Below are 564130 nucleotides of genomic sequence, written 5' to 3' on the forward strand. Positions count from 1 at the left end.
ATCTGTCGATCTATGGCTCCCTGAGTTCTGGTTTTCAACATGACGATCTACTACTGGAAGCCTATCCTGGACTATACCAATCAGGTTCTGAAGTGCTAACAAGATGTCTTCGTTCGGGTCAACCGACCATTTGGGAGGAGCCTCTGGGTTCCTTTCCAAAACTGATTCCTCCCTATCGACCTCTTCGCATGCCATGCGTACACGCTTAGGACCTCTACCATGTTTGTGAGCTTGTCGCGTAGTCAGAGGCATCCTTATGAGAAAATAAAATAAAATGAAATAAATAAATAATTTTTTTGGAGAAAAAAATTTAATTAATTAAAAATAAATATAATATAATTAATTAAATAATTTAATGCAAAACGTAATGGAGAAAGGTTCCTAGTGTTGGAAACCTTGCTCTGATACCAAAATGTCATGCCCAAACTTTTGGGCACAAACGGAATAGTTTTTTTTTTTTAAATGTAACCTAATAAAACTAAATTTGCTAAAATAATGCAATAACAAGTCTTGTCATAACTATGTTTGAATTCTTTTCAACTAAAGATAATCTATACAACTAAATCGAGTAAGCGAGATAATCTAAATTAAATGCAGAATATTAACTCTCTCCGAGGAAATTATTATTATCTCATCAATTTTAATAAACAATTTAATTAAAACAAAAGCTCTAAATTAATTGACAAGAGATATTTTTAATCTCCAATACTCTTTTAATTGTTGTAGGAATTAAGTAAATTAACTCTAGCACTTAGATTTTTTTAAAACCTATAATTCAATTTAACAATAATTATAATGTGTATAAAATTTCAACTATAGCGCCAAATAAATCCTTAAAGAAAATTGTCCTATCAAATTTAATCTTGAAGAGCCTAAATTTAGGTGGACTAAAGTTAATCCCTTATAGCCAAATAACTTTAAAAGAATCATTATAAATTTCCTCAAAGGTTTAACCCCAAAAGAATTTAAAATTTAAAACATCATATTCAAATGTTTATATAAACATATATAAGATATGAATGTATAAATAAAATAACCAAACTATAGTTAGATTTATACCTTCGTATATTTAACTATATATATATATATATATATATTTGAAACATACAATTCTATATTAGATTAATGGGGAATACCCTATTCAAAAATTTCGAATGGGTTTCCCCCCCTTTTTAAAAAAACCTATGTTAACCTATTTTCTTCCTTATATGCTTCTATGCTAACCCTAACCCATAATTGGGTTAGGGTTGCATATATATATTTTTTTAAAACGAACCTAAACCTATCTTTTTGTTTTCTTAGTTTCTATGTTGTGTTGTGTGTGTGTTTTGTTGCAAGGATGGACAAAGGAAGAGGTGGCCTAGGGTTCGGCAGAGCCAAGAGAGGGGAGGCAAGGGCAGAGATTACCACGAGCTCCCCATAGAGACGGCCGTAGTCGTGCCTGCGGGTAACGGCCCACAGTGGCGGCCTTGGCTGCCGCTGTGAGACGTGGCCCGCAGCACGATTGTCGCCTCCACTGTGGGGCGCCACCCACAGGGGAGGGTCGAAGCTTTCCTTGTTGTGGGTTGTGGCCCATAGTGCGACTGCAGCCGCTGCTAGGGATCGCCGCCCACAGCATGGGCTGGCCCGCCCAATGCATTGTTAAATTTTTTTTATTTTTTTTGAATATATATATCTATATATATTTACATATATATATATATATGGTTACATTCACCTGTATATATATATATATATATATATATATATATATATATATATATATATATATATATATATATATATATATATATATATATATATATATATATATATATATATATATATACGAATGATATTTTAGGGATAGATTTAGTTTCAAATTTACTTAACTATGAATATATTTTCTTTGCTTTCTAAATTATGCAAAAATTAACAAAGTATTGACAACATGGAAATAGAGGCAAAATTTCTTTTATTTACTTTAAACAATCTGTTTATATTTCTTTTTTCCTAAAATCACATAAAGCAGGTTTTCAAAACTAACAGATTTAAATAGGATATTCTTTTTTTTTCTTTTTAAAAAAACCTAGTTGCTAACTTTAGAGATAGTCTATTGAGTCTAGATTTATTTTCTGTAAATTATAAAAGGGAAAATGATAGAATTTAATAAATTTTAACAGCAACTACATTAGCCTAGAAATCATTTAAATTAACCTTAGAGATAGACATGTTAAACCTATTTAACCATAATCTGTATTTGGAAATAAAAATGCTTACTTTTCTCTTACTAGCATGCAAGCTTACTACTTCCCTTATTTCCATTATTTCAATATGCATAAAGAGATCAAATGAACTTTTATTTTCAAAAAAATAACATGAATACAACATATATAATTTTAATGACTATAGGAACTTAATCCAAAATATAAACATTTCATTTTTGCAATAATAACTTAATAGAATAACGCATTTCTTTAAAGCATATTTAGAATACAATATAGTCAACATTACAAATGGGTGAGAAACCCAACTAGTCTCTCATTTCTATTAAATGAGGACTTTAAATAAAATGGATACATTTCTTTTTCAAAATAAATACAACATATAGCTTTTCTTTTGCATTGCTGCAACTAAAATATAATATCTCATTCCCTAATCTTTTTCTGTAAATCAAGTAAAACCATCAACTCCTAGCTTGTCTTTTTCTTTTCTTTCCAAGCAACCTGCATATAAATCATAAGGCTATGACCATGGAGAGCTCACCTCCCAGCCTAGGCTTTCTAGAAGCCACTCCCGAGCTTGGAAAACCAAGCCCTAGACAGGTTACATTCAAGCAAATACAACAAGCAAGGGAAAAACACACAACAAACACTTTCCCAACCAAGGTTAAACTCCATCACAAAATGTGTTTTTTTTACAAGGGTGGAAGTGGACCAAATACCTTGAGGAGACTGCAGGAATGCTAGATCACAAATCCATCTCATGGCAAACAAGATATATCATATGTTCATTAACCCCCACCATCCTTATGCCCCCCAAGGCATTCATGCCATACTTTCTTTCCTTACGACCTCCAAATGCATAAACAAGGCTATGCAACAAGGGTCACATCTATAAACCCTTGAGATCGCTCTCATATGAGAGCCTCTCACTCTAAGGCTGTCAAACTCCTTCCACCCTCAAGACCATCCTACTCTCCCAAGAGTAGAAGGCCTTGGTTACTCCCAAAACACAAGAAAATGCATAAAAGAAATAAAAGATAGGTCACATAATAATTTCACAAAGGTAAATACAAGAAAACAACTTTTACATACAAACAATCTTTCCAACATAAACATGCAACATGAAAGGGAGAAGATGAACCAACCTTCAATCTACCCAAAGGTGTGCTAGAACTAGTTTGAGGATGAACAACCCAATTCCACAATCCTTTCTTCTACACTTAGCCAAATTTTTATCCCAAAACTATTCTTTTCAAAATTGTAAGATCTCCAAAAAAGTGGAGAGTGGGTGATTATCCACTAAGTCCCTAATCCTTGCCTAAAAAGGCCTCAGTGAGATTTCTCATTGGTTTTCTTCCCAACCACTCCCAGGTTACTAAAACTGAAAAAGGAAAAAGTAAGAGAAAGTGGGGAAAAGAGTCTCACATCAAAAAGGAAGGTTATCTAACCTAGATGGAACCTTCTAAATTGAATTTTCGCTCACCTAGGAAACCCACTTTTTGAGGTCACTAAACAGTCACATGGGAGTAGTCACATACCTAAAAATACTCCTAACCCATAGGTATACCTTATGGGCCTTAGGAAAAACCTTTAAACTACCCCTAGGAGTCCATTTGACCCCTTAGAAACCCATCTAAAGTTAACCTTCGGGTCAAACCTGAGTTGACCACTCCAAAGACTCTCTACCCAAGGAAAATTTGGGACCACACTCAAATGTTTGAAAAGGGCTTTGGTTGAAACAAACTCCCTCCAAGAGGCAAGTCAAAATCAAGACACTAATCAGCACGTGTCAAGTGACACAATAAAATACATTACAAAATTACACATGGAATTTGTCTCTTGTTGGATTTACACAAATTAATAAATTCAATTTAACACACATGCAACATTTACTTTCACAAATAAAATATGATACATACGGGGTGTTGTCTCTCCAAATAAACAACCCCTGGTTTTACGAACGTACATAGGTCTAGGTTTGATTCTCCATAGTATTTCCATGGTCACATGGATAATTTTCTTGCGCAACTCAATTACACATTAGTAATTCCAAATAACCTCCTAAAATATTAAACACATGAAAAATAATACACATCAAACACTCTACATACAATTGACATTAAACAAATCAATATATCTTATATCCAAATAAATCCACATAAGTAATTATCATAATCCTCATAATTTTGATCCATACATAAGACATGCATCCTATTTCTATCATCATAGTAAAGTCCTGCAAATCCAGTAATGACATACATCATCTTAAAGTTATCCTATTCTAGAATCATATAGAGTTCTATATCTATAATGCATAGAAATGAAGCATAAATATACATCAATGTTATCCAAATCATGGAATCATATAAGTTCTAAATCCATAATGCATAAAAATAAAGCATCTATAATAGTCTCAACATGAAAATCACTAAAATGCTAGGATGAGTCGGGGTAGGGCCTCACATATAGTAACAGCAACTGATACCCCTGTACCTTGGACCCCACTTAGGGGATCTCTCTGAAGTGGCCCTATCACTCCTCGACTCTTAGTCTCACTCTTTCCCGATCTCCTACTCAGCTGTGAAAATCCTAGAGCCCTCCGATCATAATACTCAGCCTCTCAGATCCCCTGGCACATCATCTTCAAGGTAATCTTCCCTGAAATAGACTCTCTTGACAATTGTACCTATGCCTTGGCCTACCAACACCTATCCCTAGCTGCATCTCTCTCGACTATGAGAGAAGCCATCTAAACCTCTAGCTGGGCCATTTGAGAGTTCTCTCTGCTAGTCAACTCTCTAGCTACTGAACTTGAGCCTGCTACTGATGAGATGACATCCTAATGAGGATTCATCGAGGTGCCTCTGATAGTGGCTGCTCAACTTATGATACTGTCATAGGTACCTGCTCAACCTGGGGAACCTCCTGCTCTGGGACCTGATGCCCCTAATCCCCCAGACTTGATCTCCTCCATCTAACCACTTGGGCCATCTAATCTATATATACATCTCTGGCAAATCTAGAACTGGTATCTCTTGGTGTGCCTACCGCTGCCACTGCCACTACTCAACCATCTCCCCTATCATTATCTCCCCCATCTCTCCCATCATCATCTCCTCAATCGTCATCTCCAACACCATTATCTCCTGCATCTCCTCCATATCCATCTCCATCTCTGCCATAATCTCCACCTTCACCTCCTTTCCCCCACCATCCCTCCATCGTCTAGGAGCTTTGTGTCGTAGCCTCTCATCATCCTCATCTAAAACTAGCTCTGGCTCGTCCGGACATGTCAGCCTCAGAAACCTATGTACAATACAATGCATGGTGTACTCATTTGTCATCTCGCTATCCATCACACCTGGAAGATAATCCCAATCCAAATTGATACTCTGCACATGCCTGGTCATATTAAATAGAGGGCCCCCAAGTAGCCACATCCAATCTCCTGCGAGCATAATGAGTTATCCCTTGTATCCTGTCATATTGTCTCAACACCCTCATACAAAGGAATTGCTTGATGACATAGGGTGTCGATCCAATCAAGTATCACGACACATACATACGACATCTCCATTGCATCCTCGGGCTAGATCTCGCAATCTTTGTATGGTCTCCATATCATAGTATCGAAATCATCCAAGGTCCATCGCTAGTACTCTAATTTGCCTAGCTTTTGCTGGACAATGATGCCTGGATACCCATCAGCATAAGGCCTGCCTACAGGTCTATCTCTATCAGCCAATGGTTGTGTGATAAGCAAGTGCTCCCAAGCCCATATCTGAAGAACGGTCACCCCTGCTGATAATGCAGTTGATCTCTGGTACACAACTCGGTGCAGGTCATGATACAAGTGCCCCAACATGCATGACCCCCATGCAAATCAGGTCCCCTGTGTCACCATCTGCTCAAGAAGATGACCCCATACAATAGATAATTCCTTTGACCTGTGATTAGGACAAAGGAAACCTCCAATGAATCTGGCGAGCACAGTGGGTAATGTGGCATAACCTAACTCTAGCATCTCCTGCCACACAATGTCATATCCGCCTATCTCATCATCCTTGAACACTCAGCAAAGTGCATCTATCCCACCCCACTCGCTGAGATCGTAATACACTAGCTCACCCATCATAGGGATGTGCAATATCTGGTATACATCCTCAAGTGTCACCATCATCTCGCCCGTCGGTAAGTGAAAAGTGTTGTGCTCGCTATGCCAATGCTCTGCTAAGGCTGTCAATAATCCCCGATTTATCAAGGGTCGAGGCATGTCGAGAAGGGAAGATAAACCACACCTGTCAATGTGGTATCGCTCCACCTGGCTAAGGCAGAGTATCAACATCCATGCCTTCGGAAGCACTCCCACGACTGGAGGACACTAAAGTGCTCCTGCAATCAAATTATTTCATCATATCAGTCTCTTGATTTATCAAATCAATCTATCTATTGGTCTATCTTGCTCAATTGAGATTTTTATAAAATCTCGTTGGGCCCCTATCAATGACGCTCATCTATCATGAGGTCATTATCAATCTCATCTCATCTCGTGCGTACATCGAGATGATCAAAACTGATCATCAAATTTATCAATCAAGAGCGTCTAATTTTATCAATCAGATAGCCAATCAAATCTTACCCTATCAAAATCAAAAATCAAATCACATTGACAACAAATCCAACCTCTTTATCAAATCAAATTATCAAATAATAAAAAATCGCAAAAATAAAATAAAATCATCAACAAATCGAAAACTCATCAACAAATCGAAAAAATAAAAAAAATAAACAAAATCATCAAAAAAAAAATCAAAAATCGAAAAAATGACAAAAAAAAAAGTTTGTCAGGATCGCCCCCACCCCCCTCCCGGTGGCATCGACGGGGCCCGTGGTGGCCGCCATGGCACCACCCCCCCCCCCCCCTAAAAATAAAAAAAAATTAAAAAATGGCATATATTTTTCAAAAATTGAATTTTATTTTCCGCGAAAACATGTTTAAAATGCGTAATAAATAAATTTGTTGGGATGCACGATAAAAAAAATTCAAAAAATCCAGAGAAACCCATTTTATAAATCAAAAAACCCAACTCAAAAATGTAATTTTTTTTACAAACCCACATGACCAAAATCCTAAAAAATAATTTGTTTAATACAAATAGCTAAATTTTTCAAAAATCAACTAAAATTTGACAAAGTTGGGTTTTCTCGAAGTATGTACCAGTGGACCATATGTCGGAGGACGCTCGTATTGTCGAACTCGCTCGAACCTATGCTGGTGGTACGGGATCACCATTCCTTCCTCTAGAGAAAATTTCTCAAACAACGAAAGTGCACAAATGAAGAGTGGTAAAATGAATTCACCTTTTTAAACTCACAATGCAGCATTTAAGTGAGATTTTTATTCCACTGATTTTTAATCATCTAATAAACTAATCAACCTAGTAGGGAAGCATTTTCAAATTTCGTATTGGAAAATGAATCGGATCAACTCTAAAAATCTCTAAAAATCGGAAAATCATTAAAAATCTGAAAATCGTAAAAATTTCAAAAATTTCAAAAAAATAAAAAAATCGCGAAAAATTCAAAAATTATCCGATTCATCTCCCAAGGGGGCGTCCTCGCATCAATATCTACCAGTCAGTGTTTGGGGCATCATATCGAGATTTATCATCTCAAAAATCGAAACTGCATCAAATCTGCATCATATCGAGATTTATCATCTCAAATCGAATCAGTATCGTATCGAAACCAAATCCGCATCAAATCAAGATCAAATTTGCATCTTATCAAAATCAATATCAGCAACAACATCAGTCGAGTTTTCTTTGAACCAACGCATCGTCACACATCACTTCAAAAAGGGGCAAAATGTATAAACCTAAAAATGGTCTGAAGATAGTTAATTAAATATGCAGTTATTTGATTAATTCTCCTTCCCAATTAATTGAATTCGCAAGCAATTTGATTAATTTCTTTATTCATCTACTAGTAAATAAATCTACAAGATTTATTTATCTAGTTCATTTCATATCGCCCTTTGATTAATTTAATTCTAAATTAATTAATGTCCCCCAATATTAATCAATTCTTCTAATCCCTAATTAAAAATTAAGAAACTCAAGTTTGCTGAGATTAATTATCATTTTTCCAATTATTTGAATTTTTAAATTCAAATGAGAACATGGCTCTTAACTTTTAACCACCTAACCTAACCATCCCCTAACCTAACCCATTCCACCTAAACCCTAGGTTTAACTAACCCTATCCTATCTTGCACATTCTAACTTCCTTATCCTAACCTCCCATGGTGTGGATATTCTCCCCTTGAGACACATGGCACTTTTGCCACATGTCTCCACTCTTGGACACTTTCCCTCTCATAAGCAAGGCTCCTTGACACTTGTCACCACAGAGATGACAAGTGTCTCTTCCTCCAACCTCTTCTCCAACTTCCTCAATCATGGCCCTTGATATCTTCATATCAGATTTGGACTGTTGATTCCTGCCACCTCAGCTTTGACCTTGGAATTCCTATAAATATCCCTTATTTTGGAGCAATAAGGATCCCTTGCATTCATATTCTTAGCATCATTACTATAGGAAATTTGCATTTCAATTATCTAGTAATTGACTTTTGGATTAATCATAGCATGTTAATGTAGTTTCTTAGATCATTTCATATCATTTGCATAATCAATCTTGATCAAATAGCTACTCAACTCTTGAGTTGCCACTTTGGAGGTCATTGCTCCACTGAGAGCCAACCAATGCAAAATCTTCAAAGTCCTCAAGAATAGAGGAAAATGAGACATTTCAAGGCTTATGGTTTGCATTTTTAATCTAGTTTTCAGTTAAGTTTTCCATTATGTTTTTATTGTCTCATTATATGTGTATGCCTTCTTATATACTATATTTTTAGCATCACACTTACATCTTATTTATATAAACACTCGACCATAAACAATCAGGTCGGCCACTAGACAATAAACCAATTACATAATTACAAACCATGTCGGCCCTAAACCAAAACAAATAATATCTAACACATAAGATATCCCAGAAATACAATAATAGGTCCTATCCACACGTTACATTAACGTTGGTCTATAACCTAGATCAACCAGGACCAAGTATAGGTCCACATGCTTCAGCAATGATCTCCAAACGTCAAGTCTCGAACACAATCACCACCAACATCCTGAAACTCCATCAGAAGATGCACCAACACCAATTATGCAATGCATCAAAGATCTCCACGAAAAGCTCTGCCGGTGAAACCCTTACCAGAACCAAAAACCAATCTTCATAGCAAGAAGGATAGCATCCAATCACCAGACCAAAACCAATTGACCAAATATGAGTATAAGCATTATGAACAAGCCAATTCCATCAGTAGATTATACTAGAGTCAATTGGATCATGTTGAATCCAAGTTAACCAAAAACTACTCAACCTACCAAGACCAAAAGGGTGTCGGTAAAGCATCTAAACAACTAGTGTTGACATCAATGACAAAAAATCAATGCAACACATACTCAATTCCACCAAATGGCCAACGATCTCCCCCTTTGGCATTGATGGCAACACTAGATGTGAAAAACATCTAAGTACCAAAAAATGCCAAACAAGTCTCCCCCTCTGGAAGACAGCCAACAATATCTCTCCCCCTTTGAATAATATCTTTGTAAAGTTCTGAATTTCTTTTTCACATCACTATCTCTCCCCCTTTGACATCAATGCCAGAAATTTGACAGAAATATCGAACCAAAAATATAAGCCTTTGAATCTCAAAGCTGACTACTACCCCTGAGCAGTAACATCCCACATCAATGTCGGAATCAATAGTATCTTTGATAATGCATATCAGAATGATGCCAAACCACATCAATCAAGTCTCTGTCAGAGGGGTAGAAACCCCCAATCTGTCTCTTAGGTGCTCAAATGATTCCTTGGATAGAAGTTTAGTGAAAATGTCTGCAATATGTGTAAAGCGGAAAATCGCGGTCGAACCCTAGTTGGTCTCCCCTCTTCTAACTCCTAGGAGAGAGAAGGGAGGTTCGCTAGGATTCGATGGGTTTTCACTTAGGGGGAAGACTTTACATTCAAAAGAGGGGTTGAAACTCATAAGATCCAATCCCACACAATGTAAGGTTGGATGCTAAATGAATTTCAAGGGTTTGGAAAGCAAAGCTACCCTCTTTTGTAAAGAATGTTGATTAAGGAAATTAAGCTAAGGATGCATAGAAAGTCATAAAGATTCACTTATAAACTGAGTTCGGGTTATAGGATGAAGCTGCGGACCTGGAATTAGTAGTAAAATGTCGACACGGTGCTGTCCTGTAAATTTGAGCAAAAGTTGTCGGGACGATGGCGCCCGGCGCCACGGTCCTCCGAAAAATCCGCGAAACGAAGGGGGATCTGTTCGTCTCTGCACAAGGATTCCAGATCTTCAATTTCAGCCGCATACCTGCAACCTACACACAGAAAAGTGAAGACGATTGGGGGGTTAGGGATTAGGGGTTTGCCTTTAGGTCAAACCCCGGTTTTGGAATTAACCAAGAAATGAGCAAGTGTTGTAAATGTAAATGACTGTAATGTAAAACAAGTACTAATACCTTGTTCTAAGGATGTTTGTATCCTTATGTGCAAAGGTTTAGATGTTGTATGTTGTAGTATGTAGCATGTAATAAGTGATCTCCTCTTCAATGGTTGAATCCTTGTCTTAAATGCAACACTTAGCCTTGAATGGAGACTTAGAAGGAATGCTTGAATGCTTGAATGCTTGAATGCTTGAATATAATTTCCACGCCCTTTTCCATCATCCCCAATGAAAGAGGAAAATGTAGTTTATATACTTGTCATTTAGGGCTGATAGACTGATTTTCTCGACCTTAGGCCGACCAGGGAAGTATATTTCCAAATTGCAATCAAAAAGACCCGATATCACTTAGGAAATCGGGCCCAAAATAGGACCCAGGGACCAGGGCGCTGGGCGCTCTGGTCCCACCTCCCGAGACATCAGGGTGCAAGGAGGTTTAGGCCAGGGTGCTTGAAAAATGCAGTTTTCAGTGTCGTGAGCGAGTTTTGGGGTCTCCATTCAGGTTGCGTGTTGCGTCGCCATCGTGAAGACCGAAATGCAGTCGAAATTGCAAGTGTCGCAATTTTAGGATGCTACATTTAGCCCCCACTTTAGCGGGAGTATGTATGCTCATACTTCCGGTAAAGTACAAGGAAACAACGTTGAAAGACTTTCACCACGTCAAGGAGGCAAGATACACCAAGCCCCCAGTGGACTAAGGATCTTACAACTTCGATTGACAAAGTAAAAGGGAAGATCATGAGGGAGAACCATGACTGTCAGTAGTAAGGCTCCCTCACTATGAGTCATGCAAAAGAAATACCAAAAATCTTCAAGACAAAGCTAAGTTTGCCAAGAAATTTTCAAGTATCTTTGAAAGGATAGACAGGGTGTATGCCCCCCTACGTTAAAGCGATCGCACACGCCTCAACGGGGGTGATTGTTTTAACGTAGTGATAGACATAAGAAATGAGAAAGGAAAAAAGGAGCACGTTATCGCAAGGATTTAGCCCCCAAGTGTGAGATAAGCCCAAGGATAATAGACACAAAACACAAAGCACGAGGTGACTTCGCTTTCCTCGGGGTCAGTATGCTGTATGATAAGTCATGTATATATCATATGTATGTATGCATAATTGTTCTTCATTCCCCAATCAAGGAGGTCACCTAGAAGAAGGGAACACATGTGTCTTTTGAGTCAACATGAGAGAGACCAAAGAGATCTCAATGCTTTGCATCGTCCTCAAGTAGACAACACTAAGGATGACAAATAGAAGAATGAGAATAACATATAGAAGAAGTAACAAAAGAGAGGGGGAGAGAGTCTGCTATGCTAATGTAACTAGTCTAGCATGTCATCTACCCCCCGATCTTGCTGATCAATGTTTCGGGAAGGCAGGGAACACGCTAGAGGAGGAACATCCAACACAGCAGATGGAGCTATCACAAGATCCAAACAAGGGCTATGTTCATGTTCCAAGCCACATTGTTCTTGTCTAGGAGCTAGGATAAGTGCTTTAGAAAATTCATTAGATAAATGGTTATCAACATCAACAAGTTCATATTCACTATCAGAAGCAAGAGGAGTAATATTTTCATCTATATCATCATCAAGATTTATAAAAATAGGATCTTTAACTCGCACAGGATCAAGACCATCATGCATCTTATGTTTAGGAGATTTAGGCTCAATATCCGGCTGAGGAGAAAATGGAATAATGCTTGTTGAAGGTGTTTTTGGAGATTGCAAAGTTTGAGAAGCAGCTGCTTGAGCCCTAAGACGACGCTTTCGTCGATGTTCCCGTGCAGAACGATTACGTCTAGTCTTAGTAGGAAGTGTAGAAGATAGAGGAGGAGGAATGTTCTCATCCCTATCACTTGGGCGTTTAGGTTGTGGTCTCTTAGGCTGGATAATAGGAGAAGAAGAAGGTCTCTTCTCTCTATAGAAGGCAGGAGGAGGAACTGCTCCATATAAGGGAAGAATTCTTGGTTTAGGAAGAAGACCAAGTCCATCATGACAAGGAGGTATAGGTCTACTTTTAGAAGATTTATTAGGCATAGACATAGTCACATCCATGGGGACAGGTTGGGAATCTTCTCGAGGAAAGACATTAGTTTTGTCTTTCAAAGGAAGAATTTCCTTCTCAAGAATGATAGGAATGTCAAGTTTAGGTGTTCTAGGTTCACTTAGAGATAGGATCATATCTGTTTTCCACTTTTGATAAGATTTAAAAAGATGATCACTTCGCGGAGGAAGAGATTGGAATTGTTTGGGCCAAAAGTAATCAATAGGAACACTAGAGGTTCTTTCGGCTGGTTTAAAGAGACTATGATTGACAGTAACAACTTCACCATTGTGGGGAAATTTCAAACACTTATGAATAGGAGAAGCAATAGCTTTCATGGAAGATAGCCAAGGATAGCCAAGCTTCACACGAAATTGTTCGGAAGATGGAATAATAGCAAAGTTCACATCAAGAGATTTATTATGGACCTCAATAGGCAATGTAATAGAACCAATTGCAGGAGAAGAAAATGCATCAAATAGTTTCACAATCACATCTGTTTTGTCATAGATCACTTGATTCAATTGCAAAGTAAAAAGGAATTCTTCAGTAATAACATTAACCATGCACGAAGGATCAATAAGCACTCCACGGCAAGGTGTATTCTTAACTTTTGCAACTATGTATAACGGACCATCAGGTGCTCTAATGGTTTCACTGGAATCAAATGTGATGGAAGGTTCTTTAGGGATTTCTTGCTGCTCTACAAAGTTAATCACATTCGGAGTCATAGACACAAGACCATCAGATGAGAAAGAGGAATCATTACCCTCAATCGCATTAGAGGTATGAGAGGTATGAGAAGGTAATGGATCAGTAAAAATATGAAGATTTTGGTTAGGAGGAGCTACAGATGTGTTGCCTTTATCATTCACTCCAGAAACAGAAATAGTATTATTATCAATCAAATCTTGAATTTTACCCTTTAAAGAAAAACATTTTTCAGTATCATGCCCAGGCTGACGATGAAAGTGACAAAAAGCTTTGTGATCAAAATAAGGTGAAGTAATCTTTGCAGGATCAATTTGCCTTATAGGAGGAAGAGTAAGCACATTTTGTTTCAATAACTTATTCATAATACTATGCAATGATTCATTCAAAGGAGTATACTTTCTTTCTTTCCTGAAAAATTTAGAAATAGGAGGCACACCTGATGCTGCATTCACATTGTTGTTGATGATGTTTTCATTGAATTTGATGGAATCTCTGTTCGGTTTAAACTTCCCAAATGGTTGTTGACTGCTATCACCCTTATCACTCGGAGCCATAGGATGTGATTGTTCCATTTGACTCACAGTCAGTTGATAATTGTGAAGAGTGGCGCACAACTGTTGGAAAGAAGTAAACTCAGAAAACAGAAGTTTGTCTCGAATATCTTTTTGCAAATTAGAAATAAAGATTCTTTGAATATCATTATCAGGCACTGGAAAAGAAATTTGAGCATACAAATGCTTATATCTACCAATGAAATCAGTCACTTTTTCTTTAACACCTTGTTTACAATGCATTAAATCAATCAAAGTAACTTTAGGACTTATGTTGTTTTGAAATTGTTGAATGAAAGCATTTGCAAGTTGTTCGAAAGAAGTAATAGAATAAGAAGGCAACGAGCAATACCAGTACAATCAGTTGAATAGTTGTTTGAAATTGTTGAATGAAAGCATTTCTCTTAATATTCTGGTGAATAGTTTTGCAAGCAACCTTTGGTCATAAGCAAAATCAGTACATATTGTTTGAAAAGTCTTAAAATGTGTTAGAGGATCTCCTTTACCATTATAAAGCTCCAAATGCGGGATTTCAACATGCTTAGGAGGAATAGCTCGAACAATGTCAAGAGAAAGTGGGCTCGCAACATCAAATGTGGGCACACTAAACTTAGATTGATTCATAGAGGCAATTTGTTGCTGTAAAGAAGAGACAGTTTGTGCAAGATTATTAATAGTAGCTTCAGTCGAAGAGTTCATATTAGGTGTGTTAGATTGAGATGGAGGTGTGATGTTATTGAAAGATGGTAAAGAGTAAGGTGGTGGGACCCTATGATAGTCAACCATAGGGGATGATTGGATAGGAGGAACACTACAAGGAGGAATGGAATGGTTAAATGAATTGCCCCCTTGTGTCATGTTCATTTGTGAAGATGTAATAGGAACACCTATTGAAGGAATGAATGAAGAAGTCGGATTAAATGAAGGAATAGGGTTAATTGAAGAAGGAGGATTGCCCCCATGACTGGTAATCACAGGAGGAATGTCTTGTATAGAGGTAGCCATGATGTTTGATGTAAAGGTAGGTAAACTAGCAATAGAAGTGGTCAAAGGAATAGAATGATTGACTTGTGTAGGAGGTTGTGTATAACCTAAAGATTCAGCACAACTCTTCATAGGCATCACGTTCGAATTCACAATGTGTGAAATACCACGCAAAATATCAATTCCACTCTTATCACTTTGAAGCATACGTTTTAGACCCTCAATTAAAGGAAGAGCTTGACTATCGGGATACTCATGAGACATCCATTGGTGAAAATCGTCAAATTGGTTATCCAATTTGGAAAGTTGTTCAACAGAAACTTCATGGGGAGCTTCTTCATCATTAGGAGGATTAGAGGAATTACCCATGTCCTCGTTAAAAAGACTACTCAAATTAGGTTCCATCTCCTCAGTAGTTAAACCTCGGAAAGACTTAATTCTACGGCTTCGTCTAACGGGAATAGTGTAAGTAGGGCTTATTATTGTAAAACTCATGCACTAGAGAGAGAGAGAAGATTTTGATTTTAGAGGTAGCAATTTTCAGTAAAACCAGCCAATCTTCCAGATTTAAGTTGTTAAATACAATCACAACAGTCTCCCGAAATTTCAGAAAAAATGTTCGGGACCGTGGCGCTCGGAGTGCAACACGGTCCTTGCAACTTTTTTCAAAATTTGCAGGGATGAAAGGTATGATGATTTTAGAGCTAATCTGAAAAAATTGAGGGATTTTACGATCTGTAGATAGGCCAAATTAAAGTTGCAAATTCAAAATCGAACCCTATCAAGATTGTCGAAAAATGCAAAATTTGAATTTTGAAAAAGAGAGGGAAACTGAAATTTTGAATTTTATGATTTTAGAGGGAATGTCAAGAGCAATGCAAATTTTGAAATTTGAAAATTGACTCAATTTCACGCAAAATTCAATTTTGAAAGCGGAAATCAAAGTTGTTGTAATTAGGCACTTAATTTCAAAAGTCACAAAATGCGAATATTTGAATAAAGCACTGAAATTTCGAATGAATGCAAATACAATTTTCAGATCTAAGACAGTAAGAACACAATTTTGACACAAAATTTCAGTTTCGATAATTTTTGAATGATTAGGAGCCTTAGACCAAGCAATCACAAGACCAACTTTGACTGTAATTTTGAAAGTGTTATAATTGACAAAATCAGCCAAAATTCTGGATTTTAGCAGGAAAATACAGCAAGATCTCGCTCCCGAAATTTTGGAAAAAATGTCGGGGACGATGGCACTCGGAGTGCAACACGGTCCTCGCAACTTTTTTCCAAATTTTCAGGGATGAAAGATATTGTGATTTTATTGCGGAATCCAAAGTTACAGCTGATTTGGAGATGTTTTGATCGGTCAAATTGTCGGACAAAGGTTGAATCAAGAGGGTTTCAAAAATTAGGGTTTTGACTTTTAACCACTTAATTTTCAGAATTAAAGCACAAATATGAATTGATAATTTGTAATAGAAGGACAGATCTGAAACAAGCATTAACATTTAGACATTTCGCAAGTTTAATTACTAAAAAGAAATTTTAGGGTTTTAATGCAATCACCTCTAAAACTTTGCAAAAAATCAAACATGGAAATGTAATCAATTTTTTCAGATCTAAGCATGAAAAATCAGAAAGGATGTTCACGTCGGGTTCACCAAAATGTAAAGCGGAAAATCGCGGTCGAACCCTAGTTGGTCTCCCCTCTTCTAACTCCTAGGAGAGAGAAGGGAGGTTCGCTAGGATTCGATGGGTTTTCACTTAGGGGGAAGACTTTACATTCAAAAGAGGGGTTGAAACTCATAAGATCCAATCCCACACAATGTAAGGTTGGATGCTAAATGAATTTCAAGGGTTTGGAAAGCAAAGCTACCCTCTTTTGTAAAGAATGTTGATTAAGGAAATTAAGCTAAGGATGCATAGAAAGTCATAAAGATTCGCTTATAAACTGAGTTCGGGTTATAGGATGAAGCTGCGGACCTGGAATTAGCAGTAAAATGTCGATACGGTGCTGTCCTGCAAATTTGAGCAAAAGTTGTCGGGACGATGGCGCCCGGCGCCACGGTCCTCCGAAAAATCCGCGAAACGAAGGGGGATCTGTTCGTCTCTGCACAAGGATTCCAGATCTTCAATTTCAGCCGCATACCTGCAACCTACACACAGAAAAGTGAAGACGATTGGGGGGTTAGGGATTAGGGGTTTGCCTTTAGGTCAAACCCCAGTTTTGGAATTAACCAAGAAATGAGCAAGTGCTGTAAATGTAAATAACTGTAATGTAAAACAAGTACTAATACCTTGTTCTAAGGATGTTTGTATCCTTATGTGCAAAGGTTTAGATGTTGTATGTTGTAGTATGTAGCATGTAATAAGTGATCTCCTCTTCAATGGTTGAATCCTTGTCTTGAATGCAACACTTCGCCTTGAATGGAGACTTAGAAGGAATGCTTGAATGCTTGAATGCTTGAATGCTTGAATATAATTTCCACGCCCTTTTCCATCATCTCGAATGAAAGAGGAAAATGTAGTTTATATACTTGTCATTTAGGGCTGATAGACTGATTTTCCCGACCTTAGGCCGACCAGGGAAGTATATTTCCAAATTGCAATCAAAAAGACCCGATATCACTTAGGAAACCGGGCCCAAAATAGGACCCAGGGACCAGGGCGCTGGGTGCCCTGGTCCTGAGGGACCAGGGCACTGGGCACTCTGGTCCCACCTCCCGGGACATCAGGGTGCAAGGAGGTTCAGGCCAGGGTGCTTGAAAAATGCAGTTTTCAGTGTCGTGAGCGAGTTTTGGGGTCTCCATTCAGGTTGCGTGTTGCGTCGCCATCGTGAAGACCGAAATGCAATCGAAATTGCAAGTGTCGCAATTTTAGGACGCTACAATATGTTCTTTAGTGTTCACATAAACCAGTTTAACTTCATTTGCTTCCACCTTCTCCTTCAAAGAGTTATACTTGATAGATATGTGCTTTGTCTTAGAATGAAATACCAGATTATTTGATATATCAATAGCAACAGAGTTATCACAGTGCATAACTACCGGTGCATCACAATCCACCTTTATATCATTCAACATTTGCTTCATCCATAAAACTTTTGTACAATTAGTAGCAGAAGCAACATACTCAGCTTCATCAGTAGATAAAGAAGTACATGACTATTTCTTGCTGATCCATGAAACCAACTTATTTCCAAGAAAGAAAGCTCCACCAAAAGTACTTTTCTAGTCATCAACATCTCCAGCCCAATCAACATCTGTATATGCACATAAATTAAAGTTTTCAGTCTTAGGGTACCATAAGCCATATTTTGATGTACCTTGCAGGTATCTAAAAATCCTTTTCACCACCATCTCATGATTTTCTCTACGATCACTCTGAAATCTTGAAACAATACAAACAACATTCATAATATCAGGCCTAGTCTGAGTCAAATAAAATAGACCTCCAATCATAAATTTGTATCTTGTAGGATTTATCGATACAGAAACATCTTTCCTTGTCAATTTCTCACTTGTAACCATAGGTGTACTTACTGGTTTAGAATCTCCCATACCAAATCTCTTCAACAATTCCTTAGCATATTTAGTTTAACAGATAAAAATAACTTTGTCAGTCTGAGTAATCTGCAAACCTAAGAAAAATTTCATCTCACCAATCATAGACATCTCAAATTCTTTCTCCATATTTTTAGAAAATTCTATGCATAATTTATCTTCACCTCCAAAAATAATGTCATCAACAAATACTTCAACAATCAGTATATCATCATTAGTGATTTTATAATATAAATTACTCTCAGCACTACCCTTAGTAAAACCAAGCTTCAAAAGATATTTATCCAACCTTATATACCAAGCTCTAGGTGCTTTTTTCAATCCATATAAAGATTTCCTTAACCTGCAAACCATATCAGTATCATTTGATAGTGAAAAACCATCAGGTTACTCAATATAAACTTCCTCATCAAGATCCCTATTCAAGAATGCACATTTAACATCCATCTGATAAACCTTGTAGTTTTTATAAACAGCATAGGCAAGAAATAATCTTACACCTTCAATCCTAGCTACCGGTGCAAAAGTTTCTCCATAATCAATTCCTTCCTTCTAAGAATATCCTTTACAAACCAATCTATCCTTCTTCCTTATAACTTGACCATCCTCATTCAATTTATTCCTAAAAACCCATTTAGTTCCAATGACATTTTTATTTTTAGGCCGCGGAACCAAAGTCCATGTGTTATTTTTCTCAATCTCATCTAATTCTTCTTCCATAGCCTTTAACCAAAATTCATCTTTACATGCCTCAATTACTGATACCGGTTCAACCTGTGATATTAAGCATACCTTATTAGTTGCAAGTCTTCTTCTTTTCATCACTCCATTATTCTTATCCCCAATCATTTGATCTTCAGAATGATTCAATCTCACATAGCTAGGAGTCTTCTAACTCTTTGTTCCTCTTCCCTGATTTTCAGTCATATGATGTGAATAACCACTGTCAATTACCCATTCATCCTTATCCTCAATTTTAGCAGAAAGTGCCTTCTCCTCAGGTAAAATCTCTTCTAGTGCCAGATCATCTTCCTTGATAGCTAGGAATACCCATTGATTCACATTGTTGGATCCACTAGCAGAATCTTCTATCGGTTCATCATCTGAATTAGTAATGCCTTCTTCATCCGCTATGTAGCATGATTTGTCTCTATTTTTCTTGAATCTATACATGTTCTGATATCCAGGGTTAGGTTTAAATGATCTTTTAACTCTTTCTTCAAATCTTGAATTTCTTTCAAGACATCTAGATGCAAAATGACCAATCTTATTGCATGCAAAACATTTAAAAAGTGTTTTTCCTTCATACTTACTTCCTATCGGTCCTTTCAATACTCTTCTAGCAAATAGTGCTTCAAGTTGCTCAAAATCATCATCTTCTCTCTTCATATATTCTAGCTCTTTTGCATATAAAGCTCTCCAATCTTGCTTACCGGTTGTAGATGTAGATGCATTGAAAGCAGGTTTAGTCTTCACAGCTCTAGAATATCCAAATTCTTCAAGCTCAAAAGCAGATAGTTTCCCAACCAAAGTATCTCTGTTGACAGATGCATTAGCCATTGTTCTCAACTCATTAATAGCAATAGCCTTCATTTTGTAAGCCGGTGGTAGGGCTCTCAGGACTTTAGAAACAATTTCATCTTCGCTCAGAGTTCCACCACAACATTGAATATATCCCATATAGCCTTTCTAGATGATTTGTTTGTTAATCCCATTATTTGTTGATCAAAAAGTGCACACAAGAGGGCTTCTCTTGCTCTGCAATCATTCTTAAGCTCCTTGTCCAGTTTTGTCGGAGGAGGATTGCCAGATCCCGGATTAAACGGTGTGACACCATTTTGTGTTATCTCCCAAATCTCCTTGCTAAGACATCTGAGATGACTCTCCATATAAATCTTCCATACTATATAATTTGTTTCTTCAAGCCTCAGTATATCCGTTCAAAAGATAGCTCTAGAAGAACTGGATGAACTTGAACTATTAGTCATCATAGGATCTTCCTCAAGCGGTTAAGCTTTCTGCAGAGAGGACCAAAGCTTTGACACCAATTGTTAGATAGTTCAGATAACCGGAAGACAACTGAGAGGGGGGGTGAATCAGTTGTCACATATTACCGGAAGCATTAGCAATTTAAAACAACAATACCAGAATCTAAAATAATAATACCAGAATAGCAGTTAATCCAATTAAGAATAAACAATAATCACAAAATAAAAGCCATCCACACAACACCAAGATTTGTACATGGAAAACTCAGTAAAGGAAAAAACCATGGTGGGAAGCCTACCCATAGTCAGATAATACTTTTGTAGTAAGTATGTGAATTACAATGAAGGGGCTTGCACTTGCAGGAAGGCCAACAGCCTAGAGCACACTTCTCATCACAAAAGGAGCCTCACTGACTACATATAAATCCAAACTACAATCTAGAGAAGTGTTGAACTACAAAAGATATCATCTCCTATGCCTGAGTACAGTTCCGGTTAAGCTCAATATCGGAGGACTAAATCCTCTTACACAAACCTAATTCGATCTCCAATGATCGACCAACTCCTCCGCCTGAGTGATATTACATTATTCACACATTACATTCCTTGACCATGACCTCTTACATTAACCATGATGATCTACAATGAGATTTTACATCTTATTTATACAAACCCTCGACCATAAACAATCAGGTCAGCCACTAGACCATAAACGAATTACATAATTACAAACCATGTCAGCCTTAGACCAAAACAAATAATATCCAACACCTAAGATATCTTGGAAATACAATAATAGGTCATATCCACACGTTACATTAATGTCGGTCCATAACCTAGATCAACTGAGATCAAGTATAGGTCCACACGCTTCAGCAATGATCTCCAAACGCTAAGTCTCAAACATGATCACCAACATCATCTTGAAACTCCATCAAAAGCTGCACCAACACCAATTATGTAATGCATCAAAGATCTCCACCAAAAGCTCTGTCGATGAAACCAATCTTCATAGCAAGCAGGATAACATCCAATCACCAAACCAAAACCAACTAACCAAATATGAGTATAAGCATTATGAACAAGCCAATTCCATCACCAGATTATACCGAAGTCAACTGGATCATGTTGGATCCAAGCTAACCAAAAACTACTCAACCTACCAAGACCAGAAGGGTGCCGGTAAAGCATCCAAACAACTAGTGTTGACATCAATGACAAAACACCAATGTAACATATAATCAATTCCACCAAATGGCCAACAATATGGTCATGTGTTGGTATGACCTCTATGTGATAACATCTGATCTCAATCTATCAATCATAATCCTCCAATGCAATAGATCACCATTATGCCATGGTCTGGTAAGTGGGTATGCATATGCTCTAGGCTGCTCTGACCCAATATCAACTGGTACTTTTATTGACCTAGTGCATGTGATATGCTCAAACATCCAAACCTAAAGAGGGGTTCGTGTCATCAAGATACATCCATCACCATAGACATAATCTCCTAATTCATGGTAGAGAAGGGCCAACATGCTCCATCCCCAAGGAACACTATATGTTGCTCCTCCATTGCTCGGATAGTATAAGTGAGACTGCCATGCATGTGATTGCCTCTTCCATCTATACATATGGTTAGCCCCACTGTGGCTATCATGAGTCTCTTCACAAGTGGAATGGCATCGGTAGGATGTAGTAACCACTGAATCATGATCCATCCTCTAGTCTTATTGGGCATGACTCACCCAATGTAGCACCTTTACTCTCTCCTAAAAGAAGATGGGGTGAGACTTGTATGATACCTCATCGTGCCTCCTCTAATGGGAAGCCTTAGTATGAGATACACATCCTCAAGTGTCACCGTCATATCCCCCAATGGTACGAAAAATGTATAGGTATCTATATCCCATCTCTCCATTAGTGTCATAAGCATCACCAGATGGAACTTCATGGATGGCATGTTACAAATCTACCACAATCCTATGGACTTAAGAAACTCTTTATCATCCTAAGACAATCCGGGAATTTGACTCCCCAAACTCCGATATGTGTCCAGCAATATGCTCTCATATGTAGGGAAATCTCTGTAAAATTCAACCAATCAACAATCACTATCATTCTCTCATTCACATCAGAAAGCTTGATCCCATGCTAACCCTTGGTCACTTTAGTTAGGGACCAGGATGCCATGGAAGGACCAAGGTACCCCAATGGGACCATGATTCCTTAGTAGGACCAAGACGCCCAGTTGGGACCATAGCACCCTTCTGGGGGCAAATGTGCAATCAGACTTTCGCTCATACCAAAAAGTCAAAGCCAACTCAATAGAAAGTACAAAGGTAGTTCAAGACACTCACCTCATCAAGTGGTTGATCAATAAGCATAGACTGTTGTAGGATATCCATCTAAGTAGGTCACTCAGGTCGTCTTCAAGGCATCATGAGTGCTATGTGGGCTCCTCTACTGCAAATAGGACAAAAAGTGAGAAAATGACAAACAAAAGTGTCATTTTCACTATTCATAAGGTATGTGCTTCTCTCTTTCTCGGAACCCTAATTCGATGTGGTAAACCTGATACCCTATTTCACCTTACTAATTAGCAAGCCGAAACAAGGGGGCATATAGCTACCCGCGAATTTCATCACTTCCCTAGTAAGCATTAGGTGATTTTTTTATTTTATCTAACATGTGGTTTCTAACAGTGCACTTCAGATACCACTAGGGGCTTTGTCCGACACCTTATGGATAATCCTTTTTCATGAAAAGCTTAATTAGATGTAATTTAGCTTGCATATGCACGTAGTTCATACAATTACTAAAGTGGGGGCTAAATGTAGCGTCGTAAATTGTACACCCTTAATTGGGTGGTGCAATTCCACGCTTAGGTTAGCACCCACCTTAGTGTGTTTGAATTTTTCATTTCAAATTCCCTTTTAGGAATTTAATTAATTAATTTAATTTAATCTAAAGTCTTATTTCATCCCTCTACACTTTATAAAATTGGGTCCTTTACCCTAAGTGTGCCCGCTTTTATTTTATTCTTTCAATTAATCATTTCATCAAATACCCTAATTATGTCTTATTTCGACCTTCAAGGATCAATTTTGCATATCTAAAAGTCACAAATTCCCACATACTCCTAGAATTTTCTTTAAAATCACAATATCTTGCTTCCCAAAAAAATTGGCAAAAAGTTGGTCGGACCGTGTGTTCAAACCATGTGGGTACTTGCATGGTCTTGACTTTTTCTCCCCAAATTTCGGGAGCATGTTTCAGTGCTATTTTAATATTCAAATCCAAGAGATTGGTGAAACATATGATTTTTAAGTCGGCCTATGACTCAAAACAAAGTGAGGGTCTCCTACATAAACCCTTTCTTTCCTCATTTGAAGATCTAAGATCTAGCGATTGAAGGAGATTCTTATGAAGTGAAAGTGTGGGTTTTATGAAGTCTAAAATAGTAAATCAAGCATTCACCAAGTCTACATAAACTATTTTCAACACCCTTTAGGAGCTTTGAAGACATTAAAGAATAATAGGAGATCACCGACTAATGATTGGATTGTACCTCTCCCTTAGGGTTTGGTAAGGTTTCATGTTGTTTATGTCTTTGTGTGAGCTTCATTTTCAGATTTACATTCATTATTTAGATCTCTAGATGATTTGTGAGTTGAAGCATTTACATTTACATTTATAATCATTTAGGGTTTTCTCTCCATAGCATAGGGTAGAACTCTATATTTACTTTCTTGTTCATTTAGGATCTTGCATACACAGAAGATTCTTGCACACACATTTTTCAGTACATTATCGGCTATTTGTGGAGGTGGAAATAAACAAAACAAGGGTTTTGACTAAGGCAAAACCCTATATAGCCACCTAGACACCCTTTTTCAAGTTGCAGGTACAGGTGTAGGTACAGGAATCTAGCAGATGTACGAATTTTGGGACCAACAGAAGACAAAAAGATAGTCTCAAGGCCATAATCTAATCTCATATCAGAGAGACAAGGGTGTGGTGCCCTAGGATAGGCCCAGGGCATGGTGCCCTGGTCCCTAGGGTTTTGCAGTTTTTTGTGCTAGATCTATATTTCAAACCCTTAGGACCAGAAATCTAGCTTTTTGTCTACACAGGGACCATGGCACCCAACGCCCTGGTCCTACCAATTCTACTTTAGTTTTCAGCATTAGGTGCACCTCTAATTCTCTTTTCCAGTCCTTCTTTCTGTATCTTAGTTTCAGTGTGCCTAGAATCTGCATTTTCAGTTTAAGTGTACTTTGCTTCTCAAATCATAGCTTAGTCAATTGTTGCATCATATTTCACATATCTACTCCTCATTTACAGCGAAGGAATAGAAATCCTATTATATATTCCTTGACTCTCTCTTCCCTACAAGAAGTTGTCAAAGTGAGATATCTCCCTAGTCTCTTTTGTATTCCACTGTGTGTACATGAGAGTGGGATTAGGTCTTAGTTACTTGGTTCCATTTTTGTGCAACACACATGGTTAGTGCTAGAAACTGAGAGCTACACTCAATGGATCTTATATTCCTTGACTCTCTCTTCCCTACAAGAAGTTGTCAAAGCGAGATATCTCCCTAGTCTCTTTTGTATTCCACTGTGTGTACATGAGAGTGGGATTAGGTCTTAGTTACTTGGTTCCATTTTTGTGCAACACACATGGTTAGTGCTAGAAACTGAGAGCTACACTCAATGGATCTTGGAGAGGAGAGAAACAACAGAGAAGTAACAAAGGCATCATGGAAGCATCTTAGGGAGGCTCTTCTCCTTTCTTTTTATTGTGTTAATATTCTTGTATGCTTTTTAATCTCCTCTTATATGTATTGGAATGGTTTTTAGTTCATTTGTTTTGGGTTTTATGGTTGGAAAATAACATATTAACACTTGAACCTTGGTTTTGGTTGTGTTCCCTTTTCCATGCATCATTTTGGTGAACGTGACGTGAATCCAACACTAAGAAGTTAAAGTTTTAGCTAACCCTTTTGAAACTTGTAGTTTTTTCATGCACAAGTAGTGCTTTAATGTTTTTCATGCCCAATATAGCACCTTTGTTCTGGATTTTGTGCCTTGCCTGGACATGTTGAATAGCACTTTTGTTTTTACTCTAGCACTTTTGTTGCCTATTTAAGAGCTTCTATCACAAGTAGCGCTTTTGTTGTCAGTTCTAGCACCTTTGTTTTAAAATAGCACTTTTGTTGCAAATATAGCGCTTTTGATTCTTTGTTAGCGCTTTTGTTTACAGAAAATTAGCGCTTTTTGTATTGGGCATAGAGCTCAAAATTGTAACAAAAATGAAAAATTTAGGCTTGTGAGCCCACAATATTGAATAACTTTTTGAGAGGTTTTTGCAGGTCTTAACATTTATTGCAAGTTCCAAGGAGTTAGCATAGTTTTTTATTTCTTTACACAAATTTTCTTTTTATAAAGGGATTAAAAAGAACAAGACAAACTTTCTTTTTTGCAAGGCTAAAAATAACCTCATTTTCACTTTGGTGCAAAATTAAAAAGAACTCCATTTTTCCTTTGGTGTTTAAAAAGAATCTCATCTTTGCTTTTTGCTACAAAGGGATTCAAATGAACAAGACAAACTTTCTTTTTTGCAAGGATAAAAAGAACATTATTTTCACTTTGGTACAAACTTAAAACTCCATTTGTCTTTTGTGTTTAAAAAAATCTCATCTTTTTTTTTTGCTACAAAGGGATTAAAAAGAACAAGTCAAACTTTCTTTTTTGCAAGGCTAAAAAGAACCTCATTTTCACTTTGGTGCAAACTTAAAAATAACTCCATTGGTCTTTGGTGTTTAAAAGGAACTTCACTTATTGTTTTTTCTACAAAGGGATTGAAAAGAACATCTCACATTTCATTTGCAAGGTAAAAAGAGCAAATCACATTGCTATTTTCTACACGACTTTATTTTGTTGACCAGGTTTAATTTCCAAGTTTTTCTCAAAAGGTTCAAAATATTGCAATTATTAATTAAAAAGAACACTCATTTTCTTATCTTGGATATAAAGAACCCCATGTTTCTTGGAGAAACATCTCTAAGTAGCATTTAGACAATATTACAATGATTGGATAAAAATAACAAGTATTCATTGTGATTTAGAAGTGTTAGGCATATTCTCTCCCCTTAATTAGGTGATCAAAAAGCCAAACTCACTATTTTCTTGCTTTCTTTCATTTCTTTCAATAAGATAAATCCTTTAGCAGGCCTACCTTCCCAAGAATCCCATAAGGCCGGTGACAGGGGAACGACCTAAGTGGCAACGACTAAAGCCAAGTAAATCCAAACCGATATAAATAAAAGTGTTTGTAAATGAAATTTGCAAGCGACGAGTTCTACATGATGTCATAATGATGTCATGTTTTCCTTCGTGCCTATACAGTACGTGAAAACTTGTAGAGCGTAACCTCTACAAGCTAGGAGACCTCCTTTAATAGAGTGGAAAACGTTGCTGATTATGACCACTCTAATGGAAGCCTTACTATAAGATTTAGAAATAGAAGCCACACCGAGTCAATTATCCAAACATTTGTGATATCATAGTGCAAGGGTGGGGAAGAATCCCCCCCAAGACACTCACCATATATCTCCCAAGAAATGATCCAATTGAGGATCAATTCTCTTTGGTTCACATTCTAGAAAAAGGGAAAAAAATGGGTTCACCTTAGGGTGTGACAGGGTTGTTTGAGCTGAAAAAGTATCAAGTGTGGGCTATTGATATTAGAAATGACCTTTTTGGCAATAGTAGAATATCTGATTTGTCTTTTGTTAGTTCAAAAACCTGTGAAAACAAAAGGGGATTTGAAAATATCCATGAGCGGATTTGAAAAGATCCTAAATAGTTATCCAAAGAAAAGAATAGTTTATATGTGCTTGTGTGCTTGTTGTGTCTTCTTGTCAAAGATATTATCAATGTAAACTAACACAAACAATTTGACACATTCTTGGAAAAACCACTCATTCTTTGTATTTCAAAATCTATCAAACACACCAAGAATTCAATCTATTAGAAAACCAAGAAGAAGAAAAGTTCAAAGAAAATCCAAAAGAGACGAAGCTTCTTGTACAAAAACTGTAAGCTTTTGTTAAAACATCGCACTTTCATCCATCGATAACACAAATTTAGTCATGGTTTCACCAAAAACTTTGAATTAGAACCACTTGCATCCCAAGCTTTCTTTCAAAGAAGAGCTTTTTAATATCATCACAACCATGATCAGTGTATTCTGCCATCATACATTCCACAACCCGCAATCACCTATTATGATTTTTCAAACACCAACTCATTTTCATCTTCCAAATATTTCCATAATCGAACATCATTAGGCATTTCTTTCATTCTTCTCATTTCCAAAGTCAAATTCATTGTCCCCTAGTAGAAATTACAAGATTCACATCCACTTCAAAATTCACATTTCAAACATAAACAAAAATTCATTTCAATCTCAACATACGAAGGTCTTATCCTCAGTTCTTTCAAGATATTACTAAATCTTACCAACATAATTACTCTCTAGCGTGTCTACACATCTAGGATAAATCTGATTATATGATGAAACTATAAATATTCGGTCAACTATTGAGAGGGGGGTGAATCAGTAGATAGAAAATTAAATAAACTTTCACCAAACTTATTTCCAACTCAAAAACAACTCACAAAGTTTATCGGTTTAGACACTTTATCAAATACGCAGTAGCACTGCTAAACCTTACCGGTTGACCTAAAACATCAATGATATAATGCAACAGATCTAAAACTTAGATACCCTTTGACCAAAACCATAAACCACTTCACTCATACTAGTAATAACACATTTCAGATCATTTCCAATCATTTAGATATATCTATGCAAATTTACCAATCATTCATATCAACCATACCAAAACCACTTCCACAAAATCATTCACCACTTGACACAATAATTTTTCACGTGGAAATCCAAATGGGAAAAACCACAATGGGGATGAATACCCACAAGTATTTTGAACTCTTATGAAGTTCGCCCTGTTAGGAGCCAAGCCTTGTTAGAAGCTTATACAATAATGTCCTGCTAGGAATAGATCTTGTTAAGGACCACCCAGTTAAGAGATTGACTATAAATACCATGTTAAAGGTAACCTCAGTGGAGGATTTCAAATCCAAGCTAATGGATCACCTGGTTGGAGTATTTTAACAACAAGACTGTTAAATCTTACCCGGTTAAGGGATTTTACTATTATAATGGTTAGAGAACAATAGGTTCTTGAATGATCTCGAAATAGCACTTCCTTGTTGAATCAAATCCTTTACTACTCCTATCTCCCTTCACATCATTCTACAGATACACCTCTTGGCTCAACAACAATCACTTACACACTTAACCAAATTTGCCAACACTTCATTGAATCAAATCATCGACCTTACAAGAAAATACATTAGGTCGGTAACACAACACAAACCCTACAATCTCATAGAGATTACAAACATATGAGTTCAATCTTGACCATTAGATTACATGAAATCAACTTTACATTGTTCTAGGCATCTACAACCACTCTTGGATCACCACACTTTGAATCTTGTAACACATCATGAGTTGGTCACTTCATACTATGCATTTGATCATTCCCAAGATAAACGGTTATCTTTACATGCCAAAACCATTTCAAAACTCATCATGTGCAACATGCTTACGTGGCATCTTCATCATCGATCATCATTTGGTCATAGATCATCACAATCGATCTCCAAGCTCCATTTGTTAAGGTTCTTCTTCTCAACTGGTTAGGGTTACCGGTTGATCTTCACTGCATCATTACTGGTTGCTTTACTACTTCACTACCGGTTGCTTTATTGCTTCATTACCGGTTGCTAAACCGCTTCATTACCAGTTGCAATTAACATCAATGACAACACTATACTTCTCCAATACAATCTTTATGCAATGCCAACGATATCCCCCTTTGGCATTGATAGCAATACAAATATCAATACCAATTGATTCTCGTGATTAAGAGTAAAGAACATACACAGCTATAGGAATCCTGGTTTACATTTTCTAACCTTCAACTATATCTTCATATCTTTAGCTAACAACTGGCTATCAATCCTATACATTTCTTCTCCCCCTTTGACAGTAATGCCAAAGTGAAGGTAAACCATTCTGTTTCTCATCCATGCTTCACCGATCTGCAATTAGCTACTCCCCTGTGGAATAGCTCCATTCTTCACCAATCCTTCTTCAAGATTTTCAATAGGCTTTGGTATTGATGTCTTCCACATATTCTTAATTGACTTCATGTAGGGGTACAATCCCTAACTTACCTCTAAGGTAATCAAATGTAGCCTTAGGTAGAGGCTTAGTGAAAATATTTGCCATTTGTTCTTTAGTGGAAACATGCTTCAGTGATACATCTTTGCTTTGAAATTTATCTCTCAGGAAATGATACTTCAGCTCTATATGCTTTGTCCTAGCATGCAACAATGGGTTCTTAGAAATATTTATAACACTGGTTCATCACAAAAAATTCTTACCGATTCTGATATCTTCATCTTGAAACCTTCCAATATGTGTTTAATCCAAATTGCTTGGGTACAATTCATGTAAGTTACAACATACTCAACTTTTGTTGTTGATTGAGAGATATGACTCTATTTCTTGTTGCTCCAAGACACTAATTTGCCTCCAAGAAAAAAATGCTCCTCTGGTTGTACTTTTCATGTCATCAACATTGTCTATCCAATTTACATCTGTATAGAATTTTAAGTCAAAGTCTCCTGCATATGGATACCATAATCCATATAATCTATCGTGTCTTTCAAGTATCTAAAAATTCTTTTGGTTGCAACCATGTGTGACTCCTTTTGATCTTTCTGAAATCTAGCAACCATTCCTACTACATGAGCAATGCCTAGTCTACTGTGGACAAAATAATATAGATTACCTATCATGGATTTGTATTCTTTTTCATCAACTGGTCCAAAATCATCTTCCTTTGACAATTTACATCTTGTAACCATTGGTGTTCCAACTAGTTTCCAATCTCTCATTCCAAAAGTTTTCAACACTTCTTTCACATACTTGGATTGAGTAATAAAAATACCTTCCTTCATATGTTGGATTTGCAAACCTATGAAATTTTTTATCTCACCTACCAGTGACATCTCAAATTCATTCTTCATTTCATCAGCAAAATCATGACACATATCATCATCACCTCCAATAATGATATCATCAACAAATACCTCACTTACCAGTATTTTATCTCTTCCTCTCTTGAGATACATGTTACTATCTTCACTGGTTCTTTGAAAACCTGTCGTTACTAACTAAGAGTGCAATCTTTCATACCATTCTCTTGGTGCTTATTTCAATCCATATAGTGCCTTATGTAGCTTGCACACCATATCCTTTTCTTTAGTTAATGCATAACCATCTGGTTGTTCTATGTAGACTTCTTCTTCCAATATTTCATTTAAGAATGTTGATTTAACATCCATCTGATATACTTTAAATCCTTTGTATGCTGCAAATGCAAGTAGAGTCCTTACTCCCGGGTGAACTCACAATAATGGTTCCCACTTTTTTGCCACTTTTGACATTGAGATGTACATTTTTAAAATAATCTTCAACTTCCGAGAACTATAACTTTTAAACTATTCAAAATTTGAAGATAATGTAAATTAGTGATTTCTAGCATTTTGTTTGTAGATTCTATATACATTTTTTTCAAATTTTTTTGAAGGATTTTTAAAAAAAAATTCCATCTCCCTCGAAAAGTAGTTTTTTACAACAAACTACATTTTTTAAGAGTGAGGTGCCTCCCGAAACGTATAACTTTTTTTCTATAAATGATAAAAACTCAATTCTTTCGAATTTTGGTTTGTAACATCAATATCCAGGTCTTGCATTTGGTTTTATAGTGATATGTTCAATATTTTTCATTTTATAAAGTTTTGAAGTCCGACTAATCATAATTTAGACATAGGTTTATGTTTGAACACATAACTTGTTCTATATAAATCGAATTTTTTATTTTTATTTTTTGTTAGAAAGAAGACATCAATACCAAGGGCATATATATTTTTCAGTATTTTTTTGAATTAGTTTCTTATTTTTCCCAATGCGTTGAACAGAGAAGTTCATGTTCGATGAAAAACCAATTTTCCATAAAATTAAAAAAACAAGAACATAATAAATTCAAAATATAACAAAATTATACTCGTTGGAAAGCTTGCTCCGAGTACTACAATCTAATATTTTTGGGTTATCAAGATTATTTCATTCGTGCTTTGAACCAGAGCTCTGAAGTCATTAATTCTTCAGAATTCTGAAATTTTTTGGGAGAAACCTCAAATTAGAGGGTTCGAATGAACAGTACTTTGAGCGAATGGGGTTTGCTCGAATCAATTATGGTTCGAGCGAACCCCCATTCGCACGAACCAATAGGCTTGATTTCAACCTGTACAAAGTCACCTGCGGTTCGAGCGAACCCAGGTCTGCAACATGGTTCGCTCGAACTCCCAAGGGTAGTTCGAGCGAATACCACTATTTCGCTCGAACACCTAGAAAATCGAAGTTCCCACTTTCGCCAAATTCCTTCGCTGGCAAAAGTGAGAACCAGCTTTGTGAATTCACCCATCACTATGCATATGAGGTATTATTGGCCATGTGGAAGTATTGGAAGAGTGTCCCCACGTTCATGTCTATTTTATGATAGACTATATTTGTAAGTGTTTTAATTAAATGATGCTTTATGGGGTTTTTTACCCAAAAGGGTTTTCCCCATGTATATCTTGTGTAATGTGTACATTTATGCATGTATGATTCTCATTTCATTTATTTTATGATCTTGTTTATAATGATTAGTATCCTAAGATCCTAATTTCTAACAGTATGCCATGTACCTGTTGGGATATGAGAACACTGAGAGGGGGGGTGTGAATCAATGTTATGCCAGAATCAACAATATTTAACTTTCTAAACCATGCATGTATGTATCAGTAAACAAATAAGCATATAACAAGAAGCAAATAAACCATCCACATAAACGAACACCATAACACACATAATCTATATGTGGAAAACCTCGATGAGAAAAAACCACAATGGGATTTGTGACCACAATATCAGTTCACTGGCCATATGAAAAGATATTACATAAACAGGGGTCTACACTTGCAGGAAGGCATACTGCCTAGAACATACTGCTCATCACTAAAGAGCCTCACTGACTACAAGCTTTCTACCAAAGTAAATTACTAAAAATGAACTCAAGAATGCATCTGCTATGCTAGATAGAGTTCTGGTTATGGTTCTGCTCTGTACCGGTTCACAATCTTGAACTATTACCGATATTACTTCTCCTCCAAGAGTGCTTTCCTAGCTATCTATAGATCATTGCATGATACAATGTTCGCATACAAAAATAATCTCCATACATATATTTCGCATCTCACAGTTCTGCTATATGTCTATCTTTATACCATCTCTTCATATCTTAAATTGACCTAGCAGACTGACTTATATACCTATTACATATGATATGCCTTATGTCGGCTTACAATGCATTTACAAAGAATATTCAATGTTGGCCTCGACAATAATTACAAAATGATTTATTAAAATAAATCTTTCTTGATGCCGGCTTCCTTGAAGTACTGATGTCGGTGCCCATGCCCGGTGTAGCCCTAAATGCTTCCAATGCCGATATATGCCTCCTAGTGTCGGTTTGTGACTTCCATCAAGTCTTGCTGCCTTCTATCTGATCTTATTGCCATCAATGACAACAAAATGAATCCAATGAGTGTCAATTGCCAACAATCTCCCCCTTTGGCATTGATGGCAACACTCATGTGAAAAATGGATTCCCTGCCGGTGTGCTCCCCCTGAACAACACATATCAACTGATAACATATTCCCTGATATTTTTCACATATGTACATACTCCCCCTTTGACATTAATGCCAAAGACTGATGAAGGAATAAAAAATGAAAAAATACAGTTAGAGTCATTCGAGGTTAGTCATCTTCAGAATTTCTGGGTATGCCTTTTGTAGCAATTGAAGACATGTGTCCTAGCCTGATTTGAAAGTGTTCGATACCGATGCAAGTCCATTGAGTAAGTGCGAAAATGATTCCTTCTCCTAGGTATCTACTGGTGTGGGCTTGGCTAGCTTGTCCATGCATTCTCTCTTGTGAACACCCAAAGAGTCAAGTCTTGGACTCACCAGTCCTCTTAAATTTCTTGCTCTCCTCAGTATTATATATTTTTCTTTCTCAAAAGCAAAAACTTGGTTCTCCAAGGACAAAATTTGTCCATCAACAGATGTAGTTAGTGTAGTTAGCTCATCAAAAGAATTAGCAATAGTAGCCATTTTGTCATATAATTCTTTCAATCTGTCATTTACATTGACTATTAGACTTCCTATATTACAACATACTCTGTAAATATTGGTGCAATGTTTCAAATGCACCTCAATAGAGATAAGTTTGTCCTCTATCTTCTTCTTCCCAGTTACTATAAGATGATCAAAAGCTACTCTTTTTGCAGCAGAGAAACTGTCCAAAGCCTGTCGGTCTGCAATCTGTCTCAAGGATTGATAGTTATTTGATATGTGCTCTATTAAAGATTTGAGCTTACCAGAAGGACTTGCTCCATCCTCTATCTGACAGTCAGACATTATTCTGTGTAATACAGAGACCGATTGATCAATTAACCCTTTGTCTATAGTTCCTTCCTTTAACAATTTATGAGTGGCCATCATCATTAGTTCTGTTGGACTTAACTCAGAAATTGATTTCTTCTTGACCTGAGAAGTGTCAATTGCCAAGACTTTTGCCAGTGAATCTGTTTTGCCTATCGGTATGAACTTAGTTTATTTAACCTTGTCCATCTCAACCTCTTTTGCACCAGTGGCTTCGCCACTTGGTGCAGTGTTGGTTACTGCCGGTGGAGTATTATCCACAATGTTTCCATTGTTTTGTACACTCTCTTGCTCAAAATTGGTTTGTGCTGGTATAAATTGTACACTCTTTGTGACTGTCGGTTGTGGATGTGTGCCTTTAGTTGCAGCCCGTTATGATTGTGTCAAAATTGGAGTAGAACTACCTAAAATACCCTTTCCTTTTGATTTTTCAGGAATTGTAGGGAATGTTACCTTTGCAAATTCTTCCTAAGATGTGAGAAAGTCTAGGTTTTTCAAAAAGAATTTTGTCCACCCCTTACTTGTCTCATTTACCACCTCATTCACTCTACCCATCATAAGACTTATCTACCAGTTTTTACTACTAAAAATTGTCCTATTAGTAGTATCTATACATCTTTTCATCTCTTCATTATTTATAGTGCCACATTGTTCCAAAAGTGCAACTTCCTTAATTTCCTTATCCCTCTTGATAGCATCAAGTCTCCTAGCTTCAAGTTTATTGTATAGAGATAAAGGTATCTCTTTCAAAATTTCAACTAATGCCTTCTTATAGACATCTATATACAATAAAATAGCTTCCTCTAACTCATTGTGCTCACTCTCTTCAAAAACTACATAATATTTTGATAAATTCTTTAATATCCCATCTTTTGTCACTTCATCAATAATTTCAGCACAGGTCATTGTTGTCTTACCAGATTCGGTATCATCACCCTTCTTCTTTTTGCTTGTTGTTGTTGGTGTGACTGGTTTCCTCTTTTGCATAGGCTTCCTTACCGGTGGTGGAGGTGCAGTAGGCTAAGTTGCCTTTCTGACAAGTCTCCTCCTTGGTTCTTCCTTTTGTTGCTCTACTGGTGGTTTTACCACATCCTTCCTTTGCACCCTTCTGAAAAGCCAGAGGCTCATTATCCTCAGGGTCAAAGTCAGAAGTGATTGGGGAAATGTGAACTTGTGGCTTCTTCACTTCTTCAGTAGCAACCTCTGCTGGTTTGACTGCCTGCTTAGATTTGGAACCTAGCTGAGTATCTATCTTCTAAATCATATTATGCACATATGCATACATTTTATCAATTTTCTTCTCTCTCCTTTTTCTATTGAAACCTATTTTCACTTCAAGAGCCTTTTCTCTTGTTGTACCAAAGTGTCCTGTCTTATCATCTAATGGGACATCTAACAACATCTTTACATAAAGCTCAAAAATACTATCATCTACCTCATATCCAAGCTCAGTGATCCATATTTGCCTGGGTCCAACTGCTTCCATGAGTGTTTCATCAGTTTTTCAGCATAAAACATATGTTAGTGGAGTACTTCTCCACAATGTTCTTAGAGATTCTTTCCCTTTGCCTCATATTTTCTTGAAATGTCTTGAAGTAACCCCAGAGCTTCTCATCCCTACCGGTACCAAGACCGGTGATAGCCATTTTGATTTGCATACCTATCGGTATGTCATGAGCACATTGCTTCTTTCCTAAATCGGGTAGCTCATTCAGGAAATAAAGCATTAAACATACAATTAAGTTTCCATATCTGAATGTGCCTTTCTTGGTTCCTTTGATCTTTTTAAGGTTTAACATTAACTCACTCCTCATCCATTCACATAAGTCATATTTCATATTATTTCTTAACATTTGATATGCGACATGAATGCATGAACTTGCAACAGAGTTCAAGCGATTTGATTGAGTTACCTTATATCCTATGATCATGCTTGCAAATTTTATGTTTGAGTCGGTTATTGTGCTTATTCTCATTGATTTGTTATCTGGTGTGGAACCAATGAGTTTTTGAACCTCTGTGTTAGAAATTTTCTTACTAGGTTCTTGTCCAACCCTAAGTAAGTCGGTGACAACTTGAATAGCTTCCTTTGTGATCATGTAGGGTCTGTCTAACCAAATGAATTCATTATGAACCCTGCTTAGGATGTATCTGATAAATTCATCCTTGAATTCTAGTAAATACAGAATACCGGTTAACCCTAGATCCTCAATTACCTTAAATTATGGTTTGATCTTTCTGGTGTCTCCCAATTGTTACTACTTATCAAATTGCCATTAGTTTTATATACAAAGTCATTCTATATTCTAGTCGGTTAATATTACCGAATCATGCAGTCGGTACACATAGAGAAGTCGGTATGTACAGTCTAGTCGGTTACAGAAGGAAAACAGTCACAAAGCCCAGTATACACCGAGCTGTCTACCAAGTGATATTTCATATCTACCGAGCAGTAAAGATAATACACCGAGTGAAACATGTTACTAGATTCATTGAACCTGGACACACATATGAAAACGTGTTACAAGATCGAGGCACACAGAACCGTTATCACATTGGAAATTGCACATACAGATTTTGTATAATTTTGAGGTCATCTAACCAATGAAATATTTTGCATGGTTATTTATTCGAGAAATCATGTTTGTAAGATGGAAGCAATGAATCGGATCACCGACTTAAGAAGTCTATTTATACAGCATGAATTTAGGGTTAGAAATAGATATGTGAATGTGAGAAATGTGTGTGCATGTGCATATGAAGCAAGACTTATGTGATACATGAGAAATCACAAGGCATTATGACTGTTACAGAGACACAGAGGTCACCGAGAAGGTTATCAAAGAACAGTCGAGGAACAGAGTAAACAGAAGGGTTTACCGAGTTACTTTATGAGTTACCGAGGTATGCTATAGGCAAGGTAATCTTATTTTGAGTACATAGAATCTGCTACAGCATTTTAGATGTAAAGTTTCAGATATTTATATTGATTCTATTGTAATATTTTGAAGTTGTAAGAGAAACCTTTAACAGGGTAAAAGACTCTAACCAAGTCTATAAATTGTAAATCCTTTAACTAGGTGCTACACTTATATAGTGTTGTAAAATCCTTTAGCAAGGTAGATCTAACTGATCTTAATACTCCTAACAGGGTAAGCTATCAGAAATAGCCAAATGTAGCTCTAACCGAGCACTCTTTATTATTGCAGTAGTGAAGTTGTGGGTGCCATCCCCACCGCAGTTTTTTTCTCTAACCAAGAGTTTCTGCGTGACCAAAATATATGTGTTATGGAGTGAATCATGTATGAATGTTATCAGTTGATTATAGTTTTGTTTTATGTTACTGCACTATTCTGTTTATGTATAACTGTAAGGTTATTACAAAAGAAAAATTTTGGAGTACTGATTCACCCCTCCCCTCTCAGTACATTAGCTTTCCATATTGGGTCTAACACCAGTATCACTGATTGATACATGCTTTTATGTCTTCGGTACCCAGATCCTCAAGAGTGCAATGGATGTATTCCCTCACATCTTCAACATGCATTACTCCTTCAGGAACCCTAGAAAACGCTCCCGCAAAGTCTTCCTTCTTTGCAATTTCGGGAACCTCCTTAAAGACTGGCCTTAACCTATCCTTAACTTCAACGATTGTCGGATTTTCAATAAAAGTAGGAGCAAAAGATGCAGATGCCATGTCGGAAAATACCTAAGTGAATACCGGTGGACGATTTGAGTGCTTCAGATAATTGCTCGAAATCCTCTCTCAATGCTTTGCTCGCTCTTAGTTCGCCTTTACTTCACTTTGATTGCTTGAATGCTCGGTGAGTGAAAATGAATTCACTTAGCTTCTTTTTTCAGCGAATAAAACCCTAATTTTCTGACATTAATGTTTCACCAACAACCCTATGGATGTCGGTTTCGCTGTTAAGTGTTGGGGTAACCTTCATTGATGATAAACGCAGTTCTCTAGATTTCTTTCCAGATCTCCTTAGATCTCTTCTAGGGTAATATGCAAAATTTAGCAGTGACTTTGCCAACCCCTAAGGCTTATGCCTCAGTTATTGGTGGAATTTCCTATCGGTGAAGGAATACTCTATTCTACCAGTGGATTTGCGGGTATAGATCCATCTCCACTTTGTTCTTCAGATTTTCTAACCCATCTCTTGGTATGATCTTGTTGTATTTCATCTACCTTATGCTTTCCTTTCTCATTGTCTTTATCATTACTAGCTAGTTGAGTGTTGCTTCTGCAATACTTAGCAATATGACCTATTTTGTTGCATGCATAACATGTAACATTATTCTTCTGAATTGCTTTGACATATCCAGTATTATTATTATTTCTTGACCTACAATGATTAGCAAAATGTCCAAACTTTCCACATGCATGACATTTAACATTCATTCAACTGTCTTTTGATTTATGACCATATTTCTTGCAGTTTGTGCATTGACTGGGAACATAATTGTAGTTTTGATTTGCCTTATTTCTACATTGTTTAGCCATATGCCCAAATTTATTGCAAACAAAGCATCTACCATTAAATTTATAAGCATTAGATTGCCTTACCAGTTTCATCTGTTCCAATGAGTTCTGCATACCGGTTGTTTGATCTTCGTTAGCAGTACCGGAGCTTTCACCTTGTACAAATCCAAGTCCTCTAGAATCATCAATCTATCTTTGTCTTTTCAGTAAGTCATCCAATTGTGCAACATTGATCCTAAAATTTTCTTTATATTCGCTTGCAGTAGTCGGATCATCTCTTAGAGTAGTTATTTGCCTTTCAAGTTCTTGTTCATTGTTTCAAGAGTGTGCCAAATCAGTTCTCAACAGATTATTCTCATGAGTCAATCTTCCACATTCATCAAATTTGTTCTTCAAAGATAAAACAAGACTATCTTCCTTCTTCTTTTTGTCCTCAATATCTTTTGATAACCTCAGGGTTAGATATTGCATTTCATCCTTCATGAGCATATTTGCTTGACTTAGTTTCTGACATTGTTTCTTAAGAGCATTCTTCTCCTCATCATCCCGTTGTTGCAGAAGTTCTTTTCTTTTGGCTTGAGCAGATGATAACCTTTCTTGCAGGATAAGAATGAATTCATTTGCAGAATTCAATTCTTCTTGCAATTTCAAGTTCTTCATCCTTTCAGCATCATAATCCTCAAGAGCCATCTCAAGTTGTTTCTCCAGAGCCATATTCAAAGATTTCGGTTTTAGGATCTTCCTCAAGCTGTTAAACTTCTTCCGAGGTACCAAGCTCTGATACCAATTATTGGGATATGAGAACACTGAGAGGTGGGGGGGGGGGGTGATTCAGTGTTATGCTGGAATCAACAATATTTAACTTTCTAAACCATTCACGTATGTACCGGTAAACAAATAAGCATATAACAAGAAGCAAATGAACCATCCACATAAATGAACACCATAACACACATAATTTATATTTGGAAAACCTTAATGAGGAAAAACCATGGTGGGATTTGTGACCCACAATATCAGTTCACTGGCCATATGAAAAGATATTACATAAACAGGGGCCTACACTTGCAGGAAGGCATACTGCCTAGAGCATACTACTCATCACTAAAGAGCCTCACTGACTACAAGCTTTCTGCCAAAGTAAATTATTGAAAATGAACTCAAGAATGCATCTACTATGCCAGATATAGTTCTGGTTTTGGTTCTGCTATGTACCGGTTCACAATCTTGAACTATTACCAGTATTACTTCTCCTCCAAGAGTGCTTTCCTAGCTATCTATAGATCATTGCATGATACAATGTTCGCACACAAAAATGATCTCCATACATATATTTCACATCTCACAGTTCTGCTATATGTCTATCTTTATACCATCTCTTCATATCTTAAATTGACCTAGCAGACCGACTTACATACCTATTAAATATGATATGCTTTATGTCGGCTTACAATGCATTTACAAAGAATATTCAATGTCGGCCTTAACAATAATTACAAAATAATTTACTAAAATAAATCTTTCTTGATGTTGGCTTCCTTGAAGTACTGATGTCGGTGCCGGTGTAGCCCTGAATGCTTCCAATGCCGTTATCTGTCGGTATATGCCTGCTAGTGCCGGTTTGTGACTTTCATCAAGTCTTGTTGCCTTCTATCTGATCTTGTTGCCATCAGTGACAACAAAATGAGTCCAATGAGTGTCAATTGCCAACAGTACCAACTTTTTTGCTGCCTTTTAAAAAATATTTGTTTAACCCTTCTTTTTTATATCTCTAAATCTTAGACAACATATAAAATGGAGTTGTAGATTTTAGGAAAAGAAGTAGAAGAACTTGAGTTCTCAAATTTGGAGGTCTAAAGCTGAGGTAAATGATCAAAACCTTGCTTGAAAAATCTTGCACTATAAGCTTCCTACGGGGGATAGATTGAGATGTTTGAAGGTTAAACTAACTAAATTTCCTTATTGTTAGCATAAAAAAAAGCTCAAAAAACATTTTTGGGAAAAAATGGAATGTTTTTTATTAAGGTAAAATAGGTTTTGAAGGGGCCTTAAACCCTTTACAATAGGATCTTAAAAGATAATAGCATTAAGAAACCAAAAGGAACAAACCAATGAAAAGCCAGCAAAAAACCAGAGAAAACCGGCTAAAGCCCCAAAAAACCAGCAAAAACTAGCCAGACCCAAGAGAAGAAACTAATTAATATTTTTTAGGGCATTAGCCAGTGTATTGCTAATCCCATACAGGTTTTTGATATTTTCCCTAAGATTAGGAATATCCTTAGTAGAAGCAGCCGCAACTTTCTTGACACTTGCCCTAGTCCTCTTTGCAGCTCCACCTGGAGTAGCTTCACCACTACCAATCTCAATAGTATCTTCATCCATGTCAAGGTCCACCACCGGTTTAGGAGAGCTGGAATTATCGAAGACCTTAGCAATATCCTCAAGGTTTTTAGTGACAATAGATAAGATATTCGAGATAATGCCCAGCAAATTTTCATCGCCACCTTCCCTTCTACCAGCAATTTAACCTTCTCCTCCATATCCTGCTTCCATTTTATCTGATCCCTGTCATAATCCTTCCTTTTCTCATCCATTTGTTTCTCTTTTTTTCCAGGTTCTTCAAAAGTTCATAAGTCCATCTGTCATAATCCAATCTAGCCTCAGTGAGTTTTTTAAGGTTATCCAAGAGTAACCCTTTACCAGCACTTTCCTTATCCTCACTTAAACTATCCTTAGTCGTATCCTTCTCAGGTTCCTTGATCATCTCCCTCTCAAAATTCATCTCTTTTTCCTCATTACCCTTGTCTTCCACATCCACCATAGGTTGACTGTTGTCATTGCCAGGGCTAGCACTGTGGATTGGACTGTCATTGTCGGACTCATTCTCACCTTCTTCATCCTCTACACCCACATCCTCATCTTTCCACCTGTCTTCCCCCTCAGAGTCACCTGTATCCATTTCACTACCATGTTTTCCAGTTTCCTCTGTATCTTTCTTTTCTTCATGGGCTTCTGTTCCAAAGGCACTCTTACTTTTTTTGCTAGAGGACGCCTTCTCCTTGCTAGATTCTTCTCCCTCTAGCTTTCTCTTGCCTATCCCTGGAGAAGCAGATAATCTCTTGTTTTCCAAGATGGCAAGGGTTTTACAGTGCTCATAAATGAGCAACAAAAGCCCGCAATGGAGAACCGGATTCGAGGGATTCTTACTGTGTTTATTGAGAGACTTTGAAAGGGATCTGAAGAGATAGTAGGGCAGGGATACCCTTTTGTCATGTCTGAAATAGTTTAATAGAGAAAAGTGGTAAGTGTGGGCCTTGGAAAAGTGACCCTCAACAGTAATATATTCCATTATGACATTCAAAACCTAGCCCCATATTTTCTTGATGTTGGAGGCTTCATAGTAACCCCTTGTTGCTTTGCCAATTTTAGCCCTCTCTTTTTCCTTACGCGGAAAAAGATTAACCACGTTATTGGAGACTTTAAGGTCTCTAAACAAATTGAGCCTTGTGTGGGGCATACCAGTCATAGTCGCAATGAGTCCCGCGTCCAATTTGAACTTTACCCCATAGATTTTAAAGGACCCATTACACCAATTTTTAGAGTTTTTTGAAACAGCTAGGTTAATCCTACCTTTGTCGTAATCAACCAGCTTCTCCATAAAGCTTGTGAGGGACCCTTTCTCCAGCTTCGCCCACACTTTCAGCATCGCCTTCCATCTTGACGTGTTGTTTGGTTCCTCCCTCCTTAAATCTTCTCCCATATTCGAATTCGGATTTTCAGCTCTGTTCTTCTGCAATCTCAACACTTTCTTCCCATAGTTACTTGAAATTTTGAAAAGGATGACCCACAAAGTGTGCGAAGTAATATTAAATTTGATCGGGATTCAGTCACTTTGCCAGGTAGTCATTACCTTTCCATCAAAGTATAAATTATTCATATAACCTATCATGATTATGTAGTCCTTCTCTCCCCGTAATTCTGTCCTTTTTAAGGAGCTCTTTTATGTTCATATTAATATCTTCCCCATGCCAAATAATTTGAGAATCGGAATTAACTCCTAGGTTCACCAAACCGTCCGCCACCATATTTTTCTCTCTAAAGGCATGTTGAATAATTATTTCTTTAAAACTAGCGATGATTTCCATTGCTTTCAAAATAATGTTTTCAATTGACCATGATGGCTCAGACTCCCCCTTCAAACACTTAATAATATTAAGTGAATCTCCCTCAAGCCATAATTTATCATGATTAAGGTTCTTAGCTATAATTAGAGCATTCAACGCAGCTGAGGCCTCAACAAAATGACTAGTTTGACTCCCCAAAGGACCAACCACCACCGCTAGGCAACTTCCAACAAAATTCCTGACAATGCCCCCATAACTAGCTTTACCCGGGTTCCCCTTAGAGGCCCCATCAAAGTTAGCCTTAATCCATCCCTGAGGAGGAAAACACCAAACTAGACCTTCTCTTCCCTTCTCCTTACTAGGTATGGTAGTGAAGAGGTTCCACCTGTCATTGAAGTCATCTTTAGCAGCTGGTCCATTATCAGTACCATAGATGCATGAAAAATATTCCTGTAAATTTTATCCACCACCACTTCAAGGATGGCACTTTTATCCCTAAAATCCTATTGTTGCGCTCTTTCCATATATTCCAGATAACATTCGGGAAAGTAAGTTTCCAAGTCTCCACAATCTTAGGATTAGAATTAGGGCAATGCCATTGCTGCCAAGAATCCCCTAGGGAATTCAGAAAAACCCATCTCAACTTCCACCTGCTCAAAATGATTTTCCAGATTTCCTGACTGAATGTGCATTGATTGAGAATATGGCAAGTAGTCTCTTCTTCCCTGCAACAAAGAGAACACCTATTAGGAAAAACAAAACCTCTCTTTTGAAGGTTGTCCAAAGTTAAAACCTTGTTTTGGATGAATATCCAAAAAAAGATATTAACCTTAGGAACTAACTTCTTGTTCCAGACTTTAGCCCAGATATGAATTTCTTCAACAACTTCATTTTGGATAGCCACAGCTAAGGACATTGAATATTTCCCATCTGAGGTTTCCCTCCAAATCAATTTGTCTTCTTTGTTGTCTCTAGGAACTTTAGCAGAGAGAGCAATCTGAAGGAACTTTAACCCCGGACATTGCTGGCTAAAATCAATCCATTTCCCATTTCTCCAGTAATCTCTGACCAACTCACCAAACCTGCTTTTGAACCAATCTTTCCAGTCAATAAGGATTGGAATTTTCTCCAGAGGTTTATCCATTATCCACCCGTCTTCCCAAAATCTTATACTCCTACCATCCCCCAAATTCCACATTCGACCAGCAACGGCCCAACTTTTAGCCGATTGGACTGCATTCCATATTGCAGAACCTTAAACAATAAAAGATTCATCTAAAAATTCTTTTTCAGAAGGTTGCATATGAAGATATTTATTTTTCTAGATTAAATTCCATTCTCTTTCCTCCCTTTTCATTCTCCAAATTTGTTTAGCTAATAAAGCCTTATTCATAGAACTTATATTCTTTAAGCCCAGCCCCCCTGAGGCCTTAGAAGAACATATTTTATTCCAGGCAATAAGAGGAATTCTGTTTTTGACTTCCACCCTCGACCAAAGAAACTTTTTTTGGATTCTTTCTATAGCTTCCGCAAACTTTCTGGGGATTTTGAACAAACTGAAAGCATAAAAAGGCAAGTTTTGGAGAGTTATCTTTGATCTTTTGCCTGTTATTTTTGATCATGTGTTAGGTTAGAAAGAAGTTGTTTTGGATAATGATATTCATAAAACTATGGTGTTAATGCTATGAGACATACCGTTATTCTTAAAATATGAAAAAATAGATGTTTATCAATGTATTCAAATCATATTGTTTACTAGAAAGTAGAAATGGTAAAGTTTTTCTTTGACATCTTGTTGCAATTTGTTTCCTTATGTTCTTAGTTGAAAGGGGGTTCCAAGGAGATGTAAAGTACAATAAGTAGTTGAAAGAGAATTAAACTACAATTTTTACAGCTTTATGAAGGTCATATGTGATATTCCAAACATCTCCAAAGCCTATTCAAATTCAAAATTTGATTTGTGCATCAACCTTTTGATTCTAGTGGTTGTCTCAAGATTGGCTAATAAGAGGATAACAATTTAGGTAATGGTTGTTGCAAATTTGATCATTTTGTTTTGTTAATGTTGAGAGGCATTCTACAATGACAACAAAGTGTATTGACATGAGCGTGTTAACAAAAACTCTTACTCTCCACAGCGATTTATATGTTAAAATATTAATATTTAAGTGTAAGCATAATATTTCCAAAATAAACACCACATAAAAAACAAATATATGTCCTCATCAAAATTATAAATTTTAGATAGATGAATAAATACTATTTGTTATTTAGAAATTAAATAGCTACAAATATAAATAAAATATTTAAAATTTAATCTATATTTTATTATTAGAATTTAGCACCACATATTTTTAAATTTTTTAAAAATAAAAGATAATTTTTTAATTAAATATCTCATTACAGTTCACCCCTTACTGTCACTGTAAACGCATCATATGAATATTTTTTAATTTCAAATAGTATGAGATTTAAATTGCTTCTTCCCTGAACTTTGAAATTTCAGATTCATATTTATTATTTAAAAAAAACAATTCATCATTAACATAAAATAAATTCAATAATCAATAATAAAATGATTAAAATTTCGGACAATTTTCCATGGAAATGAAAATAAAACCAGGGTGTAGGTGGCAGGACGGGAGGGTGGTGGAAGCATTGGGTGCAAAGGCTAGCCATATAAATGCCTTTCCTTAACTGCAGGAATTTGGGGTTTTTCGTGTACGTAAATTTGATTTTGTGACTGTCCGAAAGAGGGTAAGGGGTATGGAAGCTCGTTCAATGGACGCGGAAGCTTGCTCAGTAGAAGCACCGCCCATACGGCGGCTAGAGGAGTCGGTGGTGAATCGAATCGCAGCAGGGGAAGTTATCCAGCGCCCATTTTCTGCCGTGAAAGAATTGGTGGAGAACAGCCTGGATGCGTCCTCTTCTTCCATCAATGTCTACATCAAGGACGGAGGTCTCAAGCTCATTCAGGTCTCCGACAATGGCCACGGCATTCGAGTAAGTCCATTTCTATTTTTTCCCCCAAACATCGAGCTAAATTCTCAAATCTTAAAGCCTTGAGATAAAATCAGTGCACGTAGCCAGGCTTTCATATATTACTATTTATTTTCTTGTCATTGTTTCTGCAAACTGGTCCCTGTTAACACGACCCTTGCATGATAATGCACTAGATTTTTTGTGCTGTAAAATGATATACGTAAACCTGTTGCTTCGTCCCAATAGAATCACAATTTTCCCTAACGGAGTTGTTTCTTTTCATAGTTACGGTGGAACTTCAGTATATCAATTTAATTACTTGCATTCTTAGGCTTTGGTCCCATGAAGGGGGCTAGCTAAAATTTCTTGGCTGGTGAAATTCGGAGCCTTCTTAATCAAGGGGTACCATGTATTTTTAAATTCTTTTTCGCTTAGAAAATTTGAGTAGAAGTGAGCTTAAATTTCTTGGCTGGTGAAATTAGGAGCCTTCTTAAGCAAGGGGTCCTATGAATTTTTAAATTCTTTTCTGCTAAGAAAATTTAAGTAGAAGTGAGGGATTTTAAATGAGAAATTATAACCAACTGAATGGAAAAGAAATTAAAATTAAAAGAGCAAAGAGTCTTGTTTTTGTTTTTCAAGCTTCCATGCCATTTACCCTCCATGTTTCGAGAAAGTTCAACTTTTTAATTTGTTTCCCTTGTTTTTTGTCTGTATCAAGGTAGACATAAGAAAGCAAAGAGTCTATTGCAAGAGAGGGGTCTTGATGAAGGAACAAAGGAATTCATGGATAGAATCAGAACTGAACTGGTGATCTCTGAGGATGTCAAAAGGAATACCATGGTGTGGTATGTCCTTAGAAGAGGGGGTTAACTAATTTCATGGAGATAATCAAGGGTCATAAACATATTCTCTTGGAGGAATTCAAGGAAGGTGTTGGTTAGAGGTTTGGAGTTAGAGATAACGAAGGGTCACTTAGCTCAGGCTTCAAGGCTGTCCATGGAGGGAGTGCAAATGTTCAAGGATAGGAGAGTTAAAGAGCAAATAGTCAAGGTTTTCTCGGAAGGCAATGAGAAAATAAAGAGGCAGCAAGCTGGTTACATTAGGGTGCTCCTCCCCATATCTTGGGATGAAGTGGCCCTTTATATTATGTAGTATGTCACTCTTGAAGGGAAATTTAAGTGCATCTTCTTTTTCCATTTTAGCCTTCTTAACCATTTTAGACATTAAAAGTTGCTCAAATTTTCCTTTTTCTTGATGATGTCCTTGAAATATTTAATAATGGAAGTTCTTCTTGAAAAGGCTTCATGTGCCATACACCAATCCTCCATTTTCTTACTAATTTTGCATGCTCAAAAAATTCAAGCCCTTGTCCTCTCTAAAGCTTGTTGAGGGAGGAGGAGTTGGTTTATGGACAGGTGTTAAGGCCTCTTGATGGGGAGGTTCCTGGACCCATTTAAGGGTTAGGATTTTTAAGGTTTCTAATGCTCCCAATATGGAGACCCTAGACCCCTCCAGGTTGGTTGAGCAATATAGTAAAGGAGAAAAGTAAAGGCCACCTCTTGTGTGGAAGGATGTTGTGAGGAGGAAGCTACAAGTTATAGGAGGAAGGTTCGTAAGGGGAATAGATTGCTTACTTTTAAGAGGGTTCTTGATGAGGTGAATGGTCTGCATGAGAAGGGTATAGAAAAGATGATTGAAGAGGAGGATATTGTTGAGAATGTTGGAGTAATTAAGGGTAATGATGATTTCCTTGATATTTTCCCTATTTCCCTTGAATGTTATAGGCAATGGTCCATACGGTTGAAGAGTTGGCCTCTATCCTTGAGCACTAGGTAGATAAGTCAAGTGGGATGGTGAATGAAATATTGGCCCACCATAGTGATGTTAGTGGAGATTAAAACACTTATCTTAAAGATATATTTGCTACACCAAAGGATATGTGCTAATACTTCTGAGTCAATTGCGGATGTCAAATTGGTTGAGGAGTAGTGGAAGTTTTGGTAGACATTTGCGAACTCAAAGAGGATAAGTTGAAGCAAGAGAAAAGAATAAAAAATCTAGAATATGAGTTGTAAGCTGTCAAGGAAAATCTAAAACAAGTTGTTGATGTTGGTAGTACTACATCAAAGACTGTGCCACAAGCATCCATATGCTTCATGTTAGTGCTACTCAAGAGGGCCTTAGTGCTAGGACCTATAGCTAGAAAATGCCTAAGCGTAATGTGATTGTTGAGCTTGTCATGAAATTCATGGATGAACATATGGAGATCCTCATAAGAATGGGAAGTAGTGGGTGTCCTTAACTCCCTTTAGCTTTGTTGTTTAATTTTAGTTTGTTGTGATGCTATAGTGTCATTGACTTGTTATAGTGTTGTTGCAGCAATGTTGTTTCACTAGTCTAATTTCTTGCCAGGCTGTTCCTTGGGTGGTTTCTTTGGAGTTTTTGCTTTGCTCGTTAAAGGGATGAGAACCCTTTCAAAACTTACCCTTAATAAAATTCAAAAAATGTCATGCAAGTTGTGGGACATTAGAGGAAAACTTTCAGCTCGACTCGCCAATACTAGCAAAGTTTGTAGCTATATATGCGGGGCTTTTATTTTATAGGGAAAGACTTTTTTAAATCTTGTAGTTATGTTTTTTCTAATTCCATGGGACCATCCCTGAAGTAAAAATAGGAGCTCAAACCCCTTCCATGTTGCACCTTGATTTGAATTGGCATCCCAACACCCCATGTCTCTAGGCAAATATATTTTTCTAGATGTAGGTTTTGTTTTTCGTTTTCTTCATAAATATTGGACAAGGACGTGGCTTGTTTTTGACATAGTGTGCATTAGTCTAGATCACATCTTAAGCTGACCAATGCTTAGATGATCATACAATTATTACACAACAACCTTGCCACATTTGCGTCACAGTTATGGGCTTCCTTAATTTTGCAATAAGGAGATTTGAACTTGGGTCACACTCTTACAAGTTTCCTCCACCACTTTCTTATTATGATCACCACAATCCTTGGAATTAAGGGGTATTTATTAAATGGAGAAATTTGATCAAAGCTAATCAGTTTCGGTTGCATTTAGTGTTTGTCTCAAAAATTTTACCAAATTAGTTAGGGTTAAAATCTATTTGTAATTTTGAATCCAAGGCAAGGCATTAAATCTTGGATTCCATGTCCTTAAAAATTGTATTTTGTTAATTTAAATGGTAATGTGTTATGGTTTACATCTAGTAAAGAACAAAATAATAGTGGTTGTGTCCGTAAAAAAATGGATATGCTAACCATCTTTGTTGAAATGCGATTTTTTAGAAAGTACATAAGGTAGATATTAACTTTAAATAAGTTCTCAACAAGGACATGCTCCAACACTACTAAATGATGTTAGTACTAGAGTGCAAGATGGTGCCAACACAATAAGCTTGATTATGGATTGGTGAAGCTTTTGGCATGCACAATGCCTTGTAAGTGTTCCTTGTTTCCCAATCATTGTCAATGTGTGATTAAATCATACACCCAAAACTTATATATTGAGTTTCAATGAGGGATCTAGACAAATGTTTGAGTAATGTAAATTTTAAATTAGTAAACAATAGGAAGCAATTCTCAACAATTCAAACTTCAAATATTCTAATATTCTAAGTAGTCGAATTAGGTGTACAATATGCCATTACAACTTTTTTGTTTGTTTGTTTGTTTGTGTGTGTGTGTTGGGGGGGGGGGGGGGGTGAGGGGGGCTAGGTACATTTTGGGTATGTCTGCACAAAAAGCATATATATATGTAGATATTCGCAGCTTAAAAATAGAATGTAGTCTAGAATACCATATATCATGCATATGCTAAACAGAAACTATTACAGATTTTGAAATGTAATTAAATTTAGTAATTCAACATCAAAAGGATTAAACTTGAATGCCATAATAGAAAATCAGTGTTCAGTATTAAAGTAATACAAGTAGTAATAACTAATCAACATCGTATGGGCCAACATCAAGACCAAAATCATTATCATCATAACATTGGATGATGCAAATAGATTAAGGAGAACCACATGGAACCCCACTGCCCATTGCCATTTGGACTAAATATATCTTGGCTAGTTGACTCAAAAACTAAAGATAGTGCAACAAAAGAAAGATCCAAGGCAATTTGCTCTAGTTCTATGTTCCACAACTTTGTTGCCTCTTCCTTGTATTCATCATCTTTGTGAGTAAAAAGATGCAAGTTGCGATGCATGTAAACTAGCTCCTCTACTTTACTTGATGCCAATCAGTTGTGCTTCATTGAGTGGATGAAGGAGTATGTACTCCAATTTTGTTTAGATGAAGAAGAGCTAGCAAACCATTGAAGCAAAGGGACCTCTTGTTAGAGTTGTTAAGTTGATAAATTGTAAATCAAACTTCAAATCTGACAATAGTAATTTTTTAAATGACAAAAATTACATTTTGAGAGTGGGTAAAAATTTGTAAACTTGCAATAAAATTTTGATTACAATAACTTGGAGGTGGGCAATTTATGGCCATTGAGGTACCGCCATGAGTGAGCATCCTTCCAATACTTGTCATGGAGAGGGGAAACACTTTGACCAGTGGAGGTTGCAAAATTAGCAAACTCACTTGTAATTGCATCTTCCATATCAGGATTAGGGAAGAGTTTAGAGTGTTATCCTAAATCCTTCATTGACTTTTGCATCACGGTATGGTGACACCCTTGTTGGCATAGCCAGGATCGCTTTGCTGTAATATTTGGGAGTCAATGTGAAAGCAACTGCATCTTCCATATTAGGATTAGGTAAGAGTTTAAAGTGCTTTTCAATACCCTTCATTAGCTTTTACATCATGGTATTGTGGCACCCTTATTGGCATAGCAAGGAATGCTTCGCTGTAATATTTGGGAGTCAATGCGAAAGCAAGAAGATGGAATGGGGTGGTCATTTTGTTCAACTGCTCAACACAATTTGACTGCACCTCTTTGAAGAACATTTCTTTAGGATCTCGCTCTTTTGCATTTATAATGGATTTCATCTTATCAATATCGAATCAATGTCATTGTATATCTCTCCCGAGCATGGCGTATTCTTGTCAGTAAAGTAGGTCATATTCATGATGGGCTTAGTGAAACTAAGAAGATATTCCATTTGATTTCACTAAGTGTCATCTAGAATCATTTGCTTTACATTTGCTGCCCTCTTTGTGTTGGATTGCCTTCATATGGACCATGATTGGCTAGGGACCATGCTAGAAAGCGCTTCCCACACCTTCACAAGTTGTCTCAAGATGATTTTGTTGGATGCAAATCTAGTTTCAGTGACCTATTTAAAAAAAAAAAAATTAAAGACAAAGAAGAATGCATATTTAAATCTTAAAAAATAAAGTACTAGAGTAAAACTATTAGAACATAATGTTATTAGGTGTCATACTCTTATAGCATTTATATGATGTTCTAATATAAGGTTATAAAACCTTATATATTATGTGCTTTATTAAGCATATCCCATTTGAAATAATTATAATCTAATAACTATTAGATTATTAATTATTTGTGAATGGGTTTTATTGAAAAGGTGTGACTAGTGAAGCCACCCTTCCTCCTATATTTAAGGAGGTTCTCTCTTATTTGAGAGGTGTGGGAATTTGGAGATTTATCATGAGTTACATTTCTATGCACAAGAGGTATTATTGGTCATGTGGAAGTATTGGAGAAGCATCCCCAGGTTCAAGTCTATTTTATTATAGACTATATTTTATAAGCGTTTTTATTAAATGATGCTTTATGGGGTTTTTTACTAGAAAGGTATTTCCCCATGTATATCTTGTATAATGTGTACATTTATTCATGTATGATTCTCATCTTATTTATTTATACCTTGTTTATAATGATTAGTATCCTAAGATCCTAATTTCTAAGAAAAACATACAATTAAAAAATTGAATTGTTTGAATTACCTTCAATGACTCTAGTTGCCTAAATGATCTAAAAATTGCTTGTGATATGTGGTGATTTGTGAAGAACATTTGGATCTCTTCAGCCTTAGAATAGATTTGTTTGAACCCAACTTTTGTAGCATGAAGTTGAGTGAGTGCACAACAATTGGTGTTCAAAATATATGTGAGAATCAGTCTCAACCAACATACCAGCCACTCTGCAATTCTTTTCATTGTCCCTTATGACTTGGACAAAACACTTTGAGGATCCTGGATACATTGTATAAGGATATTAGTAATAAATTGTGCATCCTTCACTTACCCCTCACAATCCATGGCTTTCAAAAACATTGCTCTTTAGGGCACACATTATAATCACATTGATTAATAGCCTTTTTTTTGCATCCTTACATCCATCGGAAATGATAGACACCCCATCTCTTTCCATGAGGCGCTAATGGGAGCCAATGAAGTTTCTATATGTTTGACCTCCTTCGACAAAAAGGTGCTATGCACTTTCTTACCTTGGGCTTCTGTACCCTTTTGGAGCTTCATTTACTTTTCTTATCATGTTTTGCTAATATGGCGATTGAACAACATTGAAGGTCAAATCATTTGCAGAGAGGCATTTTGCAACGGTTTGGTTAGCAATCTCTCTAGCATCTTTTTTAAATGCCCTCTTGATTGGTCCCTCTGCTCGCTTCACATTATTGGGTTCTTCTTCATTCCTACCCAAAAATGGATGGCTTTCTATTATAATATCAGGGACGACCCTATGAGTATGAGATGGAGAATTATGTGGCTTCCGTGAGCCCCTTCCTCTCCTCAAAGGATGCCCCGTGTAAAGTTATTTCAATTTTAATTAAAGAACAAGTTATGAACTATGAATGCTATATATGGATATGAGGAATTATGTCAATGTCTAATAATTCTGATTTTTATCTGCAGGTTTGAAGGAGAGAGATCATTTAATATTTTCTATGTCTTCTCCAAATGAATTCAATTGGCATATATATCATTTAGGCAACCGGTCAATTGGTGTATTGACCGGTCATGCCTTTTAGGCATGACCGATCAATGCACCCATTGATCGGTGCCTTTACAATTATACCATTAACACAATGCTGATTATCGGTTCAAAAACCCCCGATAGCATATTGTAATATCATAATATAATGACTGATCAATTTAATGAATCGGTTCATATAAACACCGATGATTCAAAGTGCACGATGTATAGAATCCAACCGGTGGATTTGTTAACCAATGTTAATGCCAAATGAAGCGGTGTATTCATTAAACCCGATAACAAATATGCTCGATATAATTAAGCCCAATAACAGATGTGAATCGGTGCCAATGTTTATGCACCCGATAGCAAGTATGTATCGGCGAATTTTACCCGATAACTTATAGCATTTAATATGCTATCGGGTTAATACCCCGATAGCATATTAATGCCAATTAACAATTGACATTAATATGCTATCGGGTTGTTAGCCCGATAGCATAATGATAAGCAATTTTTGTACAATCCGATAATCATATGCAATATAAATCAGACATGAAGCATGTAGATAAATAACAGAACAAGGAAGGTTAGGAAGATCTTATCTTGCATAAGCTACCATGCATTAACACCCCGTTCTATTGACAACTCTTGCATATGCTTCCTCTTCTTCTTTGCTGCACTTTGCTATTTTAATCGTTACCAAAGGTACACTAGGTTTTTTTGGACAGGCTTTGATTCCCAATTCAAGAATGGCACACCAATGGGCCTTCACTTAAATTGTATGAACTTGTATACCATTGATTACACCCACTACATATCCTTACTAAGTGTAGGAAGGATATACAAATAAAATTGAACTTTTTATTTAATTATGAATATATACAAATCAAAATAAATAATGAATGATATTCATATATCGATTAGTGAAAATAAAAATTCTATTGTGCATTATTTAGTAATTATTGATTTTAAATTTATATAAAATTTGAAGTATTTGCATAATTTATTCAATAAATTATATATAGACTATATATATTTGATAATATAATATTTAGTTGATAATATAATATTTAGTTATACAAATAAAAATAAACTATATCCATATTTTAGTTTATTTTATTTTTATAGGGAGCATTTTTAATTTTAAATATTAAATTTGAAAATGAAAACAAATTAACATATTGAACATTGAAGATTAAAATAAAACTTAAAAAACCTGTATCAATAGCTGCTATCAAGCTATGGTGGATGTAGTTGGACCCTAGTTCGGAAGTTGAAGCACTTGACAGAATCAATCAACACTCAAAAGCTGTTGGTTCGATCTTGCTATGGGCCTTGCAATGGCAGCAAAGTAGTGCAACAACGAAAAAACCGTTTGTAGCAGCAAAATACCCCTTTGTCTTCGTGTATGTGCCCCTATAACCTTTGCGTCATTTTGTTTTGTTGCTCTTATGGTCTCACACACGATGTAGAACCCAATACAGTGAATGGTAGCATCAAGGTCTAGTCCATGGTTCCATTTGGAAGTTGAATTTTGATAATGTTGGTTTGGAGAGTAAGTCTTTAGAATCATTTCAGTGACCTAATTAAGCATTTTTGTAAAACATTAAAGGCCAAGCTCCTGTGGACTCATGCACATGTACATGATGTGGGGCTCAATACAGCAAGTGGTAGCCTCAAAGGTTTAGGCCACAGTTCAATTTGAAAGTGAGAATTTATTTGATGTTGGTTTGGAGAATAAATCTTTAGAATCATTTTGGTAAATCTAAATTGGTATTTTTTATTTTTTTATTTTTCCTGACTGCTTATATATGCTCCTGTAATCTGCAGTATGAAGACTTGCCTATATTATGTGAGAGGCATACAACGTCAAAGTTGACTTCATATGAAGATTTGAAAACAATCAGCTCTCTAGGTTTCCGAGGAGAAGCTTTAGCTAGTATGACATTTGTTGCACACGTGACTGTTACAACAATCACAGAAGGTCAAACACATGGTTACAGGTAGCCCTCATTGTAATCCTATTGGATGTACTGTTTTTCATTAAAAGTAGCTCTTTTTTAGCATATTTATGTGTACATTTCATTACTCCAGTAGACATTTGCTCCTGATGATTTCTTGACATTTAATGGACATAATATATTCATTTGTAGTCATGTATAATTCAGTTCTTTTTATTGCTCACTATATTTCCTGTAAATTGCTGTATTGCAGAGCATCATATAAGGATGGAGTATTGGAACAGGAGCCTCGCCCTTGTGCAGCAGTGAAAGGAACTCAGATAATGGTAACTGTAATTTTAGTGGAGTGGGTAGTCTAATCTTTATTACCTTTATATGTTTTCTGGAGAAAATTTTAATATAGGCAATATTGTATTGATCCTATTGTTGATAATACTCTGTTTAACTAACTCACTGACTTGAGTTTTTTTGGGCTGAAGTACAGGTTGAAAATCTTTTTTATAACATGGCTGCTCGTAGAAAATCATTCAAGAATTTAAGCGATGAGTATGCACGCATTTTAGATGTTATTAGTCGTTATGCAATTCAGAAGATAAATGTGAGCTTTTCTTGCAAAAAGGTCAGTTTATGCATCATTTCACTCATTATTACTGTTTGTTATTTATTGATTTGTGTTTTTGAAGGAAATAGATAATTTGGGTGCTCAATTGTGTGGAGGTACTCATTAAGGCTTATCCTTTTTGCAGCATGGTGATAGCACAACAGATGTTCACACGACAGGTATGGGTTCAAGAATAGATGCAATTAGGTCCATTTATGGTCCATCTGTTGCTCGTGAGCTTGTTGAAATAACAGCTTCAGATGACGATATCTCACGCTCAATCTTCAAGATGGAAGGTCTCGTTTCAAGTGCAAATTACAGTGCTAAGAAAACCACTATGGTGCTTTTTATAAATGGTATGGTTTGGTGTAGATACTGATGAGATTCACCTTTGTAAATATATTTTGATTTATCTTTAAAATTTTCACTTTGCATCAGCTTTTAGCCTTTTTTCCTTTGTTTGAAAATCAATCTTATCCAGCTACCACACACCATTTTCACTGTAAATTTATTTATTCTGCACAAATGAAGATTGTAAATTATCAGTTTTGGTGGCATTTCTATTATGACTGCTTCCCTGTTTCTTTCTTGGGTCTGTGTTGTTGGTGACTGTGTTTTGAGCCCTATCAGTTGGTATCATAGCCTGTTCCAGTGTGAACGATTTCCAGATTGTGGATGGTAATGCACACCCTACTTATTTCTGGATATCTATTTGCAAATTTGTGGCTTTCACTATCTCTGCTAGAGAGTGTCTCAGTTTCCATCCATCCAAAATTAGATCCAGATTGTTAGCTGTTTTCTTCTACAGCATTGTTGTTTCTCTGATTGCTGCTAATGCTCTTCATGTGTCTGTGTGAGATCTAACATTAGTGTCTCATCTATTCAGCTACTTGACTGTAGCCCTTTGAAACTGCAATTGGCTTGAAATCCTGTTTTTTTCAGTTCTGGCAGCTTGTTGCAGGAAATCCCTTGTCCATAGATATCAATGTACCCAATTCACTGACCCAGTTAATATTGGGCTTTCAAAACTGTAAAAGCCCGTTGCCAAATTTACACCAAATTTTTCACCCCTTTCCCACATTTACTGGGAAGGTATTTTGTCAAACAGTTGTATGCATGTGGATATGAGGTATTTCTTTGTTTGGCAATGATTTTAGATATTCCTTTATAATATTTAAATCACATTCTCAAAGCACAACATTCATAAATTTAAGCATATAACAGCATTGAATATTCTTTTCAAAAGTGACAATAACAATATGCCTGCTGTTCTGAGCAGCAATACACCAAAACACCATAGAGAATATAATTTGCTGACCTTTTATAACTGATTTTCAGTCTTAGGCTTCCATACATGAGATCGACTTCAGGGATATGAAGAGTTTTTGATTCCAAAACGGCATTGGAGAACCCACTCAAACCCATGCCAAGGATTTAAAAAGAGTGCAGACGGTGATTTGGAAGTCTTCTCAGGTCTGTGTTAGCTTTCAGTCATTTGTCAACACTCCACAAGCATCCAAAAAAAGCCACTACAGTCGAGTCTCTCCATACACTCACATCCAGTGATAAGTGGTGATGGCTCAGCACTGTCAATGGGTCCAGTACCACCTTCCTGTCAGCCTCCAAGACTCAATGTATGAGTTTGCACATCTGCAAATTGGCTTCAAAGCCCATGCTAGTCCCAGTAAATCCCACGTCTAACATTTATGCTCAGCAAATAAACATTTCACTCAGCTAATAATCTCAATGCCTTATCCTTGGAATCATGCCCAGCAGTAGGGTCAATCTGGCCATTCAATGGAGTGATTAGTCAATCGCTCAACACGTAGGATTATTCATGCCAGCTTGGATGGAAGATCGATCGCACCAACAAAGTGTTAGTGCCCATCACCAAGCTTCAAAACCTTTATTAATGCCTTTATTGACCCTTTTGACCTCCCTGTCAGCTGTGGCAGAGTTCTAAGATGCCATGTCCTTCTTACACTTGCTCTTTTTTCCCATGAGCAGCTCACGATTTTTGGAGAGAGCTGTAAATTGATTAAGGATTACCTTTTCAGAAATTTCCCATGATCTCCTTGATTGACTTTTCAAACATGATTAGGAAAAGACTCACACCATCATGTGAAATAGATTCCAACGTCTTTAGATAAATAAACCGACTGCAAACCTAGTAACCATGAAACCTAAATAAATAATACTTTCTGCTCGAAAACCTGCAAACTTCAACATGTGTGAAATTTGAATGATTTCACCTGCAAATCCTTTTTCGTGCAAACTGAAATCCCACTATATTGGCTAGGGAGGAATCTTTGATCATTGAACCTGATCTTCACCATAGAGTTTTCGTCCTAGGGCCGTACTTGAACAAACCTGTTCAATCTCCACATTGTTGTTTCTTGAGAAATAACAATATTCAGATTGCTTCAAATGAGAACCCTCAACCCTCTTTTACAATCCTCCTGAGAACTTTCTAGAAATTACAATTTGAAATCACTTTATAATTAAATAAACCTTATTGCTCCGAAAAAAGTGATTTTATTAAATTATGTAATTTTTTTGACACTTAAGTCACTTTACTTTATAAATAATTAATTTAAGTTGTCTTTTAATATGCTTTCTGGACAACTGACAATTAAATATTTATTTCCTGCGCATCCAGCTGAGACTACAAAAAATGTAGAATTAGCAAGGTTGCACAGGTATGCGTACCCAGCCCCTTGGGATGTGTAGCCTGCTCCGGAAACATGGTGGGAAACGTCCCTGCAGAGAGGAGATGCCCCACCAACGTATCTGCTTGTCTTGTGCCTTCTCTAGGCCAAACAAAAAAAAGAAAAACCTAAAACATTAAAAAAAATAAAAAGCATGGGCAACGTAAAAATAAAACGCGATGCAAACAAAAAAACAATGCTCAATACAAACACAGGTCGCTCGAGAAAAACGTGGATCGCATAAACAACAATGCATAAACACAATGCACAAACCAAAAAATGAGACAACAATATCTTGCATCCAATGCTGGTATCTTGTAGCCGAGAGGTAAGGGTTTTCACATTTTCGAATAAAACGCAAAGAGCCGAGAGGTAAGGGTTTCCAGATTTTTCGAATTTGATGTGTGTTTGATTTGCTTCATTTTTTATTTGTATTCTTTTAAAAGATATAGGAAGAGAGATCATTTGAATATTTTGAGGTTTTTCTTTAAGAGTGTAAGTATTTCTTTATAGACCTTTTAATTATTTTAAAACAAACAAATGGTAGTTAATAAATTAATAAAACATGTTTAAGTTATCTATTAATATATATTTTTGAAATTTTTTTATAAAATATATGGAGAGATATCTATTTTTGAGGTATGTATTCTTCCTAATATTATAAATTTTGAACATTAATGCTAATCTAATTTTAATATATTATAAATGTTTTAAGTCGATGTTCAACTTTACCACTTGTTTTAAATGTTCTATGTCATGATATTTTCTACAACTTAATATATTATATTAAAAAAATTTGACGTCTCCAAGTATCTGTTGTGACCATTTCACACATCACCCCATTGCAAATGGGGACCCCCACTTTTTTCCTGCTTCCTGGGTTAGTTGTCTTTGCTTAGTCGTCTAGTAGTGTCGTTTGATATTAACCTTTTATTTGAGGTCGTGTAGCTCTCAGGTTGGCAAGTGTTGATCAAGTCAAGTCTCTCTCTTTGACTTGGAGTGAGGTCGGTTAACTCTCACGGCTTAGGAGATGAGTTGGGATGATCATTTCATTTGATCATCAACGTTATATGCCTCCAAAATTAGAGATGAAATTGAGTCTAAGCATGGAGGATTGTCAAAGAAAGTTCAAGGATGCTTGAGATGAGGATAGTCAAAGCATAGGCAATCGGGATGAGGGTGTGTTGATGACAAAGGGCCCTAAGATTGATGAAGTAAGTGTCTCTATTAGTGAACTTGCATAAGTGAGGTCATTGTCAGTGACCCCCTAAAAGTCCGACCTACTTCATCCCACTGTCAATGACCCCTCAAAAGTCCGATGAGCCCATGAGCATTTCCTGTGACCCATTAAAGGTTCCACCTCTTTCAGTCAGTGGGGTATGAAAAGTCCGACCTCTTTCTTGCATAGTCAGTGACCCCTTGAAAGCCCGATCTAGATGAGGAAGCTCTTTTACTTAGCAAGATAAGCATCTCTAGGGTTAAATGTTTGATGTTTGATGAGATTGAAATGATTGAGCTAGCAAAGTGATACCTTTTGGCTAACTATCAATGAGGGGTGAAAACCCCGACCATTTTCAATCAATAACCCCTCAAAACCACAACCATTTCCAGTCAGTGCTTCTGCAAACCCACAATCTCCTTGGATGACTGCCAGTGCTTGGTAAAATCTCCACCCAAGGATAGAAAGGGTGTCTAAGGCGATGACTATGTTAATGATGAAAGAAGGATGAGTTCAATGTGTCAAGTATGATGAGGGATTAAGATGGGTCATCAAAGAAATTTCAAGGCATTGACAATGCCATCTTAAAACCCGATCTTCTTAAGCCACTCTCAGTGACCATGCAGAAGTCCAACCTTTCTCAGCCAGTGCCCATCAAGAATCCTGACCACTTTTAGTCAGTGATACCTAGGATCTCCAACCTGCCCTTGTCACTTCCATTTGGACCTCAAAAGTCCAGCTATGAGGTGAAGATCAATGATAAATGATTGTGCTGCTCTATGATTGGTTGAAGCAAGAAAGATAGGATTGCTTTCATAAAAGAGGGTGAGAATGATTTGAATGATTGATCCAGCAAATGACTAAGGTTGATGAAGTAGTGAAGAATGAAGGTGATCAAGAAGGAGGTTATCACTTCAACTTAGCAAGCAAAACCACCCACTTCTCCTTATGCCCAGCTAGTTGGAGCCACTTGCAAGCACTGTCAGTGCCTACCAAAAAGTTCGATCATTTTTAGCCAGTGTTACCCCAAAAATCTGACCTGATTGCACCTTAGTCAGTGCCTCCCTAAAAGTCCGATAATTTCTTGTCAATGCCCTACTAAAAGTCCGAACTTCTTGGGAAGTCACTTCCAATCCACGGCTTAGAGAGCTATTGAGGAAGGGCAGGTCTCAGACCTTGAAGCAAGTTCAAATCGGAAACCTAAATCAGAATCAGGTCTCCAATAGTGAAAATCAGACATGGAAAATCTGAATCAGACCTTGAAATGTGAAAATTAAGAATCAAATAAAGGGAATTCATTTCAGATTCTAAGGATGAAGTTGCTCTCCTCTATGTCTTAATCAAGGTGTGTTTTCTTTTCAGGTTATGTAAGCAAGCGAGGAGGAACTTCATCACTGAAGGAGATGGGATACGTAGAAGATCAGCTCATGGTCTCCAAGCCCGAAGGAAGAAAGGTACAGAGAAAACAACAAGGTGGAGATTAACAACATTCACACTTCACATACTTGGGTTGAAGCTAGAGAGAGAGATCCAAGGCGTGGAAAAGCTTAGCAACCCATGGTGAGGATCCGCTCAAAGATGAAGGCATTCACAATGACAAGTGCAGATCAAGAAGACAAGATATGAAGGACAAAGTGATATCTAGTCACACGAAGAGGTGAAAGATACCCCAAGCACGCTAGCATTCATCAACATTGCAAAGGAGAGATAACAACTCACCATCATAAAGGAAAATATATCAGCATCTTCAAGGCAAGTGTAGAGGTCAATATCAAAAAAAGAACATATGACTATCTTGTATTTCCTTCGGAAATCCAAGAATCATTGCCAATATAGCAAGAGTAATCAGAGATGGAAGCTCCAAGGCGAAGGTGATCAAGTCAGGAAGATGATGCAATTTGGGAGTATTGCCCACCATCATCCCATTCTTCATTGTAGGTAGTTGATAATGTTGAGTATCAAGAGATATGCATCAATCACCTACAACTTGTGATGAGTTACAAGGTGTACAATTAGCTGAGGTGGTGCCCAGTCATCACTTATCCAATCATATCATTTCAAGATAGGGTGTCTAAATTCAATGCACCTAACTCATCCATCAAGGAGGATACCTACCACATGCGGGTACAGAGTTCAATGTACCTAGCCTCGTCATTCTTTGGTGAATAATTCAAGGACATGTGTCTTATTCAATGTAATTTTGTCATTGGTCAAGCATTAAATGCTATGTAATGGGCATAACTAACCCTAATTACGGTTTCAATCTTGTAATCTTCGCCATTGATTGTGAATCAGTTTGAGCCACTCAATGTAATGAGAGCACTATATAAGGCTCTACTTCTTCATTTGTAAAGGTTAATAGTTAGTAGGTAACAAGCAGATAGCTAGAGTAGAGTACGAGAAAAAGAGATTGTTGTCAAGACATTGTTGCAAGAAGCATGTAAATTTCATTGAAGATATGGTGAACTTCATATGTTGATTCAGCAATTTGCATGGTCTCTACTTCTCATTTAATTTTCATGTTGTTTAGATGAATGGAAAAACTATGTGCATGATCAATGGTGAAATTCGTACATCCATACTACTAACACTTTGCTGATTGTAAAGTGTCTTGCGTAGTCAACTGGATCCATCTTAGCCAAGCTTAACTTCAATTGCTACTTCTTCAATGATATGCATCCTCTTTATGGTGTCTATGTTCGTGGTAGTGATTTGAACATCATATGCTTACCTTAGGAGATCGCACTAAACTTTGTGGAGTTGTTGTTTTGCATGGCAAAGCAAAGTCTAGTTGAGTTTCACCAAAGATTGTCCAACACTCTTACATTCAAGGATTAGATTAACTTTCTCAACCCTTTATCCTTTTTACCTTTTTTCAATCAAGTTAATCTCTACATTCCAACAACATTTAAGCATTCAAGTATCAACGTAAGTCCCCCTTGTGATTCTAGCAAAATCACATCATACACACTGAGTCTATCCAAAAGCACCTCAAGACTTGACATTCGGAACCTTGGAGTCACTTCCTATGATAACAAAGTTTAGCATAAGAGGAGATTTTGTTCAAGAGAGGATAGAATACTTAGTATTTTATTTTGTGTTGCATAGTGCATAAAACACACATCAATAGTACCTTTGTCTCCTGTTTTTGAAAATTAGCCATACTACTACTGATACTAGTCTCCAAGTACCCCCGTTGCTTGGTAACCTTGAGAATTGGTCTTGAAGTGAAAATTGAAGGCGCAAAGATACTCAAGAGCTCACCGGAGATCTGACTTACTAGAAGTAGACATTTTCCAAAAATAACGTTTTCCTCCAAGATGTTTGGAGTGCACCAAAAAAGTTGAAATTGCTCTTGGAAAGTGTCAAATGACTTGACACGACCCCTAGTACTCAATGTTAATAACTAAGCTCCAAATCGATAAGGATCTCTCCCTCCAAGAAAGTTGGAGCTAACACAAATGCAAGAGTGACTGAAAAGGGGACATCACCAAAACTCAATATGGAAGCCATCATACTTAGGGTCTTTCCCATTCTTCATATGACAAACTACATCTTTAATTTCATCCAAGGAAAGATCTTTATCAAGTTAATCAGCATCCTTAGCATCAAGTTTACAAGGAAGAATTCAAGAAATTAGTACTCTAGCATTAGTAGCAATAGAATTATTTACTCTAGAAGTGAACAACATAACTTAGAAGGACTGAAAGTGAAAAGCTTTTCTATTTCCACAACATCATCAATTAACACCCCCTCAACATCAATAGCATTTATTTTCTCTTTTTTTTGGTAAGTGCTATCAAGTATGGGGATAGCGCCCTATATTGATATTTCAAAAGATTACAAAAAGTTTTGACTCAAAAACCATAGACCAATCCAAATTAACGAAACCACTATTAACTGCCATGCAGGGCTTGCAGAATAGTAGATGTGCATTCACCAACATGGATGACATTGCTAGTCGACTGTTCCGACAGCCACCAATCCTCAGCTTGAGTAACGCGTCTGAAGGGATTCATATTGCCATTCAGAACAGCACAACGAAATACTTCCCAAGCATTCTCACAGAAGACTCGCATCTTATCCCGTTCTTCCATTTTTTCCAGAAATTTCTCCATCGCACGATTGTGCCTTTCATTGTCCGAGTCCTCGTCTTCCGCAGATGATCCATCGTCCGAGCTATCAGACGGCAAGTAATTCTCCATCTGGAAATAAACTTTTAATATGCTTAGTCTCTGATCAGATGGCAGACTTAAGACACAGTTAGCCACTGCATCCACCAGGAAAGGTTTAACAAACCCACTGAGAAGCTCGATCATCTTTTCCCTTGACTCCAAGACATCCACCATTGGGATAAGTGTAGCTTCCAGGACCTTAGAGTCACACCAGTGCCTATGGTGGTTGAGGGGCACACCAACCAAACCTTCCATGGCATCATAGGCCACGTCCACTGTAAAAATAGGTCCTGTAACTGCCCTCTTAGATCCTCAGCACAATTATCACACGAGACATCACCAAAGAAGGCCATTTAACCACAGTCCTAGCTCAGGATAAGCTTCAGGTATAGAAGTTTTCAAAGAGCGGACACATAAATAGAAGTGGGCATCCCGTTCTAGGAGCTTCCGGCACGAACCACAGAGAGATTTGTAGAATCTAGTGTGATCCAAAGGATCGGAAATTGTCAGTGAAGATTTCAAATCCACTGCATTCTTGGTCCTCCTGTCTGTAGCAACCGCAGCCATAAGGGTGCACTGAACAAAAAACAGAGCCCACTTATCAAAAGTGTCCTGGCGCACCGCCAAACCGTGAATCCTTTGGAGAGTTTTACTGACCGAAGTCAGATTGAATTAGATCTCGGACAGATTTTGGGACGGAATGTAAGTCAAAAGTGACAGAACCTTGAGGGATGTCCGCCCCCAAATTGGCAACACAATCTGCCACTCGATTGGCTTCTCTATAAGTATGAATAATTTCATAATGGCTGATATCGTTAAGGAGCCGAGATATGCATGGGACCCATTTGTTTAAGTTCCTACTCCCAAATCCCTTTTTGATAATCCCCTGGATAATAACTAAAGAGTCCCCTTCAATGATGATCTTTGACAAATCATTGGAGACACATAAATTAAGGCCTTCCAAGAGGGCCCGAATTTCTGCTTCGTTATTAGTGGCCACGCCCAATGACCCAAAACTTCCCAATACTAACTCGCCAGCACCATTACGAATAACGACCCCAAAGCCAGAAACCCCAGGATTCCCCCTACATGCACCGTCAAAATTTAGTTTCAGCCACCCCTCGGGGGGAGCCTTCCACCTAATATGTTTTCTGATACCTTTCTTTTTTGAAAGCATTGGTATCAGGGCGGGAGTAACCAAGGACCAATTTTCCATCATTTTTCTATCCCAATCAGTAAAGTGTTGAGACTGCTTTCTTTGCTTCCCGTTGATCAGTTCCTCTATGGACACTTTGATAAGGTCAATGAGTCTGTTCACTGGGAGGCATTTATCTTTAAAAATCCTCCTATTCCTTTCCTTCCATAAATGCCATGCTATCATTGAAGGCCCTGTGATCCAAATATCACTCCACATAGAGGATCTATCCACAGGCCACAAAACTAGGAAATCCTTCAATTTCAAATTCCCAACTGTGGAGAAGCTAATTTTATCTAAAAACCAGTTCCAACAAGATGCAACCAATGGGCAAGTGTAGAGTAGATGATCAACCGATTCTTCCGCATTCAAACATAAGACACATATACTTGGACCCGAGATGCCAATCAATTTGAGCCTATCCCCAGTAAGGATTCAGTTATGAAGAGCAATCCATAAAAAGGCATCGGCTTTGGGAAGGAGCCTATTGTGCCAGCAGAGTTTGGACGGCCAATCAGTGAACGGGCTAATTGCCCTTTGGACCTTATAGCCCAACTTCACACAATACTCCCCAGTCTTCGAACCGCACCAGAAAATACTATCCTCTGCATTGGACACAGGAATATTTCTTCTGCTAAGGATGAGTCTTAGCTGTTCACACAGAGCAGGGCTACCAGATTCCACCTGTTTCCACTTTCGGATGTTACTATTTGCTTGAGTTGGGTCAAAATAGTCCTCAACAAAGGAGCTGTATCTATCTTTTATTAAGTTAATCCAATCTTGCTCCACAATCAATTTAGTTAACGCTGGTTCACCCTCCCAAGAATCCTCCCAGAATTTTGCTCTGCTTCCACTGCCAATATGCCATGATATATGGTCTGTAATTACTGATCTACACTCCCATAGAAAGTTCCAAGTTGCAGAGCCTCTGACAGAGTTAGCCACGATAAGGATTCTGTCCGGTTGGACCGAGTCAAGATACTTCTTTTGAAAGATTTTACACCATAGTTTTTGGGGTTCCCGATACATCTTCCAAGAGAGTTTTGCTCCAAGGGCAATGTTTTGTAGATCCATCTTCCTTAAGCCAACCCCCCCGGATTCTTTATTATAACACATAGTATCCCAATTGATAAGGGGAATTCTGTTAGTATCTTTAGCCCCATCCCATACAAATTTTCTCAACATATTATCTAAATTCTTTCCAACCGCCTGTGGCAATCTAAAGCAAGACATGCTGTAGGTTGGGATAGCTGATAGAACTGATCGGATCATAGTGAGTCTCCCGGCCTGAGATAACTATCTGTTCTTCCATTGTGCTGTTTTAGCCACACAGGATTGTTTCACATCCTCCCACATATGTGTTTGACGACAACCCTTATCAATTTTAATATCCAAATACTTCATGGAAGTGCCTCAATCTTGATCCCCAGAATACCCGAAATACGTGTCTGCATATGTCTGCTAGAATTAAAGAAAAAGAGTTGTGACTTATCCCTATTCATTACTTGGCCCGAGATATCTGAATACTGATTCAGTGTTTCTAATATGCATCTAGCTTCTGCCACCAAGGCCTCCCCAAAGACCACCGTATCATCTGCAAATTGCGAATGTGTGATGGAAGGAAGCTGATCATGGATGCAAACGCCCTTCCATGACCCTTGTAAATGTTTTTTCTGGATTAACTTTCCTAAAACTTCTGCCATGATGATGAAAATTGATGGGGAAAGGGGATCACCTTGCCTAAGACCATTCGTGGCAGGAAAAAAGCCACAAACACCCCCGTTAATTAGTAGGGAAAAGTTGACCGAAGATAAATAGAACTTGATACAAGCTATCCATTGGGGAGGAAAACCAAATTTCTCCAGTACACGGACTAGGAACTCCCAAACCACTTTATCATAAGCTTTTTCCACGTCTAATTTAACTACCATTCCTCCTATCTTATCTTTATGCAATGTATGGATTACTTCAGAGCCTAGGATGATGCTGTCGGCTATCTCCCTGCCCGGGGTGAAGCCATTCTGGTGTTCCGAGATCAACTTTGGTAATAAAACTTTGAGCCTTTCTGCCATTGCTTTGGAAATAATCTTGTACAGGGTGTTGCAGAGAGAAATCGGTCGAAAATCCTTCATGGTAGTGCACTCTGCTTTTTTAGGAATAAGACATATCAGAGTATGGTTGATTTCTTTAACAAATTTGCCACTCTTACTGAAATTTTCAATTACTCTCCATAAGTCAACCCCCATGAAATCCCAACATTTTTGAAAAAACTCAGCACTTAAGCCATCTGGACCAGGCGATTTATTTGGGTGTAGCGCGAAGGTGGCTGCCTTTACCTCTTCTAAGGTGAAAGGAGCCATTAAAAACTTACCATCCGCGACTGACAGCATTGGGTGAATAATGTCGTCTAATGGAGGATGGCTCTTCCTTCTTACTATCTCCCAATAGCCGCTTGAAGTTGTCAAGAGCCACTTGTTCTATTTCTTTAGGAGTATGGACCCAGGAATCATTCTTGTCTTGGATCGAACTGATTCTGTTAGTGCATTTTCTAGCCTTTACAAAGGCGTGAAAAAATTTGGTGTTCATATCGCTCTCAGCAACCCAATTCTCCCTGGCCTTGTCTCTCCAATACTGTTCTTCTCTCCGCAGAATATTAGAATACTGAGCCTTGAGGGACTTTTCAGCCTCAAACTCCACATTTGTCATGCCATGGGCCATTACGACTGAGTTAACTGCTTCTAATTCACCTTCTATCCGAGCTTTTTCAGCGAAAACATTTTTGAAGGAGGAGCTATTCCACTCCTTTAATCTTCTTTTGATGAATTGTAGTCTTTTGGTAAATTTGATGCTAGGGGAACTTGAGAAAACATTACTTTCGCACCACCAATTTTTGATGTGACTAAGAAGTGCTGGGTCCAACCACCACATACTAAGAAACTTAAAGTAACTTTTATGCCTCTCCAAATCTTGCCCAATGTTCAGAGATATAGGGTAATGATCCGAACCACTCTGGGGTTCGATAACATAATCAATTGAATGATGACTTAACATCCACCATTCCCCAACGAAGAACCTGTCCAACCTTTCAGCAATGTTGGCAAAGTCACGTCTTCTATTATTCCAAGTAAAAGTACCATTCTTAGGGATGATATCAGCCACCTTACAAATAGCAACAAAATCTCTGAAGTCTTCCACCACCTTCATAGGTATCTTTAAGCCACCCCATTTATCTTCTGCACACAAGATTGCGTTAAAATCCCCTGCCATGACAACTTTTCCGAGATCCAGCCTAAGGGCCAATTCTGACACCTCTGACCACACCTTACGCTTATCTTCAGTTTTGACTGGACCATAGATATTAAACAACGAAAAACATATATTTGACTTTTTACATTTGACAGAACACGCCATCCAAAAATCAGAGGAAGCGAAGCAACTTATCTCGATGTGAGAGGGGTTCCATAAGATCCCAAGCCCCCCAGCCGAGCCACGAGCCTCTTGAAAAATACCATCCCAAAAGTAGCAAATTTTTTTAAATTCCAGCGCTTTCTCTGGATTTAACTTGATTTCCTATAACAAAAAAATGTCAGATGCCAACTTGGTCATGGTTCTTTTGACCAAGCGTCTCTTGTCAGGGGCTGCTAGACCCCTGACATTCCAGGAAGAGATCTTCATCATTCTCCAAGGGAGGGTTTCCCTCCCTTGGATACTTTAAGAAAATCCACAACACTGACAATTCCTTTTTCGTGAGCTCTTTGTTCTTTGATCACTTTGTGACTCCTGCGCCCCTTAGAACCCTTGACTCTGCTAAGGAGAGCGTTCGCGGATTGACTAATGCATCTAGGATCCACAATATCCAAATCATCTAAATTTTCTGGTTCATCATCCGGCCAGGAAGATTCAGATTCTTCTTCAGAGAGCCTGTCATCCTTATTGTCGTTCTGGCTAATCGGAGGAGGGAGGGATACCGAGTCTAAAATTGGGGCGATGTTAATGGAGGGAGCCTCATCAGGAGCACCGATATCATGGGATGAGTCCTTTGGAATCAGATCAATATTGCCATCCATCGGTCCATTCAGAGGGGGAAAATCTGATATCACGGGAGGCGAATGGTTCCCAACTTTATCAGATTTATAAAAAGGCTTTTTGAATGCTCTCCTGTTGAACATACCGCATCTCCCGACAGGGTGTCGCCTTCCACCACATCTAGAGCAAGAGACAACATCTGTTTCGATCTCCACCTGTTGAACCCAACACCCTTCTTTTGTTATAATGGAAATGGAAGACGGAATTTCTTTGACCACCGCAATTTTCATTCTGGCATAGATATATAGGTCCGCATCAATGATCGCTTCATCAATTTCCAACAGAGTGCCCAATGTTCGACCAATTCGTTCTAAGCAAGGGTTACTCCAATATTCAGACAAAAGATTATAAAGACGAACTCACAGAGGTTTATCATATATCGCCAACTTAGTAGGGTCGAAATTAGGATACCAGGGCTGAAGGTAAAAAGGATGGTTTTCCAAGAACCAGTTTTGAGAGCAAAGTATCCTGTCCCTCTCCTCAGCCTCTGCGAAGACTGCAATGAAGAAGCTTTTTGGAAGGAACTTAATGACAACATTTTTGCTCCAATTCTCATCCACCCACGTCCTAATTAAACTCCGGGGAAGTTTAGGTCCAACAACTCTCCCAATGATTGCGTGGTTTTCAAAAATAGCACAATCCTTAGATACTTACTTTGATAAATCCACTTTGCACAACTTAGGGTTGCGGAGACTAAAATTGGTTGCCTGCCCTAAGTTTTGGTCTCTGTGGGAGATGTCTTCCCAGGTCTCTTCGTGTTCAGAGATAACATTATCCTCCCAATTCACATCACACACTTTCCATTTTTTGACATTTTGTTTGCTAAAGGCGTTCTGCAGAAATTCATTATCGTTGAAAGCCGGCTTGTATCTGTTCACCCGACTAGGCTCACGCACCGATTTATCAACTTCCACAGTGCCATTTCTGCGCGCCTGATTTTTCTTTCGGGCCTGAACCTCGCGAGCCAACTTATCTTCGCATTCTTGCTTTTCACGGACCAGCCTTTCCTTGCGGCCCAGCTCCTTGCGGCGATCCAGCTCCTCTCTGCGCTCCATTCACGTCATTATATTAAATTACTCTTTTTTTATGTTTGACTTTCAGAAATATTGATTTTTTTTTTTGGAATCCTTGTACCCAAGATGCAACCACATTATTCTTGACTTGAATTTATCTCCTCTAGCAAAATAGAGCTGATCCCTCTTTAAAATATGCTTAATATTTAAGGCCCAAGTTGAGATTAATGTGGACCAATTACTTGGGAAGAACATCCACAAAACCTATATTCAGGTTGGGCAACAAAGGACCAATTATTGAGGTGGGTAAGACCTCCTTCACTTCTAGCTCTGCTAAACCAAGGGGGTTTCTCTAAGGTGGCAAATTAATTGATATTGCTGTGATTAACACTCGCCTTGTTATGAACTATGCCATTTACACAATGTATTCCAATACTGTTAGAATTATTGTCATTGATGTCAAAGCAAATGTCCAAAGAGATTTGGTCGCTGCCACAAGATAAGTGCTGAAGCAAAGCAAGGGCCAAAGGTCAGTAATTGTTTTCCAAGGATGACCTAAATCATGGTCGACTATCTTAGCAAATTATCTCATTGTTTTATTCCCTTTTTGGTGCCCAAATTAGAGTTTAAATTGCTTTTAAATAAATAAATAAATTTATACTTCTTTATGAGGCCGAACCCTCAAGTGGTTTGCCAAAGTGTGTGGTGAAAAGGTGCATATAAAGCAAGTGATGCCTCCCTTTGCATTGGTCGTCTTTTCAAGGAGTCGCCCCTCTCCAAGCATGCAGAATGAAGTTTGTGGTTTGCGGTGAGAAGTGTGTGTTGAATGCATGTTAGACGTACAAGCATAAGGAAATTTGAAGGGCAGAAAGTTATTTTGAGGAGAATAATAGCAGATTTGGAGTAGACCTTTTTAGGTGATTTTGTAGCAGATTTAAGGGAGATTTTAAGGAGATATATTCTTCAAGAAGACTAGGTTTTGTTGTTCAAGAGGTTGGTGCCTCTACATAGAAGAGATTGGTGTCTCTTACTAAGTTGGTGCTTAGTTGTGGGATTGGTGTCTCTAGTAGGTTGGTGCCTTTGAATATAAGTGGGGATTGGTGTCTCCAGTAGGTTGGCGCCTACAAAATTTGTAAGAGAAGTATTTATATGGGTAAATCTTTTTACCATGATTTTATCTTGAAAGAGTTTCCATGTAAATCTTATGTTCTTAATTGTTGATGTTGTACAATTGATATTAATGTGGTTGTTAATATGAAAAAGTTTAAAACAGTCTTATATATATTCACACCCCCTCTCTGTATAAGCTTGTTCTTATCAATGGTATCAAAGCTAGTCCTTCGAAGTATAGCTTAATTGGTAGAAGGAAAATCTTAAGAGCACACATGGCTTACCAAGAAGAATTCTCCTGCAATAGGGCTCTGTTGTTTGATGGAACAAACTATGCTTTTGGGAGCATAAGGATGCACACCTACTTAATGACTCTTAGATTTGATATTTGGCAATCGGTGGCAAGTGGATATGTTGCTCCATCATATCCTCCAATGGATCCGACAACAAAGAAGGCAAGTGAAAATAATGCCAAAGCTATGAATGCAATTATGTGTCAACTATTAGAATCATATTTTGTCAAAGTGATACATTGTGTGTGGGCGAAAAAAATGGGGGACAAATTTCAAAAAAATTATGTAGTAGATGATAAAGTAAAGAAAGCCAAGCTTCAAACACATAAAACACAATTCGAAAGTTTAAAAATGAAGGATGATGAAAACATTTCAGTGTATTTGTTTAACACTATAAGAGGCCTTGGTGAAATGGTTGAAGACTCAACAATTGTGCAAAAAGCTCTAAGATCTATTCCTTTGAGATTTGATGCCAAAGTCTCCGCAATACCCTAACAATGGATGAGTTGCATGGGATCCTCGCAACATATGAAATGAGAATTGGAAAGGAGAAACCATCTAAGCGAGAGGCAACCTTCAAAACCTCAAAGAAGATGAAGAATAAGGAGCCCGAGCCATGTGATAGTTTCAATGATGAATTAGACAAAGAGGAAGTTCATGTTGTGAGGAAACTAAAGAAAGGATCCAACAAGTATAAAAGTAAGTTAACTTTTTAAATGCTTTAATTGTGGAAATGTAGGACACTTTGCAGCCAAATGCTCATATGTAGAAACAAAAAGTAGCGAAGAAGAAGAGCATAATGTAAAGATAGGTGGAGAACATCATCAACACAAAAAAGGTCACAAACATGGCAAATTTGAGAAAAAGAAGAGCCTTTATGAGAACAAGAAAAGCTTCTATTCCAAGGAGGAAAGTAGTTCATTTGAGGAAATTTACTTCATCAGCGATAGAGAAGAGAATTTTTTCATGGCGATAGAAACAAAAGATTATGTCTCGGAAAGAGAAGAAAAGGTAGAGGAGGAGATAGAAGGGGAAGAGAATGATGAAATCAATGGGGAAGTAGATTTGGAAAAGGAACTTATTTGTGATCTAAATGAAATAAAGGAACTTAAGAAGAAGAATTTGAAGCAAAAATTACAGCTTCAAGAGGATTGTGAATCTAAGGTGAAAATGTGACAGTCTTTGAGGAGTCGGAGAAAATGATCATCAATATGAAAATTCAAATTGAAGAGGCAAAATGAATTGAGGAAGAAGTGAGAATAGAGTTAAAGGCAAAAGAAGAAAATTGTGAGAAGATTGAATCTGAAATTGTTTCCTTGAGAAAAGAATTAGAGAGAACGATTGCTAAGCTAAACAAAAGCCTCAAATTTGAGAGGAGTATCGAGACCTTGGATGAAATTATTGATAGGTAGAGGTCACCATTTATAAAAATTGGTCTTGGATATATGGAAAATCAGATAGTCAACAAAAAAAATTGAATGACTACTAAGAAGGATCAAGATCCCAAAGAGCCACCAAAGAAGAATGACGAAGATTTGGGAAAATTCGACTCTAGGTTTGATGAAGGTATTTTTCTTGGTTACTGTTCGAGGAGCAAAGCCTACATGTGTTACAATGAGAGATTGCACAAAATTATTGAAAGTGCAAATGTTTGAGTGGTTGCAGAAAGGTATCAAAGAGAAAAGGCACAAGAAATTGATTGTCAAAAGGGAAGAATGTTGTAAAGAGAAGGAACTAGAAGAAATTGAAAATGAGATAGATTAGTGAAGAGATAAAAAGACACCATCAAAGGCATCATCTAAGACACCATCTATAGATTTGTTAAAAGGAATCATCCGAAAGATCTAATTCTCAGTTACAAAGATACAAAAATTCAGACAAGAAGTAGATTAGCCACTACATCAGAACATGGAAACATGTCCTTGCTCTCTAAAGCAGGACCCAAGAATTTTGTAGAAGCTTGAGCTGAATCAAATCGAAAAGAATGAAACTTGGGAACTTGGCCCAAGACCTAAGGATAAGAATGTAATTGGCACTAAGTGGGTATTTAGAAACAAACCGAATGAGGATGGCCAAGTTGTGAGGAACAAAGAAGATTAGTATGCAAAGGATATGCTCAAGTCAAAGGTGTTGATTTTGAAGAAACATTTGCCCTTGTTGCCTTTAGACAAGCTATAAGGATGTTTTTAGCGTTTGCTACTTTAAGAATTTCAAAGTTTACAAGATGGATGTCAAATCAGCCTTTCTAAATGGAATCTTAGAAGAAGTGTATATTGAATAGCTTGAATGGTTCATTCTATAAAAAATGAGGATTATGTATATAGGTTAAAAAAAGCACTTTGTGGTTTGGAACAAGCCCGTAGGGCTTAGTACTCAAGATTGGATACATTACATCAACAACACAACTTCAAAAGAGGTATTACTGACAACAATCTATACACTAGGGCATGTTGGTAGAGTTTCAAGAAAAATAAAACAATAGCAACCCTTTGATGCTTGCTTCTATGCCTTTGACGCTTCCACCCGACCAACGATAGGATACTGAGCGAGATGTCCGATCTGCAACCTTTCATTATGTGGGAGGATTTCAAACTAGTACTAATTCATGTGCGATAGGGCGTCAATTTTGTTCGTCGCACCTATGTTTCTTTTATTTATTTTTACTTCAATTTTTTTAAAATTTTGTTTAATTTTTGAGTTTGAATATAATATAATATAATAATTTTAATAAAATTATATAGAATAATTGTAATATTAATATAACCATAATATATTAATATTAATATTATTATTTTTTGATACGTAAGAAGATTTTATTGATTTGAAAAACAAGTTACAATCCCTAACTACTAGGCTAGTGCATTTTGTCCATTCCACCCCACCTCGATGATCGCTAAAATGCTGTGCAATGCGAGCACCATTAAAACCAATTTACCCCAAAATATCCAAAACATAAATCTATCTAGAGTGCATACCCTATAAGTAGGGATACTAAAAGATGACAGTTTTTCTCAACTATCTATAGTAGTGAGAAATCCAATTTCTCCATTTGGAAGATCTTAGGAACTTTGGATGCTTGCCAGAAGAGGTCTTCTTCCTTTTAACTCCTTTTCTCTCCACGTGTGACTTTGTGTTTTGCTCAAAAATTTCTTGTGGATGTGCTTCCGTTGCCTCTAGAAACAACACTCGCTGTGGGAGTCATAGATCCCAAAGGAGTTGCTAAAAAATCTGTATGCTTAGACTCTACCTTCTCCTGAAGGTTTGAATCCTCCGTTAAAGTGTCTGGAGGATCAATAGGTGGCAAAGAGGATTGTTTTGGATTGTTTGAAGAAACTTGGGGAGGATTTGGTTCCTTCTAAGCGTCTGAGGGAATAAATTAACATTGAGGCATCCACCAAGTGGGAGGTACTACACAGAGCTTAGTTTTCTCTGTTAAAATCTTTAATTTTTGGACATTGATTGGTAATATGATCTATAGAAAAACAAATCTTGCACCTAAAGGCCACCCTTTCATAGTCTATAGGCTGCCTCCAACATCTATTACCAACTTTCAACAAGATCTCAGCTAGAAGCCTTTTGATAACATTTCCACACAAATATGTGCACAAGTGGAGCTTTTGTAGTTGATTATTTCTTCTGAGGCACAATAATACATGCCTAGTCCGTTTCCAATAGCTTGTAGGCCTTCAAGTTCCTAAATTTATAACGGAAGATAGGGTAGACAAAACCAAAGATAAGTGGAAGCAAAAGTCTTTGCATGAGGATCAAAAGCTAGAAAGCACCAGAAGTCTTCTTGAAAATCCCATAGCCCAATTTTTAGCACCTTCTCCTTATCTTCTATGGAGTCAAACTCCAAAATAAAGAAGCCCCTCGCGTAGGGGTATATATAGACCTCTTCCTCCATACCCTCTTTCCAAACTATGGAGATCCTGTTGTGGAGGTCGTAGAGCTTTGGCCAAGTTCTCACGAATCTGCAAATTAGAGTGTGGCTTTGCATAAACTCCTCCCTGTCATGGATATATCCATCGATACAAATCTTTGGTACAAACGACAATGGGCTGGGAACAAAGGGGCCGTGTGCCAAACCATGTCTGACCTTATCACTACAAAACCCACCTTTATTCAAAACGGTGCCCTCATAGGGCGATGAGGATGATTGGAGAAAAAAATACTTGGCCGGACGATTCCCACCAAAATCGGCAGCGAGATCAAAACCCTTTACAACAGAGGAGAAAAGGGACACCGTCCATGGAGTGTTGAGGGGAGGGCACATAGAAGATGCATTCGCACCAATGGAGCCAGATCCGAATCTTGTTGTTGGTAAAAGCTTGTGTGCTCGGGCCAAAACATCAATATCCTTTTCAAGCGTAGCCTAGTAATCATATTTGTCGATTGCTCTCCCATGTAGTGCAATAGAAATAGGAGCATGCGAGCTAGGGTTTGAAGGTCGCACAAAAACCATTCTTAGAGCTTTTCCCTAACTTAGGAGTTTGAGTCGTCATATTTTTATTTATTAAATAATTATATTATTATTATATCGTTATTATATAAATGATTTAATATAATATAATAATGATTATAATATAATACTAAAATATTAATATAAAATAATTATTATATTATTGTAAAACACAATAATTATAATACAATAATATAATTATATGTAGCTGTTATATTTTCAATTATACAAGTTATTTTTAATATAATATATAATCATTGTAATATAATAAAACATATCAATATAAAGTAATTTAAATTACTATATTATCGTATTATAATTATTTAATATAATAATATATAATAATTATAATATTAATATAATAATATACAATATATATAATTATATTTTAATTGTATAAATTATTTAAATATAATATAACAATGATCATAATATAATTATGATATATTAATTTATTATAATTATTATACTATCTTATTCTAATTGTATTATTATATTATAGTAATAATATAATATGATATGGGGTTGACCCCATTGTGCAACGGTTGTTGCAAGCCGTGTTAATACAGTAGCCTTGATTTGAATCCTCGGGCTGTTTGCTTGGTGGAGACAGTTGATTGATGTTGGTTGTTGCTAAAGGCTGGTTAGTACAATGGAAGATGTTGCTGTCGCTGGCTTGGGAGCCATTGGATGGTGTGGTAGGCAGGAGGATTGGACGGTCCAAAGGTGATGCTGGAGGATGATGTTTAGAGGCTTGCACACGATTACCACGTAAATAAGACACACAGGAAGAGGTGTTAAGACCTTAGGATGGGGGATTAATGTGGCAAATTGCTTGGAAGGTGGGTACATTACAAGGTAGGAAAGATGGAGGCAAACAAAGAGATAAGGAGTTGTGGAGTGATAAGGAGTTTGCAAGGGGTGATAAGGAGGAGCCCAGCATGACAGAGTAAAAAAGGAGACACAGAGCGATAAGGAGATTGCAAGGAGTGATAGGATAAGGAGATTGCAAGGAGTGATAAGGAGGCATGAAGGAGGAGCCTAGTGTGATGGAGAGATAAGGAGACGTGGAGAGATAAGTAAGAATTAGGATGGCAGAGGAGTAATAAGGGTAGTATTACGAAACATCTCTGGGGATGAGGTGCCTCAAAAATGTGGCCTCACTGGTTCATAACTCTAGTCAAAAGCGTTGACCGATCAAAAAAATAAATAATATAATATGATATATTAAATATAATTATATTAATAATATTTTAATTAATAAGTTATTTTAATATAATATAACAATGATTATAATACAATTATAGTATATTAATTTAATATTGTTGAGACATGGACCAGCTAGGACTCGAACCTAGGACCTTCCATACACTGCTGGAGTGCTCTACCACTAAGCTACTGGCCCCTCTTGGACCAGTCCATTGTCGGTTCGGGTGTGGCTTATTTCCAACACCAACACCCCCCCCTTAAGCCACACCTCTTGTGTGCTTGGGGCTCCTAGCCTGGACTTGGCTCTGATACCATGTTGAGACATGGACCAGCTAGGACTTGAACCTAGGACCTTCCATACGCTGCTGGAGTGCTCTACCACTAAGCTATTGGCCCCTCTTGGACCAGTCCATCGTCGGTTCTGGTGTGGTTTATTTCCAACACCAACAAATATAACCACTATATTATCGTATTATAGCTATATTATTATAATATAATATAACATATTAATTAAATATAATTATTATATTATATTATAATTATATGTATATATATTTTTTCGATCAGTAACGTGCAACCCAAGGGGTTTTCTCCCATAAATTGAATCAAAGAGATTTTACAGTCTAAAATTAGAGCTCTAACAAGCTTTTAGAGCCCACAAACTAGGTTACCAACCAAAACTTGGTATACAATAGAGATTGAATTGGAAATGTTACGATAAACCTAAGAATCCCTTTAAACATAGGGATAATAGAATGTGCTAAAGCAACATGAATTATGTTGCGAACCTAGTATCTTGTTTCGTGTGTGACCTTAGCATTATTTTGTTGCAAGCTTCTTCACATCTATTGCTGCTCTTTTTCCTTCTTTGCACCACTTGCCACTCATTTCCCCCACCGGACACCATATGATCCTTTGGGAGAAGGGGGAGGTGAAGGCGTCGAGGTAATTATGCACCGAACCTCTAGAAGTTGGTGCATTTTATTAAGAATTGAAATTTCTGAAGTTACATTGACCTTTGGGCCCATGGAAATATCCTTAAGTGTCTCTTGAATTGAATCAACCTCATTATTTTGGGAATCCCTAGAGTTAGAGATGTCCTTTTGAGAAGGCTTAAGGCTCCTCTCATCATCTGAGAGCTTGGTAGCCTGTGATTCTATCCAGTTTCCAATGCCTTCGATAATGGGGTCTTCTTGGAGGTACTATAAACATTGTAATGTTGGTGAGTTGCATCTTTCTACCATGTGGCTTCCCTTTTAGATTGCACATTATTGCTTGGATACCCTGCTTCAATATGCCTGGTTTTAAAGCATCTTCTGCATTTGAAAGATAAACCTTCAATCTAAAAGTTGTGGCCAACATTGACCATCCGAATTTATAATAATTTCTGCGGGTAAATCCTTTGAATTATCTAGTTCTACCAAAATCTGGGCAAAAGTCGTGTAGAAAATTGGTTGAATTTTGATTCGTAATAACAAAGTTGGCGATTGAATTATCTATAGCTGCAAAAGGTGAACTCAGATTGGCCTGATAGAGAATGATTCAGTAGAAGGGTTAAAGAGAGGGTGCGATGCTTTTAGCATCAATTGTTTTTCTCCCTAAGACCATACATATCTTAAAGTGGTGTTTTTGTCCTTCCTACTATCAAAAATCATAATAGAGAAACCTTTTGCACAGGGGTAGATTTCTAAGCTCTCCTCCATGTGTGGCATCGATGACTCTAAGATCCACTTGTGCAAGTTAGGAAGATTGGGCCATAACCTAATTAATCTACTAATGAGCCGATTTGTAGTAGATCCCCCACATCCACTGCCACCAAACACCTTGCAAATTTTTGATGTGGCTCCATCCATTTTCAGCAAGGTTGAGACAGAAGCCCTAGTGGTAGGAGTGGTCGGGCGTATTCCACTCCTATTTTCACTTCCTAAATGCATAATTGATTTAACTCGCTGTATAATTATATTATTATAATATAATAATAATAAATTATAATAACAATACTTTTTTTAGTCTGATTTTTTCCCGTTAAGTCTCGATTTTTCAAGTAATCTTATATTTTTGATTTTCTGATATTTTCCCCAGATAATTTTTGCTGCTATGATTTATTTCACAGACCAAGTATATCAATGAGATGTTGAAGAAGTTCAATATGGAGGATTGTAAATCAGTGAGTACACCCATGGTCACAAGTTGCAAGTCAACTAAAGATGATTCCCTAGAAGCCAATCAAACTCTCTATAGGTCATTGATTGGAAGCCTCTTATATGTGAGCTTCGAGACCTGATATTATGCATTTGATAGGTATGGTGGCACAGTTTTAGGCAGCTCCAAAAGAAACCCATGCATAGGCAGTTAAAAGGATATTTAGATATCTAAAAGGCACTTTGAATTTTGGTTTGCGGTATCCAAGAGGTTAAGATTCACCTTAGTAGCATATACTGATGCAGACTGGGACAATATCATTGATGACAAAAAAAGCACAAGTGGAGGTGCATTCTCTCTAGGCGATAGTCTTGTATCTTGGCTAAGTAAGAAACATGCTTCAGTTTCCTTATCTATGGCAGAAGCAGCCTCTTGTTGCAGTTAGGTCCTTTGGATGAAGCAAACTTTGAGGGACATCAAGGCAGCATATAAGCATCTAATATCCATATTCTGTTGGGGTATAAATAAGCGATCATAGTTGGTTTGGTGTGAAGGAAATATCAGATTTGGGCAGCAGCAGCAAATCATTGAGGAAAAGAGACATAATTTGGGGATCTTGCCTGGGAAGAATTTGGAATTCCAACTGGATCTGAATAATTCTTCAATATTAGTTTTTGGTAATTGTCCTAGAGTTAAATAAAGTCATTTGCAGCCATTAGTAGCAACTGGAGGTGCTTGGTTCAGTCACTGCTTCATTCCAGGCTCAAATTGCACCCTCAAACCCCAGCGTTGGACTCTTGGTAGGCCTTGAACGGCTTAATTCTATCAAGAATCCTTGTTATTATTTATGTGTACTTGCTGCGATTAATAATCAGAAGTCTGGAAACTATTATCAGTTCTATATTTATTGTATTGCATTTATTATTTTCCATGTATTGTCAAAAATCCAAAAAACTACAAAAAAATTGAAAATACAATAAACTTCCAAAAACATTTTTCGCTGGTCAAAGAATTTGAATTTGTAAACAATCAGCAGTTTGGATAAGATTTCTAGTCAGGGATCTTTCATCACACCTTCAACCATTGATCGAACATAATCATCTTAAGTTAATAATAATCTCTTCAAAATTTCAAATGACATAGAGAAAGATACTACAATCAAGAGAATGCAATAATCGAAAGAAACCAAATCCACCTAAGACACTATCTGGTCAAAAGATGTTTGAATAGGCTTATTTCAGTCCTGAAACTAATTTGGTCACTTTCTGAATACTTTGATCAAACGGAGTGATCAAAATTGATACCAACCAAATCCACCTAAGACACTATCTGGTCAAAAGATGTTTGAATAGGCTTATTTCAGTCCTGACACTAATTTGGTCACTTTCCGAATACTTTGATCAAACGGAGTGATCAAAATTGATACCAATTCGCTGTCTTCAATAATGTTGTTGGCTTTACATGCATTCATTATTCTCTTTGCTGACCTGAAGTCACACCCAAATATGAATCACTGTATGTTATGATCAGATTCGCACCCATTCACTATCGGCAATCTCACCTTACAACTCACCAACTTTGTCGATCTGAAACAAAGAATATCACCACTCTTGATGACAAGGCAATCTGTTTTGATGAATAGATAAGGTCAAGTTCGCTGCCTTTATATTGGCTGTCAACTATGAATAGCTATGTCTTGAATTGGAATTGCTTTGTTCTCAGTTGACCACTGAATATCACCTTAGTCCCTCTGTTAAAATCGTTGCAAGTGGTGATGAAAATACTCAATGAAATCGCTATGTATGCTGATCACAATGGTCACAGAGGATATAGAATCAGATCGAACCCTTGAATAGAGAATTGCCTTCGCTGTATATAATGATCTCGCCATCGCTTTGCTAATGAAGGCAGGTTGGAAATCACAGCATATCATCTTCGAAATCACACAAACCCAAAGTTGCTACCTGATATAATTGAATCAGCAAATGAGGTGAAGTTGCAGCCTGATGAAGATCGATGAATTTCGACTGGAGTGCTAGATCGCTGTCAATGCAGATATCAAATCATCAACCTGGGAGGATGACATAAAATTGATTCAAGATAAATACCACCTTGACTTGATGATCAACCTGATTGAATCGGTGGTGATGGGAGATAGTATCAATTCGCTGTGGTGAAAATCGCATCAGTCATAGATCATTGACGGAGATTATATGAACTGAAATTCGATTCCTCAAACTGCTGGCAAAACACAATCGCTGATGATTAAAGATGAATATTGCAGCTGCAAAAGCAAATCGATCACAATTTGATCAAATGGAATGATCAAATTGAAGCTTATAATTGTTCAAAAGGTCAATACCTCATCACGTCTATTGAGCTCATATCATTAAATGAGTTGATGCCGACATATGATGGATTGAAAAGAAAATCGGTTTTGAATGTAAGGCAACACTGATCGATTACTATTGGATCGCCAGCTTAGAACTTTACTTTGGATATTGATTGACATTGAACCTCACAATGTTTCAAGGCGTCGACTTAAATATTTATATTTGCGCAATCACTGTCATTTACTATCATCATTGAATTTTGAACTTCGTTTTGAATATAGCATGTGAGCTCTTAATGCTAGGGCGACGTCATTGAGTAGTCGACTTCATCAACATCATTATTATCTCATTGTTCGTTGTGCTGATTAGGCAACTTATATTGGTCACATAATACTCGTCGTTGTCACCAAGGACATTTCTTTCACTGTGCGATCCATATTTGAGCTCATTGAAGAGCTTCAGGCGTTGGTCCTTAAATAAGATTATTGGCCGATCATTAAATGAGAATATAAATTGAATGGTTATCTTTGTTTAATGTGACCCAATGATATTCTTATTCGAGCTTCTTCGCCCTTTCAGCTCCTCGCTCTCATCGCATTTAACAAATACATCGTTATCGATCTTGCCTCATTCATTTAATGTCATCCAATTGATAGAGAAGATGCATCGAACTTTCTTTTCTCATTGTGCAATTGAATATTGAAATCGTTTTGAAGCGACTTGCATCGCTGGGAGCAGTGATGAGTAATGCACGAAAAGTGCAATGCTTTTGAGAAGCAATGCTTAAATAAAGTAATGCCATTGAAAGGCCATGCTTAAAAGCAGTAATGACATTAAGGGGCATTGCTTAAAAGCTGTAATGCTCTTGAGAGGCACTGCTTAAAAGCAGTAATGCTCTTGAGAGGCACTGCTTATTTTCTATGCCTTGGCCAAATTTTCATGATTTTTATTTTTTTGAAATTTTTTAATTTTTTTTTGTATTTTTGATTTTTAACTCTAACTTTACACTAAATTAAGACACCCTATTCTACGACTATGCTAAGAAAAAGAGGGGTCCCCAATTGCAATGGGACGATGTGTGATTACGTCACAACATCTTCCTTTACAGAATCGAGGATAACTCAGACTTGATCATCTTCTTCGTATGATCTGCCAATAATGCGGAATCGGATGACTCTGCAATTGATTTTGCAACAAAGTCCGATAGATCCTGCTCCTCCAGTAACCTTTGTACCCAACACTTCCATGGGAGGAAGTTAGAGGGACCTTCTATTCTGTCTTCATATCTGATAGTGAATTTCCTGCTAAACAAAACTTATTAGCAACCTAACAAATGAAACATTTTCACCTGTCCACTGTATATTTTCTCAAGCAGGGATCATGGGCATCTCACCTGTGAAACCTTCTGACAGTAAGTAGCCGCCCTACTATCTTTTCAAGGATTCCTGGAAGGTTTCAGTGAACTGCTCTGATACCATATTAAATTTTCTATCATCTTGTTAGACAGATTCTGCACTGTAATATAATTCCATTATAGGAAACAATAAAAGAGCATAAACTAAAGTACTATCAAGACAGCTTTAAAAACTAGATGCAAGAATCTACAAATGCATACTGTAGATAACAAACAAGGTTCTCTGAATGATTATAAAAACCTTTCATTGCTTTTCATTAATTCTATACAGAAAAAAATACTACAAAAAAAAAACTAAAAAAACTTCAAATAAATTTGTGCCTCTGCCCTTTCTCTTATTGATCTAAAGGGTGTACTTTAGGGTTAACAGAAGTAAATCTCATACGTCAACTAGAGATCTGTATGAAGATGAGTGTAATATTCACCCCCTATTTTTTGTTGCAAATTACTTCAACTGAGATGAGATACAAGCAATGTCCTTTCCACTTTTTGATCACCCAGTTGCCAAGATGGGCAAGGTGAGAGCATGTAGTGTTCTAGACTATACAATTAATTAGAATGCTGCAACAGAAAAGGAAATGCATTAGGTGGTAAGCTGGTCGATCTCACATTCTAGTGGAGTGCTTATACAATAACTGAACAGAAAGAACACTTCATGCTTATTCAGCAAAGTTTGTAGATACAAGCTTCCACTTATACAGTGGGGTGAGTAAACTTGGCACTTCTACTTATTTAGTGTGTAAACAAATATGACACTTCCACTTATTCAGTGGACAAGCAAAATACAAAACTCTCCACTTATTCAGTGTGGTAAGCAAATCTGATAGTTTCCACTTGTTCAGTGGGGGAGAGTGCATACTTCAATGAGAAATGTCCAAACCTGCTGGCAGTACTACCATCCAGTGTAATAGAAGTTAGTTCAAAGCCTTTTTAACATCATATAGGAAATATGACATGCTGATATACAATGCTGATAATGAATTAAGCTTCCGTGCCTGTAACAATCTAGAATAGAGCTAAATGTCATGAACTAATCAACTTATTAATAGACCAAATTATAAAGTACATTTAGTAGATGAAAAACGCTGGTAGAGATCTAATATAGCTCTGTATTTGCTGATAGTACTGAACACATAGGTTTGAAACCTGTGGAACACACATGCAAACACTCCTATATGTTGTTATACCACTCCAAAATAAGGACAATACTTCCCAACACAAAAGGAACAGCCAAAAGGCACTCAAACTGCTTCCCAAACAATGCCCACATACACAAAACAAAGATTTGCATGTCTGAATTAGAAAACTGTGTGTTTTATGCTGCTGATATGACTGTAAAAATGATCACAATTGTAGGTATGTTTTCCGCTGCGCCAAAAGCTCGAGCTATCAACGCCCGCTACAAACGCTAGACTTACCTAGATCCACGGGAGGCGGTTAAGCCATGTCGCGAACCCTGAAGGAGGTGCTGACCACCAAGTCAACAAGCTCCCCCTCGGCACCAATTGAGGGTTCTGCACCAATGGGAAGGAGACCTCTTGGGATTCGAACCCGTGACCCAAGGCTCTGATACCAATTGAAGAACACACAAGCAATACTGAGAGGGGGCTGTGAATCAGTATTGCGCATTTTAAAACTTTTAACCACAAATACAGACGTAAAATATGAGAGATAAATCAAAGAGAGTCAGACACCGATATTTCTCGTGGAAAACCCTTTCAGGTAAAAAACCACGACATAAACAAGCTCTTATTAATCTCAACAAACGGGCACCAACCCAGAGATACAAAAGTGAGCTCCAACTCACAAAGGGAACCAACTCTTTCAAAGTATCGACCTCTCAAGATCGAAGTGTTGGTGTTGGAAATAAGCTACACCCGGACCGACGATGTAGAGCACTCTAGCAGCGTATGGAAGGTCCTAGGTTCGAGTCCTAGCTGGTCCATGTCTCAACATGGTATCAGAGCCAAGTCCAGGCTAGGAGCCCCAAGCACACGAGAGGTGTGGCTTAAGGGTGGGTGTTGGTGTTGGAAATAAGCCACACCTGGACCGACGATGGACTGGTCCAAGAGGGGCCAGTAGCTCAGTGGTAGAGCACTCTAGCAGCGTATGGAAGGTCCTAGGTTCGAGTCCTAGCTGGTCCATGTCTCAACACGAAGCACCAACTTCAATCTCACAAAAAACACTTATAATTAAAACTGATTAAGATTGCTTGGAAGAGCCCCTTTTTAACCACTCAGCTGCACCCTCTGTATACTCTGATATATCAAAAATTTATTCTATTCAACTGGAGATCATACTGCCTCTCATATGACAGAGTACCAAAGCCAAAGGCTCAAACATTTTCAGAACTGGATTCCGCACTCAGATTTCAAAAATACGACTATATATCAAAACACCCTCACCATCGAACTGATATCAACCTTAACCCTTTTATCAATCATTTACCAAAACGGCTCTCCCTCTTTATTCCAATCGAATCCAGCATCTATATCCTGCGTCTGAATTCGATTCCTCTTTTATATTAAAAAAATCTGTATCAGTATATAGCTACAACACTTTCAACCCCACATTAGTAGCCCACAGCATTTAAAAAAAATTAGTCATAGATTTATACAGGCCCAGCTCCACTAGCACGACCTCTTCTGCACAAAACAACGCCCCCTTATAATGAGAAGAAAATCAAATATATCGTTTCAGTGATACATAGACCAGACTTTTTTTTTTTTTTTTGCAATAGAGACACTCCTGACCACGATGCCATTAAGTCGTACAAACTTTTCATCCTTCACAAATAATAATTCTATCTCTCTTACGCCCATTCCAGAAAAAAATGATTACAAATATTCTGTGCCGTCACTTCATTCAAACTCAGATATACATCCCAACTCTTCTGGAAGAGGCACTCAAAAAAAAACGACTTTAAAAAAAATCTCCAACATCAAAACGGCTCACATATGCGAAAGTTTAGGCCACGATATTGGGAAAATCGGAAAAAATCAAAAGCATGACCCACTCTTCATGTTGTTACCAAATTAAATATCTTTGCCTTCAGATAAAGACCACGAATATAAAAAACGCCACAAATGGCCTGCCAAAAATTTCAAGCTGCTGAAAGATTTGCCGACATCCTTCATTAGAAATTAAAAGTTACGCCCAACAGGTTCAGATAATTGAAGCTTCACAACTTCATAAAGACGGCTTAGAAAAATGAATACACCAAACCGTAAAAAAAATGAGGCGTTACACTTGTTCTTAAATTAAAATGGCACCTTTTCCTTTGAAAGTAACGTGGCAACCTATTTGGCTGACTTGTTCATGAATAAGACAAAAAAAAACTTTCTCTTATGCCATTGCAGCCTTTTTTAACATTCAAAGATGACATGGCATAAAAACTGATTTGGCAATTGACAAGGTGACAAGTAGGCACCCACACAACTGAAACAAACACACAGGGACCTTAAACAACCAAGCAAGCAGCTAGAGCAAGCATTCAAGGAGCTGGAGCAAGCAGGCAAGGAGCTAAAGCAGCTCAAGCAGCTCAAGTACCTCAAGCACGTCAAGCAGCTCGACCAAAATTGAGAAAATCTAATGAATAAACAGTAGCTTGAAAAGTACTTCAAACTTAGTTCAATGTTATTTTGAATAATCCTCTAGCTTGAATAACATAGGCTTGACAAAAACTACTTGACATCAATGACAAAATGTCTAACAATCTCCCCCTTTGCCATTGATGGCATCTCCATCTGCAACTGCCACCTGTTGAAACCAACAAAATAAAACTGCTCCCCCAAACTTACTTCTCCCCCTTGACATCAATGACAAAAACCAACTTGCATAACTGAAACCAAACTGCATAAAATTGAAACCAAACTGCATATCCGAAATGGGGCTAAGAGAATGTGACAATTAAATAACTCCTCCCGAGTCCAAGAAGGTAGCTCAATGATGGAGTGGAAACAATCCAAACTTCTCATCTTTGATATTATCAAGAATGTATAAATTGTTCGCAACCCTACTTGCATTTGCAATAAGTTTACCATCTTTTGTAACTTCACAACAATCTAAATCAAAACTCAAACTATGTCCTTGATCACACAATTGGCTCACACTTATAAATTTTGCTTCAAACCTTCTACATATAATGCATTTTCAATTATTGTCACACCATCATTCAAAACAAGTGTACCTGTACCTTTGATTTTGCTGAAAAATCACCACCAAATCTTACTTTACCTCCATTAGTTCTTCTGAGAGCAAGAAACTTGCTCGTCTCCAGTCATGTGCTTAGAAAAACCACTGTCAATATACGTTTGTCTTTCTCATTTTGTGCATGGGGGGTTGTTTGCACAATCAAAAATTCCATTGGCACTTCCTTCTCTTTCTTCTTCCAAACCTTAGCAACTTCCTTTTCCTTGTCCGCTTTCTCATCATTTTTATTTTGCTTAGAAGAATCTGCCATTTCCTTTTTACAAACTTTTGCAATGTGACCAGTATTATTACATTTATAGCATATTACATTGTAGTTCCTTGGAGGAATGAAAGAATTCCTACTCCTAAAACTGAAATCATTCCTTGTAAACCTTCTACAATTGATGGCTTTGTGTCCAAAATAGTTGAGAGAAAAGCAATAACCATGGAAAAATGAATTATTGAACCCGTTCATATGTCCTTGCCTTGAGATAGGAGGCCTCTTGAAAGCATTATTTCTGACTTTTGATGATGAAAACCTTGTGCTCTCACCATTAGAAGTCCGTTGTTCTACCTTCAAACTTTTACCTTCTTCAAGACCAACTCCACCCTTGTCTGTGGATTGTTTTTGGGAAGCTAACAAGTTGTCAAGCGAAAGCAAACCTTTCTGTTTTATCTCTTCTTGGTTTAGTAGTATAGATGATTTCTCTATCCTCCTAAGAGAAGCAATCTTTGCTTCAAGTTTCTCACAACTTTCACTCTTTACCTTAATTTGATTTCATAACTCCTCTTCCATTCTCTTGGCTTCCTCAATTTGAGTTCTTAGATCATTAATTTGTTTTTCTGCATCCTCAAGAGCTTGTGATTTCACAGATTTTTCCTTCACTTTCTTCTTTGAGCTGCACCTTCGAACTCAGATTTTTCTTAAGACATTTTATCTTATTGAGAGCACTTATCAATTCTTGCTCCAGATCCACTTCACCATCTTCTTCTCCAAAATCACTTTCATCTTCCTGATTTGTTGTGTGAGTTTCTTCCATAGCCATGAATTGGATCTCATCATTAAGAGATTTAACATCACTCTCTTCAGACGACTCTTTTTGGATTTCCATGTCTTCTTATCTTTTCTTCTATACTTCTTTTTGTTAAACTTAGACTTCTTTTCATAACTGCTATCTTCATTATTCTCATATGGACATTTGGCTGCAAAATGCCCAGCTTTTCCACAGTTAAAACACTTGAGAGGCATTTTCTTCTTGCTCTTCCTTAACTTTGTTATGAAGATGGTTCTTTGGAATCAGAATCATCATCTGAACTATCACATGAACTTTACTCTTTTTGCTTGCCTTTCTTTGATGCTTTGAAGGCAGTCTCTCTCTTTGATGAAGCTTTAGTGTTAGTCCTCATTTCATAAGCTTGTCAATGGTCATTTGATGAAGCTCAGCCATCTCCTCAACTGCAGAAATTTTTGCATCAAACCTTAAAGTTAGAGACCTTAAAATTTTCTGTATAACAACCCTATCATCAACTGATTCTCCTAAACCTTTGAGAGAATTAACCACTTCATCAACCCTTAGAAAGTATGCTGCTACATTCTCATCTATCATTTTCAGACATTCAAACTGCATTCTATGAGTCTAAAGCTTGGCCTTTTTCACCTTTTCATCCCCTTCGTAGGCATTTTTAAGCTTATCCCACATAGCTTGAGCATTGTCACAGTGCATAACTTTCACAAACTCAGATTTTGACAATCCACACAAGATAGCATTTATAGCCTTTGCATTGCTTTCAAAGGCTCTCTTTTCATCAGTAGTAGATGGAGGATTCTGAGGAGGTGTATAGCCAGTTGAAACAGAATTCCAGACATCAAAACCAATTGACATTAAGAAAGCTCGCATTCTAACACACCAAAAGGCATAGTTTGATCTATCGAATAATGGAGCTCTGTTCGTTGCAAGACCTTCTAGAGCATTCATCTTCGTATGGCAACATGATCAACCCTCAAGCTTTAAAAGAAGGTATCAACTCTGATACCAATTGAAGGTATGTTTGCCACCAATTGAAGGTATGTTTGCCATTGCGCCAAAAGCTCGAGCTATCAACCCCTGCTACAAACGCCAAACTTACCTAGATCCACAGGAGGCGGTTAAGCCATGTCGTGAACCTCAAAGGAGGTGCTGACCACCAAGTCAACAACAATCACCATGAAGTTCATCAAATTCCAAGAAATTGGGAAAAAAGTTCACCTCCAAAAGTATCAAAACAAACGTTACTAATCCCAAACGTCATCAACCAAGCAAAAATTAACAAGAAAGGAGGGGTTACTCAATTTCCAAATCCACATGCCTCAGTCCAGCAGTTGATAGTGGTATGGCTTGCACCTAGGCTGTACAACCTCCACATTACCACAAACTCCTTCGGACCAGCAATAAAACATTGAGATTAAGGGCAGCCAGGTCTAAGAAGCATCAATCTACTATTTTGAAAGGTCTTTTAGACTGGAATCAACACCCAACATGCTGCACACGCCTGATAGGTCTGTCATGAAATAGTTCAGACCAAGGTAACAACCTCCAGAAATATCAAAAGCTAACAACATTAAACGCTACAAAAATCTTTGTTTTGAAAAGAACTTTGAAAATAATTCACTCATGGGCACAATTGTGGCCTTTGTTTGAAATCACGCAAACCAACTAGGGGTGTTTTCGTCCCACAAACTAGTAATTTCTAGAGGGTTTTTGTCCTCAAGAAATTTGAAGAACACAAGTTCTCCCATGTGCAGAAGCAAATAACATATCATGGCTGACCTTCCAAATGAGCTTGCAGCCTCCTTTTATAACTTTTGTGGAGGGAAAATATCAATAATAAAATATAATAATCCCTTTTTCTTCCATAAAATCCTTTTTGCAAATAAATAATATTTACCATGTGCAAAAGACCCCTAAGCCTAGGCATCCAAATCGAAACACAACTTAACACCTTTTTAATGAGTTATTACACTAAGTTGTTTTTTTAATATTTTCGACATTAGACAACTTAAGTGACTAATTATTCAATAATTCAATAATTTACTCAAGTTGTGGAAAGTATTTAAATGACACAAATATGTAATTTTGACTATACCAAAGTGATCACAAAGTCATAAGGCGCTGAACTGAAGCAACCGGGTGACTTACTACAAATAGCATGCTCCTCCAAGAAGTTTGGAGAGCTCCCAAAAGGTCAGAAATCAATTTTAAAAGCAACACAAGGGTCACCAAGATCAACTGAACTCACTGCCATGAGCAACAACTCTGCAAGATTGATCCTGTGGTCTCCAAGAACTTTGGAGTTCTCTCATACTCTCCAATTAGTCTTCAGAAGAACTCAGAAACTAGGCTAATTGTTCGCAAATCAATTTTGTTTAAAATTGGGACATTACAATGAGGTAATGTGCTCCAAGAAACAATCAAGCTACACTTGGAATCTGCACCCTAACTCACTATTAAACACAAAATAGGATTTCACTAAACTCAATTCTTAAACTAGAATTGAGAGATAGTATTATCCTAATCAATGTAAAGCTAGTACCCTAAACTTAGAATTGAACCTCAGTCTTCGTTAAGTGCTGCTGCTGTAGAAGACTGACTGCTGAGCCCTAACTGGAACTGTTGTTACTGTAGAAGACTGATTGAGGTACTGTTGACGTGTATTTTGTACACGATCATACACAGAATAAAATACCATTAGGCATCTTATCCTCTCTTGAGAAAATAGTCTCTAACTGCTGAAGATCTGCAAAAAGGATCAGTTAGGTGGACTCCAAGGTTCTTTTAGTGGGGTCTCCACGTGTGGACAAGCTTTTTTAGTGGTATGATGTGATTTGCTGTTTCCTTCAAGGCGTCTTACGGATTCAATAGCTCGAAGATTTTACTAATCTAAAAAGAACTTTCAAAAAAAATGGAAAAGATAGGGCTTAAGAGATCTAATCTAGCCTAACCCTATGAACGACTTAGCATGAATGAGATTTGGCAAGACTCAACCAATTTCAATTTTGCCATGAGACAACAACTCAACTGAAATTAGTGCGATCTTCTAAGGTAATAATGATGTTCAATGCATCAAAGATCAAGGACACTACTACGAAGGTACATATCCTAGATACGAAAATGCTTGAAGGTTAAGGACTCAAGGTGTTTTCCAGTCGACCACGCAAGGCGTTCTTACAATCAGCAAGAAGCTAGTGGTTTGGATTGCGAATCCTACCAAATATCAAATCTCACACTTAGTCTTTCTAATTAACAAACTACTTTGATTGAGCGTGATTCAAGTACATCCAACAACCATGAAGATAACTCAAGGAACTTGCAACAAAACACCATAACTTCAATATTTTATTGATTTCCAAGTCATCATATACAACAATTGCTTGAACTTCTCTCTTCAAGACTCAATCTTGCTACAAAATAAAGATTGCTTACAATTCTAATCTCTCTATTTTGCTCTTAACTCTATTCTCTATTAACTGACTATTACAAATGAAATGAAAATGGGGGTATAAATAGCATCCCCAATTACAATGAAAGGTCCAGATCGAAAGCAAATCAACGGACAAGATCATGACACCTAAACCCTAATTAGGGTTTATTACAAATGACCTCCTTTTTACTGAACAATATTAAATACATAGCCAAATATTAAATTTGGCACGAAAATCTAGGAGGTATCAACCAATGAGAAATAAGATGTCATGTCATCTGTAACAACCTTTCATCTAGAATCTTATTCCCTTTCCAATTTTCCTTCTTAGCATATGCAATGAATTTTGTCACAATTCCTTCGATTTCTGTGATTGGAATCTCGGGAAGATTCTTGATACTCTCTTCTAAGTGGATAACTTGATCAAATGCATCTAGAAGAGCCGTGTCCCAAGTAGGTTCAAGTTCCTTTGTTCTATCAATCAGGAGCATGGTGGCATACATCTGATCATACTGCTCATCTGTAACATCTGCGTCCTTGCGAAAGATGATAGTGATTCTATCCTCAAACTCTTGTAAATCCACATCTGTCTCGACCTCGATCCTCCTGCCAAGAATGGTACGAAGTACCTCAAATACTCTGTCCTGGATCGGATTGATCACCTCCTCAACTTGACCACATCTAACGCTGATGTCCTCAAAGAGAACACTCTTTATATGGAGTAAGGTTGACCACTGAAACAAACTGTGAGAATCACCTTCTAAGATCCTCTCTTGTGCTAAAATTTTTCTAGATGTATGTCTTATAACTCTCAAGACAGGGATGACAACGTCCTTGGTATGGGCAAATGCAGCTACTGTTGCCATCAATCTGTGGATTATCTCAAGAACTTGGATAGCCTGATGGGTGATCTTCGACATCCTTGTAATAAACTCAATGGCCACCGTGTGAGATCTATCCATCCAATTACATGTACGCTGAACCATATTCCTGAATCTTTCTGCTTCGTTGATTGATTGAAGGGGCAATGCCTGCAATGGTGATCTAACTGGATCCTGACGTCCCAAAGGTTCATTGATGTGACTGAAATATGTTCTCCATGCACCGACCTCTCTCTCAAGCTTTCTATTCTTTTCTACTTCTTCCCTAAACTTATCCTTCAATGCCTCAAATGTGTCGGTGGCATCATCTAAAGTCTGCTCTGCTGTGGATGGTCCTAACTCAATAGTCTGTATATGATAGTCCTCTGCTAGGATCTCACCCTCATATTTGTCTGCTGCCGGTGTAGCTATCTGCAGTTTTCTAGATCCAGTCTCATCTCGAATCATCTTGGACATCTTTGTAGCCTTCTTCTTCTCCGTTGTCATATGTGAGCGTCCAACAAGGCTCTCTAGATCGATTGCACTGTCCTCGTCCTCAATTACGATCACCTTAGTCAATCTCTCCTTCAACCAGTCTGGGATATTTGATCTTGTCTCTTGAACTTGAATTTCTTTGTGTACTACTTCTTCTTGTCTGGGAGGAGATGTTACTTCATTATCATTATCTAAATCATAGTCTTGGAGAGATCCATCGGATGAAACATGCTGTGCCTGTTCTTCCTCCTGTCTATCATTCTGTACCATCGATTCCATGGATTCTTCCACTCGAACTGTTCTATCTTCTGGCCTGGAAGAAGTACCTGGTGTTTGATCTTTGTTAGCACCTTGCTTTTTCTTGGAAGGCTCTTTCTTTTCTGATCTTTCCTTTCTCTTTGAACCTCTCGGATGGAGATTGCCCTCACTGGCACATCGAAGGTTACCTTCACCTGAATTCCTAGGATTAGGATTGCCTTCACTAACACTGGCTCCACCTTCGGCTGGCTTTTCTTCCAAAGTAAAAGACATGGCTATGCCTTGTTCTCTCAACTTCTGATGTTGAATGTCTACCCATCTGCGAGTACAAGACAAGACTGGTGCCATCAAATCATCTAAATCCACGGCCTCGGGCTCATTCCAATTCAAACTAATTGTTTTACTTTCTCTATCATATGAAGATTGGATGTGCCTGCCGTTGTCCTGAGCTTGGTCGGCTACTCTGTAAATCTTACATTTCCTGATGAAATCCAAAGGCAATCTAGAATGTATTTTGCGTTTCACTTCAAGATCATCTAGGAGATTCATCATAAAATCTTCAATTTGGTATTCATGTCTAAATCTTCTACCGACTGTCTCTTCTAAATGTCCATGAGGATCAAAACTATTCCTCCAAGCAAAAGATAAAAAAGGATACAAGGCTAACTCCTTCTCTGCGTCATCCATGGCTGAGACATTGGGACATACCTCAACTGAGTTACCCAAAATAATAGGTACCTGAACTCCATTCTGATGTCTGTGTCTGAATGCCTTCACATATGCTGCCAACTGCCTTGTTACTTCAAGTAACACAATTCTATCTGTCGGGTACCTCGGCAGCATATATGGAGGTAAAGGACATCCATACACTCTAATGTAAGTGAACTTGGGAAACTGAATGAACCAAGCACCGTACCTCTTGATTAACTCCTGGGCATCCTGAGATAATCTGTTGTGAATCCCTCCTTGCAACGTCCTGGTGATGTTCATCGTGAAAGTATCATTGATTAACTTGTAGTTCTTCCCTGGTGGATGATGCAAGTAGGTATAGGATTCACAAACTCTGACCTCGCCGGGTCCTCTTCCAATCACTCCTCTGTGAGGTAGTCCTGCGTACTCAACGCTCCTGATTAAGGCATAAATGACGTATGAACTCATGTGGAAGGACTTAGTAGCCCTGAGTCTTCTCAACTGTACGTCTAAGCAATGGCTAATTATCCTAGCCCAATGTATTGTACCCTTCCCTTGAACAATCACCTGGATGAAATAAAACATCCATTTCTCAAAATAGAAGGCATGAGGTGCTCCTGTAACTCTGTTGAGCATGGTGATCAAATCTCTGTACTCCTCTTGGAAATCGATCCGGTGTGGTGTGTTCGGTACTTTGCTCAGACGGGGACGACTCTTGAGTAGCCAGTTCTTGTTGATTATGCTTAGACAAGCATCTGGATCATCATCGTACACTGATCTGGCTCCTTCAATGCTCTTGTATATCATGTCCCTGTGCTCTGGAAGATGAAAGGCTTCACTTATGGCCTCCTCTGAAAGGTACGCCAAAGTGTTTCCCTCATTGGACACAATTGTCCTGGACTGTGGATTGTAATGACGGGCACACTCGATCATCAACTCGTGGCACTGAATGGCTGGAGGAAAACCGGCCGCCTTAATGATGCCACTTTCTATTATTCTCCGGGCGACAGGTGATGGCTTGCCGATATAAGGGACCTCTCGGAACTTCTTCGTGCTAAAGTTCCCCAAGTTTGTATCTCCAATGTTGCTCCACTTGGACACGATCTTGGTCTCCACCTCTTCAGTCTTCTGATCTTCTTTCATGAGAGCCGAGCGACTGGTGGATGCTCCCGCCTTTGGGGTCGCCATACCTACACAACATTTCATTATAAGAAATAGATTTTGCAATAAATAACGTAGATAAGAGAGATAGATTTTAGGAAACCTCATGATAAGTCCCTAGAGTTATCATTTCCTAAAATACAACGATTGAGCTAAGAGATTTTCAAGGATCAAAATTTGAAATATGACGATGAATGAATAAAACAATAACAATAAAATCGCCATACCTCGATAGAGAGAGCTAACTCTAGAATGCAAAAACAAAATTTGCCTAGGCAAAATTGAGGTATAAATAATCTTCAATATGATCCCCTCAAGATTGACTTCGCCACCTCTGGATAGAATGTGATCTTCACTTATCGCCTTGGACGTGGTCTCAAATGGATCTTCAAATTCGCACAAATAAATCTCCAAGTCTTTAACAAATTCGCCTTAGGCGTGATCTTCAAATTCGCACCACCTTTGGTTTGGAATCGCACCACCTTTGATAGCTAAGCGCGCCACCCTTGGATGAATGAAACTCGCACCACCTTCGCACTATCCTTAAACACACTTAACACTTTCCTTTGTCTTCCTTGATTCGCATGTAGAGAGGTAAAAATGATTATGTGAAAACGAACATTTCACTCCCCTTATAAATAGCGCTCATACCCTTTCACCCCTTAGGCCGACTTGACAAATAAAACCATTTTTTAAATGATTTGTAATAAAATAACAAGGCCGACTTGCCTAATTGGGCGCTTCAAATCGATTTTTATATTAATTAAATAATTAATTATTAATGCCTTGCGCTTTTTTAAATGAGAATTTCGATTTTTAATAAAGGCAAAAAATAATTAATAAAAGATAACGCCATATTAAATGCTAAATAAAAATGGATTTTCAATTTTTTAATCGATTTAGCATTTAAGGAAATTTAAATTTGTTTGTTTGGCGCCAAAATTGGAAAACAAAGGGACGTACCTCATCGCTCTGGTCCCTTGGAGGGGGACAGGAGCGATTCACCATTTTGTCTTGACTTTTGCATTTCTTACGTCCAACTCCTTCATCTCCACGTTAAAAATCGATCACCTTGATGGTCCTTCGAATTCGATCGCCTTGTGTGCGCATATGGGTGTCTTTTAAGTGCACATCGCCCTGGTCCTTGTCCAAAGGACAGGAGCGATCCTCTTGTTTTCATGTCTATCTTGCATCTTTTAACTTCGATTTTTTATTGTGGGCGAATAGCATCCTTTGTTCGTGTCTTTTGCGCTTATTCCATTTGCTCGCATGAAGTTTTGAGTGTATTAAAGGGATCATCGCCCTTGTCCCTTGGAGAGGGACAGGAGCGATCCATGTCCTTTCCTTGACCTTGTCAACTTTGCACTTCGATCTTCATTGTAATGCCCTTCAAACGTCGTCCTTCACCTTACCTAACCTTGCTTCGCTTTGATCTTTGAAGGAACGTGCGTGCTTTTGATGATATCGCCCTGGTCCTTGTCCAAAGGACAGGAGCGATGTGAGGCTTTTACATTATTTGGCAATGTTTGGACGTTCAACACTTTTGCAAATTATCTTCAAACGATGCCTTGGACCATATGCTATCTTAAGACGTCTTGACTTAGCTTGATCTTGAAGCAAAACAAGGAATCCAAAGCAAATCGCCCTGGTCCCTTGGAGAGGGACAGGAGCGATATAGTCTCCATGCTCAAAATAATGATCATTTCACGTTCAAAACTCTCGTTTATCATCCTTTTACCATACCATGGACCCTCTAAAACATTGCAATGTCTTGTCCTTACGTAAATTTTGCATGAAATGGCCAATGCATCTAACATCGCCTTGGTCCCTTCCTAAGGGACAGGAGCGATCTATGTTATAGGGTGTCAATTTCTTCATTTTAACGTCCTTTGAGTGTTTGCGCATGATGAAGACGCCTTGAAATGTCCCTCGCCACCTTGTCTTGACTTGTGTCGACCTTGAACTTCGGAGGAACGACCTTGAACTTGAGAGGGACGTATCTTCACCATTGTATCGCCCTGGTCCCTTGGAGAGGGACAGGAGCGATCCTTCCTTTGTGGCCTTCATCTTACTTTGCCAGGTTCCAAGTTTATATTCAACGGATTCGTCCCTCTTCACCCCATTCGTCCATGCCTTGACATTGTTTGGAATTTTGCAAAAAGAGGTAATTATATCAAAAATCGCTCTGGTCCCTTCCTGAGGGACAGGAGCGAACTAGGCATTTAGCACTGTTATGGGCGTCCCAAAAATCTTCAATTTATATTCAATGCGTTCATCTCATGTTCTCCTTCGTTTTTGAACGTAAACTTGCCTTGACCCTTGTCTGGATTTTGCAAAATGGAGGAAATCGCTCTGGTCCCTGGGAGAGGGACGAGAGCTACAAGGTACCTCGCCCTGGTCCCTTGGAGAGGGACAGGAGCGATTTAGTCGATATAGGTCATTTTCCTTCATTTTTTGCATCTCAAATTATATTCATTTGGCAAAGTATCTTCCTTCGGACGTCCTCCAATTGCTGAGTCATCAAAATCTTGCATGGACATGGCGAAATTTGAATTGTAGCTCCGGTCCTTCACTGAGGGACAGGAGCGATTTTCTTCCTGGAGGCCTTTCTGTGCTCATGAAAATCTTCAATTTATATTCAATGGAAAGACCTTGTCGTTCTCCATCACTTCAAACGTAAACTTCGTCTGGACTCTGCAAGGACAATGAGATATTTGAAATTGAGCTCCCGTCCTTCACTGAGGGACAGGAGCGATTTTGCTCCTACAGGCCAAAATAACAAGATTTTTCACATTTTAACACTTCACGAGGCGAAAACAAATCAATTCCAATGCCCAGGATCAAACTTCAAAAAAGTCAAAATTTGGTCAAAATATTCAATCAGACAAAAATTCACATTGACGGTCATCATTTAAACAAGTTTAAGTTCTGCATGAACATTCCAATTGAAAATTAGACCATTTTGGCGAAATCATTGCATTCAAAATTTGCATTCTAGAAAAGAAAGCTCAAAAGCTCTCAAAAATGACTGGATTTTGGCTTGAAAAGGCAAGATTTAAAACCCTAAGGCTTAGCCCTAAATCCAGACAACTAACGGACTAACAAAACCCTAAAAACGAAAGCGAACACGAACAAAAAACAAGCAAAAAGAGGGGGTCCCCATTTGCGATGGGGCGATGTGTGAAATGGTCACAACAGGTACACAGCGTATTCTACCAATGCTCACATACTTACAATGGGTACACACAAATTGCTTTCGCATACTCAGTTGTAGTTGTATCACAGGGATTGAGTTCCCAACTAGGCTCTCACAAATTATGACTAAAGATGATTACGATTAGTTTGAGAACTTACTCCTAAAACCAAAGAAGCAATTATCCAAAAATTACAAGATCTTAGACAACGATTGACAATATCAAGACCTTTCCAAAAATGTAAACAAGACCTCACAACACTATTTTGAATCAATTATTGCACGTTTGAGTTTTAGTAAGAAATAGTCTTGACTTATTCAAAACATAACATTTTCCAGTCTTACAAAAAGCAAAAGGAAGAGGACAAAGAGATCTATGAAACCCATAAAGGCTTTTGCAAATGTGTACTGTCCTTTTTAAGGACTTTTCCATATCAAATTTACCAGGACTGTGTTGACGTGTCTGAAATCGCATTGCTGCAAACTCCATACGGCCAACGCAGAATAGAATAGCCGACTGATTATCCTACTCTCTCTTGAGATAAGGAAGTCTCTAATGCTGTTTTCTAAGTTTGATCAAAGGAGACTACCTCAAGGTTTCTTTTGTCAGGTCTTGACTGCGGGATCTCTCAGTGGCTTGATGTGTTTATGCTGGAAACACAAGGGGGACTTACGTTTAACTGGCAACAAGCTAGTCTGCTGTGATTCTCGAATTATGCAATAAAGAGCAAAAGGAAAGGGTTAGGAGATCTAAAACTAACAACACGGGTATGCGGGTAGACGGATTCCACATAACCAATTCCTGCTTGGCCAGAATGGCTCACAACCTTGCAGGAACGGTGCAATCTTCAAAGGAACTTGGAAGATTTTCAGATTGGAGACGCACGGCTAAGCACCCAATTCTGGCGCAGCTCAGACGGACACCTGCAATTGAACTAAGCACAATCGAAGGCTCAGGTTAACCACACAAAAGGATACACAATCAGTATATCCTCAGTGGTATGAGCCCGAATCTATCAAATACCTGCACACCCAAAATAGAAAGATCTATCTAAAATGCTGAAAGAAACCATGCAAACAGGATGAAAACAAGACAATAAACACCAAATCAATGTTCATATTTTGATCTCATCTGCCTATTACAACAATTCCTGCAGCATCTCTATGCTACTGCTAAGATCTAACCTATTCTAACTCTAAAATCTAACTATCTAGCAATTTCTAACCCTTTTCTAACCTTTACAAAAGAAAGGCCTCTGCCTTTTATAGATATTCCAATTTTGAACTGAAGGCCAGGATGGACTGCATCCAAGGGTCCTGATCTGTCTTCTAGAAGCTGACAGCCTTGACCCATGCCGAATTAATTCTCAGTTATCCAACCAGCAACTATCTCAACTACCTGCCACTATTTGGCTTTAATTCAGGTCTATCCAATCTTCTTGGTGGTTGGGAATAGTTATCACAAAAATATCTCTCACGGGACCCATAGGCAGTTTACAATAAAGCAATTTCAGCTTTAAAACTAAATTTCTGGACTTAAATCCATCTGTGTGCTTCTTTGAGAATGCATAAACTTGCAGCATTCAGAGTGTTCTTTTGCTTTTTGCCTCCAATTTCGCTGGTGGACTTCATCTTTGTTCAACGGCACGGTTCCCAATGCTCGGTTGTTCTCGCGCTCTTGCATCTTTTCTTTTCCAATCTTTAGCGCCTGGCTTTGGATTGCGATCCTTCCTCGATTTGTGTTTCAGGTCTTTCTCCTGGTTCTTCGATGACGTCCTGCGATCAACCAATTTCACTTAATTAAATTAATTTGGAAAATTAAATAATTTAATTTAACAAACATTAAATTTAATTACGACGTTTGGCTTGAGAAACTCTTTGCGGGATGTATCTTGAAAATGCTTCTCTTTCTCTTCGATTGTGAAATCTGATCCTTGGTCTTTTACTTTTGCGTGATTTTACCTTTCGAGTGTTGGACGTTTTAAATGGGTTTATGGCGCGATTCTGGAGGTTTGGAGAACTTCTGCAAATTTTAAAATCATAACACTCATGCTTTTCTGGTAAATTTCGGAGAACGGAGGGCACCTTTGAAATTTGCAAAAACTTCGGACCTTTGGCATTCTTTGCAAATTCGGAGCATTTGAACTTTTTGCGAATTTTCAAAACCTTTCACTTTTGGCTCATGGGTCCGAAGTTTGAGGACTTAAGGCGAATTTCGGACCTTTGCCATCCTTTTGCAAATTTCGGAGCTTACATATATTTTGCAAAAATTGCAATTTTCAAACATTTCGCCCCTAGGGTCCGAAAATGGGACTTCACGTTTTACCTTTCCCAGGGGTCCGAAAATGGACTTCACGTTTTACCTAGTGCGTCCCTTTTTAAAAAAAACATTTCGCGCTTTTGAAAAACCTCGGACCTGGGGTCCGAAAATAAGGTTTTAAGTGATTTCGGGGGGGCAGAGGCGTTTTGCGTTTTAAACTTCGGACCTGGGGCGTGTTTTAAACATTTCGCGATTCACTTTAAACGCAGGGGTCCGAAAAGAACTTAAGTGACTTTTCGGAGCAAAGCACTATCTTGTTTTAAAACGTTTCACGATTTAAACTTCGGACCTGGGGTCCAAAAATCGGACTTAAGTGATTTTCGGACCTTCGGACCTCACAACACCTTTTGCAATTTTGTCATATTTAGAAATTTCGGCCCCATGGTCCAAAAATGAGTGAATTTCGGACCTTTAAACACTTTTGGCAACTTTTAACCTTTTCAACTTTTGGCTTCTGGGTCCGAAATTAAGCATATGGAATATAATGGAAATGTCACTTATACTTTAAGTTATATTCCATATATACTTTCAGGATGTTTGAGAGTGGTTTCGGCCCTCCAGGAGTTATATTGCAAATTCTAGTTTTTGGAGGTTTCCTCAGTTTTCAGAGTTAGCCAAATTTCAGGATCAGGGAATTCCAGACTTAGCCAAATTTCAGGATCAGGACAGAAAGGCACAAACTGGGGGTCTCTGTCCAAGACGGGGATGGGTGTGCGATTCGCACAACAGACTGTAACACAGGGTCTTCATGATGTGTTTGCAGGTTCAGTTCTCCACAATGACATAGGGAATTTCCAGATATAAGAAAACAAGATTACATAAAGCTAAGAAGCACATTTCCTAAAAAAAATTCATCTCATTACCTGATGCAAGTACAAATCTTCATGACACTCAGAAATCATAAAATTGATATTACAAATCTTTGAAAACCCTTAACCTCATCTTTTCAATAAAACTAAATCATTTTTTTTATAAAGCTCAAATCCCAAGAATCTCTTTCACAATTCAGTCTAGCACATTGCAACTAATCATAAATCCACATTACTTTTTTCTGTACATGCATGAGTCACTCGATCTCTTTTAATTATGTCCTTTCCTCTTACATTGAGGTTACTAATTATAAATCCACATTACTTTTAAAGGTACATGCATGAGTCACTCGATCTCTTTTAATAATGTCCTTTCCTCTTACATTGAGGTTATAACTGAAATAGGAAAATCATGTGTGTTGGTGTGTAACTCTATCTATTATAGGTCATTTGATAGTTATATAGATGATGTGTTCAAATTAGCAAGTACTTAAACAAGAGATAAAAAATGTTCATTTAAAGGATAAAATAATCATGCTAATAACATCCTTAAGCATCAAGAAAATTATTTCTATAAGAAACATTTAATGGCACAACGTTGTTTAGCTATATGTGTTATGTGCAAAGATAAAAATAAAAGAAAATTGCTAGGATCTTAAACTATCAAGTATTGAAATCATTGTGCATAGATTTGCCCATGAGATGTTTCATTGTTTTAATTATGCCATTAATACACTTTTTATGACTGCAGATAGGCTGGTTGAATGCAGCCCACTGAAAAAAGCTATTGAAGTGGTTTACTCTGCCATCTTGCCAAAAGCATCAAAGCCTTTTATCTATATGTCTATAGTGCTGCCGTCTGAACATGTTGATGTGAATATTCATCCTACAAAAAGGGAGGTAGTGATTACACATCCATCTCTACCTATAGAAAATAGTTGTCTCTTAATCTCTTGATTAATATAATGTACATGTACTTTTTTGTACTTGTAGGAAAAGCAAAAAATGATTATTGCTTCTGTATCTTAAATTGAATGTTGGCTTTTCACATCTATGCACTCTCATCTAAGTATTTTGTGTTATGACAAGACTTTGTCATGTCCAACTTTATTGAAATATTAGATAATTAGGTACAAAGAGAGCATGTGTAGTCACTTGAAATACGTTCACATAAATATGAGCATCATTTGGTAATTTGACTGAACACCGCAGTGTTCTGGGCTTGGACTTGACAGGCTCATTTGTAACCGAGACCAAGGACCGACAAAAAACCTTGGCAAAAATTGGTACAGATGCGATACTGAACACAGTTGATTCCCAAAAGTGATATCTAGAAAGTTTTATAAGAACATGTATTCCCAGTTTTGGACTTGGTACAAATTTGGCAGATCTCATTTGATCTTCTCAGTCTAGCTAAGTTCTTGAAGAGTATTGTCACCGCACTTGTAAATAAAACACACAGAATTGCACCAAGAATTAGACAACATATTCAGAATAGGAGAACGGTCTCTCCAATAACAACTTATTGATTGAAATATGTATTTGAAATGGTTGGAATGAGCCTTAATTGATTTGAGATTTGATGACCATATGATGATAAGAATTGAATTTTAGTACAAAAGCAATTGTGAATGTAATGTCCTGTTGTGACGTTTTCACACCTTGTTGAGACATGGACCAGCTAGGACTCGAACCTAGGACCTTCCATACGCTGCTGGAGTGCTCTACCACTGAGCTACTGGCCCCTCTTGGACCAGTCCATCGTCGGTCCGAGTGTGGCTTATTTCCACCAACACCCCCCCTTAAGCCACACCTCTCGTGTGCTTGGGGCTCCTAGCCTGGACCTGGCTCTGATACCATGTTGAGACATGGACCAGCTAGGACTCGAACCTAGGACCTTCCATACGCTGCTGGAGTGCTCTACCACTGAGCTACTGGACCCTCTTGGACCAGTCCATCGTCGGTCCGAGTGTGGCTTATTTCCACCAACACACCTCCCCATTGCAAATGGGGACCCCCCACTTTTTCACTTTTAGGGTAGGTGTTTTGCTTAGGTTGTCTTGGTTTAGCAATAATTTCCTAGTGTTTTCCTTTGCTTATGAGAGGGTGTTGGATCAAATGTTTTAAATGTCAAAATGCTAGAATGATCCTAGTTTTGTCTAAGTCTGAAGGTTGCAACAAGTTTTGATTGTGAGCGTAAATATGTCTAAGTGTTGCAAGTCAGTGATATTTTTGTGCTTGAGCATCAAAAGTCCCTATAGGAGTTGTTTTTCTACTCCTGGGGTGTAAATTAAGTCAAATCTGCACATTTTCTTGATGGATCCCTAATTTTCTTGCTCAAATTTAGATAAATTTGACTAAGTCCCAATGCACAACGATGAAATTTGACATGTCTGGATACTTTTGAGTGAGAAAATCATCAAATTCCCGATGGAAAACATATAATTGAGGTATAGAAGTTAGTTATCCTGATGGAGGACGTTTTTCCCTAAGCTTTTTGGATAGATTTCTGATGACCCATGATTTTCCCTACTCAAATTCCTGATGAGGGGCATTTTTCCCCAAGTATCTTGACTATTGTCCTGATGTACCATGTTTTTCCACCAGGAGTCCCAAAATTTGTCTCTGTGTTGAGAATTTTCCTATTGAAGTGTGGATTTCCCTAGGAATGAATGACAAGTTTTAAGTGGACAAAATTCCTTGTCCCGATGGAGGTCGTTTTCCCCAAAGCCAATCTATGGACAAAATTTAAGGAAATGAATGAAGATAATTGTTCTGATGGGGATTGAATTTCCCCAAGATGAAATTTTTGGACAATGCAAGTTAAATGAGTGAAATTTTGTTGTCCAGACAAGGTTCGTTTTTCCCCATGTGCCATTTGTGATGAATTTTAATGGGAATTATTGTCCCAATATGGATTGATTTTCCCCAGCTGGCCCAAATTCAATGAAAGTGAGATTTTAAATGCAAAGTGGGCCAAATTAAATTGTTCCTGCCTTGTTATAAATTATTTAATGATCAACAACAATCATTTAATATCAAATGTGTTATCCCAGTGCAAGGCGATTTTCCACCAGGTTGTTATAAAGCAAGTTTTTTATCCCACATTGCTTGTGTGGTGAAGTATCAAGGTCAAAATGTGTATATGTATGCCCAATCAACATTAAAATAATATTATAAGTATGCTGATGTGACAGTTTGAAGCGTGATTGAGGGCAGATTGAAGATTCCAGCTAGGCGATTTTTGCCCAAGTGTCATTTAGACACCATTGTTGAAGTGGAGTTGCAGATTGAAAGGGGCGATTTTGCCCAACTATTCCCAGTGCCACCATTGGAGGAGAATTTCCAGAATTGTTGTAGGTTGCTGGTCACCATTGAAGGCATAGACGAATTTTGAGGTTTGGCGCCACCATTGCTTGGGCCACGATTTTCTTTGTGTGGCTGATTGCCTCACATATTGGGAGCGATCTGTGCATATTTCATCGGGCGCCATTGCTGGGAGTGACTGTGATTTTGCTTAAGTGTTTGCTGGCCACCATTGGTTGGGAGTTTGATCACCATTTTTGGCCACCATTGGTTGGGAGTTTGATCACCATTTTTGGCCACCATTGCTGGTTATTGACTAAACATATACATTTCCAGATCTGAAAACTACATTTCTAGCTAGTGTGATTTTATTTGGACAATGTTTTTGGAGAGTTTGGGGGCATTTTGTGTGGACATCATTGCTGGTGTAAGTCTGAAACTCCTTTTCCTGAGTTGTCTTCAGACTGAAACCTTACTTCTAGCCGCATGATAGTGCCCAGGCGTGGCCATTTCTGAGTTTTTAATGTCAAAATAATTCAAATGCAAGCATGTGATAGGGCTGTGATCACTTCTAGCCATTGATATTTTCATTTGCAGCGCATCTTCAGACTTTTGGAGGCCATTTTCAAACTTTCAGAGGGTGTATTCAGACTTTAACATCAGAAAATCAGACTCCAATACACCATTTTCTGAGTATTTTCAGACATTGGAGGGTGTTTTCGGACCCAGTCCTCAGAAAATCAGACTTTCAAGTGACATTTTTTGACCAAGTTATACTTTTTTGAGCTTCAAATTAGTCTTTTTTTGAGTATACCAGGGTGTCTTCAGACTTGTTACTCAGAAAATCAAATCTGAGACAACTTTCCAGCCATTGAAGTGCAAGTTACAAGGGTATTCTCAGACATTTACACCCAGAAATCAGAACTGAGACAACACATTTGGCTGCAATTTCCTCCATTTTCTGAGTCTGAGAAGGTGTATCTAGACATTGTTCTCAGAAAATCAGACTTGATGCAACATTTAGACACTTAAAATCGGTCATTCTCTGAGCATTGACAAGTGTTTTCAGACCTGGACATTCATTTTTGGGCACCGAATCATACATTTTCTGAGTTTATTGGGGTGTCTTCAGACTTAGCAATTGTGATCAGACTTATCCTAAGTCTGAAAATCACGTTTTTTGAGGACAAATTTTCCAGTTTTCAATCTGGACCTTCACATTTTCCAAAATCGGTGTTACAATTTTCTAATTGGAATTATCCGGACAAATGTTGGAACATTGAAGTGTCCTGATGGGGTTCAAATTTCCACTCCATCAAATGATGATGCAATCGAACAAAATTTCAAGGACAATGATTCCCTATGAGGGTCGGATTTCCACTTCAGGGCAGAATTACAAAGGAAGGGACAGATCAATTCAAATGAAGATCAATGACAAAGTTGTCCAGATAGGCATCAAATTTCCACCGAGTGAAGGAATGGACAAAGATAATGCAGATGTGCTTGTGATGATCGATTTTCTACCAAGGTTGAAATCAAGTTTATCCCATAGGTGTTTGATTCGATACTTGTTTTGCAGAACTGTTATGAGGAAGCGAAGCATGATGATCAAGGCTTGAAGAGGATGCATATTGCGAGGACGACATCACAAATGCAGATGAGGAAGATCAACACTTCAAGGATTGGAAGAGGATTTCAGGACAAAGATTTCTAAAGGCAAAGATGTGGACTAGATCAAACGTGAAGAAGACTTCACCTTGATGGTGAACAAAAGTGAGGAAAGACAAATCCAAGATATGAGCACAAGGGGATTCCACATTATGGGATTAGGAACTACATCAAGGAATCGCAAAGTCCAAGAACATCAAGGAGGAAATAGTTCAACGAATTCCCTAACATAAGGATGAAATGCAAAGTATCACAGGGAATTCCAAGCATCATGAAGAATGTTCAAGGCATATTGATTAAGTCTACAAGGCAAGTTGAGCCGGTATTCCTGTCACCATTCGTTCAATCAAAGGGTACCAAGTCAACGTTTATTCAAGGAGGGAATAAGTGACACGTGGCACTACATCAAATATTATTTATCTTACCTACCCTCATCTCTCATTGGCCAATGTAATAGTGGTTGTAACAAACCCTAATTAGGGTTTCTATCTTTTGATCTTGGCCATTGATCTTGAATCAATCTGAGCCATTCAATGTAACGAGAAGTCTATATAAGGCTCAATACTCTCATTTGTAAAGGTTAATAGTAGAAGAGTTAGTAGTAGAGGAGTAGGAGAGTAGCTGCTAAGGCAATTAGAATCTAGGAATTAGAAGTTAGAGTAGGAGTAGGGTAGGAGAAGAAGAAATTGTTGCTAAGACTTGTAAATGAACATACTTTTTTCATTGAAGATATGGTGAAATGTGTTGTTCAACAAGTTTCATGGTTTCCAATTCTCATTTGCTTTCATGTTGATTAGATGAATGGAAGATTTTGTGGATGATTAGTGATGAAATTAGTTTAATCCTAGCCTCTTGTTGATTGCAAGTTTGCCTTGTGTGGTCAACTGGAATATGAATTATTGCTCATCCATTGATATGCATTGCCTTGATGGTATTGATGTTGATGGTGGTAATTTGAACATCAATAACTTTACCTTAGAAGATTGCACTAGCTCTGTGTAGTTGTTCATTGATGTCGAAGCAAAGTGTAGTGGAGTTTCACCAAGTCATTTACTACATCCTACATTCCTAGGATTAGATTAGACTCTCTAAACCCTTTCCTTTTGATCTTTCTTTGTTAGATGAGTTAATCCCACATTCCAGCAATGTCCAAGTATTCAAGCATTCATGTACAACGTAAGTCCCCTTGTGATTCCAGCATTATCACATCAAACCATTGAGCTTATCAACGAGTCAAGACCTGATATTTCATAATCTTGGAGTTGTCTCATTTGATCGCAAACAAGCAGAAAACCATAACACCATAATTTTTATGTGGAAACCCAGAAAGGGAAAAACCACTGTGGGATTGAGATCCACAATATTATAATACTATGATCAGGAGTATAATAATATTACAAGAGGGGAATACACATGCATTTAGGCACACTGCTCAATTACAAAAGAGGGCTACAACCTCGAAGGACTCACTGTCCTACAAATGATTACAAATGATAACAAAAATGTTTGAACTGATGAGTAGCATCTACAAATGGCAAAATGTAGTTCCGGTTAAGCGCAAATAGTCTTCTTCCACTGTTCTATCAAACTGCTCTGTTCTGCTCTGCATTGTCAAATACCAGAGCACAAATCAAAGATGGTACATGTGAAATTGCGCTCGGACGCTCATACACTCTTCACACACTCACATCTCTATCCGAAATGCTCAAATAAATCGGTCTTATATATCCGCATCATCAAATTGAATCAATTCCATGGCGGCCTAAAAACCACATAACACACAACATGAAATGTGTCACAATAAGTCGACTCAATCCGATTACAAATCCATATGCGGGCCTAAACAAGTTGATAATATGCTTCACACATGTCGGCTCAATCACCTCGAACTCAAAACCAATCATCGAAATCATCCCAAAGTTTCTGCATAACATGCTACACCAAAATAACCATGTTCTTCTTGAAATATCGGATATCGGATCTTCAATCTTGCATGAGAATCAATACTGGAGGCTAGGATTGCGAATTAAGCTGTCTCGAACATCTAATCACCTAACTCTTCCACCGCAACCAAAACTATGCAACCAAAATTGAGTTCTACTCAATGTACTTATACTCTGCCGCATACTGTATTCCACCTTCTAGACTTAAGCAAAATGAATATCAAACTTCCGGTAGAACAATTTAGCATATACCGGATGTGATTTCTGATCTAAGTTGCCATCCCGAACAGGGAAAACTTTAAGAAACCCCACCCCTTGGACAAGGTGTAAAAACATGGCGAAAGTTGTATAATTCCCGAGGAAAATTTTAATTTTATGGGTGAATTTTTGTGTTTTACGGAGAAAAAAAATAATCTCCATTAGCGAATTGTAATGTTTTTAAAACCAGAAAAATATTTGCATTGGTGATTTCAACCTATTTTCAAACCATTAAAAAAAAATATTGGCGATTTCAACCTATTTTCAAACCATAAAAATAAAAATATTGGCGATTTCAAGCTATTTTCAAACCATAAAAATAAAAAGATTGGCGATTTCAAGATATTAACTTTAAGTCATTAAAACACGTGGCACGCAGTCGTCATCTCTCTGCCTGGAAGACTGCCCATTAGGGCATCTCGCGACCTAGCGACAAGCCCTTACGACTCTCTCTATCTCCAACTCGCAAGCTGAAAATGCTAAGCCTTCGTAACCTCGAGATCTAGCGACTGAGGGAAACTGAACTGCCACTCGCCAATTCTCGACCACAAAATGTTAAGTCCTCGTCACCGCAGCGACTTGGAGATAGTGGTAACTTTAACCCTTGTCGCGTACTCGCCAACATAAAACTGTTTATCTCTTAACCGCTAGAAATTCACTCGCAAGCTCGCGGCTTGATCCGGTCTTCAAACATTTAACTTCGCGAGCTGGCGATAACCATTAAACCTAACCACAAACTGTCTAGTCACTAGCTTGTGACCTAAAAATGCTAACATTAAACAAACATGAGAGCTAGCGACAACTGTTTGAAATGAGTTACTCGCTAACTCTCGCGGCTATAATGTATGACATCAGACCAACTCGAGACCTCGCGACCTATCGTGCATGGAGTTGCAATTGTTGTGTGCTCTGTGATACCGGATGCGTGTTTTTTTGTTTTCTGCTATGTGAGTTTGTTTATTGTCAGAGGGGTTGTGAAAGTGAGAAGGATTGCCAGAGGGGGTGTGAAACCCTTTTCTTATCAAGAAAGGCCATGCATGGCACATCCTCTGCTTCTACTCTGCCACAGGATGGTAGGGGGTTTGAAGAAGGAGCCCGCAGAGGAATGAAAGAAGGATTTGTTTGGGTGGGGAGTGGCAGCCAGTCATCTTTGTGATGACATGGAAGCTGCAACCCCTCCCCAACATATTACATTTACCCTAAAGCTCCTCTTTCCACTTTCCTTGATCGTGGGCATGAAGGCCCGAGCTTATCTTTCCATTTTCTCTGTTCTTGGGTATGAAGGCTTCCTCCTCTATTTGGAAACGATCTGTTGGACAAAACGTAACATCTCACATTCCATCCGAAGGCATCAGGGTGATAATGGCATGGGTCAAGCAGTTTTGCAAGTTGTATAGTCATTGGGGTTCCTTTTCTAGTTCCAGTAGTGATTCTTCATTCTAGACTCTAGGTGAAGGGAGCAAGTTGTATACTGTATAGTCATTTATATAGCAAATGAAAAGCATTTAGTGTCAAGCTTTGTGCAGGTTCTTGAAGGAGTTATATATAAATTATTAAATTTACTGTGTATGATTGTATCTCTTTCAAATGATCAGAATCATGAAATTTAACTTTTTTCATTTGTTGCATTGTTATGGTGTATGTAATTTTTCATTTAAATTATCTGTTAGTCTGGAATCATAATACATATTAAGGATTCACCTCATTGTAATTGGTGGGCGGATTATAAACAGTCATAGAACACCTCCTTATATATTACATAAACATCCATAGCATATAAAATCATAAGACTCAAGAGTATTAAGAATGAAAGTATTACTATTAAACACCACAATAGATGGGAATACATTATACAACATAATTAGTAAAACTATTAAACACCACAATAGATAGGAATACAACATATATTACATTATACAACATATATTACATAAACATCCATAGCATATAAAATCATAAGACTCAAGAGTATTAAGAATGAAAGTATTACTATTAAACACCACAATAGATAGGAATACATTATACAACATAATTAGTAAAACATCAAGACAACAGACCGGTGTCTTATCCTAGGGCATAGACTCTAGAGTCACTTTAAACTTACAATTCAAGACAACCTGATAATAAACTTCAATAATGAATAATGCCATTACGTACACAACCCAGATTCATATGTAAACTGAAAAACCTTTGACCATTCAATTCACAGTGAAAAAATAAATTCAACACAAAGACAATTATGTGAAGATCTCAAACTGCAAATGATATTGATATTATATTCATAATGATATCAGAAAGTAAATTCACAATGCGATTCAAGTTTTCAACTATGCACTTATCAAATTCTTGAACAGTTGAGCTATTATAAATTTATAACTATATAAGAGTTTTCAAGTTCAACATCAATAAAAGTGGCCAACTGGCCATCCCTCTCTACCGATCGAAAATAAAAAGATTACTGTGAGTAATCTTGGGTAGCAACCTCAACCTGAGATTTCTTCTTTGGCTTTAGCATGGCTTGCCACCTGCCCACCTCTTTGTGTGTTGGCCAACTGAATGCCTTTACCTCTTCCAACTTTGCAACTGAATCTGTCCATCTGGCATCTGTAACTGCCCTAGACTCAACAATAAATTTTGCATGGTCAACCTCAACCTTGAACAGTGAATCAAGCAGACCGTTAAGGAAATCAGCATCAACCTGTTCATTTACATGCTTGATTATTTCTTCTTGCTCCAGAATCAAATCAAATTCGCTGGTCCAATTAGAAACTGATTTCAACTGTCCATTACTACCATAAATTGAAGGCACCAATTTACTATAACCTTCCCCAAATGTCTGCAATTTTTCATTTATAAGCACATCCTTCCCTGTGAAAAATGCATAAGCTACATTCATTACCTCCACCATGTCTTTGGTGTCACTGATCTTGGGAGGGAACTCGTCACTATACATCATTGTAGTATCTAGTTTATCCATTAATCTGCTTCTTCCTGACCAAACATTGAACAAAGGTCCAAGAAAAGCGACAACCTCTGAGGATGTTTTACTTGCCTCTGTCAAAGAAATGTGCAAATCATGCACTACCATCAATTTTACTTTCAATACATTAATCCTGTGTTTCAGAATTCCTGACACAACAAAGATAGCCTTGACATTTTGTTCCTTTTCAAGCTTTTCAATTTTCCCTGTGTATTCCTCCATTTTTGCTATCACATCAACTGGTATTTCTTGTACTTGTTCTGTAATCTGTATTGGAGGGGGCTCATTTGCAATTTTTTCTTTCAAATCCACTCACTCTTCCTCCAGAGCGCCCTTCTTCATCAGTGTCTCTTCATATTTTTTATTCAATGTAATCAATTGGGTATATGTTTTTGTGTATCTTCTTGACAAATCCTCTGTTTTTGATAAATTCATGAAAGAAACTTGAGTCGAAAAAGAGGCAATCTCTATGTTAGTTGTGTTTTGCAAGTTCCAGATCATTCTGTCAGCTTTCTTTTCTACTTGGATATTTAGAAGGTGGGGCTTTTGAGTGGAAGGGGCCAAAGACCAAGCAGCAAGTATCTTTGACTTAGGATTAAATCCTGATCCTCTTATTACATCTCCAATTTCAAATTCAGTTTTGAACATTAGGTCCTCTTGCTTCCTAATCTGATCAATAATAAAAGTAGACTGGATATCCCAGTCAGGCATCATAATCATACCAGTACTCTTAATCAATTGTCTTGCCTGTTCCATAGATATTTGCTCCCTGTCAGGATCATATTGCTGTAGTGCCTCGATGATCTCCTGTTTCTTTTCTTCATTTGCTTCCTCTATGATCAGATTTTGTCTTAATTGTTTTTGTTTCAATCTTGACAAAAAACTTTTAAATTCATCTGACTTAATAAAGTCATCATCTTTCATGAATTCATTTGACAACATCACACGCTCATCAAAGTCTTGAGCAAGGGCTTTGTTTGTTTCTCCTTGTTCTTCATTGTGCCCTGCTTCTTTGAGATGTGTCCTTATTTGATGAAAGTATTGTCCTTGTTCTGTAACAATTGCTCTAGCAGGGTCTCTCCTCACAATTGTACCGACCTCACTGGTTTTTTGTTTCTTTGTAGCTGGGGTAGATTGAACTTCATCCCCACTCTCTACATCATCAGCATGAGCAGACACACTAAGTGGCCTCTTGCCATGTGAAGAATGTACATCTTGGGGGTCTTGCTGCTGAGCAGCCACTTCGGAATCTGGAATTGGAGGCATTTGTTCCATCAGAGTTTCATATAAACTCAACATTTTATTAATCCTCTCCAGGTACGGGCTATTAGGGCAAAAACCTGAGAAACTAGGGTCAACAGCCTTCAATTCTGCTTCAACTCTCATCAAATTTTTCCATTTTCTTCTCCTTTCTTGTACTTCATCTTTTCTCAGCAAATTGCTAACCACATCTTCATCATCCAATGGTTCATGGGCCTTTATTGCGGCCCAAGGTGTCATTTTTGGCATTGCAATTTTAATAAATTGTTCCGGATCACAGAATCTAGACACAGCATTAACCAACCTATACTGTTTAAGGAAATTGTTTACTTCATCAAAGCAACTCCTACTAATGGTAAAATCAGACGCAACCCAAAGCCTAGGAAGAAAAGAACCCTTCCTGTGTTTATCAAGGTATTCTTTTTCAACTAGGGTCAATTGCCAGATAAACTCCATAAAAGCAATCCTAATTGGAACAAGCTTTGGTAAAATATGGGGAGGCTGAGGACACCCATAGACTCTGATCACAGAAAAGTTATCAAAAAAATAAAAGTCCCCCCAGTTATGTGAAATAGACCAGTTTGGAACAAACTGGTAAGGTCTCAGAACTCTCCTAACATCAATTGACAATCGTTCCCTAATTATTCCTAGCATTTCCATAATTGGCGAAACAATCCAATTTTCAAAGAAAAGGAAAGAAGAATGGGGAGAACTACTGTACTAAACCTGGGTCCATCTTTGTATTGGCATTAAGACACCGAGTTCTTCTTTGAAAAGCTCCAATTCTTTATCCAAGAACTCAACATTATAGAACAAGATTAAATGCATCAACAATGAATAATGCTTGAATGTAGGGCTGGGTGCACCACTCTGAATTTCAACTAGAGCATTATGAATGTGTTCAACCACATAGCCCACATAATCGTAATCTTTGTTAACATCTGGGTGTTAAATGTCCATGGCCATCATCAGTAATTCAGCTGACACTGTTGAATCTCCATCAAAACCCAACACTCTGCATAATCCATAGATTGTACAATGCATATAATGGTGGAAAGCTGTGATGTCAAATGGTGGTTCGATACTCTTTGGAATTATAACCGGCTTCCTATCCACCCTAGGCATGTATCTGGGGATTGCATGCTTCTTGATAACACCTTTGTATTTGTCATAATCCTCTGCATTCCGCTCCAAATCTATATCTGTACATGTAGAACTCGTAATTTGGAAAGCTTCAACAAAGCTAGCTCTGTTAATTGAAACTAGGGCAGACTGGTTCTTTCTTCTGATTACCCTAGATACTGGGCAATAGCGTTTGGCCAACTCTTTGATCAAATCCACATCAACATACACATCTCACACAATTAACTTTGCCATATTTAAATCCCAAGGGTTTGACATCGGGACACCCTTAACCCTATTATTCCAGAAATACTTAAACAGAGCATAACCAGTCATATTAGGCGTGGTAGGGTTTCTGCATTGGTTAAATAAATCTCTCCATGCCAAATAATTTGTATTCAAAGCAACGGAAGTCCCTAGCATCAAATCTACAAATTCCTCTTTGTATTTCTTAACCATCATTTCCTCAGTGGCACTGGCCTTGGAACCTCCAGGTTCTCCTGCTCCACTTGTCGTGGCCTTGGGCTTGGGCTTGGGCTTGGGCTTGGGCTTGGGCTTGGAACCTCTAGTAGCACTCGTTGCCTGGGTCATTTTAGCTGCAGGAGAAAAACTTAACCAATTTTTTGAAATTTTCAGAGTTCTCACACCCAACACTCCGAATTCTCCTACGTTGTTGCAGAGCTCAATTCACTGGATTACCTCGAAGATAGAATGCATTAATGCAATTATACAAAACCTCGGCTCGATCATGCAATTTATGGTATTTACTATTTGGGCACCGTCACTTCTCTCAAGTCTCAACTCTCAAGTCTCATTAATTGCCACACTTGCATGAACTAGCTAGTAGCTATAGTTTGTGGCATTAATTCAAACTTCAAACTGAAGTACTCGAGCGAAATTTGAATTCATGCCCTTATATTTGATTGGCGATTGGCATTCAAAACTTTTATAGAACCTGGCAAACAAGTCCACGTGTCAGCGAGTTAGCGACAATGCTGCCAAATCCTCTTAATCGCAAGCTCGCAACCCCTTTTACGAATCCTCAAAGAATCTCGCGAGTGAGCGACAGCCGTTGATCTAACAAAATAACTTATTTCATCGCAAGCTCGCAACTAGAAACTTGACTTAAACCCTTGCGATCCCGCGATAAGAAGACACTTAACCGCCATCGCATGCTCGCAACACTTTTTGACTTAAGACTTACAAACCCGCGAGCATGCGATGACCACAAAATCAGACCAAAACTAAACAACTTCAAAACCTGCGAGCAAGCGACTTAACCCCATCGCATGATTGCAAATTAAAATGACCTAACCGCGAACACCTTGCGACCTTGCGATAACATAAAATCACATCCAGTCGCAACCTCGCAACATAAAATGGTATTCGGGAATGGGCGCCGTCATTAATGCAATTGTACAAATGTCAAAATCTCGGCTAGATCATGCAAGCCATCACTTCTCTCAAGTCTCATTAATTGGCACACTTGCATGAACTAGCTACTATGGCATTTGATTGCGATTGCCATTCAAAACTTTTACAGAACTCGACAAACAAGTCCACGTGTCAATCCCCATCTTTAATCGCACACTCTCAACCGGTTATAACAATTAGGAAAGGAACCGACGAGTTAGCGACAATGCTACCAAATCCTCTTAATCGCAAGCTCGCAACCCCTTTTACGAATCCTCAAAGAATCGCACGAGTGAGCGACAGCCGTTGATCTTCATCAAGCCCTTCAGTCGCAACCTCGCAACATTATTTGTAATATTCTTTCTTTACCTGCGAGCTGGAGACCACTGCAAATCTAACAAAATAACTTATTTCATTGCAAGCTCGCAACTCGAAACTTAACTTGACTTAAACCCTTGCGATCCCGCGACAACAAGGCACTTAACCGCCATCGCATGCTTGCAACACTTTTTGACTTAAGACTTACAAACCGACGAGCATGCGATGACCACAAAATCAGACCAAAACTTACCTGTCGCCAGATCGCAACTTAAAATGCTAAACAACTTCAAAACCTGCGAGCAAGTGACGAAACCAACTAAGCTGCGATACAAACTACATCGCATGATCGCAAATTAAAATGACTTAACCACGAACACCTCGCGACCGTGCGACAACATAAAATCACACCCAGTCGCAAACTCGCGACCAAAGCAATTTCATTAACAATCTCCACTTCGCTAACATAAAATGCTAACGCTCAAAAAACAAGAGACCTCGCGATTTAAACCCAAACCAACAGGTCCAACACTCGCTAACTCGCCACTTAAATTGTTAAACATGAAATTTATTTGTGAGTTAGAGATGAAACATTAAACATGTCTGACCAACCGGTTTGACCACACTTGACGATGACATGGACAAATAAATAGAGGACAACTCAGATTTTCAACACACGACAACTTCAGTTTACTAGCCAACTAAGACAGAAAAAAACACAAAACCCTATTCGCCATGAACATCATTTTAAGCATTTACTGTAGAACAGTAGAAAGGTTCTAGCAGTAACGGTTATGCAGTATGAATAATTTTATGGATCTTGTGACACAAATTGTTGCATTTCATGTTCAACATAATGTGGAACCAAATACCAATTTACTAATAATTCAATTGTTTAGTAATAATTCAAATTCACAATTTAAAATATGAAATAAGTATCCGTTCTACTTCTGATTCACAAATTGAAGGAGTACAATATCAAAAATCATCAATGACAACTATAGTATTGCAATTTTGCAAATTGAAATTGTAATATGACTCAAGAACTGTAGTATAATTATAAATACCTATAAATTGACTGCTAATTCACTTCAGTGACTCAGTTCGACTGTCCGAGGCTTCTATATCCCAAATGGACTCAAGATCCGGAAACTGACTAGTATTAACAGGTTCATCTTCATTCTGAGTCGGGTATTCAAAAATGTCTTCGTCTTCATGCTGACTCTGAGTTTGCGATCCATCATATTCATTTGTCTTAGCACTAGCACTAGCAGTAACACCACCAGCTTTTAAAGTGTTGCACACCCCTCGTCTTTCACGCATGGAATTCTAGATTGCCAGTGCCCTATCATATAGAAAATCTCTAACATTATACTGGGTTACAAACAACCTCAAGCAAGTTTCCAAATTCTTGTCTAATTTGTTTCTGATCTTTGATTTCAAAAGCCCTAATGCACTGAAAACTCTCTCATCTTCCACCGACCCCAATATCATTGTTTGACATAAATCAACAAGTTTCAAATATTCTGGTATTGCAATACGCAATGCTTCACTTTGATCTATCCTTTTCCAAAGCCTTGTGATTGATCCAGGTTCAAATGGATTCTCCAAGTTAACCAACTGCTGTTTCATAACCAATGCAAACTGTTTGCATTGTTTTCTAAGATGATCTGAATTTAAAATTCCTTCTATTGGCTGTCCATTGCAATATGCATCTTTTGAAAATGTCAATATCAATTCCTCTAGTTTTTTATGATACATCTTTTGCGTCATTTGGATTATCTCCAATTGAATGCCAAAATTGAGGATACACACAACCCATGGCTTCAAGTATTTCTTCTCGAGGGAATCTTTCACGAATCTCAGTTGAAAGTTCATATGCAATAGACTTCAAATTATCACTAACAGATTTAACAATCCTATCAAAATCTTCCTTTTTAACTGGTAGTGCTCTGCCTCGCTTGCCTGTCTTAGATTGGTGCATCGGTATCTGAAATACTTTTACAAAGACACATAGCTCATTTTTGGTATTGAAATGTAAAAATTTTTCAGCATGATTCAAATTTGTAATTATCTACCACCTAAAAAAATTTGGGCTTCGCCCTGTTAGATCTGAATATAGACCATCCAGGCTCAAGCATGTCATTTTATGTAGAGTGCTATACTTATTGATATACATAGTTCTGTCTTGGGCTTTCTTAACAAGTTTGTTCATTGAATCCAACATGGGGAGAAGACTAGCTAAAGTTAACAGAGTCTCTATATCACTTAACTTATGTAAGAGATCAGGAGCTTTGTCTACTGTGAGGCGTTGCTCATACATTAGACCGATCAAGGATTGATATTCTGTTAGAACTCGTTCCACTGGTCCATGCAAGGAGATCCATTTGGTCTCAACATCCCTGAGAAGCTTGTTTCCTCCTGTTACTCCCTTAGCAAAAATCTGAAATTCTGCAAAACGTTTAGGACTTCGGCAGAAGTATGAGTGGATCTCGTGGACCAGATCTTCAACTTTTGACACTGTAGGGAAATTGCTTACAATTCTATATGCTAAATTCATTCGATGGGCCATGCAGTGAATGCCAACCATGTATGGTGCAATACTAGTTTGTAATCTTACGCAAAGACCGGTCCTTTGACCTTGCATTACTGCAGCTCCATCAACTCCAACACACACCAACTTCTTGGCAATTGTCAAGTCATCCATACCAGCAATTTCATTCAAAGCTTTCTTAACTTCCAAATATAAATTTTCTGCTGTTGAATTGCCCCTCATTTTACGAACACAGAGTAGATGAGCTCGGCGGACGTGTTCTTTTACAATATACACATGCATACAAACCCAAGCAGTGTTATCTACCGCAGTAACTTCATCTATGGATAATGAAATGAAATTTGACTCTTTTACACTCTCTTGTAAATTTTGCTTTTCCACCTTAGCGAGATAGTTTGCTATTTCCCATCCAGCATTTATTGACCAATGTGACATAGGATAGTGAGGAACATTCAAAAAAGATAATAAATTACTAAATTCTGGGAAATCTTTCATAAGACGCCCTCTCGACATAATATGAAAAATAACACTCATCTGAACAGTCTTTGCCAGGTTTGCATCTTTCGCTGCATGTTCAAGCCCAGCCTTGATTGTATTTCCAAATCCACTATTACCAATCACTGTTGTTTTGTGGTTATGCTCTTCATATTCCGCGGCATACTTAACATGAAGACATTCTTCCTTTGATTTCCATCTTACTACTCGTGTTTCCTTTCCGTCTATGATTTGTTTTTCATAAACCTTACCAATATGCTTTTCTATGGTGTCAAGCTTTAGCTGCATCTTCTTCTCTCTTTTTGTTTTCCAGCTACAAATCTTACACCTGCATTCTGTTGGTTGTTCTTCATTGTTTGGGACCGGTTCAATGAATGGGTACTTTGCTACCCAATCAATCTTAAAACTCTTTGTCATCTCCCACTCTCGCCCCAGTTTTACTTTCCTTTTTCTTTTCTTCCTACCAACATCATCTTCAGTACTAGCATTTGCATCCGAGTGAATTACCTCATTGTGTGTATCCCTTACAACATCTTCTGCCGTGTCGGTATTGCCATCCTCATTTGATGCATTTAACTCAATGACAATCCCACCTTGTGGTGGTGGTGAGCTACTGTGAATGGCTTCTGCAACTACAGAAGTTGATGGACCAGAAAATTTGCCAATTCCAAAGAAAGACTTTATGGTAGTATCTTTAAGTTTTAAGTTTTGGGCGTTTTGATGGCCTCTTAATCCCTTCAGTTTCACCGCCCTGAGGAGTCTTACCCTTTTCTGACATCTCAATCCCTTCACCACCCTAAGGAGTCTCAGTCTCACCCTTGTGTGACATCTCAATCCCTTCAACACCCTGAGGAGTCTCACCCATGTCTAACTGTGACATCTTGAGTCTTGACCTCTCACTACGAATTAAAAGTTAAAACTAATACTATCAAGTATGAAGAAATGATTACTCACCTTTATGCCTTCTCAATTCTCTGAATCAAGAATCAGGAATGCCTGGGCCTGTGTTGCAGGATTGTAACTCTGGCCCTCCGCCCTACAATGTGAATGAACTTCGACTTTCCAACTCAATTTGCGGAATGCGAATCGAGACTCGAGAGCTCCCAATTTACTAATCAGACACGAACAAATTGTAAGAAAGAGTGTAAGAAAGAGTGTATTTATAGCAATCCGTGATTGCATTTTTTGGCGAATTGCGCGGGGCCCGGGCGTCGCAATTGCCAATAAACATTTAATTTAATTGCATTTTTGGCGAATTGCGCGGGCGTGCAATGAAAATTTAATTTAAGCAGGGCGAAATGGCCCAATGGGTCCTCGAATGCTTATAATGTTTTAATTGATATTGGCGAATTTGGCCGACGCGTGCAATGAACATTTAATTTACCATTGGCGAATTAGGTCCTGGGTACGTGGTCGTTTTACTATTGCTGGCAAATAACTGAGGTGATCTAATACGTGTGTCCGAGTGATTTCAGGCGAATATTACGGGCATGCACGTTGGCGATGTGTGGTCAATGGCGAAGCCAGATTCTACAGTGCACTGTTAACCCCGAAATTCCGGGCGATTTGACCACGATTTTGCCCCAGACAATTTGCATGAAATTCGCCAATTGGCGAAGAATCGCCACTAAAAAACTCTCTGACCCCGAAACATTCCTCATGCACTTAACTCAACCGGTACAATGTCTCTTGCCAACATAGGAGACAACCCACATTATGAATTCAATATCAAAGAAATAAAACATAAATTATGTACTAAAGTCGAAATAACTTATTAAAGCTTACAACTAATAACTAATTGGCCATTACTATCTAATAATTACTTTAAAATCGCCCCTTTATTGACAATCAACTAACTACATCAAGCTTATCTAAATTTTTTTACAAACTTATCAGAACCCAAAAACTTGGTAAGAATGTTTGCAATTTGGCCCTTTGTTGGACAATAATACAACATAATATTTCCACCCTCTACAAGTTGCTTCATGAAGTGGCAATTTATTTCAACATGTTTAGTAAGCTTGTGGAAGATTGGATTCTTGGCATGTTTGAGCACTCTTTGATTGTCATAGAACAGGGTTATAGGAATTATTTGTAGCATCTTCATGTTAGAAAGCATCCTCTTGAGCCAAATTGCCTTACATTCTCCTTTCATTACCGCTCAATATTTTGCTTTAGTCGAGGAAAGAGATATTGCATGTTGCTTCTTGTTGGTCTATGCGATTGTACACGTGCCAAGGCTAAGAACATACCCAAAAGTGGATTTTCTATCATCCACAAAACCTGTCCAATTTGAATTTGTAAACCCACATAATCTAGGGTCTTTACTTTTGCCATACAAAATGCCCAAGTCAAGTGCTTCTTTCACATATCTTGACACTCTCTTTACTGTTGTCTAATATTCGATCTTTGGTGCTGTCATGAATTAGGAAATGAAACTCACAACATAGCTCAACTTAGGTCTAGGGGTAGTAAGATATATTAAGCTCTTCACTAGTTGCGTATAGGCTGACTCATTAACTATTTGGGAGTCAGTTTTTCTTGAAAGACTTGGCCCTTTCTCCATAGATATAGACAAGATTTTTGTAATATTTTATTCTAAATTATCAAGCAAACTGTTGGCATATTTGGCTTGTGAGACTAAAATGCTGCCAACTGTTTGCCAAACTTCTACACCTAGGAAATAATGTAGGAGGTCTGTTGACGTGGCTAAAGTCGGATTTCAACACAGAATAGAATTTATTAGCAATCCATTCTCTCTTGCATAAGGTAGTTCCAGTGCTACTGAAACGATCATTGTAGAACAACCTCAAGGTTCATTTGTCGCCTTTCCCAGTGGGATTGACATAACACTATAATCGACCAGTGCAACCTCCTCGGCTGATTTACCTTCAGGCGGAGTAGCAATATGTATTATTCGGTTTGTTTGGACATCCTTGGTAATAGGTCCTCGACTTTTTCTTCCCTTTGGCTTGAGGTTCCCCTATCCTAGAGAATAAGTAATCCAAGCAGATGGGTGGCCTTGTTGCGGCCTTCTTATGTATTTAGGACTGCAACCATGCATGAGGTGTAGGTTGTCCTGATGTGACAACCAACTCTCTATTCTGCTATCTTGATGCCTCAACAGATTCACTATCTACTCGAGGTTGATCAGTCGTGGAAAGAAGTTGAGTCAGTTCTGTTTCTTGATCTTTACTCATAGCTGAATTCTCCCCAATTTCACTCAGTAATTGTTGAGTGACCTCATGTACCTGTTGCTCTTCAGTTTCATGGGGTTCCTCATTTTTATTTTCTTCCTTATCCCCTTCAACTGCATCATCATTTTTCTCACCACCTTCTTCCTGCTGTTCCTCATGTGTGTCCTCTGGTCTGCTTACCTCTTCATTTGGGTGTATTTCTCCTTCTTCAACCTGATTTTTAGATCCATCCAGGTCAATGGTCTGTATCTCTACCTCTTGCACATTAGGCTCCTACGAACCAATTGCCTTAGTGACAGCCAAATCAATCTACGGGGGAGGGGTTGGTAGGTGCTCAATATCAACTACATCCTCAGCTGAGTCAGGATCTTTTGACGAGGTGGCAACAACTAGCTTTCTTACTGGTATCTTCTCCCGTACTAGGGCCTCGGGCGAGTGGCTTGGATCTTTTTTAGACCTCTTTGATCTTCGTGTTCCCTTGCTGGCCTTCGTCTTCTTTCTCTTCTTTTCGGGCCTTCTTCCAGTCTCTTCTCCTTTCACAACACTCGATGCCTCTTCGTCTTCAGATGAGTAAGACTCAAAGCCTCCCATCGAGTTGTAGGTGAATTGTATTCCATCATGGGTTAACTTCTGAATCTGTTGATATAGCTAGGCATTTGTATATCTTCTAGGGCCTTCCATTATAGCCTCTAAATCGGTAATTGGATCTTGTGGCCAGTTGATCGTTGGTGGGAGGCCTTTTACTACTTCATAGTCTTGGTATTGCAGACAATCCCCATAGTCAACTAGCTGATCTTGGACCTGGGCATACTCGAAAGTCTTGATTTGATGCACATTAAGCTTCGAGTATTTCCACTGGCGGGCTTCAAAGTCATCCTTACAACTGGCCCAATAATCTTCTATAGTCATTTTATATCTATAATGCTTGCCATAGGCCTTCTTCCCTAATCCAATGGGGTCGAAGCTCGTTCTGAAGAGGTGTTCTTGTAGGCAATAGGATGCCAATTCTTCGTAAGATTGTTCATCATGTGTAGAATTCTTAAAATACACATCGTTGTCCCCTATGGTCATTGGGAACGTGACCCCTGATATCTTCTTGTCCTCGAGGATTTGCTCGGCTGGATGTACTTGTCTGGCAACTTCCAAGAGAATCATCTTGTCTGTAGGGTAGCGTGGGAGTCTGTAGGGAGAACTTTCAATCAGTGCGGTGGAGAAACAGGGGAATTGGATGTACCATGATTTGTACTTCCATATCAGTGCGGTGGCCTGTTTAGATAGTCGTTGATGCAATCCTTCTTGCATCAGCCTGACCATGTGCATGGTGAATGCGTCATTCACGTGCTCATACTGGCCCAGTGCATAGGCGATGTTGTTCTTCTCCCTCTGTTTTATGTTATAATAATGCAACTGAGAGTAACAATCATACACCTCAACCTGTCCTGGCCCGTTTCCAATTCCCCCCAAGCGAATCATTCCTAGAAGCTTTGGATGCCTTGCAAACATGTACACTAAATAGGAAGACATCTTGAAGTATCTCTTTTTCTCAAGCTGGACCAGTTGGGTATGGATGTTATCACTTATGATTTGGGCCCAGTCAAATTTGACTTTCCCCAGGAAGACTTGCTTTGTAAAATAAAACATACACTCAAATAGGTTGGAGTGAGGGAGTCCCATGACTCGGCTGAGCAGCGTTATCATATCTCCATACTCAATGAAATTGCTTCTGTAGTCCTTCTTGGGAATCCTGGTGCTAGGGGTTCTTCTCTCCTTAGACCACTCTTCATTTATTTTTCCCTTGCACTTATTAGGATTAGCGTCATAAGCTGCTTGAGCTTCTTCCATTGCTACTACAATTGCATCCTCAGGGAGTGGGATGTCGAAGGCCTCCCCAATCGACTTTGGGGTGAAGTCAATCATCATTGTTAAATTTGCGGCCACCACTCGGCTATCTGGTAGATAATGCTTAGCGGCCTCCACAACAAGCTCATTATTTTGGATAGCTTGTGGGAAACTTGCCTCTTGTGCAATGCCACTTTCCACCATCCTCTTGACTTTTCCGTAGGCATTAGGAGCATACATCCTGTCTTTGAAATTTTGAAGATCAACATGTCTGAAGTCAGTGTCGCCAACATTCTCCCAATTACTCTGAACTTTTGATTCTTGTATCACCCCTTGGTATGGATACTTCATTTTCTCCAACTTGTGGGGGTTGTCAATTTTGGGTGCTTGGGATGCTCTTGATGTGTCAGGTGCCTTGGAGGACTCTGCAACCTTTGGCGGCATCTATCTTGCACATCAGTTTGCGAATTATGAGGCATACTTTTAAAATGTAAGAGCGGTTAGCAGTGCCCAGCGATGGTGTTAGTAGTGAAATTATGAAGAAATTAGCAAACAATAACAAGAGAGCATGATGGTAAAAAAATTTGAAAAGTTGTTATAATGTGTCGTCCTTGTTTCAAAATTCTGTTGCGTAGTTGGCAATTTGGATTTTGGTGCAGTTTGAATTTGAATGATTTTGAATGTGTTTTAAAATTGTTAAAGTAAATTAAATTTATTTCAGACTGATGCAATTCTTACAATATGCAGATTATAATGTACTGATTTCTTCTTTTGATTTCAGGGTATACATTCAAAATTTAATGCTTAACAAATATGAATGTTAATAATGATAATGTATTGATGAGACGCTGATGGACTTCTTTTCTTCAAGTTTGAGATTGCCGATCAAAGGGAGAGAGAGCACTTTTTTTTATTATATGTCTTCTCTTTATGATATCGGCATGTATAAATATATATGTGGAGAGACATGTCATGAGGGGACATGTCTCCACCTATACTGTTGGCTTGTTATGGCGGAATGTGAGAGTTTTAGTTTTAATGCACTTTATTTTCAAACTCGTTTGTTTTGCCAAATAATGAAGGAAGATTTAAGCATTTCAAAGGGCATTTGGAAAGATGTTTTGGTGTTTTCAGATTTAGCTAAAATTTCCAAAATTTCTCTCTGTTTAAAATTTTCAGGTTGAAGGCCAAATTTGGTAGCGAATGATGGATTCTAGGGCTGGATTTTAAAAGTTTGCATAATTTGCTTTGCATACAAAACCCTAGTTAAAATGTGGATATCCATCATACATATGAAAATTTCAAAACCTTTTGGGAGCGATTAGGCATACTTGGCAACCGTTGGGAGCTTTCCTTGGGCGAGTCTCGGTGGCTTGATAGAAATCAAAGGGGAAATGCCCTTCTACTACTCTTGATCTAGCGAAATGGAGGAAAATTTGGTCCCTTAGGAAGAAATGAGAGCTGTAAACAACATCAATTGTGAACCTTTGCTCTCCCCGCTCGACTAGAGGAAGGTTGACTTTGTGAGGGAAGATGCGTGGCAAGCATGAGAAATTCTTTAAATCCCACCCCCCCGACTTTGGCCGTCTTAAGGAAGAATTTCAGCCCTTTCTAAAAATGAAACTTATGCCTCCTTGCCCAAACTCAGCCTTTTTAAAAAAAAATCGCAAGACTCGACCTCTCTTATAAAATCGCAGGACTCACGCCTTTTGGAAAAAAATATGTAAAACTCGGCTTACATGCCCAAACTTAGGCTCTAGAAGAAAATTGCAAGACTCGATTCCATTATAAAATCGCAGGACTTGCTTATATTTCCAAACTCGGCCTTTTTAGTCAAAATGGAAGAATCACACTCTTTTTGCCAAACTCGGCCTTAATAATAAAAATGAAATAATCATGCCCTTTTGGCCAAACTCAGCCTCTTTAAGCAAAATGAAAGACTTGGTTTCTAACTCGGGCTTTTGAGGAAGAATGCGCGATCTTGACTAGAGGCGCTTTCTTGAATTCATTACTTGGCTTGCGAATTTCGGGTAGAAACTCGACGATTTGAAAGAAAATGTGAACTTTCTTGGTCGCTTCACCCTTTATTCTTTTAAAATGCTATCTCACCTTTGATAGGGAAACTCGGCTTTTTAGGGGAACTGCAAGAATCGCGCGACTTAAACGTGCCCCATTCTTCTTTTGCAAAAAACGCGATTTATTCACCAAGGGGAGAAACTCGGGTTTGCAAGGAAAAATGCGAGTTTGACTTAAAACCTTTCACTCTTAACATTTTACTTTTGCCCTCTTCTACTTGCAATTTCACCTTTTGGAAGAAAATCGGCCATTTTAAAGGAAATGCGTGATTTCTTTACTTAAGGGGATGTCTTCTTTTGCAAAACTCGCTAAAATGCTGAGTTTTACTTTCTTTCCGCCCTTTCACCCTTTGCAAGAAAATCGGCCATTTTAAAGGAAATGCGCGATTTCTCTACTTAAGAGACCTTGGTGTTCAAAAACTTGGCCCTTTGGGAACAATTGCAAACAATGCTTTAAAATGCCTATGTTACTTGCCTATATGAGGGATTCAAATTCGGGTTTTCGAGGCAAAATGCGAGAATTACGACTTTCACGTTTTGCTCCTTTTATGTGAGATTTTGAGTTTAAATGCCCCCTTCAACTTCTATGGTTTGCAAGTAAGGAATGTGAATATCAATTTTTAAAAACCCCCTTTATTTCATTGTCACTTCATCTTTCAAGGGGGAGCTTTTTTTTGAGATGTAAAAGTGCAATTCCCATTTTAAATTTTCCTTTAAAATCCCCATGACCTTTCAGGATCTTGACATTGCGAAACCAAAAGTGCAGGAACTTCTCCTTAGACCCCCATGGCGTATTCTGACCAGACCGATCCATACTGCATCTAACTCTGCAAACTAAACAAAACTCCTACTCAGGACCTCAAAGAGGTAGGCAACAAGGGGGACCCTGTCGACGACGGGGAGTGTGTGCAAGGCACAACAAGGTCTAGATCAATCATGTCAAAAATTGTAGTCATATTAGATTTTATTTGTTCAATAGCACGTGTCTCCGTACATGTGAGATTGATGTCATCTAAATATATGACTAGTAGAATGAAATCATTACGTATGCTTTGGACGTAAGGATTGGAATTTAAGGGGTAGCCTTAGAATCCTTGTTCATTCAAGTATTTAACAATTTTGATGTACCATGCCTTGGTTACTTTTGCTGTAACTTGAAAACCTTGTGGTTGATACATGTATACTTTCTCACCAAAATCTCTATTGAGGAAAGTGCACTCCATATCCATTGAATGGACTTTTTATGAGAACTCTATCTCTCTATGAGAACCCTTTTGCACCTAGCTATGCATTGTACTTGTCTAGTGTGCCATATGCCTTCTACATGAACTTGTACACCTATTTGCAGCAAATGTATTTCTTCTCTTCTTGACGATCTATGAGATGCCGAGTCTTATTTTTCATAAGATTCATTTACGGTTGCCATGGCCTTTTCCCATTTAGTTTTTCCTTTTCCCTCCTCAAACACTTGGGGCTCATAAACTCTTTGAATATTGGCCAATAGAGAAAGGTTGATGGTGTTCCTCTTGCTCTTACCTCTTGATGACCTTCCCTCGATCATTCTCTAATTTGCATATTTTCAATGGTGCTTTGCCACCACTTTAGCCTCTTCTTGGAATCCTCTTCATCTAAATTAGTGTTTTCATTATGACTTGGGCTACCTATATGTGTGTCATTTGATTACTGATTTACACTGCCATCATTATCCTATAGGACTGTTAGTGGCTTGGGAGACTCCATATGCCCAAAATCCTCCCCACTTTCAAGTGGAGTTACCTGAAGTTGAAAGCTTGAATCCTTAGCTACAATATGCTATTCTTCCTGAAAACCTTTTGGGTTCATTCTTATTCTCCAGGTTCATTCTTATTCTCCATCGTATATCAGACCATTTCCTTGATAGTGCAGTTTTGGCTCTCAACCACTCCAATCTACTATGGAGTGTAGGGTGTAGTAAATTGTCTTTTGATACCATGTTTAGCACAAAAGTTGTTGAATTCGTTTGAACTAAATTCTTCTTTAGTATCAAATCTAAGAGAGGTAATACAACAACTCAATTCTAGTTTTAGTAATGATTTAAAGTTTTGAAATTCATTAAGCACATTGGATTTCAATTTCAAAAAATACTCCCACATTTTTCTATTGTAATAATCAACAAACAAAAGAAAATACTTGGCACTAGTGACGGATGTCATGTTTATTGGTCCACAAACATCTGTTAATGCATGATAGCTTCGGTAAGATAAATGATTGAATGAGAGATAAATGAAGTCTCTCATTCAATCATTTATCGTATCGATAATTATGATGAAAACCTTCAAGCAATTAATCCTTCATTTGATAACCATTCTTCATTTGCATATAATTAATCTATTCAGTTCGATCAAATGCTTAATATCGATAATCATCCTATATCATTATTTATGTTCACCGATTACTAAATCATGCTAATGCATTATGATTTATATCGGTTAACTTAATTAATAGTAAACAAATGATTAATCGAATTAACCAAACACCGATTAGTATTAGGTGTTAATATAAACTAACACCGATTGATATCGGGTTATATGTGCGCCGATTATTATCGGGTGGCATGATAAAGAAGCACCGATTACTGTCGGGCTGTTAAGGTTAAGCATACACCGATAGTTATCGGTTGTTAAGGTATAACATATACCGGTTGGCATCGATTGTTAATATGCACCGTTTGTTATTAATATAATTAGCAAAGGGGCACGATCAAGTAATGTCTTGATCGGTCATGACCAATCAAGGCATTGCTTGATCGTACCCAATTTGCTATATATATATATATCAAATGATATTTGTGAGAAAGGACATCAAAATTTATAAATGCTCCTCTCACTTGCCATACAAAAGAAGATAGTCAGATTTATATCTGAAATCAGTAATACATAAAACAAGATAATATAAAATATAATATAACTTGCATATTGAATGTAAATTGAACATCATTAACATGGTATCAGAGCTATAGTTAAATCAAACCTGAGGCTGTTCAATTTTACGTAAAATTCAAATCAAGCATATATTCAACATCACAATCCTATCAATGGCTAGCGCCATCAAATTTGAAGACAGACTCGGAGGAGGTGATGACTTTTCCGCATGGAAATTCAGAATTCAAATGATTCTAAAAGAAAATAAAATCGAATCATTTGTAAAGACTGAAACTGAAGAACCTGAGACTGAACCTGACAAAGCAATTTGGAGAGAAGGAAATGATAAGGCTATCAAAATCATAGTTGATGGGGTAAGGAAACATTATGCCCATTATTAGGAAACATAAAACAACCTTCAACATGTTCAAAGCACTTGAAGACGCTTTTGAGATATCTAATGCCAGTAGAACCTTCGCTCTGGAAAGAGAAATAAATCACATAGCCATGATAAAAGGAGAATCAGTCAATGCCTACTTCATGCGAATATCTGCCCTAAGGGATGAACTGGCAACCCTTGGATATGAGATCCAAGCAAAGAATTAACCCTCATTGCTCTAGATGGGTTGCCTAGCATCTGGGAAACATTCGTCCAAGGTATCAGTGCAAGGGATAACTTCCCAAAATTCGATAGGCTAAAGGCTGATTGTCTCCAAGAGGAATCAAGGCAAAATAAGAAAGGGCTCAAACAGAAGAATATAGATGAAGATCTTCAAGTTCTAAATACGAACTCAAACAAGAAAGGCAAGCAGAAGCAATTCAGGAAGAGAAAAGGTCGTCACGGCAAGAACTCCTTCAAGAAGGACCTCTCTCAGATTTAGTGTTACAAATGTGACAAATTTGGGCACTATGTTGCCAAATGTCCAAAAAGAGCTAAACAAGCCACATTTGCAAAAACAGGAAAATCCAAAAGGGAAGAGGACTCCGAGAAGTATGTACTCTATTCAGCACTCACAAATCAAGCATCAAACAAAGTGAACTCCTGGGTGATCGACAGTGGCTCATCCAGACACATCATAGGATTCAGAGAAGTACTAGACACCATGAAAGAGGAGAATGATGAGGAAGTAACTATCGGAGATGATTCTACACACCCTGTCAAAGGAGTTGGAATATGCACCATCAAACTAAAATCAGGTGTATCATTATAACTTAGAGGAGTGCTATATGTTCCAGGCATCAAGAGAAATCTAGTCTCAATATCAGCACTGGAGGACAATGGATACAGAGTAACCTTCATGGACAACAAAGTATTGTCTTGGCCAAAGAACTCATCCATCAAGAAAGCTAAAACAATTGGTCAAAGACAAGGCTATTTGTATGAGCTATGTACAGAGCCCAACTTAGCCCTAATTCATGAGACTACAGATGCCAATGAAATCTGGCATAGAAGACTAGGCCACCTAAATTTTAGACCTTTATCATCAATGGGAGACCTTGTCACAGGTCTACCTAAGTTAAAGCAATATCATTCAGGGGCATGCACAGGATGTGCCCTAGGTAAAAATACTAAGGGTTCTTTTTAGAATAGTACTAGGAAAACAAGTAAAATTTTAGAGTTAGTTCATTTTGATGTATGTGGACCTATTTCCGTACCTTCATTGGGGGGATTTCTGTATTATGTAATATTTGTTGATGACTACTCTAGGAAAACTTGGATCTACTTTCTAAACAGTAAAGAATCAGAAGAGATCCTTAATAGGTTTAAAGAATTCAAATCACTAACAGAGAACTACTCAGGAAATAAAATTAAAACCCTAAGAATTGACAATGGGGGGAATACACATCAGAATTATTTAAAGAGTTTTGTAAAAATTCAGGGATTAAGAGGGAGTTAACAATACCTTATAACCCGCAACAAAATGGGATAGCTGAAAGGAAAAATAGGACAATCGTTGAAGCTACCAAAGCTATGATTCTTGATCAGAATCTAAATATCAATCTTTGGGCAGAAGCAACTAGCACTGTTGTATATATTCAAAACAGATGTCCCCACTCTCATCTTGAAGATCAGACCTCTGAGGAAGTCTTTACTATATGAAAACCTGATATTAGCCACCTTAGGATATTTGGATGCCCTGTCTATATTCATGTACCTAAGGAGAAAAGATTAAAACTAGAGCCTTCTGGAAAAAGGGCAATCTTTGTTGGATATAGTGAAACCTCCAAAGCTTAGAGGATTTATATACCTGGTCAAAAGAATATTGAACCAAGCAGGGATGTGATCTTTGAAGAAGACTTAGCTTTCAAAAGCACCCAAAGCTCTCTAGACCTTGGAGTCTATATCCCCACCCCTAGCATAGATAGAGATCCTACTCCTGAGCTTCAGAGGGAGAATCCTGAAGAAACTATAAGTGAAACTCAAAGTCCACTTAGAGAAAACCTCAAGAAAAGACCACTATGGGCCACCAAAACTGTAGCAGAAGCTCAGAAGTTTGTTGCTCCTCCAGGAACCTTCAGGGAAAGCAAAAGGCCTAACAAATTCACTAGCTATGTTGCCCTTATGAATGATCTCTCTAAAGCCGAACCAAACAATGTATCGGAGGCTCTTGAACATCAAGTATGGAAGGATGCCATGTCTGAAGAGTATCAGTCCATTATGAAAAATGATGTTTGGGAGATTGTTCCTAGGCCAACTAAGAAATCTGTGGTTTCATCTAAATGGCTTTTTAAGATCAAACATGCTGCAGACGGGAGTATTGAAAAACACAAGGCTAGATTTGTAGCTAGAGGGTTCTCTCAAAGAGAAGGAATAGATTATGAAGAAACTTTTGCACCTGTTGCCAGATATACATCAGTAAGAGCTATATTAGCCATTGCAACAGCTAAGGGGTGGAAGGTACACCAGATGGATGTTAAGACAACATTTCTAAATGGTGAGATCTCAGAAGAAGTCTACCTAGAGCAACCTGAAGGGTTTGAAATTTATGATGCAGAGTCTCATTCATGTAGACTCAAGAAAGCTCTCTATGGGTTTAAATAGGCTCCCAAGGCCTGGTATGAAAGAGTTGACACCTATCTCTCAGGACTAGGCTTCTCTAAAAATGATGCAGATCCTAATCTCTACTACAAAAGAAATAAAGGTGATATGCTAATGTTGATTTTATATGTTGATGACTTATTAATCACAGGAAATGATCATCTTATGGATCAATGCAAGAAAGATCTATCCAAAGAATTTGATATGAAGGACTTGGGACTCCTTCATTACTTCCTAGGATTGGAAGTATGGCAAAATTCTGACAACATTATACTAAACCAAGGAAAGTATACCTTGGATATATTGAAGAGATTCGGAATGCTAAACTGCAGGCCCATGACCTCGCCTATGGAAACCAATCTACATAAAGTTAAAGAAGCAGCAACAGAGTCACAACCCACTGACTCTACTCAATACAAACAGATGATTGTGTCCCTGATGTACCTGGTGAATACAAGGCCAGATATCTGTTATGCAGTTAATGCCTTAAGTTTGTTCATGTGTGAACCTAAGGAGATACACCTGGTTGCAGTAAAGCACATCATGAGATACCTACAAGGTACTCTAAACCTTGCTCTCAAATATGAGAAAGTTGACATAAACCTACATGGATTTACAGATTCAGATTGGGCTGGAAGTGTAATTGACAGAAAAAGCACCTCAGGGTGTTGCTTCAGTCTGGGTTCAGCCATGATATCTTGGATCAGCAAGAAGCAGTCCTTTGTAGCTCAAAGGTCCACCGAGGTAGAATAAATTGCAGCTTCTATGGCTGCTCGAGAGGCAGTATGGCTTAGAAAGTTGCTTGTGGGGTTGTTTGGAGAACTTATGAAACCCACCATTATACACTGTGAGAATCAGAGCTGCATAAAACTTTTAGTTAATCTAGTGTTCCATGACAGATCCAAGCATATTGAGATCCCATATCACTATGTGCGAGATATGGTAGACAGAAATATAATTCAATTAGAATATGTTTGTACAAGAGATCAAACGACAGATATTTTGACCAAACTTCTTTCCAGGGTGAAGGTTGATCACTTCAGAAAAGGTTTAGGTATGATAGAAAGGTAATTTGCTTTGTAATCTATATTTACATATCAATAAGATGTTTAATGTGTAAACTTCTTTGTCATGATAGGATATTTTGGATTTTTATGCCCTGAGTTCTTATCTAAGAGGTGACGATCTCTCAAGATAATGAACACTTGTATGGAGACATTATAAGGTGACGATCTTATAATGTCCAAACCAGTTATCATGTTGGATCTCTGGTGTGTCATGGATGTGCCATGGTTGTGTTGTGATAAAACATTTGTATAAAGTGTTAGTGCACATATCACAACTTGGATAAGATGAGAAGTTAATCCTTCTCATATGATTATCCTTAAGTATTGTGTGTTTAGGCAATACTGATATCACATGCTCAAGTGATATCCTGTCATCACAAGATTGACGTGATGTACATTTGTATCACGTGTTTAGGTGATACTTCATATCATGTGATTAGGTGATATGATCTTCTAGACTGTCAGATTGAGTAAAGAATGCTAACTATCATTTGAATTGTGATGCTTGAATATATTGTTTGCATTTATCTTACCTAGCTAAGAGGGAGTGTTAATGCATGATAGCTTCGGTAAGATAAATGATTGAATGAGAGATAAATGAAGTCTCTCATTCAATCATTTATCATATCGATAATTATGATGAAAACCTTCAAGCAATTAATCCTTCATTTGATAACCATTCTTCATTTGCATATAATTAATCTATTCAGTTCGATCAAATGCTTAATATCGATAATCATCCTATATCATTATTTATGTTCACCGATTACTAAATCATGCTAATGCATTCCGATTTATATCGGTTAACATAATTAATAGTAAACAAATGATTAATCGAATTAACCAAACACCGATTAGTATCGGGTGTTAATATAAACTAACACCGATTGATATCGGGTTATATGTGCGCCGATTAATATCGGGTGGCATGATAAAGAAGCACCGATTACTGTCGGGCTGTTAAGTTTAAGCATACACCGATAGTTATCGGTTGTTAAGGTATAACATATACCGGTTGTCATCGATTGTTAATATGTACCGTTTGTTATTAATATAATTAGCAAAGGGGCACGATCAAGTAATGTCTTGATTGGTCATGACCGATCAAGGCATTGCTTGATTGTACCCAATTTGCTATATATATATCAAATGGTATTTGTGGGAAAGGACATTGAAATTTATAAATGCTCCTCTCACCTGCCATACAAAAGAAGATAGTCAGATTTATATCTGAAATCAGTAATACATAAAACAAGATAATATAAAATAGAATATAACTTGCATATTGAATGTAAATTGAACATCATTAACAACATCTACATGAACTTGTTGAAGGATTCTTCAACTAGTTGATATAGGATTTCAGGATTCTTCTACCAAGTTCTCTTTGGCCAATTGAGGGAGGTATGATAGATTAGGGTGCCCATATTGTTGGTGCCAAAGTGTAGCGTTTGATGCAGTTTTGGCTGCCTATGCATGCTCTCTGACTTGTTCAATGTCAACTAGTTTGTACAAACCATGATTTTCTATGTCAAGAGCAATAGTCTTTTTGGTCCCTTTGTCAATTATGTAGCATTTGTGATTGCTGAAGATGACATATAGATGGGAGCAATGTTTCTTAATTTGACTCACTAAGAAAGAGTAGATTAAGCTCCATAGTTGACATGTATTACACATTGATACAAAAATGACATTCTCCCTCTAGAGAATATTTGTACATTCCATTTGTCTATTATCATGTACTCCCCAGCATTGAAGATCATTGAATCTTGAAAATAATTTCAAGTAATGTACTCCGTGAACAATTGTATTAGTTCCTGAAGTGATGTGCTCTCTTGAAATTTATGTACCAAGCACATGCTTTAGATTGATTTGTTGATTTTTGGCCATGAATGTATAGAAGGTTGTATGCTTTATGATATGAGCCTTCTATGGAGGTCCTCATTGGTTAGATTTTTGATTAACCAACCTCTTTATGTAGTGCTTCTTCATATGACTCATCTTACCACAAGAATGAAATGTGATGTTCTACAAGTTATTTCTTGCATCCTCATTGCTACCTAGCCATTTCTTTTAGGATCATTTGTCCTTGCCCTTGTCTTTGGTTGCAAATACTTGTTCTACACCCTCAATCCCATTGCTACAACTTATTATGTTGCAAACATACACACTCCATTGCAAATGGGGACCCCTACTTTTTTGCTTCATGTGGGTGTTTTAGTTTGGTTGTCCTAGCTTGGCGTTAGTCATAGTTTTAGCCTTTATTCATGAGGGAGGTATGTTTTGTCAGTCTAGGGTTGAATGTTGAGGGAAGTTGCCAATATTTTCATGTTGCAAAGGTTGCAAGTGTTGTAAAAAATGTCAAAGTTGTCGATGTTGTTAGAGTGAAGGATGTTGTTAGGAGTGGTAAGTTTGCTTGTAGTTTTGTCAGGAACTGCAAGCACAACACCTAAGCTCATGAATTTCAAGACCACATTATGTAAGACCTAGGAGGGGAAAATCATGAAAATTTGTCTAAGTATGGGGTCAACCCCCTCGTGGTATGTACAATTTTGTGCAAGCCAACCTGCTAGTTGCGCTCATCATTTTGTGCACTTGACTTCCTAAATACCACCCTACACCTTGGTTTGTGCAAGCACATGTACCTTAGGCGCTCATGTATTAGTTTTGTGCAGGGCACCCTTTTGAACTTGCTCTAGTAACCCCTCAAATCCATGTTACAAATAAAAAATGATTGAACCCATTCTGCATGTTAACCCTTCCAATGCACTCAAAAAATTTGTGTATCAAACCCTCCTTGATGCACTTAGACCTTGAGAGTTGCAATTTTGACCTAAAAACAATTAGATCAAACCTTGAAAAGGTGAAAATCAGTCACAACCAGATTTGAAAATCAGATAGCACACTCAAAATTTGCTCACATTAGTGCAGGGACCTGAAAATACTGCCCTAGTTGTGCACACTAACTACCTGTTGTGACTTATTTCACACATCGCCCCATTGCAAATGGGGACACCTAGTTGTTTGCTTTTTAGGGTTTTGTCTTAGCATTGCAATTTCATAAGTCCATTTCTTTGAGAGTTTGGAGTTTGAGTTTTTAAGAAGTCATCTAGGTCAAATAGGGAAATCGTGCTCGGACGGTGTCTGGACACCATCAAAGCCCTTAGAAGGCCCGAAGGACAAAAATCACAATTGTGTAGGGTCAATTCTGACACCTTCCTATTTTTGTGGGATTCTGCTTTCTTGCTTTTTGCTTTTTCTGGTTTTTTGATTTTTGGCACTTTGGGACCAATTTGGGAAGCAACTTTTTTTGGCCTGCTTTTTGCTTTTTTCAGCTTTTTTGAAAGTTGCCCTAGGATTGGGTCCCTTAGGTCGTGGCAACAACGTTCCCATCTTCAGAATCAAAAATTTGTCTCCAAGTGTAAAAAGCAGGGTAAAATCTCCAGACGGGGTTTTGTTCTAGATGCTCCAGACAAACATGAATCATTAATTGAAGAAATTCATCCAAGTGTTAGGCAAGGCAATATCTAGGCCATCCCCAAGTTTGCCATGGTTTGAACAGCATGGCCAACCAAGTGCAAAGTCTGCCTTGGTCAAAATGGCACAAAAATCATCAAGTCTGCCTAGTAGAAGTGTGAAGATGGCTGGAAAAGGGCGAAGTCCGCTATGCATATTGTTCAGCCAACCATAAAGTCTGCTCTCAAGGAATGTCCAAGGTCAAGCCAAGTCCGCCATGACCAAGTGAAGTTGGCTTGCCAATCATGAAGCCCGCCAAGAAGAAATAGAGGGAAGATGGCAAAGGAGATCCCAAGTCCTCCAAGGTTAGACTCAATATGGCCAAACACTCTTGAAGTCTGCCCTAGCAATGTCCAAGCTAAGACAAAGTCTGCCTTGGAGAAATGAAGGAGATGGCAAGGTAAGATCCAAGTCCGCCATGGGGTGGCAAGCCAAAGCTGAAGTCTGCCACAAGATGGCAAAGACAAACATGAACTCCACCCAAGGATGGCATAAAGATGGTAAAGTCTGCCCAAAGAAGAATGCAAACTTGTCTTGGAAATCATGAAGTCTGCCATGGTAAAAGGTATGTCAATTACGCCAAAGGTAAAGAAGACAACATCTAGCATAAGGTGAAGTCCACCATGCATAGTGGCAAGCAAACCACAAAGTCCACCCAACTAGGGAGGGAAAATGGCAAAGAACTCTCCAAGTCCGCCTTGCTAAATGTGAGAATGGCAAAACAAAGGTGAAGTCCTGCCTAGGTCAAGGCACAATTTGGCCTAATATTCATGAAGTCCGCCATAAGGGAGAAGTTAAATGACATGACAAAGTTGTCAAATCGGCCAAAAGAGAGAGAAAATGACATGAGGAATAATAAGTTTGCCATGTATAAAATGAAAGTTTGCCATAATTGGAAGATGATCAAGTTTGAAAAGGCTGGAAAAATAAACTCAACACTTGGAATATTTTTGTATTTTTTCCAACACTTGGAAGAAATTTTCAAAATATCCAACACTTCGGAAAATTTTTGGACCTAAGAGGAGTCTAGAAGGTTGTATGCCAACTCGCTCAAAGGGAAGATTAAGTTGGAGGAACTAAAACAAGTCCAAGTTTGATGAATCCAAGGAAAAACATAAAAACGAAAAAACAAAAAAAGTTTCTAAAATCTTTGAACTCTTCAACTCTATATTAAGTTTAACTTGTCACTTCCAATTCATTCTCTCCAAAGTTCGATTGTGAAAAGGTTTTGGCTCTCACGAGGTTGCGAAAGAGATTTTTGAAGGAGGATTTTGAGGATAAAGTAATTTTTTAGGTGAATTTTTGAAGATAAATTAAAATTTCTTAGTTGAAGGACATAATTTCCAGAAAATAAAGTGCTTTTTCTGAATTGAAGACAAAATTTTCAGAATTGAAGACAGATTTTCAGTCACAAGTGCAATTTTGAAGGTTTAGAATCTGAGTTTGATTGAATTCTTTTATCCTTCTTCTGCCTTATTCACTTATTCTCGTGAAAGTTACTAAGTATTTAGCTAAATTCATCCATTTTCAGTCTGATTTTTCAGAGAAATTGAGCTTTTTGACAAACTGAAAGTGAAATTTTCAAGCAAAAGGGTCTAAAAATCAGAGTTAGAATCTTCAATTTTCCTCGAAAATAATGTTCAATTTTCATGTGTATTGCAGGTTGATGACCACCAAAGGAGGACCTTCAAGAAAGGCTCAGATGAAGTTCACCAATAAAGGGTTGTAGTCGGAGTCAAAGATCAATTCCAAGTGGAAAAATGTCACAGACACCAACTTCAGGCATGTGGACTTCAAAGATTTCAAGAGGAGAATGTATGAGCAAGATGGATTTTTGCCAACACCCATTGCTCGCCGGATGATGAGAAATGGTATCGTCCAAGTAGCTGGATTTCCACCAGCTATGGAATTTGTTAAACTTATGGTTGAATGTGCCATACACTACAATGCCCAAGAGAGAGAAATCGTTGCGCCAGATGGAAGAATATTGGCTCATCTTGGAGAGTTAGCCATCCAGGAAGCATTTGGAATACCAAATTACAACTGGACTTCCTATAAAACTAAAGAAGAAACTAGGAGACTCTATGAAGACCAGCTTGAGCTCTGCACAACAAATGTCAATAAGTCGTGGCTACAGAAGCCAAGGCCTAGCCTCAAGAAAGTGCCAAAGAAATTGCTTCGCACGGACTTCAAGGAGGAATATGGTGATATTATTTTACTGCCTGAATAGATTAATGGGCAGCCCTCAGGGTGCGCCATTTGAATCATGGATGTATTATTTTATTGACGAGATCACCTCTGGAGTCAAAATGTTCAATTGGTCCTGGATAATAAGTGATAACTTGAATGAGCAACTGAAAAATTTGGAAAGAACAAAGTCCTTTTACATGAGCTCCTACATTGTCTATCTACTGGCAAGAAACAACATATGCATCGAATTGATTTGCGAAGGCATAGTAGGCAATGGGGAAAATGTATTCAAGTCCTATGACTGCTCTCCGCAGCAACAGCTGAGCGAGAAGGCCCATTTCAAGCGGGTAAATGATGCGTTCTTCATGTATATCACCAAAACATTGCAAGGGGGAACTCATCAGAGGCTTACTCAGGAAGCCAAAAGCCTGACAAGCAAGTATGTAATGTCCCCAATTTTTCAGGTTCTCTAGCAAGCTTTAGTAGCTGACACTCCGGGTTCACATCAGCTTGTTCAGATGAGTAATCTGATGTTTCCGATGAGCTCGGCTGGTTTAGTGGAGTTATATGCCACTTTCTGAAGTGATTTTTGGCCTCTGGATTGGTCTCCAAGAATCTTGGAGAAGCTGTCTATTTTTAGTAAGTCGCCCGATCAGCCTCGTTTGCTATTATTCGTCATCAGGTTCACTGTGGTGCGATTGGAACTTGATTCCGATGTGTTTTGACAAGTTTTCGCAAATTTGGTGCATTAATGAGTTGTTTTAATTCCAACCTTAGTGTTATAGCTCATTGGAACCGGGGCGAAAAGTTTTAAATCTTGGGCACATAAAACAATGACCTTAAGTGTCAAAATATTATTATATTATTGAAAAGGTCATTTTCAGAGGAAAAAGGGAGTTTAAATTAATAAAGTGACTATCAAATTAAAGTACATTTATTTATATAGTCACTTTATTTTAAAAGGTACACTTTATTCACTTAAGAGAGAAGTGATATTTTAAAAAGAAGGTATTTATCCCACACTCGTGGTGTCTTGGATACTGAGCCCAATGAGAGTTATGAATGCAAGCATTAAATGCAGATTGGGACATCTTGGAAATTGGTATTCTTGGTAACTGTGTTTCTGGATTTAGTTTTGGAAAAATCATTGGCTCTTGAAGACGAAATCCCTCTTGGGTATCATTTCCTACACCTGTGAAAATCAGGCCTACGAAATCTTTAATCAAAATTGCAGTGATTGAGCTTATTGGTGTTGAAAATCATTTCTTTGTGGAGTCACAGAGAATCCATTCCTAGAGGAGAATCGCAGCAATGAGACAGGTATTTATTTTCAGTTGTTTCCAGCGCTAGCTAAGTGTTGCAGGAAATTTACATTCACTGGGCGTGGCAAGTGAGTTCACATAGCTGGGCGTAGGAAGATTCATACTTGCTAGGCGTAGTTATGGCAAACTGAGTATTGACTGGAACTTAGGTGTAGAACACAGTTTGCTGGGCGTGGTTCTTCATTCCTTCAAAACGCAGGTCTGAGATAACACTGCCGCCTATACCATCATTTGCTGGAAGCTATTCACTTGAGTCGTGGTCATAGTTGTTGTGGAGTCGTGCTTGGGTCACAAGCTGTGAAATGTATTTCAGTTTGCACGTGGGAAAAGAAACAGTCCACTCATAGCCAGCATAGAGGATGTTGCACATGGGTAACCTTCAACGTTTAGTGTTCAGGAGATGCACGCAGCTATCAGGTCGTGGAAATTGTGAATGAGCTGTAGATATCAGCCGAGTGGTAGGAAGGAACAACTGGCTATGGAAGTGAAGTGTTAGTGTGAAGACGCAGCATTTCAATGATAGCAGAAGATTTCGACTGTGGCTGGAATGACCTCAGTAGTATCAAACCAGGTTCTGAGTTATTACTTTGTATTTGGAATAAACTAGAAAGACAATGGTTAATTTTGTGGATGTCTCGGAATGTAGTCTCATGTCTGAACTGTAGTTTGGTATGTTAGCTATAATCTTAATGATAAATTGGTACACCTCTTTCTGGAATTCAAATTGTATGTCATCAATGTTGAATACATTATTATAAGTGATTGAATGCTTGCATACCAATAACTAAATGCACCGGGTTCAGCAAAACCACAGGGAAACTCAAAAACACAGATTTTATTCGAAGGTTCACCAATTGTTTGTAGAAATACCAACAACAAAATTGTCAAGAGAAATAACAGCAAATAGGGCAGCCTATTACAAAGTATGGATCCTGGTTTATCCAGTTTCCAAGATTCACGTACATGAGTCCAGGGACTTACTGGATGAATCTATCCCACTAATAGAATGATCTTGCTAGTTCTGAGGCAATTGGAAACCTATCAAGGCTTCCAAAGAGCAAAGTAGAAAGCAGCCATTTCCTTTCCATTTTTCATCGACAATATTTTGGAATCTTGCCCAGCGACACAAGCAACTGAGGGTGCCAGGTTGGAAATGCAGTGGTATCCATTCACATTTTACCGATCCAGTGTTGTTAAATATGGATCGAAGAATAATGACAGCGATTCTGGAAGATTGATTGCCGTGAGTTATTGATCGTCTCCATCATTGAATCCGGTTTAAATACAAGAGGAAAGGTTGCCTACGTAGGGACATGTCCATACGTGGCAGTTGCCACGTATGGACATGTCCCTACGGAGGCAACCGTTCATAACAATTAGTTTGTTTATGTTTAATTTCCAAATTGTATGCTCTGTTAATATATCACTCTCCAGATAATAACCGATTTACCATTAGTTAGATTCATGAAGGCTATATCTTAACACTCCCTCTTAGCAGGAGTGTATCTAAGTAATTTTCTTGGGAGCATATTCTGTCATGACTTCCGACACAATTCGGGACAACATTTAATATAGTCTTGTCATGACAATAAACTCAATATCATGATATCCGGCTCAGTCCGGGACAATCACTTAAGAAGACAATCATGAGATGATCACATACTTTAGGATCAAGATATCCGGCATAGTCCGGGACAACAACTTAATGTAGTCAATCTTGACACTTGGTCAACTATTGTCAAGATCGTCACCTTGAAATAGTAACCTTAAACATAAGAAGATCGCCATCTTCTTGAACACAGTTAGAATATTGCAATATACATTTTATTTATTTATTCATGAACAAATTACACATGGTAGTAATTTCATCCTAATAATCTCAATTATAATCTAGTCATACCAAGTTTACTTCTGAAGTATTCTATCTTCAATCTTGCAAGTGGCTTGGTGAAGATATCAGCATTTTGTTCTTCAGTACTGATGTACACTAGTTTTATGACGTTTCGATCTACCATATCTCTTATGTAGTGATAAGGGATCTGAATATGTTTGGATCGATTGTGAAAAACTGGATTTACTGAGAGCTTGATACAGCTGTGATTATCACAGTGAATTATTGTTGAATTCAGAGTTTTTCCAAATAATCCAAATAATAACTTTCTTAGCCATATCGCTTCACGAGCTCCCATGGAGGCTGCCATATATTCTGCTTCGGTGGAGCTTTGTGCAACTGCTGACTGTTTTCTACTGAACCAAGATATCATAGCAGAACCAAGACTGAAGCAACACCCTGTAGTACTTTTACGGTCAGTGGTACTTCCGGCCCAATCAGAATCATAATATCCTTCAAGTTGAATCTCAACATTTTCATACTTTAAGCCAAGTCCGATTGTGCCTCGTAAATATCTTAGAATGTGTTTAGCAGCCATTAGATGTATCTTCTTAGGTTCACACATGAAGTGACTTAATACATTTGTAGCATAGCAGATATCAGGACGAGTATTTACCAAATACATGAGTGAACCGACGATTTGTCTGTAGAGTGTGGGATCTGTAGGTTTTGAATCTTCTGCCTCAATTTTCAGCTTGTGCAAATTAGTTTCCATTGGTGTAGCTAATGGCTTACACTCCATCATCCCAAATCTAGTTAGAATATCTGTGGTGTACTTTCCTTGATTTAGGAAGATGTAGTTTTTCTTCTGCCATACTTCTAATCCTAGAAAATAATGTAGAAGCCCTAGATCCTTCATATTGAATTCTGCTGCCAGATCTTGCTTACATTTCTCAATGAGATTATCCTCTCCTGTTATCAAAAGATCATCCACGTAAAGGACCAATATAATCATATTGCCATTTGAAGCCTTGAAGTAGATATTGGGATCTGCTAGGTTCTTGGAGTACCCTAGTTTGGAGAGATAGTTGTCTATCCTTGCATACCAGGCCCTAGGTGCTTGTTTTAACCCATAGAGAGCTTTCTTTAGTTTACAAACATAGCAATTTTTATCACGTATGGTGAATCCTTTTGGTTGTTCTATATATACTTCTTCAATTGAACCATTTAGGAAGGCAGTCTTTACGTCCATTTGGTGAATTTTCCATCCTTTGGATGCTGCAATTGCAATGATTGTTCTTACTGACATATATCGGGCAACTGGGGCAAATGTCTCTTCATAATCAATTTTTGCTTTCTGAGAGAATCCCCTGGCCACAAAGCGAGCTTTATGTTTTTCAATGCTGCCATTAGATGCATATTTGATCTTGAATAACCACTTGGATGAGACAATTGATTTGTCTTTTGGTCTGGGCACTATATCCCAAACATCATTCTTTAGTATAGATTGATATTCTTCAACCATAGCATCTTTCCAAGCCTGTTTTGATAAGGCTTCTCTGACATTTGTTGGTTCAGAATTTGTGAGTTCGGTTAGAAGTGCAGCATAACATTTTAGAGTTCTTGTTCTCTTATTTTCTTTGGAAATTTCATTTGGTTCTACATTATTCTCTTCAATCATTTTCCTTGCCCATAGAGGTCCTTTCTTGTTATTGAGTGTTTCAATATTTTCATCAACAAGAGGTTCAGAAGCTCTTATGATGTCCTCCCTCTCAGTGTCTGAAGGTTTGAAATTTTCTATGATATTCTCCCTCTCAATCTCACTTATGTGATCTTCTTCTTCTTTAGTAATGTTATCATCCTCAGGTTCTTTGAGTGTAGTGTTTTCTTCAAACTTTACATCTCTACTTATCTCAATAGATTTTTTCCCTAGAATGTAAATGCGATATCCTTTAGTATTTTCACTATAGCCAATGAAGATACCTCTTTTTCCGGATGGTTCTAGTTTTGTCCTCTTTTCTTTAGGAACATGTATATATACGGGACAGCCAAATATCCTTAAATGACTTAAAGTCTGGTTTGTTCCCTGTAAAAGCTTCTTCAGGAGTTATGTTTTCTAGAACTGAGTGCGGACATTTGTTTTGAATGTAGACTGTTGTATTTGAAGCTTCTGCCCAGAATGAAGTGTGTAAGTTTTGGTCATGCATCATGGCTTTTGCTGCTTCAATTATGGTTTTGTTCTTTCTTTTTGCTACTCCATTCTATTGTGGATTATATGGTACAGTATACTCCCTCTTAATCCCAACAGAATTACAAAAGTCTTTGAAGTTGTTAGATGTATATTCTCCCCCATTTTCGGATCTTAACACCTTAATTTTCTTCTCTAACTGGTTTTCTACTAGTGCCTTGAATTCTTTGAACTTAGATAGTACTTCATTTGAGTCTTTGCACTTTAGAAAATATATCCATGTTTTTCGAGAGTAGTCGTCAACAAAGATTATGTAGTATAAGGATCCAGTTAGGGATGGTGTTGACATGGGACCGCATAGGTCTGAGTGAATTAGTTCTAAAATAACTTTTGATTTGTGCTCGCTTGAGGGAAAAGAAACTTTCACATTCTTTCCCAAGGCACATCCTTTGCAAATGCCTGTGTGTTCAGATTTTAGTTGGGGCAGTCCTGAAGTAATCTTCTTTATGTTGGATAGAGCACTATATCTGAGGTGTCCTAATCTTTTGTGCCATAATTCATTATTATTTGAAACTTCAAGATTTAGTGCTTCCTTTTGATCACTACATAGTTTGTATAGGCTACCATCTCTTGAACCTACTGTTATGGCATTTTTGATATTTGTATTTTTAGGCTAGAGTAGAACTTTATCTTCATTGAAGGTAACCCGATATCCTTGATTAGCTAGGCCTGAGATTGAGACTAGATTTCTTTTTATTCTAGGTACAAACAGAACATCCTTTAATTGTAGAGATACTCCATTTCTTAGTTTGATAGTACAGGTCCCAATTCCTTTCACAGGATATGTGGAGTTATCTCCAATAGTAACCTCTTCACTTGAGTGCCCGTTAAGTGTTTCAAACTGATTTTTGAATCCAGTTATATGCCTTGATGCTCCACTGTCTACGATCCAAGTGTTTTTATTTGTATTTATTTCGCTTGATAGGGCTAAGAAGAAAAGTGAGTTTTCTCCTTTGACTTCGGCTAGACTAGCTTGTGTTTTCTTCCTTTCTGGACAATTCCTGTGAGTGTGCCCATATTTGTCGCATTTGTAACACTGAATTTTAGACATATCTCTTTTCTGATGGTTTTTATTTCCTCTCTTCCGTTTGGAGAACTTTTTCTTTTTGTTGAAGGTATTTGTATTAAGTGCTTGGATTTCTCCTTTTATTTGTCCCTAATCCTCTTGAGATTAGTTGAGATTCCTCTTGAATGCACTCATTCTTAAGTTGTTCAAATTTGGGTAAGGGGGGTGTTCTGCTAATACATTGAATGTAGGATTCCCATGAAATTGGTAATCCTCTTAGGGCTATGTGAGAGATTTCTTGATCATCTACCTCATTTCCAATAGTTTGTAATTGGTCTTTTACTTCAGATATCCTTGAAAAGTATGTAGATATTGTATCATCTTTATGTTTAAAAGTTGTTGTTTCAAGGTTAACATTCTGCTCGCATTGTTAACTTCATATATATTTTTAATGGTTTTAAATACTTCATATGCTTTAGGCAGTTTGGCTATAGATGGAAGAATATGATCTTTGACTGAGTCAATAATTATTTTCTTTGCTTTATTAGTATGCCTTTTCCAGGTAGATTTCTCTGGTTCATCATTTGGCATGTCTAGATTTTCTTCTATGTAAGACTCTAATTCTAGTTCTTCAAGAATGGCAATGATTCGTATCTTCCAGGAAACGAAGTTGGAGGCTCCTTCGAGTCTATCTTCCACTCTCATATTACTTGACATTTTGAATATTTTCTTAGTCGGATATATCCTCTGCGTATATAGCCTCTGCGTTGATTTGTTATTTACTTCCGATAAATGCTTATGAGTAATATGGCTGTCTAATTTATTCTCTTAATATGCTGGCTCTGATACCATGTTGTTAAATATGGATCGAAGAATAATGACAGCGATTCTGGAAGACTGATTGCCGTGAGTTATTGATCGTCTCCATCATTGAATCCGGTTTAAATACAAGAGGAAAGGTTGCCTACGTAGGGACATGTCCATACGTGGCAGTTGCCACGTATGGACATGTCCCTACGGAGGCAACCGTTCATAACAATTAGTTTGTTTATGTTTAATTTCCAAACTGTATGCTCTGTTAATATATCACTCTCCAGATAATAACTGATTTACCATTAGTTAGATTCATGTGGGCTATATCTTAACATCCAGAGCTGATTTCGATCCACACAATCATATTGGATCAGTGAATGGAGAAAAATACAGACATATGGTTGATCTGGAAGATTTTTGGGCGAATGCTGTAGATGAGTATGACATCAGGAAAAGACTATGGTCTAGGTTGCCAATAGGCTTGATCAGAACAACTGAGCTTGTTCGTGTGCCGGATCAGTTAGAGGATGATGGAGAGTACACTCAACCGCACTTTGATGAGGACATGCCTCTTCCTCCCGTAAGGTGGTCAGAACCCAAACTCGTAGATTTAACCACCTTGATGCGACTAGTTGTTAAGTATTCACAGTGGTGGGTCGATTAGCAGATTCAAGGGCTAAGGCGAAGAAATTTGACTCTTACTTATAACTTGATGGACGAAATGGAGTCATATTCTTCGAATGTGGAAGCATCCCAAAATGCCGAGCCAATTGAAAGTATCAACTCTCAGTAAAGGAAGCGGTTGAGGGCTCTTTGATGACAAAAGGAAAGAAGGTTGAGCAACCTGTTCAAAAGAAGCAAAGATTAGAGCCATCCCATTCTGCAACATCTAGGAATGTGAACGATGTATTGACTATTGAGGATGAGCCATTAGTAGAATTGAAAATTCCTTCTCCAATCCATGAGGGAAATGTGATGTCAATCCAGCAGGAGGAAGAACCACCATCTCCTACAGATACGGAAATATTGGAATCATATAATGAAATGGATATTCTGGGCGATGAATTTCAGGAGGGAATGATTTCCGCTCTTCGAGGAGGTCAGGATATTCCATGTGAACAGAGTAATCAGGAAGAGGAAGGCATTGAATAGTCTAGAATTCTTGATTGGTTGAAAGAAAGGCTGAAAATGAAAGCACCAGTGGAAGATCAAGAAGAAGATGACACGATCGATTTCTTGGCTAGGTTAGAAAAGGTTGCCACAAAGAAGCCGACCAAGAAGTTTTCTACCATCCAGAGAGATGAAACAGGCTATCGTATAGTCCAGATTGCTATACCAAAGGTGGACAAAACAAAGGAGGATATTACTCCTTAGGAATACAAAATCACCACTATTGACTTGGGGTCAACTACAAAGGGTCAAGAGGTGGAAGACTTAGACAATTCAGTTGCTTCCATGAAGGCAAGACTTGACAAGGAGATAGGAAAGAAAAGAGAATACTAGAAAGAAATTGAGCATCTGAAGGCTTATATTCAGCACTTGACCAAGCCTCTTAATCAAGGTGATACAGTTGCTCCTCTACTTTTGAATTCTTTGTAGGAAACAATCAAAGATTTTGAAGAAGAAAAGGTAACAACTAGAGAAACCAAAGAGTGGATGGCGAGCAAAAGTGAAGAAGCAACCACATTTGTGGAAAGATTAATATTGGCCTATGGACAAACTTCTTTGCTTTCCAGAATTGCAGTCATGGTGGAAGCATGGGATAAGCTTCAAGATGTTTAGGATAGAATTATCCCGTGTCTTAGAGTGTTGAAAGGAATTCCAAAGCAGGAATTAATTGATGGAAATATAATTGCAGTAGTGTCTGCATATGATTTCAACACTTGGTAGTAGGCATTGATTGCACAAAGTGAGGTCCTGGAAAAAGTGAAGGCGAATAATATCAGAGTTGAGGAACAGATAAAAGGGATTCAAAATAAGATTTTCCTTGTAGTTGCGGATGTACTTGAAAAGGAGACCATCCGAGAAAATGATATGTAGCTGGAAAGTCTAAAGCTCAAAACTCAGGAGGTTTTCTTCACCATCATTGGACCAGTCTTGAAGCAGAATTTGACTAAGGCATCGAATTTCTTGTCCATTCGGGATGCCTTCCAAAGACATGAATTGGAGTGGTAGATTGCTTTTGCTGTGTGTGCAGATGAATTGGATGGATTGGAATTCAAGGTCAATATGCTGTTGCATGTCACGATGGAGGAGGTCAGCCTGATTGTGTCCAGATTCATCTAACATAATGCAACTCAAGAGGATAAGGATGCACCTTTCTAAAAGATAGCTCCTCACGCCACTTGTCTAGCATGCATTTATCTCTAGTGTTATTTTGGGAAACTCTATCTAGGGTTGTGTTGTCTTAATCTCAGCCGTTGATCGTAGATCAATCTCGGTCGTTCATTTGTTTTCAGAAACTCTATATAAACTCTCATTCTCTCATTTCATTGGGTTGTGGAGAGATTTATGAAATTGTTGCTTAGAGCTATTTTGATAATACAAGTTCATTTGCAGTTTTCTTTGAAGTCTTATTATTATCATATGGTTGCATGTCTTTCTTCAACATAGGATAGTTTTGTTTAGAGTAAATTTGCTTTCGAAGTTGTTAAATGAACGAAGGATTTGATAGTACAGATTGGTGAAACTATTGCTCATACTTTCTTTGAATAGATGATTTTTATTCAATGTGTAAAGTTAGCCTGAGCTTATATCGTGGATGCTTAACTTCTACTGTGGATGAATATTGTTTGTTGGATGGTATCATTCGTAGTCTGAAAATTTCAAGCACAACCTTAGAAGATTGCACCTACTTTTTTTAGTTGTCCTTAGTGTGACAAAGCAGAGTATTGTTATTGGTTTCACCTAATCTTTACCATCTCTTCAATTCTTAGAAGTAGCATAGAACTTCTAAACCCTTATCCTTTTTTATGAAGAAGTCCAAAGCTGAAAACCTCCCCCAAAAAAAGAGAGCATTTATTTTCAAAATTCGTCTAAGCCCTAACTTGTGAAAGATATTAGTTGAGCGTAAGTCCCCCTTGTATTTCAGCATACATAACCAAGGAAGCTATCCAATATAAAGTCGCTCGTTTACACATATAAACCTTGGAGTCGTCGTGTGGTCTTTCTTGCAATCTTGGCACGTGTAGTGATTTTGTTCAAGAGAGGGTAGAGTGTCCTTGACTTTTTTATCTAATGTTTGGTGAATGATAAAACGCACACCAACACTACCTAAATGCGCTCCAACTTTGTGTAACCAAGCCCTTCAAATCCGCTGTGCAATTTGGCATCCTAAACCCGCTGTGCAAGGCCGGACTTCATATGTGGCTAAGAGGAAGAGGTGATTAGCATGAAAGTTCAGACCGGAGGCATTAAGGATCAGACCTAAAACTTAGAACTCAGACCTTGAAGGAGCTAAAAAAACTTAGAACTTCTATAAACATGAAAATCAGACTTAAGGTCAAGAAATCATACTTTGAAGACACCAAAGACTCAGGAACCAGACCTAAAGGGTGTTAAAATCAGACTTGCTAGCATCAAAATTGTACCTTGAAAGATAAGATCAGACCTGATTCACTCATGGCAGACCAGAGCAATTAATGATAGAATTTGAAGTGGTGATGAGCACTCAGCACTTATTTATAGGGCTCCAATGTAATCGTTTCCCTCTACCAGCCAACTTGACCTTATGCACATGAGCAGAGATAAGTTGAAAGATGTCTAAGGCCGACCTTATGTTGTGCAAGAGAAGCATGAAATCCCGCTCTAACTGTGCATGCACTTAAATAAAATCCACCTTACTTTACACACAGAGGCCTCTAAAACCTGCTCAAGCAATCAAGGGGGTAGGTTGGCCCACTTAAAGGATGGAATTCAAACATTTTAGGAGGGCGAAATTAATGCTCTAGAGGCAAGCCGACCTAGAAGGATTGATAAGTGATGAGATCATATAAATCAAAGGTTAGATCTCTTATTCCAAACATTCATTTGTTCTTATTCTAAGGTGCAGTGGCAGACCTGATTGGAGGCATCAGACCTGATTTGTCAGTAATATTTCCAGATTGGGGGAAGTTTTTAGGGTCTAATTTGTTGAGTATTGGTTTTATCCTCATTCAAGTCATAATATATGATGCATAGTCTCTTGTCTTTCAGGTTTACTCCACAAGGATGAGTCAGACATGAGCGAAGGATTTAGGACAATTACCACTAGCAGAAGGATGCATGAAGCATAGAGGTGAATTCATCATTATGAAGGACAAAGTCTACCAATCCAAGGCTTTCATTACATTACGAGTGAGGGAGGTGAGTAAACATCATGGAAGAGGCTTCAAGGCATGAAAGAGAGATCACACTTACACATGCAAGGAAGAGATCAACGTTGAAATATTGGTGCAGGAGCACCTAGGTGATCTATGGAGTCTATGAAGGATTTTGACTTTTTTTTGTGTTTTCCAATGTCTAAAGGATGTAATAAGGTCTTTTGGACCATTTTACATGTTTTCATGCATATTTGTAAGGCTTTGATACCAATATGATGCAGAGCTCCCAAAGACCTTAGCCAAACAACCAAAACAAGGAACAAACCTTCACAACACCCTTTACTCAACAAGGGACTCAACCTTGTTCCTAAGGTTTACACACACACCAATGACACTTTGGTATTTCATGACAACAAAGTGGTAGTGGTTCAAAGACTCTTGTTCCTACCCAAGACAACTTCCATGAATCAATTTGGTATCAGATGAGAAAGAAAAGGTTGCTAGGTACTGTTGACGTGTCTAAAATCGCTGAACTTGCGACTTCATCCGGCCAACGCAGAATAGAATGTACTCGTCGAGTATCCTATCCTTTTGAGATAAGGAAATCCCTAATGCTGTTTCAATTTGATCAATGGGGACGACCTCAAGGTTTCGATTGTCAGGTCTTGACTGCAGGATAGCTCAACGATCGATGTGATTTGCTAGGAGCACAAGGGGTCTTATGTTTTGCAACAAGGTGGTTTGCTGTGATTCTCAGACTACGAAATAAAATCAAAAGGGAAGGGTTCAGGAAGCCTAAGGACAAGGATGATAACAGCTGATGCAGTGGGTAGACAGATTTCGATAAACCAGTTCTTGTTTCGCCAGAGATACCCTCACAACTAGACAAAAACGGTGCAAGCTCCAAGAGATGAAGGATTTTCAAACCGGAGACACTCGTTTTAGGCACCCAATTCTGGCGCAGCCCAAGACAAACACCTGCAGTTGAACTAAGCACAGTTTGGGTTCAGACTAACCATGCACGGTGACCTACAATCAGCAGACCCCCAATGGTATGAACCAGAAATGCATCAAATACCCCTCCACACTTCACCATTAAAATCCCTGCACTCTAAAATTAACCAGCTGAAAGAAACCATGCAAACAGACTAAAACAAAGACAACAAACACCATATTTCAATGTTCATATATTTGCTTCAGCTGCCATTACAACAATTTCTGCAGCATCTCTATGCTATGCTTAAAATCTAATCTATTCTAACTTCTAAAATCTAACTACAAAATTATAATCAACTATTTGACTATCTAACAAAAATCTCTAACCCTTTACAAAAGAAAGGTCTCTGCCTTTCATAGAATTTACAATATTGAATCGAAGGCTAGGATGGACAGCATCCAAGGGTCCTGATCTGCCTTCCAGAAGCTGGCAGCTTTAACCTATGCCCAATCAATTCTCAGTTATCCAACCAACCATAATTTCAACTACCTACAACTGTTTTGGCATTGTTTTAAGTCTATCTGGTAGTTGGACATAACTGTTGGTGCAGGAGCACCTCATCCCTTCAAGGGCCCATATGTGGGGCATGATTTAGTTTGTTTTTGTTTTGTTCAAATAAGGTCTATTTAGACCCAACATGATGTAATAAGGCCAATAGTGCCAATAAAATGTAAAGGTTGAGTCAGTTGAGTCATATGTCCTGTTAATTGTCAAATTGCTCACATAGGGCCTAGTGGTCAAAACAAGTCAAAATGGCAATATCAAGGTTGTGGGGAGTATTTTGTGTCATTTTTAATGTTAGAACATGTTATTTAACCTATTTGGGGTATTGGATGATCGAGAAGTACAATAAACCAAAAGTTGTCAAAAAGCAAGAAATGATGTCAATGCAACTTTTCAAAGTTGCTTGATAACATTTGCAAAAAAGTTGGTTTTGGGTGGTTATAGTTGGTTGGTCGGTTGGTTGGTGGGGAATCCTTATAATTTTATAAATATGGTGAAAACACTCCTCAAAAAGATGTAATTCTCGGAATTGAAGTTTTTGGCAATAATAGGTTCCATGATAGGTTTTGCACGTGGTTTGAGGTATGAAGGTGACTGAAAACTTGCCTCAAGAAGGTTTGACTGTCACAAGAAAAATACAGTCCTGATATGGGGTCGATATCTCAAAACTTAACCGTTGGATCTTTCTTATTTTTTGATATGTTCTTCATAACCAAGTTGTCTAGAGTCCCACTGGAGTGATTTGCAAAATATGTCCAATTGAAAAAGTTATTCATCTCTGAGTGAGCATGTGTCAAAGTGGCTAGTAAGTTCTTGTTTAACAGTAACCTTTTGTACATGTTGAGGGTTGGATCAGAGTACATGGTGTTTGACAATTAAGGGTTGGTAGGAGTGTTGAGAGGGTGTGTAGAAGTCTCAAGGCACTGTCCTCAATGCCAAGAAACCTATCCTAGTTGGTCTAGAAGGTATGATTGTGTTCATAGGCAAGAGCAATATGTGTGGAGTTTTATAGAAGATTATGGCAAACCTTCATAAGGGGAAGTGTTTAATCATTGTGAAACCTCAACAATGTGAGGTAGATTCCTAAAAGGTGTAGGGATTGTGTGTGTGGGTGTGGATGATCTGCATCAACTTTCCACAAAAATATCTTGCGCGGGACCCATAGGTAGTTTTTTCAATAAAACAGTTTCAAGTTACAGAAACTCAACTTCTGGAATTAAATCTAGTTGTGTGCTTTTCCTGAGAACGCATGCTTTGTAGTATTCGAAGTGTTCTTCGGTCTTTGGTGGGGAACTTCAGCTTGTCGTCCAGCTGCACGCTTCCCAATGCCCAGTTCAAATCTCGCGCTCTTGCAACGCGTTCCTACATCCTTTTCTTTTCCAGCTTTTAGTGCCTGGCTCCTGGTTTTCTGCGATGACATCTTGACTTGCAAACGATCAATTTCATTTTAATAAAATAATTTGAAAAATTAAATAATTTAACTTAACAAATATTAAATTTTAACGTTGTCTGGCCCAAGAAGTTCTTTGTTAGATGTATCTTGAAATGCCGTTTTCTCTTCGAACGTGAAATCTAATCCTTGGTCTTGATGGTGTTTGGGCGATTTGAATCCACTAAAGCTTCTTGGCGGACTGGCGAAAAAGTGATTTTGCCCTATTGTTCAATTTCGGCCTATAAGTTGGTTTTGAAAATATCTAAGTTTAATGCCCCTTTCTACATTGGCATTTTCGGGCTAAAAGCCACTTTGCGAACTTGGTTTCAACGATTTTACCTTTTGCTTCTATTCGCCGAACTTCAGCTCTAAGACGCATTTTTGCAAACTTGGTAACTTAACGCCTTTCTATTTTTAAAAGTTTTCCTTTATCTCCCTAAAATCGACAAATATGGGGGTTTTGGATGGTTCTTCAAACTTTTAACTTCTGCGTTTAACCCTTAGGAGTCGAACTTGGGCGATTTGCTCTCCTTCAACAAACCTTCAAACTTCTTCGTTTTACTATGTCGCCGAAAATAGGGTGTTTAAAGCTTTTCGCAGGGTTTATATTTCGCGATTTTCCTCCAGGTTGCGAACTTCGGGTTTGAGAGCTTTTTGCAAGGCTTTAACTATGGCGCTGCTGAAAATGGGGTTTTGCATCTCCGCAAGCCTTCATACTCCTTCGCGATTTACTTTGCTTTGGGTCGGAGTTCAGCCTTTTCTAGACTTTATAATAAATCGCGTTGTTGCCAAACTTCGGGACTTTCGGGTCTTTTTCAAACTTAAACTCCGTGACTTACTTGGTTAAAACTTCGGCGATTTTAGACTTTATGCAAACTTCGGCGAAATAGGGTCCTTTGCAAGGATTTAACCTTTTCGCGATTTTCCTCTTTTAGCGAATTTCAGAGAATGAGAGGCCTTTTTTAACAAAACTTTTGCAATTTCACCTTTAGCGAAAATCGGGGTTTAGGAGGCTTTTGAAAACTTCAGGGGTTTAGAGTCTTTTGAAAACTTTAAACATTGAGATTTCCTTAAGTTAGCGAAGTTCGGCGATTTTCACACCTTCTGCAAACTTTCGAAACTTTGTGATTTCCCCCTATGTCGCGAACTTCGGGGTTTTGGATGGTTTTTCAACTTTTAAACTTCGCGATTTTGCCTTTCGACACATCGCGAACTTCGGAGATTAGGCGGGTTTTGCAAGCTTTTTTTTTTTTTTTAAAATCGCGATTTTTGCCTAAGTTGAAAACCTCGGCGATTTTACTTGTTTTGCAAAGTTTATAAATTTAAGCACTTACGCCCTACAGTGCGAACTTCGGCGTCTTGGGAGGTTTTTTAAACTTTACCAAAAATCGCTATTTAGCCTTAGCTCAAACTTCGGCGATTTTAACACTTTCGCAAACTTTAAACATTTCACACTTTACCCTTGTAATGCGAATTTCGGAGTTTTGGGCACTTTTGAAAGGTTTAAAAACTTTTGACATTTACGCCCCTTTATGGCGTATTTCGGGATTTTGGGCGAGTTTGCAAACCATATAAATTTTCGCCATTTTCCCCTAGATGGCGAAAATTGGGGTTTGAGAGCATTTTGCAAACTTTTTGACAGTTTAGCATTTTTCCTCTGTGCGAATTTCGAGATTTAGGTGGATTCTGAAAAGTTTTCACACTTCTAACATTTTTCCTCTTTTCAATCTCCTTTTGGCGAAAATCGGCACTTTGGGTCCTTTTGCAGGCTTTTAACTCTTTCTTCACATTTAGGCGACTTTGCGAGAATTGGGGAGTTTGAAGTTCGCAATATGGCCCTAGAGGCCGAATTTGGTTTTAGCGGCACTTGACCCTTCATATCCCCTTCCTCTTCCGCAAGGACAGAAAGGCACAAACTGGGGGTCCCTGTCCAAGACGGGGATGGGTGTGCTATACGCACAACAGGTACATGAATGGGCTCAAATTTAGTATACAAGATGAGATGAGTATGGTGATCCCTAGAACAATAGATGAATGTTTTCAAATGGCCTTGAGGGCAGACGATAAGTTGAGAAGAAAGGGGGAATAACAAAGTAGGGGCAAAGGAGGAAGGAACTTTAGAGGAAGAGGAAGCTTTGGGGGAAGAAATCAATTTCAAAAACCCCATGGTGAGTCCAGCCACCAAAGCAAAAGTGGAGACTCAAGTTCAAGAGGAGGCTTTAGAGGAAGGAGACCCAATGGAAGGGGTAGGTTTGGTGGACCCAAATAGGGGTCCAAGTGTCTTCATAGGGAGATGCTTTAACTACAATCAGGTAGGACACACTGCAAGCAAGTGTTGTGAGAAAGCTTCAAGCTCTCATGGAGGAGAGAGAAGGAACCAATTGATCCAAGAAGATGATTGTCAAAGTGTCAATGTCCCACTCAGGGAAGCAAACCCAACAATGCATGGAGAAAGCCTAATGATGAGAAGGACCTTGTTGAAGGTACCACATGTGCAAGAACCCCCTCAGAGAAAGACCTTGTTCAGGACCACCTGTATAGCCAATGGAAAGGTATGTAAAGTCATTGTTGATTTTGGTTCAACTGAAAATTTGGTCTCAGTAGAGATGGTAGACAAGTTAAAGTTGAAGAAGTTACCCCATCCTAACCCTTATAAGTGTCGTGGTTGAGTAAGGGACAACAAGTCTTGGTTGATGAGCAATCATAGGTGGAATTTCACATAGAAGAGTATAAAGATAAGATTTTATGTGATATAATCCCTATGGATGCATGCCATCTCTTATTGGGGTGTCCATGGCAATATGATGTACAAGCTCAACATGATAGGAAGAAAAACTCTTACATTATAACCAAGAATGGAGAAAAGTATAAGATGAATCCTTTGCCGGATGATGGGGCAAATAAGCAAATAGGATCAAGTGTCATGTTGGTGAGTGAAAAGGAGTTCTTAAGAACCTTGAAGGAGAGTGTTAACCAGGGGTATGCTCTGATTTTGAAACCAAAAGACACTAAAGGCAGGACATTCTGAAGATGGGAAAGAAAAGGTTGCTAGGTACATGAATGGGCTCAAATTCAATATACAAGATGAGATGAGTATGGTGATCCCTAGAACAATAGATGAATGTTTTGAAATGGCCTTGACGGCAGAGGATAAGTTGAGAAGAAAGGGGGAACAACAAAGTAGGGGCAAAGGAGGAAGGAACTTTAGAGGAAAAGGAAGCTTTGGGAGAAGAAATCAATTTCAAACATATGTCACGGATAGGGATTCCAAGTTTGTGGGCCATTTTTTGGAGGACTTTGGGGGAAGTTTTGGGGGAAGAAGTCATTTCATGGGTAGGCTAGTGGCCTTCTTAGGAAGTTCATCAAGAATTTCAGTCATATGGATGAATAATGATGAATAATGAATACTCTAAATGCTACTGAGAAGGGGGGATGAATCAGTACTTACAAAAACTTCTCAGCAACTTATCAAGTTAAAACAATGCTAACCGGTTGTCTTCATTACTAAACTTAACCATGGCAATACCTGTTAAACACAGTAAGACTTCAGACAATAGAAACATGTAAAACCGAATACTTCAAATACATTCAATACTTGATAACTACTTCACCCATAAACATATGCACGTGGTATATCAGCAATACCATAACCATTAGCTCTGCATGCATAATCACTTAAACAAAGAATACTTAATCATCACATGAAAATGCACAACTCATGACACACAGATTTTTCACGTGGAAATCCAAATGGGAAAAACCATGGTGGGGATGAATACCCACAAGCTTGTTTTGAACTCTTTTGAAGCTCGCTCTGTTAGGAGCCTAGTCCGATTAAAGACTTTATAATAAGGTTCTGCTAGGAACCGATCCTGTTAAAGATCACCCGGTTAAGGGATGGCTATATACCCTGTTAAAGGTTGAAACCCTGTTAAAGGTTACCTTGCTAAAGGATTTAAAGAACTCAATGAACTTGAGTCACCTGGTTAGAGGACTTATAGTAAGCCTGTTAAAACTACTCGGCAAAGCGATTTACCTTCTGTTGAAATGATTAGAAGACAACAAGTAAAACTCCGATCTGATAACAACACTATATGCTAAGGCAAATCCTTTTCAGTTCCTCTACACTGCAATCACACTCTGCAGTTTTCTCTCACTAGTCTGGCAAGTATCTCATCACTCGGATACAATAACAAACTTACAATAACAAACTTCATCGACCTTATAGGCAACAATGAGGTCGGTAGCATAAACCCTAAACCCTAAACCCTAAGCATTTAGGTTTACAATTACAGGCGGTCCAATCTTGACCATCCAAACACTTTTCATAGAATGAAACAATCTCAAACAGATCACAAGTCATTCTGCATCGTCCATTCTTCACCGCACATAGAAATCAGTAACCCATCACGCTTTCTTCTCATACCGCTAAGAAGAATGTTCATTCCCGAGGTAGACATTTAATGCAGTCGATCTTCACATGCAAGATCCTCAAGGAAATCCTTCATGTGCACAAAACTAACGTGGCATCATGATCTCATCCTCATTTCTTAGCTAGCTCATCACAAAATATCATCGGTTGCATTGCACAAGCTAGATTGCCAAACCGGAAACCCTAGAGCTGAGACTACCAACCGGTAGTCACACTTAGTGAGACCCTGACACCGGTTCACTACATCTCTTCATACCGGTTGACCTATACTTATTGACATCAATGACAACATACATAATTGTCATATCATCATGTGCTAACATATCGGTTCATCAAATGCCAACACATATATGTGCACCCATTCTTGATACCATCAAAGGAGGAGTTAAATGTAAATAGGGCTTTTGAATACTTGAAACAAACGGTAGCACAACAACCCATACTTGTTTTACCAAATTTTGAAAAGTTGTTTACTGCGGAGTGTGATGCTAGTAATCAAGCCATTGGGGCTGTCTTGAGTCAAGAGGGTGGGCAAGTGGCCTTCTTTAGTGAAAAACTTAATGAAGCAGAAAGGAAATACTCAACCTATGATTTGGAATTATATGCCATTGTGCAGGAACTGAAGAAGTGGAGGCATTACCTCCCACCTAAAGAGTTTATAGTCTATACTAATAATCATGCTTTGAGTTTCTTGAATGGGCAGGAGAAATTGAACCATAAGCATATGAAGTGGGTAGAGCACCTACAAGCCTACACATTTACCATCAAACACAAGAAGGGACAAGACAACAAGGTGGCAGATGCATTGAGTAGGAGGGTGTGTGTAATGCAGGAGATTCTGTTGTAGAGTATGGGGATTGATTTTCTCAAACATATGTATGAAGATGATGTAGATTTCAAAGAGGTATATGAGGTTTATCGACAATTTTCAAATTCTTGTCATTCTGAATTCTCTGAGTATTTGTTGTAAAATGGTTTGTTGTTCAAAGCGAGTCAATTGTGTATCCCTAAATGCTCCATTAGGGAAAACATCATAAGGGAGAAGCATAGTGGCAGTTTGGGGGGACATTTCGGTCTTGATTAGACCCTAGATCAAGTGAAAAGATTTTACTATTGGCCTAGGTTGTAATCAGATGTTAGGAAGTTTGTTGAGGGCTGTAACATTTGTCAAAGAGCCAAAGGGACATCATCTAATGCAGGCCTATATCAACCACTCCCTATTCCCGCTAGACCATGGGAGAGCATCAGTATGGACTTTGTATTGGGTCTACCAGGACCAAGAGGGGATTTGATAGCATTTTTGTAGTGGTGGACAGATGTAGCAAGATGGCACACTTCTTACCATGCTAGTGTACAAATGATGCATCCCACATAGCCGGTGTGTTCTTTAAGGAGATTGTTAGGATACATGGTCTACCCCTCAACATTGTCACGGATAGGGATTCCATGTTTGTGGGCCATTTTTGGAGGACTTTGTGGAAGAAGCTTGGTACTCTCTTGTCGTTTAGTTCAACATACCACCCTCAAACTGATGGCCAAACTGAGGTGGTAAACAGATCCTTGGGTAACCTATTGAGATATTTGACCAAACAACATGGAGAGGCATGGGACATGATCATTCCACAGGCAGAATATGCATATAATGACTCCACAAATATGATTACAGGGAGGAGTCCTTTTGAGATTGTGTATGGTGTTCATCCAAGGGGGATTTTGGAACTCAGGGATCTGCAAGGCTTTGATAAAAGGAGTGCACAAGGTGAAGACTTTGCTGTGACTATGAAGGACATTCATGACCAGGTAAGAGAGACTCTACAAAAGAATGTGGACAAGTACAAGGCAAAGGCTGATGAAAGAAAGAGAGATGTCCAATTCAAAGTAGGGGATTTGGTAATGGCTCATCTAAAGAAGGAAAGACTTCCAAAGGGGCAACCTACCAAGTTGTTGGTGAAGAAGATAGGTCCGTGCAGGATAGTGCACAAATTTAGCTAGAATGCATATGAAATTGAACTACCCCCGAGCCTAGCCATTTCTCCAATTTTTAATGTTTCTGATTTGTTTCCATACAAAGGTGCTGTTGTTGCAGGTTCTAGTGCAGGTCTGACAGCAGAAGAGGATGCTGATTGGGTCAAGGACCTACCACCTAGCCAACCATTGAAACTAGAATGCATTTTGGATACCAAGGAGGTCAAGAAGACTAGAAGAAAGTCATAGGAGGAGTATCTGGTTAAATGGAGTGGTTTACCTGATGAAGATGCCACTTGGATGAGTGAAGAAGACATCTTGAAGCATGTCACTTCTGTTGCAAACCTGGTCTCTCAAGGGACTTGAGTTTCTTTCTACCCTGGGGAGTATGGTGCAGGAGCACCTAGGTGATCAATGGAGTCTATGAAGGATTTTGACTTGTTTTTGTGTTTTCCAATGTCTCAAGGATGTAATAAGGTCTTGTGGGCCATTGTTCATGGTTTCATGTATATTTGTAAGGCTTTGGTGCCAATTGTTCATTTGTAACCAATTAGGACAATTAGGACCTAATTGGTCAACCTTGGTCAAAGGTCACCCAAAGTGTGCAAATGGGTGAAACTCAATGTATTTGATGTTTTTGAGCCATATGTGGTCTATTGATGATGATTTGATGTATTTAGGAAGGTTGGAGTCAACAGTTGCAAAAAGTTGCATGACAACTTTTGCAACTTTTGTTGTCAAACTGCAAAATGTGTATGCCAACGGCTAACTGATTTGAAAATCAGTTATAGACGTTGGGGTGATTGTAGGAGAGCTATATATGCCTCCCACAACCCGAGCCAAGGTTGGTTGTTGTGACTTTTGAAGATTGGTAATAAGAAGTGTGTGTTTTGCAATGCAATTTAAACGTTTATGAGAAATAGTCATTTTTGTATGGACTTGTACGAACAAAGGATGATCTAATGTGGCATGGTTGGATAGATACATGAGTTAGCTCTCATTTGTGCCTGGTTTGGTTTCATTTCATTTAGATTTGACAAAGATATTGCATTTTTTCTGACTAGCGGTCTGAAACCCTCCATTCCTAGGGTTTTGGCATAAATATGCCCATAACTCCGTACTCCATCAACGGCTGGTAAAAGTATGGGGTTAGGGGTCTGGTGTAAGATTTTTGGTGTGGCAGAGTGAACAAGGACATTGGCCAATCAGAGGAGTCAATAATCAGTTTGACATCTCTATGTGGCAGATTATGAAAGTGTGTGTTATTGACTGCTAACTTGAGCATGTGAGTGAATTTTAGGAGGTTTAGGCACTATTTGAAGGTGGAATGTGTGGTTTGGGGACAGGAAATAACCTTTGAGTGTGGTGGTTGGGTTGGGTGAAGAGTTTTGAGGGCACTTGCTTTGGAAAAGTGACCTATTTGGGGTATTAGGTCTAGGTGAGTGCTGTGGGTTGACACCATTGGTCCAAAGCATCATAGGTTGGTTTTGGGATATGTTTTGGGCAGTCCAAAGGGGTGTCTGAAAGTGTGTTTGGTTTGTGTGAGAAACCAAGTGGTTGGAAGTTGTGATCCAATTTCACCCGGAGTAAGCCTACTAGGCCTAGAAGACTAGTATTGCAATCATACCAAATAGGGGTTTGTGATCAGGTTTGGGGTCACAAATTGATTCATGGAAGTTGTCTTGTGCAGGAACAGGGGTCTCTGAACCACTACCACTTTGTTGTCATGAAATAGCAAAGTGTCATTGGTGTGTGTGTAAACCTTAGGAACAAGGTTGAGTCCCTTGTTGAGTAAAGGGTGTTGTGAAGGTTTGTTCCTTGTTTTGGTTGTTTGGCTAAGGTCTTTGGGAGCTCTGTATCAAATATAGAGGGACAACATTAAGTATTCAAGTATTCAAGAGGATTTTCACAATCTTAAGGGTTCAAGACATTCAAACATCAAAGGATTGAAGCATCGTAATTAAAAGGATTTCAATCATTATTGGAGGGTTGCTCTGCAAGTTCAATAAATTCAATACATGATGGTGAGATGAGGTTATGTTGCAAATATCTTGAATTTCCTTTGGAAATCCAAGATTCAAGGCTAGTACGCCAAGGAAATCCAAGATTCAAGGCTAGTTCACAAGCTAGGGGATGAAATTGCACAAGAAGACAAAGCATAGGCATCATGAGTCAAGATCAAACATCATCATGGTTAGTGCAACAAGGAAGATGGATTCCCGAATGACAAGAGGATGTGAAATGCAATTGTGATCAAGTTGGATAGTTTCAGAAGAGTTAAGAAAAGTCAGAAAGTTAGCTTGATCACCCAAGATGATACAATTTTGGGAATATGCATCATCATCATCACATCGGGCTTGGAAATGTTGAGTATCAAGAGATATTGGCCCAATACAAACACTTCTTTGTGATGATCTACAAGACAAATCATGCAAGTAGTTGAGGTGGCATCTAATCATCACCAACCAACCAAGTTTCTCCACATCAGCGCATCCAAGTTCAATGAACATGACTCATCCAAGGATGGAGAAAGTGACACATGGCATTACGTTGTAGATTGTTCAACATATCTAACCTCATCTCTCATTGTTTAGAATTCAAGAAAGGACATCTGTCCATAATATTGTAATTTAACCATTGGCCAGAAGGAGTTAGTTGTAACTAACCTTAATTAGGGTTTTATTATGTAATCTCGGCCATTGATCTTGCATCAATCTGAGCCACTAAATTGTAAAGAGACTTCTATATAAGGCTTGGTTCTCTCATTTGTAAAGGTTAATAGTCAGAAAATACATAGTACATTACTAGTATTAAAAGTAGCAGTAGAGTAGGAGGAAAGGAGATTGTTGCCAGGGCTTGTTGTAATAAACATCCTATTTTCATTGAAGAGATGGTGGATTTTGTACGCTATTTCAACTTGTTGCATGGTCTCTACTTCTCATAGTTTTGATGTTTTAGATGGATGGAAGATCTTATTGTTGATGAATGGTGAAGCCTAATTTTGTTAGTTTTAGCAATCAGATTAGCAGTATAGAACAAAAAATCAGAATGCAAAGTAAATCATACGCATAACACACATAAACAACACAAGAACAACACAACAATACCCTGGGAAAACCTTCCTCTTGGAGGTGAAAAACCCAGCAACAATTCTCAGATCTTGATTAGGCAATAACCAATTGAATTTACAATGAGTTTCACACTTGAAGCTAACAGCATAGTAACCTAGAACATACAACAGTGATAAACTTATTTGAAGTACTGATGTTGCTGTCACACAAAGGATGACAGATTGAAGTTTGGTTCACTGTAACAGTGATGATATTCGCTGCCTCTACTATGCATCTAATCAAGTTCGCTGTGTTCGCTGTCTTTAGGTTATGTTCACTGATCTTCCAATTAGTTCGCTGACTTCTAATATCGATTCACAGTCCTTTAGATATGGCCGCTGTCTTCTAAATGAGATTCGTTGATCACTGAAGATAATTCGTTGATTACAGAAGGCAATTCGCTAATTGATGAAGATAGAGGATATTTGCTGAATTGTGTATTAGAACAATGAAGTTTACATTACATATATATGTGACACTGGCCCTCCAAATTGCCTTAGGTCGGCCTTGTCAATATTCCCGCCAAGAAGAATAGGTCTAGGTTAAATACAAGTTACATATTCAATAGGTCCCGACCTATTGAATTATAAGTTACACAATGAATAGGTCTTGCCCCATAACCATTATAAGTTACATAAGTTGAGCGCCCAAATAAGGCTTGCCCTTAACATACACAAGTTACATTGATATCTATTTGGGCCCAACCCAATTACAAGCTATCCAAATTGGGGCTCAGCCTTAATTATATCAATACCATTAATTTTAAGGCCAAGGGCCACATTAAAATTAATTACGCTAGGGATTTGACCTAGCTACATTTCAACACTCCCTCTTAGCTAGGGAGGATCCCTTGAATAATCAAGTTACAACGTGACCATGCTTCATGGACTCATTCCATGATATCCATCATGCATTCCCACAGAGGATGGTTCTAAGATACATCATGGATTCCTTCCATGATATTCACCATGCATGCCCGTAGAGGATGAATTCAATATACATCATGGACTCCTTCCATGATATCCATCATGCATACATGCAGAGGATGGATCCACCTTGCTTTGCCTGCACCGGGTGGAAGAGGTCTTTCACCTCAACTTCTCCCAAAGAAGAATACAACACCATCTTGCATTGCCCATAGAGGGTGGAAGAGGTCTTTCACCTCAACTTCTCCCTGAGAAGGATCCAATGTCACCTTGCATTGCCCGCAGAGGGTGGAAGATGCAACTTAGTGCATCACTGGGACTAAAACTCCCTCTCAGCCACAGTTGTGTCTTCAACAATTCCATGTCTCTCTCTGAAGTATTGAAACTTCACACGAGCTAGAGGCTTGGTGAGAGCATCTGCAATCTGCTCATCAGTGCTGACATATTTCAGCTGAATGGCACCTCTCTGTACCATATCACAGATATAGTGATAATGAGTTTCCACATGTTTTGACCTGTCATGAAACACGGGATTAGCAGACATCTTAATACAACTCTTATTGTCATAATGAATGACAGTGGGTTCCCAAGGTTGTCCGAACAACCCAACAAGAAGCTTGCGAAGCCACATTGCTTCTCTTGACATCACACTTGACACAATGTACTCAGCTTCTGTAATACTTAATGCAACTGAGGACTGTTTCCTGTTGGCCCAGGAGATAACAACAAAACCCAAACTGAAACAAATTCCTGAAGTGCTCTTCCTATCGGTTACACTTCCTATCCAATCAGAATCAGAGTAGCCTTTGATTGGATACTTCAACTCGTAGCCAACTGTGCCTCGCAAATATCTCAGAATATGCTTGGCTGCAATAAGATGAACATGCTTCGGTTTGTTCATGAACTGGCTGAGGGCACTCACTACATAACAAATATCTGGTCTAGTGTTAACTAGATACATCAAGGATCCAATCAGCTGTGTGTACTCCGATGGATCTGCAAAATCAGAGTTAGCTGTAGAAACACTGCAATCCATTATTCAAGATATCAATTCATTGGATCCTTGGCATACTTCTAACTCTAGAGAGTAATGCATTAGGCCTAGTTTTATTCCAAATTTTGAAACTAACTCTTTCTAGTTAGAAATCGTATGTAAATCAGAATTAGCATTTCAACATTAAACCGATAGGATCGGCATCATGCTTACAAAATCCTAAGCTAATAGAATATTGTCTATCAAAGCATTTTAGGGAACGTAGAACTCTCTCTTAATCCTTAATATAAAGCTGTGACAACCAGATCTTATGAAGATTACATAATATAAGAATCCACTAAGGAAAGCAACCATCATAAGTTTTCATAAAACTGCTAATTTTTCTTTTCCCTTACTTTCACTTTCTACGAAAAGGACCCATAGCACAATCATTATGAACATGGCATACCTTTAACCAGCTTCTCAAGTGAAGGAATGAGCTGAAAGCTTGTATAGGTTCTCATGTCTATTCCCAAGCTCCCTCTGAAGCTTGAAGCATAATAGTTCAAGACTATCTTGAAGAGAAACATCAATCAAACATGATTCAACATCCCAATAGAATGAATTAATAATAACATGAAAATTCATGAACATGATTCAAATATAAAAGAACTTATCTCTTTACTGGCTACACAATCCACCAACGTTCTTAAGATGTTCCATTTTCAAGCCCATGGATCTCCGATGGCTGCATTGCCTTCGGCCCTTGCCATCACATATCATTTACCTTCAGCTCAACAACGACATATTGGAGTTACATGCAAGGATCGCTTGGAACTTCACCCTTCAACCTTGTGAATTGCCTTAATTCAAATTTGGTGGCTCACTTTGGTTGATGAATTCAATGTTCGAGTCAATATGTCCACTGACTTCTCAATCAGAGCAAACAGTCATCAATCGCTCTTCCTAAATAATATGATCAATTCGAATACCCTCAATCATAGTATAAAACTACACAACATTCTGTAAATAGTTGAACAAATAACAGTAAGATAACCGTCCCTGTGCAAAGAACTGAAAAATGTCATATGTTGATCACATCTAATCATATTTTTGTATTATTGAATTGCGAAAAATAATGACTGATTAGAAGAACTAAAACAAATGTATGTCTTCAGAAAAACAATGTACATAAGCCAAGTTGTCTTTCCAGCCAATGTGTGAAACTAATCAGAAGGAATACGAGATAATTATGTAAGCACCAACCACTCAATTGAAGAGACCCATTGTATAGTTGAGCACAAACATATGATTGATAAATACCAAAAAAAGAACTGAGGCCACAAAATCTCCATGGTGGGAGCGCCAACATCATTCTAACTGAATAATGTCTGTTCAATAGATTAGATACTTTTATTTTGCATTGTTCTTAGGTTTCATCATCAAGAAATTGAACAAAGTCTCAAGTATATTCTGCTTTAATGGAAAGAAAGCATAAACTAATCAAGCATTACTATTTAATAAACATTTACTTCAAAATGTAATAGGGAGTGTTCCCCATACAAACTAAATACCAAGCATATGTGCCACGATGAATGAAGAAGAATAGACCACTATATATTATATGTTTCCAACTTTATGATATATTCAGATCACCGCATCAAAGCATCATCAATATTCAGATCAATAACATCATTGATATTTGGATCATTGCATATTCCTCATAGCAAGTCATGAATTTTGGTTTAGAATAATGTTGAGGTATGCATACTTAGAATAGAGAATAACCGAATACCAACTTCCATAACTCGAACTAGGGTTGGAACAAATTCTTAACACAAAAACAAAGCTCGAACTAGGGTGACTGATGCAGAGTACACAATTGAAGGTGTGAGACCAAACTCCGAAAGACCTCTAGGGTTCAAGGGATGACTCCAAGGGCTCAACCAACCATACACACACTTGATATTGGTTATAAGGACACTCCTAAACTTGTCCACAAACCTGTACTAATACAAATCCACCCACCAAGGCAAATGCAACGTGAGCCCAAATTTGGCTTTAGGGCTTCAACCCCTCAAAGGACTACAAAATGGGAAAATGATTCAAAATGCTGCTCTGATCAGGCAAATCAATTGGAACACTTTATTTTACCCTAGACAAACATGAATCCACCCTTGGTTTGATTCCACAAACTCTCCGACTCAAATAGCCCACTTTGACCTACTAGGCTACTAGGTCTCAAAACCTCAAATCGGGTGATACCAAAACAATTTCTCAAGGGACCCAATGCTGTTTTAATGGTTTTGACACCTCCTTGTGGTTACTAAACAAACTCCAAAAGGGCAGAGCCCCACAGCATTCCTGCAACCTCCAATCTCAACAAGTTTCACAGGCCTAATTGGCCAAATTAGACTTGGTACACTTGGAAACCAAAGAAGTTGGGTGCATACTATGAGGGCAGTGTTCTTCAGAGGTCTGTCCACCTTCTAAGAACTCACTTCAAGGGCTTAAAGTCAGGTCTTGGGCAGTTTTCATCAAAAACTCACTCCATACATTGTGTGACAGGCTTAATACATGAAGATATTCAGCCTATGGCTTGACCAAACACAAATTTGCCTTCCCATTCAGACTCTGAGGCTTAGGAATCTTATAATACATCCTCCTACCTTGCAAACCCCAGAAAATTAGAAGATTTCAGTGTGGGAATTGCAAGATATTCAACATTTTATGTCAAAAACCTCTAAAACCCTAGGTCACGGGTTGCAGTCAGAAAATTGCTATAACTTTCTTCAACCTGCACCAAATTGGATCAAACCACCACCAAATGAAAGGTTATTCACCCCCCTACACTATCATGGCCTTGGATCCTTGACACCAATCCGTACAGATCAGTACAACGCGAGTTTCTCAGAAAATCTGTGTTTTATTGCAGCAAATTGGTCTTTTTTCATCACAAAAGTCTTCAGCCCCTTGGATTTCGAAATGGGAACCTTAAATAGGTCTCCCCACACCCAACCAACAGCCATCCAACAGTTATAGGCATTGGAACCAACATTTAACCAATTTTTGAAAAGTTGTCATGCAACTTTGACAACTTTTGACAGCTTTACAACTTTTTGAGCAACTTTTGCTATATGGCCTAAAATGGTCAATGTAAGGCCTCTTAACCATGGGTTTGAGTATAAAATGTCTTCAACCTACTTCCTAATCAATGCCCAAATCCTAAATCATGAAAAGGAGTTGTGAATGCAAATGAGGGGTCCTAGTGGACTAAGAGCATTCTAGGCTTATAAAATGGCCTTAGAATGTCTTGACCACACATATAGGACCAAGACAACATGGATGTTCATTTTTCATCCTTATTACAATGCAAAACAAGAAAAACTCAACAAAATGCATAAACCTTAATGATTTTGAATGCCTAGGGGTCATGTGCCCTGCACCAGTGACAGTCACAAACCCTAGGATGACAATTATAAAAACCCTTAATAAAATACAAGGAATACTAGGGTTTGAAGCTAGAAGAAAACAAATGCACAAAATCAACATATCTTTGATGAAATAGTTAACAAACAAAAAAACCCTATGCTCTAGTTAAGACCCCAAACTAGGGTTACAGCTAAAAGAACTAATACCAATAACAACAAAGCAAACAGATACAAATCCTCAAACTAATCGAACCCTTCTTAACAGAATTAAACAAAAGAGAGTAGAGGAATAAGGACACCTGTATTCTAAGATTTGATTTGAAGCCTTCATACTCTTGTTACAGCCCCATCGATGCCCTCAATCTTCAAGCTGTTATGTTGTTGTAGAACTATCTGATACAATAGATTCCCAATCATTCATATTAAACTTCTTCAGCCCTAGTCTGCAAAAAGAATACATGGTCTACCTTCAAGCTATTAGGCTTTATAGAAGGAACCCGCTCTGATACCATGTTAGTTTTAGCAATCAGATTAGCAGTATAGAACAGAAAATCAGAATGCAAAGTAAATCATACGCATAACACACAAACAACACAAGAACAACACAACAGTTCCTAGGAAAACCTCCCTCTTGGAGGTGAAAAACCCAGCAACAATTCTTAGATCTTGATTAGGCAATAACCAATTGAATTTACAATGAGCTTCACACTTGAAGCTAACAACACAGTAACCTAGAACATACAACAGTGATAAACTTATCTGAAGTACTGATGTCGCTGTTACACAAAGGATGACAGACTGAAGTTTGGTTCACTGTGACAGTGATGATATTCACTGCCTCTACTGTGCATCTAATCAAGTTCGCTGTCTTTAGGTTACGTTCATTGATCTTCCAATCAACTTCGCTGACTTCTAATACCGATTCACTTTCCTTTAGATATGGTCGTTGTCTTATAAATGAGATTCGCTGATCACTGAAGATAATTCGTTGATTACAGAAGGCAATTCGCTACTTGATGAAGATAGAGGATATTTGCTGAATTGTGTATTAGAACAATGAAGTTTACATTACATATATATGTGACACTGGCCCTCCAAATTGCCTTAGGTCGGCCTTGTCAGTATTCCTGCCAAGAAGAATAGGTCTAGGTTAAATACTGTAATGTCCCCAACTTGGTTCAAGACAGTTTTAACCGTAATTAATTGATTTCCATTATATTTATAACTTAACTAAATCGATTTAGAGACAAAACTATCTTAACATGAATCCAACCTAGGATGTTCTACCTTTTCTTTAGTCCATCAAGTACTAGCTATCTCACCATACTAAATAATTAATCCTATTTTTGATTTATAAATCATTTACGCATTTATTAATTTTAATTAATAAATACTTATTATTATCAATCAATCAATAAATACTTTGTTTTGGTGATTTAATAATTATTTATTAATTTACTAATTAATAATTACTTTTTATTATATTAATATTAACTATAATTATTATATTAATATTTATTATTAACAATATCTATATTTAGGATCCTTATATTATTCCTTACACTGAATTGAATATATATATAAAAAGAAATGAATTAAATTATATAATTAATTATTTATGTATCTACTAATTACTTATTATATAAGTTATTAATATACTGCTGCTTAAATCAGGAATCATCACCATATTCAGTGGTTGTAAAGGCAGACAGATCTGACGCATGTCAGATCTGGTCTGCCACTGTATGTGTAACTAAGTTTGGCTGTCATCATATTGCAGTCTATACTGATATTACTATTTTATTATTATTATTATTATTATTATATTCTGCAGAAGAACATTATCGAACTTCATATATATATAAGCATACATATTAAACAAATTCCCATGCACACCAGCAAGAATAAAGATGTTAATTAATAACAGTTCAGATCTGATCTGGACGATCGTTATGTTCAAACGATCTAACCCATAGTCGATTTCCTCTACGTAGGTCTGCATAGTGAACTAAGCAGTCACTGTGTTCTTAAGGAATGAATCCTTACCTGTTCGTGGTATGGCAAAAGTAATTGGCAGATGTTATGAACCTGATATCTTTTTGGCAGTAGCGTTTCCTTACTTTTCTTCCATTTCCCCCCCTCTATCATATCCATGCCATGCTTCCTTTTTATCGTGGAAGAGAAGGCACGATGGTTTGGGGGCGAGACGTGACTTTTTCATGAGCCACGTCTTCCCACTTGGAATAATATTCCTATTATGGGAATCGAAACCCTTCTATAAATTTTCATTAATTTAACAACCGACTTAATTAAAATGAATATTTAATCATCTACACATTTAATTATTGATACATTCATTTATTATATATACTGATCAACACATAATAAACACTCAATGTTAATTTTGAATAGAACAAATGAGCCATATATTTATAAATTTCAATATTCGATTAGACTGATTAACTGCTGATTACATAATTAGGATTATAAAGGGGTTGCATCTCTTCTTATCGACGAGACACACCTCCTTGTTCGGGACTCCTTAACACTATGAATCGCATCACTTTGTAGTAATTAATTAGTTATTGGCAACACCATTTAGGATTCAAATCGCACCCATAACTAATCGTCCTCCTTACGTCATCATTATGTGTCTTAATTTAATCACTTTTCTTTCCTATTTTTTCATACAACGATAAATGTAGAAAATGAGTTCCATGACGGCAGTTGCCTCCATCGATATAATTGGTTCCCCAATGGTGATCGATTGCCTATTCATAATGGAAATAATCTGTATGTTGTTAATCGGTAATCTATTGATATAGTTTGTAGCATCTTTCTTTATTGGATATCGATAATGAATCTAGATGTATACCGTATAATGATCATTTTACTAATCACTGTTCTGATTATCATCAATACTTAGGTTATTTGACATCAATTTGGCATATCGTCCATGTATCATAGTTATCTTTACTCGTATGCACTCACCGGATATTTATTTTATTATTATTATTTATTTATATTACTTTTATTATTATTATTTGATAAATATAAATTTAATATTAAGAAATATTAAATCTTATTTGTTATTAATAAATAATAATCATATATAACAACAATAATAAATAATAATCATAACAAATAATAATAAACATTAATAATTATATATTAGAGGAAAATTGTGAAGTCTCATAAATGAGACGATTTTCCAATATTATTAAATGTTAATTAATAAATGTTTTAATTATCGTATTTATTTAATCACAATAATCTAATGTCCAAAGAGGGGTTATGACAAATACAAGTTACATATTCAATAGGTCCCGACCTATTGAATTAAAATTTACACAATGAATAGGTCTTGCCCCATAACCATTATAAGTTACATAAGTTGAACACCCAAATAAGGCCTACCTCTAACATATTCAAGTTACATTGATATCTATTTGGGCCCAACCCAATTACAAGCTATCCAAATTGGGGCGCAGCCCTAATTATATCAATACCATTAATTTTAAGGCCAAGGGCCACATTAAAATTAATTACGCTAGGGATTTGACCTAGCTACATTTCAACAATTTTAATACCACTTGGAATTTGTTGATTGCAAGTTGCAGTGCGTGGTTAGATTAAACTTGATTAAAAGTTTAACTTCAATTGCTTTGCTCATTGTTCATGATGTTGGTGTGCATAGGTGATATGAAAATCATTTGCTTATCCTTAGGAGATTGCACCATCTTTGTGTAGTTGTTTCCTCATGGCAAAGCAAAGCTTGGTTTGGTTGCACTGAGTCAACAATCATTTCTTACATTGTTAGGATTAGATTAGATTTCTAAACCCTTATCTCCTTTTGTCTTAATTTTCCAAGCAAGTAAGATTCCACGTTCCAGTCGTCTTCATAAGCATAAGTCCCTTTGTGATTACCACCATTATCACATCAAAACGCTTAGTCTATCCACAATATAAAGGCGATACCACCATTATCACATCAAAACGCTGAGTCTATCCACAATATAAAGGCGATTGCTCGCATCGTAAACCTTGGAGTTGTCTCATTTGATCACATTGTATAGCTTATGAGGTTTCTTTGTTCAAGAGAAGATAGAATACTTAGTATTTTTTTTCTGTGTTCGAGGTGTCCTGAAAAACACATCAACACTATCAAACTATCTCTTCCATCTATCTTGCCATAAGAGCTTATTGCACAACTAATCAAACTTCAAGTCAACATTTGTAGAGGTGATGTTCAAAGTCTTAATAAAATGTTTGTAAGCTTGTGGAAAGCTTTTGAATGTGATTACTTCCTTGTCGTCTTCCATTTTTGATCAATGGCTGTCAACTGTTCTTTGATGTTCTTGATCTTGAGTAAATGCTTTGGAAATCAAACTTTTGCATTTATTGTGATTGAAAACAATATATTCTTTAGGAAGAAAGCTTTGCCCTTGTCTAAAGTCATATGCAAATCTCACAAATGCTTCCAAATTTCAGATAATGCCTTTGCTATGTGGACTTCAAGAAGCATTTCATTTGTCATAGAAAATTTGATTAATATGAAACCTTCTTTGTCACATTCATCAAATTTATCTTGGTCTTTGTAGTCGTTGGACACACATCTGTACCAAGGACAATATTTGTGAGGCATCTTTACTAAAAAATGGTAAACATACATTGCTTCTAGTTATAATTTTTAGTATTTTACCAAAGAATCTCTAGATGTCTTTTAACATGATGTTGGGTAATAAGGTTATTTGTATTTTTCTTTCCTCCCTCAACCTGCAATTCCAAAGTAAGAAGAAATAAATATCTCCCTATTGGGACTTTGACAGCATAATGATACCCTTATATTAATAAAAATCTAGTCAACTCAGTCAAATATATGATTCTCCTCCAGCTGGAATGTGCCCTAGCAGTGGCTAGGAGAAATCTATAAATCTCTACAAATATGTGGCATTTGGTAATTTTTGGCAAAAAATTGAATACTATCTACTTCTAAATCTAGTACGTTTATTTATTGCAAAAATGATTGTGGCGTGACACCAAAATTTCCAATTTTCAACTTATTAAACTTATGAATTTCGATGAAAAAGACAATAAACTTGTTTGCCAATTTTTGATGAAAAAGACAATAAACTTGTTTGCCAATTTTTGATGAAAAAGACTTGTGGTTCTTAGCAAAAATTGTCGTGATTTCTTGCATAAAAAATCCAAGATTTTAACTAGAAACCTTGTTGCCATTCTACCCAAAATATGTCACGTTTTTTCAAGGAAAAAATTGATGTGATATGAACTCGTGCCTATGAATCCATATGGATTTGAGGGATGACGTGGTTTGCAAAAACTTTTGACTCTTTACTATGCTACACTAGCAATCTCGCAATCCATCTTTGCTGACAATAGTCCCTAGGTCTTCACGCTTTCGTAGTCTCCATGGCTCTAGTTTTGATTTGACACCATATTATGGAAGTGAAGCACATAAAGATTACCAAGATATATATCAATAAAATAAGAAGCAAAAGGTTTCTTATATAGAATTACAAAGTATTGGAGACTACCCATGTTAATGTGTGACTAATAAAAAGAACATACTAAAGTGAAATAAAACATACAGTATACCTTGAAGTCAAAACAATTTTAGTAAAGCCTACGATTAATAACTAATTGACCATTACTATTTAATAATTACTTTAACAAGGGCTTCCTTGCTGCTCATACTGATTCTTCCTTATCAAGTTCTTTCTTGGAAGGTCATCTTCCTCCATGTCAAGAAATTGAAATGGGACATCATGCTTTCCTTGACTTGAACATCCACTTAAGACATTCTAATTGGTAGCCCCTGTAATGTCCTCTACTAGGTTTAGGCATGTTTTAGCCATAATTAATCTATTTCAGTATACTTATAACTCAAACTAAATATATTAGGAGACAATTCCACCTTAACATACATCAAATCAGGGATATTCCGCAGCTCAATCAATTAACTACTAATAAACAAATTGTTCATCTATCATACATCCATAGTTCTTAATGCAAGTGTCAAACCAATTGTAATGTCCCCTATTAGGAACATCTCCTTTCCCAACTTCTTAAACACAAATAGTCGTAACAGAAAAAACATATTCTTCTTCCTGATATTAACTTAAGAATTCTTCAGATTTATATTTATATATTCATATATTTCCTTCTATTTTCAGATAATATTAATTACTGCAGAGTATTTACTAGATAGTATTATAATAATTATAATAATTTATAATTATTATATCATTATTAATATTCATAATATTATTAAATTCTGCATAGGAACATCAACAGCCTTCTATATTAATAATCCATACTAATCTCCCTATGCATACCACTAAAGACGAGGAGGACACTGCTTGTAACTTAATAACAGTTCTGATCTGATTCCATCCATTCGATGGTTGCAGATTCTATACTTCCTTCTCCCTACCTGTCTTAATCGTTCTTCCTTCCCTTACTGAGCATCTAACTGTCACTGGGTTTTTTCTATCCTTGCTGGATGCCTAATAACATTAGTTATTAGTACAACTGTGGCTGTAAAGGCGGACAGATCTGACAAATGAAATATGACTCATACTTATTGTAGTCTATATTAATATTACTTTTAGATTCTGCATACAGACATTTTCAGGCCTCATATATTAGGCATACGTATTAAGCACATCCCCTATGCATACCCCCAAGAGCAATGATGTTTCTGCCTGTCCCTTCGTGTTCGATGCCTTTATGATTATTGGGTAGCAACTTTATATTCCTTGTTTGCTGATGTAGAGATATGACTCTTACCAAGGGTTGTATGTTAGAGAGGACGTGTATTATTAACTAGTTAACTTTTGTAAGGGTGGCACCCTTAGATCCAAGTTTCCAACGCAACTCTTCTTACAACTAAGCCGCTGTCTCATCATTACTATTGTTAGTGCTAATTACCATTGTTTAATCGTTCAAGTGTTTTTACTAATTCAATCAATCATTAAATATTATTATTGATCAAAACATATCAAATATTATTATTGTTTAAACACTAAAACTTTGAATTTCTGTGCTTCCGTCCCTTAAGGCCGGCAATGGTAATTAGTGAAGTCACTGATTTTGTTGACCGGAGTTGATACTGGTATATTAATTGGTATTCCCAAACTCTCCAACATTAATCAATTTCTTGAGATATATTCATTGCTGTTTATCCCCCATATATTAGATCCATCCTCATAAATACTGCTCGTTAATTAATCACTCTTTGCATGATGATATATATGATCATCATTGTCCATTAATTGCTTTTGATTCTCAATGCTTGGATGCTGTCTGTGTTCAAATTTCTTCCATTTTAGATGTCTTAATAAATATTATATTTTATTATTACTTACTTTATTTATTTATATTATTATTATTTGTTGTATTTGAATATTTCAAGAATATTATTAAATAATTAATAAATAAATAAATATTTAATAAATTTAAAATTATTCGTTGATAAATATTATATTAATAATAATAATTGTTTTATGTATATAACGATCAAGGAGGGTACATGACAGTCCGCCCTTCCCAAAATTGCTTGTCCTCAAACAATTGACAATTTTCTCAAACTCAATCATTTCCTAATAAACACGAGGTATACATATGTATATAGATACAAAGCATACTTGAAGTATATACACGATTTATGTAAGGTAATGAAGCCGGAATACATTTAATACACATGAAGCATGGGCATTAAGAGTATTAAGACATGAATGGCATGAAGTAATACACACAAAGTCATTTAAACACATACAAGGTTTCAAGTATAAATGGAAGTCTTGAAGCATGGAGAAAAGTAATACTTGTAACAATATTCACAAATACACATTAGACTTGAAGTGTACACGTCACATGGAGGTGCAAAGCATGTATACGAAATACATACAAAGTAAACACTCTATGTACAAAGCCAATACATCAAGCTTACACATGAGTACATGAGTCATACATATGAAAACACATAAGGTGTAAATCCAAAGCATATAAGGCAAGAAGCATCTACATAAAACATGGAGTATACGCATGAATATACACAGGGTGTGATCATACACATGAATATACTCAAGGTGTGGTTATACACATGAATATACACAGGGTGTGATCATACACATGAATATACTCAAGGTGTGGTTATACACATGAATATACACAAGGTGTGAAGCATATTTGTAATATAAGTGAATACAATTAAGGGATGCAACATATAAGTGAAATGCATGTAATGCATGAATCATATATTGCATAAGCATGAGTCCACTTAAGTTATGAAGCACATAAAGTATGAAGCATGCACATAAATTCTATTAAGTCAGGAAGCATATATGTGGTTATGAGAGAGGCATTTATGTAGAACAAGCATATGCTAGATAGGAAGCAATTGCATGTAAAGCATACATGATAGATACACTTAGAGAATGCACATGGGATAATTATTCTGAAAAGACATCAGTCCTGAAGTAACTATGTTTAAGATATGAAGTATTTGAGAAAGGCATATAAAATGCATATGGAATAACACATTGAAAACATATCAGTCATGATCCGAAGCATATTCAAGACATAAAGCATGCATTATGTCATGTCCCTGCCATAATCCATATACTATGTTCTTACAAATTTCATCAAAGACAATTCCAAGAATATGCAATGATAAACTTTCCATAAGGAAGCCAATAACTATGTATCAAATACCACTAATGAATCTACACAGGTTAATGAATTGCGATTAGTTGGTACGGGCTGAGCGAACAATACAATTAATATATGAAGATATCGAACTAGGGCAAGGATATTCCTCTTCAGTCCCAAATATGCATGAGAATACCAATGATTATACACTCATGAAGCCGTGTATAAGACATCTATAGTTGATTAAGGCAAGACATCTGTGCCAAGGCGGATCCGAACCTACCGATCCATACAATATCATTTATGATCAAGAAAGAACCCAACTGACAAATAGGAGATTACCTTAACTAATGCATATAACCGATATTGATTAGGTAACTAACAATAATGGAAGGGTGTGAGTGAAGGGAGATATCTTCTCAAACCAAACAAGGTAATTGTTCACTTCGCAAACTATAAGACACCAATTGGATTCATTCCAAGAGGAGGTGGAGAATTTATATGTTTGTTTTCATTGTCCAGTATGGGCTTGCTCATAAGTGCAGAAAAGGATATCGGATATACTGACAAATGCTGGGCTATATATATATTATTATTATTATTCCAGTTGGATTGCTCTTCTAAGAGCAATTACCTTTGGCACACCAAATGATTGCAAAGAAATATACAACAGTTGGAATTGTACTTACAGGTTATTGTTGTGACTATAGATTGTATTAGGGAAGGAATAGAACATTAAGTTACTAGTAGATTATTACATCACGGGCAACATGCTGCAACTACTCATTAACTAATAACTGTTGAATATTAAGTTATGTCTGCGTTCTAATTAAGAATAAAGATTGGATCAGAACTATTTAGTTACAGGTAGTAACATCCTTGACCTTGATGGTATGCATGGGATTTTATTTTACTATATGAAGTATGATAATGTTTCTATGTAGAATTTAATATTAATAGGAATATTAACATAGAGTGCAATATGTATTTGATAAGGATACCAAGTATCATGACAGTGGCAGACCGGATCTGACATGCATCAGATATGTCTGCCATTACCAGCCAGTAAACATATTACTAACTAGGATTGTTTTAAGTTGGTAGTAGTATTATATAAATTATATAGAAGGATATTAGCTAATACATAAATAATTGGTACTATTACTTTATTTATTTTTATATATATATATCCAAATCAGAGTAAGGAATAATATAAGGATTGTAAATATAGACATTGATAATAATAAAATATAATAATTATAATTAATATAATACCTTTAGAAATTAGTAATATTTCATATAATTAGTAATTAATAAATATGTAAAGGATTTATAATGGATCAGAATAAGATTAATTATTTAGTATGGTAAGACAACAAGTACTTCATAGACTCAAGAAAGGATAGAACATCCCAGATTTGATTCATGTTAAGATAGTCTTGACTCTTAATCAAGTTAGTTCAAGTCATAAGTACTTTGAAAATAGATTAAATATGGTTAAAATTGACCAAACCCTAGTAGGGGACAATACACGTTAGGAAGGTGTGTGTGACACAGTGTGATGAACCCTTGTTGGTTCAACTCTTCAACCTGCTGTAATTTGTAATTCTTTTTGGTATTTTTGATTATTAAGATGGTCTTTCAGAAATAGACAGAAGTTGCAGAAGGGGGTTTTTAAAATTTGCAACACATATTGAAATAATACATGAAATAATTAGCTGAAACAATAAATTGGAGAATTTAAGAGCATACCCATAGGTCCTTGGCCAATATTATTGAAATGAAAAGATTAAATCAGCAACTTACAAAGTTCTGTTTTTTATTCTGGAATCAATCTAGATCTGCCCTTATTTAATAATAAGATGCCCAAATAGTAAGAAGATGGCACCAATTAATGGGCAAGCTGTGAGTTTGGGAAAAGAGGCTTCCAAACCACATAAATTTAACAGCAATAACAGTAAATAAGAAAACCTACAACAAATCTGCCCTGTAAGAAGCCAAATCTGCCCCAATTTAATTCAATTTGACTTCTGAATGAAGCCAACCAAGCTGTAACAATTCGATTGATCTTTCACAATCCCAAAGCTACTGAATTCTGAAGAATGCATGCTCTCCAAAACAGGACCAAACCCTAGCCGCCATAGCCAAGCGCTCAGAAGAAATGCCAAATGCTCAATATCAATGAATGAGGGTTAATTTCATCTTGGCTGCCTAAATACCAAAAAACTACGATTTTTGGCAATTAGGTTTTTAAAAATCATAACTTGCTTTTAGGGTTTCCAACTTAACCCTAAAAGCAATGCCCAACTTTGGAGATATTAAGTTTTCACTTAAATAAATTTAAGTGATGCACTTTGTGGTTTTATTTTAATATTTCATTAAAACATTAATTGCCTATGGGAACCACTTAAAAATTCATATCTCCCTCATTATTGCTCAGAAACTGAATCTGTCAGAAGCTGGGGCCACAGTTCGCCATGCCAATGAAAATAGGACCATGTCTATTTTTAGCAGTTTTTCCCTAAAAATTAGGAAATCCTCATATAATGTCAGAAACTGATGAAACGAAGACCAGAACTGAACTCAACACTGAACTAGAACAAATAGACAGACCACTCCTCAAGATACTGCATCACAGACCCCCTTATCCATACCCTGTTAGCCTACAAGGGTCCAAAAATAGGCTAACTCCTCAAACCACTATCCCTGACTAGGATGGGGACATTACACACAGTCATGCTGAAAATGTGACAAACATTGAGCAATCACATACAATACAAGTATAAAGCATACAATGGAGCAAACATATTGAAGACATAGTAAACACATCAATATCTACAATTTATGAAGTGTATATATATGTATCTAAGGGAAACATACATCAGGCATGTGAATACACTTTAAAGCATGAAGTATTTCACGTAAATACATATCAGACATGTAGCACAAATCCATAAGTATATACCCGAAGTATGAAATAGCACACATGTAAACATGAAGTAATATAAATAAGGCATGGAGCATAGATGCAGTACTCATGTAAAATACAACGTAAGCCATGCACAAATATATGTAGGGTACAAAGCACACACAAGAAAGGCACTCATGGAGTGGACATGCTGAAGACACATCAGTTATGAAGCAACACACAAAGACACAAGGCATTCTTGTTGAAAAATATATTAGACATGAAGCAATCACATGAATACAAGTAGTATATATACAAAGAATTTATGAAGCATACATTAGGAAGGTGTATGGTGTGATTATGTCGAAAACATGACAACATTAAGCAATATACAAAACATACATATATAATGGAGCAATCAGGTTGAAGACACATAGTAAACACATAATGATAAATCATTTACATATGCAACAATTATTGTTTACAAGGTCATAAGGTAATTGATTCTATTATAGGAATTTGAAACGAGAATACAATCAGGTTTGCCCAACCGTCCCATATTGAGCCCAAAAGTGGTCACATGCCCTTTTGGCCCCCTATGGCGTGGGTCTTATCACCTAGCTCATACCTTGTTCCATAATTATAGTTTCCTTATGCTAGAGAGTCAGTGGATGGTAGGGTGGCTGAATTTTGCCAAACCCAAGCCTAAGAGCAGTCACGTGCCCTCCTAGCCTATTGCTTCATTAACATTCAGTGGGTGACTTAATTGGGTGGGCAGTGTCTCCCCACTACAGATCCCTTTTACTTCCCTGGATAATATTAAGTGCAGACTAATAAGTTTATATATATGTTACTGGTTATGATGGCCAATATCAAATATGCATTTTGAAATGTGGTTTCCATATAAGTGCGTGTTAGAACATATACCAGAAATAATACAGGTGGTCATTTACCTTTTTTGGGACTGTGCGTATTCGTTTTCTTTGTTATTTTCTTCCTCTTATATGCATTAACTGATTCCTACAGGATGGCTTGAAAGTTGCTTTGATACCACTTGTAATGTCCCCTACTAGGTTTAGGCATGTTTTAGCCATAATTAATCTATTTCAATATACTTATAACTCAAACTAAATATAGTAGGAGACAATTCCACCTTAGCATGCATCAGATCAGGGATAGTCTGCAGCTCAATCAATTAACTACTAATAAATAAATTGTTCATCTCTCATATATCCATAGTTTTTTAATGCAAGTGTCAAATCAATTGTAATGTCCCCTATTAGGAACATCTCCTTTCCCAACTTCTTAAACACAAACAGTTGTAACAGAAAAACATGTTCTTCTTCCTGATATTAATTTAAGAATTCTTCAGATTTATATTCTATTATTTATTTGTATGATCAAAACATTCTCTCTCTCTCTCTCTCTCTCTATATATATATATATATATCTGTATTTATATTTATATATTCATATATTTCCTTCTATTTTCAGATATTATTAATTACTGCAGAGTAGTTATTAGATAGTATTATAATAATTAATAATTATTATATCATTATTAATATTCATAATATTATTAAATTCTGCATAGGAACATCAGCGGCCTTCTATATTAATCATTCATACTAGGCTCCCTATGCATACCACTAAAGACGAGCAGGACACTGCCTGTAACTTAATAACAGTTCTGATCTGATTCCATCCGTTCGATGGTTGCAGATTCTATACATTCCTTCTCCCTACCTCTGTTAATCGTTCTTCCTTCCCTTACTGAGCATCTAACTGTCACTGGGTTTTTTCTATCCTTGCTGGATGCCTAATAACATTAGTTATTAGTATAACTGTGACTGTAAAGGCAGACAGATCTGACATGGTCAGCCATTATATGTAAAAAGAAATATGACTCATACGTATTGTAGTCTACATTAATATTACTATTACATACAGACATTATCAGGCCTCATTTATTAGGCATACATATTAAGCACATCCCCTATGCATACCCCCAAGAACAAAGATGTTTCTGCCTGTCCCTTCCTGTTCGATGCCTTTATGATTATTGGGTAACAACTTTATATTCCTTGTTTGCTGATGTAGAGATATGACTCTTACCAAGGGTTGTATGTTAGAGAGGACGTGTCTTATTAACTAGTTAACTTTTGTAAGGGTGGCACCATTAGGTCCAATGCAACTCTTCTTACAGCTAAGCCGCTCTCTCATCATTGCTATCGTTAGTGCTAATTACCATTGTTTAAAACTTTAATCATTCAAGTGTTTTTACTAATTCAATCAATCATTAAATATTATTATTGATCAAAACATATCAAATATTATTATTATTGTTTAAACACTAAAACTTTGAACTGCTGTGCTTCGGTCCCTTAAGGCCGGCAATGGTAATTAGTGAAGTCACCGATTTTGTTGAGTGGAGTTGATACTGGTATATTAATTGGTATTTTTAAACTCTCCAACATTAATCAATTTCTTGAGATATATTCATCGTTGTTTATCCCGCATATATTAGATCCGTCCTCATAAATACTGCTCTTTATTTAATCACTCTTTGCATGATGATTAATATGATTATCAATGTCCATTAATTGCTTTTGATTCTCAATGCTTGGATGCTGTCTGTGTTCAGATTTCTTCCATTTTAGTTGTCTTAATAAATATTATATTTTATTATTACTTTATTTATTTATTTATATTATTATTAATTGTTTTATTTGAATATTTCAAGAATATTATTAAATAATAAATAAATAAGTAAATAAATAAATAAATAAATATTTAATAAATTTCAAATTATTCGTTGATAAATATTATATTAATAATAATAATTGTTTTATTTATGTTATATATAACGATCAAGGAGGGGACATGACAGCCCCTCCATGTGTGAACAATGCCTTCTTTTTGATAATCCATACTTTTAAATAGACAACCTCATGTTCATAAAACAAACATTCTTTTTGATCATGGCATTTCTTAATACCTAGGTTTTCTTAGAGGATACCATCTTCCTTCTCTCAAGGAGTCTACTAAGAAGACCCTGTTGAGCTTGACTCTAGTCCGACTTTGTGAAATGACTTGAGAGGTGTAGAATAAGTGGGAGCCGTTTTGGCGCAAGTGAAATACCACTACTTTTAATGTTATTTTACTTATTTTGTGAGGCGGAGACGGGGCAATGCCCCTGTTTTTGGCCTTAAGGTGCGTCTAGGCGCGCCGATCCAGGCGGAAAACATTGTCATGTGGGGAGTTTGGCTAGGGCGGCACATCTGTTAAAAGATAACGCAGGTGTCCTAAGATGAGCTCAACGAGAACAAAAATCTCGTGTGGAACAAAAGGGTAAAAGCTCATTTGATTTTGATTTTCAGTACGAATGCAAACTGTGAAAGCGTGGCCTATCGATCCTTTAGACTTTCGGAATTTGAAGTTAGAGGTGTCAGAAAAGTTACCACAAGGATAACTGGCTTGTGGCAGCCAAGCGTTCATAGCGACGTTGCTTTTTGATCCTTCGATGTCGGCTCTTCCTATCATTGTGAAGCAGAATTCAAATGTTATGTTTGGATGCCTGAAAAATAGATGTCCAAAAGCAAATGCAACCTCAACTAGATGTCTTGCATCTCACTATTAATTAAGACTTGAAGTCTTCTACTAAACCTTCTTGTTAAGATCAATGTGTTTTCACTTTTATAAAGTGACGTGGAAGTTAAACGCAAGGACTATCCTATAATTTAGGTTTCTTGTTCTTATTCTTAAGAAGGAATTTTTGTAGTTTTGCATGTCAATTTTTTTTCCTTATTCTTAAAAGATATTATTTGTGACTTTTTTGGATATCAAGCTAGAGTTTGGTAAACACACTTATCTCCATCTTTCACCATGAATTGGTGGTAAACCTCTTCAGGTTGCCTTTCCTCTTGTTATTTTGACATCACTTTGTTTACTAGTCCTTCATAGAGTGTCCTTAATAGGTTTAACATCTAGAGGGAGCTTGTGAAGTTTAGTTCCTAGGATGTATGTTGGAGTTCTTTTCATATCAAAAATTGTAGTCAAACAATCAGTCATGTGATATTTTTCTTCTAAGGTGCTTTAATGCCAACCTTCCTTAGGTGTTCTTTGTACTATGGTGCTTTAGATATTTTTCTAGTTTGTTATTGTTACTTTCTTTGTTGTGCATTGTAGAGTAGGAAAATCAAACCACTGTGAAGGGTGGTCAAACCCCTTGAGGACTCAATAACCTTCTCTCCACTCCGAGCAAACCTTCAGGGTTCTCTGACCTCTAAGTTTGCTAACTGGGATGAAAAAATATATGAAACTATATGATGCTAACAGATAAAAATATTCTAACTACAAATGATGAAAGTATAGGTTATCGAGATTGGTTGGTGAATTTTGTATTCTCTTTGTCTAGGACGTACGAGCAGGTTGAGGACAACATCGTGGTGCGCAAGCGTCCTATACGAATGCGGTACAAAAATCCGTACTAGAGAGTTTAAAATGACTGTGAGCTTCTACTTTGTTATGAATGCTATGGAAATAGTAAATTGGAAGTTAACATAATGCAAACGATTAACAGAATGACAAGGAATAAATTGGAAATACTCACAACCGGTCCAGCCAATGAAGCCTCCAACAAATGTTATGTTTTTCCTCATTGGACTTGCACACAAACGACTGAAGACGAAAATGTTGGGTGGCTGTGATTTAGAGGTTTACCACAGTCAAACCCCCATTTTGGTGTTTCCACCTCCACGGATGGCCAGATAGATAAATTTGTAATAAAACGATAGTGAAAATGCAATAAAGGAGATATAACAAATAATATGCTAAACAAAAGACAATAAAATGAACAATGCAATGAACCAGAGAGGAGAAACTTCCCTTCAACACTAGGAAATTGAGAGCTTGTTGGAATGAGAAAAAAGCATAGAAGTTGATCAAGCTTTTGTTGTGTGTAGTAATGGCAGTCTATAATGGTGAAAAATGCAAGAGAGATGAACAGTGAGTGCTAGAAATGTAACTAGAGAGCTTGAAGTCGCAAGAGAGGGCCCGAGAGAGAAAAAATGAAGTCAAATAGCAAGATAAAGGAGGTTGGGAAACAACTTGATGTCGGTGGGTGTCAAAGGATGCATTACACTGCCAAAATTAGTAGGTGTAACATCTCAACAACCACCTTCGGTTTGAATATTCGCGGAATGAATGCACGATGCATGGATGTCTCTGTGGTGCACAAGTGTCCACGAATAAATCAGTCCAAATGGTCGGGAAATTGGGCAAGATAGGTGTCGAAGTGGGTTGAGCAATCAAGTGAAGTGGAAGTCGAATCATCGTCTCTGATTTGGCTAATGCGAAGGTGCTATGTGATGTGGAATTGCATGGGGTGCAATTTACGACGTTACATGCATATATCAAATAAAGGGGATTGATTTCTTTGCTTATGTTGTAGTAAGTCTTGGAAGCCCACAAAGTAGTTGGGAACTTATTTACCAAATTCAAATATCTAACACATTTTGTTGTAGAATGCTCAATTTAGATCTTGCTTGAAGAATAACCATGCTTGTTTGTTGGAAACATTTTATCATTTCTATAGGTTGTTATTTGTTTGTATTACGAGTTGTTTTAACAACTCATATATTTAGTAGTTTATTTGTTAGTTCTGTAATTATCTAAGGGATTTGTTATAGGAGATTCCCTATAATATAGGATATACAAGTCCTAAAAATGTGTAAATGTATTGAATGAGATATATTTGAATAATATTGTAAAATTTAGTTTTAATGGTCTTTAAAGTCATTAGTATAGTCTTTTGGAACTTTTCTTATTCTCTTCAGTTGCCTTCTACTTTTCTTAGTTTTTGATCTTATCCGTTTTAGATTGATCTTTTGTAATTGATTATTTAAGGAGTCTTTTGCTGCTTTAACAAATCATGTAGATCATATTGTATATATTCATCATTACTTTGCGTAATAAAATAAGCATATAAGAAGCAAAGTTTTATTATGTGTGCAATTTTTTTTATTTAGCTTCTATAATTTCTATCATAATTTTCTTATATGTAGTATGGGGATGGGGGACCAAGGGCCTAAGTTTGGGGACAGCGGGGGGATGACGACAAGGGGTTTGCTTAAATACATATAGTACTTGAAAAATTTGTTATAAAAAGTTGTGCAAGGAAAAAGTATAAGAACTGTAATTGTCGTGTCCCTTCCTTGGTCGTTGTATATATCCTGAATAAAGTAATTATTATATAATTTCCAATGAATGATTATTAGAAATTTATTTATTAAATATTATTATTACTAGTAATATTCATGAGATATTCAAATGAAAAATAAATTAATATTATAAACATAATTTACATATCCGTAACAACATCTCAAAGATTGGAGAAGATCGATACACAACTGTAGACGTATAAAAATGACCATATTCCTAAATGAATATTTAATGTTCATTTTATTCTCATTCTTCTATTTAGTTAAATCTAATTTAATTAAATCATCCACATTCTTCTATTTAATTAAATAAATTATCCAATTTATTTATTTAAATTCACTTAAGTCCTTTATGTCATTTAATTGAATAAATCATTTTATTTAATTAAATCCATTCTCTCTACTTTTTAATTAAATAAATCTAATTTATTTAATTTCCCAACTTGCAACCAAATTGAAATAAATTAATTTTATTTTAATTAAATTCTATTTTCCCCACCCACTTGCATTTTCCTACATCTCCCACTTGCCTCCTAACCCTCTTCCTAATTTCTTCTAGAATCCATCTAATCCTAATCAATTAGCCTAAACCCTTCGATCATCCCCTTTCCCTAAATTTGAGGATGTCATTTCTCAAATTTGGAGTAAAGTCTTCAAAAGGCATTAAAGCCTTTATGCCTTCAACAAGCTAACTTGTTGAATACCCCCAAATTTGGAAGGACTCTTACAAATTTGTCCCCAAAGTCTTCAAACCATTAATGGTTAACTAACCCTTAGTGGCATGGTTAAAGACTTTTTGCCTAACTTAACTCTCATCTAACCCAGGGGTCTCATCAAGCATTCATTGCTTTGACCATGGTTATCCCTTTAACCTTTGCAAAAGAGTTTACCCTTTGGGTAAAAGCTTTATCCAATGGATAACCTTAACCTAACCTTAACCCTTACCTTCCAAGGTAACCATGAGGTCTTCTCAAGCATTTAATGCTTCTTACCTCTCCTCTCAAGTAGTCTTATGTTGACAATTGTCACCATTTCATTGGTGAAAATTGTAAACATGGATTGATAACTTTCAATCCTGACCCTTGATTAACTCCTCCAATCTTGACCATCGATTGCCCTTTTTTCCCTATAAATAGAGCTCTCATTCCTCCATTTCAAGGATCCAAGCTTTTAGTATCTCATTTATGCTCAATTTTATCAATACATCTAGCTTCTCTTTATAATAGGAATTAATCTAATAAGCATTTTAGAGTATTTCTGTTATCATTAGCTTAAATCATTGACTAGTATATCATGTAAGGATAGTATTGCTACTAACCTTGCCATCTTATAATCTAGTTTAACTCATTTATAGAATCATGCATAAATAGGATGCATTCATGTTAAAACCATTCTAAAGCATCCCTCGTTCTTGCATTCGTCATCCCTAAGTCACTTTGCTCAGTAATCTGAGAGCAAAGGCATAGGCATTGACTTGAGGGACCTTGTGAGATAGAGAACCATGGAACTTACCTTGGGAAGTTGAGTCATTCCTCATGACTCCATAACTTGCACCAAGAAGTCCTGTGGGTGTGTGGACAAGGTCTTTGAACATCATTTTTCACATTTTGAGTTTCATAGTCCCGCTTTCCCGCATACAACAACATAAATATCGATCTGCTTCATACATAACTGACGATGATGGTGAGTAGCAATTGAGGATCCCATAAAGATAACCATAGCAGGACATAGCGATGGTCCATCACTATTGAATAGACAGAACAATCAATCCTCATCGATATCCAATAAAGGAAGATGCTACAAACTATATCAATAGATTACCGATTAACAACCTACAGATTATTTCCATTATTGATAGGCAATCGATCACCATTGGGGAACCAATTATATCGATGGAGGTAATTGCCGTCATGAAACTCATTTTCTACATTCATCGTTGTATGAAAGAATAGGAAAGAAAAGTGATTAAATTAAGACACATAATGATGACGTAAGGAGGACGATTAGTTTATGGGTGCGATTTGAATCCTAAATGGAGCTGCCGATAACTAATTAATTACTTCAAAGTGATGCGATTCATAGTGTTAAGGAGTCCTGAACAAGGAGGTGTGTCTCGTCGATAAGAAGAGATGCAACCCCTTTCATTGGTAAGATATAAGATAGCCGTGGGGGAAGATGGTTCATATCAGAAGGGAAATGTCATTAAGTTACGGGTAGTTTCGTCCTTGTTCTTGGTGGTATGCATGATGATGTGCTCAGTATGACTGCTTAATATATGAAGCCCGATAATGTTCTTATGCAGAATTTGATAGTGATATAAATATAGTTAATAATAATATATTAATATATTAATATATAACAAATTATATATATATATATATATATATATATATATATATATATATATATATATATATATATATATATATATATATATATATATATATATATATATATATATATATATCATAATCTGAGAATAAATATCTGAGAATATATATATCTGAGAATAAGTTATTATGAGAATCTGCAGTAATATAACATCTGAGAATAAATAACGTATAAAAAATATATAAAGATATAATTATGTATACTAATAATAAATATTAGAATATAAATCAGATAGAATCCTTAAGTTAATATAAAAAAGAAGCTTATGTTTCTCTGTTATCCCTGTTTGGATTCATGTTAAGATAGTTTGGTCTCCTAATCAATTTAGTTTAAATCATAAGTATGTTGAGATGGATTAATTATGGTTAAAATAGGCCAAATCCTAGTAGGGGACATTACAGTAATTGAAACTTTACCACACGATGTAAAGTTTACACTAATAAAACATTCTAAGATGACAACGATTGCGTCGAAATTTGAACATTAACAATGGTGGGTAGAGTTTTGGAACTTTTGGAGTGAACCAAGAATAAGTAAAAGAATTGGGAATGAAACTTTGGCATACTAAATTAAGTTTAAACTAATAAACATAAAAAACATGGAAATGATTGCATGAACAATAAGAATGGTGGGTGGAGGTTTGGGGTCAAGGGGCAAAACCCTCAGTAGCGTTGAGGGGTAGTGCCCCTCACGGGGTTTGGGGGTAGCGCCCTGGGTGTGCTCCTTGTCACGATACAGGGCAGCGTCAAGGGCGGAGCCCCCAACAACTAGCCCAAATAAAGCCTCCAAAAATTCACAAACCTTCATTGCGAATGTCGTTTTCACAATTTTCCAGCATTTTTTGTTTAGGGTCGGAGTTTCTAATTGGGGGCTGTGGGAGACTCCTAGGCATCCCTAAGAAGGTTAGGGGACTCTTGAGAGTCACTAGGATGTCTTGTTGTCCCCAATGTCCCCGACATCTCGACGACGGTAGCAGTGTGGCAAGGGGACATTGTCCCTGCATCCCTGCGTCCCGGAAACGTCCCCATCTTGGAAATACGAGGATTTTGGGGGCGGGGACACGTCTTTGTGGAACATTGCTTATATGGTATGAGAGAAGTCAGAAGAGTCAAGCATCCGAATATCTCCTTTATTGTCAGTTCAGTAAAATCACGATTTCTCTCTCATTTCATAACAAAAATTAAAAATTAAAAAATGTTTTGGAAAGCTGATAGAGGAGAACAAAACCCAAAAATGTTTTGAATTTAATTTGCATAATGAGAGAGCAGTTTTGCATTGATAGTAAGGGACATGAGTGTGATTTCATTTTGCAGGTTTGAAGAATTTTTTTATTTTTTGTGTGGTGATTTATCTTCAAACAATATTCATCATCTCAACAAACATTTTAGTCTTCAGTTATTAGCACAATAGTTATCCGAGCAAACATTTGGAATCGTATTATTGACATTTCATTGTGAGTGTTGACCACAACCTTTGAAAATCTTTACCACGCATAAATACAAACAAAAGTAAAGAAAGAGAAGTCATGAGAAATTATTTCTTTGCACATTTAACCATGAGTCGGTGTATTAGTAAATAGCTAGCCGTAAGGGAAGTGACACCATGTAGAAGTTATCAAAATTCTTCAGGCACAATTGAGAGATCATGGTAAATTGCCCTTCTTAAATTCATCAAAAGTTTAACTCAATGAAGTGAAACATCTCTTTGTGTAAATATTGAATTATAGTTGGTTTAATTTTTATATTTAGTTGAAAGATTTCTAAAGAAGTTGAAGGGAGGTCAATATAATTATTTTTAAATAAGGGTCAATCATTTTGAGGTGCATTATTGATAGAAACCGATGCCTTTGACAGTTTTTTGATTAGGGGGGTAGGTAGTTGTATGTAATGTCCCCTACTAAGTTTAGGCCTGTTATAACAGTAATTGATTTCTTTCAATATACTTATGACTTAACTAAATTTGATTTGGAGACAACTCTATTTTTTAGCTCTTTCCTTAGCATAAATCAAATCTGTGATTTTCCATAGTTTTAAATAAGCTATCAATTATTCATGAATAAATTGCCAATCCACCATACTAGATATTTAATTCTATTACTAGATAATTAATTGTATCATCCATAATTCTTAATACAAAATTCAATCCTTGTTGCTACTGCAGTTTTAAGGAAGGAGGAGATTACTATGTTGCCGAGCAATTAGATACCAAACTCAATAGGCTCCCTCAAAGTTTACAGATCCAAGCCCTTACCCTATCTTGGGACTATGCCCTCAAGGTTTACGGGACGCTGATCCCTACCCTATCTTGGGAATCATTCTATAGGCTGGATTTAGACTGTAGCAAGAATGAATAGTATATACATATTCTCTTTAATGTTTATTTAAGAGTTCTTTCTTATTCAGAATCTAATATTGTTATTCGTCTGATCAAACATTATATCTATCTATATATATATATATATTAAGTATGACTGTCATACATATTGCAGTCTATATTAATATTACTATTAAATTCTGCATAAGAACATTATCAGGCTTCATATATTAAGCACACATATTAAGCACATCCCCATGCATACCACCAAGAACAAGGATGTTACTGCCTGTAACTTAATGACAGTTCTGATCTGATCTGATCCATGGTGATGTCACTGGATGCTCTTGATTCCTTTCCTTTATATCTCTCAATGTGAGGGAGACGTCACACCTCTTCATCGTGTATGCCCTTTGGCAAGAGACACACCCTTTGAAAGAGTGCAACTCTTCATTATTTCTGCCCTTTGAAAGGGACACAACCTTTCACAATCAGATCTGCACTTCTTATTTAAATCAAATCTGCACTTCTCATTCCCAAATTATCCCCTCTTCAAATGAGTTCTCTCTTCCCTTTTGTACCTCATATTTGGGGGAGTCACAACTTATCATTTCATGCCTTTTGACCATTCATTAACTTTAATCAAATTTTAATTATATTTAATTATATTCTTTTATATTTTAATTTTATTTTTATTCTTTTGTATTTTAATTTTATTATTATCATTTATTATTAAATTATATTTCGAAGTGGGGACATTACATATTTTTATGGAGAAAAATAGTACATTGATAGAGAAATTTGAATATAAAGACTTCCACAAATGGCAAGTCAAGCTATAGTTGATCCTTATTGAAAAGGATTTCTGGGATGTGGTGAGTGGAGCTATATCAAAGCAAATTGATGCTCTAGTGGAATCAGAAAATGGAATACAAAGGATTGAAGAGCAATAGCTTTGATTGGACTTGGACTTTCATGATGCTGGCCTCCACAACATTGACTTATCAAAGACCTCAAAGCAAGTATGGGATGATCACAATGATTTATTTGGATCACAAGCATCGAGTGCAAAGATGGTTTCTAAAGCAAAATTTATTAGGGCTTAAAATGATGGAAAGCTACAATATTGTTCAACACATTAGTAAGTTTCGTTCCCTAATAAATCAACTACTGAGATAAAAGGCAAGGTAGACGATAATAATGCAAAAGCTATTTTATGGAATAGCTTGCTTTCTAGCTATAGTAATATCGTGTTCACATTGAACAAAGCAGATGTTGCTCTAGAAGATATATCCTCAACCTTGATTGATGAAGAAACAAAGAAAAATGATTCAAGTATAGAGAAAACTATAATGCTTGTCAAAAACAAGGTTAACCGTTCCCCTCTACTTCTTCTACTTTAAAGGGAAATTCATTCTCCAAAAATATAATTTTGTGCTAGTATTACAAGAAAAAGGGGCACATCATTATGAACTGCATTCAACGTGCTAGGGATCTCCTTGATGGCAAGCTAAATACTGATAAAGCATTCACAACAAACAATAATGAAGAATGTCTTTTTGAAGTAGGTGTTGTAGACCCTCCACATGAGAATAATGAGGAGGAATACATTTTCTAAATAAAATAAAGAGTTTGTATTTGTGATTGGATGTTATTTTAATAATTGCTTTTAATTTTTCTATTGCTTTTGGCATCCTGCTTTTTTGCATTCTGCTGTGGCATTTTGCTAGAGATGTTTAGGCTGTGCCTTTTTGACATCAGATTTTCCAGCAAAATTCCTGTTAAAATTCTTGAATGGATCGATTCCATGCTTTGAAAGTGTTAGGAGAGAGGTTCTTTACCAATCTTTTGTATTATCTCTCAATGTGGTAGGGAAGTCCTTGGCTAATAGCGTTTTTATCATCTGGCCATTTGCGATCCTTATAATCTCAAATATTTTATAATGTGGAATTGACACTTCAATTGAATTCCACTGAATGTCAGAACTGCTATATGAGCTTTGACACTTTCTGCAATGCTCTCATCAACCTTGTCATGTTCTTATTTCTCAAAATTGATCTCTTCCTCATCATCTACACCAACATGATCTCCTCTTATACGCCTTGGATTTCCCAACTTGCCAACTTCAGCCACTTCTCTTCCCTCACATGAGTAAGCATTGGTCTTCAAAGAAGGCGGGAGGTCCTCTCTTTTGTCACTTAGTACTGTTGATGGGCGAAGGTCTAATTCAGGGATCAGATCGTATGCCAAACTTACTGAATCTTCAGTACTTCTGCCAGCCGAGACATTTTAACAACTCCAACTTTTCTCTATAGATCAATAGTTGGGTCTTCAATATGGTAATTTTCCCTCTCCCTTCCACTTCTTTGGAAGACCTGTTGATATCTGAAGCTGTGTATGTGTTTATTTCTCTCCCTACTGTTGAGATCTTTATATTAATTTAAATAACCTTGAGTCTCTTTGTTGCTACTAAACTTGATTATGGTGTAAAATATTTTACTTTGTGAATTTCTTAATTCCAAAATTGTTGGTTAAGATTTTAAACAAGAGAGAGCTCATGCAATTGGAACGAATACATTTACAAAATCATCTAAAAGGTGGATAAGCTACTCATGAGGAGAATGAACAAAATCACGAAAGAGAAATGAATTCAATCAGATCAGGAAAATGATATGATTGCATGAGGTGAGAGAACAAGGTGATTGAGTCTTTATTGATATATGTTCTGGAAGTGCATTCCTTTTTTGTAAATAAAGTGGGGTTTGGTGCCTGCACTGTGATGAGTCTTCTGGATGATCTTGTATTGACCATAAGATGAGCTCTTAGATGACTGAAACATCATAATTGAATTGGAGTCTTCCGTATGGATTTGGTGGTCATATACAGTAAACATAGGTGAGTAGTTTGGATCAATTTCTCTGCATCACCCAACTCATTCTCATTACAGTTCTTATTATATTTTATTAGTCTATAGATGACTTTATACACAGTTACTTTGTTAGATTGGGACTTCATTACAGTACTCTAGTAAAGACTGAGCACAATTAGTGTTTAACATTTTTTGTTGTTGGTTATTAAGGTCCTTGATAAAAAAAACTCAGTAACTGTGAATTGCAACAATATGACATATTTTGGATGTCTTTTTGTTTTTAACTTAAATTTTTGGATAAATCTATAACAAGTTTTCTTGCTAGAAGTTGATCTGTTTTGTGAATTTAGTATTTGAAAGTTGATTGTTTTCTTTCAGGTCAGTCTTTTGAATCAAGAGAGTCTTGTGGACACCATACAGAACGCTGTTGAGGCAAAATTGATGCACTCAAACACAACAAGGATATTTTACACCCAGGTAGTTATTTCATTTAATAATCATTCCGTGTTTTGAACATCCTGGCCACATGTAAACTTCCCTATTATATTTTTTGGTCTGAATTAGCAAGAAATTTGTTCCACATGCTTACCAACTTAATAAAAGTACAGTGTAAATGCTATTGGCTATATCAATTAATCCAAAGTGCATGTTCCGTTAGTTAGTTGATGAATGTCTAACTATCCCTTGAAGGAACAGTTTTGTTTTAGTAAATAAAATGGAGATGTATTTCAAATAATGTAGTGGCTCTTAGTTTGGCTCTTAGTTTTAGTATCTATTCATGATAGTATGCAAAGTAATAAAGTTTAGAAGATGGAGAATTCCAGTTGATGGTATCACAGGTAGGCTACATTTACAGTTATCGGTTGTTTTTATACTAAAAAATTAGCTGTTTCTTTTTTCCTTTTTGCTTGAACAGCAAATGTTTGGACATGTTCAATGTAGGAATAGGTAATGTGTTATGTTTTTATTAGGATAAACAGGTTTCGAGGGGACCCGAAACCCCGTACAACAGGTTTTAAAGGGACCCGAAACCCTCTAATTTTCACGGATCCGGAACAAACAATGGGACGCTGCAGACAGAAAGATCAAGCATACCTAGCAGCCAACACTAAACTAATTGCCAGCCAGAAAACAAGGATCAAACACTACAAACCACGTTGGCCAAATTAACAGATCTAAAAACAACTAGATCTCAGAGATAGAGAACAAGGGTTTGTCTGGCACCCTCATCCAACCAGCAGGGTTTTCCCAGGCACCCTTAACCTGTAGCAGAAATATCAGGAGAACATCAGCAAAACCTTCACCTAACTAAAAACAGAGACTGGCCAAACTGGGCCCTTGAAAATTGCCAGCATCCAGCTTGGCCCTGAAAAGAGAAAAATACATAGGGTTTTTCCAGGCTCTCTCAACCTTGAGAGTGGGTTTTGAAAAGGTAATGTGTTATGTTCATGGGCCATTAAACAAGTTTTTTCCTGGCCACATAGTTTATGTCTTGGATTGTGAAGCCAATTTTTGACTATGTCTTGGATTGTGAAGCCAATTTTTGACTATGTCTTGGATTGTGAAGCCAATTTTTGACTTTTTGAAAAAATTTAGCCATAGTTCAACATTATTCTTAAATGTAAAAAACAAAAAGAATAAATAAATACTTTTTGACTTCAATTTTCTTTTTCCTTTTTTTTTGTGTTTTCTGATTTTTTTAGCAGACTCTGCTAGACTGAGTGTTACTCGCTGGGACTCTCTTGCCTTGTGACTCAATGAATACTCATTGAGGTCAACACTACAGTTTATGCTCAGAAATTAAATCTTCATTTAAATTTTTTTTGTAGGAGTCATCATGGTTTCCTTTGCATTCAATGTTCCTTTTTCTTATTTGTAAACAAAATCTAGTGTCTCGAACCATCAAAGTACTTATCCATTGTGTATTAACTAGAAAAAATGTGTGGGATATTCAGTGAACAAGTAGCTAGAGGTAATGCCTGAAATGAAATCAAGTGATATTACATTTATCGTAGGAGTAATAAATATGGATTCAAATACTTATTCCTTTGCTCTTGATTTTTCAGTTGTGAGGATAGGAGTACATTAATATTCGGAGAATAAATTTACATGCTTTTATTAAGCGCACAATGACTAACAAACATTAATTTAGTGACATTTTGATCCACTCACTGGTTTTCTTTCTGCTGTAACTTCCTATCAAATTGCTTCAGATTGCATTTTGTACCCTGCAAACCAATTTCAGGTGTCTTCAATCATTTTATCTTGTGCTTTGGGCTCCGCAAAATTGTAAAGTTTTGTGGGCCTGCCAAACAATTTGAGCTTCGGCAGAGTGTAAAGCTTTAGTGGCACACAAAATGCTATTTCCATTTCTGAAGCTGCAAGCTGGCACAAGTGAACATGACCCATAACTAAGTTTTCACTCACCTTACCTAGATTTATTTCATCTTAAATCATATGACAGCCATTCATTCACAAAATGTTTGTCTACCTTTCTAGTTGAATGTCAGCTCAGAAAGAAAGAAAAAAGGAGAAAAAGAAGCAAATTCTATTAATGTCTACTAGTGACTAAAAGTAGGTCGATGGAACTCAAAAATTGCATTCAGTTGCCATAGAGAAGTGCTACGGTAAGAAGACCCCAGTTATGAATCATAAGTAGACAGTAAGCAATAAAGAAATGTAAACATGACAAAAGGGATAAGGTTAAAGTGGTTAAAAAATCCTGAACCATAAGAACTTACAATGAAGCATGGAAGTGATGAAGATGGAGGTGGGAGACCATGACAGGATACCAATGATTTCATGTGTCTTTACGAAGACTTAGACCAGGAGAAACAACTGTATCAAATCCATTTAGATTGTGTGCATAATCTTTTTGATTTAGCTATTGCTAATAGACTATTAATTTTTTTACCCTAGAAAAGGATTTGAAGTTATGTTCATCTATGTTGATGTACAAGTAGAAATAGCCTCATGGGAAAGGCCTCCCAATGAGCGATGGAGCTGCTAAAGATGGAAGTGGGAGACCGTGACAGGAGACAAGTGATTTCACAGGTCTGTATCAAGGATTAGGTCAGGAGAAACAGCCATATCAATTCACTTTGATTGTATGCATGATTTTTTTTTTTGATTTAGCTGTTGCGGAAAGAAAAAGTTTATTTGTTTATTCTACAAAAGGATTTAATGATATGTTCATGAATTGTAATCTTATATTATCATATAAAGGTCCCTCTGGAATTGTTCATGGACGACTTTAAGCTTCAAAGTCAATTCAATCTTTATGGGATGCAATTGCTGATTAGTAGTTGTCCATCTAGTTTTAGGAAAGACTATATCAAGGATTTTTCGTGTTGCGGCTTGGAAAACTAAATCAAGTTTCAGTGGGAAACATTGAAAATGTACTTTGAAACAATTTGATCCTAGTCTTACAAAATTAGTATCATCTCATCAAATTGAGAAAATCATTGGAAAAATTGTCTGAACAACATTAGTCAGTTACTATACTAGTATTAGAGGAATGGTGATAATGAATTTTAATATGCAATATTTTTTCAAGAACTCCCAGTGGGTTCATTGCCACCAAAATGCCAAACATATAATTGAAATTGAACTAAGATCGGCACTGGGTAGCATTAATATGCACCATTATTCTTTTTAGCATAAGATAAAAATTGAACACTCGGTGCAGGGATAACTTCAACATGCTGTTATTAGTAAACAATTTGAGGTTGTTAATATATGAATAAACCGAGGTTGTCATGGACAACCTGAGATAGTCAATATTTGTTTAAGGTAATTTCATTGTTTTATATTAGATAAACAGAATTAGAGACTTCAATGTTTGCATAGTGGTATAATACTACCTGTCATAAGTATTCTAAATTGGTACCCTATATGACTTATATGGCTAATATGTGTTTTAAAGGGATAGCCAATTGTTTATATTAGATAAACACAATCAGTGGCTTCAATGGTTGCCTATGGCTGTATGGTGGTATGATACCACATATCATAGATCATTCAATTTGACATGTATATGACTCATTCAACTCCTTAAAGGAATCACAAAAAGTGTGAAATATAATTAAATAATTTGGAATTTGTTTATAATTGAATGAAATAGTGAGTAAATCAATTCTCGTAAAGGTAATTACAAAAGGCAGTTGGAATTATGCCTCTCCAACTAATACAATTTTTTTCACTAAAACAAAGTGATACGGGGTTTGAATCATTTCCAAAACATTATGTTTCTTTCCAAATTTCATAGAAAATAAGCCAAGGTGCATATGCCTTTTACCTTTTGATGACAAGATGTATCCATTAGTTGAACGTTCTCCAATCCAAAGAAAGCTTCCCATTCTAGATGAAGAAGGTAGGATGGCTTTGGAATGGTAGTGCATACTCTTAAAATTTGAAGTACAACATTTTACTCTAGAATGTAGACAAATGATGTGTGGTCAAATGGAAGAGCATGCAAAAAAAAAAAAGTTCCTTGGGAACTAGTCTTTTATGGATTCTTATTACTCTCTTCCTATGATTTAAAGACAAAACATTTTAGAGAGGGAGGATTCACTATAAGTGTATTAATCCTATTAGTTACCATTGGATGCCTTGTAGGGTTATGATTCTATCCTTGTGCCTCCTTTGATATTTGAAGAACTCATCACTTATCTGTCATTTATTCATCTATTGCACTATTCCCTTGATGTGTGTGTGTGTGTGCATGCGTGTGTGTATCTTCTTTGTTGCTCGAGTGTACAACTCTCCACCACTCCTAATGTAACTAATGTTTAACTTTATGCAATCTTTTATTGTTTAATATTTTTGTATTATTAAAAAGAAGCCATCAAAATTAGCACATATTTGTTAGTGTTTTAATTTGCCTCTATCAAGACAACACAAAATGGATAAACCTTTACTTTAAATTAGAAGGGGAAGCCCACTTGTAAGTTAAAATAAAACTAAACCCTAGAACCTAAGGAAACAACCTCAAGATTTTTACCATAAATAGTATATACAAGTTAAATCTCTAGATTTTGAGCGTGCATTGCAAACAAACTAAAAAAATTTACAATCTTTTAAGTTCTCGGGTATGGGTACAAGACATATCAACATTTTTATTTAAGATGAGAGATTGTTATGTCTTTTATATTGAAAGGAAACAACTTGAGTAGCCATTTGATGCATACCGCTTACTGCTATATCTCATAAATTAAATACAGGAAATAATAATATACATGACAATGTATACTAGACACAACAGTAAAATATATCTTTATTCGCACATGAAATTATTACAGAGAAGAAGACTAGAGATGGTCGGCCAAGGATTACAATTGATTTGACTATACCATACTACCTTTCTTGGCGGTGCACAAGATATTTAAAGGACCTGATAGTTGTCGAGAGGAACACAATCGTCAACCAATCGACACATTAAATAGTCGATAATGACAACCCACTTAATACAAACAATCAATACATTGGGAGATAACAAATATTATCAAACATAACAATAGGTATTTTATGCCGACTATATCATGCCCCCCAAAAGAAAAAGTCCTCTTCTAGATGACAAGTAAACATCTAGTAACATTCGGAAAGACTAATGATAGACAATGACTTGGACTAGACAACCCCAACTTGTAGTGTACGAGCCAAATCAAATGGGGGTTTGGGGGCAGCGCCCCTCATGAGGCCCATACTAAACATTGCCAAAGCTCCCAGGAGTGTCGTACAAGGTAAGATATTGCATGTCGTACATACGGGGAAATTGCTCACTTGCCATACCCAGAGTGCTTCTTGTACGAATCCAACAAACCTTGTTCGAACCAATGAAACAATTGCTACCTGTACAAATAATGGTCTTACTGGGTGAGAGTAGTGTACTCAATGCAATCTATGATGCCGTATGGTAATATTTGACCAAGTAAGTGTTGGCAATTTGGAGGAATTGATTATGTGTTGCATTGATGTTTGTCATTGATGTCAATACTAGCTTCTTTGGTTATCTACCGAGTTCCGGTAGAGTGGTTGGACTTTGATGATGATGAGGAGATTTGTCTCCGGTATATTCCGATTGGTGGAATTGGTTTGGTTCGGTCATTCACGTCGATCTGATGCGTGTCACATTCAGTTGATTTGGGATATGGTGATTCGGAAGCTATCATATGATCTAGTAAGCCTTTTGGTTACTGGTAAGGGTTCTACCAGTAGAGCTTCGTTGAAGGTCTTTTGATGAATTCGATAAGTGGTGTTGGTGTGGTTTCTAGAAGGTTTTCAGGATGCTAATGGTTATCGTGTTCATGTTCCAGTTGATTGGCAGTATTTCATTTGTCTTATGGCGACCTATTTTAGGTCCAGTCTTATTCTGCTAGGTTATGGACCAGTTTATGTAACGTGTTGGCGGATGCTCTCGATGCGTTACCGATGGATTTATTATTTGGTTAATGTTGTTTCGGTCTTAGGCCGACTTGGTTTATCATTGGTTTGCGGGTTTATGTAATAGATTTATTGTATTATCTTTTAGGTGGCCGACCTAATTGTTTAGGTCTCGGGTTGGTATAAATATGTTGTAAGATCTCTTTGTAGATCGTGGTCGTGGTTATGGGATTATCTGTGTGCGAATAAAGTTGTAATCATATGCAGAGGATTTGGTCAATCATAGGTGATTGAATTGGGTTTGTGTAAGAGGTATAAGACCTCCGACATTGAGCTTAACTGGAACTGTACTCAGGCATAGGAGATGCTATTCTTGTTGTTCATTCTTATTTCCGGATTGTAGTTTGGATTTCTTTTGTAGTCAGTGAGGCTCCTTTGTGATGAGCCGTGTGTTCTAGGTTGTTGGTCTTCCTGCATGTGCAGGCCCCTTATTGTAATCACATACTTACTGTAGAAGTATTATTATCTGACTGTGGGTAGGCTTTCCACTGTGGTTTTTCCCTTTACCGGGTTTTCCGCGTACAAATCTTGGTGTTATGTGTTGTGGATGCATGGTATTTGGTTTATGGTTTATGTCTGTGCTTAATTGATATATTTGCTATTCTGGTAAAAGGTTTTGTGTGCTTAAAGTTGCATAATCTGTTAAAAATTGATTCCCCCCCCCCCTCTCAGTTGTTCACCGGTTATCCTAACAGTAAGTCGTACGGTATTCCAGAGCCGCACGTGTTGTGGAAAGCTTTGATGCTGTATGGTCTTAGTGGCCAACTTTCTTTGTCGTACGTGGTGTGGACTTTGTACGGTACCAAGGATTCCTTGCCGTACGAAGTGGATTAAAAATAGCCATGCATGGAAATTGCCAAGATGGAGCCGTACGGGTTGGCAAAATTGTTGTATGGGGTAGGGAAAAAGATGTCATACTTGATGGTGCTTTTGTAACCTGAACCAAAAGCTGCCATGGCGTACATGAGAATTTCTCTAGCAATGTCCTATCGTACTTATGAGCCATACAAAAGGAGCATGAAGGCGTCGAATGGGAAGCACAAAGGACTGTCGTAAGGTAGGCAAATTAACATGCCTTACAGAAAACACAAAGGGCTGTCGTATGGTATGATAAGGAGACCACACGTGAGCAAGATGATGTCACCGTACAGTGCACAATGTGAAATGACACTTCTGCCCCTGGGGTGCCATATGGTGATGCGTTGAAGCCGTATGGACTTTAGAAGCTATCATATGGTTTGGAAACTACTCCCTACACAATGTGAATTGTACAAATGCCTTACAATATGTAGTGGAAGCCATCTTTGCAATTGTGGAGCCTCTGTGGGATAACACTCCTCAAGATGTACGGTAGAGAATGGAGGTCATATGAAAAGAACACGAGGCTTCCTTGATAATGATAGTGCCGTATGAGGAAGAACTTGTTGTACCCAATTTGCATTATTTTTCTCACTTGCCAGCTCCCCTTTAAACTTGATAATTTTTCCCCACTCCATTATCTTTTGCTTTCTCTTTTCCATCCCTCTTAATTCCCTCTTCCTTTTCCTTTAAGTTTTCAATGAAGTTGATTTCTCTTGGCAATTATTTATATGCGACCCATTACATATTCTGCTCTTCGTACCGCCAAATGTATCATTCATAACTTTACGTGCTTTCCTCGGTTGCTCTTCACCATTAGTTGTAGCTTCAACAAAATTGCATGGCGAAAATATCTCGTAGTCCTCCATCTGCCAATGGAATAGTCCATTCAAGGAACTCGTCTCATCTTCAGAACAATCTTCCAATTCGAGCACCCCTTCATCGTTGGGTTCCATGCCTTTCATCCCTTTGTCCATACCTAACTCTCCACCATTGGACTCTGAGTCGGAGGGTGCCAGGCCTGGTTCCTCTAGTCGATGACGTACTTCCTCTCGTCACTCTTGATCGAGAGTGTGTTCCACTTCCAATTATGATTTGCCTTGGTAGTAATGAACCAGCCCCTCCCAAGGAGTGTGTCGTACGCCTTCTTCTGCAACAGGATGATTATGAAGTCCAAGAAAAATTGTTGTGTCCCAATCATTACTTTTTGTGCCATCAATGTTCCTAACGACTCGATGCTGTGTTGGTTGACACCTATCAAGTGGAAGGCCGACAACCAGAGCGTTGGTCTTCCAAGGCATTTCCAAGTATCTTCTGGCAGGTATGTTTACTCCTGAGCCTCCATCGACAATGGTGTTTGTAAACTTCTTCCCCATTATTTCCATCTCGACGATCATCGGCTTTCTACCAATGCTCACCATGAGTAACATTGGATCACTGGCCTCATTCCCTTCACATGTGTAATGTCCCCAATTTAGCAGACCATGGATTTTGGATGATTAGCCTATTATTCTGACCCCCGTAGGCTAATGAGGTTGGTTAGAGGGTCTTCTGAGGTTTGTATCATCTCCAGTGTTCAGTGATTTGCAGTTGTAGCTTTCGTTTGTGGTCTCCAGGACTCCGTATACAATACTTACTATTTATTGTAAGTCAGAGTTACATAGAGGGGGACCCTTACTATTTTTAGTAAGGCGTGTGGTCTTGTGCGGATTCCTCAGCTCAACACCCAGTTCAGACGACATTCAGAGATATTTAGTATTTATGGAGTTATTAATTTTTATTTGGCTCAAATAAATATACATTAATTAAAAGGTTTATAATATTAAGTTATATCTTAACTTAATTGAGGGTCAAGTTATCATTAAAGGGGGCCATTTATTGAATTAATTTATGAGGTGCCAAGACCAAGGTATTAATATTAAATATTAAAAGATGCAAATGTCATAATATTTAATTGTTATTAATGTGCTTTTTGAGGAAATCGACCTCCTATTTGGAGTTATTTATACCTTGCCTTGGGAATCAAGCCATTAATTCGACGAGCATTTGATAACTTGACATTTATGATTTCTTGGCATTTGGAGAAGGCAAACCCAAGGGTTTCTGCATTTCTGCAAATCAGGGCATTAGAGAACGTAGTATCTTCATTGTGACAGCTACCTGAGGTGGTGAAAGATCTTCTGAGGTTTGCTTTTGAGTTGGCTGTAACCAGCAGTCAAATTTGTGAATATTGGAGGTCATTTTTGGAATAAATTGGAGATGTTGCAAGGCTGGTGTTAATTAATTCTGAGGACTGATATACTACAGCAAGGGTAGCATACATAGAGGACACAATTTCATCAATTATTGTGAAGTTTCATCAGCATCAAGGGTTGCAACATTGTTACAGAGCATATCGATTTGTACATCAGGTTCCTTATTGTTTATTTGCATTGTCATATCAATCTGCGAGTTGTTATTGTAGATGCACATTTTATCAGACTTTTGAGGGCATTTAGATTGTAAGCCAAGAGTCTTGGCATTGAATATTGGATAGTGGAAATCATCATATGCGTTGTGCATTCCAACTTGTATTTGGTTTAGCATAAAATGAAGGTAGTACAAGGTTGCATGCCATTTGTTTGTCAAAATGCGTAATTGCTGCATAATGGCTATCTTAAGATGCATGAGAAGTACTTGTTAAAATGTCCATTGGCTGTAGGTGCACATTTTACATGTAGAAGTCATGTGTGCATTCAAAAGACAAAGGGGATTGCATTTGCATTTTAGCTCTTGGCCTAGAAGTTTTAGTAATCAATTGCAAGTATTTAAACTTTATTTGAAACCATATTAAGCAAGCAAAAGCAATCTGAAAACAAAAGACAACAAGATTGAGGTTTTGTGACAACTGTTTGACAATATTCCTTGAGGTCCAAATCAGCAATTAGAGACAAGATTTAGCAAGGGATATTACAGTTGTATCAGAGCGGTTTCCTGCCATCATGTGTGGGAAATATGGCTTCTAAATTTGTTGATGAAGTGATGATTGCTTATGAGGAGTATAGAGCACTTCTAGATAAGACCAAAAGGTTTCTAGATTTCGATTGCTATATGGAGTATTGGATGGATTGTGGCAAGCAAAAAAGAAGAACAAAGAATAGAGATACTTCACCCATGATAGGCAGAAATTTATATGATGACTTTGTTAGGCATGCTGATTTAACTCAAGAGGATATGAGGACATCCATGGGGAATGAGTTGTCTACATCAGCTTTGCAAGAAGTTTCACTTGAAACTCCTACATTGGAGGCTAGCATAGAGCATGGTAATGATATGGGTAACAATGGTATGGATTCATTGGATGTTCATATTGCTTCTTCACCTTGACATGATGAAAAATCAGACTATGGCAGCCAAGGACGGTTGGAACAAAGGCCCATGGGTTGGGAAGATTTGCAAGCTCAAATATTGGTGAAAGAGGATGGTATAACTCATGAATTGTCGAGAATGGATAGCACTCACAAACATCTAGAGGATCTCATTTGGACAGCTCAAGCAGAGGAAAGACAAAAGGGAATGGGACATGGCATTCCACATACACATTTGCATCCTTTCAAAGAGGCTTTAGAGTTGATAAAAGAAGACTATCTACAAATGGTTAGAGATAGAGACATGGCTGTCCGATTGGTTAAAGATCAAGATAGAGAGATTGCTGACCTTTGTCTACTTTTTAGTGGGCATAGTCACTCCTCTCATAATCCAGAAAATCAGTCCCTTGTAGCAGCTACTCCTAGAGAAGGAGATGAGACAAATCAAGACTTGATAGTAATTGATGACTACAATGAAAAAGAAGATTCCAAAGATCTGAATTAGGACAGTGATATTCCTCCTCATTGATTGCAGTCCTTACACACGAAAGAATTTGTGAAGATGAGTCTATAAGTGTGGGGCATGAAGCTTGCATTGAAGAGGTACTTGGAAAGGGTGAAGACTTTACACCATGGTATGATTTGGAACATGGAGGTGCTGTTCAGTTTGTCAACCGTCTTTTGTTTGAAGCAGACGCTACATGTTCATGTGATAATCCACTCTTCGAGATGGATGTTGATCACTCTCACGACCCCAACCCTGAGGTGAGCATTGATCGTAGTGTTTGGGATCCTAGCAGCGCTTCAAGATTTCAGACAGGACTCGCGGAGGAGTTTTCAGTAGTGTACATGGTGAGGAGCGCATACAACTTCACATTTGATCCTCATGTACATGGTTTATTTCAGATGCACGGTTCAGTGGCACATGTGATGGACAGTTTGTATGACAACATATCTTTTGCTAAGTTTGGAAGCAAACAAGATCAATGTTTTGAGTTGCTTCCACTCGAGATTCTTACTTTAGTAACACTTGATGGTGAGGATGAGTTGATTCAGCAGGTTCAACTTGATGTGTCAGTGTTACAAGAGTCCTTTGATGACATCAGGGATATTGCACAGGTCTTCACTTCGGATCTAGGTGGGGAAGTTTATTTGCAGTCGAGATTGCTTGGGGACAAGCAATTCCAGGAGGGGCGGACTGTAATGCCCCCAATTTAGCAGATCATGGATTTTGGGTGATTAGCCTATTATTCTGACCCTCGTAGGCTAATGAGGTTGGTTAGAGGGTCTTCTGAGGCTTGTATCATCTCCAGTGTTCAATGATTTGCAGTTTTGGCTTTTGTTTGATGTCTCCAGGACTCCGTAATGCATTACTTACTATTTATAGTAATTCAGAGTTACATAGAGTGGGACGCTTAGTATTTTTAGTAAGGCGTGTGGTCATGTGCGGATTCCTCAGCTCGACACCCAATTCAGACGAATATTGAGTAGTTATGGAGTTATTAATGTTTATTTGGGTCAAATAAATATAAATTAATTAAAAGGTTTATAATATTAAGTTATAACTTAACTTAATATTGAGGGTCAAGTCATCATTAAAGGGGGCCATTTATTGAATTAATTTATGAGGCGCTAAGACCAAGGTATTAATATTAAATATTAAAAGATGCAAATGTCATAACATTTAATTGTTATTAATGTGCTTTTTGAAGAAATCAACCTCCTCTTTGAAGTTATTTATACATTGCCTTAGGAATCGAGCTATTCATTCGATGAGCATTTGATAACTTGACATTTATGATTTCTTGGCATTTGGAGACGGCAAACCCAAGGGTTTCTGCATTTCTGCAACTCAGGGCATTGGAGAACGTAGTATCTTCATTGTGACAGCTACCTGAGGTGGTGAAAGATCTTCTGAGGTTTGCTTTTGAGTTGGCTGTAACCAGCAGTCAAATTTGTGAATATTGTAGGTCATTTTTTGAATAAATAGGAGATGTCTCAAGGATGCAGTTAATTAATTCTGAGGACTGATATACTACAACAAAGGCGACATACATATAGGGCACAATTTCATCAACATCAAGGGTTGCAACATTGTTACAGAGCATATCGATTTGTATATCAGGTTCTTTATTATTTATTTGCATTGTCATATCGATCTACGAGTTGTTATTGTAGATGCACATTTTATCAGACTTGTGAGGGCATTTAGATTGTGAGCCAAGAGTCTTGGCATTGAATATTGGATAGTGGAAATCATCATATGCGTTGTGCATTCCAACCTGTATTTGGTTTATCATAAAATGAAGGTAGTACAAGGTTGCATGCCATTTGTTTGTCAAAATGCTTAATTGCCGCTTAATGGTTATCTTAAGATGCATGAGAAGTGTTTGTTAAAATGTCCATTGGTTGTAGGTGCACATTTTACATGTAGAAGTCATATGCGTGCATTCAAAAGACAAAAGGGATTGCATTTGCATTTTAGCTCTTGGCCTAGAAGTTTTAGTAATCAATTGCAAGCATTTAAATTTCATTTGAAACCATTCCAAGTAAGCAAAAACAATCTGAAAATAAAATACAACAAGATAGAGGTTTCATGACAACTGTTTGACAATATTCCTTGAGGTCCAAATCAGCAATAAGAGATCAGATGTAGCAAGGGATATTACAACATGGTGGTTTCCCTGTTAGTTCCTCTTGTGGTTTAAATTGTCTTTGGCTAACCGTGTTGTCACTAACTGTGTTGGTCATTGCCACTCTTAGTTGTGCCATAGTTTGAAGAAGATCTGTCACCCTGATGGGTATGTTTTTCTATAGCACCTGCTGAACTATGTTCTTCTCTAACTCCCGCAATGACGTACGTGTAGTTCGTTTGGAAGATGTTTTTTCCTTCGCGAACACTTGTTCAAAATTTGTTGTGGCTTCTCAGAGCCATTCCTTCTTCATACAAGGGTCCGCGTACACTGCCTTGTTCGTTTGTGCTCTCGTGATTGCCAAAACTGCCTCATCTTGTTTCGCCACATTTAGCATATTAATACCCTTTTGCTTTGGGCAGTCGGTGTCTTCATGATTCCCCGGTCCACACCATTTGCATAATAATTGTATGTTGTCTTTTTTATTCTGACAATTTCTTGCAAACTGTCCCCATTCACTACATTGTTGGCACTGTATGGTAGGATGTCCCCTAGAGTCATATTGTATTTGATTTCACCCGAGTTGATTTCCATTGCCACTGGGTGATACATTCTATGGTTTTGATGGGCTTGACTCTCCCTTTGTAAAGAGTACTTGCGTACTTCCAGTCTTCAAATTATATGGACACTCCTTTATTGAATAGTACATTGGCTGGCAAATCTCACAAAACTTATTTTTTAGGACAATTACCTTTCGTGTGCCCTTCAATTTTGCACTCAGTACACCATAGTTCATTACTTTCTTAATTGGTTCCTTTCGCAGCCTTCAATTCTTTCATCATTCTCAACATATTTTGTCGAAGGGCTTAAACTGTTTTGGATTCTTCATCGCTGCTCCCTTTGGTACTCTCGTCATCGTCGGTCTTTCACTTCCGTCGAGAGGTTGTTTTGTTTTCACCTCGATGTCCGTCGCCCGATTGTAAGCATTGGCAGACAAGGACGGAGGCACTACTTTCATCTTCTTACATAGCGAGGGGATCAATCCCTCGGTGAACCACCTCTTCTTCAACCGGTTGGCTGGTTGGTTCTCCATCTTGTTTAGCAATTCCTTGAGCTTACGATTGTATGCTCGTACATTCTCATTTTTCCCTCGCCTAGTGTTGTAAATTTCTGCAACAATTTCATTGTCGTCTCTTAGCAGTTTAAACTTTTCTTGAAATGCCTTCTTTAGTTTGTTCCATGACACCTTGTGTTGATTTGCCAGTTCTGTATACCAATCGATGGCGATCCCCTATAGCGTGGCGGGAAATGCCTTCAATCAGTAATCATGGTCATCCTTACCATTCGCCTCCCATATTGTTATGCAAGTTTTGCAATGGCAAATGGGATCCTCGAATCCATCCCCTATGCAGTTCTGTAGTTTCTGCACATTTGAACTTGTCTGAGGTGTCCCCATCTTTCTCGCCTATTTACTCCCTTGTGTGACAGACCTGGGTGGACTATTCAGACAACTACGTTCTAGTGCTTTCCTTGCACTCTCGGCCACGCATGGGTCCTCTACACATCCACCTCCAGCATCCCCAACGCTCTGAGTACTTCCAAGTGTGCTGAACCTAGGTGGACTGTTTCGACCACTACGTTTCGATGCTTTCCCAACACTCACGACCACGTGCACGTCCTCGACACATCCACCACTAGTATCCCAACACTCTAGGTACTTCTAGGCTTTGACTCGTTCCTGTGCTCCCTCTGTCTGGGGGTTGGTGGTTCAAATCCTCCAATTCTTGGTTCTCCTGAGATGTATAGTCAATGGAATACGTTTGTGAGTTCAAGATTTCCCTCTTTGTACTCCTCGTCTAACGTTGGCTATATGGACGGTCGTCCTATTGGATTTTACTCAAATGTTTCTAGTAATCTTCTTCTTTGTTCTCTTTGTTCTACAATCTTTAAAGATTGCCCGATCACTTGGTATTGAGCACTCTGTGCCCTCTTCTCGCCTTTATTGGGATCTAAGGGCATGAATCACACAAAGTTGACCCGATTTCTTTTAAGGCAACGACGCCGAATGTTTACTGCTATATCTGAGAAGTTAAATACATGAAATAATAATATACATGACAATGCATACCAGACACAATAGTAAAATATATCTTTATTCGCACATGAAGTTATTACAGAGAAGAAGACCAGAGATGGTCGGCCAAGGATTACAATTGATCCGACTATACCATACTACCTTCCTTGGCGGTACACAACATATTTAAAGTACCTGGTGGTTGCCGAGAGGAACACAACCGTCAACCAATCGACACATTAACTACCCGAGAGTGACAACCCAATTAGTAGAAACAATTAATACATTGGCAAATAACAAATATTATGAAACATAACATTAGGCATTTTATGCCGATTACACATACTCTTTTTAGCTAAAAGAAAAGACTAGAGAGTACTAGTACAACACAAAGCTTGAATTGGATTAAACACACGAGATATTATGAATCGAGTACAATTTTTTTATACAAAACGACAAAGCCTCATTTAGTAACTACTGCAATATAAAGCCTACAATAAATTTCAAATGGTTTAAACTTTAAAACATCACAATACCACAAAAAACACGTAATTTGGCTTGATTTGTAATTTTATCAGAAAATAGGCATAACATTACTATGAGCTCCCAAAATCAAGTGCCGAAAGCATTTATATATAAGTTTTTAACAATACTTTGCATGCAATATTTTCAAGATAAATAAAAAACATGCTGAATGTTCTTGTACTAAAAATGGTTAGGTTGCACACAAAGCAAGCCCTAATAGAAAATTTACTCTAATTACACTATCTAAAATACATCTATGAATGGATCTTCTAGAAAATCGTCTTAGAATAGCTTTGTCCCAAAAATAAGAAATAGATATTGTCTTGGCTAAATGTAGCATGGGCTAAACATAGCTACTTTGATAGTTAGCTCCTCCTTGCAATTTTGATGCGCAGTCTTAATTTGAGCATGGTAGTTTTACTTTTTTCTGAAGAAACTTGAAAGTTTGAAAGTTTGAAACTAGTGACTCAACAAACAATCTTGGTGACTTGAATTTGTAAATTTTATCATCTTTTGTTCTCTTTGTAAGCTTGGAAATATTTGTGTTTTGAATTACCCCTAGCACTCTATCTTTGAGACAACCACTTTACCAAAATTGATTTTAAACCCTAGCTCTTAGAGATAAATATGCTTTAAATGCTTGATAAATGAAGAGAAGTGTTGATCCTTGAAAGTTTACAAAGAAAATTTATCACAAACGGTCAACGATAAATTTCTTCAATGGTGTCCTTTTACTTTTTGAAGGTGAAACTTGACCCTTTCCATGCAAAAAACATGTTTTGCAGGGTTTTATGTTAAATTTTGATATTTTTAAGTTGTAACTTGGATTCCCTCATGCCAACCACACTTTTTAGGCCTCTTGGGCAACTTTTCTCTCTTGAAACCCATCTATTTCGTTTCCAAGTGTGCACTTCTAAGTGATGAAAAAGAAAAAAGAAATTATATTAATGTCTATGGATGACCAAAAGTAGGTCAATGGGACTCAAGAGTACAACAATTTACAATAGAGAGGTCTAGGAAGAGAAACCTAGAAAGGCCCCACAAACAGGAAGAACAAAATAAAAAAAAATACTAAACAAAAAGGGACCACTAATATGATTGGTCAAGAAACTGGTACAAATAGCTACGAAAGGGGAACAAGAACTTTGAAGAGAAAACACTGAGGAAAACATGAGACCATCAAGTATCACTATTTGGACTTGAAATGCTGATTGTCTCCGTTGCCATCATCAATTATTGTGAAGGGAAGTATCACTATTTGGACTTGAAATGTTGATGTCTCTGGTGCCATCATCAATTATTGTGAAGGGATTGATACAAGATCTAATACTGTTCATAGGGGAGTGTTGAGGTTCGATAGAGTTAGGCAAGGTACTCCTTCTAGAATCACATCTAACATCCAAGGCCAAAACAACCCTTATATTAGTGAAGAAGATCATAATATGCATCTTCCCTATTGCTACGGGGTGGCCAAAGAGGAGTAGATCTATGCTAACAAGAAGCTGTATCATGCAAAGAAATAGGACCACAATACTGAGGGGGAACATGTAAGGTAGAAGCTATGAGAGACATCATCTTGTAGGTCTATTTTTGTTTGTAAGATAAGTATTGGTATATAAAGGCTGTTTAGATCTGCCAATCACTTGGATGTGCTAGAAGGAGGAATTTATCAACTTGGGGTTTCTAGAATCTTAAGAGACCCCATGTTAGGATTTGTGTTGAAGGATGATGGCCTCTCAAAGATAAATGGCGGAACATTGCTGGTCTAGATATTTAAAGAAAGTAGAGAGATTGTTGCTTGAGTCCTTGTAGAGGCAATAACATCTCCTTTGGATCTCATAGTAATTAGGACATTTTATGATGAAATGTTCCTTAGTCTCCATCTCTTGGAGGGAGTAAAGATGATGAATTCGGTCAAGGAAAGCAATATGGTGATCCATCTCAACCCATAGCAAGTGGGAGCACACCTTCATTTGGCTAAGGAGAAACCTCAAGCCATGTGACCAATGATGGCAGAGATAGTGAGGATGACATAATATACAATGCTCCACTTATAAGAAATGCTTACCATAAAAAGTAAGCTTTGGGCGGAGTGGCATAGAGTGGATGTCTAAGTGACATAGATGTACCACATGTAGATGTCCCCTCTAGTAATGCTCGTGATGATTTCCTTTGAAGGAAACAACTGAGGAGTGTCCAAAGAATACATGAAAGAAAGTAGTCTATCCATAGAGATGGCAATTGCAAGGAACAAGCTACTTTAGGAGTACCAATAATGAGGGGACCAAAGAAGCAGTCCTCTCAAAAGAACAAATAGCTAGGCACAATTATTTGCCATGAACATAAGCTAAATCATTAATGGATCTGAGTCTGTGTATGTAGAAAGTAAGGTAGAAGATAGTATTTAGAGGTAATGGTTTGTTAGAAAATTCAACCGGAAAATGCTTTGAGGAACGATTCACTTGCACTTGATTATGTGTTGTAGCTTGAGAGTTAGATCCTCTCAATATGGGCCCAATTAATGGATCCCAAGCTAGTTCCCCAAACCTCAAAGCCATACAAAGCTATAGGCTTAATGATGGTAGAAGAAAACATATCTTTGAAGGGATATATCGGAAGTGGATCTAGAAACTTTGACATTTGAGAGGCATATTCCTTGCAATGACATGAATGTGATGCAGGTTTCATGTTGAAGGAGGGACCAAAAAATTGGACCACCAATTATGTATTAGTAGATGTAATCTCCAAAGCCGCTCCCTTGTAAAAGAATTGGAATGTAGAGAGTAGACATTTGCAGATGTTGAAAATCAAGACCTTAGTTTTATTGAGGTTGACCACAAGTTGGTGAAGTTCACAAAAATGAGTAGAGGCATCAAGTTGCCATTGTAACACTTAAGCAAAATGAGAGAGGAAAATAACATCATTAGAAAAAAGAAGAAACAATAATCACCTCATGTAAATTGGAACCATCATTTGTAGATGCTAAAGAGGGTCAGAGAGAGGATATCCATGTTTGACTCCAATGATTCTTCTCACAAAACCGTGAGAGGTATGAAGATGCCCAATAACTTTCGCATAAATCTTCCAAGCAATAGTAATGAGAGAATTGAAAATGTTAGACAGATAGATTTGTCATTGATGTCAAACAAAGAGGTGTAGAGATTCATACAGTAAGAGAATGCAGAAAGAGAAGATATTGAATATACAGTATCACAGTATACATTGGATTTTTAACTCTTTTGATTTTATTTCTCAGGGGAATACAGTGGTATCGACTCTGCGTCAATAATCAGGCAATGGAAGATATTCCTTATTTGCTATGAATTTTGACTTCATAACTGTGGAGGACTCTTTCGTGGATGTCTTATATTTCCAGACATGTTATTGTCCTGTTTGTTATCGGGTTGTTTAAGGTACGAAGATCGGGCATCAGTAACAGTTATAATAAGAGTGATCATATTAGATATTGCTAACTCGATATAATATTCCCTTTGCTCGTATTGTCATGAAGAGGTTTGACCTGACTTTGCAGAAGAATAGATCATATGCAAGTCTCGGTGCCAGAAATGATTGGAATCATCACATTTTCCAGAAACAACAATATTACTAATCTTCTGTGAACAAAATACGATAGAATGTAATATTAATCTAGTCTCAGTAATCCCGAGTAATGATTGCCAGTATATTAGCAGGTTTTTGAAGAATGCTAAACTAAAGGAAGTCAATATCCAGTATATCCAATATTGGGTTGTCTTTAGCCAGACTTAACGTCATCAAACACACAGTTCTATTCATTCTTCAGTTCAGTCGACATATCCAGATTGTATCTCCATGAATTGTCCTAATTACTTACGGTTGATATATTGTGGATTCTTCTGATTGGGTTGTTCGTGAAAACACTGTATAGTATCGAGTTATGCACAAGTTGTTTTTTATTAGGCTTAGAAGAAGGCATCTTTGGAAGTTCGCTGTTAGACTATAATGCATCAATTAGAAGCTTTAATATGTTCATTGCCTTTATCAGAAGCAAATATTGGTTATATCAATATCACCACCTGTCATGGGTAGTTGCATCAGAATTGTGAATTATAATGTTTATTATTGCCAGTTAATGGATACAGTGATTGGAAGTATGGTTATCAATCTGAAGTTTGGTATTGGTTCAATGTCTCGGTTATAACTATCTAAACAGTTGAAACTTCTTTGAAACTGTGCAAACCATAGAAGTGTTTACTAAAAAAGGCTTGAAAGCCCGATGGGAGGAGCTAGTGTGTGATCACTGAAGAGGGGAACACATTGTTGGAAAGAAGACTGATGTAACAGTGATGTATCATTTGTTGAGAGTTGTCTTTATGCAAAAAATATCTTGGCAATTAAGGGTGTTGAGTGTATGAAAATTATTGTTAAGATGTATTAAGTCTGATACAGAATGCAATCCCAATAGTTTGGAGAATTAGAATCGCTGAATAAAGAAATATTATGCAAGCCTGATGGAAGATCTGTGAAACCTGTAATGGAGCAAAGTGCTATTATTTGAAGATTGGAGGTATTCAATTTGTTTATAAAACTTTCAATATTGTGAAGTACAATGCTTATTGAAAAGAATTGTGATTTGAAGATTCTTAAAGTTGGTGCTTTTTGAATACTGAGTGGGTGCTCAGATCAGAAAGAGTTGGTGCTTATTGAAAAGAATTGTGATTTGAAGATTCTTAAAGTTGGTGCTTTTTGAATACTGAGTGGATGCTCAGATTAGAAAGAGTTGGTGCTCTTAAATTAGGGGTTTGGTGACTCCTTGGGGTTGGTGCCCTTAAACATTGTATTCATTTTTATTTGTGAGGCTGGATTAGGACAATAGATCCTAGCAGCATTTCTCAGCGTGGTTTTTCCCATCCTGGGTTTCTATGTATCTGTGTGTATTGGCTTCATTGTGTAGTTGCATTCTTTTAGATTTATTTTCAAGTTTTGTTAAGTTCATCAAAAGTTTTAATTGACTAAGGATCAGAAATTTAGATCTTCTACTGATTCAGGCCCCCTCTCAGTAGAAGAATTATGCTTTACAGGAAATGTCAATATCATGCATCCATCGGAAAAGTAGGTGTCTCAAGATTAAGTCAAAGGCCTTCTTGAAGTCTATGAAAAAACTAAAGGTTGTGGAAGAGTGGTGGTGAGCCTCCTCAATAATAGCTTGGAGTCTAAAGATGTGGTTGAGTGTTAATAGTCTGATACACTCCCTTGAAACTAGCTTTATCACGAGCTCAAAGATTACCTTTCTCTAGGTACTCATAAAATACATGTCTATCGTTGTGGCATAAAGTTTGGCAAATGAATGCTCAATCATGATAGCCTTGTCCCCAAGATTGGAGAGATCCCTTGAATTATGTGCAATGCCTCTTTTTTATGGCCTTTCTAGTATCTTCAGGGACTTCGACTTTCTTGGATAGCGTTAGTCTTTTTGGGATTGGATTCTAATAGTGGCAATGAGTTATGGAAATCAAGACAAGTTTCATGGTGTTTTTCGAATGCAATTTAGATGCTTTGGGAGCATTCTACACTTATTGCAGTGGTTTGCTATTTTTGGAAAGCACCGATTTTCATAAGGTGCGATTTATTGAGAGCTTAAGAATATTTTGGCATGGTCGGAATTCATATTCCATCCATTTTAATATTTCCATAACTTTGGCTAGATGTGTGGAAAATAATTTAATAATTGTGTTAAGTTGTCAATAAAGTAAAAATTAAAAGATAAGTTATGTTAAATTATTTAAATGGAGTGTAAAATCACTTTTTGGAGGGGGAAGTTGGGAGGACACATAATAATATTTATTATTCCAAAAGGTGCTTATAAAAGGGGATTTGGAGAAAAGAGAACTCATTCTTGATTCTTAGTATTTGCATATTCTTGAAACTCTAGAATCGAGATTGAGAAAATTCATTCAACGACAACCTTAGGATGAAAATCTTATGGCAAAGATTGGTTTTAGGAATGAAAGATCTTCCCTATCTTATATGCAATGGTTCATTCACGATTACAGTTTGTGCTGAATGTTTGGAAGGCAAGAAATTGTTTGATAACAAAATTTTTTCCTTCTGCCAGAGATTTACAGGAACGAGTTTATTGAGGGGTTGTGTTGGTGTGTTTTTTATGTATGCACAACTCAAAATAAAATACCTAGAGATATCCTATTCTCTCTTGATCAAAATCTTTATGTGCTGAACAAACAGCCTGTGTGATTACAAAGACGACTCCAAGGTTCCAAATTCATGCAGATAGTCTCAGTTGGTTCGTTGTGATATGCTGGTAATCTTAAGGGAGACTTACACAATTGTTCAAGGAGTGAATCAATTAAGGGATTTTGTTGATTGCCGACGCTTGTAACTTTCTTCTTTTTTTGGAATGATTTTTCAATGAGCTCTTTTCAATCCTACTTCTACTAAGACTGGAAAAAAAAGGCAAAAGGATGAGGTTTTAGGAAGCTACTTCTAATCTTAATCTAATTCTATGAATTCGGGAGAGAAAAATTGCAAATGCCAAATTAAAACCAATTCTAGCTTTCGCCAAATTCATCAACTAAGCAAGAACGGTGCAATCTTCTAGGGTAATCAAAAGATTTTCATATCAATCATATTCACCAACATCTCGAACAATGAATAAAGCGATAGAAGTTAAATTTATGTTTCCGGTTTAGGCTAACTTTGCATGATAACTGAAAATCATCCAATTATCAAAAGTATGAACACATTATTCCACGTTGAGCAATTCTATCAAATCCTTCATTCAATCTAACAACTTGAAAACGAAATCTATTCTATGGAGAGCCAAGAAACCATGCTAACTTGCAAAAGTAGACAAGATTCACCAACAATTGAACAATGAATTTTATTAGCACTTAAGAAGTATTATTACAACAATTTCTTAGAAGTTTCTCTCTTACAATTGAGAGGAGGAGGGTTTATATAGGCACCCCATAACAAAGCAGCGACCCAGATTGATTCAAGATCAACGGCCAAGATTAACACATCAAACCCTAATTGGGTTTACTTGCAAAAAACCTCCTTTCGACCAATGAGAAAATAGGAGCCACTTGTTGGGTCTAGTTCATTGCACTTGGACATGTCTGATTTGGAACCTTTGGATTGGTTGATTGATGACTGGGATGCCACCTCAGCTGCCTTGCGGATTTGATTTCTCATCACAAAGAAGTGTTAATGCCTTGGGCAATATCTTTTGATGCGGAGGACATTCAAGATGATTAGAACATCTTCTTTATTCTCATTGCGTATTGACTTAATCTTCTTGAATGTCTTGATGAAGTATAAGTCCTCCTTCTTTGTTCCACTCGTCTTTGGATTCCGCCTTTAAGCATGAACGTTGGCCTTCTATGCATTGTGGAAACATCTTTCCAACTGGTTCCTTTGCACCTTTCTGGAAATCCCTACCTGAGCTGACATCTACCACCTGAAAGATAGGAAAAATTCTTAAGTTAGAGAAATAGGATTGATGTTCACTTAAGGACTTTTGAAGGATAACTCTGATTTTCCTCATCAATTCTTAAAATCAGACGCAAAATCAGAGTAAGTCAAGTCTGAAAATGAAAATCAGAGTTAGAAAACCTTTGGAAATTATGAAACTAAGTCTGGTTATGGATTTAGGAGTGAAGAGTTTGGAAGAATTTGATGTAGAAAATTCATGTGTGGGTCTCAGAATCAGAAATTCAGACTGAGAGAAGAACTTTGAAGGACTGGGATTTCAAAAAATTGCCTTGGAAAAGTTTATGAACCTGAAAATCTTGAAGAAATTCTTCAAGAGAATTGCTTCCAAATTGCCTTCAAATGCCTGATTTCTTCCTAAAAATTATTTTGAACCTGCAATTTCGCTTTGAAAATCTGCCTCACAACTTGGAAAAAAATTCTTCGAAAAGTTCGAATTCTAAGTGTGAGAGACAGCTTGTGAAAAAAAATGGATTGCCAAGGCTATGTTTATAGGGAATTCAATCCTTGCCTTGGCTTGTTTTTTTTGTTTTTTTGTTTTAAAATTCAATGGCAATTTCCTTTCCTTCCCTTTAGCGAACTTTATCCTTGCTTTAATTTCTTTCATTTAATTCACTTTCCAACTCTCTCCTTGACACTTAGGTGAATTCCTTTTGATTCCATCCTTTTTTTGCTTTATTCATCTACCTCCAATACTTGGGCGAAATTTTGATCTATTCCCTTTTTAATGAATTTTTTCCTTTCTTTTATCCTCTTTTCTTTATTTGGTTTCCTTTTTCAAATTTCCAAACATGACCTAGGCAAATTCTTTTTTGTGTTTTATTTCTTTTTCTTTGATTCTTTATCTCCAATAATTAGGCAAAATTTTGATTTCACCTTTGACTTTTATTGTGATATATATATATTATATTATAATATTATTATTATTATATTATAATATTATATTATAATATTATTATTATTATATAATAATAATATTATATTATAATATTATTATTATTATATAATAATAATAATATTATAAAATATTAATATCAGTCACGACGGTATTAGTAATACTCAAGCAAATGTATATCAGTCGCTTGTGTTAACAAGCCACTGCAAACTAATGCACAGTCAACCGACTGCTAACTAATGCAGTTGCAGGCAGCCCATCGTGAGGAGTCACGATCTCTCAGAGACGTGACTTATCACAAACTATATATATATCACGTCTGCAGTGAAATCGAAAAAACAATCAATTACACGGTCATTGGATTATCGGTCTCACTGCAGCAAACCATTCAGCAGTTCCATAGCATACATATAAACAGCATAATATATATACATATCTGTAGTATTATATATTCTCAGAAACATTATCAATATAATATATTCCCAAGATCTGATTTCCTAACATGGTATCAGAGCCAAGTTAAAGGGAATAAATTTCTATATTATTACTTGATAGGAATACAAAACAAAGATATTATTTAAAGGAGAAGAGTCATCACAAATTACCAAAATGACCACCGGAATTAGGATGGAGGACAGATTGGAAGGAGCATCAAATTTTCTATCATGGAAAATTAGAATCACCACACTCTTACAGGAACTGGAATTAGAATCCTTCATAGAAACAGAAAAAGAAATACCTACAGACGATGTAGAGAAAACGACTTGGAAAAGGAGGAACAATAAAGCCAAGAAATTAATTGTTGATTCAGTTAAAGATTCTATTCTCCCTAGTATAGCAAGATTAACAACAGCATATGAGGTTTTCAAGAAAATTCAAGAAACATATGAGATAAACAATACAAGTCGAATATTAACCTTGAAGGAACAACTATTGACTATAAAAATGAATAAAGGTGAAACAATTACATCTTATTTCCTAAGAATTGCTGAAATACGAGATCAACTATTCTCAATTGGAAACACTATAGAAGACATGGAATTATCTCTAACAGCACTAAGGGGATTACCAACATCCTGGGAGAATTTTATTCAATGTATAAGCACACGTCCACCTCTACCAAAATTTGATCAACTTGAGAACGACTGCACTCAGGAAGAATCAAGACTTATTACCAGAGGAATAGGTCTAAAGAGAGAAGGAGAAACACAAGCACTCAACACAAAGTCCTACAACAAAAAGAGAAAATCCTTCAAAAGAAAGAGGGGATTCAAAAGAGATTTTTCTAAAATCCAATGTTACAAATGTGATAAATATGGGCACACTCATCGACAATGTCCTGAAAGGCAAAAGACTCAAGCCACCGCAGCTGAAGCAAAAGAAATTCCACTTTTCTTTACAGCTCTCTCAAGTGAACTAAATTCCAATAACAGAACTTGGATAATTGATAGTGGTGCATCAAGACATATAACCGGATTCAAAAATCAGTTTGAGACACTTGAAAATTATTCAACCGAAGAAGTGACTATTGGGGATAACTCCACCTACCCAGTGAAAGGAATAGGGACCTGTACCATAAAGATAAAGAATGGAGTATCTCTACAACTAAAAGACGTCCTATTTGTACCTGGAATCAAAAGAAACTTAGTTTCTATATCAGGACTAGCAGACCAAGGATATCGTGTCACCTTTAATGAAGACAAGGTTCTATTATGGCCTAAGAATTCAAATATGAAGAATGCTACAATCATAGGGACAAGAGATGGTAGTCTTTATAAAATATGTAATGATCAGAAATCTGCACTAACTCATGAAATCACAAATCACAATGAATTATGGCATAAGAGGTTGGGACATCTAAGGTATAATGCTCTACCTTTAATAAACAAAATTACTACGGGCCTTCCACACTTTAAAAATAATCATCCTAGCATTTGCAAAGGTTGTGCACTAGGAAAGAATATAAAAGGATCCTTCCCTACAAGTGAGCACAAATCTAAAACAATCCTAGAATTAATTCATACTGATTTATGTGGACCCATGTCAACACCTTCATTAACAGGATCACTATACCATATTATTTTTGTTGATGACTATTCTCGGAAAACTTGGATATACTTTCTTAAGATTAAAGAATCAAGTGAAGTACTATCTAAATTCAAAGAATTTAAAGCATTAGTAGAAAATCAAACAGATAAAAGAATAAAAGTATTAAGATCAGATAATGGAGGTGAATACATATCTGACATATTTAAAGAATTTTGTAATTCTGTTGGGATTAAGAGGGAGTATACTGTACCGTATAATCCTCAACAGAACGGAGTAGCAGAAAGGAAGAATAGATCCATAATTGAAGCAGCAAAAGCCATGATGCTCGATCAAAACCTTCATACTTCTTTTTGGGCAGAAGCTTCAAATACAGCAGTATATATTCAAAATCGGTGTCCACACTCCATATTAGAAAACATAACACCAGAAGAAGCATTTACAGGAATCAAACCAGATCTAAGTCATCTTAGGATATTTGGATGTTCCGTATACATTCATATACCTAAAGAGAAGACGACGAAACTAGAGCCATCAGGTAAGAAAGGCATACTTGTTGGCTATAGTGAAAACACAAAAGGGTATCGAATCTATATTCCAGGACAAAAATCTGTTGAGATGAGTAGAGATGTAAAATTTGATGAAAATAACACATTCAAAAACTTTGAAGAAGATAACATCCTGGAGATAGAAGAAGATCTCACTGCTGAAATTGAGAGGGAGGATATAGAAGAACCTGAACCTCCTGCCATTGAAAATGAGAATACTAATGTAATCAATGGTAAGAAAAGGCCATTATGGGCAAGACAAATAATTAAAGAAAATAATGTAGAACCAAATGAAATATCTCATGAGAGTAAAAGGACAAGAACTCAGAAATGTTATGCAGCTCTTATAACAGAAATCAATAAATCAGAACCATCAAATCCTAAGGAGGCATTATCTAATCAAGCATGGAGAGAGGCAATGACTGAAGAATATCAATCTATAATAAAGAATGATGTCTGGGACATAGTACCTAGACCTAAAAACAAAACCATTGTCTCTTCCAGATGGCTATTCAAAACCAAATATGCTCCTGATGGAAGTATTGAGAAACATAAAGCTCGGTTTGTTGCTAGAGGATTCTCACAAAAAGCAGGTATTGATTATGAAGAAACTTTTGCTCCTGTAGCTCGGTATACATCAGTCAGAACCATTATTGCTATTGCAGCATCTAAAGAGTGGAAGATACACCAGATGGATGTGAAAACAACATTCCTAAATGGCACTATTGAAGAAGAAGTATACTTAGAACAGCCAGAAGGGTTCATTATACATGATGCATCAAAATATGTTTGCAAACTCAAGAAAGCACTATATGGGTTGAAACAAGCTCCCAGAGCTTGGTATGAAAGGATAAACAGCTACCTTTCAAAATTAGGATACTCTAAAAATGATGCAGATCCTAACATTTACTTTAAAATAACAAATGGCAACATGGTAATTATAGTTCTTTATGTAGATGATCTTTTAATAACAGGAGAAGATCATCTTATTGCAAAATGTAAGCAAGAACTCACTACTGAATTTGACATGAAAGATTTAGGAATCTTACATTATTTCTTAGGGTTGGAAGTGTTCCAAAAGGAAGGCTATATTTTGCTAAATCAACAAAAATACACTATTGATATCCTAACCAGGTTTGGAATGATGGAATGTAAGCCTTTATCCACACCTATGGAAACAAATTTGCACAAACTCAAAGTTGAAGCAGAAGAATCTAAACCCTCTGATCCTACATTGTATAGAGAAATTGTTGGCTCTCTTATGCACTTGGTGAACACTAGACCAGACATCTGTTATGCAACCAATGTTGTGAGTCACTTTATGTGTGAGCCCAAGGAAATACACTTAATGGCAGCTAAGCATATCTTGAGATACCTACGAGGCTCTATTGGATTTGGGTTAAAGTATGAAAAGGCAGAAATCAATCTTCAAGGGTATTCTGATTCTGATTGGGCTGGAAGTACTACTGATCGAAAAAGTACTACAGGGTGTTGTTTCAGTCTTGGTTCGGCGATGATCTCTTGGTTCAGTCGAAAACAGTCAGCAGTAGCATTAAGCTCCACTGAAGCTGAATATATGGCAGCATCCATGGGAGCACGTGAAGCAGTATGGTTGAGAAAACTATTATTTGGATTGTTTGGAAAACCTCTAGATCCAACTGTGATTCATTGTGACAATCAAAGTTGTATCAAGTTATCTGTTAATCCAGTTTTCCATAACAGGTCCAAACATATTGAGATTCCATATCATTACATAAGATATATGGTAGAGAGAAATATCATAAGACTAGAGTACATTAGTACTGAAGAACAGAGTGCTGATATTTTTACTAAGCCACTGGGAAAGCTGAAGATAGAATACTTCAGAAACAAACTTGGCATGGTCAAGGTGTGATGTATGGTTAAACTTCTCTTATTTATAAGTTTTTATTCATGAATAAATGTAAAAAATGTGTCTATTGCAATATTGTGTAAAATGATCATTTGTGTGTGGGTTAACATTTCAAGGTGACGATCTTGTAAATAGTTAACCAAAGTGTCAAGATAGACTACTTAATTGTGTGTCCCGACTGTGCGGAGATCTTGACTCTTGTTATTACTGGATGTGTAATAACGAAACCATATCATGATAGACTACTTAATTGTGTGTCCCGACTGTGCAGAGATCATGATATTCAAGTCTATTTTCATGACGAGACTTATGTGTCCCAAACTAGCGGATGTCATGATAGACTCTTTAATACTCACTCGCTAAGAGGGAGTGTTAAGTTATAGCTTCATTCGTATTTTATATATATATATATATATTATACATTATGGTTAATAAAGTATTGTGATATATATATATTATATTATAATATTATTATTATTATATTATAATATTATATTATAATATTATTATTATTATATAATAATAATAATATTATAAAATATTAATATCAGTCACGATGGTATTAGTAATACTCAAGCAAATGTATATCAGTCGCTTATTAACACAAGCGACTGCAAACTAATGCACAGTCAACCGACTGCTAACTAATGCAGTCGCAGGCAGCCCATCGTGAGGAGTCACGATCTCTCAGAGACGTGACTTATCACAAACTATATATATATCACGTCTGCAGTGAAATCGAAAAAACAATCAATTACACGGTCATTGGATTATCGGTCTCACTGCAGCAAACCATTCAGCAGTTCCATAGCATACATATAAACAACATAATATATATACATATCTGTAGTATTATATATTCTCAGAAACATTATCAATATAATATATTCCCAAGATCTGATTTCCTAACAACTTTTTCCACCTAATTTCTCCTTCTCAAGTTTGGCTAACCCTTTCATGTGCCTAGCTTTTTGTTTTAATCCATATCTCAACCAAACTTTCCCTCTTCAACTTTGGCGGATTTTATTCTTGCTTTTTGACACTTGCTTTCTTTTCTTCCAAAACTTGCCTTTGTTCACCAAGGGCGGACTTTGCATGAGGTTAGGAATTTGCTTCAGGGCATGGGCGAACATCATGTCTTCTTGGAAATTCTGCCACAAGCTTGGGCAAACTTCACAGTTAGATAAGAAATTTTATGATGTCACCATGCTGATCCAAAACACCTTCTGAACATATTCCCTCGGGAGAACTTCACAGTTGATTAGGAATTCATTCCCATGTTAGGGTGGACTTCATCATTGCACATGGAAATTCTATCATACCAAGGGCGAAGTTGCTAGTGATTTGGAAATTCTACCATGCTTAACTAAAATTTCAAACTTTTCCCCTCTTCAAGTGTCAACACTTAAACACTTTTCTTAGCCCTTCCTAGGGCGGACTTCAAGGTGTCTTTGGAAACTTTGATGCTTTCCAAGGCGGACTTCATACTTAGATAAGAAATTTTATTATGTTGCCGTGCTGATCCAAAACTTCATCACCTTCTTAACACATTCCCTTGGGAGAACTTCACACTTGATTAGGAATTCATTCCGATGGTAGGGCGGACTTCATCATAGCACAAGGAAATTCTATCATACCAAGGGTGAACTTGCTAGTGATTTGGAAATTCTACTATGCTTAACCGAAATTTCAAACTTTTCCCCTCTTCAAGTGTCAACACTTAAACATTTTTCTTACCCCTTCCTAGGGCGGAGTTCAAGGTGTCTCTGGAAACTTTGATGCTTTCCAAGGTGGACTTCATGGTGCCTTGAGGAAGATTTCAACATGCTAAGGCGGACTTCATGTCTAGATGAGGAACTTTCTTCATGCCTTGGGTGGACTTAGTGCCTAGCCAGAGAATTTTGAACATGCCAACGGCGGACTTCATCATGCAATAGGAAAACCTCTTACTTACCATGAGTGGAGTTCTTCATTGACTGAAATATTCACCATGGACCAATGATTTTGGTGTTTTGAATAGTGAACTCTCTTGATCTTAGTCTTTTCACCATGATCCTTAACTTAGCTCTTCTAGAACGCATCTTTTGGTTTCGAAAATTGTTTCATAACTGGTGCATTTTGGATGAATTCCTTTGACTTGACACATTCTTTGAACCTTAAACCATCCAAAACCTTGAAAAAGCAAAAAATCGATAAATTTGTGAGAAATAAGACAGAAGGGTGAAAGAATTTAGTCAAATTCAGATTTTGGGTCTTCGAAATTGCTCGTGACTGAAATCTACTTTCAATTCTGAAAGTTTTGTCTTATACTCAAAGAAACGCCCTTTGTTTTTGACTTCCAATAAGAAATTTTTTAATTCTTCAAGATTCCTCCTTAAAAATCAATTTTCCACAAAATCTGAGAGAGAGAGAAAACTTCTTCCCAATTGCACTCCAATCTTCCAACTTGATAATGAATTTGAAAGTGACTGGTTGAAAATATATAGAGTTAGAATTTTAATTTTAGGAGCTCCATGTTTTTTGTTTTTTATTATTTTTACTACTTTTTTGTGTTTTAAAGTTTTAAATCTTTCCAAATGGAAAGTTTTATTTTTCTCTCAAGAATCCATCCTCAGCTTAAAAAAGCAAAGAATCTTCTAGATCTTTCTCTCAAATTGATTTTTTCTTGAATTTTCGAAAATAATTCAGTGTTGGAAAATGTTTAAAAATATTCTCTGTGTCAAGTTTAATTTTTTCAACCCGTTCGTTTGATTGACCTTCCAATGATTGATTTTATGTGTCTCTTGGTGCAAATTGTTATTCCTCTAGCCATTTTTCTTTCTTCACCATGGCAAGTTGGTCATCTTCATGTCTAATCTTCAAATTATGGGCGAATTTTTTCATCTTGTTTGGGCATCTTCACATATTCCATTTATGCCTAGGTAGAACGTGAAGATCCATGTCTTATCTTTCTTGGCAAACTTTGTGTAATTCATCTTGCCAACTTGTAACTTCTTCTTCGAAGTGTGCTTAGCCAAGAGTGGGCAGATTTTATGGAAGTTTGGACATCCTGTTTATAGGAAAGTTGGACTTTGCCAATGTCTGGCCACCTTGACATACTTTGATGTTCTCTAGACATGCTTCTTGGTGTGCTTTTTAAACTTCTACAAGCTAGGTGGACTTTAATGTTTCTTTGGCATGCCAAAAATCTCTTGTTTTTACCTTTAGGCGGACCTTGGTGTTTGTTTTTCGTGTATTTCTTCATGCCACCCTTGCTTTAATTTTCTCTTCCTTATGTCTTGCTCTTTTTTTTTGTTCTTTTGACATGTCTAGGCAGACTTGGATGGTTTTATGCCAAGGCGGACTTTGGATGGTTATTGGACAATTCATTTCATTTCAACCTTGCCATCTAGACTTTCCTCTTATGTTAGGTGAACTTGGAAGGTCATTAGCCATACTTTATTCCTTGTTTGCTTTGTCTACATGGCAGACTTTGCTCTCTATTTGCCAAGGCGGACTTGGCTTACTATTTGCCATGCTTTTCACTTGCTTAAGCCTTCATGCTTTAGGCTTATGCTTGACAAACTTTGATGTGTCTTTGACCATGCTTTTATGCTTTAATCTTTTATCTCCTTATGCCTAGCTGACTTAACCTTAGGTCGAAGTTTAATTAACTCTTCCCATCCTTTTTTTAATTGCAGATGGGAGTCTGATGTTTGCTTGCCAACCTTTTCCCTTGCCTAGGCGGACTCGGCAAGTGTTTTGCCGACTCTATTTAGCATGGGCAGAGTTCAAGGGTGTTAGGCCAAGGTAGACTTGGCTTAGTCCTAGCGATAATTTCATCTACTTGGGCGGAGTTTACCTTCCATCTTCCATGCCCCTAGGTGGAGTTTGCATCACTTTGGACAAGGCGGAGTTGGAGGTCTTCATGCCAAGGCAGACTTGGCATATGTTTGACCATATCCAAGGTGGGTTCTAGGCTGCCCTTGCCATGTCTTGGCAAGTGTTGGGCGTAGTTCAAGAAAGCTTGGACATGGGTGGACTTTAACTTTCATTTGCTATGCTTTTTCTTGTGCTTCCAATTTGGGCGAACTTTGGCTCTGGATAGCCACGTGCCATTTTTCCAATCTACTTCCATTGTCATCTTCATGTTTGATCAGCCATGTTGCCATCTGGACCTGCCATGTTCATATTTGATCTTCTGGAACAAAACCCTAATTAGGGTTTTTACATTGCTTTTTACACAGAGACAATTTTTTAATTCTGAAGACATGGGCACTGATCATACGACCTGAGGAACAAAACCCTAATTCTACTTTCAAAAAAGCAGAAAAAAGCAAAAAAGCAAAAAGCAAGCCAAAAGGCTGCTTCCCTGATTGGTCCCAAAGTGCCAAAAACAAAACATTTTGAATTTAGAAAAAAACAAAAAAGCAAAAATTTCTAAAAATAGAAAGTTGTCAGAAATGACTCAAAGCGATTGCGATCCTCTTCCTTCGGACCTTCTAGGCACTTTGATAACATTCAAACACTATTCTGAGCATGAAATCTCTACTCGACTCTGGATGACTTCTCAAAAACCCTAATCTTAAGCTCTCAATGAAAAGACAAGAAATTGCAGATCTAAGACAAAAACCCCTAAAAAGAAAACTACTAGGGGGTCCCCATTCGCAATGGGGTCATGTGTGAAATAGGTCACAACAGGTGGGAAACTATAGTTCCAAGGATTGATCGGGGTGGGCCCCTACTATAGTTCACTAGGGCCTCTACTATTCTAAGGGGTGGGGGGGAATTCCCCCTACTATTCTAAAGGGGAGGTAGATTCACCAGGGTTCATCAGTAGGGTGTTCATGGTAATCCCTAATAAAAAAGAGTTGCAAGTCTTCTTGAAGGAGGATACATCGAAAGGATTTAGCTGCCTTATATTTGGATTAGATGTGACTCCAAAAGTACTAAAAGATGTAAAAATAGAAACATTGCAGTTTGTAAAGAGCCACCCACTTGGAAAGGAGGCATGAGGGTTTAAGAGGGTGACATGGAAGCTTGTTTTACCAATCTGCCCTCATAAACTCCATCGCAGCTTTATTTGGAGCCGTGGGAAATCAGGAAAGGTGTAATGGTCTGCCAAGAAGGTGGTGTTGAATTCAAAGGGGTGGTGCTGAGTTTGGTAGTGCTTTGTGGGACCCCAACTCCCATTGCAGCTGTATTGGGTAGCATAAAGATTAATAAAAGAAGGGAGCTGCTTTGGTTTGGAGAAAAAATCAAGGTATGTACTTCTATTAAATGTGATTGCAGCAAAGTTGTAGAAGGATAATTATCAGCTATCAGCAATAACATTACTGTGGTCAGGTGCGGCAGCTGCAAATTTCAAGGGTAGAACTGTATTTATTGGCAGCACCGTATAACTGAGATCAATTGATGATTTATATCATACTTCTATTAATTGCATAATTTTTTAGTACATTGGAATGGATATTGATCTTTCATATTGCAATTAAAATATGGTATTTGTTTATATACCGTTATCTTGTTGTCAATTTGTCAAATGTTCAAAACGTTTACCCCAAAACTGAAAAAATTCCCTGTGACATTTCATCAAGCAAGTGTATTAAATACTGACAAAAGTAATCCAGCTCATCACATTTTGAATAGGATGAACTATGTGCGGAGATCGAGACTGAGTAAAACTAGAATTAACAACCTCATTGAAATGCTCTTCCAAAGGGAGGCCAAGGAATCCATTCCATATTTGATAAATTCAGCTTGGAGGCCTTCACAACTTGTTACTTCTTTGGAACATAACTTCAGAATAGCCCTCCTAACATTATCTATGGAGAAAATGGTAGAGGTTGGTCATGAAGGGGACCATGTTAGCAGGTTGATTTGGCACATTGTAAAGAAAGCATGCATTGGAAATCCATACACTGGGGCTAATGTCAGAAGATATATTATTGTATAAAGAGTATGCTTTTGAAATTTGTAACTTTTTCCTCTTGTTTCTTTCACTTGATTAAGAGGTTGAATGTGCTTTTGGAGATCTTTTGCACTTTTGACCTATGCTACCGGTTCGTTGGCCTCAAGTTTTGGATCTTGGTCTGATCTGCATTGGATACAAGTACATGGTTTGACTCCTAGGTGCTGGCAATGAACATGCTTTGCAGTCTGGATTTGTCTGAATTCTTTCCATGGATGTACCCAAAGTGAATCAGGGCTGCAATACACAATACTATAGTGTTCCCATTGTGAGTTGGACAGGTTTTTTTACTTTTTTCGAAATGGTTTCCATGGTGTGATGGGAATGTTGCGAAACCAGACATCCTTGTCATTCTATCTTGTGTTTGAGCTTGCACTGCAACTTTTGCTTGACTACCCTCCCAAAATTGTGAAGGATTGTGTTGAAAAAGTTGAATGGCAATAGTTTGCATTATTCAGAATTTTTTTCTTGAGAGGTTTTAAAGGCTCGTTATTATGTAAAGTCTCCTGTTAATTCATTGCTATGGCATCCTTCTTGGGCTGATAAATGCCTAGAAATATTTTTGTAAAATATTTTTTTGATTATTCAATATTTTATAGAATTAGTTTTTTTGTTTCAATCCTCTATTTGATAGTTTTGTCAATTGATAAAAGATTCATCTATTCTAATTTAATTAGGTTTAACATTACTTAATTGATAATATTATAAGGCTCAGTAAAAGAAAGCCCATTATTTATTTATTTATTAATTAAAGAAAGATTTTTATGGTTTAAAAAGCTCAATATAGATGCTTGAAGGATTTTAAGGAATTTGGATCTCATAAAGGATATATGTATATTTGTACGGGTGAACCCGAAACAAACCCAACCCCAAATTCTTTTTTGATTGAACCTGTTGTCATTTTATGACACCCTTGGTCCATTAGTGAGAACCGAGCAGAGATATGTTCTATGGACCAGCGCTGCCTCAGTTGATCAAGGAGAAAAGCAATGTAATTATGAAGTGTGAGGTTTTGTCTTGTCGGAGGTTCCTTCCTTCCCTTGCCTTCTTTCTTTTGACCCTAGAACTCCGGAACCCCTAGGTTCCGAAGTTCCTTGGCCTTCTTTCTCTTCTTCCTTTCCGGAACTCCGGAACCCTGAGGTTCCGAAGTTCCTTTTCTTAGTCTTTCCTTCCTCAACCCCGGAACTCCGGAACCCCGAAGTTCCCAAGTTGCTAAGTCTTCCCAACTTCGGTGACCCAGGTCTCCGAAGTTCCCCCAACTTCGGTGACCTAGGTCTCCGAAGTTTCTCTAACTTTGGTGACCTAGGTCTCTGAAGTTCCTAGGTCTTCTCTTCCTTGACCTCGGAACTTCGGAACCCCGAAGTTCCCAGGTTCTCAAGTCTTCGCAACTTCGGTGACCCAGGTCTTCGAAATTCCCCCAACTTCGGTGACCTAGGTCCTCGAAGTTTTCCAAACTTCTTTCTGACTAGCGACACTTCTGGATGGCGTGATCAACACTCAAGGCTTTAAATTCTCCGACATCTTTTGTGACTTATGCACCTTATTTTTTGGAGCCACAGGGGTGCATTTAATGTTTTTGGCAGGATTTCCATCAGGAGAGGTACAGGGCCATGCTTGTTGTAGTGACTTATGTGATGTCTGCATACTCTGACTTTGGAAGGTCAATCAATCCACCTTTCTCAGGGTTGCCTTTTTCTGGGTATGGCTAGGTTGCTTGCATGTACAGAAGTCAAGTGCATGCACTTCCCTGCACTCCCAAACTGACATACAGGGGTCATGATCACTCTTGTAACCATTTTTCTATATAAAGGCTGTTAAGCCTCATTGTAAAGGGTTCTCTCCCTGTTGGCTTGAGCTATTCTATGCTCTCTCACTTCTATTGTATTATTTTGTATTTTACAACTGTAAGTTGGCCATTGGCCTTATAACTAATTGAAATCACCATTTTTGCCTTCTTTCAACTTATGAATGCTGTGTATGTTTCCTTACCTTCATCATAGGTGTATGTTTTGTGGCTCTTCTCTCATATATGTTGTGTTAATTTATTTTTTGAGTATGACTTGTGGGAAACCTTCTCCCCTCTTGACTTTTGGCGATTTCTAACCTGCATACATGCATTGGGGTCACTCATACAACTGAAGTTTGTGCATCTCCTGGGTATTTCAATTGATTCTTTGTGTCATTTCGGGTAGGGAGAGGAACAATCTCTTCTTGGTGCATCACCTCATCTTATTTCAAGCAATTCTCTCTTCCCTTTACGTCTGCAAGTTGTTAGGATAGGCTTAGGAGTAAGTTTTGAAGTGTTGAGTTGGTTCAACACCTGCACTTGGATTGAGAAGGAAGACGGCCTTCTTTGGAGATTCAACCCCTGGCGCAAGGTCCCACACTGTGGGGTTGTTTCCATGTTTCACAAGGTTGCTGAGTTGATAGCTCAGCAAGGGTGCGAGCTTTTGTGATAACAAAACCCACAAGCCAAACCAATGAACATGAACTAGAATCTATAACAAGATTAGTAATTTAGCTTTTGGCTTATTTTCATATTGACTTAATTGAATATTTCTTTCTTGGTGTGCTTTTGAGGTTTGTATGCACTTATTCGAATTTGTAAGTTCACTTAAGTTAATTTCTTTCTTGGCATGCTTTTTGAGGTCTTGGTTTGCTTTGTGCTATTTTGAAGTTGACATAGTCATTTAAGTGGAAAAATTGTGCATCCTTTTGTGTGTTTTTATGTTTAATCTTGATATAGTCTCTTCTAGGTATACTCCCTGCTACTTACACACCTTTTTGTAACTTGAAACATCATAAAAAGTGCCCCAGTTTTCCCCATGAGACTTGATTTATCACTTCCATGCTTTAGACCACTCTTGCCTTTCGCTCCTTGCCCTAGTTCTAATCTTCACCTTGCTTGACATGTGGCAAAGCTTCCTTTGTTGGTCTTGCAAAGACACTAACTTGAAACCACAAATGAATCTTCATGGCAATGGGAGACAAGGACTCAATTATGGTTCACAATATGAGGAAAATCAAGGATTTGTCTTGAAAGGTGACTCGATATGAAGAATTTTGTATTGGTAAAACCATAGCAGCAAAAATAGTTTGGGGAGAAAATCAACAAACCAAAAGTAGATATTTTTGTTTTTGAAAAAATTGGGGAAAAATTGGCAAAAATTGGGAAAAAATCAGATTAAAAACAAAACATAAAAAATTGTAGAAAAAGAGAAAAACTATTTTATTAAAAAACTTAAGGGCATTTCCATAGCATAGGGATATAGAGAGCAAATAAAATAGAGTTTACCCATGAATTGTAGAAAATAATTTTTTGTTGTTTACATTCATATTGCTGATTACATAGGCAAATATTTAGTTAACCTTGTAAGAGGGCAGTCTCCAAACACACCAAATAGTTGTCTAAGTCTAAGATCAAATATTAGCTAAGTCGATGAAGTAAGTGCGATCAAAACTTAACAGACAACAATCCAGCTACTGTTAGGAATTTAGTAAAAGTGGAAGCCATTTTGAAGTGATCCAAGAATTTCATTGTGATTGAGGCAATGAGTTTTGTAGGGTTAATTCAATAATTTAGAAAGCTTATCAAATCATATTCCACAATTGCAATGCTTTATATTATAGCAGCAAAAACCATTTGGCGAAAAAATTGGCAAACCAAGAGTATAAGATTTTTTGAAAAAATGGATAAAAATCTGGATTTAAAAAAAATCGTAAAAAAATGTAGAAAAATAGACACAAATTACTTTTTATTTAATCTTAAGGGCATTCCCATAGCATAGAGATTTAGAGAGTAAATAAAATAGAGTTTAACCCATGAATTGTAGAAAATAGATTACATAGGCAAATATTCAGTTAAGTTTTAAAAGGCCAGTCACCAAATACACCAAATAGTGGTCTAAGTCTGAGATAAAAATTAGGTTAAGTCTATGAAGTAGCTGAGATCAAAATTTATAGACAGCGATCCAGCTATTGTTAGGAATTTAGTAAAAGTGAAAGCCATTTTGAAGTGATCCAAGACTTTCATTCTGATTGAGGCAAGGACTTTTCTAGGGGTAGTTCAATATTTGAGAAAGCTTATCAAATCATATTCCATGGTTGCAATGCTTTATATTCCCTGATGGCAATTGGTAAGTCTTTTATATGGGTAGAATTCAATAAACAACTTTTGTTTAGTTGAAGTAAAAGATTAGCAAGCCACTGGTTTTGGCAATACCTAGCTTGCAACTACTATTTTAGGTAGAGACAAATTTTAATTGTGTAGGCTTGTTTGTTGTCATTTAGATTTATTTCATGGAGCACTTTGGATATATTGCTCACATAATGAATTGTATGTCTTTGTTTGAGAAAAAATTAACAATATCAATTATAAATTATAAATCATATATCCATATCTATATATATTATATGCGTCTTCAGACATTAAGTGTCATGGTAGAACATTCTGTTGGTGAGGCAGCCACCAAGGTTCAAACACCCATTGGGCCATTGAGCTTGTAGGCCTTCTGCCTTTGCTGGGTCGTTGGGCTTGCGATTTAGAAGAAATGAACTGTGGGGAATGATGACCCCTTGAAAATGGCCTCGTGGGAAGAGATTCTCTGTAAGTTTGCTCTTTGGGATCAGACCAAGCTAAAAACCCGAGTTGCAATACATATACATATACATTATAAATTTTACATTATTTTTAATTTATAGTTTATTATATAACTATTAATATATATTCAGTCTATAATAGTTTAAATTTTAAACTACTTTATAGTATTAATTATAAACTATAGGGGTTTGCTCCTTTCCCGTCAAAGTGCCATCCATAATAGTGCATAATAGTATTAATTTTAAAGCTAGTTTACAAAATTAATTATATACTTGTTTGCATTAAAATCCATGGGGCGGTGTGTGCAAAGAGTTTGAGTCATATCAAAGTCGTGATTTAGAGCAGATTTGCCAGCTGCTTCGACACTATCTCATATGCCTCCCACAATTTAGGATGATTGAGGCCCTTTCAAATTCGGTTGATGACCGCCATTGCTCCTCCCACTCCTTTATTTAGGGATTTTCAGAAGTCAGAAAGAAGACTAAGGGACAAAATAACAAATTGTTTCAATGTTTATCCCACATTGACTCTGATTCCGTTTCGTATCAGCCATATTTTTGAGCAATTCAGTAATTTCATGAATTTTTCTAGGGTTTTGCAAGTTTTTACAACAATTTTTTTCACTTTTTTCACCATTTTTGGGGGGTTTAAACATGATTTTAACACAATTAAAATGCAAAAAATTGTTGAAAATTGGGTCAACTATTTTTTTGTGAGTCGGGATTTTTTTGGGGAATAAATTGGCTGGCTCCAGGATTTAGGATTAATCGGGTATAATCGTGATTTTTTGCAGACTATTGCTTCTTTGGGTAAAACAATATTCTGGGTTGAAACTTCACAATATCGTTTTTTAAAGAAATGGCCCTTAGATCACTCTCACCTCTCCTTCCTTACCTTAGCCCTGATTGTTGCATGTCTAATATGTGGGAAAGCTTCATGACTAAGGGAGGGAAGATTTCAATTATGGCTCACAACATAAGGAGAATCAAGAATTTGACTTGAAATATGACTTGATACAAAGAATTTCGTATAAGCATAACAATATTTTGGGTTGAAACTTCACAATATATTTCTTGTAATTGATTCAAACTGAGAGGGAGAAAATAGCTTAAAATTAGATAAATTCATTTTGTTTGGGATATTGTGGACATTTCACTTCATTTTTCGGCAGTAAATCATGGAAATCTTTTTGGGCATGCTGGAAACATTTTTCCTGCAGCCTGGATCTTTTTCCATTGTAGAAATGGTTGGAATATCCTTTGATGGAGCTAGAAAATCCCTAAAATGGAAATGTTTCTGATGTATCAATTGTTCTTTTGGATGTTGTTTGAATTACACTGTTCTTGTTAGAGATTTCTTTCCTTAGAAAAACAACTAACCATAAATACAGTCCATCCTTCCATTTTCTATCCCATTCTCATTTCTAATGCTCTTTACATGTTTAAAATGTTGTTTCCTTGACTATTCCACCCCTAATTTCTGACAGTTGCACCTCTGGCGTTGCCAGTTACTTATTGCTGTTTCTTTGTGCAACCAACTGATTATAAGTAACACCCAATGGAATAAATGTTGCATGAAGGCCAATATTTGAATTTTACAACAGATTGAAAATACATGATTGAAGTGTGAAATGTATTATCAGTTAGGAATTATGAGAAAAACTTATTTGTTCAAGTTAGCTTGACATGGTAAAATTTTGAGAAAATGTTATCTTGTTGGTTAGTATAAGATAATGCTGGTCAACATTTTGTAGATTCGCCTGAGTTCTTTAGTTTAGATGATGAATTATTTTTAGAAGCACTAAACTACGTGTTTAAAGCTGAGAGAAACAAAATTCCTTGTATTGAGTTGAGTCTCTTTGTGATAGAAAACTCTGCCTGGCATATCAAAGGTTGCTAATACTGAAGAGGAAGAAAGTTTATCCCAAAAGCTTGGTAAGAAGATTTTTTTTGTTCAACTAGCTTTGAGTTGTTGGTAAGAAAATTTTTGCTGCTACTTATGCTAGTTTCTTCATCTATGCTATATCTATAGAAAGGGTTTTATTCTTAAAAACATTTGTACATGGAGCATTCCTATACATATGATGAAAGTTCCATTTGATAGCTTATCAACTTTTGTTGTTTCTTGTTTAGGCGCATGGTGTTGCTATATGAGTAGTGTGGGAACTAATAGTTTAAAGGGAATGGACATCTACTGTTATAGAAACAGTAGCTTCTTATTATAGAAATGTTTTTAGTTTGTTCTAACATTTAGGAGGCTTGAATCATTGATTAGTGGTGACACTAAGTGTGTTAGTTTTTGGTTCTGTTGTTGTCTATTTGTTTTTGGATTTTGTGCCTCTTAGTCATTGGACATATGCTGTGATGGTAGGGTTGTGGGCAGGAGTACTCTCATGTTTCATGGATCATGTTTTTTTTCATAGGAAGCCCCAAACATTTTGTTTCTTCATGATTCTTTCAATTGTGATGATCTAAAATGTTCCTTATCATGTTGTCGGTTCTGTTTTGTACTTACTTTATTGAACAGAAACAAAATTACCAAATGTTCCAGTCCGTAAAATAGTACGGACAGATTCATCAAATCCAGCAGGAAGGATGCATGCTTTCTTACAAAAGAAGCCTAATGGAGGTCAGGAAGCTCAAGGTGATCTGGTTACTATAAGGTAATTATATCGGGAAATTAATTTCAATCCTTACTAGTATAGTTTATTAGCTGGTCTCAATATTTTTGTTTTATGAAATGATAAATTTATTAATTGTGATTATGCATTTAATGTCTAGTTAGAATAGTTGCAAGGTCTATGCATTGCGGAGTCTCTTACTTTCCTAATACATTTGGTCAAGTTTTCTCTTGCTCTTCTTGATGTGTTCACTTGATTGTTTCTTGTATGCTTTTTACATGAATCACTTTATATTTGGATAATACTTTTTTGTCAAATATGCTCTTTTTCCTCTTGATGTTTTCAGTTGATTGTTTCTTATATGTTCTTTACATGAATCACTACAATTTGGAATGGAACTTTTAGGCTTTGTTTGTCTCCATTTTGATTATTTGGTCAAAGTATCCAGTTTTATGAAAGTGTTTCAGACAACTACCTTGCAAATGACATTCAAGAACAGTTTTGGGTTAAGGTGCCAGACAGCGAGTTGACACAACATCTGAAAACATTGCCTTCTATGGAACACTTCCAGAGGACCTATGCTATTCACTCGGAACAACATTTCTAAGTATTTTGTTTTTACTAACCAAAATTTGTTCATTGATAGTCTAACAGATTTAAAACAGTCACAAACATGATAGATATGGAGTTCTGTGGCGGTCTCCATGGTTGGTCGAATCAAAGGAACAGTACATATTATAAAGATTTTAAATGAGATTATCATCTCCACCCAATTGATCAGCATGACAACAACAATCAATGTCAGAGGCCAGGATGCCACCTTTTCAAATCCTTGACCGATCATTCTACATATCACCTGCAGCCCCTAGATTGGATGTCCTTTCAGGTTTGAAAGCATGTAGCTGATAAATTCAAACTAGTAGGCAATGTGTAGCACACTCCTTTAGCTACTACTAAAACAACACTGAAACTAATCCAACTAAATTTAATTGTTTGCAATTTCTCTTGTCTGCAGTGTATGGTATTGTCTAAGATTTATGCAATTAACTGCACTTGCAAATTTTGCCCGACATTTCTGGTCTAACTGTTGGACCCATCTCCAGGGATTAAAAAGGAAGCTAGTTGCATTTGAAAATTTCCCTTTTGCAAAGGATGTGATTTCTAAGCTAGCGTATTGAATGTTTTTGTTGTGTCACTCAGGTCTTCTTGGTTATGATACATGAGAGCTTCCTTCAAAAGTGTGATCCAATTATCATATATCATAACTCATAGCTTGTGCTACAGTAAGATCCAAAGGCAGGAAGGTGGATCACGGAAATAAATGAATCTCAACTTTTGGTAGATTCTTCTCCTCTCCTTCTCATTCTAAGATTCATTGCAACACAACACTGACTTTTCATTGTGTCTGTTGCTTCTTTTTCTGCATCATGGCCTGGCAGTTGCATGATTGGATGATCTAGACGATTGACAAGACACATTAATTTCAGAGGCCACTAGCTTGAATCTATTTTGCATTCCCATGATTGCTTATGGGTTATACCCTTTATTGGTCATTAAAATTTTTTGTGCAAGAAACATACAAATATACTCCCTTGCATGTTCCACCCAAAGTAGCCCATGCTTGCCACATCGTTTCTTTTGTTTGGCAGAACCACTTTACCTTTGTATTTCTGGGACCACCATCCATTGAGTCAAATTTGGCCAATAGTTCTTGAAGCTTTTAAGATTGAGAAACCTTTTATTTCATAGAAGTGGTGATAATGTTTCACATGGACTGTCCACAACCCCTTTCATGTTCTTTTCACTTAAAGAGGAATTTGTCCCTAGGGAATCACTTTATTAGGGCTTATGAATAGCCTAATTACCTTAAGAGTATTACGCTCTGGACTTTCACACAACTTGATAGCTAAGTTGGTACTCATCTCTGTCTGGTTTGTCATCAGTTGATCATCATTTGTGTGGTCTCCCAAGTCAGTTTACAAGATCATCTTGTTGTAGTCTTTTCTTCAACTAAATGACTAATGACTTTTGCAGGCTGAAGATGATTGTTGCAGAGTAAACAGGCAAAATGAGTTGGAATTTTGCCCAAGTGTGAAGAAGAAGAAATTGGTGCACTTTTCCAATGGATTAACCACTTTGCAATTCCTCCCAAATTATGAAATATGGCCTAAGTGGAGTTGGCACATGCTTTTGATGGTAAAACCATAAGTTATTTCTGTTTGTGCACATTTTGGATGGCTGACTGCTGAACCAATGGCATTCTCTTCCCGAATCTCTACCTAGCTCTCAAATGACTATTGCAGGGTGAAGATGATTGTTGCAGAGTAAACAGGCAAAATGAGTTGGAATTTTGCCTAAGTGTGAAGAAGAAGAAATTGGTGCACTTTTCCAATGGATTAACCACTTGGCAATTCTTCCCAAATTATAAAATATGGCCTAAGTGGAGTTGGCACATGCTTTCGATGGTAAAACCATAAGTTATTTCTGTTTGTGCACATTTTGGATGGCTGACTGCTGAGCCAATGGCATTCTCTTCCCGAATCTCTACCTAGCACTCAGATACAAAGGTGGTACCCTTTTACTAAGTTACTGGTTTGGGTATAGGTTTTTAGAACCTGGTAGGACGGTACAGATTTATTTTTGTCCTTAGGTATAGGTACCGGTACTTGAGCAATACCCTGGGCATTCCCAGGGAGAAATCCACACCACACCAGTACCAAGACCAGACCCACATGGGTACTTGTATTAAATTAGGATCCGGTAACATGGACCTCTTTTTATGGCCAAACTATCTTAAATTTCCGAGTTTGGATTAAGTTGTTGGCAAATTCGGCTTGGGGGTCTGGCTCAATTGGTGAGAGCTTCTTGTGGTAAAGCACGAGGTCATGAGGTCCAGTCTCCCCCCAGCCCACGTGGTATCAGAGGACATGTTGAGCCCATGTCACTAGTCACGTTAAACAGTTTACCAGGTGCACTGCAATTTATAAGGGGAGCTATACCCGATTACTGTAGTCTAAAAAAAAAAAAGTTGTTGGCAAATTCCACTCGGCTAATGGAGCTGCACCTTTAGTGGTTTAAGCGCTTATGAAAGTCTGCCAGTAGTCATAATTATGGTAAACACTTTAATCATCTTCACCCAGCACTTAAAAGTTAAAAGTGACACCAAAACAGACTTGGGTGTACATGTTTGTAGGCTAAATCTGTATACTTTTCCTCCAAACAGCACTCAAAAGTGCTAAATGTCTAAGTGATCTGTGTGTAGGTTTAAGTGAGGAAAATCAATGTAGTGTGGCACACTTTTTGGTGGGTTAAACACATGAAAAGTTTTGCCCAAACAATGTAAAACAGGGATAAAACCTAAGTGATGTGTTCCAAAGGTTTAAAAAGGATGGTTTAAATGTGAGGTAATGCCACTAGTTTCCTCTACCCAAGTGAATCAAAAAGTGGCAAAAGCCTAAGTTATCTCTGCCTGTTCTCTGAGGCTCACATTATGAAGGGCAAAACCATCCCAATGCCCAGCCAGTAGGCTCTAAAACATGGCAAACACATAGGCAATTATGGCCAAGGTCTTTCAAGCAAACATAACGTCTGAGGCACACTTTTTGAAAAGCAAAGCAAGCCATAATCTATGCTCATGTTAAAGCATTTCAAGACACTTAAAGGCATGGTGTGTTTACTCCTTGTTTGTGCCATAAGTGAGTTCCACCTAAGTTTATGTTTGAGAGAAAAATATAAAAGGGTGCACCTCTCTATATTTAGTTTGGCAAAAACTTAAAACAACATTCTGAAGCTTGCAAGGAAGAGGATCAAACACCTATATATGAAGGAAATTCATTGTTTGATTTCCAAAACAATTCAGACTTTGTTATTTATCACCATAGTTCCATGGAGTTTCCCGACAGGGGGACACAGTGATGTGGGGACGAGGGGACCAAGGGCTTAAGTGAGGGGACGGTGGCAGAGTGGTGGTGGGGGGCGGGGTCGGCGCTGATATACAAGTTGTGGTGAATTGAAATCTTCAAGGCAAAATCTGCAATTTAACATCTCTGCGAGTGCCCCATGAAAGGCAAAATAGTTTTCACAAAGTTTAAGGTTGCAATCAGTGACTTAGTGGCATCCCCAGCGGAGGTGGCTGTGCTATGGGGGAACGCTTCCCCCAAGTCCCTACATCCTAGAAATGTCCCCATCTTGGGGACACGGGGTTTTTAAGGAGGGGAGGATGCATCCCCATGGAACACTGTTTATAACAGAAACAAATTTTTCCTTAATATTTTTGCAGGTCTATAAAATGGTTTTCAAACACTATTGTAAAGGGTTTTTCAAAATCTACAAGTGACATCTTTCATTTTCTCATTTCTTCTAGTCTTTTCTCTGCTGTTACACAGTCTACACTGAGTTCCCTCTCCTCCAAGGGACTTTCTTCACTTTCCAGTTTCCATCTAGCTGGTTGATCAAAATCTACATCCTAAAATCCTAGGACAGCGAAGATGAGGTCATTGTTCATGTGGATCTACTAGTCTGTAAGTATTCCTATTTCATTTTACTTTCTTTAAGTTTAAAGACTTGTTCATTAAAAACTCTCCTTTGTGAGATAAGTAACTTTCAGGTCTTGTGCCCAACCTCCAAGATCCAAACAGATAGGTCAGGATTATTTTCAGTAATTTCCTGTAATGCAAATCACCATTGAGAATCTTGTATAACATGCATAATTTTTAATACTTGTTTGTATTTTTAGGTTTACAAGTAGTTTTAGATCTTAGGCAGCTTCCCCTACTAATATTCAAAGAGGTTATTGTCATGTGTTATTCCAATTTGTGTTGTCTCACAAGAGACAAATTAAAATGCTAACAGGTATGGGGCTGGGTACAGGTTCAAGGTTCGTTCTTGTTGGTATGATAATTTTTTTTCTTGCCTGGGTTCAATATCATTGGGTACAATCGTATGATTTAAATTAATTGATTGTTTTAAATCATTATTTTTTATTTTTTTAGTATTATATATTTTTTAATATTAATATTTAATATTTGGTACAATTTAATTATGTGTGTGTGTGTGTGTCTGATTTGTAAATGTGGACTCGAGGTCCACTCCCTTTGTAATGAACAGAGAAACTGAACAAAAGCAATAATGTTGCCACTCCTGGACATTCTTGCACAGAACCTTTTATCCTTACATTACAAAGTGGAGAAAGCTAGACTCTATGGACATAAAACGATACAGAAAAGAACCTTAACTAGTCCATTATCAGGAAGGAAATCTTATAGATAGGAGACAGACATAGATGAAAGGTTGCTATTGATGCTGAAGAGGCAAAGTTGCTATTGATGCACAATATTGCCAAAGATGCATAGTTGCTATTGAAGATCCACAGTGTTGTTGAAAACAATCCAGATCAAGTCTTTGACTTTAAAATTTCATTCCTTCATTCTTTATATCCTCAACTATTTTAAAGAAAGCTAGACTGGATAAGGCCTTCTAAAAAATAAAAGATTAATAGCTGATTTATCTTTCCTGATCCTTATTTGGGAGAGAAGGGCCTCCATTGTGCACTACATTCTGCCTTCTATAAAGTCGCTAGTATCCATTCTCAAATATTCAACCTCTGTTTTCCTCCCTCTACATTTGGTCATGGAGACACAATTTGCTTTTTTCTTCTGGCTTTCTGTTTGAGAGATAGTAAGGATTTTCGTGGTAGTCAGATCTAATTCTCCTTTCTCTAACTCCATCAAGACAATAGAGTTGCGCCCTTGGTGTACCTAGGTCAGGCTTGTGCATGTTCGCGAACCCACTCTATTATTAGAAGAACTGGTAATATAGCTTGGTAGAAATGGATAAAGAATATGAGGATCGATTTAATGTGTTAAAAACTTAAACCTCATCCTTTTCAGTGTAAATGATCCCTGAGCAATCAAATTAGGTCAGTGGTATGGATAATCTTTACTTTGTCATCATTGGAGCATTAATGTCAAATCTTATCATATTATTCGAATGAGGTGGAGTTTGCTACTTCATGTCTGCAGGGCATTGTCTGTATATTCAAGGCAATGCCTTAACTTAGAGAAACTGATAAAATTAATCTTAAATTGATTTGGTTTATACCTCTTGGTTTGAGATAAAATCTTCATCTTGCCTCTTGGAAAGAGGATGACTATGCAAATGCTATCTTGTCTTCACCAAATTGGATTTTGGCTGGAAGAGAGCAAAGTTGGTTCAGATTTTTCTACTTATTAATTAGACAAAGGTTAATTCCTATAGAGTGATACCCATCCTAGTTGATTTGGGTAAACATCATCACGATCTTATCCTTATCCAGTTTAATGATCAATTCTTAAGGCTTTGAGGAGGCAAACAATTTGGGCCATAACAATCTCATTGCAATAGCTACAAGTAAATCAGTTTAGATTTAATAAAAGAAAGCTCTACTTACTATTTATTCAAAATATATCAGTTTAGATTTGATAAGAGTTACAAAGAGTGATCTAGAAAGGCTTTCCTTCTAAACTGCAACCATCCTAAATTACTCTCTTTAGAGCATAATAAAATAATAAATTTAAGGTCCTTCCTGTTTCCCTTGCATCTAAAATAAATCAAGTAAATGAACACCTTCATCAGACATATATACAATCTCAATTATAAATATGTAGTTTCTTTTTCAATGAAAGTAATTCAATCATTATAATTGATTCTTTTTAATTCTTTCTAGGCAACAAAAGATAAAATACCAAAGAGGGATATAGAATTGAGTCACTGGATAATGTCAGTTGATGTTAAAGGTCTTATCCATGTTTGTACCAAGCAAAGGGAAGTATTTTTGTTAGCCCCCGATCATCTAGACATGGAGTATGGGGGTGGATAAGGGCTAACGGGGAATTTTCTCTACCCTCTATTTAAAACCTTTCTTGGTCTAATTTACCAAAATGACTGTACTTGTCCTTTACAATTTTTATTGTCTATTCTACACCTCATTCTTCAATACAAAATCATTTTCTCTTCATTTTTTGAGATGGCAATAATGATGTAATATTTCAGAGTTAGAAAATGAATAGACAGGCATAATTTTACATAGACCACATCGATACTAACATACAAGAATGGTTTCACTAATGATGATTGAGTGAAGCTTTCATAAATGAAATGTGATAAAATATTTTCATTAAGATAACAAAAGAAGCATCCTTAACCAAAGGCTTTTCTAAAGTTTGTACCTCTTCTTTTTCAATTAGAACCAAATCTTCAAGAGGGTAACTAATGGCCAATGGTCTAGATTTAGTTTGTGCCCTCTCTCTAGGTGCATACTATTAGAGGCCTCTAGCTGCACTTGCCTTTAGAAATTACATTGCAACTATTACCTTCGTGACATCTTTCTCCCATCTTTATGCCCTTTGCCTAATCATATTTGCAAGGAAGATAAATAAATGTTAAATTCACCAATGTCATGTTAATACATCATTAAAATGACCAATATGTCTTTGTATACTAACATTATGCCAACATTGTATTAGATCTAACACCCACCATGATCATGTGAACATGTATTGGCATGCCTATATGTATGTGCATGCTTACATTTTGTCAACATCAGATTTTATCTAATACATGCCCTAATAGTTCTTGTTTGATAAGGCTGTGAAAATCACCGAAGTCATGATCAAAGATCGTAAGAGGATTTGGCCCAGAAAGGATTGCACTATTTAGTTTGATTTGTGGACGGACGGAAGGAACCACACATTGATCAAGTTTTTAGTGACATTATGTGGATAGTTGGTGTTTTTGAAGTCAATTGATACCTCTAAGAAGTGAGAAATTCCAAGACTATGCACTATGTTGCACAAGGTGGTAATTGAAGTGGGTGTGGAAAATAGGGAGACTTCTTGAGGGGCACCCTACTACTTTTGGAGCCCTTGTGCTGCACCTTGAACTGATTTTTTTCTTGAAGAAATAAACAAACTTGGATGGGTGAAAACCTTGGTGAAAGAGGTGAAAAACATCACAAATTACATCTACAACCAATGTTAGATGCTTAACATGATAAGAGAGCACACACAAAGGGAAATGGACTTGTATGATTGAGAGCCACATGATTTACCACCAAATTTGTCACATTACAGCCTCTTTGATGTCTCTTAGGTATATATATGTGAATACTAGGTGGATGCATAGCAGCAAGAATCTTTGGGGGAAAAAATTGGGAAACTAAAAGTATGATATTTTTTGAAAAAATGGGCATTTAAACATGAAAAAAGTGGATTTAAAAAAAACATTAATTTTTTTTGAAAAGGAGACAAAAAGTACTTGTTTTTGAAATTCAAAGGCATTTCCATAGCATAGAGACATAGAGATCAAATAAAATAGAGAGTTTAGTCCATGAATTGTCCAAATGAATTTTTTTTGTTTAAAATAGTAGAATACAATGTAGCATGTAAGTTTTGCCACTAAAAGATTCTTAGGTAAGTTCTATATGAAGTTGATAAAGTTATTGCTAACTAATAAAGTTGAATGATATGTGAATAGGCCTCTAGTCTTGTATGATGTGAGCGGATGGAAAAATGTTACTAACAACACTGCATTCCAAATTATTATATTATCAAAAGAATGTTTAATCATAGAGATTGCACACTATCATAGAAAACTTTGTAAACTTTTAAAACTTAGAAAGACCTTAAAACAACTACAATAAACATGTTTGCATTCCAGTAGAATAAAAGAAAAAAAAAATTATCCTTGCAAAATTTTCAAGTAGGAAACTGCAAAGAATAGATCATCCAAATAAAAATCTAATCATTTGATAAAAGAGAAACCGTTTCTTATAATATGTAGCATCAATGGGAATGAATCATGCATTTTCAAAGATTCTTGGTACAAAACCAAGTCACATTCAAAAGCTTTGCTTTTTAAACCAAACCTTCAAACTTAGTCAAAGTACTAACTCATATAAAGTAGAAGTAGAAGTTAGACACAAAACACATTTTACGATAGATGTAATATCCCCAATCCAGAATTTGAATGATGAACAATTAAATGCATAACTTCAAGGAGTTGTTTCAAACCAATCATCAAAGACTGTAGATGGAATACTCGCCGAGTATTCGGCTTGGCGAGTTTTTGAGTTTTTTGCTCGGCGAGTATCTATGCCATTATCTCGCAGAAGAATCTCGTAGAGTTTTTGGCGAGTTTTTCAAAAAAACCCGGTTGCATAAGGAAAAGAGGCCCAAACATGTTAAAAAATTATCTATTTTTTTAATTTTCAAGTCAGTCTCATTCACTTCATCAAAATATATACATGAAATATTACATTTAAGTATTAGTCACATTTCAATATTTCTTTTTCCTTTCTCATCTCTAGGAGCTATATTTCAGATGTATATATTGGCAGGATGTTTGAGAGTGGTTTCAAATCTCTAGGAGTTATGCAAATTCTAGGTTTTAGAAGTTGTTTTAAATTTTCAAACAGTCAAATTTCAGTAATCAGCAGGCTCCTATCAGAATTCTCTCGCTCTCTCTGTCTCACTCACTTTATCTGTGTCAAATTTTAGGCCTATCTATCTCCCTATCACTCTTCCTCTATCCCCTCTTTCTACCACTCTATCTCACTCTCTTCTTTCTCCCCCAAGATTTGGACCTATCTCTCTACCCCTCTTTCCCATCCTCAGACAAACTTAGTCAAATTTTAGTAATTAGTAGGCTCCTATCAGCATTCTCTCGCTCTCTCTATCTCACTCACTATATCTATCTCAAATTTTAGACCTATCTATCTCCTTATCACTCTTCCTCTATCCCCTCTCTCTACCACTCGATCTCACTCTCTCCTCTCTCACCCAAGATTTGGACCTATCTCTCTACCCCTCTCTCACCCTCAGACCCTCGCGAAGGGTGCTACCCTCAACTGAATTTTGGCGAGGTGGAGGAGCCACATCGGACTCCTAGGACTAGACCCTCTAGTTCTATCTCTCCCTTGGTTTTCACTAGAGCTAGGAAGAGGAAGATGTAAAATGTTTTGATGTAGTATTTACTTTTAGTTTTACAAGAACAATTTGCTATTTCATTTTGTTTCAGTCTATCAGCCATCAACATTCCACAATAGGATGCTATTTTGTACCCAATTTGCATTTAAATCAATCAAATATATCTAGACTCAACTCATTTCTTTTGTGTACTGATTTATTGACTCATTGGATGCATCTCCTCATTGAATTTTGCAAAAAATATGCATTTCTAATTAAATTTTGTTGATTTTCCCAGGTTTTATTGGATGTGTTTTAATGTATATATCTGATTCAATCTAATACTTGCGTTCTTGGAATTCTATGTGTTCTCAAATTGAATAACATTATACTATATATATTCCTTTGGACAGGCATGTCCTTGAACAGACATGTCTCTCCTTTAATTATAATAATTTAATCAATATTATAATGTTTCATCAATCAATTATTAATTTAGAATAATATAATAGATTAATATTGAATATTAAATTTTATATGATTAATAATAATATAATAATATAACATAATAATATATTATTATTAATCAACATATATTATATGTATTCTAAATGATCATTCGACTCAAGCTACAAACATTAACACTCCCTCTTAGCTAGGGTGGATGATAAGACAAAATGTGTAGTGATCTCCCATGTCAACACTTATGGCCCTCACCATAGATACACAAAACATAATTAACACTCCCTCTTAGCTAGGTAAGATGAATGTAGACAATATATTCAAGCATCATAATTTAATAGATAGTGATCATTTTAGTCATTCATGAGAATCATACCATCTAATCATTTGGTATGTAGTATCACCTAAACACGTGATCTTGAAGTTCATCACATCAATCTTGCGATTGATAGGATATCACCTAAGCATGTGATATCGGTATTGCCTACACGCAATACTTAAGGATAATCATATGAGAAAGCTTAATTTCTCACCTTATCCTAGTTGTGATAAGTGCACTAACATTTTATACAAATGTTATATCACCTAAATACATGATATGAAGTATCACCTAGACACATGATACAAATGTCCATCACGTCAATCTTGTGATGACAGGATATCACCTAAGCACGTGATATCAGTATTGCCTAAACACGCAATACTTAAGGATAATCATATGAGAAAGATTTAAATTCTCATCTTATCCAAGTTGTGGTATGTGCATTAACATTTCATATGAATGTTTTACCACACAACACAATCATGGCTTCATCCATGATTCACCAGAGATCCACCATGATAACTGGTTTGGACATTATAAGATCGTCACCTTATAATGTCTCCATACAAGTGTTCATTATCTTGAGAGATCGTCACCTCTTAGATATGAACCCAGGGGATAAAATCCAAAAATGTCCTGTCATGACAAAGAAGTTTACACATTAAACATGCCAATACAAATTGCAAATCAAATTACCTTTCTATCATACCTAAACCTTTTCTGAAGTGATCAACCTTCACTCTGAAAGAGGTTTTTGGTCAGAATATCTGCAGTTTGATCTCCAAGGGAAAACCCCCCTACTCGAGGGAGAAGCACCCAGCATAAAATGTCTTTATATATCAAATATGTCTAGCAATAATGCAAGATACGGGCCCAATATATGTTGCTCTACTCCTTGAAGCAATTTTCACAAGAGCAAATCTAATTGGTTTTCTTCAGAGGATCGATCTGCTCTAACTAATATATAAACTGCTCTTCACATAAATTGAATGGATCAGAGAATGAGTTTGCATCTTCTATATATATGAGGGAGGCACCCTTTCACAAGGGGTCGGTCCTCAATGACACCATTTGTCTCTTCACAAGGGTGACCACTACAACATCAACACTCCCTCTTAGCTAGGGAGGAATCCTTGTTAATAATATAGTCATGAAATAACATCCACCATGGCTACTCCTAGAGAGTGGAACACGATTCATCATGGTACTCAACATGATGATATCCATCATGGCTACTCCCATGTATGAGAATGCATATGAAGTATGAACACAAGTGCCCATCACAGAGTTGCTCAATGTGATGTTTTCATCTCATCATGACGTTCACCATGACTACTCCCAAAGGGTGGAACAGGGGCCTTCACCTCAAACTTCTCCCTCACAGAGAAGAGTGTATTAACAAGGGCTTGCTCCTCAAACTTATCTCTCACAGAGAAGAATGCATTAAGCATATTTTCATTATTTTCATGATGGTGTGGCTCCCTCTGATATCAACCTTCTGACCTCCTTGTCTAAGGTTGCTTCTGATGAAATGTTAGACTCCCTCTGAATCTGATATCAACCATCTGACCTCCTTGTCTAAGGTTACTTCTGATGAAATATTAGACTCCCTCTGAATCTGATATCAACCATCTGACCTCCTTGTCTAAGGTTACTTCTGATGAAATATTAGACTCCCTCTGAATCTGATATCAACCATCTGACCTCCTTGTCTAAGGTTGCTTCTGATGAAATGTTAGACTTCCTCTGAATCTGATATCAACCATCTGACCTCCTTGTCTAAGGTTACTTTTGATGAAATATTAGACTCCCTCTGAATCTGATATCAACCATCTGACCTCCTTGTCTAAGGTTACTTCTGATGAAATATTAGACTCCCTCTGAATCTGATATCAACCATAATTTCGTTTATAAGCATCAATTTATTTCTCCCTTTAATTCAATTTTATTGTGCTTTCGTCCTGAAGGTATGTCAGAGAGAGATTACAAATAGCTCATAAACTAAATTATCTCGAATATACCAATGATAGAAGCATACAAGATTTTACTAGCCAATATTATAGCATAAATTACAAACTCAATAATTCATGTGCTTTAATAAAACATGGAATACTTATCTTAAGTTTAAAACATTTCCTTTCATAAGGTGAGCCCATATAAGAAATATCACGCATGAATCATCTCTCATCATAATTCCCTTTGAATGATGTAGAACATTTTCATAATTTTGATCAACACTTTCATTATGATCTGCCACACACAGTCGTTAATAACTTTTGCAATTATCAAATTTATCCAATCTCTTCGGTGAGATGTTAGAAAATCTAATTACAAACATTTCCTCCAAGTTATAGCTAGATCCAACGGTTAAAACAGAAGTTATGACATTTTTCCCAAAACTGCTAACCCTAGGTAGGGTTTCAAGTGACCTGTACCAAAGTTGTCATATCTTGCACAAAACTGAATCAAATTTAATGAGATAAACATATTTGAAAACTAGAAACACATATCTTTCCATCCATATATTATAGTCTTCATTTTGAGGCCAACCAAGGGCCGTGCAATGGCATATTTCAGACTGAAAATTCTAAAAAAAAACTGAATTCTCCAACCCTCTCCAACCTCCAAATTAAACTTCACAGGCCTGAGCTCTGATACCATGTTGATTTTCCCAGGTTTTATTGGATGTGTTTTAATGTATATATCTGATTCAATCTGATACTTGCATTCTTGGAATTCTATGTGTTCTCAAATTGAATAACATTATACTATATATATTCCTTTGGACAGGCATGTCCTTGAACAGACATGTCTCTCCTTTAATTATAATAATTTAATCAATATTATAATGTTTCATCAATCAATTATTAATTTAGAATAATATAATAGATTAATATTGAATATTAAATTTAATATGATTAATAATAATATAATAATATAACATAATAATATATTATTATTAATCAACATATATTATATGTATTCTAAATGATCATTCGACTCAAGCTACAAACATTAACAAATTTAAGCAATTTTTTAAGTTGTCGAGTTTTTATCGAGTTTTCACCGAATTTTTTTTTTGGGCCTTGGCGAGTTTTTTCTTTTGGCGAGTAGTTCAACAATGATCAAGACAACAATGATGCACATCATCGGAAGGTATACATCCATCTGTTCATGAAGTAACCAGGAAGATCAGCAAGTCAGACTTATCTAGTTAATGAATGATAACAAAATTGCATCAAGGATGAAGTCCAAAACTATACATCTGCGCCCGTACTGAATAAGAAAGACCACAAGATTGTCAGCTTAATGATTAGCATATCAAGCAGCATGTATAATAATCAAATCCGAAATACATCAGCATAACATTACCCGATAATCATGAGTGTCAATCATAGCCATATCGGTGAAGGGATGAAGAGCTTGAAGATTTGATTCCTAGTCCTTCGTATTGACAAGTCGTTTCCAGTATTCCTCTTAATGATAAACCAACAATAGTGTGTCATCAATAAAGTGGCACAATGATAACTACTTTCCATCAATGGGAGACAAATACATTTAATAATCCGTTTAAGTTATAAGATAGCAAAAACCAATAATTAAAATGTGCGATTAGTCACCTATTGACAAGGCACGATTAATGGAAGGAAAAGATAAATGATTTCAAGAGACGAGGCGTGTCTCTTGGGGCCCCTCCTTCAACGTATATAATGATTATCCAATCCATTTGGAAATCATCGATGTATGTTTATCTCTTTTTATGAATATCCTATGGGATAGCTCAATTCAAGCAAGTACGTCTTGATGTGTTTTTCATGCACATGTGAACACAGAATAAAATACCAAAAGGTACCTTATCCTCTCTTGAACAAAGTTTCCCGACTGCTGAAGATCTCGCCGAAGGATTAGTTAGAGTAACTCCAAGAATCTGTTATATAGGTTCTCTACGTGTGGATAAGCTTTTTGCAGTACGATGTGATTTTGCTGGAATCACAAGGGGACTTACTTTTGACGACCTGAACGTCTGATTTACTAGAACTCAAGTCCTATCTACTGGTTGGAAGATAAAGAAATGGCAAAAGGTACACAGTTTAGAGCGTCTACTCTAAGACCTAGAATGCAAGAAGATGGATGAACGACTAGGTGGAGTCCTGCTGGGTTGGGTCTCACCATCAGGCTTGAACAATCTGACACCAACTCAGTGCGATCTTCTGAGGGATGCTTCAAATATATTCAAATCAGATACCATCAGATATTGATCATCATTCAAATTAATGCATGAACAATAGACGTGTAATGACTTGAGATTAAGCTCATTCTGTGCCAGTTGACCACGCAAGGCGCACTTACAGTCAGCAAGAGGCTAGTGGCTTGGACTAGGGGGATCCCATGAGAGTGCATTCAATAACTTCTTTCATTCAATCTAATTATCTAAAATGAAGATTCAACAAGAGACCATGCATATTACAAAGAAACAACACACTTCACCATAACTTCAATGAAAATGGAGTTTAGCTGGAACGTGAGATTTTACTGGTCCTAGATTTTGGAAAAAAAGGAAAAAGGAGAAGGGTTGAAATGGGATCTATTTCTAATACTAAGAATGTAAGAGCATTGAATGACCTTTGATGAAATTCTAACTAAGTCTTGCTTTGACATCCCAAGACCATCTCCACAAGGTTAGTGCGATCTTCTGAGGAAAGCTTTATAATGTTCAGATCACCGCTACAAGCATGGACACCATCAGGCTGATGCATATCAATGAAGAAGCGACAATTCAAGTTAAGCTTAAGCTGAATGATTCCAGTTGACTACACGAGGCAAGTCTGCAATCAACAAACTACTAGTAGTATGGATATACATATTTCACCATCAATCATACACATTTCTTCCACTCATCTAATAACATGAAATCAAATTTGAGAAGTATAGAGGCCATGCAAATTGTTGAATCGACCCATAGAATTCACCATTTCTTCAATGAAGTTTACAAGTCCTTTACAACAACATCTTGGCAACAATCTTTGCCTTCTCTTTCTACTCTACTCTAACTATTTCCTATTCTCTGACTATTCACTATTATCTATTCTCTATCAACCAACTATTAACCCACTATCAACTATTAACCCACTATCAACTATTAACCTTTACAAATGATGAGCCAAGGCTTTATATAGGGAGCCCTTTAAAAACAGACGGCTCTGATTGATTTAGAACCAATGGCTAGGATTACAAGATAAAAACCCTAATTAGGGTTTGTTAAAAAAACTCCCTCTAGCCAATGAGAAAATTACATTCCAAGGGTGAGGACCAATAGGAAGCAGGGATAGGTACATCGGAGTTTGTGCCGCCTCCGGTAAATTAGGTACATTGAATCTGGTCATGCTGAGGTGGACCAATCCGACTGGAGGAGTAGTGACTGGGATGCCACCTTTTTTGACGTCTGTGTCTTGGTTGATCTCTTTTCTGTCTCAATTTGATGAATGATGTACCTCCTTTGCTTGACCAGGCTTCCTCATTGTCAAGTCTTCCTTCTCCAGTAGCATATCTCGCCTTGAAGTGCTGGCAAAGCCTTTCTTTGTCATCTTGTAGTAGAATGAGGTCTTGAGGCTAACTTGAACTCCTTGAACACCCCTAGTCTTCCAACGCTTCAAAGCATCTTGAGTCCTCCCTTTTTGCAGGTGGAACATCCTTGATGATGATGGACTGGAAGAGGTCGTCCTTGTCCTGGCCTGGTCTTCTTTCATCTGCAAAACAAACCAAAAGATGATTAAGGACACATAATAAATTCATCTTAACATAGCATTTTCTACCTTATATCATCAACAAGAAGACATCAAAATGAAGTTTACTTGAAATCCTTCCCAGGGACAGGCCCCATAAAATTTCGTCCTGGACCCTGGCCAAGGACACTCTGGAAGGGTCAGGAGCGAATTTCTAGTTTTGGGCTTGATCTTACACTCTCTTTGCCTCAAATCATCTTGCAAGGCAAGAATACCCCACTCCACCTTCAACCATGCCACAAGAATCAATGTTTTTGCTTCACCCAAGGAGAAAATGGTGGATTTGAAGAATTTCGCTCAGGACCCTTTGGAAGGGTCGAGAGCGAAATTCATGTTTTGCTTGTTTTCCCTCACTCAACTCCATTCCTCTCACTTTATTCTAACTTGCTTCTCACCTCTAGATCTATCTCTCAACTTGCCTGACAACATTTTCTTGGCCTAAAAAATGGCTAAAAGGAGAATTTCGCTAAAAAAAACATGGTCAAGGACAGGACCTATAAGGGATTTCGTCCTGGACCCTCTGGAAGGGTCAAGAACGAAATCCTTGTCCAAGCTTAGAATCTTCATTTATTGAGGCAACAATCCATTCAAGGGCAATCCTAAGGGCATCCCCCAACTTCCCCCACCTTGGTCTAGGCTTAGCTTGGCATAAAAATGAAAGGAAAAGGGTATTTTAAGGAATTTCGCTCTGGACCCTTTGGAAGGGTCAGGAGCGAAATTCTCCTTCTTGAGTCTTATTTCATCGTTTTTCCCCTTCAATTCACCTCAAAGGTCAAGGAAACCCTACTTCACATCCATCCAAGCCATAAAAACCAGAGACTTGAGTTGCCTTGAAGGGAGAATAGGTGATTTTAAGAATTTCGCCCTGGACCCTTTGGATGGGTCAGGAGCGAAAATCATGTTTTTGCTCAATTCCTTCAAATTCATCCCCTAAGGACATCCCCAATCTTAATTCACCTTAGTCCCCACTTGACTTAGCACAAAATTGAGGGAAAAGAGTGGTTTTGTGAAATTTCGCTCTGGACCCTTTGGAAGGGTCAAGAGCAAAATTTCAACTCTAGGCTTGACTCTCCATCTTTTCAACTCCAATCTTCTTTACAAGGTAAAAATACACCATTCTCCACCCAAGGAACAAGGTTTGTGGCCTAAACCTTGAAGCAAATGGGGCTTATGAAGAATTTCGCTCTGGACCCTTTGGAAGGGTCAGGATCGAAATTCACAATCTTGGACAAGATCCTCACTTTTCAACACTTTCAATCACTTCTCAAGGCAAGAACATATCAAAACCTTCACAACATGTCTAAGGAACAAGACTTTTAGTGCAAACTAGGAGAAAAAAAGGTGTCTTCTTGGAATTTCGCTCTGGACCCTTTGGAAGGGTCAGGAGCGAAATTCATAGATTGGGTTGATTTCTCACTTCTTTCATCCAATCCATCTTCAAAATTGATCAAACTCACCCTCCTCTCGCCATATTCTAGTCCACTTGCTATCCACTTGGCTCAAAAATCTTCATTTTCAATGCCTTAGGCCAAAATTGAGGGTCAAATGAGAATTTCGTTCCTGACCCAATCTATGAATTCTCATTTTGAGCTAATTTCTTACTTCCTTTCTCCTTTTCATGCCTTGGACACACTTTGTTCGGCTTCCTTCCATCATGACCATGCAAATTTGCTCTTTAAGTTGACACATAGCTCAAGATTTTGTGAAAAATAGGGTTTTATATGAATTTCGCTCTCGACCCTTTGGAAGGGTCAGGAGCGAAATTCCTCCTTGGGCTCAAATCCTGACTTCATTTTCACATTTCTTCACTCCAAATAAGTGTTTTGCCTTCACAAATGCCTGGGAATGAGCTAGTTCATGACTTTGGGCAATGTAGAGTGTCTTACAAAGGAATTCGCTCTGGACCCTTTGGAAGGGTCAGGAGCGAAATTCCTATTATAGGCTTGATTTACTTTGGAATTGACTTGACTTTGGCCTAGACTCACGCCTTGATGCATATCCTTCCATATCCTTGCCCATTCGCTCAACCACTCTTTGACTTAGGTGAGACCCTGAGTCCTTGGTGAATTTTCGCTCTAGACCCTTTGGAAGGGTCAGGAGCGAAATTTGACATTTTAGCCCCTCCGTCAGGATGTTTGAGAGTGGTTTCGGACCTCCAGGAGTTATAATGCAAAATCTAGTTTTTGGAGGATTCTTTAATCTTCCAGACTTAGTCAAATTTCAGGATCAGGAAGACATTCCAGACTTAGGCAAATTTCAGGGCATTTGAAGATTAGGATGACATTCCAGACTTCATCACTCACCAACTTGACCTAACTCAGACCTTCAAAGAGGATATTCACTCACCAAGCAAGACACAATTAGCAACAAGAGCAAAACCAGGCCCTAAGGAAGACTTTCAAAGAAACCCTAACCCAGAGCATCCACTTACTCACCTTTAGTTGAAACAGAGCTTGCTATCTTATTGATCCCTCTGGCAACACTTAGAATGCAAAGGCTAACAAACAAAACCCTAGAAGACCTAGAAAAACAAACCCCAGAAAGCAAAAAGTAGGGGTCCCTATTTGCAATGGGGTGATGTGTGAATACGTCACAACAGTACGTCAAGTCCAGAATTGGTTGCAATAGGGGAAACACATTCCATATCTGAGAAGGCACCACTTAATGCAAGCAATTCATATTCATATCAGAAACAACATTTCCGCACTATCAATTTCTTTATAATAATCGTGAAGCATAAAGGCCGAAGGCCCAATATCATGGCATGTATACCAAATAGATTAATTATCAAACAAGGCTAATTACATTACATGCTTGAAACTGTAATGTCCCGTTCTCATTAGTTCGTGGGCATTCACGGGATTGGCCTATCATTTGACCCTCATAGGCCAAGAGGATTGATTAGGGTGTCGTCTAGCAGTGATTTACGACTTCACTTTTTGTGTCTACTTGATTTTATGGCGTAATAAGGAGATTACACGTATTGTGAGACTTGTGCACTTTAATTATAATATAATAATATTTTAAAAGTGCAATTAAATTAATATGTGTAATAAAATAATAAAGTGTAACAAATGGATAAGAAGAGAATCTTCTAGAAGGAACCAATTGATTGGATAAGAAAAGAATAAATAGGGGAGGTTGGTTCATTGTTGATCATCAGTTGTTTTGGGATATCTCTTCTTGTGTAGACTTGCGGAGCCAAGGGTATTTGCAGATCATCATCTTTGGGAACGAAAACTCCCATAGATTGCATAACTGAGGGAGTGGAAGACCTTCCGAGGGGTTGCAGCTGAGAGTGGGAGACGAATCAGTCTTCCATTTTGAGCTTATTGAGTTGCTACATTGTCATGGTGGTTGGGATTCATGAAGTTTTCAGACTTATCCTATTGAAGCCCTCAACCCATCGATTTCTATTGGAAGAGGAAGCTGATCTTATTGAAGATCAATTGGAAGTGAAATTGTAAGTTTGCTGATTGTATTTCAGGTCTGAGACAAAATCGTGTTCCTACCTCCAAATCCACGATTTTGTTCATTCTTCATCATTGAAATATCAAATCACACAATAGAGGTCAGCGCTAGCTTTGGTGAGGAAGGGCAATGCATTTGAAGGTAACTTGAAGGAGTATTTAAAGAACAAACAGTGGCAAGTCAGGTCTGAAGCAAAACCGTCTCAGACCCCATTCTTTGCTAATGTGCTCACAGTTTTCTATATTGACATCGAACTTTATCAAAGAAGGTAGAGCCTCACTTGAGGGATGAAGGCAAACACATTTTGGAGAGGAGATTGAGGACTAGCAGCTGTTCTTCATTCATGATCAGACCTCCATTAGCAGCAGGGGCGATTTTGGAAACTCTTCGATTTGGTGATGGAGTTGGCTCAACAACTTGGATATTGATTGCTTCTTCAGCTAGCCAACAAGGCGATTTCCATCAGGTGCATTAGACCATCATTCTATGTACTATTTTCAGATAGTTATAATCTAAGTCACAAGGTCCGAATTTGAATTCAAGTTCGACAACAATGAAATTCGGATGAAGTTCTGCAAGAGTAAAATTTCGAAAAAAAATTTGACATTAAATTCGCCTCGTGTAAATTTATATTTTTTAAATATATAAATAATAAATTCATTAAATTGCCAAAATATTATAATATTGTTAAATATATTTAAATTAATATTAATAAATAGAGTAGAATTGAAATAAAATGATCAAATATTTATTAAACTAAAATTATTAAAAATAAAACGATATAATGAAATCTTTTCAATACAATATAGTAAATTTAAAAAACATAAATACGTTTAAAAGTTTTACTTTCTAATTTATTAATATATAAATAATAAAGATGTTAAATATTAAATAATAAATATATTATAAGCTCACGATGGATGCGAAACTCATTCACTGCGAGCTTAAAATATATTTATTATTTATTTATTTACTACATGGCTTCAGGGTTCCTTAAAAAATCCTCTGGGCTTTGGTACAAAATCAAGTTTTTTTTCGACGAAAGGCATTGTTTGTAGCAATCTTCTTGAGTTTTCATAGTGGCAACTTGTGCTTTGGGCATACCTTGCAATCGCGACAGTATTTGTGGCGATTTTCATGAGTTTGTGTAGTGGAAACCTTAGTTCTAGCGCATCGTGAGCCATCTAGTAGTGTGCATTTCTTTTTTGATTTTTGTCCATGTCTTCATTTCCGCTCGAGATTCGTGCCTCTTCTTCCAGATTGTGTATTAAACACCAGATGAATTTCAACTAAAAAAACCCTAGCTTTGTTTTTACGAACTTTGGGCGAATTTGAACGAATTTTTAATATTTTATAGGAATTCGCTGAATTTCGAATTTCATGTATGGAATTCGGCGAATGCTGTGACATAGGTTATAATAAACCATGGCTGCCAATGTTCTCAGAAAATTCTGAGTCATAACTAGGTTGCGTTTGGGTCATTGTATTGTCATTGTAAGAATCTATTGTGTAAATGTTGTTCAAATTTATGTTCAAATCTAAGTTGTAGAAGTTTAGAAATTCTTTTTAATGTTTTATGGATTGTTGCTTCTTATTTGCAGGTTGTTGTAGATTACATTAATTAATTTCGATGATCCTACAACATTTCACAAGGCGTATACTTATATGTAATGCCTACCGATCAAGGCATGCCTTGACTGAACATGTCTCTTGACATGCCATCGTTTCAATAAAGCGCTTTACCGATAACCATTGGGTTAAGACAAATGCTATATAATATTGACAACCGATAACAAATCGGGTCAAGTCAAATATCATTTAATATTAACAACCGATAATAAATCGGTATGAGATTAATACGATAACTATGGCTATCCGATTTATTCTATTTCAACTATAGCATATGAAATATGGTCATAGAACAATCGAGTATATATGATAATCATGTTCAAGTATTGAACTGTGCAATCTGATGTGAAATGCATATAAGGATGATTATAACAAGTTTAGTCATTCAATCATGAAGTCTACCATTAGCTTGTAGTTACATCGATAAGGTAGATGATTGAATGAGAGATAAATGAAGTCTCTCATTCAATCATTTATCTTACCGAAGCTACTTAGTTTCAACACTCCGTCTTAGCTAGGGAAGATAACTGGAGACCTATGTAAACATTGAAATAAGCATCTCATTTCTCGTAATTGAATGTATTACATGACCTCATAATACAAAGGATCATATCACATATGCTTGTGACATGATGTATCACATAATAGGTGACACAGGAATATATCACATTATCTCATGATATAGATATCACATAACACGTGATATCAGTATCGCATAACATGCAATACCTTGGATATAAAATACTTGAGAATGTTGAATTCCCTTATATCCAGGTTATGGTATGTGCACTGACATGACGCCACATAATGTCTACCATAACATATCATGGCACATCCATGAGTCAGAATGATATCAAGTCAGCATGATATCAACATTACAAGATCGTCACCTTATAATGTTTAATACAAGTGTTCATTGTCTAAAAGATCGTCACCTTTTAGAAATGTACACAGGGGGTGGAGCCCATAAAGTCATAACATGAAAAAGAAGTTTACACATTAAACATCTCATATATTAGTACAAATTACAAAACTAATTATAACTCAATCATACCAAGACCTTTTCTGAAGTGTTCAACTTTCACTCTGGATAGAGGTTTGGTAAGTATGTCTGTTGTCTGGTCTCCTGTACTGATATATTGTAACTGAATTACATTCCTGTCTACCATATCTCTCACATAGTGATAAGGATTCTCTATGTGTTTGGATCTATCATGAAATATAGGATTCATAGAGAGTTTTATACAACTCTGATTATCACAATGAACTATGGTAGGTTTTAGTGGCTTACTGAATAATCCCACAAGCAGTTTCCGGAGCCATACTGCTTCTCTTGCAGCCATGGAGGCTGCGATATTTTCGGCTTCTATAGAACTTTGAGCTACTGATGACTGCTTCCTGCTAATCCAAGATATCATAGCTAAACCCAATCTGAAGCAACACCCTGAGGTTCTTTTCTTGTCAGTCACACTTCTAGCCCAATCTGAATCAGTGAACCCATGAAGATCCAAATCAACTTTCTCATACTTGAGTCCATAGTTGAGAGTGCCTTGAAGGTATCTCATAATGTGTTTCATAACCATAAGATGTATCTCCTTGGGTTCACACATGAACTAGCTCAAGGCATTTACTGGATAATAGATATCAGGTCTAGTATTGACTAGGTACATCAATGATCCAATCGTCTGTTTGTAGAGAGTAGGATCTACCAATGGGGAGTTTGCTGCTGCCTCCTTTAGTTTGTGAAGATTTGTTTCCATAGGGGAAGTCATGGGTCTGTAGTTCATCATACGAAATCTCTTCAATATGTCTAAGGTGTACTTTCCTTGATTAAGTATAATATTGTCAGAATTTTGCCAAACTTCCAATCCAAGGAAGTAATGTAGAAGGCCTAAATCCTTCATATCAAACTCCTTCTCAAGATCTTTCTTACATTGGCCAATAAGGTGATCTTCTCCCGTATTTAAAAGATCATCAACATACAAGATCAATATCAACATATCACCTTTGACCTCCTTGAAGTATAGATTTGGATCTGCATCATTTTTTGAGAATCTTAATCCCATGAGATGATTGTCAATTCTTTCATACCAGGCCCAGGGGGCTTGTTTTGGTCCTTATAGGGCTTTCTTTAATCTGCACACATGTGATTCTGCATTGTGGATCTCAAACCCTTTTGGCTGTTCTAAGTAGACTTCCTCCTCAATTGTCCCATTCAGAAAAGCAATTTTTACATCCATCCGATGGACTTTCCAACCTTTGGCTGTTGCAATGGCCAGTACGGCTTTGACTGAGGTGTATCTAGCAACTGGAGCAAATGTCTCATCATAGTCTATTCCCTCTTTCTGTGAGAACCCTTTGGCTACAAATCTGGCTTTATGTTTCTCTATGCTACCATCTGCAGCATGTTTGATTTTGAATAGCCACTTGGATGAAACAACGGATTTCCCTTTTGGCCTAGGAACAATTTCCCACACATCATTGTTTAGGATGGATTTATATTCTTCAGACATGGCATCTTTCCAAACTTGATGTTTAAGAGCTTCTGGTACACTAGAGGGTTCTGATTTGGAGAGATCATTCATTAGGGCTACATAGCTAGTGAATCTTCGGGGCCTCTTACTTTCTCTAAAAGTCCCTGAAGGAGTTGCAAAGTCCCTTGCATCTTCCATTGTTTTGTGAACCCATAGAGGTCTTTTCTTGGGGATTTCTTGGGGAGGAATTTGTACTTCATTTTCTTCTGAACACTCCCTCTGAATCTCAAGAGTGGGATCCTCTTCTATGTCTGAAGATGGAGCATAGATTTCTGACTCTATAGAGTATTTAGCCCTTTTGAAGGCTATGTCTTCTTCAAACATTACATCTCTACTAAGTTCAATATTGCTATGTCCAGGTACAAATATTTTGTAGGCTTTAGAGGTTTCACTATATCCAACAAAGATTCCTTTTCTTTCAGAGGGTTCTAGGTTTGTTCTTTTCTCTTTAGGTATATGAAAGTAGACAGGGCATCCAAATATCCTAAAGTGAGTGATATCGGGCTTTATCCCTGTGAAAACTTCTTCAGGAATTTTATCTTCAATGTGGGAGTGAGAACATCTATTTTGTATGTATACAGCAGTGTTGGAGGCTTCTGCCCAAAGATGAGCTGCCAAGTTTTGATCAAGAAGCATGGCTTTGGCTGCTTCTACAATGGTTCTATTTTTTTCTCTTAGCAACCCCATTTTGTTGGGGTTTGTAAGGGACAGTGAACTCCCTCTTAATCCCAACTTCTTTATAAAATTCTCTAAAATTGTCTGAGGTATATTCCCTCCCATTATCAGTCCTTGGGATTTTTATTTTCTTTCCGGAAGAGTTTTCAGAGAGAGATTTGAATTCCTTAAATCTCTTGAGGATCTCTTCATATTCTTTACGTTTAAGAAAGTAGATCCAGGTCTTCCTAGAGAAGTCATCAATGAATATTACATAATAAAGGAACCCTCCTAATGATGGTACAAACATTGGCCCACATTGGTCAGAGTGAACTAGTTCTAAACATTGCTTGTTTTCCTAGAACTATTCTTAAAGGAATTCTTAGTATTTTTGCCTAGGGCACACCCTTTACATGTACCAGAATGGTATTGTTTTAACTTAGGCAAACCAATTACTAATTTTTCCATTGAACATAAAGCACGAAAGTTTAAATGATTTGATCTTCTATGCCAAATTTCATTAGAATCTGCAATCTCATGAAGTAGGGCTAGGTTAGATTCAGTACATGCCTTGTACAAATAGCCTTTTCTATGCCCTATGGTTATAGCCTTCTTGATGGAAGAGTTTTGTGGCCATGCTAGAACTTTACCATTCATGAGGTTATTCTGTACCCATCATCTTCAAGTGCAGATACGGAGATTAAGTTCTCTTGATGCCGAGAATGAATGGGACTCCGGTGAGTTGGAGGGACATGGCTGTCTTCAGCTCAATGGTGCAGGTACCAACGCCTTTCACTGGATGTGCAGAGTCATCACCAATGGTTACTTCTTCATCAATTTCTTCTAACATGGAATTCAATAATTCTCTATACCCAGTGATGTGTCTTGAAGACCCACTGTCAATGATCTAGGTGTTAGATCTATTGGATACTTTGCTAGAGAGGGCAGAGTAGAATACATGCTGCCCGGAGTCATATTTTTCCCTTTTCACTTTTGCAAATGTAGCTTGTTGTTTGATTCTCTCCGGACATTTTGCTGCATGGTGTCCATATTGATCACACCTAAAGCACTGAATATGAAAGTTGTCTTTCTTAGATGACCTTTTCTCATGTCGGTTCTTTCTCTTCTTGAAATGTTTCTTCTTGCTTTTCTTGTTGGAGTTGGTATTTAGAACATGGAGATCTTCATCTATGTTCTTTTGCTTGATCCCCTTCTTATTTAACCTTGACTCCTCTTGAAGACAATCTGCTCTTAGCCTATCAAATTTCAGATATTTAGCCCTTGCACTAATGCCTTGGACGAATGTTTCCCTTGTACTAGGCAACCCATCTAGAGCAATGAGCGTTAGCTCTTTGCTTTGGATCTCATATCCAAGCGTTGCCTGTTCATCCCTTAGGGCTGATATCCGCATAAAGTATGCATTGATTGACTCTCCTTTGTTTATACTTATATGATTTATTTCCCTTTTTAGAGCCAGGGTTCTACTTGCGTTGTTTATCTCGAATGCACTTGCGAGTGCTTTGAACATATGGTAGGCAGTCTCATGCTTTGTTATTATTGGCATAATGTGATTTCTCACTCCATCGACTATGATCTTCATGACTTTTTCATTTCCCTCAATCCATGTTGATTTGTCAGTTTCATTCTCTGGTTCTTTAGATTCAACTCTTACAAATGATTCAACTTTATTCTCTTTTAGAATCATCTTAATTCTAAATTTCCATGCTGAGAAATTATCGCCTCCTTCAAGTCTCTCCTCAAATCTGATAGCATTAGCCATGGAAAATGTGATGTTTATATCTTCGATTTGAACTTCTCAAATTTGAATGCCTTAGGTTCGATCAACGTGGCTCTGATACCATGTAAATGTTATTCAAATTTATGTTCAAATCTAAGTTGTAGAAGTTCAGAAATTCTTTTTAATGTTTTATTGACTGTTGCTTCTTATTTGTAGGTTGCTGTAGATTACAGTAATTAATTTCGATGATCCTACAACATTTCACAAGGCATATACTTATATGTAATGCCTACCGATCAAGGCCTGCCTTGACTGGACATGTCTCTTGACATGCCCGATCAAGACATGTCTTGATCGGTTTCGTAGGCATCGTTTCAATAAAGCGCTTTACCGATAACCATCGGGTTAAGACAAATGCTATATAATATTGACAACCGATAACAAATCGGGTCAAGTCAAATATCATTTAATATTAACAACTGATAATAAATCGGTACGAGATTAGTACGATAACTATAGTTATCCGATCTGTTCTATTTCAACCATAGCATATGAAATATGGTCATAGCACGATTGAGTATATATGTTAATGATGTTCAAGTATCAAACTATGCAATCTGATGTGAAATACATATAAGGATGATTATAACAAGTTTATTCATTCAATCATGAAGTCTACCATTAGCTTGCAGTTACATCGATAAGGTAGATGATGGAATGAGAGATAAATGAAGTCTCTCATTCAATCATTTATCTTACCAAAGCTACTTAGTTTCAACACATTGAACTTCATTTTTGAATTAAAAGGGAGAAAAAGGGTTCGATTCCTATTTCATATTTGTCTGAAGTTATCATGCCAATTGTTTGACGTAATGACAGCAAGCTGTATATGTATGTTAGTGTGTCTAAATAGGTATTGAAGTCTCTATGCCAACTGTTTGACGTAATGACAGCAAGCTGTATATGTATGTTAGTGTGTCTAAATAGGTATTGAACTCTATACCCAGTGTCATATGCATCTTTGGTGATTGTTTTATTAATTAGGTGTCATTTATAATTGGTCTTTCATGATAAATATATGTTTGTTGAACTCTACACCAAACTGAAAACTTCTGAGACAACATATCAGCATAACACGCAAAACTGAAAACAGCATAACACACAGATTGGACAGTCAAATATTCCTTGTTCTTCAGTCAATTCACTATGCGGGATATTTCAGAAACTATCATATTCTGAAACAGCAATATCGCCATTACTCACCATTTCCATCCTTATTTATATTAAGATATTTCCAGCACGTCTTATCAGAATTTATTGTATATTTTTATCCATATTGAATTCCATATTTTTATATCAGAATTGGCATTGTTTCTAAGCATAATCTCCTTGCTAGATTCTTTTACAATTATTTGCTCAAGTAAGAAATCAGAATTAGATAATTGTCCCGACTTTCTGAGATAGCTTGAAACGGGACTCTACAACAAGCAATTCTGGGAAGGGAGGATTGCAATGTCCCCTTTTTTCAAATGACCATCTAATAGAGTCCTTTAGCCTATTTTAATTCCCTTAGGCTAAGGTGGGAGATTATAAGGGAATAAATTAAATTAATTATTTTAAAGTTGTTCCAATAAAATAAATCTTAAGGATAATTTTATTTTAATTAATTTAATTAAGTGACTTGAGTGAAAAATAATTAAATATTACGAAGTCGCTTTATTAAATAAAGTGCTGCTTAAAGAAGCTTCAAAAGAGGTTAAATCTTTTTCTTCTAGAGAGTTCTGGTGGGCGTTTAAAAGGAGGTGAAGGTGAGTCATTATCTTATCCTTGAGTTGTTATTTTCTCTAGAGTTTCTTTGAGAGCTTGTGTTTGCAGGGTCAATAAGCCCCAGGATGAAAACCCTTGGATTCTTGGTTGATTGGATGAATTTTGAGAACCCATTTCAGCCAATTTACATGGTTTTACTTAAGAATTCACTTTATGATTCATTGATCCAAATTAGTGAAGTCTCATTGCAAGACAAATTTCAGCCAATTTACGTGGTTTTACTTAAGAATTCACTTTATGCTTCATTGATCCAAATTTGTGAAGTCTCATTCGAAGACAAATTTGATGAGCATACTGTTATACTGAGAGAGGGGGAGAGGGGGAGGGGGGTGAATCGATAAAAACAAACTTTTACTTTTCAACTTAATATTTTAAGCATATAACTTAATCTCATAAGCATATCTGTTGGAGTAATTTTAGGACAATTATCTAATTATTTTTTAATTAGGTCCTTTAATTGCTTTTTCATTTAAGCTAAACCTAGGTGCTTTATTTTGTTTAGGTGTCATGCTTTTTTTGTTTGAGTTCACTTAGAGGCACTTATAGTTAGCTTTTTACCTTGTAGTTGAGCTTAATTTAGCTCCTACTTTGCATTGCTTTAGTTCTTTTAATTTTAGGATTAGGGCATCTCTTGCTCTCTATAAAGCAAGTCATTCATTCATTGTAACTGTACCTTCAATATTGAATCTTCTATTCTTTTGTGCATTAATACATAATTCTCTGGTTGCTATAGAGCATACAATCTTTGCTTGATCTCTTTTGTCTGATAGGTATTTTTGTTGCAGAAGATTCTTGGCTCTTGTGGTTGATCATCAACTTCTGCATGGTATCAGAGCTTCAGATTTGTCACGTTCTTGTCTGCATGCTGAGGGATCCAACTTGAGGTGATTTTTTTATATGCACATTGGGTTCTAATGGAGGTCACCATTGCATTCGTAGCGTTGAAAAACCACAAGATCAACTGTTGTTTCATCAAAATCCGAGGAGTTTAAAAATCGGGTCAATTTGGCTAAGGGCATGGAAATCGAGGCAACATCTGGGGGTAGCTGAAAAAATTGGGCACTTTGGTGCAAAACAGAGGTTACCATCGTGCTCAAAAGGCCCAAAAACCCCTAAATCGCCTGTCAAATCATCAAAATCAGAGGTCAATTTTTTTTGGTGGGCACATCAAGGTTGCAAATCCATACGGTTGTACCATGCATGCATCAGAAAAAAACAGCACTTAAAAAATCGTACATTAAAAGAAATTACATAGCATTTTTTTTGCTTTAAAATTTTTGATTTTAATCAAATATTTTAAAAGCTATTTTTTGAGTTTCAATATTTTAAAAAGGTCAAATCTGCATAAAGGTACGTGCAGGCTTGCATCAGCAGGTACAGCGCTGACATCAGCAGATTTAGTGGCCCCCTAAAATTAGCACCTAGCTAAATTTAGCAAACTTCCTCTAATTTTAGCTAGTTTTTGCCCTAAAAACCACTCTTTAGTGTTTTGCCCATAACTTCGTCATACGGAGTCGAAATTGAGCAAATGAGATATTGTCGGAAGGCTGGTTCCATCACCGATCACAATAAGATGGTGGTTTTGTTAGATTCTGCACCAATATTCTGTACTGGGCCTCCAAAGTTGGCCATCAATTTCGCGTTTCTAGACTCCGTTTTTTCGACTTCCATGCATCGTCAAAAAACCCCTCGTCTATTCAAATCTTTGGTCCTTTTCTACACATTTTTCATTAAGTACTTAGAGATCTCAATCTTGTCCTTCTTGGGTTCTTTCTTGGAAAACATTCATATCAGTTATTTTTTCAGTGATTTAAGTGGAATTTTTTGGCACTGAGAGAATATATATTGTTGTATCAGTTCATTTCTGTACTTTTTTCATAATTTTTCATGGATCCAAATCATATTGCTCCCCTTACTCCATTCAACTATCATGGTTGGAAAAACAAATGGAGATTTACCTAAAACACCAGGGGTTATACATGGGTACAGAAGTTGAGCCTACATGTGTTGTTGAGAAGAGAAAATGGTTTAATACGTTTGATGATGCTTTTGGAACATTATGCATGTCTATGTCCACAGATCTTCTCTTTCATGTTGAGTCATGCACCACTCCCAATGAGATTTGGACTACATTGGAGTCCTTGTTTGGAAAGCAAGACGCATTGAGTGGTTTTTCAATTGGAGAATGAGCTTATTGCCTTGAATCCTAATGATTTTGACAGCATCCAAGAGTTCTTCACCAAACTCAAGTCTCTTAGATTACCATTGAAGCAATGCAAAATTGAGGGGGACTTTCTGTTGATTCTCTCTATCCTTACCAAGCTTGGTCCTGATTATTCAGTTTTTGTTTCTAAATTTTATGCCACTAGAGATGCTCTTGGTACTCGCTACACCATACCTTCCCTTGATTAGTTTGCTTCTCAACTCACATGAGAGCAAACCATTTTGGTTCAGATGGGGAGATTGAAGTCTTCCAAATCACAGGCTGTTGTTGCTTCCCAGAGTTCCATAGATTAGAAGGCTTCACATGGCAAAGGCAAGAAACATAAATACAAGGATTCCAAGTCTTACGAGCAGCCCAAGGACACCCAATCACATGATTCTTTGGATTCTTCTTCCTCTTCCAAGAGGTCATCATCAAAGAAGGATAAGCCAAAGTGTGCATATTGCACTAAGCCAATACATGATGAGCATTGGTGTTATGCAAAGAAGATTGATGAATTGACGCATCTTCTCAAAAGTACAATATTCAGCCACCTTCATCTAGTGCATCTTCTACCATTTCAAGATCTGGACATTCTGGATCTTCTTGTATGGCACATGGTGAAGACAAGATGAAGGGCCATGCTCTATTTGCATCGACACATCAGTCCTCCAAGTGGCTTCTTGATTCAAGAGCTTCACATCATATGGCATCATTAGAGGGTATGTTCTCTTCTTTTGAGCATTATCCTTTTTCATAGATGTTGATGGGTAATAACACGTTTATGAATGTTAATGGGAGTGGTTCTTTTGAGGTTGATTGTGGCACATTCAAGAATGATCTTTGTGTCCCTGCATTATCTTCCAACCTCCTTTCCATCTACTACATTACTCATAGTTGGACAGGCAAGACAATTGAGTTCACCCCTGATTCAGTTCTCATCAGGAATTTGCATAGTAGAGAGCTTGTTGCAGTTGGTAGTGTTGATCATGCAACATGGTTGTATGAGTTATCTCATTTTGCTCCCATTGAGCTTGCATTTGGTCCTATCTCTCATGCATCAAGAGTAGCTCAAAAATCTGAGGAGAGTTGTGGTCACCTAAACCTATTTGTGCTTCAATCATTTGCAGTGGTTCCTGAGACTCGTTTTGATCCTCCTCCACCTCTTGCTTCTTCAAAGACTTGTTCAGTCCAGCAGGTTGATTGTTTCCTTCTAGTTTCAATAGAGTGGGATGAGTACTTGCCAGATATTGCAACGTTATTTGATACATCACACACTCTAGAGATTGGGGATGTAATGTCCCCTTTTTAGCGCAACATGATATGGGGTGTCGTTAGCCTATTCTGACATGGTCCCGAAGGCTAACAAGGACATTGGTGGGATCCTGAGGTGTTTTCAGTTTCAGGCCAATCGGTGCTGTTCTGACAGAGTTTCTAGACACTTACTATTTATAGTAAGTTAGTCTCCAAGAAGTGACTTGAAATTTTTAGTGTTTCCCTAGTTGGCATAATTATCAGTAAAAAATATTTGAAGGCGACAATGATTTAAAGGGATTATCAACAATGTTTTAATATTTAACGATAAAGTGTAAAGTTAAATTAAATATTTAACTTTATCGTTATATTATAAGGTTGGGAATATAAAGTAATGTTTAAAATATTAAAAATTCCCTTTAATGTGTACATTGTGGGAAATAATATTTTATTCTAAAATGTATTATCCCACATTTAAGAAATGAAGTATTTGCATCCAGGAAGAAGATATAAATTGAGGTTGAGAGCTCTCTTTTGGGGCATGCTTGGATGAGATTAATGTTATGCTGTTGGATTTTGTAGAGATCTAATTATTGGGCTTGGAGGACAGAATCCTTCTTTGCTAGCATTCTCTTCGTTGTTGAAAGACACAGCCAGGAGGATTAATGGTGTTTTCATTCAGGAAACACATTGGGCTTCATCTGGTGCTCTCGCATGAAGTTTTTACAGGGGTTTGAAAGTGCAGATTTGAAGATAGTGATTTTGCTACAGTATTGCGTGAATAGTGTTTTTGCTACAATACTGCATGAATAGTGTTTTTGCTACAGTACTGCATGAATAGTGTTTTGCTACAGTACCGCGTGAATAGTGTTTTGCTATAGTGCCGCGTGAATAGTAAAAATGCTACAGTACCATGAATAGTGCTGCTATAGTGCATGAACAATGTTGGTATGAAGTTTACTTGTTTTTCTTGCTGATTAGAAGTTTGGAAGGCTACCATTACATCTGCAGACCACTACAACATTCAATTCCAGGTTTTTTCTATCATATTTTCATAACTAAGCATTGTAATTGTTGAATACAAACCCGAACAATTGTCTCAGCCCATAAGGCAGTTGAATGTGCATATTTATATTGCAAATCAGTATTTAACAACAAATAAGAAGTTTCGGGTTTTGCATATATTGTTGTATGTTTGTCAAGTGTTTGATAAAATGCCATGTTGATTATTAAGCCATTTAATTGATATCACATAGTAGTTTGCAAGCCTCTTTCAAAATGAAAATAGGGGTGGTCATTTCAGGGGACATGATTGAGGATATTCCATTCCTCTTTGATGGCAGTTTGAGCATTCCTGTCATCCCATCTTCAGTTCCTTTAGAGATTGTTCATCAGACATCTTCACAGTTGTTTAGATTTGCTTCAATTGTGTTGATTTGTTTTTAGACACAATCTATAATAGAATAAAATACCCAAAAGTATCTTATCCTCTCTTGATCAAAGTCTCTCAAATCCTGAAGATTCGCATAAGGATCACTTGAGACAACTCCAAGGGTCCTAATATGTTGAGTCACGACGTGTGGATAAGCATAGTTGGTCGTTGTGATTGTTGTTTCTTCAAGGGGCCTTACATTGTACGTGAATGCTTGAATTGTTGGAACTTTGATTCTATCTACTTGCGTGGAATGAAAAAAGAGCAAACAAGAAGGGTTTAGGAAGACTACGCTACTCCTAGGAATGTAAGAGAAGAGTGAATGATTCGATCGAATCCTACTGGGCAAGGTGTCACCATCAAACCGAACAGTTTGACACAAGCTTAGTGCAATCTTCTAAGGTGCAATTCCAAGATGTTCAAATATTATCATCAAACATTGATTACCATTCAAGTTAATGCATAAATAATGGACGTATAACAATTGAAGTTAAACTCATATAGTTCCAGTTGACCACGCAAGGCACACCTACAATCAGCAAGAGGCTAGTGGTATGGCCAAAATGGATTCCACGCAAATGCATTCAACAATTTCCTCCATTCAATCTAATCAACATGAAAGTAAATGAGAAGTAGAAACCATGGTGTTGTCGGGTAATTAAGCATTAAAGTAAATTGTGTTATCGTTGGCAGTTAACCCATCGGTTGTCGGCAGTTGGCACCGGGTAACTGACCGACTCCTTTATATTGTATATGTTTCCAGTCTTTGGACATGCTATTGTAGTCAAACATATGACTATCATTGTATGTATTGACTTATTATGAATCAATAAAGCACTTGTGAGTTCCATATATTCTGTGTACTTCTGTCATTTATGCAATGTCTTAACTTGACACCCTACGGGGGAAACATTTGGTGCCATTGCCTGAGTAAAAACCTTGGAGCAACGGGGAAAGGACGTACTACATGGCTCACGGATAATGGGACAACCATTACCAGAAGGAACAGGTGACCCTAACAGAGAACCCGAAGAATTGTTCGAGGGGGAAAAGACACTCATGAAGGATTTCTCCTACATCCTACAGGCGGCAATCGAAACACACGTACGGAGGGAAGCCACCGCCGAAGATGTTCCAGAAGATGCTATGTGGAGTTCGCTCGGAGTAAGCTCCGCTGTGAATTGGTTGATGAGCAAACTGCCTAACCTTTTGGCACAAGGATTTTTAGCTCTCCAGAACCGAAGGGAAGACATCTACCGAGAGAACCGACGACAACAGATTCTACAGGAATTTAGGGAGCGCCAAGAAGATGAGTGCAATACATGAACTCTGATGGTCAGAGAGAATAAATAAGAACACCCCATTGTAATGAGTATGTCAATGACATACATTATGTACGAGGGAAGAAGTAATAAAAGTTTTCTTTTGTTTTGTGCACATGGTGTGTGCTTGCGGTGTACGGAAGTGATTTATGCCCAATATACTAAATATAGACAAAAATAAAAAGATACAAAGTGACGAATGGGAAGTGGCACAAAGAGCGTTGAATCTCAGACAACATATAGAACGAAGGCGTAGGCTAAGGCAGCTTGCTGACGGACGATTGACCGAGGGGTTGCTCGAAGGGAACCCAAGAGGTGTCACGGAGGTGCGGAGGAAGAGATAGACAGAGAGAATTACACTCTCTCACTTATGTAGGGTTGCCCGAAGGGAACCTAGAAGAAGTCACAGAGGGTGCCGAAGGAGAACTCTATAGTTCGCTAGAATACCACCATAGGATAAGAAGTTGCAAAGAGTTGGTAGAACAAACAAGGCGAAATCTAAACTTGATCGACGCTACCAGAGACCTACTAAAGAACTTGTCCATTTCGAAGGACAACCAAAGGGAGACAACCAACTGGAGGTAGACGACCGAAGGTGCCGAGGGAACACAAGGGTACCGTATGAGAGGCAATTTGTTCGGTTCGGGGTCAGTAACCTTCTCCAGAGGACGAACGAGTGGAGGGTCAGGTGCAGGAGGCGGAGGCGGAGGCGGAGGCGGCAGATCACTAGGTACAAGCACACAAGGCATCAGAGGAGCGAGACCCAGCAGTGGGATGGCAAGTATACAGAAATTGCTAAAGTTCACAGGGGACGGCAAGGAAGACCCCGTACGACATTGTCGTACATGTAAAACTATTTGGTCCGCCAACGGAGTGACGGACCAGGATGAGTGGGTACAACAGTTCCCAGCCACGTTACGCAGAGTTGCCATAGATTGGTACTCCGATGTTGACAAGCAAAAAGTGGCCACATGGGCCAATCTACAGAAGGAATTCAAGGAGGAGTTTCGGTTGCTCCGTGATGACAATGAAATCGTAGCCGAGATATACAGTACCAAACAAGGTCCTAAGGAGATTGTACAGGCATACAGCCAGAGGTTGAAAGAATTGCTGGGTAAAATGGAAAGCCAACCCGCAGATGGGTTGAAGAAACGATGGTTCGTTGAAGGGTTGAAATCTTCCCTACGGAAGAAGATGAAAATTGTACCCCCGACGTCATATGACGATGTTGGTATTTTGGTATGGTTTTGTCATTGATGTCAACACCTACTAAAACCCTAGCACTTTGGAGATCCAGTAGCATTCACCGGCAAGCAACTATTGCACAATTACTGGTATATGGTACACCAGCAAGATATAATGATCACCGACACTTGGAATGGCATGGAAAACACTTGGTAATGTCGAAGACATTGTCTGAACATCTTGTCCTGGAGTTTTGTTCATTGGTATATTCACAGTTGCATATTTGTTGTTACCGGCAAATAGGTCTAGGGTTACACCGGCAGGTTTATCTTTTCCAGATCAACATGGCACGCTATGGAGATGATTAATTATTGTTGTAAATGCATTAAGCTTACATGTTCAATCGGTTATTGCATCGGATATCATATTGTTTGTAAAATGTTTTTATTGTAATATCTTGTAGAGCCGACCTACTAAAATTGGTCTTAGGTTATGGTATAAATGTAAGATCTTGTTTGCAAGATCAAGTGTGGAATGCGAAAAAGGATTGTGTGAAGGTATATGCGAGATTAAGCAGAGCTATACACGCAGACATCATCTGAAGATTGAAGGAGGGTTTTTGTGGAAGCATATCAAGATTACATCGGTATTGAATCCAACATATGGAGATGCTATTTTGTGCAATACATTCTTATTGGATTTAACCATCCAACTGTAGTCAGTGTGACTCCCATTTTGTGATTGAGTAGTGAGCTCTAGGCTGTTGGCCTTTCTGCATGTGCAGACCCCATTTTTGTACACTTACTATCTGTAGTAGTATCATCTGATTGTGGGTAAGGTCTCCCACCGTGGTTTTTCCCCTTACAGGGTTTCCACGTACAAATATTGGTGTTATGTGTTGTGGATGACTTTGTGTTTATGTTTCATGCACTAATCCTTACCGGTATAGCAATTAACTGTTATAATTGTCTACCGGCATACTAACTGGTTTACCGGTATTAAGCATTAAGTTGGTTAAATTGTTTTTGGTTTAAACTTACTTGACAACTGTCACCCCCCCCCCCGTCTCAGTTGTCTTCGGGACCTAACAGACGACGCCTATAATAGGGCGATGGACCTCGAGAGCGAACACAAAACGTCAAAGAAGAAGAAAAGTAATAAATACTCATCTGACGATGATGAAGACTCTAACGGGGAAAGCAGCAACGGTGGTGAATTGAGTAAAAAGGTGCACGTGCTCCAAAAGGATATGGAACGAATGCTGAAAGAATTCAAAGCCATGAAGGGGAGTACAAGTAAGACTGAAGAAAACGACGTGTGGTGTACGGATTGTAGGAGTGACAGACACACCTAGGGGTCCTGCCCCAAGAAGGCTTTCTGCGACATTTGTCAGATTGCCGGACATTTGACAAAGGAATGTCCCTGCAATATGAAAACCAAGAGCCAACAAGTTCTCTTCACGCAAGAGCAGTCGATCGCCGGAACTTTGCAAACCGCCAACAATAATGCATCATCTGGTGGATTTTGGAGCAACCGACGAGGGGGGAAGACCAATAATAACAATAAAAATAGGGGCCGGATCCAATATGATGCGAAGGGACGACCAATGATCCAGTGTTGAGCCTGCAATCAATGGGGCCACTTTGCCAAGGAATGCACCTCAGAAGAAACTCCACAAAAACTATGCAAATGGTGTGGGCCTGGAGACCACGATGATGGAACTTGCCCAAAGTTTGGAGTGAACCTGCTCAACATTGACAGGACGGAGGAACGGGTATTGGCAATCACACGGTCACAGGCAAAAAAGGCCACATACCTGGACCCTCGCACGGAGAAGCAGGGAGCGCTGGAGGCGAAGGCTGAAGTGGTGAAGGAAATGTTGGCACAAGGGAACACTCAGGAAGCGGCAAGTACTTCCCGCTCTGAGGCCGAGGAAAATATCCTGAATCAAATGTTGTAGATTGAAGTACCTGTGAAGATGAAGGACCTCCTGAAAATGATGCCGCAATTACGTACGACACTCCTACGTACGGTACAAGTAACTCCACAAAGTCGGGTGATCCGGAATACGGATATTCCTGGCGGAACACCAACAGACCCATTGGTCCTGACACTATATAGTGGTCGGCACGCGGCGGTGGTAGAAATGGGAATACTTGGCACCATTTTGACTAACACCATTGTCGACGGCGGGTCGGAAGTGAATGTACTTCCAAAAGAAACCTAGAAAAAGCTTGGCAAGCCGACACTTTGGCCGTCAACCTTCAACTTATTGGGAGCGGATCAACATGGTATCAAACCTCTTGGAACGCTCATGGCGCAACAAGTGACCATTGGGACACAACCATTTGTCCTCGACTTCGTGGTGATTCCGCTTGCGAAGAAAGGATATGTCGCCATTCTTGGCAGAGGGTGGTTGGTGGCGGCCAAAGCGAATCACAACTAGAAGCGTAACACGATGTCCATGGAGAAAGTCGGGCAAAAATTTATTATCGACTTGAAAACGCAACTCATGAGTGAAGAACTCGCGTCAGAATCGGAATCAGATGATGAGGGCTGAGTTGACGAAGGAAAGTACGGAAAGGAATCGAATGAGGAAGGCGTCCTAAGAATCCAAGGATGTTTGGAAGATGAGACCGATTCCCTTAATGGGCTCTTCCACTGGCAAATGGAAGACTATGAGCTGCTGTATGGGTGCAACATGTTGCAGGTTGATGAGGAGCCGGACGGAAATGAATTTCTGCCAACGTACGGGGAATACACGGAAGGGGATGCTCCTGTCAACAAGGCACTAGCACATAGGTTTGACATGACGAAACCAATCCAGTACGAAGAGTCTATAAAACCTACAAACCTCGACACGGAAGTAGAGTCAAGGAACATCGTGGTTGGCGACGACTGGAATCTAGTCCTGAAAGCCGCCGCGTTTAAAATATTCATGGAATACAAGGATGTATTCGCTTGGACGTACAAGGACCTTAAAGGGGTGCTGCCAGAACTGCGCGTACACCAAATTTCACTCGTACCTGGGGCCATACCTGTATGGAAGAGGCCGTACAGAATGAATATAAACTATGCTGCGAGAGTGAATGATGAAATCGAACGTATGATCGAAGCCGGGATTATTTTTAAAGTACAGACCAGCGAGTGGGTGTCGCCCATAGTGATATCCCTTAAAAAGGAGGCAAACCAGATCCAAATCTGCGTGGATTTCAGATGCCTTAACGCGGTCACCATAAAGGACCCGTTTCCAATACCATTTACGGATAGCATCTTGCAGGAAGATTGGGAGGAACGCCTACTGTCGGTACTGTGGGCGTACCGAACGACATATAAGGTCACCACAGGACAGACCCCCTTCCAGTTAATGTTCGAGTAGGAAGCGGTGGTGCCAGTGGAATTTATGGTGCCGAGTCTTTGGATCACCATTGACAACAGACTAGGCAACATGGAGAGTCTCCAAGAGCGGTTGTACGCCTTGAACAAATTGGATGAGCAACAAATGATTGCTCAGTGGGCGACAGAGACGGCACAATAGAGGCAGAAAACGTGGCACGACAAACACCTGCGAAGAATGCAGTTTACTCCCGGACAACTTGTGCTGAAGTTTAACGGATGCAATGAAATAAAGCCTGGCAAGTTCAAGGTAAAGTGGCTAGGTCCATTTAAGGTTCGCGAAGTCGGCGTGAACGAAGCCATTAAACTGTGGACGCTCAATGGCAAGGAAATAACCGAGGCAGTCAACGGCTCGAAATTGAAGGTGTACCGGGAACGCCCAGACCGTGAAAATTGAAAAGCAAAAAAAAAGAAAAAAAATAAATTGACTTCTCCAATGTCTTCGCTCAACTCAAAAGTGTATTGTAGCTCAAAAACAAACTGGGGGTCTGGGGGCAGTGCCCCCAGCGAGATCGAGGGGCAGGGCCCCTCGCGGGGTCCGGGGGCAGCCAACACCAATTTACCATCTTCAGAACCACATGGAAGTCCCTGGCGCACATCATTTTTGTGATATCATTGCTAGACCGACGGAAATCATTGACAGATCGACGGAAATCATTGACAGATCGACGGGAAGCATTGCCAAGTACGGAATGTTACACATTAGTACGGACAAAGACATATTCATACGACATTTTAGTACGTGGTAATTTCGTGCAGACCTGTACGGACAAAGGCGTCAAACGAGCTACACAAATCCGTACGGACGCAACTCGAGAAAAGAGGAAAGACATACAATCCCGTACGGTCATTGGTGTATGAAAAAGACTGTGCAATTAATTGGTACAGGAAAAAAAAAGGGAATCGTACGAAGACGAATTAATCCATGGGAAGAGAAAAGTCCGTTGAAATAACATATATCACCATAACTTCAATGAAAAGAGTATCTTCATTTACAAGTCTTAACAACAATTCCTCCTCCTAATCTAACTTCTAACTATTATTGACTTCCTATTTTCTATCTTTCTCCTATTCACTAATTCTTTGCTACTCTGCTATTCTATTCACTATTAACCCTTACAAATGAAGAGCTTGAGATTTATATAGAGAGCTCATTACAATGATTGGCTAGGATCAAACCCCATCAATGGCCAATATTTTACAATGAAACCCTAATTAGGGTTTGTTACAACAAACTTTGTTTTGGCCAATAAAATAATTACAATGCTCGGACACATGTCACTTTTGGAGCGTTTGACCAATGGATAGTGGGGGTAGGTACATTGGAGTTTGTGCCCCCACGGGTGAGCTTAGTTCATTGAATCGGTACATGCTGATGTAGGACCTTCTGATTGATGGAATGGTGACTGGGATGCCACCTCAATTTGCACTTGTAAACCTCATACATTAGCATGAATGATTATTGAGCAATATCTCTTGATACTCAACATTATTCACTTGCTCAAAGCTTGGTGTGATGATGATCAAGTTTGACCTTCTTCCCTCGCTTGCCCATCTCGCCTTGAGGTGATTGTATGACCTCTCTTCTTTATGAAATCTTTTGGATATCTTGAAGTCCTTGCGTAGTCACCTTTCATGGTATCATTTTGCTTGCCAGTGAAATCCTTCTTCTTTTGAATGTCATGCTTGCCTTGTGTTGTGTTCCATCTTGGTGTAGTCTTGAATGTGCTTCCTCACTCCCGGCTTTGATTCTCCAATCAAACCTAGAAAAGAAAACATTTTGAATCATATTAATGAAATAACAAAATTAAATGTATTAATACAGCCCCTATCATACTAAAAGAAGAATTTCGGACTTTTTGAGTGCAAATGGAGGAAGTTCGCATTTGTAGGGGAGCAATGGAAGTAACTTTCACTCCTAGAAGGGAGCAATGGAAGAGAAATTCGCTCCAATGTGATGGCAATGGAAATCGCTCCAACATGAATGCAAAGGAAGTGACATTCGCTTCAAATGATGAGCAATGGAAGTCATTTCAATTTAGACACTTAGCTTGATTTCCTCTAATTACCCTCCATTCCATCCACTCAAATGCATCAAATTACCTTCGTGTGAGGCCTTAGGAGCAAATTCGCTCTCATGAAAGAGTAAAGGAAGAGTATTTCGCTCCTGGGAGGGAGCAAAGGAAGTGGTTTTCGCTCCAAGACTCAGGCAATGGAAGTAACCTTAAATTCTTCCTCTAGCTTGGTTTCAGCAACTCATGTCTTAGGTTTTAGTCTCTATGCACAAAAGATCATCAACTAGCCCTCATGAATACCTTACAAGTTAGAAGTGAATTTGCTCTCATGAAGGAGTAAAGGAAGAGGAATTTGCTCCAAGGTGAGGGCAATGGAAATAGTCTTAATTCTGCCACTTAGCTATGTTCCATCAACTCATGTCTGGGAATTCTTGCCATCCATGCATGTGAATGTGTCAAATTAACCTCAAGGAAGGCTTTAGAATCAAATTCGCTCTCATGAGAAAGCAAAGGAAAGCGTATTCGCTCCTAATGAGGAGCAATGGAAGTAACCCTCAAATTCACCACTTAGCTAGGTTTCCTCTTTTCATCAACTTAAATCTTGTAGTTTTGCTCTCCTAGTGTGTAGCTGTGTCAAATTATTGTTAAGGGAGGCTTTGGAATCAAATTCGCTCTCATGAGGGAGCAAAGGAAGACGTATTCGCTCCTAGAAGGGAGCAATGGAAGCACATTTCGCTCCTAAGGAGCAAAGGATGTGTTTTTTGCTCCAAAAGGGGAGCAATGGAAGTAGTTTCAAATTTGTCATCTTCTTTCCATTCCTTAGTCAAAATTATAATGCATTTGCTTCTTTCCATGATCAAAATGATGTTGAAGGTACTTAAACTTGCTCCTTACCGTCAAATATGTTCAAGAAGTTCAAATCGCTCCAAGATGAGGGCAATGGAAGAGGATTTCGCTCCTACGAGGGAGAAAAGGAAGACGTATTCGCTCCTAAAAGGGAGCAATGGAAGCACATTTCACTCCTAAGAGGGAGCAAAGGAAGACGTATTCACTATTGTGAATGAGCAAAGGAAGACGTATTCACTCTTGAGAGGGAGCAAAGGAAATCTTCATGTACTTAGCCAAATTTTGCATTCGCTCCTGTGGATGAGCAAAGGAAGATGTATTCGCTCCCGTGAATGAGCAAAGGAAGACTTATTCGCTCCTGAGAGGGAGCAAAGTACATCTTCATGTACTTAGCCAAATTTTACATTCTCTCTTTTGAATGAGCAAAGGAAGACGTATTCGCACCTAATGTCTTGAAGATGACTTCACTCTTGTGAATGAGAAAGGAAGACATATTCGCTCCTGTGAATGTGCAAAGGAAGACATATTCGCTCCTGTGAATGAGCAAAGGAAGACGTCTTCGCTCTTGAGAGGGAGCAAAGGAAATCTTCATGTACTTAGCCAAATTTTGCATTCTCTCCTGTGAATGAGCAAAGGAAGACGTATTTGTGCCTAATGTCTTGAAGATGACTTCGCTCCTGTGAATGAGAAAAGGAAGACGTATTTGCTCCTAAGAGGGAGCAAAGGAAATCTTCATGTACTTAGCCAAATCTTGCATTCGCTCCTGTGAATGAGCAAAGGAAGACATATTCGCTCTTGAGAGGGAGCAAAGGAAATCTTCATATACTTAGCCAAATTTTGCCCTTTCAACCTGCAACTAACCTTCCTTACCTACTATGCTCAAATTGACATCACTCAACCTCTTTCCAACCTAAGGAGGGAGAAATGACTACCATTGCCTAGCCACCTGAGAAAGTGCACTTCTTCAAACGAAAGGCTAATAGCAAAAGACCTCACTACTACCAAAAACTAAGCTAAGACAACTAACCTAAAAAGTGAAAAAGTGGGGGTCCCCATTTGCAATGGGGTGATGTGTGAATACGTCACAACAAGTTGATTTGGCATATCATAATTCAAACAGTTGGACATTTGAGCAGTCTTCCATGGCACACATCGAGAGACTATTCCTTCCCTCTCTTCTCATGGAGTTGTTTCAGCCTTGGCGACTTGACTTGTTTCTTCCTAAGGGGAGGAATGTCGTTTTCCACTCTTGGATCTCCATTAGAATACATCCTTGATCTTTCATCTTCGGCATTGGAGCTTCTTCATTATGGGGGGGATACATTGTCTCTTCTTCTCTCCCTTATGGAGGGAATATTTATCGTACTTTTGTGACTGATTCTGTACTTGGGGGGCCACTTGGAGTCCTTCATCTTAGTCACAAGTAGTACCCTTTTATTTTTCATTGCATCTCTCACTTTTGGAGGGGTTTTTTCCCATGTGGTTTTTCTCCTTTTCTCCATTTAGAGAGACCTCATCTGTGTGAGTTGCATTGGTTTGTACATGAGTACCTAATCAGGCTTTGTTGCCAGGACTCATTCATGCATGCAGTTTGCATTCATCATTAGCTCTTTAGCTTATCCCTAAGTTAATCTTAAGGGGGGGTGTTGGAGTACTTTTAGGACAGTTATCTTATTATTTATTAATTAGGTCCTTTAATTGCTTTTTCACTTAAGCTAAATTTAGGTGCTTTATTTTATTTAGGTGTTACACTTTTTTTGTTTGAGTTCACTTAGAGGCACTTCTGATTTATATTTTTAGCTTTAATGGTTGTTTGCCTTGGGCATCAATAAAATGAGCTAGCTTAATCATATGTCTTCAAACATCTGTACATCACAGACAAATCCAGTCTTTTATCTTCAAACCTTGCTCTATTTAACTTTACCATTGTGTGCCCCAATCAAACCTTACTCCTTGACATTAATGATAATCAAATAAACAATCTAGTTCATACATCTTGTTGACATGACTTTGACATCAATGACAACTTCATTTTCATACCTTTGACATCAATGACAAATTTCGAACGAAATTTGCAGAATTTGGAGGTTTGAGTTTGCCAAAGAGACATTATGGATGCCACTCTTTGCTAATATTTATCTTACCTGCTGGTTGGGGTACCAGATTTGGGCAATTTGGGAATTTGTAAATTAAATAGGGGTTTGCTGGGTGATTTTGGTGTGGGAATTGATACATTGGGTGAGGTCGTGTAACCAGCTGGTCATGGAACTTATTGCAGACATCTGAGGTGGACTATGGAAAAACTTTCAATTATAAACCACAGTCTATAAGAGCCACCATACTTGCTGACTATCATTTGGTGTTGGGAAATCAAATTAATGACCATATATTAGGTGTTGGCTGTATCCTGTTGCTGGGTTGAAGAGCTGTATGTATAGGCATATGAAAATGGATAAATATCTCAAAAATGGCATTAGTGGTTCCTGCTGTTTGTGGCTTCCTTTGGGCATTGATTCCACCATTCTATGGGACATGTGAGGGAGTTACTGGATCATTGACTGAGATTAGGACAGTAATAGCAAACTGGAAGTGATATTGCAGACTTACATCTTCATTGCCTGTCCTTGGAGAGGAATTGTTGAAGGGTCTGAAGTCCTGCATGTGGTCATGGAAAGGACAGAAGCAAATTGGTGGCATTAGCACTGCTATGTGTGGTAACTGGAGCTGGTGCGATTCATGCTTAGCATTGTATACAATGAGTAGGTAACCCAGAGGCAATACAAATGCTGTCACACCTTATTGCATGAAGAATAAAAGTCAGAATTAAATATGATAATGTCTGTCATATTTCCAAGTTGAATGTTATCCCTGCTATATAAGTCAGAAAACAATTAGAAAACTTCCAAACCCATTGATAAGACGGAGGAATAATTGCCCAAAAATTTGCTAGGAATTTTACATTGTTACTGATTCTTCTTTTCTTAAATATTTTTGTGTTATGTATCAGAAATCTTTATCTTTGGGTCTTGGTGACTTGTTTGGTCCTCTTTTGTTTGCAAGTGGAATTGTTACCAACTTTGTTAGAGCCAGAGTTTAGTGTAGTTGAGTGTTATTGTTCCTACGAGAGATGCATAACCATAACTCTGCTTCCTTTTTGTGGATTGTAGCATTTTCTTTTTATCTGGATAACCTCTGAGAGTGAAGCATTTATAAATCTGGACCTTGGTTGGCAAATATTTTATATTTGAATTTAATTTAGGTTCATAAATATTAGTCTGTCTTGGTAGAATGCACATGTTTTACCAAGTAAAAAAGCATGTGGAATTATCTAAATTAAGCAGATGCTTTGTGTTTTCATATGTGTTGGTCCAATTATCTTTCTGTGGTTATGGCCTTCATTGGTAGTATTTACAAGGAAAATCCAAGTTAGAAATGCCCTTTTGTTATGGTGGAGGAGAGTTCTCAATTTTGCAAACATTTATTTGAATTTCATGGTAGGCATGCTGTAAGACAAAGACGCAATCCAAAGGAAACTGCAGATTTGACAAGCATACATGAGCTCATGGATGCTGTTGATCGGAATACTCACTCAGGTGGTGTATAATGCCAACCTTGTATTTGTAGATATCATGAGTAACATTGCATCAAGCTTTTATAAATCACTAGAGATGAGAAATTTTTTGTGTAAACTTGGACGATCACTTTTGTTGTTTGTTGGTTTCTTTGTTTTCTCGTTTTTAAAGTGAATAATGTTGGCAAGCAATGTGCTTGGGATTGCTAACCAAGAAAATGCTGCAGGGCTATTGGATATTGTCAAAGATTGTACATATGTTGGGATGGCAGACAACACTTCGGCATTGGTGCAATACAAGACACAATTGTATCTTGTGAATGTCGTGAAACTAAGGTCAGATGCTTGTCTTAACTCACAATGATGTGTCATGCAGATTGCTTGAAAGTAGAATAAAATATATATCTTGGTTTAACTTGTAGCTTCCCTAGCCCACAAATATCCAGTTATACCATATAAAAAGTTGTAGTATAAATGGTGTAATGTCCCCAGTTGGGAACTCTAGGAAAATATGCAATTTTTTTGGTAGTTTTCTGAGTATATGTAGAAACTGAAAATGGAAAATGGAGAAACTTAAAACCTAATCAATGCTGATCAGGAAAATGAAGTTTCAGAATTAATAACTTGCCTGCATTGCAGATCTGAAAAAATGAACGACTAAAACAATTTTGTTAACCCTTGAAAACATGTATAATATGAGATATAATTTATGTCTTCCATTAATGTTGTTGGAAATAAATAATTTTTCATAGCATTGAGGATATCAATTAATAGGTCTGAACTGGACAACAAAATGATAAACAAATACACAAGCAAACTAATGTTTCTAATTACAAAATAACCATGCAACTGTATGGGCAGTATACACTCTTGAAACAAATGTCCAAATGCTTCTATGTGGCCTGTACTGGAAGGTGCTGCACTGGGAACAGCAGTACAGTGGTCCTAGCTGCTGGTTAAAGATGGGCACGGACTCATATCATGCTAGAAACAGCCCAAAAGTATGTGGAAAAGTGAGGTGCAGCCCTGAAATATGAGGTGCAGCTAACAGTTAAAATGTGACCTTGCATGGCAGCAGCTGCAGCTCCTAAAGAGCTAAAAACCTTGTTCCAAAGGCTTGTAACAGCCAAATTAAACTAGGGCATATTAACGTAATATTTAGTCAACAATGGTCAACTTATTCTTTAGGAATATTCTTTTATTCTTTTAGATAAGTTCTTATCTATGCTCCCAAGTTTCGGGGATGGGGACGACAAGAGACGGCAGGACGTGTTTTCAGTATGGGGGTACTTTTGGGCCATTTTTTAGGGGAAGGCAGGGGACAGCTACTGAAGAATAGGGAAAATTTAAAAAATATAGAGAAATTTCAAGTATTCATGTCATAACATTGATAAAGCATTCATCATAGATGTTGTAGAAGCTTAGAACATAACATTAGATTTGAATTGAGGTTTCACATGAGAATTGACAAACAAATTAACAAAATTCAAATGCTTTCATTGTTAATGTGCATACATATTATATAAGAATTATAACAAAATGCCTAAAGGCTCTAAGTCGCAACTACAAAATGACAAAAACATAGAAAATATATAGCTATCCCTAATTAATAGATGCAACTGGTAGGTCTGTATCAAAATCAGAGCTTGAGTTTGAGTCATTGCTAGTATAAGGGGCCATCTCAGGCAATGAAACCCCAAGTCCTCAAGTCGCCGAGTTTCTGAAACATTTAGGGATGGGGACAGGGGTACGAAGGCAACAGACACGTCCCCGAGGGTACATAACATTAGATTTGAATTGAGGTTTCAGATGAGAATTGACAAACAAATTAACAAAATTCAAATGCTTTCATTGTTAATGTGCATACATATTATATAAGAATTATAACAAAATGCCTAAAGGCTCTAAGTCGCAACTATAAAATGACAAAAACATAGAAAATATATGGCTATCCCTAATTAATAGATGCAACTGGTAGGTCTGTATCAAAATCAGAGCTTGAGTTTGAGTCATTGCTAGTATAAGGGGCCATCTCAGGCAATGAAACCCCAAGTCCTCAAGTTGCCGAGTTTCTGAAACATTTAGGGATGGGGACAGGGGTACCAAGGCAGCAGACACGTCCCCGAGGAGCACTGATTCTTATCCATGGCTTTCTTAGTTGTCGATCTTATACTTTATGGATAGATCATTTGTAACTCTTATTTAAGGAAACTTTCACTCCTTCGTTAATATCAAATATCTTGGTAATTATTCTGTGTTTTCATTTTTTGTAATATGGTATCAAAACCATCTACAGAAATTTCCTGGGATCGGTGAATGTATGGAGTTCTATGGACTGCTGCCGACAGCAACAAATCACACACACAGGACACAAAAGTGCCAAAAGATTGTCGTATGATTGTATGAAGTTGTTTTCTAGCAATTTTTTTGAAATCACAAGTTCATTATTTGGGCAGTTTTTTAAATAAAATTTTGAAATTACTACTGGTAAATCATAGATTTTTTTTCAAGGTTAGGAAGCATTGAAGTATCTCTTCTATCTTGGAGACGGCAATATCATTCTAACTTCTCTATCCTGGATATGGCAACACCAATCTGAGCAATACGTGTAATGATTGAAAAGCTTTCATTTAGGCGATTTCTGTCTTCATTGGTGGGCAAAGACATTGTTGTTGGTAGTGTCTGTAGCTTTGCAGATGGGCTTAAGCCTGGACATTAATTGCCCTTTACTGAAATCATCAATTCAGAAGAAGTATGTTGTGCATACTAGCAATCATTCACAGCAGCCTTATGTTAATGACCATTTCCAGCAGTTCAACAATCATTCACAACAGCTTTCTGTGAATGATCATTTCCAGGTATTAAGAAGAGTTGAATTAATGTATTGATTGTAATCTGAATCTTATTTGGTGCTGCAGCAAATAAAAGGTCAGAATTTTAATCTTTTCCCAAACTGTACTTTCCTGAAGAGGTTTGTGGTATTCTCCTTCATAGAGATAATGAGTTAATATGCAGCAGTAGTTCAGACTTTCTTGCAATTTATCTTAATGCTTAAGAAGGTTAATTCTATCATTACTTTATCAACAATTTATTGCAAGTTCGAAAATGTTAAACTGAAACAAATTCACAAGAGGACAACATGGCATATAATTCTACTTTAAGTAAAGCAAACTGTTTGAAAAAAGTACAAAGAGTGGAAACGTGAAAATAGGTTTAGATCAATAGGAGATATTACAGTGGTATCAGAGATTTGACCCTGCCAGCCTATCGGGTTAGGAGCTGCGGTAATTTGTTAGTCAGGCAAGATGAAGTCCTCTGAAGAATTTTTTTTAGAATGTTTAATTAAAATGCAGTGCTTCAAAAGCATGGTGGGAACTTAACAAAATTGTTTGAGCAACTTGAATTTTCAGAGGACACAGAGACAAACAAAAAGAATTCTTCAAATGTAAGAAATCAAGCAGTCAGCAGAAATGAATTGAGAAGACAAAACCTTTGCTTTTCATGCAAAACGAAATAGGGGCCTAATCACCAATGCACATATAACAGTAAATTTCTGCCATGATTTCAGGAAGCTTGCAAAGAAATAAAAGAAGAGGAAATTATTTTTGATTCTAAGGAGGATGAAAATGAATCTTCATATGTTTTTTCTGCTACAAATGAGTACATAGATGAGATCATAGAATCAGATTTCGATAAGATAGGGACAAACAAAGAAGAAGAGTCAGAATAGCAGGTTGGGGAGAAATCAAACTTTCATGATGTCTCTATGACAGCTGATGAAACATTTTCCTTTACACCAGCAATAGACAAGGAGTCAAGGAAGCTATTGTATAGTGCTGAAGATGTGGAGAGGACTCTACATGTAATGTCCCTTTTCCACGAGCTACCTTAATAAATGAGAGTAATATTAATTATTAAAGTAATATCAAATAATTAATTAATGTGACTTTAGAACAAATTAATTTAAGTCACATAACCTTCCAAGAAATTGTTGGAACCGATTATTATTATTATAATAATAGTCTTGGGATTGGAGGACATGTCTGGAATAATTAATTTTGTAATGTTTTGAGAATTTTCTCAAACTTGTATTCTTGGAATTGGAGCCAGGATCACCATTTTCGTCAGTGGAAGACTTGACCTAAATGGACTTGGGAGATTCAGTCAGAGTCTTTAGTTTGGGCTTAAATGGAGATCTACAGTAAATAAGCAAATCAGAAAATCACAGGTTTTATAGAAGTTAATATCAGAAGGAATTACTATAATTATTAGTGACTTTCTGTAGTGAATCTATATATATCTGGATTATATTGCTAACACCTGTTGGAGCACATCTAGTATTCTGCACAGGATGTTGATTTTATAATGTATGAGCTGAAAATTAATTTTATCGGGCTTTACCTATATTTTTTATATTACAAGTTTGAAGTCAAATATTTGAAAAATTTTGCACTATAGTTTGGGGCAAATATTTGTTAAATGGGGCTCTCCTATTGGCCGAGTCAACCTTGCATTAATATTTCTTGAAGTAGTGAATATTGTCAACGGAGATCATGAGAACATTGCCTGGTATCCTTGTGAATGCCAGTAATTCATGTGTACATTGCAAACGCTAGAGAACATTCAAAAGTATTACCTGATATCAGGTCTGAGTGGATTCATCATGTGACTATTCATTTTATATATATGGAAGATTTGATATTGTACACGGTCCATCCTATATCTGACGGTTATCTGGAAAGAACTCAGTTTTAAGTCATATCGATATTCCTCCTGCCAGGTGAAGAAAAGGTTTCAAACTCTGCATTTGGATCGTAGCATAGATACCATCATTGTGAAATATTTTTGTAGGATAAAATCCAATGTAGCAGCACCATTTATATCGCATCATTCAGACTTCAAGCGGGAGCATCCTGGAAATAATGGTTGGCATCAAAAGTTTCATATCACATTATTCAGACTTCAAGGCGGGAGCATCTTGGAGATAACGGTTGGAATCAAAAGCATTGATCACAAATATTCCTTGTGTTTTCTGGAAGCAACAACATGCACTGAATTGCAACTTTAAATCAGGTGCAAACTGCTTTTAATATCTGCTCATTAAATGAAAGTGAATTCCTGCATAATTGATCAGTTTGGCTGTTGTAAAACTGTGCGAATATCATTTCCTGTGTGTCAATTGAAGTGGGAGGTGTTATTCATACAATAATCAATTCCCATAAAATTACCAGAAATACACCATAGACTGGGTCAGTAGTGTCAAAACAGACAGAAAACTTCCAAAGCCAGCCATTTCTAACAAGTACATGAGAATATAATTGATCTGGAAATAAAATAACAGAACTTATGCATTAAACTCAGATTGGGAATTTTACACTAGAACAGTGTGAGGAATGGATGTAGAAAACTGAGCATGCTAAGATGATAGCTGCTCAATTAAGAGAGAATTTGCAGCGAAGGCATGAACACATGGGTTCACAACATGAACAAAAGATGAGTTTTCAGATTAAATTATGTCATTTGGATATTGCATTGGGAGTCCAACGAATGCATTCACATGATCAACACATCCAGAAAATACAACAGATAATGTTGAAGGCTTTAATGGACAATGTGCCAAAGGTAGCAAGTATGAATATATTGGGGGTTGGATCTCATGAGGTTGCACAGGCAGCCCAATGTCTCTCACCCCAAGAAGACCTCAAGAATGACAAAGAAGGCAGACTTATTGTTCTTTCTAGTTCAAGGTATGATGAAGCCAGATTTTCAGATTTTAGTATGATATCGCAGAAGATTAAAAACAACTGTAAGAATTGTCTTATAGTTCAGGTTCTTATTACAATTGTGCTTTGGAATTCGCCAACCAAGGGTTTTCATCCTTCAGTGTTCAAATTTTAAAATTGGATTTGATAATAATGAGAATGGATATCTCAACGTGGGGGCTTATAGTTCAGGTTCTTATTACAATTGTGCTTTGGAATTCGCCAACCAAGGGTTTTCATCCGTGAGTGTTCAAATTTTAAAATTGGATTCAATAATAATAAGAATGGATATCTCAATTTGGGGGCTTGGCTTCCCTATGTAGGCACCTCTACTTTTGGCTTCTTATTATTCCATTTTTCTCTTCTAGTAAAAAATTATTAAATAAAGAAATACATAGGCCTAATAATGTCTCATTGAGATGACTTTCAATAACACTTAATTGCCATTTTAATTTAAAAATGATTGGGCTCAGATTACAGTGTTATATGAATTTATTTCCCTTAACTTGCCCCTTAGTCTATATAAAATAGAAGTAGGCTACAGGTCTTCAAATAATTTTTTGGTTCCAGAGAATGGGACATGGCAAATGGTAATAAGAATAACAATGCATTTTTTTTCTTTGTTTCTCTATTTTCAAACTGAAGTTTATTGTATGTATAAGAGAAAGAAAGTTACAAACCAGTTAGCTTATAAGAAGACAAAAGTAAGCTGGAATATGTCTGTCATCAGAGATTTACAAATCTTACAGCTGGATCTGAGTCCTACAAGACATCTTTTATTACATAGGTACAAGGGTATGCAAAACTAAGAAAAGTAATAGGAGCATCATGATATAAACTAATTACCTAGCAATTCTTCAAGCAACCCCCTGGAATATACATAAAGCAGAGATTTACAAAGTGTATAGACTCTAATAGTGTTGGGTTTTACAACATACTTGATGGCTTACAAAAATTGTACCAAATAAGCTTTGCAAGAAGCAGACTGGTCCTGCTGTTATGGACATGTTTATTTTGGTTCTTCACTGTGATTGGTTTGTTGTGATTCTCCAGCAGTTCCTTCCGACATAGGCTCGGATTGGTCCAGGTGTTTGGGGTGTGGTAATGACTTCTGGATGATAACCAGGGGCATCCCAACCCTTGTCTACAGCTGGATTGTGTTAGAGCTTCTTGCTGGTTGAATCTTCCTTTTAGAAACCCTGCTGTTTGCAACCTTTTTTGCATATGATTTCACAAATCAATATTTTGATTGAGTCATATAGAAGTTTTTCAAGAGTTTAAACTCTGTATTATAGAAAATGAGAATTAGATTTCAATATACCAATACATTTAATCTACTGACTATTGAAAGAAAGAAAGAAAGAATAAATGAATGAAAGAAATTATATTAATGTCTGGGAATGACCAAAAGTAGGTAAATGGGACTCACGAATACAGCAGTTCTTTCAAAGTGTTTGGAAAAAAATGATACATAAGGAGAGATGAAGAAGATCTAGGGAAGTTTGATTCTAGAGCTGATGAAGGAATTTTCCTAGTCTACTCCACAAAAGTTAAGTGTACAAATGCTATAATAAGAGGCTGCACAAGGTCATGTTGGTGTACGTTTTATCATATACCGAACATTAGAATAAAGTACCCGAAGATAATTTATCCTCCCTTGAACAAAATCACCGCGTATGCTAAGATTGCTAGAAGATCATATGGCGATTCCAAGGTTTCTTTTGTCAGGTCTTGACGTGTGGATAAGTTCAATGGGCGTTCTAATATGCTGGTAATACACAAAGGGACTTACGCTTGCCTCGTTCAATTCGCAATGAAGGTTTAGACAATGAAGCTCTATCATTTGGGACTTGGATCATGGAAAAACTGAAAAGGAGACAAGGTTTTAGAAATTCTATTCTATTCCTATGAATTCAAGAGATAGTATTGACCAGGTGATCTCAATAACCACACTTTGCTTCACCTCTTAAGACAACTACACAAAGTGGATGCAATCTTCTAGGGATGTGCTTATGATCGGAAGTTAAGCATACACAAAGGAAAGCTCAGACTAACTTTACACAATGAATAAAAACCATCTATTCATCAAAAGTATGAGCGGAGATACACCACAAATCAATAATTATCAGATCTTGCATTCAATCTAACATACATGAAATATAATCTAAACTTTTGTGTTGAGGAAATTGAAAACCTTGGTAATCATTCAGACAAAAGAGATTACAAGGCCTTTAGAGAAAGCACACAAGTAATGTATTATCCAAAAATGACCTTGCAACAATATTTCAAAAACCTCACACTCACCAAATGAGAGGAGGCAACCATATAGGAGTCTAAAATTTTTGAATGGCCGAGATCGAACAGTGATCAAGGGCCCAGATCGAATAAATAAAACTCTAATTAGGGTTTGTTACAACTAACTACCCCTCGACCAATGAGAAAAATACATTTGGGGACACTTGTCCTTCTTGCTAAATATGAACCAACAATAAAAATAGAAGGTAGTTGCATTGTGAAGTGTGCCCTCTAGAAGCTTTTGTGGATAAGTCAGGTTCAATGAACCTGGACATGTTGACTTGGAACAATCTAATTGGTTGGAAGATGACGAGGCACCACCTCACCGTGTTGGATGTCCTCTCTGAATTCTCCAATTTGTGTCAAGAAATTGTCTAAGTATGGAAATTTGTTTTTTTCTTGTCTTGTCCTTAATTCTTCAGAAGATGAAATCCTTCAAGAAGTTGTCTTGATTGCTTACATAGGTCTATTATTGTAGATGAAATTCCCCAAGAAGTCTGAAATTTATTTAATTTTTTATCAAGTCCGAGGACTTTTCTTTCTTGATGCCTTGAGATTCTTTCAAGTGCCTCGAATTTGGGGAAGAATCCCTTTGTGAAGTATTTCTCATAGTTTGCCAAATTTTGGCCATCTTTATGCTTGGACGAACCTTGCTTGTGGACTTGTCTTCAATTCCGAATTTGGCTTGAAACTCCATTTGTGTTTTCTGTGATGATCCCGCCTCAGTTCTCATCCAAAACTTGCAAAACCAAAAGAAATTAAGTTAGAGTCCTCACTTTGAGTGTAAACTTTGAAGGTTAGCAGCTAAGTGTATCACAATTTTACTCTCTCTCCAACACTTAGCACTTTAAATGGGATTTTTCAGCACTTGGATATTCTGAAAATATCAAGAAAATCCCTTGAATATAACCAAACTCAGGAAGCTGCATGTCTGATTTCAATCGAAAATCAGAACTAAGTCCAAGACAACTTGATTGGGATCATACTGACTTGCTCACAAGGCAGAAAATGAGAAAGAAAAGAAGGAAAATCTGTTGGATTCATTCTTTCTTTTTAAAACTTTGAAGAAAAACCAGATTGAGAACCCAATACTCTGCCCATAGAATCCATTTGCACCTTTGGAAGAATGAGGAAGAAGGGAAAAGAAGCTGCCAAGGAGGTAAAATCAGAAGTTTAACTCAGAAAATTAATGATTTTGCCCTCCAATCAAGGTTCTTCCAAAATCTGTGTGCAAAGTCGTGGAAAATGGTTGAAAACTCAGACTTATACTTGAAATTCTCTTGAAATCTTCTTTCAACTTGCAAAACTCTTAAAAATTCTCTCAAAATGTCCTTTGCCTGCATAAAACCTCTTAGAAACTCTCCATTTGCTCCAGAAAGTTCGAACTTCAAATGAAGAAATGAAGAATGAAGAAGGTATTTGTGTTAGAGTTCGAATTCTCAATTAGAAACTCAGAAATCTCTTTAAAATTTGTTTCTATTTAGCTCTCAGTCCTTCGAATCTGCAAAGAAAGTTTCCAATTTGATCTTTAGTTGACTTGTCATCTTTATCAAGTTTGAACTATTCATCTTAGCTCAACAATGCAAGTATCTAAATCCATTTCCAGTTGTGGCTCGAACTTGATCCGCAATATTCTCTTTTTAAAATAAAAAAAACTTTCTAATTCTTCCTTAGTTTGAACTTGGATTGAATCTTTGCTGACATCACTTCTTCTCTTCCATTTTAGCAAGTACCCTTGACTGATTTTGTTCTCCAAACTTGGGCGTACTTTACTTGAGTTAGTTTCCACTTCAACTAGGATAGGGCGGACTTTATAGAAGTTGGGAACCATGATGTGCTGATGTAGGGCGGACTTGGTAGCACTTAGTAACTTCAAGTTGCAAGGTAGGTTGGACTTTGATGATATGTTGCACCATTACTCTTCTCTTGGGCGGACTTTGCGCAAGTCATGACCCATCACCTTCATGATGTGATGTCTTCTAGGGCAGATTTTGCTTAGTCCATGCACCATCACCTTGCAGATTGGGCGGACTTAGAGAGACTTAGGCACCAAAATTCATGTCTTTGGGCGGACTTTGCTCAAGTCATGACCCTTTGACTTGGCCATATTTCTTCATCCTCAAGGTAAATTTCACTTGATTCTTTTCTCAACACCTCCAAGGCAGACTTTACTTGTTTCATGTACCTTGTAATCACTTCCCTAGGGCGGACTTCATAGAAGTTATGAACCATATGCAGGTTAGGTGATCTTGGAGGGAACTATGGCCATGCTGATGTAGGGCGGACTTAGACACATTTGCTCCATTTTCTTTGTTCTTCCCTAGGCGGGCTTGGTTGATTTTGTGCACCTCATTTTACTTGGTCACACCATCTCCAAGGCAGACTTTGTTTGACTCATGCATCATGGGATCAAAACTCAAAATCTTCATAACTTGTGCAATTTTTCTTAGATTTGCTTGAAATTTGAAATTCATACATCTTTCATCCATTGAATTCCTCAGGATCCCTAAAATATAGGAAATTGGCTTTTTTGATCAAATCTTGAATTTTGGAGGAATTTGATGATTGTTTTTAGTGCATCTCAGTGCCAACAGTGCAAACCCTAGATCCCCTTCCAAAAATAGAAAAAGCAAGCATCCCTAAAAAATAGGAAAAACTTTCTAAAAATAGCCATTTCGAGGATTGTGCTTAAAGTCCCAAAAACAAAACTTCCTAAAAAATAGGAAAAAGCAAAAAACAAACTTTCCAAAAATAGAAAGTTGTCCAAATCCACTCAAATCAATTGCAATCTTCGTCCTTCGGCCTTTCTAGGCACTCTGACGGTGTCTAGGCTTTGTTCTAACCATGGCTCACACAAACTGACTCATGACTTCCAAAACTAACAAAATTGGTAATACTGATGTCGGAAGGTCACAAGGCTCTAACAAAAACCCTAGAAAGCAGAAAAGAGGGATGGTCCCCATTCTCAATGGGGCGATGTGTGAAAAAGGTCACAATAGGTCATTGAAAGTTAATGTGAAAGTAGATGAGGGAAGACACTATGAATAAGAAGTACAAGAAGATGTTACTCAAAATTAGGAAGTTTGCAAAGAAGAGGAAACAGAGGAAGAAACTGAACAAGAAACAGTTGAGCAAAGGGACCTAAAGACACCATCAAAAGCACCACTCAAGACTCCATCCAAATTTGTCCAAAAGAATCATTCAAAAAAAAGACTTGATTGTTGGAGACAAAGATACAGAGATTCAAACAAGGAGGAGATTTACTAGCACATTAGAACATGCAAATTTGTGCTTGCTCTCTAAAATAGAACCAAAGAACTTTACATTAGCAAGTGAGGACAAGCATTGGATAAAATCTATGGAAGAGGAAGTGGATCAAATTGAGAAGAATGAAACTTGGGAACTTGTCCCAAGACCTACGAAGAAGAATGTGATTGGCACCAAGTGGGTATTTTGGAACAAGTTAAATGAGTATGGACAAATTGTGAGAAACAAGGCAATATAAGTTTGCAAGGGGCATGCTCAATTTGAAGGAAATGATTTCGAAGAAACCTTTGGTCCTTTTGATCCTATGGAGGCGATAAGGATGTTTTTAGCTCTTGCTAGCTCAAAGAATTTCTAAGTTTGCCAAATGGATGTGAATTTCACTTTCCGTAATGGCAATATAGAGGAAGAGGTTTACGAACAACCAGAAGGTTTTGTGTGGTCAAAAAACAAGGATTATGTGTGCAAATTGCAAAAAGTGCTCTATGGATTAAAACAAGCTCCCAAAGCATGGTATGCAAGGTTGGATAAATACCTACAACAGTAATGATTCAAGAAAGGAGTTGTAAATAGCAACCTTTATGTGAAAACCGTTGGTGAAATTAGTTGATTGCTGTAGTGTATGTGGATGATATTATATTTTGGAGAAGTAGTGACCATATGTGTCAAGATTTTGTAAGGAGTTTGAAAAAGAATTTGAAATGTCTATGCTTGGTGAGTTATCTTTCTTCCTTGGGCTACATATTTCTCAATTAGGTAAGGGGATGATCATTTCACAAACCAAGTATATTAAAGGAATTTTGAAGAAGTTCAGAATGGAGGATTGTAATCCTATCAGCGCAACCATGGTAATAGGACGTAAATTATGCAAGGATAATGAATGACCCAGGGCAAATCAAACACTCTATAGGTCGATGATTGGAATCCTATTGTATTTGATAGCTTCAAGCCCTAACATTATGCAGGCAATTGGTTTTGTGGCATGGTTTCAAGCAGCACCAAAGCAAACTCATGTGCAAGTTGTCAAAAGAATATTCAAATATATAAAGGACACCATGGATTTTGGGTTGTGGCATCCAAGAGGTAAATATTTCACTCTTACAATGTATACGAATGCAGATTGGGCTGAACATAGTTGAACTACTCGCCAAAACCAAAAACTCACCAAGTAAATACATCAATAAAATTACATCTTCCTCTTCCCAACTCTAGTAAAAACTAGGGGAGAGGTAGAACTAGAGGCTCTAATCCTAGAAGTCTGTTGTGGCTGTGCCCCCTCGCTCGGTATGACTAGCTCAGGCTATGGCTCAACCTCCATCCTGGTTGTAGCTTTGCCTCTAGCTGCTCTTGGCACTGGCAATGAATCGTCATCCTCTTCAATATCATCCAGTGTGAATCCAAATCTACCCCCCTCCTCCATAGCTTGCCTCTCCAAATCATAGATGTTATCCTCAGTAAACAATGGAGCCTGCTCCTGCGATGTCTAATCACTATAAGGATCTATATCATCGAAATCAATCGGACGAGATGTTAGCTTTTAATGATCAGATTAATAATTAATGAGTAGAAAACAAAAATGCACAGTAAGGAGGACACACAACACAACTATACCTTGGGAAAACCTCCCTCTTGGAGGTGAAAAACCTAGCTAAATTCTTAGATCATATTAATCAATGAACAATAGGTCTCTTTACAACTAGCTTCAGCACATGAAGCATTTAGCACGTCTGAATTAGGTGAGCATGTAACTTATTTGCAGTCACCAATGGAGTTCGCTGATGAATTGCAAACCTGAAGGTGAGTGTGGAGACCCTGGAAGATAGTTAGCTTCTACTGGAAATGGTTTGCTATTTTTGGGTTATGAATCGATGTCCCTTGAACTAGCTTGCACACCTTGAAATATGATTCGCTGTCCTTGTAATGTGAATCGCTGATGCTCATGAATGCTTCGCTGATAAATGATCTTGCTGAATGGAGAAGTTCGCTAAAATGTATATAATGAATGCTCTCAACAACTTGAATATATAGGAGATAATACATTCTAATATCCCTCTTGGTCGGCCTAGACAATTTTCCCGCCAAGAAGAATAGGTCTAGGTTAAGTACAAGTTACATATGAACACAAGTTACATGAATAGGTCTTGACCTATTTTGTGTTTACAAGTTACACATATTTAATTTGCCCAAATAGGGCCTGCCCTAATTCAAGTTACATCATATCCCAAATAGGCCCATACACAATAAATTTTAAGGCCAAAGGCCATATTAAAATTTACCAAGATAGATCGGCCCAATCAAGGGATACGACCTAGCTACATTTTCAACACCAGATGGTACTTCCTCTACCTTCCTCATGTGCAATCAAAGATTATATTGCACAAAGACAAGGTCATTGAAGCGTTTTTGAGCTAACATGCTCCTCTTCTTCGTGTAGATGGCCTCGAACAAGCTCCAATTGTGCTCACAACTGGATAAACTACAAGGCTGGCATAAGATTTTGAGGGCAAATTTTTTTAGATTTGGGATATTTCTACCCCAACTTTTCGACCAAGCATCTGCATAATAAAATATTGAAATGTTAGAAAGCAAAGTGAAAAGTGAAAACATATTTTATCGAATAATCAATTACTTTAGACGCCAAATATTATACTTGGGGTTTGAGTGGTTCTTCCTCTCTTGGCCAACTCTGAAGAGAATAGCTTACCGCTTGCTCATAATTTTGGAGTTCGGCCACAACGAGGTCCCTCATCTCAACCCTGAGGTATCATTCTCTGAATGCATGTAGTGAGGCCCTCCATGTCCTCTCCATTGGGACCTGAATAAGAATCCTCCAACTTAAAATGAGGGTTGAGGTAGTACCATGTTGCATGAATGGGTTGGAACTAATTGTTCCACCTCTTATCAATAACTTCCCAAATGGGATCAAATTTGAGTCTATCCCCCTTCAAGTAATTTTTGAGATTCTTTGGCCATTTCCATGGCCTCGTAAACATACCCCATTGGGGTTTGATATCCATCTACCAAGCGGAGAACTCTAACCAAGGGCTCCAACACCTACAATTGAAAAATACAAATTACAAAAAGTTTAATTATTGAAGTTACAAATTAATAATGAGACTTGAATCAAGAATAATTAAATATTCAAGTTTTGAAGTTACCTTCACAATATCTGTAGCTCTTTGTGCAAATAGGTTGTCGAAGACTATGCATGCAACACCCTCCTTCAAGCTTATGTGAATAAGGTGAGTGTAGCCATGCTTGACTCACAAACATTTGTTTCAAAGCCGTCCATGCACCAAAAATGCTTTGTAACGTTAATAAATCATTGCAAACCTTGTGACACCCGCTCTAACCAATTCTTTTCCTTGTGTGTGCTCTCTCATCAAGTGAAGAACCCAAGGGTGATTGTAAATATATTTTGTGATCCTCCTTGTATCTTTTACAACTGGTGTCACCCAATCAAGTTTTCCTATGCCCTCCAAAAGAAGGTCAAGGACATGTATTGTACAAGGTGTCTAAAAAAGAGTGGGGTGCCCATGACAATTTGCTCCAACATGTGAGCCAAAGTTTCAGCATTTTTCACCTTGTTGGAGGCATCCACTGATTTCAAGAACACCACATTTTTCTTGCAAGCAACCAAAAATTAATTATGGTACGGTTTTTGCCATCTGTCCACCCATCGGGAAGAATAGTGCAGCCATATTTTTTCCATTCTTTCTTTGCTCTTCCACCACTTCTTTTGCCCTATCAAGTGCTTTTGTGAGCAATCTACAAGTACAAAGTGAAATTAGGTCTTAGTACACAATTTTGATTTAAAAAGAAGAAAAACTTTTAAAAATGGAATCAAGTGGACTAAATTACTAACCTGCCACCCAAGTCCTTGCGAGAAGGGGCCTTGTATCCTTTTCTTGAAACTGTCAATGCGGTAACCAAATTAAGCCACTAAGGAATGTCTACCACATTGAATGGGATGTTGTTGAAGTACCAAAAATCGGCACATGCAATGACTGTTTTCTCATGCATTTCCCTATTCCATCCAATTGCCTCTAATGATGGTTTTGCTCTAGGTGTGTTCCTGGGCACAAAATAATTACCTATAGATTGTGGTACTAATGGTGATGCAGCAAGTGCTCTACTACAAGAAGCATAAGTGGTGGTCGAGGTGGTGTTGGGTTTGCGGATACGTGGGCCACGACAAGAGCCCACTATGCCCTAAAATGCTTCTTCTTCAAGGTCAATTGAAGCACCTTGAGATCCAACTATGGCTGCTCTCATGGTTAGTTTTGCCCTCTCCCTTTGCAACTTTTTCTCTTCCCTTGCTGCAACAATGGCATGAATGTCTTTTCTTATTTCTTTTGTGGCCCCAGGACATACCTGTTGTGCGTTGCACACGCTCCCTGTTGCCGATAGGGTCCCCCTTTTTTTTGAGGGCCTTTTCCGTCTTCGCCCTGTTGAGTTCCGCGCAGAGTGTCTCGCGTCCTTTCGAGCGAGCCCGTGATCAGTCTATAAGATGATGATGTTGAGCAAAGGAGCCTATGATTCCATGAGGTCAGTCGAGCCCTTGGGCACGAATTCCAAGAGATTGTTCAAGCTTGTAAAATTGCCTTAAATAGGCGTGGGATGATAGAAGCTGGTGAAGTCCTCCAAGTGAAGGATAAAGTGTCAGAAGTTCGCACGAGGACCCAAAAATGCCGATTTTCACCAAGGGATACAAAGGAGATAAAGAATGCAAAGTGCTAAGGTTGACAAACTCGCCCAAGTGCCGAAACTTGCATTTTTTTTAGTGAAAAGTTGGCAAAGTGCCCAAAAGGGCCGAAACTCGAACCTTTAAGTTAGTGTTAAAAGGTGAAATTGGCAAAGTTGCCAAAAGGTCCGAAATTCTCAAATGACACTTAAATTGCGAAATTTTCAAAACACTATAAGTCGCTAGAGTTGACAAAGTTGTTGAAAGGTCCGAAGTTTAGCAAACCACGCACAACTCCCGAAAATCGCGACTTGGAGAAAATCGCGATTTCTTCAGAGGTTGCGAGGCTGACAAAGGGGGTCAAAGTGCCGCACTTCGCAAAATCCTCCATTCCTCCGAAAATCGCGTTATAAAAGAAAAACGCAAAAGGTGAAGTTTTCAAACCACGCCCAAATGCCGAACTTTGCGTGACCAGGGATGAATGCGAAGTGTTTAAACTCTGAAAAAGTTCCCCCATTCTTTCGAAAATAGCATTGTGGGAGAAGTGACGAAGGCTTCAGTCCATGCAAACTTGCAAAACCCTTCTAATTTCTGAAGTTCACCGTCCAAGCAAAAGGGAAGAGCCGCGGATTTGGGAGGTGCGATTTTCCTTCAAGGTTCAAAAAATGCATAAGGCACCGAAAACCACGATTTAGGGGTTAGTTGCAGGAGAATCTTCATAATTTGAAAACCTCTTCCATTTGCTAGGAGATCGCATAAGGTTAAATCGCCCAAGTTTGAAGCCATAAAGGAAAAACGCACAAAGTAAAAAATCGCTGAAGTAAATCGCTGAAATCACCAAGGTAGTAAAATCGCTATGCCCAAATGTTTCTAAATTGCAAGTTCTTTTCAAACCATAGGCGCGAAAATTTGAATTAGAAGTTAACCGTTAAAATTCAAAAATTGCAGAACTCTTCCATTCAAATTTGCAAGTTGTGCAGATTCGCGCCATTCATTTTCGCCAGGCAAGTCTACTTCACCTCTCTTGAAATCATTCAAAATATTTGCAAATTAGATAGACGTGTGTGCGAAATTGATTAAAGTAATCAAGTCTTGAAAATCGCATCTTTTTTCGTTTATAAAGCGTTATGCAAAGCAATTGAAAACTGAGTCTCGGAATTAACCATCCATTTTGAAATAAGTGCCCAAGTGTAAATCCGCAATCGAAAAGCTTCATAAATATTCATGTTTAAATCGATCAAGCTTTTAGCTAACAATATCATGTTGTTCTTTCAATTTGATTTTTCGAATTGATCCTTGAATGTTGGCGTATTCTTTATCTAACCCGCTTTACTTCCTTTATATCACCTCGTAATCCGCATACAGTTGTGTAGGATAAATGCCTAAATCGGTGGTAGAATCATTAAAGACGCCTGCTACAACCGAGACATCGCGACCATCCAAATCAGATATCCCTCGCAAAGTCAAAAGAATGAAGTATCAATATCAAAGAGGGGGACTGAGGGAGTCAAAAGTTCATAGTGTCTGGGACAGTGTCGGTGATACTGACTTGGGCCATATTGATATCCAATATTTCAGGTTCCGAGTCTTCTCCCCTAATGCCTATGGCAAGCCTAGACAGATGATGGAAAGTGGCATCGCCCAAGCGGCAGGATTTCCTCCAGTAGTGCAAAACTATGAGCTAGTAGTAGAGGTTGCCCGACATTACCAGCCAGGTTCCAGATTGGTGCTCCTCGAGGACATGGTCCTCGCTAACTTCACTCCTGAGGCCATCGGCGATGCATTTGACATTCCCTTCCCAAACAACCCTATAGCAACAACTATTGACGAAGCGCAGGGGGTGTATGATATGAATCCCACTAGGTGCAGAACACTAATGAATGAAGAGTGGTACAAGGAGAGAAGACCTCCAAGCGTCAAGATTGGGAAAAAGACCCTTAGAAGGGACTTTCACAACGAGCATGGGGACATGGTCACATTGCTCAGCAGGATTATGGGACTTCCCCAATCCAACTACTTTGAAGAATGGATGTTTTACTTCACATAACAGGTCTTCGCTGGGAAGTCCAAGTTTGACTGGGCCCAGATCATAAGTGACAACATCCACACTCAGCTGATAGAACTCGAGACAAAGAAGTATTTCACTATGACCTCCTATTTGGTCTACATGTTTGCCAAGAACTAGCCACTGCCAAGTTTAATAATGAAAGGTGAAATTGGGAATGGACCTGATCAGGTAAAAGTATATGATTGTTACCCACAGCTACACTATCAGGATATAGCTCAAAGAGAAAAGAACAGCCCGACCTATGCAGTCGGTCAATATGAGCGCGTCAATGACGCCTTCACAATGCGTCTGGTCAGGCTAATGCAGGGAGGATTACACATAAGGCTCTCAGAGCAAGCTACTATTCTAGTACAGAGATACGGAGCCTGCTTCATCCAATTCCCAAGGTTCTCCTACATCCGAATAGTTGGCTTTGATGGTGCCCCTCTCCGACTTCCACGGTACCCAATCGACAAGATAGTTCTTATGGAGGTCGCAAGGCAGTCACTTCTAATAGGCAACTTACTCAGGGATAGGAAGCAAGCTGGATTTGCATTCCCTATGATTATAGGCAACCAGGATGTCCGTCTAAAGAGCCAATCCCAGGCGGAGGAATCCTTTGCTGAGTTGGCCTCCTATGGCCTACAAGAGCATTTTCCAAGGAAATGCTTTGATCACGACAATCTGGCAAAGAGGGCCTATGGCAGGCGATATAGAGCAGAGGAATCAGTTGAAGATTATTGGAAGAACTGCTCTGACGACTATGAAGTACGAAGGCGCGAATATTCAAGGTTGAGCGTGCAGCAAATGCGACTCTTTGAATACCGTTGGGTCCCAGATCAACTCACAGATTCAGGGAATTGTCTGCAAGTCCGAGAATTTGAGGCAGTAAGGCATCTTTTACCAGGCGTTGATTGGTCGCAAGAACCGATCACTGATTTTGAGGCAGTCATGGCAGCCCCAGGGAGATATACAGACCAATGGTTGCATCAGCAGATTGAGCGACTACTTCATGAGGGAGTCCAATTCACTTACCACTTAATGGGTAGCCTTGATTCTCAGTCCTCTGAAGATGAGGGAACTTCCAGTGCACCTAAGGAAGAGATTGAAAAACCTGAGAAAAGAAAGAAGGCTAAGGCCAGCAGAGGAACTCGGACATCTAAAAGAACAAGGGAAAAGATCCCCATTAGGAGACCAGAGGTCACTTCATCGTCAAAGGACCCTAGTTCGTCTGATGATGTAGTGGAACTAGATTATATACCTGCTCCGCCTTTCCAAAGTGATATTGATGCATTTGGAGTTGATGATCCTCCCGCACCCGACATGCTAGTCGCCGAGCTAAGAGCCATTGAACAAGTCGAGCCGGGTAACCAAATTGAGGAAGGAGAGATTCCATCCATTCAGGGGATTGAATTGCATGAACCCACCCAACAGAACCGCCATGAGTTGCTGCTCCATGGTACTACCAAGGATGACTCTACCATTGAAGGAGAGCAAAGGGCAAAGGAGACCCGCGAGCTCGAAAAGACTGAAGAGAAACCATCACACGAAGGCACCAGACTGTTGTTCAGTGAAGTGGGAGAGAACTCTGCTGCAAGCAAAGAACTTGACACCTCCTCCACTCCTCCGGTAACGGAACAACTGCAAATTTGTGATGAGACGACTGAGAACATCAAAGAGCAGAGTGCAAACTTAACCATAGCATCAGCCCAGACTGTACCTCAAGAATGGTTAATTGCCTGAGCCCAGCGCAAGGCCGCCACAAAGCCACCCATCGATTTGGAGGACATCTTTTCACGTATCGATCAAGCTAAAGCCAAGGGGAAGAAAAAGACCAAGGCATATTCCAGAATAACCAAAGATGAGCAAAGGAACTGTACTCTTCACATCGCCACCCCACCTGTAGACAAGCCAGTAGATCAGATTACACTGGCAGATTACAGCATCACGACTGTCCCCATCGGACGAGCCACTAAGGAGCAGGAAAAGGAGGAATTCAAAGATTCAGTGTAGAACATACTCAGGGAACTTGAAGAAGTAACAGCCGAAAAGGACATGTATCAAGCTCGTGCTGAGCAGGTCGATGGGTACATTGATCAACTCCTGGGGCCATTACACAATGCTTCTGAATCCCACATTCCCTCGACGGCATTGGCACAAAGAACCACAACGGAATTTGAAGGAGTACGGGATACTGCAAGGGCCTCCAGGGAATGGATACAAGGCATCAAAGGGAGGGGAGAACGAATCCTCGAAGAAGTAAAAGAAATGGCTCACCATCAAGAGACCACCCTGGTCAGACTATTGGAGGTAAAAAGGGAATCCCTCAGAATGCATGAAGTGGCTGCCACAACTCTTCCCCTCGTAAGAGATCTCTTTTGGACCCAGGCACAGATCCCCACACTCTCCGACATCCTGCACCCCCATGATATCGGCATTTTCAAAGAATGGTACTGGACTATCACCATGAAGAATGACACAAGAGAAATCATTGATAAAGAACACGATGCATGCGAGACAATTCTGAAAGGCATGCAAGAACTCGGCAAGACGATCCTCCAATCAATGGTCTCGGTATGGCAAAATGACTTGTCTGATGAAGTGATACAGCCGGACTAGGAGGAAAGACTAGGGACGGATAGGATTACCTATTCCGCTAGGGACCTGAGTTTTGCTGGTCAATTCCATTCAGACATGTTGTGCTTCGAGCGTAATCGTTCCAACTGGAAAATGGTTTGAAGCACGTAGACCAGTACCTTGAAGGCTTGCAGTATAAAATTCGTCATCCTCCTATGCCTCCATTCAGTTTGCTATTCCAATTGTGCCTCAGGTTCCAACAGTATGTTCGTAAAGAACGTGCAGCAAGTTGAGACCTTTGGCAAGAATATTTGCATGGCGAGGATGAATTTCTGGAAAAGGGATGTGAAGCTGAAAAGGAAAAAGTGCTCTCCTAAAGTGCTTTTTTCCTTTTGATTTTGAAAAGTGCACTTTTTGTCCAAAGGGTCATATTTGACTTCCAAGTCAACTAAATGTAAACTTTATGTATGTGCACTTTTGGATTATTTTGGATATGTTTTAATTACCTTTTTGGGTAGTTATTACTCCCTTTGGAGGTAGTTGCTGATATTTGCCCTCCATTTATGGGTATGGGTACTCTTTTGTAAGGATGAATCTAGGCCTCTTGTTTAGATTAGATCTTGGCCATTCATCCATTTTGAAGCCTATTTAAGGGGACTGGTTTCCCCTCATTTTGTAAGAAGTTCATGGATTGTGGTTGAAGCTCTGGCGAAATTTACAGGATTTAATGCAAAGTTAAGACTGTTTCAAGTTTCCCTGTGAGTGCATGGTCTCCTTCTTCATTAATTTAGAATTTTCAGTTATGTTTCCTTCCTTTATATAGTATTTTCTAAGTAAACATCTGATAGAATCCTCGCTGTTCATACCATTAGGGAATGGCTGATTCTCTTTCCTTCAGCATGGTTAATCTGAACCCTTCATATGCTTAGTTCGGTTATTGAATGCTCACTAAATGAATGTTAAAGTTTTGATGTTGTATTTAATAGCATGAAAACTCAATTTTCCCTTGAAAATCGCATTAGATTGATGCAAGTATTGTGTGCTTAAATGGTTGGTAATGCTTAATCTAGTTATTTGGAGGTGTCTATCTGTTTACTGAATCTGCTATCTTAGTTAAATAATTTATATTTTTTGTACCTCTCTTTCTCTATCCCTCTTTTTTCCTTTTTTTACCAAGAGAATCCGCAGTCCTGCTGAAAACTGTATCAACCCAACTTAAACCATTCGATAAGTGAGACTATTAAAGTTCTAGGGAACTCATCCAGCAATTGCCTATTTTACCGTAAGTCCCCTTGTGTTTCCAGCAAAACACATCAAACCACTGAGTAATCCTACAGTCAAGACCTGACAAACGAAACCTTGAGGTTGTCCCCTTTGATCAAACGTAAGAAATAGCATTAGGGATTTCCTTATCTCAAGAGAGGATAGGACACTCCGCGAGTACATTCTATTCTGTGTTGGCTGTATGGAGTTTGCAGCAATGCGACTTTAGACACGTCAACAATACCCTAGCATCATGTTTCTTAATGCCTGCAAGATGGTATTTGAGGTGGTTTATGCCTCCATGAAATACTCTTTCACATTTAATGCATATCACCGACTCAGTTTACGGTTCTTGAAAGGCATACTTCCAAGCCGTAGCTTGAAATATTCCCTTTAAATTTTTTGTTGATTTTCTCAATAAGATTACAAAGCAAAGACAATAACCCTGTTAAGGTTAGAGAAGTAAGCCAAAACAACCGAAAGGGAACACTTCCACCTTTTGTTCACTGAGAGCACACGATGTTCCAAGGATCATTAGCACCATAAACTGAACTGAAATTACAATGCACGGGCAGCAAGCCAGCCCCTTCTGCTTATTCAGCAGGGTAGAAACTAAACTACTTGGCGGTGAACCAGCCAAGGAAATCAACAAAGATTTTCAACACAATCACTCTACCGCATATTTCAGCGGGAGGATAATACATAGAAACTATCACTCCACTGCATATTTCAGGAAGAGGACAATTATCACTCAACCACTAACTCAGTGGGAGGACAAAAGTTACAAACTGAATTACAAACAAGAAGGCGGCTATGCCATCTTCTTCCACTTGCACAGTGGGAATTACAAATAAGAAGCAATAAGAATGATTGATCAGTACTACTGAAACAATCTTACAAATAGAGATATGAGTATAGATAAGAAGTTAAGTGCAGATCTCAAGTTGTCCAAAATCACACATCATAAACACTACTTGCTGTCCTGAAACTGAAAATCAATTACACGCAGAACCAACCGCACCAGGCAACACGAAAAAACTCACAACTCACTCAATTCTACACTAAATCACACCAAATCTGAAAGTAATGAAAGAAATGACATAGGCGAACAATCCCCAAACCTCAAACCAGCAACGTGGAAGTTTCAGGAGTGATGCACGCAACCCGAGGTACATCCCAAATGGTATGGCCATCTGTAGATTTTTATTTGCAGCTAAAAATCAGAATCACCACGTCCCCATTTGCAAATTGGTGAGTTATATCGCCCAGGGAGTACGGTTGGATAGAGCCAATACCCAGAATGTGATGATCAACAAGCGAGGAGATATGAACGAAATAATGCTTCAACCACCACGTCCAACAACACCAAAAATTACAGCAGCAAACAAAACTCTCCAAATCCACACAAAACGCAATCCACATGAAACAACCAAGCCATCCAACAAAATCGAACCACAGCTAGGAGTGATGTCTCACACTCGAAACTGCAAAGGATACTCTAGGAGGTTTTCACCCTCGAAGAAGTTTGGAGTCATTCCGATAGTATAACAGTGTAAATTCTCTGAATGACCAAATGAGAGGCCAAGCATCTGTATTTATAGATTTCCCAATCTGAAATTCAAATTTAAATTACCGCCAAATTCACCCCCTTCAATTTGCATTTCATTTCCCCAAGGTGGACCCAAGTATGGCGTCCCACTCATAAGTCAAAATTATGCCTAGAGGGAAAAGACCACGATTTTTTGGCATGTAAATACAATTTGTTAAATAAAATAATGTCTCCACATTCACTCTTTGGCGTCCCGCTTCATAACATAAATATTTTGCCCAACAGACTTACGAAAACAACATTGTGCACAATTCTCAATAAAATTAATCAGTAATAAAATAATTAAATAGTAAACCTTAGGATAAGGAAATAATATTTAATTAAATAACTTATAATTCCAATACTGATTATCATCAAAATCAAGGATGAAGCTGAGCAATGAAGACCACTGAACTGAACTGGATCAAGACCATGTCCAAGACTGCCAAAAATAGCAACGCTCAAACTGCTACTTACTAAGAATAGTAAGTCGTGAAATACTGCTCCAAAAAGCATGATCTTCACACCCAGATAAAGAGCTTGGAAAGATCGGTAAAACTGTACCATCCAGTCAGCCAAACCCTAACTTACTAAAAATAGTAAGTATGCGAACCTCAACTGAATGCGATGCTTGTATCATCACTACGAAGCTCTATGAAAACCCAAAAAAACTCCACAATCAAAAACTCCAGACTCCAACTGCTTCCTACTCAAAATCATCCCGGAAGATGGAAACCCTAATTCTGCCAAAAATAGCCTACGGGCCTCCTGAATAGGCTATTCTCCACCAAGAATGATCACGGGCTGGAAGGGGACATTACATATCTCTAGCACCTTTAGGACAAGTGCCTTCATATCTAAATGGGCATGCATCTACTGATGAGGTAAACCTTGAAGCTGAACCAGCTGTATTTGCCATTATAAATTAATGGTTAACCGTCAACCTACACATACAAAGTGAATAGACAAAGTTAATATTTTAGTTAAAAAATTAAGCAAACTATCTAAATTAGTTTGAATAATTTTAGACATCATTGAAAGTAAAAAAATATTAAATTTTTTTTTGAAAAACAAGAGATTCTTGAAAAAACAATGAAAAAATCATTAAAAAATGTCAAAAATGGTGTTAAATCTTGTTCATATGACTCTAAATCAATTTAGATTACTTAGGAATGATTTTCTATTCATCTAGATGCAACAAAAAGAAATAAAATGTTTTACAAAAACATAGGAAAAAAACCATAAAACCTACCTGGGAATCCGACTTTGCTTTTTAAACCACCTCAAATCCGCTTATAATTGACAAAAATCGATGAAAATCAGATTGGAAATGCTTGGGAAGGTGTTTTTCCTGTTAGCAACAAATTAGAAAACTGAAAATGATGAAATGATGTTATTTTTTGACATTTTAATCTTTTGTAGCAGCGCAACCGAGTTTTAAACATGGACTCGTTGAGTAATCACCGAAAACTCGACAAGCTTTTGCGGCAAGTCAATGGCGTTACTACTCACCCAGAGCGAAAAACTTGCCGAGTTTTCAGTGAGTAGTCCTTCTATGGGGCCAACAATGTTGATGATAGAAAAAGCACTAGTAGAGAAGCATTTTTCTTTGGTAACGATCTTGTATCTTGGCTGAGTAAGAAATGAGCTTCACTTTCCCTATCTATTATAGAGGTAGAATATGTTGCAGCAGAAACTTGTTGCCCATAGGTTCTATGGATGAAACAAACTTTGAAGGATATTAAGGTTGAGTATGAGCATCCCATCTCCATTTTCTGTGACAACACAAGTGCAATAAATATTTCAAAGAATCCGGTTATGCACTTTAGGACAAAGGATTTTCCAATCAAATCTCATTCCTTAAGAGAGCATGTGGCTAGTCAACAAGTGAATTTCGAGTACATTGCTACAAAGGAACAAGTTGCTGACATCTTCACAAAGCCTCTTCCAAAAGAGACTATTTAGAACTGGAGAAATTGGGAGTGATATCACTCTCACTAGTCACTAAAGTTCTTTAGAAGCAACATGTGTTTAGGGGGAGTTATTCATTGTCTCATAGTTTGACCCCAAAAAGCCTTTGCCATTTATGTCAAAGTGGGAGGAGAAGCGTAAGGGGGAGCATTTCAGTCAGGGGGAGATTTATGGTCCTATTGCATAACCAAATTATTTCTTTATGGGGTTGCCATCAATGACAAAGGGGGAGATTGTTGGAAAATTGTTGTCATTGATGTCAAAGGCACTTAGATGTTTGATGGTGAAGCTTAATATTAAATGAGCGGAGATAAAATTAATGCAATGATTCATTATTATATAAGCAGCAATAAATAAATAAGCAACATTTATTTAAAGGCACCCAAAACAAATGGCTGACCTGTTTGGAGTCTTAAAAGCAAATAAAATACAAAAATATGGTTTTTTGAGAGAGCCGACCCACGTCTTCCTTTGTTGTTTGACACTTGATGTTTGAGCGCCTGCATTTGTGAGAAGTTTTTTAAGTAAAATAAAATTTATTTAATGTATGCGTAGGCCGACCCCCTTGAGAGGTGCGCCCTACCTTGGGGATGCAAATTAAATAAATAAAATTAATGACTTATGCTTTGGGCCAACATCTTTGGAGAGGTTCATTGTTTGATGAAGAGGTGTTATTACAAGGTATTTATAGAAGATGTTTTTGGGAGATAGTAGACAAGAAATTAACAAAAATCATTCCTATTTTAAAGCAGATTTATTGCAGACCTAAGATCAGATCCGTAAGGCAATTTATTGTAGAATTATGAGTAGAAATTATTGAAGATTATATGCAGATTTACAAGAGTTATTTGAGCAAATTTGTGAAGGTTTTTGGGAGAGATATAAGAGATATATTAAGTATTTGCTAAGTCAGATTATGGTGAAATATTGAGTTGAGTCTTGAGTTGATTTATAATGGAAAATTCAAACTGATTCAAGAAGGTCAAATAATTTTCATATTACTCTATTGGAGGTTGGTGCCTTACATTCAAGATGATTGTTGAGTATTAGTATGTCTAGTGGGTTGGTGCTTGTTGTCACAAAAGTTTGCACCTTTGCTGAGCTATCGACTTGGTAACCTTGTGAAACATGGAAACAACCTCGAAGTGTGAGACTTTGCACAAGGGGGTTGAATCTTCGAAGAAGGCTGGCTTCCTTCTCAATCCAAGTGCAGGTGCTGAACCAACTCAACACTCCAAGTTCTACTTCTAAACCTTTTCTAACAACTTGCAAAGGAAAAGGGAAGAAAGAAATGCTAAAATGAAAGGAGGTGATGCACCAAGATAAAAGATGTCACTCTCCCCACTCCAAAATGACAAAGAATCAATTGAAATACCTCAGAGATGCACAAACTTCAGTTGCATGAATGACCCCAAACACATGTATGGAGGTTAGAATTTGTCAAATGTCAGAAGGGGAGAAGGTTTCCTACAAGTCACACTCAGAAACAAGTTAACACAACATATATGTGAGAGAAAGCCATAAAACATACACTTATAATGAAGGTGAGAAAACATACACAACATGCATAAGTTGAGGAGAGGCAAGAATGATGATTTCAATTCATTCTTAAGCCAATGGCCAAACTTACAGTTGCAAAAAAGCAAGAAAATATACAAATCTTCAAGAGAAGTGAAAGAGCATGAAGTAGCTCAAGCCATCAGGGAGAGAACCCTTTACAATGAGGCTTAACAGCTTGTATATAGCAAATTGGTCACAGAGAAGAGACCAATGGTCAAAGAGGGGAAGCCTTGACCCTGGCCTACACAAATGAATGTCTGTCTCGGAAGGTAGGGAAGTGCACGGATCTGACATGGTTGTGCGTGCAAGAAACCCATCCATACCTTGACAAGGCAATCCCAAGAAGAAAAGTACTTCTAGAAGGTAGATTGCTTGACATTCCAAAGTTAGAGTGTATAGACCTGACATGAAGGCCATCAAGTAACCATAAATAAGCATGGCCTTGGACTCCACTTGATGGCAATCGTGCAAAAAACATTAAATGTGCCCTTGTAGCTCCATAAATGAAAGTAGACAAGTTGCAGGAATTGGTGGAGCATTAAGAGCCTTGAGTGTTGATCACACCATCTGGAAGTGTTGATGTCACCGGAGGTCGGACATCAAGCCTTCAGGAAAATGTTGCAAGGGAGAGGAGGTGGGAACCTCGGAGTCCGAAGGGATGAGAGGGAGGAGAAAGGGTAGTCTGAGTTTTAGGGAGAAAGGATGCCTCTTCCCAAAAGGAAAGGGGTAGACCGGTTCCCCAAATCCGGAAGGAAGGGAAAGGACGGGTTTTGGGGTTTGGGGAGACAGGATAACTCTTCCCAAAAGGGAATGGGTAGACCGGTTCCCTGAATCCCAAAATCTAGAAGGAAGGGAAAGGACGGGTTTTGGGGTTCGGGGAGACAAGATAACTCTTCCCAAAAGGGAATGGGTAGACCGGTTCCCTGAATCCCAAAATCTAGAAGGAAGGGAAAGGACGGGTTTTGGGGTTTGGGGAGATGGGATACCTCTTCCCAAAAGGGAAAGGGTAGACCGGTGAATCCCGAAATCCGAAAGGAAGGGAAAGGTCGGGATTTGAGGTTCAAGGAGATGGGATACCTTTTCCCAAAAGGGAAGGGATAGTCTAGTTCCCTGAATCCCAAAATTAGGAATTCTTAGGAAGGAAAAGGGAAGGAGAAAGGACCAACAAACTCCAAGGTGCGAAGGCAAGATGCAAAGGGAAAGGGGAAAGCCCGAAGCCCACCTCATGACGAAAGAACACTTGAGCATTTCATGATTCCATTGGTTTTGTGCTTGGTCAACTGGGGCAGCACCGGTCCATGGAACGTATCTCTGATCATTTCTTGCTGATGGACCAAGGGTGTCATAGAATAACAACAGTGCCTACAAATCATGTTAAGGGGATTGGTGTCTCCTATGGGTAGGTGCCTACGAAAATTGTAAGTTTCTAATACAAAAGCAATATTTTGCTGCGGTTTTCTCCCACAAGGGTTTCCACGTAAATTGTGTTGTCATTTTGTGTTCCAAATTGCTAGATCTCGCATATGTGTTACTGCTGTGGATTAAGTTTTGAAGTATTGCTATTATGGTTAATTATGGTTTGAAAAGTAAAAGTTTGTTGTTATACTGGTGCACCCCCCTCTCTCAATATAACTGAGTGCTCTTCATGGATTAAATGAATCATTTCTGCAGACAGTACTTCGAACAATGATATTGTTATCACGAGGACTGTGATGTTTATTGGTTTTTAATTTTTATTTTGTATTTTTAAATTTTATTTTGAATTCATTTTGCTGTTTTCACTCAATTTTATGTAATTCTATTCGACTCTTTATAAACATCATTGTATCTTGCTTTGTTTCCATTGTTGCCTTTTCTATATAGCAGTTGGGTGCTGAAATAATCTTTTGTAATTGTGCTAGATTCTGTAAAGTTTAATTTTTGATACTTATATTATAAAATTAATTGTCTGTTTTGCAGTAGAGAGCTTATGTATCAGCAGGTTATTCGACGATTTGCTCATTTTGATGCCCTGCAGCTAAGTAATCCTCCTCCTATTTTTGAATTGCTTCTGATTTCCCTTGATGAAGAGGAGCGAAGTGGTCTGTGGGATGAAAGCGATGGTCCCAAAGAGCAGATAGCAAGGGTAATGAAGAAACTACTTAATTCATATTCATTTAATCTCAAAACTATTTAAACCTTGTTTGCATTGCTTTTCAGGTTTATTAATTTGCTTGATTGCATAATTCTGAGCAGTAGTAAAATATGAGCATAGGGGAAGAAAAACACTTAAGCTTGTATTTTGGGGTGTGCAAATTAAAACAATTGTTATTTTTATCAGAAATTATAATTCACCTGCATTTTATTTATGGGTATATTGTGTCAATTATCTTGAGTTATCAGCAATGATCACTCATAGGTATATTTTGTCCTATTGTAATTCTCATATTTTGAATTTTTAATGAATGATTTGATGTATATATGGTTTTACTACATTTTTTGGTATGTATGCTTGAAAACTTGGATCCCTTAATTTTCTATTATTTTCTTTTTCCCAAATTCATTTAGCTCAAATGCATTTCATGTTTTTTTAAAACAGTTTGTAGCTCTTTTTTATGAACATGAATACTGTGGTTCATGAAAAGCACAGAATCTAGTTAAGCAGTTGTACAATTGTCTATTAGCATTTTGTAGATATCCATTTATAAGTGATGTATTGTGAAGGATCAAGTTAAATACTATAGAGATTTAAACGTCCATGCACATTTAAAAAAATAAAAATAGAAACAAAACTGCTGTTTTGATTGATTCATTGTGTCTACCAATGAGTTGCAAATAAAGCGAGCTTGTATAGGCTTCTTTTTCAGATATATAGATATTTGTATTGAAAAAGTGGAATTTGCATATCAAAAATACTAATGAATTTTAAACTTTTTCTGTGTGTACTTTTGCAGTTGAACGTTGAACTGCTTGAAAAGAAGTATGAAATGTTAAAAGAATATTTTTGTGTTGGAATTGATCAGCAAGGCAACCTATATAACCTGCCACTAGTGCTTGACCAATATACTCCTGACATGGATCGTCTTCCCCAGTTTGTTTGGACTTTGACAAACGATGTATGTATATCTAACTGATAAACACCATTTTCTTATGTGCTTCTTGACAATTTATATTATTATTTTTCTAATTTTGTGAATGTATTGATAGTTTATTTGCAAAAAAGATTATTTTTTATTTTTGAAATTGACCCAGATTTTTCAAGCTACATTGTTCATAAAAGCACAGAAATCTTATGTGAAAAATTTCTTTATATTAAGAAAGCCTTAAAATTAGAGTAAGAAGTTAAGGAATTGTAGTGTATTGGAAAGGGGCTAAATTAAATTGTTAAGACATTAACATGCAATTTGAATACACAACAAAGATTATTAAAAACAAAAATGTCTGTTCTTATTAGTTTGTCCCAACTAGAGAATAAGGCAACTTGACATATATATCTAAAAGAATTTTTGGTTTTCTAATCTACTTGGAGCATGTTTCTATGTGGGATTTCAAAGCCTGTGCTATCTTATACTTGAATCGTCTTTTAAGTTTGGACAATCCATGTCCTTGGAGTTGTCGTTTCTTCTATGATTTATCATGTACATTGATAACAATTACATGGCAAGGGGTTCCATTTCTAAGCAATGTTAGCACAGTGGACAAGTAGTTTGCTAATTTGTCAACCCATGGACTTTCTCCCAAATCCTATGTGCCAAAACTTTTGGTACACTGCTTTAGGATATCATAAAAACATAGCTCCAAAAGTAAAGAAAGTAGTTTGTTCTTCATCAATATTTTGAATGTTTGTTCATTACGCTGTTGTCTTGTGGTTGATAATAGATATTGTGTTTTACCATGTGAAATACCTAGGTTCAAAGCATGGTGGGTATATATAATATAACCATTGCATAGGATTGTGTTGATTTTAGGAGTTTGATCCAAGGATTATAAAAAGGAAATATGAGTCTCATACTTCTCTCATGATTGAATTTAAATAAAATGAGTGTTTTCCAATGTTCAAATGAAAACATCTTGCCCCCTTTTTTCCTTACCTTGCCTAGGTGATTTGATAATTAAATGCATTCTCCTTTAGGAACCAGGCCATACTTAATTCCCAATTATTCTTTTATGCTGAAATGTCTAGACATTTGTATGGCTTCCCCTTCCTATGTGAGAGATTTGAGTCTTGTCCACCTCCCATCTCTTCCTATCATTCTCATGTTGGCAGTTCAGGAGGAGTGTCACCATGACATGTCATTCACTACATCCCTCTAGTTCTGTAGATTTATATATTTGAAAACTTCCCCTTGCTTCTTTACTTTGTATTATCCTTGGTTTTCATTGTTGCATTTGGGTGTTTGTCCCATATGTTTTTCTGGAAATTGGATGGAATTTCAATATTTCATTTCTGGTTATTACAAACATTACTCTTTTTCATTCATTGCATGGAAGTTTACGTTGGAATTAGTTGTCTAGGAGTTAGAAAATGTTTTAACAAGGTATTCAATGTAAATAGAAATCGTAACCTTCTGAGCTGAATGTCGAAGAAAAAATGCTTAAACTTTGTTTAGGGGGGTATTCCTAGGATGCTTTGATGCTTATTTCTATCTATGTGTGCTGGCAACTAGTGTACCCCTTTTTGCTATTACAAAAAACAGTAAACAATAAATTACCAATATTGCCTAAAATAATCAGCTACAAAATAAGGAGCATGTAAGGACCCCTTACTGATCTTTCTTCAAGTTTTCCACTTTTCCTTAAGTATTCATTTAGTCAAACAGTTTGCAGGTTTTCTGAGCGAGGTGAATTCATTGCAGGTTTGTATGTTTATGATATGATAACATTGCTTAACAAATTGAGACTTGTACCAACTCATGTAAAGAGGAATATCTAGTTATACTGCTGTTTCAAAAATGATGATCACAGCAGAAAAATAATAGAAGAACAGATTTAAATCTGACCTTTGATTCACCATCAATTAATTGATATTTGAAGAAGAGACAATAAAATAGAGATTGCTGTTGTTCCAGAATTTGCTATAGAGACAGATAGTTTATGAAAACAAAGTAAAGCTTTGGCAAACACTCACAGGTCTGCTACAGTTGATGACTGGGTTAGAATAGTGAAACTGTCAGCCGCTCTTTATATTGATATCAATACTCATCACTTCTTTCTCTCCAAAAGACTCCAATGGCAACAAAGAAGAGAAACACCCAGCATAAAACCACATTCATGGCAATTCATAACTTTGGAAACTTTCATGATATAATGCTCTTTAGAAGACTACACGTCTAAAACACAAGACTGTTGGGAGATGATCATAATGCTCTCACATCACAGCAAATTTCTCTGTCAAAAGCTTAGAGCCCAGCATTACAGAACTTGCTTGTCTCCAGCAAAGGATTACACTTTCCCAAATTCCCATGCAGTAGTACCAAGCTTATAAATAACAGGGATGACTTCGGATGATAGCCCAAACAAGAAAAATCTCTGACAAATCTGCTACTTCAGAAATAAATATACTCTTCTATTGATGCGCAAGGAATACGGGAGTGCCCAGAGTAATAGTATTCCACAGTGAACTTCATTATATATGTAATACTCCTCTGTGATCTTCAACTGATGCACAAAACCAGAACTCATGTCCAACAAATAATATGAATCGCCTAAGTTTACCAGATATCCACACCAGATGAGATGTCTCCGTTCAATACCCAGTGTAACCAAAAAGTATTAATTTGCGCCAAGGAACTGATTCCCTCGATAAATGAAGAAAGCCACTCCGCAGCATCTCCCGTCCAAAATGCAGAGAGTAGACAACAGCAGCAAAGGTGATATATTCTTTCTGTTATTGTGTGTAGCTTCAGGAGAATAGAGTTTTATTTCTTCGTTGTGTTCGTCAGCAATTAGCTGTAGTTTTGCGTCTTCTTCCTTTACCGTCTCCGATCTGTATGTGAGCTGGCAGCAGTTACTTCTTCGTGGATTTCTTCCGTTTCAAGTTCATCATTTCCATGTGTTTGAGGCTTCTCTTGGTGTCGGTTCTGTAACTGACAATTCATTTGATGCTTGATCTTCCATCTTCCTCCTTCGAGAGTTATATCTGGACGTGTTATTCTATTTTGTGAGTTTGATAGATGCCGAAGTGTGTGAAGTTCAAGACATTCAATATTCTTATGTTTTGCTGATCTTCCGTGATAGAGTTCTGGATGTTGCTGATCATTATATGCTGCTGTTATCTTCAGTCAGTCTGATTCTACTTTTGTATTTCAGAAGTTGAACAAAGTCTCAGTAAAACATATTAGTATTCATGTTCAGTCATGGTTATCGTTAGATGATTGACTATTCATTTTGAGAGCTATGTATTGAGTTTGAGCATTCAATAAATAATTTCTTTGTGTGGTTGGGTTTTTCACCCTCAGGTGGAGGGTTTTCCCAGGATAATTATTGTGTATCTTGTTCTCATAAGTTTTTTTAAGTTGCTGTCATCTTTTTTACAAGCATCTTATCCAAAGAGGATAAGATTGATAACTAATAAAGCAAAAAGCAATAACCGAAAGTCAACATGACTTTATTAAAGAAGATTATTAAAGTCTATCCTAAAAGTTAGTTCACCATTACAATATACAACATTATTTTAATACCCCCTTAATGGTCAATCTACTAACTACAAGCCTATCTCGAAATTTTACAAATTTGTCAAGACCCAAAGGCTTGGTAAGGATGTTTTCAATTTGATATTTTGAAGGACAAAACTGCAATGTAACCAATCCATCTTCTACAAGTTGTTTGATGAAGTGACAATGTAGCTCCACAAGTTTGGTACACTAATGGAAGATTGATTCTTGGCAAGGTTTGCGAACCCCTTGATTGTCACAAAACAAGGGTGAAGGCTTTGCTTGAGGCATCTTCATGTGTGAAAGATTCCTTCTGTGACATACCCCAAGTCACCGCATTTGCCGAATTTCAATCATGAAGTTTGAAATTCGGCAGATTTCAAAACATTAATAAAATTTCGTTTAAATCCACCATATATTCGGTAAGGTAAAGGGCAAATTTTGTTGTAATAAAATATATTTAAAAAAATGTCCAGACTACAATGGCGGAAGAAAGCTGTGTCGAAGCAGAAGAAAGCTTTGTCAAAGCGGAAGAGAAAGCTTCGCCAGTTGCATTGCGCTACTTGGGAGATTTGTAGAGTAGGCTTTTGACAGGTGTACTAACAGAGTTTGCAACGGTGGTTTGAAAAGAAATGCAAGAGTAGAAGAGGAATGGGGAATCAAGGCAAATTAAGGAGAGTAAAAAGGTGTGGGGGTAGTGGGCAGTTGAGGCTTAATAAATTTGCTCCTAGGGGATCATTGGTGCTGATGAAACTACTATAGTACTATGCACCCATTTTACGACCGAGTCAGCTTTCGAAGGCGTTGATTTATTTTTCAAGTTTTGTTCTTATTTTATTTTTTACTTTTTCAAATTAAAATAAAATTATTTATGTTTTACATCACCTCGATTTGTTATATAATTTTGTTTATTATTCAATATGTTAAAACTTAATATTTTAAAATATTTAAATTAAACATTATTATAATACATCTATTATTTAATATATAAATTTAATATTAAAAATATTTTAAATTATTATTTTAAATATTATTTATTAATTATTTTCTTTTATTTTTAACTTTATTAGTATATTTAAATATATTAGTATATTAATATTACTTGACTACTCATTTTCAATTTATTACTTATATTTAAAATATATATATATATATATATACATAAAGCAAATTTTTTCCCGAATTTTTTGCCCTTGCCGAACTTCATCCGAATTTTTTGGTTGCCGAACTCAAATTCGAATTCGAACGTGGTGACTTAGGCCATACCGCCTCACACATTGTTTTTATTGTTCCTTGATATTTTTCTTCAATCAAGGAGAGAACTCTTGCTTCTTGCTTCTTGCTGGTCCATGTGACTACACCCGCGCCATGGCTGAAAACATATCCAGAGGTGGATTTTTTGTCATTGATAGAACCTGCCCAATCTAAATCTATGAACCCATGCTTCTACATTTGGTGTTGTCATGAATCTGGAAATGAAACTCACACCATAACTCAAATCAAGTCTAGTGGTTGCAAGATATATAAGGTTGCCACTAGTTGCCATTATGCTGACTCATTAACTACCTTTGAGTTGGTTTGAATTAAAGTTTCAGCCCTTTCTCCATAGGTGTTGACAAAATTTTGCAATCTGTCATTTTGAATTCATTGAGCAAACTCCTAGCATACTTGGACTTAGGAATAAAACTACTGCCACTTGTTTGCCAAACTTCTACACCTAGATGGTAATTACCCACACTTTTGATGTATAGATTAGCATCCAAAGCACTCTGTTGAAATCTCTATTCAACCAAATGCTTGTTGATTTTGACTTACCACGCCCTGGGTGCCTACTTTAGGCCATATCGATCTTTTTTCAATTTGCATACAAGGTGCTCCTTCCCTACAAATTGAAAACCGTGTGGTTGAGTCGTACACTACTTCCTCTAGATGATGCCACCATGGCTAAAACCAATCGGATGGTGCCCATCTTTGTTATAGAAGTAGAGGTCTCCTCATAGTCAATGCCCTCTCTTTGTGAGAATCCTTTAGTGAACAACCTAGTTTTGTACTTGTCAAGTGTACCATTTACTTTGTACTTGACCTTGTACACCTATTTGCAACCAATGGGTTTATTTGCTGGTGGAAGATTTGAAAGATCACAGGTTTCATTCTTCACAAGACTCATGTTTAGTTTCTATGGTCTTTTCTCATTCAATTTTAATTGTTGCCTCAGGAAACACCTATGGCTCATACACTTCTTGAATATTGGCCATGAGAGCAAAGTTAACCATGTTTATCTTGCCCTTGCCTTTCGATGATGTACCCTTGATCATTTCACTTACTCAAACATGGCTTGTCTTTAGTGATCTAGAACTTTGGAGATGTTTAGAAAGGCCCTATTTCCTCATCAATCACAACATCTCTGCTGAATTTTAAGCAATCAATGTCAACATCAGTCAACTTGTAGGCCTTATGATTGTCACTATACCCTATAAGCATCAATTTCTTACTCTTAGGACCTAATTTGGTTTACTTTTCATCTAGATCCAGGCATATGTAATGGAACCAAAGACTTTTAGATGACTAACTAACGATTTCCTCCCAGACCATGTTTCCTCTAGTCTCTTATGTGTCACAAGCTATGTGGGAGACCTGTTTAGCAAATAAATTGTAGTATATAGTGCCTTAGCCCAAAACCTCTTCGGAACATTCTTGTTCTTCATCATACATTGGGCTATCTATGTTATAGCGTGATTATATCTCTCATCTATTCTATTTTGTTGTGGAGTGTAAGGTGTGGTAAATTGTCTTTTGATGTCATGTTAAGCACAAAAGTTCTTGAATGTAATCTCCCGAATTTGAAATAGAATTTAATAATATATAATAATAATAATTAAATTAGAATACAAAAGAATAAAAATAAAATATAAAAGAATATAATTAAAGATAATTAAAATTTAATTAAGTTAATGAATGATCAATGACGTGAAATAAAAAGTTGGGACTCCCTTAGACATGATATATAAAAATGAGAAGAGGACTTCATTTGAGAGGGGGGAGATAGAGAAAGGAAGGAGGAAGGGAGCATGTAAATCAAGGAACGACTAATGGAGGAAGAAAAGTAATGGTAAGTAGATAAGGAAGTGGCTCTTTCAAATGGGAGAAATTATGAAGGGTTGTACTATTTCAAAGGGTGCTAATTGTGAAAGGTTGTTTCTCTTACCAAAGGCAATACATGATGAAGAGGTGTGACCTCTCCCTCACATTGGGAGATATAAAGGAAAGAAGGTTTATTTGAGGAAGGGATGCAAGGGATATCAGTTTAGAGAATAATATATTATTCTCAAAAGGCAGCAATGAAAAGTGGTGACTCAGTTCTTATGAAAAGTGGTGCCTCAATCCCTATGAAAGGTGGTGACTCTTTCACCAATAAAGTATAAAGGAAAGATCATTCGACTTAGAGCATAGGAAGGAACAAGACAGCAGATCAAAATATGCAGATCTGCAAATCAGTAATCAGCAGACTTACAATTGTTCAAGTCACTGGCTCTAAATCAAGATATGTAAGTTGACAATTTACATTCCCAAGCATAATCAAAACCCCATTGTAATGTCCCCTTTTTAGCAGTCATCTGGCGACTTGTCGTTAGCCCTTTTTGCCATGCTCCCGAGGGCTAACCGGGACATTTCAGGGATCATTGATGGTTTTGACCCAGGCAATTTCAGTTGCAGGCCAATCGGAGGAAATTTGACAGGTTTTCCAGAAAATTACTATTTATAGTAAGTCAATTTGGGCCCAGCGACTGGTAAATTTTGGAGCAATTTTGGCTGACATTATTTTGGTACATTTAATTTTTCTCTTGGATTGCAAATTTAATGGGGTCATTAATTATTTGGGCAAAAAATCAAAAGTTCCTAAAGTTAAATTTAAATATTTAACTTTAAAGGTTATTTAATGTTGAAGCTAATGTTAAAAGGGAAAAATTAGAAGTACCCCTTGTGGAGACATAAAGGGATAATAATATTTTATTCTACTTTTCATTTATCCCACATTGTTGGTGCCTTGGGATGTGTGCCAAAATGAAGTAATAAATATGAGCATTAATGTTGAAGGGGTCATTTTGGAAATTGTGAGTTTCTTGGAAATTGTGTTTCTGGAGAAATCTTGAACTTCTTGGCTTTTGGGGAAGTCATCCTCATTGGCAACATTTCCCACATTTGTGGAAGACCAAATCTGGGAAATTTTTAAAACTTAAATAATTGGGACCTGAATCATGGGATTGAGAATGTGCAGACCAAAGTTCATTCCAGGAGAAATCGCAGACTTTGGTGAATTGGTAAGGCCGTTTTCGATCAGCTGTTGAACTTATATTTACAGTGGTAGTCACTATTGCCAAGCAGGGTAATACGCAGGGTTTGAAGGTGTGAGATATATTTATCTTCAGCATTAAGAGAGTTGGGCGTAACAGTGCCTTCTTGTGGAGAGGCAAATATTGAAGGTGCCAACGTGGAGTTGTATGTTCCCATTTTCTGCTAGACGTTGGTATATGCATTGCTGGGTTTAACAATTCCTATCTGCTGGGTGTAAACACTTCACTGGTTGGGCGTGAGAATACCTCTACTAAAGCGTGGTTGGCATATTTGTTGTGTGTGAGCATTTGCATTGGTTGTGCGCGGTTTAATCTAAATGGCTGGGTGTGTTACAACATCTTGCTAGGTGTAAGAAACTCTATTGGTTGGGCGTACACAAAGGTTACAGTTTGTCGGGAACACCACCTTACACCTGGCGTGAGCAATGTAAAGACCCTTGGTTCTTCAAATGTGAATTCGCTGCCTAAGCCTTGAAGGAATACTGTCAAACACTTCTTATGCAACATCTAAGTGCACTAGTTTGTAGTTTCAGTCTGATTTATTTGCTTAAATGGACATTGAATTCAATGTGAATGCTTGAAAATTAACACTACAATGACTAAGCAACAAGCTGGATGCAAGAGCAACTTTCCTTTGACTCTTCAAAAGCATGTAAATGAGTTTTACAAGCAAAATGCACTCCTACAGCCGATGGACATTTGGTCGAACAATTGGCATGCATACTAAGAACACTCTAATGATCAGAATGCTGATTTGAAACTCCCAGCTTAAGACAGATGCAATAGAATTATAAATTTATTAATCCTTTTAGAATATTCGCACATTACAATCATACCTAGATAATTGATATCTTCGTTACTTCAAGCCCTTGATATGTTGCAGCAGCAAAAAGCAACTATACGGCCAACGTAGGGAATGGCTCTGTTATTGTGAGGATCCGGTTATTACTGAGAGGGGGGGGTGAATAAGTGATAACAATAAACTGCAATCTTTACCAATCTGAAAACAGTTCATAACCAGTATTGGTACCTACTCAATCAATCACTTAAAGCAGATTTACCAAACTACTCATTGATGTGTTCATCAACATGTAAGCAATGTAATGATATCAAATGAATAACTCAACAATCTATCCACAACCTGAACACATAGATTTTTTACGTGGAAACCCAAATGGCAAAAACCACAGTGGGAATTGGTACCCACAAAATTTTTGCACTCTTTCGGAATGCGCCCTGTTAAAGGCCTAACCCGGTTAGGAGCTTTACAATAATGCCCAGTTAAGAGCAGACCCTGTTAGGAGTCACCCGGTGAAGGGATTTTAACCTCAACTCTGTTAGGAGCTCTACCTTGTTAGCAGTAACCTTGCTAAAGGATTTAAACCCAAATTAATGAGCCACCCGGTGAAGGGATTTACAAGATCAGGCCTGTTAGGACCTACTCGGTTATGGGATTTTAATACTGCTGCAACTGTTAGGAAACAATAGGTAAATGATCTGATCAATGCACTCTTTGCTTGCTAGTACAGATCCAATTCAGCTCCAATCTGCTTCACACATGCAAACATCTCAACCTGGTTCAGCACACTCTCCTTCTCTGATTACCGACACACTAAACCTTCTCAAACTCGACCTAAATACACTTTTCAATTAGGTCGGTTACAAAAACCTAACCAAATTCAAAATACATTGAATTTACATCATAGATCATATCAGATCATTACAACAAATTTCAAGACAATCACAGCCGTTGAATGATCATAACACATCACTGCACATCGATCTGATAAGTTGTCAAACCCTTATCACATTCTGCTAAGCACTTTGTTGTTTCCCAAGAAATCCGATCCTTGTACGTGCTTAAATGCAATCTTATCATCACACACGGTTTTTGACACGTCACCACTAAGATAAGATCAAGAAAAGATTTACCGCAAAACCATAAAACATCACCGGTTAAAGATCTTGTTACCAGTTCTCAAACCCTGCACTGAATATACAACAGTCAATTACAAACATGACTTCTGGTTCTCCAAACATGATGCGGTTCCAGTCATAGACTCATTATAATGTCATGAGCATACATTCCAAACCGCAACATCTAACTGAACACGGATCTCTACCGCAACCATCTCCTTCACTGTTCCTGCTTACCAGTTCACTGTCAACTTAGCAAGCATTCCATTACCGGTTAGGCTTAGATAACTTAGATAACTTAGATGACATATCAAACATAAACAAACATTGTTGCCATCAATGACAACACAAATAACTGATCACAAAGCATCATATCATAATTATATCATCACCAACAGTCCATCAATATATCATCAACATCCTTTACAAGTACATCATCATCTCCATCAGTTATGCCAATATGCCAACATTGTCCCCCTTTGGCATTGATGGCAACACTAAAAGAATACAACACCAAAATAATCAACTGATGACAAATATCAGGGACTCATCATGCCATGCTATACTGATCTGTGCTTCACTTGATCTTCCCCTCCTTTGTATTTCTTCTCCCTGTCATTGTTCGTCTTTCTATCATTGTTCTTCTCCCCCTTTGACAGCAATGCCAAAGGTACAAAGGCATCTTCTGTCTTCATTTCTGCTGCTTCATCTATGTTGCTCCCCCTGAGAAATAGCCCACTTCTCATCAATCCATAGTGAAAGATATTCAAGAAGTCCATTGGATTGATTCATCACTAGCATCCTAGTTGGTCTTGGGTAGTGGTATAACCCCTAACTTACCTCTGAGATATTCAAAGGTAGCCTTAGGTAATGGCTTAGTAAATATTTCTGCCAACTACTGCTTACTTGACACATGCTCCAGTGTCACTTTCTTTTCTTGCACTCTCTCTCAGAAAGTGATACTTCAATTCAATGTGTTTAGTCCTAGCATGCAGTACCGGGTTCATTGAAATGTTTATAGCACTAGTGTTATCACAATGTATGATCACTGCTTCTGCTGTAGACTGAGAAATACAAGTCTGTTTCTTACTGGTCCAAGATAACAGTCTTCCTCCTAGAAAGAATGCACCACCGGTTGTGCTCTTTCGGTCATCCACATTTCCTGCCCAATCAGCATCAGTGAATACCTTTAAAGAAAAATTTCCTTTGTATGGATACCATAATCCATAGTCAACTGTCCCTCTAAGATATCTGAATATTCTCTTAACTGTTATCATATGTATCTCCTTAGTGCTCTTCTGAAATCTTGCTACCAAACCAACTGCATTGGCAATATCCAGTCTACTATAAACAACATAGTGAAGTTTCCCAATCATAGATCTGTGTTCCTTCTCATCTACTGAGGGTGAATCATCTTCTTTTGACAATCTGCAACCTGTAACCATAGGTGTTCCAACTGGTTTACATTCTTCCATTCCAAAGGTCTTTAACACTTCCTTCACATAATTGGATTGACTGATAAAAATACCACCTTTCATTTGTTGTACCTGCAAACCAATGAAAAATTTAATCTCACCTATCAGAGATATCTCAAACTCTTCCTTCATCTCATCTGCAAAAGTCATACTCATATTATCATTTCCTCCAACTATGATGTCATCAACAAATACTTCTGCAATCAACATCTTGTCTCCTTCAGTCTTCAAATAGATATTGTTCTCCTCATTGGTTCTCTGAAATCCTATCTTTATCAAATGTGCATGAAGTCTCTCAAACCATGCCCTTGGTGCTTGCTTTAATCCATATAATGCTTTGTGCAATTTGCATACCATATCCTTGTCTTCAGTCAATTCAAACTCATCCAATTGTTCAATATACACCTCTTCTTCAAGAATACCATTCAGAAATGTTGACTTAACATCCATTTGGTAAACTTTAAAACCTTTAAAGGCTGCAAATGCAAGTAGCATTCTAACTCCAAGTCTAGCAACCGGTGCAAAGGTCTCTCCATAATCTTCACCTTCTTCTTGTGCATACCCTTTGCAAACTAGTCTTGCCTTGTTTCTAACAACTTCTCCTTCTTCATTCAGCTTGTTTCTAAATACCCACTTTGTACCAATCACATTTTTATCATCAGGTCTAGGAACAAGTGACCAAGTGTTGTTTTTCTCAGTGTTATCAAGCTCTTCATTCATTGCCTTTATCCAATCATCATCCTTAAGAGCTTCTCTCACTGTCTTCGATTCAACTGTGAATATCAGACATGCACTTTCTCTGATTTTTCTTCTAGTTTGCACTCCAGCATTCTTGTCACCTATTATCTGGTCTTCAAAATGATTTAATCTTACATACCTAGGTATAACCTGTTCCGATGCAATAACCTCTTGTTCTTCATCTTCTTCATCATCTACCGGTTGAGCATCTTCTTCTACACTGTTTTGCTCAGTAGCATCCTAAATCTCTGGTTCAATAATCGCTAGCTTCTTTCCTCAACTGCATCAGACTTCCTGGTATCATCAGATTTCTTCGAAACGAGGGTTTCCAGTCTGAATGCTCTTCCACAATTTTCTCAATCCACTATCAGCTTTGCCATAGTAGCAATCAAAATTTTTTCTAAGTTCCTGTTGCTCTCCAGATGTGCTCTCAAAAATGCTAAGTGAAACATGAGACTACAAAACACCTTTTATTTGCCTTTTATCATATCGGTTGAACATACCCTAATCACTTTTCAACTCTAAAACTTGATTACTGGTACACATATCACATTCAATTTACCAAATATATCTCAAAATCACTTTCCAACATCATATAGCATCAAAATATGCAGATTTGACTTACTGCACACTATTCAGGGGGTCTGGAAATGGATCTGACAATAAGTTCCCCCTAAGCTTCATCATTGCTTAGTTTATCGGTGAAGGATTCTCCACACTAGGTGAAGAGTTGGAGTCCTCCAATGGTTTCTCCTCACTTTTCTTCTTCCATATCTTATTCATCTCATTTCTGGTTTCTTCAACATCAACCTTCTTCTTCCTTTTCTAGTCAATAGACTGATTAACCGGTTTGTTCATTCTAGCTTTGCAAAACTTTGCAAGGTGTCCCGGTTTGTGACAATGAAAACATGCCATTCCAGATGCACTCCAAGGTCCAACATTGCCTCTATCAGTTCTTCTTCGGCAATTCATAGCTACATGACCAAATTTTTGACAAATAAAACATGTCACATTCCATTTGTTCTCCATTTGATATGGACTAGACCGGTTCACATAAGGTCTTTGCCAAGTAGGATTCCTCTGGTCCGTTGACGTGTTTTTATGACTACGTCGAACACAGAATAAAGTGTGCTTAATGGTCACTTCACTCTCTCTTGATCAAAGTGCAACTGCATGGTAAGATTGCAAAAAGTTCAAACAATCAACTCCAAGGTTCCTTTATGCTACGGACGTGACTCGGTTAGCTGATGTGATTGCTGGTAATCCAAGGGGCCTTACGTTTGGATCATTCTTTCACTTCTTTGTTGTGGCGTGGAACTTTATCATCAAATATAGCAATTCTATGATGCTTTTGCTTCAAACGGACTGAATTGGAATGAACTGGAAATAAACGGGAAAGGGTGTAGAAGGATCTAAATCTACTCATAAGGGTAGTGATATCAATAGATAGTGCTCTAGTGAGCGAACTCCAAATAAACCAAGCTCTACTTCGCCAAGATCAACTACAACTCCGCAAGAACCGGTGCAATCTTCTGAGGATGTTGAAGGATTTTCACATTGAGAAAGTGCATTTGAATACCCAACACGGCGCAATCCAAACGACTATTCACAATCGAACTTAGCATAAATTTGGGGGTTCAGGCTAACTTTACACTGCAAATTACAATCACCAAGATGCAAAAAGTATGAACCATGGGAATTCATCAAGCACCATTACATTCTCCATTGAAATCAAAGCACTTTATCTAACAACTGAGAAAATAAAATTCTACTCTAAGTGAGGAAGGTGAAACCATGCAGTTTTGAAAAATAACTTAAGTGGACACCATCAGAGAACAGTGTTTCACTGTTATTATCTCAAAAACTTATCGCAACAATTTCATACAAAGCTCCCTCCTTACAAATGGGGGGGTGACCCCTTTATATAGGCCTTACGCCATGATTACATGTAAAACCCTAATTAGGGTTTCACCCTAGAAGATTCCCCACTCAAGATGCAACAAGGTGGGAATCAGTAATTAATACCTACTAAATAGGAACTTTCTAAAAATAGAAAGTTGCTTTGTTTTGGCTCAAATTTTACTAGGAGGTTCCTTGAAGGGTCCTGATTCCAGTTATATGTTCAGTTTTTTCAAAACCCTAACAGAAACCCATAAAATCTAGAACTAAAGGCAGAAACCCTAAAATTGATGAAACGGGCCCTAGACTTCATCAAATTTGTTCAAACCGAAAGTAGACTTAATCAATATGACCCCCAAACACTTGCAAAGCAGAGAGACTGACGAGACTACCGCCAAAAGACCCCAAAAACCAAAACAAAAGACCGATTGGGCCTAAAAAATAGGGGGTCCCCATTTGCAATGGGGCGATGTGTGAAAACGTCACAACATCTAGCCCCCACCCGAATAAATGTTCCTGAACATTTCAAGTTTTCAAAGATAAAATCCAATCCATGGGGAAAATGTTGAAAAACACTTTAGGGCGAGAACCCAAATTAAAGCACGTTCATTTGATTATGTGTGTGCATATGCATTAATCCCATCTCACAAGACCATCCGGACTCCTAGAATTAGTCATGGCAAGCTATAGGTATCTATACTTCAAAAGCATCTAGGACATTGCCTCGCTGGTAGTCAAGCATCCATAGCTCCGACGAGGTTGTCTCTGAAATTCCACAAATATTGCTCCACTGTCGGTCGGGCGTCCATAGCCCTGATGGAGTTATCCGTATATTCCCAAAGCCAATAATTTGATATTTCTTTTATTTTCATTATTCATTTTTCTTTTCTTTCTTTTCATATTCCATTTCATTTTCGTCAATTCCTTTGGCTCGTAAGCAATGAAGCCTACTATGGGTTTGGAGATTCCAGTGGCACTGAAGCAAGATGTAAATTTTTCACCGGCCATAACCTCTCCTAAGAGATCCAAATGACTCAGAGCAATTGTTCAGGCATGAAAAGTACGACAATCTCAAGATTCTTGCACCAAGATGTAGCATTGGTGGAATATAACCAGGCTTGCACAAGGGGAACATCATCACCTCATTCGCAAACAAGGACTCCGAACAAACTAGGCCACTCAAAACCCAAGACCAAAGCAAAACCACTTGAGCGAACAAGCTCAAGGGAAACCAGCACCAAAGGCTAAAAACCAAAACCCAAAGCGAACAAAAGGAAAACAAACCAAAGGAAAGCCAAAACCCACAGGGGGGACCGAACAAACAAACAAACAAAAAGGAAGCCTAATCTAATAAAAACAAAAATTTCGAACAGACTATACTCATAGGACCTAAATATATACAACTCCTAACATGATTTCTCAAGATGCGCAAGAGCAACAGGGCATTAGTCATGGTTCAAAGCCTTGCAAATTTATCTTTAAACTCATAAAAGTAATCTTTCACAATACAAATCTCAAACTTAAGCAAAACTTCAGGAAAGATTATCAACTGTGGCAACTCATCGGGACCATGATCAATCCATAAACAAGTTCTTCCCAAATTTCCATAATCAAATTCATAACTTTCAAATTCAGGAGCAAGGAAAGAGACAACCTGGTGGTTTTCGAGCATGGGCGGGAATTCTTGCATGTCATCCACTGCTTTATCAAGAGGTCGAAGCTGGTGATGCATCATCCCACTTGCATCTGAAATATGCAGATTGGGATTACATTCAAGGGGAGCAAACTTTGTTGTAAGCTGGATTTGAATGGGAACTTGGAAATATAGGACATTTCTCTAGCTGACTCCTTTTGAATATTTGATAACGAGTTGAGCCCCAACCCGAATTGCTCTTCATTCTTCACTTCTATCGTGGCAACTTGTTCCTCATTCGGCATCTCACATCTCACATATCTCAATTTCTTTTAACAATTCTTCTTGGATTTTGAGTAGAGGTTCAAGCACCGACCCGAACCGCATTTCATAATTTACTTCCATCTCAGCGGCCCAATGACTATCACATATTCCTTCTTGCCTCAAGCTACTTATCATTTCTTCCATCTGGAGCATGCACGAACGAACTTCAACAAGGAGCATCTCTTCTTGCTTGATTGTGGAATCATTGCTTGCATTTGTTTGAACATCTTCCATCGCTTCCTCAACATAAGGTATGCAAATTTACTCTTAACTAAACTGTGTTGATTGTCTTGCATCTTAGCTTGGTAAATAGCTTCCCTGCATGATGGACATGTGACCTCCGAATGGGTGGTATTATGGATCCTGCACCAACACGGGAGCAAGATGCCCTCTACGCACAAGTCTTTCTCAATACTTAAGCCTTTCTCAACCATCTCCTTGAACCTCATGAAAAATTCGCTTTCACCAATTGAAGCTTCGGGTTCCACTTTTACTGGTACAATGGGCTCATGTACTTTTGAAAAGGAAATTTTTCCTTGCAAGGCTAATTCCATTCTTGACAGAAATGTTGAACAATGCATCTCATTGTGTCCACCAGTGTTGTGAATTCTACAGCTATTCCTTGATGTGAATTGAGACAAACTTTGTGGATGTAACTGCGCATTCAATCTCCACCAAAGTTGAAGAATATCAACTTCTTGCTCATTTTGGTGATGCCACTCCATTGAGGAATCCTTTTTTTTATTATCAATTTTTTATTTTTTTGGATTTTTCTGACACATAAGAGATCTAACATACCTCTGATTTGGCAGTTGAAAGTTCATGCTGGTTCCAACGAACTTGAATTTCTTCACTTGTGAAAATGAACAATTTGATATTCAGGCCCTCCTTCTAGCGCCAATTTTGTTGACATGTTTTTTATGACTACGTCGAACACGAAATAAAGTTGCCTAACGATCACTTCACTCTCTTGATCAAAGTGCGATTGCATGCTAAGATTGCAAGAAGTTCAAACAATCGACTCCAAGGTTCCTTTATGCTATAGACGTGACTCAGTTGGCTGATGTGATTGTTGGTAATCCAAGGGGCCTTACGTTTGCATCATTCTTTCTTTTCTTTGTTGTGGCTAGAACTCCATCATCGGATATGGAAATTTTGTGATGTTGTTGCTTCGAACAAACTAAAATGAACTGAAAATAAATGGGAAAAGGGTTTAGAAGGATCTAAATCTACTCCTAAGGGCAGTGATATCAACAGTTAATGCTTTGGTGGACAAATTCCAAATAAACCAAGCTTTGCTTCGCCAAGTTTAACTACAACTCTGCAAGAACCGGTGCAATCTTCTAAAGATGATGAAGGATTTTCATATTGAGAAGGTGCATTTGAATACCCAACACGGCGCAATCCAAACAACTATTCACAATCGAACTTAGCACAAATTTGGTGGCTCAGGCTAACTTGACATTGCAACTTACAATCAGCAAGATGCAAAAAGTATGAACCATGAAAATTTATCAAACACCACTACATTCTCCATTGAAATCAAAGCACTTTATCTAACAACTGAGAAAATAAAATTCTACTCTAAGTGAGGAAGGTGAAACCATGCACGTTTTGAAAAATTAACTTAAGTGGACACCATCAAAGAACAATGTTTCACTATTATTATCTCAAAAACTTATCGCAACAATTTCCTACAAGTCTCCCTCCTTACAAATGAGGGGGGTCACCCCTTTATAAAGGCCTCAGGCCATGATAACATGCAAACCCTAATTAGTGTTTCACCCTAGAGGATTCCTTACTCAAGATGCAACAAGGTGGGAATTAGCAATTAATAACCCATCATGCCCTTATACAATTAATTCAAAAGTACCCAAAATAGCATCCATTGCGTATGAAATGCACCACCCCTTTCAAATTCGCCCAACATGCGTTGAATATTCATCCATGCAAAAATCACCCCATTATGTCATAAATTCTCCATCATTTCCACATGTGGTGGCTGCATGCAAAAGGAATCTGCCATAAATTCAACATGCAGTGACCGGATCGCCAGTTGGTCAAATATTCCAATAATGAATGCGCCACCCTACTGCCATACGTTCAATAGATCCTCGCCATGCAAGTGGACCCCGCCGTCGTATATCCGCTCCTGCACATCTAGAATTGTTGGAGAAAGAAAATTTGATTCAGGAAGAATTTTCTTGAAGTCTCTTCAAATTTCCTTGCTTGGAGAAGGTTTTCCATCAATTTTCACCATCTCCTATTTTTTAGGAATTTTCCTCAAATTAGGGTTTCAAGTCCAGGAGGGAGAGAATTCTCCTAAGAATCCAAATCTATAAAAATTTTGAAATTTGGATGTGATTTGATGCCCGAGAATGGACTTTTCAAAAAAATTCTCGGGGGGGAAATTTCTTGTTGAGTTCATCCCTGATTCCTTCCTTGCCTTAGAAATTTTCATGTCTTAGATAAATTTCCTTAGTTTACCGGCTTGAGCATGGAATTCATTTTGCATGGTGGAATTCATCATTTCATCCTTGGCCATGGGAGTCTTTGAACTTCGACACTGAACTGGCTTGATGAAGGAATTCATCCTTTACACATTTTCCAAAGCCTGGGCATTTTGGCACCCTTTCATATACATGGGCGGAATTTCACACTGAAGGAGGGATTCATACTTTGTTTGAATTATCCATCATCCCTTGAATCTGGCGTCCTATGACCTCCTTGGGTGGATTTTTGAGTTGTCCAAGGAATTCATACATTTTACTATCTTCCATGACTTCAACTTTGGCGCCCTCATCCTTGCCTAGGCAAATTTCTTCACAAGGCGTGGAACTTACTCTTTTTCAAACTTTCCTTGAACACTTCGTTCTGGCACCCTCCTTCACTGCTAGGCGCAATTTTCCTTAAGGCAAGGATTTTTTTACTTTTTTTATGCTTTCCATGGACACCCTTGTTTGGCGCCATTCACCTGGCATGGGCTCAATTTCTTTATGAGGGAGGAATTGACTATTTCACATCTTTCCAAGGCAGGAGGGATTTGGCACTCCATTCCAAGCATAGGTGCTTTTTGTTAGTTGCCAAGGAATTTCAACATTTTCTCCATTTCCAAGGCATCTTGACTTTAGCGCCTTCCTCCAATCTACGGTGTTGTTTCACCTTTGGCATGGAATTCACTCTTTTTTCCATCTCTCCATGCACATCTCTTTTTGGCGCCCTTCCTTGTCTCATGGCGGAATTTCTTCATAGGGGAGGAATTCATGATTTAGAGGATTTTCCTTCACTACCCCTCTTTAGCGCCCTCCCTAAGTGTTGGGCGGATTTTTGATGGTGAGGAATTCACTATTTTTCCTTCCTTGTATGACACTTCAAATATGGCGCCCTCCTTAATGCTTGGGCAGATTTTGGCCATGAAGGAAGAATCTTTGATTTTTATCCTTTCTCCATGAATATGTCATTTTGGCGCCCTCCTGAGTGCTTGGGCGGCATTTCTCTTAGATGAAGGAATTTGATGTTTTCTACCAATGCAGGACATATATATATATATATATGAAATATAACATTTAAGTATATTTTTCCTTTCTTATACTTTAAGTTATATTTCATATATATTGGCAGGATATTTGAGAGTGGTTTCAGGTCCCTAGGAATCATAATGCAAATTCTGGATTTTGGAAGATCTTTCAAATTTTTAGACAGTGAAATTTCAGGCCATTTTCGGATTAGGATGACATTGGTGGATTGATGTGAATTTCCAAACTTGGATGATTTTGCGTGCTTGCCTCTTCTAGAATAGGAGTTCCATACTTAACCATTTTTTGATCCAACTTGTCTGCCTTCTGACTCTTCTAGATTTAGAAATGATCTTCAAGAACGTTCGGTCTTCAGCGTCTTCAAGGATGAACCTGCCAAAATAGATCTTCCCAAATAGTAAGTGTTTCAAAATGTTAGGGTTTGGACAAAATAGGTCAGGAAAGCACTTACTAAAAATAGAAACCTACTAAAAATAGTGAGTTTGATTTTTTGGCAAAATGATGACATTCCGGGACTCAGTAAAATCCCTAAAAAATAGGAACTTTCTAAAAATAGAAAGTTGCTCCATTTTGGCTCAAATTTTATTGGGAGGTTCCTTGAAGGGTCGTGATTCCAATTATATGTTCAGTTTTTCCAAAACCCTAATAGAAACCCCTAAAATCTAGGACTAAAGGCAGAAACCCTAAAATTGATGAATCGAGCCCTAGACATCACCAAATTTACTCAAACAGAAAGCAAACTTAATCAATATGACTCCCAAACACTTGCAAAGCAAAGAGACTAACGAGACTACCACCAAAAGACCCTAAAAACCAAAACAAAAGATCGAGTGGGCCTAATAAGTAGGGGGTCCCCATTTGCAATGGGGTGATGTGTGAAAACGTCACAACACGGTCATTGTAAGATCTTTGCCATGTAGGGATTCTCCGGTCATAGTATGATCTCTACCATTCACCATTTGCCCTCTGGTCCATGTAAGATCTCTGATTGTTCACTCCTGACCTGCACTCAACAGCTCTATGCCCATACTTGTTGCAATTGAAGCAATATCCATTAAAAGTTCTAGGCTTATATCCTTCATATGCATTAGATCTATATCCATCAAAACTACTGGATCTACTTCTACAAACATTAGTAGTATGACCTACCTTATGACAGTTAAAACATACTGGTTTGTAGGTTCTCTTACCGGTTTTCTTCTTTTTGGTCTTTGGTGTAGATTTGGCTTCATGCACGGTGTCCTTGGTACTAGATGGCTCTCCTTGTTCAAAGGTTGTGAATTCCAAGCCATGTGTATCTCCATTCTGCCTCTGTGACTGAATCCGCTCATCAAGCATAACAGTGCTCTTGTTGAATTTAGCTAGTATCTCATTTGCATTAGCCAACTCCTTGGTAAGTTCCTCATTTTTCTTTGTAAGACTTTCTCTAAGAGACATCGCCATGTCTAGATCAGCTTGTATTTCTTCTTTTTCCTCATGAAGTTGTGCATGCAAGGTACTAATCTCCCGGTTCAGCTTTAAGTTCTCATGCTCCTTATCTTTTATTGTATCTTCAGCTGTTCTCCTGGCTTACAACTCTTGGCTCATCCTGATGGTAAGGGATTCCATCTCTCTCCTTATATTTGCCTTGTCATCATTCAGCTTTTCCACCTCATTAACCAAGGCATCAATGTTTGCTTCATCAGATGAACTGCTTTCAGTGAATTCCATCAACTGCTCAGCTAGCTCTCTTCTCTTAGACAATGAAGCTTTGTATTTGACCTTTAGTTCATCATAGCCTTCTTCAGATTCTACAAGCTTGTTTGAAAGCTCTTGTTTACTCATTGAACCTTCCCCCATGTTAGCCTTAAGGATCTTTACCTCAAGCGGTTAAGCTTCTGCACAAAGAGGACATAATGCTCTGATACCAATTGTTATTGTGAGGATCTGGTTATCACTTAAAGAAGATTTACCAAACTACTCGTTCATGTGTTCATCAACATGTAAGCAATGTAATGATATCAAATGAATAACTCAACAATCCATCCACAACATGAACACAAAGATTTATGGAAACCCCAAATGGGAAAAACCACGGTGGGAATTGGTACCCACAAAATTTTTGCACTCTTTCGGAATGTGCCCTATTAAAGGCCTAGCCTGGTTAGGAGCTTTACAATAATACCCGATTAAGAGCAAACCTTGTTAGGAGTCACCCGGTGAAGGGATTTTAACCTCAGTTTTCTTAGGAGCTCTACCGTGTTAGGAGTAACCTTGCTAAAGGATTTAAACTCAAATTAATGAGCCACCCGGTGAAGGGATTTACAAGATCAGGCCTGTTAGGATCTACCTAGTTAAAGGATTTTAATACTGCTGCAACTGTTAGGAAACAACAGGTAAATGATCTGATCAATGCACTCTCTGCTTGCTAGTACGGATCCATTTTAGCTCCAATCTGCTTCACACATGCAGACATCTCAATCTGGTTCGACACACTCCTTTGATCATCGACACACTAAACCTTCTCAAACTCGACCTAAATACACTTTTCAATTAGGTCAGTTACAAAAACCTAACCAAATTCAAAATACATTGAATTTACATCATAGATCATATCAGATCATCACAAATCATTTACAGATCATTACAACAAATTTCAAGACAATTACAATTGTTGAATGATCATAACACATCACCGCACATCGATTTGATAAGTTGTCAAACCCTTATCACATTTTGCTAAGCACTTCGTTGTTTCCCAAGAAATCCGATCCTTGTATGCACTTAAATGCAATTTTATCATCACACATGATTTCTGACACATCACCGCTAAGATAAGATCATGAAAAGATTTACCGCCAAACCATAAAACATCACCGGTTAAAGATCTTGTTACCGGTTGTCAAACCCTGCACTGAATATACAACAGTCAATTACAAACATGATGCAGTTCCAGTCATAGACTCGTTATAATGTCATAAGCATACATTCCAAACCGCAACATCTAACACACGGATCTCTACCGCAACCATCTCTTTCACTGTTCCTGCTTACCGGTTCACTGTCAACTTAGCAAACATTCCATTACCGGTTAGGCTTAGATAACTAAAATAACTTAGATGATATACCAAACATAAACAAACATTGTTGCCATCAATGACAACACAAATAACTGATCATAAAGCATCATATCATAACTATATAATCACCAACAGTCGATCGATATATCACCAACATCCTTTGCAGGTACATCATCATCTCCATCAGTTATGCCAATATGCCAACAGGCTCCACCTAGTAGCAGTGAATGATTCCTATAGTAGTACGGCTGCCTAAACTTGGATGCCAAAATGTGAAGAAAGAGGCTGCACTAATTCGTCCTTTTTATCTGCAGATGGAGCTCCTTCAAGCAGCTAAAAACCCTTGTATTTTCTCATCAATTTGCACAAATGAAACCTTTGAATGAAGCTTCCCCTAGTTGCCAAACTCATTGGATATTTCACCAATTGAAATGGTTGCAACATTGAAGAATGTACCATTCTCCAATGGCTCGTAGAATGAATTACTTGGCTTCCTTCTCTCAGACAATTTCTTCAAAACAAATGCTCAAGAATAATAAATCGAACTTCTCATTACAAGCTTATGTATTCCCAAGAAGAAGTTCGAACTTTCTCAAAAAGCACCTTTAATAACATTAAATGTTATAATTTTACGTTGGCATCATTAATGAAATAAAACCTTGGGTTATGTGCACATAAATATAAATAATAATTCGGCCCATTTCTCATGATGCCTAGACCCTCAAGTTATAAAGTTAAGTTATAACTTTATTTCCACCTTATTTAATGATTTAATATTAATTTGGCCACAAAAACATTAATATGTCCCAAAATACTTAGCATTTCTCTGTGCCATCTGAAACGGGATTCCACCTTGCTTTACCCCCATGTGACCATACACCCCTGCTAAAAATAGAAAGGGTCCTTCTCGAACATCCCAAGACTTACTATAAATAGTAAGTAGAGCAAATGAATTCCAAATGATGTCGAACAAAGACCAAACCGAAGCATACTGAACACTGGAGATTATACAAACCTCAAGAAACCCTCTAACCATCCTCATTAACCTACGAGGGTCAGAAATGATAGGCTAATCATCCAAAAATCCATGTCTGCTAAAAAGGGTACATTACAGTCCGCCCCTCTTGAATTTGTTTGTCCCCAAGCAATCTCGACTACAAATAAATGCCTCCACCTGGATCCCAAGTGAAGACTTGTGCAATGCCCCTGCAGTCACCCAACAACTCTTGTAACACTTGCACATCAAGCTGAACCTGCTGAATCAACTCATGCTTGCCATCAAGTGTCACTGGAGTAAGAGTCTTGAGTGGAAGCAACTCAAAACACTGATCTTGTTTACTTCCAAACTTGGCACAAGATATGCTGTCATACAAACTGTCCATCACATGTGCCACTGAACTGTGCATCTGAAATAAATCATGTACATGAGGATCAAATGTGAAACTGTACGCACTCCTCACCATGTACACTGCTGAAAACTCCTCCACGAGTCCTGTCTGAAATCTCGATGCACTACTAGGATTCCAAACACTACGATCAATGCTCACCTCAGAATTGGGATCGTGAGAGTGATCAATGTCAATCTCAAAGAGTGGATTATCACATGACCAAGTAGCGTCTATCTCAAACAAGGGGTTGTTCACAAACTGAACAACACCTCCAGGCTGATCCAAATCATACCACTCTAAACCCCTAGAGTCATGAGCAAACATGTAATGTCCCCTTCTAGGTTTAGCCCTGATTTAACCATAATTAATCTATTTCCATATTCTTATGACTTAAACTAGATTGATTAGGAAGTAAACCTATCTTAACCATGAACCAAATCAGGGATATTTCATAGTTCAATCGGATTATCAATTATAAAATTGTTCATCCCCTATACTAGGTAATTAATTTTTGTCATTCATAATTCTTCTTACCGTTCACTATCTAATTAGCTCTTTCAGTTTTATAATCTATTATTTTAATTTGTGTCTTATTAAGACATTATATGTTTATATATAATCTTTAATCTGATTTTGACATAAATGAACTATATTATGTTATAAATCATTTATATGTCTATTAGTTATCTATTTATCAATTACCTATTCTTATAAAATATTATAATAATTATAATCATTCTATTATTATATTATTAATAAATTTTGTGTAAGAACATTACTGTGCTTCATATATTAAGCATGTCCCCATGCATACCACCAAGAACAAGGATGTCACTGCCTGTAATTTAATAACAGTTCTGATCTAATGTGATTGATGGTGCTCATCAGTGATGCAACTTGACTTCCCTTTATAATCACAGACTATATATAATAATTTCTCCCCCTTCCATCATGCTTACTTCAGAACAGTCTCTCAGTATTATAACATAGTTTGAGTCTAAGTAACCAACATGAATTGAGTGTATTTTCTAACATAAGATTTCCAAGTATAATTGGTATTCACCATACGAGGTATGCAAAAATATATATGCATTTGATACAGTGATGTGTTTATACAGATTTGTTTCAGAATGTAGATTAATGTGCACAGAAATCCAGAATGACTAAGCATATCAGACTTTGGTTTGTTACAGCCTTATAATATAATTATATTCAAGTATACAGAATATTATTTCCACATATGTATGAGATCTGTAAATACTATTACCGGAATCAGTTATTTAGATATATATATGGATAGTGCGGAATATTGCTGAGAGTCCATACCTGGGCGCCTTCCTTCCAAGTGCCAGTCTGATTATTGAAGTCGTTTATTCTCGTTTTCTATCCTTCTCTTTTGCTAATTCCTTTTGGACGTATTTATCCCTTTTCTTTCGTGGTCAATAGCCACGCTCAAGAGATACAATGGTTAGTGGCAACGATCTTGTTTTATTGATGTCTTATTAATATTTAGGTATTCATTCTATTTAATGAATAAACAATCATCGATGACCAAAGTAATTAAATATTATTATTAATCATGATATTAAATATTATTATTTAATCAAGTACTAGTGACACGAGGATATGATAGACTACCCTCTTGTTTAGTTATTATATCTCCTAACACAACTTAGCTTGCCTCTTTTATACTTGTATTGGTAATTAAGTGTTTGCAAAGGCAGACAGATCTGACATGCGTCAGATCTGGTCTGCCATTATGTGTTTTACTCCCTAGTTTAGCAAATATAATCAGTGATCAAGACAAGCACCGGTTAGCAATACATTTAATAGATATTGCAGATATTACTTAACAGTAATTATTATTAATGCAAGTTAATATTTATTGTGGATATTAATAATTATTGGAAATATTAGTTAATAAATATTGCTTGTGATTATAAATACAAATCAGTATTTATTTAATAATTATTGTGAATATTGATTAATGAACAAAATAAATAGTTTAGATCCTCTTCAAATAGAATGCTCAAAATATAAGGGATATTACAACAAATTAAGGATTCTCAAATCAAGGAGCCACAAACACAAGAGAATCTGGATTATAAAGATATGATTGTAATAGATCATTCATTTCTTTGTCTACTTCCTTTAATGACCTTTCGATTCATTTTGCAATTTTGTTTCTTTTAGAGATTTCACAAAATTGAAGAAGTACTAACGTTGTAAGGTTAAGTTGGGTACATTACACATTCCGAAGTTGTGAGGCCATACCAAAAAGTGTCATACTCGTAACACAAGGAATTGTCAAAATTAATTGTGAGGGCATTAGTAATATTAATTGTATTAACAATATTAAATTCTATTAATAATAAAATGCGATTCACATATTACTAAATAATTTTTGTATAATAATTTTCAATATTAATTTGTGAATAATAATAATAATATTTAATAATTAAATATTAATAGATATTAATAATAATATTTAATAATTAAATATTAATAATTTCAAATAATCATTTGTTGATTGTATTAGTTTATAATAATAATTGTTTCATTTAGATTATAATTAACGATCAAGGAGGGGACATGACAAAACATGAAACCTTCCTAGATGATCTCATGCTCTCTCTTCTTGCTCTCCTCTGTACAAAGAGAGATAGAATGCAGGTTCCCATCTATAATTCCCCTCAACACATAATTCTTGTTATTCAATTTAAATTTCATTTCCAACTTAGGTACATTGAGGGTAAATTCTTCTGTCTTGGAGCCATTTCATGCTCAAGACTATATCCGTTGCACCCATATTGACCACATAAAAATCAGCTTGTAGCTCATAATCATTCAGTTGTAAGGTGAGATTACATATCCGTTTGGTGCACATGAGGGTATATCCATTTGCAACCTGACTCGAAATTCATTGAAATCCTTTGTCTGCAATCTGCATCTGGCCACAAATCCCTCATCAATAAAATTACGCCATGCTCGAGTGTCAAGCAAAGCAATGCAACGCTGCCCATCAACTGATCCTCTAAATCGGAAAGAAACCTTGCACTGCTCGTCAGCAAATAATTTCATAGGAGATAGATTCCCATCAAACTCTAACTCTGTTGAAGCTTTTCCACCCCGATCATCCCCTAAAGCAGCTTGCTGATCTGAGATTTCAGCATCTGAATCCTCATAATAAGAAGTTGATGTGTTTTTTATGCACATGCGAACACAGAATAAAATACCAAGGTATCTTATCCTCTCTTGAACAAAGTTATTCGAATGTTGAGATTTGCCTAAGGATCAATCGAAATAACTCCAAGGTTCTTGTATGTAGGGTCTCTACGTGTGGATAAGCTCAATTTGGTCTGATGTGATTATGCTGGATTCACAAGGGGACTTACATTTGAATGCCTGAGCATTTGATTTGCTGGAACAACTAGGTAGATGAACAACTAGGTGGAGTCCTACTGGGTTGGGCCTCACCATCAAGTTGAACAATCCGACACCAACTCGGTGCAATCTTCTAAGGGATGCTTCGAATATGTTCAAATCGTTACACCATCAGACACTGATCACCATTCAAGTTAATGCATGAACAATAGACGCATAACAATTCGAGATTAAGCTCATTCAGTGCCAGTTGACCACACAGGGTGCGCTTACAATCAGCAAGAGGCTAGTGGTTTGGACTAGGCGGATTCCACGTGCGTGCAGTCAGTAACTTCCTTCATTCAATCTAATTATCTATCATCTAAAATGAAGATTCAACAAGAAACCATGCATATTGCAAAGAAACGACATATTTCACCATAATTTCAATGAAAATGGAGTTCATTTACAATCAAGGCAACAGTTTCTTGCCTTCTCTTCCTAATCTACTCTAATTTCTATTCAATTCACTATTGACCATTAGCTATTCTAACCTCTATTAACTAACTATTAACCTTTACAAATGAAGAGCCAGAGCTTTATATAGAGAGCTCTTTACCATTCAATGGCTCAGATTGATTTAGAATGAATGGCTAGGATTTCAAGATGAAAACCCTAATTAGGGTTTGTTACAACAAACTCTCTTAGCCAATGAGAAAATTACATTTCATGAGTGTGGACCAATAGATGTCAGGGGTAGGTCCCTCGAAGTTCATGCCATCACTGGTGAGTCAAGTACATTCAATCTGGACATGCTAATGTGGACCTATCTGACTGGAGGAACAGTGACTGGGATGCCACCTTGTCTTGCATTTGTGCTTGGTCAAGGAACGTTGTATTTCTTGATATTTGATGTGATGATGATGAGAAGCTAACTTTGATTAACTCTTCTGAAACTATCTGCTTCTTCAACGTACCCTTGCACTGACCTTGATTGATCCTCCTTCGTCCTTGATGTACTCGATGAATGATGTACCTCTCCTTGACTCTTATGTGCTTGTTGAGGGCTCTTCACGGTCAAGTCACTCCTCTGGTAGCTCACCTCGCCTTGAAATGTTTATAAGATCTTTCTTCCCTGCCATCTTGTGATTTCTCCATGTGATAGAATGAGGTCCTTGAGGATGGGTAGCTTTATTGCTTGCAATTCCTTGAACACTGGAAGTCCTTCAACTTAGAAGAACTTTGAGTCCTGCATATGAGGTGTCTTTAATGATGATGGAACTTGAATAGGTCCTCCTTGTCCTTGTATGTTCTTCCTTCTAGCCCGGCCTTCTTGATCTACAAAGAAAACAAAAGATGATTAAGTATACATAATATATTCCTTCTAACATAGCATTTCTTACCTTAAGTCATCAACAAGAAGGCATTAGGATTAATTTCGCTCTGGACCCTCTCCAAGGATAGGACCTATAATAAAATTCGCTCTAGACCCTTTGGAATCGTCAGGAGCGAATTTTGCATTTTACACAAATTCTTCACTTTCTCGTCATTTTTCTTAACTTCAATTGTCTCCAAGGCATGATAACGTCCTAGTTGAGGTTCAAAGGCATGAAATTAGTTCATATTTGAAGCAAAAAGGAGGGGTTTTAGGAAAATTCGCTCTGGACCCTTTGGAAGGGTCAGGAGCTTAGATAAAATTCGCTCTAGACCCTTTAAGAGGGTTAGGAGCGAAATTGTCTTTCATGCTCAATTTTCCTTCATAAAAATTCATTTCTCATCCTTTTCTCATCAAAAATAAGTCTTTTGCCCTAAAAATGCTTAGGAATAGGTTTCGCTCAAGGGCTTAGGCAAGGTACAAGACCTCCAAGAAAATTCGCTCTGGACCCTCTGGAAGGGTCAGGAGCGAATTTTGCTATATAGGGCTTAGGCAAGGTACAAGACCTCCAAGAAAATTCGCTCTGGACCCTCTAGAAGGGTTAGGAGCGGATTTTGGTATATAGGGCTTAGGCATTGATAAAATCTCCTCTTAGCTTGCTTGTTCATGCTATTTTAGCTTCAAACCATCTTAGGAAAAAACCCTGAGGGCAATTTGCTTTAAAATTGGGAGGAAAGTACATGTTTTTGAGAAATTCGCTCATGTACCTTTGGAAGGGTTAGGAGCGAATTTGTTCCTCTAGGCCCAATTCTTCCTTCTTTTCACTCATCTTTACCTTAGTCTTGACTTTTGAATTCTTTTCTTGCCATGCATGACCACCATTCAATCTTTCTAGTGAGGGATTAGGTCCTTTGGAGAATTTCGCTCTGGACCCTTTGAAAGGGTCAAGAGCTTAGAAGAAATTCGCTCTGGACCCTTTGAGAGGGTCAGGAGCGAAATTTGTCATTTAGTCTCAATTCCATCATTTCCTTTGCTCCAATCCACTTCTCAAGGCAAGTATACATCAATCCTCTCTCCACCATGCCATAGGAGCAAAAATTTTGACCAAATCAAGGAACCAATATGGGTTTTAGGAGAATTCGCTCTGGACCCTTTGGAAGGCTCGGGAGCGAAATTCTTCCTTTGATGCCATTCATCTTCCATTCATCATTTCTTTGCCTTGAATCTAACTTTTCAAACCTCCTATCACCATCAAGTCAATTCGCCCTCAATTTAGCTCAAAACAAGATCTTTTGGGTGCATTAAGCGAAATAGGGAGTCCTAGGAATTTCGCTTGGGACCCTTTGGAAGAGTCTGGAGCGAAATTGGCACTTCTAGGCTCAATTCACATTCAATTTGCCTTCGACTTGTCTTTTGCACCCTTACCTTATCATACTCAAGCCAATTTGCTCTCATAGTGATGTCTACTCAATGCTTTCGGTGAAGAATTAAGTCTTTTGGAGGATTTCGCTCTAGACCCTTTGGAAGGGTCAGGAGCTTAGAAGAAATTTGCTCTGGACCCTTTGGAAGGGTCGGGAGCGAAATTTGCAATTATGCTCAAATTCCTAACTCTTTCAAGATCCAAGGGCATTCTTCTAGGTCCCAAACCACTTTAAGTCATTAATCTTGCCTTAATCACACCATAGGAACAAAGGGTTCGACCCAAACAAGGAGCAAATAGGTGTTTTAAGAAAATCCGCTCCTGTCCCTTTGGAAGGGTCAGGAGTGATTTTGGTGTTTTTGCCCAAATTCTTCATTTCTTCATGTTCCAAGTGTATTTATCTTCTTCAAAGACGCCATGGGAGCAATGTTTGTGATGCAAATTAGGACCAAGAAGGGAGATATAAGGAAATTCGCTCTGGACCCTTTGAGAGGGTCAGAAGCGATTTTGAGGAATTTGTCATGTCCCCTTTCTAGAGTGGACATCAGAGACAGAGGAGTTGGCCTATCATTGGAGTCTCGTAGGCTTGCTCAATGGCTCTGTGTCATAATCTTGTCCATCAAACTCATCATCACTCCCACTGCTCTCAAACCATGAATCCGAAGACAACTCATATGTCTGAGATCCAAAATCCAAAATACACCTCAACTGAGCACTGTGGCTCTGCAGTGAAACATACTGGTTTCCCTCGTCAGCTATAAGAGGTGTAAAAGAAGATTTGCTTTCCAGAGAAGGAAACAAGTCAACAGGAGTATCATACTCCCAACCAGCTGACAAACTGCTAGTCACCTGTGAAAACAATGATGGAGTAATATCATGAGTCAAATCACAACTCTTTGGTGAATCTCGCAGTGTCACAGTAGAACACTGTACTGTATGATGTATCTGTCGTTGATGATGTCTGTGCCACTCTCAATCTATCAAAAAGCTCCTCCAATCTGGAGTTCGCTTCCTGAAGGGACAATTGGGTATCCTCCCATGCAACAACAGTCGCCTCAAGCTCCTGAGAGAGGATATCAATTTCCTCCTCTTCCCGCAACAAAGCACCATAACTAATAAAATCCCTCTGAAGGAGATAATCTCAGTCAGACACTAACTGTAAATACTCATGCTTCAGTATCCCAATGGCTCCATAAAGAGCATGAAACTCTGGTAAGGAAAAATCACTGCTGCCCTGCTCATCAATCATGAGGGTGCTCCAACTATGTGTAGCCAACAATTGGAGAGCAACATCAAAATGCTCAATAACTGTGTCTATACTCCTGTCATCAACCTTGAGTTGTCCAATCAGGTGATGAGGAGTCCGAAAATGTTGGCTCTCCTGTAATTGTACAAACTCAAAATCTACATTGTGGAAAGAAGTTGTATCTATATCCTGTACCTCTTTGTAGTCAACATCGTGTATGCACTCGGCCATGGATACAACCTCATCCAAAGCACTGCTGCTCTGTGCCTCTGAGAACACCACATCCGTCAATGATGATACTGCTGAAAATGCACTGTCATCACTCACTTTTGCATCCCATGTGTCGCACAACCCACTGGCTCACGATCCTGGGTCCAGTGCTACTAAGAGAACATACTGGGCTGGATTCTATGGTCTGATCTATAAAATCAGAATCATCATGATATGATTTCTCAACATTCAAAGCATCATTGGTACCCGAATTTTGAATACCTTCATGTGACAGCCCATTGGCACCATCTTATACAAGTGTAGACATTGATACCTCAAGCTGATGCAAAGGTACCTCACTGTTGTCATGAAAATCAGAATTGCTAACCTCTAAATCAGTTGACTCTTGGGAAATCCCCTACACGGAAGGTGAGGACAATTCATTATCCAAAGCTGTCCTAATGTCTCCTTGAGTTGAATCCACATGTCTAACAAAACCATCACATAAATTCTTGTCCCACTCATCGGAACTTGAGGGCACCAAAACATTCTTATGTAGAGGTATATAACCCCTAAATGAAAGTTCTCTATCCATTCCTGATACTTGCACCCTTGATTCTTCTTTCCTTCTTTGCCACTGATCTGAACTTGTAGCTACCAAGTTATCTTCGTCTGCTCCGGGTACACCCATAAATTGTTTGAAGGAAAGGAGCTCACGTATCATCTTAGGAAGAGAACAATACTGATGATAGTTGCTCATAACTATATCATTAAATATCTTGGCAGGAGGCATCCTACTTTTACGTGTTGGAGAAGATGAAACTTTTGAGTGCCCAATTTTAGTTCTAGCCATGGTATTTACCTGTAACTAAACTGATATACCAACGGATCCCGGAGGTCGAAATAAAGTTTGTTCTCAACAATTTTGGGACTTTGGCCAACGTATTGTCTTACCAGCTGTCAACTGTAAGCATAAATGTGTAGGCTGACAACTACCCAGTTGCTGATATGAATTATCAAAACCTTTTATCAAATACCCAGATGCTGGAATGAATTATCAAAACTTTTTATATCCAGTACCCAGATGTGACAATTTCTCATAAACCCTACAGGCTGGCAGGATGTAGGCTCTGATACCACTAAAAGATCCCTGATGGATCCCCTTGCTGATCCGCTGTAATTTTTAAAATAACAAACTATATTTTTCCTGTGATTTTGTTGATGGTCTTACAGAATAGAGAGAAGTTGCAGAATGTTTGGTTTCTTTTTGTATTTTTTTGAATATATAAGCAAGTAATGAATAAAGAACAACAAATAAGGAAGGAAGTTGAAACAAGTAAGAACATTCAATTAAATCAGAATTGATACAAATCGTACCAGGCAGATTTCTGATTTATAATATCCAGATTATTCCCTACGCACTGGGGATGTGCTTACATCCAATAATGGCGCCAACTGAAGGGTAGATGATGAACACAAACCAAGAACACCAGCTATGGCTGAATGAAAGTCTTCACCACTTCCAGCGTAAAGTGTACTTGCTGTAATGGTGGCATCAAGCTGAAACAATCACACCCCAGCTGGGAAATTCAACCACCCTACTAAAACCCTCACCAAGCAATCTGAATCTCCACAAGGAATAGCGCATACACTCTGACCAATAATGCCAATGCCAAAAGAATCCACTGCAAATCAATAGCTGAGGGCTACGTCCCAGCCAGTACCAATCATGGGGTTTGCGTCCCAGATTGAAGAATTGCTCTATCAAAGCAATATCGCACCAAACAAGTTTTCAATATGTAAAAGATAATGAAAAATTAGGTTTCCTTCTCCTTATATCTCTTTCCTTCCAAATTGAACCCTAAAGATATATGAAAAGTGCGCTTTAATATAAAGTCATATTTCCCAATATTGGGCACCCAAGTATAGAAAAAACACCACTTTTTCAATATAAAATAACTCCACGTGCCAAAAGGACCTTGGCAAGTGAAAATCGTTTAGAAAAGTTCAAGACCTTTCCAACGAGCTATAACACATGGGCATACGAATCCAGATGAAGCCAAAAACCTCTTATTACTCCGAAATGGCTATAGACATAGCCTTATTTAAAATATTAAAACACTAACTTAGAAAATATTTAAATATATTAAAAATATAACCCAAATAGCTACAGAAAGCTCGAAACACACCAAAAGCCTGAAACTGAACCTGTCACTTGTCTGTGACTGATGTCGGAAATCATGGATCAACTGGCAGTCTCATCCCTAAAATCTAGGGATGCTCCTAGAAACTAGGAAACACACCCAAATCTCCTGAAACTGAAACCATCTGAAAGGTCATGAATAACCTCACGACTGGCAACTGTCACGACCTCCTAAAATTTAGGGATATCCCCTAAAATCTAGGAACTGTTCCAAACTATCTCCAAACTGCCTGTAAAGCCAAAATCCAGTCACTATATGCATTGAATGAGTCCCACTCAACCTCTGCTAGCCTACGAGACTCCAATGATAGGCCAATTCCTCCGTCTCTGATGTCCACTCTAGAAAGGGGACATGACAGAATTAGTCTTAGATATCATCCAAACACTCAAACTTCACCCTCATTCACATTGTTCTCACCTTAGGACATGCTAACAAATCACCTTAAGGAGGCGCCTAGTTCAAAACGTTGGGTCAAAAGTACATTGTGACAATTTCGCTTAGGTACCTTTGGAAGGACAGGACCTAAAGAGGAATTTCGCTCTGGACCCTTTGGAAGGGTCGAGCGAAATTTTGCTTTTTAGCTCAAATTCTCCAATTTTCCTCATCTCACTTGGTTGCAGCTCACTTCCAAAGCCATGGATAGATCATTTTTCATTCACTCAAGGCGTGGAATCAAGGATTTTAACCCATGTTAGAAGCAAGAGAGGTTTTTAGAGAAATTCGCTTTGGACCCTTTGGAAGGGTCAGGAGCGAATTTAGCAATAATGCTCAAATTCTTGACCTTTTCTCCAAATTTCCATGTCTAAGTTTGTCCAAGGCGTCTCCAAGGGTGAATTCAAGCTAATTTCCCCCCAATCCATGCCTTAAAGTGAAGTTTTTATCCAAAATAGGAGGGCAAAGAGAGCTAAGGAAGATTTCGCTCCTGTACCTTTGAGAGAGTCAGGAGCGAAATTGAGGTTCTCACTCAAATTCCTCATTGTCCATGATCAAAAATTTGCTCAACTTAATGTCCAAGGCATCCTTGACTTGACTCAATGGCATAGGTCTTAAAAGGCAAGACTCCTAGCATGATACAATGACTTCCTCAAACTCAATCAAACTCGACCCTAGAAACAAGACCCAGGCCTAACCAAGGGGAGGGTTTCAAAGAGACCCTGACCTGGACCACCTATTGACCCACTTCAATTCAAGCAGACCCTGCTATCTCCAATGATCTCTCTGGCAACTCTCCAATGCAAAGATTAATAATCAAGAACCTAAAAGACTAAGCCAGGAAGACTAACCCTAGAAAGCAAAAAGTAGGGGTCCCCATTTGCAATGGGGCGATGTGTGAATACGTCACAACATAAGCCCACATTATACGGTTTGCCTTGCCCTTAGGCCTCAAAGGGCGGTCATGCTCTCTGCTATAAGACTCCTTGCACCAAAAACATAGTTTCTTTTTTCTTAACTCCTCACGTGTCTCCTCATCCACCATGGTCATTGATTTATTTTTCTTATCAGCAAATGGTTGAGGACTCTCATTACTGGTGGGAGGAACATCTTTATGTGAGCTCTTGCTTTTTGGGGCTACAAATTCCATGCTCCGAGCCTTTTTCATGGCTTCCAACAAAGTGGGTGGATCAAATGCCTTAATCCAACCTCTCAAAGGCTCCAACAATCCCTCCATGAATAATATGAGAAGTCTCCTCTCTGAAATACTAGGCACCATCTCTGCGAGCCTCTGGAATTCACCAATATAAGTCTCCAAGTTACCCACCTGTTTCAGTTGTGCCAACTCTCTTAAAGACATCTCAAGATCTTTGTGATCAAATCGCTCTATCAGCCTGTCAATAAACTCTGCATAAGTGGTAATGTGATTATGACCAAGGGTAATCAATCCATAGTACCACCACTCATGAGCAGCACCCTCCAAATGCAATGTAGCAAATCTAATGGCATCCTCTTCAGGCATCGTTCTCAAGGACAAATAGTTATCTAACTTTTGTACCCAAGCTCTAGTTGTACACTTGTCGCTCCCATCAAAATATGACTTGATAATCTTACCAAGAGTTTGTTGATAATCAGTTTGTGCTGGAGCGTGATATTCATTTCTTCCACCATTTCTCCTACTCCTTTGATTCATAAACTAATCAAAAGTCTACTATTCTCTCAAATTAGGAGGTAAGGTGGTATATTCTAAATATGCCTATCGTGCTTCATCTGCATAAGGTACAGGGGCAGCAACATGTGGTTGTTCCTCTCGTGGAGTGAAGGTGGGAAAGAGAGGTCTAGATGTTGATCCTCTAGTGAAGGCATCTATAAGATCCCCAACAATTTTTTTATTTTTAAACACAACAACACTTCAAGCACCTATTAAGGTTATGAAAGATAATCTCAATACTGCTGAAAGTAACCGTTTCCACCTTTTGATCACCGAGAGCCCAATCTGGGAGGGTGAGAGCATACAGTGTTGAGGGGATCGTTAGATGCTTGGAAACTGAAATTGATTACAAATTTGGGCGGCAAGCCAGCCCCTTCCCCTTATTTAGCGAGAGATGGAAACTCAGAAACTTCCTGGCGGCAATCTGCCAAGAACAAACCAAACACTGAAAATAACAATCACTCTACTGCTTATGCAGCGGGAGGACTAGAAATGAAAACTATTATCAACTCCACCGCTTATTCAGCGGGAGAACATCATTACAAACGACTCGACCGTCTATTCAATAGGAGGACAGTTACAAATAAAAATTACAATCACTGAAGGCAGCTAGGCCAACCTCTTCCACTTGTGCAATAGGAATTACATAGAGGAAAGCAAACTGAAACAGCTAATGGTACTATCATTTAGCTTTACAATAAACATCACATAAGATGGAAGAGAATGAGAAAATACAAGCTAACACAAATACTAAACTATGAGAGAAGTACAATGCAAGATATGAGAAACCACTATACCAATTTGCTGTTACAGAAAACAGCTTGCTGCAACTCCACAACGAACCACAACGAACCACAACAAACACAATGAAGAACACTCCAACGAAGCTTCAGCAACACTGGAGACTTGCACAATGCCCAAGGAGCTAGCGAACACTGAACACACACCACCAATCGCCCACACAAACACACCAAGAAAATACGGCCAGCAAGATGGTACGACCTCCTTGAAAAATCACACACCACACCAAAAACTCGCCCTTCGGAGGTAGAAATCCCCCCAACATCAGCTTCCACACAAAACAATGCCCACAAAAGTCGAACCAAGCATTCCAAGAATCCAACCACAGCTAGGACTGATGTCTCACCCTCGAAGTCTGTCAAAAACTGTAGGAGGTATTCACCCTTGAAGATTGTTTGGAGTCAATCCGACAACATAACGGTGTAAAATGTTCTAAGATACCAAATGAGAAGCCCAACACTCTCATTTATAGATTTTGAGGGCTCAAATTCAAATTCAAATGGCACCAAATTCCCCTTATTTCACTTTCATTTCCTTTCATGACACCCTCTGTCATATTCCCTTGTAGACAACAGGCAATGATTAGAAACATTAAACAATCCATGTACATAAATTTATATATTTTCAATACATAAATTATTTTTACCGCTTAAAATACGTTTTATCTTAACTAGTGGGAGTAATGAAAGGACGCGTCCATTCCCAAGCCACCTCCGGAATAGACGTCATGTTTCAAGGGGAATTGCGTGGTTTCAAAGAGGTATAAACACGCACCCCAAGGAAACACGGGAGAGGAGGTGACAAGGAGAGAAGGGCAAGGAGAAGCATCCAACAGGTAACTTCGTTACTCAGTAATAATATTTATTTCAGTTTTCATAATTTATGATGCCTAGACAACCATGAGGACTGCCCTGGGAACGCATCAGACAGTAGACGATGTAAAAGGGCTAGTCGCTGGTTCTTCCCAACGATGAAGAACCAGCGCCTAGTAAGCATTCCTTCCCATCACCAACAGACGGGTACGTCCCCAGGCCAATCCGCTTAAATGTCGAAATGTTGAAGTATGTCTTTGTGAAAGTTGTATTAAATCTGCTTTCATTCCTCATATAACAGTAATTAATATAATTTAACTAGTGACCCAGATTAATTGCTAAATCGGTTCCATGCCTAAAAATGTCTTACCAAATAAACTAAGCACATCTGTAATGTACAAAAGGGTCAAATGAACTTAATCTTCACACTAGATAGGTAACCTGCAATATCAGGTTTAGTATGCTACATTAAAATACACTTTAGTGATAGATAGAAGAATAAAAATAATTCATTCATTCTCAGACACAACTAATAAGTAAAGAAAAGGAATAATAATTAATGCTAGTCATGTTTCTGCAACTAAGCACAAATATAATGAATTAATCCCTACAAATGTATATATAATGGATAAATTTTAACCAAGTAATATAGTCATGAATCTATGTTTTCTGTATGCATTTGTTATCTTCCTGATATCCTCTGTTTGTTAGTACATTCAAGATAATGAGTGCAAGCCAGGGGTATGCTGGACCCAGCCTCAGGTGGCCCTATTAGCCCTAAGAGACGGGATGGGTCTGGATGGGTAGCCCAACCAACCTGGAAAATCCTCAAAATCTAGAATGTGTCGTGTATGTATTTTGTGCTGCAATAATTATGCCACTGATCTAATATTACTGCTGACATATAAAATAAAATATCTAAATGTTGCAGGAAACCGTAATTTCCTTTTGTGGCCCTAAACCCAACTTTTGGTGGATAGATCAGGCCCTAATTATCAGGAAGGCGAGGCAGGTATAGCGAAGGTTCATTACAGTGGTTTCAGAGCCTCCTTCCTGCCACCCTGTGGAAATAGTTGATGCAACAAAGCCAAAGATCCCGTAGGGCCTTAGAAAGAGAGAGAAAATAAGGAGCCAACAAAATGAGTGAACAAGCTAGTAATGAACTTAGGGCCTTCATGGAGCAAACCGCTCAAGCACTGAGGGAACAAACTGAAAGAACCATGAAGGCCTTCATTGAACAGAATGAGAGGAATAACCAACTAGTCCTTCAAGCCCTCCAAAACATAAGCAACCATAACACCAAAGAAGCCCAATCCAATCATTCTGAAAACCACTACCCCACCCCGTCAAAGGACACCAGATCAAGGCCCCCTCGACCTTCATTCCTACCTGAGGAAGCACCAATAAGTGATGATAACCATGACAGACCCATGGGAAATGTAGACCAAATCCTTGCAGATTATTGCGGGTTGGATCCCGAACTACGAGATCTTGTAACCTTCAAAGACTATTGTGATGCCAAACTAAAGACACTTGGCCATAACGAAAGACATCCTCCAACCCACAAAGTTCTTCAAAACAAGCTCAGTAAGGTGACTATCCCCAACTATGATGGGGAAGGAAAGGAATCGGCTAGGTCATGGGTCCAAAAATTGGATACCTATTTATCCCTCAGCCCCATGACTCAATCCAATGCCATTAAATTTGCTATACTTCATCTATCTGGAGTTGCCCATGAGTGGTGGCACCATGGCCTCATCACTCAAGGACATCAACTTATAAACACATATGAGGAGTTCACCCAAAAGCTCATAAAAAGATTTGACCAAAAGCATCGTGAGTCGTACTTTCGAGAGCTCACCCAACTAAGGCAGTAGGGGACTATTGAAAACTATGCCACAGAATTCCAGAAATTAGCAGTGATGGTACCGGGTCTAACACAAGTTAAGCTTACTTACCTATTCATAGAAGGCTTGAGGGGATCAATCAAAAGCACAATAAGTGCCCATGAACCCCAAACATTAGATGAGGCTATACAGAAAGCTCACCCAAGGACAAGACCAAGCCCTTTGGCAACTCCTCCAAACCTCCACCCAAGGACAGTCAAGAAGGGATTGTAAGGTCTTGCACCTATTGCAAGGGAAAGAGAGAAAAGGGACATATGTGTTCGGCCTTGGAGGACCTTAAAAAGAAGAGACTTTGTTTCACATGCCTAAAACCCTATGAAGGAAGCAGCCATAAATGTCAAGGCTGGGCTCACAGAATCGAAGCCTCACCATATGAAGATGAGGAAGAGCCACCTAGCAAAAGGATGAGACTGGGGGAGGAAGATCAGGCCATAGTTGCCACTATCACCCATGCTGCTAAACACAACCTGTTTAGAATCAAGAGTTCACTTAAAGGGAAGAAAGTAGTCACACTTGTGGATAGCGGAGCCTTGCATAACTTCATCGATGAAAGGGTTGTCAAGCAGCATAAATTACCCACACAGACTTTTAAGGGGTTCGAAGCAGCAACAGCCATAGGGGCAAGGGTCCAATGCACTAAGTTGGTACCTAAGTTGGAGTTCATAATAGGTAGCCATCCGGTAAGGGAAGATCTCTACGTGGTACCATTGGACACAGATATCATATTGGGGACTCCATGGATTTATTCACCGGGATGTTTGATGTTTGATCTCCCAAACCAAATAATCAGATTTCAACATGAAGGGAAGGAAGTTTCTCTCAAGAGCTTACATGATTGTAGCCCTAAAGTGGTTTTTTATAAGAAATTGGAGCAAATTTTTAGAAAAGGACGAGGAGAATGGGTGGCCCAATGCATGATACTAGATAAGAGCAATACTCATGAGAAATCCACGCATATGGACATCAAACCCATCATGGAGAAATATAAAGGGGTGCTTGGGGAAATTACCCAAGGTTTGCCTCCCAAATGGGGGTTTGAACACACTATAGAATTGGAAGAGGGGGCAAAACCAGTCATCACTACCCCTTATCGCCACCCTCACAAATATAAGGAAGAAATTGAGAAAACCATTAAGGAACTACTTGTCATGGGACACATCCAACCTAGTTCCAGCCCTTTTGCATCATCGGTGGTACTTGTTAAAAAGAAAGATGGCACTCTAAGAATGTGTATTGACTACAAAGCATTGAATATGAAAACCATCAAAAATAGATACCCAATCCCAAGGATAGATGAGTTGATTGATGAACTACACATAGCCAGATATTTCTCCAAGATCGACCTTCGATCAGGATATCATCAAATCAGGATGAGGGAAGAGGACATCCACAAAACAACTTTTCAGTGTCACTATGGACATTTTGAATTCTTGGTTCTACCTTTCGGTCTAACCAATGCACCAACAACAATTCAGTCATGTATGAATCATACTTTCTGCAAGCAACTAAGGCAATTTCTACTAGTTTTTTTTTACGACATTTTGATCGACAACAAAACTTGGGAGGAGCACCTCAAACACATTGAGGACACATTCAAGATCCTAGAGCAAGAGTCACTTTATGCTAAGGCGTCCAAATGTGAGTTTGGAATGGAGGAAATCCTATATGTAGGGCATAAGATTAATGCAGAGGGGGTTAGCGTGGATGAGGAGAAGATAGCCACTATCAGAGAATGGCCTAGACCTAAGTCCCTCACACAATTAAAGGGGTTCTTGGGGTTATGTAGTTACTACAGAAGGTTTGTACGAGGTTTCTCCAAAGTGGCAGCCCCTCTCACCAATCTAACTAAGAAAGGGGCTTTCGCTTGGAGCGAAGCAGCCCAAAGAGCTTTTGAAAGTCTGAAGGAAGCTATGAGCTCATGCCCCATCCTAGCTATCCTTGATTTTTCCCTTCCTTTTGAACTACAATGTGATGCCTCCAGAGAAGGGATTGGAGCTGTCCTCATGCAAAACAAACACCCCATAGCCTTCGAAAGCCGTAAGCTGACAGAAACAGAAAAGCATTACCTCGTCTATGATAAAGAGATGTTAGCCATCATGCATGCCCCAGCCAAATTCCGCCAATACCTGGTTTGCACCAAATTCCATGTAAAGACAGATCATAATAGCCTAAGATTCTTTTTAAACCAAAGGGATCTAAATGATAGGCAACAAAAATGGGTTAGCAGGATACAAGCTTATGACTTTGATATTGAATACGTTAAAGGAACAACCAATGTGGTAGCAGATGCCTTATCAAGGAAGCCACAAATAAATACCATAACTTCTATAAATGTTGATTGGAAATATGATCTTTTGGCAGAATACGCTAAAGACCCTTTTGCTACCGAGATCTTGAGGGATCCATCAAGTCATGCAGAATACAAAGTTGTGAAGGAGCTTATCCTATATAAGGACAGGTTGTACTTGGTGCCCAACTCTAAACTCAAGGAAGTAATAGTTAAAGAGTACCATGATAATCCATTGGCAGGACACCCAGGGTTCTATAAGACATATAAACAAATCAAAGAACGGTTCTTGGAAAGAACTTAAGAAAGAAGTCAAAAAATACGTACAAGAATGTACACAGTGCCAAAAGAACAAAGCAAAACTCAACCACCCAGCCGGGTTGCTACAGCCATTGCCCATTCCCGAACAGAAGTGGGAAAGCATTTTGATGGATTTTATCACCAGCCTACCCAAGGCCGAAGGAAAAGATTGTATATATGTGGTCGTGGACCGTCTCACCAAATATGCACACTTCTTTGCTATAACAAACAAATTCCAAGCATCTCAAGTAGCAGAAGTGTTTTTTAAGGGAGTCTTCAAACTTCATGGGCTTCCCCAAAATATCATAAGTGACCGAGACAGCCGGTTTATGGGGCAATTTTGGCAAGAAATCTTCAGGATGGCAGGGAGTAGTCTCACTCCGAGTACTAGCTATCTTCCCCAAACCGATGGACAAACTGAAATCGTCAACAAATGGATTGAAGGATATCTAAGAAATTATGTCATTGGGCAGCAAAAAGCTTGGATCAAATGGTTACATTTAGGAGAATATTGTTATAACACTACACATCATACGTCAATCCAAATGAGCCCATTCAAAGCACTTTATGGTTATGAACCCACCTCTTTTGGATCACTAATTACTCCAGAAAGTCAAGTACCACAAGCCAAGGATTTTATTCAGGAAAGCATGGACATCCTAAGGGCTCTAAAATATCACATACATCAAGCCCAAAATCAGCAAAAGATATACGCTGATCGTAATCGTATTGAAATCATTTGAGATAGGAGACTTAGTCTTCCTATGGTTGCAGCCTTACAAGCAGTCTTCGCTGAAATCTAGTGGGGTAGAGAAGTTGAAGCCACGGTTCTACAGACCCTACCCAATATCAAGGAAGGTAGGAGAGGTAGCATATGAACTTGAGCTTCCTCCAGGCAGCTGCATCCACAATGTATTCCATGTGTCTAGATTAAAAAGAGCATTAGGGCAGCAGATATCCCCATGCAAGGAGTTACCTCCATTAGATGACGAGGGAAAATTAACACTGGAGCCAGAAGCCCTTTTAGACGTAAGAGAAAGGAGAATAAAGAGTAAAAACATTGTAGAATACTTGATCTTATGGAAAGGGTTGCCGGAGGAGGATGCAACCTGGGAGGGTGAAGAGATCTTCAACCACCCAAATCTCCACATCGCTTGAGGACAAGCAATGTAACGGGGGAGGACTGTCATATTCCCGTGTAGACAGCAGGCAATGATTAGAAACATTAAACAATACATGTACATAAATTTATATATTTCAATACATAAACTATTTTTACCGCTTAAAATACGTTTTATCTTAACTAGTGAGAGTAATGAAAGGACACGTCCATTCCCAAGCCAACTCCGGAATAGACGCCATCTTTCAAGGGGAATCGCGTGGTTTCAAAGAGGTATAAACACGCACCCCAAGGAAACACGGGAGAGGAGGTGACAAGGAGAGAAGGGCAAGGAGAAGCATCCAACAGGTAACTTCGTTACTCAGTAATAATATTTATTTCAGTTTTCATAATTTATGATGCCAAGACAACCATGAGGACTGCCCTGGGAACGCATCAGTCAGCAGACGCTATAAAAGGGCTAGTCGCCCGTTCTTCCCGGCGATGAAGAACCAGCGCCTAGTAAGCATTCCTTCCCATCACCAATAGGCCGGTACGTCCCCAGGCCAATCCGCTTAAATTTCGAAATGTTGAAGTATGTCTTTGTGCAAGTTGTATTAAATTTGCTTTCATTCCTCATATAACAGTAATTAATATAATTTAACTAGTGACCCAGATTAATTGCTAAATCGGTTCCATGCCTAAAAATGTCTTACCAAATGAACTAAGCACATCTGTAATGTACAAAAGGGTAAAATGAACTTAATCTTCACACTAGATAGGTAACCTGCAATATCAGGTTTAGTATTCTGCATTAAAATACACTTTAGTGACAGATAGAAGAATAAAAATAATTCATTCATTCTCAAGCACAACTAATAAGTAAAGAAAAGGAATAATAATTAATGATAGTCATTTTTCTGCAACTAAGCACAAATATAATGAATTAATCCCTACAAATTTATATATAATAGATAAATGTTAACCAAGTTATATAGTCATGAATCTATGTTTTTTGTATGCATTTGTTATCTTCCTGATATCCTCTGTTTGTTAGTACATTCAAGATAATGAGTGCAAGCCAGGGGTATGCTGGGCCCATCCTCAGGTGGCCCTATTAGCCCTAAGAGACGGGATGGGTCTGGATGGGTAGCCCAGCCAACCTGGAAAATCCTCAAAATCTAGAATGGGTTGTGTATGTATTTTGTGTTGCAATAATTATGCCACTCATCTAATATTACTGCTGACATATAAAATAAAATATCTAAATGTTGCAGGAAACCGTAATTTCCTTTTGTGGCCCTAAACCCAACCTTCGGTGGATAGATCAGGCCCTAACTATCAGAAAGGCGAGGCAGGTACAGCAAAGGTTCATTACAGTGGTATCAGAGCCTCCTTCCTGCCACCCTGTGGAAATAGTTGATGCAACAAAGCCAAAGATCCCGTAGGGCCTTAGAAAGAGAGAGAAAAAAAGGAGCCAACAACATGAGTGAACAAGCTAGTAATGAACTTAGGGCCTTCATGGAGCAAACCACTCAAGCACTTAGGGAACAAACTTAAAGAACCATGAAGGCCTTCATTGAATAGAATGAGAGGAATAACCAACTAGTCCTTCAGGCCCTCCAAAACATAAGCAACCATAACACCAAAGAAGCCCAATCCAATCATTTTGAAAACCACCAACCCACCCCGTCAAAGGACACTAGCTCAAGGCCCACTCGACCTTCATTCCTACCTGAGGAAGCGCCAATAAGTGATGATAACCATGACAGACCCATGGGAAATGTAGACCAAATCCTTGCAAACTACCGCGGGTTGGATCCCGAACTACGAGATCTTGTAACCTTCAAAGACTATTGTGATGCCAAACTAAAGACACTTGGCCGTAATGAAAGACATCCTCCAACCCACAAAGAGCTTCAAAACAAGCTCAGTAAGGTGACTATCCCCAACTATGATGGGGAAGGAAAGGTATCGGCTAGGTCATGGGTTCAAAAATTGGATACCTATTTATCCCTCAGCCCCATGACTCAATCCAATGCCATTAAATTTGCTATACTTCATCTATCTGGAGTTGCCCATGAGTGGTGGCACCATGGCCTCATCACTCAAGGACATCAACTTATAAACACATATAAGGAGTTCACCCAAAAGCTCATAAAAAGATTTGACCAAAAGCATCCTGAGTGGTACTTTCAAGAGCTCACCCAACTAAGGCAGCAGGGGACTATTTAAAACTACGCCACAGAATTCCAGAAATTAGCAGTGATGGTACCGGGTCTAACACAAGAAAGGCTTACTTACCTATTCATAGAAGGCCTGAGGGGATCAATCAAAAGCACAATAAGTGCCCATGAACCCCAAACATTAGATGAGGCTATACAGAAAGCTATGAAATTTGAAGAAAGCTCACCCAAGGACAAGACCAAGCCCTTTGGCAACTCCTCCAAACCTCCTCCCAAGGACAGTAAACACAATCAAGGTGGGATTGTAAGGTCTTGCACCTATTGCAAGGGAAAGAGAGAAAAGGGACATATGTGTTCGATCTTGGAGGACCTTAAAAAGAAGGGACTTTGTTTCACATGCCTAAAACCCTATGAAGGAAGGAGCCATAAATTTCAAGGTTGGGCTCAGAGGATAGAAGCCTCACCATAGTAGGATGAGGAAGAGCCACCTAGCAAAAGGGTACAGCCAGCAAGATGGTACGACCTCCTTGAAAAATCACACACCACACCAAAAAACTCGCTCTTTGGAGGTTGAAATCGCCCCAAAATCAGCTTCCACACAAAACAATGCCCACAAAAGTCGAACCAAGCATTCCAAGAATCCAACCGCAGCTAGGAGTGATGTCTCACCCTAGAAGTCTGTCAAAAATTGTAGTAGGTATTCACTCTCGAAGATTGTCTGGAGTCAATCCGACAGCATAACGGTGTAAAATGTTCTAAGATACCAAATGAGAAGCCCAACACTCTCATTTATAGATTTTGAGGGATCAAATTCAAATTCAAATGGCGCCAAATTCCCCTTATTTCACTTTCATTTCATTTCATGACACCCTCCCCCTTAAATAGAACTTTTGGAGCTAATTTAAGGTGTATAAAATAATAATAATACATTTGAACTTTGATGCCCGATCTCCATGTCTCCTAGTCACACTTTTTGATTGTCACCAAGTTATAAAATAATAACATTATAAAACGTAAAATACACTAATCCTTGGCGCCACTTGACTTAGGAAATAAAAAATAATACTTCTCCCTTCCTAAGTCGTCCAACCAAATATTAAAACCTCATGCTAAGGTATTAATATATATTAAAATTACTTTCTTCTCAAATATTGATTATTGCCAAATTGAGTCGGGGCCAAGGTACTAAACTGCATAAAAATAGTCATCTGAGTGAACACAAGATCTTGCCAAAAATAGCCACTAAGCTGAGCTGCAGAATCCTTGCCAAAAATAGTACTTATTATAAATAGCATCATTAATGAAATAAAACCTTGGGTTATGTGCATATAAATAATTAATAACTCGGCCCCCTTCTCATGATGCCTAGACCCTCAAGTTATAATTTTATTTCCACCTTATTAATGATTTATTACTAATTTGGCCACAAAAACATTAATATCTCCCAAAATACTTAACATTTCTTTATGTTGTCTGAAATGGGAGTCCACCCTGCTTTTCCCCCATGTGACCATAAACCCTTGCTAAAAATGGAAAGGGTCCTTCTCGAACATCCCAAAACTTACTATTAATAGTAAGTTGAGCAAATGAGTTCCAAATGATGCCAAACGAAGACCAAACCGAAGCATATTGAACACAGGAGATGATACAAACCTCAAGAGACCCTCTAACCATCCTCATTAGCCTACGAGGGTCAGAAATGATAGGCTAATCATCCAAAAATCCATGTCTGTAAAAAGGTTACATTACAAGCAAACTCTTGTGAGCTGCGTTGAACTTCCTTCTGCTAGCCGTGTTATTTTCTTGACTGGGCGTTACCTTTAAACACAGCAATCTGAGTCGTGTGGAAGAGTTGTCTAGGCGTGGAAATTATTTGAAACTAGTGGCCAGGTTGGAGTTACCTGACAGTGTATTGCACGATTCTTTGAGTGATGGCTGGACGTGTTGCAAGGAGAGAGATTACAGTGTTAACCAGGTAGAGTGCAGCCAAAGGAAAGCTGTCACAGTCGCATAGTATTTCCAGGTTCTTCTATATTACACTTCATTGTTAGTTATTACAGCCAAATTGAAAAAATTCTTATTCTCATTGGTATTTCGTGTAGTAGAAATGTATTTGGGAAAGTAATTTGTAACCTGTGTTATTGTATGAGAAGTTGTAATCAATTAGAAGCCCATTCTGTGTGTATTGTTGTCAAAAATTATATATATATGCTGGAATGTTGTATGTTATTTATGTAAAAACCTAAATGCACCAGGTATCAGCATAACCACAGTTCAAATATCTGAAAACAAAAAACAGGATGATAGTAATACGACTCTTTGGGTAAACTTTCTAAGGTTTTGGAAACTTGGTTTTGGGGTAAACAGGGCACCCTATTACACCCATTTGGGAATTCTAGTGCAAAATGAGTAAAGTCCCAATAGGGGGCATTACATTGAACCATTTGGAATAGAATTTGTCTCCATTATTACATCCAAGAGTGGTTATGTCACTACTTGACTTTTTCCTACTAATTCTTGGAATTTTGGAAATTCATTAAACACCTCAGATTTTGATTTCATAAAATATACCTGCATTTTACCACTAAAATCATCCACAAACAAAAGAAAATACTTGCACCTAGTGAATGATGTTGTGTTCATTTGTCCACAAATATTTGTATGAACTAGTTGTAGGACTCTCTTAGCTCTCCAAGATTGTTCGTCATCAAATGGTGTTCTATGTTGTTTCCCTATGTAGCAAGCCTCACACATACCTTCTATTTGTTGTTGAATGTCAATAATTCCATCTACCAAAAGTTCTCTCAGGCCAATTGAGAGAGGTAAGACAAATGAGGTCTACATACCATTGATTCCTTTTTTGGCCATCTCTGGGTTGGTAGCTTAGTGTGAGGTGTGCCTTATTTATGGATAACTAAAGGTAAGGTAATATGCATCAAGCTAATGAGTGGTGTGCTGATTGATTTAAGAAAGGAACCATGTTTTTTATCTACAAATGTTATGAATAGTTCAAGCATCTATAATTGCTACTATTTCTATAATGTCATCTTAGAAAGGCTTGTGAGAAGAATGGTGTGTAAATTTTTCTTGTGGTCTTAACACTATCTCACTTTTCACAAATTTACATAAATTGTGTTTGTATTATCAAAGCAAATATCCTTCTTAGGAATTATTAAAATATAATGTAATATTTCTATAATGGTCATCTTAGTCATTTAGTTAGTATTTAGAAACTTTCGTTTGTCTTTTGTCTTTAGTTTTAGGAAGTTTTCTTTCTGCATTTCGTGTTTCTATTCTCGATTGTTTCTGATATGGAAAGATTGTCTTGTAATTTTCTATATAAGGAGTATTCCTCTCCTTAATTATATACAACATCAAATTATCATTTCATGGTATCAGAGCTTAGGTTCTTGAGTAAAAAAATTCGTGAGTTTTCTTATTTTTTTCCTCAAACAATCATGGAAGGGTTTTGCTTGATTTTTTCCACAAAAATCTGGGAGTTTTTATTTTTGTTTACTATTATGATGGCCGTGAGTAAAGTTTTTGAACAAATTGGGGGGTTTTGTATGATTTTCTCCTCCAAAATCGTGGATGGGTTTTCTGATTTTTCTCCACAAAAACTCATTGATGGTTTTGCACGATTTTCTCTAAAAAATTGTGGTTTCTTTGTTCATTTTTTGTACGATTTTTTCACACAAAATTTGTGGGTTCTTTCTCTGTTGGAGGGTTTTTTATTTTTCCACAAAAAATCATGAAGGGTGTTGCTGTTTTCTAGGTTGTCTGATTTTTTCCACAAAAAATCTTGAAGGGTGTTGTCATTTTATGGTTTTTCCGTGCGAGTTTTGAGAAGCTATCTTGGTCTCTTTGAATAAAGGGAGTGATGGCTTTGTTACCCAATATCATGTTGGAAGGATTGTGGTAGAAGGATTATGGTAAACTTGGTCATGTCCATAGGTTTTGCAGAAACAGGGAGGGTCTCAACAGCAAGCTCATGTCGCAGAGCGTTCTGGGAAGGGGGCAGCCTTCTATGCATTTATGGCCAAAAGGCCTATAGATTATGTCAAGTCTTATGTAGGGTAGTGTTGATGTGTCTTTTGTACACGACCAAACACAGAATAAAATACCTAAAGGTACCTTATCCTCTCTTGAACAAAGTTCCCAACTGCTGAAGATCTCGCCGAAGGATCAATCAGAGTAACTCCAAGGTTCTGTTATGTAGGATCTCTACGTGTAGATAAGCTCTCTGTGGTATGATGTGATTTCGTTGGAATCACATGGGGACTTACACTTGATGACTGAACGTATGATTTGCTTTGAATATTACTGGAACACAGGATTTCACTAGCCTAGATTTTGAAAAAAAAGGAAAAAGGATGAGGGCGAGCAAAGGATCTAATTCTGACACTAAGAATGTAAGAGCAATGAATGACCTTTGATGAAATTCTAACCAAGTCTTGTTTTGACATCCCAGGACCATCTCCACAAGGTTAGTGTGATCTTCGGAGGAAAGCTTTATGATGTTCAGATCATCACTACAGGCATAGACACCATCAGGCTGATGCATGTCAATGAAGAAGCGACAATTGAAGTTAAGCTCAAGTTGAATGATTCCAGTTGACTACACAAGGCAAGTCTGTAATCAACAAACTGCTAGTAGTATGGATATACAAATTTCACCATCAATCAAACACATTTCTTCCACTCATTTAATAACATGAAATCAAATCTGAAAAGTATAGAGACCATGCAAATTGTTGAATCGACCCATAGATTTCACCATTTCTTCAATGAAGTTTACAAGTCTTTTACAACAACATCTTGGCAACAATCTTTGCCTTCTCTTCCTATTCTACTCTAATTGCTATTATACTTGCTATTAATCATTAGCTATTCTAACCTCTATGAACTAACTATTCCCTTTCTAACTATTTTCTAACTATTAGCCTTTACAAATGAGGAGCCAGGGCTTATATAGCGCTCACAATACAATTCAATGGCCCAGATCAATTTGAGATCAATGGCGGAGATTTTACAATAAAAACCCTAATTAGGGTTTGTTACAACAAACTCAATTCTGGCCAATGAAATAATTGCATTATTTGGACACATGTCTTCTCTGGAATATTCGACCAATGGATAACCGGGGTAGGTACATCGAAGTTTGTGTCATCCCCAATGAATCAGGTACATTGAATCTGGACACTCTGAGGTGGACCAACCCAACTGGAGGAATGATGATTGGGACGCCACCTTGTCTGACACTTGCAACTTGGTTGATGTTCAATTTGATGATGCTGAGAAGCTAACTTTAATTAACTCTTTTGAAACTATCTGCTTCTCCAATGGACCCTTGCTTTAACCTCCTTTGTCTTTGATGTGCAGGATGGATGGTGTACCTTTCCTTCTAATGCTGGACTGGAAGAGGTCGTCCTTGATGATGCTAGACTGGAGGAGGTAGTACCTGCTGATGTTGGACTGGAGGAGGCCTTCCTTGCCTTGGCCTGGTCTTCTTTCACCTGCAAGACAAACCATAAGATGATTAAGGACACATAATATATTTATTCTAACATAGCATTTTATACCTTAAATCATCAACAAGAAGACATCAAAATGAAGTTTGCTCAAGGTTCTCCCCAGGGACAGGCTCTATAAGAATTTTGCCCTGGACCTTCTGAAAGGGTCAGGAGCGAATTTTGCTTTCCTGGCCAATTTCTTCAATTTCAATGTTTCCTAGCAACTTGAAGTTACTCCTAAAGACTACTTCCATCCCAATTCACTTTAGTTTGCAATTGTCTTGTCACAAATTTGGAAAAAAGGTGGCTTTGGTGAAATTTTGCCCTGGACCCTCCGGAAGGGTCAGGAGCGAATTTCTTAATTTAGGCTTATTCCTCCATCATTTCAAGTTGAATTCACCTAAAAAGGATAGAAAACACTTCTCCTCTCACATCCAACCCAAGTTTGACTTGACTTTGCAAGGGAAAATAGGTAGTTGAAGAATTTTCGCCCTGGACCCTTTGGAAGGGTTAGGAGCAAAATTCACTATTTGGCTCAAAATCCTTCATTTTTCAATGCTTTCAAACATTTGCAATGGCAAAAGATGTCCATCCTTCCTTTCAAGATGCCTTACAAATCAAAATTTGGTCAAACTAGGGAGGAAATGAGCCTTAGGAGGATTTTCGCTCTGGACCCTTTGGAAGGGTCAGGAGTGAAAATCTTAGTTTAGGCTTGATCACTCACTTTTCAAACTTCAAACCACCTCAAGAAGCAAACTTAGATCATTTTCCACCTAAGGAACAAGGGTTTAAGCCCATTCAAGGTAGCAAATGAGGTTTATAGTGAATTTCGCTCTAGACCCTTTGGAAGGGTCAGGAGCGAAATTCTCTTTTAGGCTAAAATCTTGATCTTCCAAATCATCCCACTCCCTCTCAGGGCAAGAACATACTAATTCCTTCTCCATCATGCCAAAGCTTAGCCAAAATAAGGAAGAAAATAAGAGCTACAAAGATTTTCGCTTTGGACCCTTTGGAAGGGTCAGGAGCGAAAATCATGTTTTAGGTTTGATGCTTGACTTTTCCAACTCTCATCCTCCTTGGGAAGCAAACATAGATCCCTCTCCTTTCATTTCCACCTTGGTCCTGACTCTGGCTAAAGGAAAAATGAGTGTTTTCAAGAATTTCGCTCTGGACCCTTTGGAAGGGTCAGGAGTGAAATTCCCATTGTAGGCTCAATTCACCCTCAAACCAGCTTGACTTTGTCCTAGGCTAGATCCTTGATTCATTCCTTCTATATCCTTGCCAAATTTGCTCAACCACTCTCTGACTTCCTAGGACTCAAACGGGACACCACTAGCAAAAACTAAGCCTAAGGAAGACCTTGAAGGAAACCCTAACTCGGAGCACCCACTGACTCATCCTATCTCAAGCAGAGCCTGCTATCTAGCGATCCCCCTGACAGCACTCAAAATGCAAAGGCTAAAAGACAAAACCCTAGAAACCCAAAAAAACAAACCCTAGAAAGCAAAAAGCAGGGGTCCCCATTTGCAATGGGGCGATGTGTGAATACGTCACAACAGGTAGTTAGTAGGATGACCATTAAGGGAGGGTATTAAAATAATAATGTAATGTTTCTATAATGGTCATCTTAGTCATTTAGTTAGTATTTAGACTCTCCCGTTTATGTCTTTTGTCTTTAGTTAGTTTTAGGAAGTTTCCTTTCTGCCTTTCGTGTTTTTATTCTAGATCGTTTCCATTATGGAAAGATTGTCTTGTAATTTTCTATATGAGTATTTCTCTCCTTAATTAAATACAACATCGAATTATCATTTCGGGAAATATCTTGACACACCAAAAAAGAGATTTTTTCAATTCCTTGGGATAAATTGTGAAAATATCAAGAAAATATTAATGATCCAAAGAAGAAGAAAAAAGAGAAATAATTGATGGTTTTTTTTATTTGAAAGGTGTTGGTTGAAAATTTTGTACATCCATGAGGATGTGCAAAATTGTGGTTTCAACCACAGCATGTGAATATAAACTCTCCTAATTTAGGGAAGGCTCCCCCTTTTCTAACACTACTTTAATCTAAAATGGATGGGACAACAACCTTTTCTCTTCTTTTAGAAAAATTGCGCCCTTTCCTCTTCACAGAAAAGAAGCGATGATTATGAAATAATGACAACAGCAAATTAAGATGGAACCAAGAGAAACTAAATGAAGTTTCTTGAAAGCACAAAAACTTCCGTCACTTCCCCCGGGACGGGAAACTAGACCAAAAGCTCAAAGTCTTTTAACCTTAACTTCCTATCAACCTTTTTAGGACTTTTAGGAGAATAGCAGCAAACAGCAGCTCAAAGTTTGAAGTACGTTGCAATTCTTAACACAAAATAACAAGAATGAATGTGAACTCAAAGTCTCACAACTCTTCCTTAGCACAAATCTATTTCTATTCTAATTTCTTTCAAGAACATGTGTAAACACAAAGTCTTACAGCCCTTCCTTGACAAGAATTTCACTTTAACCTATATTAATCTCCAATAATTGCAGCACAAAGTCTGCAAAGCAAATTTGATTAAGCTCTCAAGAATAACATGCAAGAAGTGCAATAATGAACACAAAACTCAAGAAATTTAGCACAAAGTCTAAATCCTTGAATGTTTTTCTTCTATTCCTTTCAACTTCAATTTACACACAAAGGCTCAAAGTATTCCTTGTTGTAAATTTCGACAAAGTTTACTTGCTTCAAAAGATAGGTAGTACAATATGTAAAATTCCCTTGTAAGACTGTTTATAAATAAATATATTTATCCAGCTTAAACAGATGTGTCATTAAATAACTATGGAATAATCTAACCATTTGCAATTCCAAATTAATCTTCAGGTTTAATAATGAAAACTGCATTTATTATTCACTCTTTAATCAACATTCAAGTAGGGTGTCACACAGTGCACCTATAGTTTGCAGGTCTGTTTGTTTTCATTCTTGTGGTTGATGGCTGGCTGGAAGTCTTCAATAGCTTCTATTGAGCAGGAAGTTCATTCTCCATGACCCGCACAACAAAACAGCTCTCTGTGATGTTGACAATTAAATTCCCGCACTTTGGTATAATCGTTCTGTTAATCCCGCTTGGATTGCTCGTGACTATGGTTACACACCCTGGTATACCTCGTATCAAGGGTTCTACTTCACACGGCTGGAGGAAAGAAACCCGCGCAACGCGACCATACCTGGAATGGGTCCTGCGACGGTAATGTCTGTTTGTTTTTGAACGTGCAGCAAGGTCAAACCCGATATCGGGTTTCTGGCAGTGTAGAAGATGCGTGTTATTATAGACACGCTGAAAGGATGTATAGTGCGCCTGTCTGCTCTCCGAAAAATTATGAAGCCGTGTAAACTCCACCAAACTCTGTTAGATTCCTCCTAGAACGTCTGATGCCCAATATTCACGCTACTGGTTAACCTTGCAGAGATTCACCATTCGTAGTTCCAATAGGCCAGATGAAACTGGCGAAAGGAAATGTCGAGCCCATATTGCTATCACGTGGATAGTAAATTCATCTTCAAAACATTGTATTTTTTTATCTCCCCTTCCTCTTTAGATGCCAAGCTTATTTATAAGATACAAACAGGTAAAAGTCCCGTAAGGAACCAACTCTCGTAGATTTAATCATTAAATAATAGTTTAGGCAACCAATATTTAACGTTAATCTTTATTGAAAAGAACTATTAATTGATATCATATAAAGGAAATTCACTTTATTAAAATCAAACTAAGCCTTAATTTGACGGTGGCTTTGACGGGGACATTACAGTCTCCCCTGCCTCAAGTTGCTTGCCCTCAAGCAACTCCAAAACTCTTTCATTTTCCCAAGTGGCATCATCATGAGGCAGACTTTTCCATTTGATGAGATATTCCTTGATAGTTCTGTTCCACAGTTGCCTATCTCGTTTGTCCAAAATTACTTCTGGAATCATTTCAAGCTTTCCTTCATCATTCAAAGGAGGTAAATCTTCGGAAACTGACACCTGCTGCCCCAAAGCTTTTTTGAGACAAGATACATGAAACACATTGTGTATCTTGCTATCCACTAGTAAATCAAGTTCATAGGCTACTGCGCCAACTTTCTAGACTACCTGATATGGGCCGTAAAACCAAGGTTTCAATTTTTCAGAACCACTGCGTTTGAGAGAAGATTGTCAATAAAGTTGCAACCTGAGAAATACCAAATCTCCCACTTCGAAATGGCGTTCAACTCGCTTTTTATCCGCATAGATTTTCTATTGATTCTGAGCACATTGCAAATTCTCCTTAAGAGCTGTCAAAATGTCTTGGCTTTCTTGAAGCCAATCACAGGTTCTAGGTACATTGCTCTTTTCAAAAGCAAGGTCGAGAAAAGAGAATACATCATAGCCATATAATGCTTTGAAAGGAGACATACTAATTGACATATGAAAAGTAGTATTATAACAATATTCACCCAGACATAACCAACGAACCCAAGCCTTTTGATGACCGGCTACATAGTTACGAAGATAACCCTCAATCCACTTGTTCATTATTTCCGTCTGCCCGTCGGTTTGCGGATGATAACTGGTGCTATGATTCAATTCTGTACCTGTCAACCTGAAAAGCTCCCCCCAAAATATGCTCAAAAATCTGCTATCTCTATCATTGATTATAGTCTTTGGTAAACCATGTAATCGGAAAACCTCTCTGAAGAATAACTCTGCAATCTGAACAACTGTAAATTCTGTAGTGAGAGAAAAGAAGTGTGCAAATTTAGTTAATCTATCCACCACAACAAATATACAATCCTTACCTTGGGATTTTGGTAAACCTGTGATAAAATCCATGGATAGACTTTCCCATTTCTGATTTGGTATAGGTAGTGGTTGTAATAAACCGGCAGGATACGTTTGTTCTGCTTTATTTTGCTGTCAGGTAGTGCATTCCTTGACATAGCGTAGGACATCGTTTTCTAAGCCTTTCCAAGTGAACCTTTCTCTTACCTGACGATACGTTTTGAAGTACCCAGGATGCCCTGCTAGAGGAATATCATGCATAGATTGGAGAATTTTTTCTTTTAGCTTTGATCCTAGAGTTAAATAAATCTTGTCTTTGTAATAAATAACATCATTAACAATTTTATATTTATCATCCTGTATGTTACCATCTAGCAAATCACATGCAAAAGAATCCTTTGAATACTCGACCAGCAATAAAGATTTCCAATCAGCTGTTACGACAAATAACGCATTGATTCCAGGCCTTCTAGATAATGCATCAACAACAACATTATTTTTACCCTTCACATATTCAATCTCAAAGTCATAAGCTTGAATTTTACTGATCCACTTCTATTGCCTGTCATTTAAATCTTTTTGTCCCAAGAAATATCTCAGACTGTTATGGTCAATTTTCATCACAAATCTGCTACCAACCAAATACTGTCTAAATTTTGTCAATGCATGCATGATTGCCAACATTTCTTTATCATAGATAGAATATAATTTCTCAAGTTTATTAAGTTTCCTGCTTTCATAACCTAGAGGGTGTTTGTTTTGCATCAAAACTGCCCCTATTCCATCACCAGAAGCATCACATTCCAACACAAAAGGCTGATTAAAATCTGGAAGAGCAAGTACTGGACAAGAACTCATTACCTCTTTAAGTTTCTCAAACACCTGTTGAGCTTCCTCAGTCCATCTGAATGCCCCCTTTTTGGTAAGATCTGTCAAGGGTGCCCCAAGCTGTGAAAAACCTTTGACAAACCTCCTGTAGTAACTGCATAAACCAAAGAATCCCCTTAATTCGATAAGGTTCCATGGTGGTGGCCAATCCAAAATGGCTCTTATCTTTTCTTGATGAACCTGTACAACCCTGTTGCACTAATCATATGCCCTAAATACAAAATTTTATTCATTCTGAATTCACATTTAGACGCCTTTGCATACAGTGATTGTGATTCCATAATACCAAGGACTATATCAATATGTCTCAAATGTTCTTCCCAAGTTTTGCTATAAATCAAAATATCATCAAAGAATACTAATAAAAATTTCCTTAACTGTTTGTTAAAAATATGATTCATACAGGAATGAAATGTTGCCGGAGCATTAGTTAGACCAAACGGCATAACTAAGAATTCATAATGACCATAATGACAACGGAAAGCAGTTTTATGAATGTCTTGTTCTCTTAACTTAATCTGGCGATACCCTGATCTCAAATCAATCTTAGAAAAATAAATAGCACCATGCAATTCATCTAACAATTCGTCAATTCGAGGAATTGGATACCTGTTTTTGATTGTTTTCTTGTTAAGAGCTTTGTAATCAATACACATTCGAAGAGTTCTATCCTTTTTGACCAATACTACAGATGAAGCAAAAGGACTAGAACTAGGTTTGATATGACCCATATCCAATAACTCCTTAATTGCCTTTTCTATTTCATCCCTGAATGTTTTAGGGTGTCTATAAGGAGTAGTAATCACTGGTTTAGCACCTTCTTCTAATTCAATAGTGTGTTCAAAACCTCTATCAGGTGGGACTCCTGGAGGAATATCATTAAAAACCAAATGATGTGAATTTAGTACTGTTAACAAATCAGCTTGATAAGATTTAGATTCAAAACCTGATACCTTGTTGGAGACTAAACATTGTGCTGACCATGCCACATCTCCATGTCTGAAAATAGCTTCCATTCTTTTTGCACTGATGATCCTGGGGCCACTGTTAGACATACCACGAAGGTCTACCTTCTTATCATCAATTTTAAAAGAGAATTCCATTCTTTTAAAGCTTTGTGTATATTCATCTAATGTTTCCATCCACTATATGCCCAGGACAACATTAGTGTCAGCCAAATCAATCACGTAGAAATCATCAGTAACAGTGTAATTGCCAAGAGTAATATTCAATCTAGGAACTTTATGAGTGCTAGACAAATTAGTTCCACCTACTACTCTAACATCAAATCCTTCATGTTTTTCAGTATGCAAACCACGTCTTTCCACAAGTGCTGCATCTATAAAATTATGTGTAGAACCGCTATCAAGCATAACAATTACACGCTGTCCATTCAAAACTCCTCTAACTCTGAAAAATTTATAATGTGGGGTTCCTGTCATGGATGCTATTACTCCTTCTCTTTGTTTGGTACATGTTTCTGATTCAATGTTCTGTGGTGCTCGTTCTATGTTAGGATCAACATTCTCGTCATCCTCACTGTCAGACATAACCTCAATATAATGAATTTTCCCCTTCCCTAAACATCTGTGTCCAGGTTGCCATGCTTCCCTACAACTGAAACATAGTTTTTTTCCTTCTGAGCTCTTCTCTTTCCTCTTTATCTAGCCTGTTTTTAGGGAAATCCTCTTTGTTGAAAGGTTGTTTGTCTTTTTCCAGTTTAGGAGGTGGTCCTTTGTTGAAAAATTTTTCTTTTGAAGATGGTTCCAATTCTCTTGCTCTTTTGACAGCTGTTTGTAAAGTAAGGGGATTTAAGGACTTAACCCACCCTTTGAGGGAATCAGACAATCCATCTATAAATATCACAATCTTGTGTCTTTCTGAAATTTCAGTCACTAAGACAGCCAATTTTTCAAACTCAGAAATATATTGTTCAACAGTTCCTGTTTGCTTAAGCTGAGTCAATTCTTTAAGATGTAATTCAGGATCTTTAGAATCAAACCTATCAATAAGTTTCTCAGTGAACTCAACATAAGTACCTATCAAATTAGACCCAAAGTTATTTGTCCATGATGCCACCATTCATGTGCTACACCGTCAAGATGTAACGCAGCATATTTAATTGCTTCTTCTTCCATCATAGGGTTTAATTGGAAGTAAGTATCTTATTTTTGCACCCAAGCCCAAGCAGTTGTCTTACCTGAACCATCAAAATAAGGAATGGACATTTTCCCAACTTTTCTTTGTAACTCACTGTTATTTCCTCGTTGTCCTCTTGGCCTATGTTTCATTCTGACATCTAAATATTCTCTAAACGTCATTGATGATCTGAATTCTTCACCGGAACCTAACCAATCCTGATGTATTTCTCTTGTTGTAGGTTCATTTTCAGGTGGCTGGTTTCTAGCAGTAAATGTAGGCATAAATGGTCTAGCTGTTCCTGTTCTTTCTGGCTGATTATTAACTGACTGTTCATCTCTACCCCCGTTGTTTCCCCCATTATTTGGTTGTTGATTATTCTGTCTTCCATTATTTTGGTGCTGATTTATATTATTGGCCATAAACTGGTCATCAAATTGGTCATTCTATTAACGTTATTTTGCATATCTTGCTGACTTCTTATTAGTGCAGCCAATAAATCCCTATTGTTATCTGGGTCTCCCATGTTGGTTTCAAAGATAATTTCTTCGTCAGTTTCTGTGTGGCTATCCTCAATTACAAACGGAATAGACGTACTACTCTATGTTAAAGGAGAATTTGTAAATCTGTTTTGACGGGCCCTAGTATATCGGAAATTATAATTTCCTTGGTGAATTAAGGTTTTTCTAAATATACCCTACAGGCTGGCAGGATTCACAACTCTGATACCATTGTAAAATTCCCTTCTAAGACTATTTATAAATAAATATATTTATCCAGTTTAAACAGATGTGTCATTAAATAACTATGGAATAATTTAACCATTTGCAATTCCAAATTAATCTTCAGGTTTAATAATGAAAACTGCATTTATTATTCACTCTTTAATCAACATTCAAGTAGGGTGTCACACAGTGCACCTATAGTTTGCAGGTCTGTTTGTTTCCATTCTCGTGATTGATGGTTGGCTGGAAGTCTTCAATAGCTTCTATTGAGCAGGAAGTCCATTCTCCATGACCTGCACAGCAAAACAGCTCTCTGTGATGTTGACAATTAAATTCCCGCACTTTGGTATAACCATTCTGTTAATCCCGCTTGGATTGCTCATGACTATGGTTACACACCCTGGTATACCTCGTATCGAAGGTTCTACTTCACGCAGCTGGAGGAAAGAAACCCTCGCAATGCGACCATACCTGGAATGGGTCCTGCGACGGTAATGTATGTTTGTTCCTGAACGCGCAGCAAGGTCAAACCTGATATCGGGTTTTTGGCAGTGTAGAAGATGCGTGTTATTATAGACACGCTGAAAGGATGTATAGTGCGCCTGTCTGCTCTCCGGCAAAGTATGAAACCGTGTAAACTCCACCAAACTCCGTTAGATTCATCCTAGAACGCCTGACGCCCAATATTCACGCCACTGGTTAACCTTACAGAGATTCACCATTCGTAGTTCCAATAGGCCAGATGAAACTGGCGAAAGGAAATGTCGAGCCCGTATTGCTATCACGTGGATAGTAAATTCATCTTCAAAACATTGTATTTTTTTATCTCCCCTTCCTCTTTAGATGCCAAGCTTATTTATAAGATACAAACAGGTAAAGTCCCGTAAGGAACCAACTCCCGTAGATTAAATCATTAAATAATAGTTTAGGCAACCAATATTTAACGTTAATCTTTATTAAAAAGAACTATTAAATGATATCATATAAAGGAAATTCACTTTATTAAAATCAAACTAAGCCTTAATTTGGCGGTGGCTTTGACGGGGACATTACACAATAGGCCTCCTTAAGTATTTATAGGAGAAGAGGCTTGAGAAAAAGAAAGGAGGATTCCAACTAACTAAGACTTATTCAAAATTACAAGTCCTATTCTAAATTGACTTGTAATTGGTTTATATGTAATTACAAAAGCAAGTGATGAGTCTACTTGCAATTACAAAATTGTTTTTACATGTAAGCTTGTCAAAATGAAAACTACAATTTAACAATTCTGAAATAAAAACTGAGTGTCAGGAAACACTTGTGTTGCAACATGCTTAGCCATGTATTCTTCAAATTGATGGACTGTTCCTTGCAGCTCATTAGGATTTGGCTTATGGGTATTCTTAGCAATAGCAACTGTTCTGATAACAACATCACAACAGCTGAGAATTGTAAGTCGATGTTTCTCTAGAACAGTTTGATTTTCTTCCAAAAAAATTGGGTATTTCACCAAAGCCTGAATTGATGTGACTGAAAACTGTTCAACTTCCCATTTCTGATGAATCTCTTTTCTCAAGTCAAAGAGAACTTCTTCAGACAACCACTCCTCATCTTGGTTCGCAATTTTACAAGAGATTTTCTTGAAACAAGAAACAATATCTTGCACCATTTCCATGCGTAATCTTGAAGCGTCATCAATATCTTGAATGAGTTCCTTTAGGACAAGGGATTTGTTCTCTAGAAGTTCTTCAAATTCTATATACATTGTTTTGGTAGGAATAATGTCATTTTCTTGCAGAACGTCCAACTTTTCTTGTGGCAACTTATGCCAAACTCTTAAGTTGCTCTCAATATTTTCCAAATTCTGTTTGAAAGCCTCAGAAGTCTGGTTAAATCTTACCTTGGTCATTTCCAGTTTGACCATCACCTGGAACGTTTCCTTCACCACTTGGGCACATTGATCAAAAAGCTGATCTATCTAAGAATCAGTTGCCTGCGCCTTTTGAGCAGCTCATTCAATTTGCCTAACTAATTCTTCTGAGACAAAAGAGGTTGAAGGATTGATCATCTCTTCGGAAGATTTAGTGATCTTTTGGATCATCGAGACAAGCTGCAAATTTTCCTCTTTCAATCTTTCTTTCTTCACCAGAAGTTCATCATATCTCTGTACCAACGAAGTTACTGAGTGTTGAGCATCATGCATGACAACTGCATGTGTTTTCTTACCAAGTTTTACCCTTGTGATTCTGTAATCTGAAGCTTGCATCTCTTCATGTGGCTTGTCCACAACTGGCTCAACAATTTCTGCAACTTTCATTGTCACTATCTATCATCACTCTTGAAACCCTTTTAGCCTTTTTAGCAGCCTTGGGTTTAGACTTTTTAAGCTATTGAAAATCAAAGATATCAAAAGAAATTTCCCGCTTCTTTCTCTTAGGAGTGAAGGAGTTGAGCCATGGAGGTAAAGCCATCAAAGTTATCTCAAAAATAGCTGGAGGTGGTGAAGAAACAGGCTCCATTTGGACTACAGTTGTCACCCTGGGAGAAGTTTTTGTCTGAACAACAATCATTGCCTACTCAGCAGGCAAAGGTTGTGATGATTCCATCGTGAACTTGTCAAAATTGATAACAGAAGTATCAATTTCTGCCATCGACAAACTAGGCAAAGAAACATATGTAGGATTCTCATAAAAAATGTTCAACAAGTCTTCATGGGGATGATCAAGAGATGGCTTTGATGCTGAAATTGGAATAACGTTTTGAGCAGACACGCTCAATGGGATAGGGGCAATGTGAATGGTGGAAAAAGAATCCACGTCAGTGTCAAAAGGAGACATAGGCACAGCCAAAGGTATCTGAGAAGGAACTTCATGAGGTGACTGAAGTTGTGGACTTAGGAGCATCATCTTGTTGTTGTTCTTCCTCTAGATCTTCAGAATCAATAACCTGAATATGAAGTTGTGGTTTCTCTTTTCCTTTCACTTTTACTTCTTCAAGAAGAATCACCATTGCTCTACTGACTCTTAACTTAATCCGTGTAGTAGAAGATGATGCACCTTCCTTGTTATCAACTTTGATTTCAGACTTGCACCCAATAGGCCTTGTAGAGTCATCATCTTTGCCAATCTTGATCTTGATAAGTCTAACACCATTACTTTTGGGCCAAGCATTGGTGTTAGCCAAAACGGGCTGGAATCTAACCAGAATGGAGGTACATTCTTTCTGTGACCATTGAATTGATGGAAGTGGTGCTTCATCAACTCTCTTTTCAACATACTCGAAATCAAGTATGTTCCCATCATCAACCATTCCTTCATAAATGTTTGTCAAGTTCAAGTCAACAATTTGCTCAAGTGTGAGCCTGCAGTAATCCATCCTACGAATTTCCTCTTTTATTCGAAGATCAACCCAGATGTCCTCTATGCGATGCACGTGTGAAAGATCTTTTAATCCTTTCTTTCATGCTTCGGTAATCAAAATATTTCCTAGCTTTGAATCTTTTGAGCTTGATTTCCTATATCTCAGTCTCCATGGCCTTGGCTTTCATAGACGTCATGAGAGAATGTCAACCAATCTGCAATGGGTTACTTGATGATATTCCCATTCCAACCTTGTGTCGAATTGATTGTTGTGCATGAACTGCCATAATCTGTCTTCCCAACCCCATAAGAATGATCTTGTAAGTTGGGTATCTTGGAAGCATATATGGCTATTCACTGTAGCATCCAACTCTTATATAGGTAAAAGTTGGGAATTGAAGGAATAGGCAGCCATATTCATTTACTCTCCCCCATAGAGCATCTGGCAAACTTCTATTCTTCAGTGTTTTATCAAACAAACACATGTAATGACCAAAGAAAGCATCTTGAACTCTTCTGTAATGGATCCTACTGGGTCTCAAGGGTAGTTGATCATAATATTCCCACACAGGTACAAGCGAGTGATCACCCTTGGTAGAAAGACCAGGGAAATGTCTGAGTGATGCTGCTATATATACCAATTATGAATTCATGTAAAAGGACAAGGTGGTGGGAACTTTGGCAAGCTGTTCACACAAAACATCACTGCTAATCTCACCCCAAAAGATGTGCTGGGATTGCCTGATGAGCACAATGAATTGGTATATCCATTGTTCGAAGATATTAGAATGCTCCAAACCATGATTCTGCTTAAGAGAGTAATTGTGTCACCAATCTCTCCCCTGAAATCGCAGCGAAACAGCTTGGCCCACCAGGTGAGACAAGTCTAGGGTTCATGAATCCATTTATTAATAGACACTTGCATTCCTTCTCCCTTTGTACATAGTACTCTGCCACACTTTGCTTTGAGATTTCCACATAAACAAGAGTTGTAGGCACTTTGAAAATCTTCTCAATGGTTTCAGCATCCAAGCGAATAACAACCTCTCCATCATCACCTCTAATAGTTCTGATTTCCCGATCAAAATGAGCAGCACAAGCAAGAATAAATTCCAGCTCTAGAGCAACCACTGGGAAGGAGGAAACAAGATGAATGTGGCTGTCCAATAAGCGTTGCATATTGTGATCCTTGGGTTTTTCAACCTTTTTAAGGAAATCTAACATATCCACATGTCCGATTTCTGTATCTTTAATCTCCTCCAATGAAGAAGAAACTTGAGAAGGTGAAATCTCGTTCTGGTATTTGTCGTATTTGTACTTCATCTTCTTGTGGGAAGATGATGCTAGCAAATTTGTCATCGAACAAGAATCTGTAATGTTGCGATGAAAATCCAGAAGTGTCAAGGCAACAGCATGATCTACGGAAGAAGCCATATTATCTTCTTCCAATGGGAAAAACTTGGACTCAAACCTGTTGTGACGTATTCACACATCGCCCCATTGCAAATGGGGACCCCTACTTTTTTTTGCTTTCTGGGGTTTGCTTTCTAGGTGTTTAGGGTTTGTCTATTAGCCTTTACATTTTGAGTGTCGCTAGGGGATCAATAGGATGGTAGGCTTGGCTTGAGCGAGGTGAGTCTTTGGGGCCCCAGAATTAGGGTTTCTTTGAGAGTCTTCTTTAGGGCTTGGTTTTGCTCTTGTTGCTAATTGTGTCTTACTTTGTGAGTGGGTATCATTCTTGAAAGTCTGAGTTAGGTCGAGTTGGTGAGTGATGAAGTCTGGAATGTCATCTTGATCTTCAAATGCCCTGATTCTGAAATTTGGCTAAGTCTGGAATGTCCTGATCCTGAAATTTGACTAAGTCTGGAATGTCCTAATCCTGAAATTTGACCAAGTCTGGAAAACTGAAGAATCCTCCAAAAACTAGATTTTGCAATATAACTCGTGGAGGTCCGAAACCACTCTCAAACATCCTGAAAGTATATATGGAATATAACTTAAAGTATAAGATTTCTTATACTTAAATGTTATAATCCATAAAATGATCCTGACGGAGAGTTCAAAAAGTCAAATTTCGCTCCTGACCCTTCCAAAGGGTCCAAAGCGAAATTCTCCATAAGACATTCTACTTTGACCAAAACCTAGATCTAACGCATTCCTAGGCTTGAATGAAGGCAAAAGCACTTGTTTGAATGAAGAAATGCGAAAAAATGAAGTCAAGATCATGGCCTAAGGTGAATTTCGCTCCTGACCCTTCCAAAGGGTCCAGAGCGAAATTCATATTTCCTCTATTTTTCTCCTTAGCTTGACCAAGTTTGTAGACTTTTGAGGCATAATTGAGAAGGCTTGATGCAACTTTGCCTTGGAGAAGAGATTTTAGACCTTGGGATGATGGATTCTAGCCTGGGAGAAGAATTTCGTTCCTGACCCTTCCAAAGGGTCCAGAGCGAAAATCCTTATAACCCTCATTTTCCTTCCTTGTTTTGGATGGGCATTGGTTTATTAGGCATTGTGTGTGAGTCTTGATGTGTTCTTGCCTTGAGAAGTGTTTTGAAAAGGAAGAATCAAGCCCAAATCATGATTTTCGCTCCTGACCCTTCCAAAGGGTCCAAAGCGAAAATCCTCCTAGACCTCATTTCCTTCCCTATTTGACCAAATTGTGATGTCCAAAGCATGTTGAAAGGGGAAATGGATATGATCTTGCCTTTCAGAGTGTTTGGAGGTGAAAAAAATGAAGGATTCTAGCCTAAAAGGTGAATTTCGCTCTTGACCCTTCCAAAGGGTCCAGAGCGAAATTCTTGAAAGCACTCATTTTCCCTCTAGCCAAAGTCAAGATCTTGGTGGAGATGCAAGAGAAAGGATCTATGCTTGCCTCTCAAAGAGGATTGGAGTTGGAAAAGTCAAGAATCAAGCTCAAAACATGATTTTCGCTCCTGACCCTTTCAAAGGGTCTAGAGCGAAAATCCTTATATCTCTTGTTTTCTTCCTTATTTTGGCTAGGCGTTGGCATGATGAAGGAGGAATTAGTATGTTCTTGCCTTGAGAGGGAGTGGGATGATTTGGAAGATCAAGATTTTAGCCCAAAAGAGAATTTCGCTCCTGACCCTTCCAAAGGGTCCAGAGCGAAATTCCTTACAAACCTCATTTGCTACCTTGTTTGGGCTTGAAACCTTGTTCCTTAGGTGGAAAATGATCTATGTTTGCCTCCAGAGAAGATTGAAGTTTGAAGAATGAGCAATCAAAGCCTAACTCAAGATTTTCGCTCCTGACCCTTCCAAAGGGTCCAGAGCGAAAATCTACCTAAGACTCATTTCCTCCCTTGTTCGACCAAATTTTGATGTCTAAGGCATGTTGAAAAGGAGAATGAACATGTTGTGGCCTTTGGGAATGTTTGAAAGAGTTGAGGAATGAGTGTTTTAGCCAAGGAAGGAAATTGCGCTCCTGACCCTTCCAAAGGGTCCAGAGCGAAATTTCTTACAAGCCTATATTTTTAACCTTGCTTGAGCTTAAAACCTTGTTCCTAGGGCGAAGAGAGATGAGATTTTACCTTGCAAAGAAGATTGGGATTGAAAGAATGATGATTTTGGTCTAGAAAGGGAAATTCGCTCCTGACCCTTCCAGAGGGTCCAGGGCGAAATTGTGCAAAACCTATCTTTTCCCTTAGTTTCATGCCAAATCCAGTGTGGATCATGATTAAAGAAGGCCTTAAGAATGACTCCAAATTGTCAATGATTATCAAGATTGAAGGAATTGAGCCAAACGATGAAAATCACTCCTGACCCTTCCAAAGGGTCCAGGGCGAAAATTCTTCGACCACCTATTTTCCTTTGCAAAATCAAGTCAAACTTGGGTTGGATGTGAGAGGAGAAGTGTTTTCTAGCCTTTTGAGGTGAATTCAACTTGAAATGATGGAAGAATAAGCCTAAATTAAGAAATTCGCTCCTGACCCTTACAGAGGGTCCAGAGCAAAATTCTAAAATCCACCTATTTCTCTCACATTTGTGCCAAGCCAGGCCTAGACAAAGATGATAGAAGCCCTTGAGATTGCCCTTGAATGGATTTTTGTCTCCAAAAATGATGATTTTGGGCTAGAGGAAGAATTTCGCTCCTGACCCTTCCAGGGCGAAATTCATTATAGGTCCTGTCCCTGGCCATGATTTCTAGCGAAATTCTCTTTTCTAGTCATTTTGAGGTCAAACAAAATGTTGCAAGCATGGGAGAGGGATCCAAGGATGAGAGTCCAAGTAAGCACAGTGAAAAGAATGGAATTGAGTGAGGATAAACAAGCAAAGGGTGAAATTCGCTCTTGACCCTTCCAAAGGGTCCAGGGTGAAATTGTGCAAAACCTATATTTTCCCTCAAATTTATACCAAGTTTAGTGTGGATCAAGATTGGAGGTGTCCTTAGGCATGTCCTTGAATTGCCAAGAGTCATCAAATATGAAAAAATGAGCTCAAAACATGAAATTCACTCCTGACCCTTCCAAAGGGTCCAGAGCGAAAAACACTAAAACCATCCTTTTCTCCAAATTTTGTGCTAAGTCAGGCCTGGACTAGGGTGAGAAAAGCTATTTGGAATGCCTTGGAAAGATGTTTGACCTTCAAAAATGTGAATTTTGAGCTAAAGTTGGAATTTCGCTCCTGACCCTTCCAAAGGGTCCAGGGCGAAATTCTTACAGGGTCTGTTCCTGGAGAAAATCTTGGGCAAGTTTCATGTTAATATCTTTTTGTTGATGATTTAAGTTGAAAATGCTATGTTGAAATGAATTTATCATGTGTCCTTAATCATCTTTTGGTTTGTTTTGGCAGATGAAAGAAGACCAGGCCAGGACAAGGACGACTTTCTCCAGTCCAGCATCAACAAGGATGACCTTCTCCAGTCCAGCATCAACAAGGACGGCCTTCTCCGGTCCAACATCATCAGGGACGACCTCTTCCAGTCCAACATTTGAAGGAAAGACAAGGTGGCATCCTAGTCATCACTCCTCCAGTCGGGTTGGTCCACTTCAGCATGTCCAGATTCAATGTACCTGACTCATCAAAGATGGCACTAACTTTGATGTACCTACCCCGCTATCCATTGATCAAATATTCCAGAGAAGACATGTGTCCAAATAATGCAATTATTTCATTGGTCAGAATTAAGTTTGTTGTACAAACCCTAATTAGGGTTTCATTGTAAAATCTTGGCCATTGATCTCAAATTGATCTAAGCCATTGAATTGTATTGTGGGCACTATATAAGCTTTGGCTCCTCATTTGTAAAGGCTAATAGTTAGTCATTAATAGCTAGAAGGTTAATAGTTAGTTCATAGAGGTTAGAATAGCTAATGATTAATAGCAAATAGTATAGCAATTAGAGTAGAATAGCAAGAGAAGGCAAAGATTGTTGCCAAGATGTTGTTGTAAAAGACTTGTAAAACTTCATTGAAGAAATGGTGAAATCTATGGGTCGATTCAACAATTTGCATGGTCTTTATACTTCTTAGATTTGATTTCATGTTATTAGATGAGGGAAGAAATGTGTTTGATTGATGGTGAAATTTGTTTATCCATACTACTAGCAGTTTGTTGATTGCAGACTTGCCTTGTGTAGTCAACTGAAATCATTCAGCTTAAGCTTAACTTCAATTGTCGCTTCTTCACTGATATGCATCAGCCTAATGGTGTCTATGCATGTAGCAATGATCTGAACATCATAAAGCTTTCCTCCGAAGATCGCACTAATCTTGTGGAGATGGTCCTGGGATGTCAAAACAAGACTTAGTTAGAATTTCATCAAATATCATTCATTGCTCCTACATTCTTAGTGTCAGAATTAGATCCTTCCCTTGCCCTCATCCTTTTTTTCCCTTTTTTCAAAAAAATCTAGGCTAGTGAAATTTTGTGTTCCAGCAATATTCAAAGCAAATCAGACGTTTAGGTCGTCAAGTGTAAGTCCCCTTGTGATTCCAGCAAATCACATCATACCACAGAGAGCTTATCCACACATAGAGATCCTACACAACAGAACCTTGGAGTTGCTTCGACTGATCCTTCAATGAGATCTTCAGCAGTCGGGAACTTTGTTCAAGAGAGGATAAGGTACCTTTAGGTATTTTATTCTGTGTTCGCATGTGCATGAAAAACACATCAACAAAACCCTAGCCCTAAAGCTCTAAAAGGAGTAATAAATGAACAAGAGGCTTTAAAGACATGGCTTTTGACCAATTTCGGATCTTGAAAGGCATATTGCAAGTATGAAAATGGGGAAAAACTCTGGTGAGGACATAATTGCAACCGGGTTTTAAAATTCCGATTGCAAGTAGACTTAGAATGGGAAAAACGAATGAAGGTGCGACGAACGAATGCAATGGTGGGAATAGGGATTTTGACATGAATGAAATATTGGAAAGAATGATTCTGACCAATGATGACAAACTTGTATGACTATGTACAGGTATGGAAAAAAGACATTTTCAGCTTGACAACTTGTATTGAGGGAAAAACTTTTGCTTGTAATCAGATTTATCAAACCCGAAATCAAGTATATGAGTTGAAAACTCAACATTTGCACAATATTTTATTGAATGGGAAGGACAAAGCTACAACTGTTACTTGTAATCTCGTTTCAAAAACCCGAATTCAAGTAAATGTGGAAAATTTGCAAGAGGGGAAAACATGCAAATTCACAAGCAAAACAATCTTGGAAAGATAATATGGAAACCCGAAATCTGAGCAAGATCATGATTTAAATATCAAGAGATTTGATCAAACAAAAACAACCAAAAGAAATCAAAATAAAACTGAAAACACATACCTTGCTTGATCAAATGCCCTAGGCGAAAATAAATGAAGAAGAGATGACCCGAAATTCTCTATAAATAGACAATGGAACCTCCACGTTGCATATTTTGAAGCATAAAAAACGGCTTGGGCACTTAACAAAATGCGCAGAAAACGGCAAAGAGAAAGTCTCCTATTTAGCACCTAACACTTAGCATTCAATATTGAATGCAAAACATGGCGAAGTCTACAGATGAACCCCAAAAAACGCGGAGCAAATACACAGTGAATAGTGAATGCAAGGATGCAAAATGGATTCAACAAACCCAAATCGCTGTCACAAGAAATGCGCTAAACACTATGGGTCGGATTTAAAATTATAAGCAACAAGTTCGATGCCCATGGGAAAGACAAATGCGTAGTCGGGTTATAGAAATCCAACTCCAAGTGATGGGCATATGCTTTAAACTTCAAACAAGTTACAATGAATGAAAAAGAAAGGAAGGAAAGATGTAGTCAGGTTATAAAAATCCAACTACATGTTTTTTAATTCAAAACACTCTTCCTTTGAAAACCTCCAAAATCAGGTTTTTTTTCAAAAAACTAAAAGAAAAAGCTTCAAAGAAACTCATAAAAGACTTGTAATTGGTTTTAAAAATCTGATTACAAGTTTTAAAATAAAGAAAAATAAAAGAAAAGAAGAAACTTTAAGGGGAACTTACAAGTTCTCATAAACTTGTAATTTTAAATTCACTTGCAATATGATCAAAAAGTCCCTACAAAACAACTTAAAAGACAAATAATACGAATGGAAAAGAAATAACAAGTTACAAGTTACACATCTTTATAAGATTTCACTTGTAATTGTTTATTACTTTGAAAGCAAAAGTTTCTTTTACTTGGAAAAAGAAGGAAAATTTCCCACTCGCAGTTCAGAGATCAAAACCCGATTTTAGGAGGAAAGACCAAATTAACAAGCTCAAAAAGCGATGAAATTTGAAACGTGGATCAAGGATGAACCTAAGATCAGTCCATTCAGAAAGAGGCAATAATTTTGCCTCGAAAAGTGTGCCTTAGAGTAAAATCTTCACGTTTGAATAAAAATTTTAAAGGGGTTGTCCAATTTCATGAATTCAAAATTACGGACAACTAAAGGCATTCAATTTGAATAGAGAGAAAGAAAGAGGAAGTAGAGGTACACCATTAATTTTGAAATATGGTTATCTCATTAAATTTGAAATCATTATCTATAGTGCAATGTTGTTACATAATTCCACTTCAAATTTTGAACCCTCGATATTAATCATAGACTACAAATTGACAAACTACAAAGAAACACAGAGGTAAATGGAGTCAATTAGGTTAGTTACTATGAAGTATAGTACACTAAGAGGCTCTTATTCCTAATGATGAAGCTCCAACCATTGTTGGAAAACTTGGACTCAACAATAACTCAAAAAGCTCAAAAAGTTTAAAATTCGAGATTCGGCAAAAACTTGGGGAAAAAACTCAGCAATAACTTTGCAATTTTATCAAACATTTTAAAATAAATACATTTTTAAAAATATTCTTAAAAAACACATATTACTAAATTTGTGGAGCATATGATTGATTTCCATCATATATAAATCAAAACAAAGTTTTAAAACTCGGACTTGGTGCAGACTCAGCAACCTAAAATAGGACTCGGCACAGATTCAACAAAAAATCGGCTAGGACTCGGCAAAGAAGAAAACCATAGTTTAATGAAAAAACAAAAAGAAATTATTGCATTTAGAGAACATAAAAGCCTAATTTGATTATCAGTTTGTCGTAATTCAAACATTACACATGTCATATGATCTTCAAACACTCAATATTTGAAATTTCATCATTCATACTCAGTTTCAAACTTTCAAATGTATAATAGCATCATAAGTTTATAAATGTTTGCATATAATGATATGTCAAAAATGAGAAAAACAACCAAATAAAATCTACATCTTCCTCTTTTTACTCCTAATTTAACTCAATTTTTCAAGCCTGAAACTAGAAGGTGCTACGTGTTGATGGTGTTTTTACGCACTATACAACACAGAATAAAATACTAAGTATTCTATCCTCTCTTGAACAAAGACTCCCAAATGCTAAGTTGTGTGATCAAGTGGGACGACTCCAAGGTTCTCGAATGTCAGGTCTTGACGTGCTCTTGGATAGACTCAGTTGTATGTGATATGATATTGTTGGGATCACAAGGTGGACTTACGTTAAATGCTCTAAATGCTTTGAATATCGCTGGAATGTGGGAATTCACTTGATTTGAAAAAAAAGGGAAAAAGGATGAGGGTTGAGAAAGATCTAATCTAACTCTAGGAATGTAAGAGCAATGACAACCTTTGGTGGAATTCGACTAAGTCTTGCTTCAACATGCAGCGAACATCTCCACAAGGTTAGTGCGATCTTCTAAGGATAGCTTGACGATTTTCAAATTAACACTACAAGCATAGACACCATCAAGTTGATGCATATAAATGAAGAAGCGATAATTGAAGTTAAGCTTTGGCTAAGACGGATCCAATTGACTACGCAGGGCACTTTACCATCGGCAAGGTGTTAGTAGTATGGATATAAGAATTTCACCATTGATCATACACAAAGTTCTTCCATTCATCTAAATAACATGAAAAACAAATGAGAAGTAGAGACCATGCGAATTGTTGAATCAACGCATAGAATTCACCATATCTTCAATGAAGTTTACATGCCTTTTACAACAATGTTTTGGCAACAATCTTTGCCTCCTCTTCCTACTCTAACTATTTGCTATATGCTTTCTACTACTATTCTCTATTCGCTATTCTTGAACTACTACTATTAACTTTACAAATGAAGAAGTGGAACCTTATATAGTGCTCTCATTACAATTCAGTGGTTGAGATTGATTCACAATCATTGGCCAAGATTGAAAGATAGAAACCCTATTGCAAAGCATTTAATGCTTGACCAATGATAAATTTACAATTGACTAGACACGTGTCCTTTGAAAATTCGACCAATATATGGTGATGGTAGGTACATCAGACTTTGTGCCCACATGTGGTAGTTATCTTCGTTGTAGGATGAGTTTAGGTACATTGAAACTGGACGCCTTCTCTTGATTAGATGTGATTGGATAAATGATGATTGAGCGCCACCTCAGCTTGCTCGATCTTTGTAACTCATCACAAGTTGTGTGAATGAATGAGGCATATCTCTTGATACTCAACATTATCAAGCTCCTAATGTGATGATGACTTTGCTCATGTCAATCTTCTAACTTTGATTAACTCCTCTGAAACTATCTCTTGTTTTGATCACTTGCATTCTTGAGCTTCCATCTGGCTATACTGACAATGATTCTTGGATTTCCAAAAGAAATTCAAGATTGTGAAAATTCTTCTTTGAGTACTTGATGTTGATGCTATCCCTTTGATGTTAATTTGAACTTGAGCTGGATGATGATCAAACAACAAGTGCCCTTTGCCTTGTTCAAACTCAAATCGTTGCTCTAAAATCAGAATCCCCTTCTTTCAATCAAAATCGCATGAAGGTGAACTCAATATCGCCAAAGGTAGATTCGTTGTGGTTGCTTTTGATCTGATCTTGATCAGAATGCTTCCATCTCGAGGATGAATTTGCTGGTAAGTCTTGGTGTAGGTGCAATAACTTCTCCCAAATTTGCTGATCAGACTCGGCGTATGCAAAAAACGCTCTAGTTGTGAAGTGATCTCAGCATAATCATCTTGGCTCTAGAAATCGCTATCAAAGGATGTCACTTTGAAATACTTGATCAAAAGGGGAATCTGTAATGCCCCGCCAGGAACCCTAAAGGAAAACAACACAACTAGGCAACTAAAGGGTGAAATAAATTTTTTTTAAAGACTAAGTGCACTAACTATAACCATTGCACGTTTAATAACACAGCGGAAGTCTAACATATGATTTCCTAAGGGTTACCAACGAAGATTAATTCGTAGATTGCATTAACACCACAGTTAATCCAATTGTCCATTTACTTAGATAAATTAAATGCTTAAGTTCAAAACTACACATACATCTAAATTTTCATAATGAAAGAAATCAAAGTATTCCAATGCATTTATTTATCCATATTTCATTTATACATAAGATCAAAGCAATTGAATCAACGTACATTCCACTGACATACTATTACAATATCCACAAATACATGGCTTCCAATAATGCCACAGATTACAAAGTTACAATATCAGGGTTACATAAAAGTCTGATATAATGAAGGTCTCAACTGAACAATGATCTCGAACAAGAGCTGGTACATGAACCACGAACCAAGAACACCAGCGAAGCCTTTCCTCGCCTGAAGATACAATCCAGAACATCCGATGGGAAGTGGCACTACCACCCGACCATGTGATCCCGAAATGGAACCACCCCACCGTGCTAGGAGATAGTAGAAAACCCTCAAGCAAGCAAAGTAAGACAAGTACAAAAGAACTACACGACTCTACAAACATCCATGTGACTCAACTCACAAAAACACTAGTGACTCTAAGGAGAGAGTGTCATCGCATGTCTTACGGTGGATACCATGGTATAGCCTCCATAGGTCCCAGCCCCCATCCTGGGTTTCTCCTGGTAACCTCTCCCAAGCCTCCAATTCCAACTAAGTCTCATGCGGACCCTACCAATCCTTTCGTGAAGACAAGGTGGTAAGTTTGCCATTCCAAGCCTTCTCGTAGCATTATGAGCCCTGTACAAGCACTACACCTATGCACGAGGTACATTAGCTTAATTAATATTTATTCTACCCACCCCCTAATCAATTATTAGGTTATCACTTTTTAACTGACTTCCGACGGGTTATCTTGTCATCCACTTCGGGCACGGCCCCCACTCAAAAGCCACTCTCTCTCATAGGACACTAACAGGAAAAGTCTCTCTCTACGAGAACTCTATGGCGAAACAGACAACCATAACTAATCCTGACAAACCACAGGTGAAGGATACACAATCACTAACCCAAGATTGACCATTTGGACAAAACACACAATGGCTCACATCAATAAGGTTATACAACAACACCTGACCAAGGAGAAATAATAACATAGTACACAATGACAATTCAACCAGAATTGCAACGGAATTAAGCTTGACTACAAACACCATTTACACAAGATCCTAATACCGGCAATCTTTTCTTAAAACAGCCAAAAGCATAAATAACTTGCAATTAAAGATTTTTCAGACAATAAGAAAATACAACTATTTTAATACAAAGAAATCAATGTTGTCATTTGTCCAATAAGGCTAAATCAATCACATAAAAATTAACCCCCTAATTATATGCTCATGATTAATTTACAAATATATCCGATTAGCTTATACCAATAATCTAAATTAAATTCCAAATTAAATATATATATAATAATATAATAAAATTACATAAATATATATACTTATCGAATATAATATCATATAATTATATCACATTAAAAATATATAATAAAATGAAGATTTAATTTTACAATAACTTTTTATTTCCAAAATAACATAATAAAACCACAATACTATATATATAATATTATTTTATTTTATTTATTAATTAATTTATTTTTATTTTTTTTAATTAATTTTGTTTTTTTTAATTAATTTTTTTTTTTTTTACAATAATGTAAAACAAGTAAATTCTATTTTCACCCAAAATTTATTTCCAATCAAATTTATTTACGGGGAAATTAATTAATACATAATTTCTCCAAAATAATATAATAAAATAATTTCCCAACTTTTAATAACTAATAATATCACAGAGATACACAAATATTAAAAAGATTGTCATAGCCAAATATCGAAACAAAAATCAAACAAGAGGGAATGATTTCTCTGGTAAATCTCATTCCTCCCAAATCTTGTAATTTTCCATGCACAACAAAAATCTTGACAAAATTTACCATAATAATTTTCCCAATTTTCTCAAAATTAAATCTACAACACCCAGAAAATAACTTCTTTCCATAAACTAGAAATTAACTTCAGGCGTGAATTTTAAATCAAGAACATGGATTAACCAGAAGAGGGTTTTGGATCTGACAAATAATATACACACACATCATTTAGAAAGATAAAAGAAATAAAAATATTTTCTTTGAAACAAACAATCAAAAGAAGCCACCCAACCTGGTATAGCTTTCCTGGAAGAAAATTTGTAGAAGAGAACCAATCTTCCAACAAGCTTCCAAATAAAATTCTTTTCCTAAATTCCCTGACTTGATTCCTGTGTATCTAAAATAAAGACCTATTCCCCTATTTAAACTAAAATTCTAGGTTCAATAGCTTTTTCTCAAAAACCTAAATTTAGGATAAAAGTAATTTTATTTTATTTTCTAATTTTATAACAAAAGATAAGCTAACATGCAATAATTAAAAATCATTATTCTTTCTTTTCTTTTCTCATGCAATTAATTTTCTAAATAAATAAATTAAAGCATTACTATAATTCTAATTAATTCTTTTATTCATTTATTCTATTTATTCTTTTATTTATTTAAAATTCTAGGAAACAATAAATGCAATTAATTTAATTTATTTTTCCACTAAAATTGAAATAAAATATATTTCTAACATCATGCAGCTTGCAACTTAATTTAATAATTTCTTTTTAATTAACTAAATTTATAATCTCAATGCATAAAATACATAATTCACAAGAATACTAACCATGAGATAAATCCATAAATTTAATTAATTAATTAAATCCACTAAACACACACAACTGAACAAACCTCAAGCAAATACTCATAAAAAGATCAAACAACAAAATACGAAGGCCGAACAAACTGACTGGACGACCAACTGACGACACTCACACGAGTGTAACTGAGTAAAAATAGGGTCAACTACTATCTCCTCCACTTCCATTGGAAAATATAAGGCACGCTCAAACCTGTGAAGCCAAGTGGAGACAATACCCCGTACCTACCGGGTACTTGTACCTGCAATATCCTGCATCACCGAACCACACATGCATATATACAATATAGAAAACACAGTATACACACTGATGAAGGAGAATCGCGACGTTCCCTGTCTCACCGAAATGAGTGAAGGAAAATCGTCCCCTTGCATCCAATACACTCGCAGACACACAACATATAATTACACATTGCATAGATAAAGTAAAATGTCAGTACATAGCAATAATCCATAAAATACCATAAATCACAAGTGCTGAAATACTGCAAATAAATTATGCATCTCATATCTAGATAAAGCATGAAATAATGTCATATAAGTCTGATTAACACATCATGGTAATGTATCCATCGAAACTAAACAATAATAAAATATGAGTCTAATGAGTTCAAACGAGTAGGGGTACTACAGAATCGCTATACTTTATTTCTCTGTTTATCAAATAAACAATGTCGCCACCTTTATTGGCACATTCGCTAATGAATAAAGATAATACGTTGTCTTAACAAGGGCAGAGGCAACATCGATTTGTGTTGATCAAATGAAATGATCAACACAAAGTTATAGTCATCTTGCAAAGGTTCGATATTCCATACAGGCGCCTGGTGATTTTAATTAAATGTCTGGTAACTAATGCAAGAAACCAAGTTGATCGCATTCATTTAATATCTTGTAGTCATCCATTTCAGATTTTAAATAAAAGTGTAATGTTTGAAAATCGTGGGGCTTCTTTTTAAAAAGAAAATTTGGTTTGATACAAGTCACCTCCTTACATTTAATATTTCTCAACAAATTCATGTAGGCAAAACGTCATACATTGAATGTGTTGCAATCATAATCAACAAACGATTTCGAGTTTTGGAATCTAGCTCTCTAAATGAATTGTGGTGGAGGAAAGGGGGTGAAGAATAAAACAATATATCAAAACACCAGCAAGAAAAGAGAGAATTATAAAGAGTTATCTTATGCAGATTTGTATAAAGAAATTGATTAATTATTTTGTGGATAAAGTAACTGGCCCAAGAGATGATTCGTCCTAGATGGATGCTCTTGCCTCTTGTGGATAAAATAAATTGGCCCAAGAGATGGTTCTGGTCCTGGTTGGACGCTCCTACCTCTTGTGGATAAAGTGAATTGGCCCAAGAGATGGTTCTAGTCTTGGTTGGACGCTCCTGCCTCTTGTGGATAAAGTGAATTGGCCCAAGAGATGGTTCTAGTCTTGGTTGGACGCTCTTGCCTCTTGTGGATAAAGTGAATTGGCCCAAGAGATGGTTTTGGTCTTTATTGGATGCTCCTGCCAGTCGAGGGTAAATTGATAGATTGATTGGCCCAAGGGAAGGATTTGGTCCTGGTTGGACGTTCCTACTTCTTGTGGATTAAGTAAACTATATCTACATGTGTATGCTTGTAAGCTATCCATGTGTCTGTTGGCAGTGGGCCAGCGTCCCTCGCAGGGATTCGCGACATGGTTTAACAGCCTCCTGTGGATTCTATAAGTCTAGTGGTTGCATCAAGCATTGACAAGTCGATCTTTTGGTACAACGCCAACCCTAGCTTGTAACTAGTGGTATCTGATCTTGGTCACATGTTCGAATCACGCAAGCCGCGGCGAGTGACGCTAGGAGGGGGATTGTTGGCAGTGGGTCAGCATCCTTCGCGGGGATTCGCGACATGGTTTAACAGCCTCCTATGGATTCTATAAGCCTAGTGGTTGTATCGGGCATTGACAGGTTGATCTTTTGGTGCAACGGCAACCCTAGCTTGTAACAGTGTCTACTTCATGTATGCTACATGTTTTCATGTGTATGCGTCATGTTTTATGTGTATACTCCGTGTTGGGCATATCTACTACATGAATATATATGATTACTGATCTCTATCACTATGAATTCTATTTTTTTGTTGACCTAGAAAGATGAGTTTATTTAGGAAAGAATATAGCACTTGAGGTCTTACATATCCTCTTCTAAATGAATGAGGATTTGACCTTTGTTCTCAAGGAAACAACCAAACACAGATTACAATTGATGAGAGAACTTGTCCTAAGATTACAAACCTTTAGGGGTTAGTTAGGAATCCTTGCATAGGGAAAATTTAGTTAAATTGATCATTGCTCGAGGACAAGCAATCTTGAGTGGGGCGGACTGTAATGTCCCCACTTTGAAATACATGTTAATGGTAAATAATAATAATAAAATTTAAAATTAAAATATACAAGTATAATTAAATTTTAATCAAGTTAATGAATGGTCAAAAGACATGAAATGAAAAGTTGTGACTCGCTCAAACATGAGATATGAAAGGGAGAAGAGAACCTCATTTGAGGGGGATAAATTGAAAATCAGAAGTGCAGATCAGATTTAAATAAGAAGTGCAGATCTGATTGTGAAAGGTTGTGTCCCTTTCAAAGGGCAGAAATAATAAAGAGTCGCACTCTTTCAAATGGTGCTAAGGGTGAAAGGGTGTGTCTCTTGCCAAAGGGCATACATGATGAAGGGGTGTGACCTCTCCCCCACATTGTATGATATAAAGGAAAGGAATCAAAAGCCTCCAATCATATGACCAATGATCAAACCAGATCAGCACTGTAATTAAGCTATAGGCATCAATTAGCCATGGGGAATTGGATCATTTATAATAAATTATATTGGGTTATAGAATAAGCAGATCAACAGAATTATCAACCAGCAAGTGGGGTTAAATTCTCAGCCATAGAGCAATTAAATCATCAATGAAGATGTCTATATTGAATGATCCATGGAATGGAGAGCAAGAGATTAGATCAGACATACAGATCTGCAATCAGTAATCAGCAAACTGATAATCATAGAAGGGAAACGATTCAATTAGCATCACTGCTCATAAAGAGCAGATCAGTCATAAGATATAAAGTAGATCAGGTAATCATTCCAGATCAAGCATCAGAAGAGATAATAAAGTCAATCAATCCAAACAGAATATCTGATTTCATAATCAATCAAGGTAAAGTCAGTAGACTCTGGCAGGTGCTTGGGCAAGATTTAGGGCAATTGCAGAAGGGGACATTACACAAGTTGATTGCTTCATCGTTTGTCTAAGTTGATCATTTCAATGCTTTTGCTTGTAAACTTGGAGGATTCAGGGGTAAACTCAATCATTGCCGCTTTCATTTAGCATCATCTCCAAGATCTTTAATGTCGTGGATTTTGCCTAGGTGTGGATTTTGGTGAGTCATGGACAACTCGCTTCGACCTCTTCACCAAGTGTAAAGTAACTTCTTCATAGGATTGACTTGGTGTTTTCTTTCTCTTCATCATCACTTAGACCTTGAATCATCTTCATCAAGCACTTCACCCTTAGTTGATTGATCGTCACCTCCTAATTGTGGATTCAAAGAACAAATACTGAATTTCATCACCTTCACTTACATTGGCCAAGTGAATATCCTAACTCGTGGATTTTGGCATGCCAAGGGCAAAAGTCACTACCCCACTCTATAGTCGTGGATTTTCTCCATTCGTGGATTTTGGGCACTCATGGAATCACTACTGCATTTGGACTTCATCCTTTCCTGAGGTTGACTCTATCATTGTGAGGGTTTCATCCTTGAATTTCCTCTCGGAAATCCAAGGAAAACTAACTTGTACTCTTTCATATTTCCCTCAACTTCATCATGACTCAGCCTATGGGTTGCACTGTGAATCATCTTTTGATGAAGCTCTTCACCCTTATCCAACACTTAAGCACTTTGCCAAAAGGGAGCTAAAGGTTGTTTGCTCATCTTAGTCCAAGACATGGAAATGCTGACTTGATCACATCCTAACAATCAAAGGCACTACATCTTCTCACAAGCAAAAGGGTAAAGACACCAAAATTATTGCCAAGCTAGATGACTAAGCACAAACAACTACACTACCAAGCAAAAAGTGGGGGTCCCCATTTGCAATGGGGCAATGTGTGAAAACTTCACAACACACACTACGAGTGAGAACATTGTCGAGGCATGTTTCCACCCTACCACGAAGTAATTACACTTCCTTGAAATCTTTCATGACACAAAAGATGCCCAGCCTAGGATGAGGAAGACTAACAATATGATAATGGCAAGAGTAATGGAATTTGTGCAACATGATATATCCACATTCTAACACTAATGTAACAATATCATGGCCACACAAGATACATATAACATAAATATGAAGATAGAAGAAACAATCCTTGCTTGACTATTTTAAATCATTTCAAGATCACAATTCCATCTCAGTCACAAAATATTCCAATGGATAACACAACCATGGTCCCATTAATAAATAAAAGATGCACACAATGTACCTAGGCATACAAGGGTAAATAAGAGCAAACAAGTGTATACAAATGCTTCGATTTATGTATTTCCGCTTGTCTACCTTTCAAGATCCAGATTCAACTTCATTCTCAATTATTTTAAAATATATCATATCCTCTATTCAAGAATCAATAAAGACGATGACATTATGTATGATAAGTATCAACCACCAACTTCTCAATTTCAAGAAAGTCTAAAATGTCTAGTTTAAGAAGACAAGATAATATTGCACACATTTATTGCCCATTCTAAAGGCTTCTATATTCTTATATCCTTGGTCTAGGGTTTTCATCTAATACTACCAAATCATTATGCTTTTATACTATCTACGAGGCTCTACAATTCTATCGATTTATTTGATATTCTATAATTTTTCTCACATACACTTCATATCAGTATCAATATTTAACATTTCCAAATCAAATCGAGAGTAAGCAAGGATATTTCAAAATAAATTGATAATATAAATAACTCAAAGGAGATCACATCTTTAGAATCAGCCATATAAAAGCTCACCAAAAGCACACAAGCATACAGTGCTTACATAAGCATTTGTCAACTTCATCTTTGCTACATATTGAGAATCTTTGAACATTAAGTAAATAAAAGCACTCATGGGTATTCAAATGCATCAATCTACGTGATTTCTTCTTGTTATCTTTCTAGAAATTTGAAATCCAATTCCACCACATGTATTTAATAAAGTATATTCAAGACTACAATTAGTAAGTCAAAATGTCATCTAAAAGTTAGAGGAAATCCACATCTTAGCAATGCCTAAAGATTTCACAACAGAACATCTTTCATAATCAATGAGATTCTAACTATCTATAATACACCTTATGTTCTTTCATAATCAATGAGATTCCAACTATCTATAATACACCTCTATAAGGGTTGGATACTATATTCTTCTATATAAGAAGAAATATAAAATACTCACTATAGAAGTTAATCTACGACTTTACCACAACACTTAGTCTATATAGAAGGCAAATGACAAAAGTCCTCTTAAACATCCTGATTATAATAATATAGGAATCAAATTCATATCAAACCAGCTTTTCTATCTCTAAAACAAATATCCCAACCAAATAAGCTTATTAGATGATGGTTACTCAAGACTATTATTTATGCAATCATCACTCTTCCACTTCACAGTCAACATCAGGAAAGAGCATCTACGAGATGTTTGAGTCCAATTGTAAAGAAAGAATGATAATAATTGTGCATGCCATAAAGGATTCGCCTAGACACTAAATTTGGTATAGTATGGATTTTAAGAGGAAATGTTGGGAATACGTCAAACAGAAGAGGAATGAGTGGAACAACTTAAGAATCTTACAAAAACTTGATAGAAGAAGCTTTAGATACATCGTCGCTAAGTTAAGGACACAGGAAAGGCAATAATTTGAGTTAGGTTATCGAATTGTATCAAGCATTATGAAGGCGTATTTGTCAAATACTATAGCTCAAATTGCACTAGGAAACATACATGCAGTGAAGAAAAGAATTGACAAGCACAGATTCTTTGGAGGTAGACAAGAGGACAGATAAATTAAGAGGTCAGAAGAAGTATGATCTATAAGATGAGTGAATTGCACACAACGTAGAGTAATCATTCTTGTCGCCAGAAGAGAGATCATGATAGGAATGATTTCGGATAAAAGCAATTAACAGGATTGACACAAGATCTATAGCGCCCTCCTCCATTCAAGATCATCTAACAATATAATAAGCATATGACTCAAAAAAATATATTAAGAGGTTCATGCTAAGCCATGAATAGCTTTCTCTGAAAGACATTTAGGCGATAGCTACCTATAGCAAAAAGAAGATAAAATAGAATAAAAATAGAGAATAGAAGCAGCATGCTTGGAAATTGTCAACCCCCCCTCCCTCTCTGATCGTTTCCTCCGATGTAACTTGGTTGCATGCTCTTGGTCTGCCCCATTTTCCCTTCCTTTCATGATTCTTATCTGCAAATTCCATTAGCTTGGTAGTGCCTTTGTGCCCTTTCCTGAGGTGTGTCCCCACCTTCTTATTCGCACACCTCTTTATCCCTAATAGCAAGTTAAAAATATTGTGCATGCAAAACATGAAAAGGATTCCCAAAAAGCAACTTTCACTTCTAACACACCTCATTATTCGCACACCTCTTTATCCCTAATAGCAAGTTAAAAATATCGTGCATGCAAAACATGAAAAGGATTCCCAAAAAGGAACTTTCACTTCTAATTTAAGTCCATTCAATGGACTTGCACTTCCTTTCTAAATTAAGATGTCAAACAAAAAATTATGCTTAAAAAGCATTCCCACGCGTGACTTTTTCCTATGTTTACTTTTGTTTAGAACTTTGACTTCATAATTAATATTTGAAAAAAAAGAACTTTATTTTTAAAAACTCATGAGAGTTTAGTTTTCAAAGAAACTTCACATAAGTCGATTTTTTTACTGTAGTTTACATTTTGTTTAAAAACCTTTGTTTCTAACATTTCTTTTTAAAATATTTATATTAAAACATGTAAATATTTTTATTTATTTATTATTATTATTATTTTTTAATAAGTAAAAACTGTTTTAAGTAAATAAATTAATTAAATTTTTGTTGAAATCATATATATACTAAAATGAGATATTGCATTTATAAATAATATTGCCATTTTATTTTCCTAACAAGTCATACTAATTTCCAAGCAGAATCATATAATTTCAATTTATATAAATATAACAAAATAAAGTGAAAGAAGTGCTGTGACAGCCCATTGATCTTGTTATTCAAGGAAAAATCTCTTGATGCCTTGGAATAGGTCCTCATTCACTTCTTCAACATGAATGAAGGAGTCACTATAAAACAATGCTCAATTGAGGAAGTATGCAAGGTGCAACAACATCAATGGTGCAATGCATCCTCAATTGTTGTGTCAAGAAGGATGGGACTGTGAGGATGTGCATTGATTACCGAGCTCCAAATAATAAAACAATAAAAAATAGGTATCCTATCCATAGGATCAATGAGCTTGTTGATGAATTACATGGTGTAGTCTTTTTTTCAAAAATAAACATGAGATTGAGGTACCACCAAATCGGAGTTTGTGAGGAAGATGTTCATAAGACAGCCTTTAGGTGTCATTACGGACACTATGAGTTCTTAGTCATGCCATTTGGCTTGACAAATGCTCCTGCCACATTTCAGTCATGTATGAACCAAATTTTAATAAACGGTTAAGGAAATATGTTTTGGTCTTCTTTGATGACATCCTAGTATACAACAAAACATAGGAAGATCACTTAAGGCATTTGGATGAAGTGTTGGGTATTCTAGAAGCATGATATCTTTTTGCTAAAGAATCAAAATGTGAATTTGATGTTACTGAATTTTATATTTGGGGTATGTAATCAACGCTAAGGGTGTGCAAGTTGATTAGGAAAAGGTTCAAGCCATCTTGGATTGGCTTACTCAAAAAACCTCAATGCAATGGAGAGGATTCTTCTATCTTTGTAGCTATTGTGGAAGATTTGTGAATGGATTTTATCAATTAACAGCTCCATTGACTGATTTGAAAAGAAGGGGGCTTTGACTTGGTCAAATTTTAAGACAACAAATTTTTGATAAACTTAAGGAGGCAATGAGTTCTTTTCTAGTTTTAGCCATTCTAGGCTCTCCTCTTCCTTTTTTATTGAGTGTGATGCTTCTAGGGAAGGGATTGGAACTGTTTTAATGCAGAATAGGCACCTATTGCATTTGAGAATCACAAACTTAAGAGGAATTTGAAGAGATTACTCAATATATGATAAAGAGATGTTGGCCATCATGCATGCTTTGGCCAAATTCAAGTTGTATGTTGTTGGAGGTAATTTTGTGTGATTATAACTGATCATAATAGTGTGAAATACTTTCTTAATAAAAAATATCTCAATGAGACACAGCAAAAAACGTTTTTAAAGTCCAAGCTTATGATTTTGAAGGCCAAATTTATGTTCTATGATAGAGATTATAGCAGATTGGAAGGTCTGAATTCTATCTAAATATGCTAAAAGTTCTTTTGCTCCTAACATCTTGGAGGGAAATTTACAAAATGATAAGTATGTGGTGATAAATGAGTTGATTTGTTACAAGGATAGAGTCTTCTTAGTGCCCAAATCCAAAGTAAAAAGAGAAGATTTTAAGAACTTTTCATGATACTCCCTTGGCTTGTCACCAAGGACATTTTCAAGACTTATAAGCAGATTTGGGAGAGATTTACTTGGAAAGGGCTTAAGGATGATGTCCTTAACATATCAGAGAATGTGAAGTCAACGAAACAAAAATGAACCTACTTTTTTGGCTGGATTGTTGCAGCCCTTTGCCCATTCCAAATCAATGGGTATTGGGAGATTACGAGATCAATTTTTTGTGTTTCATGCATTTTTTGAAGTTTTGGTAGTTGCTATTTGAGAGATTGGTACCAACTGACATGTGGCAAAATCTTGCTAATTTGCAATGGTCAATTCTATGATTGTGAAAGATCTAAAGATCATCCTAATGCCTTGTGATATTTTGATATACAAATAATAGGGTGGGGCCCACCCTATTATTGGATTCAATTTGTTAACTAACAACTAATCCCACAACTCCTAGAGACTTATCAACTTAGAAAAGTTGTGGATGTGTGGCAGAGTGACATTTGGTACTCTATGACACCAACCTAGTGCACTTCAACCTAAGGCAAACTCTATTCAATTCTTAACCTTGAACATGTGTAATATACTTGTGTGCCTTGTACCTTAAGAGGAAAGACTTTGCACATAGTGTTAAGCACACAAATATGCTTCCAATTTCAAGCTTCATCATCTGTCTGATCTAATCTACTTCAGAACACTCACACTGTGTATAGGATCTGCAAGATATATATATTACTTTATTGAGTACAGAGCTTGCACAACTTCCTACACAACAACCACGCGGCATTCCAATATCATTTACATCTTCACATCGGGCTAGAATCTAATTTCAATGTCTGCAAGTCGGCCAAGATGAATTCCTTAAATCAAACATGTAGTCGGCTTGGTCCTAAAGCGAACAAATTACACCAAGAGTAAGATCATGCTATGTGTTACCCAGCATGAACTCAATTGGTCCCAAACTACCTTCACATACTTCCTCCAACTGGCGCATGTTTTCTTTTTCTTGTGCATCCAACAGAAATTCTTGCACAGTCAACAAGCTAACACAGCATGCACTCTATCACTTAAAACTTTTTGTCTGCTTGACCAAATCCACTAAAACTTGGATATGATGTGCATCATGTGTAACTTTACTTTACTTCCAAATTGCAAGCCATAACTAGCACCTGCAGGACAATGCAACATAATACAAATACTGTCTCTAAGCAACAAACCTCAGAATCTTAATGCAGACACTTCCAAACCTCCACAAATGCATTAGACATTCACGAACAACTGATTCTGATCCATAATGATAACATTAAGAGAGCTACCCAATCATTACTAGACGCTGTCCTTCATAATCTCTGACATCAATGACAACACTGTACTCATCACATACTTGTGTCATGCAACTTAAAAGATACTTACATTTCTTAAAAATTAATAACTTAATGCAAAACATATATAAATGTATTAAATGAGTCTTGTGGGGGTTTGGGTAGAGGTCTAGGGGTAGCCCATATGAAGGCTTTCGAGACCATCTAGACATTTGAATGCACTATAAAATCCTTCCAATTTTCACAACAATGCCAAAATGCTACTTAGCTTGTTTACCTTGGATAAATAGGGCTTCTAAAGCCAAATATTGCATTTTTTCAATGACTCTTCCATGTTTTTTCCTGCATCCAATCCTTTTTCTTGCACATCATGAGCTTTTTTCCATGGACTTGGCAAGTTCTCACCACTAAACACACCAAGAACTTGCTACAAAAACTCGAGTTGAAAAAAAATTTGGAAATGCCCAGCAACTCACAGAGTACCTAAACTATGCACAGAAGTCCATAAGTCTATCTAATTTTCTAGACACCTCCTTTCTTTACAAATAATTGAACAATATACGTGAAGTATTTACACTACCCATCACCTTCTGCTATGCCACTTCTGTTTCTTTTCATGCTTGCTCCTGTGAGGTATTTAGTCAACATTAATATGATTTATTGCTTTCTTGCTAACTAGGTCTTCCTGAGGGAAACATCTGTTAATTTAGATTATTTAATCTCCTAGCATGCTCTTCAGTGCAACCTGAAACTTCAAAAGAAGCAAAATCATTTTGTGCACATAACCTTCCCTAGAATTATTGGTTGTCAGGTCTACCCTGTTCTTCCCATTTCTGTATGTTTGTATTTGTAAACACTGTGCAGTATGTCCTTTCAACTCTTAGTGGAGTAAATGATTCATTGGTAAGAATCACCCCATTAGGTCAATCCTTCAGAACTTTAGGCTCTAAGATGCTTCTGTTTCTTTTCATGCTTGCTCCTGTGAGGTATTTAGTCAACATTAATATGATTTATTGCTTTCTTGCTAACTAGGTCTTCCTGAGGGAAACATCTGTTAATTTAGATTATTTAATCTCCTAGCATGCTCTTCAGTGCAACCTGAAACTTCAAAAGAAGCAAAATCATTTTGTGCACATAACCTTCCCTAGAATTATTGGTTATCAGGTCTACCCTGTTCTTCCCATTTCTGTATGTTTGTATTTGTAAACACTGTGCAGTATGTCCTTTCAACTCTTAGTGGAGTAAATGATTCATTGGTAAGAATCACCCCATTAGGTCAATCCTTCAGAACTTTAGGCTCTAAGATGTCCTCTGTGCTTCGTTGCTTCCTTTGGGGTGTTATTAGTGCACTTATTACTTCTCCCTTCTTTATAGGTGATGTTTATGTTGTGGATGTTTTTAAACTTGCCCCAACTAGAACAATTTCTTTACCAATTTTCATATCAATACTAGTTGTATTCTGCTGCACATTAAGTCTTTGTAAGACATACCATTCTATTGAGGTCTCAAAATTAGAAATGAAAATATGGAGTAGGGTTTTGAATCACTCTAGAAAATATCCCTGATTTGCTTGATGTATACTTGTGTAGTGATCAAACTACCTTATAATTGATCTAATTTATTACATCTTTGAAGTTGATTTGGTAATGTATAGAAAATACACATTAAGTCTTTGTAAGACATACCATTCTATTGAGGTCTCAAAATTAGAAATGAAAATATGGAGTAGGGTTTTGAATCACTCTAGAAAATATCCCTGATTTGCTTGATGTATACTTGTGTAGTGATCAAACTACCTTATAATTGATCTAATTTATTACATCTTTGAAGTTGATTTGGTAATGTATAGAAAAAAAACAAAATTAAAAAATGTCTATATTTAATGATTTTTTTCAATTTGCTGAGTCTGTCAAATATGTTAAAGTTTGGATCAGATTAGATACGTAAACAGTTTTCTTTTTTTACTTAGTTCTTACTAACCTATATGTCAATGAACTCTTGAATGGAGGTTGCTGCATATATGAAGGGAACACAACTTAATGCATAATTTATATGAGAGTCTGCTGCATGAGGCAGATCGATATCTAAAAGGCTTGCACTTATAATTATTGTACTTGCCTTATTAAACTCGAACTGCACCTTATTATATACCTTACGGTATAGGCATGTCAATGGACAGACATGCCTCTACGTACGTGGAGACATGTCGATGAATAGACATGTCTCCACGTACGTGGAGACATGCCTCTTCATTACAATGTCTCTACACCTAAGGTTTGTGCAAAGCAACAATATCTTAATCGTTATTTATTCGGTTTAATATTCAACCACGATTTCTCTTATTGTTTAGGATTTAACGATTCTTCAAATCGTTAATCATTATTGTTACGTGCAATAACAATTTCCATAATCGTTTTGAAGGAGATTGACTTAAGTTGATATGCACGATGATAAATATATACTGGATTTCTTTATAAGAAAAGTCGATTCATATTGATCAAATGAAATGATCAATATAATTGACACTTATGGATACGGTGCTCATATTCTGATTTGTATAGACAATAATAAATATTCGTTATGTATATATATAGATATTCGTATATATAATAATAATGACACTTATTAATATTATATATATATATATATTCATATCAACGATAATATGTATTACTTATACATATGGGACTTCTCCGACCGAAGCTATAAAACATCAACACTCCCTCTTAGCTAGGGAGGAGGATTACAAGTTTTATATATATACAGGAAACTACACATAGTGTAGTAGAAATCATTATATGATATCAGGAGCAATGGCCTACAAGTATCAACACTTATAATACTTACCAAAACTCAACATGCCCAATATGGTATGTGCACTAGCATCAACCATATGATGCCTACCATAGGGATGTATGGAAATCATGGCATACTCACAGATATTGAGCACTTAATATCCACCATGATATATCTCAACAATTTCAGGATATCAACCTTGGGATAACATTGTTATAAGAAATATGCACTATCATGACATGTTCACAGATATCAACCATATGATATCTATCATGATAGATTTCAGAGTTATTGTAAAGTCGACACCTTCCAATAACTACTGAAAATACAAGTGATTATCATTCAGAAGTCGTCACTTCTTAATGAGATGTACACAGGTGCCCAAAATGACAGAAAGAGTTTATATTAAACATCTCTTAGAATATATTAGTACAATAACAATGCTGAGACTCAAAACTCATAATTTTACATTTCAACTATACCAAGCTTACCTCTGAAGTGTTCTACCTTTGTTTTGGCTAGAGGCTTGGTGAGAATGTCTGTTGTTTGATCTTCAGTACTAATATATCTCAGCTGAATTACCTTTCTTTCCACCATGTCTCTAACATAGTGATAAGGTATTTCAATATGTTTGGACCTGTCATGAAATACTGGGTTTACTGAAAGCTTTACACAACTCTGGTTATCACAGTGGATAATAGTAGGACTTAAGGATTGTCCAAACAATCCTACAAGGAATTCTCTCAACCACACTGCTTCTCGTGCTCCTATAGATGCTGCAATGTACTCTGCTTCTGTGGAGCTTTGAGCAACTAAGGATTGCTTTCTGCTAAACTAGGATATCATGGCTGATCCTAAACTGAAGCAACACCTTGATGTGCTTTTTTCGATCTACCATACTCCCAGCCCAATCTGAGTCTGTATATCCGTATAAGTTTAGATCTACATTTTTATATTTTAAGCCATATCCAATTGTTCCACGAAGATATCTCAAGATGTGTTTTGCTACGACTATGTGTATCTGCTTTGGCTCACACATGAACTAACTAAGTGCATTCACAGCATAACAAATATCTGGTCTAGTATTGACCTTGTACATCAATGATCCAATCATCTGCCGGTAGAGAGCGGAATCTGCTGGTTCAGAACTTGTAGCTGCTTCTCTTAATTTGTGTAAGTTTGTTTCCACAGGAGTGGACATAGACTTACAATCCATCACTCCAAACCTTTTTAGAATGTCAATAGTGTATTTCCCTTGATTTAGAATGATCTCATCAGTTTGCTGCCACACTTCTAAACCAAGGAAATAGTGTAGAGGCCCTAAGTCCTTCATATCAAATTCAGCTGCAAATTTTTGTTTACATTTGATGATGAGATGCTCTTCGCCTGTTATTAACAAGTCATCAACATAAAGGATATGAATTAACATATCTCCATTGATTACCTTTAAATAAAGATTTGGATCTGCATCATTCTTTGAGAAGCCAAGTCCTGATAGATAGTGATCTATCCTTTCATACCATGCTTGAGGAGCCTGTTTGAGCCCATATAAGGCTTTCTTTAATTTGCAAACATGAGAAGGTTGTTTATGTACTACAAATCCTTCAGGTTGTTCCAAATAGACTTCTTCTTCTATCACACCGTTAAGAAATGCGGGCTTTACATCTATTTGATGGATTTTCCATCCTTTAGATGCAGCAATAGCAATCACAGCTCTGACAGAAGTGTATCCGGCAACAGGAGCAAAAGTTTATTCATAATCAATTCCTTCTTTTTGAGAGAAACCTCTGGCGACAAACCTTGCTTTGTATTTTTCAATACTTCCATCTGCAGCATGTTTGATTTTGAAAAACCATTTAGAAGACACTACTGATTTGTTCTTAGGCCTAGGCATAATGTCCCAGACATCATTCTTGATAATAGACTTATACTCTTCTGTCATGGCTTCTTTTCAGGCTTGATGTTGGAAGGTTTCCTCAACAGTAGAAGGTTCTGAATTAATGATTTCACTCATTAGAGCAATGTAGCTAGAGAATCTATTAGGTCTTTTACTTTCCCTGAAAGTTCCTTTTGGAGCTGCATAATTTTCAGCCTCCTCAATCATCTTCTTGGCCCATAGTGGTCTTTTCTTTGTCACATTAGTGTCCCTAGGTTCAACCATATAGTCCATAGGTTCAATGTGAGTGTTACCTTCAATTGGTTCGTGAGTCTCATTTTGAATCTCAGAGGAGTGATCCTTTTCACTGTGTTGAGGGGATTCATCTTTTGTTTCATTAACATCCTTAGATCTTTTCAACATCTTCAAATATTACATCCCTGCTTAGTTCAATTTGTTTTTGACCTAGAATATAGACCCTATAAGCTTTAGAAGTTTCACTATACCCAACAAAGATCCCCTTTCTCCTAGAGGGTTCTAATTTAGATCTTTTCTCTTTAGGGATGTGAATATAAACAGGACAGCCAAAAATTCTTAAGTGACCTATGTCAGGTTTTATTCCTACGAATGCTTCTTCAGGAGTTTTGTTGTCAAGAAAGGAATGTGAACATCTATTTTGTATATATACAGTAGCACTAGAGGCTTTAGCCCAGAAAGAGGTGTGAAGGTTTTGGTCATGCATCATGGCTTTGGCTGCTTCTACTATAGTTCTGTTTTTCCTTTCTGCAACCCCATTTTGTTGAGGGTTGTAAGGAACAATGAACTCCCTCTTAATCCCAACATTATTACAAAAAAATTTAAAGTTTTCAGAGATGTATTCCCCCCCATTATCTGATCTAAGAGTTTTTTATACTTCTACTTGAGGTGTTTTCTACTAAAGCTTTGAATTCCTTAAACCTTTTAAGGACTTCATCAAACTCTTTACACTTCAGAAAATATATCCATGTCTTCCTAGAGTAATCATCTACAAAAATGACATAATACAAAAATCCTCTTAAGGAGGGTTCTGACATGGATCCACATAAATCAAAATGAACAATTTCTAATACATTTTTGGATTTACTTTCACTATTATGAAATGTGCCCTTGGTATTTTTTCCTAAGGCACACCCTTTGCAGATTCCTTCATGTTCTTGAGTCAGCTTAGGTATCCCTGTCACCATTTTCGCTATAGAAGGTAAATCACGAAAATGAAGATGCCCTAATCTTCTATGCCATAGTTCACAAGTGTTAGAAGATTCATGAATAAGTGCTTGTGAAGGAGATGCAAAGTTTGTATAGGCAACCATGTCGAACTCCAATGGTGTGAGCCTTCTTGATGGTTGAGTTCTTAGGCCAGGCTAAGACTTTTCCATCCATGAAGGTGATTCTATATCCTTTGTCTTCAAGAATGGATATTGAGATTAGGTTGCGTTTGATGCCTGGTACAAATAGCACACCTGTCAATTGAATGGCAATGCCTGATTTTAGTTGAATCGTACAAGTTCCAATCCCATTCACTGGGTAGTTTGAATCATCCCCAATTGTGACTTCCTCATTAGATTTCTCTATCATAGTGTCTAAGTGCTCTCTGAACCCTGTTATATGCCGAGATGCCCCACTATCTATTACCCAGATGTTGAGGCTAGTTGATACTTGACTGGATAGAGCAAAGTAGAATACAAGTCTTTCAGAGTCTGAGTTTGGCTCACCGACTTCAGCAATTGAGGCTTGAGGCTTAGGTCTATCAGGACACTTTATAGCAATGTGACCATATTTATCACATCTAAAGCATTGTACTTTAGATAGGTCCCTCTTCCTTTTGAAGGATTGCTTCCTGGTTGAGTCTTTGCCTCTCCTCTTCTTGAAGTTATTCCTCTTTCCTCTTTTGTGAGACTGAGTGTTTAGGGCTTGCATTTTTTCATTTTGGGAGTTAATTCCAGTCCCTCTAGTAATCAATCTGGACTCTTCTTGTATACAATCAGTCTTTAATCGATCAAATTTGGGGAGTTTGGATCAAGCACTAATTCCTTGAATAAAAGATTCCCAAGAAGTGGGAAGTCCGTTGAGTGCCAGCATAGTCAATTCCTTGCTATCAAATGTGTGACCAATAGTAGATAATTGGTTTCTTAGTTCCGTTATCCTCATGAAATATGAAGTGATAGTTTCACTTTGGTTCATTTTGATGTGGTGTAGTTGCTGTTTTAGAGCAAGAACCCTACGAGTATTATTTATCTCAAGCATGTTCTCTAGTGTTGAAAACATTAGATAAGCAGTATCTAATTTTGATTTAATTGGAACAATGTGATCTTTTACTCCATCCACCAATAGTTTCATAGCTTTATTATTATTTCTTGTCCATAGGAGTTTCTCGTCTTCTTCATCGGGCATGGGTAAGGCCTTTTCCACAAGAGTGTTTAATTCATGTTCCTTTAATGTGAGCATCATTCTAAACTTCCAAGATACAAAATTTGCAGCTCCTTCAAGTCAATCCTCTGGCCTAACTCCACTCACCATTTTGACAAATATAGAAATCTAGAGATTTTAATGAAGTTTGGTTGTTTCCCTCCTATAAATTTGATCGGATCTTTTCTTCAAACTAGTTTTGATACCATGTTAAAGTTTGGATCAGATTAGATACGTAAACAGTTTTTTTGTTTTACTTAGTTCTTACTAACCTATATGTCAATGAACTCTTGAATGCAGGTTGCTGAACGTATGAAGGGAACACAACTTAATGCATAATTTATATGAGAGTCTGCTGTATGAGGCAGATCGATATCTAAAAGGCTTGCACTTATAATTACTGTACTTGCCTTATTAAACTCGAACTGCACCTTATTATATACCTTACGGTATAGGCATGTCAATGGACAGACATGTCGATGAATAGACATGTCTCCACGTGCCTCTTCATTGCGATGTCTCTACACCTAAGGTTTGTGCAAAGCAACGATATCTTAATCGTTATCTATTCGGTTTAATATTCAACCATGATTTCTCTTATCGTTTAGTATTTAACGATTCATCAAATTGTTAATCATTATTGTTATGTGCAATAACGATTTCCATAATCGTTTTGAAGGAGATCGACTTAAGTCGATATGCACGATGATAAATATATATCGGATTTCTTTATAAGAAAAGTCAATTCATATTGATCAAATGAAATGATCAATATAATCGACACTTATGGATACGGTGCTCATATTCTGATTTGTATAGACAATAATAAATATTCGTTATGTATGTATATAGATATTGGTATATATAATAACAATGACACTTATTATTATTACATATATATATATTCATATCAACGATAATATGCATTACTTATACATATGAGACTTCTCCGACCGAATCTATAAAACATCAACAAAATATGAGCACCAAATCTTAGTCCAAGTCCAAAATCAGCATGCCAACTCCAAGTTTGATGACTATGCAAAGCATCGCCAACATTTTTAAGGTGTGTTAAAATATTTATTTGTGGCCATTGATCCATAAACAAATTTCTCCATGAGAGCAACATAAATTATTATTTGCTTTATTTGTTATTTATCAATCGAGTATGATCAATAAAGTATTTTGTAAATTGTGATTAAGAAGTGCAGTGTGAACTTTCAGAAATTCTTATTGATATTTGGGTTTCCTTCATTTGTAGTCATTTCCATTATTTGTTTGGAGAAAACATTTAACATGGGTATTTTTCATATTGAGATCATTTGATATTTTATTTGTGTTTAGGATCTTTTGGAGTGTCAATTCACTATACTCAAGTTTTTTTTTGTTAGTTCAAACATGCTCATTTTTCTTCAGGCTTTTATCTATTAAAATAGAGATGTTCATTCTAAGATATGAATTTACTTTCCTGAAGGTTGACTGGGATACAGAAAAAGGTTGCTTTGAGTCCATTGCTGCTGCTATTGGGGATTTCTATGCTCTGCATCCTCCACTTTTGCCAAATCCCTCCGAAGAAGGACCGAAATTTTATCAGATATCAGAAGGAAATGGTAAGCCTCATGTAGCCTGCTGGAAGTGGAGAGAAGGATGATAGTGTTTCCAAAATTTTATTTAGGACTATGTTTTTCTGATTCCTTAGAAATCTTAATGTGTTTTTAGTTGTCTATTTGCCGTTTTCATTTTTTGATCTATATCACTGTATTGATTAATATTTTGTTAGTCCTGCAAATGAATTAGAATAATATATTAATGAATCTTCTTATGTATTTAGATAGTAAGAATTTTCAATTCAGGTCTTTTGTGACTGTTAATATGAGGTGCTAGACTACCTATTCTAAGTATGAGATAAATTCTATTGTTGCAATAATATGTTCCTAGTTGCAATTCTGCTAGGCTTTGTAATGTTCAGCTCCCTATTTAATATTTGTTAAATAATAGTATCTATTATTATATTAAGAGTTCAAATTCATTGGTAGCACTCAAAGTCATTGGCTGATAAAAACTTGTAGTAGGGATTTTAGGTTGTAACTTTTTAGGAATGTATAACTTGATTGATGTATCCTTACGATTCCTTAATAGTAAATGAGCATTTGATTATTTTACTCCTCTCTTGTATTTTGAATCTCAAAAACCTAAATTGGAATTAAAGCCTTACAGCCAAGACTCAACTTCTTTGGGCATTGAGACATATTAGGGGGTGTATAAGATTGGATAGAATGGTCAATCTTTAAGCATATAAAGTTTGTTCTTGGTTATCCATCATACGATCAAGTATCTTATATTGTTTAGAAAAAAGAAATAGATGGAACAAAGGATTTTTATAGTGATGATGAATGAGACCGTCATTTTGCCATGAAGAACTATACCCTAGCTAGATAGATAAATTTTAAAAAGGTAAGAAAACTACCAGTCATGTTTCATCCTAGCTGCCAGAGTCCTAGAAACATTAATAGTACTACAAAGTAGAGTTAGATGCTCATATATGATTGGTGTTGTTGTTCATAGTAGGGCATGCAAGCTATGTTACATGGGGATACATCCAAACCCCAAACCTTGCATATCCATCCAGTGGAGTTGTTTCCAAGACATGGGGATGGCATTGGACACCCACTGTTGCTAAGATTTTGAGGGATACATCTGCAAAACAGCTGTTTGAAGGCTTGACACCCTAGAAAAGCTCAAATGTCCCTAGATTTTATTGGTTAAAGAAGTGCAAAAATCAAAAAAGAAATGAGAAAAACTGGCATGGGGGTCTATACAGATTAACGATGAGGAGGAGGAGGTGCAGCAGGGATTGGTTGAGGTTTCATTGTATGATCATAATTTGATATAGGGAGTGATTCAGAGTTAAGAGGCCAATTTTGATATAAATAGTTCAGCTGAGGCTCAACTGTAGGAGGTCTAGTTGTTGACACTTATGTATTTTATGATTATCTATAATCTTGCTGCTATGCCTATTGTTGGACATTTTGTCATTTTTTATTGCTGCTATACTCAAATCGATGAACATTGAACATCGAATCTCAATTCTGATGCATTATGTGAATTTCTAAACTGGATCTATATCAAACACTTACTTGATCTATGTTACCATATTGTTTAATTGTCTTCCTATACATTCAATATATATTCTACCCTAACTTGCCATTCCCAAAATTTTGCCTCCTGGGCTCGTCTCAAAAAAACATCCTATTTCCCCCTGCTGTCATTGTCCTGGAAATGTCATGGAATATGGCAATAGCAAGTATTCTTAAGCATTTTGGTGTTTTTGATCCCATCTTTGGATTATAGTTTGTTGTTTTATTTTGCATATTTTTGTCCTTGGAAAAAAGAAAGCAAATAGATAGAGATGTTCAAGTTTGAAGATTAGATGACACATCAATCATACAATTCAGAAGTTGACCAAAAATGGAGACCCTGGTCATGGCCAACATTGAAATATGAATAAATGTTTGTTGCATATTTTTTAATATAAATCCTAAGCTTCTACTGTACTACATGTAAAAAGATCAAATTCTCTAGATTGTCGTTTCTGCTTTCAAATAATGATTAAGTATTTTTACAAACGTTGTGCCCTACATTCCTATTACTATTGTTTCCTATGTAGTTGTGCAAAAAGAATTGGGTAGAAAATTCAACATTGAAATCAATATGCAAAAAATGAGCCATGAAGAGGCGACATCAAGGCCTACAAAATGAAGAGCTCTTGAACGACAATCATAAACCCCAAGAGAGGTGTAGAGATCAAAATTCAACTCTACAAAAGAAAGATTAGCTTTCTTTGCGAGTGATCTCAATAAAGTTAACTAGCTCTGTCTATGGTTCCAAGAAATTAATCTGCTATTATTTTAGAACAGATTATGCAAGTTAACCTAAAAGTGTTTTAAACTGAAAATGATTTAAGTTTATTAACCAGCTAAAACACTTAAAATGAAATGAATGATTAGTGTTTATAAGAAACTGAATTGCAGAAATTAGTGTTTAGAGAACAACTTGTGATCAAAATTTGGAACTTGTTGGACTGAACGCCAGTGCTTAGCGCAAACATCTGTGTGACACATTGTAGTCTTATATGGCTGAAAAGTCCAGAATGTAAATATGTCCCAAAAAGTGTGCCCTGTTGACACAAAAGTGAAACTGGAATAAGTAACAGAAGATCACTAGTAATGTGGAGAAAACAATAACAGGAGTATAAATTATTCTATTGCAGAATAAAACAACAAAATCATAAAGAAAAAATGAATAGGGAAAGATATCACCAAATCCACAAAAGCTTGGAAATCATCCTCCAAAAAGGAACCTGTAGCTTAAGAGAGAAGGAAATGTTTTTGGTGGCTATGAGGAACTGGCCTTCAAGTCAAGTACCTGGATAGGTTTTTCAACCTCCACAAACAACATATTTTGATAATAATATTGAGAATGCAAAATCAACGCTAGTAAAATAATTGTACTACAATAGTGTTGACGTGGCTAAAGTCGTATCACTACAACTCTATCCGGCCAACACAGAATAGAATTTACTAGCTGAGTATCCTATCTTCTCTTGAAATAAGGAGATCCCTAATGCTGTTTAGATTGATCATTGGAGATGACCTCAATGTTTCGACTGTCAGATCATGACTACAGGATAACTCAACGGTCTGATGTGTTTTGCTGGATACACAAAGGGGACTTACGGTTAGGTAGAATCGGTTATGTTCGTACGGGTTCCCTAAGACTCTACGGTCTTGATTCCATCAGATTTTACCTTTAACATGATGTTGTTTAGGCTTCAATTTTGATTTAAAAAAAGGAAAAAAGGGAAAGGGAAAGGGAAAGAGAGAATATCTAATTAATCTACCTAAGATAGCATATTCAGAAAAATAGACAGAAACCTTAAAAAAAAACAGATTTAACATTATCAGCTAATAAAGCACAATGCTGTAAAATCTAGTGCAATCTTCGAAGGGAGTTGGATTTTCATTTGATTAAAACTTAAATGCAGAATCAGACATCCATTCATTTGATGTTTAACAACCGAACAAGAGCATATAAATTGGTTCAGACTAACCATGCAAGAGGAAATGGCAATTAGTGAATCCTTAATGGTATGAACACTAAGGTTTCTATCAAATATGATCCTAAAAATACTATCTGAAATCAAAATACATAACAGGAAAATTAAAAGGTGAAGAAGGAGACCATGCACTCAAAAGGAAACAAGACAACTTTAATATCCATTAATTCTGCATAAATTTCGCCAGAGTTTCAACAACAATCTTAAACTTCTTACAAAATGAGGGAGAAACCATCCCTTATATAGATTTTCAAAATGGATGAATGACCAAGATCTATTCTTACAAGTGGCCCAGATTCATCCTACAAAATATGGCTGCCCATACCTATTAATGAGGAACAAAATATCCCCCATCAACTACCAACTAACTAATAACTACCAACTACCCAACATAAAGTTGCTCCCCAAAAAGTGCACCTGCACGGAGCTCAAAATCTTCAATGACTTTGGGTAGTTGGAAAGAAGCTTTATCTTGAAAAAGTGCATTTGGAATTTAAAAGAAACAAAGATTTTTAGGAAAGCACTTTTTCCTTTCCCGGGGCAGATTCTTTCACCAAAAATTCAACTTCCTCGCACAAGTACCCTTTCCAAATGTCCCAGTTTGCCACGCGCTCTTCCCAAACATATTCTTGAAACCTTATGCAAACAGTGAACAACTCCTTTTTAGAGGGAAAAGGAGAATTGCGCATTTTGAACCACGTGCCCTCGAGATGAGTGTCCACTATCCTCAACCGCTTGCGCCAATCTGATTGATGATCCCCAAAACGCAATATGTATATGTGCAGCTTGCTGATGCATTCTATGTCTTCTACAGAGTGTAGTTTTATCGGCCCTCAACCTGGCATTCCATCGTGACACCACATCAGCATCTCCCATGGTATCCTTCCAGCCAATGACCAATGCCTTAAGGATATCTTCACCAATGCTCTCGATACTAGACAAGTCCTCCTCGCATTCCTCTTGATTTTTTCTGACGATGTCCGCCATGTCCATCTTCATGCTGACAATCCAGAACCACTCCTTGAAAGTATTGATGTCATAGGGATCCAAGATAGTATGTAGTGTGGGAATCTGAGTGTGAGTCCAAAAAAGAGCCCTCATGAGTGGTTGAGCCATGCCAATTGTCTCCTGGATTTTCGCGTACTCCTCTACCTCCACCATCTTCAGCCGAGCTAAATGTATTTTGATTGTTACTTCAAATACATCATCGGTGATTCTCTTGCCTTAATGCCCTGGATCCATTCTCTGACTGCCTTGGCAATGTCACGCACTCCTTCAAATTCAATTGTAGTTTTTTGTGCCAACACAAATGGAGGAATTTGGGACTCAGCAGTATGTTGCAGCGGTCTTAACAGGTGGTCTAAGTACCCTTTGGCTTGCTCAGCACGAGCTCGGTACATATCCCTTTCAGCGGTTATTTCATCTAGCTGCCTGAGCATATTTTGTACAGAATCCTTGAGTTCTTCTCTCCCCTTCTCTTTGGTTGCTCTCCCTATCGGGATGGATGTGATGCTATAATCGGCTAATGCAACCTGATCTGTTGGTTTATCCGCAGGTGGGGCAGCAATATGAATCGTCCGGTTCATTTGCTCATCCTTGGTAATCCTGGAGTTAGTCTTTGGCTTTTTCTTTCCTTTAGCTTTTATTTCTCCTATTCGAGAGAAGATATCCTCCTGGTCAATCGGTGACTTGACAGTCACTTTCCGTTGTGCCTGAACTATCAACCAGACATGAGGGATGGTCTGTCCAGACGTGACTTCCAAATCCCCACTCAGTTCTTTGGATGCCTCAGCCGATTCACTGCCTATCCGCAACTGATCGGACATAAAAGGAGGAATGGGTGCAGTATCCGGTCCTTTACTCACCATTGAGTTTTCTCCCACCTCACTGAGCAATTGATGTGTAGCTTCTAGTAGTGGCTGCTCCTTAGTTCTACTGGGTTCTTGGGTTCTATCTTCTTCCTTTTCTCCCTCAACTATGGTGTCATCCTTGTTGCCACCTTCTTCCTGCCGCAACTCATGTCTGCTTCCTTGTGTGGGCTCTTGTTTGTCAGCCCCTTGATCTGGCGCAATCACTCCATCCTCGACTTGATTTTCAGGTCCCTCCAAACCAATGATCCATGCTTCTATTTCTTGCTCACTTTGTGTTCGCGGATCATTTGCATCTAATGCAATTGAATCATTTTGTGAACGTGGAGTTGGTAGGTGATCAAGCTCGACCACATCATCCTCTGAACTCGGGTCCTTGGACAAGGTAGTAACTTCTGGCCGCCTGATTGGTATTTTTTCTCTTCTTGTCCTTTTTGACGTCCGGGTTCCCCTACTGGCCCTTGCCTTCTTTCTTTTCTTTTCAGGTTTTTCAATCTCCTCCCTTGGTGCGCTTGATGTTCCCTCGTCTTCTAAAGACTGGGAATCCAGACTACCCATCATATTATATGTAAATTGGGTTCCCTCATGGGTTAGCCTCTCTATTTGCTGGGCTAGCCAGTTGTCTGTATATCTTCTTGGACCCTCCATGATGGCTTCAAAGTCCGTGATTGGGTCCTGAGCCCAATCAATGGCTAGCGGGAGGTCTTTGACTGCCTCATACTCCTGAACCTACAAGTAGTTCCCATAGTCTGTTACCTGATCTGGGACCTAGCGGTACTCATAAAGTCGCATTTGTTGAACACTCAACCTTGAGTATTCTCGTCGGTGGACCTCAAAGTCATCTGAACAATTTCTCCAGTAGTCCTCTATGGACGCCTTAGCCCTATAATGCCTGCCATAGGCCTTCTTTCCCAATCCAGCAGGATCAAAGTACTTACTGGGGAACAACTCCTACAAACAATATGATGCTAGCTCATCGAATGATTCCTCGGCTTGCACAGAATTCTTGAAGTGCACATCAAGGTTGCCTATGATCATAGGGAATGTGAATCCCAACTGCTTTTTGTCCCTGAGTATGCTGCCTACTGGGTGTGCCTGTCTTGCAACCTCCATGAGGACCAATTTGTCTGATGGGTAACGGGGAAGCCGATACGATGTTCCCTCAAGGCCTAATATTCTGATGTAGGAGAATCTAGGGAACTGAATAAACCATGCACCGTACTTCTAAATCAGTGCGGTAACTTGCTTTGATAGTCTTATGTGCAACCCCCCTTGCATTACTTGACCATGCACATTGTAAAAGCGTCATTTACATACTCATACTGACCAATCACATATGCAATGTTGTTCTTCTCTCTTTGAGTTATGTCATGGTAATGCAACTGAGGGTAGCAGTCATACACTTTCACCTGAGTTGGGCCATTCCCAATCTCACCCCTCTTGATCAATCCTAGTAGCGACTGGTGCCGAGCAAACATATAGACTAAGTAGGAGGTCATGGTGAAGTACTTTTTCTCCTCGAGCTCAACCAGTTGTGTATGAATGTTGTCGCTAATGATTTGAGCCCAGTCAAACTTAGCCTTCCCACTGAAGACTTGCTCAGTAAAATAGAACATCCATTCCTCAAATAGGTTGGAGTGGGGAAGTCCCATGACCCAGCTAAGCAAGGTAACCATGTCCCCATATTCGTTGTTAAACTCGCTTCTGCGGGTCTTTTTGCCAATCCTAGTGCTCGGTTCTTTCTTTAAACCATTCTTCATTTATTAGTGTTTTGCACTAACTATGATTCATGTCATAAGCGATTTGGGCTTAATAAATGGTTACTGCAGTGGCACGATCAGGAAGCAGGATATCAAATGTTTCTCCAATAGCCTCAGGTGTGAAGTTAGCCATCACCATTCCTTTTACCACCGCTAATCTAGTTTCTGGCTAATAATGCTTAGCGGCTTCAACCACAAGCTCATAATTTTGCACGGTCGGTGGGAAATCAGCAACCTAAACGATACCACTCTCCAACATCCGTCTGGGTTTGCCATATGCATTGGGAGAGTACACCCTGTTTCTGAAGTCCTGAATGTCTATGTGTTTGAGGTCTGTATCCCCTATATTGTTCCAAATACTTTGGACTTTTGACTCTTTGATTACCCCCCCTGATACTGATATTTCATTTTCTCGAGCTTGCGAGGGGTGTCAACTTTGGAGGTCTGCGATGCTCCTAGCGCATTGGGTGCCCTTGAAGACTCTGTTGTCGATTTAGGCATTTATCCTGCACACCCGGACACGGATTATGAGGCAAGCCTTAATGCGAAAATATGGGTTAGTACTTAGTAGTGCCCACAAGCAGTGTTAGCATGAGAAATTATTTAAACAGCCACACAATTTTGAAACTTGAAAGCGTTTTGAAACAGGCTTTTTAAACAACTTTAATTCTGCGTTTTAAATACGATCGGGACACTAAAAATTGGTCAGTTCTTTGGTTAGTTGGTCTGAGCAAATTTTGAAAATGTTGCTCTCTATGCTGCTAAAAGGTTGAAAGCTGCAACGGTTAACCGGTTAGCGTGAATAAGTGCTTTAAATTTTCAATTTCGCTTGTGCCAATCGTGAAGATGAATCTACGCTTTTCGCGGTTTTGGACCAGAATTCTTAAATTTGCCTAAGCCTAAATTTTTAGATGGAAGGGTCAATTTTGACAAATGGTAGTTGAATGCTGTTGTGAGTTGTGGTAATGTTTTCTCAAATTATACTCTTCACAGTCTCTTGCATTTATATTTATATTTCAACCCTAGGTTAACTAGCATGATGCTTTTTTTGCAATATTTTAACCATTCGAAGGGTGGAATCTACAACATACCTGGTAGTGAATTGAAGAAGTTTGTTGTGATTGCAAATGCTAAATGAACTTGACGTCTAGCAGTGAAACTCGAGCTTTCCAACACAACTACGCGATTTTATCTCATTCCAGAATGTCGAGCTTGGGTTTTAAATGCCAAAGTCACTTGGCAAAACTCGGCACTTTCTTAAGAAATGTGCGATTTGATTTCTTGCAGAGTTGAGGCAAATGTCGAACTTCCCATCATGTGCTCTTGCTTCCAAGGAGATTGTGTGAACTCAAAGATTTTAATTTTCCCCTCGCGTGATTTGAACATCCTTTGGCAATCTCGGTCTAAGACCAGGTTTTGCATGAAAATGAGAACTCTCCTTTTGCGATTTGCTTCGCTCCTATTCTTGACCTGTTTGATTGTGGGCCGAAAGAAACACGCATGACTTCTCCTTTATCTACGTGATCTTGCCCTGAGCTAAACTTCGGAATCATTGAAAGAAATGCTCGACTTTGCCCCTTGACTTTTCGCCCTCTTTCATTCTCGGGCTTCTAAAAAAATACGCAATTATGACCTCCTAAAGCTCTTTCGGCTGAATGAAGGACTTCGGGAGATCTTATCTTTGTTCATTCTCAGCTTGTTGGACCTATTCGCGCGACTTGGACCTTTTGTATTTGCCCGACTTAACCAAATGCGGCTATATTAGAGGACCTACGAATTTCAAAGGGGGTTTTGCATTTTCGAGAGCTTTACCTTATATTTCGGCTTCTCAAGCCGATTTTTTGTTTAAACTTGTCTTTCATTTCGGGATTCTAAGCCGACTTTGAACTTTAAAAGAGTTTTTCGGGCAAATGGAGACCCTTGCATGATTTGAGTAATTTTAAATTGTTACCTTTTCGGCTTACAAAGGGATTTCGTGAGTTTTAACTTCAATAATATTTCGGCTTTTAAGCCGATTTTGTGCGAATGGGGTTTCTTTTACTCGTTTCAGCTCAAAAGATACTTTTGTGAGTTTTATTCACTTTCGGCCCATGGGGTCTTTTTGCAAACTCGAATTGGTGACTTTGTAAATCGGCCTTGCAAGCTGATTTATGAACTTCGTGCATTTCTTCCTTTTGGGCCTTGGACCGCTTTCTACACGATTTGCACCTTCATTGTTTTGAATTTCGGCCTTGGAGGCCGATTTGCCTTTATTGTCTCTTATTTTGGCCTTTTAGGCCAAATTTTTAGCTCTTTGTCAATTTTGAACCTCACATTTTAGCCTAAAGACCCGATTTTGAAATCTTTGTCTCACATTTTGGCCTTTTAGGCCGAATTTTGAGAGATTAGTCTTAAATAACTTTCTCACAAGTCATGACATCTTGCCAATATTTGCGATTTTTTACTTTAAGACTCTTTATTCATCTTCCCTTTGCGAATAGAATTGCGGTCATCTTTTAAGGTGTGAACTCTCTAGGACTTAGGACTCAAGCCTGGCTCAATCTTGGGTAGGATCACCTCCTTAACACTTCAACTTCCTCAACGTTGCATCTTCTCTTTGTGAATCTACCAAAATTTCCCTACTCAGGACCTCAGCGAGGGCGCGACAAAAACAAAAAGAAAGGGGGGACCCTATCGGCGACGGGGAGTGTGTGCAAGGCACAACAAATAGCATGAGAATACTAATTTAAACAAGCAAGAGAGTGGTCCCATAGTGCCAAAGATACAAACACAAAAGGGATTCAAGAACACTAACAATGAGAAAATAAGAAGTTAGAGCAACAACTTAAAACAATATCATGAGAAAGCCAAGAATGATAATGCTGGGTTGTAGAGGCTACTACTACACTTCCATGAATTTGCTAAGCACAAGATTACTCTTCACACAATTAAGATAGTTTCAAGAAGTTCACAGTTTGCTAAAATAGAGAGCTAGAGTGCAAGAAGATTGATTAAATCAAGTATAGATTCAATGAGAATGGTTTGTATCCCCTCAAAGAGAGGGGTGGGTAGTTGTTTACTACTCTATCTGGTAATTAAATAAGGAAGTAATAATACAGATGACAATGCATACCAAACACGAGTAAAATATATCTTTATTCACACATGAAATTATTACAGAGAAGAAGACCAAAGATGGTCATCCAAGGATTACGATTGATCCGACTCTATCCTACTACCTTCCTTGACGATATACAACATATTTAAAGGACCGGATGGTTGCCAAGGTAAACACAACTGTCAACCAACCAACACATATAACTACTCAAGAGTAACAACCCACTTAATACAAACAATTAATACATTGGCAAATAGCCAATATTATTGAACATAACAATAGGCATTTTATGCTGACTACAGTAGTCATTCCAAATCTCTTTCAGATAGTTACTTGCCAACTCCAAGAGAATGGCAAAGTTTGAATTTTTGAAACACCTAAAAATAGTCACGAAAAAGTGAATCATTGCAACACACTGGTGAATGTTCACACAGGGTGCTAGAATCTAGACAATTTGATATGAACAAAGGTCCAACACACTAGAAATGATACAAACAAGATGTTTAGGTTTGTGCAACGTGTTACTGTACCATAATAATTTGAGTTGAACAAAGGTCTAACACGTTAGAAATGACTATGTGACATGTTAGTGTACCACAATAAATTTGAGCTGAACAAAGTTCCAACACACTCAAAATAACACAAACAAGATGCTTGGGATACAAAGGTAAGGAAAAACAACACTAAAAACCAATGAACCACGGGGACTCGTCACCCCCCAAAAACAAAACCTTGTGTTTCCAAGACGAGGACGACCCTCCACTGCCCCTCCGTCGTCGTGGAATGCAGGAAATATCCATGAGACGCTGGAGACCCCGAGACACCTAGGGGATGCCTAGGCATCCCTCGAACTTCCAGGGACGTCTCAACATCTCCCGTCCTAGGGATGCAAAAAGTAAAACAAAAACAAACAAACAAAAAAAAATTATTGAAATTTGTGCCTTGGCTCAAGCCCTAGAGGCACGTGGGCCCCAACCAACTCCTCCCTTCTCAATAAAACAACACATTAGCTCATTTTTTCTTTCAGATTTGGTTTCCAAATTTTTTTAGCAGCAAAGTGCCAAGGAGAGAAAAGAGTGAGTAAAGGTTGAAGAGTGAGATTGGAGGGTTTTGCATGTGCAAGAAGGGTGAGGACGATTTTGCAAGTACAAGAAGAGAGGAGGATTCCATGTCTGTTTGGAAGGATTTTTCAAGGAAAATGTAGGTTTTTTTGACTGTGTTTTCAAAAAAAAAATTTGTTTTTTTTGTAAGTTTATTTTTATTGAATCTTGATGAGAAAATGAAAAATGAGCAATTTTACATTGAAATGAATGTATGAATATGCATTTCCAATTCTGTATCTCTTACTGTATGAATCTCTACACCTCTTCATTTGACATCAATGACAAATCTATCTGTCAAACATTTCCAATTCTCTCATTACTATTGCTTGGAAGCTTTATGTGAAAGTTATTGGGCATCTTCATACCTCTCACGGTCTCTCAAACTTTGTAAGAAGAATCATTGGAGTCAAACATCGATATCCTCTCACTAACCCTCTTTAGCATCTACAAATGATGGTTCCAATTTACATGAGGTGATTATTGTTTCTTCTTTTGCTGATGATGTTATTTTCATCTCTCATTTTGCTTAATTGTTACAATGGCAACTTGATGCCCCTCCTCATTTTTGTGAACTTCACCAACTTGTGGTCAACCTCAATAAAACTAAGGTCTTGGTTTTCAACATCTGCAAATGTCTACTCTCTAGATTCCAATTCTTTTACAAGGGAGCAGCTTTGAAGATTGTATCTACTAATACATAATTGGTGGTCCCATTTTTCGGTCCCTCCTTCAACATGAAACCTGTCTCACTGTAATGTCCCCTTATGGGTTTAGGGATGCTTTAGCCATAATTAATCAATTTCAAGATACTTATGACTCAGACTGAATATATTAGGAGACAACTCCACCTTAACATGCATCAAATCAATGATATTTCGCAAATCAATCAATTAAATATTCATAAATAAATTATTCGTCCATCAAACATCCCTAGTTCTTAATGTAAGTATCAAACCAATTGTAATGTCCCCTATTAGGAACATCTCCTTCCCCACTTCTTAAATACTGATAGTAATAACATGTTTTAGACTATACGTATACTAATTTCTTATGTATTATGAATATATATATGAAATTAAGTATGACTGTCATACATATTGCAGTCCATATTAATATTATTATTTATTCTGCATAAGAACATTATCGGGCTTCATATATTAAGCATACTTATTAAACACATCCCCATGCATACCACCAAGAACAAGGATGTTACTGCCTGTAACTTAATAACAGTTCTGATCTGATTTGATCCATGGTGATCCTACTAGATGTTTTTGATTCCTTTCCTTTATATCTCTCAATGTGAGGGAGAGGTCACACCTCTTCATCATGTATGCCCTTTGGCAAGAGACACACCCTTTCACCATTCTCTTTGATAGAGTGCAACTCTTCATTATTTCTGCCCTTTGAAAGGGACACAACCTCTCATAATCAGATCTGCAATTATTATTTAAATCAGATCTGCACTTCTCATTTCCAAATTATCCCCCCCTCTCAAATGAGGTTCTCTTCTCCCTTTTATATCTCATTGTTGAGGGAGTCACAACCTTTCCTTTCATTTCTTTTGACTTTTCATTAACTTAATTAATTTTTAATTAATCATATTTAATTATATTTAATTATTTTACTTTATTTCGTAATTTAATTTTAAATATTTTAATTTTATTATTATCATTTATTATTGAATTTTATTTCAAAGTGGGGACATTACACTCACGTTCATGTCATTGCAAGGGATATGCCTCTCAAATGTCAAAGTTTCTAGATCCACTTAGGAGATATCCCTTCAAAGATATGTTTTCTTCTACCATCATTAAGCCCATAGCTTTGTTTGGCTTTGAGGTTTGGGGGCCTAGCTTGGGATCCATTAATGTAATGTCCCCATCTTTGACTTAGAAGTTAGAAAGTAACAAGCCATAAACAGTTTTGCGATCAAGGGTGGCAGCCTTGATATTAGTTATGATTAAGTTCGGGAATAGTACATTGTACATAATGTTTTAGTTAAGTTGCAGTTATAATAGACTTTAAAATAGACCAAGTTGCTCCATCGAAGAATAAAGACTTGCAAGCATCCTTATAATCAGTAAGTAGAAAAGTATCACCCAAGCAGATAAGCAGAAGACCATCGTGTGGCTAACAATCATCATGGGAAAATACTTAATGTATTGCTTAAAGCATACTGCCTATAAATGTCAGTAACAAATCCGATACCATTGCCCTTGGGAGTTGAGACCCACTCAAGTCACATAGACAAGAGGATAGAGATAGAAGTCCGATGCTAAGAGGAAACGGACCAAAGGTTGAGCGCAATTCTTACCATGTCAAATGACCATCGATTAGCTTGTGGAAAGGGTAGACATTGGCTGAGAGATACATGGCATCAATATCAACTGCCTATCATTAATATGATAATCGATCAAGGATATAAACACATGAGCACCGGATGCATGACAAGCAACAGCAATTTAATAATATCGATGTGCTAATCCCTCAAGCACTTGGTCAAATAGAGGAACTAGAACTATATTCAATATTAATGATTGGCAAACATTAACTAACAAATGTAAGATTGAGATTAATCATATTGAAGAGATGCGATTAGCATACAAGTCCAGACCGTAAGCATCATGATAATGAAGAGGTGCGGTTAATGGGTATTAAGAAGGGTGGCAACTTTAAGGAAGCATGGGTCATATCCCTTAAATGTAACGTATCCCTCCATTCACAAGATATAAGGAGTCAATTCAGTCATTCATTCAAACATCGTGGTTTTCGTATTTCTTATTTTATATCCAGCATTCGATTTGCTCTCGTGAGCATCTTGCCATATTGGCACAGTGATGGTATAAGAATAAAGACTACACATCAGGAAAGGCCATTACATTGCACGTTATCAATTCAGAATTCGGACACAGCAATTCCCTCAAACATTGCAAGTTATTAAGAGATAAATCAGATATAGCAATCAGATTATTGCTCTTATTGAGCAAATGCCGTAGGCACATTATTGGGAGCATAAGCAAATCGATTTCACATCTGAGACAGCCCCATTCCGGTTGCACGTATATAAGTTACCATCAAAAAAGGCAACGTATCACCATCGAGTGATATAGTGATAATCAATCTGCTTGTATTACCAATTCATAAGACATTGCATCATTTTATTATCACAATAAGTGATAAAGTTATCATATTCATAGCATATTTCATATTTGTATATCAAACATTGCTATTAAATCCATATCATCTTGCATATATTTATATCATTACATCAGAGATAGCAGTTGATAACTCATATAATTTACATTACTCAGCTCAAGTGTAAGAATTAGATAGAGTAAGTATAAGAAGTTGAAGTAATTGTCCCAATATCTCTATCTATCTTAAAACGGGACATTTAATTGGGCCCATATTGAGAGGGTCCTAACTCTTATGCTACAACACATTATCAAGTGCAATTGATTTGTTCCTCAAAGCATTTTCCGGTTGAGTTATACTATCTTCTAGCTTACTTTCCACATACACAGACTCAGATCCATTAGTGATTTAGCTTCTGGTCATAGCAGATAATTGTGCCTAGCTAGTTGTTCTTTTGAGAGGATTGCTTCTTTGGACCTTCATTATCGGTACTCCTAGACTAGCTTGTTCCTTGCAATTGTCATCTCTATGGATAGACTACTTTCTTTCATGTACTCTTTGGACACTCCTCAGTTGTTTCCTTTGAAAGAGATCATCACGATCATTACTAGAGGGGACATCTACATGTAGTACATCTATGTCACTTAGACATCCACTCTATGCCACTCCACCCAAATCTTAATTTTTATGGTAAGCTTTCCTCGAACTATTGGAGGAATAAGAAGAACCATAACAGGTGAGGAACCATAGGGTTAGGTCTATGCAGAAAGGGTGACATTACTCTTGTAACCAATGAGACCAAAAGAGGAATAGAAACCACAACTATATGTCACAAGACCAAAGGGGTAATAGGAGGGCACCCCAACAACAATTGCTTTCATCTACCCAACAAAGGGGTGCAATCTCTATCCGATGAATTAACATTAAAGATTTTTTCTCATGTTATTACATCAATTGGAACTAGTGTAACATGAAAATCTAAAATTTGTATGCAGATCTGAAATTAACCTTAATGTTTAATTATCATGATTAGATCCATCTTTTTTATGATGCTGAAAATCAGCCAACATAACATGCTTAACAACACCACCTTATGTGAACTTATAACAGCAATAAACAAAAGATAAAATCACAATAAGGTATCAGCAAAGAAGCACAAATCAGCAATATAAAATCATCACTTGATACAGGATTTATGTGGAGAAATTCTTGCGGGACAAAAACCCACCAAGAAGAGAGGACAAGTATGCATTATCTTTAAAACAAGATTGCAATTTGTCACACACTTCCATTCTCCACTTACAGATAAAAGAAAAAACACAGATAAATTTCAGATTTAACAATAACACATAACACAGAAGATTTAACGTGGGAAAACCCCTTTGGGAAAAAACCCACCACACCAAAGCATAGATCCTTTTGTATTATAGTAAAGTCTTGTGTGGTCTACAGATTTAAGAAAGCAATCTTGTATTAGTTCTTGGGATCAATTCAATAAATTGATAAAGAAACAATTATACCCAATATGTAGATTTATTTTGAAAGGGTGGCCCGAATGGACAAGGATGTGCAAGATGAGGGGCTGTTGATGAAATACATGGGAGGCCTTCATAGCTATCTTCAAAGGTCCATATTGTTCTCTAAGTTGATGGACATTGATGAAGCAAGTGCACATGCTCGCTACCTTGAAGTAGATAGTCCTCCACCCTCTCCAAAGACAATAAGATCCATGGCTAAGACAAAAGGCAAGTGCTACAAGCACCAAATCATAGCCTACAAATCATTGTGATCATTCTGATGTGGATGGTCATATGGATGACAATTTCTAGAAGCTACATCCAGAAAAGTGCCTATATTGAAGAGGTAAAAGTGTAAGGAAACTGCTGTGCTTTACCATTATTGTGAAACAAACTATTATTGGTTTGTAGTTCAAAGGTTGATTCTAAATTGCTTGCACTACAAAGAAGGTTAGTTCAAATTTTATGGCACAAGAGGAAAAGAGGCAATTGAACTTTTCTAGAATTAAGATTCAGGTCCAAATGTTAAAGTTGATGCCCTTTTGTATTATTGTCCCCAAGCTAATCTCACTTCTCAAGAACTGATTGAGAATCTTGTTTTGAAAATTTATCAACAGCCCAAGCCTTAGGCAGTGAGTTGTAGCAAAGGACGTGCTGATTTTTCCATTAATAAGCTATTTAGGTTTAAGTTTGTTCATTATGTGGTTTTAGATGTGCCTGTGGGCATTTGTGGAGTTGTGTTTGGTAGCCCCTACATGTATGATGAGAGAATTGTTATTACCAGAGAGCAAACAAATATCACTTGATCAAGGGTGGACAAAACTTCATGTTGAATGCTTACAAGGGCAAGGAGGAGCAGCCCAAGCTCCTAAATCTTAAAGCAAGTAAAATGTAAAGTAAAAGCACTCAGATCATTCCTCTTGAATGGAAAAAAAATAGTGTTGATAGTGTTGCTTCAGCAAGTTCAAGCACTTTAAACACTCAAACACCTTTAGAAAACTGCAAGTGGGCTTGTGGGATTTTAGTTGGAGTGGTGCAAGGTTGAATGGAAGCAATATCATCTGTTGAGAGGGTCATTCCCCATTTTTTATTCGTCATAGCTTTTTGTGAAAAGAAACCTCCATATTGGGGAGGTGTGATCTGTGAAAGGATCAAGTCACTTAATAGGTGAAATGTGATATAGTTTAAAAGACAGACTGTGTAGGGTGTAGGCATTAGAAGAATGGAAAATGAAGAATGGATTCAAGAGGCTAGTTTTGCTAGGTGTGGTTATGTAACTGTTGGACAGTTTTATCATGTGTCAATAATTATTTGTAATGTCCAAGAATCTATAAAATTTCCTATCTATTTGACTTCTAGTGACTTCTGAGATTCCTGATAGGTTTGAAAGAGAATAATAAGTCATTAAAATTGCAATTTTAGCATTAAACTGCAATTAGAGAAGGGATTGAAGTGAATTTCGAAGAGGATTCATAGATTCCAAGTAGACTATTTAGGCAAATCCAAAAGTGAAGAGTATTGAAGAGATTTGTTTGTGATCATAGGGACTGAGTTCGGTTAGTTTCAGGCTTGTTGTGTGCCCAATAGTCTTAAGATTATATTTGTCATTGAAGATAGTTGATAAGTGATTTGCTTCTCTTTTGTTGGAGTTTTCTCTTGGAATTTGGGTTCTCTAGAGTAAAATTATTTTGTCTTCAATCGTTTAGTTATTTTCATTTTCTTTCAACTTACAAGTAATTGCTTACCTGAAGAATACAGCATTGAAATTCTTCATCTAGATTTGTATGTTGATGACTAATTCCCTCTTTAGTTACAGATCAAGAGGAGTGTATAGAGGTTGGAGAAATATTGGATAGGCTAATGCAGTGGAAAACATGATGCACTCCATGTGGCATATTGTGGTGTAAAGTCAACTCTTGTTAAGGGGGAGAAACATCCTTATATATGGAGCCCATCATAGATGAGCAAGTTCAATAGGAGCAAAGATATTGATGTGATGAAACAAGGTATTGAAGAAGCTCTATATAAAAGTTGAGAGTATTTCACAAAGTTTGACATGGGAGACTTCAAGGTGAGTACCTTATCGGCTTGCTCATTCTCAACTAAGAATGAAATACAATATGATGGTCCAAAGAAGGTGGAGGTGAATTTTGGGAAGGTCATCCATGTGGAAAATGACTAGGATGCAATGCTGAAGGCAGTATAAGAATTTGAAGGATGTTCCATTGGAATTGTATAATGACCCTTGATTCTAGGAGTACATCTAGTGAGCTAGAGATTGCTTATAATAAATTTGAACTATGCAACAAAACTTCAAACTTGTATTAATAATGTGCTCAATGCTAGGATAATCTTCAAAATGAATAACAATATTAGGTATCTCTAATACCAATGAGTTTGAATAAGGAAAACTTGTATTAATAACGTGCTCAATGCTAGGATAATCTTCAAATGAACAACAATATTAGGTGTCTCTAATACCAACAAGTTTGAATAATGAACTTGGGCATAAATGTGCAGATTTTTGGAGTCTAAATGTGGTGATGTTGAAGGACCACTTTTCATTCCCTTTCACTAATTCCATCCTCAAGGAAATAGCAAGTTTGAGACATATGCATTCCTTGTTACATTTAGTGCTTACTTTGATATAAGCATTTAGGAATAGAACAAGTTGAAGCTTATCCTCATGGTTGAAACCATAATCTATATATACAACTGAATGTCATTTTGGTTAGTTATGCTAGGCAATATTTCTAACAAATCATCTTTGCACATTTTTTGAGAAGTTTGTGCTCCTTAGTGATTGGTCAATTATAGACTGAAGACACATCTGAGATCATCTCACCACCTGACCCACAAAGAGTAGTCCCAGGCCAGGTGGTTCTCGCCTACCCCTCCATTCCTACATGAAGTTGTATTTAGAATCCAAACTTACTCTAAAGCAAAAGAAAATATTATTTCATGCACTAATATTAGTGTATAGGGACCAAAACAAATAGTCTACATTCACATGGATGCATCGAAGTATGCAATAGGATAAGATCAATTATAGTATAACAAAAAGAAAAGCATTGGGAACAGTTTGATGCTATCTAGAAGTTTTTGCATTACCTTCTCACGAACAAATTTGTACTTTGCTTAGACCATCAATTGGTTATGTATCCTCTACTCCAAGACTACAAGTCCAAGATTCTTGTGCAATTGGGGGAGCACCATGTGATAGAAAATTAGTTATCAACTAAGTTGTTGGTCCTAGTACGGAAACAAGTATGGGCTCAGGGTTCAAGTATGGTACAACAGCAAAAAATATTCCCTGGTATGGATATGAATTCATATATATGTATTAAAATTATAAAAACAGTGATACTCATGATTACCATTAAACAAAATATTTAAACAATCCATAATTTGCAAAAATGAAAAGACTAATAAATTCATAATTCAGTGACTTGTCAAATGCCAATACACAATGAAAATTACAATGAATTTTGCTTTCTAGGGTTTGCTTTTTTAGGTCTTTTAGGGTTTTGTCTATTAGCCTTTGCATGTTGAGTGTTGCCAGAGGGATCACTAAGATAGCAGGCTTTGTTTTAGCTAAAGGTGAGTCAATGGATGCTTCGGGTTAGGGTCATCTTTGAAAGTCTTCCTTAGAACAAAGTTTTGCTCTTGTTGCTAATTGTGTCTTGTTTGAGTTTGAGGAGGTCAATGAAGCTTGGTGAGTGAATATCATCTTTGAAGGTCTGAGTTAAGTCAAATTGGTGAGTGATGAAGTCTGGAATGTCATCCTGATCGTGATCCAAAAACTAGATTTTGCATTATAACTCCTGGAGGTCCGAAACCACTCTCAAACATCCTGACAATATATATGGAATTTCGCTCCTGACCCTTCCAAAGGGTCCAAAGCGAAATTCCTTATAGGTCCTGTCCTTGGCCTAGGTCCAGAGCGAAATCCTCTTTTTGGTCTTTTTGGGGGTCAAAACAATGATGTCATCAAGAGAAAGCGATTCAAAGGTCAAGAGAAGTTCAAGGCAAGGAGATGATGAAATTTGAGCTAAAATGCAAATTTCGCTCCTGACCCTTCCAAAGGGTCCCAAGCGAAATTTTAATAGGGCCTGCCCCTGGGAAGGATCTTGAGCGAACTACATTTTGATGTCTTCTTGTTGATGATTTAAGGTAGAAAATGCTATGTTAGAATGAATTTATTATGTGTCCTTAATCATCTTTTGGTTTGTTTTGCAGATGAAAGAAGACCAGGCCAAGACAAGGACGACCTATTCCAGTCCCATCATTATCAAGGACACTTAAAAGGCATGGAGGAGGACTCAAGGTGTTTTGAAGCCTTGGAAAACTACATGTGTTCAAGGAGTTGCCAGCTATCTCCAAAACCTTCACTTCGCCACACAAAGGAACCACAAGATGACAAAGAAAGGCTTTGCAAGCACTTCAAAGCAATATGAATTATCAAAGAAGGAAAGACTTGACAGTAAGGAGGCCTCATCAAGCATATGGGAGTCAAGGGGGTACGCTTTTCATCAAAGTACATCAAGGACGAAGGAAGATCAACCAAGGCACAGACGTCAGACAAGGTGGCATCCTAGTCACTGCTCCTCCAGTCGGATTGGTCCACCTCAGCATGTCTAGATTCAATGTACCTGACTCATCAGGGACGGCACAAATTTCGAGGCACCTACCCCTGTTTCCTATTGGTTCTCAAATATTGAATGTAATTTTCTCATTGGCTAGGGAAGTTTGTTATAAAAAACCCTAATTAGGGTTTTCGTCTTGTAATCTTGGCCATTGATTTTAAGTCAATCAGAGCCATCAATTGTAAAGGGCTCTCTATATATAGCTCTGGCTCTTCATTTGTAAAGGTTAATAGTTAATAGTCAGAGAATAGGAAATAGTTAGAGAGATAGTCAATAATTAGTAGCTCAATAGTAGATAGCATTTTAGAATAGAGTAGAAAGAGAAGGCAAAGATTGTTGCCAAAATATTGTTGCAAAAGACATGTAAACTTCATTGAAGGAATGGTGAATTCTATGTGTCGATTCTACAATTTGCATGGTCTCTATACTTCTCAAGTTTAATTTCATGTTATTAGATGAATGGAAGAAATCTGTATGATCAATGGTGAAATTTGTATATCCATACCACTAGCGATTTGTTGATTGCAAACTTGCCTTGCGTAGTCAACTAGAATCATTCAGCTTAAGCTTAACTTCAATTATTGCTTTTTCATTGATATGCATCAACCTGATGGTGTCTATGCTTGTAGCGGTGATCTGAACATCATAAAGCCATCCTTAGAAGATCGCACTAACCTTGTGGAGATGATCCTAACATGTCAAAGCAAGACTTAGTTAGAGTTTCATCAAAGGTCATCCATTGCTCCTACATTCTTAGTGTTAGAATTAGATCCTTCTCTAACCCGTATCCTTTTTCCTTTTTTCAAAACCAAGGACCAGTGAAATTCCACGTTCCAGTGATATCCAAAGCAAATCAAACGCTCAGGTCATCGAATGTAAGTCCCCTTGTGATTCTAGCAAAATCACATCATACCGCAAAGAGCTTATCCACAAGTAGAGAACCTACATATCAGAACCTTGGAGTTACTCCGATTGATCCTTCGGCGAGATCTTCAGCATTTGGGGAAACTTTGTTCAAGAGACGATAAGATACTTTGGTATTTTATTCTGTGTTTGCATGTGCATAAAAAACACATCAACACACCCCTAGTAGGGTCAAGGGGTAGGTAGAGGTTCCAAATTGGTGTAGAAGGCCTTTGTAAAACTATTAAACTTGACTTTGTGCTTGTCTTGTCTATCCCTTCTCTCTTGGGCATAAATATAATATTTTCTAATTTCTCTTGAGTAGGTTAGTGTCTGAGGTGTATTAGCTTTCTTGTGTTAGATGTCCCAAGTGTTTCCCTTGTTGATTATACACTCCCAGAGATGTCTGTTTTGAGGTGTAGTTTGTGTGTGGCCACTAAGGTAGTCTGGCCCGCTTTTTTGGTATTTTATTTTTGACATAGCATGAAATAAGTATCTTGGTCATACCATCCACAGCTTCAAAGGCACCTTGGCTTCATGTCAAAGGGTTCTTTTGTTGTTTCTTCTGCTTTCTGTCTATGCTAATATATCACTGTCTTTGAACTATCTGAATGGTGATATATTGCTTCCTACCTAGGTTTGTGCTAAATTAACAGCAGGTCCCATCATTGAATTAGTTTGATTGCTCTGTATTTTTTGAACCTACTCTACATATCAAGGCAGACCCCAAGATTATTGATTGGCAAATGTTTTTCAGATATAAAATAATGCTAGCAAAAGTACAACCTACATACTTTTCAGCCAAACTGATAATGATTGTGATTTTTGAATCCTCGCCTTTTTTTTTGCAGATCACATGGATCAACAGAAAGAAACTAATATTGATGAGGATCTAATTGAAGAAGCAAAAATAAAATGGGACCAGAGGGAATGGGCAATACAACATATTCTATTCCCATCTTTGAAATTGTTTCTTAAACCTCCAAAAGAGATGGCCAGCGATGGTACATTCGTACAGGTTTGACAATCTTTTAAACATACTTCTATATGAATTTTTTTTAACAACAATTTTGTTTCTTTGTTTCTCTTTATATTTATACTTGTATATTGTACATTCAATTTTTTAATGATGACAGGTAGCCTGTTTGGAAAATCTTTTCAAGATTTTTGAGAGATGTTGATGGTTTGTTTTCTTCAACAGCTTCAAGTGTTTTCATCTCTTCAATTTGTATCAATGTATTATTAAAACCACTCAATTTTGTAGTGGTGGTTGGATTAATAATCTGTTGCTTGTCTAGTGCTTAAAATAGATGCTAGAATCGGATGTTTTATTTAGGTGAAGCATTGTCATCGTCTAATATTGTAATATTTTAAAGTTTTTGAATGGCTGTGAGCATAAATGTTTTTAGTTAGCTTTTCAATTTCTTCGCATATGCTGTCAATTAATTTTGTATATACAACTTTGACATTGGTGCGTGCCTCTGAAACAAGTCCTAATTCTCCAGGATTTGATGCACTTGAAATGAAGGTTAAAAGAGTTGATTCTTTTTGTAAGTCTAGAATTTATTTGTATTAATTGCTAATTAGCTGTCACGCCAATCCAACTAACTTGCTAGGAACTAAATCCAAATAGAGTAGATCGAGAAAAAATTCCTTAAAAATAATTATTTGAGGTTAAGTTCAGGAGCTCATAAAAAATAAACTATTTCTTCTAACATCATTTATACAATATGTAAAAATGACGAAGAAAATAGTATTTATCAAAGTAGCAATAAGAGAAAAATTGGCAAATTGCCAACCAGCATTTGTGCATTAGCCAAGCTTGTCTAAGCCAACATTCATGTAGATTTTCTTCACGAAAGAGAATCTATTGATTTTTCCACTACAAGAACCAAGAGGAGATATTATTGCTCGTACAAAGATTCGAGAGGCTTGCTCATACCTTCTTTGATTATCTCAATAAGATCTGATTTTTTTAAGGATTTGCTGCCCCTTCTCACCCACATTTGAGGAGATCTAATCAAACGCCTTGCAAAATTTCTCCCTCTAGCTATAGGACCATCAACAGCATATGTTATGATTCATTCCTTGTACTCCCTAAGATCTATCAATGGGTTTACTTAGTCTAGGGCATTCTATTATTGGCATTATCAAATTTTATATTGACTCTTTCGTGGTGATCGATGGGATGCTAATTCTTTCTCTCATACAAGTTATAACCAGCCTTCATCTCTTGTGAAGGAATCTAGTAGTCATATTGTAGTGTCGAAAATTGCATACTCATTTGTTATTCCACCTACACTTTTGCAACCACTTTAGTTTCCATTCCCCTAGCATTCGAGTAGGCTCATTTTAGCCTTACATTAACCTTTTCCCTCTTAGGATGCTTAGGACACCATTTCCAACAGTTACCTTTCAGCTTCAATTTTGCATTAATTGCATGTTTCTCTTGCCACTTGTCGTTTTTTTAGCATGATTCATCTAGACACTAGCAGCGTGCATTCGTCCTGTGACATCTTAACATTCAAATGCCAGTTTTAAGCGTTTTGACACTTGTTAGCTACCTTGGTTGGTGGAAACAGCTCAAAATCTTCTAAATAGCTCGCTGGCCTCTTCTTTCCCTCTTATTCTCTCTTTTAAATCCATCTTTTCTCTCCATTTAATCTCTTTGAATTATTGACACGATCTCTCTAGTTCCTTGATGCAAGCTCTTTGGGACTCTCTCTTGACATCTCTAGTTCTCTTGGCTCTCACAACTTTCTCTTTCTCTCTCATTTGCTACAGCAGTCCCTAGCTTGTTACAGCAATCTTTGCATCTCTCTTGGCTTTCTCAAGCCTTGTTGGTAATATGTATCTATTTATCTTGTCTTTGAGCATCTTGAGGATTTATCACATAACTTATCTGTCAAATCATTTATCTTTTCTATTTACATTTTTATCCATCTATTTGGTTGTTGTGGGGGTGGAAACACCAAAAGAAGGACTTGACTAAGGCAAGTCTCCAAACAGCCCCAAACATTTTTCCCCTTCTATATGTGCAGGTTTCTTGAAGGCATTCAACCGCACGGAGGTCATTTGAAACACAATCGAGTTTGTGTGTTTCTAAGTCTTTTTCGTTTGCGGTTCATATGAGACTACAGCACGCAGCGCAGACGTCGGCACGCCACACTGGCGTCTTTGACTAAGATGCTTAGATTCGAACTGAAGACTTTATGTCGTTTGCCCTTTCCATTTCTATAATTAGATATCTTCACCAATTTCATTAGTTGGAGATATCTAAATGTATGTTGTGAAATTGGCTCTCAAGGGAACATAGTTCTTCCCTTTGCAAGGTTACTTTTGCACCATTACACATATCTATTTGGGTAGCAGTTCTTTCTCTTAGTTATATCCAATATTTAGGTAGAAGATATTATCTATACTTAAACATTTAGGTTTCACCCATTTTAAGTTGATATACCCTAGTTAGTAGGATTATTTTTCTATTTTACTTGTGTGGAGCATGTGGTCCTGTGTCTCTTTTGGAGTTGTATCTCACCTTTGGCTCTTAAATGTTATTGCTATTCATTGTACTACCACGTCCCAATTACCTACTTTGGTCATTTATGTATGCTATTATAATGTTTGTTTTTTTTGGCCATTTCTTTCTTTCCAATAAGATGAATATTGATCCTCTTAACCATTGGACACCCCTATATTTTCTTCTCTATATTGTTATATTCTTCTAGAGAGAATGTGTATAGATGTGTAATTTTTAGTGGAGTGTGAGAAAGGTATGAATTGATTTATCACAAAAATCTAGAATTTTGCTTATTTTGTTTGAAGGTGACAATGGCAATATCTAGTGGTAAAGTTTTTGGTTGTATGATCCTTGATAATGTTACAATGGAATGTGGGAGAAGGGTAGTATTGTTCAATCTTATTAGAGGATAAAAAGGAAGAATGCAATAATAAATTTTGTCGAGGTATATGCAGACATGATTTGTGAATAGCCACACACCATTAAATTGTAAAATAGTGCTTATTAAATTGTAAATGTTTCCATAATGGTAAATTCTTTAGTTATAGTTACCTTCAAATATTAAACCAAGTCATTTCTAAGAGCTTTCCTACCTTTGGTGTACATCTTGAAAGAGAAAGGGTTTCCACTTAAATGATTTAGGAATTCAATTATCAATTCATTAAAGGCACTGTGTTGGTTGATCATTTTTAATGGAGAAATTCTACTTGAAAATATTATAGATTTGTTTATAATAGTAACTTCATTATGATCAAATTATATTTAAGTTTATTTAATGACCATTTTGGAGAAATTCCTCTTGAAAATATTGCAAATTTTATACCTCTGTCATTGTTAAGAGCTTTCCTACATTTTTGGTGTACATCTTTGAACAAGGTCTTCCACTTCAATGATTTACTAGATTAATTATTGATTCATTAGCTAAAATGTTTGGATTTGCTTGTAATTATTTAGTGTCAAGTCCATATCTAAATTGGAGTTAGTTTAAACTAATAGCAATCCTCCATTTTGTTAAGAATTATTTTTTAATCTCCTTTAACCTCTACTTTGGGAATTTTGAGGCTCTTAGTCCATTAAATTCCTTGTATAGCATATAGCATCACTTTGTTAGAATGAATGACTAGATTCCCACAATATGCTACAAGAGAATTATTTCAGTTTTGGATGTTGCCTTTTATGCTACTTTGTCCAAGTAGTTTTTGGATACTCCAAAGAATAATTTCATTATTGAATTAGAGGGGCAATCTTTTTTTGCTTAGAAGGGTGTTAAAAGCATTCAGATGCTCCTTGATATTTGATCTCCCCATAGAAGAGATTGTTAAGGCTAGTCTATTTGTTGTACATTTTATCTAGCATTATGTAAGGCAAATGATGTATTTGGATGATGTACCGACTCTTCAAAAGTATACCATTATTCTCTTGCGAAGTGGATCAAAAGAAAAGAGTACAAGTTGAGAATAATCATAGGGTAGTCATTTAAGAGGAAGTAATGACCAATTTTATATTTTGTTTATATGGTGGTGGTTGTTTTGGTGGTAGCCAAAAAATTTGTAGTAACATTTCAAATTTTATTGAAAAAGGAATAATGAAGTGTACAATATATTCTTCACTATGGCAAAAATTGCAAGAAATGTATAGTCTTGCATTAAATAGCTACACTAGAGAATTTATCATGTTAAGGCATCCACATGGAACTTTTTTATTTTTGAACATCCCTTCAAATTTCAAATCCTTTGCTAGGTGAAATTTAGACCCTCGTCTCTCATACCTAAGATACATGTGGAGTGTGATATGCATTTTCTTATAGATTTGTCTTTTCAACTGAGCTTATCACTCCCATTAGATACCTAGATGAACCTTGTTTCCAAAGTATCTAAGAGCATTTTTGTACTTGATCTTGTTAATCTTAACCATAATTTTCTCTCACTTTCGTAGCTCCAACGATAAGTTTCTAAGATTTTACATGGCTTCTCAAGGAATTTTTATCATATTGAAGCTATCCTATTGAACTTCAAATCCTTTGCTTGGTGGAATTTGGATCCCTTTATATCATATTTAAGGAGATAGTGAAGCATGATGTGTTTTCTTGTAGTGTTTTTTAATTTGAAATTATAAAACTTGTTAGATATTTGGATGGATATTGTTTTAAGCATTTTGAATTGATCTTGCTAGTCCCAACAATAAGCTTCTATATTTTCTATTTCTATATAAAATTACTTTCTTTGATTAAGTACTTTATTCAAACAATTTCCTTGGAGAGTTTGTTTTAACACATGGTGTTCAATGTCATCACATGTGGGATCACCATTCCTTGCAAAATATATCTTTTTCATCATTTCTAATATCCCAACTTAGTCTTTTCTTATTTATTTTTATTTATTTTGTTATTATATCTTGCAATTGAAGCTTCAACCTTTATTTCCATTAGATATTTGTGGGACTTGTTCTAACATATTTATATAACGAACCATTTTGCACCAATTCTTATGAAGTTCAATATAGAAATTATGTAGGAGATTCATTGCTAAGGCTTGATTGAAGCATTTGTGTTACTTTTATTATTACTCTTTCTTTAGATTTTGTTCTAGATTCCATTCTAAACCAAAATTAGGTACATTGAATTTATAATTGTTAGAACATATTTAGCTATTAGTTGATTTTTTACAATTATTTATGTGTGGTTTTTTTTGGCTTAATTTCTCTTAGGAGTGCTTGTTTGTAAATTAGTTTTTGGGCATCTATTTTAGCTATAGTTGAACTTTATTTAGCTCCTCATGCTTGCACTTTAGTTCTCTCAAATTTAGCTTAGGCATCTTTGTGCTTTCTTTATAGGCACCTAATTGTACAATTGTAACTCATTATGTATTATTTGCTTTTGACTAATATAGCATTCGTTTGTGCAACTCTCGTTTGTGGAAAGTGTTTTGTTTGCCATTTGATTTTGCGAGTGTTTGTATTGCAAAATTCAACATAGTATCAGAGCACAGATTCGACAAGCCCCTTCTCAAGCCTTGAGGGTTTTCTTTGCTCAAAAGCATTATAGGGTCACAAATTTGTTTTTTTGTGGATCTTGTGGTGGGCGAATTTTTCATCAGTTTTGGAGCAAAACAAGCATCACCATTACGTTCATAACGTCAAAAAACTCTAAAATTGATTGTTCATCAAATTTTGAACAGTTGAAATTTGGGGTCAAATTGGTTGAGGCCATGTTTTGCGAGGTGAGTTTAAGAGGTAGCTAAAAAGTCTGGTTAGTTTGACACCAATTGGACGTCAACATTGTGCTCAGAAGGCCCAAAAACCTTAAGATTTTCTATCAAACTCAAAGATCGACCAAAATATGGTGATTTTTTTTAGGGTACAATTTTTTATGCAAGTACAATTCTATTACAGGGGTTTCATTGGCTAGGCAATATTATATCACGTGCTTTCATATTGGGAGGTTTAATATCCCAAAAATGAGGGTGCAATATATTGCCTATCGGTGAAAATAGGGGGGTTTTAAATTTTGGGTATGAAAAAATACAATATTTGGTGAAAATAGGGGGTTTTTAAATTTCGGGTATGAAAAAAAACAATATTTGGTGAAAATAGGGAGCTTTTAATTTGGGTTGTGTATTGGGAGGGGGTGACCTAGGTTCACTAAGTGAAGCCCCCGTGAATTTTGTATCATCGTACCTCTTGTATTAGTCGTGTCTACAAAAAAATCTCACAGGTTTTATTTTGAAATTTTTGGTTAAATTTTTGCTAAAACTTTTCATTATACATATGTAGAAGTCAAAAGTTCCTTTGAATATTTTTAAATAAAAAATTTGCAACAAAAGGGAAAGGTACACAAGTACTCCATGCCTTCACCTACATGCAGGTACTATTGACATCAGCCCAAGGGAATATTATTTTGCTCTTCCATGCAATAATTTTATGCAATTTTCAATTCCAAAGGACAAAATATTCTTTTATATGAAAGATTATTCTAGGGTATCTTTGTTTTTTCTTGTGAAGGGACTTTTTTTCCAATAAGGGGAGAATATTCCAATAATATTTTGTTGTTGACATCATGTTGATGTTAGCATGGCATCATTCATACGAATGTTGCATCATCACCTAAGTTGTCCTTCAAACCATTTTGACCTACCTTCAATGTTTTGGCCATAACTTTGTCATACGAAGTCGAATTCATGCAAACATATATCATTGGAAAGTTGGTTTCGATGTCTATCTGCTCATGGTGGTGGTTTGATTAGATTTTGTATAAATTTTTCATACCAAGCCTCCAAAGTCGGCTTTCATTTTTGCGTTTTTGGGGCCATATCTTGCACATATGAACTCTATTTTTTGAAAACTAGACATCGTCGAAAAGCTCTCAGAGTCCTCTATCTAGATCTACTGCTATTTTTTTCAAATTTGCTTGAGTACATTTTATTCAAATTTTTTTATTTTCACTATCTGGTTAATAACTTGGATGTTTTTGCACTTGAGATGGATCTATTTGTTGGAGGTTTCTTTACTTGATGTGGTTTACATATGCTGAGATTATTGGGATCTTATATTTTCACTTGAGGAAGTATCATGGGTTTTTTTGTCCATCCTTTTGTTATCAACCTAACAAAGGGCAATTATGAGTCTTGGCAAAAGGGCATCTTGACACATCTTTGATGGCATGATTTTTTGCCCCATCTATATGGACTCATCCCTCAACCAAATTCAAAGAGGGGTAAGTATGCTTGGAGGATCATTAATGACTATATTGTAGGAGTGATTGGTTCTAGTGGTGATCTTGACACTACGTGTGCTTTGATGGATATTGCATGTTTCTGCACACTTTGGACTCGCTTTTGGGAGATCTTTGGAGACCCTCATCTATCTCCATTTCCAAAGGATCTTGTAGCAGATTGTGTCATTCCCCTTGCACATGTAGATCGTATACCTTATGGTAGTGGTACTTTTGAGATGCTGGAGTATATCACAAGTTTTTCATGTTCTAATGGATCCTAATCTTGTATCTCAGATGTCACTCCTCATGTTGAGACACCATCTTAGTCTTCATTATCTTCTATTGTTCTTGATCATATTGGTATTGGCTCATGCATAGCCCCTATTGGTTCAACGGGTTGATTGTTCCCTTCTAGTTTTGACTTTGTGGGATGACTTCTTGCTAGATATTGTAGGGCTATTTGTTGAGTCACACATTGCAGATATAGGGGACATATTTGAGGATCTTCACTTCCTCTTTGATGGCAGTTTGAGCATTCTTGTCATCCCATCTTCAATGCCTTCAGAGGTTGTTCATCAAGTATCTTCACGATTGTTTGGATTTGCTTCAATTGCTTTGGCACATCATAATTCAGACATGTGAACAGTCGATTAGTCTTCCATGGCACACATCTTGAGATTATTCCTTACATCTCCTTCATGGAGTTGTTTCAGCCTTGGCCATTGGATTTGTTTCTTTTAAAGGGGAGACATGGGATTTGCTACTCTTGGATCATCTTCAACATTCGTCCTCGAGCCTTCATCTTTGGCATTGGAGCTTCTCTCTTATGGGGGGATACATTATCTCTTCTTTTTTCTGCTATGGGGGAATCTAGATTGTACTTTGGTGAAGGAAGTTGTTCTTGGGGGGTCTATCTAAGGCCTTCCTTTTTTAGCAACTCATGTTTGTTTTCATGTATAGCATCTCTCGCTTTTGGAGAGGATTTTTTTCCCACTTGGTTTTTCTCTTTTTCTCCACTTAGAGAGACTTCATTAGTTTGTACACGAGTACCTAATCAACCCCCTAGTTGTTGGGACCCATTTTTGCATTCATGAATTTAGACTGTTTTTACTCAAGGGGGGGTGCTAGAGCATATTTAGCTATTAGATGTTTTTTTACAACTAGTTTTGCTTTTTTGTTTTTTTCTTAAGTTCACTTAGGAGTGTTTGCTTTTAATTTAGCTTTTGTGCATCTAGTTTAGCTAGAGTTGAGCATTATTTAACTACTCATATTTGCACTTTAGTTCTCCTAAATTTATCTTAGGGCATCTTTGTGCTTTCTTTATAAGCACCTTATTGTACAACGATAATTCATTTTGTATTGTTTGCTTTCGAGTAACATAGCATTCATTTGTGCAGTTGTCATTTGTGGAAGGTGTTTTGTTTGTCGTTTGATCTTGTAGGTGCTCATGTTGCAAAATTCAACAATAATGTAATTTTTCCAAAGGAATTTCTCTTGGACTTTAGTTATATTTTCCGTTATGGTGTTTGGGAGGGAGAAGGGATTCATCGAGTATAGATTAATTGATTATAGATCAACTTTAACTAATTGAGCTCTTTTAGCCAATGTAAGCCATATATTTGTTCATTTCATGAGTTTTTTTTCCTTTATTCTTTCTCCCATAAATTAACATTTTGAAATTAATTGGAGACACAAATAGATGAGAAATGTCTTTTCTTCTTTGAAATCCTAGTGATTATCTCTTACATCTTTAGTACATTACAACACTATACCAATAAAGCTTGGCCTACATCCCCTAATATTACACATGGATGACATCAACATCCAACACACATTATAACAATTAATATTTGCAAATGAGTTTTCACAAGGTATATTACATGGAGTTTAGATAAGTTCATCACTAAAATTAACCCCTCAAGGTATGCAAATCAATCTCAAATCTAGGTGGAAGTAACTAGTAAGATGAACCTAACCATAATGGTTGCTAATGGTAGGCTATCTTTACAAATGGTAATAGGAACTTTGAACAGTGATAGGAACTTAATAGAGCAACTAAATGATTGTCTATGTGATGGGCAAAAAATTAATATATGCATGTCATTTCATTGTTTGTCTTGACATTATCAACAAATTAGAAAAACAACTCAAATGGTAATCTTATTTCTGCAATACATAGATTTTTACAAATGATGATTGCAATCTTTATTCAAACAACACAAGCCAAAAACTAGCACATCCTCTGCATTATCGTGTCTATTTTGCCCAATCCTTCCAACAATTGATGCCAATCCCTTCTTCAAGCAACAAAAAAAAACAAAAATAATATTGTTTCTCTCCCCCTTCCTTTCCTTTGTTCACAATTATTTTCCACCATTGCATACTATTTTTCCTCCGCAACGTTCCCAAATGCCAATAACTGACACATAACATAATCTTGCATAAAGGAAAAGATTAGAGATGTGGGATCCAAGATTCCCCTCCAACAAACACACCAAGGGGTATTTCCCAATCCTAGGTGACGTGTCTGAATGAGATAAGACAAAACTAACATTGGGAACAAAGAATCGAAAGCGAACACAAGACAATAAAACAAAAAGTGGGATTGATGCTCCTACATCAGGCTCCCTCGTAGACAAAAAGAAAATCTTGAACTCTGGCTCATGAGGTCATCAATGGAATGACCATATGTGGCGATATCAAGGTACATAACTAAGAGGCGACCTCTAAAGGATGATCCCTCCATTTCTTCAAATACTTGAAGTACTCCTTTCCACGGTTCTTCTTTAATAGTTGCTTCTCCAAAATGCACTCAATATCCAATTGAATTGGCTTGGTCACGTGTTGTTCCCCACTAGATTTCAGCTCTACCTCTGTTGTACCTTCATCTTCAGCGGCCTTGTAGTGATACAAATCAACTACATTGAAGATAAGGGAGATACCCATGCTTTGAGAAAGGTCAATCTCATAGTCATTAGCTAAAAATTTCTCGAGAACCTTGTCGAGACCTAGCTTTTTTCATTTTCAGTTTGTTGCGTTCACTTGAAGGAAAGCTTTATTTCATAAGAGGAGCCAAAACAAGATCACCCACCTAAAATTGAACTTCTCTCCTCTTCTTATTGACATATTGTTTGTATTGTTGATTATCGCCTTCAATTTGCAATTTAACCTCCTCATGAAGGTTATGAATGACTTTGACAAAGTCTTCTCCTCTCTAGATTAACAAAATCTATGAGCTCAAATACACCCCTAGGATGCATGCAACAGACAATATAGAATGGGTAGAAACCTGTACTTCTATTTGGAGAATCTTTATAAGCAAACTCAACCTGTACTAAGGCCATATCCCAATTTCCAAGTGTGTTCCCAACAAAACACTTCAACATATTACCCAGACTTTTGTTGACTACCTCAATTTGACCATATCTTTGGGGATGGTAAGTTGAATTGAAACTAAGATGTGTACCCAACTTCTTCCAAAGTGTTCTCAAAAAGTGACCAACAAACTTAACGTCTCTATCAAATGCTATACTCGTAGGTATACCATGTAATCTCACTTCTTTGAAAAATAAATTTGTGATATTTGTTGTATCACTAGTCTTCTTGCAAGGAATGAAATGAAACATTTTAGAGAATCGTCTACAACTACAAATATAGAACCATTTCCTTTTTGAGTCCTAGGCAAACCTATAACATAATCCATACTTGTAGAATCCCATGGCCTAGATGGAATTGGTAATGGTTGGTACAAGCCAGTGTTTTGACTACTTCCCTTTGCATGTCGGCATACCCTGTATCACTCCACATACTTCTTTACATTAGGGTGCATCTGTGCCCAATAATAATGTATACTCAGATGTAGGTATGTCTTATCTTGTCCTGCTAAGATGGCACAATGTCTTGCCTTCAAGAGATTCTCTCTCATTGACCCCCTAAGTATGCACAATCAATTGCCTTTGAACAATAAATTTTCTTGCAACATAAAATCAGTCCATAGTCCTCTATCTCTATTGATAGGACTACTGCAAGCTTCGTATGCCTCCTTGAAATCAAGATCATCCTCATATAGCTCCTTCAAGCTCTCAAACCCAATGCTATTAGCCTATTTTTTATGTAACAAACTTCTTCGACTCAAAGCTTCAACAACCTTATGTGCTTGCCCACTTTTATGTTTCAACACAAAATTAAAACTTTGAAGACATTCCAGCCATTTTGTATGCCTCTAATTTAGTTTGTGTTGGATAATAATGAACTGTAGTACATGGTTATCTGTGTATACAACAAACTCCCTAGAAAGTAAGTTATGCCTCTACTTCAAAATTGTACCAATGCATAAAATTGAAGCTCATAGGTTGAATATTTCCTCTTAGTATCATTTACTTGAACTCGTTAAAGTAAGCAACTAGTTTTCCTTCTTGACTAAGAACAACCCCTATGCTAAGCCACTAGCATCACATTCAACTTGGAATGCTTTGCTAAAATAAGGTAATACAAGTATAGGTTATTCAATTACTCTTTGTTTGAAAATTTTGAAACTCCTTTCAACCTCTTGAATCCATTCAAACTGCTTTTTGTAACCCTTTATTTTTTCAAGTATAAGAGCAACTATATGATTGAAATTCTTAATAAATTTCCTATAGAAACTAGCAAGTCCATGAAAACTCCTTACCTCAAACGCGCTCTTGGGTGTAGGCCAATCAATAATGGTCTGAGTCTTCTCCTTAGCCATTTTCAATCCATCTTTGGATACCACAAAACCCAAATAAACCAATTCGGTCTTATAAACACACTTTTTGAGATTGATCAACAACTTCGCTTCATGCAATCTTGCCATAACTTTCCTCAAGTGATGTAGATGTTCTTCCTTAGACATGCTAAAAAACAATATATCATCAAGATACACCATAACAAACTTTCACTAGAAATGGTTTTAAGACTTCATTCATAAGTCTCATAAAAGCGCATGATCGGCCATTCATAAAACTCATTATTAGATTTAAATATTGTCTTCCACTCATCCTCAGGTTTGATCCTAATCTGATGGTAGCTACTTTTCAAATCAATCTTTGAAAAATATATAGAACTACTCAAACAGTCCATTAAGTCATCCATCCTTGGAATAGGGAACCTATATCTAATAGTAATCTTGTTAATGGCTCTAGATTTTGTACACATTCTTCATTCACCTTCTTTCTTAGCTATTGGGATTTTAGGAACAACACAAGGGCTAAGACTCTCTCTTATCAACCCTTTCTCTAGTATTCTTTTACTTGCTTCCTAATCTCCTCATTCTCTTTAGGAGTCAATTTGTATGCAACCTTGTTTGGAAGGCTAGCTTCTAGAATCAAGTTCATATGGTGACTAACACTCCTCATGGGAGGCAACTCACTAGGAAACTTGGCTACCACAATGTCCATGTGCTCTTTCAATATATCTTGTATTTCCTTAGCTAAATCATCCAACTTTATAGAGGTAAGCACAACCTTGGGCTTGAATACCAAAGCAAATCCCACTTCTTCACCCTTCATGGCATGTAGAAACTCTTTTCCACTCACTAACAACACCTTGCTATTGCTACTACTATTGTTGTCATCATCTTGTTCATGCAAAGGTAACAAGGTATGCTTGGTACCATCCTTCTCAAAAGTATAATTGTTATTTCTTCAATCATGTATAGTTTTCCAGTCAAATTGCCAAGGTCTACCAAGCAAAATGTGACACACATCCATGGACATGATATCACACATGGCACTATCCTTATAGCCCCTTTTGTAATCAAGAAACTTTGTAAGGGGTAGGATGTTTAGTTCCCTTTGTAGACACCTAAAATTAATTAAATTAATACTTAATTAATTTAAGCCTGACAACATAATTAACCAATTTAATTGTGTCAATTCCCTTTGTCTCAAGGTTAATTAAATCAAATTTAATCAATCTTTTTTTCTTTTGGATTGCTAATGGGCCAAAGCCGATAAGGTGTACATACCCTACCCCCTTGTGGGATTTGAACTTGTGACCTCAGCTCAAGTTCTCCACCACTTAGACCAACTCAAGTTGTACAAATTTAATCAATCTTATCTCTATAGTCCAATAATTAATTTATCAATAAATTAATTAGTTTCCCCATTCTTCTAAATTCCTCTTAGTTAATTAATCCTAATTAATTAACTTTACTAAAGTGATTCCTACAAATCACTTTTCCTAATCCCCACTAAGCCTAATTAATTCTTCTAGAATCGTGCTTATCATTATTCTCTAATTTCATATTCATCCACTCATTATCTCTCCTCATGTCACATCCTCCTAACTTTTCCCACTTGCATTCTAATCCATCATTAACTCACCTAATCAATCCCCTTAATTATTTACACATCCCTAATCAATGGGTCAACTTTGATCCTTTCAAGGAAATTTAAAATTCTTTGAATCTCCCCATGCATCCTCTTATTTTGGAATATTTAATTCTTCCTCCCTCCCCTGAAGGAATTTTATATTCCTTTTTCTCTTCCCAATGTACCTGGGAGCTCTTCCCCATGTACCTTGAGAGATGTGGAGACAAAAAATGCCTTTATGGCATATCTCTTGGTCTCCACACCTTGTCCTCTCAATCCATGTGCTCCCTCTCAAATCGATCTCAACCCTTCATCCCAAAGTCAATCTTGACCCTTCATTTTGGCATCCTCCAATCTATAAATTGGAGTTTCATTTCCTCACAAATCATGAAAATCCACTTCCATCACATGTGCATGTTGTCCATTTGAGGATGAAATCCCCTATCATACTCCTATAATGCCCAAATCTTCTCTCATCTGATCCATGTCCATTATCATTCAAATCCAATCCAAATCCAACCAATCTTGTTGTGTCTAGAGAGCAATCCACATCCCAACCAAGGAGCTAATCTAAACAAATCAAGGAGGGGCGCATCCTTGGCTTCACCAATAACTCAATCGGAGGAACAAGAGAGCTCTCTCTCTTGCAAGGTATAAGAAGTTTGGTTTATACTTGATTTGGTTTTCTATGTTTATTTGGGTTTAAACTAACCATCTAACCTTGCATTCGTTTTTGCTTGCTTCATTCTGGCACGCTCGATGAGACTCACATCCCGTTTTTCTAACAATTTGTCAAGTTTTTTGTGTTTTTAGGACATCGGTTCTACTTCAACATGTCCGCTTGCAAATCAGCGCGTCTGACCTTATGTTTCAACACGTTCGCAGTGGATCAGCGCATCCATTTCAAATTTTGAATTTCTCACCACCTTTTTTGTAGGTTTTCTATTGATCAGCGCATCCACCTAGGAATCAACGCCTCTGCTTCACTATTTCGATGCCTCCGTTTGAAAAAAAAATCTTCTCGCCTAACCTTTTTTTTTAATTTTTTCATAAAAACTATAAATCAACGCCTATGCATGCGAATCAGCGCATGCACGAGCATCAAAACGCATGCGCTTAATGAAAAAAATCTTCGCGCTTAGCTTTTTTTCGAATTTTCCATTAAAAATTGTAAATCAACACCTACGCATGCAAATCAACACATGCGCTTAGTGAAAAAAAAAAAAGCAATTTTTGTAAAATGGGCATAACTTTTTGCTCAAGTGTCGGATTTTTCAAAATTCAAAATGCATTGGAAAGAGGACTCGAAGATCTAAAATGGGTTGTCATTATATTTTTCATATAATTTTTTAAAAATTAGTTTAACACGTTCAAAGTCAACCCTTATTTTTGAACTTTAAATAAACATAACTTTAGCATATGAAATCATTTTTCATTAAACTTTTTTTTGAAATTATCTAGAAAATCTTAAGGAATCCAATTTTTTGATTAATTTTGTGATTATAAAATAATAAGGATTCCTCATATTTGTATATTTGTACTAATTATCTCGTCTTTGTAGCCTTTTCGTTGGTCCAAGACAAAAAAATTCAAACTACTAATCATATTTTGCAGGATGTTTGTTGAAGGCTTTCAGTTTTCCACTAAATTAGATTTCTTTCATGCATTAGATTAGAAAACACATATTTTGGGGTTAAAAAGAACTTGTGTTTTCTGTGTCTTATGCACTTGCACGTGTGTAGGGTGGACCCACCGTTATGCTTAGTATCCTCTCCCCTCGCCTTCATGGATCTTGGGTGTAAGAGAAAAGCGATTAGCAACACCCGCTTTTTATTTTTTTATAGAGGGATAGTTCTTGATGGGGATTTAATCACCTCACAAGGGTATCTCGAATTGGGACACATCGGGGATCTCGACTCTCCCGACGCGATCTCGAGTGGTGTGTTTTCAAGTCACTATAAATAAAACTCGGCCGAACGGCTGGAGTGCTGAGTGAATTTAACGTATGTGGGGGCCTTCCCTGCACCGATAAGCTCAATTAAAGCCTTTAGTGGCTTACTTTGAGAATCCGTTGTCGGTCTGGACCCATCGGAATATAATTAAGAACCAGTGTTAGTAGCCAAAATCCCACACTTGATAGGCAAGGGCACGGATCACACCCCGAAGTTACTCCTCATGTATCTGCTCAGGATGAGACATATATCCCCCATGTAATAGATCCTTGGATCTTTGGGGTAAGAGAATCTGGTATGCCCGAGAAGTGAGTGTCATGGAGTGGAGCCAGTGCTACTAGAATCTCTATTTGTCTGTCTGAATGAGGTATTGCTTATGCGAGGGACCTATCAAGTGGTTTCCACTTTCCAGCCTAAGTTGTATGTCTTCAAGCATGTTTTCATTTGTGCAAAACCTGTAAAATCTGTTTGGGCTAATCTAGGCCCCCAATCCCTCTCACACTTATCATAAAGTGTTATCTTGGCCAATATGTATTCATTACTTGATATCTCTTACCAAGTCAAACAAGTCCAACATTCCCACATCTAATCAAACCCTTCAAATTCCTCCTTGTCACTATCAAATCCCTATCCCCTCGTCTCCATCCAAATGATCATTAATCCCCGACCAAATATCTTTATCCCATCATCAATCCATTCTCAAGTAGCCTTCTCCTTCATCTTCCTTCCATCAATCCATAATCATTTTCTTCTCACCTTCGAGGACTTAGCACATCAACCTAATCATATCTCCAAAAATCCCAATTAATCAATCAATATTCCTTTAATCCAATCATCAATCATCAATCCTAATCCAAATTCAACACTTTGTGAAAGTTTGATTTAGACCTTTATCTTTAATCAATCATCAATTGGCTTTTTGTGCTTGGGAAAGAATCTCCCCCAAGTACCTTTGCTTAATCATTTGGGTTGATAAAAACCCTAAATCTTTTGCCCTATTTTGCTTAGGTGCGTAAGTCCACCCTAAGTAGAAGAAGGCTTAATCATTTGGATCCTTTTGCCCTATCTTGCTTAGGCACGTAAGTCCACCCTAAGTAGAAGAAGGCTTAATCATTTGGATCCTTTTGCCCTAACTTGCTTAGGCACGTAAGTCCACCCTAAGTAGAAGAAGGCTTAATCATTTGGATCCTTTTGCCCTATCTTTCTTAGGCAAACAAGTCCACCATAAGTAGAAGAAGGCTTAATCCAAAAGTCTGAATTTTACCTAGCTTGATTGTCACCTTGCTTTGTGGTCTGCATCATCAATTTCACACCTCCAAATCAATCTTGTCCTAACCCAAGGACCAATCCAATCTAATCAAATTCAACCCGATCAAATCAAATCAATCTATCAATCCAATCTAAAGTTGCTAAGTCCTAGTGCTCATCTTCATATAACATCATCTAATTACTTTTTTCGATCAAGTCTATCCAATCCCAACTTATCCCCCCATTCTCAGCATTTTGAGGTTACATGGTTACCCAAAATCCACATCCAAACTTCAAAGCTTGGTATGAGAAAATGCTTATGGAAGTTCATGGATCACCCTATCAACCATTCACATCTAGCTCATACAAAACCTCAAAACTATCCAACTTCCACCTATCCATGTCTCTCATCCTAGCCCATTTACCAAGTCAATCCCAATTCATCTTGCATCTCTTATCCTTCTTAGTCTATTATAGCAAATATACTATCCACGAAACTAGATGCATGAACCAAGCGTCATGTGTAGTCCCCCCATCTTCTTGCACTCTACACTTGGGGGCAAGCTTCATCCATGCTATCCTACCATCTACATTATCCATATCCTCTATCTGCATCCTATCTAAGTCCATCCTCCTTTCCTATCTTTGGTCTTGACTATCTTATCCATATCCTCCATCTCATATCCCTCATCTTATCCAAATTCATCCCTCATTCCTACCTTTGGTCTTGATCATGCTGGAGAAAAAATAATTCGTAGGCATGCTTTGGGAAAATGCAAGTCCAAATTCCTCCTCCATTCATATCCACCACACATTATCCTTCAATCTCACACATCTTTATTCACCATCCTTCTAGCCTTAATTGGGGCATTTGCCTCCTTTGCAACATAGTTCTTGGATCCCCATTTCACCTATCCTCCATCCTTTAGTCCTTCATATCCTACCACCATCCATCTACTTAATCTCTTCACCCCCTACCCAAGCAATCTCCCCATCCACCCATCCTCTTACCAAGCCTTGGTTCTCCCTTGTCATTGGTCCCCCTCCATTTATCATGTATCCACAAACCAATCCCATCATATCATTTTGAGCTTTTTCTGTCTATCTGAGCTTATACTGACTCACACGTAATCTAAACACCCATCCATACTGTGTTAATCAAATCCAAGTGGAAATCCTCTCACCTAGAGATCTTGCACACCATCTTGTCTCTTGCATCTATCAATCTATTTGTACCCTGCCTATCGGGATGCATCCTTCCCATGTCTGGCAGTTTATCCAAATCCATCTTCCTACCCATCGAGATGTATCCTTCCCATGTCTGGCAACCTAACCAAATCCATGACCCACTCTTGGCAAGAGATGTTAGTTGGCCATGTGCAAGTTTTTTGCATGACGTAGCTTTTCGCTTTGATTTTTTTATCTTGTATCTGAGGACTGTACCTGTTCAGGGCTACCCTGATCATCCTATATCTCGGCATGTCTTGGTTGGTGTATAATGGGGCATTGTTTCTATGGTATGGTGTGTTTGATGGTTTCTCTTGTACAATCCTATAGTCTTGCATTTATATCATCATCGATGTTTGTGAACCAGTGTGCATAGAGATACCTATTGTTTGAGAGTCCAGTCCACGCCTCAAATATTCACAACATCCTGATTCCTATAATCAGTGGTGTGGATAATCTATGGCAATATCAAAATTAGGTTTTCTCTCCACATCTACACAACAAGAAATCTCATCCACTCCATTTCATTCATTCATCCCATTTCACCCATTTATCTTGGAGACTCCAATTTATTCATTCACTCCCCCTTCATCATCTTCATATTTTTATTATCTAGTCCTCCTATCCATTTCAAGAGCACACCCATGTTCTTAGAACCAGCATGTCCTCTCGAGGGGGCATACCACTACCTCCTCGCCATCCTTCTTCATCTCACTTATGACTAGGGCATCATGCTACTTGTCCTTATCCTTTCCATCCACTATGTTTTATTTTTCTTTGATATAACATCACTTCATGACGCTATATCAAAGAGGGTCAAAATGTAGACACCTAAAATTATTTAAATTAATAATAATTTAAGCATGTCAACATAATTAACCAATTTAATTGTGTTAATTTCCTTTGTCTCAAAGTTAATTAAATCAAATTTAATCAATCTTATCCCTATAGTCCATTAATTAATTTATTGATAAATTAATTAATTCCCCCATTCTTCTAAATTCCTCTTAGTTAATTAATCCTAATTAATTAACTTAACTAAAGTGATTCCTACAAATCACTTTTTCTGATCCCCACTTAGCCTAATTAATTCTTCTATAATCATGCTTATCATTATTCTCTAATTTCATATTCATCCACTCATTCTCTCTCCTCATGTCACATCCTCCTAACTTTCCCACTTGCATTCTAATCCATCATTAACTCACCTAATCAATCCCCTTAATCATTTACACATCTCTAATCACCTTGATTAGGGATGGGTCAACTTTTATCCTTTCAAGGAAATTTAAAATTCTTTGAATCTCCCCATGCATCCTCTTTTTTTGAAATTTTTAATTCCTCCCCCTTCCTCCCAAGGAAATTTATATTTCTTTTTCTCTTCCCAATGTACTTGGGAGCTCTTCCTCGTGTACCTTGAGAGGTGTGGAGCCAAGAAATGCCTTTATGGCATATCTCTTGGTCTCCACACCTTTTCCTCTCAATCCATGTGCTCCCTCTCAAATCAATCTCAACCCTTCATCCCAAAGTCAATCTTGGGCCTTCATTTTGGCCTCCTCCAATCTATAAATTGGAGTCTCATTTCCTCACAAATCATGAAAATCCACTTCTATCAAATGCTCATGTTGTCCATTTGAGGATGAAAATCCCCTATCATACTCCTATAATGCCCAAATCTTCTCTCATCTAATTCATATCTATCATCATTCAAATCCAATCCAAATCCAACCAATCTTGTTGTGTGTGGAGAGCAATCCACATCGCAACCAAGGAGCCAATCCAAACAAGTCAAGGAGGGGCGCATCCTTGGCTTCACCAATAGCTCAATCGAAGGAACAAGAAAGAACTCTCTCTTGCAAGGTATAAGAAGTTTGGTTTATACTTTATTTGGTTTTCTATGTTTATTTGGGTTTAAACTAACCATCTAACCTTGCATTGGCTTTCCCTTACTTCACCCTTAAGTCTTAGTTTGTCCACCATGTCAATAGCGACAATATTATCAATACTATTATTGTCTATAATAAGTTTGTAGCACTTACCTTTAGCCTTGCACTTTGTCTTGAATTAAGCTCTTCTTGTGTTGGTTCTTCACTCTCCTTCGGTGGCTTCAATGACACTCTTTTGAACAACAAAGACTCTCCTGTCTCAAGTTCCTCATTGTGATGAAAAGGTGATCCCGCACTTTCTTGGCTTGCTTGCACAATCTAATTGCTTCTTTCAGGCCTAATGTGACCTTCTTGTGGAAATTCAAGACACTCCCAAGTTTTATAATGAGCATACTTGTTGGTATTCACCCCACAACATGACTGTTCGTCACAAGCCTGATTATCAGGTTGTCTTGAGTTTGAGACCCATACTCTGCAGGCACTCTCGCGGGCATTGTTTGTGTGAATGACCCATTTGTTGGTGTTAATACCAAGGCAAAGAAGTCCTCGGTGGAGTCTCGGCGGTAGGGAGGATGTTGATAGTGAATGAGGTGTTAATGCCTTAGTCTAGTGGACAGTATTCGACGGGAAGGATATCAATGCAGAGCGGAACGATAAGGTGGCCGAGGAGAGGTTGAAGGTGCAAGGAGTATGGAGAGATAAGGTGGTTGGCTTGGTGCAGTGGAGAGATCAGGGTGGTGCATGAGTAGGGAGTTATAAGGAGATCGGAGGGATAAGGCGCATGGAGAGATAAGGAGTATGAATTCTACAAGAGCCAAACCTAGGAGGTGTTAATAGCTCAGCAAAAAATCGTACCATGAGGATGGGGTCCCACAATGTGATCCCATTAATTCAAAGCTCTAGTCAAAAGCATAAGAGACCCAATTATCGATCAAAGAAAAACTAGCATACTTGTTAGATCTAAATGACTTCCCAGAGAAACCTCTTCCCCTTCCTTGATAACCACCACTTTCAAATGGTCTTCCTCTATTTTCATAGCCTCCTCTTTCTGAATTGACTGGTCCACTGGAACTACGGGTCCCTTCATCTTGATGATGTTGTTGTCCTCTACTAACATATTGTCCTCTTCCTCTATAGCCTCTTCCTCTACTTCTTCATTGTTGATTTTTCTTTCTCATAAGCTTCTCTTCTACTTTAATGGAAAATCGATAGGCTTCCTCAAATGATCTTAGGGGATGCTAAACTCAATTCATCTTGCAAATTGTATCTCAGTCCATTAAGGTATCTTGCTACCTTCTCCATATCTTTTTTACTATGACAGTGATCTAATCACCAATTTGTAGAACTCTTTCATATATTCTTTCACCAACATCTCATTTTCCTTGAAATTTTGCAACCTTTTGAATAAATTAGTTTGGTAATCTCCTAGAAGGAACTTAGCCTTCAGTTTGACAACCATCCTATCCCAAGAAGTTACCTTTTCCTTATTCTTCTTTTATCTTTCTAGTTGAACATAATCTCACCACATAGCAGTGTTGACTTTGAGTCTTGTACAGGCAAACTTGACTTCTCTTTTCTTCCACTCCTTCATTCTCAAAGTACTTGTCAATATCATTGATTCAATCTATGAGTTCCTCGCCATTTAGGCTTATTGAATAGGTGGGAACCTCTATCCTTGGCTTGGCTACAACACTATGTCTACTTTTAGCAATCTTTCTTCAACTCCTTCCTGCTATGTTTGAACATTATCAATAGCTTGTGGTTCCTCTTCTTCCTCAATGTCACTAATATCATCAGCTATTATTCCTCTCCTTCATGCTTGCTCTATAGCATCCATTTTTGTCATAAGGTTCTACAACAATTCAAGGATTCCTTCTTCATGACCTCTTCGGCCACCTCCACTATGCATCCTTTTTTGTCGCATTTTGTCTGGTCCCCATGTTCCCAATATCTTATGGATCTAATACCAAAATAATGGCAAACTATCTCTGCCAATGGTGTTAGTAACTTTTAAATGTGACAAAAACAAAATAGAGCAACTATCAGAAATTGGGATCTTAGGATACTAACCATTATAAAATAAATGTGTTAAGAATCATACAACCATAAATTAACACACTACACAAGATATACATGGGGAAAACCCTTTTGGATAAAAAAACCCCGTAAAGCATTATTTATTTAAACACTTACAAAATATGGTTTATAACGAAATAGACTTGAACCTATGGATACTCCTCCAACACTTCCACATGGCCAATAATACCTCTTGTGCATAGTGATGTAACTCACTATAAATCTCCAAAATCTCACACCTCTCAAATAAGAGAGAACCTCCTTAAATATCCCCTTTCAATAACCCCCATTCATAAATAATTAATAATCTAATAGTTATTAGATTATAATTATTTCAAACGAGATATGCTTATAAAGCATATAATATTTAAGGTTTAATAACCTTATATTATAACATTATATAAATGTTATAAGGGTATATGACACCTAATAACATTATGTTCTAACACTCCCCCTTAATGTTAATAGAGGGCATCACGTGTCTACTTCCATAAAAGAAAAAATGGAGTGCCCCAATAATGTAGGTCGTCTCTGATAGTGATAGTGATTAATAGGGACACAAATATATGCTAACATGAAGATCATGCATTCCAGACTACATGAAAGTCATCTTGTCATAATTTATAATCCCGATGTTTTAAAATTGATGTTATGAGGTCTTACAAAAGTTATATCAGAGTCATGGCCTCCTCAAATTAGCCTCTCTCCAGGTTCATTGCATAGTGTCCATAGGACTTAATACAAATATGCTCGTAGGGCTTAATACAATACTTTTACAAGTCGCATATTTACAAGGAGAAGAAAACAATATGCCCGTAAGACCTAGCACAAATGTGTTTGTAGGACTTACTAATGCCTACTTGCAAGCTTAAAGGACTTACTAATGCCTATATAGGTCTTATTTTATGCCTATTAGGACTTACTTATGCCTACCCATAGGATTTAAAACTAGGATTCAGCAACTAGGTGGTGTCATTGACATTCACACTCCCCCTTAATGGCATCACCTAAGGCCAAGCATTGATTTAATGCCTAAAGGTCTTATGTCTATTAGGTCTTACATCTAGGTGGTGTCATGTACACTCCCCCTAAATGGCATCACCTAAAAGCCAATCATCGTTTAGAGGTTTTAATAAGTTATGGCTAAAATTCCAATATATAGCATGTGTCCATGATCTTCAAAGTGCCTTTATAATGGAATACTTTCACTTGTGTGAGGTGCCCTTGATCTTAAATGTTCTTTTTGATCTTTAGAAATGATATTCTTTGAAAAGAGTAAAATATCTTCAAGTAAGAAAGTACTTTTACATTTATCCAACTGGAACTCTTCCATAAATCTTCAAAGACATATTGATTCTTCAAGAACTAAAGACACATAGAAGATAGCCTTTTGATTAAGGTATTGCACCATCCAATTAAAAGCACTTGAACCATATGTTTTGAAGGCATAATCTTGCCAAAGAAGCACTAATATAGTTAGTAACATAGTAATCAATTAAACTTGAATCTTGGTGCAAAGAAAAAGATAATATTATGCATTTGTTGTTTGCCAAAGATCATATAGTATTCCTCATAAAAGTAGCAAGGAGATCAATATATATTTTCATGAGCATAAGCATGAATAATTAGTTGTCTTGTTTAAAAGAAAAGTAGACATGCTACTACATATAGTAATGATCCATAAAAAAATTAAGCAACAGGTGAGCTATCCTTTACGGGTTTTCTCCCTGGATAGTTTATAAGGGTGATAGCCACCCATGGGTATTTGATTTATAATAGTATTATTAAAGAATGAATCAAATACAAACAAACAAACAAACAAACAAACAAACAAAAACTATTTGTTCTCTAAAAAAATGCTAATTAGGAATTTATTAATTATGAATTCACTTATGCATATTTACTAGTCTTTATATTCCAAAGAGTAAATGTTTCATCTTTTATTCATGGATGAATAAATGCTTTCATGTCAATTATGTTGATAGTAAAGCATTTGTTTATCAAATATACTACAATTAGGAATATTATTAATGCAATATAAGGCATATCCTTCATCAAATGCCATAAAAGACATATCCTTCATCAAATACCTCTAAAATTTCATATTGAGATAATTCATGATGTTCCTTCCCTTTATTCCTAATAGTTCACACATGACTTTTTGTAATGCAACTTAATGCACTAATATAGATAATAATATGGGCCACTTAAAGATAGGAATTGAGACTAGATGCAATAAAAGTATTAAAAAAATTTATGGAAGGATCAACACCATTAGTTATGAGGTGTTTGTTTATCTATTCATGTCTCATCGAAAATGTGATTTATAAGAAGGTAGCATAAAAATGAAAAAGGGACATTACTATATCCACCCATACTAAATGACTATTAAAAAATATTATAAAATACCTTAATTAGGGAATTATGTAGTATTAACACTTATAATGGATGATCTAGGAAAGTACAAGTCTACAACATCTATCAAAACATTGTGGAAGTAGGTATTACACATAACCCCCTTTAAGAATATTGTACATATCTTTAAATATGTAATCCTAATAATGTGTATCACAAAGAAAAATTCATTCTTACATTGGTGATAGCAATAATTATAATTTATATGAAGGAATCACAAAAAATTGATTTAGGTTTCTTTCCTTGAGAGAGGAAACTATAACATTTACATATTGCATAATATGGTATAAATTGATAGTAAACAAATCTTGAAGTGAGTTAATTGCAGATTTCAAATTTGAGCTATATAAGCATATGAAATATTGTGGAGAACAAAGGAAAGAACTCATGAGAATGTTTCTCAAATTAAGATTATCCATGACATCATAAGGCATTCCATTGTAACTAAGTATACAAGGAAAATAAGCATAATTAAGGATCATGTTTTTCTCATTATAAATGCAAGGATTAAAGATAGGTTGTAATCAAAGTTGATTGTTATCAATATGATTTGAGTCTAGGAGACCTCATCATGGTAGAAAAAAGGATTTATGACCTTTTTCTTCTGTAGCTTTAAAATATTTTATTTGTATATATATTTACAAATAAAATAACATTTCTTCCCAGCATGTATTGTTATGTATAGTTTGATAAAATTGGTAGTATTTCAACTTGTAAAAGCAAGGTTTCACAATAATTCTACTACCCATACTTCATACATATATAGACCAAATGGTTAACCATTTAAAATTTCGTATGCTTGGGTACGAAGTTAGGTCCAAGAGGTAGAATAAATAAACCCACTTTTATTCCATAGCACATGATATCACCACTTCTTTGCTATCATATTCCGACACAAGGATAAATGATCCATCACAAGTTCTAAAATTTCAATGTTATAATACCATGCAAGCTATTACTAAAAAAAATAAAATTTAAAGACAAACTTGCAAAGTAGGAATCTATAGCACACTTATTATGGGTTCAAACATGTTTCAAAGTGAAATTATCATGTTGATCAAGTAGGCTACAAATGATCCTCAACATTGAAAAATTTGAATCATGTATAGATTGGTTAGCGTCACCAAGACCAAATATTTTGATTGTGATATCAAAGGTGAACCTTATATAGGTAGAGAAGTCTTCCAAGAATCACAAAGCTTCCATCATTTCAATGGGTATTGTAGACACCCAAAATTGTCATGTCTAATTAAATAAATATTTTATTTATTTAATTATCTAAGCCTAATTCTTCTATTAATTAAATAAATCTTTATTTATTTAATTAATTCATTTATCCTCTTCTAGCCTTATTTCTCATTTAAATAAATACATTTATTTATTTAAATTATCCCTTTCCTAAATTAAATAAATATTTTATTTATTTAATTGTCCTACTTCTTCTATTAATTAAATAAATCTTTATTTATTTAATTAATTCATTATCCTTTTCTACACATGACACATGTCATTCATCTCTTATTTCCTACACTACCTACCTCTTTCATTATTTTGGTATTTCTTATACCTACCCTCTAATCCTAGCCGACCTCTCTTTTTACACCTCTCAATCTTAACCCTCCATTTCTATTGTGTCTTCTATTTAAGGAGATGCTTTCTTCATTACCAAGGCCTAATGACTAAGGACTAAGGATTAATTTTGGAGTACTTGGCTACACTACGATCCTACTTGCAACCACATTCCGTTCTTTGTTGAGCTCTTGTGCATACAAAAATCTGAGAGCAAGCATATCAAACAAGATCAATGGAGATAGGAAGAATGGAGATCAAAACCCTAGTGGACATGTGATGGTATAATCTTTGTGATTTTTGAGTTATTTTGCATTGTCTTAGGTTATCTTCATATGTTATGGTGGATCTTTGTTCATGGTTAGGCTAGGGTTTGGTGGTTGAATCCATTTTAGTCTTTCAATATTGTTGTTTATTGCTATCCATTTTCACCATATACATTTTGGCACGCCCGGTGGGACTCTTGTCCCTTTGCATTTAACATTTTGTTGCAGATTTTGCATTTTTGAAGTTGATGATCGGACGATTTCGACGACATTTTAGGTTTTTTCCGCGTCTGCGAGTGTTCGGATCGCGTTTTTGTATTTCAGAGGCGTTTGTGACATCTTTTATCGCGTCTGTGTTTCTGTCATTTTCTATTTTTGCAGGTTTCCTAAAGTCGCGTCTGTGATCCCGAGTCGCGCCTGTGAACCATCTGATCGCGTCTGCAGAATAAAAAGCCGTCTGTGTTCTGAAATCACGTCTGCGAATCACATAACCGCGTCTGTGTCGGACAGACGCGTCTGTGTCTGGTATAACAGCGTCTGTGCATTCTGTTTTGCAAAAAAAATTTCAAGTTTTTCGATTCGGCTTTTCGGATTTTGTACTTAGGGTTTTCAGATCTGGCTTATTTTTGGCTAACCTTTGCAGATCTAGCTAACCTGGTTTGTGCAGCTTGCTTTGGAGGCAAACACGTTTTTTGTTGAAGGCCCCTTTTCACAAAGTCTTTTTGGGTTTTCTTAAAATTTACCTAACTTGTGTGCTTGCAGGAAGGGGTTATCATTTGAAACAACCCAAACTACTAACAATTTTGTTGCAGGGCCTTAGCTAGGGTTTTGTAATTTTATTTGTGTGCCTTGTCTTCATAGCTTAGCAAACACTTCAATTGGTGCACTAAAATTGAACCATTGTCTTTTGTGTCTTGAGCAATAGGCTCTTTTTGTTTATTCTTTAGAGGGCCTGTCTTCCCGTGTGGTCATTAGGACTACTAGTGAGAAGAGAACAACCCAAGTGGTAGCGAGGAAAACCCACCTCATCCAAACCACTATAATCAAATGTATTCATGGTGAAAACTATGAATAACGTGTGCTGATTAGTTCATACCGACACTATGTCTCCCCATAAACCCGTTTGATCAAATTTATTTGATCATTTGTAGGGCGTAACCCCTACCGGCTGGGAGCCTTCTGTATTTACAGAGCTGAAAGTGCCGCATGTATGGCCACACGAGCGGATGCCCTTACTAGTACCTCATTGTTTTAGATGCCCAAATCCTTCTAGTTGTTGAGGCAGGAGGTCGGACCTCTGGTAGCGGCCCACACACATACGGTTCTTAGTAGAGATACAAAGTTCGCCATGGGGAGTTTTCATGGGGACTGATGCTTGGCTGACCCGAGAAGTGAGTGCCGAGGGTGGAGCCAGTGAGGTCAAGCATCTAAGTATCCGCTCTGAATAGCGTAGCCTCGGGGGTAAAACCCCATGTGGGATCAACAATTATTGTCCTGGCCAGCCATAAGAATTGTGCTTGACTTATGATAAACACTCAAACAATCAAGACAAAACAGCAAAACATTGTGTCTTTTGTGTCTTCAAGTGTATGCAAAAACTTTTTACATCAAACAACACACTTTTTGGAGTCTAAACAGTCTGCAAACATTGGGTCATCAACACTGTGTCCTCTTGTCACGAAAAACAGTCGAAAAATCAGATTTGGTCACAGCAAAACAAATTCACAGATAGGAAAGATTGCACTAAGGTTACAGAAACGCGTCTGTGTCTGTTAAAACCGCGTCTGTGTCTGATAAACGCGTCTGTGAAGTACAGAATAGCGTCTGTGTTTTTACCAGCGTTTGTGTCGAACAGAGACACGTCTGTGTCTGGAAATAGCGTCTGTGAAGTATACAGGCGCGTCTGTGTCCACAATTGCAAAAAAATCTGTCAGTCTTAGCAAACATCAGCAGGAAATCTCAGAATCACGTTTGTGTCAAACAGAATAGCGTCTGTGTCTTCAAACCGCGTCTGTGAAGTATACAGAGGCGTCTGTGTCAGGATTTAAAAAAGTTTAACAGTCAAGCAAACAAAGAAATCAGTTTCGGCACACTTGAGCTTCCTAGGTTATCTCTTCAGGTTCATCTAGCATTCAGCCTGTTCTAAGGTCTTACACAGTCCATCATTGCTTCATACCTCATTTTACATTCATACTTGTCTAAACTTGAGTCAAAAAGTCACTTGCTTGTCCTCACTATACTTTGTCAACACACTACATACTACAACACTTTGCTAGGTGGTCCCTCATCAAGGTTTCTTACCTTTGGGTCTCATTTGGTCTTACTTAGAGTCAAGGTCAGCTTACCTCATCAAGAGAAACTATCCTCTCTTTGGAAGTCACACCTACTCTACTACATACATATTTGGTCTTACACTTTGGACATTGTAAGTAAACTTCAGATTCATTTACACTCCATACAACTCTTGGTCTTACATACTCTTGTCATTTTCGTCTAAGTCTCTCACATATTGGTCTAACACCTAGTTCATGGTTGAAACCCGTCTTCAAAAATCTAGGAGAAAAGCTAAAGAAGCTCAAGGGCCCGTAAACATGAGTTCTTATGAGTATGACAATGATGTCTTCTACAATCCTGAGCACACTACATTACCAGACATGAATGTTTATAGACATAATCCAAATATGGAAAGCGCAAACGCTATACACAACGCTACACACAATGATAATGTGGACAATTCTTCAATACTATCAGCAGACATACAAGAATCTATAATGGATCCTCAATTCAATAGATTGGTTGAAGAGATAATGAGGAGAGATCGTCAATACTTTCTAAACATGATGGCACAAAGTGGAGCTAAGATACCACATGATTTTGACTTATCTCAACTTATGGAAAGTAGACCTTCACAACAAACTCAACCAAATAGTGGAGGACCCAATAATATGATGCCGGAGTCACCATCAGTTTTGCTTCAGAAACCAGCAATCCCACATACACAAGCTCAAATGCACGATACTTACACTCAAAGACCATCATGGAGGCCTTATGTTCAAACACATGCTCAAGATATGGGTCAACCAAGACAAATGGATACTCAAGGACTTCCTCAAAATTTTGACACAAGGAGACCTCATGCCAAAATTGGGGGCAACGCAATGGAAAATGAAAGGCCCATTGAATATGGTTTATATACACAAAACAGATATGGGGTTCCTCAACAAGAAATTATGCCAAGTGCTCCATACATGTCGCAACAATATCGACCTCCATATGGACATGTCTACGATCAGTATCATCCATACATGCAACAAGCTCCTCCTCAAATGGGTGTTTCAAACATGGGATATGCTACAAGAAATCCATCTCCTCCCAAAAATAATTTGGAGCAACAAATTAGAGATCTACAAAAGAAAGTGGAAGACATGGGCACATCAAAACCCACATATACTATGAGAGATATATGCCCTTATCCCTTTGATAAGAGCATTCCAATGCCTCCGTTTCCTCCGCACTTTACAACGCCGAAATTTGACAAATATAGAGGGAGAGGAGACCCCAAGGCACACATAAGACAATTCTTCACAGCTTGCATTGAGGTAGCAGCAGAAGAAACATACTTAATGAGGTTGTTCCCACAGAGCTTAGGAGATCAAGCGATGGAATGGTTTTCTCAATTACCTCCTGGTATTAAGTCATGGGGCGACTTGGCAGAGGCATTCATTCAACATTTCTCTTACAACATTGAAACAGATGTCTCAGTTACTACCTTGTGCAATACGAAACAAAAAGAAGGAGAATCTTTTGCGTCATTTTTGCAAAGATGGAGAAACTTAGCTAGCAGATGCTCTTGTGAAATCCCGCAAAAACAAATGGTGGAAATGTTCACACAAAATGTTAACAAAGCTATTGGTTATGATCTCAGAAAAGCTTGTTTGTCTACATTTAAGGATGTCATTGAAAAGGGCCTAGCAACAGAAAAGGTCTTGATTGAACAAGGAGTTATCAAACTATTCAAAGAAAACAAAGAGGACTTTAAGGGAAAGGACAAACCAAAGTTTTGGAACAAGAACAAGAACACAGTTAATGATGGTGTTGTTGATGCTAACACAGTGAGACCAAAGTTCATCTTTTCTGGATCAAATTCTACCAACAATCAAGTGAACAATCAAACGGCTGCTAAACCACGAAGGAAGTACACTCCATTGGGAGAACCACTTGAATCAGTATTCAAAAACCTTGTAGCAAACAAAGTGATCACGGTCCCAGATTTTCCTCCATATGAACCAAAGGTAAAACCGAATTGGTGGAATGATGATGAATATTGTGAATTTCATAAGAGCAAGGGTCACAAGACAAGTAATTGCCATCGATTGAAAAACATTGTACAAGATCTCATTGACAGAGGAGATATTGAGATTGAGGGACATTCATCTAACCAAGAGCATGAGGTGTTTAAGGAACCATTCCCGAAACATGACAAGGGAAAAGGCAAAGTCACAGATGATCAAGCCAATTACACCAGAACATCTTACAATTATGATTCCACTATTAATCACATCTCAATGGACAATCATATTTCTACCATTACTATCAAAAATAAAAATCCTGAGAATCCTCCTCAGCGACCTAAAATTGTCCTAAAAGGTGTGGGATCTTCATCCGAAGCTACCTCTGAATGTCATGTTACAACTCGTCGAGGTAAGATCACATTGCCAGGAACCTCTTCTAAGAATACCAATCTTCCGTCAACTAAGCCTGAGTACGATCTTGTAGAGCAATTAGGGAAAACACCCGCACTCATCTCTATTCTTGAGCTCTTACGTATATCTCCTGCACATAAAGCTGTCCTTGACAAAACCTTGAGAGATACTGCTGTCCCTACGGATCTAAACGTGGATCAGTTTCAAGCCATGGTGGGATACCTATCCGTTCCACACTCCCTCACATTTACAGAAGCCAATGACGCCTCCATAAGTCAGCCTCACAATGCACCTCTACATATTGAAGCCTTCATACATAAACACCGAATAAAACGAGTCCTGATAGATGGAGGAGCAGGTCTTAATATTTGTACATTGAGCACCATCAGACAATTGGGATATTCTGACAAAGCTGTGAATGCTACAAACCAAATCACTATTAAGGCTTATGATGATGAAGAGCGCTCGTCCAAGGGCACGGTCATCTTACCACTCAGAATAGGGCCAGTAACAAAGGACGTGATTTGTCAAGTCCTGGATCTAGACCTCACGTATAACATATTGCTAGGACGTCCATGGATTCATGAAATGAGAGCAGTCCCATCAACATACCATCAGTGCATAAAATTTCCTCATAATGGAGTCGAGGTAACGGTCAATGGTGATCCAAATCCATTCATATATTGCAATAACTTGAGATCACATACTGAGATTATCATTCCCAGCAATCGTGAGGCTACTCCTTCTTCAGCATATATTGATCCTGAGTCATTAAAGCCCTTGACATCCAAACAAGGTGAACTTAGAGCCAGGTTTCAAGACAAAGGCATGGGAGAATACACTCTGAATCAAACAATGTTCTTACGACAAGTCATGAACTCCCCCAAGGAATATGGGAGACCACATCCAAATAAGCAAATCTCCATCATGCTCCTCAAATGGGATCCTACCGTCTTCCAAAAATGGGGCGAACTAGAGGAAGAAAGTTTATATAAAATGCTATATAAGGACGCTGAAGATGATACACATGATCAAATTATAATACCCTGTGAAAACTATGGTAAAGGTTTCAAAATTCTGCAGAGATTCGGGTATGATGGAAAAAGTCCTCTCGGACTACGCAAAGAAGGTGTCATGGAGCCTCTACAACCTGAGCTAACTACAAGAAGGGAACGCTCTAAGGGGCTTGGTTTTCTAAACCCCAAGATTCAACACAAGAGAACAAAACAGATATGGCGAGTCAAAGTGGCTGAAGTTCAACAAGAGGATAATTATTCCACAGACTCCAATGAGTGGGAATGGGGTTCAGACAAATCCTCCAGCGATTATGAACTTAATGAGACATTTAGAGAGCCAGATGAACCTACAGAGGAGGAGGAGTTTTACAAGAAATTCAGAGTTGGTCAAGAACCGACCCATAAGGATCCCGCACAAGCTTCGTTTCAGGGCCCTAGGTCAGGATCACATAGGATGAGGACACCTGTCCCTGAGGGTGCTACTAGTGATGATAATTTGGACTCACTCACGATCGACACTGATGAGGAGAGTGCCATTGACGACCTCGATGACTATCTTGACATACCTGAATATAACCACATCTTCACTATTAGCCTGGCGGATTCTAAAAACACTAAAGACCTTCCCCTCGTTCACCCCCAACTCATTGACTGGGATCAGGATGGACCACCACAGATTGATACATTTCAAAATGACGAAGCTATTGTTGATTATCTTGGCATTCGCGATGATCTTCCTCTTGGAGACCATAAAGCAGGATACGCCATAGAGCTAAATAACATGGCATACTTTGGTGAGGGTGTCGGGCCTTCTAGTCGCAAAAATGTGAAAATAAAGACAAAACAAGGGTCTTACGGCGAAAACCACACTGTGGCGCTCTCTGACTCTAAAAAAGTAAAAAGAAAGGACGTATCTGAGGGTGAAAACCTCTCTGAGGCGCCCGAAGATGGAAGGCTTGACATTCTCCCAGCATCATACGAGGAAAAATCATCCATGTTGGTAGAGGAGACTATAAAGACAAACATTGGTACAGCAGAGGTTCCACACAACATATTTTTGGCTCAATCATTGACAGAGGCCGAGAAAGCAAGGTTCATAAGCTTCTTTAAGGAACGACAAGTCAACTTCGCATGGTCTTATGCTGATATGCCTGGACTAGACCCCGATTTAGTAATGCATCATTTAACAGTTAAACCGGGGGCAAAACCAGTAAAACAGAAATTGAGAAAAATGCAGCCACAGGTGGCATTATTAGTCAAAGCAGAGCTAGAGAAATTATTGGATGTCGGATTCATACGCCCAATTGATTATCCTGAATGGATTTCCAACTTAGTGCCTGTTAGCAAACCAGATCGCAGCATCCGAATATGTACAGACTTCAGGGATATCAACAAGGCTTGTCCGAAGGACGATTTCCCATTACCAAACATTGATTTAATTGTTGATCTCACAGCAGGCCATGAGATGTTATCTTTAATGGACGGATTCTCTGGATATAATCAGATCAGGATTGCACCTGAAGATCAACATAAAACATCATTCACTTGTCCATGGGGAACCTTCTGCTGGAATGTCATGCCCTTTGGGCTGAAAAATGCAGGTGCCACGTATCAACGAGCCATGACTACTATCTTCCATGATCTCATGCATGTAAAGGTGGAAGATTATGTCGACGACCTTTTGGTTAAATCAATAGACAGAAATACACACTTGGACATACTTTCAGTTGCTTTTGATAGGCTGGAAAAATACAAGGTAAGATTAAACCCAAAGAAATGTGTCTTTGGAGTAACCTCCGGGAAGCTCCTAGGATTCATTGTGTCTAAAAGAGGAATAGAAGCGGATCCAGCAAAAGTCAAGGCTATCTTGGACATGCCGCCACCCAAGAATATCAGTCAACTTCGGTCTTTACAAGGGAGACTCCAGTCCATACGAAGATTCATAGCACAACTTGCAGATAAGTGTAATCCTTTCCAGCACCTGCTACACAAAAACATTAAGTTCAAATGGGACGAGAACTGTCAACAGGCTTTTCAGGCACTTAAAGACTATCTTTTGAACCCGCCAGTTTTGATGCCACCAATTCCGAATCAACCATTGCTACTTTACATATCAGCTACTCCAACAGCACTGGGGGCACTACTAGCACAGCAAATACCTGACGGCAAGGAAAAAGTAGTCTACTATATCAGTCGCACATTGGTGGGATATGAGCTCAACTACACACCAATTGAGCGTGCATGTCTCGCTGTGGTCTTCGCTTCACAAAAATTACGACATTATATGCTCACTCACAAGACCAAGTTGATTGCCAGAATTGATCCACTAAAATATCTGCTCAACAAAGCTACACTTACTGGGCGACTGGCCAAGTGGGTAATGATTTTGAGTGAATTCGACATTGAATACGTGGACAGAAAAGCAATCAAAGGACAAGCCATCGCAGATCAACTGGCAGATGCTCCCATGATAGATGATGTTCCTCTACAGTCAGAATTTCCAGATGAGTCCATTCTAACAATATCACCTGCAAAGCCATGGCAACTATACTTTGATGGCTCATACACACAGCACGGGGCAGGAGCGGGTATACTCTTTATAACTCCCCAAGGCGACTCTATACCAAAGTCATACCGCTTATCATTTCCTTGCACCAACAATATAGCGGAATACGAGGCATTAACAATGGGGTTAAGAATTGCAGTTCAGTGGAAGATCCAGGAACTTCGTGTTTTTGGCGATTCTCAACTTGTCATCCGTCAAGCAACTGATGATTATCAAACAAAAGATGAAAAGCTAATGCCTTACAAACAACTGGTAGATGATCTGAAACAACACTTTGCAAAGATAGAGTTTGAGCAGATACCAAGAGAACAGAATCGCGCTGCTGATGCCATGGCTACAATTGCTTCACTCATTGACCTACCGCAAAATGAGACCTGTTATGAGTTCCTGGTTGACAACCTGCTGATTCCGTCATATGAGATCACTCCTACGGAAATGATATGTGTTGTTGGTCCTGAATCCCAGTTATATGGTTCCATATTCACATACCTTCGCGACAATATCTTACCTCCCGATTTATCGAACAACCAACGCCGCACTTTCATCCGCCAATCCTCCCGATACGTTATCCTAGCTGATATCCTATACCGACGAGGTCTAGATGGCACCCTCCTTAGATGTTTAGAGAGTGACGAAGCTCAGATTGCGTTACGAGAAGTGCACGAAGGGATATGTGGTCCGCATACTAGTGGTCCTACCTTGGCCAAGAAACTCATCAGGACTGGATACTACTGGCCTACTATGGAAAAAGATGCATATCAGTTTGTCAAGAAGTGTAAGCAGTGTCAAATTCATGGAGACCTCATACACGCACCAGCACAAGAACTACAGCCACTTGCATCTCCTTGGCCCTTTTGTCAGTGGGGACTCGATCTCATAGGCAAGATTCACCCTCCTTCTTCCAACGGACATAAATTCATTATCACAGCCACAGAGTATTTCACAAAGTGGATTGAAGCCGTGCCTCTCACGCAAGTTACTGGGAAACAAATCGCTACTTTCATCCTGAACTACATCATTTGCCGATACGGGATTCCTACTTCCATTATCACTGACAACGGGCGTCCTTTCAAGAACCAGGATGTTCGTGAACTCTGTGAGCGATTCCATATCTCTCATCGTTTCTCCACACCATATTACCCCCAAGGTAATGGCCAAGCTGAGGCGTCTAACAAAACAATTCTCAAAATACTTAAAAAGACAGTCGACGACGCTGGCCGTAACTGGCATGTCCAACTCAATCCCGCACTTTGGGCCTATCGTACCAGTGTCCGCACACCTACAGGAGCTACACCTTACTCACTTGTCTACGGTGCTGAAGCCATCTTGCCTATTGAGGTCGAGTTACCTTCTTTACGGGTCTCCTTGAGAAACATAATCAACGATGAAGACTACAGGGTCTCTCGCTTACAAGAACTAGAACTGCTGGAGGAACGACGACACACTGCTTTTAATCATCTCAAGGCTTACCAACAACGAATGAGTCGCAGTTACAATCACAAGGTCAAGCCTCGCACATTTGAGGTAGGTGACTTAGTCCTCAGAGAGAACCCCAAGAATCAGCAAGATAGAGAAAAGAAGGGCAAATTTGAACCCAACTGGCTTGGTCCTTACATCATCACAGCAGTATATGGATCTGGGGCATATCAGCTCTCTACTACAGAAGGTGAATCCTTGGAGGATCCTATCAACAGCATGCACCTTCGCAGGTTCTACACATAAGCTCTTTTTGAGTATCCTAATGCAAAAATACAAAAAAATCAAAAAAATTCAAAAATACAAAAAAAATTATAAAAACAAAAAAACCGTTACTTGGTGAAAACCTGGCAAACAGGCGCCTTGTGACAACAAAAAAATTGCAAAATCCAAAAAAGTAAAGAGAAATAATTTCGTCCAACGGTGAAAACCACTTCGGTGGCGCCCTGGGCAAGTACCATGGTGAAAACTGGGTCACCAGCGCCATGCGTAGAGACTTTGCTCCTCCCTCTTTCAGGATTCCCTTTCATTCTTTCACTTCGCACGCACTCACAACCTATTCACTCATAATAAACGTACCTATTCCCATCATGGCTTGTTATTGATCTACCTAAGATTGGTTAGCCATCCATAACCCTCCCTTTTCACTCCCTTTCCATCCATAATGAATCAAATCCTATCTGTGACTACGGCCAATTCCTACGTCTAGTAATGGGTGTGGAACTGAGAACATCACATGTTTCGAGGAGTACAGTTTCTTTCAGCTCTCTTCAGTCTATCCGCGCACAATCCGCAATAAAGCAACATCTGCATCGCCAGGTCCGCAATAAAGTTTCGTCTTCTCCAAAACAAAGTATCAGTTTCATGGATTCAGTCAGTTTCAGATGAGACACAGCAGCAACAATGAGCTTCAACAAAATCAAATCTTTCAACAGACTCAGACAACATTATGGTTCAGTGCTATCTATCCTTTTTGTGAAAGTGAACATTGTGACCACAATCGAATAAGACTTATACAAGTGACAAGAGACACTAAACTTGAGGACTACAGTGGATGTGGGTGTCGAGTCTTGGTTTTCTTTTGGTTTTATCTTTTTGGTGACATGTCTTTTAGCTTTTCCGGGATGTCTTTGACTAGAGATTCTATCTCCAGGATGTCTTTGACTAGAAAGGCGAGGATGGGGTATCGTCACTTATTTGCATTTGTTGTCTGTGGATTGTCTTTTAGTAATGCTATGACTTGTCCAAGGATATGAGGACACTGTGAGTCTAGTATGAACTGGGGCATTCCTTGTTTGTGACTGTCTTATCTCCATGCAAACAGGTACAATGACTTTCTGGGCCGAACATATGCCTCGATTGTCATAACCTATTCTGCCATAATAAAGCTCAATGATGATAACGCACAAGAAGCTCTTTCACGTTCATATCTTCTGTCTTCCATCCCCCTTTCTTGATTGACTTCCATTGTCCTTCTCGAGTCCGCGTAGTCCGCTATCACATGACTGAGTATAATGACACACCAAAAACATTTGCATTTCATATAGTTGCACCTGCATCACCACATATAAGCATTTCATACATATAGATATTATAATTGCATCACATCCTGCATACAACACATGTTAGCACATCTCACATTTTCATTATGTAAATAATCATTTGCATTATCATATTCACTTGCATCACATACATTTTCATTTGCATCATGCATCACATATACAACATAAAAGAACAAAAGTATATTGCATGGCATCATATAAGCATCCATATCATAAAACATGCATCACATAAGAACATCTCATCACATAAGGTACACATGCATATAGCTGCCGCAAAAAGATGAATCATCTCATATAATCAATCAAATGTGTCATAATACAATGATGTCAAAAGAATCATATGGCTACAAAAGAATCACCCGCAGGTGTCTACAATACAACAATGATACATCTACTGATACAATGGGAGCCCACTATAGCTATGAGGAACTCCCTCCCTCGGAGCCGCCGCGCCTCGACGGAGTCTGAGCTATAGATGGACCCGCCCCAGGATCCCCCTGTCCCTCTGGTGGTGGTGGAGGCCCCATAACCCCACCGCTGGATGCCTGTCTCCTGCGGCTCCCTCCCGTAGCCGTCACTGTGCGCGACGACCTCTGGAAGCTCCTAGCCCGCTGCTCTGCTGGCACGGCTGCATAATATAGATCCCTCCAGTAGGCGATCTCCTCTCCAGCTCGCAAAACATAGGCGTAGCCTGCCCCTGCATCCTCTGCTGCCCGCCTACCTGCCCTCAGAGCTGTCTTGGCCTCGGTATATCTCTGGATGGCCTGATCCCTCTCCCGCTCTGTATCTCGGACCCTGATCCTGAGGTGGTTCCTCTCTCGAACCAAATCCTCAATCTCATCTGCCTGGCCCTGGCAGATCTCCCGCAGCCTCACCACCTCATCCTCCTCGGAGTCTCCACTCTCCGTCCTTGCCTGTGGCTCCTCCTCTACAGGAGCCTGTCCCTGTGCCTCTGCCTGCACCTGTCCTCGTGCCTGTATAGGTACGTGTGGCTGTACCTGTCTCTGTCCCTCTGGCTGCACCTGTCTCTGTCCCTCTCTGGGACCCTGTGCTGCTGGCACCTGTAGGGGCAGTCCACCCCGTCCTCTCACCACTGGAGCTGCTCTCTCCTGACCTCCCTCCCTCCGAGGTGCTACCCGTCTCTCTCCCACCACTCCCCTCCGCCTCCGCCGGCCCCTACCTGCATCCCCTCCTCCCTCATCATCATCTCCTCCACCCTCTCCATCCACTGGCTCTGCCGGATCTGTCAACCTCGGAAATGGATGCTCTGCCCAGTACGCAGAGTATTCTGCATCCATCCCTGCATCATCTACCTCTGGCCACATGTCCCATGGCATCGGCATCATCTCCGCTAACTGCATCACTGCCTGATCATATGATAGCAGTGGGCCAAACTGCACCTGATCTCTGACTGTACGGGCATACATGCCCGAGCCTCGCGGCATCCTCTGAATCCTGCCATACTGCCTGCATACCCTGTCCACCAGCTGTCTCTCTAATATATAGGGCGTCCGCCCAATCAGGTACCTGCTCCGGAAGGTGTAGGGCAGCTCCAGTGCATCGTCCCCCCACTCCTCGCACCCCAGGTACGGCCTCCAGATCACCATATCAATGTCATCAATGACTCTCCTCCAGTGCTCCAATCTCCCAATCCGAGGCTGGGATGTGATCATGGCATACAAATGAACAAAACTCTGTCCCTGTCCTCTGCCTCTGAAATGAATCGGCCTCGTCACTGGAAGGTGCTCATAGGCCCACACCTGCAATAGAGTCACACCGCAGCCCAAACCCACTGATCCATGGTATACAAACTGATGCAGCTCATAGTACAAATGTGCTAGGACACATGGCCCCCACGCATACCTAGTGTGCTCTGCCATCAGCGTCTCCAAGGCCCCTCCCCAGCCCACTGCCAATCCTCGTGTGGCCCTGTCTGGACACAGGTATCCACTGATAACTCCCCCAATAACTGCCGGCAATGCTAAACCTGTGGCAGTCATGGTATCCCAGGCTACATGACCTGCCCGCATCTCCAACCCGGGATCCTGAAAAACCCGTCTCAAGGCCTCCCTGTCACCGTCACGGTCGTAGGGGATCAACTCTCCGTCAATGGGAACATGTAGTATCCTGTATACATCCTCCAGTGTCACTGTCATCTCACCCATCGGCAGGTGAAACGTGCATGTCTCCGAGTGCCATCTCTCGGCCAACGCAGTCAGCAACCCCATGTTTGCCCGAAACTCGGGCACATAGAGCATATATGTGAGACCCATCTCCTCAATGGAAATCATGTCCTGGATAGACAACTCTGGTCGCAGTCTCTGAGTCGATGGGAATCTCTCCCGTGACTCTAACATCGGCAAGTACTCCTGCAGTCAAGCAAATCAATCTTGTCAGTTATCGTGGCATTCACTGTTTATCACAAAATGCTACTCGCTACCCAAATGCATATGGCTATCTACCCTAGTGACACTCACTGTTCATCACAAAGTGTTGCTATTTATCCTAGTAGTGCTCCCTGTTCATCACAAAGTACTACGTGTGTGACATTCCCTGTTCATCACAAAGTGTCACTCACATTCGCACTCCCTGTTCATCACAAAGTGCTGCATATCCTGGTGCTCCCTGTTCATCACAAAGTGCCTTGATCTATCTTAATCGTCCTAGAGGACCTGCTTGAGTGTATCCTCTCAGCAGCTTATCCAATCGACAGCGTATGTTCATCACAGAACTGCCGATTTGACCTAAAGGACTAAAACCATGCATTTAAACACATAAACGCACTTTTTCAACACACACGCGCTTTTAACTCATAAACGCGCTTATAGACTGCATAAACGCGCCTCTGCAACACAGACGCGCTTTCTGAACACAAACGTGCCTATGCCAGACACAGACGCGACCAGGGAACACAGACGTCCCTGCATGACATAAACGCTATTCAAAATCACAGACGCTACTACATTTCACAAATGTGGTTCCAGGCACAGACGCGCCTGGACCCGACACAGACGCGCCTGTTGGACACAGACGCGCCTGGCGCTGACACAGACGCGGTTGCGCGTTTTTACACTTTTAAACTACCCTATTTCTAGCGCATTTATTGCTCCTAGCATGCATTTATGACAAAACTCGAAATGCGTGAAAGTACGAGGAGGCTTTCGGGTACTTACCGGCTCTCCTACATCGGCTGGTCGCTGGAATCGGCAGACACGGTCGAATCTATGAACGAATGCCATCGCTGCTGACTGCTGCTGCTCTTTTCTCGCTCTGCACTGTGATCTCGTAAGGGTGTGAATGACAATGAGGATGTCTTTTGCCCGTGGTCTATCTTATAGCCTACCCTAGCCCTCGCCCTCATTTCCCGAGTCAGTCTTCCTCATCCCGTGACTTTGTCACTTTATCCAATCAGTCCATTCTATCCCATCTTTCTTATCGAGAGATTGTCTGCAATCTTTCCAGACTTTTTCATCCAATCTCTCGAGGGGGCATATCATTCCCATCCTGGGGCAACTCTGTATCAGTTCATCTTATCTTCTTTGAAACAACGCGACAAGCCGCATTGTCTCAAAGAGGGGCAAAATGTAGACACCCAAAATTGTCATGTCTAATTAAATAAATATTTTATTTATTTAATTATCTAAGCCTAATTCTTCTATTAATTAAATAAATCTTTATTTATTTAATTAATTCATTTATCCTCTTCTAGCCTTATTTCTCATTTAAATAAATACATTTATTTATTTAAATTATCCCTTTCCTAAATTAAATAAATATTTTATTTATTTAATTGTCCTACTTCTTCTATTAATTAAATAAATCTTTATTTATTTAATTAATTCATTATCCTTTTCTACACATGACACATGTCATTCATCTCTTATTTCCTACACTACCTACCTCTTTCATTATTTTGGTATTTCTTATACCTACCCTCTAATCCTAGCCGACCTCTCTTTTTACACCTCTCAATCTTAACCCTCCATTTCTATTGTGTCTTCTATTTAAGGAGATGCTTTCTTCATTACCAAGGCCTAATGACTAAGGACTAAGGATTAATTTTGGAGTACTTGGCTACACTACGATCCTACTTGCAACCACATTCCGTTCTTTGTTGAGCTCTTGTGCATACAAAAATCTGAGAGCAAGCATATCAAACAAGATCAATGGAGATAGGAAGAATGGAGATCAAAACCCTAGTGGACATGTGATGGTATAATCTTTGTGATTTTTGAGTTATTTTGCATTGTCTTAGGTTATCTTCATATGTTATGGTGGATCTTTGTTCATGGTTAGGCTAGGGTTTGGTGGTTGAATCCATTTTAGTCTTTCAATATTGTTGTTTATTGCTATCCATTTTCACCATATACAGGTATCATAAGGTTTGAAAGGTCATTGTATAAGAATATTAATATAACCCTCTATAGAAGAATACTTTGAAGTATCATTAAGACTCGCTTTAAATACTTTGAAGTATCATTAAGGCTCCTAAAAGTGAGCATTTTTTTTTAGTGTATTGTAGGCAATTCATTGAGTGCTAGAAAATAAGTAACAAATCTTCTTTTACTTGCTCATAGATAGTGTGGTGTCAAGCTCATTTGGTAGACATATAGAGGCATACTGCGGCATAAAAGGTCATTGTATTCAATTGAAACAATACCCCTCAGTTGTGGCACCTAAGCCAAACACTACCTCAACAAGGCAATCAACCAAAACAAAAATAAATGTACAATTTTTTTCTAATAATTTTCATTGATTTGAGATCCACAAGGCAAAACTAACCTCAAATATAAATTGAAGAACTTGTTTCAGACTGAAAAATGTACACTTTATTTTTTAAAGGTGGTTACTTCATTTGTATCTCTTAAAGAAACATACTATTTTCAATAGAAAATGAGTTTACAAAATCTTTAAAACAAATTAATACTTCAACATTGAATGCTCCCAAAGTAGCTTGATCTCATATTGTTTGAAAATCCAAACTTGTAGATGTCAAATTGCTAGGATAAGGACAAATATGAATTAAAAGTGCAAGCCATATATTGTTGTAATGCAACTTTGCATAGCCTCAAACACACTTATAATGTCAACCTATAATAGTCGTGTTTCATAGATCTTCAACACATTCTGTAGAAACCTACATCAAGAACTATTTAGGTTTGATGGAGAGAATGAAGATGCAACTGTTAGCCTACTATGAGGTGTTATTTTATCTTTAAGCCTTTGCCAAATCTACATACTCTTCTACGTCTTGCACACATGTATGCCAAGAATCATACATCAAGGAGTGTTTTAAAGATCTTGGATGCCTTCACAAGTGAATGGACGCATGAAATAGGCCACATGTTTACAAAAAGATTATCTTTTGATGTGATATGTGAAAGTATCATTTTTCGCTATAATTTAGAATGTCATAGAGGTAGTCATATGTACGTGGTGGGTAAACATAGAAAAGGTCTTTCATTTTTATTAATGTTGAATAATAATAATATGATATATTCATGGATCATTTGTAATGATTGTAAGATTATGAAAGATTTTTTTAAATATAATCTATCTTTTTTTATAAATTAGTTTGTCAAGAATTATATTAGGTAATTATCTTTCTAAGAAGGGATGTTCATCTCCAAAAAAAATTGATATTTTTTTTTGTAAGTAAACAATATTGGAGTTATTTAAGTCCTCCTATCTTGGTGGTTTTAATTGACATGATCGTAATCAAGGATGATGCGACTAAATACTATTGTTTTTCTTATAGAATATATAAAAGACAACTTTGCATGATTATATTTCCCAATTTAACAAGGAAAAAGTCTTTTATTATAATGATATATATAGTCTTTTCAAAATTGAACTTTATTTGAAAAAAAAAATCAAATCTTTACCTCTTGAGGTGCAATCCCAAATGCTAGTCTCTCTTTTTTTTGGAAACAGTGTCAACTAATGTAATATATGATGCATTTCTTCCTCAAAAAAATAGATTAGCAATGAACAATGATCACTTACTAATATTTGTGGCATCGATTGAAGGAATTTGCATAAAGAGATTTTCTATCAATTTCAACATATTTTTCAACATAACCTATAAAAATGATCAGTATAGCCTAACCTGTTGTGATACCATGTTAGATATTAGGATCTTGGGATACTAATAATTGTAAACAAGATATAAAATAAATGCATTAAGAATCATACAACCATAAATTAACACATTACACAAGATATACATGAGGAAAACCTTTTCAAGTAAAAAACTACATAAAGCATCATTTTATTAAAACACTTACAAAATGTAGTCTATAACAAAATAGACTTGAACCTAGGGATACTCCTAGACAACACTTCCACATGGCCAATAATACCTCTTGTGCATAGTGATGTAACTCACTTTAAATCTCTAAATTCTCACACCTCTCAAATGAGATAGAACGTCCTTAAATATAGGAGAAATGGTGGCTTCAATAGTTGCACCTTTTCAATAACCCCTATTGACAAATAATTAATAATCTAATAGTTATTAGGTAATAATTATTTCAAATTGGATATGCTTATAAAGCATATAATATATAAGGTTTTATAATCTTATATTAGAAAATTATATAAATGTTATAAGGATATGACCCTTAATAACATTATGTTCTAACGACAACTAATTGTTCATCTATGTGATGGGCAGAAAATTAACATATGCATATCATTTTATTGTTTGTCTTAAGACAATCAACAAACCAAAAAAATAACTTGAATGGTCATCTTATTTATGAAATATGTAGAAAGATGATTACAAATAATTGATTGTGATCTTTATTCATACAACACAAGCCAAAAACCAACACATCCCCTGCACTTTTGTGTCTATTTTGTCCGTACCGTCCAAGAATCAATGTCACACCCTTATTTAGACGTAAAACAAAAAAACAAAAAAAATGTCCTATCATTTCTTTCCCCCTTCCTTTTCTTTGTTTGCAGTTACTTTTCCACAGTTGCACACCGTTTTTCCTCCGAACTATTTCCAAACACCAATAACTAACACATAAAAAAATCTTACAAAAAAGGGAAAGATTGGAGATATGGATCCAAAATTCCCCTCCAACAAGCACAACAAGGAGTATCCCCTGAACCTAGGTGACATATCTAAATGAGATAGGCGAAGACGAAAATGACTCCAAACCACAACAATCCAAAAATTGAGAATAAAGAACCAAATACAAACCCAAGACAAGAAAACGAAAAGCGAGACTGATGCTCCCACATCAATTGCACTCTGCTCCCAAACTATCATCTTGAAGGATAAATGTAAACATCATATTAATCCACAACAAAGGTGAGGATACTTGATACAACCACTTATACAATGACACTAACCAAATCATACACATAGAAGGTAATGGGTAAAAGTACAAAGCTGTGTCACACTTCTATAAAGGAAATGGTCAATGTTGATTCAACTTTTTAAATTAAATCAACAGAAAGTGAAATATATATTTTGAATTTTGAAATGATGTAAACTAATAAAATTTGTATTCTTTTGTTTATTTTATGTTTGTAATTTTAAGAAAAATTTTAAAAATTATTTGAATGTAGCTTTTTATAAAGTAAACACTATAATTTAGTTGTTGATAAAATGTTGAAATTGAAGTTACACAAGCCGTCACACTTTATTTAGTAAATTTTACCTTTTTTCTTCAATTTCTTTATGTATATTGATAACTTGAAACTTTAGTGCATGGATATATTTTTAATTATTTTTTATAAATTATATTTTTCAATAAATTTGAAAAGTTGTGTGTGCTGAAATATAACTCTTTCCAATTCCCTCCACTTTTTTCTTAACTATTTATTCAAATTAGAAAAGAATTATATCATCTTGACATAGATTCTTTACTCTACTGCATCATTTTTTTTCCAAAAATTTTAAATAAATTTTAGTATTTTTCCTTGACAAGATAATCAACCTTATATTTTAGTGTTGATGACCTACTTTCAATAAAAATATATATATATAAAATATAAAAATTAATTGAAATATTAAAAGATATATTTTGGAAAATTCACTTATAGATCTATAAAAGGGTATTTTTACATTTCAAAAAAATATTATTTATAAGAGTAGGAGTTTTTTTTTGTTTGTTTTTGGGGGTTGGGGGGGGTAAGTGTTATCATTATGGAGATAGCTCCCTAAATTGAGTTCAAAAAAGATCAAAGATTACATTGAGATACGATGCCTTCCCAAACCAAAGGCTAAGCCAAAATGGCAGTGACATCTGACTTTCAGACAAACACCCTTAAGAACTTCCTACATCTATACAATCCAACCCCCTGGGCTACTCCTCTAAACATATCTCTATAATGCACTAGATCAAATACACATCAAACCAAATTCCTATAGAAGGAAGCAATTCATTCACCAAGAAGCAACAACTTTCTTGTTTGATTCACCAAGAAAGGGATTCTATCTAAGAATATCACCTTGCAGAGCTCGCTGAATTCCTGTTGATGGATACACCCCTGAAAGATCCTCCAGATGACCAATGTCAATATATTCTCCTCCCCTTGGTTTTGATCTCCATCACATCCTTCTTGCAAACCAGACTCCCCATTTTCTTCTATTGATTGGCCAAAGAACAAAGACATAGGTCTTTCCAAATTTCCCAATCCGATTTCAAAAATTTGATTCACCACTTTAGGCTAGAAGGCTTGGGCAACGAACTCATTCCCCACTTGATAATTGATTTCTTCATATTCAATTTCTTGAACAATCATGTGGAAGAATACACTAAACACTCTCCCATCGTGGTAGTGGCCCTCTCCCAAACACGAATCCATAATCATCTATAAAGCTTTCAGTGTTTGGGCCTCGCCTATCATGAAGAGCCTTTTGTATTTATCCTCTCGCGACTCCTCCCATCGACATCCAAAAGCCTTGAAGGCCATCTCCTCTTCCTCCTTAGATTATGCCCCTTGAGAGAAACATCGTATTGGAGAGTGCCTCTTATCGACCTCTCCCTCCTATCCCTATCCCAATGTATGTCGAAAATCGATGTTGCGCCTACAAAATCCATGTCGATGTCTACTTGACTTCCTTTGTCACCACAATTATCTTACGACCTCACATGCTCTAGCATCTTGGAGAAGATCCTGCAAAGCATAATTTTAGAAATTTGTGATCTTATCTAACCCCTTGTCTAGGGAGCGACGAACCATCTCCTCCCTTCGAACCCACAATCTCCTGCAGTTGTACCCCCAAATTATCACATCCGATAATGACTTCTTCCATATGGCTATCCACCCCTCTGTTAGCTAAAATATATGTCGCTTTGTTGCCTTCTCTATATATGTATGATCTAAACTATAATCAGAAAGATTATCAAAGCCAAACTCTAATATTTTGAACCCACTGCCTCATCTTCCAACTACCTGCTTGCCCTTTACTAATTGCGTTAATGCACACTTGAGAATATCCTTCAATCTGCACCCTCAAAAATCCTTTGGAATTGCATAGCTTGATCCCCCTCAACAATGCCTCCATCTCTGCATTATTGTTTGTAGATATCCCCAAATATCCATATGTTGCCCATAAACAATTTCCTCTCTCATGTCTAATCATACTCCCATACCTAGACTCTCTCAGGTTACCTCTGGCCGCACCATCAAAATTGAGCTTAACCCATCCATCTCTAGGCCTCAACCATCTCACTTCCTTCTTCTTGGGCTTCTTTGAAAGTGAAAAGCTCATTGGGATTAGAAGATACTCCCAAGCTTTTTGAATCTACTCATCCCATTTTGAAATGTAGTTAACTTTTTTACAACAGACTTTCACAACCACAACTTCACATATACTTATCTTCATGTCGTCAATAACATATTGGACCGAGGGAACCTTTTCTCTAAATACTCAATTATTTCTCTCTTTCTAAATCTTCCATGCTATCATAGATGGGCTCACTATCCAAATGTCTCCCCATAGCGAATATTTCCCCATTGATGGCCCCCCACTAAGAAAATCAAACAATTTATGTTGCTAAACAGTTTGCCAACTGACCGATACTAAGAGCCAATCCCAACATAGAGAGGCATATTGACACTTGAAAAACAAGTGGTTGGTATTCTCCTCTGCACTAACACATAATGGACAAATTTCTTGGACCCGCTATACCAATCTTGTTAAGTCTCTCTCCCGTTAAAATTATGTCATGTAAGGCAACCCACAGAAATGTGCATGCCCTTGGCACTACCTTTTTGTTCCAACATAACCCTGCTGGCCAACTCACACCCGAACTCCTCTTCATAATCTCATATCCAAGCTTGACACTGTATTCCCCTGAAGTAGCCACACACTAGATGATCTCGTCTTCCTGCTTTCCCATCACTATCCTTCTATCCAGAGTTCTAAAAAGAGCTTCTCTCAGTCTGATTCGCTAATTAGACCCTCATAATTAATAAACCACTTAACCGAGTCGCCAACCTTAGAATTGACTTGGAAATAATCCACCACAACCTTGTCAATTCTATCTTCCAAAATAGAGATCACGTCCTTATTCTCTATGATCTCCTCCAACACAACCCCTCCATTCCAAGAGTCATGCCAAAATGTATCTTTCGTCCCATTGCCTATCTTCCACGATAAGTGGTTTATGATGATCCCTCTGCATTCCCACAAAAACTCCCAAATTGGGGATCCACCTTGTGAGTTGGCAATTGTAAGAATCCTTGATGGGTCATCCTCGTCAAGATTCTTGAATCTCATGATCCTACACATTTTCTCTGGATGCTTGAACATTTTTCATGTGATTTTTTCCCCTAATACTGAGTTCTAAAGATTCAAACTTCTAATTCCAACTCCTCCCTCTACTTTATCCAAGCAAACCACCTACCATTTAACCAGCGGAATCTTATTTAACTCCTTAGATCCCGACCACATGAATCTTTTAAATGTTCTTTCAATCTTACTGGACATGTCAATGTTGATCTTGAAACACGACATAACATAAATTGGTATAGCAGATAATATTGCTTTCAACTTCACAATTCTACCTACCTGGGACACCCACTTATTCTTCCAACTGTCATCTTTAGATTGACATTTCTTTAACAGCTCTTCCCAATACTTGTTATATTGTGTCATTGAAGTCAAATTTTCTCTTTGATTTGTTTGATCTGTGGTTTTGTGGGTTGCTAACCATTTGCTAATTTGATTGTGAAACAGCCAAAGAAGTCTGGGAAAACTTATAGAATGTAGTTTGAGAGTCTTAAAATGGAGGAGGAGGAGAGTATTGCAGCCTACTTTCTGAGAGTTGATGAAGTGGTGAATGCCTTGAAAGGTCTTGGAGATACCGTTGAAGACAAAACTATGGTTCATAAGATTTTGCGCACACTGCCCCTGAAGTTTGATGTCAAAGTTTCTGTTGTTGAAGAAATGTTAGACTTGAACAAGCTCACTATAGACAAGTTGTATGGAATCCTGACTGCATATGAAATGCGTACCAATGTTGAGAACCCATCAAAAAGAGAAACAACCTTTAAAGCTTCAAAGAAGGGTAAAGAAAAGGAGCAAAAATCCAGTGAAAGCTCAGAAGAAGATTCAGAGGATGAAGTTGCTCATCTTGTTAGAAAATTAAAAAGAGGATCTGGTAAATACAAGGGAAAGTTGCCTTTGAAGTGCTTTAACTATGGGAAGATAGGTCACTTTGCATCAAAGTGTCCCTATGAGAAAGAGGAGGGCAGCGATGATGAAAGAGATTCTAAGTTCAAAAATTCCAAGAAGTTTGTCAAAAGGGGAAAGAAGTTTCAAAGATTCAAGAAAAGTCTCTATTCGAAAGAAGATAGTGACTCTTTCCTTAGTAGTGAGGAAGAAAATCATAATGATGAAATTTTATTCATGGTTGTTGAAGACACTCAAGAAGTAGACTATTTTGATGAAGAAGATGTGGAGGTTGATCTCGAACAAGAGTTGATTAGTGCTCTCAATGAGATCAAGATATTAAAAAGTAAAAATCAAAATCTCAAGTTTCTGCTACAAGAAGAAAATGGTAAAGTTTCTGAGAAAATGTTGGCTCTAGAAGCTGCTGAAAAGATGGTAACTAATCTAAAAAATCAGATTGAAGAAAGTAAAAAGGTTGTAGAAGACCTCAGAAAACAACACAAAGCCAAGGAGGCTACTTGTGAGAAACTTGAAAGAGAAATTGTGTCATTAAGAAAGCTTGAAAAGTCCTCTCAACAGTTCAGCAAGGAAAACATCTTTCAAAATAATGTTATGTCACTAGATGACTTATTGAACTCTCAAAAGCAGTCCCTTGACAAGAGTGGAGTTGACCATGATGAAGGTCAATGCTCAAAATCTGTTGAAGGTAAACAAAGAAAACCCAATGCTGGTTTTGCCTTTAAAAATAGAAATGGTAACTTTAGCAAATTCTTTAATGCTAGACAAGCTCATGTGACTAGTTACAACAATGCATACTTCTATGGCTATTGTTTTTCTTGCAGCTATTATGGCCACAAGGCTGGAAATTGCAGAAGATTTCCTAAAAGAAATTTCAGTTTTATAAATCAGAATTCTTTTGCTCCATTGAGAAATTATAATGTTGTTTGTTACAAGTGCAATAACCTTGGTCATTCTGTAAAGTTATGTAAAATTATGTCGACGAATTTGCCTAAGAAGGAGGATAAAGAAGAGAAAGGGAAGAAGAATATGGAAGTTTGGAAGAAGAAAGAAAAGTTAGGTCTTGAAGTAGCTTTAGTTGTGCAGACAACTCTTCTTGCTCAGAATAAGAAGGATATATGGTACATTGACAGTGGTTGTTCTAGACACATGGTGGGTGACAAAAGTAAATTCCTTACTCTTAAGAAAATGAATGGAGGTAAAGTCAAATTTGGAGGTAGTTCTTCTCCAAGATTTGCAGGTATAGGCACTCTTGTTTTGAATGATGGTGAAACAAAAGTAGAAAATGTGTTATATGTCAAGGGTTTGAAACACAATCTGTTAAGTGTAATTCAACTATGTGACCAAGGATATGATCTTTCTTTTAATTCAAATTGTTGTACTATAAGCAAAAGTAAAAAATTTATTGCTAATTCTACAAGGGAAGCAAACAATCTTTATATCCTTGATGCTTCTAATAGTGAGATGTGTTGTTTAAGTCAGTTTGATGAAGCTTGGTTATGGCATAGAAGACTTGGGCACATAAATTTTGAAAATTTGATTAAAATCAGCAAGAAGGAAGTTGTAAGAGATATTCCACAGCTAGAGAAACCAACAGATATTATTTGCAAAAATTGTCAGATGGGGAAGCAAACTAGAACCACCTTTAAATCCAAAGACTTGTCCAACTCCAGACCACTTGGGTTAGTCCATACTGATCTCTGTGGACCAACTAGGACAGCAAGCTTGCAAAGTGAAAAATATTTTATGTTGTTAATAGATGACTTTACACGTATGACATGGGTTACATTTTTTAAAGAAAAATCAAAGTCCTTGGAAAAATTTAAAGCATTTAAAGCATTAGTAGAGAATGAAATGGATTTAAAGATTAAGTGATTGTGCTTTGATAATGGTGGTGAGTTTACTTCTAACGAATTTGTGAGCTTTTGTGAGCAACATGGAATTAGGAGACAAGTTTCAGCACCTAGAACACCACAACAAAATGGTGTTGTTGAAAGGAAGAATAGAACTGTACAAGAGATGGTTTGTAGTATGATGAATGAGGCCAAGGTTAGTGATGCTTTTTGGAGAGAAGTTGTTCACACAGCTATGTATATCCAAAACAGAGGTTTGTTAAGAGCCAAATATAACAAGACACACTATGAGTTGTGGAAAGGTAAACTAGCAACAGTCAAATACTTTAAGATTTTTGGTAGTCCTTGTTATATTAAAAGGGATGATGATAATCTAGGTAAGTTTGATCCTAGATCAGATGAGGGTATCTTCTTAGGTTATTCTTCTAAAAGCAAAGCTTATAGGTGTTTCAACAAAAGATTGCATAAAATTGTTGAGAGTGTTAATGTAAAATTTCATGAGATGACTGACAATTCCTATGAGAATGGAAATGGCAGCAGCAGTAGTCAAAAGGAGGAGACAAGTAATTTTGTTCAACCCTCTTCTTCACAACCACAAGCAGGGACAACAAGTAATGACACTCAAAATACTCCTAAAAATTCTCAATCAGGAGCTGGAAATGCATCTTCTTCATCTAGTACACAAAATGGGACAACAAGAACACATTTTGAAATGAATCAGAGAGTGAATTTGGTAAAACCTCTTTCAAGACTCCTAAATTTGTGCAAAGAAATCATCCTGTTGATCATATTTTACCTGAAAATATAGCTAGAGCTACTAGAAGAAATGTAAACTATTTTGAAGATAAAGATGTTTCATTGCTTTCTATGTTTGAGCCTAAGTGTTTTGAAGAAGCACCTGAAGATAAACATTGGATAGCTGCTATGAAAGAGGAGCTTGAGCATATTCAAAAGAGTGACACATGGGAACTTGTGCCTAGACCCAAAGACAAGAATGTCATTGGCACGAAATGGGTCTATAGAAACAAACTAGATGAGGAAGGACAAGTGGTAAGATATAAAGCATGTTTAGTGTGTAAAGGATATGCTCAAATAGAAGGTGTGGATTAGGATGAAACTTTTGCACCTATAGCATGTGTAGAAGCTATTAGATTTTTTCTTGCCTTTGCCTCATATAAGGGTTTCAAGGTGTTTCAAATGGATGTTAAATTTGCATTCCTTAATGGTGATTTAAGTGAAGAAGTATATATTGAGCAGCTTGATGGTTTTGTGTTGACTAAAAAACTTGATTATGTTTGCAAGCTGAAAAAGGCTTTGTATGGACTTAAACAAGCTCCATGAGCTTGGTATGACAAGCTGGACAAGTACTTGCAGCGGCAAGGTTTCAGAAAAGGAGTTGCTGACAACAACTTATATATAAAATAAGAAGGTAATAGCATTTTAGTTGTTGTTGTTTATGTAGATGATTTGATTTTTGGGAGTGATTGTGTAGGTATGAGCAAGGAGTTTGTTGCAAATATAAAACAAGAGTTTGAAATGTCTATGTTGGGTGATTTATCTTACTTTCTGGGTCTTCAAATTCAACAATTATCAGATGGTATCTTCATCTCTCAAACAAAGTATATTAGAGATATGTTAAAGAGGTTTAGAATGGAGGATTGTAATCCAGTTAGTACACCTATGGAAATAGGATGTAAACTCAGCAAAAATGATGAATCTCCTAGTGTTAATCAAACGTTTTACAGGTCTATGGTAGGAAGTTTATTGTATGTCACAGCTATAAGACCTGGCATTATGCAGGTTGTTGGATATGTTGCAAGATTTTAGGCCACACCTAAAGACACTCGTGTACAAGCAGTGAAGAGGATCTTTAAATACCTTAAGGGTACAATGAATTTTAGTTTGTGGTATTCTAAATGTTCAGATTTTAGACTAAGAGCATGCATTGATGCAGACTGGGGAGGCTCAGTAGATGATAGAAAGAGAACGAGCGGAGGTGTTTTCTTTGTTGGTGGCTGCCTTGTTTCTTGGCTTAGTAAAAAGCAAGCATCTATCTCATTGTCAATAGTGGAAGCTGAATACATAGCAGTTGTAGCTTGTTGCACGCAGGTGATATGGGTGAAACACACATTGCAAGATTTTAAGATTGAATATGTTGATCCCATTTCAATTTTATGTGATAATATGAGTGCTATTGATATTTCAAAAAATCATGTTTTGAACTCTCGTACTAAGCACATTCCTATTAAATATCACTACTTGCATGAACAAGTGGTTAGTCAAATTGTCAAGTTGGAATATGTGTTCTAAGGAGAAGGTTGTTGATATATTCACAAAGCCATTGCCACGGGAAAGTTTTGAATATCTCAGGAAGAGACTTGGAGTGCTTTCACTCCAACACTAATTTATGGATTGAACTCGGGGAGAGTATTTATTGTTTTATTGCATGCCCCATTTTAAGTTTTTGTAGGTGTGCCAAGGTCATTGATGTCAAAGGGGGAGCAGAAAGACAGGGGGATTTTGGTTCAGTTTTGGCTTCTCTGTTTAGTTATTGCCATCAATGATAGGGGGAGATTGTTATATTGTGTCATTGATGTCAACTTTTCTCTTTGATTTGTTCAATCTGTGGTTTTGTGGGTTGCTGACCATTTGCTAGTTTGATTGGAGACACTTTTACTTTTTTGTCAATCTGTGTGTTTTAGTTCAGACGAAGCCACATGTGTGTTCCAATTTGGAAATTGGCATAGTTTTTTCTCAGATGTTAGGTGGCGATTTTGACATAACAATATTATGTGCTTTGTCAGAAGGTATTATGTGTGTTCGAATCAGTTACACTATTCTAAGAAAAATGTCAGATTTTCTATCTTGACAAATGCTAGGAGTTAATTTTTTAGAAGCATCGCCCTTGATTTATTGTCAGTCATGCAAGTCATTTTAACAGTGGTGGATGTTTTATTTTTAGAAATTTGTTATTGGGTTAAAATTTTGCATCTACTGTGTAAGGATAAATTGTATCAATACTCTATTGGTCTAAACGTGTAATCATTGTGTAGTGAGTAGAGGCTCAGTGAATTTCTCTTATGCCTCTTACAGAGATGTTATTGTCAGGGGTTAGATGAGAGATTTGATCTCAAAACATAGGAGATGAAAGAAAGAAGTTGTGTTGTAAGGATTTTTAAAAAAATATGAGGTTCGAAAAACTTCAGGTTAAAAAAGTGATCGTAGAAATTTGTTTTAAAAAATATGTCTCTCTTTTTTTATATTAAGAGTAATTATTGTTTTTCTTAAGTGGAGACGTCCTTTTCAAACAAGAGTGTATTGTGCTGAAAATGATAATGAAGGAATTCAGTTTGTGATAGTTTCAAAATTAGTCAATCCACAACAATGTGCATGTGTTATTGTGAGGATTCGGTTATTACTAAGAGGGGGGGGGGCTGAATCAATGATAACAATAAACTACAATCTTTAACCAATCTGAAAACACTTCTCAAAAAAAGTTCATAACCCGTACCGGTAACTACTCAATCAATCACTTAAGGCAGATTTACCAAACTACTCATTCATGTGTTCATCAACATGTAAGCAATGTAAAGATATCAAATCCACACATAAACAAATCAACCACAATATAAACACTGAGATTTTTCATGTGAAAACTCGAATGGGAAAAACCACAGTGGGAATTGGTACCCACAAAATATTTGCACTCTTTCGGAATGCGTCCTATTAAAGGCCTAGCCCGGTTAGGAGCTTTACAATAATGCCCGGTTAAGAGAAGACCCTATTAGGAGTCACCTGGTGAAGGGATTTTAACCTCAATTCTATTAGGAGCTCTACCCCATTAGGAGTAACCTTGCTAAAGGATTTAAACCCAAATTAATGAGCCACCCAGTGAAGGGATTTACAAGATCGGGCCTATTAGGACCTACCCAGTTAAGGGATTTTAATACGGTTGCAACTATTAGGAAACAATAGATAAATGATCTGATCAATGCACTCTCTACTTGCTAGTACAGATCCATTTCAGCTCCAATCTTCTTCACACATGCAGACATCTCAATCTGGTTCGACACACTCTCTTCTCTAATCACCGACAAAAAATCTCATCTCAAACTCGATCTAAATACACTTTTCAACTAGGTTGGTTACATAACCATAACCAAATTCAAAATACATTGAATTTACATCATAGATCATATTAGATCATTACAAATCATTACAGATCATCATACAAATCATTACAATAAATTTTAAGACAATTACAGTCATTGAATGATCATAACACATCATCGCACATCAATTTGATAAGTTTCCAAACCCTTAACACATTCTGCTAAGCATTTCGTTGTTTCCCAAGAAATTTTCTCCTTGTACACGCTTAAATGCAATCTTATCATCACACACAATTTTTGACATGTCATCACTAAGTAATAAACATGATAAGATTCATTGCCAAACCATAAAACATCACTAGTTAAAGATCTTGTTACTGGTTCTCAAACCCTACACTGAATATACAATAGTCAATTACAAACATGATGCGGTACCTGTCATAGACTCATTATAATGTCATAAGCATATTTTCCAAACCGCAACCATCTCCTTCATTGTTCCTACTTACCGGTTCGCTTTCAACTTAGCAAACATTTCATTACCAGTTAGGCTTAGATAACTTAGATGATATACCAAACATAAACAAACATGGTTGCCATCAATGACAATACAAATAACTAATCATAAAGCATAATATCATAGTTATATCATCACCAATAGTCCATCAATATATCATATCATCCTTTACCAGTACATCATCATCTCCATCAGTTATGCCAATATGCCAACATTCTCCCCCTTTGGTATTGATGGCAACACTAAAAGAATACAACACCAAAATAATCAAGTAATGACAAATACCAAGAACTCATCATGCCATGATGTATTGATTTGTGCTTCACTTGATCTTCTCCTTTGATCTACTCCTCCTTTGCATTACTTCTCTCTATCATTGTTCTTCTTCTTGTCATTGTTCTTCTCCCCCTTTGACAACAATTCCAAAGGTGCAAAGGCATCTTATGTCTTCATTTATGTTGCTTCATCTCTCTTGCTCCCCCTGAGGAGTAGCCCACTTCTCATTAATCCATAGTGAAAGATATTCAAGAAGTCCACTGGATTGATGCATCATTAGCATCCTAGTTGGTCTTAGGTAGGGGTATAACCCCTAACTTACCTCTGAGAGATTTAAAGGTAGCCTTAGGTAATGGCTTAGTAGATATGCCAGCCAACTACTCCTTACTTGACACATGCTCCAATCTCACTTTCTTTTCCTAACTCTTTCTCTCAGAAAGTGATACTTCAATTCAATATGTTTAGTCCTAGCATGCAGTATCGCATTCTTTGAAATGTTTATAGCACTAGTATTATCACAATGTATGACCACTGGTTCTGTCATATCCTGATTGAATCCTTCTAATACATGTCTCGTCTATATAGCTTGTGTACAATTCATGGATGTAGCTACATACTCTGCTTCTATTGTAGACTGAGAAATACAAGTTTGTTTCTTACTAGTCCAAGATACCAGTCTATCACCTAGAAAAAATGCATCACCGGTTGTGCTCTTCCGATCATCCACATTTCTTGCCCAATCAGCATCAGTGAATACCTACAAAGAAAAATTTCCTCTGTATGGATATCATAATCCATAATCAACTGTCCCTCTAAGATATTTGAATATTCTCTCCACTGTTGTCATGTGTGTCTCCTTAGGGCTCTTCTGAAATCTTGCTAGTAAACCAACTGCATGGGCAATATCTGGTCTACTATGAACAACATAATGAAGTTTCCCAATCATAGATTTGTATTCCTTCTCATCCATTGAGGGTGAATCATCTTCTTTTGACAATCTGCAACTTGTAACCATAGGCGTTCCAACTGGTTTACAGTCTTCCATTCCAAAGGTCTTTAACACTTCCTTCACATACTTAGACTGACTGATAAAAATTCCTCCTTTCATCTGCTATACCCGCAAACCAATGAAAAATTTAATCTCACCTATCAGAGACATCTCAAACTCTTCCTTCATCTCATCTACAAAAGTCATACTCATATCATCATTTCCTCCAAATATGATGTCATCAACAAATACTTTTGCAATCAACATCTTGTCTCCTTCAGTCTTCGAATAAATATTGTTGTCCTCGTTGGTTCTCTAAAATCCAATCTTTATCAGATGTGCATGAATTCTCTCAAACCATGCCCTTGGTGCTTGCTTTAATCCATATAATGGTTTATGCAACTTGCATACCATACTCTTGTCTTTTGTCAATGAAAACCCATCTGGTTGTTTAATATACACGTGTTCTTCAAGAATACCATTCAAAAATGTTGACTTTACATCCATTTGATAAAATTTAAAACATTTGAAGGTTGCAAATGCAAGTAGCATTCTAAATATTTCAAGCCTAGCAACCGGTGCAAAGGTCTCTCCATAATCTTCACCTTCTTCTTGTGCATACCCTTTGCAAACTAGTTTTGCCTTGTTTCTAACAAATTCACCATCTTCATTCAGCTTGTTTCTAAATACCCACTTTGTACCAATCATATTTTTATCATCAGGTCTAGGAACAAGTGACCAAGTGTTCTTTTTCTCAGTTTGATCAAGTTCTTCATTCATTGTCTTTAACCAATCATCATCCTTAAGAGCTTCCCTCATTGTCTTTGGTTCAACTATGGAAATCAGGCATGCACTTTCTCTGATTTTTCTTCTAGTTTGTACTCCACCATTCTTGTCACCTATTATCTAGTCTTCAAAATGATTTAACCTTACATACCTAGGTATAACTTGTTTCGATGCAATAACCTCTTCTTGTTCTTCATCTTCGTCTTCATCTTCGTCTTCATCTTCTTCAGCTATCGGTTGAGTATCTTCCTCTGCACTGTTTCGCTCAACATCTTTATGCACTTCCGGTTCAAAAAATCATGTTTTTATTCATCATCTACTAGATCAGATTTGTTGGTATCATCAGGTTTATCAGAGAACTCAACAACTTTTACATTCACACTCTCTACAATCTTCTTTGTCCTTTTGTTAAAACACTTGAAAGCTTTGCTCTTAGTAGAGTAGCCAAGAAATGTTCCTTCATCATTTTTAGGATCAAATTTACCAGTATAATCATCTCTCTTTATAAAACACTTGTTGTCAAAGACTTTGAAATAACTAACATTAGGAATTCTACCATACCATAACTCATAGGGTGTCTTGTCATTACCTTTCTTCACCAGTACCCGGTTCAATGTGTATACTGCAATGCTAATTGCTTCTCTCCAAAACATCTTAGGTACATCTCCCTATATCAGCACAGTCCTTGTTGCTTCAACAATGGTTCGGTTTCTCCTTTCTGCAATTTCATTTTGTTGTGGTGTCCTTGGAGTGTATAACTGTCTCTTTATTCTAATTTCATCACAATATCTCACAAACTCATCTGATGTAAACTCTCCACCCCGATCAGATCTTAGGCACTTAAGATTCTTACCGGTTTCCTTTTCTACTAAGGCCTTGAATGCCTTGAACTTGTTGAAAGCTTTTGACTTTTCCTTCAGAAAAATAACCCACATCATCCTTGAAAAATCATTAGTAAATAACATGAAATACTTGTCACCATTAAAACTTCTAGTCCTCATAGGACCACATAAGTCAGTGTGCACCAAGTCTAGAATATGCTTAGAAGAAAAAGATATACTCTTAAAAGAGGATGTAGTCATCTTACCCAATTGATATTCTTTACACATCACATTGTCTGGTTTAACAAGTTGTGGCATACCTCTAACCAAATTTGACTTGCTGACCTTAACCACGTTATCAAAGTTCACATGACAAAACCTTATATGATATGAACAACTATCTTCAACCTTAGCAACCAAATAATTGTTTACACTAGCATTCAGATGGAATAAGTTACCATTAGTTTGTTTACCAGTAGAAATTAATTCTCCTTTGCATCCTAAGATCTTGCACACTACATTCTTAAACTCAAGATGATAACCTTTGTCATTCAATTGACCAACACTCAACAAGTTATGTTTCAAACCTTCAACCCAATATACATCATCAACATTACTTTTACCATTCAAAGAGATAGAACCTTTACCTTTTACCATACAAGGTGAATTGTTCCCAAATCTTACTACACCACCATCAAATTCTTTCAAGAGAAATAAACTTGTTCTTATCACCAGTCATGTGGTGTGAGCAACCACTGCCAATAATACATTCATCATTGTTGTTAATGTGAGAAACTAAAGCCTTCTTATCAGATAGATCTTCTTTATCAGCAACAAAAACAATCTCTTCATTGTCTTCATCCTCATATTCCTCATCAGTAGCACCTTCTGTAAAGCAGAAAAATCGAACCCTAGTTGTTCTCCCCTCCCCAACTCCAAGGAGAGAGAAGGGAGGTCACTAGGGTTGATGGTTTTCACTTAGGAGAGACTTTACATTCAAAAGAGGGGTTGAAACCCACAAGATCCAATCCCACACAATGCAGGATTGGATTCTAAATGAGTTTCAAGGGTTAAGACATCAAGGATACCCTCTTTTGTAAAGAATATAGATAGAATGATTGAACTAGGAATGCATGTAAAGTAAGAAAGATTCGCTTATAAACGGAGATAGGGATACGGGATGAAGCTGCGGACCTGGAATTAGCAGTAAAATGTCGAGACGGTGTTGTTCTGCAAGTTTGAGCGAAAGTTGACGGGACGATGGCGCCCGACGTGCACACGGTCCTCCGAAAAATCCGCGAAACGAAGGGGGACCTGTTCGTCTCTGCACAAGGATTCCAGATCTTCAATTACAGCCGCGTACCTGCAACCTACACACAGAAAAGAGAGGATGATTGGGGGGTTAGGGATTAGGGGTTTGCCTTTAGGTCAAACCCCAGTTTTGGAATTAACCAAGAAATGAGAATGTTGTAAATGTAAATGTTTGTAATGTAAACAAGTACTGATACCTTGTTGTAAGAATGTTTGTATTCTTACATGCGAAGGTGTAATGTATGTTATGTGTTATGTGTTGTAAGTGATCTCCTCTTCAATGGTTGAATCCTTGTCTTGAATGCAACACCTAGCCTTGAATGGAGACTTAGAATGCTCAATTGCTTGAAGGAATACTTGAATGCTTGAATGCTTGAATGTTTGAATGTTTGAATATCGCTTTCGCCTCTTGCTCTTTCTTATTTCCTTCCTCCCTTTCTAGGAGAGGAAAAGTAGTTTATATACTTGTCAATTAGGGTTGAGAGACTAATTTTCCCAACCTTAGGCCGACCTAGAAACAATATTTTACAATTTGCAAACTTCAAGACCCGATGCCCAAAAGGAGACCGGGCCCAAAATAGGGCCAGGGACCAGGGCGCTGGGCGCCATGGTCCCACCTCCCGGGACAGCAGGGTGCAAGGAGGGATCATGCCAAGGTGCAGAAAAATGCAGTTTTTGGTGTTGTAAACAGGTTTCGGGGTCTCCATTCAGGTTCAACGTTGCGCCACCATCGTGAAGACCCAAATGCAGTCGAAATTGCAAGTGTCGCAATTTTAGGACGCTACATTTAGCCCCCACTTTAGCGGGAGTATAAGCGTACGCTCATACTTCCACTAAAGTACAAGGAAACAACATTGAAAAACTTTCACCACGTCAAGGAGGCAAGATACACCAAGCCCCCAGTGGACTAAGGATCTTACGACTTCGATTGACAAAGTAAAAGGGAAGATCACGAGGGAGAACCATGACTATCAGTAGTAAGGTTCCCTCACTATGAGTCATGCAAGAAAGATATCAAAAATTTTCAAGGCAAAGCTAAATTTGTTAAGAAATTTCCAAGTATCTTGAAAAGATATGAACGGGATGTATGCCCCCCTACGTTAAAGCGATCGCACATGCCTCATCGGGGGTGATTGCTTTAAGGTAGTGATACATATAAGAAATGAGAAAGGAGCACGTTATCACAAGGATTTAGCCCCCAAGTGTGAGATAAGCCCAAGGATAATAGACACAAAACACAAAGCACGAGGTGACTTCGCTTTCCTTGGAGTCAGTATGTTGTATGATAATTCATGTATATCATATGTATGTATGCATAATTGTTCTTCATTCCCCAATCAAGGAAGGTCACCTAGAAGAAGGGAACACATGTGTCTTTTGAGTCAACATGAGAGAGACCAAAAGAGATCTCAATGCTTTGCATCATCCTCAAGTAGACAAAACTAAGGACAACAAATAGAAGAATGAGAATAACACATAGAAGAAGTAACAAAAGAGATCAAGAGAGGAGGAAAGAGTCTGCTATGCTAATGAAACTAGTCTAGCACGTCATCTACCCCCCGATCTTGCTGATCAATATTTCGGGAAGGTAGGAAACACACTAGAGGAGGAACATCCAACACAACAGATGGAGCTATCACAAGATCCAAACAAGGGCTATGTTCATGTTCCGAGCCACGTTGTTCTTGTCTAGGAGCTAGGATAAGTTCTTTAGAAAATTCGTTAGATAAATGGTTATCAACATCAACATATTCACTATCAGAATGAACAGGAGTAACATTTTCATCATGAATAATATTTTCATCTATATCATCATCAAGATTTACAAAAATAGGATCTTTAACTCACACAGGATCAAGGCCATCATGCATCTTATGTTTAGGAGATTTCGGCTCAATCTTCGGCTGAGGAGAAAATGGAATAATACTGGCTAAAGGTGTTTTTGGGGATTGCAAAGTTTGAGAAGCAGCTACCTGAGCTCTAAGACGACACTTTTGTCAGCGTTCACGTGCAGAACGATTTCGTCTAGTCTTAGTAGGAAGTTGAGAAGATTGAGGAGGAGGAATGTTCTCATCCTTATCACTTGGGTGTTTAGGTTGTGGTCTCTTAGGTTGAATAATAGGAGAAGAGGAAGGTCTCTTCTCTCCATAAGAGGAAGGAGGAGGAACTGCTCCATATAAGGGAGGAATATTTGGTTTAGGAAGGAGACCAAGTCCATCATGACGAGGAGGTATAGGTCTACTTTTAGGAAGTTTATTAGTCATAGGCATAGTCACATTCATAGGGATGGGTTGGGAATCTTCTTGAGGAAAGACATTAGTTTTATCTTTCAAAGGAAGAACTTCCTTCTCAAGAATGATAGGAATATCAAGTTTGGGTGTTCTAGGTTCACTTAGAGATAGGATCATATCTTTTTTCCACCTTTGATAAGATTTGAAAAGATGATCACTTCGCGGAGGAAGAGATTGGAATTGTTTAGGCCAAAAGTAATCAATAAGAACGCTAGAAGTTCTTTCAGCTGGTTTAAAGAGACTATGATTGACAGTAACAACTTCACCATTATGGGGAAATTTCAAACACTTGTGAATAGGAGAAGCAATAGCTTTCATGGAAGATAGCCAAGGATAGCCTAGCTTCACACGAAATTGTTCGGATGATGGAATAATAGCAAAGCTCATATCAAGGGATTTGTTATGGACCTCAATAGGTAATGTAATAGAACCAATTGCAGGAGAAGAAAATGCATCAAATAATTTCACAGCCACATTTGTTTTGTCATAGATCACTTGATTCAATTGCAAAGTAAAAAGAAATTCTTCAGTAATGATATTAACCATACAAGAAGGATCAATAAGCACTCCACGGCAAGGTGTATTCTTGACTTTTGCAACTACATATAAAGGACCATCAGGTGCCCTGATAGTTTCACTGGAATCAAAGGTGATGGAAGGTTCTTTAGGGATTTTCTGCTGCTCTACAAAGTTAAACACATTCAGAGTCATAGACACAAGATTATCAAGTGAGACAGAGGAATCATTAGTATCAATCGCATTAGAGGTATGAGAAGGCAATGGATCAGTAAAAATCTTAAGATTTTGGTTAGGAGGAGCTACAGATGTGTTGCCTTTATCATTCACACTAGAAACAAAGATAGTATTATTATCAATCAAATCTTGGATTTTACCCTTTAAAGCAAAACATTTTTCAGTATCATGCCCAGGATGACGATGAAATTGACAAAAAGATTTGTTATCAAAATAGGGTGAATTAATCTTTGTAGGATCTATTTGCTTTATAGGAGGGAGGGTAAGCACATTTTGTTCCAATAAATTATTCATAATACTATGCAATGATTCATTCAAAGGAGTGAACTTTCTTTCTTTCTTGAAAAACTTAGAAATAGGAGGCACACCTGATGCTGCATTCACATTGTTGTTGATGATGTTTTCATTGAATTTAATGGACTCTCTGTTCGGTTTAAACTTCCCAAATGGTTGTTGACTACTATCACCCTTATCACTCGGAGCCATAGGATTTGCTTGTTCCATTTGACTCACAGTCAGTTGATAATTGTGAAGAGTTGCGCACAACTGTTGGAAAGAAGTAAACTCAAAAAACAGAAGTTTTTCTCTAATATCTTTTTGTAAATTAGAAATAAATATTCTTTGAATGTCATTGTCAGGTATTGGAAAAGAAATTTGAGCATACAAATGCTTATATCTACCAATGAAATCAGTCACTTTTTCTTTAACACCTTGTTTACAATGCATTAAATCAATCAAAGTAACTTTAGGACTTATATTGTTTTGAAATTGTTGAATAAAAGCATTTGCAAGTTGTTCGAAAGAAGTAATAGAATAGGAAGGTAACGAGCAATACCATTGTAGGGCTTTATCTCTTAATGTTCTAGTAAACAGTTTTGCAAGCAACCTTTGGTCATAAGCAAAATCAGTACATATTGTTTGAAAGGTCTTAACATGTGTTAGAGGGTCACCCTTACCATTATAAAGCTCCAAATGCGAAATTTCAACATGTTTAGGGGGGATAGCTCGAACAATGTCAAGAGAAAGTGGGCTCGCAACATCAAATGTGGGCACACTAAACTTAGATTGATTCATAGAGGCAATTTGTTGCTGCAAAGAAGAGATAGTTTGTGCAAGATTGTTAATGGTTGCTTCAGTCGAAGAGTTCATATTAGGCGTGTTAGATTGTGATGGAGGTATTATGTTATTGAAAGAAGGTATTGATTGAGAGTAAGGTGGTGGTACACTATGATAGTTAGTCATAGGAGATGATTGGAAAGGAGGAACACTACAAGGAGGAATGGAATGGTTAAATGAATTGCCCCCTTGTGTCATGTTTATTTGTGGAGATGAAATAGGGACACTCATTGAAGGAATGAATGAAGAAGTTGGATTGAATGAAGGAAGAGGGTTGATTGAAGAAGAAGGATTTCCCCCATGACTAGTGATCATAGGAGGAATGTCTTGTATTGAAGTAGTCATTATGTTTGATGTAAAAGTAGGTATACTAGCAATAGGAGTTGTCAAAGGAATAGAATGATTAACTTGAGTAGGAGGTTGTGTATAACCTAAAGTTTCGGCACAACTCTTCATAGGCATCACATTCGAATCCACAATGTGTGCAATACCACGCAAAATATCAATTCCATTCTTATCACTTTGAACCATACGTTTTAGACCCTCAATTAATGAAAGAGCTTGACTATCGGGGTATTCTTGAGACATCCATTGTCGAAAATCATCAAATTGGTTATCCAATTTTGAAAGTTGTTCTGTAGAAACCTCATGGAGAGCTTCTTCATCATTAAGAGGATTAGAGGAATTACCCATGTCCTCGTTAAATAGGCCATTCAAATTAGGTTCCATCTCCTCAGTAATTAAACCTTGGAAAGACTTAATTCTAAGGCTTCGTCTAACGGGAATAGTGTAAGTAGGGCTTATTGTTGTAAAACTCATGCACTAAAGAGAGAGAGAGAGAGAAGATTTTGAATTTTAGAGGTAGCAAATTTCAATAAAATCAGCCAATCTCCTAGATTTAAGCTGTTAAATGCAATCAGGACAATCTCCCAAAATTTCGGAAAAAATGTCCGGGACCGTGGCGAACGGAGTGCACACGGTCCTCGCAACTTTTTTTGAAATTTTCAGGGATGAAAGTTATGATGATTTTAAAGCTAATCTGAAAAAATTGAGTGATTTTACGATCTATAGATAGGCCAAATTAAAGTTGCAATCTCAAAATTGAACCCTACCAGGATTGTTGAAAAATGTAAAATTTGAATTTTGAAAAAGAGGGGGAAACTGAAATTTTGAATTTTATGATTTTAGAGGGAATACTAAAAGCAATGCAAGTTTTGAAATTTTAAAAATTGAGTCAATTTCACGCAAAATTCAATTTTGAAAGTGGAAATCAAGGTTGTTGCAATTAAACACTTAATTTCAGAAGTTACAAATTGTAAAAATTTGAATAAAGCACTGAAATTTCGAATGAATGCCAACACACTTTTCAAATTTAGGACTGTAAGAAACACAATTTTGATATGAATTTCAATTGCAATGATTTTTGAATGATTATAAGCCTTTATCCAAGCAATCACTAGACCAACTTTGACTTTAATTTTAAAAGTGTTAAAATTGATAAAATCAGCCAAAATTCTGGATTTTAGCAGAAAAATACAGTAAGATCTAGCTCCCAAAATTTCGAAAAAAATGCCGGGGACGATGGCGCTCGGGGTGCACACGGTCCTCGCAACTTTTTTCCAAATTTTCAAGGATGAGAGATATTGTGATTTTATTGCAAAATCCAAAGTTACAGCCGATTTGGAAGTGTTTTGATTAGTGAAATTATCAGTCAAAGGTTGAATCAAGAAGGTCTTAAAAATTAGGGTTTTGACATTTAACCACTTAATTTTCAGAATTAAAGCACAAATATGAATTGACAATTTGCAATAGAAGGGTAGATCTAAAACAAGCATTAACAATTAAACATTCCACAAGTTTAATTACTAAAAAGAAAATTTTAGGGTTTTTATGCAATTAACCTCTAAAATTTGCAAAAGATCAAACATGGAAATGTAATTAAGGAAACAAAATTTTCAGATCTAACCATGAATAATCAAAATTAGGATGTTCACGTCGGGTTCACCAAAATGTAAAGCGGAAAAATTGAACCCTAGTTGTTCTCCCCTCCCCAACTCCAAGGAGAGAGAAGGGAGGTCACTAGGGTTGATGGTTTTCACTTAGGAGAGACTTTACATTCAAAAGAGGGGTTGAAACCCACAAGATCCAATCCCACACAATGCAGGATTGGATTCTAAATGAGTTTCAGGGGTTAAGACATCAAGGATACCCTCTTTTGTAAAGAATATAGATAGAATGATTGAACTAGGAATGCATGTAAAGTAAGAAAGATTCGCTTATAAACAGAGATAGGGATACGGGATGAAGCTGCGGACCTGGAATTAGCAGTAAAATGTCGAGACGGTGTTGTTCTGCAAGTTTGAGCGAAAGTTGACGGGACGATGGCGCCCGACGTGCACATGGTCCTCCGAAAAATCCGCAAAATGAAGGGGGACCTGTTCGTCTTTGCACAAGGATTCTAGATCTTCAATTACAGCCACGTACCTGCAACCTACACACAGAAAAGAGAGGATGATTGGGGGGTTAGGGATTAGGGGTTTGCCTTTAGGTCAAACCCCGGTTTTGGAATTAACCAAGAAATGAGAATGTTGTAAATGTAAATGTTTGTAATGTAAACAAGTACTGATACCTTGTTGTAAGAATGTTTGTATTCTTACATGCGAAGGTGTAATGTATGTTATGTATTATGTGTTGTAAGTGATCTCCTCTTCAATGGTTGAATCCTTGTCTTGAATGCAACACCTAGCCTTGAATGGAGACTTAGAATGCTCAATTGCTTGAAGGAATACTTGAATGCTTGAATGTTTGAATGTTTGAATATCGCTTTCGCCTCTTGCTCTTGCTTATTTCCTTCCTCCCTTTCTAGGAGAGGAAAAGTAGTTTATATACTTGTCAATTAGGGTTGAGAGACTAATTTTCCCGACCTTAGGCCGACCTAGAAACAATATTTTCCAATTTGCAAACTTCAAGACCTGATGCCCAAAAGGATACCGGGCCCAAAATAGGGCCAGGGACCAGGGCGCTGGGCGCCATGGTCCCACCTCCCGGGACAGCAGGGTGCAAGGAGAGATCATGCCAAGGTGCAGAAAAATGCAGTTTTTGGTGTTGTAAACAGGTTTCGGGGTCTCCATTCAGGTTCAACGTTGCGCCGCCATCGTGAAGACCCAAATGCAGTCGAAATTGCAAGTGTCGCAATTTTAGGACACTACACCTTCATTAACTGCAACATAACACTGTTTCTTTCCTTGTCCCTTATATTTTCTAAACTTTTCCTTTTGATCACTATTAGGACAGTTTGCAGCTATATGTCCTATTTTGTTACAAGAGAAACACTTAAGAGGTAGCTTTCCTTTGTACTTACTAGTGCCTCTAGGAAGTCTTTTTGCTAATAGAGCTTCAAATTCCATCAAATTATCTTCATCATCTACATTAGCTTTTCTACCACCATGATGACTTGACCTGTATTCATGACTATGACAAACATCTTTCCCTTTTCTCACCGGTACACTATATACATATGCTTTGAAAGCATATTTTGTCTTAGGTACACTGTTATCAAATATATTCAACTCAAAAGCAGTGAGCTTACCAATCAAAGAATCAACAGTAACCTTATCATTACTTACTGACCTCAACTCTTGAATAGCAGACACTCTAATGGCATAGGCAAGCAATAGGGTTCTAAGCATTTTACTCACCATAGTGTCTTCATCTATAGTACCACCAACACTTTTGATTCCACACAACTTCTTTTATCCTCTATCCATACTAAGTGATATTTTCTCCTTCCATCATTCTCATATCATCAAACTTTCCTCTAAGGTTTTCTTCTTTAGCCTTTTGCACATGCTTATCACCACCATAGATTAATTCTAACTTCTCCCAAACTTCAAAAGAAGTTTCTAAACTATGGACATCAATATATTTAGTATCAAAAAGTGTACTTACAATGGCTTCCAATGCTTGAATGCTTTCCTATTGCTCCTTAAGTTGATCTGCTATCAGAGAACCGATAGGAGGTACATACTTAGTAATAATATGCTGCCAGAATTGAGCACCCATACCTTTGATGTAAAACTTCATTCTATCACTCCATATTCTGTAGTTGTCCTTAGTGAATTTGGGACCCTCCTTCTTCATCATATTCTCAGATCTTTACCTCAAGTGATTAAGCTTCTACAGAAAGAGGACCTAATGCTCTAATACCAATTGTTATTGTGAGGATCTAGTTATTACTGAGAGGGGGGAGGTTGAATCAGTGATAACAATAAACTACATTCTTTCACCAATCTAAAAACACTTCTCAAAAATAATTCATAACCAGTATCGATAACTACTTAATCAATCACTTAAGGCAGATTTACCAAACTACTCATTCATGTGTTCATCAACATGTAAGCAATGTAAAGATATCAAATCCACACATAAATAAATCAACCACCATATGAGCAGTGAGATTTTTCATGTGGAAACCCAAATGGGAAAAACCACGGTGGGAATTGGTACCCACAAAATATGTGCACTCTTTCGGAATGTGCCATGTTAAAGGCCTAGCCCGGTTAGGGGCTTTACAATAATACTCGGTTAGGAGCTTTACAATAATGCCTGGATAAGAGAAGACCCTGTTAGGAGTCACCCGATGAAGGGATTTTAATCTCAGCTCTATTAGGAGCTCTACCCTGTTAGGAGTAACCTTGCTAAAGGATTTAAACCTAAATTAATGAGCCACTTGATGAAGGGATTTACAAGATTAGGCCTATTAGGACCTACCCGGTTAAGGGATTTTAATACTGCTGCAACTATTAGGAAACAACAAATAAATGATCTAATCAATGCACTCTCTACTTGCTAGTACAGATCTATTTCAGCTCCAATCTGCTTCACACATGCAAACATCTCAATCTAGTTCGGCACACTCTCCTTCTCTGATCACCGTCACAAAATCTCATCTCAAACTCGACCTAAATACACTTTTCAACTAGGTCGATTACATAACCCTAACCAAATTCAAAGTACATTGAATTTACATCATAGATCATATCAGATCATTACAACAAATTTCAAGACAATTACAGCCATTGAATGATCATAACACATCACCGCACATCGATCTGATAAGTTGTCAAACCCTTAACACATTCTGCTAAGCACTTCACTGTTTCCCAATAAATTTGCTCCTTGTACGTGATTAAATGCAATCTTATCATCACACACGGTTTCTAACACGTCATCACTAAGTAATGAACATGATAAGATTCACCGGTTAAAGATCTTGTTACCGATTCTCAAACCCTGCACTAAATATACAACAGTCAATTACAAACATGACTTTTGGTTCTCCAAACATGATGTGGTACATGTCATAGACTCGTTATAATGTCATAAGCATACATTCCAAACCACAATGCCTAACTCAACACGGATCTCTACTGCAACCATCTCCTTCAATGTTCCTGCTTATCAGCTCACTATCAACTTAGCAAACATTCCATTACCAGTTAGGCTTTATAACTTAGATGATATACCAAACATAAACAAACATGGTTGCCATCAATGACAACACAAATAACTGATCATAAAGCATAATATCACAATTATATCATCACCAACGGTCCATCAATATATCATCACCAACAGTCCATCAATATATCATATCATCCTTTACCGGTACATCATCATCTCCATCAGTTACGCCAATATGCCAACAACATGCATCATATTATATTATGTAAGTTTGATAATGCAGTTGATAATGTAGACATTCTAAGTGGTGTGTGATGAATGTTGAAGAATACTGAGAAGACTCCACGCAGTAACTTTTCTGTGTATTACAACAGGAGGTTTGAAGTTTTTATGTAAGATAGTTAAGGTTTCAGAAGTTTGTAGATGAAAGACTATGCTTAGCAAGGAGGTTGCATAGACAATTTGTGTGAAAGATAGCCTACTCTCTAAATAAAAAATTATGGTTCGAGTTGTTTCAATATGACGAACTGATTAGTTGTGTTTTTCTATGCTAAGTAGAACAACTTGTATTAAAACTGTATAATTTTTTGGGTGACATTACTTAGCATTGAGGGGTTTACTCATTTATGAGTATAACATAGAGTCCGAAGGCACTTACCAATTTCTGATTTTATACTTTGTATGTTTGGGTTGGAGCCCATTAAGGTTGTAAGACTTTGTGTTAAGTCGGTGCTCATACTGTGAGTTGTAGCTCACTTTTGTATTAGGGTTCGAGCCCATTTTTAATAGAAAGACTTTCTGTGCCATGGTTTTTTACCCAAAAGGGTATTTCATGAGATAATCCTTATGCTCTCTTTTTTTCATATGTATCTATTAGTTTTGGTAATTATTCTCTAAAAGTTTCAAACTACTGATTCACCCCCCCTCTCAGTAGTTTTGTTTTTTCAATACTTGCTTCTACCACCCCCTTCAAAAAGCAAAACTCCCAGATATTTGGTGGGAAATGATCCAACTTTGAATCCCAAAATTGACGCAATCTTTCTTTGCAGTCCTTTGCTAGTATTAAAAATAATATTTCAGACAAAAACTTATTCATTGTTTGACCTAAAGCCTCGGAGTACAAATCCAAAGTGTTTCCGATAACCTAGGCTCCCCAAATAGAAGCTTCCCCAAAGAGCATGGTGTCATCTGTGAGTGAGAATGGGTGACCGGATCCAATCCCTCATGAATCTCGATACCTTTCCAATTTCTACTTCTTATGTTCCCTTTAATCAACCAGTTGACCGCTTCTACCATTAGCACAAATAGGAAGGGGGATAGGGGATCTCCCTATCAGAGACCATTATGTGATTCAAAAAAACCAAAGAGTGGCTCATTATCCATAATAGAGAATCTAGGTCTAGATATACATGCTTGCATAATTTTAATCCATTCTTTAGAAAAACTAAATCTATCAAGAACTTCAAGCAAGAATGCCCAAGAAACTCTATCGTAGGTCTTACTCACATCTGATTTAATAACCATACCTTTAGCCTTGCTACTCTTAGCTGAATAACATACCTCTAAGGTAAGAATAAAGCTATCTGCTATATCCCTTCCAGTAGTAAAACCATTGTGTTCTTCTGCAACAATCGAGGGGAGAATCTTTTTAAGTCTATTAGCCAAAGCTTTAGTAAATATTTAAAAAATGGAATTACACAAAGAGATCAGTCTAAAATCCATCATGTACTCGCAATCCATCTTCTTAGGAATCAACACCACTATTGTATTGTTCATATTCCTAACAAATTTTTATATACAGATATATATATACATATATGAACATACATATATATATATATATATATATATACATATATATACATATATATGTATATATATGTATATATATATATATATATATATGTATGTTCATATATGTATATATATATATATATATGTATATATATATATGTACATACATACATATGTATATATATATATATGTACATACAGATGTATATATATATATATATATGTACATACATATACATACATATATACATATGTACACATACATATGTATACATATGTACATACATATTTATGTACATACATATATGTATGTACATATATACATATATATATGTATATACATATATGTGCATACATACATATATGTATATGTATATATATGTATGTACATATACATATGTATGTATGTACATACATGTACATATGTACACATATGTATGTATATATACATATATATTTGGTGAACCCAATCTTTTTACGCTTCTAGGTTTTGGATATCAATAACTCCCAACTCTAACATTAATTTAATCAAATTAAAAATATGAAGTTATATATATATTTGGTGAACCCAAATATATGTACATACATACATACATACATACATACATACATACATACATACATACATATATATATATATATATATATATATATATATATATATATATATATATATATATATATTTGGTGAACCCAATCTTTTTACGCTTCTAGGTTTTGGATATCAATAACTCCCAACTCTAAAATTAATTTAATCAAATTAAAAATATGAAGTTATATATATATTTGGTGAACCCAATCGTTTTACGCTTCTAGGTTTTGGATATCAATAAAAAATACAAACCTAAACAAGCAAAACCCCTTTATTTTCCTTTTTCTTTCTTCCCACATTAGGTCCAAAACCTAGTAAATAATAATAATTTGATTGACTTTTTTCTCTTCTTCACTTGATCTAATCTTCACACCATTCTATTTAACCTTCCTAATTCTTCTCTTGATTATACCAACATCTATCTCCCTACCCTTTTCCCTCTCAATACCATGCATATTTGTCATAATAGTTGTTTCTCTTGTCCCAACCCTTAGTGACACCTTCCCGAATTCCCTTTTTATTCTTCATAACACATCTTTGCACTTTTCCAACACTTTTTTTCACTATCCCAACACATATTACCCACCCTTTTCTTAATTGAGGTACCTAGTTACATCTATTGAAGATTGAAAGGAAATACAAGAGCAAGAAAAATAAATAAAAATCCAAGTAAGTTTATTGATGAAGTAAATGTTGCCAAGAGAAATGCAGAAACCTTGGAGAAATCACCCAAATGTGAAGGAGGCACAAGAACTTTTGAAAGGGGAAAAGCAAAGAAAAACCCCTTGTGTTATTATGAATGAGGCAATGCCTAAAATGTGTGTGTGTGTGTGTGTGTGTGTGTGTGTGTCTGTGTGTCTCTGTGTGTGTGTGTGTGTGTGTGTGTGTGTGTGTGTGTGTGTGAGAGAGAGAGAGAGAGAGAGAGAGAGCAATAAGCTCTTTACAATAATGTCATCAAGAAGAAATGAGAGAGGAGACATCTCTTAAATAGAGATGAGGAGAGGAGTTAAAAAGTAAATACCAAATCTATGAATGTTGCAATTCATAAAATGTGTGTGCCATGTGTCCACATCCTCTTATGGAGGAAATCTAAAATTCCTTAATAAAGGAAAATAAAAGAAATGACTTGTCCTCACACATGTACTAGAGGACAAATTACATGTAGGGATTCCAAAGGAATATCCTAAACTAAATACAAATAAACCTAATCCAAGTAAAGATTAAATATTCTAACACCCCCCTTAAGATTTACTTGGGGAGTTTACATCAAACCCTTCAATGGGTTGCAAACCAAGATTTTTACAATGAAATTTTCTATTTACAAAGTGGCTTGGTCAAAATATCTGCAACTTGGTCTTCCACCTTGCAATAGAGGAGTGAAACTTGCTTGTATTCAATTTGTTCTCTAATAAAGTGGTGTTGGAGAGCAGTGTTTTGTCCTTGCATGGAAAACAAGATTTTTAGCCAAGGCAATGGCACTTTGGTTGTCACAATACAATGGAGGTAGTTTGTGTTGAGGTAGACCCAAATATTCAAGTAGTCTTCTAAGCCACAAGGCTTCTTTGGAAGCATTAGTGCATCCTTTGTACTCAACTTCAGTGGATCCAAGAGAAATAGATTGTTGTTTTTTACTATTCCAAGAAATTGCTCCTGAACCAGCACAAAAAAAATAACCACAAGTAGATTTCCCATCATTGGGATCTCCACCTAGATCGGAATCAGTAAAATCTTTTAAAGTAAAATCAGAATTTGTATCATAAAACAAACCTACATTAATAGTTCTTTTAATATATCTTAAAATTCTTTTAGCAACTTTAAAGTGTGTTTGTTGAGGTTTAGACATGAATCTTGAAAGCAAACCAACACTATAAGCAATATCTGGCCTAGTAAGAGTTAAATAATTCAAACTTCCAACTAATTGTCTATACAAAGTAGGATCAACAAGTGGAGTTTGCATATCAAGCATTAACTTAGTGCCTAATTCAATAGGAATTGAAACGTTATTAGCATCATTCATTTTAAACTTGTCTAAAACATCTTGAGCATATTTACTTTGAGATAGAAAAATACCATTACTTGTTTGTCAAATTTGCATTCCCAAAAAATAATGTAAAAGTCCTAAATCAGTCATTTCAAATTTTTGATTGAGTTGAAACTTAATTTCAGAAATCAAATTATTGGAACTTGAAGTTAGAATTAATCATGTACATATAAAATAATAATCACAATGTCATCTTCACTATGTTTAATATAAAAATTTGGATCATTTTTACTTCTAATGAAACCTTGAGAAAGAAAGAATGCATTAATCTTAGAATACCATTCCCTAGGAGATTGCTTCAAACCATAAATTGATTTCTTTAACTTGCAAACTAAATGTTCATTACCTTCCTTAACAAAACCAAGAGGTTGAGACATATAAATTTCCTCATGTAAATCACCATTAAGAAAAGCACTTTTAACATCCATTTGGTGAATAGGCCAATTCATTCTAGAAGCTAGAGCAAGCACAAGTTTAATTGTAGGCATTTTAGCAACAGGAGCAAACGTTTCAGTATAATCTAAGCCTTCAATCTGAGAAAAACCTGTAACAAGTAATCTATCTTTAAATTTACTAACTTGATTATTAGCATTCAATTTAATTTTATAAAGCCACTTGCAAGAAACAAGATTTTCACCATGAGGCAAGGGAACTAAATCCCAAGTTTGGTTAGAAATTAAAGTATCATATTCTTCCTTCATTGCTTTTTGCCAATATGGTTGATTTTTAGCTTGATCAAATATTTTAGGCTCATTAGAATTCATAATAGTAGACATTAAAGTATAATTACAATAATTAACTCTTCTAGCTTGAAGTCTATCCATTCTAGCTAAGTATTCATCACTATCTTGAATTAAAGATTTAAACCATTTAGGTCTTCTTTTAGAAGTAATGGATTCTTCACTAGAAGAAGAGTCATGAGGAGTAGAGTTATTATTATCATAATTACTATCACTAGAAGGAATAGAAAGAGATGCATTAGGAGTAGAGTTAAGAGGAGGTTGGTCCTCCACAAGCACAACTTTGCTTTGAGAAAGTTCATCTACCTCCACTTTAGAAAAATCATGAATGCTTTTTTCTGCAATACAAACATCTCTTGCAACTTTTACCTTGTTAGTAATAGGATTGTAAACTCTATAACCTTTAGTATTTTATGTTGGCAATTGACACTCAATTGGTTGCTTTCACTATGTTGTCATTGATGGCAACATGGTATCTTTTTTGGCTTCATGTTTTGGTTAAGTTGTGTACCGGCAGGCACTTCACAGACACTACACCGACAGGATAGAAGGATTTCTTTGGTTACTGGCAATGTAGGCTGACATGGTTAAGAATAAGGTTATCGGTATTGGAGGCCGACATCTCTTGGATCCGGCATCGGCAATTATTTTTGATATTCATGTATTTATGTTATCTAGCCGACATGTAATTTGATATTGTAATAATCCTTGTAAGCCGACATAAGGCATGATAAGTTGTATAGGGTATATAGGTCAGTTGGATTAGATCATTTTTTATATAGGAGATTATGGATATGTGGATTTTATATGATGCAAAATATATCAGAGAGATCATGTATGTGAGGATACTTATGTAAGGGTTATTCCAGTAAAGGGTTTAGGGTTTTAGACCGGAATAGACAGAGCTTAACTAGAACTGTATTGTGGCATACAAGATGATATCTTTTGCAGTTCAACACTTCTCCGGATTGTAGTTTGGATTTATATGTAGTTAGTGAGGCTCCTTTTGTGATTGAGCAGTGTGCTCTAGGCTCTGAGCCTCCTGCAAGTGCAGGCCCCTTATATTTTGTAATATCTCTTCATATGGCTAGTGGATTGATATTGTGGGTCACAAATCCCACCGTGGTTTTTTCTCTTTGAGGTTTTCCACATATAATTCTATGTGTTATGATTCTCATTTATGTGATTGGCTTATTGGTTTCTTTACTTTTTTCAATTATGTATGTACCGGTATACCGGTTGGTGTATGCATGTTTTAATAAGGCTAAAATTGATCAATCAGATATAACACTGATTCACCCCACCCCCCTCTCAATGTTATTGGATTCCAACAATTGGTATCAAAGCCTTGTGCCTCGGAGGAAGTCTAACAGCTTGAGGAAGATCATGAATCCGGAATCCATGGACATGGGCTTGGAGAAGCAAATTGAGATGGCACTTGAAGATTATGATGTTGAAAGGTTGAAGAGCTTAAAGCTACAAGATGAATTGAATTCTACTAAGAAATTCATTCTTGTCCTACAGGAGAGGCTATCATTTGTTCAGGCTAGGAGGAAGGAACTTTTGCAAAATCAGAATGAAGAAGAGAAAAATGCACTTAAGGAACAATGTCAGAAATTGAGTTAGGAGAAAATGGTTATGAGAAATGAAATGCAAACTATAACTATGAGAATGTCTAAAGAGGTTGAGGACCGAAAGAAAAAAGGAAGAAAATCTTGTTGTATCCCTGAAGAACAAATTTGAAGAATGTGGTAGGTTGGTTCTTGAGAATGATATGTTGAGAACTGATTTAGTACAATCCCAGAGTAATGAACAAGATCTTGAGAGACAAATGATAATTTTGAGAGAAGATATAACTAATATAAGTGAGTAAAAAGAAAAATTCAATATTAGTTCAGCACAACTACATGAGTTGTTGAAGAGACAAATTCAGATTGGAGATTCTAATGGACTTGGATTTGAGCAAGGACAAAGTTTTGGTACTACTAATGAAGATCAAAACCATAAGGAAACCGATAAGGCAATTTAATGCTTATAAATTTAATGGTAGATGTTTTGTTTACAATAAATTTGGTCACATGGCTAGGCAATGTAGAAACAGAGCAAATCTGAACCCTAATTCTGCTCCCGGTAAATGTTCTAAATGTAATAAGTATGGTCATAAGACAAAAGATTATAGAATGAATGTTAAATGCTATGCATGTAGAAAATTTGGACATATGGCTAATCAGTGCAGGCCAAGCAATTATACTGGTTTTAGCAAAGTAATTCAAAAGAACAATGTTACATGTTATGCATGTAATGAGGTTGGACATATTGTTAAATTTTGTAGAAGCAGAAATCCACCGGTTGGCAATGGAGGATCAAATGAGAAAGGGAAAGAGAAGGTTAGTGAAATACGGAAAGATCATATTCAAAGAAGGGTCAGGAAGATTGAAGAACAATCAACAGATGGGAATGCACTAGTTACTTATCCGGCAGAGGAGGTTGCTCCTGCACCAGCAGGTAGCTCATCCGGTAACTGAGCCAGATGCCTTAGGGGTAGGCAAAATTCATGAAGATGTTGCATATGCTCTAGGAAGAGGTTCTGGAAGATGTTCCAGACATTGGAGATGCTTATCTGGCATGGAGATGTTATGTTCGAGATCCAGTATCTTTCACTGGCAGTCATTGATGTCAATGAAAGATTAGAGTTTTTCTTGGAGGATAAAATGTCAAATTCACTTTATTTTTTATCACCTTGTGTAGACACTCAAAATTGTCATGTCTAATTAAATAAATATTTTATTTATTTAATTATCTAAGCCTAATTCTTCTATTAATTAAATAAATTTTTATTTATTTAATTAATTCATTTATCCTCTTCTAGCCTTATTTCTCATTTAAATAAATACATTTATTTATTTAAATTATCCCTTTCCTAAATTAAATAAATATTTTATTTATTTAATTGTCCTACTTCTTCTATTAATTAAATAAATCTTTATTTATTTAATTAATTCATTATCTTTTTCTACACATGACACATGTCATTCATCTCTTATTTCCTACACTACCTACCTCTTTCATTATTTTGGTATTTCTTATACCTACCCTCTAATCCTAGCCGACCTCTCTTTTTACACCTCTCAATCTTAACCCTCCATTTCTTATTGTGTCTTCTATTTAAGGAGATGCTTTCTTCATTGACAAACCCCTAATTGCTAATGACATATCTTAATGACTGATTTTGGAGGACTTGGCTACACTACAATTCTACTTACAACCACATTCCGTTCTTTATTGAGCTCTTGTGCACATAAAAATCTGAGAGCAAGCATATCAAACAAGATCAATGGAGATAGGAAGAATGGAGATCAAAACCCTAGTGGACATGTGATGGTATAATCTTTGTGATTTTGAGTTATTTGCATTGTCTTAGGTTATCTTCATATGTTATGGTGGATCTTTGTTCATTGTTAGACTAGGGTTTGGTGGTTGAATCCATTTTAGTCTTTCAATATTGTTGTTTATTGCTATCCATTTTCACCATATACATTTTGGCACGCCCGGTGGGACCCTTGTCCCTTTGCATTTAACATTTTGTTGCAGATTTTGCATTTTTGAAGTTGCAGATCGGACGATTTTGACGACATTTTAGGTTTTTTCCGCGTCTGCGAGTGTTCGGATCGCGTTTTTGTATTTCAGAGGCGTCTGTGATATCTTGGATCGCGTCTGTGTTTCTGTCATTTCTATTTTTGCAGGTTTCCGAAAGTCGCGTCTGTGATCCCGAATCGCGTCTATGCACTATCTGATCGCGTCTGCAGAATAAAGAGGCGTCTGTGTTCTGAGACCGCGTCTGTGTCTGGTATAACAGCGTCTGTGCATTCTGTTTTGCAAATTTTTCAAGTTTTTCGATTCGGGTTTTCGGATTTTTGTACTTAGGGTTTCAGATCTGGTTTATTTTCGGCTAACCTTTGCAGATCTAGCTAACCTGGTTTGTGCAGCTTGCTTTGGAGGCAAATACGTTTTTGTTGAAGGCCCCTTTTCACAAAGTCTTTTTTGGGTTTTCTAAAAAATTTACCTAACTTGTGTGCTTGCAGGAAGGGGTTATCATTCGAAACAACCCAAACTACTAACAATTTTGTTGCAGGGCCTTAGCTAGGGTTTTGTAATTTTTATTGTGTGCCTGGAAATCGCGTCTGTGTCGAACAGAGACACGTCTGTGTCTGGAAATCGCGTCTGTGAAGTATACAGGCGCGTCTGTGTCCACAATTGCAAAAAACTGTTACAGTCTCAGCAAACATCAACAGAAAATCTCATAATCACGTCTGCGTCAAACAGAATAGCGTCTGTGTCTTAAAACCGCGTCTGTGAAGTATACAGAGGCGTCTGTGTCAGGATTTGAAAAGTTTAACAGTCAAGCGAACAAAGAAATCAGTTTCGGCATACTTGAGCTTCCTAGGTTGTCTCTTCAGATTTCATCTAGCATTCAGCCTGTTCTAAGGTCTTACACAGTCCATCATTGCTTCATACCTCATTTTACATTCATACTAGTCTAAACTTGAGTCAAAAGGTCACTTGCTTGTCCTCATCATACTTTGTCAACACACTACAACACTTTGCTAAGTGGTCCCTCATCAAGGTTTCTTACCTTTGGGTCTCATTTGGTCTTACTTAGAGTCAAGGTCAGCTTACCTCATCAAGAGAAACTATCCTCTCTTTGGAAGTCACACCTACTCTACTACATACATACTTGGTCTTACACTTTGGACATTGCAAGTAAACTTCAGATTCATTTACATTCCATACAACTCTTAGTCTTACATACTCTTGTCATTTTCGTCTAAGTCTCTCACATATTGCTAAACACCTAGTTCATGGTTGAAACCCGTCTTCAAAAATCTAGGAGAAAAGATAAAGAAGCTCAAGGGTCCGCAAACATGAGTTCTTATGAGTATGACAATGATGTCTTCTACAATCCTGAGCACACTACATTACCAGACATGAATGTTTATAGACACAATCCAAATGTGGAAAGCGCAAACGCTATACACAACGCTACACACAATGATAATGTGGACAATTCTTCAATACTATCAGCAGACATACAAGAATCTATAATGGATCCTCAATTCAATAGATTGGTTGAAGAGATAATGAGGAGAGATCGTCAATACTTTCTAAACATGATGGCACAAAGTGGAGCTAAAATACCACATGATTTTGACTTATCTCAACTTATGGAAAGTAGACCTTCACAACAAACTCAACCTAATAGTGGAGGACCCAATAATATGATGCCGAAGTCACCATCAGTTTTGCTTCAGAAACCAGCAATCCCACATACACAAGCTCAAATGCATGATACTTACACTCAAAGACCATCATGGAGGCCCTATGTTCAAACACATGCTCAAGATATGGGTCAACCAAGACAAATGGATACTCAAGGACTTCCTCAAAATTTTGACACAAGGAGACCTCATGCCAAAATTGGGGGCAACACAATGGAAAATGAAAGGCCTATTGAATATGGTTTATATACACAAAACAGATATGGGGTCCCTCAACAAGAAATTATGCCAAGTGCTCCATACATGTCGCAACAATACAGACCTCCATATGGACATGTCTACGATCAGTATCATCCATACATGCAACAAGCTCCTCCTCAAATGGGTGTTTCAAACATGGGGTATGCTACAAGAAATCCATCTCCTCCCAAAAATAATTTGGAGCAACAAATTAGAGATCTACAAAAGAAAGTGGAAGACATGGGCACATCAAAACCCACATATACTATGAGAGATATATGCCCTTATCCATTTGATAAGAGCATTCCAATGCCTCCGTTTCCTCCGCACTTTGCAACGCCGAAATTTGACAAATATAGAGGGAGAGGAGACCCTAAGGCACACATAAGACAATTCTTCACAGCTTGCATTGAGGTAGCAGCAGAAGAAACATACTTGATGAGGTTGTTCCCATAGAGCTTAGGAGATCAAGCGATGGAATGGTTTTCTCAATTACCTCCTGGTATTAAGTCATGGGGCGACTTGGCAGAAGCATTCATTCAACATTTCTCTTACAACATTGAAACAGATGTCTCAGTTACTACCTTGTGCAATACGAAACAAAAAGAAGGAGAATCTTTTGCGTCATTTTTACAAAGATGGAGAAACTTAGCTAGTAGATGCTCTTGTGAAATCCCGCAAAAACAAATGGTGGAGATGTTCACACAAAATGTTAACAAGGCTATTGGCTATGATCTCAGAAAAGCTTGTTTGTCTACATTTAAGGATGTCATTGAAAAGGGCCTAGCAACAGAAAAGGTCTTGATTGAACAAGGAGTTATCAAACTATTTAAAGAAAACAAAGAGGACTTTAAGGGAAAGGACAAACCAAAGTTTTGGAACAAGAACAAGAATACAGTTAATGATGGTGTTGTTGATGCCAACACAGTGAGACCAAAGTTCGTCTTTTCTGGATCAAGTTCTACCAACAATCAAGTGAACAATCAAACGGCTGCTAAACCACGAAGGAAATATACTCCATTGGGAGAACCACTTGAATCAGTATTCAAAAAGCTTGTAGCAAACAAAGTGATCACGGTCCCAGACTTTCCTCCATATGAACCGAAGGTAAAACCAAATTGGTGGAATGATGATGAATATTGCGAGTTTCATAAGAGCAAGGGTCATAAGACAAGTAATTGCCATCGATTGAAAAACATTGTACAAGATCTCATTGACAGAGGAGATATTGAGATTGAGGGACATTCATCTAACCAAGAGCATGAGGTGTTTAAGGAACCATTCCCAAAACATGACAAGGGAAAAGGCAAAGTCACAGATGATCAAGCCAATTACACCAGAACATCTTACAATTATGATTCCACTATTAATCACATCTCAATGGACAATCATATTTCTACCATTACTATCAAAAATAAAAATCCTGAGAATCCTCCTCAGCGACCCAAAATTGTCCTAAAAGGTGTGGGATCTTCATCCACATCTACCGCTGAATGTCATGTTACAACCCGTCGAGGTAAGATCACATTGCCAGGTACCTCTAATAAGAATACCAATCTTCCGTCAAATAAGCCTGAGTATGACCTTGTAGAGCAATTAGGGAAAACACCCGCACTCATCTCTATTCTTGAGCTCTTACGTATATCTCCTGCACATAAAGCTATCCTTGACAAAACCTTGAGAGATACTGATGTCCCTACTGATCTGAACGTGGATCAGTTTCAAGCCATGGTGGGATACCTATCTGTTCCACACTCCCTCACATTCACAGAAGCCGATGACGCCTCCATAAGTCAACCTCATAATGCACCTCTACATATTGAAGCCTTCATACATAAACACCGAATAAAACGAGTCCTGATAGATGGAGGAGCAGGTCTTAATATTTGTACATTGAGCACCATCAGACAATTGGGATATTCTGACAAAGCTGTGAATTCTATGAACCAAATCACCATTAAGGCTTATGATGATGAAGAGCGTTCGTCCAAGGGCACGGTCATCTTACCACTAAGAATAGGGCCAGTCACAAAGGACGTGATTTGTCAAGTCCTGGATCTAGACCTCACATATAACATATTGCTAGGACGTCCGTGGATTCATGAAATGAGAGCAGTCCCATCAACGTACCATCAGTGCATAAAATTTCCTCATAATGGAGTCGAGGTAACGGTCAATGGTGATCCAAATCCATTCATATATTGCAATAAATTGAGATCACATACTGAGATTATCATTCCCAGCAATCGTGAGGCTACTCCTTCTTCAGCATATATTGATCCTGAGTCATTAAAGCCCTCGACATCCAAACAAGGTGAACTTAGAGCCAAGTTTCAAGACAAAGGCATGGGAGAATACACTCTGAATCAAACAATGTTCTTACGACAAGTCATGAACTCCCCCAAGGAATATGGGAGGCCACATCCTAATAAGCAAATCTCCATCATGCTACTCAAATGGGATCCTACCGTCTTTCAAAAATGGGGCGAACTAGAGGAAGAAAATTTATATAAAATGCTATATAAGGACGCTGAAGATGATACACATGATCAAATTATAATACCCTGTGAAAACTATGGTAAAGGTTTCAAAATTCTGCAGAGATTCGGGTATGATGGAAAGAGTCCTCTTGGACTACGCAAAGAAGGTGTCATGGAGCCTCTACAACCTGAGCTAACTACAAGAAGGGAACGCTCCAAGGGGCTTGGTTTTCTAAATCCCAAGATTCAAAACAAGAGAACAAAACAGATATGGCGAGTCAAAGTGGCTGAAGTTCAACAAGAGGATAATTATTCCACAGACTCCAATGAGTGGGAATGGGGTTCAGACAAATCCTCCAGCGACTATGAACTCAATGAGACATTTAGAGAGCCAGATGAACCTACAGAGGAGGAGGAGTTTTACAAGAAATTCAGAGTTGGTCAAGAACCGACCCATAAGGATCCCGCACAAGCTTCGTTTCAAGGCCCTAGGTCAGGATCACATAGGATGAGGACACCTGTCCCTGAGGGTGCTACTAGTGATGATAATTTGGACTCACTCACGATCGACACTGATGAGGAGAGTGCCATTGACGACCTCGATGACTATCTTGACATACCTGAATATAACCACATCTTCACTATTAGCCTTGCGGACTCTAAAAACACTAAAGACCTTCCCCTCGTTCACCCCCAACTCATTGACTGGGATCAGGATGGACCACCACAGTTTGATACATTTCAAAATGACGAAGCTATTGTTGATTATCTTGGCATTCACGAAGATCTTCCTCTTGGAGACCATAAAGCAGGATACGCCATAGAGCTAAATAACATGGCATACTTTGGTGAGGGTGTCGGGCCTTCTAGTCGCAAAAATGTGAAAATAAAAACAAAACAAGGGTCTTATGGCGAAAACCACACTGTGCCGCTCTCTGACTCTAAAAAAGTAAAAAGAAAGGACGTATCTGAAGGTGAAAACCTCTCTGAGGCGCCCGAAGATGGAAGGCTTGACATTCTCCCAGCATCATACGAGGAAAAATCATCCATGTTGGTAGAGGAGACTATAAAGACAAACATTGGTACAGCAGAGGTTCCACACAACATATTTTTGGCTCAATCATTGACAGAGGCCGAGAAAGCAAGGTTCATAAGCTTCTTTAAGGAACGACAAGTCAACTTCACATGGTCTTATGCTGATATGCCTGGACTAGACCCCGACTTAGTAATGCATCATTTAACAGTCAAACCGGGGGCAAAACCAGTAAAACAGAAATTGAGGAAAATGCATCCACAGGTGGCATTGCTAGTCAAGGCAGAGCTGGAGAAATTACTAGATGTCGGATTCATACGCCCAATTGATTATCCCGAATGGATTTCCAACTTAGTACCTGTTAGCAAACCAGATCGCAGCATCCGAATATGTACAGACTTCAGGGATATCAACAAGGCTTGTCCAAAGGACGATTTCCCATTACCAAACATTGACTTGATCGTTGATCTCACAGCAGGTCATGAGATGTTATCTTTAATGGACGGATTTTCTGGATATAATCAGATCAAGATTGCACCTGAAGATCAACATAAAACATCATTCACTTGTCCATGGGGAACCTTCTGCTGGAATGTCATGCCCTTTGGGCTGAAAAATGCAGGTGCCACGTATCAACGAGCCATGACTACTATCTTCCATGATCTCATGCATGTAACGGTGGAAGATTATGTTGACGACCTTTTGGTTAAATCAATAGACAGAAATACACACTTGGACATACTTTCAGTTGCTTTTGATAGGCTGGAAAAATACAAGGTAAGATTAAATCCAAAGAAATGTGTCTTTGGAGTAACCTCCGGGAAGCTCCTAGGATTCATTGTGTCTAAAAGAGGAATAGAAGCGGATCCAGCAAAAGTCAAGGCTATCTTGGACATGCCGCCACCCAAGAATATCAGTCAACTTCGGTCTTTACAAGGGAGACTCCAGTCCATACGAAGATTCATAGCACAACTTGCAGATAAGTGCAATCCTTTCCAGCACCTGCTACACAAAAACATTAAGTTCAAATGGGATGAGAACTGTCAACAGGCTTTTCAAGCGCTCAAAGACTATCTTTTGAACCCGCCAGTTTTGATGCCACCAATTCAAGATCAACCATTGCTACTTTACATATCAGCTACTCCGACAGCACTGGGGGCACTCCTAGCATAGCAAATACATGACGGCAAGGAAAAAGCAGTCTACTATATCAGTCGCACATTGGTGGGATATGAGCTGAACTACACACCAATTGAGCGTGCATGTCTCGCTGTGGTCTTCGCTTCACAAAAATTACGACATTACATGCTTACTCACAAGACCAAGTTGATTGCCAGAATTGATCCACTAAAATATCTTCTCAACAAAGCTACACTTACTGGGCGACTGGCCAAGTGGGTAATGATTTTGAGTGAATTCGACATTGAATACGTGGACAGAAAAGCCATAAAAGGACAAGCCATCGCAGATCAACTGGCAGATGCTCCCATGATAGATGATGTTCCTCTACAGTCAGAATTTCCAGATGAGTCCATTCTAACAATATCACCTGCAAAGCCATGGCAACTATACTTTGATGGCTCATACACACAGCATGGGGCACGAGCGGGTATACTCTTTATAACTCCCCAAGGTGATTCTATACCAAAGTCATACCGCTTATCATTTCCTTGCACCAACAATATAGCGGAATACGAGGCATTAACAACTGGGCTAAGAATTGCAGTTCAGTGGAAGATCCAAGAACTTCGTGTTTTTGGGGATTCTCAACTTATCATCCGTCAAGCAACTGATGATTATCAAACAAAAGATGAAAAGCTAATGCCTTACAAACAATTGGTAGATGATCTGAAACAGCACTTTGCAACGATAGAGTTTGAGCAGATACCAAGAGAACAGAATCGTGCTGCTGATGCCATGGCTACAATTGCTTCGCTCATTGACCTACCGCAAAATGAGACCTGCTATGAGTTCCTGGTGGACAACCTGCTGATTCCGTCATATGAGATCACTCCTACGGAAATGATATGTGTTGTTGGTCCTGAATCCCAGTTATATGGTTCCATATTCACATACCTTCGCGACAACATCTTACCTCCCGATTTATCGAACAACCAACGCCGCACTTTCATCCGCCAATCCTCCCGATACGTTATCCTAGCTAATATCCTATACCGACGAGGTCTAGATGGCACCCTCCTTAGATGTTTAGAGAGTGACGAAGCTCAGATTGTGTTACGAGAAGTGCACGAAGGGATATGTGGTCCGCATACTAGTGGTCCTACCTTGGCCAAGAGACTCATCAGGACTGGATACTACTGGCCTACTATGGAAAAAGATGCATATCAGTTTGTCAAGAGGTGTAAACAGTGTCAAATTCATGGAGACCTCATACACGCACCAGCACAAGAACTACAGCCACTCGCATCTCCTTGGCCCTTTTGTCAGTGGGGACTCGATCTCATAGGCAAGATTCACCCTCCTTCTTCCAATGGACATAAATTCATTATCACAGCCACAGAGTATTTCACAAAGTGGATTGAAGCTGTGCCTCTCACACAAGTTACTGGGAAACAAATCGCTACTTTCATCCTGAACTACATCATTTGCCGATACGGGATTCCTACTTCCATTATCACCGATAACGGGCGTCCTTTCAAGAACCAGGATGTTCGTGAACTCTGTGAGCGCTTCCATATCTCTCATCGTTTCTCCACACCATATTACCCCCAAGGTAATGGCCAAGCTGAGGCGTCTAACAAAACAATTCTCAAAATCCTTAAAAAGACAGTCGACGACGCTGGCCGTAACTGGCATGTCCAACTCAATCCCGCACTTTGGGCCTATCGTACCAGTGTCCGCACACCTACAGGAGCTACACCTTACTCACTTGTCTACGGTGCTGAAGCCATCTTGCCTATTGAGGTTGAGTTACCTTCTTTACGGGTCTCCTTGAGAAACATAATCAACGATGAAGACTACAGGGTCTCTCGCCTACAAGAACTAGAACTGCTGGAGGAACGACGACACACTGTTTTTAATCATCTCAAGGCTTACCAACAACGAATGAGTCGCAGTTACAATCACAAGGTCAAGCCTCGTACATTTGAGGTAGGCGACTTAGTCCTCAGAGAGAACCCCAAGAATCAGCAAGATAGAGAAAAGAAGGGCAAATTTGAACCCAACTGGCTTGGTCCTTACATCATCACAGCAGTATATGGATCTGGGGCATATCAGCTCTCAACTACAGAAGGTGAACCCTTGGAGGATCCTATCAACAGCATGCACCTTCGCAGGTTCTACACATAAGCTCTTTTTGAGTATCCTAATTCAAAAATCCACAAAAAAAAAAAAAAAAAATTCAAAAATACAAAAAAATTATAAAAAACAAAAAAATCGTTACTTGGTGAAAACCTGGCAAACAGGCGCCTTGTGACAACAAAAAAATTGAAAAATCCAAAAAAAAAAGTAAAGAGAAATAATTTCGTCCAACGGTGAAAACCACTTCGGTGGCGCCCTGGGCAAGTACCATGGTGAAAACTGGGTCACCAGCGCCATGCGTAGAGACATTGCTCCTCCCTCCTTCAGGATTCTCTTTCATCCTTTCACTTTGCACACACTCACAACTTATTCGCTCACAATAAACTTGCCCATTCCCATCATGGCTTGTTATTGATCTACCCAAGATCGGTTAGCCATCCATAACCCTCCCCTTTCACTCCCTTTTCCATCCATAATAAATCAGATCCTATCTGTGACTACGGCCAATTCCTACGTCTAGTAATGGGTGTGGAACTGAGAACATCACATGTTTCGAGGAGTACAGTTTCTTTCAGCTTTCTTCAGTCTATCCGCGCACAATCCGCAATAAAGCAACATCTGCATCACAGATCCGCAATAAAGTTCCGCCTTCTCCGCAATAAAGTATCAGTTTCATGGATTCAGTCAGTTTCAGATGAGACACAGCAGCAACAATGGGCTTCAACAAATCAAATTTTTTAACAGATTCGGACAACATATGGTTCAGTGCTATCTATCCTTTTTGTGAAAGTGAACATTGTGACCACAATCGAATAAGACTTAAACAAGTGACAAGAGACACTAAACTTGAGGACTACAGTGGATGTTGGTGTCGAGTCTTGGTTTTCTTTTGATTTTATCTTTTGGTGACATGTCTTTTAGCTTTTCCAGGATGTCTTTGACTAGAGATTCTATCTCCAAGATGTCTTTGACTAGAAAGGCGAGGATGGGGTATCGTCACCTATTTGCATTTGCTGTCTGTGGATTGTCTTTTAGTAATGCTATGACTTGTCCAAGGATATGAGGACACTGTGAGTCTAGTATGAACTGGGGCATTCCTTGTTTGTGACTGTCTTATCTCCATGCAAACAGGTACAATGACTTTGTGGGCCGAACAAATGCCTCGATTGTCATAACATACATCACATGAGAACATACATAATCATAAAACATACATCACATGAGAACATTTCATCACATAAGGTACACGTGCATATAGCTGCCACAAAAATGGATCATCTCTCATATATAATCAAATGTGTCATAATACAATGATGTCAAAAGAATCATATGGCTACAAAAGAATCACCCGCAGGTGTCTACAATACAATAATGGTACATATACTGATACAATGGGAGTCCACTATAGCTATGAGGAACTCCCTCCCTCGGAGCCGCCTCGCCTCGACGGAGTCTGAGCTGTAGATGGACCTGCCCCGGGATCCCCCTGTCTCTCTGGTGGTGGTGGAGGCCCCATAACCCCACCGCTGGATGCCTGTCTCCTGCGGCTCCCTCCCGTAGCCGTCGTTGTGCGCGACGATCTATGGAAGCTCCTAGCCCGCTGATCTGCTGGCATGGCTGCATAGTATAGATCCCTCCAGTAGGCGATCTCCTCTCCGGCTCGCAAAACATATGCGTAGCCTGCCCCTGCATCCTCTGCTGCCCGCCTCCCTGCCCTCAGAGCTGTCTCGGCCTCTGTATATCTCTGGATGGCCTGATCCCTCTCCCGCTCTGTATCTCGGACCCTGGTCCTGAGGTGGTTCCTCTCTCGAACCAAATCCTCAATCTCATCTGCCTGGCCCTGACAGATCTCCTGCAGCCTAAGCACCTCATCCTCCTCAGAGTCTCCGCTCTCCGTCCCTGCCTGTGGCTCCTCCTCTACAGGTGCCTGTCCCTGTGCCTCTGCCTGCACCTGTCCCTGTGCCTGTATAGGTACCTGTGGCTGTACCTGTCTCTGTCCCTCTAGCTGTACCTGTCTCTGTCCCTCTCTGGGGCCCTGTGCTGCTGGCACCTGTAGGGGCAGTCCACCCTGTCCTCTCACCACTGGAGCTGCTCTCTCCTGTCCTCCCTCCCTCCGAGGTGCTACCCATCTCTCTCCCACCACTCCCCTCCGCCTCCGCCGGCCCCTACCTCCATCCCCTCCTCCATCATCATCCTCTCCTCCACCCTCTCCATCCACTAGCTCTGCTGGATCTGTCAATCTAGGAAATGGATGCTCTGCCCAGTACGCAGAGTACTCTGCGTCCATCCCTGCATCATCTACCTCTGGCCACATGTCCCATGGCATCGGCATCATCTCCGCTAGCTGCATAACTGCCTGATCATATGATAGCAGTGGGCCAAACTGCACCTGATCTCGGACCGTACGGGCATACATGCCCGAGCCTCGGGGCATCCTCTGAATCCTGCCATACTGCCTGCATACCCTGTCCACCAGCTGCCTCTCTAGAATATAGGGCATCCGCCCAATCAGGTACCTGCTCCGGAAGGTGTAGGGCAGCTCCAATGTGTCATCCTCCCACTCCTCGCACCCCAGGTACGGCCTCCAGATCACCATGTCAATGTCATCAATGACTCTCCTCCAGTGCTCCAATCTCCCAATCCGAGGCTGGGATGTAATCATGGCATATAGGTGCACAAAACTCTGTCCCTGTCCTCTGCCTCTGAAGTGAATCGGCCGTGTGATGGGAAGGTGCTCATAGGCCCACACCTGCAAGAGAGTCACACCGCAGCCCAAACCCACTGATCCATGATATACAAACTGATGCAGCTCATAATACAAATGTGCTAGGACACATGGCCCCCATGCATACCTAGTGTGCTCTGCCATCAGCGTCTCCAAGGCCCCTCCCCAGCCCACTGCCAATCCTCGTGTGGCCCTGTCTGGACACAAGTATCCACTGATGACACCCCCAACAACTGCCGGCAATGCTAATCCTGTGGCAGTCATGGTGTCCCAGGCTACATGACCTGCTCGCATCTCCAACTCAGGATCCTGAAAGACCCGTCTCAAGGCCTCCCTGTCACCGTCACGGTCGTAGGGGATCAACTCTCCATCAATGGGAACATGTAGAATCCTGTACACATCCTCCAATGTCACTGTCATCTCACCCATCGGCAGGTGAAACGTGCATGTCTCTGAGTGCCATCTCTCGGCCAACGCAGTCAGCAACCCCATGTTTGCCCGAAACTCGGGCACATAGAGCATATGTGTGAGACCCATCTCCTCAATGGAAATCATGTCCTGGATAGACAACTCTGGTCGCAGTCTCTGAGTCGACGGGAATCTCTCCCGTGACTCCAACATCGGCAAATACTCCTGCAGTCAAGCAAATCAATCTTGTCAGTTATCGTGGCATTCACTGTTTATCACAAAATGCTACTTGCTACCTAAATGCATCTGGTTATCTACCCTAGTGACACTCACTGTTCATCACAAAGTGTTGCTATCTACCCTAAGTAGTGCTCCCTGTTCATCACAAAGTACTACGTGTGTGACATTCCCTGTTCATCACAAAGTGTCACTCACATTCGCACTCCTTGTTCATCACAAAGTGCTGCCTATCCTGGTGCTCCCTGTTCATCACAAAGTGCCTGGATCTATCCTAATCTTCCTAGAAGACCTGCTTGAGTGTATCCTCTCAGCAGCTTATCCAGTCGACAGCGTATGTTCATCACAGAACTGCCGATTTGACCTAAAGGACTAAAACCATGCATTTAAACACACAAACGCACTATTTCAACACACACACGCTTTTAACTCATAAACGCGCTTATAGACTGCATACACGCGCCTCTGCAACACAGACACGTTTTCTGAACACAAACGTGCCTATGCCAGACACAAACGCGACCAGGGAACACAGACGTCCCTGCATGACATAAACGCTACTAAAAATCACAGACGCTGCTACATTTCACAAACACGTCCGCAATCAACACAAACGCGGTTCCAGGCACAGACGCGCCTGGATCCGACACAGACGCGCCTGTTGGACACAGACGCGCCTGGCGCTGACACAGACGCGATTGCGCATTTTTGCACTTTTAAGCTATCTTATTCCTAACGCATTTATTGCTCCTAAACATGCATTTATGATAAAACTCGAAATACGTGAAAGTACGAGGAGGTTTTCGGGTACTTACCGGCTCTCCTGCATCGGCTGGTCGCTGGAATCGGCGGACACGATCAAATCTATGGACAAATGCCATCGCTGCTGACTGCTGCTGCTCTTTTCTCGCTCTGCACTATGATCTTCTATGGGTGTGGATGACAATGAGGATGTCTTTTGCCCGTGGTCTATCTTATAGCCTACCCTAGCCCTGCCCTTCATTTTCCCGAGTCAGTATTCTTCATCCTGTGACTTTGTCACATTATCCAATCAGTCCATTCTATCCCGTCTTTCTTATCGAGAGATTGTCTGCAATCTTTTCAGACATTTTCATCCAATCTCTCGAGGGGGCATATAATTCCTTATACTGGGGCAACTCTGTATCAGTTCATCTTATCTTCTTTGAAACAACGCGACAAGCCGCATTGTCTCAAAGAGGGGCAAAATGTAGACACTCAAAATTGTCATGTCTAATTAAATAAATATTTTATTTATTTAATTATCTAAGCCTAATTCTTCTATTAATTAAATAAATTTTTATTTATTTAATTAATTCATTTATCCTCTTCTAGCCTTATTTCTCATTTAAATAAATACATTTATTTATTTAAATTATCCCTTTCCTAAATTAAATAAATATTTTATTTATTTAATTGTCCTACTTCTTCTATTAATTAAATAAATCTTTATTTATTTAATTAATTCATTATCTTTTTCTACACATGACACATGTCATTCATCTCTTATTTCCTACACTACCTACCTCTTTCATTATTTTGGTATTTCTTATACCTACCCTCTAATCCTAGCCGACCTCTCTTTTTACACCTCTCAATCTTAACCCTCCATTTCTTATTGTGTCTTCTATTTAAGGAGATGCTTTCTTCATTGACAAACCCCTAATTGCTAATGACATATCTTAATGACTGATTTTGGAGGACTTGGCTACACTACAATTCTACTTACAACCACATTCCGTTCTTTATTGAGCTCTTGTGCACATAAAAATCTGAGAGCAAGCATATCAAACAAGATCAATGGAGATAGGAAGAATGGAGATCAAAACTCTAGTGGACATGTGATGGTATAATCTTTGTGATTTTGAGTTATTTGCATTGTCTTAGGTTATCTTCATATGTTATGGTGGATCTTTGTTCATTGTTAGGCTAGGGTTTGGTGGTTGAATCCATTTTAGTCTTTCAATATTGTTGTTTATTGCTATCCATTTTCACCATATACACCTTGCACTCAGAGTGATTTCAGTGTGATTAAGAGCGATTCAGAGAGATCAAAGGCTATTCAGTGTGATCAGATATATTCTTGAGCGATTTCATCGGCGACTGGAAGAATTTATTAAGGTTTTCACCGGAAGCGATCATCAAGTATTTATCCTTAAACATGGAAGCGGGATCATCATCTAATCTAATATTTGTTGCAAATCCGACTGTTGTAGAAGTCAAGGACCGTCGCAGGCCAATTTTCAAGCGGTATCCGCATGTGGCTACCCTGGAAGATTCAGTTGGAGCATTTTTCCGTGTTCTAGAGGGAGTTGTTTATATTGAAGATGTTAGGGCATACATATTGTCACATTGAGGACTTGGGGACATCTGAAATAAAGGGCATGTACATGAGCAAGCTAATGGGATAATCTGGAAAGATCAAACCGGCATACAAGAACATTGAAGACTTAGGGTTTATCGGCATTCTGGACATTCTGGAATTCAAAGATGAAATAATTAGGTATGTTTTGAGCAGAGTACATGGAGAATTTATCTGGTTAGATATACCTTACAAGATCACCAAGGAAGCCTTCAAGGCAATCACTAGTTTACCACAGGTTGGGCAACGTCCAGATAAGAAGGTTTCAAATGATTATGTCAATAAAATCACCAGCGCGACATCTCACAGGCGATCTATGAGAATAAGCACTATTACCGACATGGACGTGAGATTCTATAGCATGATCGTCAGGTATAAGGTAACTCAATCAAACCGACTGAATTCTGTTTCCAGTTCCTGCATTTTTGCAACATATATGATGATGAGAGAAAATGAGAAATTGGATCTATGTAGTTGGATGTTGGATGAACTATTAATAAACCTAGGAAATATTAAAGGTGAAAAGAAAGGAACTTTCCGGTATGGCAAGTTAATTGTCTGCTTAATGTTATTTTTCATGAATGACACTCCCAGTTTTGGGAAGAGGCAATGGGCATTTGATATCCCAGTAGGGAGACAATTGAAATAGTCAATTGCTACTTTAGGCAGTCAGAGAGATGATAAAGTATGGGGATAATTTAAGAGATTCCAGAAATCTATGAAGTCTAGGGAAAGGGTTCCTGAGCATATCGTTGAAAAATATTCAACTGACATATGCTACATGGTGAAGAAAGATGAAACACTTATGGAAGCGGTTAAGCCCTGAAAGATTTGGATTGAGGAAATGGGCTATGAAGTTGATGCACATATCCTTGATGCTTATGCAAAAATGTTGATCGATGCACCTGTTGATGAGGCAAAGAAGCCCTGTGGTACTGCAAAACAAAAAACACAAGAGGTTCAAATAGAGTTCAACTGGAAGAAAAGAGAGAAGTAGGAAGGAAAATCAAGCAAATTTGTTGAGAAAGTCTCAATGGACATTAAAGCATTAATTGATGTTGTCCTGGAGAAAGGTAGGAAGAGGAAGAATCCAGAAGTACACATTGAGCCTGTTACAGATGAGTCTGAATCTGAGGATGACACACCCTTGGCTTTCAAGAGGGTTGTAAGGAAGAAAACAGAGGAAACAAAGGTAGAAGCTAAAAAGCAACCGGTTAGGAAGGTTACATTCAATGAAGATCAAAACCATAAGGCACTGATAAGGCAATTTAATGCTTATAAATTTAATGGTAGATGTTTTGTTTGCAATAAATTCAGTCACATGGCTAGGCAATGTAGAAACAGAGCAAATCAGAACCCTAATTCTGCTCTCAGTAAATGTTCTAAATGTAATAAGTATGGTCATAAGATAGAAGATTGCAAAATGAATGTTAAATGTTATGCATGTGGAAAATTTGGACATATGGCTAATCAGTGCAGGTTAAGCAATTATACCGGTTTTAGCAAAGCAATTCAAAAGAACAATGTTACATGTTATGCATGTAATGAGGTTGGACATATTCATAAATTTTGTAGAAGTAGAAATTCACTGGCTGGCAATGGAGGATCAAATGAGAAAGGGAAACAAAAGGTTAGTGAAATCCGACAAGATCATATTCAAAGATGGGTCAGGAAGACTAAAGAACAATCAGCAAATGGGAATGCACCGGTTACTTATCCGACAAAGGACGTTGCTCCTGCACCAGCAGGTAGCTCATCTAATAACTGAGGAAGATGCCTTAGGGGTAGGCAAAATTCATGAATATGTTGCATATTCCCTGGGAAGAGGTTTTGGAAGATGTTCCGGACATTGGAGATGTTTTGTTCGAGAACCGGTATCTTTCACCGGTAGTCATTGATGTCAATGAAAGATTAGGGTTTTTCTTGGAGGATAAAAGGTCGAATTCACTTTATTTTTTATCACCTTGCACTCAAAGCGATTTCAATGTGATTAAGAGTGATTTAGAGCGATCAAAGGCTATTCAGTGAGATCAGATATATTCTTGAGCGATTTCACCAGCGACTAGAAGAATTTATTAAGGTTTTTGCCAGAAGCGATCATCAAGTATTTATCCTTAAACATGGAAGTGAGATCATCATCTATTCCAATCTTTGTTGCAAATCCAACTGTTGTAGAAGTCAAGGACTGTCCCAGACCAATTTTCAAGCGGTATCTGCATGTGGCTACCTTGGAAGATTCGGTTGGAGCATTTTCACGTGATCCAGAGGGAGTTGTTTATGTCGAAGATGTTAGGGCATACATACATTGTCACATTGAGGACTTGGGGACATCTGAAATAAAGGGCATGTACATGAGCGAGCTGATGGGAGAATCTGGAAAGATCAAACTGACATACAAGCACATTGAAGACTTAGGGTTTACCAACACTCTGGACATTCTGAAATTTGAAGATGAAATAATTAAGGTATGTTTTGATCATAGTATATGGAGAATTTATCTGGTTAGATAGACCTTACAAGATCACCAAGGAATCCTTCAAGGCAATCACTAGTTTACCACAGGTTGGGCAACGTCCAGATAAGAAGGTTTCAAATGAGTATGTCAATAAAATCACCAGCGCGACATCTCACAGGTGATCTATGAGAATAAGCACTATTACCGACACGGACATGAGATTCAATAGCATGATCATCAGGTATAAGGTAACTCAGTCAAATTGACTGAATTCTGTTTCCAGTTCCTGCATTTTTGCAGCATATATGATGATGAGAGAAAATGAGAAATTGGATCTATGTGGTTGGATGTTGGATGAACTATTAATAAACCTAGGAAAGATTAAAGGTGAAAAGAAAGGAACTTTCTAGTATGGCAACTTAATTGTCTCCTTAATGTTATTTTTCATGAATGGCACTCCCAGTTTTGGGAACAGGCAATGGGCATTTGATATCTCAGTAGGGAGACAATTGAAATAGTCAATTGCTACTTTAGGCAGTCAGAGAGATGATAAAGTATGGGGATATTTTAAGGGATTCCAAAAATCTATGAAGTCTAGGCAAAGGGTTCATAAGCATATTGTTGAAAAATATTCAACTGACATATGCATCATGGTGAAGAAAGATGAAACACTTATGGAAGCGGTTAAGCCCCAAAATATTTGGATTGAGGAAATGAGCTATGTAGTTGATGCACATATCCTTGATGCTTATGCAAAAATATTAATTGATGCACATGTTGATGAGGCAGAGAAGCCCTATGGTACTGCAAAACAAAAAACACAAGAGGTTGAAACTGAGTTCAACCAGAAGAAAAGAGAGAAGCAGGAAGGAAAAGCAAGCAAATTTGTTGAGAAGGTCTCACAGGACATTAAAGCATTAATTGATGTTGTCTCAGAGAAAGGCAGGAAGAGGAAGAATCTAGAAGTACACATTGAGCCTGTTACAGCTGATTCTGAATCTGAGGATGACACACCCTTGGCTTTCAAGAGGGTTGTAAGGAAGAAAATAGAGGAAACAAAGGTAGAAGATAAAAAGCAACCGATTAGGAAGGTTACATTAAAAATATCGGTACAAAAGAAAGCACCAAAGGTAACACCTTCAGCTCCATCCAGTACTGCAAGAAGGAAGAAGAAGAATGACATCGATCTGGCAATTCAACCTTGTAATGTAACTATCATTCCACGAAAAACTTGTGCAGAATTAGTTGATGAAATAACTAAGGATGGCATGTTAAAGAATGTACAATTTTATTATGAACATTTAGAGGATGATGAACAAAGAGAGGTAGAGGAAGCAGTATTATTATATTTGGATATTTATAAGAAAGCCTTAATAGAAATTGAAAACCAAATACCAGTAGAATTATATAATATGTTAGATGCTAGAAGACTGTCAGCAATGCAAGAAGACAAGCATATTAAATTTGAAGAGTTGTTATCTATTTGTGTTACTATTTCTCTAGAGGAAATGGAAAGGACACTTGAGGTGGCAGATAGAAAATTCTTCAATAGAAAACATAGAATAACCAGTATGATGCTAGGAAGGGTAAATGAGATAATAAAGGAGACTCAAAAGGCATGGGTTAAGTTCTTTGAAGAGAACATAGGTTTCTTTACTTCACTAGAATCAAAGAAGGATACTACGGACATCTTGGTTGAAGGAAAAGGAAAGGGTATTATGGGTACTTCACCCTCAATTTTGAAGAACATTAAGATAGTGGAAATCAAGCCCCCGATAGATACAAATGTACAAATAGATGTTGAGACGCCAACAAATACAGAGAGTGAAAAGGTTGATGATGTACATGATACTAATATTGAGGATAAAAGTCCTCCGGATACAAATGTACAGGTTGAGGTTACGGTTCCTACAGAAAAATCAACAATTACAGAGACCGCACCAAGTGGCAAAGCCACCGGTGCAAGTGAGGAAGATATAAAGGATAAATTATCAAAGGAGAAGAAAGGGGAATTCGACAGGGAACCGGTAGTAGGTCCATCATTGTTGTCAATTGACGCCTTGCAAGTTGTAAAGAAAAACATAACAAAGATGAGTCCTACTGAACTCGTGATGATGGCAGCACAAAAATTAATGGAGGGATCTACAGATAAAAGGATTATTGATCAGTCAATCACTAATTTACATAGACTAGTCCCAGATTGCAAGATTAACAATGAAGCGAGCCCATCCGGCAAGATTAAGACAATTACTGAGCACATTTCAAAGGATTTTCAATTCTTGCAGCAGATTTCAAACCGGTAAGCACTGAAGAGATTCACACAAGCTAAAAGAGGTTCATTTGATCAGGTGATTGAATTTGAGAAGAAGAAGATTGATGAAAATTTGAAACTGATATATAATTATTTGAAACAGTGTACAAATATTTATAGGGTATGTTGTAACACATATGTACTTACAGTTAATGTGGATAAGAATATAAAGGAATTTCAAGAGAAAATTGTAAATATACCTAATTTGTTTGATGGATTGACTTCATTACATCCATTTATGGTCAAATTTTGATTTTGGAAACCCAAATTTATGTTCTTTAGAAGGAAAAGGACAAAATCATAAGAAGAGCCAGAAGTCTGAGAGGCTTGGTGAGTCCCCGATTGGATTCACTTAGTGTACATAAGAAGGAATGTATGGATATGGTTGGAAAGCCCACACCGACAGAGCTAAGTGAGAAAGAGTCATTTGCACATATATTAAATGAACTTGTATCTATTTCCAACACTTTCAAAACTAGTTGGGATACTTATCTTGAGCTATTGGAGAAGGCTTATCCGAAAATTTTGAAATTTTTTAAGCTCCGGTAAGATATTTTTGGGTTACTCATTGTACAGTTTTGGATCTTTGACATTTTTTTTATTTTTTATGGCATTGATGTCAAAGGGGGAGTAATATAGATGTGAAAAAACAAAAAAAACAAAAAAAAAAAAGAGTTGTATTATTAGGGGGAGTATGGAGTATTTTGCATTGATGAATATTCAGCTTAAGGGGAGCAGGCAGGATGAAACCGGTAGATGAAACCTTGACCATTTTTCACATGAGTGTTGCCATCAATTCCAAAGGGGGAGATTGTTGGCAATTGACACTCAATTGGCTAGTTTCACTATGTTGTCATTGATGGCAACACGGTATCTTGTTTCGGGTTCATGTTTTGGTTCAGTTGTGTACCGACAGGCACTTCACAGACACTACACCGGTATCGGCATCAACATCGACAGGATAGAAGGATTTTTTGGTTACCGGCAATGCAAGCCGACATGGTTAAGAATAAAGTTATCGATATTGGAGGTCGACATCTCTTGGATCTGGCATCGACAATTGTTTTTTATATTCATGTATTTGTGTTATCTAGCCGACATGTAATTTGATATTGTAATAAGGAGGGTGAGAAGGATAGGCTTGAATCCTTGTAAGCCAACATAAGGCATGATAAGTTGTATAGGGTATATAGGTCAATTGGATTAGATCATTTTTTATATAGGAGATTATGGGTATGTGGATGTGATATGATGCGAAATATATCAGAGAGATCATGTATGTGAGGATAGTTATGTAAGGGTTATTCTGGTAAAGGGTTTAGGGTTTCAGACCAAAACAGATAGAGCTTAAGTAGAACTGTATTCTAGCATAGAAGATGTTATCTTTTGCAGTTCAACACTTCTCCGGATTGTAGTCTAGATTTATATGTAGTCAGTGAGGCTCCTTTTGTGATTGAGCAGTGTGCTCTAGGCTGTAAGCCTTCCTGCAAGTGGAGGCCCCTTATATTTTGTAATATCTCTTCATATGGCTAGTGGATTGATATTGTGGGTCACAAATCCCATCGTGGTTTTTCTTCTTTGAGGTTTTCCACGTATAATTTTATGTGTTATGATTCTCATTTATGTGATTGGCTTATTGGTTGATATACTTCTTTCAATTATGTATGTATCGGTATACCGGTTGGTGTATGCATGTTTTAATAAGGCTAAAATTGATTAATCTGGTATAACACTGATTCACCTTCCCACCCCCCTCTTAGTGTTATTGGATTCCAACATTTTCATCATAACCAACAAAAATAAAAGGAGAAGATTTAGCATCTATTTTTTGTCTTTTCTCCTTAGGTTTGTGAACATAAGTTGTGGAACCAAAAATTCTTAAATTCTATAAATTGGGCTTTCTACCAGACCAAGCTTCTTCAGGAGTTTTATCCTTTAAGGCTTTGGTAGGTTTTGTATTAATTAAATAAGTTGCACAAGCCATAGCTTCAACCCAAAACTTGTAATCCATATTTTTTGCATGCAATAAACATCTTGCCATTTCCACAATTGTCCTATGCTTCCGTTCTACCACACCATTTTGTTGTGGTGTATAAGGAATGGTAAGCTCGTGTTTAATTCCAAAAGATTTTAAATAAGCATTAAATGCATTATTGACATATTCTCTTCCATTGTCAGTATGAAGAATCTTAATTTTAGAACCAGATTGTCTTTCTACAAACATATGAAATTCAGTAAACATATCAAGCACTTGATCCTTACTATGAAGGAAATATATCCATGTTCTCTTTGAAAAATCATCAACAAAGGTAAGAGCATACCTTGAACCTTGGATGGAGGGATTCTCCATGGGACCCGAGAGATCACTATGAACTAGATGCAATTTAGTATATGCCCTCCAAAATTGACCATGAGGAAAGGGTTCCCTATGCATCTTACCACTGATGCAACCATTACAAACAATTTGAGAAGGAACAATAATAGGCAATCCATCAACCATATTTGCTTTTTGCATCAATGAAATATAATCAGAATTGAGATGGCCAAGTCTTTCATGCCGTATAGTAAAATCAACAGTAGTAAGCAAGGAATACTTTGTAGGAGCAAATTCATAGAACTTGAATAAGTTATCACTATCCATTTTAGCAATAGCAATAACATGTATAGTTTTTGGATCAATGATATAACACATGCCCCTATAAAAGATAATCTTATAATCTTGACAAAGTTTAGGAACTAAAAACAAATTTGATTTTAATTCAGGAACATAAAGAACATCATGTAATTTCCCATTAGGGACATTCACATCACCAATAGCTTCAAATTTGCAACTATGATTATTAGCTTCGAGTGGTTGAGAAACATTATAAGTACATGTAAATGCATGACGAGATGAATTACCATTATTATTACCTTTCTTATAATGAGGTTTATGTTGTTGATTATTTTGATTATTTTGGTTTATGGGCTTTTTACCATTTTTCTTTTTAAAACAATTATTAGTAACATGTCCATGTTTCCCACAATATGTGCAATGGGGTCTTGTATGAGAATTATTCCTTTGATTATTGTACGTATTATTATGATTATTATTACAAGAATTGTTATGATAGATTGATTTAGAATGAGATCGATAATTAGAAGATTTGTGATTATTATTGTGATTATTATTATTATTATTATTATTGGATCTAAAATTATTATTATGATTTTGATTTTTAGACATAAAAGCATGTTCACTACTTTTAAGAGTACCAAATTGAATTAATTTAGCTTCCTCTTGACGTAATAAATTACGAAAAATATCATAAGTTAATTGAGTAGCTAAACTAGGAATAGCAAGTTGAGCATGAATATTCGTAATAAATTGTTGAAATTGACGAGGAAGACAGTTTTTAAGAATAAGATGAATTAAACATAAATCAGCTAGTGTAACTCATAAACCAATTAATTGACTACTAATAGAATCAAATTTTAATAAGAATTTATCCATGGTTTTAAAATCTGTATACTTGAGATCTTCGAGTTGATCTTGAAGCTGAATTTTTCGGGATTCATTTGAGTTATCATAAGTTGTTTTTAAAATTTCTCAAGCTTCATATGCTTTTGTACAATTTCCAGTTAGAACATACAAATCAGGAACCATTGAAATTCCAATCAAACCAAGTGTTTCTTCATTTTGAGCCTTCCATCTATCTTGGTCGGCTTGAGGAGCAGTTGTAGCGAGCTCTGAACTTTTATCAGTAGCAACATCCAAAACGTATTTGAAACAAAATATAAAAGAAATATGTGTTTTTCATGAATGATAATTACTACTATTTAATTTAATTTCAGGAATTAATGTAGACATGATAGTAAAATTAAAAAAAATACCCCTTGGATTAAAAGACGAAAAAAAAACGAACCAAATTTGAATAATAACTTTTTTTAAAACTATTTATCAAAAAATAATTACTCTCAAATCTTTAATAATAAATTTGAAGTTACATATCAAAAAAAAAAAAAAAAAATTAAAGTTAAAAAAAAAAATTGATTTAGAACTCTAAAAAACTTATATTTTAAAAAAACATATATAAAAAAAAATTAAATGTATATTTTTATATATAAAAAACTTAAATTATTTTTTAAAACTAAAAAAACTTTAATTTTATTTAAACAATTTTTATTTTTATTTTTTTTAAACTTTAAAAAACTTTTAATAAAGAAAACTATTTATAATAAACTTTATTGGAAAGCTTTATAACTTTATTTTATTTAAAGAAGCTAAACCTATATTTGAAGTAAACTTCACTTTTAAACTTATTTAAATAAAGTTTATAATATAACATGAATGATTTAAAGTTCTTTTTAGAAACTTGAATCAACGTGAGTGAAAAAGAGAGTATACACATGGAAAAAAAATTTGTAGAAGACAAAATGTAAATGTTATAAAGGGGAGAAAAGCATGAGAGAGAGGCGTTACATAGGAGTGATAGAGGGGAAAGGTTGTATAAATGAGTAGAGACGTTTACATATCACAAATTACAAAAAGATTAAATGTAAAGGCGTTTCAAATATCTGCAATAGAGAAAATGTTAGAATACAAAATGTGATATATGGAATATACAACAAACAGAATATGATGGAAAGATTTGTTTGAACTGGGAAGAGGTAAAAGAATAACTATTAAGAAAAAAATAAATATCAAGGACATAATACGTTAGTATTAAAAAAAATAAACTTCTAATAGCAAATTACAAAAAGATAAATGAGTAGAGACGTTTACATATCACAAATTACAAAAAGATTAAATGCAAAGGCGTTTCAAATATCTACAATAGAGAAAATGTTAGAATACAAAATGCGATATATGGAATATACAACAAACAAAATATGATGGAAAGATTTGTTTGAACTGGGAAGAGGTAAAAGAATAACTATTAAGAAAAAATATATATCAAGGACATAATACGTTAGTATTAAAAAAAATAAACTTCTAATAGCAAATCTTGCAATACACAAACAGGAGAATATACAATGAAAATCAGAGATATTTATTACAAGATCAATATGAAACCTCTTTTTAACAAAATCTTGCGAGCAAAAAAAATGATAGAACCTGCAAGTGAATTAGAGATGTAATTCAATAATGGAAAATGTTTTGGCGGCAAGCCTTCCAAAACTAATAAATATAAATTATAGAATGCAGGAAAAGAGGTTAGAAATGGAGTTTTGACGGCAAGCCTTCCAAAACCACAACTTTAAACTAGAAAGAAGAAACTTTGGCGGCAAGCCTTCCAAAGCCACAACTTTAAACCAGAAAGAAGAAACTTTGGCGGCAAGCCTTCCAAAGCTTATTTAAAAAAAAAACTAGAATCTAAGAAGATTAAACCTACATGCAAACTTGTTAACAAGTTTGAAAAAAAAAAAAAAAAAAACTGAAACCAAAACCTGCACAATAGAAAATATTAGAGAAAGAACTTCTTCTCCTCTCAAGAATGCCTCCAAGAAGGTGAACTCCATATAATGGTAACCTTCATCAATATCAACTTGAAATAAGGATTAGAAACCTGCTCTGATACCATGAAAGGAAATGCAAGAGCAAGGAAAGAAAAACAAAATCCAAATAGTTTATTGATGAATAAATGTTACCAAGAGAAATGCAAAAACCTTGGAGCAATCACCCAAATGTGAAAAAGCAAGCACAAAAACTTTTGAAAGGGGAAAAGAAAAGAAATACCCCTTGTGTTATTATGAATGAGGCAATGCCTAAAATGTGTGTGTGTGTGTGTGTGTGTGTGTGTGTGAGAGAGAGAGAGAGAGAGAGAGAGGCTCTTTACAATAATGTCATTAAGAAGAAATGAGAGAGGAGACATCTCTTAAATAGAGATGAGGAGAGGAGTTACAAAGTAACTCTGAAATCTATGAATGTCACCATTCATAAAATGTCTGTGCCATGTGTCCACATCTTCTTATGGAGGAAATCTAAAATTTCTTAATAAAAATAAATAAAAGAAATGACTTGTCCTCACATATGTACTAGAGGACAAATTACATGTAGGGATTCCAAAGGAATATCCTAAACTAAATACAAATAAACCTAAGCCAAGTAAAGATTAAATATTCTAACAAAGATTTTTTTCTTGGGATTCCTCACATGTTTCTAGCATGGAATAAGACTTGTTTTCTTAGTTTCTTAGCTTCTCATCTATTTGTTCTTGATGGTGTGGCTTTCTTCTATAACATAGATGTGCCTAAATATTTCATTCATAGGATTGTTAAGAGATTGTCTCAAGTCTCATCCTTAAGGATCTTATGCATGCATCCCCTTCTATGTTAGAAGTCTTTGTTATATTTTTATGTATGTTACATTATGATATTATACGAGGCATATAATACAAATACTCACCTTGCCACTTGTCCATCCTCTTTTCCTTCTATCAAGGAGCCTACTCTCACTCACATTGTATATCCCATAGTCCAATGTGATAACATTTATTTTCCCATTTCTCTACCTACTATTAAAACACATTTTCATTTTGTGGATATTGCAAGGGATGGTGAAGTTGTTCTCTCTTCCTTCCCTCTTGATGATACAATCTTTGCATTTGTTAATACTCCCTCCTCACAAGGTTCATATACCTCTATTGATGATATTTCTTCCAATGCCTTTGTGGACTCTTTCACAAGTGATAACAACGCTTGTGTATGATATGATGACTCCTCTTATATTAAGCCTATTTTTGAAAATTCTGTTCTATGTCATATTATTGCTCTTCTTATCACTCTCACTCTTTGGAGGATGATTGTGGTCTTAAGGAACATGTTGGGAATAGTAGCATTATTGATCACTTCTTAGGTATTACATTAAATGAAGTTCATGGTTCTCATATTGATAGTTCGCCAAAAAAATACTTCTATCAAGATGCTCTCTCTATGCCTTTAGTGATCCTAAATCTGGTGATGATGAAATTTGTATCTTATGGTCATCTTGATTCTCCTCATGATTTTCTTTCCAGGACTAGGGGTGATATTCACCTTGCAATACTTTTAAACTATTGTTATTTATTTGTCTAATAAATAATTAATTAGGTGTTCATCTCTAAAGATTATGGAATGGGCCAACTTGGATGTCCGTATAAAGTTAGGGTTATTTATAATTAATTATTATTTTCTAGATGACTAGGAATATGTGTGTAAGGAGGTATAATGTAGAAGGAAGTGTTGTTGGAAGTTTGTGTTGGTATTTTGGTATGGTTTTGTCATTGATGTCAACACCTACTAAAACACTAGCACTTTGGTGATCCAGCAGCATTCACCGGCAAGCAAGTAACTATTGCACAGTTACTGGTATATGGTTCACCGGCACACTTAACTGGTTTGCCAATATTAAGCATTAAGTTGGTTAAATGGTTTTTGGTTTGAATTTATTAGACAATTGATTCACCCCCCCCCCCCCCTCTCAGTTGTTTCCGGGACCTAACAATTGGTATCAGAGCCTAGTCCTCTTTTGCAGAAGTTTAACAACTTGAGGAGATCCAATGTCTACTAATTATTTCAGGAAGGACAGTCCTAAACTTGATGGAACCAACTATGGGATATGGAAGATCAGGATGGAGACACATCTGAATTGCATTGGTAAAGACATCTGGGAAGTTACAAAGAATGGTTATACTGTTGTTGTAGCTGGTCAGACTGCTCCAACTACCTTAGCTAAAGATGAGGAGAATGATTGCAAAGCAAGAGAAGCACTTTTGAGCGCATTATCAGATCAACAAATCATGGGATTATCAGATAGGTCTACTGCTAAAGCTATTTAGGATCATTTGGAAACACTGAATGAAGGAGATTCCACAGTCAAGATTGCAAAACTTGAAAGCTTCCGAGTCAGGTATGAACATCTGAAAATGGAAGAAGATGAAAGGATTTCTGCTTTTATGGAAAGAGTAAATGAAATTGTTATGGGTATTAAATGTTGTGGAGGAACCTTAAGTGAGGATGAAATTGTTTCAAAAATCCTAAGAGGATTGCCACCGGCATATAAAATGAAGGTTACTGCTATAAATGAGTTGAGAACAATGTCTAATACATCAATAACTAGGGATACATTGATTGGAAAACTTTCAGCCTTTGAAATTGAAGAATTTGGTCCTGTTGCTACTATAAAGACAGATTTGGCCTTTAAAGCATCAACATCATCTTCTCCATCATTTGACAAATCAGATTGGAAAGCCTTCTATGCAAGAGAACTTGAAGAAACTAGGAAGGAAAATAAAGAGCTTGAAGCACTATTTGCAAGGAAAATGCCAAAAGGTCTAGTTGGAAGAAAGTATGAAGGTAAAGCACCCTTTAAATGTTTCAACTGCAATAAGATTGTTCATATGGCTTCGAGATGCCCTGATAGACATGCTAGACTAAGAGAAGAAGCTAGAAGAACATACAAGCCTAATCCTGAATATCAGAAATACAGATTTAAGAAGAACAAAGACAAATCTTGTTACATTGCTGATGAAGGAGTGACTGATGATTCTGATGAGGATCCAGCAGACAATGGATGGGTTTTTGTTGCTATAACAGAAGATCAATCGACACCTACTACTCAACCGGTAGAACAAGCCCTAGCAACTAAAGTTGAAGTAAAGGATGAATGGATCATTGACTCAAGATGTTCACATCATATGACAGGAGACAAAGGTAAATTCTTGAACTTTCAAGAATACAATGGAGGTTTAGTAAGATTTGGAGATGACAAAGCCTGTTCAATCAAAGGTAAGGGTACAATATCTCTTGATGGTAAGCATAACACTGACAATGTCTACTATGTTGAAGGATTAAAGCATAATCTTTTAAGTGTTGGTCAATTGGTTGAGAAGGGATTTCAGTTACAATTTAAAAATGGAAAATGCAAAATCATGAATAAAACTGGTTTGGAAATTGCAACCGGTAATCAGACTAGAGGTAATATCTTTCATTTGAATAACAGTGAAAAGGCATGCTTGATTGCTCATATAGATGAAAGTTGGTTATGGCTTAACCACCTCCCGTGATGTGTTTATCTCTAGTTTTTGTAATGGGCATTAATAGGTTGATCTTTTGGTGCAACAACAAACCTTGGGCCAACAAGTGGTATTAGAGCTCGGGTCATGAATTTGAATCCCTTGGTCACACTGGTGGGGGATTGTTGGAAGGTTGGTACTTTCATCCCCTTGGTTGTTCACCCTCACCCTCGAGGATTCGTGGCATGACTTAACCTTCTCCTATGATTTGTTTATCTCTAGTGTTTGTATTGGGCATTAATAGGTCGATCTTTTGGTGCAACAACAAACCTTGGGCCAACAAGTATTGTAAGACATGGTTGGACAGCTGGCATGAGGTGGTATAGAATTTATGACAATTTATGATGTAAGGTATGTAAGACATCAATAACATTGTGCAAAGCTAGTTATCTTTTGTGGACGGGTGATTATTATTTTGTTCTCTAGTAAAGTTGGCTACTAAATTATGATAAGAGTCTTGAAGTCACTAAAAAGATACTTATAACTCTTAGTCACATCATAGGTCTCTTTTGTATGTTGACTATTTATGGTTTCCTAAATTATATTTGCTTATCTATTGAGACCTTACGATAATGGATTACATAATTTTACATATTTTATTTTTATGCTACCAAATTGAAGTGGGAAGTTGTGTTGTTATTTACATTTAAAAATACTACAAGTTCATACTCTCGTTGGTGATGGGTTTTTTTATTTGAAAGGGTTTTTCTCATGTATATTAATGTTCTTGTGGTGTTGCATGTTTTATTGCTTTAGTGTTACTTATATTTCCATATGCATTCTATTATTGTTAGATGAATTTGTAAGCACTAAGGAACAATAATTTCTAAATTATTTTTACCCAAGATATCAATATTTGGTATTAGGTATTAGTTGACTTGATTAAAAAAGTTAAAATCTATTTTTGAGTGTTGGGTTTCTGTGATATTCAAATTCTAGTGATAAAGGTTATGACAAGCACATTCCATGCAAAGATCAAGAAGTTTAATGGTGCACACTATAAATTTTGAAAGCTAAAGATAGAGGATCTCTTATAAGGAAGGGATCAATGAAAATATATGGTAAATGGGGGAAAAATATGGGTATATCCAATTAAGATCGATTAACCTGATAGATAAGGAAGCTCAAAGTATCATGACTTCACATCTGTTGAATGCTTTAGTGAAAAAACTGAATTTTAGATTTGGAGGAGGATATGCAAAATTTGTTAGACTGTCTTGTTAAAAAATTGTATCTCAAAATGAAACTATGTTCATTAGAAATAAAATGTGGAGACTCAACTAAAACATCTATTTGTCTTTTATTTAATCTTGAGACAATTAGGGCCTCAATGTTAAGATTGAAGAAGATAAATATATCTTATTTTTCAATTCATTACTTGGATCTCTAAAAATAATTTATTATTGGGCTAAGTGGTTCTATTATAGATCCAAAGATGGATGTCTTTGTTGCTACATTGTTTAGCTAAGAGATGAGGACAAAGTATAAAAAAATGATATAATGGAGGCATTGTATGTGCAAGGAAGATCCAAGGGAAAAGGTGGTGATAGGAAAAAGGGCAAATGGTTAAGTCAAAATATAGATCTAAATCTAAGTGTAAATCTAAAGGGAAAAGGTGGTGATAGGAAAAAAGGGCAAATGGTTAAGTCAAAATATAGATATAAATCTAAGTGTAAATCTAAAACCCTTGGTAAGAGTAGGTTGAGATGTAGGCATTGTGAAAGATAGGGCCATCTTAAGAAGAATGCAGGAATATGAAAAAGACTAATGATATCTCTAATGATAGATCATTAGATGACGAAGTTATTAATGCATTTTTATTTTAGATAACTTTTGTTTTGTGTTAAAAAAAAAAAGGTTTTTTTCTGTGATTACTTTTAGTGAATTGAATCATGTGTTTTCTACCACATGACTCTTCACATGGGGTGGTTTTCAACTTACAAAGTAGTTAACTAAGGGTAGATCCAAATTCCCTAGTAAGAGTAGGTCAAGATGTTAACATTATGGAAAACAAGAGTCTTAATAAGGAGTGTAGGAATATGTAAAAATACTAATGATTCCTCTAATTAATCCTTTGATGATGAAATTAATGATTTTTTATTTAGCTAACTTGTCATATGATGACTCTTGGTTAATAAATTAAGGTGTTTCTTGTCACGTGACTCTTTAGAAGGCACGATTCTCAAATTATGGAGTAGGTGATGTGGGGAGGTGTTCCTCAGTGATAATAACTCATATGATACCTAGTTGAGGAGATGTGAAATTGGTATTTAATAATGTCTCGAGTGAAAATTCTCACTAGTACATTTTGTATCCCAAGTTCAACAAGAAAATATTTTTTGTTTCCAAAATGAATTACTTCTGGTGCATGTAATTTGAAAGAAAAGTGGATGTATGTTGTCCAAAGGAAACTTGGTGTTGGCTATGTGACATGGTGTGGAACCCTATTTAAATTGAAAGTATCAACATTTTGTAACTTGATATATGTAACTAAATACTTATATTTTTGTAAACTATATGTGGCACCATAAATTGGGTTATATTGGCAGAAATCACTTAAAATCCTCATTAATGAATATATGGTTGATTGTTTGTTCAAGTATATTATTTATTTTGACTCGTGTATGTTGTTAAAACAAAGTAAACTATTAGAAATGTTAACCCTTAAAAGAATATGTGAATTTGAGTTTTATTACTACAACATTGGATTTCCTATTAAAAGATTATATAGAAGCAGATAAAAATCAACAAACCATGATAAATAAACATAAGATTCTAATCGTACACAGAGAAAGCCCTTGCAGGAAAAAAACTTCAACAACAAAGAGGCACAACTAATCTTTAACATGAAAGTATATATGCAACACACTTTCTTCCTTCAATATGATAGCATTTTGGAAAATCTTGTGTACCTATGAAACCTCTATAAAAAAACACTACTATGGCCCTCTGAAACATGCATGAATATTAATAGGCACATCAAAAGGTAATTTTACAATACTACGAATCAAGAAAACAAACACAAAATTCCTAAAAAAGATGAAAGGGGACCCAAAAAAATTAAGAGCATTTTTACCCCAACACTACTTTTAGTTTCATATGAGGCGTTAGGGGGTAAAATGGAGTCCTTCAAACCCAATAATATTACTTGTATTGTTGTAATTAAATATCACATTGTCTTAAGACTACAAACATTATGTGTTTTTGGTAAACAATATAGAGTATCTTTTAAATTTGAAGTTCCAATGTAAAACAAGTTTTGAAAGTGATTTAGTAATATGTTTGGTCCTATTTATGTTTCTTCCATTGTAAATATACTACTATTTTATTTTTTATTTATAACTTCTCAAACTACTCTTGGATTTATTTTTTTAAACATGAATTTACTATGTTCTTTAAGTTTAAACAATTTGAGGCACTTATAGTGAACACTGCAATATAGAAGTAAATATTTTGAAATCAAATAATAGTGACGAGTATTACTAAAGGGAATTTGACTATTATTATAGACATGCAAGTATTATTAGGTAAAAGAGTACTATATGCACTCCACAACAAATGGAGTTGTATAATATATGGAAAAAGCTAGAAGCATGCTCAAGAGCACCAAGTTGGAATAAAACTTTTGAGTTGAGGTTGTATACATCACTTGTTATTTGGTAAGTAGACATCTTATTTTTACTTAGTGAAGAAAACACCTTATCAAGTATGAATGGATAAAAAAACATCAATTTTTCATTTCAAAGTGTTTTATAATGAGTCTTATGTTCATGATCTCAAATAGAAATAATATAACATGGATTTTAAGGCTAAAAAGTGTGTTTTTATTGGTCATAGAAATAATAACAAAATTCACGAGTATTGAGATTCACTAATGTTGAAAATGGTTTATTGTAAGGATGTGATTTTTAAGAGCATAAAGTATTCTCAAATGTTGAACAACCAAATGAAAAACTAAACATGGCAATGTATTGCAATGTATTTATCTATGTCATTGTAAGATGCACAAGATAGCATATGACATGTAGGAGCATGTGTGAATATGTAAGAAATGGGTTATATAGTGGATAAGGTGAAGCATATTTGAATGAATAATAATAGTGTGTGTAAGAGCATCTTGTAAGAGGTCCTAGTGGAGTAAGTTGGAGTACCCAAGTTTGGTAGGTGGATTCCATGACTTGGTCATACATTTTATTCTTGGGAGGTACATAAATGAGAGGGGGAGTTTGAATTTGGGAGTCTAATTTGGGTAGCCAAATTGAGTTCCTCATTTTGATTCATTGTCCTATGTGTTGGATCCTTGGAATGATATTTGTATGGTGATTTTAGAGTGACACTTTGCTACCATGATGGCTCTAGAATACAAACTTGGAAATCTCTTATATCTTTGATTGATAGTATTGTAACAATTCGTTTCATTATAACCCTTCATTAAGATCAACAAATTAAGTGTACATAGGAAACTAGGTTGTCCCCAAGATATAAATTACATTATGTATCGTTTCCTATTAAATACTATGTATATATAAACCTATTTTCATACCTTATCTCTTTAGATCCAGAGTCTCAATTTCCTTTCATTTGGTATTAGAACCATATGCTTGTTTACATGTGTGGGAGGAAAGGGCTTTTGCATTAATCTATGTTTTGAGTGAAAGCTTTATGAAAGTGTCCTTGTATGTTACATATAACAAATGACGATCATTATAATGATGGAGAGAAAGAAGTTTAGTGGTCAAAACATTGAGTTGTTGAAGCATAAAGTAGAGGATTTTCTTGTAGATAGTGACATGTGGATTACAATGGTTGGTCAAACACTTATGTGATGAAATATGAAGATTGGGAAAAAAACTAATTGAAAGTCTAGATCCACCATCTCCCTTTTCCTTTCAAATTTAATGCTTTTGAATGTGTTTTCAAAGAACAATACCAATGCTTTATGGGATAAGAGTAGGGCCTTGTACCAAGATAAGTTAGTAAATAAACTAATTATGTAGAAGAGGTTGTATTATTCAAGGACATGTAAGATATAGATTTAGCAAGTGTTTGCTAACAGGTTCTGCTACTTAACTCTATCTTCCAACGCCCAAACAAAGCAACAAAAGGTACAAACAATTGATTTGGTGTGATGTCCTTCTACACCCACTCTCTGATTCTTTTACAAGGTTCAACTACCTTCAAAATATTTACAATGAATAATTTTTATGATGCTTTTAACCAGAAAGAAAAACAAAGGCAAAGCTTTTAACCAGAAAGATTTACAAGGTTTTTACCATCCAAAATAAATGAAGCAAAACATAAAGATGAAAATCCCCTAATTGAGTCTCACTCTCACCACAAAGGGATGATGGGGATTAGGACAACATAGTTAATGATTTAACCAACATTTGATTCATTGAAATTTGAAGTTTATTCATACATAAACATCTCATAGCAACAAAGAATAATAACATATAAGATTCTAGGCTACTCAGAATTTCCAACCATTCTGATATATCAAATTTTAACCATCAACATATCAATGTTCTCAACATCAAAAAATGAACACCTCAACACAACACTTAAGAGAAACCACACCATCAGTATCATTAGAATTTATCGAAAGTTCAGAATTTAACAAATATTTTTCCTCCAACAACACAAAGTTTGCATAGAAGTCAAAAAAAAAATCTGAGTAGTTTTTAGCAATTTTTATCCCTATTCTCTAGAACAGGAAATCAGTTGGGTTCCAATATTTAAAGCCCAAACACATAATTGATTAAAAATAAAAAATAATAGCTTCTTGAAGACAACCATTTTTAATCCAAGTTTTATTGCATAATTAAAATAAAATGGCTCACCAGAGCCAATAGTTTGAGAGAAAGACCAAAAAGAAATTGAAAAATAGTAAAGAAAACTAAACTAAACATTCACATAATCATCTTCAATTTCCTCATTCCCTACCCCTTCATCTTCCACCGTTAGATCAGTTGTCATCCTCTAATCCACCGCTGCCACATTTGCTGCATTTTTTGGAGATTGTTGTATCGTTTGTGCTTTCACCCTTTTCTCTTATTTAGCAATCCTTTGATCTGCTTCTATTATTTTTCTAGGAACATCCTGAATTGTATCCTTAAAGGAATTGAGTAGATTCGTAGCATCCTTTAGCTATTCCAAGGAGTGAGTGCCTACAGTGGTCAACGAGAGAGAATCTTTTGCTTTCTTACAAAATTGTCTTATTATAAGATCTTTTTCAACCAATTCTTCCTCTAGTTCTTTGAAAATATCAATGCCCATTGCAAAGAAGCCACTCTTAAATTCTCTCAATGCTGTGACATGTTGGGCGATGGTACCTACTATCTATGATTGCAGTTCACCTAGATCCTGAAGTTTCCATTCTAACATATCTCTCCATGTCACAGAGTTGTCTCAGCATGATCATTGATGATTTGTTCAGATATCAAGACAGACGAATGAATTTTGGCAATCTCTCCCATCTCAATGACAATGGTTGACATGCTTCCTAATTCTCTCTTCACATTCCTCAAGTCTTGACGAAGGATATTCAACTTCTCTGTGAGAGAGGTATACGCCCTTAAACCATTCTCAATGAAAGACAGAGTGTTGAGGATGACTTGGTTAGCCCAATTTCCCACTACCATAGTGATAGCTTGACATCTTTTGAAGCGCTCAATTTTATCTGGACTAACATAATCTGAAAGAGGTGCATTGGATGAATAACTAGTAGTTTGGGCATTTGTAGACAAGGCAGGTTGAATAAAAGAATCCAAGGCATTAAAATGTTGTGTTGACTCTTGTTTTTCTTCTATGTTATCTTTACTCTCTTCGACAAGGTTCCCATAGAGAACTTGGCGTGATAAATATCTCCCTCAATAGTTGCAAGGCCTATATCAATACGACTCACATTAAATTCTCCTTCTATGATCTTATGCTCATTCTTATCCATTATGAGATCAACAATATCCAACATCTGATGTTCTATATTAGGATCAATAATCATTATGCCCATCCTCCTATTCCTCTTAGGTTTTGGAACATCCCCTAACAATCGACTCACTATATCAGTCTGAATTTCTGTAGTAGGGGTGTATTGTTTCTTCTTTTTCTCCACAACCTTCTTTAACCAAGAAGGGGATGAGATTGCATATGTGTCACAAGTGGTATTTGCGACAACGTCAGGGGTAAGAGTATGAGATGGTGGGGGAACAATTATTGCTTAAGTTTGTGAAACTCGAGTCATCCGACAAGGAACCTAAGAGACTATCTTCTCCCAATTGATAAAAAATATGGGTATCCTGATCATCTGCATCAACAATTTGAATTGATGTTTGTTGAGCTAATGACCTCATCTTTTTAGATGGAATTGATGTGTTGCTTTCATAGATAGACTTCAATTTATGGGATCCTTCATGAGGATCCTCATCACCTCCAGATTGTGAATTATCCTTTTGAGGAGTGGACTTTGTTACAACACTAACCTTCATATTCTATGATAAGTTGTCTCCTCTCTAAGGTGTTCCCTTCTGAGAAGGTGAAACCACATGGGATTTTAATTTATTTTCCAGCCATTTATATGTTCTATCCAAAACATCGATATTTTTTACTCTAATATCCATGCATTCCTCTTCGTCATACCACTGCAATGGGGCCTATACAACATTATGGTAGGATGCATCAATAATATTTGAACCATCATCAATCACCTCTTCTAGAAATGACAGTGACAGTTCGAAGGCCATGACTTGATCAAGAGACATCCTCATAAAGTCTCATCTCAAAACTTCCTTATCATTTGCACAATCCTCCCAAAAGTCCTCAAGACATGACACATGAAAATACTAAACCGTCCCGTAAATTTTGTGTCTAACATAACCTTTACTATCAAAATTGTTCCTCAAAAGTAAGGAACGAAAACCAAATTTAGCAAGTAGCTTGTTAGAAAACCTAGCAGCTTCATTACTTTTGTAGGAAAAATATGACAATCCCAAGGGAAAACTCTACCCCTTCTTTCTTATGGCAAGATATTTAATATTTACAAATGCCATTTGGCGACACAATTCTAAGAATACAAGGTGTGTCAACTTGAATTTTATCATCGGAATACTACCTGCAACATGTTAGTTTCACAAAATACAAAGGAAATGCTACAGGAAATCCAAACTCAACCAATGAAACTACATGAAATACATATAAAATAAAAACACTATTATTACCTTCATGATTTATGTCTCATTGTGTCCTAACTCCATTGTTCTTGGTTGCAGATGGTGTGCTCTCAGACAAGCACTGATAGCTTCCAAGATGGCATATGAAGAATGGATTGATAACTGATAGTTAACTGATACTATGATATTAAATGCTAAATGATTATGCTATTTGCTTCAAGATTAAAACTCACAGATGCATAAGTTTTCACAAATGATTAGCTTGAAAACTCACTTGAAGACTAACTCTTTCTCAACTCAAACTCCTGATTTTATAGACTTCGAGAGGATAAGATGATGTGGCCTGGATCAATGGTCATGATCAAATCTACAGATTTGGATGGTTGTGAGCAAAGGTGAAGGTTGAGAGAAAGGGGGAAGGAGAAGGCAAGTGTCACTCATCTCACCTCGACTGGGTTACTGACTGAGGGAATCTAGGGATGGTTGGAGAAGATTTAGGCATGAGAGGACAAGTGGACTCAAGTCCTTCCTAAGATGTAGGGATGTTGGAGGGAATATAGAAGAAAATTTAAGAAATATGTGTACGTACACAATATTTCATTAAATTTGGAGGTTGCAGATAAATGATGAATTAATATTTAAGAAATATTAATATCTTTAGCCACATTATTAATGAGTTGGCAAAGGGAAGATGAAGTGGAGATGGAAGGTGAGTTGGATAAGGGATTAATTTTTTTTAGAAATTATTTAAAATTTGAGACTATAGGATAGAAGAATAATCATTAGATATTAGATATTCAAATGATTGAAAGAAATAATTAAATATTTAGATATTCAATTAATTGATCAGAAGAATAATTAAATATTAGATATTTAATTAATTAAAGGAATAAGATAGATGAATTAATTAATAAAATATTTCAATTAAATTAATTAATAGAAAGACACAAAATGAATTAAATAAGTTAATCTTTTCAAATTAACTATTTAATAGAAGAATAAATATTAAATAATATTTATTTAATCGCTCATAGCCATTTTTATGTGTATACATTTTGCCCCTCTTTGAAATGATGTCGAGACAACATTGTTTCAAAGATTAAATCAAGTCTCAATAGTGTGCCTGATAGAGATAAAATCCTGATTGTGTGCTCCCTAGGGAGATTAATCGTGAATTTGTTGAAAATTTTGGATAAGCGATCGATCTCACAATAATTGAAAAGGTCCGTCAATTAAATTTATTTATGAAAAATAAATATAATTGCCCCATTGAAAAACATTAATTACCCTTCCGAATAGTAAATATAAAATTAACCAAAGTTAATGTTAATTTCATTTGCATCCTTGTCAGTTTTGTGAAGAAATTGTCTTGGTGAGGTGGCAAAATGGTGATCCTATTGGAGAACCATTGATTTGAGCGCGCTCGACGATATTAGCAACCTCTTGAGTATGGGTATCCGGTATGTATCTTATCCCGAGCTTTTCGCAACTTGTCGTACAATTTTTCATATTTGTTTAGCGTGTTTTTAGTTATTTTGAATTTTTTCGATTTTCAGCAATTATGTTTAGTGTTTTTGTTTTCTTTGTTAGCGCTTTTGCATGTAAAGTTGTCGCATTTGATTAGTTTAGCGCATGTGCTCATTCTGTTAGCACTTTTGCTTATTTTGTTAGCGCTTTTTCTTGGTCAACACTTTTGCTTTTAGTGTTTGCGTGTTTGATGTTTAAGACGGTGTTTTTGATTGTTTCACGCATATGCTTGAAGGTTTAGCGCTTTTGTTAAAAAGGTTCACGCATATGTGTGGTTTAGCGCCTGCGTTCAATAAAATAATGCTTTTATTATAAAGATTAGCAATTTTGTTTCTGATGAATGTGTTTGATGTTTTTCATAGTAAAAATTCACTTGGATGATTAGATTTAGGCATTTTGATGCGCAATTGCGATGAATAGGTACTTGATTCTTTGATTTGATAATGTTGATTGATATGATAAATGATTCATCGATTTGATTTGATTGGATAGATTAGCTCTAAGAAACCAATTTAGTTTCTGATGAAGAGCATAGCAGAGTTTGATTGAACTCAGTGATTGATAGAAAGCCATGATTAATAGGTTTAGATTGATTTGATAGCCTGATTTGCTTCATATGAAAAGATTTACCAATTGTTGATGTGAGAGATTAGCGATCTCTTTGATTTGATAGATAGATGAATGATGATTGATCGAATTCTCTTGGTAAACAGGAAAAACTTGATGTTCTCCATTTTTGGGAGAAATTCCCGACGATGCGGTACTTAGTGCCAGAGCTTACATGGGCAGAGGTGAGACATATAGATGCTTGCGGATTACGCCACTTGTTATGCATGCCTGATATTACCCATAATAGGGGATTGTTGACAGTGTTAGCCGAGAGATGGCATAGAGAGCATAACACTTTCCACCCCACGAGTGAGATTAGTGTGACACTTGAGGATGTCTACAGGATTCTCCACATTCCAGTGACCGGTGAGTTAGTTCAGTATGTTTTTCAGGATTGTGGAGGAACATAGGCATGCAGAGCCGTATTTGTTGATGAGAGCATTTCGAGAGGAGAGATCTGATGGAAGGATATGATTATGTATTACAAGACTCTCCCTATGATTCTTACAGGTTTGATTGGGGGATTCATCTGTCTAGACAAGAGATCTCGAGGTTTTGCTATTGGGTGGGGCGAGATTCTTCAGAGCATGATGCAGCTTCGGACTTGATATGCATCGGGTGTTTGTATGCTTGCTCATTTGTATCATGATCTTCATCAGGTTGTTTTCGATGAGAGTGCTAGTATGTTGACAGGATGCACACTTTTGCAAATTTGGTGTTGGGAGCACGTTGCTATTACTCAGCCTATTCATCATAGAGTTCGTGGTGAGAGACAACCATATGTTTATCTGTATGCAGGTATCCTTACTCAACATAAGCTGGGTAAGATGGAGTATTGGCGTTGGGTTCTTGATTCATTGGATAGTGTTATTTAGAGACCTTATATCGATTGTGAGGCATGGATGGATGATGCACAAACATTACCATTTATTGTGTAGAGTAGATATCTCATTGGTCGAACTCCATAAATTGTTGAGAGACAATTGATTAGTTTCATTCTGAGACAGTTTGGTATCATCCAGCTAATGCCTATTGGTGTCACGATATATGCACAACAGTACAAAGATAGGCGAGATTGGGGACCTTCTTTGTTGTTTGAGATAGCACGTGCAGAGTTCCAGGCTACTCCTAGGATGGCTTATGATATGAGATTGCACATTCTCGATCCTGGGGTTACTACAGATTATGCTTAGTACATACTAGCACACCCATTTGCTCATATTACCGATCCAGCAGATCCTCCTCCCAGCTCAGGAGATGAGGATGACAATTCAAATGATCCGGTTATCAGGAGATGGAGACAAAGACGAAAGCTTAGAGCTGCTCAGGAGGCTGGAGGGGATGGAGATGAGGGTGGAGATGGAGGTGGTGGTGGTAGGAGACTTAGATGGAGAGGAGGTCGATTGAGAGTCCGTGGAGGACCGTTTGGACCAATTGGCAAGATTGGGAGATTGTTTCCTATGGGTGGGAGAGAGGTTGGATGGATTGGGAGGGATTCTGGCAAGGCGGGGATGAGATCACCGAGAGGGTTGCCCTCTATAGAAGGAGGCGGGATGATTGGGCTAGATGGGGGTTGCGGGAGAGGCATTGATTTTGGTCAGATTCAGCCATACCCTAGGGTTATTGTAGCTCATGGTGGAGAGGATGAGGATCCAGAGGATCATGTTCCACTCATTAGACGACGGGTTCTGAGAGCTACTCGGACTGAGATTCTAACAAGTAGACAGGAAGGTGGAGATGAGGGGATTGGGGGTTCATGTGCCACAGCGGGATGTGCCAGACCGGGAGACCATGGATAGTCTCAGAGCATAGGTAGATCAACTTAGAGCCCAGGTACAGACACTCATGACAAAGAGATACAGAGCTGTTAGGAGACAACAAGATACTCAGGGCCTCCTTGATCACATTCAGCAGGTTGGATCGGGCATTCTCTCAGCTGATACTGTTAGAGCACTAGTTCGGGTCAAGAAGGAGACTTCCCATTGGCGATGACTATATGAGGATTTAGTCGCAAAGAGCCAGAGAGCAGGTAGTTATCATACCACTACGAGGATGGATACTAGCAACGGTAGAGTCATGGGACCTCCTTAGAGGAGTGGTGATCGCGGGAGACAGGCATCTGGAGGATCTTCTCACCCACAGCCATAGAGACGAACATAGTCAGGTGGTAGTGGTACAGGACAACCGTGACTTGACTTTGTATTGATGAGGCACTTGTACTTTTGATCTGATATCATTGTATACTTGGACTTTTATTGTTTTTATGACGTTCTATATGCAGACATGGACTCTATATGATGATGATCTTTATTATGCATGTTAATCTATATGATGATGATCTATATGCATTGATTATATAGGAATGCAAATGAATGATTGTGTAATATGTTATTCAAATGTTTTTGATTTTTTATATGTAATGCTTATAATGATTATGAATCTAAGTGCAAAGATGTAACTAAATGATATTTAATGAAATGATAATGCGAATAATAATGATGATACACCACATGATTAATGAAATGCACTTAATTGAATGCAAACTAATATAATGATTAAAATGCAACTAAATAAAATGGATGATGATTAAAATGATTCTAAAAAACTAATGCACCTATAATGATCAAATGCAAATTTTTCATGACCGTTGATCTGTGAATGAAATGAAATGCTTATAATGCAACTGACATTGAATGCTTATAATGAAAATGGATAATGAGCTAATCTAAAATGATCTAACTAAAAATGATACTACCATTTTTCATATGGTTGTCTTGTAACAGTGCTTGATTTCATCATTGAGCTTTTAAATGTTATAAGAAAATACAAGCAACTTGACATAATGATCCAAGATGACCTGAGTATTTCTTACATGGATTTTGATTTAGCAAGTTAATATAAGCAACTTGATATAATGAATCAATTTGACCTAAGTATTGCTTGCAGAACAGACAAGGATTATCCCCTTTCATGCATGACTCAGAACGTCCTCCTTGATCTTTTGCCAATCATATCCTTAGACAAGTACATACCTTAATAAGAGATAAACCACAAACAACAATCAAAGAAAATAATTATGCCTCGTCATAGCTTCTCTAGTCATGGACATCCTTGAGTCGCGTAGAGTACATGATTAGCAATAAAATCAAGATATAAACATTGAATCTTGTAGGTCATTCACATGTTCTCATGGTCATTAACTGATATAATAATCTTGATGAATGATCTTTGATAATCCTTTATTACTTGCTGGTTGATTCTTCATTTTCTGAGTTTCACGGTTCAGTTGTCATAAGATGCCTTGATCTTCGTTGCTTTGTTGCTCGTTATCTATTTCAAAACCCTAGGTGTTTTTGGTTTTTCTAAGTTTTCTGAATGTTTTGGATTTTCAAAGATTTTAAAGATCACCTTAGCAAAAGGAATTAGGATTTTGCCCCCAACAGAATTTTTTTATTTATTATGGATGTATGAATTGATCAAGATCCAAACCATGGGGGGGTACAAATGCAGATTGATTGATTCTAATAAAATCTAAGACAGTGACCACGACAAGTATGTCAAAGATTAATAATTGTTGGTAAGCTGCATATTTCCTGCGAAATGGTTCAAAGCAATAGATGCGAAAGATGGAATGGATAAGCTAAGATAGTTGGAAGCGATAGATGCGATAGGATGGAATGGATAAGTGTGCAAAGCGATCTCATAGATGGAAGAACTCACTTTTTTAGATAGCGCCTATTTACCAGGTTTTCACCATCTAAATTTATTGCATTTTTTCTTTCCAAATTTTGATTTTTTTTTCTTTCTGTTTTCACTGTTTTATGCTTCTTAGGGATTTTCTACTTGTCTGATTTTTACTGATTTCTTCAAGATTTTATATGATTTTTATTGATTTTTTTTCTATGACTATATATCTCAAGCATAGAACTTCTTGAGATGAATAGAATTGACAGGTTCATCAAACCAATCATCTTCAGGGGTAGATAACTTGTATGCTCCTGAGCCATATGTTGCTACTGTGACAAAAGGTCCTAGCCAATTTGGTTAAAATTTACCCTTCTTTTCTCGGTCTTGCTGATTTCTTGGATTCTCCCTTAGAGCTATATCTCCAATCTGAAAAATGTGTGGCTTTAATTTGTGATTATAACTTCTTTCCATTCTCTGTTGATATACTTTCATATGATCTGTTGCATTTTGGCGATGTTCCTGGATCAGTTCAAGTTCTTGGAGTCTAGAGACTCGTTGTTCTTCCTCTGCTATAAGACCTTTCAAGGAAACCCGTAGAGAAGGTATCTCTACTTCTATGGGTAATATGGCTTCTGATCCATAGACTAAGCAATATGGAGTTGCCCTCGTTGGTGTGCGGATGTTGGTTCGGTATGCCCAAAGATCAGGATTTAGCTGAATGTGCCAGTCTTTTCTAGCTTCATTGACTGTTTTCTTCAAGATTTTAAAGATAGTCTTGTTTAATGCCTCAGCTTGACCATTTCCTTGTGGATAATACGAAGTAGAAAACCTATGTTGGATATGAAACTGCTCACATAGTTCCTTCACATCTTGATTCTTAAATGGTCGTCCATTGTCAGTGATAATGGACATAGGAACTCCATAGCGACAGATTATATAATTCAAGATGAATGATGATATTTGTTTTCCTGTCACTTTTGTCAGAGGTACTGCTTCAATCCATTTAGTGAAATATTCAGTAGCAGTCAGAATGAACATATGTCCATTAGAGGATGAAGGATTTATCTTTCCTACCAAATCAAGGCCCCATTGAGAAAATGGCCATGATCTGGCCATAGGATACAATTCTTGTGCTGGTGCATGAATGAGATTCCCATGGATCTGACATTATTTGTATTTCTTGGCATATGTGAATGAATCTCTCTCCATAGTAGGCCAATAGTAACCCATACGAAGAAGTTTCTTAGCCAGTGTTAATCCACTTGAGTGTGTGCCACAAATACCTGTGTGAACTTCATTAAGAACTTTCTCATATTCTTCTTGTTCAAGACATCTCAATAAAGTACTATCTAGACCTCGCCTATATAAGGTATCAACAATAATAGTATAGCGGGATGATTAACAGATAAAATTTCTTCTTTGATTGTGGGATAGGTCAGGAGGAAGGATATTCTCTTTTAAGTACTGATAGGTTTGGTCGTATAAGGATTGCTTGATCCCCAATATATGGAAAATCATGTAGGTATGATGGGATTGAATGGTAAGGGTTAAGATATCTTCCACGAGGAATTCGTAACACTGTTGATTCTCCTGATTCCACAAGAGAGATGCTATTGTAGCCATTGCATCTGTTGCTTTGTTCTTATTTCTTAGGATTTGAGTGAATGATACTTCTTAAAAGTGTTTTTTAAACTCTTCTACTAGTTGTTTGTAGGACATGAGCTTGTCATCCTTAGTTTGATAATCGTCATTTATTTGGTTGATGATAAGTTGTGAATCACCACAGACATGTAATTCATTGATATTCCATTCAATAGCCATTTTGAGCCCAATAGTCAATGCTTCATATTCTGCAGTATTGTTTGTGCATGGAAACCGCAGTCTATATGATTTTGGAATTGTGTGTCCCTGAGGTGTGATGAATAAAATTCTTGCGCCTGAGCCATATTGTGTATAAGAACCATAAAAGTACAATTCCTAAAATTTTGTACTTACTGTCAAAATGTCAGCATTAGGAAATTTAATGTGCAATGGTATGTCATTTTGTAAAGGTGCTTTAACTAATTGATTAGCAATGACATGTCCTTTGATAGCTTTTCGATCAACATATTCTATATCAAATTCAATCAGTATCATAACCCATTTGGCTAGTTTGCCTATCAAAGTTGACTTGTTCAGCAAATACTTTAGTGAATCTATCTTTGCTATTAGTTTCACAGAATGAGTCAACATATAATGTCGCATCTTCTAAGTTGCAAATACAACTGCTAGACATGTCTTCTTTATTGATGTATAATTCAGTTCATAGTCAACAAGTGTTCTACTGATGTAATACACTGCTCTCTTTTTTCCTTCTTCATCATGTTGAGCTAGGAGAGCGCCTAATGATACGTTTGTCGCCGAGATATAGAGCACCAATGATTTCCCTTTGATTGGTGATACCAGTACTGGAGGTTTCATGAGATATTCTTTGATTTGCATAAAAGCCTCTTCACATTTTTAATCCCATTTGAATGGAACATTCTTATGTAAAAGATGAGTGAATGGATGACATCTATATGCTAATTGAGAGACAAATCTTCTGATTGATTGCAATCTTCCTTGCAAAGATCGCAATTGACTTATGTTCCTAGGTGACGCCATCTCCATGATGGCTTTGACCTTTTCAGGATCTACTTCAATTCCACGGGCTGATATAATGTACCCAAGAAGTTTTCCAGAGGTTACTCGAAAAGCACATTTCTTTGGATTTAATCTCAACTGATATATTTCTAGCCTATCAAAGATCTTGCTTAAGATGTTCAAATGTTCTTGTCTTGTATGAGATTTTGCAAGTATATCATCTACACAATCTTCCATAAATGTATGCATCATATCATGGAAAATTGTTGTCATAGCCCTTTGATAAGTTGCTCCTGCATTCTTAAGCCCAAATGGCATAACATTCCAGCAATAAGTACCCCATCCACAGGTGAATGATGTCTTTTCTTGATCTTCAGGGGAAATTCTTATTTGATTGTATCCTGAGAAGCCAACCATTAATGAAAACATCTCGTGCCCTATTGATAAGTCCACAATTATATCAATGTTGGGTAGTGGGAAATCATCTTTGGGACATGCTTTGTTCAAATCTTTGAAATCGATGCAGACTCTTATGCTTTTATCCGACTTTGACACTGGTACAATGCTTGAAACCCATTCTGGATAGGCAACAGGTCTTATGAAACCCACATCTAATAGTTTCTTTAGCTCAACTTTTACAAGAAGAGCGATGTGTGGATGCATCTTCCTTAGCTTTTGCTTAATTGGTTTTTCTTTTGAATCCACATTGAGATGATGCATTATAAGATCTGGATTAAGTCCCGGCATGTCTGCATAGGACCAAGCAAAATTTATTTGTCTTTGTCTGAAGAATTCAATGTATTCTTTCCTCTCTTTATCTAATAATGAGACAACAAAATGAAGTATCTTGGGATCCTTTGATGTGACAATGTTTATTGCTTCTATTGGTTCTATTAGAATAGTAGATCTCTCCTGAAAATATGTAGGGAGAATGTCAAACTTTCCATCTTCTAGCGCCTCCAAGAGGTTTTCACCGTCAGATACGTCCTTTATTTTCCCTTTTGATTGATCTAGTGTTGCCATGAAATGGTTTTCAACAGTAAGTCTCTTTCCTTGTTTTATTTTAATTTTGCGACTAGAAAGTTTGGCATTCTCTTGACTGTAAGAAAAATTACTTGATTATGTAATGGAAGATATCTTAGGTGTTATGGGTTCGACAACATTAAGATATACAACTAAGTCATGATCATTGGAAAAGACATCTAATTCAGGGTTTTCTAGATTATCCCAATCAATTAGTTCAGGATGAAGAAGGGGTAAGTCATAATCATTGTCATCATTAGGTGCTTCAAATTTCATGACATAATGGTCATAATTTGGTGTAGAGTAGTTAATGTCGTAGATAGAATGATCTTGAGGATAGTCTCTCCCAAGTGTTCTCCAATTAGTTCTAACAAAATCAGTATTAGTATTTTGTAGTTCACACTCAAATGGTTCTTCATCTGACATTTGTCCCTTAAACAAATGGATTATATCAACACACACGTCTTTAGTACTGCAAGTTCCTTCTTGATTATTTTCAATAAATTCATTTGCATTTTGAAGTTGACATATTTGTGTACATGATATAGAGAATTCTTTTGATATCTTTTGTCTTCTTTCAAACTCAGCTTCTTCTGAACTAATAGTCAATCTTACTTGACTATCTCTTAGTTCTTCTATGATTCTGCCATACCTTGATACATCTTGCTCTTTATTTGATAGAAATATGATATTTCCAGATGCTTGATCCATATCTGTCTGTACTTCTTGTGGCATTACTTCTCTGTCTTTGTCATCCCCTTTCTTTTGTTGTCTTGTATATGCCTCTTTTCTCTGGATTCTGAGTTCTTCTTGTCTTCTTTCTAACTCCATCGTTTGTTTTGTAATAGACAAGTCTTCCTTTGTGATAGTTGCTTGCTCTTCATTTTTTTCTTCACTTGATATTCTAGATGAGACATCTGGACCCCATTCATATTCATTTGAATCTATTTCTGAACGATTGTTTAGGACTATACCACTATACCACACAAGAATGTTGTATGGTGCAAAAAGTTCCCTGATTTCTGCCATCTCGATTTTCACTACTTTTGGAAAATCTTGTTCAGATTTTGCACTTGCTCATGTTCCTTGAACCTGTTGACAAGATTCTTCTTTTCTTTTGTTTGCAATCTCCTCTTCTTGTTTCTCATGTTCTTGTTTCTGCTTATTGACTACTATTTTTGCTGCTTGATGTAGCTTTTCTTGCCATTTTTCTTCTTTAGAGACTGATTTCTTTCTCCACTTTGGCTATTGATGATTATGTTGCTTTTCATTTGATTTTAGATATCCAAGTCTTGATTTATCTTCTTTAGATTGCGAGTGAGGACAAATAGGCTCTAAAATACCTTGATGTCGCTTACCAATTTGTCCTTTTCCTTCATATCCAATTTTTTCATGATTTTATAAGCATTGCCATATTGTTCTATGGGAATATTGATTTCTGCAGCTGTTGCTATAGTTTCATTTTCATCTTTGTACAACCAACCAAGAATGTCCTTGTCTTCGGTTTCTTCTTCAAGTGTTCCAGCTCTAACAAATGCTCCGTTAAACATGTCTTTTGATTTCTCTGAGATCTTTGATTGGATATTTGTAGGCTTTCCATATGACTTAGGTGAAAGTGGAAAATTATGCAAAGAATATTTTCCCATTCCTTCATCATTCAATTTGAGCTTTTTCCCAAAGGTTTCCCATAACTTTTCTTGAATCTCTTTGGTAGGACATACTGATTCTCTGTTATGTGGAACTCTTGTATCTTGTGTTGGCTTCAGATTATTGCAATATTGGCTAGAGTATGCAATTATAGAGACCCCTTGTCCTTCATGAGGAAATCTTACACATTGATGATATGTAGAAGGAACTGCTTGCATGGTGTGAATCCATGGCCTTCCCAGAAGAATGTTGTAAGAGAGGTTCAAATCTAAAACCTAACATAATATATTCTTTTCCACAGGTCCTATTTTAATTGGTAACACCATAGTTCCTTTAGAAGAACGCTCTACTTCATCATAAGCCTTAATAGTTATTTTCTTCTTTGGATCTACTACATTTCTGAATATCCCAAAGCTTTTATCAAACTTAATGCACAAATGTTTAAGCCCGCTCCACCATCTATGCGTACACGATTGACACAAGTTTTATTAATGGTGACTTCAACATGCAAAGGAGCATTGTGAGGATGTTGCAAGGATGCGTCATCATTTTCCAAAAATGATAAGCAATGAGGGGCTATAAGGTGTCCCACCATGTTTTGGAACTAATCCACATCCAAGTCTTTTGAAACTGTCGTTTCTACTAAAGGTTTTCTCCAAAATTTCCTTATGCATAGGTTAAAATTTGAGAAGTTCCAAAATTGATATTTGAGTGGGTATTCTTTGTAATTGCTCTACTAAATTATATTGTTGTGAAGTGGACGTTGAGTCTTTTGTTATACCCGGAAAGGTGACCTTCGCTTTGCTTCTCGTAATGACATTGATTGGTTCTGAAGGTGGATTATCTTTAACAATGATGACATTTACCACATCATCATATGTATAAGTGTAGTTCACTTTGGCTTTTCCTTTGTCATCTTTTAATTGGGATTGTTCATCTTTATCATAATTCAGAGGTGGAGTTTTGAAACCTAGGAGTGATTCATTTGTCTTATGGCTATCCATTGTGATAGTTCCATTATTGATTAGAACTTGGAAAAGGTGTTTCAACCTCTGACAATCACTTGTTTGGTGTCCTTTATTCCAATGGTAATTACAAAAATGATTGTCATTCCAACAATTAGGCTTGACTCGTGGTTCATAACTTCTTGCTTCTGGTAAAACAATCAGTTTGTTTGCAAGAAGAGTTTTTAAAGTTGATTCCAATGGTTCTCCAATGTTTGTGAATTTGCTACGAGGATTGGAGAAGAAAGACTTGGTTTTATTGCTTTCTTGATTGTTATTGTTTGGGATTTGACTTGATAGATTAAAATTGGTTGTTGTTTTGTAGCACTGTTGTCGTCATTTCCTTCGTTGATGATATTCCTATTCTTTGACCAGAACTTGGGTTTGTCATTGTTGCCATTGGTGTTGTTGTTGTAATAATTATTGTAATGTTTTAGCTCTCCTTTCTTTACCATCACGTTTTCTATCTTCAGACCATTCTCAATCATCTTGGCGAAGGAGGGAGGACATTGCATTTTTAGTCAATAACTCATTTCACTGATAAGATTATCAATGGATATGTCCATCTTTTCTTGATCAGGTACATCTCTTGGATACCTATTAAACATTTGTTTCCATTGCTACAAGAAGATCATAAAAGATTCACCATTCTTTTGTTTAACATTGCATAAATCCAACATTGTTATCTCATTCCTTACATTGTAGGAGTATTGTGAAATAAATCTATTCACGAGTTCTTCAAAAGATTTGATTCCGGATGGTAATCTTGAAAACTATTCCATTAATTGTCTATTTAAACTCCTAGGGAAAAGATGCATCAGGTAAGTTTCGTCGTGTGCAAATTCCATACTCATAGTACAAAACTCCCTAATGTGATCCCGAGGATCAGATTTTCCATCGTATTTGTCATATTTAAGGATCTCACAATGTTGTGGAAATGGTACCATTTTCAAATTTTTATCGAAAGGATATGGGCAGATATCTTCCAATGAATATTTCTTGGAGCTTGTTCCATTTTGCATATCTTGTATTTGTTGTTGTAGAGTTTGCATTTGTTGAGTAAGGTTTACAACGGATTATCCATATAGTTTCTCCTTATTTCTTCGTAAGTTATTTTATCACTACACTCTCTTCTTGTGTCATCACGTTCTTTTCTTGTCTCTTCATGACTTTCTTTGTTTACATCTTCGTTGTTTGGATCATCTGTGTTTTGGGTGTTACTTGCCTCCGCATCTTGTTTCAAGCTTTCTATGTTAAAGTCTTGTGGCAATTTAGCTCCTAATTTTGCCAACATCAAAAGACATTTCTCTTTTTGTTTTGCCAATAATTTTTCCATTAGTCTATCAAATTTGAAATCTTGCTCAAGGTCTCTAATGGTGTTATTGACCACTTCTTCGTCGACAACGGTATACCCAAAAGTTTGGAATATCAGATTATCTTCTTCCTCCATTTGTTTTTGTTGTTTTCTAAGTTGTTCGTATTGAGCTCTAGTCCAAACTGGCATGTGATTGTTTCAAAAATTTGAAGTTTCCAAAGGACAACTCAATAAGTGATTATTGGTTTAGGAAGATATGCTTTGTTGATTTTATCACTATTGTTTGTTCATTGTGATAAAGCGTCTCTTTGTTGAAAAGAACGTCCTTGTAAAATTTCTCTGTCAAACTCTGTTCCGCAACCACGTAAATAGTGACGAAAATGGTGTAGGAATGTCCTATGTTTTAATAAGATCTTGCAATTGATATACAAGAATCTAATTATTTTCCGAGTAGCTTTATAACTGGCTTTTATTTTCTTAAGGCGATACTTAAAAGTCATATAAGCATCTGATAGTTTACAAGTTTGTTTGATTCCAAAGTTGGTGCAATTCTGATTTTGATATGACCTAGGTTCAAAATAGGAAAGATACATCCAATATAATGAACACAAGATGAATTGATCAAGCTTCGTGATAGAGGATTTGATATAGCCTGATGAGAAACTTGACAATGATGTTGATTTTTGCACTTAAAATGTTTGAATCAATAGCTTGTTGAATGTTTATGCTTATGGAAACCTTTCGGAAATAGCCTATTGGATTAGTGACCCAGTTATTGAATTAGTTTGAAAATGTGTGATAGTTTAGAGACAAATCTACTCAAGAAGTGTTTTGATACTGATGTTGAAATTTTGGTTTGATATGCTTTTTAGATGTGAAAAAGCCTTTATGCTAACTCTTGTGGCAAAGAGTGTTAACTTATGAGATAAAAGCACTATTTTGTTGCTTGAAAGCGCTATTTTGATTATGTTTCAAGGATTTTCCTCAGATCCTTCAGCAAGTTGTTGGATTTTCGCTCATTTTAGATGATGATTTTCTTCAATTTTGACCATTTTGAACATGTCATAGACATAGAAGACACAATATTTTTGAAAAACAAAATGCATAAGCAAGTATAAATCCTATGGCAGGTTGAGACAATAATTGTTGAATCTCACATGGGGCTTCCCTTGAGGCTACGCTATTCAAAGAGGATATTAGATGCTTGAACCCACTAGCTCCACCCTTGGCACTCACTTCTTTGGGGTAGCCAAGCACCAGTTTTCATGAAAACTCCCCATGACAAACTTTCTATCTCTACTAAGAACTGTATGTGTGTGAGCCGCTTTAGAGGTCCAACCTCCTGCGCCAACAATTAGAAGGATTTTGGCAACTAGTACAAGTGGTTTTTAGTAAAGGCATCCGGTCATGTGGCCATACATGCGACACTTTCAACTCTGTAAATACAGAAGGTTCCCAGCCTATAGAGGTTACGCTCCATAGGGTTTATGGGGGAACATAGTGTCAGTATGAACTTATCAACACATGTTGCTTGTGACTTTCGTCACAAACATTATTTATTTAGAGTGGATTGGAAGGACTCGGTATTATCCCATTTCCACTTTGGGTCGGTCCCCTCTCATTGGCCCCCTCAAGGCAGCTCAGGAAGGCATGCCCTCTAAAGGTTATACATAAAAGAAAGTAGGTCTAGTTTTCTAATCACCGTATGATGATGAGAGCATACTTACCTACTACTTCATCAAGCACGGAAAACACAAGTTCATTTTAGCCTTCTAAAATCTATGTGCAACTATTTTAAAGAAGTCAGTCAAAATGCAAGTTGCATGCTGTTAATTTATCCCCCTTAGTTAAGCTAAATGAGCATGACATGATGTGTTACTTTCCAAAATAGAACTCTTAATTAACTAGGTGAGGAAATGTATGAAATTTGTTTTAAAAACAGTCCTGCACATGCATGTCAGTAGTTTGAAAAATTTAAGTTCTTGGACATTCGGACCTGCAAGAAAATTATGTTAGTTGCAAATAAAAGCGCTATTCTAACAAATGTGTTGTCTTTCACCTCTAAAGCGCTAACCTAAAGGACAAAAGCGCTAACCTGAAACACAAAAAAGCTGCTCTGCGGACTAAGAAGCGAAAATTCTCTGACAAAAGTGTTAACCAAACTAACAAATGCGCTAACCTGAAGGACAAAAACGTTGCTCTGCGGATTAAATGTGTTGATTTACAAACAAAAGCGCTAACCTAAATGACAAATGCGCTAACCTGCAGGACAAAAGCGCTAACCTATCAAATAAAGGCGCTATCAGAACTCACACAGGCATGAATCTGTATTACAAATGAGTTAAATTTGGTTTTTGCGAGAATTAGACAGGATATTAGAAAGAATATGCGAGGCTCTGAGCCCCACGGTGGGCATCAAAATGTGTCGACTTGAATTTTATCATCATAATACCACCTGCAACATGTTAGTTTCACAAAATACAGAGGAAATCCTACAGGAAATCCAAACTCAACCAATGAAACTACATGAAATACATATAAAATAAAAACACTATTATTACCTTCATGATTTATATCTCGTTGTGTCCTAACTCCACTGTTCCTGGTTGCAGATGGTGTGCTCTCAGACAAGCACTGATAGCTTCCAAGATGACATATGAAGAATGGACTGATAACTGATAGTTAAGTGATACTATGACATGCAATGCTAAATGATTATGCTATTTGCTTCAAGATTAAAATTCACAGATGCATAAGTTTTCACAAATGATTAGCTTGAAAACTCACTTGAAGACTAACTCTTTCTCAACTCAAACTCCTGATTTTATAGACTTTGAGAGGATAAGATGATGTGGCCTGGATCAACGGTCATGATTGGATCTACAGATTTGGATGGCTGTGAGCAAAGGTGAAGGTTGAGAGAAAGGGGAAAGGAGAAGACAAGTGTCACTCATCTCACCTTGACTGGGTTGCTGACTGAGGGAATCTAGGGATGGTTGGAGAAGATTTAGGCATGAGAGGACAAGTGGACTCAAGTCCTTCCTAAGATGTAGGGATGTTGGAGGAAATACAAAAGAAAATTTAAGAAATATGTGTATGTACAAAATATTTCATTAAATTTGGAGGTTGGAGATAAATGATGAATTAATATTTAAGAAATATTAATATCTTTAGCCACATGATTGATGAGTTGGCAAAGGGAAGATGAAGTGGGGATGGACGGTGAGTTGGATAAGGGATTAAATAATTTTAGAAATTATTTAATATTTGAGACTATAGGATATAAGAATAATCATTAGATATTAGATATTCAAATGATTGAAGGAAATAATTAAATATTTAGATATTCAATTAATTGATCAGAAGAATAATTAAATATTAGATATTTAATTAATTAGAGGAATAGGATAGATGAATTAATTAATAAAACATTTCAATTAAATTAATTAATAGAAAGACAGGCAATGAATTAAATAAATTAATCTTTTCAAATTAACTATTTAATAGAAGAATAAATATTAAATAAATATAAAATATTTTTTTAATCGCTTGTAGCCATTTTTATGTGTATACACAAGGTAATCAGAGACATGCAGGTTGGTAGTTTTAGTGGGGCCTTTTCATAATCCCCAATTCTCAAATAAGAGAATGTGCAGAACCGAATGTAGAAGCTTCTGAACTGTGTCACCAAGGAAATGGCTTCAACCGAGAATTGTTTCTCTGGTGTCACTTTGATTCTTCTCGTTAGGGTTACAAAGAAAGCATCATGGACCCTGTAAGCTTCTTTCAAACCTTCTTTCTTCTGCAACTGAGGGAAGCAATCATATACAAGAACACCATCCAGGATAGGATGTTCTCTTCTCAAACCCAACCAAATTGACTTTCCCATAGAGAGCACATAGAATAGCACAAAGCATAAATAAAATTGTTGCCTTTTCCTATCATTCAGTAGCTTCTCATGCAAGCTTTCACTTATTAGACTTGCCTAGTCCATATATTGATTATCATCACAAATGGCCATAATAAATTGACACATCCAGGGCTCAAAATATTCAACATTAGGCCTGACAATCATGTGGTACAACAACACAATCATGTTTGCAACCTCTTCTCTAAACAATTCAGTTTTAATTCGGGAGGGTAATTTAGATTTTCTTTTCCATGCCACCTTCAACCAACCTTGAGCTATATGAGAGAGACACCAGTCAACTCGGTTGTGAAAGAATTCCCAGTCTGTTTTTAGATGAATATTTACATATTTCTCTCTCTTAGGTAACTGCAGCACTTGCAGTACAACATTTGCATCAATCCTGGCTACTATAGATTGGTCTAGACTTCAGATTTCATGGGAGTTAAAATGATAATTTTGTGTGCATGCAGGGATTAACTCAGGGAAAGGAAAGGCATGGGATAACCTCCAGCTTGCAAGAGTTTGTTGTCCATGATTTTTTGTGTGATGAGAGAACTGCTTTGGCTCTACAATCTTCTTTTAAGATCATGTAAGGCAAGGTCCCCAATATCTGGATCCTTTATGTTTCCCAAATGGATTTCTATTGGGCATGGGGATTTTGGTTTCATTTGGACGAAAATAAAGAAGATTAGGACTTCAGGAACAAGAGGGTGATTTTTTTTTGGAAATAAGACAACATGAATATAATGTAGATGAGTATTCATGAGCCCTAGGAAAGAACAACTCTTCGCATTCACTAATGGACACCCTAAATAATCTCAGAATAACAGAGAAAGTTGAGAACAACTCCTTGCAAACCTATTTCTCAATGCCTGCGAATTTACAACTTCTCCCTCACTCCACTGCAAAAAGCTAGTGTTTTCAAATATGCATAGATTGAATGCAAAAGATGATGGGCATATACATGCTTGAGGCATTTAATTCATTAACCCCTGACAACTATCTGTATTGCAACGAAGTTTTAGATAGCGGGATGTCGTGCTTTTCATTAAATGCTCCAATGCATAGTGCTTGCCGACATTATCATAAGATATATTTTATAAAAATGTCCTTGCTTCTTATGAAGTTGGGGTATCAGCAAGGTTTAGAAACATAGGACCATTTCAAATGTGTGTGTCGTAATTCCCTAAAAGTGCAATTGGTCAACCAATAATAAGACACGTGAGAACTCCTTGACAAATTAAATTAGTTGATAATCAGGTGATCGGGTCAGACAAGAAAATAGGAAGTGTGGAAGTCTCGGGAGTTAAAGTTCCAAGCGGATGTGACTGGCTGACAGTACAAATGGGTGGAGTCCTTTCTTAAAGCACAAGTGACATCATCTGTTCTATCAGGAATCAATTGATCGGGGGTCCCATGAACTAAAAGGACCATGGCTAAGTTCTATCGAGATGGAGAAGGGTGATTGAACATAAAAATGTCAAAGCCTTCAAAAATATAAGAGGAGTAACAAAGAGCAGTCACCTAAATGAGTTTAATACAGTCACAATACAGTTACCATCGATTAGTGTGAAGATAAGTAGAAACATTTGTTACTTTTCTATATTCATGGCTAGACTCATAGGACAACCTTATAAGGGTGATTGGTAGTACTATTTCTAAGTTGAAGATTGAGGAGGTGGATGTAGCCTTGTTGCTGGAATAAGAGAGGCACGCAAATTATAAAATTCTCAAGGATGTATTAGAGAACATTGAAAGGAAGAAGACAAGAACAAGAAGAAAGGTAGATCTAAGTCATCTTAAAAATTAAAGGTGAAGTGTTGGAATTGTAGGGAGATGAGACAAATTATAAGAGATTTTAAAAAGAAGGATAAAACAAGAAGAAACTAAATTTGATGTGACTCCTTCCATGGAATTAAATTCATCTAACAAAAAGTGAAGATGTTTTCCTAGCATCATCATGTACATGTGCATGTATTAATGCATGATTGATTGATTCTAGAGTGTCCTATCACATGAATCCTCTCACACAATGGTTATTTTGGGTTTGAAAGTTTTGTTGGAGGTAATGCCTTCTTAGGGAATAACTCTTCCTGTAAGCTCGTGGGTTAGGGTATGGTTAAGATGATGTTTAGAAATTGGTTGGTGAGGTCAATTATCAAAGTCTTCTATGCTATTTGTTTTAATAAAAAAATGTAATTCATCTTAATAAGATTACTACGTAGGTGTACATGTAGATTTTAGGAAGAAGAGTGGTAGAGTAATTAGAGGTGAAAAAGTGATGGAAATTGGAGTCCAAGATGAGATTCCATGCAAGTTGGATGTGAGCACCATAGTCGGTCATTTTCCTATCCAAAGAGATATCTGTTTGCGTCAAGTAAATGTTAGATCAAGTTCAAATTTGAGGGTTTTGGGGAATGAACCACGTTCCCATGGAAGCTCTAGATCACTTGTAATGGGAGTTTTAATACTAACATGGTTGGGTCTAAATCTATTGGTTACAAATGGATGGCATGGACTGTACTACTACAAGATGATTTAGAGTAGAGCATTATGAGAGCTCTATGAAATGAAATAGTTGTTTATGAAACCAACAGATGAATATATATGATTTTGACACTCTTAAAAATTACATTAATCACTATGGCATGATATACTTCATATCTGTGGTTGAAGTTTTGGTCAGATATAGTAGTTTAGAAAATTTTCAACTTGAGTTGGATGGGACTTTAGATTTGTAGTAGAAGTTTTGGTACGATATGGTAGTTTATAAATTTGTCAATTGGAGTTGGATGGCCTTCTAACATTGAGGACATTGATCATTTTGCCACAATGAGCTCATGATTATCGTGGTGTTGTGATTGAAGTGTTTTGACATGAGATAATTATTTGTGTATCTATTGGTTTTAGATAGATGTTGGAGGGTGATCTCGATGATATCTTATCATTGTGGGAGATGGAAAGGTAGGTGCCTTAGATGTGATGTCAAATACCATTAATATGGTTATTCTTGGTGGAGTGAGATATGAACTATGATGTTCCTAGTTGGAAGTGATGGGATTGTAAGATCTATCAACAAACCTTTAACAATCATGTGGAAGTCTTGCATGAGTTCCTCAACAAACCTCCTACATCAATCACTTGATAGACTTATAACACTTAGTGTATTTATAGTATTCTCTTAAAAATTCATCAATAGATTGTAAGAAGTTTTCATTGAGGATCTAACAAGAGTTAGATAGTGGATATAGAGGATCCATTGTTTCAATTTGGAATGGAGGATATTCAAAGGTATACTAGTTGTTGTAGTTTTAACTTAATTAGTGGTGTCCGAGTCAGATGGGTGAGCAACAAGTTGCACCATGCATGGCGAATAATGGCCATGTGCATTGTTGCTCCTAATAATTAGTTAATATTTAGAATTTATTACATTCTTTTGCAATATATAACATAATTGTTGCAAGGTGTGCTCCCTTGGTCTCCTTGTGTTGTGCAACACAACGCTCGGGTTTGTGATATGTCTTAACCGCCTCTTGCGGATTCTATAAGTCTAGTGGTTGTATCGGGTATTAACAGGTTGATCTTTTGGTGCAATGGCAACCACACTTGTAACAAGTGGTATCAGAGCTTGGTCACAAGTTCATACCCCTCGCTTGCGCTGGAGGGATTGTTGAAAGGTGTGCACCCTTGGTCTCCTTGTGTCGTGCAACGTAGTGCTCAGGTTTGTGACATGGCTTAACCGCCGCCTGTGGATTCTATAAGTCTAGTGGTTGTATTGGGCATTAATAGGTTGATCTTTTGGTCCAATGGCAACCGCACTTGTAATAATAACTAGGAGGTTTTTTTTTTGGTGGGGGGGAGGATGATTGGTAGGGGCAACCCAATGACTTGGAGCTTAGCTTGAGGCAAGGCGAGCCCCCCCTATAGACCCCTCAGTCTCCAGACTTGGCTTGATTAGGCCAACAACTAGGTAAACCTAACTGACAAGAATTGAACCTTCAACCTACATGGGAAGAACCTAAAGCCTTAACACAACCTTATAGAGTTAATTATTCCACACCTTGCA

The 564130-nt window shown here is 37.3% G+C and overlaps 2 protein-coding genes across 2 annotated transcripts; both read left to right on the forward strand.

Moving 5' to 3' along the window:
- Positions 1-45519: 45519 nt before the first annotated feature.
- LOC131041394 (DNA mismatch repair protein MLH1) lies at positions 45520-428630 on the forward strand. The gene is made up of 16 exons (XM_057974450.2): positions 45520-45985; positions 54726-54898; positions 55110-55182; positions 55341-55475; positions 55603-55813; positions 102000-102148; positions 193434-193532; positions 234219-234285; positions 234878-235013; positions 280484-280578; positions 280784-280892; positions 309527-309692; positions 310501-310662; positions 405403-405538; positions 427928-428094; positions 428213-428630. Exons 1-16 carry the CDS (start codon positions 45749-45751, stop codon positions 428255-428257), a joined length of 2160 nt encoding a protein of 719 aa, XP_057830433.2. The 5' UTR covers positions 45520-45748; the 3' UTR covers positions 428258-428630.
- A 48225-nt stretch (positions 428631-476855) lies between these two features.
- Positions 476856-478146, forward strand: LOC131860243 (uncharacterized). The gene is made up of 2 exons (XM_059214624.1): positions 476856-477948; positions 478085-478146. The coding sequence occupies exons 1-2, from the start codon at positions 476856-476858 to the stop codon at positions 478144-478146; spliced, it is 1155 nt and encodes a 384-aa protein (XP_059070607.1).
- Positions 478147-564130: the final 85984 nt, after the last annotated feature.

This window comes from Cryptomeria japonica, chromosome 11 (assembly GCF_030272615.1).
Source record: "Cryptomeria japonica chromosome 11, Sugi_1.0, whole genome shotgun sequence".
NCBI classification, from domain to species: Eukaryota; Viridiplantae; Streptophyta; class Pinopsida; order Cupressales; family Cupressaceae; genus Cryptomeria; species Cryptomeria japonica.

What these genes read in the sequence shown, in the direction of transcription:
- LOC131041394 (XM_057974450.2), top strand. Translation starts at nt 45,749, where the DNA reads ATGGAAGCTCGTTCAATGGACGCGGAAGCTTGCTCAGTAGAAGCACCG. An exon ending in TTCATCCTACAAAAAGGGAG is followed by an intron (nt 102,149 to 193,433) that starts GTAGTGATTACA and finishes GTTTTCTTTCAG; the next exon opens with GTCAGTCTTTTGAATCAAGA. An exon ending in TCAGATATCAGAAGGAAATG is followed by an intron (nt 405,539 to 427,927) that starts GTAAGCCTCATG and finishes TTTTTTTTGCAG; the next exon opens with ATCACATGGATCAACAGAAA.
- LOC131860243 (XM_059214624.1), top strand. Translation starts at nt 476,856, where the DNA reads ATGGAGGAGGAGGAGAGTATTGCAGCCTACTTTCTGAGAGTTGATGAA. An exon ending in ATGCTCAAAATCTGTTGAAG is followed by an intron (nt 477,949 to 478,084) that starts GTAAACAAAGAA and finishes TTTTTCTTGCAG; the next exon opens with CTATTATGGCCACAAGGCTG.